This window comes from Denticeps clupeoides, chromosome 11, assembly GCF_900700375.1.
Source record: "Denticeps clupeoides chromosome 11, fDenClu1.1, whole genome shotgun sequence".
Classification (NCBI taxonomy): domain Eukaryota; kingdom Metazoa; phylum Chordata; class Actinopteri; order Clupeiformes; family Denticipitidae; genus Denticeps; species Denticeps clupeoides.
The window spans coordinates 8,971,867-9,464,915 of NC_041717.1; the positions used below are offsets into that span (position 1 = coordinate 8,971,867).

Consider the following 493,049-nt stretch of genomic DNA (forward strand, 5'->3'; position numbering starts at 1 on the left):
GGTGCCTAACTGCTCACGGAGGTACAGAAAACACACAGGACTGCAAATTCATATGTATAGGCAGCATAGGTCCTACCTGCAGGCTGCTGGGCCTATACTGCCTGGCACATCAGCTATACCACCTGACACACCCTTGAAATGTCTGCTTGAGGCTTGTGCATTTAAGTGTTACACTTTGGCCTCTCTTATTAAGCATTTGAAGATGCACATAAGGGGAGGAATGGAAAATAGATGTCCATTTAGAGGTTGTGATTGCAAGTTCACACGTGATGACTTTTGCTTCACATATTTCCAGAAAACATAGGTGTGCAGAGAATTCAGTTTTAGATGACTTTACATAGCCATTGCCAGGACCCAGTCAGTCATATTCAGAGGCTGCCGAGGAACATAATGAACCACAAATGCCTGGTCTCCCTGATTACCTTCTTACCACCATGCTGGATGAGCTTGGGGTCGAGTCTATTGAAGATCTGACCTTGGTGGAGGAGAGGGATCTGGTGAAATACCTCAAACCTATCCAAAGTCGGAAGTTATTGAAGGGCATCAAGGACGGTAAATTCATCTGTTCACCCATTACACTTTTCATTCTTTCATGTCACTGAACTAGGGCCTTAGAACATTGGCACAACTGGTAGACACCAGGACTTGGGACTACAGTATAACTGTAGTCCCAAGCTCACATGTTTATTACCTGTCAGATACTATTGGATGAAGTGATTAATCTCAGGTGTGCGCCACAGCTTATAGACTTTATTCATGTGTGTGGCATTTGTTCAGTGTGTTGTAATGGGTTGGGGAAATGTATAATAGGCATAAAAAAATCATAATTGGAATTACAAACTCCTCAAAACTGGGCTGTTTTTCACTGCTGTTGTTTTCACATCTGGAAATACATAGACGTGAATGCAGCTGATGCTTATTACTTGCATGCATTTCCAAACTTAATAACAATAGCAGTGAAATACAATCAGACCCTGTTATGATGAGTTTGTAATTCCAATAGTGTATTGGCCTGTTATTTTAACTATTGTTTTTTAAGTGGCATTATCAGAGCAATGAGTCAATGGACACTTCTGCGTTCTCCCCACCCATTATGTCACATTCGAACAAATGGCACTTCCGTGAATGAATTCAAATTGCTTCATCCAATAGTGCTGACAGGAAACCAATGTGTGTGCTTCCTCCAGGAAGTACTGGAGCAGGACTACAGTTAAGCACACAGTCTATTGACCCATAGCCCTACATCTTGCCCTATCCTATTTAATAAATAGTTTTTGTGCCTTCTAGGACTCTAGGTCTCTGCTCCTGATCCAAGTGCTTCAAATTCCTCAACTCCAAGTTCTCCAAACACAACATTCCAGTCTCCAAATCAACGGTTGCCCAGCCCTCCATGCACTGCCCCAAGCACGTCAAGCACTTCACCGCCTGGCGTACCATGGCATGTTGACTTTCGTCTCAACTGGGACCAGGTGTCATCAGCCATTCGACTTAGAGTGGAAAAAAGAAGAAAGACCATTGCCAGACGAGAGAAAGGCCTTCCTGATCGTGCTCGTGGACCATAATGCAGCTTGACCGCAACACAACCAGACATGTTTTCTAATTATCCCACCCACATTTTCAGGAGCCATCCAAAATCATTTGGCGACATTGGCAAGCACTGTGATATTGCTGGAGACGGATGTCAAAACTTACGCAAGTAAAAACAAGAGTGTAGTACAAAAACAGGAATAACACTCTTGCTGAACACAGCAGAGAAAGAAGACCGTGCATGGGAATGGCAGGAGAGGCCAGACTGGTAAGAGGCCCTGTTGACCAATACGGGTATGTGGCAATATACATGTAAAGTCCGTCAATGTTTGTTTAAAAGCATTGTATATGACCATGAATAACCCTGAAACAGGACAAAACATACTTTTCTCTTGACTACTTTATTGACACTTTGACATGGACCCTTTTCACAGCAAAGATGTTGCGATGTTAATAGTGTAGTAAACACAGGTGTAATTAACTGTGATTATGGCCTTTTTATATTCCATTTAGGATTTAGCTGAGCCAGGGCGCTGATATTGTGCATATTGGCTCTCTGGCATGCATGGTTGTGGTACACTAAATACCTTGACCTTAATTAGTTTGATAAAATACACCTATGTTTACTACACTTTTACACTGTAACATAAATTCTGTGGGATAGGACTATTTAAACAGCCACAACAGGGATTCAAACTGCTGACCCTTCAGTCATGAGACGACTTGCTCCAACTTCTGAGTTATAACTGTCCCCAATAGTATTGTTACTAGTGGTGCAACGGATAAAAAAATAATAATAATAATGGTTCGGATCGGATCATGGTTTTAAGTCACGGATCGGATCAATGTCCGGATCGGCAAAAAAAGAAAAAAGACAAGACAAATTTAACTCTCCATTTAGTTATTTAAGTATTTTTTGCCCGTTAAAAAGCATTCAACTCAAGACTCATTTTATATAAAAACAAATTAAGGTGCAATATGTGACATGATAATTATTTCTTTTAATGTGAACACAATTAAAATCAACTTAAAATTAGGGATGCACCAAGATGCAGAAATAAATGATCATAAATAAATTTTAAAATATTATTAAATGCTAAATTATTATTGTTATTATTATTATTGTTATTATTATGAGGCAAACCTCACCTGAGGCACCTTGGCTAAAAATGGCTAACAAAAAAGTATGGTGAGAGTAAGATCTAACAAGTTTGGATTATAAATCTATTAAGGTTTGATGTGGGGGAAAAAGCACTAATGCTGTCTGCAATATATACTGTAAGTCTATTTAAAACTGAAATCTTTGCTTATTAACAGGTGCTTCCTGGGCATCACCCTGAAAGAGGCTCAAAGACCAAGAAGCGGACAACAATGAACCCTCATGTGAGCACTCTTTTGATGAAACTTATTGACTTTGAGTGGGCATCATAGTTTTTTTTTTTTTTTTTTTTTTGCAGCGGTAGTTGTCAAGCTCAGTTTTGAGTAGCCTTGTTCTTTTTGTAATTTTTCAAGACAACTTTGCACTACAAGATTTTTACACAATGCTGTTGTGTGTGGACTCATTATGTTTGAGATTGAGAGGAGTGCCTGACCCGTTTACGACATTCCTTCATCGCTCTCTCCCTTGCTCTCTTATCTTGCCATTAATGTGAATAGTTGTGAGATAGGTAGTTGAATTGCAAGTTTGCACAATTTCTCTGCATTTTCTGCATTTTGTGTATGTGTACTGTAATGTACCTGTACATTGAAAAATATTTATTTTTTAATAAATATGCCATTGGGCTAACATTGACTTTACCTCAGAGTTGTTTGTTGGGGGGAGGGGGTTAATTGTACAATGATTGTAAATTCACAGTAAATGGAAGCTTCATCTGCATTACTTTTACAGTAAGTTACTGGACAATTTTAGCATGACTTCCACAGTGTACATTGTAAATTCACAGTAAATTATTGTCAACTTGTACATTACTTTCACAGTACACACTGTAAAAGTACAGGGCCTTGTTGTAATGATGTACAGCAAAAGGTTGTAATTCCCCAGTAATGTACTGTAATATCACAGTAATTGCTTTGTCATTGAAGCTGTGGAGTTACAATATACAGTTGTGCTTTTACAACAATGCATTGTAATATCACAGATATAAAATTACAGTAAATTGCTGTGAGTATATTTCACAGTATATTGCTGTAATCCTTACTGTGAAAGTCATGCAAAATGTATCCAATTATTTACTGTAAATTCACAACGAAAAATTTTACAGTACAGATAAATTTAGCTTGCCTTATTATGAGTTAACATAATTTCATTATGTTTGCTTTTCAAGAACTGTATTCTTCACTGATTCTCATTTTATTCAAAGGTGAGATGCTTATTGTGTTCCAAGGAGTTGGGATACAATAACAACACCTCAACCATGATATGGCATTATAGTGCCTTACATGAGAATAAGGAGGAACCTGAAGCCTCACCCACACAAGATAAGTAATTACAATATTACTAATGCACAATTTGGCCATGTTGACATTTGTTTATTGTGCAAAAAAAAATAATTTATTCTCAGCCAGTAGGAAACAAGAGCTAGATAAAGCCCTTGTCTCCATGATAGTGAAGGATACACAGCCCCTCAGTATTGTGGATGATATTGGATTCAGGACATTTGTTTCCTTTAGGCTCTAAAGGCCGTTATATGGTCCAAACAAAGCAGAGAAAAAGCACTGGAGGTAATATATTATTTTAGACTTTGAGATCAATTATTCCTTTCAGAACACTTACTAACATGATCTGTGGTTTACTATTAGGCAGCAAACTGTGGCATCGTTTAGCCACCAGTGTCATGGAGGCACAGGAGACACAGAATGTAAAAGCAGGTGCCACTGTGGAGGTCCAGTGCTACCTTTCAGAGCCAAATATATGCAGGCTGGAAAACCCTCTGGATCATTGGGTGAGGCAAAAAGGACTGTACCCCAATTTGTATAATGTTGCTCTTGCATTTCTCTTCTGTGCCATGTGAAAGGGTGTTTTCAAAGGCCGGAGTGGTTGTTCCAAATAAATAAATAAAGAAATCGCTTAAAACCAAAAACTATTGTTGTGAAACTTATTTCTGAATAAAAATTTCCCTGTTCTGTAAATCATTGTCCAAGTTACACGACATGCCGTATTATATAATACTACCATTTTGTGAAAATATTCAAACAGAATACACTCAACGGTATTTTATTATACACGTGTGATCATTTATGTAGAACAATTAAAGCATTTCACTGATTATCATGCCATGTATGTAATAAAAATAAATTTTGAATTTATTTGGTCACACATGGTATACACCTGGCCAGTAGGTGGTGTCATGTGCACATGAAGCTTCGAGAAATGAACCCGTTCTAGAACTTTTGGCTAAAGTGGTACGATGCCTCATGAGGCTTTATCTCACCATCACTAGTGAGCTCCACACCAACCGCTGTATCACAATGCTTTCTTTGCTTGCAGTAGATACTCACGATCTTTGCTGTTTTTGTTCACCACCATCTCTACTCCAGGACCCTGACAGTATTTTTTTTTTTTTTTTTAGCTGTTTGTGACTATGCCTGTTTTATACACTGCCAGCCAATTGTTTACAGCTGTAAACTATTCACCCACAACTGTACCTAATTACATACTTAGGGTCCTAGGGTGGTTCCCTGGCTACAAGTTGTTCTAGAGCTGGGTCTGCTGCTAGAACTCTGTGTGGCATTTATCTGGTCTCTGATCTGAGCTCCTGATCTGAGCTCCAGGTTCAAATCCCACTTACTACCATTGTGTCCCTGAGCAAGACACTTAACCAGAGGGGCTGTCCCTGTAAGTACTGATTGTAAGTCACTCTGGATAAGGGTGTCTGGTAAATGCTGTGAATGTAAATGTGTGTTTTGCATTTGAAAATGTTAACTATTCACACATTTTAAAGAGTGTGTTGAGATGATTAGCCTATTTTTCTCTCTTCGGTTAATATATAAGTGTGAAGATGAGAGTGAATGTTTGGTTATTTTTCCGTTCAGTATTACTCATTACCCATCTCTCTAAACTGATTACACTGAAGAACAATAACCGCAACCATGACAAACTTCTACTTTACCATCTCCAAACACTGACTTCCATAGTGCCACAAAATTAATATCTTCTCTACAATTAGTGCCTGAATGAGTCGCTTCAAAGTGGCTGGCCAGGCAAGTAAGCCTTAAAGGCATGGAGAGCTTACATTTCTTTGTTGTTCGAGGATGTAGTCATGCAGAGAAGAGTATAGAGATTGCATTTATTTATTGTTAATTGAAATTGCAAAACTATGCATGGTTGCAAAGTCTTCAGAAGCCCCTCTTACTTGTGGGGTATGTATGGTGACCGTGGGACGGGAAGCGTTGTCTAGGTAGGAAAATGTTGGACTGGTTGCATATGAGAGATCTTAAAAAGTTTTATATGACGTTGATTTATGACCTACACATTGTCCTCTATTTAATTCTAGCAGACTATAAATTATATGAAAATGCTGACTGTCATATCATAATTCTGGTAAAATCATATGACTATTGCACCCTGTTCTGCAACTGCACATTTTGTTCCCCTTTACCTTGATTTGACTTCAACAAGAAAGCAAAAATACACTGATAACAGTATATATTTAATGTTACATTTTTGTGTCATATGAAACACCAGAACAAAAAAAAATTGTATTATATTTAAAATCATCATATTCCATTCTGCTGTCAGCAGAAACAGTATCCAGTAGCACAGGTGAGAAAATGCTCAAGTCATGGCTTTACGAATGCCGTGTTGTTTTCTGGAACAAATGAGGAGGCACAATTGGGTTCTAAAAAATGCTGCTGTAATGCTGTTCAACAGCAGGGAAACTGGGACACTTGGTCACCCTCGGTCCCTCAAGGCTCAGCTTTAGGTCCCATCCTTTTTTTCTTCATTGTGTATACTCCCCTTGGGTTCCTTTTAAGAAAGTGTTAAATTCCCTTTCATAGTTTTGCCAGTTACATACAATGCCTTTTCTTAAACAAAATGACATGATTTCTTTCATAAGACTGATGGCTTTGTTGGTCCGTAAGCTTCATACAGTCAGTGCATATCACCCCACATTGTCCTCCTTTATGAACTTTCTGTTCATGTCAGTTTATTTTAATGTTAATTTAATGTTAGTTTAGTGTATTTGCGCCATAACTAAACCCCAGTTAGAGACAGCCATGTGCATTTTCTGCATGGTAATTTTTTTATATTCACTTTTACATTTGTGTGTACATTTCTATTTGTGTCAACTGTTATTGCATGTCCTTTGTATCAGAGTGTGTGGGAGAGAAACTATAAAACCTGAACTTTTTCTACGATCAAAACGTGGTTTCTTCAATATTTCCATTGTTGAGAAGAAATAAATGCCCCAGTTGAGGACCTCATGCGGTCAGGGGGAAATAAACTCACACCTCAGTGGTCCGGTACTCCGGAATCCAGTCTTAACGCGGACAGCACAACCCTGCCTATTCAGAACGAAGTGGGCGTGGCTCGCGGCACGACGTGTTGCGTGACGTCACGACGCATCAACCACACACATTTTGTGGCCGCCGGTGAATGGGACGACAAAAGGATCAGACGTGGCCGAGAGACGGGTCTCTTTTTACAGTTTTCTGTATGGATTCCGGCTCCGCGTTCCCTTCGCCGCCGCCGCCGCCGCCGCCGCCGCTGAGTTGGTGTCATCTGCTGGTAAGCACGTCGCTAGTAACGCTAGTCGTGCTGGAACTAGGGAACTAGTACAGCGTGCGAGCGTGGCGCCCTGTCACCTTCAGAGGAATAATCACCCGGCGTGATGCTCGAGCGAAGTCGCGTTTAAAAATGGGCTCCTCCAAAGAGGCAAAACGCCTCGAACGCTCCCCGCTCGCCGGCCTGTGTAACTCCGCAGGTTAGCGACTGTGCTAGCTAGCTTTATTTATCGACGCCAACTTTCTGTTTACTGCCATGTCCTCCCCCGGTCTCCAGTGCTGTGATGGACCGGGGACCGGCGGTCTAGTGCCCGGGAAGGTCCCAGCTTCCGCGGCTCCCCTGCCTTTTAAAAACGCCGAGATTCGGAGAGAGCCATTATTATTTATTACCACATTTACTGTTATCGCTGCTGGCGCGTTTACTCGTTGCATTTTCTTAAAAAAAGGAACAAGCCGAGAGCACATATCAAGTTTAAATGCCATGTTATTACACGTATTCAGTCAAGGATATGCCTTTTATAGAAATGATCTTTTCTGCTTATGATTTTCCTTCTTAGTGTCTGGGACATTTGCACAAACCACGCTCTTCGTTGAGTAATGGTTTTCTCTTCTTTTTTTCTTTTTTCTTTTTTTGCTGCTTAGTTTGGGTGTTTCAGTTTCTTCACGCGGTTAAGGATGAAATCAAATTTGATGTATTTTCTTTTTTCATGAAATTGGTTTAACCCTTTGGAATTTGCATGGGCGAAGTTTTCTTGTATTCCGATTTGCCTCATTGTGAATCAGAAAGTCTGCAGTGAGGGTTGTTTTTTCGCGACCCGCCTTGTTAAAGGGTTTGGAAAGGCTGCATCAGCGCCCTGTTGTCCTTTGCGTGCCATTGGATATAAGGTTCTTCGTATTGTGTTGCCTGTGCCAGCAGAGAGTTGGGTTAAGGAACCCGCGTCCTGCTGGCATCGGCTCTGGGCCGGTCAGCAACTTCGGCTCACCTGAGCGAGACCGAGTGTCTGGCCTCAGGCCGGCCTTCCCCGCAGCGCCCTGTGTGTTTTCCCATCGGTGACCTTGCTGAGGGGTCTTGCTGATAGAATAAGGCCGTTCAAGCTCGGGTTTCAGTCTCGCGGAGTTCTGAGACGTCCAGCATCGAAGCAGGGCACATTTAGCACAGTCCGAGCAGTTCGGGTTCTGCCTACCATGTGACGGGATAGATTTTTATCATTTAAAGAAACTGCACTAGCATCACAACAAGGACATGACCCGATTCCTGGATGTGACTTTACTTTAGTGTTCGTGAATGTTCTGTTCAAGAATGAGGCATACATTCCACCCTTATCACAGATCCGAATTGTATTAAAATATCACGAATAGAATTGCTAGAATTTCTTTAGGCATGCAGACAGTATATAATGTCTGTTCCAGCTGTCCTATTCGGTTTATTTTTATATATTAAGTACGTACGTTCTAGCTAATGGTACTGTGAAGACCTTGTACTGGTTTTTAAGTCTGATCACCCAGAACCCGTCCAGGCATGGGGTGCTGTTCAAGAACACGCTGAGGACTGTTTGCATTTCTTGCGCTGTTGTTTTAACCCAGGCCTCCTAGCTGTGTACTGCTATAAACCGGTGATGCCAAGAGCCTTGGGGTCATCGGGGCCATTGCTATAGAGCCGTTGTCGTCTCAGTGTGTGCATGGTTGAATGTGCAACATTGTGATAAGTATGTTTTATTAGGTCAAGTACTGTATTATTTGTGTCACTACAGACTAGGGAATAAAAGAACAAAGATCTTTTTTTAATATGCCTGTTCCACATATAGGTGACCGAGGTTTGAAGGGCTTGAAGTTCCACAGCCTGCCAGCTCCACTTTCTACAGACCTGTCGGATCAGCAGAGGAGCGTGAGAGGAAAACCAGCCCGAGTCTCTTTTATGCCACATTGTAAACAACTACAATATGATCTTATTCACATTATTTATCCAATAATATTAAAATATTTTCCTAAAAACTATTGACAGGCGAACACATGCTTTACAGCACCATTACATTTTATGTTAAATATACTGCTGTATTGCTGTCTGTTAAAATGTGCCATTTTTCAGTTCCCAGCGCAGTAATTTGTATAATCTTAACAAATTTCTGTTTGTGTAGTTGTATAGAGGTCTGCGTTAATCTCTGTTGTGACCGGTTGGATTGGCTCGCTCTGCTCTCTGTAGGCAGTGCTGACTGAAGTCATGAACCAGAGGCCTGGAGATGGCTGCACCAAGCTGACCCTGATCTGGACTCTGGCCCTGCTTCTGTCGTGCGTGGGTCGCGCCAGGGCCGAGGCAGCGCAGTCCACGGAACAAGTGCTACAGGACTTGCTGTCTCGCTATGGGGACCAGGGCTCCATCACTGTTCCTGAGCTCCGGCTCTTCTTGGCCCATCTGAGCGCGGAACAAAATGTGAGCCGGTCGGAGACAAAGCCACCAGCTAATGCAAGCCTTCCAAGGGTGCGTGTTTTTTTTTTTTTTTTTTTTCCCCCTCTCCCCATTGGTGGGAAGTTTTATTTGAACAAATAAGAAATACTATTCACAGACTTACAAATAATGATGTAGTCACACTTGCATCTGCAAGGTTTGTCTGAATTTGACCAGATTTAATGACCAGATTCTTTAACCAGTTCTGCCATTCTGAGCATCATTTTAAGATCATTGCAGAAGGCTTTTCTGATAAACAAGTAATTTTTTTTTTTAAGTGACTTGCATTAGTGAACACAGCGATCCATGGGAATTCAAGACAAATTGTTGCTGATAACGTGTCAACATTTATGCAGATATTCCATTCATTAACAACCATTTATAGCTGGAGCCAATTAACAGTGTGTGAAGTGAAACTATTATCATCTGTCCAAACGATAATGCGTATTTATTATGAATAAGAATTTGTATATACAGTTGTACATAGACATGCATATGTAGACATACCTGGTGTTGTTACCTGCTCATATTTCTATGATATCAGAAATGTTATTTCTTCTGCCAAGAGACACGTACAACACGGGAGATTTGCTTATCAGTGGTTTTATCCTTATCATTTAGTTAAAGAGATACTATGTCAGATATTATTTATAAGCTAGTGTCTTTGCACTTCAGCACACAGCATATGCAGCACTGGTTCTTTGAGATGTTGGAGACTTACATTTACGGGGTGTTTCACATTCTTCCGAGTTGCTGAAATTATTATAATTTTTTTTTCCTCTCGCCCCCCCATCAGTGTTTGCCAGCCGACACGCTGGCGAAGTACAACATGACCGAGCAGTCGCGTCTGGATGGCCGTGGCCTGCAGGAGTTTTGCCCCACCATGCTGCAGCAGCTGGACTCGAACTCCTGCAGGCCCGGCCATAAGCAGGAGTCCGACAGCGACCTGATGCAGCGGCCCTCTGATGCTGAAGGTATGCGTCATTACCTGTTTATATGATTAGCAATTACACCCTAAAGTTATAGCGCAGTTACTTTGATGACAGTGTTGTATGGTTTGATAAGGTCTCTGTGTGCACCCAAGTTACCTGTGTTTGTGTCCCAGGTGTGCCAGCTCACCTCATTCCCATGCTGCATTCGGATCTCCACGTATCACTTTTAAAATGTTAATGTCTTCCCACTTTTTTCTGCTCCTGACAGACTATCTGGGTTTAGGAGTTATTTTTTTCGTTGTCTCATAAGCTGGAATGTCTGTGATCACATGTCTCTCTCTGACAATTTCAATTATTCTTCCTCCAAAGATTTACAAGCACGCACGTGGGGTTTTGTTTTGGAAGATTATGACCGTAGGTCCCTCGTTGGAAAAAGATGACATTGGAAACTGCACGTCTTTCTCCTGAAATGATTATCTTTCGATGTGCTCAAGGTTCAATCTTTGTTAATCTGTATTGTGAAAGGAGTCTCGCATCATGCAGTGTTTGCAGGTCGAGGTTCTACATTCAGTGAAAGCATAGCTTTGGACCTTGTCCAAGGATATTTTGTGGTACTCATAATGACACTTGCTCTCTTTAGGATGACCGTATTATAATTTGTGGTTTGTTCTTACAGCCGCCCTGCAGTGTACGTCTGGAGTCATCTGAGGCCTGAGACTTCTCTGCCTTCCCCAACAATTTGAGGAAAATAGTTTTTCTTTCCACAGGAAATGGCAAAGGTTGTAATTCAGGGGGGTGTGTCTGTGTCTTTTTATCCTCAGCATTCCCACATCACAGATGGAGCTGCATAACTGCCTGCTGGTTGCAGCGTTTTAATTTTTTTTCGGGCATACGGCTTGCTAACAGCAGATCTGTTTGCTCTATTTCTGTGTCAGTGTGGGGCTTTGCTTTTCTGAGTGTGACAGTGGTGAGCGTCTTTGCCCTCACCGGCGTGTTTGTGGTGCCGCTGATGAAGACGCGCTTTATGCGCTTGGTGCTCACGTATTTCATCGGCCTCTCCATTGGGACCCTGTTCTCCACCGCCGTCTTCCAGCTCCTGCCAGAGGTGCAGTATACACCAGCGCTCCCGCACCTGCTCCACTACCTCCAAAAATCACGGGTTTTACCTTCCCTCCACTTCCAACTCTCGGACGTCTTAATGACTGATCATCTCTGTGTCTTTCTTTTTGTGAAAGGGGATTTGTTTGTTTGCTAGCCGCTGCACACACTTCCTCTCGCTCGGGGGAGATTAAGCTGGACAATGGTCAGCCTTCCTCTCTGTTCAGCAGACAGCCGTCATGCTGACCATCACCCACGCCCACCCCTTACTGTTGACCTCAGTCCACGTTTCCTCAGTAATTACAGACCTGAGTGGCAGGTGCTTGTTTGCTTGTGCTCAGAGGCAGCAGGCAAAGGGGTGGAGATTAAAGTGTGTAAATAGGGTATTTAGATCCGGGTGTGCCAAAGGGCTCCCTGTATGTGGTGCGTTTACACACCAACGATCTCTTTTGTGGGATGAATGGATGTTCAGGTGGAGCTGTGGGTGACACTGGGGGGTTTCTGTAGCTTTGGGTGCTGAAGATGTCTATCAGTTTCTTTTTGCCTTTTAAAGGTCTTGCTTGATCAACCTTGATTTAACTGTTAGAAGTTCTGAATGTCCATAGCCTGAGGTCTCACACACACACACACACACACTCACTACACCATTTATCCCTCCAGTGCAGAAGCTGCCTTCCTTATCACCTTATCTTTCAAAAATTAAAACAAAATTAATTTTTAAATTTTTTACAGTTCATTAAATTTCACTCTTCTTGATTACCAGGCTTCTGGGGAGGGGAATTATGAATGTTGTGATAAATGTGATCTCCGATCATTTAAAGCATGTGCAAACCTCACCTCTCCATGGAACCTTTAATGTCTGCAGGAGACCACATTTTTCTGGGTTACGCTATTGTTTGCCTTTTTTAAATTATTTGTCATCAAAGGCTACAAAATCTCTCCCTATCAAAGAACAGAATAGCATGAAACTAATCTCATTTTTTTTTCTTTTCTTCTCCTTTTCTACTCCTGGCCTTTGCCGCCTCTTCTTTTGTCTTTTCCTGTGACAACGGCCAGTCTGGGGTTATGGCTTCCTGTGCGTCACGGTCATCTCCCTGTGTTCGCTGGTGGGTGCCAGCGTGGTGCCCTTCATGAGGAAAACCTTTTACAAGCGGCTGCTCCTGTACTTCATAGCCCTGGCCATTGGCACTCTGTACTCCAACGCCCTGTTCCAACTCATTCCGGAGGTAGCGTGGGTAGCTGTGGGGTGGGGGCTGTACCCGGACCTGGGGCCTCAGCGACTCTCCGAGAGGGGGAAAAAAACGGGCCAGCAGTCCTGCGCCACCCCAGCAAATTTCTCAATCAGTTCAGTCAATCTGCCAAATCATGCGCTGCTGATTTATTTTTAACCAATCTGGGAATTGTGTTGTATGGAGGGTGGCCAGAGCTGGAGATTGGGGAAGCACTGAGGCACAGGGCTTTTTCTAAAGGCATTTCTCAGATCAAATCAGGTGCATATTGTAGTTCTGCCGGCGTAGAGGCGTGTGTGTCGGGGAATACATGGTATGTAGATCCACTGGTTTGGGATGTGTCCACGTTGCAGTAGATGCATTTGGTTTTGTTTTGTTTTTAAATTCTCAATTCAGACAGACACATCTACATAATTAGCTCAGCTGAAATGATATGTTTACTGGACAGTAGGGCTTCATATTTTACATATATATATTGATGTATATTTTATACAACAAAATTCTCTCCATTTACGGTCTTACAATGACTTTATTTTAAATTGTAAATATTTTTTTATTGTGTATTTCTGCATATATTTATTCATATTTAATTACAGTGTTCAGATCTTGATGATAAATTTACTATTAATTCTGCAGCCCTATTGAACAGTAATGTGTACAACATTTAAATGCCTGCTTTTCAGTGTCTTATGAGCAGCTTTCATAAAATGTTGCAACACACATGTTTGTGCGCTGTGGCCTAAAGTGCTTTTCCTCTCCCTTTAGGCCTTCGGATTTGACCCCATGGTGGATTACTATGTTTCCAAATCTGCTGTGGTGTTTGGAGGCTTCTACCTGTTTTTCTTCACTGAGAAGGTTCTGAAGATGATCCTAAAACCCAAGAGAGCGGTAATGTAATGCCTGGATTTGCTGTTTCACCATGGTGCTGGATTTTGGCAACCAGTTCATCATGTCATGTTTATCGAGATGCAGACATACTTTACAGACTACAACACACTTATTTAAATATAATTACTATCACTATCACTATCACAAGTAAGATCATAACAGGTTATCTGTTGAGTGTCTCTGAGGTCTCTCTGTGAAACGTGACATCTTAAGGTTTGTATACGTAGAACATGAGAGGAGGGAATATGTGCCTCAGAGGTGTGGGTAGGTAGGGCCTGTTTTGCTTGTTTTGCAGGGTGTTAGCTTGAGAAATGGCTACACAAAAGTGTAGGCTTTGTTGTAAAGAGCTGTGTGCTAGCTTGTGACGTAAGTGCGTCATGAAAACACCTTTTAAACGTTGGATCATAAAGTTCCTGGCACAAGCTATTGCCCACCTTTCTTCCATGTCATTTTTTTTTTCTATTTGTGCTTGAGGCACCAGCTATGAACAAAATATTTGCAAAAGAGTGATTAGGCGATTAAAAAGTGTGATAAATTCCTGCTGACGTTTTGTTTTTCTTCTCATCTGGGTTTCTCAGGGACACGACCACGGTCATAGTCATTACCCAGTGGAACACTATGCTTCCAATGGGGACATGGAGGATGGGATGACTGAGAAGCTGCAGAATGGAGAGGCAGGAGTCTCGCTGCCCAAGGCGGACGGAGAACTCAGGGGGGTTGGTGAAGATGACAAGATGCTGAACACCAGGCAGACGCTGCAGGTGAAGAAACCTCTTGTTTAGGTTTATTAAAAGTTACATTTTCATCTGTTATCAGACGCCCTTATCTAGAATAACTTAGTCAGTAGTTACAGAGACCGCCTCCCTGGGAAACACTCAATTAAGTGTTTTACTCAGGGACAAAATGGTGGAGTGGGGTTTAAACCTGGGACATTGTGGTCTTCAGGTCTATAGTAATATACAGGGAAATAATACATATAGAACAAAATAGTGGGGAAACTCTTCAGTTTATCATCACTTATCCTGTAATAGTATTTGGGCTGAGAGGGTTATCTTTTGATCATGAAAAAAGTGGGTAACACACTCAGAAGACCCAGGTTCAAATCCCGCTTACTACCATTGTGTCCCTGAGCAAGACTCAGAACCATGAGTGTCTCCAGTGAGTGACTGCCCCTGTAACTAATGATTGTAAGACACTTTGGATAAGGGCGTCTGATAAATGCTGAAAATGTAAATGTAAATATGTATAATATATTGTATGTTTTATTTCTCCCCAGTCCTGTTATAAAATAAGTCGTAGCAGACATCACATGCTTGTTTCTGTTTGGTTGGGGACAAAAGGACCACTTACTTTGCTGTTTCTGGTGCATTTTGTACAAAATGAACTTTTTTTTGTTGTTGTTGTCTGCAGCAGGATGTTCAGAGCTCTGGTGGGGGCAGAGGCCGCGGTGGCTGTTATTGGCTGAAAGGTACCGCGTACTCCGACATCGGCACGCTGGCCTGGATGATCACGCTAAGCGACGGCCTGCACAACTTTATCGACGGCCTGGCCATCGGGGCGTCTTTCACAGCATCAGTGTTCCAGGGTATCAGCACCTCAGTGGCCATCCTGTGTGAGGAGTTTCCTCATGAATTAGGTGAATTTCTTTGCATTTTTCATTTTTCCCATAACAGATGGCAGGTAATATTAAGTAGTTAATGTTTCAGTACATGATGCTAACACGCACAGTGACTGTGATTTATTATTTTTACACACATAAATTAATTCTGCTCTCCTTGCCGTGTCTGGTGCAGGTGACTTTGTGATTCTCCTCAATGCGGGCATGAGCATCCAGCAAGCGCTCTTCTTCAATTTCCTGTCCGCCTGCTGCTGCTACCTCGGTATGGGCTTTGGCATTCTGGCTGGCAGCCGTTTCTCCCCCAACTGGATCTTTGCGCTGGCAGGGGGCATGTTCCTCTACATCGCCTTAGCTGACATGGTAAGACTGGGTGGGTGTCAGCGGGAGGGGAGGGTTTGGTCACCTCTGCAGGAAGACCTTTGTGTAACACAATACCTGTTACAGATTTAACACCACTGTGACCTTTAAAGGCAGAAGTGGATGTGGCATCCATGTCATTAATTATTTTCTGCCTTTCAAAGTTCCCAGAGATGAACGAGGTGAGTCGAGAGGAGGAGGAGGATGGGGGCAGCGGGTCGCTGCTCACCTTCGCCATCCAGAATGCAGGGCTTCTTACAGGCTTCGCCATCATGCTCCTGCTCACCATGTACTCTGGGCAGATCCAGCTGGCATAGCAGTGCTCACTCACACCCTTCTGGGACCCGTCTGAGGGGCCATTAGGAATCGGTTCCTAAATCTTGGACCCTGATTGGACCTCTCTGGCAACACTGAAGGGACCTGACAGGATGAAAAAAGAATATGCACATGTACTTTCTGTTCATAAGTACAGCATTCATGCACACTGCTGAGTTCCCCACATGTTCTCCTGTTGTGGAACCTGCCTTTCACCCATTTAGAGGGAGCTGTTTTCTCTTCTGTGCAATATCTATGAGGAACTTTCAGCTCTGGCCTTCAACTCTCAATCCATTATCTCTCTTCTGTGATTTTATTATTTTTTTTGTTCCTTCTTGTCTTATTTTGTCCTGAGTGTGTCTTTGTTTTGTCTTCATCTCAGAGTAGGGATACAAAGTAACTGGAACCTTAGGCTTCAGAGACCTCCAGGGTTGAGGTCTTCTAAGGTTTGGAGCTGCTACCTTTAGTGAAAACTGTGGTGTATGTTCCTTTTTACTTGTGTGTGTGGGTCTACTGTTTTTCTTTTCCAATGCAGACCAAAACCAGTTCAAAAGAGCAAAAGCCTTCCCAAACACTTAATGTGTGTGTGTAAATAGTGAAGTTTTATTTTTCTAAAGCGTGGAAGTCTTCAGACACAAATCTGAAATGTAAAGACCAAATACAATATGATTTTCTTGAGTTTGCTCCCCCCCCCAGTAATTCCCTGTAATTTGACTAATTTGACCTTTAAAATGCCTGCTGTCTGAACTGACCATCTTTAATTTGGCTCTTAATCTGTAGCCCAGGTTTAGTTGCTGGTGCTGCCGTCTTATGACAGTGAAGGCAGCATCATCTATTTATTCTTGCAATGCGCTTGTAGCGATCAAGTACTTAACTGTTTTACCCCGTATCAGTTTAAGGATTACATTAATAGGAAGTAAAGGCAGCCTAGATTAGCACTGTAATAAACGGTCACTTAACTCTGTGTCCATAGTGTGTGAGGTTAGAGTACAGTGGGTGTGCATTTATATACTGGGTTAACGTTCCTTAAGATGTAGCCATATGCTTAAAAAAAAAAACCACTTGAGTCCAAGGCCATCTGCTGGAAAAGTAGAATTCACCTGAATAATTTTACTGAGCAATGCCTACTTACGTGATGCGTCTGTAGTATCAATATGTAATTTACTGGGAATTAATTTTTCTGAAACACACATACATTAAGTTATTATAATTGATCCACTCCATGCTGGAAATAGACTGGAAGACTGTCTGTGGGTAATGGGCATTGGATTGTCTGTATAATCCTGCGGGGCAACACTCAGGCAGGGCAAAGGTTGCTCCTTATATAAGCTTTACCTCATTTTGTCAAAGTGAATCAATAAAAACGGTGAAATTTTAAGCTGCACGTGTGTGTAGGCATGTTGGCAAGGCATCAAACATTTACAAATTACAGTGCAGCAGTGTTCTTCTGTCCTAAAAATAAATTCCTAAAGCATTGGACATGAATTCGACTCATCCTGGATTGCGCTGTTTGCAATTCTGTCACAGAATGTGTCCATTTCAAAGAATGGACAATAATTTACTTTACTTTGCTTTACTTTACGTTGCAGATGCTTTTATCCAAAGCGACTTACAAGATGAAGGACTGTGTATTTCAGCTGTTTTGGATGTGTTTGAAGCTGCTATGCACTCATTTTTGGTGTCTGGCACAAGATAGGATGTAACTATGGTACCAAAATGAATAATGTTTTAGTGATTTAAGAATTAAAATAACAATCACACAGAAATACCTAGATTGTGGCTAACTTTCCAAATTCAAGTAATAAATTGTCAAATTGTAATGTACACTTCCGAAATAATGTTGGCAAGAATTATCCTTTTAAAAAAATGACAATGAACCTAAAGTGGATTTTTTTTTTTTTTTTTATCTGACCAGAGGAAACACTCTGTTCTATCTTTTTAGATAGCAGGGGTTGTTGACCTGACCTTACTTCTGTAGTGTTGCATGTTGGAACAATGTTCTGACCGTTTTATTTGTAAAATACAAATTTGAATGTTTGTATAAAACAAATAAGTAAATAAATACAATTTTTAAACTTGTGTTGGCTGCTGTCCTTTATTTTAAGTAATGGCACTACACTCGGTGTGCAGAGCTGCTGCAAATTTCGATATGCAGTGAGTTCGAAGCCACACCGATAAATCAAATATTTAATCACAACTTACATTTACGGCATTTATCAGACGCCCTTATCCAGAGCGACTTACAATCAGTAGTTACAGGGACAGTCTCCCCCTGGAGACACTTAAGGTTAAGTGTCTTGCTCAGGGACACAATGGTAGTAAGTGGGATTTGAACCTGGGTATTCTGGTTCATAGGCGAGTGTGTTACCCACTAGGCTACTACCACAACTTAACATGAATAGACCATTCGACTCAAATGACTTTAGTACAAACCGACAAAATGAAATTGTTTGGTAGATTGACGGGCATTTTTCGTCCCCGTCCCCCCAGCGAAAAGTGTTTTCGTTCATGTATAAATTCATGACAAAGCGATGCAGGGCGCGTTTAAATTAAACACGTGACTCACACGCACCACTTCCTGGTTTAATCACATGACTGCGGTCACGTGACTCGGCCGCCGCTGCAGACCGCGGTCTCCCTGTTCAGCCAGTCTGCTGCGTCTTCTCAGGATGAGCTTCGGGGGACTCGTTTTACTTTTATTTCTCTTATTTCTTTGTAAAGCTGACTGTGTTCCTGCCGGGGTTCGGGTGAGATTTCCTGCTTTGTTTTTCCTTCTTGTCATTCTTTACTCACGCCTTCCTCCTCCTCTCAGGAGGAGTTGCTTTGTTGTTTGATGGTTTGTCCATGTATGGGGCACACAGCTGTACAGCAGTTTAAATAAAATCCTAATAAAACTAAATCTGAGTGTACAATTCCATCTTATAACTTTGTTTCGTTTTGTTTAGCTCGTCCGTCCCATTGTGACCAGACTGGGTGTTATTGCCTGTGATGATAAAGCCTGAGAATAATTAAAATATATAAATATAAATGTTTTTTTGTCTGCCTCTCTCCTGTAAGAATAATGGGCAGTCTTCTGGGTCAAACGATGAGCCCAAACCTGATTTCAAGGAGAAATATTTCTCCCAAATTCTGGACCACTTCAATTACAACTCCATGGGAAATGGTACTTACCTTCAAAGGTACCTAATTACAGGTGAGTCATTTCTTTGCATTTGGATATCTAATTATTATTATAAAAAAATGCCAAGGCAGCTGCAAGTGTTTCTTTTTGTCCTTTTAGATCAGTACTGGAAGAAAGGCCATGGCCCCATATTTTTCTACACTGGCAACGAGGGTGACATTTGGGCATTTGCGCTGAATTCAGGGTTCATAACGGAGCTGGCTGCTGAGCAGAGCGCTCTGCTCATATTTGCTGAGCATGTAAGTATCGTTTTCTTCCCACACAGTCATGTAACTGTAACCTGTGACCACGGTTCTGCTAGAGGACAATGGCAGCTCAACGAAGCTGAGAATGGTTTGGAGAGGAAATGAATTCTCTTTTTTTAATGAGTTCAAATGGACCCTGTTTCCCTCTAGCGATATTACGGCAAGTCGCTGCCTTTTGGTAAAGACTCCTTCAATATCCCTGAGGTGGGTCTCCTGACGGTGGAGCAAGCCTTGGCCGACTACGCTGTTATGATCACAGACCTGCGGAAGGAGCTGAATGCTGAGGCGTGTCCAGTCGTTGTCTTTGGTGGAAGGTAAAGTGCTGAACTGGGTGGAATGTGAGACGTTGAAGTAGCAGCTTCACTCATCTTACTTTACAGCCTGTCCCCGTTGCTCAAATTATTACTCACAATCCACTCATAGTTCAAATCCATGCCCACATTCACAATCTTCTGATTTCTTATTCTCTTCAAATATTACCCTGTTGTATTGTATGACTGTACAGTATATCTATATGACACAGATAATCATATAGCAATCGCAGCAAATCAGGGTAAAGGTGTAAAAATGTGTGATCTGTGGGATGATTTTCAGTTATGGCGGGATGCTGAGTGTCTATATGAGGCTGAGGTATCCTAATGTAGTAGCTGGAGCTCTGGCTGCCAGCGCCCCGATCCTTTCCACTGCTGGAATGGGGGATTCGGCTCAATTCTTCCGAGATGTGACTGCGGTAGGTACCGATCTGACCTCTTATAATCCTCGATGTGAACAAAATTCTTTATACGTTGGAGGCTGGACTTCTCATTATTTTCATTTCGTTGTGAATTAAAGTCATCCTGTGAATGGAAAGTGACTGCAGCGTGCGGAGTATCCAGCTCTCGTGTAGCCATGGTCGATAAGATTCATATCTATCCTGCCGTTTCTGTTGTTCCTCAGGATTTTGAGAATTACAGCCCAGCTTGTCGAGATGCAGTGGAAGGAGCCTTCCAGAAATTACAGACTCTGGCACAACTTCAAGGTTGTCTTTTCATTTTCAGTCATGGGTTTGACCATGTTTTCTTGCCAAAATACTGAATTGTCCTGAATAAATGACTTTTTTTTTTTTAAGTACAAATGATTAATATTTTGTATCAAATGTATGAAATGAACTGTGGAAAAATATTCTGCAGTTGCCATGAGAGAAACCTGAGAATATTGATGACTCTGCTATATGTTAAACTTCCATGGCAGACTACGCCCGTATCAAGACTGAGTTTGCACTGTGCAAAACACCATCATCGTCTCAGGACGTCCACCAGCTGAACGGTTTCCTGCGCAATGCCTTCACCTTAATGGCCATGCTGGATTACCCCTACAGCACTGAGTTCATGGGCAACATGCCGGCCCACCCGGTCAAGGTAGGACCGCGTTTTCACTGAGAGCGACGGGCTTTAATGTTGTTGCTGGATGACCTACTGCACCGTATCCTTACTTTGGCAGGTGGCCTGTGACACCATGCTGAACCGCACTGATCTGATGGCAGCTCTCAGGGACACCGTTGGTGAATTTTTGTTAAACTCCACTATTGTTGCAGCATGCTTCCGTTTTGTTTTGCTAGACCTCCAGACAGTAAGACAGTGATCCTCTGAAATCACCTCATTACGGAGGTCATTAATGATCTCATGATCTCATTGACCCACCTAAGTCTATGGGTGTTTATGGAGGCTATTATAAAGCATCACATTAAAGGGGAAATGTGTTTGTGTGTGTGTGTGTATGTATATATATATATATGATTTATAGAATTTATGGAGAACCATCCCTGTTTTCTAACTGAAGAGTGTGAAATGCTGTAATTACTGCAAATGTTCCTAAATGTGTCCATCACAATTTATAGCTACTGGACTTTGCATCAGTAATTGAACAAATAACCTTTTCCGCAATTAACGAGATTCACTGCACGATAATTTTAATATCGTCGCCATCATCTGTATAATAACATGAGTCTGGGTCTGTGTGTTTTTTGCCGTGATTATTTTGTACAGGCCATAGTTTCCTGCATAAGACAGTCCTGTTATTAATTACGCTGCGTTATCCTCCGCAGGCATTGTGTACAACTCGACGGGGGGCATGACCTGCTTCGACCTCTACGCTCTGTATGTGGAGTGTGCCGATCCGACTGGCTGTGGTCTTGGCTTCGACAGCCTTGCCTGGGATTATCAGGTACGCAGCGCTGAAGCCTGATCCTCTCTGCTGACGGGTGGCGTTCGATCCAGCGCGTATTTCCCCTGTTCTGCAGGCCTGTACGGAGATCGAGATGTGCTTTGAGAGCAACAATGTGACCGACATGTTTCCTCCAATGCCGTTCACCGAGCAGCAGAGGCAGCAGTACTGTGCTAGGAGATGGGGTGTTCTTCCTCGATTGGGGTGGCTCAAAACTCAGTTTTGGGGTGACTGTGAGTATCTGAGGCTATATGGCAACTATCTAACAGAACTCTTCCTATCTGAAGGAACATGTGCTTTCCTCATCCAATGACACCTACCATGTTCTGAAAAAATCTTTGTTATGGATTATGGGATTGGCTGGATGAGACTTTATCAGGATTCATTTGTGCCACAGCACCACAGTCACTGCAAAGTAGTACTACTTTTAATGCATCGTCCTATATGCAGCATTGTTGACTGCCAGCAACATCATCTTCTCCAATGGCAACCTTGACCCATGGGCCAATGGAGGGGTAAGATCATCACTGACTGCTTTCTCAGTTGTAAAATTCTCTTAATATGTGAAATAAATGCTAATAATTAAAATTTCTCTTGATTGGAAACCATAGATTAGGAAGTCTCTGAGCTCATCGCTGATAGCCATCAACATTGCTGAAGGGGCACATCATCTGGACTTGAGGTATGGGCGAGGACGCTGTTAAAGTGCTTGCTTTTAGCATTATTACATTCCATCTATTTATGGTGATCATGTTCATATTACCTCAAAATGATGAAAATACAAGTATTTGCTAACTTGAGATTTATTTTCTCAGGGCCTCTAATCCATCTGACCCAGATTCAGTTGTGAAAGCTCGCCAGAAGGAGGCTGAAATCATTGCTCAGTGGGTAAAATTGGAGAGGCTCAAGATGTCTACATAGACCCTAAATGCAAAGATCAGTGTAAAGCGTTTTTGATTTTTCTTTTTTATTCATAATTACACAGATTGGAAAGTTATAGCATTCATGTCATGTGTGCTTGCATTCATTCAAAGTCATACTGTGGAATGTAAATATGAACATCTTTTGTAATTATAATGGTACGAGAATAGCTTTTGATCATGTGTGCCGTAGCTATGGAGCCACGTTTGTCAGATGTATTATACATTTTTAGAATAAAAAAAAATAAAATAAAGTGATCTGAAAAATTGTTAGTTGAAATAATCCTTTAGGTCACAATTGATATTTAGTAGTCACTGAATCCCCAAACATACACATTGAATGCACAACTGGGTTAAACTGAGGAGGTGGCTGTTACACGGTGTAGTTTACTTCAGTTTACCTACCGAAAAAATACTAATAATTATTCATGAACATCAACTGATTAAGTGGTCTCTTTATTTCTGTACATGAAACAGTTGATTATACACATGATTTCATAAAAAGTACATGAACTCAAAATACACAACACCAAGCTCTGCTTTCTGAGCTCAAATGAAATATTCACAATCACAGCTACTTTTATACAAAATCCCGTTCTTCACGTTCAGAGTCAACGGTGAATCTGCCACTGACCATCATCGTTAGCGGAACGTTACCGGGCACATCTTTGGTTGGTCAGTATTGACTAGCCCAGTTTTTTTTTTTTTTTTTTTAAATCTCCATGTGCATGGGGAAAAGCCCTTAAGATTGAGAATGTTGTTGGTATTCGTTTTTATGTAGCAAAAGTATAAAAGCACAGTGTGTACATGTTCACAGACTATAGCAGATGTAGAGAATCTCTTATACTGCCCCCCCCCCCCCCCCCCCCCCCCCCCCCCCCCCCAATGTCTGTATGCAAACCCTTCTGTCTTCTTAATGTCAATAATACCTCAAACAGTTTTAAAATATTTCAATTTCACTTATCTACAATCGTTTCAAATCACAAAATATACATTACATTTTCATTCTGTGGAGAATAATGCTTAAATCTGCTTGAAAGGCACAAGTGAGATTCTCAAATTTTGGAAGGAAAAGAAAAAACTATCCATAGTTTAAAAGTTAATTCATGTAATTTCTCATTCATTTAGAAATACAGCCTATGCCTCTCAAAATCAATGAAGTGAAGAACACAAACCTTGATCGAAGGTGGCCTTCAAATGAGAATTATTGAAATTAGTATTGTACACAATAATTAAACATTTAAATTACTTATCTCTTATACTATAAACCACATCACTTATTTCAACTACACATTTAAAAAGTCAATACAAGTGAAGACAATCTAGAAACTGAAGGGATATTCAAAAATGGACCAACAAACCATCTGCTGATGTGACACGATGTCCAAAAAAAAAAAAAAAAAAAGTGATAAGGAAGTCCGTAAGGAAAAAAAACGAACACGCATCTCAATTACTAACAGGATTGGCAATCGAAGGCAGATTTCACGACTGGATTATCAGTTCATGGTAGAATTCGGCACACCACACGCACCATGACGCAAAACAAATCTAAAAGACTAAAAACACACATTTCTACCAACGTAGCAGCAGATCCTCAAAACCTAAAACACTAATGAGAAATCGATCATTACAGCCTGATGTCTGCAGACCGGGTAGGAAAAAAGTGATTCACAGTATCGGAGTTGGGAGTTGGCATCACATGGTTTGGAATAATAAACTTTTTTTATAGGCTGAAGGTGTTTTACAGGCCAGCAGTTCTGAGAAAAGGGGATCTTTTCAGGAGAAGAGTATGGCAGTAAAAATGAAAAGGCGGAGCTAAACAGACCTTCCCTCTGCATCACTTTCAATATAACAGACCATGCCCGAGTGAACCGGAGGCGATTATCTGGGCTGTCCTGAATGAACCTCCTCACAGATCTTCATCAGTCTGAAAGGTTATCTCGGTTTCATGGTTTTGGGGGCACTTTTGGCCAGAACACAAAAGAGCCCTAGGAATAAATGACAGATCTACTTCTCATCAGCCCAGTGGACCATGTTTCTCTACCAGCAAAGAATAACAATGACGACAAACCCACAGAACAAACTAGAAAAGCCCAAAGCTTGCAGTGAGAAACGTGTGCAAAACACCAGCACTTAAGATTTGAATAAGGTTGATACAATCACTTCCTACAATCTCACAACTCCAACAGTTAGGGTAAAGTGTAAATCCAGGAGAAAAGCAATGAGATGGCAGTTTAGCATTGAAGCTATACAAAAGCCGGAGAAAAAACAACAGCCCGAACCCTGAGAAATGTGCAAGTACAAGTAAGACTTCTTGGGACTTCACTCAGCTTGAGACCATATGGGCAGAGGATGGGCCTCGGTGTTGAAAACGTATTTATCCAGACTGATCGCGTCAGAGTCCTCAGAGAACAGAAGGTAGAAATACTTCAGGGTCTCTCCCAGGAAAAAACTCTCCATCTTGTCACGGGGGGCTGGGGTTAGCCGGGTCTCGAAACGTTGTTTATGGAAGTGTATCCTCCCGTAGGAACCTGGGGAGTAAACGGGTAAGTTATATGTAATTAGCCAGCTCCAGGTTATTAATGCACTGATGATTTTGGTAAAACTGAATGTGGTAAAACATAATAAAATATGAGGCTTGATAATGCTTTAAACCACAGATTTACATTTCTACTACTCACCCGTGTATGTTTATTAAAGCTCTGGAAAATCTCCCACCCCCACTTCTGATACTTCTTGTCCTTGGTGAATTGATACAGGTAGAACAGGCTTTCAACGGTCTCTGGGCGAAGCAGATTGTGTCTGTCGGCAGGCTGAGGGAAAAGAATCAGGAATTTAAGTTTATATTAAAAAAAAAAAAAAAAAAAAACAACAACAGAAGAGGAAAATGCAGCATCTCACCTTCACATCTACATCCTGAGTGCTGCCGCTGTGCATGTTGAAGTGTACTATCTCAGGACTCAGGCCCGTTTCCATCTGAGCGTACATCTGGTAGCAGCTCTCCATCACCTGCTTGGCTAGTTCCATGTGCTCGGCAGGCAGGCCGTGGTGGGCGCCCAGTGCCAGCGTGCCAGGCAGGAAGCAAACCAAATGGTCCTGAGAGAACAGAATTTTTTTTTTTTTTTTACACATTTACTGGTAGGCTGGAGTGTTAAAGGATTCAAACAGAGGATACAGAGCCAAACGCCCACAGCGCCACTGCTAGCGTTAGCCATTTTGTGGTTGTGTTATTGGTTAAAAGCCTGCTTGCACATCTATGTAATGTTGTCTTGCTGCCATGATTTCTAAGAAATCTTTCAACATAGGATCCTTTTGGAAATGTCGCAACATTATTCTACACAACATATACCGCATCATTCTTGTGCAGCCCCTCCATGGAAATTATTTTTGTAGATTTTGCAAATTGTTATACATGCAGTAGCGTAACAAAGCAAAAGATCAACCAACCATTTTAGGGCTGAAGTGGCCATGGGATAGCTCTCCCACAAACTTCAGGCCGAGGGGAGAGGACTGCTTGACTAAATGCTTCTTCACTCCCTCCAACGCCTGCAGGTAGTCCTCCAGCAACCTGAAGAAAACGTGTTCTTAATACCCAGGATCAGAGAGTGACCTGAGCATGCAGACAGGATGTGTGCTTTTTTGTGCCTGTTGACACACAACTCTGTCATATGATACATCTGACATCTAGACATTAACAACAGAAACGGCTTCTGATTGTTTGCTGGTGCGTCATACTGCATAAAATGAAGAAGAGACAAAACGTCTAACCCTCGAGTTGTACAAATGCACCCCATCAACAGCTTCCTTCAAAACAGGATCAGATGTTCAACTCACTCCACTTCTTTCTTGCCTCCCTGAATCCACTGTTTCAGAAGGTACTCATAGTAGCTGTCCGCTCTGGCCCCCAGAGTGAAGACGCCGAGGTGGGTAAACTGGCCGTTGTTGGTGTTGATGAACATAGGCACCAGGCCGTCTTGCTTGCCGTCCAGCTTGTGAATGTGCTTCATAATCTCATTTACTGCAATCTGAAAATACCACAGGAGACAGTGGGACTAAACAGGCAATATTTGATACACTCATTAAAGGGTTTAAAAACGTTATACCAGCATTATAAATATCAAAAGCATAGTGTCAAGTATTTCACACAGAAATGAGGGAAAAAAAAAAAAAAGGTCTATAAATGTAAAGCATGTGTATGTATAACATAATATATCAGTGCAGCCAATGATTGGTATTTTTCAGCCTTTCTTGAACTACAAAAATAATCTGAATGTAAGTAGTATTAAAATTCACAGATCGCATTTATATATCGCCCCCTTGTGGGGAGAGGCCCTCCCCACTAGTTTAGTCATACCTGGTATCGGGGATCTTGTGTGAGACGACTCAGCTCTCTAAACTCAAGCTGGATGCTTGTGACCTCTGCAACCGTGCTGTCTGATGTCCAGCGAGGAGGGTGTGCTGTCCCCTTTCCGATGTTAACATCGGAGTAAGGAATTTTGGATGGGGTGTTAAAGGCTGGCATCAGTCGGATTCCAATATCTTTCTGCAGGGTTATGAAAACAGCTCTGTTAACTGGTCATCTTCTTGCAATAACAAAACACAGTATCAGAGGCAGCAGCAGTTTGGCTTTTCTCTGTCTGACTCACAGCTTTGTCCAGGAACAGACTGTCTCCAGTCAGATGGTATGTGCTCAGCAGGCCACCAAGGATACGGATGGTGCTCTCAAACAGATTGACATCCACATTCTTGTTGAATGACAGCTCAGCAGCAACCAGGGTTTTAAGCTTCCGCCTCAAATTCTTTAACAAAAAGAAACCCAGAGCAAAAAATATATAGAAAAAAGCCAGATCTGAATATTAGCCCTCCTTAGTTAAACATTGACCCCAGGCTGGAATCTGGCGAACTGTGCCAGAGGAACAATCCTCCACCTGAACGTCAGCAAGACAAAGGAGTTAAGTAGTGGACTTCAGTACAAAAGCAGGAGAGACCTACCAGAACCCCTGTCATCACAGAGCCCAGTGGAGAGAGTGGACAGCTTCCGTTACCTCGGTGTTAACATCACGCTGACCTGTCATGTCCTGTCACATCAACACCGTGGTGAAAAAGAGCCCGGCAGCGTCTCTACCACCTCAGACGCCTGAGAGACTTCAGACTGCCCTCCAAGGTGCTCTGGAACTTCTACTCCTGCACCATAGAGAGCATCCTGATGGGAAATATCTCAACCTGGTTCGGGAACAGCACCATGGAAGGACAGCCGAGCCCTACAGAGGTGGTTCGATCAGCCGAACGAATCATCCGTACCAAGCTCCCTGACCTTCAATCTATCTACAGCAAACGGTGCTTGCACCAGGGCCAGGAAGATAGTGAAGGACCTCAGCCACCCCAACAACGGACTCTCTCTCTGCGGTGATCAGGGAAGCGCTTTCGCTCCCTGAAGTCCAACACAGAGAGATGAGGAGGAGCTTCTTCTTCCGCAGGCTGTCAAGCTCTCAACAACAGTACATGAACTCATGCACTTTCACCTCCAATCACTCCGGACTCTTTTGCACAAAATGACTCTGCGCTTTTTAGGTCCTTACTGCTCTTTCTTTATGGCTCTTTCTTCTTTCTTTAAACATTGTAAAAACTGGTAACTCATTTGCAACACTTTCACCCTACCAGTGTACACATAATTTTATGTTAAAGACGTAAAAGTGTAATACTTGTGTATGTTTGCAATATTTGCATATTGGTTCATTGTTTTACTTGCAACATTTGCAATACTGTGGTCTGTAGCAGTTGCAGAAAGCATTTCAACTGCACATCATACCATGTATGACTGTGGTATGTGACAAATAATTTGAATTTGATCTTTGTAGGATTCCTCAGTAACAAACATCAAAAGGTACCAATGATCTGTGCAAGCAGTAAAGTAGTGGCAATGGACAAGGCATAGAAAAAAGGGTTTAAATACATTGATCTCTAAGTGTCCCAAAAAAAAACAAATGACCTAATTACTTTTACATTCAGACAGCAGGTTAGGAATTACCTTCCTTCAAGCCCATGATCCACATGGTGTCCAAAGCATCGATCAAGGTCAAACCAAACCCAGGCCAAACCACTCTCCGTATGACTTAGAGACTGGTTTTAGCTCATCGTGACCCCAGGCAAATTCTTTATACCCCTTCCATGCATGTCTGAAGGCCTCCCTCACCGCCTCAAGTTTGGTCATGCCTACAAAACAGAGATAACTAATAAGGACATATGCTGGAAGCGATTGACTTCCGTCTTCATTCAACCCAATAGTGCATTTGGGAAGTGTGTCAATGTATTAGTTTTGCAATATAATTATATCACAGACAACATACACAATCTCCTGTAACACCTCACAGCCTACCTTGCTCCTGGATGGTTGGGTTCTCAGCTTCTACAAGACCTGCATCCTTATTCTGCTGACCCTTAGCTGAGGGATCGATGGCCTGGTCAGCTTCAATCAAAGATCCACGCCAACTACACACGCAAAAAACAAAACAACCAGGATTACGAAGCTTTAATTGCATAGCCTTATCCTGCATGAATTCAACGCAAAGGTGACTCACCTTATGACAGGAGACTTCTCTCCATTCTCTTCCTCTCCATTCTTCTGCTCAGTCCTGTTCTTATCATTAGCCAGTGGGTCTGAAGCGTTCTTCTTCTGTAAACGGTTCTGCAGCACAGGAGGTCCTCTCTTATGCGGTGCCTTCCGCTAAATGTCAAAATTGTGGAAAACAAAATGGAGACAATTGTTGAAAGCTACATTTCTTACAAATGTCAGAAAAGAACAAAGGTGAAAAGCAGTTTGGTGTTGGACTCCTGCAGTTAGCTAAAAGGCAAGGGGACCAAGAATCAAACATCCTACAACAACAAGAACAGTCCAAAGTTGGCAAATGTTCCACAACTGGCAGACAAAACACAGACCTCCCTATCCAGGGAAAAATGCTGAGTAATGAATGAAACATTTCCGAACTGGGTTCAAACATCATTCATCTGTGTCTGACTGTGCTTTCAGACATATAGCCTAAAACACTCATGACCAAAAACAAATGTCTGACATGTAGACAGTCTCACAGAAGGGAACTGTTGCCTTAAAAAAAAAAAAGAAAAAAAAAAAGTTTTTTTTAAATAAATAAAAGAAGAAGAGTCTACAAATTTACATCACTTATTTAGGTCTGTACACATATGAAGGCAGTGAACACAACAAGTGCCATTTACATTTCTTTGTTCTTTATTAGTTATCAAAACGATCAAAAAGCAATCATGACAAAAAAGGATTTATTATTAAAAGGTGTATAAACTGCAATGTTAAAACACCAATGCAGTCACCTGGCCTAACACATGATGGCCCTTTGTCATGCACGTGTGTATAGAAAAAAAAAAAGCATCATTGTGGTTGGTTAGACCAGCAAAAACATTTTTTATTTAGATAATTATATCTGAAGTGGATGAGATTTTCTCAGTTGAAAGCGCAATGCTTTAACCTATATTCTGAACATGCCCCTCATAAAGTAGGTTTCGGTGACATTTAAAAGTGGGCACACTGACCTCGGAGGGTGGCTCTGGAAGAACAGGGCCAGGTTTCTTAATCTCGAGTGCAAAATGCTTTAGACCATTTTCTTTGTGTTGACCCCCATCATCTTTCCATTCTTTGTCTGAGAGTCCTGAACACAGGGAGGGGAAAAACAAAGACATGAATTCAGAATCAAACTTGCACATGAATGGTCACTCCTAACATACTGGCTCATCTGTCTGGTTACCTGTAATACTGGGATATGCTGCAATCCCACAAATTAAGAGCAGCACGATGAACACAAGGACTGTGCAACGTTGGAGTCGCGATAACTGTTTCCATTTCTACATAACAGAAAAAAAAAAAACATAGAAACTTTATGTTGTGATGCAATAGCTCTTTATAATGTTCATATGTTCATAGATTGGAGATTGTGTGTCTAAGACTGAAGGTGAATGTAACACATATTTGCTTTTAAAATAACAAATGCGGTCACATAGTGGTAATTTGTTGTCAGCAAAAGTACTAAATTAATTTGCCCTTGACTCAGGCATCCTCACTTACCCTCCAGCATGACTGCCTTCTCCACTGTTTTGCATTGGTATAGTTGCCCCCTCCCTGCTCAGTAAGACTTAGGGAAATGAAATCTTTCCTTGATGGCGAGAGCATCTCTCCTCTTCTGCCCAATGAGATCTCATAAAGTCAGTACCAGCGATGACAATCGGAGCTGTAAAGACATTAGGGACATTGTGGTCACACCCATTGGAGAAGGCTGCACAGGCATGGCAGGTTTGAGATTAATAAGACAGTCAGCCATGGGAAAATTTGGCTACCACACTCTGGTTATAGATTTTACACCATCCTTCTGCTGGTAAGGGTCCAAACATGTTATTTAGGCAGCTGCGTGTTGCCAGGTCTTATAAAACGGGTCAGCTAAAGTATAAAAAGTACAAAGACTTTTGTGAGTGTGGAATTTGTGAGCCAACCGAGGGTGGTAGTAGTTTAGCGGGTAATACACTCGCCTATGGACCAAAAGACCACGAAGTCACAAGCTCAAACCCTACTTCCTACCACTGTGGCCATGAACAAGACACTTAACCCTGAGTGTCTCCAGGGGACAGTCCCTGTAACTACTGATTATCAGACGGCCTTTTGCAGAGCGCGTTATAAATGCAGTAAATGTAATGTTGCCGTAAATGTAAATGAACGCCTTCGTGTAAACTACTGTCGTGGAATTTTGACTACACTTGGCAACACAGCACATTTACCGTAAATTAACGTAGCGAACCAGCTACAGATGTCAACAACAGCCCGGTGGTCAACTGGGCGAAGTAATTTGTTCGTGAACAACAGGTTTTTATTTAGCAACAGGTCACGCTATACGTGCAAACGAACATTATCTTACGAGGAACTGCACAGTAAAGCTAGCTGACCAACGTGCGTGCTAATGCTAGCTGCCTGCTGACCGCCGAATGGTTAGCCTGGCCGCTAACACGAGTTCTTCTACAGACTCACCCCAGTCGACAGGTCCTCGGCGCCTGGGTAACTGGTTTAAACACCGTGGCACCAGGGCCTGCTGCCCACCTACAGTCGTCCGCGCGTCGTCATTTCGCCGACAGATGACCACCAGCCGTCACCCAACGCAGTCTGTCGGCCAGAAGCCCAGTCCCCCTCTCATGTCGCCATCCGACTCTGACCCGGGTCCAGCGTGCAGGGAGACATGAAGAACTGGGGTCCCTGTCGTCACACCAGCCGTCGGATGTCTTCCTGGGCGCGTTGACACCCGAAGGGGAAACATGAATAATTCATGAGCTTCTGTCCTGCGACTGGCGTGTACATTTTATGTGGGCGGGGTACATGCATCACAAATTCCTGGGCGATGAACACATGGGCGGAACACAACCATGACCTACCTTCTCCATCCTTTTGGTCATAGACAAAGAAATTCAGCGTGTCGCTGGCAATTAGGGCTAAATTTAATTTTCATTTCATTATTTTTACTGATATTTAACCGAATGCATAATAATAAACATAATATCAAAATCGGACGCTTCCATGGCGGACGTAGAATCTGGCGCAATCAGCTATAAATGAAAAATTGCAATTTTCTCACAGTCATCGTAACCTTTAAAAATGTTCTGGTCAGTGAAGCAATTAGAAACGACAGCGCCACCAAAGCCGCTGCTCTACCAAAAAAGTTACTACGCATGCGTGCGCGTACACGCACGCACACACACCACACACACACACACACACACACACACACACACACACACACCGAGAAATTACGGCATAATAGTGGAAGCTTATCGTGTTTGTATGCTTACAATGTATTAAAATGTAGGCGCTTACTCCCCACCAGACGTCAGTCTACACGTCACAGGTATCGGACGTGTATCGCGACTCGGATGACTTGCATTTACCAACAAAACGTGCAATACTGTTGTTTTATGCGTACAATAACAACGAATAAAAAAAACAGCACAAATCCCCAGAAAATGGACTGATGAAGTACATGTGAAATGCTTTATATATTTACCATAAAGTTAAAACAATCGGCAAGTACATGAACACAACTGAGAAACACATAAATGTTGCAATTACAGTTACTGATTCAAATAATGTTTAATGACAATTCACAATAATAAGATTTAAACTCTGGGTATGGGTTGATCGCTATATTTAAGATGTTTTTTTAAAAAAGGATCATGAATGTGGATCAGGAAATTGTCAGATAAAAATGAAATGTTAAATATTAAGCATATTTCTTAAACATTATGTGTCTCCAATTTGGAGCACACTGCTTCAGAATTTCTTGCAGTAAAATGCACAGACCTCTGGTCCAACTTACCTGAAAAAATTTAATTTACAGAAATATATATCCTGGATGAAAAAAATCTATATAAATAATATTAGTCTTACAATAAAATTCACTGTCAACAAAAATGTGATAATGTATTGCTCTATACAAATTAGGGAGTGACTCCGCTGCACTTGAGAAATCCTGGAATGAAACCTAAGGAATCTCCTTTTCTGGATGCCAGAGTCCATTCTGAAAGTAGCTCCCAGCTGTCCTTCATAGAAAGTGCCCATGGTGGGTCCTAACTGAAGCAGACAGGCCCCACTGTGAATGTAAACCTCTCTGTCAAGTTACTGGTGCCAAACAAACCCAAGTCTCTAATGGGCAGGAGATTCAGGTCTTCTGTCTCAAAGTTGAACACAGACTCCTGAGGACCAGAACCGAGTGGTTCATTTGACTGTTGGATATATGAAAACAATTTTAAGTGCATAACCAAAACAAAAAGCCGCCAAAATGTTAATCATCTGCCAAAAAACATACCAAGCAATCATGAAATGTTGCCAAATAGCTTTGCTGTCTTGTGTTAGAGAGAAACTTGATCTCCCTCTGCCTTGAACCCTGTCTGGTTTCAAATTGGCATGTGTAGGTAATGTTCTGTGCTGCGATCTTGCTGTGAAGTCTCAAGAACTTCATCTGTACAACATTGCTTTCCGGATACTCAAACTATAACATAAGAAATAATCAGTTTACTAGCACCAGAACAGCATATGACAGGTAAGAGCTAGTGTTTAGAGCTAGTTTTGTACTTACTTGAAAGCCTTCCTCCATCGTACTTATCCAGTTAAAAGTATCAGCCTCAGAATACTTAAGCCATGGTCTCATTGGGACCTACAGGAAAAGTATGGTGGTTTTATATTTTTTCTATATCAGAGCAAAACTAACTAGCAAATCAGCTTTGGGCACAATTTAGGAATGCAACATTACAGTTTGAATTATTCTGCTAAACATTATTCATTTTTTATATTTCTATAAAGTGTTTTGTAAACTCATTCTTATGGAATTATGTCATGATTGTGCTGAGAATATTAACCCACTTGAGGCTGTAATGGTGGCAGGCATGTTCTCCCCCCTGATGTGAAGTCACAACTGACCAGGAAGGCATCAACAGGACTTCCCTGATTGGGATCAATGTAATACATTCCTGAAACAGTAGTTTAAAACACAGTTTGGCAAAAATCATTACAAGTATTAGTGATTGCATAGGCTATATGGCATTCAAAACTCATTCTTGTACCAACTGAAAAAAATGATTAATAAATGACAGCAATTAATCAATTCATTCATTCATTCATGGTTGTGCGGCAATAAATGCAAAACCAAGAGCCTATATAAAACAACCCTATATAAATATGAAGGGAATGTTAAAGGGAATGTTCAGTAAACATTCAGCCTTTCTATTTGTCTAACCATTTGGTAGGTTAGGCTGAGAAAGCTGTAGCTCCAGGCAGGTGGTTGCTGGGTGCTCCCTGCTGCCATCTGGTGGGTCAATAATCAACCGCAGGTCCTTTTGCAGAGCGTCCAGTAAGATCCTGAGCAGGGGGTAATCAGGTATGTCTGATACATACATGAGGCCCTGTATGGGGAAAACACATTTTTTAAAAATTACTTCAATATAAGTTTCATTTGTCAGCTATACAGGTCATGGTAAACCGTATTAAACAATAACTAAAGTAAGCATCAGGACTGGACATATGCACATGAATATTTTTATCTAAAAATGATTATTTCTCATGAATGCTCATAAAAGACACCAATCTAATTGTATCCACTCTGAGCATCAAATAAATAAAAATGCTAAGTAAGAACTAAATTCAAGGTTTCCTTGAGAAATAAACTTCATAACCCCTTCACAATAAAAAATAAAATACATTTTCACACTTGTCAATTTTTCAAATTCAATAATCCAGTTTTGTGTGGTCTAGTAGTACATGCCTTCAGATGAGATAAAATGTGGGATGTTCCTGGAGGGCCTGGTAATCCTGGTGGTCCCTGAAGATTAAAAACATAAAATCCAATCTGCCTCATCACTGATTTTATGCAACATACATACAGTACTGTGCAAAAGTCTTAAGAATGCATATAAAATCTGCCAAATCTTATACATGTAAATGCGATACAGACTACAAGCAATTTTGCCAACATAACAGAATATCCTATGGCACACACTGATCACATATTGAATTTCCTAAAGCATTTATTGTAGAATTTCCTTGTTTTCATTAAACACTGAGATTTTATTACAAAAGACACCAAAAGCCATGTTCACTGAGCAGCAATACAATATTGTTCTTCATTTTTATACTACATTTCCTTGTAGATCATTCATTATTGAATTGGAAGACATGAAAATATTGCCACTTCCACTGCCATTTCTAGACAGTCCCATCCTAATCAATTTCAGGTTACTGTTGTGAATATAAATAAACTTTAATTTGTTTGCAAATTGTTTGCATAATTCTGTATATAATACACAGTACCACCTACACATTTATGAAGTGAAAGTGATTGTCACTTGTGATACACAGCAGCACAGCATACGGTGCACACAGTGAAATTTGTCCTCTGCATTTAACCCATCACCCTTGGTGAGCAGTGGGCAGCCATGACAGGTGCCCAGGGAGCAGTGTGTGGGGACGGTGCTTTGCTCAGTGGCACCTCAGTGGCACCTTGGCAGATCGGGATTCGAACCGGCAACCTTCTGATTACGGGGCCTCTTCCTTAACCGCTAGGCCACCACTGCCCCTCATATTATGGGTCACTTTCTTATTATTCAATGAAGTGGCTTTTTTTGATGATGACAACATAAACAAAGCAGTCATGAGGGTATTAAAACCAGACGTTTGACTGGTAGTGTATGCAGCAGTGAAGATGTACTCACAGGTGGTCCTCTTTCTCCTATGGGACCTGGCAGGCCCTCATATCCTTTTTGACCCTATTGAATATGCAATAAAAGAAATATGGACTGCTCCAATACATACAGGATAGTATATGAATGATGTTAACACAAAGTCAAATGTTACCTTTACACCAAACAAACCCTGTAAGGAAAGATATATGCAAATAAAATGAACATATATAGTAGTTTTGATACTAAATCTATGGAAAAGCAATCTTCTTCATATATACTTACAGGCATTCCTGGCAGACCTGGGGTACCTCTTCTGCCAGATGGCCCTATGTCACCCTGTCAACCATGTAGGACATAAATAATTTGACATGCAATCTGACTTGTCGTGGTTGTTTTGGAAATATGTGATTATATACCTGCTCTCCTTTGGGGCCTTCAACTCCTTCAATCCCAACAACCACCCAAACTCCCTAAGAAAAGGCTGAACTCAATCATTCTTTGACCACAGAACTTGACATTTAATATGTAATTTAATACCTACAGTGTAGAATTGTAATTATATTAATTTATTTAAACAGATACATTTTTGTTGTAAACTACTATATTATGTATTTCTGTCTAGGTTTAATAAGCTTTTACACGGTTGGGCACCACTAGTGTACCTTTTGCCCCTCAATTCCTGGTAAGCCAGGTGGACCCATTGTGCCTTTCTCTCCCTGAAATGACAGTGACATAAAAATATAAATAAAACTAAATAATATCTTAAATCAGTACATTCTGCAGAATGTCATTTAATCCCGCTCATACCTCAACACCCTGTTGGCCCTTTCTTCTCCTTTTTCATTCACCAAGTAAACCAGACACACCCTGACAGAGAAGGAAAGAAATATTATCTGTTTTAATACTTCAGTACACTACAAATTCCAATGCCATATTTTAGAAGAGAGAAATTTTCAAATGTTTTACTAAGATTACAAATATGCTCTTACAATTGGTCCTTGTATTCCTGGAAGTCCAATTTTCCCATTCTTTCCTTGATCTCCCTGTAAATTATAAATGAACACAGGGTTACAACACTCAATTATAAGTGACACTTTGAAAGTGTAGTTTCGCACCTTTTGTCCTTTAGGCCCTCTGAGGCCCATGACTCCTGCCATTCCTCTGTGCCCCTACAGTAATAATTAAACATCTTCAGTGAGGAGCTGGCAGTGAGGTTTCAAGACAGCAGGTGTTTTCTCTTACCCTTCGCCCAATGTGTCCCGTCCTGCCTGCCTGTCCGTCTCTTCCATCCTTACCCTAATTCACAAGGTCAAGGTTGCATTCATATATAAAGTAACTTAATAAACTTCGTAACTTAGTCTTAAAATATTTGTAAATATTATATAACTAAACCTTTAGTCCTTTTTGACCATTCCTGCCCTCTGCTCCCACCCAACCTGTGCGTCCCTGATGAATAAATTTAAAGTAAATTTTTTTTATCATGTTTAATCATCAATAAAATGTCAAATAGAAATAAAAATACTTACTGGTGGTCCAGATTGACCAGGTGGGCCCAGAGCTCCAATTTCACCATGGGGGTCCCTTTAAAAATAAATATTTGGGTCATGTTATTGGTTACGGTAATGCATTTTAGTAAAGGATATTTTACCTGCAATCCAGGAAGAGCTACTGATCCTTTTAAACCATGGAATCCCTCAGGACCCTGCATATAAAGGCATTAGGTGATAACCGTGTTCACTGCCAGTGATGGCTTTAATAGAACATGCTCACAATCATACATTTGAAGATGCCTCACCAATTGTCCCTGTTCTCCTTTCTTCCCGTGATCTCCTTTAGGCCCTTCTGGTCCAGGGAAACCCTTTGGGGCCAACTAGCCCATGCTGTCCTGGACGTCCCAACAATCCCTGAAAAAAAATTCCAGAATTACTGTCATTTCAGATACTTCACTATATAATAGCAGCATGTACAGAGTGACCCTTGGTCTGTACACTGACCTGTGACCCAGGATTCCCAGTGTCACCCTTTAATCCTCTTTCCCCTGCTCTACCCTAACAGAAATGAATGCAATGGAATTAGATTGTCAGTAGATTATTATATATTTTAAAGTCAGGCCAAAGACCTGCTTTATTTAACTCTTTATGATACAAAGAAGCCAATACCTGTTCACCTGTAAATCCAGGTAAGCCAGTATCTCCATCTGGACCAGTATCACCCTAAATGAATATATATTATTATTACTAATGTAAAAACATCTGTTATTTGAAAATCCTTAATGCATGAATAAAATCTGTTTAAGAGAATTTGTGGCATATTTAATACCTTTAGCCCAGCTAAGCCATTTGGCCCAGGGGATCCCCAACGACCTGTAATACCCTGTAAAAAGGAGTTTAAGATATTTAAATAGTATTAAAAGGAAATAAGATGGCTTACCTTAAATTGAATATAATTCTGTCCACAAACCTACCTCAATACCATCCAAGCCTGAAAATCCAATATGTCCTGCCATCCCAACCTGACCCTAAAATACATTAACCAAAAACTCTGTGACTCCATTTGGATTAATCTTGTTTTTTAGTATATTTTATTTTAGGTCACTCACAGTAAATCCCACATCCCCTTTGTCTCCTTTCACACCCTTTTGTCCTTGATTTCCAGAAGTTCTGGTGGTCCGTCCCAGCCAGGGGAACCCAAAGGTCCTATGTTTCCCTTTTAATTAAGAGAAATTATAGGTATAACTTAATTTTAAGACTAAAACAATGAAAACATGCATTGTCACAGAATATTCAGTGTTACAGAGTTTTTTCTGGAATGAATTTTTGTGCCAAAAATTGCCTGTATTTTAATTTAATTATGATATTACAAAAAAATAAATTAATTTTACTTAACTTTTTCTCCTTTCAGACCTTTTCCTCCCATTTGACCTGGTATCCCAGCAGGCCCCTGTTAGAATAATAAAATTCACCCATGACATTAGTGTCTGGAAGTAGTATGGCAGGAAAGAAAGTGCTTTTAAGAATGGTGCCGCAGACCTCTTTGCCCCGTGGTCCTGGCACACCATAAACTCCTGGAATTCCCTCCGGCCCTGAGTCTCCTGATTCTCCAGTAGGACCCAGCCTTCCAATAGTGCCAGGAGACCCCTGTCATTTATTTACATGATAGGGAGGGAGTCAAATGAACATTATTATAGAAGAGTATGTTCTTCAAGATTACATTTACATTTACAGCATTAACAGACACCCTTATCCAGAGTGACTTTTAATCAGAAGGTACAGGGACAGTCCCCCTGAAGACACTCAGGGTTAAGTGTCTTGCTCACGGTCACAATGGTAGAAAGTGTGTTTGAACCTGTTACTTGGTGGTCCTCTGGTTCAGAGGCAAGATGTTTTTTCCATTTAGCTACTAGGCTACCATGGAAATACAAAAAGTCACAAACCAACCTGCTCACCCTTCTTTCCTGGTGGCCCCTCCTCACCAGCTTGACCAGGAAGTCCCTGTTAAGTCAATAAATCAACAATCATATTTTGTCAGTGTCCCTCACATTTTGTCAGAGGGAAGTTCTGGCTTGCACTACCTAAAAGCAAATGCAGTGGGTAAGCATTGCACAAAAATGGTGTATATGTACATAGAAAACATTCACCATGAAAAACAGCATCCAAATTCTGTATGCAATTTTTAGTATTTAAAGAAAAAGAGAAATGGACCACAGACAAATACATTTTTGTGTTATATTTTGGGAAAAAAAAGACCCCTCAAAATAATCAAGCAAACACAGCCATTAATGTCTAAACCACTTGCAACAAAAGTGAGTAAATCCCTAAGCAAAAATGTCCAAATTGTTCCCAAAGTGTCAATATTTTATGTGGCCACCATTATTTCCCAGCTGTGCCTTAACTCTCTTGGGCTTGGAGTTCACAAGAGTTTCACAGGTTGCTAATGGAAGCCATGACAACATAATGGAGCTGGATCCTGAAAGGCCAAGGCGCCACTAAGGTGCCGCTGAGCAAAGCACCGTTCCCACACACTGCTCCCCGGGCGTCTTTCTTGGCTGCCTACTGTTCACCAAGGGTGATGGTTAAAAGCAGAGGACACATTTTGTTGTATCACCGTTTGCTGTGCTGCAGTGTTTCACAATGACAATCACTTCACTTTCACTCCTCCACCCTCCCTCTGATGCTCACTAGGATTTAGGTCTAGAGTCATTATTGGACGGTCCAGCATTTTACCCTTAGTTTCTTTAACAAGGCAGTGGTCATCCTAAATGTTTAGAGAATATTGGACTGCTGCCCTGTGGCCCACTTTCTGAAAGGGTGGGATCATGCAAGACATACTTGTCTTTCTACTCCTCACCTGATTGCTACCACACATGCTTGAATCCACCTGAACAGAACAATTTTATCTTGGTATTATTGGACCATAGGTTCCAGTAATCCATGTTCTAAGTCTGCTTGTCCGCAGCAAACTAAACAAACTATCTTGTGCATCATCTTTAGAAGACACTTCCTTCTGGGATGATCATCCTTGCAGACTAATTTGACTAAATTAGTCTGACAGGCTGACCTTTAACCTCTACAGCAATGCTGGCAACACATACATCTATTTTCAAAAGAAAATTGGTGTCAACGTCTTTGGCAGACAATGACGAGGCCTGTCTCTGAGTGCAAACTGTCCTGTTAAACTGCTGTATGCTTTCTTCTTACAGCTTAGGCCATCTTTATTTCTCCCAGGGAACAGCGTGTGGGGACGGTACCTTGCTGAAGGGCACCACAGTGGCACCTTGACAGTTTGGGGTTTGAACTTTTCAATTATGAGTCCACATCCTTATGCCCTAGGCCACCACTGCCCCTTGTTGAACTACAGTGGCCAGTATAAGAGATTGTGAGAGTGATAACACCAGGTTTTAACCCACCTGAGACCTTGTAACATTAATGAGTTACATGGCACTGCGGAGAGAAAATGGCTAATTGAGTAACCTTTTTTGAGTACTCATTTGTGTTGCCAGTGTTTTTTTGTTTTGAGTGTACAGAAAATGTACAAGCTGTATACCGACTACTTCACATTGTATCAAAGTGTAATTTTTAATGTTGTCCCAAGGAAAAACGTAATAAAATATTCTGTATTTCATGGCATTTTGAGTAAAGTGTACTGACCTGTGGGCCAACTAGTCCAGGGAAACCAGGATCACCAAAATGACCAAACATTCCCTGAAATTAAAGAGGTAAGGAACATATACTGAAATTCATGAATTTTTTTGTGCCATAAACCTTTTGTGTGATTTATCACCTGCACTCCTTTCTCCCCTGCTAATCCCACTTGCCCATCTTCACCTTGATTGCCCTGTGAGACAAACAGCAGATGGTTCATTAATATCTTTAGTTTATTAATGTCTATGTGTGTGGTCTCTACTGCCTGGTACAGCAGAAACATATAACATCCACTCACTGGAAATCCAATGGTTCCTGCTGGGCCTTGTGGTCCCTGAGGCCCTAGGCTACCCAAAGAACCACTATTTCCCATCATGCCTTTGGCACCTGGCAGACCAGGGGGACCCTAAAGAAATCATTTTAAATCAGAGAGATTTCAGCCATTCTGTAGTGCATCTGTATGTATGTAAGTATGTAAATTTCCCACTTGTGAGACTAATAAAGAATCATCTTATCTTATCTGGAAAGTATTCACAGCACATCACTTTTACCACTTTTTTTTTATGTCACAGCCTCATTCCAAAATTTATTAAATGCATTTTTTTCCAGAATGTTACACACAACAACCCATAATGACAAAATAAAAAAAGTTTACTTGAGGTTTTGACAAATTTATTAAAAATAAAAAAACTGAGAAAGCACATTCACACCAAAGCTTGGTGTGCCCATTCCTCTTTCCAGCACCTCTCAAGCTCCATCAGCTTGGATGGGAAGCATATGTTCACAGCCATTTTAAGATCTCTAAAGAGATGTTCAATCAATTTCAAGTCTGGGCTCTGGCTGGGCTGCTCAAGGACATCTGGGCTCTGGCTGGACTGCTCAAGGACATTCACAGAGTTGTCCTGAAGCCACTCCTTTGATGTGTGCTTAGGGTCGTTGTCCTGCTGTAAGATGAATTGTCGGCCCAGTTTGAATTTAAGAGCGCTCAGGCTGCCAGGCCAGGCTGTACATTGCTGCAGTCATGTTTCCCTCTATCCTGACTCCCCCTGAGGGAGCATCATGTGGGGAGCAACTTTGCTCGGTGGCACATTGGCAGTTCAGGATTTGAACCGCCAACTTCCAATTACGGGTCCACATCCTTACTGTGCACTTACCTGCTAGTCACCACTGCCCCACCGTCAAATGTGGGACCTTTCCAAATCATGTCCAATCAACGTTTTTTTCCCACAGGTGGACTCCTATTAAGCTGCAGTTAAGGCTGTGGAAACTTACTGTGATTTCTCAGTTTTTTTTTTTTATTACAAATTTTTCAAATCCTCAAATCCCACTTCATGTTGTCATTATGGGGTGTTGCATGAGAAAAAAATCTATTTAATCCATTTTGGAATAATGCTCTAACTTTGAAAAATGTAGAAAAAGTGATGCACTGTGAATACATTCAGGATGCATTATAGCTACAAGAAGAAAATTTAAATTCTTTTGTTCATCAGCAAGCAAGTGCACAAAAATGTCTCAAAATGTCAATTATCATTAATTGAAAAAATTTCCTCTGAAGACATGAGAGGTCCATTTGGTTGAAGGCTTGAGGTAATTTAAGCCCCATTTGTCCTCTTCAAGCAAAGGACATAAAAGTCTCCACTTGTTTACTTGAGTCTACAATCACTTTGCACAGAAAGGTACTCACGGGTTCTCCTGGAACACCACGGGGACCTGTCTCCCCTTGGAGACCCTGGGTAAACATGAAAATAACAAGATGTACAGAAACAATGTCACATCATTTGTACTTGCTAACAATTACATGTGTGAAAAAAACAAAACTGATTAGAAAATGAATCTTGATCATGATGTTGCTCACCTTGGGTCCTGGTGGTCCTCTTTCCCCAGCAGGTCCAGTTAAACCCTCAAGGTCAAAAGTTAAATTCTTTAAAATATCAAATTATATATATATTCATACCAGTTAAACATGTAAGTAATATCCTACTCACTGGGCCACCAGTTTCCCCAGGTTTTCCAACATGGCCTCTCGGGCCCGATTCACCCTTAAGAAAAACGTGAAAGAAAAGTCACACATCACAAACAATCCCCCCAAAATACCGCAGTAGTCTATGTATAATTTAGTGGGCTGACATCCTTACTCTCTCTCCCATATGTCCTGGAAGTCCAGTCAAACCCAAAGACCCAGGATAACCCTGTAACACAAATTCAAAGCAAATCAATTTGAAACAATATTAAGATATCAGCTTCAGAAGATAGTCTGTAGTAACTTAAGTAATCATTAATAGTCTGAATCTTGTTTATCAGTTCTCAAATGCCAAGAAACTTTGTAAGGTATCACTTACATACATCCCTACTAGCCCTTGTGGCCCATTTAGACCATGCTTCCCGGTGAAACCCTGTTCATACAGAGAATATATGTGTATATAAACACACAAACCATTTATGTGTAAAACATATATGCCAAATGATTAACAATATGTGTACCTTTTCACCAGGTGGGCCTGGGCTGCCATCTTGTCCTGGTTGTCCAAATGTGACCTCATAAGAAGTAAGAACTTAAATGTAAAACAATCGAAAAGGACCACTGACCTCAAAAACAAAAGATTAATGCAGTTCTTTTTGCATTTATTTGAAATATTTATTCCAGTTATTTAAACTTCACTTCCTGACATTTAGTAACACTGATTAGCATTAGCATCATTGTATTGATCTTTCAACATATTGATTACATATATCAGATTTGTCTGTTATGATCAGGTTTAGGTATATGATGATGTTCTTTTATGTAGGTATAATATCTTTCACATTTAATCTTATGTATAGTCAAACTGCATGATTAAAAAAAGGTGTCAACCGCATATCTACAAATTCAAAAATAGTATTTTGCTCAGTTTTCTGCAAAAAATGTACATACCGAGCTACCAGGTGGTCCAGGCAAACCAAATTCTCCAATAAGACCCTGGAAACCCTTCATAAAATATGTTACAACTGATGTATTATAACATATAAATGAATAATTATAAATACTAAACAAACATTTCTTAAGCATGATATAGGTAATTCTGTTTTGGTGACTCAATGTGTCCTTGTCAACAAGAATTTTATAGATTTTAAAAGCTGTTTATTTGTGCTGAAGTAGCAGGGACTCACTCTGGGCCCTCGATTTCCAGGACTGCCAGTTGCTCCTGGTGTTCCCTGAAACATACATGCAATCATCTATTACATGTCTATTTATCAATAGATATCAAACATATATTCTATGATTCTATAATTTCTAGCCAAAATTGAGTCATTTTAGATACAATGTCATCATTCATTTTTTACTTGAGTTTTACTTGATATTAAGTTATAAAATGGGAACCTGTGTACCAGGCTTTCCTTCTGGCCCTTCAATTCCAGATGGACCCTTCAAACCCTGCAGACGGAAGCATGAAACAGCTGCATGTTAACACTAAAAGCTTGTGAAATTCTGTAATCAAGGGTGAATAAATGTGTGAGATCAAGGACATTTCTGAGATGATTATCCAGATAATCAACTTTCCAGATGATAAAAATGTATCATACAGTGCAATTCAGTAAATACAGTGCATTCAGAAAGTATTCAAACCTCTTTCAATTTGCAACCATTTGAGAGCACCTTTATTCAGACCTTTGCAGACCCCTTGATCATCTTTGAGATGGTTGTACACCTTGAATGTAGTGCAGCTCGGTTAAATTAAATAGTTTGGACGTGACTCAGAAAGGCACACACATTGCATATCAGAGCACAAACTATGTCATCAGTTCCAAGGAACTGGTAAAGGAGATCTGTGATTGTGGCAAAGCCCAGATCTGGGCAAGGCAGCAAAATAATTTTGCTGCAGTTAACGTTCCTAAGAGCACAATGGCCACCATAACCCTTAAATGGAAGGTGTTTGGGACAACCTGGACTCTTCCTTGAGCTGGGCACTTCCTCCAAACATGACGCCTGACATTCACACCAAAGAGATCAATCTTTGTCTAATCAGAGCAATTTTGTTTCTCATGGTCTCAGAGTGCCTTCAGAGTGCCTTTTGGCAAACTCCAGGCGCCTTTTGGTGAACAGAAGAGCTCTGGAGCAGCTCTGACAAAGTGATCATCAGTTTAGATGGTTGGCTAGCTCTAAGAGAGTACTGGTGGTCTTGAACTTCTTCCACTTACAGATGATAAAGGCCTCATTATGACCTTCAAAGCAGCAGAAGCAATTTTTCTGTACCCTTCTCTTTTCTTGGCTCCTAGGTGGTGGAATGAACTTCCACTAGATGTCCGAACAACTGAGTCATTAAAAGAGCTTCAAGTGCAAACTAAAAACCTAAGAAAACAACTGGGTTCTGAGTTTTTAAGCGAATGGTATCTATAGATCGGGTTCTAGTAAACTGAGGGATTTCAATGATGGAAATTTTAAAACATTTATGTAAGTCGCTCTGGATAAGGAAATGGAAATGCTGTAAACTGTAAAATTCTAGAATTTATGTGTTGTGTCATTATGGGATACTGAGTATAGATTCATGAAGAAGAAAAATGTATTTACATAATTTGACAAGTGGTTGAAAATTGAAAGGGGTCAAAACTCTCTGAATGCATTGTAAATAAATGCAAAGGCTTATTATTATTCAGTTTCATTTAAGGATGCACCACTACTTGAAAGTAAATGTAATGTCAAAAGAGCAACGTTAACTATTGCCTATTGATATTGTAATGTTCCTTGTGGTATAACATCTTTAAATGTGTATATTCATTACAACCATTACAATTACCTGCATTCCAGTAATTCCAGTAGGACCATCCTGCCCATTTCGACCCTAGAGAAAAAAATATCATGGTCATTCTCACTATGTAACACCAAGGAAAATCTAAATCTGTAAGCACATCACATAATGTTATCTTTAGAAAGCAATTGGAAAAAAAAGAACTGCATAACAGATACCCTGGATCCTGTCAGTCCTGATATTCCAACTTGACCAGGAAACCCCCTATTGCCCTAGACATTTAACAAAATACGTATATAATAAGGTAGAGCAATACATGTATATGTTGTTATAGCTCACACAGATCATAATAAACCTTGCACACCTTGGCTCCCTCCTTGCCAACTTGCCCTTGGAGACCAGCTTCCCCATCCTCACCCTGAGTGTGAAAACACACCAACAACACATCTTTGAGGAGAAAAGGGAAGCTCAAGTTTCATGTCAGATCTAAAATGTGTTTGCAGGCTTACCTCATTACCTGGGGGACCAGGCTGACCTGGGAAACCGAAGAGTCCAGATGGGCCAATCTGACCTCTTTGTCCTTGGGAACCCATAACACCTTGGGCACCATTTGGTCCCTAATAACAACAGAAAAAAGGGACTGTCATTAACATTTGGGAATAATAATTTATTCCTCTATAGTCAGTATATGCTGTGGTTTGACTGCTGGTTATGATTACTGACAAAATGAATGTTCTAACTGTACTTTATCTCCTTTTGGTCCAGCATCGCCCTTGTCTCCATTTTGCCCCCGAGATCCCTGGAGGAGAAGGACAGAGTAGATGGAATTCAAATCAAGATTCAAGATTTCTGTTCCCACCGTCACCCACTGTAGTTGATGTGCTTCACATACATTTAAGTATGCAGCATCCAGGCATCACTACATTTTGCCCAATTATTTTAGCCCAAAAAATAGAGCTCAAATATCTTACTGTGAAACCATGGAAGCCACTTGGTCCAGGGTCTCCTGTAACACCCTGAAACACATAATAACATTTTGTATAGTAATGGAACCATAACAAAACACTTCAGGTTAACCCAAAAAGACATTCACTAGGTAACACATAAGAGCCAGAATGGCCTGCAGATGCACAGTAGATGTATATGTAAAACACTCATCTACTGTTAAGTACACCACTATGGAGCTTAATAGCACGCCTCGGAATGTTCAAAGGGCCTGATCTACAAAATGCAATGCAATGCAAAATAGAGAAAAGCTCATAATAACATTAAATCCTGCAAAAATATATTATAGTACAGTAAAATACCATAGGTCCTTCAACACCTAGCTCTCCTCTTCTTCCCACAGGACCATCTTTACCCTAAATAAAAAACATCTATGTCAGTTTTTTTCAACACAAACTACACTTTTGAACCATATACAGTTATCTATAACTTACAATGTCTCCTTTAAGACCCTGTGGACCACTCATGCCCGGCTGTCCCTTTGCAAAAAACAGATCATGAATTTAATTAATATTACAAAATAAATGCAAGTCATTTTAACACAGCAATATGTTTCTTTTTTATATAACAAACCCTGTGTTTCATGAATCATATAGCCAGTGCTGAGATATACATTTTAAACTGAAGGAAAACAACCTAATGTGGACATGTTCACACCCACACTTCTATCAAACCATTAATAAAGCACAGGGCACTTCTTTCTCCTTCCTTTGATAAACTCAACAGGAGTCCACTAAAGCTGACTTTGGCTGCCTAGCAACAACCTTCAGACTTCAGGCCAAAGCCAAATAGATGCTCACTGTGTGAACTTGAGGAAACGAGAGCTAATACTGACAATAAAGTACAACTCAAGAGCAGGAATGTGTTGAGGAGAACACGGTAAATATATTTAAATTTGTCTAATAAATTTGACATAAGAGAAGAAGAATATGGAATACATACTCGAGGTCCTTGAGGCCCAGGACACCCTTGGATTCCTTCCAACCCTGGGGGACCCTGCGAAATATAGAAGTAGTTGTATATCAAGGTGCAAATGGTCAAAATCAAGGACAGTTCAGTACCTGAATGAATATAGGGTGCTCTTTTATACCGTACCAGTGGGCCTCTGCGACCAGCTGGGCCCACTGGGCCTATTTTGCCCTGTGATCAATACATTCAGAAGAGCATTAAAGATGCAGGAGATGTCATGTAACTGGCCAATTATGAGTGTTGTGAGAAAAAGGGAAAAGACCATAATCTTCAAAGTCAAGAACAATTTACCTCTGAGCCATTGACCCCTTGCACCCCGACCACGCCTGTAGCTCCTTGAGCTCCCTGTGAACACACCCATGAGTTGTGAGGACTCGTTTATCACTTTGTTAAGATGGATTTGAACAGTTTTGACAGTAACTACACAAGAAAAGGACCAGAAACACTTACCACCAGCCCTGGTGGCCCTTGCGTCCCATCAAACCCAGGATCCCCCTAAATGCACAATAATAAAAAAATATTCACAAAATAATTGCAATAATAATGCTCACAAACAGCTACAGTAATGTATTCAATTTGGTATTGTGACCAAAAAAAAAAAAAAAAAAACAAATCTAAAAAAGACAAGGAAAGAAAAGAGCTACTGTACCTTTGCTCCTGGTGGTCCTGGTATACCTTCAATGCCTCTTTTACCTTGAGGCCCCTATAATAAAAATATTAATAATATAACAGAAAAACACTCATTTGCATGAATTAACATTGATGTCCACAATTAAATTCAATTCCAGAAGTTAATTGTAAGTAAATATATATATCTGCAAAGTGTGGCTGAAGTAGCTTTACATGAAAATTATACTCACTAGGTCACCAGCAGGACCACTGAACCCTGGTTCTCCTTTTGACCCCTGAAATAGGGCACAGCAGTACATTTAGACAAGAACTATTGTGAGTTCTGTAGATGTAATATAGCCAACTGAAATGTAATCTGGCACAACAGAATGTAATGTTGTGATTATGATTATCATGCATTTGTATATTTGCCATAAGGGGGCAGTGCAGCTCCATTTGTTTCAACATTTTCTCAATATGTTTGCAGGCAACCTTAATGTGGCTGGATGCATCCTATTTATAATTATGTCACCTTCTCTGCAGCTCTTCCTCTGTCCCCACGGGGACCTGGGACACCAGCAAAACCCTGAGGATACAATCAAATTATAACAAACCAATTAATTCATTATAAACTTTACGGTTTTATAATTAGATCATGATCACAAATGATGTGGAAAACGAATATCCTGGTAGATACTTGTTAGAAACTACATTGTGATATACAGGTAAAATATAGAAGGTCATGATCAAATAATCAACCAAACTTAAGAGAGAGAACATAATCTCGGGACAGTGTTTCTTCTTATGTCATGAAGGGCTGACTGGACACAAGAGCAAGTCACTGTTGTGTGTTGAGTGGTACACAGCGGTATTAGGAAATACTGGTAACTATTTCACACAGTACCTGCTCTCCTTTATCTCCAGGGGGAGCTGCTTCTCCTTTGTAACCCTGTGGACCCTTAAGGATCAAATGCCGAAACTGGTTATAGCATCTCCTCATGCACGGCAGTTAAGAGTAGAAATAGATTTAGTTCTGTTTTACATTGCAAAACCAACCATTATGTGTAATTCATTCACTTTGTGACATTGTTAGCAAAATTAGAAAAACAGTCCCTCACTGGCAGTCCAGGTATTCCGGGAGGTCCAAGTTCTCCATCGGATCCACGTTCGCCATCTCTTCCCCAGGTCCCTGCTCGACCACACACTCCTTTTGGCCCAATAATGCCCTGCAGCATTAACAAAAAATTATACTTTTATCACTTAAATACCTTCATTCACATGTAATATCCTTTTCTTGTAATAGCCCTAGTGTAATTAATCTGCATAAAGATAAAGAATATTATTTTTCTTATTACCATCTCTCCTGTACGTCCAGGTATTCCCACCTTTCCAGGTTCCCCAGGTATACCCTTAAAGAAAAAAAATGTATCAGCTCAATGTCTTAGGAAAATACTTTTTAACAATAGCAAGCAATAAAATTCCATGTTGTAATTATAGGATGTCATTTTGTCCTCAAATAAATTAGTGTTTAATAGTTGTACTTACAGGTGGACCAGGTCTCCCCATCTCTCCTGGTGGTCCGGGAGGCCCTTGTTCTCTCTAAATGTATATTAGAATGTATATTAAAATGTCTTTTACAGTTCTGCAGGCTGTTAATTATGACTATTAGCTCAGATGCTGTACTTACAGGCCATCCTGCGAGCAACAAATGAAAATACCATGTTCTCTGCAAATAGGAGTAGAGCAGTTTAATTAATGCAAAATATTTATTCATATCTGAATAAGTGCATTACATGTCAGTAAGATGATCTTGTACGTAAGGATGAACTTTGTAATTGGGGGTTATTTTTGATGGTCTTGTCACATGAAGTCATGACAGCATTCATGAGAAATCTTGTAACATGTGATACCCTGAATTGCCAAACATAACAAGTGTTCCTAGCCCCATGCAAAGGCTCTCTTAATGCTGACATGCTACTGTAAATGAATCACTGTCAGTGTACATATAGATTATCAAAACATGAGCTTGATGCCTGGATTCTTATAATCACCTGGCCTTTCCAGCTTCTATTTGTCTTGGCCAGAATTAGTCTATGGCCAGGGCAGGACAAAAGCAGCTATCCCAGACAGGGTGAGACTTAAACAGAGTGACAGGGTCAGACCTCCTCCAGCTCTGAGCCTTTGTAGACTCAAGGTAACCGCCGGGTCAGTGGGGGTTTTGACATCTGTCCGTCGACCTCATAGCTCCCTGTAACTCTACCACCATTCACAGCGCATACTGGGTATTCAACAGAAACTCACGTAAAGCCACTTACAATACCCAGGAGACAAATCATCCTTAATTACTCCTAGCTGCCCTGAGCTGGGACTTTCTGTAATCTTACCCAGCCATATCAAGCTGAAAATGCTCCAGTCCAGGCGCACGGGAGATACTTCACTACGCCTGAAACTGAGCTTGGACTCTTTCTCACTCTCTCAGTTCCAAACAATCCCAGCCTACAATGTTTGTCTGTGAAATAAACACAGACCTTCTTAATGTTCTTTTAATGCATGGAAAATATTTAACTCCAAATGTGAGATTAGATGAAATATGATTACAGCCAGTGACAAACAATTATCACTGTGCACTTTCCTAACCAAAAGCTTGACATTATTCCATGCATGTTATGTTACATATTGAAGTGCTTACTGTACTTGATTGCTGCAATCAAGTTTTCAACAGCAGAGAGAATTTATGATTTAAAAATGCTCTACAGTGCATGTAAAGTCTCTCGAATGCATCCCATTACTTCATACTAAACAGGGTTCTGTATTGTGGCCAGGCAGACATCTGGCACATTGAATGCTCATGAAGGACCAGACGAGAAAAGTGGGTGTTGGCTCTTGCTTTTCGTAACCAAAACCAGAAATGTCCAAAACGGGGTTCCTTTCCATGTTTCAGCACAACTGAAAGAACTCATCAAATGTTGGAGAGTTGTGTGTAGTTTTAAACACATTGTAATTAAAGCAAAAAACCTGAAATGCAGCCATATCCTCTTGTGTGTTTCTCCACAGGTATAAGGTGGGTAATCCGGGGGGGCCAGGGGGGCCTTGCACCCCCCTCACACCGTCTGCTCCTGGTGGGCCATGGGATCCCTGGAATTTAACAAACGGTGGCATTTCTGAATATGCTAAACATACGGCTCTTTTTACACAGAAGCCATTGACCAATCAGAAGGAAAGCTGCATATTTAGCACAAAAACATTCCACCACCAGTCTGTAACCAAGTCTGTAGCTTGTGATGCAGCATGCATTATTATCTTACCTTGTCACCCTTAAACCCCAAAAATCCTTCTCTTCCAGTACAACCCTGTGTAAACAAACAAGTACATTCAGCAATATATAACTACACTTTCTATTTTAAACAGAAAATAAAGGTGAAAAGCATTACGTGAGGTGACACCAAAATTGTAATGAACTTTGTGCATGTCCTTAATGTTTCAGAAAAGGTAACCTCCTATAAATGCTTAAAAATACGTTTCATACATTAAGTGCTTGTTAATTTGCTTTACACATGTACTATGTGTTTTATTATTAGTTATAAACTAATACTAACTGTTTCTCCTGGAGGCCCCACAGGCCCTTGAGGTCCCCTCAGAAGCCAGTATGTCCTTCCATCAGGTCCAGTGATTACGTCACCATGTTTTGCTTTGGGTAAATGTAGGTCTGTTTGCTCACTGCTAGTTGGTGAGGTTTTTGCCATTTTACTCTGTTCTCCTGAACTTGTCTCGTGACCACCGCGTATAGGTTCCCTGGCTGACAGGACAGGTGTAGATGTAGTAGAAGGCAGAAGATCCTCCTCACTCAGGAGGAAGTCAGGGAATTCGGGATTGGGCAGTTGGACAGATCGGTGAGAACTGTAGGTGGAGACTGAGTCCAGGTCAATGATTTCAGTGACAGCCTCCTCAGACTGTTGGTACTCTGGCCCTCTAGTGGACATTATGTTCCACTTGTCTCGATTAATTAATTTGTCTGGATGCTTAGTCACTTCAGAAGGTTTATGAATGCTGGTTTTTAAATGTTCCAAATGCTCAGGACCCAACCTCGAAGAATCTGCAGAATCATGACCCTTGTTATTACTAATGATGTCCACAGGACTCTGCAAAAAGAGGAAAGAGGGTGGTTTCACATTGACGAATTTTTTTTTAGCAATAAATGTTGAATGCATTGTTCTAAAATAAAATAAGCAATGTGACTACTATTTGTCAGTCATTCTGGATAAGTGTCTCAACTAAATGCTGTAAATGACCACACTGTGGTCCTCTGGTTCATATGCGGGTGTGTTATCCAACATACATGTCTTCTCCCAACATACTCATTGTCTCTCCTCTGCCTGTATCTCTATCTGGCCTTTCTGACTTTGTCTCGGACACAACTGTTCCTCTAATGCTCTCATAATCCTGTCCATCCTTGTCATCCCCAGTGCAAATCTCAGCATATTTAACTCTGCCACGTCCAGCTCTGTCTCCTGTCTTTCTGTCAATGCCACCATCCTCAACCTTTAAACCTCCCCTTTCACTCATCCTGGTACATTTAAGGCATTTGGCAGATGCCCTTATCCAGAGCGACTTCTGCTATATGCCGTCTTGCCCATTCCACCCTGTCTGTACTCTCTTCACATTTCCCATTGCTGTTGAACCCAGTTCTACTCACTGCAACCTGAACCACTGCACTGCTGTCCTCCCTCTCATTTACACACATTCTGTCTTAGCCCGACTAGTTTTCATTACTCTCCTCTCTAGAGCATATCTCCAGCTCTCCAGGATCTCTTCCACCTTCATGGCTTTCCACTTCTCACTAAGGGTGATGGTTAAATGCACAGGACACATTTCGTTGTATCACCATGTGATGTGCTGCAATGTTTTACAATGACAATCACTTCACTTTTATTTATAGACAACCTGTCAAAAGGGGAGCGAGTTGCTTCCAAATAAAGCACATTTCGCTCATTATATTGTCAGTCCAAGCTCATTATGTTACAGTAAATTTTTCCTGGGTTGTTCAAATAATCTGCAATCACAATTTTATGCCGATGTCCATGGGTGTTCACACAGTGACATTTGCTCTGTGGCTGAGTACAAGCTGGCTGACAATACCATGTTCTCATCAGTTTTTGGAAGTTTCAACAGAAGTATCTGTAGAATGAAGCTGCAGATGAAAGGTTCATGGAACCCAAAGAGACCCATCAGAAAAAAAACACAGCCACATTAGAAAAAATGATCTGAAAGGGCTGGTATTTGGAATATGGCCAAATATACACAGACGTGTATACTTAAAAGAACTAGAATAAGTAGTAAAACATGGGGAAAAATATGCTAACATTCAGAGAAGAGGTGACTACCCCGTGTGAACTCCAGGTGATGAGAGAACAAACAAGAGGAAGTAAAATGGGATGACCAGGGTTTGATTTCTGCTGAGATAGTAAATGCCCATGGATCATGTCTGGCCTGCAAGATGTCAAGAAATATAATTTCAGATCTACTGTCACGACCATGGACTGAACGGGGACAGAAGCGCATGTGAAGGACATAGTGATACAAAAAAGGTATTTATTGTACAGGAACACAGGAAACTCAACCAGACCAGGGATAAACTAAAACTGACCTGCAGGCGTGTGACGATGGCCAGGAACTGAAATACTACATGTAAGGTTCAGGGTCCGGGTCAACGTTACCACGTCCTCCTGAGGCTGCCCTTCTGTTTTTAACAGGGCCTAATAGTCCTCACTCAACGAGCTTCATCTGAGAACGATTAGGCCCTGTTAATCACATCTATCATCTATAGGAGATTAACACCCGGAGATGCAGGATTCTCAGGCAAATGCTTCAGGTGTATTACAGCCCAAACTGAAAAGTTTTTCACGAAGGACACGCCACTTCATCTTTCCAAATGTTCACAATAACAAAACCTGAACTTTCAACCAAACTCAGCAAATACCGCTCTGCATTTCATAAATATTTTATTCTATTCTATTTTATTCTATTCATGCATGCTCTATTTACACTGTTTTATGTACATATTACTTTGTTTTAGCCTTCATTTCAGCCATTACTTCTCATGATCAAATTCAGGGAACCTGTTGTACGTGTCTATTTATGTACGTGACAAAAGTATGAATTTTGAATCTTCTTTGAGTACATAATGATTATAACGCAAAAACAACAACAAAGATTTCACTTTAAGATTTCAAATAAAGAACAATAAACTATATGGCCATGCCTTTCAGTATAAGAGTCTTAAGCTACAAAACATAATTGCTTATTGCATAATTATGTTTGCATAAAAACACGATACCACAATGATTTTAAATAAACAGTCGATGCCAGTTAATTGTTAAAAAATATCAGCAATACATACTAGCATTTCACTATACATGTTTTTTTTCAGCTCTGGCTGAACTAAATTGCAGGTCATGGAACACAACTGCGGGTTTCAAGGCTAAAGAAGGAGCTTTGATATGGAATAATGGCACTGGACACATCCAACATGTCTGCCTCAGGACACACATCTACAAATAGGCACACAGGTCTGGGGAACTGCCTGGCACTAAAATGATAAAGTCACTGTAAATGAAATCTTAGCTGCTGCTCTCTGAACGGCGAAGTAGAATGGCCAAAGCACTCTTTACATCTATCACCATTTCTAGCCACTGCAGGACCATAGACAGGCTAGGGGAACTAATGTTATTATTAATGTTAATTTTCATGATAGGGGACGTTTAAAGATGAGATTGTTTAACTAGTAAAGATTTACTTTCTCATCGATCCCAACATGAAACTTATGTAAAGAAGGATGTTGTCACAGATATGAATCAGCAATTTCAGATATGAATCAGACCTTACACGTCCAGGCTGTGCTAATTAACATTGTAATTGTATTGAGATACTGTAATATTCAAAACAATTGTATTTTTTGTCAGTAGTAAACTGAATGCTGAATTTTACTTTCTTTCTTTTTTTTTAGGTTATTGTTGAGAAAAGTTTTGCTAGTAATAATCTTGTTTTGGTGTATGGTATACATTACCATAACATAGAAATTGGATTTATCCGCTCACCACTGCATTTGTCTTGATGTCAGTTGTTGAATACACAAGCAACGGGTCATCATTATCAGTAGAGCTTTCTATCAAATCTGATGACAACGGCAGCAACTAAAAAATAATAAAGAATGTATATGATACAGAAACCCAAAGCCCACAATTTAGGGTCTGCTGACAAGTTTAGGAATAAACCTGTGGGTTGTGTTTAGATGATTGAGGCTTCTTGGTATCTTCACATGCTGGACTGTAGAGGTTACAGTGATCTTTAGCAACATCTGAATCCCCCATAAAGAAGGTCATCTGTCTCAGTTCACCCTGAAGAAACAAGCACACATTTCATGGTTTTTATGATTTGCATGATGAATATATTTACTGTGATATGAAATACATTGTTGCATTGTTTCTTAATTCATTTTGACAACGCTATATCAGATAAAATATCTGTATTAATGCTAACTTCAAACGGTGTCTCAAATGCTTCCATGATTCCGCCCACTGTCAACAGGCCTTCGGTGATGATGCCCAGGTAGAGGTCAATCCAGGTCACTCTCTCAACCAGGGCACAATCTACATAGAGTGCCAACTCTCTGAATGAAACGCCTATAGAGATATTGTGCCACTGGGAGTCAGACAGCCTTGGCACGGGAAACCTAGGCAAAGGGTAGAAATTGCAGAAATGATTGATAAGAAATGTAACTACAAGGAGATGTGCGGAGAGATGTGGGCTTACTCATAACTGTGCTGCTGGGCACTGATGAACGTGAGGGTGTGAGGGCCGAGGCGGATCTGGAGGAGGATGTGGTTGTGAAGATTAAGTAGAGTTAACAAGCTGCAGTCTTCATTCTGGGAGGTCCTCAGCTGTAGGAGGATACTGAACTCATCTTCAAACCTGAAGACATCCAATGAGAAAAACACACACACACACACTCACAAATGCAAACACACAAGTCTTTGTGATGACCTGGGGTAATAAATATATATAATAAATGGAGCTAGTATTAGAAGTTTATGACTTTTTTATGAAATTTGTGTCCATTTCACATACGTGCAAATAAATTACCTTAATCCAAATGCTTGCTGTGCAGGGATGGCCAGGGTTGAGTAGATGCCAATGTGCAGCACGGGACACCCATAGTCCTCATCTGACAGAGTCACGTTCTTGCTGTCCAACACAGACAGATGCTTCAGCAAATTAACACTGTCTGTAAAGAGATAATGACCAACATGAAACACTTTGAATAGAATTATTGAGTGAAATATGCATTTGTACTTCTGAATGTAATGAGGGCGTAAATACAACTACCAATTCAGCCCTGAACAGCACACATCACCATCTGTTCTGCTCATAATGAAGTAATTCTGTAATAAATGAATACATTCTAATGTAAGACTACACTCTTGCATGGTGATGTTACTATACTCTCCAAAATTGAAAACCTCAGTTGATCTAACTGACCACAAAATTTACATCAACACTCCTGAGGAGACAACGCGGAGGATCATTCTTCTAGGACATTTCATTACTTTTAGGCTTCGTCCGAACACTCAGGGAACACATAATCAGACAGCCTTGGTAGCATACAGGCTGGGCTGTTTCAAGGCTTTGCTTGTTATGTCAGGGACATTAACTTGTGTATTGGACAGCTGGTGTGACACCACCTGATCACATCACCACAAAGTAGTTTGTAGACAGTCCCTTACGCAGTAGGTGTGCATTTTTAACACTCAGAAGATTGTAGGAATTTGGTGGCAGTGGTGGCCTAGCGGTTAAGGAAGCGGCCCTGTAATCAGAAGGTTGCCGGTTCGAATCCCGAACCACTGAGGTGCCACTGAGCAAAACACCGTCCCCACAAAATGCTCCACGGGCGCCTGTCATGGCTGCCCACTGCTCACCAAGGGTGATGGGTTAAAGGCAGAGGACACATTTCGTTGTGTCACCATGTGATGTGTATCACAATGACAAACACTTCACCTTTTTAGCACTTAACCCAAAGTTGCTCCAAGGGGGACTGTCCCTGTAACTACTGATTGTAAGTTGCTCTGGATAAGGGCATCTGATAAATGCTGTAAATGTAAATGTAACTTAAAAAAAAAACACACAGAGCACGTACAAATTCAGAAATGTGTGTCTCTGACAGGAGGACAAAGGAGTGACTGCATGCTGCAGTAATAGATGCAATCGGTTATCATTTCATTCTTCAATACAAGGGAATTCCCATTATTCATGTCTTCCACCCCATCACCTGAAGACAGAGAGAGATTTACTGGGGTTCTCCCTGATTAACTGTCTGCAATTTTTCCTGGCAAATTGTCCTGTGAGCCATGCTTGCCCAAACATGTTTTTGGCCACATTCTGAAAAAATGTAACAATAAAAGCTAAATGAAATACTATATTTTAGGTTTTGTTTTAGTTTTACAATGATTAATGTGTGCTTGTAACCATGAACATTCAACCTTTAACTGCCCACTACCTTCAATGATTGATTTCACTTTATACAAGCCCCCCAGTTATCCCCCAGATAAATGCATTGGACATGTCTATGGCTGTTTCTTGAAATTTGTGGATTTCATCTTGTAGAGACTCTCCTCAAATACAACAAGAAAATATAGTAGCCGCAGGATCTGTGGGAGCAGGACAAGTCAACACGGAACCAACAGATACCATTCGCCTAGGGCAGACAGGTTGTGTGGACAGCTGTTGAGTGTTATCAGAAGGGCCCTGTGAGGCTCGTGAGAGACCAGACACTACCATGGTTCCAGTCCTCATAAATCTTACACTGCGATGATGGCAAGGAATTTGTGATGAATCAGTGGGTCACAGAGAAACGTAGAAGATTTTAAAATAAGCTGTTGGCACTAAGTGGATCAAAATCAATACAAAATTGCACATGATCTACCACATAACTGTCAGAACAGTACCACATACCACAAAAGCAAAGCAAAGAAGGAAACCTAGTGCACACGTTTAGATGTCTGCTGAAAAAAAGAAGTTAATTCAAACACTCTCTGTTCAAGAATGCTGTTGTGGAATAAAAACCATGCCACCTAAAGACAAAATGAGAATTACAAAGTTTTGGGAGAATGGGGAGGAACGCTGACAGATCTGAGGGGTGTTAAAGGTATCAAAGCAGAAAGCATAGAGCCTGGAATCCAGGTGGGAGCTAGAGAAAAGAGCATCTTGATCCCAGGTGCTACTACAAGGCATGGAAGCGCAAGCAGAGCTTGCGAAAACAGAGAAGAGAGCTAAATGTGATCATTGTGTTCGTACCCACAGCTGACCTACATACACAGAACCCCAACAAAAAATGAAACAGAGACATAAAGTCTGTTATTGATGCAAAGCCCAGTTTGATTAACCTTTTATAACAAAAAGCAGGCTATCCAACTATCAGTAGAGTTCATTTATTCATACAGTCCACTTTTTCATCATTTTTTGTCCTGTAGGACAAAAGACTATTAAAAAATAGTACCCTATGTGTGAGGGATGCAAGGATGGGAGGACGCAAACGCACAATTCACAAACAGGGGCTTTAAAAATAATAAACAGAGCACAGGGTTAAAATGACAGAACGAGGACGGTACAGCAAGGACACTTTCGTACTAATTATCACAGATTAACACAATCGGGTAATCAGGAGCAGAGGACGCAAAACAGGGAACTGGAGAACCTGGAAATGTCAGGATCATAACACTACGTTGTAGGTGTAAAATCTGTATAAGCAGCATCACCCTGGCCTAACCAATAACCAAATTACATACAGTCCAAAGGTTTAGATCATTTTGTTTTTTTACCTCCAATGGTTCAGATGTTGGTCTTGCTGTTAATGACTGTAGCTGTAAATGTCTGATAATGATGGAATATCTGCACAAATGTGTCACGTCTACGGACTTACGAGGGAAGGAAGCGCAGAGGTCTGACATACTGGGAACGGGGTTTTATTAATAAACAAACAAATACAAATAAACAATGGCGCGGTGGCCAAAAACGGGAAATAAAAGGGAAAAAACACAAACTAACCCGTAGGCGTGTGGCGATTGCCAGAACTCAAAACACATAAAACTAAACAAGGTCAAGTTCGTGCATAGAGTTCACGAAAATGCCAGCGACCCCGAAAGGGTGGAAACTTCCGGCATTTATGGGGCGTCAGGATTAAAGTCAGGTGTGGAGCCCAGCTGCAGGCAATCCTGACAGAGCCCCCCCTCCAAGGGCTACGTCCTCGGAGCCCCAACAGTACCATCAGTGGAGGCGGCGGGGCGGACGGCGGCAACCTCAGGGCTCCTGCCCTGCTGTATCCTCCCCTTGGAGGACCCGGTCCCTCGGGCTGGCTCCCCGGCGTGGTCAGGCGTGGCGGCCCCGGTCCCTCGGGCTGGCTCCCCGGCGTGGTCAGGCGTGGCGGCCCCGGTCCCTCGGGCTGGCTCCCCGGCGTGGTCAGGCGTGGCGGCCCCGGTCCCTCGGGCTGGCTCCCCGGCGTGGTCAGGCGTGGCGGCCCCGGTCCCTCGGGCTGGCTCCCCGGCGTGGTCAGGCGTGGCGGCCCCGGTCCCTCGGGCTGGCTCCCCGGCGTGGTCAGGCGTGGCGGCCCCGGTCCCTCGGGCTGGCTCCCCGGCGTGGTCAGGCGTGGCGGCCCCGGTCCCTCGGCCTGGCTCCCCGGCGTGGTCCCGCTTGGCGGCCCCGGACCCTCGGCCTGGCTCCCCGGCGTGGTCCCGCTTGGCGGCCCCGGACCCTCGGCCTGGCTCCCCGGCGTGGTCCCGCTTGGCGGCCCCGGACCCTCGGCCTGGCTCCCCGGCGTGGTCCCGCATGGCGGCCCCGGACCCTCGGCCTGGCTCCCCGGCGTGGTCCCGCATGGCGGCCCCGGACCCTCGGCCTGGCTCCCCGGCGTGGTCCCGCTTGGCGGCCCCGGACCCTCGGCCTGGCTCCCCGGCGTGGTCCCGCATGGCGGCCCCGGACCCTCGGCCTGGCTCCCCGGCGTGGTCCCGCATGGCGGCCCCGGACCCTCGGCCTGGCTCCCCGGCGTGGTCCCGCATGGCGGCCCCGGACCCTCGGCCTGGCTCCCCGGCGTGGTCCCGCATGGCGGCCCCGGACTCCCGTACCTGCACACAATAATCAGGGCCGATCCATCTGGGTACGTGTGGGCCCTGTCTCCACATGTCCCCTCTGACACGTCTTGTGTCACCCCCTGCACCGCGCAGGGAGATTGTCCCAGAGCCTCCGGCGACTGTTCCAGGCACCCCAGGCTGGTGCCTTCTGGGACTATGCAGCCCCTCTCGCTGCACGGCCCTGGTGCCAAGGGGGGGGCATTGCCAGACCATCCGGCTAGCCCCTTCTGCGTCCGTTGGGACAAGCAGGCCCTCTTCCTGCCTGTCCCAGCTGGGTCCTCATGCCTACCCGGGGGGGCTCTATGGCGCTCCACCCCTCTGGAGGCAGACGCAGGCCCATGCCTGGCCCGCCCTCCTCACTGGCTACCGGAGGACCCAGCTCCATCGCTTCCCCACCTCCCCTCCCCTCAGGAGGAGTCCCCAACCCGAACTGCACCCCCCCCAAAAATTCTTTGGGGGAGCACCCCCCCCGGCTGGACTTCGGGGTACCTTGGGGCTTGTCCACCTCGCCTTGGACCAGCACATTTGGGTCAGGAACCTCCTCCCTGGGGTTCGGCTCCGCGGCTGGGTCGCCATCTGGTGGACACAAAGAGGGGAAGTGGGGGCGACATACGGACACATATGCCACGCACACACACACAGACAGAGACAGACAGAAGAGAGGGTCGTCTGGTTCCCTCTCTGAGCTCTCCGGGACCTCCTCAGGGGGCACAGCCAGAATCTCGGGAGGCGCGACCTTCTCGTCGCCCGCCAGTGCTTGGTCTTCTTGCCCCGGATCCTGACTGGCGCTGGATGTGGTGGAGGGGCAGAGTTCGATCCCTGGCTCAGGCTCTGGCCGATCAAACTCCGCCCTCAGTCTCTGCTGGAAGTCCCGAAAACTCCTGTCGGTCTCTCCCTGCTGCCAGGCAGCGTCGCTGGAGATGGTGGTGGGCGTGTGGCGTGGGGGGTGGTGGACGTCTTCTCCAGCATGCGGGGGCGCTGGTGATGCGCTGCCGTTCAGCTGGGGAACGTCCGAGCAGAGGGAAGGCGGGTCGGCGACTGGAACTGGGAGGGCATCTTCCCTGTGAGGCAGTTCCGACAGTGCAGTTGCTGGTTGGCGACCTCCTGTCGCCCTGTTCCACCAGCTTACGCCCGCATCGCTGTCCTCCTCCTCACTGTTGTCGCACCTCTGGGACTGACGTGGGTTTCCACGGACCTCGCAACGGACGGGCACGATGGGCGGAGCCATCCCGGCACCGACTGCCCAATCGGCGTCATCCTCGTGTTGGTCCGTGTCGACCTCATACCCTCGGAAGTCACGTGGATCTTCACGGATGTCGCGACAATCTCGGACGCGCGCGCTGGGTGGAGCCATCCCGGCCCCGACTGCCCAACGAAAATCCACGTCATTGTCGCTTTCGTCATCCGTGTCCTCCCACCTGTGACTCCGAGGGTCGTCCACCCTGCGGACATCCTGGACCCAGGGTGCGATAAGCTCCCATGGGCAGTACTCTGGCCATTCGGGCTGGAGGCTGCCCACCTCCTCGCTGGAGGAACGCCACCGTTGTTGCCGCTTCTCACCCCTCTGGAAGTGACGTGGGTCTCCACGGACCTTGCGACGATCGCAGACTGGCGCGATGGGCGGAGCCCAACTCTCGTCCCCCGTGCTCTCGTCGTCGTCCGTGTCGTCCCAGTCCACGGGGAGCCTGGCCAGCAGAGCGCAGAGTTCTTGGCTCGACATGCCGAACATCGTGGGGGTCGCATCTTCTGCGCTTGCTGCCCACGTCACTTCCTCGCTGCTGCCGACGCCAACGTCCTCGCTCCGCCCACTCACCCACCGACGTTGTCGCTTCCGGGTTTCGCGGAGTTTCCCGGGGGTGACGTCATCACGCGGCGCCGCGTACCACGGCTTCTCGGGGAGAAAACGCTCCACCAGAACGGGCGGCGCGTCTCTCCCCTGCCGTCCGCGTTCGCCGCGCCGGGCTGCGTCCTTCGCGGCGTTTCTTCTCCTCTGTTTTTTACCTCTGCGCTTTTGGGTGGGTCGCTGGCATTCTGTCACGTCTACGGACTTACGAGGGAAGGAAGCGCAGAGGTCTGACATACTGGGAACGGGGTTTTATTAATAAACAAACAAATACAAATAAACAATGGCGCGGTGGCCAAAAACGGGAAATAAAAGGGAAAAAACACAAACTAACCCGTAGGCGTGTGGCGATTGCCAGAACTCAAAACACATAAAACTAAACAAGGTCAAGTTCGTGCATAGAGTTCACGAAAATGCCAGCGACCCCGAAAGGGTGGAAACTTCCGGCATTTATGGGGCGTCAGGATTAAAGTCAGGTGTGGAGCCCAGCTGCAGGCAATCCTGACAAAATGTAGATATCAGCAAGAGTTAAGTCTCGAGTTCAAATGGAATGCTGTGTTTGTTAGTGCAAGTCTGTCACTTTCATTATTAGAATATTCATTACAATTATTAAAACTATAGAACAGCACTATATTCAGTGGATGTGGGTTTGACTACATACTTACTTTAGATGACTATTTCTTAGTAGCAAATTACTGGGATAATGTTTTCCCAACCTATTTATTGCATCTGTGGTACTGTAGTAGAACCTGTTCCTATGGTAGCGTTTTTTTTTGGTGTAATCTAACAAGATAAGCTGTGCAATGCCTCACATGCCAGCATGGTGGCCTTTTCTTCTCTGCTGTCTTGGGAAATAATTCTTCTGCACTGCAAATCCCCAGAACCCCCTAACTTCAAGCAGGTCTGTGCTTGCCATGTTGCACCTTGAGAAACTACGATACAGTAGTGGTCATTTGAACCAATTGTGACTGTTCCTGCAACGTCTGTATGGTCATGTGATTTTCTATTATACCTGTATTTGTGTGGGTGTGTATATATAAATAAATGTAGGTCATGGTGGAGTAGAGGGTTGTTCTGTTATTAAAAATAGTCAAAATCTTTATAAATATTAATAAAATAAACTATTTCTTAATAGCCCCAGATGGGCTTTTTCATCACATTTAAATAATCACATTTTCCTGATGCCATTCTCAGCCCAGCCCATTTAGCTATATCAAATTGGAGTTTATCTAAGTACCTGTCTATGTGATTGTCCTTGACCACCAACCTTGCAAACTCTAAGCTACTCCTGTGGCGAGAATCCTGAGTCAGGGTGAACCTGGGCCAGCAACGTGTCAAGAGATGTGATCAGCACTCTAATGGCCACCAGCATCTCATGGCATAAAAGGCACACATTCTTGTCTTTAATGAAGACAAGGCGCTGAGCACTCAGGGCCTCTCGAATTTTGCCTTGTTAAAAACCTCTTGGCCACTGGCCCGATCTTGGCTCAGAAATGAACTGGATCCTAATGGACTGTTTCCAAATTTCCTCATATCAACTTATAGCGAAATGAAATTTGAACCTACCGCACTGAGCTGTGAAAATGCTTGGAGGACCAAACACCCATGGACTTACAAAGTGACTCCTATTTAGCGGAATGAAATGTGCTGTTTTTTACACGTCCAGATCACACTATTTACAGTTTTATGATGACACACTGCTGCAGGCCTGACCCTTTACTCCTGCCCTGTGCTCGGTTTACTCTTCTTTAGGGACATAAATAAATCTCCTGTTCTGAAAGCCTGCCTAGTTCCACATTACAGCATGTCTGCACTTGTGTCAGAACCCCTGGTGGGCATTGGCCTACCTTAACAAAACAGCCGAGCCATCAGGAAAGTGTCATTTACAATGCTACACTGGAAACAGGGTATGGCTACATCAACGTATAAGGGTGGGGAAGTGGGTTGGGCATCTGCTTCCTAAATATTGTCTAAAGCTACTAAACTATTTAGGGCCTGGTAGTATAAATCCTTTATAGAACTGTATTGTATAGCTGTAAAGCAAATAATTTTTTTTAATTGATTGTTTTTGTCATTGTGATGCACAGCAAGCACAGCACACGGTGCACACGACAAAATGTGTCCTCTGCTTTTAACCATCACCCTTAGTGAGCAGTGGGTAGCCATGACAGGTGCCCAGGGAGCAGTGTCGGGGGACGATACCTTGATGGTTCAGGATTTCAACCAACAACCCTTCACTTACGAGTCTGCTTCCTTACCTGATAGGCCATCATGAATAATTCATGAACATCCGAATGAAAATCTTATGGTGTTGGGTTGCCATGAGCAACCACAAAACTCGATACCTTCTTAATGATGTCTTTTTTTTATCAGTGGTACAAATGCAATTAATAATTTAAGTAACATTTGGGTAACATTTTTAGGCAATTGTTATGCTGGCTGCTGACTGTGCACATGGTTATTTATTAGGGATCACATGATCACATGCTACCTTGTCACAGCCTGATGTCTGGTTTTGGACCGAAGCCTCAAAGACAGAGACAACACCTTTTGATCTACATTGAAAATAATTACACGGTACTGCAGCCAGGTGACCTTGCCTTGTTAGTCAACTAATCCAGATAAGACACCCAACCTACACGATGACTATTTGGCCATTCTATAGAGTCTGGCTTTCTCAGAATCTCATGTTACAGCACAGAGCTGTATCTTAAGAGAAGGAGATACAACAACCAGTAGTATGCTGGCCAAGTAGAAGTCACCTGTGAGACAACCTTGGTTTGAAAGTGAAAACTGATCTATGCCTTTAACAATTACCCCTGTAAAGTTATATTTGAAGAACATGCTTTGAACATGTCTGAACCAAATTTCAGTTTATCGTCAGCATTGTGTCCCCATGTTCAGTGTTATTTATTCAGAAAATAAATGCCTCAGCAGCAACATGAGAAAGGGTGTCGAGAAATAATGTGTTCCTCATGATGGGTCTCAAAGGGAAGAGCTGTAATGACCCAAAAGGCATCCAGTGCAAATGTTAATCCTGTAGCACAGCTGGCAGCAGGCCTGGCCCTTTGATGGTCTGTCAGTCTGCAGCTGGAGGAGAGATGGACCAAGACGTCCCTCACAACCAGAGCATCAACATCAGACTCATGTTATGGATCGGGTCACTATTCATCAATCAATTTAAGAATTATTTCTTAGGCATAATGATTAGCTATAGGTTTAATTCATTTCTATTAGGGAAGAATAAAATATAATTGTTTGTCTGTCAATCTATATACAATGGTTTCCATTCCTCATGCATTTTTCACACAACACAGACACTCAACCGATCACTCTTCCACGAACTAACCTACCCACAGAAACAATGTTTTCTTTCCGTGAATAACGCTGCAAATGTAAATGTCCATGTTTAAGCAGCTGTATAAATGCTGTTAACCATGTGTTATTTCGAACACGCAAAATATGGTGTCTGTTGACTGAGATTATAATAAACTTCAATCTGATTCATAATCTAAAATGTGCCTTGTGGCTCTCCTACAAGCGGTTATAATTGCCACTGTAGTTCCATTCCTGGGTGAAAAGGTAATCCAAGTTAGGGGTGACATTTTCAGAGTTTCAGAGTGACAGGATTTATAAGTGAAAGGACCTAAATGTCACTGTAGTGATGAATCTGAATCTGTCTCCTACAGCTGTGCAGGTGTTAATGTGAAACAAGTGAAGGAGTTGGAAGAAGCTAAAGCACAAGAAGAGCTCAAATACTCTCATCCTGAACAGAGAAACCTTACAGATCTAAAGGTTTTGTAAAACTGTCCCTCCTGACCCTTTCTGCTAGATTGTGCTGTTTTGACCGTTCCACCAAAGGAACTAAAAAAAACATTTAGAAAAAATCACTTTGAAGAGCAGGATAACCCCTTTTAATATAGTTTCAGTAGTTGTGTGTGTCTGTGTGTGTTGGCGCTCTTTTGACTCAGCTACCTGGCAACGCGGACGGTGATCTGGATCACCAGGCCATCCTACAGCAACCCGCCGATCAGGGCCAACAGCGCCCCCTTGAGGCCGTCGTGGGCACTACTTTCAGAAGCCAGACTCAAAAGTTCCGAGAACACGGCAACTAACGTGCAGGAGGTTTTTGCGAAGCAGGACACATTGCAAAGAATCTGTGCGTGTGTCGTGTCAAGCGCTGTAATTAGTGTCTGTGTCCGTGTCTGTGTCTTCAACTTACCTCTGAGGGGCAAACCCGAGCCCAGCTCCGAGAAGTCACCGACAAAATCAGCAGAACCCAGGCTGGCCACAGCCAGCGACAAAAGGAACCACATCATCGCGTTTCATGCACTAAAACATCTAATATTAAACTTAACGTGCAATTAAATATCGGATTAATTAGTAAAAAAAAGCCTTATTATTGAATAAAACACAGCCATGCGACAGATTTCCCCGAATAAACAAGGAATGAAACTCAATAATACAGAATAACGCTTCAGTCAGTTCCAGAAAGCCTACTTCATTTTAAAGTGAGGAGACGGACCCGGTTCAAGTGTATCATAGTATAGACATATAAGCCCCGCCCACAAGGCTACGAGGGGCCAATCAAATTGTGGTACCTATAGCACCCATTCTAAAACGTGCATTTATTTTACAGCCATGTGGATAAGGTACGAATCACGTAACATTATAATAATAATTTAGCAGCAGCTTATTCACAAAACAAGCAATGCGGGTTTTTAATCAAAGAAATATCCCAAAAGGAGGAAGAGAACAGTCAACATTTTTATTTCATTTATGTTCAAGGACTTCGCTTCATACAAAATATAACAGTAGAAACAACTGCAGAATTCAAAGTCTGGCCATTAAACATAAATCAGGCAACGTACGATTCAGTTGCAGAACCGAAAATAAAGTTGTGTTCCAGTCCTACTCTATGGATGGAACTGCCCACATGTTTCAATACTGTATTATTGTTTTTCCACATATTTTATTTAACTTTTATGCCTATATATTTTCAAACAAACCCCCTATGTTTATATCAAAGGTTGTTAAAAATTAATTAAATAAATAAACATTATATCAAAAAGGTACGAAGATAAACAATTGTGTATTTAAACGTGCACATACATTTTTCAGACCATGCAAACAGTTTTTCAAGAAGTAAGCCACATTTAAATTGGAAGTGGTGCGCAGAAAGGGATTTTGTGTGGTTCCAAATAAAGGGAATTTACATGTGAATACAGATTATTGAACTCGACTTTTGAACAGAGAAATGAGAGTGGTATAGAGAAAAGAATATATTTCAAGTTGGCCAACGTTTGGCAACAAATTGGACAGTCAAACGGATAGAAGGTGACGAATGTAAAATGTAAACAGTTTGTTCCATGTGAGAACAACAAAAACGAAGCCACACTTTGAGGAGTTCATTTATGCATATTCTTTTAGCCAAGTACCTTGATACTGACCAATCAAGGTACATACAAAAATAACCACTAGTGTTCATTTGTTTCCTTTCTTTTAAAACACCTGTTTTCCTTTTAAAGTCATCAAAGTCGGTAAACATGATGCATGCAAATATATAGACTTGCTGATTTATTAAAAACATATTCTACTGATTTCTGCCTTGTACATCATTGTGCCGTTATGCATTTTTAAAATATACCTTTTTTTTTTTTTAGGCATATTTTATAGAAAAGATTTGGTCACAATCATGCTGAAGCCTGAATCTGGTTATCCCAGCAGGTAAAGCTACAGAATGGATGAAGTGTGTTTTCAAAGTGTCATCTTGTTGCATAGCCCTACTTTAACAAGATCCTCAAACCATAATGAAAACATACAGAGCCCAGAGAAACCTGCGGTCACCTGACCCCCAGACCATTTGTAATTGTGTACTGAAATGGACCGGGTCACGGGTAAAAGTGTGTGCAGTCCAGCTCAGACATATGTGACACTGCATAATCACACCACAATATCAGAGCTTTCAGAAGGCAGTTGCTACACAGCTCTGGACATTGATAGCTCAGTAAACCTGTTGGCTGGATATTGTGTCAGGGACGTGAGGAGCCGGTTGCTGGGAAAATTCCTTGAATTTTCAGGGGAAGATCGCAGGGTCTCTGACTGGTCAGGTGCCAAAAGCAGAGACTGTAACTGTACCCCATGCTCGACTGTACTAGTGCCAGGACCTCGACTCCACACACACTTTCATCAAGGCTCTGTATCTCCTCCTCTCAAATGCAGCTATGGCAAAGTACATGCCGGTGCTTCCTCCTCCTCCCCTAAATTCACTTCTCTTTCTTCACATTCTGCAAATATAACATTGAAGTTGAAGGCAATAGCTAGAAATGCTTTCTTGGTAGAAAAAAGAGCTACACCTCTACTACGTGTTCATGACCTCTTCCAACCAAGTTCAAGATTTTAAACATGCAAAATGTGTAACTGGCTATATAGTCCTTTTTGGACTAATATACAACTACTGCAGTTTTAATATTGGAGCAGTATTAGTAATTTATTTTCAACTACATATGTCCCTCATTCAGTAGTAGTAAAAGTTACAAAATTAAAGTCCAGACGAAAAAAAAAAAGAGATATAAATAATTAAATGCAATCATACTGTCATTTCCATTCTTAATCATTTAAAAATGTTACAGTACCATTCCTGCTTCAAATAAGGCCTTCTGATTTAACAACTTGTACTTTCCCCCTCTAAACCTTGATGCACTAAAAAAGTTAGTAGTTGCATCATTACGACATTATATTTAAAAGATTAGGCACTTCGTAATAATATCTGGAGCAGTTTGTAAGAAACATTAGACCTGACAGGATGGTGAACTGTAAGCAACTGTTTTTTTACAATATACAAAAAAGCACATAATGAATAGATCAAACATGTATAGATCATCAGAATACAAATTACATTTCATTTCCCATATTCTCTATGCTTTCACATATTGATATGTGCAAGGAATGATCTACAGCAGCAAAACAACAATCATCTTCATGAGAGTAAAAATAAATTTGGGTGTGTTGTTATAGGCATGGTCAAAGTCACAGAGAAGCAGAATACACAACAGAGCTGATGTGCAAAAATTCAATTCCTGAATAATCTTTATTTAGTAATCTACTCAATAAAATTTCAAAATTTTGAATTTGAATCAGCATGTCCACACCACTGAGCATAATAGAATTGGAATATAATGTTGTTAATCATAAGTTCATTGTTCATATGATTTTTTAAATATTTCTTAATTTTTTTATTTTAGGTGATTTTCTTCAACCTTTTTTCAACCAATTTTCTTCAATCTTCAACACAGTTATTGTCATTTTCTAAAACAAAAAATATATACTCCACCCATTACATAGAGCTTCAGTTCAGAAAGTGATGTCTCTGAACATCACCTAAATGTATCAAACATTAGTCACCGCATATAAGTGGCTAAATTATATATTCATTTTTCTGCTAAGTGTTACTAATTCTGACAGGGTGCTGATTTTTTGAGGCTGTGACCAAATTCCTAAGCATCAGCCATACGCTTTTTGACAGAGTCCAAAGGACATTCTGTGTTACTGGTCATATGAGAGTGGAACTCAATCAAATTTTGGACATCCCAAATTGCCAGTGCGCTCTGCTGTAGGTCTGACAAAGAACACTGGATTCTTTTTGTGTTTGTGTTAATGAATCTCTGCCTTTGGTTGCCTACAGATCTCTAGTAAAAACAAATGCATATACACATACATACAGCAAAAGTGTAAACGACAACCCTTAAGATGATAAAACTCATCATTGATCTAGGAGAATCCCAAAATATTAAAGCCATGCTAGCACCATTCATCCTCCTGGGCCTCTGGGTAGTACCTGTGTACCCTGGTGCTGGAGCCTGCTGTGCCACTATGGACGCCCACCTTTAGATGATATCCATTGGGCATTCCGCGGATCCGTTGGGGCGGTGGAGGGAGGGCCACTATTGGGGGACCCACAGTCCGATAAGGCCATCCGCCGGTGTTCGGTGGCTCGTTGTGAAAGCCGTGGTGCAGACTGCCATGAGAAATGTCAGACTGACCCAGGAAGGGCTCGGAGCAGATCCGGGTGACCGGTGAGGGCGAGTCTAAACCACTGTGCAGGAGGGCATTGTGCTCTGACAGCCCGCGGCTCAGCTTGCCCGGACTCAGGGTGGGCAGGTCAGCCTGGGGGCCGACAAAGTGCACAGGGGAAGAGTTGGCAGTCCTATAGGCCACTCCGGGACGGGGTGTCAAGGGGGTCTGGGGAAGCTGCCTGCGCCCACGGCTGGGGGTGCTAGCCCCTGAGGAGGTCAGTGTCACCAGGCTCCCTCTAACCAAACCACTGCCCTAGATGAAAATTGAACAAAGCAATTCAAAACAATAAAACAATGAAGGGCAAAAACAGCAAATAAAATTGGGAATTTGTGACAGGCGCCACGGAAAGAGGTCCGTGGTCCGTGTGTGCGAGAGAGAAACAGGTCAGTGTGTTAAGATAGACGGCAAACACACACAGAAAGCACAGAGCCAAAGTATGTCAGACAATGACAAAAAGGGACAGAGACAGGAAGGCCAAGGTCATGAAGGCAGCAGGCAGAAAAGAAAGACAGGAAAAATGCGCACAGATAAATGGTGAAGAAGGAAGTAGAAAGAGAAGTGAAAAGCCATGAGTGGTTATACTAAAGTAGAGGAAAGCTGAGATTCAAGAAATATTTGTCAAGAGAGAAAGCTAACATTATTATATAAGCATGTAATTACAGTCAAAGACATTACAGACAAATGATTAATTAAGTAAATATAATTATATTGTATATACAGCACAGGCCAAAACTTTGGACACATCTTCTCATTCAAAGTGTTTCCTTTATTTTCATGACCATGTTTATAGACAAGAAAAAGGTGGAGACCTGGCCTCCACAGTCACCGGACCTGAACCCAATCGAGATGGTTTGGGGCGAGGTGGACCGCAGAGTGAAGGCAAAGGGGCCAACAAGTGCTAAACACCTCTGGGAACTCCTTCAAGACTGTTGGAAAACTATTTCAGGTGACGACCTCTTGAGGTTCATCGAGAGAATGCCAAGAGTGTGCAAAGCAGTAATCAGAGCAAAGAAACTAGAATATAAAACATGTTTTCAGTTATTTCACCTTTTCTTGTTAAGTACATAACTCCACATGTGTTCATTCATAGGTTTAGTGCCTTCAGTGAGAATCTACTAATGTAAATGGTCATGAAAATAAAGAAAACACATTGAATGAGAAGCTGTGTCCAAACTTTTGGCCTGTACTGCATATTATGTTGAATATAGAATAACTTTAAACTCCATACACAATTTAAAAATATTACATATTAATGATATTACTCTATAAAATTCTGATATATTTGTATGCATAACTGTATATAATCCCATAAAACAAATAATAGAGAATACATTAGTATTATTACATTTTAAACATCAATTATTATTAACATTTTAAAAACATGTTTTTCATTAGAACACTGGCAAACTAAGCAATTGTAAACTATGTGACTTAAGCACTGGGAGTCATAAATCACTGCACTGAAGGTCAATGGAATTAACCCTTTCTCTACCCCTGAGGATGACCACCCCAAGTGGTAACTCCCTGGTGTTATTCTGCACCCTCTGCCCCCACCTGCTTGTTGAGGCTGGATTCCTGGACCTCGCAGGGGGAAGTGGCACAGCTGGCAGTGGCGGACTTGGTGGCACAGTGCTCCCTGCTGCCATAACGGTCGCAGGAGTAGTAGCGCTGCTTTTCTGAGGAGGATGAGTGGTGCTTCCTCTCATGTGACCGGCCTCGGTCATGCGCTTTTTCCCGGCATGAAGCATCACCCTCAGTGGCGCCTGTTGTTATACAGATTTAAATCTTATTGTTTGCTGAGATTTAGATGTACAACACTAACTCTTCAGCACCACTAATAATAAAATGTAGTACAGAGGTCAACAACCCTGGTCCTGGAGCTTAGATCTTTCCATGTTCCACCACACCTGATTCAACTCAACTGGCTACAGGAGTTGAATCAGGTGTGAAGTGCCCTCCAGGATCAGGGCCGCTGACCCCTGATGTAGTACATTCTATTAATATTTTTACTTGTGCCTTCAGTGTGTCTACTTGTGTGTTCATGTCCTTGTCATCATGGTGGTCTTCCAGAGGTGTGTACACTCAACCTGTCTTGTCATCTTCTGACCACTCTGACTATGTTCACCTGTTCTTGTGTGTATCTAGTCTTCCCTGTTTTGTGTTGTGCACCATTATTTATTCCCTGTTATGGGCCAATTTCTTAATTAAGGATTAAGCCTAGTCATAAAAGAAAAGCGTTTTTTAACATCATTGCAAGCCTCTTTTAGTTTAGTACTGAGCTTAATCCATGAAAAGGGAACAGATCCTGTGATATTTGTGAGATTAAATCTGAGTTGATCTTTTGTCTTGTCACATGATTCCATCCGTGTGACAGGGAGCAACGTGGAAACGAGGTGATGCGACTCCCATAAAAAGGCAAGATGGCCGTCGGCAAACACGCAGTCATTATTTGCCTTCTACAAGTAAAGACTTGGCCTTTGTTTGTTTCCTGTCCTGTTTCTCTGCCTGCCCTTCCCTTGTCTCGTCTTTTGCACATTTACATTTACATTTACGGCATTTATCAGACGCCCATATCCAGAGCGACTTACAATCAGTAGTTACAGGGACAGTCTCCCTGGAGCAACTTAGGGTTAAGTGTCTTGCTCAGGAACACAATGGTAGTAAGCGGGACTTGAACCCGGGTCTTCTGGTTCATAGGCGAGTGTGTTACCCCTAGGCTACTACCATCCGAACATGAACACCAACATCCGTGAATTTTGTGGCTCACACTGGGTTCACGTTCATAGATCAAAGCGGTGGAAACCTCTGGAACCTACTTACGCTCACTCCCCTGTTCCTCCTTATTGTAATGACATTTTTTGACTCTGTGTGGTATTAAACTGTTACAGATGCAACATCTTCTGCAATAGCACAGCAATGTGAAAGTATGAAAATGTTTCACTGGGGAAAATAAGTAATGAACACAAAAATGAACAAAACCTGAGACCTAATTTGCGATACAAATAATCAACAATTATAGTGTTTAAATGCATGTACATACATGTTTGAGTACAAAATACAACCCTCTGTTTATTCTGCTCATTCCATAGATTCTTTATAATATTTCTATGAGCACCATTAAGGAAATTCCAAATATTTTGGTTCAGAAAAGACCACAGCTTTCGTTCTCAGCCCCGGCTCCCCTGAGGAATGTTTAACCATTAAAACCCACAGACTACATGCGAGAGAGTGGATTTGAAAAACGCTCCGATTTTTCATCGCAACTGCCATCATCACTGCCCTGCTGTGGGCTGCCCGTAAATTAGAGGGTCAGTGGGTCTGCCTGTCTGTCAGCCCCTTTTATCTGAGTAATAACGGCCAGCTGTGGGCCTGTGCTCTCACACCACGGCCTGGTGCTACTGAGGCTGGGCATGCTGATCTTTCTCACAGATGAGGCCCGTCTGTGGTTGCTGATGCGGCTATTCTATCCCCAGAGAAAAAATATCTGAGTTGCATTCATTAATTTTTGTCAGTATTATCTGTACACAATCAGTTTTTGGCTGTAATGTGCACATTGTAATCATCATGAAATAGCTTATATGAAACACAGGTGGTTCTTATCTGGTCTGTGCCACGGTAACATAATGAAGGTTTGATAAATACACTTTTATCAATACTGTATCCATTTTCAAAAAACATAATATTGGATTTTTTTTTAAGTGGGAACCCCCATTCACCATGCAAATCACTCAGATTTCTTATAAATAAACTAACCAGGCACAGTTTGAGGTTGTCTGCTGGGCGACCTGTCCAGGGACCGTTGTTTCTTGTCCCTCTCCCTACGGTGGTGGCAACGGTGGTGGTGATGGTGGTGGTGAGGCTTATCCTGAACTGGTCTGTCCAGAGTGTATTCTCTAAGGTTGACCTCTAGGGGCCGCTGTGGCGCCACAGTGGATGCGGAACGTTTCATGGGTCTGGAATCAGGAATTGGCTAAAGGGAAAAAGAAGTCATTAGCAGACGCCTATGAACTGGATCGATAATGCATTGTTTTGTATTCTGGTTCTACGCTGTAGGCACCACTGTGCTTTTTCAGTCGAACCCGCATTAATAATTTTCTAAATTATTAATTATACTTCTAAATTATTAACGTTCCTGTTCTGGAAGGAGGTAGCAACCTAAGTTTGAACTTTGGTATTCGTATGGCTTAGGTGTTCAAGATTTACAGCTGTCCGGCTGCCAAGGCCTTCTCTGAAACATTCATTTAAATCCTGGACCAGCACTCTGGGCTTGCCCATTAAAAACACACTCATCAACAGCTGCTCAGTAATGACTGCCTTTGCCTACCCCAGGTGACTCTGACTGACTATAAGTGCCTTTATTAAACCACCACACCCAACATGCACCTTAGTTAAGGCCTTCCATTGAGGCTGCTGTAATCCGAGGCCCACTGTAATGCATGTCTATACTATTAGCTGGTTTATTGTGGACACTTACAATTAGGGTTCACATTGCAAAATGCATACATCAATTAAATGACTTGAAAGGTCTGTCACAATACAGAGTTTAAATGACAGGTTATTATAGAGAAACGTTGGCACTGGGGATTTCGTTCTGAGTTCATTGCCTTCAAAAGGTGTGTTCACATTTGTTCTGATATAAGGCTTTGTGTAAAAAATGTTCTCTGAGGTTCTAAAACCACTTTATTAAGAGTTGCATTAGGAACCATCCATCGTAAGGCTCAATGACACATTTATGAGATGAGTGGTTGGGTACATACAGCTAACAGGGTCCCTGGAGAATGTCTGGAGTGGCTCCGCTGCAGTGAAAAAGTCCAAGGTCACGCAAGAGACAAGTTGTAAAAGGGGACAAAGACAGAAATTTACAGTAAATTACAATAAATTCTAATTCTAAGTTAAAATGGCAGATATTGCCCACCCATTATTTAGACATGTAATTAGTAGTTTGACTATTTCAAATCCTTTTCCCTATTCAGTTCAGTTGTTCTTATTTACTTCTGGAGATTATAAATTTAAGCATTTCAGCACTTTACAATCAACCAATCACTGATAATCACTGATAGCACTGGCATGACCATTGACTTTTCTGTCACTGGCTGATATTTTCCCAGACCCCAAAGCTCAGGATTCCCAGACTTTTGTTTCTCTCCAGAAACCATTCAATTGAAAGTCTGGATGTTAGCCAGCGACAGTTAGTCAGTGTGCCAGATTTAAGCCATCAGAATCAAAAGGTTTTTGCACATATTAGCAGGCGATGAAATCATACAGTTGGCATTCGAGGCCTCTGATGCAGGAGAATAAAAGTATTTTTGTAAAGATGGAGCACTCAGAACCCTCTAGCCAAACTTTAATTCATGCCATATAGTTTACACAAGGCAGAAAGTTCAATTTGTGATCTAATTGGAAGGTTTAGACTGTATTCTGGATGTACTTTTAAGATTTCAAACAATAATTTCTAAAAGAAAATACCCATTAAAAGGGCTAATGTCTAACATTCAACAACAAAAAGTACAATAAATGAGTCTAGAAATATGGGTTGCCATATTTTAGGTCACATTCATATTGTACATTTAATTCTCCAACTTTTCTTTTTTTCCCCCTTATGAAAGTGAAAGTGAAGGGATTGCTGTTGTGATACACTGTGGCACAGCACATGGTGACAAAATGAAATGTGTCCTCTGCTTTTAACCATCACCCTCGGTGAGGAGTGGGCAGCCATGACAGGTGCCCAGGGAGCAGTGTGTAGGAACGGTGTTTTTCTCAGCGGCACCACAGTAGCACCCTGGCGGATCGGGACTCGAAGCGGCAACCTTCTGATTACGGGCCGCTTCCTTAACCGCTAGGCCACCACTGCCCAAAATAAGTGTACCGAATACTAGTTTTTTGGGGGGTTTCTGAACGGTCTAAAATTCCTAGGGGACACTCCGCAGTAGATGGAAAAATGGAGATTCAAGGACAAAAGTCAGGTACTTCCCCCTCTCTCCCATCTAGGGGACCTCATTTGTCCCACTCAGTATATATCGTTACTAATACAATTAATTCCTTCCTGCTGGATGCCTCCAGAGAGAGAAAGAGTGATCACCCTTCAGTTTTCCTGCCCACAGCTATTAAGAGACGGCAGCATTTTCTTCCCATTGCATTGAAAGAAAGTGAAAATACTGGATAGTTAAATCAAATCACATATGACTTTGCCTTGACCACTTTCACTCAGCATTAGGGACTACTCTGGGGTTCTGATATAAAAAAATATGCGTGTTGTTATTTTGATCAGTAATACACAGACCCCGACCTTGTATGTGTTGAATTAAAGATTACTGCCAGCTTTTGCACAGTTTGTTTTTGGTAAGGTCATTACCTTCAGTTACTGACCATAGGACATGCTGCTGTTAATTATTTTTTGGGGCTTTACCCAGCTGTTGTACTGTTGTGAGAGCCTGATGCACTTCTAAAAGCAACAGACCTCCACAGTATTTTGTCGATAATGTTCCATAAATGGTTTACTACCTGATTCATTACTCAGAAACTGACAACTGATGAAAAACAGCAGAGTAAAGACTGAAGTACACAAAAGTTTGGTGAACCAGGGGTGAAGGTGGGGGAGAAATATGGCTGCGATGTGGTCTACCTGCATCTCAGCATTGAGTTTAGGCAGGGACACAGCTCTCCCTTGACTCTCAAGTACAGAAGAAGACCCTTTGATTGAACTGTGCTCCATCTTCTGCAACTCTACTGACTCCTGTAAAACAACAGTGTAGTAGGACACACTCACAAACATTTAAAACCTTCTGTCATAGTCAAACGTGGTGCAGAATTTCCGATGTGCTGCTAATCTGTTCTATAAAAGCGCTTATGACTGCAATACCTGAGCAGTGCTGGCATCTGGAAAATCTTCTGATTGGCCCCTCTGTAAGATCCGCTTGCTTGGCCTCTGAGTTCTCTCAGCAACCCAGGTTGTGGATCCTTTCGCAGTGCCGTCGTGGGTTTGTCTGTTAACGTGACAACATCAAGAACTCAGCTGGAAGTACACTGATGTAAACCCAGTGACGTGTAGACACTGAGAAGCTCCTCTTACTGTGTGCAGCCGTTGTTGAGGGTGGTGGAGCTGGGTCTGGTCTGAGACTGTAGTTCGTATGGACAGTCCACACTATTTATCTTCACATCCTGCATGTGAGTGAAGGGAAGGATGGGTTTGATGAGTGCCCCAACTTTGCTCTGTAAAGGAGAGAACCAGTAAATTTGCGTTCCACTCTTTCGGAGACGCTTGTCTGTGTCCCTCTATGAGTTTGTGCAGGACTCGGCAGTGCAGTGCAAGCTTCACCTGGTTCTCGGCTGCTGCTTGTTCTTTCTGCTGCTGCTGTTGCATCTGCAGCCGCTTGGCCCTATTCTGCTTGTAGTAATCAAAGATCATCAAAGCTGCATAGACTTTCCCAACAGTTAGTTCATTGGCTGGGGGAGAGAGAGAAATAGAGAGTGAGGCAAAGGCTACATTCACAACATTTTTTCACTCTTAAACCCATCCATCCAAAATCTGTTCAATCCATTTCTTCCATGAGACTGCTGAACTCTGGACACTTACCAGTATTAACTCTTTGGCCCCTTATTTAAACATTTGTATGTAATATGTCTTTTATACTCTAGCTGTTAGTGACAAGTGAAATGATTTGCTTTGATGCGAGAGATTTTTACTATTTTTACTACAGTTTCTACATAAAACTGGTGGGCTATTCCTGAATAATGAAGAAGTATTTATAATAAAAACATTTCTGTGTGAGATTATGCTCTCATGATTATCTGATGCTACAATCTCTTGAGATCAAGTGCAAATCATCCTGCCACAAGATGTCACTGTACTACTAAGTAAACAATACAACAGCAATACAAGCATGATTATTCAAAATTACACTTCTGCTGCTTTTCCTGTTGTTTAACAACCACAAAGGCTAAATCAGCTACCTGGGAAAAAAGAAAATGATCTGAAAAAGCCTAACAATACCAAGTGGTAGTTTCCGAAATAGACAATAGTCTATGAAGGGCTAATCGAAGAAATCTTTACGTTTGTGTGGGGTCACCAGCAAGTCCATAGTTTTCTGGGACAGGTTTGGCCACACTGTAGAAAGCTCCTTCTTCAGCTCAGCATCACATAACCGCTGTGCCACCATCCCTGGGTGAAAAAGAAAAGTTTACTCTATGAGCATCTGTCAAACTGAACTGTAACACTGTAAACGGTTCTAAAAAGTAAAATAATTCACAGTAAAATTTCGAAGTTCCAGACATTTGCAGTTTAATGTACAGGAAGCGTATCTTTGCGTAACGCCACAGAGAAATAGTAGTCAGTGAAGCCTGAGAAACGCAGAAGGTACCATTAGCCCAGTGTGCAGCAGGGAGACATAAACACAGCACAGTGGAGAACACTTTAATGAGTCCAAATGGGACCAGAGGAAGAAACTCCATTAACAAAAAAAATGCGGGATCCTTAAAATGTGGTATTATGTGTTTTGTCTTGGTTCAGTTCATTCTGAGAAAAAGTTCTGGGCTTCTAATCTACTAAATAAAAATGCATGCATGTATAATTTTGAAGCATGTATTATTCTAAAAAGCTACAAAATTTCAAAACGTTATGTTACAATACAATAATTATACTAGAACTGTTAAAGATGGAAACTGTTTTCCAAATAGCTTGTAAAGATTTACCTGATGCCAGCTTGATCTCCAAGGCTGTGCGGATCAGTGCCATAAGGGTAGAAGTAAAGTGAACAGTGTTGTTGTCTGCTATTGGCATGTTCATTTTAACCAGACGCTGTGACAAAGGGTGTGGGGAGGAAAAAACACAGAAGGTCAAAAAAACTCCTTTCGCACAGCCGGAAAACGAGCCGAGGACATCATTCACTCTGAAAGGAAACAGTCTGTGTGCTGACCAGAAAAACGGAAGCTTTATTCACACCGCCATGAGATTCCATGATAAATGTTAGGCTTTTAATGTAATGTCATTATGTTCTATAATGTCATTACATTTTTGGGGGGTATACAGCACACAAAAAGTTTGATCCAAAGTGGAGTGAGTAAGAGACGCTTCGAACATCCACATTCACTGCTAAAGGCTACTGTCTGCAGCCAGGGGTGCGTTGGTGACAGACTGACACTGAGAGACAAAAAGAGAGACTAAGCATGTACACATGAAGGTGCTTTATAGGCCTTGGGAGCTCAACTCTGAAGCATTGGTCACTTAAAATTGGTGACCAAAAGTTGATCTGATACTCAAATCTTTTAAATGTGTCATGTCAACTGTCTGTGGATGGTTCTTTAACTGTGAGGAATGGATTTCATCGTGATGAATGTTGAATGCATTGAATGAGTTGAGCTCCCCTGAGCAAAAAATGCATACATGTACTAGCAGTAGCAGTGCAAGAGAAAAACAGACCAGTCAGAAATGGGGAAGGAAGGTAAGAAACAGAGATAGAAAGACGCTTTCTGGAGTAGACCGGACAGACAGGAAAAAGTAGACAGCAGGATGGTAAAGACAGGGGCGTGTAGGAGAGAGCAGATTAAGGCAGATATAAAAGAGATCTGGTGCAATCAGAAACTGTTATGGAGTAAATCAAAATAGGCCAAACACACTGCTCCACAGACGCTAACAAGCCATAATACCAGCAAGGCTGAGGTCAATACTGTAGAACAAACCAATAGGTTAAGAAAAAGAAAACTAAGCTTTGAAAAACAGAGGAACCGTGCCTATATACAGTAGTGCATAATTTTAGAAACTGTGATTGACTGTTGTTTTTCACAGCTAACAACAGTATTTATAGCAGATGTGATATTTTGTTTGCTTTACAGTGTAGAACGGGAACTGTATCTGTGTAACAGAGATACACAATATGCATATAATGATAGACGCAAAACCCCTTACGCAATGTGGAATGAGGAAAATATTTAAATGGGAAAGATGATTGCATATAAAGCAAAACACAGTTTTGTTTCTGATATTCAGTTATACTCTTAAATACTGTAGGTTTCCAATACATAGTCTGTTTTGAGCCCTGCCACCAAACAAATTCTATCAAAGGAACATAACACAGGGCATAATGGTCCAGAAAAGGAGGAAAGATAGAATGGGGAGGTAGGGCTACACACAAAAAAAAGAGCATTAGCAAAAAAAAAAACAAAAAACAAAACACAATACAGCGAAGAGATTGGCTGAATAATAAGGAAAAGCCAGTGGGAAGACAAGGAGAGCAAAGGATTTTGCAAAGGAGGGCTACCTTGTAGGCGATTCTTGGTGGACATTTCTTTCCCAAACCTAAGGGCGGGGACATGTGGAGCAACATCTCATACATATCGAGGTACTTCACACGGCCACTTCACAGAGCAGAAAACCAAAAGACAAAAAAAAAACAAAAAAAAAACAAATAAGAGAAGGATGGGGAGTTAGAGAAACAGGAAAAAAACAACAAAAGAAAACAGAAATCTTTGTTATTCAGATTTCCAAAAGTGACATGGATAAGGATTCCATCTTGACCCAAAGGGACAAAGATGGATCCAAAGGTTTCAGGACGAGGATCTGGAGAGTTCGGATCCCTGAAGAGAAACATGGAATGGGAGGAGTGACGTCTGAGTGGAGTTACACAAGGGGTGGATGATGACAGAATGGCGGCACTGTTTTAAGGATGTCTGCCTCTGCATGCTAACAGACATCGTGGGGATTCTCGACACGGTGCACAGAAACAAAGGCTTCAAAGGCTTACATTGCTAAATTACATTACTTACGTACTAAACAAAAGAAAAGAAAAACCTTTGCAGGTCAGCGTGAATTTAATAATTCTGTATAGAATTAAAACACCTCAAAGACTCAGAATGTATATATCTGTAATAGTTTACAAATATATATATATATAGATTTATGAAACCTGGCAGAGTTCTACCACTTGGCAGCTTTGAAATCTTTGTTTCTTGTTCCATATCAGTTACCAAAGCCAGTCTGGAAGGGCAAGTGCTCGTGTATTTGGCGGGTCGTAGATGCACAGCCATTCAATCATTCAGCTCTCTGGGCATTGCTACACAGAGCCCACAACTGGAGGAGATCGCTGGGGGTTGCCAACCTTGTATGCTACCCTATTAGGGCAGTTCTTTCCTAAGCCAAGAGGCGGCGAGATAATGCGCAACAAATTGTACATATCCTTATAGGAAATCCGTCCGCTGCAAAAAGAACAAGCAGATATGACACAAACTTAAGGACAAACTCTAAGAGAACAGTGGCTATTGGACAGTTGAAGGCACCTCCTAGGCTTCTGTTGATATATTGTAGCCTATACTGTGCTATACCCTCAGAAGGGAAAACAGACTCAAGTCACTTTGATTTGAACACATTCTCATGGCCAAACTCTCAACCTGTAACAATTTCCATTCATTAATGTGTCACCAAACTTTAGATTGCAATATAAAGGACTATTGGTCTAAGCAGAACACAGAAGAAACATACCAGGCAGCCGGGTCGTACTCAGCCCAAACCCGAATGAACTCATCCAAATGATGAGGCCCCAGTATTGAAGAATCTCTGGTGAGGTACTCAAAGTTATCCATGATAACGGCCACAAAGAGGTTCAACATCTGGAAAAGACAACCACATGAGGGACCAGACCAAACATTTTTCAAGTGGAAAGTGAGTTTTCCGTGCAATGAGAAAACTGACCAAGAAAGAGCAGAGGAAGATGAAGGAGACAAAGTAGAAGTATGCAAATTCGCTCCCACATTCATCACCACTGATGCCTGATGCTTTATCACAAGGACGTGCACCCAAACACGACAGCATGATTTCGTGCCATGCCTCCCCAGTTGCACTCCTACAATAAAATGGAAGCATACATTAACACAGGAAGAGAAAAAGTATAAATATATACAACTAGAGCAAAAATGATTAATGATTCTATTTAGTTATTATAGTCTATTATAATATAATCTATAGAGATATTTCCCTAGGGAGATTAAAGCACTGACAATCCATCTGTGCATTTGGTTTAGTACAGTCCTAGTCTTGACATGTCTACAGTAGGGATTTGTGATGTCCTCTTGTGAAAGTGAAGTGATTGTTATTGTAATACACTGCAACACAGCACACGGTAACACAATGAAATGTGTCCTCTGCTTTTAACCATCACCCTTAGTGAGCAGTGGTAAGCCATGACAGGTGCCCAGGGAGCAGTGTGTGGGGACAGTGCTTTGCTCAGTGGCACCTCAGTGGCACCTTGGTAAATCTGGATTCGAACTGCAACCTTCTGAATACGGGGCTGCTTCCTTCACCACTGCCCCACCATTTAAGCACAGGACAAGGGGGTACAAAAATCTGAGCAATCTTACTTCTGGAAACAACTGGTTTGAAGAGAACAGATTATGCATTTATTAATTTATTAACTAAAATTGGTATAGGGTAAAGCAAAGCCTTCAGAAGCCTGCAGGCAAATTGCAATAATTTCTGTGAGGGAGATGAAAACCTCATTAAAACTGCAGTGAGATGCTCTTCACAGCATCAGCTCCACTGATCCTCTAGGCGGCACTTCAGAGCTGCAGATTCATTTCGATGGTGGGATGTGAGACAGATTCACGAGCCGTTTGGCTCAGCATGACCATAAAGAGATGCATGGGAAATTCATCTAAAGTGTCGAGGACGAAGAACACAAGGCGCTGCGTGGCTGACTGAGAGAACCCCCACTGAAGGCGCAGATTCGTTACAGCTCTTGTGTTTTGTGCAGATAAACCACAAGATGTGCTCTCACTGGGGGATGCAGAGGCTAGCACTCTGACAGTAGGCAGGCCTTCGTCTGCAGAGCTAATTAATCGTCCCAACCCAGGGTTCCAGCACCCACCCAACACGCGCAAAGACAAATCTGGAGGAGAAGCAGCTTGGCCATGCGAAGAGATACAGATTCCCAACGAGGGAAAGCCCTCAGGGATGAACTGCTACAGAAACCGGGAAAAAAATACATAACAACCGTAGTGGAGGGCATCAACACAACCACTGACACCCACTCCAGAAAGTGAGGTTACAATTGCACTATCCTATCAGGTGGTCTATGGACCCTGTCAACGATTCTCACAAGAGCTGGAGATGGTTTAGCATATATTAGCTAGCTCTAGAAACATTTTCCTGCTCTCAGGCACTGCTCACTTGACAGGGGCCACTGAAATATTTTTAATTTTGTGACTTATCAGAATATGTCAGTGTTTTCATGACATTATAATATGTAAATGTACAGGATATATATTATCTGTCTTTATGAATGACCAAACCTAAAAAGGAGCATCAGAGCTTGCAGGAATGTACGAAAGTTGTTGTGGTGATTAATGGCAGTGTCGTCATTGAGGTCGATGTTCCCAAAAACCTGCAAATTAGTAATTACAACATGAAATCAATTACTTTTTGCACACAGTACATGGCATTTATCGATTTTCACAATTTTCCATTAAATCATGGTTATTCAAGTGTTCCATGAATATACCAATACATGTATAATTACTATTTAAAATTAATTCTCAAATACAATTTCTCTTTTTTTTCATACACTCTTTTTCCAGAACTCAATAACAACCATGTAGGCTGTGCTTCCTTCACTCTGTTTCTCAATTTTATTTTTCTTCCTCCCCATTCTCTCTGAACCACCCACAGCCCTGGGCATAACAGCCCAATTCATTTCACTTGCGGCTCTTTGGGGCCTCCATTAATTTTATGTTCAGCTACACAGTGCCAGGGCAGAGCTAGTGCTGGAAGGGATGGAGCTGCATTTTCAGTCAAACAAACCCAGTCTGTAGGATGTGATCAGAAAAGCAGCCAGCCCCAGCTGCAGGATGATATATGCACTGCGAGATGATGTCGGAGCTGGGAGCCCCACCCAGGAACTTTATTGGGGTTTTGATCACATCTCATATTTCAGACATTAGTTCTGCTAATAATAGCCTAATGAGCTTGGCATACAGCATCAAGGATTATGAAAAGTTATTTGTCATTCAGAAGAGTCATGTATGGATGTAGATGATCAGAATATTATTTCTCCTCCAGCCACAGACTGTACAGTTTACAGAACAATATATGTTCATATGTAGCTGTGATTTTATCTCATATCATCTCACCTGCATTCCGATAATGGCATAAATGAAAAACAGCATAGCAATCAGCAGACAAACATATGGAAGGGCCTGAAAAAGCAAAGTAAAAACAAACACCCATTTATTACATTAGATTACACATTAGATGAATGCTCAATTCTGATCATTGTAGGCACTAAATACAAGTGCATATAAGTGCCAGTCATGTTCATGGTGCTCATGGTCTATCTAACATAGCCAAAAAAAGCTGAAAAATTTGGTCCTTAAAAGCATTAGAATGAACATTTGATAAACACATTTTAGTATTTTGGGCAAAATGATGGTGTAAGAGGGACAGTCCTCTGTGCAAATATCTTGCAAACCTATGAAAGATAGCTGTCATGTTCATGTCACTGACATTGTTCTGCCATTTGTGAGAGAAATAATGTAAGAAAAGTCTTACGTTACCTTAAAGGACTGCACAAAGGTCCAGAGAAGGATGCGGATGGTGTACCCCTGCCGAAGCAGCTTAATGAGCCGAGCAGCCCTGAAGAGTCTCAGGAAGCTGAGGTTTAAGAGCCGGTCCTGCAGGAACACACAACAGAGTGCACATTCATTTATTGGGCCAGGATTAAAAGACTGACCTCACTATGAATGGGACTCAACGTCCAATTTACTTCATTAAAGAGATCAAGAAGAACAAGGAGCCAAAAAAAAAAAAAAAGAAAAGTTACTCACCGTAGTCTATAAGTGCAGCGCATTAGTCATGTGGGCACGAAGAGCGAGTGTAGACATTGAATGAACAAGAAGAGAAATAGAGACAGAGGGGAGAGAGTGGAAAAAAACAAAACACAGAGGAACCACAGGGACAGATAGAAGAACAAGCATCACATGTAAAGAAAGCCACAAACACACATTTAGAATACATCTCTGTCCTTTTTGCATAGCCATATGAATTTACCCAGTAGACAACATTAATGCACATACAGAGAATATTACCAGAATACTCAGCAAAAACTGACAGCTTAACATGAGAACATACATAAACGGCCACAAAGATACACATGTATGCAGAATGTATATTTGCATGTCCCATGAATAAAGAAGAGCTATAATTCACTGTAACCCCAGACCACTTGTCAACACTTGTCTAAAGATATAACTGATCTAAAATTGTTGTGCTGCAGAATTATAGCCATTAGAATGTTGAATCTAAGCTTTAAACAAATTCTTATCCTGTTTTTATTAAGGATTGAGAGGGCCCAGTCTGCTGCTGAATCGCAGGGTTGCCTATCAAGTCACTGGAGCATTGAACACTATCATATAAAGCACATGCCTGAATGTGTGTTTTCAGTTCTGTGTCAGGCCGTTCTCAGCCTTCGCTGCATACTCACGTTGATCTCCGTGACCAGGATGTCAGTTATGCTTCCCAGCACAGTCACAAAGTCAAACACGTTCCAGCGATCCTTCAGGTAATTCTGCAAACCAGACGAATTATGGGGATTATTTAATATCACCTGGCAGTGAAAGGGGGGTGTAGACCACAGCAGGCCTTCCCTTTGATTTCTAATCTCTGTAATACCAGTCACAAACAAGACTACTTCATGTTTCTGAATATTCTGCAGGTGCCAGAAGACTCACCAAGGGCCCGAAGGCAATGATTTTGAGGACACACTCCAATGAGAAGAGGGCGGTGAAGACAATGTTGAGGTACTTTAGCATGGCTTCATAGGCATCTGGTGCCCCATGGAACTGTTAAAATACACAATTATTTTTATTTTAAATCACTCTTTTTGCTAAATGGTGCTCTGCTAAAATGTTTGCATATTTTTTGCTTTAAAAAAAAAAAGCATCATAAGCATTAAAACAAATTGGGTTCTATGTTTTATACTCTGTAGCAACATTATTTAGCATCAAGGGTTCACAATATTGATAGTGAACCAGATATATCAGATATCACTTTAGTACACTGACACTCACTTTGCATGCACAAAAAGATTCTGGGAGAGTTTGGACACTTTTTTTTTTAAATAGCTGCAAAGGATGGAGTGAAGCAGTGCTGTTGTGATAAAGGAAAAGGGTGGTTATACAAGCTTTCACATCCATTACATTACACTGACACTGTACACTGTTTCATTACACTCCAAAAGTTACAATTGTTCCTTGAGAAAACACTGGAAATGACAAGGCATGTACCTTCATCATGAGCACCACTGTGTTCAGTGCGATCATGATCATGATGGAATACTCGAAGGGAGGCGAAACAACAAACTTCCACATCTTGTACTGGAAAGACTGCTGATTCTGAGGCATGTAACGGGTCAGGGGTTTAGCGTTGATGGCAAAGTCAATGCAGGCCCTCTGTAAATGGCACAAAGGAGACTGAGTTTAATATCACAAAGAGCACAAACAAACAAAGCTGTCAACGTAAAGTGTTCATGCTGAGGTGGCAGACTGGGTGTAATTTGATTACAGAGGACAATGGTGCATTTGGAGCACAAAAGCCGTTTCGCTAAATTAAGACAATGAATTTGGCAATATGGCCACCCAACGTTGACTACAGCATCCTAGTTGCGGAGGCTTGCATGTTGCTGATAAATGGCTCTGCAACAGTTGGTGAGTCACGTTGAGTGAGCATATGGACAGGGGAGATTTATTTTTGGATGGCTCAATAGACCCGGCTGTGATTGCCTAATGGGGTCCCAGAAGAACTGAGGCAGGTACGTCTCACTGGCTCAGCTGCCTCCTGGGTGGTGGGAGCGAATCCAATATAGGAACTCGTCAACAATGGCTCACTCGTCTGGGTACCCACATGTGCAGTCAGCTGACAGCATCCTCACAACTGCCCTCAGGTTAGTGCAGTGTGTGCATCTTTCAACTAACTACATGCATTTCTTCTGTTTGGGTAAATTTTGATGAAATTTTGGTTGCCAAATGAATTAATGTGAGTCATACCTCATTCTTCTCCAAACTGCACTCAGACAGGGCTTTGTCCCCCTGCTCTTGGAAGGTTATGATGATCAGGGCAACAAAGATGTTGACAAAGAAGAAAGGGAAGACCACAAAATACACAACATAAAAGATGGACATCTCAATCCGGTATCCTGGATTGGGGCCTTGGTCTTCAAACGTGGCGTCTACTGAGTGCTTCAAAACCCTAAACAATACAGAAGGAACATGTACAGTTGCTAACCATTGTAGCCTCTCATGGGACATGACTACTCAACACTCTCAGCCAATAAAAAAACAACAAGAATAAACACTGAACTGCAGATAAATATCTAACGTTAAATTAAAATAAGATCATTGAGTCCCCCAGGTCATGGACTGTGAATTTTCAAACTTCAAACTAGCCAGTTCATCACTTATACATACTATGCACTGTTGATTTTTTAAAATAACATGCTTAATTAAATGAACTCATTGAGGGTGGAAATGTCTTAAAAGAGCAGAAAGAGTTATGGGCAATGTGGGAAAATGCCATGGCGACACTCTAAGGCGCACTGACCTGTCAAGCTTGCTCACTTTACTTAAATGCAATATAAATCAAGGCCAATTAGAAGCACCAGCACAGCACTTTCTCTGAACATATAGACTGGGCTTCACATCCTGCAACACCAGACTCTGTGTACCCGCACACGACACTTTTACTAGAGCTTCTCCACAGTCACTTTAAAGGAGCAGCACATCAAAGCACAATGTGACTTTGAACTCTGCAGGCTGCTTCGTGTGAGATAAAAAGAGATGTTTATGAAGCTGGGGTGGGGGCTTTCATTGTAGCGGATCTGAACTACTGACAAAGGAAAAAAATTGCAGATGTACAATATCATTCTATTATAATTCTAAATGTTATGTACAACGACTCACATATAGGTGCAATATGAATATAACAAATACAAGATTCAAATTAGTTCATAAATACAATACCATTTGACATATTTGGGCTTCATTTCAATCAAAAAGCTATTTCCAGAATGGTTTATTGTCAGTAGCAAATGTAGTCAATAACATAATGCATATAGAATCTAATGCATAAGTAGTATATTAAAACATTCCAGTGTCACTCACGTTGGCCATCCTTCTCCAGTTGACACAGTGAAGAGCGTGAGAAAAGCCCACAACACGTTGTCATAGTGAAATTCGTACTTCTTCCATTCCCGTGGCTGAGCTGCTACCTCATCCTTGTCATAGTCCAAAAACTGCCCTCTAATAAGCAAAACAAGATGGAATGATACTGTAAATGTAACCCTGACAGTTACAATGTCTAAAAAGACTCATTCAATAATTTCAACAGTTGTCAGTCAGTCAGTGAGGGAACCAGTCACTGTTTCATCAACACTCATACCCGTGTATGTGTTCCCACTCTTATTAAATTTATTTTAAGTTTTTAAGAAGATTATTTCCATGCCCAGGAGATGAGCAGAGGTTGGGGCACTATGTATGCAATGCAATTTAAAGTAGGCTTATAAATTATATTTCTGGTGGAAATATTTTGTGGAAATACATAGACAATATTCAGACATGACATTAAAAAGCCCAGTTTGATCAAGGTACTGGCCCCACATACTGCTCCCCAGGTGCCTTTCATGGCTGCCCACTGCTCACCAATGGAGATGGGTTAAATGCAGAGGAAACAGTTCATGGTGTGTCACTCTGTGCTGTATCATAATGACAATCACAAGTTTATTCAAAACAATTTGCTATTAAATAAATGATAGAATGTAAATGCAAAACAGAAAGCTAAAACTATATAACTTAACTTCTTAGAGATACATTTTTTAACTATGGCAAAATGCTATAGCTGGCATGCTGCCTCAAATGGACAGATATGTGAGGATGCGTGTGCACAATGTGCAGAAGCCTGCTCCTGTTTACCAGAGATTTTGGCACCAGCTTCCAAAGAGCTTTTCGTCACTACCTAGCTCCTCTATCCAACCCCAGCGTCATTTATTCATTATTCCTTTATCGACTTCTTTGATGTCTTTCCGAGGATTCATAAACATGCTATTCATGACTTACAGTTTGTGCTGGCAGTATGATAAACATAAAATACATTCGCAGGTGGAGCGACTGCTGGATCTGTATCAATCTGTTTGGCCCGCCCCTTCAACATCTGTGATTGGCTTATTGGATAGTCAGCCTAATGTTGGTGGTTGAAAGTAAAAGCTGCGCTCTGAGAAGCTTTCAGATCTAGTGTCAGATCACTGGGCAAACTAGAATTTTTTTAATATATTTTCACAACCAGATCTATCATGGAACCTTAATGTTATCAATCCTGTCTTTGTAAGGCTCTAGTCAACAAAAGTTACAGGCTGAGGATTTGAATTCCATAATTCTTCTTTAACAGGTTTGTGCTTTTAGCCCTGCAAATAAAGGTATTGTTAAAGATTCTTCAAAGCGCTTTGCACAGTACCTGCAATCCTTTTGCAGCCCTTTGGACTCATCGGTGCAGTAGAAAAACTTGCCCTTGAAGAGCTGCACGGCGATGACAGCAAAAATGAACATGAAGAGAATGTAGACGATGAGAATGTTGAGCACGTTCTTGAGGGAGTTCACCACACAGTCAAACACGGCCTGAGGACAAACACAAGCACATATAAACTGTATGTATGCACACAAGTGGCTGAGTCGCACACTTGTGGTATGCTAATTTGATGGTTGAGTAAACCAACATTGGTGAACTAAAATGTTCGGAATGCAAATATTCATCTCATAGGAGTGTGAAGACATCCATAACATTATCCTGTAGGACCACATATTGGTTTACCTTCTGACAACAAGTTAAAATTGATGGCAAAACACCTAATCAATACAATTAACTATTTTTTTCATTTCAGATTGTCATACATGGACAAAATTGAGAAAAAAAAACCATTATATCATTGTTACAAGCTAATGAAGCTAATAACGCTAATATACTGGCTGCAAATTATGTGGTAGCATGCTTTGCTATGCCAAATACCAGACCCAATCTACACAGGCTTCATTCAAACCATGTTCATGTCTTGACCTGCACACTGTTATTTATACAAATTATCAAAATGGATCCGACATGAACATTAACCATCATTTCCAGTTTCATTGTGAGTACAATGTTTGTTAATTGGTGGATAACAGTCACATGACAGGCAAACACTTTATTTTCATACTTGCAAATTCAGATTATTCTCCTTAAAGTACCTTAAGCTTGGGCAGCCGTTTGATTGTCTTCAGTGGGCGCAGAACTCGCAACACTCTGAGAGACTTAATGGTGTTGATGTCCTTTCCTTTGGTTCCTCTACAGAAAGCAATAAATTAACTGTAACATAGTGTAAAAACTACATTTGTGTCCAATATCAGCACCCATTTGACTATCCCCACAGGAGTGTTCCATTGCTTACTGAGAACAAAGAGACTATTTTTAAGATATAAGGACTATAAAGCCATTCACAAAGAACAAAGGAAAGGGAATAAAATATGGATTTAATTTTAAAGGTGTTGTTTCTACCAAATGTACAACCAAATGCACAAGACGGCAACGAACTCTTAATTTATACAGTTTTTATACATGTGTCAAAAACAATATAAATCTGGTCAGACTTTGGACTTGGATGGCAAAGAATATATGTTTAATAAGGAATATCAAAAGCCACTATGATACACTAGACACTTTGTTTTTCTGTAGCTACACACTTTGTTTTCATCTGAGATGTACATCATTCTTTTACTGAAAAAAGTGCATAAGAGGGACAAAAGCCAGCCCTGTCACCAATATTTAAGTGTCCTCTTGCGCAAATGGATAAAGCTATTTCGAACTACTCCATTAATCATTTAATTAATCAAGTAGTGGAATACAAATGTAATGAACTGCAAAAAACACAAGAAACCTGAACAACAAACACCTGCAAAATCCATCCCTAGCAACATACTGAAATTTATGGAAACCCCTGGATGGATTAGTAAACTGCACACGAGTACATGCTTTGTAGTGATATAGGCGGTCAAGACAGGTACTATGGGTCACAATGACATGAGTTTTTACAGATGTTATACAGATTATGAAACTCGTGCATGCATGTAATACAGATATTATTTTCTTCATGATGATGAGATGTGAAGTTGGAATTACAAGGACATTTTTCCAGAAGCATAACTGAGACATGCAGGAGAGGAAACAAACAACTTATTCGCACATTGTGCATCAGATTTCAGCAGAATAACACACAACCAGTGATATAAAAGAAACTCAACCCAAAATAGTTTCTTTTTTAATTGCCAGTGTTCATTTAGTGTGTCATTTTGCCAGAGCAAAACTCTTCAAAAGATATTACACCATTTGAACTTTATGTGGTTGGTCAGCAGACATACCAATAGTCTACATTTTATTCCCTGACTATACAGAGCAGAATATTAGTCATAATAGGCAGAATTACATTAGAAGCGGTTTTGTTAGGGCTGGCATCTGAAGATGAAGGTCCATTGCATGACAGCCAGACCACCCAAATTAAGATTTTTTTTAAGATAGTTTGATGCCTATATGAACAATAGTGCCTTTAATCCATCTAAATTCTTGGAGCAGATATACAACGTAATATTTATATAAAATATTGCAGACATGAAAGATGTCAACAACCCCTGACCTTGAGTAGCCTTGGGATAATCATTTGTGCACTGGTCAAACTGGCCAAACTATTCGCTGTTTGTGTTTCCTAGAAATATTTTTCCTTTCATTAAAAAACAACATTCCAGCAAACCCAGTCCATGAGTGTCAACATTAAGAATATTTTCTCTAAACCCTGGAAACTACTGCTTCCAGTAAAGGCTCATATTCACAAATTTCTGTTAACTGCACAACCGTTCTCATGCACAAGAGGGTGCTCTGTTGATTTTATCAAAAAACTTTAAATTCCTCTGAATTGCAGCTGCCCTAGATTGCTACACAGATGATTCATGTTTCATATTCTAATGCAAAAGTTATGCAGCAGTTGAGTGTCAACAATGCATAGTTAAATTGTCTGTATCATCTTCCCCTTAGAAAATTCCACTATTACAGTAACACCGTAACGTAAATAAATAAAACACAATACAATAAATTAAAAGGGAAAACAAAGCACTAACCATCTCTTTAATTTAATAGCAATATTTTGTATGTAAATAATAATTGTGCAATAAATCTGGATGGAATTGAATTAGGACTTCTGCAATGTACATTCTCTTTTCTTAAGATATATTTTGTCATAAGACTAAAATAGTAAACATACAAGCCACTTTTGAAGAATCAAATGTATGTTGACGTCATCAAGGAGAAGTTTTTCTCTACACTGGCACACTGGCATGCAAGTCTGATGCACATTATTTTAGCATGCTTTCACTGTAAGTAGGGCCTAGTGGTTTAGCATCAGAAAAAATAAATGCAAAGGAGAAAGAAAACAAACACACACTCACACTCTGATAGCTTTCAAAGACTCTCAAACCTCTGAAAACTGCTGGTTCAGAACTATATTGTCACAGGCCAGACTATATTGTCACACACATGACAGTGTAGTCAAAATATATTGTTAAGTACATAAATATACAGTACATAAATATTCAAATATTCAGCACAGCAATAAGATGTATGTAATATCCAAAGAAAACCAATGTTACAAAATGCATATAAAACTACATAATACTGAATGTGTGCTGATCATTTGAAAAATTACAATATATTTCAAGAAAGTCACTGTATGTTTGGACCTCGTAAATATAACTAATCTGTAATTAACTAATTTACCTTAACCTAAAATACTGTTAATATGAGAGTGGTTCCATTTTTTATATTGACAGCAAATTAGATCTCTTATAAATACTTATCTTTTTATAAGAATACAAATTGTTGTAACCTTCAGACCATAGTCAAGTTCAAGACATATTTGCATTCTTATAAAATTACTGGGACTTTGAAGGATTCTAATGTCCCATTTAATTTGAAGCATCTAATTACATGGATGTGCAGCAATCATCCTCCTTACTGATGGCTCAAGAAACCTGGCCTGAGCCGGCAGAAAGAAATCTGCCCATCAGGAGAGCTCATCATCGATATGGAAAGTTATAGCATTGATCTACAATAGGGAGCTTGAACCACCTCATCCATTACAGAAAATTACACACATGGGCGTGACAAAGAGGTTTCTGCTGAAAGCCATCAGAGCAGTTTTTCTTAGACCCTGACTTGGTCAAAAAGACCAGGAGAAAGAAGGGATGGGGTACAGTTAGGGGAGTTTGCATTTAAGAAAGAATGGAAGAGAGTAGGGGGGGTCCCCACCTGGTCACGCTTTGGTGCAATCTAATAAAGAAGAACAGTAATAAAAAAAACAAACAAAAACAAGCACACAGCAAAATTACGGCTACTTCTCAGACAGAAAGAAAGAAATGCCTGCATTATCATTTACATACTGTATGAAATCTTTTGAAGAACAGTATCTGAATGAAGGTTAAAACAATTGGAATGGGATAATCTTCAAATGCTGATACCTCACTTTGGACTACCATTTATATTATACTTATGTCTGAAGATTTGTGATAAAAAATGATATGATGATATTCAAGGCTGTATTGTATTGATGTTAAGTATATTGCTAAGACAAATGCAAATGCAAACATCCACTTGTTCACCCCTTAGTGAAGCTAATTATACTCCCATTAGAATAAATAATGCAGAATTATATAGCCCATATAGCATAAAAGTGGAATATGTAATGAATGAGATCATAGTCTTGGCATGGGAGATTGAAATTGAACAAAAATATTACACATTACCACTTAGCAGTAGATGTTCAGAGATGGTCAAATAATGCAACAGTGTTGACCTGGTCAACATTTTCTTGTTTGATTGCATTTCTTTCAGGTAAACTGTATAGTGCATACTCAATGAGACCTTAGTACCACAAATTTGAATACAGTCCTTCAAAGTTTGAGGACGTTTGGGTTGTCTGTGACATGTCTAACAAAAGTTACTGTATGAAATATTTGCAGCTATTTGCAGTAGAAATCAGAGAGAATATATAGCAAAATGGATCATCTGAAACTGAATGTACCACACATATATATTCTAGGAAGACAATTTCTGAGAAAGCACAAAGGCCCCCATCACAGATACTTTCAGAATATGATGTTCAAGGTAGAACGCAGTGATATGTACCATGCTGCTACATCAGAATCAGTCAGCATCTTTGAAGATCTGACCACGTATGAGTCATCACAGAACCTTTATGTGCATTTCAATGCACAAGATGCTCACGGGGTGGATGAACCAAGGTGAACCCTGGTGACATGAGGGGAGAACTGCACAGAAATACTTTAATACATCTGAATCGCTGATGACTCAGGATAAGCCCTTTCTTTCGTCCAGACAATGTTCTGGGCTATTGGTGTAAACCTGACTACCATTCTGTCAGTTCTATACACAGAGTAGGCACACAGAACATTTTTAAGCATGAAGCAATGGAACATTTCATTTTATAGGCATGAAAAGTGTTGATGAATGAGCACTAATATATTGCTGAATTGCAGATTAATCTATATTTTAACTTAAAAGGCTTATATAGCTATTAAAACTCAAATAGAGCCAATGTTACAAATGAACATACACACACATACTCGCACATTCACACACACACATCTTCTAGTGCAATGATTCAGTTGTAAGTGATGAGGCAAACAGGTGAGTTGTGAAATGATAGGACCTATGTCGACTGAATACAGAGAGGAGCGAGTATGGATGAGCACAGAACATCCCATGCTAAAGCTCTAGCCTATGGACAATGGACATAAACCCTGCTGGCTCACACAGGCAAGCAGCAAGGAAAGAGAAACAAATGCACACAGGAAGTGAGACATAAGAGACACAGACAGAGAGAGAGGAGGCATTACCCCATGAAGCTCCTTCATGTGAATCCAGGCACAAAGAAATAAAGGTAGAGCTTCTAGTCAATAACACGGAAAAAAGACACAACTTCATGTTGCACAAACCATCAAATGCGACATTGCAAAGCAAAAAATACTAAAAAATGTTATTTTTTTTAGATTTTGTGTTTATTTATTTATTTTTATTTCAAAGAAACTATTAACAAATCTCCTGAATACTCACAGGAGAAAATTAAAAAGTCCAAAACTGTAATTTAAGACAGCCTTCCAAGATTTTCCCAGACTGAACGTCAGAGAAAAACCTTGGAACAGTAAAAAAAAAATACTAAACAGAATAGATGTGGGAAAATCAAGCTCAAGCCTCATATGGTGTAATAGCTTGATAATATTGGGAAATATCTATAAATAGGAATTACTACACAAAATCCCAACACATGAACAGTTCTGCTCTTCAGCTCAAGCGCTTCAGAAGTCTTTTACTGAAAGTAATTACAAGACTTACGAGAAAGCAAAGGCCACCAGTGCTCCACTGACTACAATGAAGTCCAGAATGTTCCACAAATCACGAAAGTAAGATCCAGGGTGGAGCAAGAGGCCAAGATCCACCATCTGTGGATAAAATGAAGACAAGTTAATGTATACCAAAGTGCTGATGATATACATGAAAACACAAGTAAGCAAACGAGTAAGAGCAGATTACATTCAGGCAAAAAGCAAACCTCCTCAAGGTTTTCCGATCCATCTTTTGTCGAGCCCATCATGTCTAAATTAAAGATGCTAATCCTAATCATTAGCCCTTTACTTACCTTAATCACCATTTCAAATGTGAAAACTCCAGTGAAGACATAATCCAAATACTTCAGAACCTGGATGAGCAAAGAGCTGTTAATACTTATCAACAGGGCCACAGAAACACAGTTGTTTTGTATCTTTACTGCATAGACATGCACAGTCAATCATGCCAAAAATTAGCCTAATTGGAATACTGATATACGTAGTTTTATGTTGTGGGAAAATTAACTGAAATTTTTAACAATTACTAGCACTTATTTTTCTAGGAAACAGATGGAATTAGATCAAGGTGGGCTTTACAGGTGGGCTCGTGTTTAAGAGATATGGAAAATAATTTGTCGCATGTGAGTGACTCACATTGTTCCGTGGTGAATTGGCCTGCACAGGGTCCTCCGCAGCTAGAGCAATGCTGCTCATGACGATGACCACTAGGATGGACATTTCAAAGTAACGCAGGCTCACGATGTAATGGCACAGTCGCCTTACACTGATGGCAAAAAAAATTAAAAATCAAACGGAATGCATTTTTCTCCATTACTTATCTTGCTGCTCTGCTTGGTCCTTCTCTGCCTGTTGTGCTGAATAATATGCACATTCTTTTTCTAAATAAAAAGTACAACTCTCAAGTGCAGGATCCTGGTTCCTATCTGCTCTGTACCAGTCATTTGTTGTTCAGAAATGAATCAGTAGCACTAACAGCTGGGTGTTTTAGAAGAGCTAAAAACCAGAACTGAACTTGCATTTGAGCTTGTCATGCATTTTTTCTTCAAGGAAAAATGCATTTAAATCTGTTTTCATCCCGACCTTTTGTGGTTTCTTAGAGTTTCTGAAAACCTTTGCCAAAGTTACTCTCTGAATTAACCAAGGTAAGGCTCTGAGCAAAAAAAATTAGAGCCAGAGGACATCTGACTGAGACTTCAAGGTGCATTCTGAAGTCAATGTCTGGCATTAATTTGCATACTCAGCAAGAGAGAAAATTTTACATTTTCATGCATATTTAGTGAAACAATAATGCAAGCAACCTCCTCTTCCAAAATGTACACTAGTTTGCACATACAATTATGAATGAAGCATCACTTTCACCATCTTCATTTATGTCCATGTCCTTTGAATAAAAGCATCTACTAAATTACCTTAATGCAGTATAATGTACTGCAATGGAGAATACAGCACTGTAAGAATGTCCAAAACTCACGGATTGGTTTGGCTGAAGACAAACATGGAGCTGTAAGGCAGGATTGGCCTGGGGCTTGTCTGGTTTGAATTTGAATCGTCCAGGTTTCTCTTCTCCTGGTTTATTGGCACGGTCTCACTGTCTATACTGCTCACTGTGAAGAAGGTATATAGAAAGACAGAAACACATAAAAAAAGCTCAGCAAAGGGTGTTGATTGTGCAGACCTGTGGCCCTTCCAGGACTCTGGTGGCACACAAGGTCCCAACATCACCATCACAAGTACTAACTTGGGATAAGGGTGGTTTCTCCAGGCGGTGAGGTCAGAGTGACAGGGATGGGTGAGCCAATTTGAGCCGTCCTATTCACGTTTCGTTGGTTATCAGAGTCCTCTGGTTTTTCATCCCTCCACCTATGAGCTGCTGGAGGCTGCTGGGATGGTACACCCAAAGACTCGTCCTCAGCATCTTGGAGCCTGTCCCACACAAATAAACTAATAAGGAAAAATCCCATTCTTTTATCAGAAAGTCATTATCAGAGCACAGACTAAATAGTATGTTAAAAAATTACATTTGGACTTTGTTATGTAGACATTTTTTATAGTTAACTGTGACGTGTATAATCAGCATTGTAAACTTTTTCAAATTAAAGTGGCCACCCACTGCAGCTCCATCCAGTCTCCACTTCTCTTTTTCATTCTCACTTCTCCCATTGAGTCCAATTCACATCGCAGTTTATCACTGTATGTTCATTCAGCCTTGTAAACTTAAATATTTTAACATATATGAAAAGTCATTAACCATCCACCCATTATTTTTATCTTTCTTTAAATAGCGTTTAAATTGCCAATAATGTTGGCATAATGTGTGCCTCATAATGAAACATCTGCAAACACATGGATGCAAGGCATAAAAGAATTTTCAATAGATATGTCTAAAATAGGATTTTAAGAGCCTTTATGGATACTGTATTAATAAAAAATGACACTTGCAGGTCTTACCTGTGTTCGTGAGTCTTGCTGCTGTCCCTCACGATGTTCTCCCTGTGTTCCTCCCCATCCACAGTGGAGAGGGGTTTGTTGCTTCGCGGTCTGTGGCGGACCCTCTCACCGTTTGCCCCATTCTCGACTTGGGAGCACCTCTCCCCATCACGATTGTGTCGGGACCTCCTCTTGCTCTTCCCTCCACTGCTTACCATGCCATTTCCCTTGCCTGGCTGCCGATGAGAGTGGTGATGTCGGTGCTCTCTTTCCCCAGTGCCCCCTCCTTCATCTACTGAACTCTGGTGATGATGCCTCCTGCCCCCCTCCCTGCTCCTACTTCGGTCATCCTTGCCCTCCCGGCAGCGGGAGCTGTCATGGTCCTTGCTGCGACTGTGGTGTACATGATGCCTGCCCTCCTTGGTGTTACCTGTCTCCCCATTCTCATTGGTCTCATTACAAATGGGTTTGTCCCGACTTCGGTGGTGCCTGTGAGGATGTGGTGTCTGCTCCATCATAATGTCCCCATCTTCTGGTGTGCCTCCCTCCTTGGGCTTGTCCCACAGATTGTGAGGGCTGACTGGGCCGTCGCGTGGCTGCACCACTAAGGGCCGGTCGAGGTGAGTCTTCATATCGGGACGGATGTGCAGGGCGGACGAGATGCGGCGCTGTTGTTCAGGGTCCAGTTCACTGAACAGTACCTCACAGCTATTCTTCAGGTTGTTCTTGCGCATCCGTGTGGTGCGCTGCTCCCATACTGACATCATCTTCAGGGACTTCTGCTGCTCTTTGCTGCAGAGAAAAAATGCAACATGACATTGGAAGAACAGGATCACATCTACCCTGTAACCACATTTCCGGTAAGGAATGACCACCAGTGAAATTCTTTTTCCCATCCATATAAAGACCAACTTTTACAACAGCATTTTCCCCCCTGGAGGACCCACTGTCTCACAGTTTCAGTTTTCTCACTTGGCAGCACAAATTACCCAACTAATCAAGCTCTAGATAATTATCTGCAAACTGAAAACTACAGAAATACAGTGCAGAATAGTAGATAGTGAAACATTGATAAAGAAACACTGATTTCATGTTGTTGTTTTGGTCTCTCTTATAGTCCTATTTTAGTAATCAGGCTCATCTTTCATAAGTCAGTAGCCTAGAGAGTCCCATTTCATGCATAATACTGCATGTTCCATAATTTAAAGATGAGTGGGTGCTCCAGGACACTTTTAAATGAGAAAAGAAGGTCTTAATGGATGTGCCCAAACAAGCTCACCATGGAAAGTCTGTAGTCTGACATGATCTTTCATGCATAAAAAAACTGTGTCCCTGCAAACTACACCCTATACTAGACCAGGTGTGTGACCATAAGGAAACAATTTTGCCTTACCATGTAAAGAATTGTGTATTTATTACATGTTCTATATCATTGAGAATGGTCAGACTCCTTCACTGTTACTTGTCTTTTGTTCACTACACAAAAAATTGCAATCTGTCCCACAAATGGACCCACATTTTTTTCTACAATTGAACACACCTCTGATCTTAGCAACAGCGGCATTTTAGGTTTGGATTAGCATAGAATATGTTGAGAACGGTTGAGAAAACCTCATTCAGTGAATGACCAGGACAAGTTCCATAGTGGTTTTATACATATCAATCAGCCATAAGTTTATGAACATCTGCCTATTATTGAGTAGGCCTCCTTTTGCCACCAAAATAGCTCTGAATCATGGGTTTATATACTCCACTAGACCTCGGCAGTCAGCAGGACAGTCTTTAGATACCTAGATCTGAAAATCTCAATCTCAATTCTCAAAATCAGGAGAACTTGGAATAGTTGTGAATACCTCAAGTGTTCTTCAAGCCATTCTTGAAGCATTTTTATAGTGTGGCAGGGCACATGTTATTCCATTTACATTTTACATTTACATTTACATTTACATCATTTGGCAGACGCCCTTATCCAGAGCGACTTACAACGTGCTTTCAAGTTACCATCGATGAAGAGATCAATTCCGGTTCACTAGGACCCCAACTATGAATACATCTATTTTATTCAAAGTTTCACAACAAGAAAATTACAATTTAATCTAAATATTCTTTAAAGAGGAAGGTCTTGAGCTGTCGTTTGAAGGTGCTCAGTGACTGAGCTGTTCTGACCTCGAGGGGAAGTTCATTCCACCACCGAGGGGCCAAGACAGAGAAGAGTCTAGATGAATGTTTTCCTTTTACCTTCAGAGATGGAGGGACCAGGCGAGCAGTACTGGAGGCTCGGAGTAAACGAGGTGCAGTGCGAGGTGTAATAAGGGCTGTGAGGTAGGATGGTGCTACTCCATGTTTGGCTTTGTAGGCCAGCATCAGTATTTTGAACCTGCAGCTACTGGGAGCCAGTGGAGGGAACGTAGCAGAGGGGTGGTGTGGGAGAATTTGATCAGGGAATCCCATTTCCATGAAAGGTTGTACTTGGTTAGCACTTTGGTGTTCAAAGTAGTGTCCATTGTGGTCTTGTTCTAATAGTACCCATTTTATGCACTTTTGGCAGTGGACACAGATCACTGTGGGCACACAACAAACTGTGATGTACGGTGTGTTCTGACACAGTACATCTGACAAAGAACCAACATGAACTTTTTCAGCAATTTGAACTGCAACAACTATAAAATTGGCGAAAAGCACTTCTTAGCCATCACAATTAAGCTCTGGTCAAAGTTCTTTATATTTTTTTACTTCTAACACATTCACTTCAAGGTGAAAAAATTCACTTACTAATATATCCCACCCACCCATTCACTTCACCTGTCATAATCACCTGTTATAATCTTATGGCTGATTGATGTAAAGTGATGACCTTTGTCAAAATGTTTACCTTCGACTCTACATTTCTGTCACTCTGACCCTGAAATACACTTACCCACTCATTTTTTGAAACACAGTTTCAACACAGTGATTTTGCAACCAACCAGTGATGAGAATGGGAATAAATGAGCCAGAATACAGATGATGAAAATGAAGATGAGACAAAAGTCCATTCTTCACCAAGGACACAACATCTGTCATAAAATGGGTTCGACATTGTTTTTACAAATATTACATTTACCTCAGGAAGTGATGGGCTGGGGAGCAGACATGACTCCTAAAACACAAACGGCAACACAGGGAAAACAAAGAGGGGAACAAGACTATGATTCTTCCTAAAAAGACAAAACCAGAGGCAGAACACATGGAAAGAAGCATTACAAAAGAAGCACACTGAGGAAACACTGGGGAAACACAGAAGATGGAGATCCCAAAGAACTTACTTCACAGAGAGGAAAACTGAAATTAAAGCAGACAAAGGAGACACACCCAGACGTTGGTATTTCACTGCAAAATGACAAGCCTCTAGAGTTCATAAAATCAGTAATCCCAGATGAAATGGGCCCAGCTTTTGTTACCTATTTAAATAGACTTCAGATGTTTTTGAAGACACTATTAAAATGGCTGATAACTGAATTTGGGTGGTTGAATACAAAGAAATCAATGTACCTGTTGCTACCAAAAGTGGCAAATCTCCAAACTAACAAGTACAGGATACTTTCTTGATTACAGGTACAATAATACAGCACTATGTATGTCTAGACACTATTCATAAATACTAGATGCATACTGACTCAAGGGAGATTTATACAGCCATAAAGAAATTACAGGATGTTTTATTGGTCTGTTCACTTGTCTTGTTCTTGTACATTATAGAACAATAAGACATGGTATACTGTACAGTATGCTATGCTGTTAAAAATAAAGGACTTTCCACTATTAAGTACCCTGAACATCACCTCTGAACCAGGGAAAGTGTACTATCCCACTTTCATGGGACTTTGATGTTTATGTATTAACCTGCAGTGCAGGTTTTGTTCCAATATTCATATAAACAGTCACTAGATACACAGCATTAATGTAACATACAGCATTAATGTTAATGTAATGTTATAGAGATATTTATGTATATTTATTAATGAATTGATTTAGGTGGCTATGATAAACATTAGGGGTAGCACTTTTCTGTCTTGCAGTACGTAACTCCCTCGGAATGGTGACTTAAACATGACTGTACTACATGTGCATTAAAAGGGATTAAATACCTGTGCATTACAAGGGATTAAATCGCATGTACCAGTCATTCAGAATAAAGTATTCATCCCAGTCACTAACGAGGGAAATTCTGACCGTGTTTTATCCCAAGCGTCACTGACTGCATTAAGTCTCTCAGTATGTAGCAGACTAAACGTTTCCACTGAGACTCATGACACCTAATCTACGTAAGCAGCAGGACCACGAAATGCTGACTCACTAAGCAATAACACCACCAGCTACTACTGGCCCAGTTACATCTTAGAGAAACAGTGCCATATATAAAAGTACATATAGAAAAGCTTCACAGGTTTGCCCATATTATAAACATCAATTCACTAAAAAGAATGACATGAGTACAAGGAAAAAGAGAATGGTAAAATTATTCAATACTTTTGATGAGCTCATGAGTAAAGCAAAGCCATTGCACACAATCACAATAAACAGAAAAAAATGGAGCATGAACATTCAACACAGGTATTCAATTTATACGTTAATTTGTCTTGCCATTCATCATTTGTTTGCGGCCATAAGGGTGGCCAGAGAAGCACGAGCAATGATTTTGAACTAGAAAAAATGATTCTGAACTGAGATTGAGGTGAAGAAGAGAATAAAACAGGGGAAGAAGCAGGAAATTGTAACTCACACTGAATTTATGCTGGAGAGGGTCGAGCTGCGAGAAAGTGTACCTCGATATTGCTTTACTAAACTGGATATGACAAAAAAAAACATAAAAGGATGGAGAAAACAGAAAGACATTGGGGAACAATCAGGGTTAGGAAGACAGAGCATCTCTCTCTGTCCCTGACTCTCCCAAAACATGTTAACTCATCAACAAACTCCAAATAATAAGGAACAGAAAAAAGCAAGAGCAATAAAAAAAAAGCAAAAAGCTATTAAAAGCATTAAAATCATAACTAGCAATTACTTTGTTTTTACAAAGACATTTAACCTTCACTTTTAAAGAAAGCATTGTAAGTAAAATTGTATTATTTACCTAAATAAAATAAAAAACCTGAACATGGATGAAAAATGCCTTTGTAATAACAGACCATAGAATAACATTTCATTTTGAAAAACAAAACCATGAAAAAGGTAGACAAAGGAAATGTGGGTCCTGTTGTAAATTATAGCAAATAATGCTGTCCTGTCATTGGACAAGACAATTAGCTTAATGACAATACATTTTAATTCACAAAACAGTTCAAATTGGGTTGAAACTAGAAAAATATCCAAATGTTTTAGTTCAGGCACACAGCCCAGACATATGTTATTATCATTAATATATAATGATATATCATTATTATAGTTTGCTAACACAAGTATGCAAATTATTCATAAGTGTGTTGTTAATTATTAGAGCACAGTTAGTAATAGTCTACTGAATAATAATGAACACAATAATAAGAGTAATATTCATACATTCACTGCATGACACATTTGTTTTAGAGATTATGAATAATAGCTATGCATTATATTTTTAATATTTACCAGTATATTCATTTGTAGTGGTAGCAATGGTAGTATATTACCTTCCAAAACAAATTTCAATTAGCTTAATGTACAGTATATTAACATCTAAATTGCTATCTGTAGTGGACAACTCTTCTATAATATCAAAATTATTGGACACATAAAAATATGCTGACAAAAATGTACACATATATACAAAACAAACAAACAAACCAAAAACAGAACAGAATACAAGAAACAGTGCAAACAATTCCTAATTAATACTACTAACAAAAATAAGTTCAGGGAATGACATTGCTGTGCAGGAGAGGCAGAGGCAAGAGGGAAAGAAGGAAAAATGACTTACGCTGTGATGGACATGTTTGCTGCTGATATGGGGCTGACCTCCTTTACCTCCTTGGCCTTTTGCAGGGCAAGTTTTTTACTGATAGCCTCCTCCTGTTCCTCTTCATCCTGCCCAGAGCGGACCCAGACCAGGACATTACCAGTGATATGACTATGACTTTCACTGCCACTAGCAACAAATCACAGCTTCCCAGGCACAAATCAGACTTGTTTTCCAAGGAAAAGAACTGTACAGAATTCATAATTGTAAATCATTCTAGGATGCTTTAACTTGACTTATTGACTTATTGATTAGGACAATCATCAATCACACATTGAATAATCCATAAGGACAGTTGTAGAACAAATAAAGTTAGCTTTACATGGGCAATATGATCATACATCAAAGATAGGCCAAGATCATATGGTGTCCTTTGAAAGAGAGATACATTTATGGAGACATTGGCCACACATTACCTTTGTGAGTTCCTGTGCATTTGCAAGGTTGTCCACAGCAATGGCCAAAAAGACATTTAGGAGAGTATCTAAAAAATGTTCATTAAGGAAATAAACAGACAATAACATAATAGATTGCTATGATGCAATGCAAGGGCTTGACATGCTTTGGGTTCTCAGCACCCTAATAGTCCAGGACAGGAACAACATGTCAGAGAGAAAAGGATACAGTTTCCAAACAGGGTGAGCACAATGAAATATACAGATGAGAACATTCCTCGTCGAACTCCGCCCTGTGATTCTATCCCATGATACATCACTGCATTCCAGTCTTCTCCTGTCAATATCTAGATGAGAATGGCATTAACATTTCTAGAATTAATTTAATGTTTATCTTACACATACTGCAATACTTAAATCTGGAGCCTAAAACAGTTTACCTGAAACACTGTAAGAATGGCAGCTGGAAATGTATCAAAGTTTGTTGTAGGGGTCTCATCTTCAAAGTTAAACCTAAAGGAAAAATGCATGTATGTGGAAGAAATCTCGAAATAAATGTGTATTTAGGGCCTGCTGAACTGGCTCCATGTTAAAATTACATATTATTGTGCTGAAAATGCAGAAAATTAGTTTCATAACATTATGGGTACAGGTAATTATTTATTTATACATCCAAGCCACAAAATATTGCATGCTAACACACCATAAGAGAAGAGTTGCTTTCTATCAGGTAAGGGTCAACGAGAACAATTTGAGATGGTCCTGATCAACACACTGAGATTACTTAATCCCTATACCATATTACAATCATAAACTAGTATTAGACAATAAAAGCTTGGTCAAAACATTAGTCAAGTGATATGTCATTAAAGAGTTCAATCTTATTAGCAAATTGCATTGCAATTATTTACTCTTTTCATTAATTTTTCATGCAATATGTAGCTAATAGGAGGTTTACTAGTTTTTCTGTTATTTACAGTAAATGCTGAGGAATCATCCACATTTCATCCTAATAAACTTGCCACTATCTCCTACTAGGCTATATTGCAGATTTCTATAGGGACCTAATTAGCTTCCCACCAAAACAGAGGTGCACAGTGGGAAAGGTTTAAATGAGCGTAAAAATTGATAAACAAAGAAATATATTTTATGTGAATATCTGTGTGAAATGAGCATTATTGAAAGTAAAAAAATTGTGGCTATTTACGTTTCTTGAGTGTAAAAGCAACCCCCGCCAACTATCAATCAAATAAATAATTCATGTTGAGGCATGATGAAAACCCTCCATTGTCATGATGTTAGAGGCCATTTTCATTACAAAACCTTCCCCCAAATATACACCTACCATTAAGATAGAATTAAATGACATTTATGATGAAAGGCCAGAGAGAGCTGAACACAAACTGTACGGGTAACAGACATCTTTTATTCAGTAAGTTTCTTTAAATAATAGTTTTGTTCATTGTAAATCTTTTATTCTGCCAGTTCTGTGCTTATAAAAACAGCCCTCAACCCTAAAAAGATGATGTTCGTGCCAGCCACATTTCACTCCTGGACCTCACAGGCACCAATCCTTTGACTTCAGGCCTTTCCAAATTGGAAATGTAATACATTTTTTAGCACTATATATTACTGTACAAAGATGTAGGTAGGCAGTTTCTTAAGCACATTATTGCTCACTTACTGTCCTCCAAACAGCTGCATTCCCAAAAGAGCAAACACAACGATGAAGAGGAAGAGCAGGAAAAGCAGGCTGATGATGGACTTCATGGAGTTCAGCAGGGACACCACCAGATTTCGCAGAGAATTCCAGTATCTTTAAAAGCATAATCAAACATCACTGATCATCAATCACAGGTTCATGAGTGAATGCTGCTCAGTTTTGTTAATTCAACACAATTTAAATATTTAAATAATATTCATTGTTCAATTACTTTGTAACTTTGAAAATCCTCAGCAAGCGGAGAGCTCGTAGGACACTGATGCCAAAAGAGGCTCCTGGTTTTATAGCTGCCCATATCACTTCAAAAATACTCCCCACAATAACCTGGATTGCAAAGAGAAATAAATCACAAACATTTAGGTGATTTTACATCATGCTGTTTTCCCCCATATATATGTGGGAACAGCATGAGGAGGGACTATATGGACACACACGCACACACATGAAGACACTAACCCCAAAATCAAAGCAGTTAAATGAGGAATGAAAGTAGCATCTGGGTCCGAGGCCATACATCTTCAGACTCATCTCTGTCAGAAACAGGGCCAGGAAGACAAATTCGGCCAAATCTGATCCAAGCAGAGAAGACAGAAATCAATAAACTCTAAACGGTGACTAAAAACCAGTCATTAGGTTTAACACAGCTCATGCAACATCTACTGACATTTTCAGGTGTCCCTGTGCACTCGTTGCACTTACATAAAGCATAGGTCAGCCATTCAGGCTGGTTGTAGTGCACTATGGCCACGCACAGGGTGTTAAGTCCCACCAAACACAACACCGTCCAGTAGAAGCTCTGCGATTTGACCATGCGCCGGATGAAGAAGCGGATCCTCTTTTCCTTGCGTCGGAAGTAGGAGGAGCTCTCATTCTTGCTGCTCTTCACGCTGGCCCTGGCGAATGGAGATCCTTGGGGTGCAGTGGGGAGAAAGCATGTGCAGACCGACAGGGAGACTGGAATAAAGTCACATGGCTAGCTAGACTGTTAATTTTTATTCAGCACAATAAACAGTAAACAATCATTACATTTTGCAGATCAAGCTGTGGAAAAAATATTCAATCCAAATCTTGCATAGACCCTGGAAAGCAAGAAAAATTCGTCTTCTATCATATACTTTTCTTGTGTGTGAAAGACAACAAAAGACAATGTCCACTACTCTACCTCCTAAGGGAAAGATCATGTTCTATATTTATCCGCCAGTAACTCAAATTAAACTCAAGCGTCAAGACATACTGAATAAAAAACGAAGAGGAGAAAAATTGTTCCATTAGCATCCCATTACTCGCCTCGGTTAAAAGTGGGAATTATAATTTCTCAAGCTATTTTAATCCTGAAATTTGACTCATGAGAAGGCTCATAAAGTGTCCATCATATCACATTCCCACTTCTGTCTCTCTCCACCCCAGACATCTTGCCTTGCCTGTCTCTTTTTGTCTCCTTTTCTTTATTCCCCCTTCTGCCCAAAATGGCCTTTAAATTAGGGACCCCAGTGCAGAACCGCTGTAATTGGCATCTGCTAAATCACTTGTGCAGAAGCCCTTAGAGTTCACAGCATGAGTGTGAACTTGCTGACAAGAAGCAGGGAAATTGTCTATAATAAAAGCGCTGTTATTCACCATAATCATTAATCACCATTGAAAAACACATGCCACAAACCACACTAGGCTGGATGCATGATTCCATGTATATTGTAAAGCCACCACAGAATACGTTTTTTAAGCATTAAGCGGCTAAAGGTTGTGAGGTATGCTGATTTTTCACCGTTAAGGGGCATCATTAGGCACAACATTAAAAAGCATACGAATGTATTGTCCAGTCTCCAGTGTCTCATGGCTGTTTTAAAATAACCGAGGCAGTGGCAGAATTATCTATTTAAATACTGAGAGTGGTCATATTTATACTATATTTATACTATTTTGCACAAAGAACAGTGCAACTAAGCCCTGCATGTGCAGCACCTGCTTGCGTATCATTCATAGTATATGATCTGATCAAGAAAGACACGTCTGATCCAATAACTGCTTAGCATTTTATGTATTAAGAACAACTAATGTAATGTAATGCAGCAATGTTGATCTATACAAAACAGGCTAAAATGTAATATGATGCTGATTTACTTAAGAAGGCAGAATGTAATATAACAGCATGACCTGCTAATCAGTCTTTTTTGCCATTTGTTTTGATGTTACAATAATGGCCACAATTCAATTCACAAGCAATGTGCATATGCATATGAACAACTTAGAAAGTATGACAAGAAAAACCATTGGATATTAATATCAACCACATTAGCCTTACCAGATAAAATATCAGTGAAGTGGTCTTCACCCTCTTCAGCATTGATGATGTTTTTACTCTTCTTGGACCTTTTCAGCACTAACAATGAGATGTGGGTACAGGGTGACAAGATGCTCTAGCCTCCCTCAGCAAAAATACACAGATAATTTCAGCAGTTTTCAGATGAACATCCACAATTTAGTCTGGTTAAAAACACACAAATACTTATAATTGATTATTTAATGCAGGCCAGCCCTATTCAGCTAAAAGGGACACCATTCACCAAAGCAAGGAGTACTGACTGTGGAACAGACATTCCGACGTTCATGAAGACATTCAAAGTCAATGAATACATATTATAAGCAACCAGTTATTTCTACATTAAAGGAGGACATATTTCATGCCTCACCTGAATTGTTGGGTTTCCTCATGTACCAGGCACCATCTAATGGGGACTTCTCCTCTGCATTTTTATCCTCTTCTGCAAGCATGACTTCCTCTAAGACAGAAAGATTCAAGTCAGGTAATGGAACATGAAGCTTCCACTAAACCACCATTCTAACTAGGAATGTAATTATTTGTCTTTTAACAGATATAAAAAGACTGCATACTGCAAACTAGGGACTGTTTTTCAAGACAAATTAAAACACTCATTTCAAAATATAATATTTGCCCCCCCTACGCAAGTAAGATGATAACTTTTGACCACTTCTATTTTGAACCAAACTCAATTTCAGTAAGATTAGCAGTATACAGCAGAACAGGAACATCCAACGAGAGAGATGCAGTTTCTGCAATGCTACGTTTAAGCTGTTTAGCTTGTCAAAAACTTTAAAATCTTCACGTGCTAAGTTAATTCGGTTCACATGTCAGTGTTCAAACTGTGATGGTGAATCAGTGTGTGTCTCTCTACCACATACAGTCATGGCCAAACATTTTGAAAATGACAGTAATACTGGTTTTCACAAAGTTTTCTGCTTCAGTGTTTTTAGATCTTTTTGTCACTTGATTCTCTGGTGTATTAAAGTATAATTAGAAGCATTTTATAAGTTTCAAAGGCTTTTATTGACAATTACATCAAGTTTATTCAAGAGCTCTGCAATTAGCATGCTGACAATCAACCTCTGGGCCAAATCCTGACTTACGGTGACCAATTCCTTCATAATCAATTCTTAGTCAGAATTTGTGTTTTTTTTTTTTTTTAAGTCCACCTGCCTCTTGAGGATTGAACACAAAATCTCAATTGGATTAAGGTTCAGGGCGATTCCTGGCCATGGACCCAAAATTTTAAATGTTTTGTTCCCTGACCCTCTTAGTTCTCACTTTGGCCTTATGGCACGGTGCTCCATCATGCTGGAAAAGGCATTGTTCTTCATCAAACTGTTCTTGGATAGTTGAGAGAAGTTGCTGTTGGGTGATGTGTTGGTACCATTCTTTATTCATTGCTGTGCTCTTATGCAAAAAAAGGTGAGACCACTCCCTTGGAAGAGAAGCAGCCCCACACATGAATGGTTTCATGATGCTTTACCATTGGCACGAGACAGGACTGATGGTAGCGTACACCTTTTGTTCTCCAGACAGATGACACAAACAATCGGAAAGGGGTTTCATCAGAACAAATGTCTGTCTGTCCTTGATGTTTTTCTTGGAGAGAAGTGGCTTCTTTGCTGCCCTTCTGGACACCAGGACATCCTCCACATGTCTTCTCCTGTCACTTGGTTGGAGGATTAGGGCCTTGCATTGATTATTGGGGGCTTAACAAAGTCACCATAAAGAACCGGATGCCATTACCACTCACCTACATGGCCCTCAACTCCCTCTCAGGTGTGGCTTATTACACCAAACTGGATCTTTGATCAGCATACAATTTAATCCGCATCTGGGAGGGCAACGAGTCAGTTGATGTCCCCTCTGCTTGTCCTCTGATCCGGGGCTATAGAAGTGCCTGGAACAAGGCCTGCCATCCTCTCAGCCACTCATGGCTCTGCTGCACATCACAACTGTTGGCACCTGGTCAGACTGTGCTTTTGGGTTGGAGAACGGTTGTGGCTTTCCACCCTAAACCTCCACCTCAGTATAGAAAAACATAAGCTGGCTCTAGTGCTGCACGATTAATCTAATCGCAATCGTAATCGCGATGTCAGTCTGTGCGATTACATGAACGCAAAAAGCTGTGATTTAAATGATTAGTTCATGGGTTGGATCGGATATGTTGCCGATCCATTCTCTCATTTTCTTAAAGTTTGCGAGCTGACTGAAGTCTCACATCTCACGTCTCACATCTCAGTCGGATGTGACGTGTTTGGTCATATGACTTTCAATTCGGAGACATATGGTTAGACGGCGCATGACGCGCTGCATCGCATGTCAACATTGCCGCCATATTGCGATAGGCTCTGCTGTGGCGTGAAGCATATACATGTCTATAGAGAGAAGTGCATAAAAATGCCTCACTCTTGTGCTGCTTGGGGCTGTACAAACCGCTGTACGCTCCAAACCAGATCCTGGGGATTACATTTCATAGGTAAGGCTGGACAATTGTTTTGAATATATTTGGCCATTATAAAATCCCGTTTTATAAGTCTTAACCTTAGCTAAGCTAGGCTAAACTAGCGAAGCTATGTATTCCTGTGTTCAAGTCAGCCTCCAAACAATGTTTTGGTTAAACGTAATAAAATATAATCAAAACAGTTGTTTAGCCTTACCAGGGTTTGTCGTTCGACAGTAATGTAAAAGAGTTTTTGTGATTATTTAATTTTGTAGAATATTGTATTTTGAAAGCACTGGGCATTTCAGGTTGTTATAAGTAGTTTGTATGTTTCACTTTGAAATTAAACATTTCACTATTAGTATGCGACTTTTCATTGATATACAAGCAAGTGTCCTTTATCACATCACAATCGCATATCGCAATATTGATCTTAATAATCGCAATATGTCTTTTTCCCCAAATCGTGCAGCCCTAGCTGGCACTTATGTTCATAGAGCCATACCAGATCCTCAACCATTTAAATCCCATCACCTATCACCTCCAGTTACCCAACATCTCTCAGAGTCCATCCAGTATTCCACGTCAGCCAAATAAAGCCTTTTATCTTCTCTCCTCTTAATTCTCCTACTTTGGCTCCGCCTCCGCCCCATGTCATTGTTGGAGGTCCATCGTAGAAGACTTGGAACTTAATATCTGGTCCACTGGGAAGGCTACGGCCATGAAGAACAGTCCTGAGCCTCATCACTGAGTACAGATGGCGCTCCTTCTCTATCCCAGAGCCATCGGGGGTCGGAACGCAGAACTGGGTGATGGTGTAGTTATTTAAGCCATACACACCAGCTGGGTAGTGCTCAGTCATTGTTGCTCATGTGTCAATGACTTGGCTCAACCCAAGATCACCTGAAAACTATCCTTGTTCCATTCCTCTCTGTCCCCTGATTTGAAAAGCATCAGCTAGGTAGTGCTAGGTACATGCTCGTAGATTAAGTGACAGAAACTCACCCTCCTTTTTGCGCCGCACCGCAATTGGGTTGGTCGTTTCCTCCAATACCGCTCATTCTCTTATTAAGAGAATTAATAAGAGAAGTTCATTTTCATGGCAAAGAGGGACTTTGACCATCTGACCACTCTTAATAACATTCTGGAGTATATGCAAAAGTGATAATAAAAATGGAAGCAGCAAACTTTGTGAAAACCAGTATTTGTGTCCTTTGGTAATGACTGTACTTTGTACAATTTTCACTTGGCCTCATACGAGAAGATTCCAGGTGCTGAACTGGCCTGCCTGGCAAATTACAGGTTGTTATTATCAGAATTAGGAATGCTGTGAAACAAAATTGTCTTTTCTTTCCATTTCTCTGAATAAAATTTGGGTTAATGACCTAGATTTTTTTTTGTTTTCTTTTCACTGTGGGTGTGTATGACTGACTGTAGAACAACACTGGAGAATACTAAAGCAAATCCAAATTTTGAAATAAAGGCCCTGAAAGAGGAGCACTAAAACAAATTGGCAGCAGGCTGATGGGAGAAAGGTTACTATGACGATTTATAACGGCTACCTTCAGGCAGGCAACAATGAACCAGAGTGTGGAGAACGAGATTTACAGTGGTGTAGTGCATGTGGTATTGAAGGATCCCCGCCTGACCTGCTTTACAGATCCACTCCATGTAGCCAGTGAGCTCCCTCTCAATCTGCTGCTGCCGACGAAGCTTCAGGAATTCCTGCCTCTTCTCCACACGCTCACGCTCCTTGGCAAACTCCCTGAAGCACAAAAAGCACTTAAAGCACAGAGCCCTGGCAAGTCCTTCCCACTGCCTGTGCTGTGGAAATGGGATGGATGGGGGGTACTCTGACCAGTCTGAACAGGGAATAATAGTAGTACCACAGAGCACATTACAGTGTAATCACAAAGGTAATAAAGAATGAAGCATAAAGACTAATGTAAAAAGCATAAGGTCAGCCGAGAAGAGAAAGATTGACTTTTTAAAAATCCATTTCACACATTTGTGTCTCATCTTGGCATAGTGTAGGTGTGGCAATGGGAAAAAAAATAGAATTTATAGTGGGTAACACACTCGCCTATGAACCAGAAGACCCAGGTTCAAATACCGCTTACTACCATTGTGTCCCTGAGCAAGACACTTAACCCTAAGTTGCTCCAGGGGGACTGTCCCCTGTAACTACTGATTGTAAGTTGCTCTGGATGAGGACGTCTAATAAATGCCATAAATGTAAATGTAGAAATGTTAGTCTCAGTTCCCCCTCAGTATCAATGGGTCATGGGTGATAATGCTAAATTAGAATCTCTTTTTCTTTATTCAGTTCAGTCGTCAGTTCATTTTGCTCCAACTGCTCTTCAGTACTGAACTGTGGCAAGTAGAAGTCATTAAATGCATCTGCATTAAAGCTTTAACACAGCTGTAACACTTACACATTTAGATTAGAACAGCCTTATTCAAGCAATCTAACTTCAGGACTATGAAATAGACTACCAGAAAAATTACCAAAAAATCTTCTATAATTGGTCAGGAAAAAAAATTGCTTTTCAAAAGGATTAATTTAAATAGTGTCAAAATGTCATTCAAATCTAGACTGAGTAAAATAATTTTTAGAGAGCTGGTAAGTCAAGTTAAACTAGTTGAAATCTCATCCATATTACATGGTTTGGTCCCACTGCTGTCTTCTCATTGCTGGAGTAATTAGCATAAATAATTAGCATTAGTTTTTCAGTGCTGAGTGTCTGTAGCCTAAACTTTTACAGCCTGCAGAATGAAGGCATGTGAAGGTACTGTAAGTAGAATAGCCTACACAATGTATCTGAAAAGTATTCATAGTGCATCAGTTTTTCCATATTTTGCTATGTTACAGCCTTATTACAAAATGGATTAAATGCATTTTTCCTCAGAATTCTACACACAACATGAAAACGTTTACTTTTGGCATATGTATTAATTTACAGACCACTCGCTCTATCCAATGGCATCACTAGAGCCAGTTTAATTGCCAAAAGCTCTCAGCCCCCCGCATCATAATTTTGCTCAGCCGAGCTCAGCAGACATGAAAAAAGGCGCATGGGTGAAGACTCTTTATGGCTCCAACGCCTATGCTGGACCATGAAAGAGAGTTGGGGGTCTGGGCTACTCAGGACAGGTGCAGTGGTAAACAGGCTGGACATGTGGAATTCCTGTGAGGTGGGTGGGTTTGCCCTTTAGAAAAGCCAGGTTAGTGGCTGTTCGACCTGACTATAGTTTTCATCAAAAAATGAGCCAACCTAATTGTTAAAGTTGAATGGTATTGGGGACAGGCCACTCCGTCGCCGCCGTGATCTTGGTGGAATCAATGAAGAGCCCCGAGGGGTGACATGAAAACCCAAAAAAGTCACCTTGGTGCTATGGAAGGTTTTTTTCAAGCTTTATGTACAGCTTGTTGTCGAGGAGGTGCTGCAGGACCGTTTTAATGTGACTGACATGGGTGAGGAGATTGTGTGAGAAAATAAGTATATCATCTAAATACACAAACACGCTGTGTTGAGCAACAGGAGGCATTGACAGGGGACATGGTTTAGATAGGGGCGTGGTTGGCAACAGGAAAATTGGCTTGGGCATGAGTGTGACTGTGGACATGAGCTTGGCTTTGGGCATAGAACATGGCATTGGTAAAGTGGCATGGCTGAGCCTGACAGCAGCGATGACCTGAGGGTGGGTTGGGTTGGTCACAGGCTGGGTTTGCTTGGCATGGTGTGTGACACAATGTTTTCATTGGATGGTGCCCTTGACCCAGTCTGTGCCTGATGACTGGTCAGCCAGGGGTACCCCAGAATGATGGGGTCATTTGGAGTCGCTGCAAGGTAGAACACCATGTCAATGTGGAACAAACCAACAAAGAGTGGGTGGTGTTCAAGATGGCTGTCTTGCTTTTATGTCTCCTGTTGACCCTGTCTCTTTCCACTGCTGGGTCATCTCCCTCATGTTTATGTGGAACCTGATGTAAAGCAGAGTTGTCATTTCATTGCAGTGGCAAAATATTATTTTTCAGCCCAACTTTTTCAGCCCTAAATCATTTTTCCACCCGAAAGGCATTTATTGTTACAACAAATGCTCTATGACAGACATCAAAGGTCCCCTCCATCAAAAATGACAACCAGAGAGAAATGATGTTGTCTGTCAATACATGTAATGAACACCGGAGCTGCATAAGATGCATTAAATGAGCCCAATCATACGCGCTGCAATTAGGAATGTGAAGAAGTGGGAGGAGAAGAAGCGTTTCTGCAGCCACAAGGCCCACCATCTGTTATCCAGCCAATTAGATGTGGTCGCCATGATCGACTGTCATTATTCCAACACAGGTGTGCACAGAAACAGGGAGATAACATGGGCAGGGTAAACAACGCAGCACAAAGACACGGACCAGGCAATCGTGACACATGAAGTTTTAAACGCAGCGAGTGTAATATATCACCACGCTCAGAGGATTGGATTTGATAAGGCTAGTGGGACTGAGAAAACAATTTGTCTTTCTTCTGGGTGGCTTTAGCTTTTAAGGCTGGGATGAGACAGAATCTGTGGGAGGCAAGAGTAAGAGGGGGAGTGTAGAGAGACGTACTGTACAGAGACAGGAGGGGGGGGGCTTCCCCCACCCTAATCAGTCAGCCCCCGCAGTCCGGCGTCTGCCAGCCAGCCCCTGATTGGTGTGTCTCCCTCTCTGGCAGCACAGCTCTAGGGAAGCTCCCGCCTCTTCCTGCATTGCAGTGGCCTCTCGACAAGCAAACAGGGCTGCGGGGGCGGCGTCCGAGCGGAATCCCAGTTCTACTGAAGCCTCAGACAGTCGCTTACACACAGCACACGATCACACACATGCACACACTTTTTAACAACCTATATCTAAACCTATATCCCCACCAACATATATCTGTATTGGAACAGTTGTTGATGTGTGCCTTTGACACACATCGGACTCACATACATATTCCACATGTTCATGAGACGTATTTACACATCAAATGCTTTTATTAATAAAAAATAATGAGACAGCAATTAATTTAAGAAATAAAACCTATACATTGGTGATACCGTCTAATAATGTGTGTGAACAGAAAATAATGAAACTATGAATGTGGCTTTTTACACACACATGCACACACATACGCACACACCCTCGCAACAACACTTCCCTCTTTTCTTTGTGTGATGGTGCTAACCTCCTCCGGATGTCTTTTAAGATGAGAAAACACCCAACACGATCAGCAGCAATGACAAGTCCAATAGAGAGACTATGAATATCTGCTTCATAAAAATGTAAAAATCTAATGGGTGAAGAGGTCAGTCACATTCTACCTCTGTTCATTAGGGGACTAATGCTATAATTTTACAATATTGTTATACAGAAGTGACAGTACCTACATTAACTGTTACTATAACTATAACCTGGTTATTTTGCAAGTATCTAATATCTATATATCTTATTTAAAAAGCAGAAATGAAGAAATGACAAAGACAAAAGGAAAATGAAGCTGAAAGCATCAACAATGACATACTGTACAATGTATGAAGCTATCTAGAGAAGGTTCAATCTTATCCTACTTAGGTAATATTTTAAGTAATATTTTTTCTTAATGTTTTAATATTCTGTTATATATCATTTTGTTATCAAAATATCATTTTGTCTGCATCAATAATAATATTTCAGAACAGCACTAGAACCTGGAGCTATAGCAATCATTGCATTGTTACAGGATTTGCCTATTTGAAATAACACCATTTCTGCCGTCAACAGTCCTCTGAAACATAATCAGCAGTTAATTTGAGTTCTCTCAACATTGCAGAGATTACTTACATCAGTGACAAAGAGACAAGCCACAATGTGCAAACACAAACACCTAAGGAAAATATTACTTCTTTCTCTCTTGTGCGCCCCCACATACCAATTTCTTTTTTTTCTTTATACACACACACACACCAAATACACATGCACACTTATTGGCCAACTTATGACTAGATTATTACTACATATTTATGCAGGAATATCAATTCTAGTTTGGGCCTGATAATCGCTTTAATACTACTTGTGAATGAGTTAAGCACTTAACTCTTAAACAATGTAAATGTACAAATAGGCTGTCGCCACGACAGAAAAATGTTGTCAGTGTGAAGGCGTTGTCCAAACCATCATCCATAGTCTATTTACCATCCACTATATTGCCAAATAATCTGTATTGTCAATTATATACAATATAAAATTGTAACTTAATTGTGATGGCACAACCATTACAGAAGATAAACCGGGATAAACAGAGCTTTAAAGTGGCCTGTAAATTAATGCATACACAGCTTGTGCCTGAGGTGACACTAGCCTCATGAGTTGAAATTTCATGCAAATGCTCCCCAAATGACAGTGACGCAGCACACTTGCCATTCACCTTGAATGCTGAAAAAGTGAGATGAGTGGAGACCGCCAAACTCTCCTGAAGGACAAGGTGACAAGAGAGCAGGAGATGGGGGCTGAGTATGCGCATTATTGCCCAAATTGAACACAACAGTGTCCATATCAGAACTCAGCACAGATGGACCAAGGAGAAAAGGTTTCGAGCCATCAAACACAGTCAGTAGCTGACAGTAAACTTTCTGGGATTCCTTATACTCAGCCTCTGCATGCTTGTTTACTCCAAATAACTCTTTATATAAAAGAATGCACCCTCACTTGAAAAAAGGTTATACTGGAGGGCAATTTACAATTTATAAAAAAAAAAATATATATATTTTGTTGCACAACTTTCACTGCAATCAAGCATTTCCCGTAACTCTCAATGAGACTTATGCAATTGTCAACAGGCATTTTGGCCCACTCTTCATGAGCAAACTGCTCCAGGTTTGAAGGGTGCCAGCACCTTCCACAGATGTTCGATAGGAAAAACTGTATATCCAATATCGAGCTGGTGCGGGATGATGACATTTAGGGGAATTTATGGTAACCACTATTAAACTGTGCTTGAAGCTGTGGTCCTGTGAATTGCAAGCTGTCTTGTGATGCTCTTGTGGCTTTGGGTCTCTCCCAGTTCCGTTTTGATGGTGAAGGAGACTGTACTCACTGACGTTCTTCACAATTCCTCTGTAGGAAACAGCTACACTCTTAAGACTTATAATGTCTCTTCTATTGTTAATCGCCTTTTTTCATCTTTTATAACACACTAAATCCTGCAGTACAGTGCTGTTCTAATTAAGCTCATTATGGTACCACCATGGTACCATAGTGTGTCCCAACACTACTTTTATGCAGACAGAGGAGAAATCAAGAAAGGTTGGGTCACCTGCAGGAATTCATAGCACAAACTTTCAAGGCTTGATCAACCTCTATTGCTGCACAAAGCTTTAAGTTATTAACCAATTTCTAATTAATTGATAAATGTATATGTATGTATGTATAATACTGAATGTACAATATTTTTCTGTTTTGGGTAACCTTAACCATACCATTTCAATATATTATTTTGACTGCTTGAACTTTTAAAACTTTTGAAAAACTTTTTGTATGGTTAACTTTTTCTCTCTCTCAGGACAAAGACTTATGTGACCCTTGTGATGTGACTTTAGCATGTGCAAATTTTGATGATGAACAGGTGTCCTTGCAATGTCACAATGCCACTGCTAAGTAGAGTACCAGTGTTAAAAAAAAGAAAGGCACCTCTATATCAGAGAAAAGACAATAAACTAAGCTTTAGGAACACACAAAAGGTAGGGTAATTTAAGCCCTATGCCACATCAACACCACAGAAAGCAGGGAAGCCATTTGGTGGAATAGCGGTGGAAATTGGATTTGCTTTCCGAGAAGTAATAAATCCAGCTCCCAATAGATGTTACAGTACACCACACAGCACTCATCAAGCAGGCCTCCATTAAGCCCTGAAAGTGTGTGTGTGTGTGTGTGTGTGTGTGTGTGTGTGTGCACATGCAAGCTCCAGGCATTGTGGATTGGTGTATCTCTATGATCGTTAATCTGGGGTGCATAAAGACAGTGTGACAGGGAAACTGAAACAAGGAGTGAGAGATTTGGTCATTCAGAAGGAGGAAAACGCTACTTGGCTAAGTAAGAACTGACAGTAATTAATCTAATTCATCTAATCTGACTAAATGAGCAACACAATGAAAAAATAATGCCGCATAATTCAATCTTGAAAAGCCCATAACTTCTCACACTCTTCTCGCACTGTTACCTTGCTTTAATAAAAAAAAAGCCTCATCCACTGTGTGTGTTCAAACAGCGGTCACTTCTTGTCTTCTCATAGCATCAAGCACGTCTTATCTCGAGGCTCCCCTCAGCAAAAAGAAAGACATGCATCCAGACTCTGTTTAGTTCTGGCTCCTCAGTGGTGGAACCAACTTTCTGTTATCAGAATGACAAAGTCACTTCCCATCTTCAAGCAACAATTAAAGAAATACCTTTTCAAAGAATATCTAGCAGAATAAATACACATGAAAAAAAAAAATGAAAATTTCTTACTTGTGGTTTTTCGCTTAATTACCTTAAAAGTAAGCTTCTTAGCACTTTGATAGGGCTTGTGATGGTATGTAAGTGAAGTGATTGTCATTGTGGAACACTGCAGCACAGTGCATGCTGCCGCAATGAAACTTGTCCTCTTCATTTAATTTAATTGAGTTATTGATTTAACTCTAGTTATACAGGTATGAAAATCAGATATGGGCTACAATGCACTGATGTATGTTGTTCAAAATACAATGTAAGTAGTACTTAATGTAAAAGTATTATATGAAACCATGTAAGGACTGTTTTTTATAGGTGGGGGCCAGCAGAACCCAACCATTTTATTTGAGGGGCACCAGTATTATTTAAAAGGTCACTGTATACTGTACTTTTCTTTGACAAAATCCAATTCAATTCTGTACTCACAAGTTTGACAATTACAAAAGCAAATGACCAAAGAACATGGGCAATCTTTATAAAATGGGCTTTGGCCAGGGGTGGCTGTGGCCCCCATGCCAGCCTGTCACAAAACTATGGATGAGTTGTGGGCAGGTTATTGACCAGCAATATTGTAGGTTTTGAGTTTTCAACAACCAATATATGGCGCATAGATTTTCAGACTGTCTGAGTAGCATAAGGGAATTAACAGTATAGACATAGCACAAGTGTACATGGTCAACCAAGATGTGGGGTTCTTGGGACAGATGGCTGGTGGCAGATATGGAGCTAGGGAGTGAGGAAGGAGACCATAGAATGGACAATAATAACTCTTCAGTGTCAAGAGGCTGCCAAGTCCTCTGACTACGCCAACATACACAAACACAAACACAGCTTTGGGACCTTTTCCTACAAGTCCAAGCGGCTTACGGAGAGGAGAGCATCATCAACTTGTGCTAACCTAATCTGCAGTGTTTTTGTGACCCCAGAAAACAGGAGGGAAATATTAGAGGAAGTGGTACTTACCCAGACAGCACCCCCAGAACTAGATTGAGCATGAAGAAGGAGCCAATAATAATGAGAGGTATGAAGTACAGCCAGTTCCAGGTGTTCCCTGAGGCATCGTTGGCCTGCAGATTCGCAGGCAACACATGAGAAAAAAAACAGAGAGAGAACATTTGGTTTTACATAATGTATCATGCACAATCCTTGCTGTCATTCTCTACAAATATTTTAATAAAACTGTCAGATTAACTGTCTGAAAACTAATTCTGAATCCAAAGCAGCATCTACTGCAATGCAAATAAGATGAATCCATCCATGAACAACTTGCAAAAGAGAGAGAAAAAAAGAAATGTGTGTGTGTATGTGTGTGTGTATAAAAAGACAGAATAGGTTTGGGTCAGTCCAGGATGCTTCAATACTGAATAACATGATAATACACATTATCATGTTCTGTAGACACATAGTGAAGTCATGGCCAAAAATTTTGAGAATGACACAAATACTGGTTTTCATAAAGTTTGCTGCTTCAGTGTTTTAGTGGTGTATTGAAGAATAATTACAGGCATTTTAAATGTTTCAAAGGCTTTTATTGACAAGTTTTTGCAAAGAGTCAATATTTGCAGAGTTGGCCCTCTTTATCAAGAACACAGTTTGCCCTGGCATGCTGTCAATCAACTACTGTGAGCGATATAGCATGCAACAATGTACGCGATAAGAATGAACTCAATTGCAGAATGGAGCAAAGGAGCAGGTGAGTATCGCGGTGTTGAACACAAATCAGTCTAAACTGCAGTGCTCACCGGCACTAGTGTTCACACAGAGAAATAGGGAAGAAATCACACAAAGATTAAGGTTCGGGGAGTTTCCTGGCCATGGACCCCAAATTTCAATGTTTTGTTTCCTAAGCTACTTAGTTCTCACTTTGGCCTTATGGCACGGTGCTCCATCATGATGGAAAAGGCATTGTTCTTCACCAAACGGTTCTTGAATTATTGGGAGAAGTTGCAGTCAGAGGAGGTTTTGGTACCATTCTTTATTCATGGCTGTTTTCTTAGGGAAAATTGTGAGTGAGCCCACTCCCTTGGATGAGAAGCAGCTCCACACATGAATGGTCTCAGGATGCTTTACTGTTGGCATGAGACATCCTTTTGCAGAATATCTGTCTGTTCTTGATGTTTTTTTTGGAGAGAAGTGGCTTCTTCGCTGCCCTTATACCAGACCATCCTCCAAAAGTCTTCACCTCACTGTGCTTTCAGATGTACTTACACATGCCTGCTGCCATTCCTGAACAAGCGCTGCACTGGTGGTACCCCGATCCTTGATGGACTTTCTTGGGCACCCTGAAGCCTTTTTCACAACACTTGAACCTCTCTTCTTGAAGTTTTTGATGATCTGATAAATGGTTGATTTAGGTGCAATCGTAATAGTCTGTAAAGCCAATTGTCCTTGTCTGTAAAGCCAATTTTTATGGTCTGTGGCAGGGCTGAAATGCTGTGGAAATAGTTTTTTGGATTTAAGTTCATTTTCATGGCAAAAGGGACTTTGCAATTAATCTGGTCACTCTTCATAACATTCTGGAGTATATGCAAATTGTCATAATAAAAAAAAAAGTATTTGTGTCATTCTGAAAACTGTACACAGTGTGGATTAGTACCATTGCGTGCCCAGTTCAGTAAGGGTGTTAGGCAGAAGATGGGCTATATTGATGGGCCTTGGGAGGGAATGCTAGTCTAAGTGAGTGTTATCCTTGCTGCTGGTGTCTTGTAAGTACCTGTGAGGTTCTTGCCCCAACCCAGTCCCCTGACAAGTCCGTCTGACTTTTCACTGATGTCAATGTTGGCAAAATTTCCCTGACAGTTTTAATATATTGTCGAATAGCTACATAATATATAACATAGGTTTAATTACAGGCATTTAGTAACATAGAATCATATGATGAAATGTAAAAAATAACACTACAGAGAAATAAAAATGATAAATCAGGTGAGGGTACTTAAGTGAAAGCAGTTAAATGTGATGTTATATCAGAATCCCCAGGTAAAAGCTTCCACTAAGCCAAAGACTGATGGGGTCCTGTCTGTCTTGAGTGAATGCTAAAAAGCACAGCATGTCTTCTTGGCCACAGTTCAGAACAATTAATTTCATATCATAACACTCAACTCCGGGATCTATCATAGTAGCACAGGAAGGACAGCACTGGAATTTGTGTCTTTCCATCAGCTCAGCACCCATGTTACCAATTCTACCCACATTAACCTGCATAACCTTACATAGGGAACAAAGCACATGATACAAACATATGTAAGAGCATATATTGCAATTTTAAAAATCGATTTAGAAATCTATTTAAAATCAATAGCAAAATAAAGCAGGATTCTCAAGTTTATCAGTGTTTATCAGTATCAGTCCCCTTGCGATAGTTAATTTACGTGAACCTTTGTTTCACCTGAAGACAAGGAACTGAAGAACAGGAATTGCCCTAATTTTAAAATTGCCCTAATTTTATTACCAAGCTCTGCACTTAAAACATAATTTTCTCCATGGGACAGTTTCACCTCCTTCAGTATGAATTTTCCATTCTTTTCAATTTTCAATTCCAGCAATCTCCCCAGTCCTCAAGAGAACTGAGCAACAAATGACAAGAATTTTAAAAATGTCACAAAGCACATAGAGACTAAAGGTCAGAAAAAGCAGCAGAGTGAACATGTATTGTTTTTGGTTAGTGATAAGTGTGCAGCCTCTTTAAACGTTGCATCGCATGAATGTTAAGTGGATGTGAACAGCATTCTAAAATGAGGAGGATCCACTCATGATCAACATCATACTGACTGATTAAACCTCCTACAGATTATATGATCAAGAGCCAGGCTTTTCATTTCTCTCTCAGGAGTGTAGAATATGAATGTCAGTGGACTAACAAGCCTGCACTTGAGCATGAGAGCCTCTCGTTCTGCTCCAGTTTTGACTCTCTTCTTGACCATCAACTTGAGCAGAGAAAGATTACAGCAGAGAGTGCTACTCCTCCGAGACCTCTTCAACACTGGTTATACAGACAACGTCAAACACACCACACAGCAGCACCCCTCTGTTCCTTTTACACATTCACATTGCAAGTACAGACTCATAAAAGGATCAGACAAATAAAAAACAAGTGCAAGTGATGTGGAGATTGGGATTAATTCACTTTAGATTTTTTCCTTTTTGAACTTGGCAAGGAAAGTTTTGTGGGTGGAAATAGGCTAGGTGCATTAGAATTGGGAGCTTGCACAGAAAAACATCCTTCTGGTGTAGGAGGTATGGAGACCACGATACATTGGCTCTACAAAGGGTTTCTCCATAATGTCCAAGCAAAAACAACAGGGTTACCTATGACCCCAAAGAGTAGGTGGTTCAGCACAGGTTCAAGGGTTAGGGTTACCTAGGCACCTGCTGGATGTTTGAAACACAAATTTGTCTCAACTGGTTGTCTCTGCTACAATAACAAGAAAATGATTTTTTTCAGTTTATATAATGTCAAATTATCCACATTTTTTTATGGTGTCACTATTATGTAGTGAGTAAATTCCCACATGCAAGGCAAGACAGACAGCGGGGAAGGAGAAAGAGTCTTAATGTAGATGATGGCAACCCCCATCCTGCTAACCACATTCCTGAAAAAATCAATGGCTTATTGGAAAACGGTGTCCACTAAACCTTACACTCAGACGGAGTGATTTCAAATGCTTATCAGCCATTTGTCTTGCTACCTTCATTCCCATTAGATCCATAAACAATGACTGTTATTCATCTGACAAACGGCTGCAGATTTCAGTAAATGTTTGTGATTATTTACTGGCCAGATAATCTTACAAGCCACACATAAATTATTCCCGTTTTATATAAAAGAAGCTCATAGCGGCATGTAAGGTGTCTCATGAATTAGCCAGAATAAGATACTTTGTTTAATTATGACTATATTTTTTATTTTCAAACCTCGATGTTTTAAGATGTTAAGTCTTATATTTGCCCACCTGAAAAAAAAAAAGCCTATGCTGTGCTCTAGAAGGCTTATTATATTACTCGTAGGAGTAAATCTGAGCTGACAGAAAGGAAACGAACACTGGCTCCATATTTTCCATGGAGCAATTCTGAACCAAACTTCTTGCGTCCGAAATAACTGGATTATCTCCCTGAGAGCGAAGGTCTGGCCAGCAGGCTGCAGGAACGTTCATTCCTCAGCCCCCCTCCTACCCTGCAGGGCTTGGCTCATTCTTCTTCATCAAGGTCCCTGGAGGCCCGACCAGCCTAACAACACTTACAGACCAAGTAGTGCCATTTCCAACAGGAAGGAGAAAAATGGATGAAAGCAAAACATCTAATGACATTCTTTGAAGGCCGGGAATGTCATTAAGTTATAATACACAATTATCAAGGAGAAGAGAGGATCTATATATCTCTATATACTTTTTTATGTATTTTAAAATGAGGGCTGCATTTTACCATGGAAACAGAAATATCTCATTTCAATTTAAGTACCACAGACGGGGACCCGTGACTCAGGTCTTGCCCCTGCACACATTCAAATATAATCCATTGCTGTGACTCCCCGGAACTATTTTTAAAACCTCTAACGAGAACCTGATCAATACTGCAATCAGCGCAGGATGCCAGATAGGACCGGTCACAGTACACTGCACTAGATAGCTTCTCATTGTAGTGACTCAACAATAAGGGAACTGTTTCCTGGCAACTCCTATTTAGCAGTGGGGTTGGGCTACTCCCTCATTGTTCACATGCTATAATGTGGAAAAGGGAGACTCCTATTCCTAATATCGCAACAATATATTAACTCTAAATACAAAATAAATTGTCATCTGTGGACACTAATGCATTTTAATGCATTTAAATAAAAAAACTAATAAACACAATGGCAGAGCAGAAATATATTAATGGGAAGAAACTATCAAATCTGTAACTATGAGCACCAATCTGCTTTTAAATCTGTATTTCTGCTCCATCTCCAGCTGTTTTCTGAATATGATTCATGGGTTTAGTGATGGAGAGTCCTGGGGACAGGAAACAAGATCCCTCTCACTTTTCCTACATTTCAATCTGAGACATGACAGTTTAGATCTTCTAAGACCTCAGGATACCAGGCAGTGAGATGTGCCTTGTAGGCAGTGGGGGCAGAGATACCTGTAGCTAATGATGAATTGCAGACAGACATAGCCCTCTTGTACAGACCCTAAATTCGGAATTAATGGATTAATATAACAGCACCATTAATCATGCTATTCTGGGCTCAGGAAAATGTACATACAAAACGTAAGGCACACACTTGCAAAACGGTCTTACAGTTGACTTGTTTTGCACATTTCTGCCGGTCACATCATGAACTCCAACATGCCTTAGGCTCGATTCAGAGACATTCAGCAAAACAAGTTAAACACAAGATGGAATTTATCACCGAAGAAGGCCTGTGGATATTCAAGCAATAGAGTTTAATTTCCAAAATGGTCAGGCCAAGGAAGACTCCAGACAAATCGACCCACAACTGCATTAATCCTAGCCTCCAGACAAGCCTCCACCTACACTGAGGCACAAATGCAAGTTTCCTCTCCCCATATTTGAATCCATGTGATGGTATTAGTAAAATTAGTTATTTTTGAAAGATATAATACAATATGAAAGTAACACTATAAATATAGTATGTATATATCTATTCACATTCGCTGCCCTGTTATAATAGACACAGCATTTGAAAGTGAAAGGGAATTGATTGTCACTTGTGATACACAGCAGCACAGCACACGGTGCACACAGTGAAATTTGTCCTCTGCACCTGCTGATTACGGGGCCACTTCCTTAACCGCTAGGCCCCCACTGCCCCAACAGTGGTGGGGTCACTACATTATTTACAGAACATTTATAAACAGTCATCAGACTATAGGACGAGTTGGTGGACACGGCTGGTGGGCTTCTCATCCTGCCAGCAGCAGAGCAGCAGCATGGCGCAGTGTCAGGGAGCACTAGGTGAAAAGCGGCTTAGCATAACATAGCAGCAGGGATTGGCATACACCTCTCCGTTATGTTTTGCTTGAGTAAGACAGCGTCTCAGAGAAGAAACGTGGGTGCTCATCAGCAGGCAATGCAACAGCATGAAGCATGTCATCAAAGTGCAACAAAGAGCCATTAGTATCCTCTTTGAGAGATATATATTTTAGAGGTGCAACAAGAAAGCAATTTAGTGAAATATATTGTGGTATTTCCTATGATCTTTCCTTTGGTATATAGTATTGATTCATCCAAAAAAACAAAAACTGAACTGAAAACGTTTTTAAATAATTTAAATTAAATTTAGGACACATCATCTGATTGCATTAAAATAAATCAGAATTAATCACAATGAATAATATCCTTGGCATTATAAACAAGCTAATGGTAAATGTAGACATTGTATAGTTGATTCTATCCTGACCCCACAGAGCCTCATACAAGTTGATACTTGGTCTTGATAAAGGTCTTATTGAGGGGAAAATGACCGGACAATACAAGAAGCAAAACAGAACCATGAAAAACATGGAAGGATTAAACTCTGGACAATTTGATTATTCCTTTTCTCAGATTAACAGAACTACATGCAGACCCTTAACGAGACCACTGTTTATCTACTAATAATCCTGATGAATATTTCATGAAATTACATAACCATTTCTTTTTTGCAGTATCCAACTGTAATTGTTGAAGAGGCAATTCCACCTAACAACTGGCTTGATGCAGTATAGCCAACTGTTAACACATTCATATGAGCACTCCTTTTCTAATGGAATAATCTGAAACAAGATGTTTAAGAATCGCCATGTAAGACATTTTTACATTATTTATGAAACTAAATATTAATTCATGCTCTGACTATAGCACTAACAAAACTGGCATGGATTCACGAAATCAGTGACTTACATTATACAAGATATCCACCCAGCCTTCCATTGTGATGCACTGAAAGACAGTCAGAATAGCAAACAGGATGTTGTCAAAGTTTGTGATGCCAAAGTTTGGGCCAATCCAGTACTCCCGGCACACAGTGCCATTAGGACAGGTCCGTGCCGGAAGTTCTGTCCCACAAGGAAAGTCTGCAGCTTGCTCATCTGTAGGTTAAATACAAAATCTGATAAAAAAAACTTTGTTCTCAAACAAATAAATAAATACTTTGCTTCTTTTTGTAACATAGTCTTTAAAATAGTCTTTTAAACAGATTCTTATTAACAGAAGAGTAGAGCACAAACATGTAATAAATGTACATTCATTTTAAGCAGAACAATTTTAAGCAAAAACAACATTGCAAGATAATTAATTTCTGAAAATATATTATTGAATATATTGCATCTCAGGCAGTGGCTATGTGTAGTGACCTGCATACCGGTATCAATCCTGAAGCATGTGCGGTGGAACTTTCCCATGTAGAAGTCCAGACCAATGATAGCAAACATTAGGATGGCAAAGAAGAGTAGCAGCCCAATCTGAAGCAGAGGCACCATGGCTTTCATAATGGACTTCAAGACCACCTGGAGACCTAGTCACAAGAACAAGTACTGCATTATAAATGCATTTCATTATGCGGCATGATTTATTTGTTCTCTTATTTGGACTCCAAACTAATTGCGTTGTGTTACACTGATTATCTAAAATAATTTTTTGTACAGAACTCACTTGGAATTCCGGACACTAGTTTGAGTGGTCGCAATACCCGCACCGCTCTCAGCGTCCTCAAGTCGAAGTCTGCACCAACCGTGGCAAGAATCCTGTTGGAAAAGGGCATCAAGCATGAGACTCTGTAAATGACAGTTTACAATTTTCACACAACAGGACGTTTTCAGTTACGAAATCAGGAATGCATTTTAATATCGAAAAGAAAACTTTCACCATATTGCAATGATTGCTGTGCAAGGATTCATCCATGCTTCTTGGCCTGGAAAAATCCTCATATAATTGCATACATTATTTCCTTTGCTTTTCTTCACCTCGTCTGTGCATGTTTACACTACACCTGCATAAGTGATAATCCTTTTTTATACCATACAGAGTGCTGCTTCTGAAGCAGGGTGATGTAGCTTAGTAGGCACTATTCCATTCAGTACAACACGTATACACGTATGTGTTTTGTTCTAATTGTCCTGAAATTGCCTTGGACTTTATATTCACATCTGATCCGATAAAAGGCTAATTTGCACATGTATTTCGCTAAGCTTTCTAACACATGATTCCTAAGCATTACATCGAATTTCCCATGTGGCTGCTTGCAGGGCAGGCTGCTGAAATGCATCTCTTCATCACACTGAGTAGCTATATCATCACTGCACTGCTGCTTTAAACATCTGACACTCCTTCACATTCAGAGGGCAGATGCTGGGTGTGGATAGAAGGGTCGACATTCAAGAATTCGTCTCCTTTTCTCTCAGCAATCCCTTTTCATACTGTTTTTTTCATGTATCATGTCTCTCATGCAATCACCACCATTCTAGTATTTCTGAACAGCTGACCTTGCCAAGAGGGACAGCAGAGAAAATTGCTGTTGAAGCTTTGCTTTGGCTCCACAAAAATGCTGGCTTTGTTAACATCATCTAACAGAAGGGATCTGGTTAAGTTCTGCACAGATGGAGACGCATTCTGTGAACATGTATGGGAGTGGGAGCATTGAGAGAGGATAAATAAAAAAAGGTTGCTATGAACAAGCGCATATCTGATGCCTGTGATTCTATGAGGACAAAGAGAACATCCTGACACACCAAAAGGACGTCCAGCTCTTCCAGAACTTGATACAAAAACCCTCTATAAACTAAAAAATGAGCAGCAGAACGGGTTGCAAAAAGATTCTGGGTCCAATATCCATGGTACCACATCTTTGTTGGTGTGTCATTATTTCTGCCACCCATAAGAAAAACTTTTTTTAAATAAAGTTTTAAATAGGAGGAGTATGCAGGTATTATTGACAGCTCTGACACACCCATCGCCATCTCCTGCCAGTTTTTTGGCCATTTTACAAATATGACAGCTATTCGATTAGCTTTAACACCACTTGATTTGATATTTTTCTGCAATATCTGCCAAATATTTCACCACAACATAACCTTAATGAGCTATGAGGTTACAACATCCTGGTAGTAGGTACTGTGAAATAAATTTGATTCATTGTGTGATCAATCTACAACTTTCCCAACCCCAGTGGTTGGGAAAAGCCTGGGTACAAGATGTAGATTTTGTGAAATGTATCAGTTTAATTTAAGGCTTTATCCTCTTTAGAACATTAATTAACATTGACCAAGAAAAAAAAACCTCCCAGTTGGTTAGAACAAAGTTGGTACTTGAAACACTTTCATCTCAGTCACTGCAACATGTCCGCTGTGATTTCTCTTGCAAACCAATGAAGTGCAATGGTGCAATGATTTCATTTTTACATTTAGCCCATGTTAATTCTCTATCTCTCCACAGCTCACTGGGACAGCAGGCTTCTCAGCAGTCTACTTAAAAGTGGCACTGAGGAAACTGAAATTCATATGCCATGAATTATGAAAATGTTATTAATTACTTAATTCATGCATTCCTTCATTGAGATACTTCTTTAATATTTTTATTCTATTTGCTATTACTCATAAAGTTGGTATAATTCTATATATTATATGGTTTTGCTGTCTTCCAGAATACATGAATACATGAAACTACTTGTGACTAATTGCTTTAAAAAAAGCGAACACACGTTTAGTTAAAGATGCATTTTATATCCACTGCACTCTGTACTGTCACCCCTATGAACAGGTTCGTCTGACATAAGGTACAAGGGTCAGTGATGTCCTTCGTGGTTGAGTTCACACACATAATGAAATATGTGAATGTGCAAAAAGTACCAGCAAAAATGAAGTAGCCTATGTACTACTTCTTTTTTTCAACATCCTTTCAGGGTGGTTTTTAGAGTTGTTTTTTTTATTATGTCTTCCACCAAGTAAAAAATCACACCAATGTAATTAACTTTGAGTGGATAACTGCCCATGCAGACCTGGTAACCAGACTCATCACCTCCAGGAGAAACGACTGCATCCAAAATGTTTCTGTTGCTAGAAATGTGGATGAATTAAGACAATCACACTGGATACATCCAAGATTTTTGTCCCTTTTTTTTAAGGCCTAAACTCTGTGACACTGATCTTGAGCATTAACAATCCCAATTCCTGGTCAGTAGAGCAAATTAATGTCATTAATTTCTGGAGGTCAGGCTGGCGTAATTTTTTTATTCCAATTCTGTTTTTTCTTGTAGTTGCATAAGAAGCAAGAGAATATTAAAATTACTGCCAATTACTGTCATTTAAATTAGTTTTTTGGACAATTTTTGACAAAATATCTTCATCAATGAACCTTTATAATGTGATGAAAATGATGCAACATAAATGCTGGTCATGTAACAATAACAATAACAAAATATATAATTTAGTATTGTTGATGAACAATAACAAGTCAAAATATGGTTTACAGAACAAAAAATTCCTCTCATCTAATTGCATTATTGTTATGCAGTTTCCTGTGTACAGATGACAAAAAGACAAAGCAACATTTCGACACACTTTCTTTACAATGAAGTGGAAAAGAAAACAGAATATGTGGTCAAAATCATAGGGAAAAATATGACAACTGGAATGGATGTAGAGTATAAGATAACAATAAGATAATAATATAACCTTGTGATTAAAAGTTTTTTTGTCTACTCTATTAGATTCTGGTTTAGAATTAAACATTTGCATTACTAAAACTAAAGACTAAAACGTTCACTGACTAAAACAGTTGTGGATAATTCTGAATAAAATAAGACTCAAATGCTCAGATCTTTAGTCAACTGAAACTTATTAACATGACTTGGGGTGCGAGGTGGAAGGGAGTTTATTTATAACAAAGGAAACAGGCATGATGGCCAAAAAAGGAAACACAAAAGGAACATCTAAACCTGAAGATGTGTGACAGTTGTCAGGAGCAAACAATTAAAACACTAATGTGGCAGCAATGTCCTGTTGCTGCTTACTCCTTTTAAGGAGTCCTGATCGCTCTTGCTTAATTGGTTTCAGCTGGGAGTAAACAGGACTCGGGCACATGAGGACCCGCTGTGTAAGCCCAGTGCCACTGGGTGTCAAACCTGACTAGACTATAATTAGTATGCATGTGACTAAGACTAATAAAACATAAAATTAATAAATAAATATTTATAGTCAATATAACCCAGACACCTCTACATACAATAGGATGAAAATGCGGGAAACAAGACATGCCCCCTCCCCTGAGTATTAGGGTTTCTAATGTCCACATGTCATGTCATGTTGTGCATGGCTGCCAACTTCCTGGCAAGTTCCAATCCCTTAGTGTGCACGTGCCATTCGGAAGAGTCCCCCTATCCTTAGTTTTTTCCCTTGAGTCTGTGTTCTGTGCTGAGGGTAAACTGTTTGTCCCTCTGTGCCATACAAGATCAAGCTTTACCCTGGAATGTCAGGTGTCTGGCTAGACTCCAGTAAACTGTGACATTCTCAAGATGTAGGACTTGGGTGCTAGTCAAGGTGCTAGTCAGTGTTTTGCAGTGACGATTCATTCGGAATCATATGGGACACCTTCAGTGCAAAGCGTGGTGGGTGTGTTTTGTTTGTTTGGATTTGTTGTTCCCAAAAAGAAACTGCATTAATTTTTACTGCACTACTCTGAGTCCTTCCTCCTTCGGATGTGACAGGAACATTTGTAGAAAAGAACAATGTGACCCCTTTGAACTGTATAATGGCTGATAAAACTGTTGCCCTCATGGAGAATACACAGACCCATGAAACGGAAACGTGCTGAGCAACCCCCTGAGGGTGAACAACATCTAGGTAAGAGTAGGCAGCCAAAATCACATGTCCTTCCTACAGCTTCATGTCTATTATAGTGAATGGAACAGAGACTCTTCATTAAACAGCTGATTACCTCACCAAAAAGCACAAAAGAAGGCTTGTAAGGGAACAGTGCTGAACATTGTGTCATCTGTGCTTTTTCTTATGAGTGCTACTCATGTTCTGATTATAAAATTTAACAGGCAATAAATTTGGAAATTAAAATTTTCCCATCAAGAAACAAGATGTTACAAAATTCCTAAGCATTACACCAAATTTCCCATGTGCCAAAACAGGGCATGTCAGTTTTTCTGACAGACAAAAGCTAAAGGCAGCCATAAAGACAGTTCCAGCTTTGTATGCCAAGGTCAGGCGTGGAGTAAAAGTGTTTAAAAGCTGTCATGATCTGGGTGTAGGGCAAACAGTAGGAAACACAGGCACGTCAAGGAGCAGCTACTAAAGCATCTATCTCTCACAGCTAGATGACTGTCTAATCCTAACAATACAACTCAGAGCAACTCAGACAGTGGACAGCAGCTCCTCACCATGAAAAAACTGCTTTCTAGAAGGTTTTTGACCCAAACAATAATGCTCCATGCATCACTTCAAGCAAAGAGTAAGTCATCTTTTTTTTGTTTTAATGTTCTAACAAATTCACAATTTGTTTGACACAGATAACAACTTGACTGCTGTTGCGCATATAATTAGCATCTCATTTTGCTGAGTGTCTGTATCGTAAACTTTTTGCACAGCAAATTGGTTTTGCCACATTTAGTTATGTTACAGCCTCATTCAAAAATTGATTAAATGCACGTTTTCCACACATTTCAACCCCATAATGACAAAGTGAAAAAAACTTTACTTGAGGTTTTGGCAAATTATTACAAATAAAAAAAATTAGATAACACATGTACAGCACATGTATTCAGAGCCTTTGCTCAGTACTTAGCTGATATACCTTTGGCAGCAATAACAGCCTCAGGTTTTTTTGAATATGTTGCCACATGCTTGGCACACCTATTCTTGGCCAGTTTGACCCATTCCTCAGCACCTCTGAAAGATGGGAAGTGTTGGCAGGTTTTCATCCAGGATGTCTCTATATGTTGCTGCAGTCATCTTTCCCTCTATCCTGACTAGTTTGCCTGTTCCCTGTTCCCCACAGCATGATGCTGCCACCACCATGCTTCACTGTTGGGATGGCATTGGCCTGGTGATGAGCGATGCCTGGTTTCCTCCAAATGCAGTCATCTTTCCCTCTATCCTGACTAGTTTGCCTGTTCCCTGTTCCCCACAGCATGATGCTGCCACCACCATGCTTCACTGTTGGGATGGCATTGGCCTGGTGATGAGCGGTGCCTGGTTTCCTCCAAATGAGTTTTGTTTCTCGAAATGTGCCATGTGCCTTTTACTAAGGAGTGGCTTCCATCTGGCCACTCTACCATACAGGCCTGATTGGTGGATTTCTGCAGACATGGTTGTTCTTCTAGAAGTTTCTCCTCTGTCCACTCTGGAGCTCTGACAGAGTGACCATCGAATTCTTGGTCACTTCCCTGACTAAGGCCCCTGTCGCCCAGTTTAGGTGGCAGGGCAGTTCTAGGTAGAGTCTTGGTGGTTTTGAACTTCTTAAACTCATTTCTATAACCTTCTCCAGATTTGTGCCTTTTCAAATCATGTAAAATCAAGTGCACTCCACAGATGGACTCCAACTAAGCTGCAGAAACATCTAAAGGATGATCAGGGGCTGTGAATAGTTATGTACCTGTGCTTTCTTTTTTTATTTTTAAATTTGCCAAAACCACAATCACTTTGTCATTTTGGGGTGTTGTATGTAGAAAAATTAATTTAATCCATTTTGGAATAAGATTGCAACAGAACAAAACGTGGGAAACATGATGTACTGTGAATTATTTCCGGATGCACTGTATATGCTTTTGCTTGTGTATTCCATACACTACATTGCAGTCATTGTGCTCATTTGTCAGTAAAAACAGCCAATATATAGCCAATATAGCCAAATGTTTACTATAGAAAGAACAAAAAGCACAGTTAGTTAACAATGAATTGTTGATGGATACTTTGATTTTGGCTTTATTTTCTCTTTTTATTGTAATTTTTGAGTTGGAATATACTATTCACAATTTGGTACTTTTGTGGCCAACTGTGGTTTGAACATAGTTTGCACATTATACCGCCTAAATGTTCAATAAAATGACTAGTGCTGTTGAAAGTAACTAAGTAGCTTTTACTCAAAATACATTTTAAATTAAGTGATTTTTTACTTTTACTCAAGTATATTTTTAGATGGGTACTTTTATTTTTTACTTTAGTAGAATTTAAGCAAAGTAATTACATTTTTGCAGTACTATTTGCACTGCTGATCCTGTATGTCACAGAGGGACACAAACAGTTTACCCTCAGCACAGAAGACATAACATACATTGTATTAGTAGTGACTTTTTTGCACTAGGGTATAGTACATGATAAATAGATACCACAACAAAGTACAGTATGTTAGCATCACATCACTGGGAGATATATACCATACATATCAATTTGGATGCAGAGTGAGTTGGAGTTTAGTGGTAGTGCAGTTCCGTGGTCAATTGCACCTTGTAGGAAGCAACACAGGAAGCGTGATCGCAGACGGAAAAAGTGGTCGGTAACATCTTAAGCAAACAACAATAAGAAGGGCAAGTCCAAAAGAGTGGTCGGGTCGAAGGCAGAAATGAGTTTGTACTTGATCGACCTCTATTCGCCCCACTATTGTACTGTCCGTGAAGCCCAGTTTGCGGGGTTGAGGTGGCCTTGGCGCCCTCTGATGGTGGCACACTGTTGTCACGGCTTTTTTAATATAGCAAATGTAACAAATGTAATGTAACAACCCTGATGTCAAACAATGATCAAATATTGATTAACGTAAACTGTTTATTTCAGCATTTCCTTGTTTTCATTAAACAACTAAGCAACATGCGGATTGTCATTATCCACAGCTGTTTAATATCCTAGATAATTGGGTCCCTCTGAAGTTAATAAAATACAATGACTAACAACATGTTTGAGAGGAAGTTTAAAATTTCATAAAAAAGAAAATAAAAACATAATTGAACTGTGAACAACAACCTCAAATGTCACATGAGCAATCTTGAGAGAGGCTACATTATTGTTTTTGTGTGGTGCTCATCACAGATTTATCAGAATTTGCCAAACATTTCATTAAACATGCATTAAAGCTCTGCTGTTATACTCTGCTGAACTGAGGTTCATTCACATCGTAATTGCAGGGCTGCGTTCCGAGCACAGCGCAACACAAACACGCGACAACAGGACAACCTACAACATGCAGCGACTCTCAATGTGCCCATGATGCACAACAATATAAATTAGATTTAACCCAAACACTGATATGCCACATGCATAGGGTTCACCCACTGACTGTGAGACAAAGATAATATGGCACAGGAATAGGTATAAAGTCTGCAAAGCGGGTTGAAGGAACCTTGATTATTAGATCTTTAATGTAGAGACATTTCATTCTGCAGCCACAGAACTTTATCAATCTCAGATTGATAAAATGAAGTGGATGCAGAATGAAACGTCTCTACATTAAAGAAAGAAATTCCAGTTGCCATGACTCAACTTTCAGACAAATTCAGCTGGATAACTGAGAATCTTCACAGACTTGATTATAAGATTATTAGATATATGTTACCACTTTTTGTGTTTTTATATTCCTAGCAACTGAGACTGCTCAGTTTTGACTTGATTTGATAATTGTCTCTAACACTTATTACATTCTCACAGCTGATTCAGATGTGCAAATGACCAACAAAAAATTAGCTTATTTCATTTATTAGTTTATTTACCAACAAATCAGGATGGTAGTAGCCTAGTGATTTAGAAGCTCTACTATGAAACAGAAGACCACAAAGTCACAAGTTCAAAACCACTTACTAGCATTGTGTCCCTGAACAAGACTATTAACCCTGAGTTTTTCCATAGGGACTGTCACTGTAACTACTGATTGTAAGCCGCTGAGGTAATGGGCGTCTGATTAATGTTGTAGAGTTGAAATATAATCAAATTTCACTCATATACAGACAATACAGGTGTACCACTGTCACCATGATTCACTATGAGTCACAGTTATGTTCATATGGTGATTACATTAGTTAAGTACATCCATTATAAAATAACAATGAAAAAATGTTACCAAATTTTAGCTTTTGAACTGATTCAGGATGCACAAACCTATAGCAAAATAGTACAGATGGAAACTCATTTAAAGTGAGGGATTTCAAAAACCAGAACAGACATCTCCACTGTAGGAGACCATTGGCCAGGTCAGATTTCTTGTTATAAATGTATAACCTGTGTGTATAGAGATCCTCCATTATGCCACAGTTAGTCACCTGACAAAGAGAGCGTGCTTAATTCCTTCTATGTCATTAATGCAACAACTAGTGTTGAATCTGAGCCAAGTGTCCAAGTGGAAGACGAAAACCTGCTTACCAGCATGAAGTAATATAAGTGAGGCCTGGATCTAGCAAAGCTTATAATAAATAAAAGGTCTTTGTTTTCTTTAACAGGACTCTGACAAAAGGTGAGCGATTGATTTTCTACTTGGCCGGGGCATGCGCTCTATTTCAAAAAAGACTCCAGATGGCTGAGGGTCTGAGCGTCTTCCTCTAATACAGTTTATTGTGAGAACTGGGGAGGGGGAACTCAATGCAGACACATCACCATAGAAACAAAGGTGGCTCCTCCGATCTCATTAGAATACAGCGGTGGAGAGGAATGGGTTGTGGGAGCAGGGGAGCGAGAGTGAACAATGGGAGAGAAAGGAGGCACCTCTGTAAAAGCATGTTAGATCGCCCCCGTTCAATAACAAGAGACGGCCTTCAGCAGCCTAATGTTGCTGCGTTTGTGGGGAAATCTGAGTTGAGGTCGGATTGTATTATGACTGGGACAAAAAAAAAATCTATACACCAATATATTGTTATAGTTCCTTTGGCAAAACATTATGGATATTTCAGTATCTAGTTTCAAAGCATTGATGTAAAAATAATTGAATAATAATGTACGTGAGCAACTTTTTTACATTTTTATAGCACAAACAGGTAGGAGTTTGTAGCACTGTTTAAAAAAAATCCTTCAGTTATACACATTCCATGAGTCGTGAACTGAGAACTGTCCTGCAATACACAGAAGAGTAAAAATCATCACTACTGCAATACTTGTTGTTATGGACAACATATTGATATTTCATTGCATCGATTCTCTCCTATTCTCACCTCTAGGTTGCATTTACACATAGGAAGGAACCAAACCACAGGAAGTAATAATATGCAGACCATGTTTGGCAACAGATATGGAGGAAACATCATCTATAGGCATCTAAAACAAATCAACACATTTATTGGGCCTGGACACCTCCCTCTGCAACTGGATCTTGGACATCCGGACTGAGAGACTTCAGTCTGTCCTGATGGGGAACAGCATCTCCAGCTGCTCAGTCCAATGCTGTTGAAGCTGCTGACCTATGACGATGCAGCAATGCACAGCTCCAACCACATCAAGTTTGCCGACTCAACCATGAACAATGTCTCACCATCAAGAACGATGAGTCAGATTTCTGAATGTGGACAAAGCGAAAGAGACAATTGATACGATTGATTGCTGACTTCAGAAGAGAACGGAGGGACCACTCACCACTGAACATCAACGGATCTGGCAGTTCAACAGCCAGCAGAGTCTCTACTTCCTGCGAAGGTTAAGGAAAGCCCATCCTCACAGCCTTCTATAGAGGGACTATTGAGAGCATTCTGACCAGCTGCATCACTGTCTGGTTTGGAAACTGCACTGCATCGGTGGACCACACCCTGCAGCGGCTAGTGAAGACAGCTGAGAAGATCATTGGAGTCTCTCTTCCCTCCATAACGGACATTTAAATCACACGCTACATTGTGAAGGACAGGTTAAAAAAAAAAAAAAAAGTGTGCTAAGACACCAATAATTGATTATGAACACAGAGTACAAATTGTAAGAGAGTAAGAATCATGCCAAATATCTGATGTCAAACTTCAGTGGTTTACAGTTACATTTATGGCTGTTGGCAGACAGTCTTTTTGAGAACAACTTTGAAAAGTGCTTTTTTAAGTTTCTGTCAGTGAATACATATTTCTACTGGTTCACTTGGACCCAGGCAATGAATAAATATGAACACCATTAGTCTAAAATGGTTTTAGAGGTTGCATATTCAAGAGGTAAATCACAGAATAAACTGAATAATCAACCTATAATGTGATCATGGATTGTGAAACCCTATTCAAATAAAAAATTTCATACTGTGTCCTTCCTTCCTCCTCTGTTCACCTCTCATTTCTCATCATGACAGCCATCTCTGTCACAGAAATCTCAGGACACAACTACACACACAGATGGATTATCAGCACTGTCATTCAATAATTAGAATTTGTGAACTAGTGACTCTGAACATCCCCAATGATCTACACCTCATATAGCAGCAGAAAAAAAATCTCTTGTTAATGTCAGCTAGCGTTCAATGCAGTAGAAGGCAAACTCTGTTTGATGCAGACATTAAAAACTATTTAACAGCCAAATAATGTCCTGGCTGGCCTTCTGAATGACCTGGTTAAAAGGTGAGCAGTCCTGCAGTGTGATATGACCAGGGAGGGATAGGGGAGGCCTGAGTGGATGGTGAGACATTAGCCGCTGCCATCTAGCCTATAAACCACCCCGCTAAATAGTATTGGCTGTTTGTTTTATAGCTGCTTGTCCCCTCCCAACATCCATCAAAATCACTCTTGTGAACACGCCACCCCTTCATGTCGGAGGGAGGGAGGATGATGCTGCACAGGCTGCACAGGATGTTAGTAGCCTAGTGGGTAACACACTCAACCATGAACCAGAAAGACCACAGGTTCAAACCCCACTTACTACCACTGTGTCCCTGAGTGTCTCCAAGGGAACTGTCCCTGTCACTACTGATTTTAAGTCACTCTGGACAATGGAGTCTGCTTTTCTTCATTAATTTATCACCAAAGGACATAAAGTTAAAAACATGTACAAGTGCAAAATACCAAGATTATAATGGCTTGACGTAAAAGTAATACAAATTTGTGCATCCAACTAAGAATACTTCAGTTTGTACTTGAGTGATTTACAGCCATTTGTCCTCAGCATGATTCTCAGCAAGAGGGGCAATGCCCTCTTCATGTCTCACCACAGATTTTCATTGCTTTTAGGTTAGGGGTCTATGAGGACCATGGTTAAACCTTCAGCTTGGACATGTGTTTCTGCTCATTGTCTTGTTATTGAATCCATTCTCTTTTAACTATCGTTAATAAAATCTGCTTCAGAATCATTTTCCCTGTACAAATGTAATGTTCACTGGCTGCAACACAAACCCAAAGCACAATCCATCCATCTGCATGCTTAATAGATGGAGAAGCAGTCTTGTTTAGATGTTCCTTTGCACACTTCAGAGACTGAATTTGGCTTGGTGGGTGTAGCTAGCATGCAGGAAATGTGATTGTCTTTTGGCTCTACCATGAAGCTCATAGCATTTCATAATAACATTACAAGCTCAGGAAGCATCAACCTGAAAAAAGCTTTCCTATGAAAATATTTTTTCAGAATACAAGAGAGTTGCACAGAGATGCCCTAACAATGATTATGAACAAGCATTTACATTTACATTTACAGTATTTATCCAGAGCGACTTACAATCAGTATTTACAGGGACAGTCGTCCCCTGGAGCAACTTAGGGTCAAGTGTCTTGCTCAGGGACACAATGATTGTAAGTGGGGTTGTAACCTGTGTCTTCTGGTTCATAAGCAAGTGTGTTACCCACTAGGTTACTACCACCCCAAATTTAACTATTTGTCCACATACCATCGTCACCATGAATGAGAACCATTCAACAAATACTAACCCTCCAGAAACAGACCCCTCCCCCGGCTTCTTCAAAAGATCACCCCCTAAGCCCGACACCACCGCCCCTGCCCAAATCACAGCGAACACCGGCGTATTTAAGCAGACAGCGAGAGTGGCCAGCCGGCGCGCCACTGTCAGACATGGCACTCAGCTGAAAGGTGACACTCTCCCCACGGGGCTGCCACCCAGTGGGACTCCATTACAGAGCTGTCCAAAATGTCACCCGATTTCAGGACAAAACACTGCTTTACCCTCCCACATCAACCCCAGAGCTGTGCTGCTGCTCAGAGTGTATGAATATTTACCCTTAATCAGCATGTGAGCAGAATGCTGGTTCCAGTTACACACTGGCAGTTCAGTTCATCAGTTCATGGTTGAATTCATTGGTTCACGTTCACCAGTTCATGGTTGAATTATTTATGCATAGAAATCCTTTCACACGCAATTTCATGCACCAGTTTTGTCTTTTTTTTATGTGTAATGATGCTATTACACATATTATATACACACTTGCACATACTTTAAGTGTGAGTACTTAGTAATAGAATATAATAAAATATAAGTAATTAATGGGTATTATTTTTTATATAATTACAGTGTTTATATTGTAATATCACACTATTTCTGTATATACAACCTGCTTGTATTCTGTATCCAGCACATGCAGGGTTAAACCATGAACACAGTGTAAAACCACTGGTTACAACTAAAATGCAGAGTGAATTTTAATTGCATTTATTAAGTCACATCCTGTGACTAATTTCCCAGTGGAGAATGGCTGGATCACTCAGGTCATGTGATTGTAATGATGGTCGTTAAGGAAAAAGAACAGCAAGGGTTTGTTCCTATGTGAGTGTGTGACAAAAGGTGACGATCAAGCTTACAGAGCAATTTAAAAAGGTACAGAGGTGTATTAAAATGCAGTATTCAGCACACAAGTGAAGAATTTGCACAATTACTTGCATGTTAATATGAATGAATAAGTCAGGCCTCCAACTGAAAAATTTATTTAACCTCTCTGAAAATTTCATTGCCTCCATTAGGGCTCAAGATGCTCAAGTGTGGCTAGCAGAAAAACAAGCACCTTCATTCTGGGGTGATCTGCTGCCTCCTCTCTGGATCACTCTACAGTGCGTGGTCTGACCATTATAAAACTGTGCTTTCAAAAAGCCTCGTGCCACGAAAACTACTCAATAGCACCAAATGTAATAATGTTTTTAATACAATGCTGTATAACGGATAATATAATGCTGTTGCAATAATAGAAACATCCTATGTAAAGCATTGTGTTAAGAAGAAAGAATATAATACCCATTACACTTTAAATCTATTCACTATCAGTGGGGCAAGCCCCTGAAATCCCCATTTGCAACTGAACACCCCAGCGGACAGAGTAAACACAGCATAGCAGCTCAGAAGATACTGTGTCCTGCTACTACTGACTCCATTGGAAAAACTGTGAACGATGACAAAGGGACACCTGCTCTTGGTGTTAGCACAGTAACAGGTGCCACTGTACGAGTGAGAGAGCGGAGTTCCTCTGCTAATTGGATGACATTTGCTCTGCAAACACCCACCATCCCCACCCCTACCACATACACATACACCACACCATTTCTACTACATATTTTGGATGACCTTTCATGAAATCATATAGTCCTATGCCAGTGACTGATTAATGGAGACAAATCCAGATAGTGTTGTGTTGGTCAATCTGAACTAATTTCAGGCATTCTTATTATGAATGACAGATAGAAAGAAATGGAAAGAAATTGGTTAATTTGCACCTCAGACTTGCTAGGCAGAATTGAAGGTTAGCATTGACAGCAACTATGGTGCAGAAAAATCCCCGGCTTGGGCCCTATTCATAGTTGCCCACAGGTCTAAGTATTCTTATTCCTGAACAAAGTTGCTATAATTATTTTGAATTACTCTATAAAATTATAATTTCATGTGATATTATTTTTAAAAAGAAGCATGTTTGTCACTAGGTCTTGAATCATTGTAAAAACAATATAATTACAGCAATGCTGTTCATGAAACAGTTCAGTCAGTGTGAATTGAATAAGGAATTTTAATGTGGGTTTTACCAAGCTCCAGGTATGCACATCAGCTGAGCAAGCCTGGAAAAGTGGATAAAGGTTGCACAATGGCACCGAGGCTGATTAAATTCTACACGCACGGCTCAAATGCAAAATCCACCATCACTCAATCCCACATCTTCCAAGTCAATATAATCTGTGAGCCATGAAAGGCAAACCGCCCCTCTCGTCTCCATCAGAGTGACTGCAGGCATATTTTATCAGCCAGCACTTAGCACATGTACAACTTGCAACTGACAATACTGTTTTTAGTTTCAGCTTTTTGGAAAAAAGAGAAGTCACAAATCATAAATATGGTAAAGTGACATAAAAGAAAACTAATTATACTGATTTTCATTTCAAGTAATGGTTAATTGAAGTTACAACCAATTGGAAAATATGTTCCATTTAAAATGCCAAAACCATGTTTCCTTGTGGTAATGATGTTATAAAACAATTCCCAAAAGTGCTGCGTGGTTCACTGGGTGCCTACTGCCACGTGTATTTATTCACCAAAATAACTCCCGCCACCAAAACAGACACAGGTATTGACAAGTTAAGGTCTGACGTGGGAGCAACTGGAACGTTGCACACTCCCAGAGTGCTTTAAATAGAGAAATAGCTCCAAGAAGTGCAAACACAGCAACAACAAAAAATCTTCAGCAGGAATGTGCTAATAGTATCGACTACTGTTGAGGGAGTAGGGGCTACGTTTTATTTAAACAACATGCTTGAGTCACTACAAATGAACAAATGAACTTATCGTGGTTTATTAAACTGATATCCAGGATGAACATTAGAAACACTTTCATTGTGTGCAATTTTATCAGCAGCACTGACTTCAGGAAAGGTAACAGTTCTTAATTGGATGATTGGAGAACATTATGTAGGTTTCAACTATAAAAGAAATGCACAAGCTCATGGACTGTAGAGCAGGAGAGAAGATCCGGAACCTGGAATAGACGGAGTGAAGGCAGCAGAGGAAACGGAGAAAAGAACGATATTGAGGAGAAGAGTAAGTGTCCAGATCAGAATATGATGCAAATAAAACAGCAGTTTGCTACACATTTGCCCCGACTTCTGGACTTGTCTTCAGATATAATGATGCATAGATGCATGCTTAAATGATTTGTTGTAGTTTATTGATCCCTGGCCTCCGTCATTGCATAAAACTAGAAACATGCCATTATAAAATTATGATTACAAAGGTATGTTCTATGTAGAGTGATTTTCCACAAACACGTCTATATATTTGGTGTCTATATGCATCTACATTTACAGCATTTATCAGACGCCCTTATCCAGAGCGACTTACAATCAGTAGTTACAGGGGACAGTCCCCCCTGGAGCAACTTAGGGTTAAGTGTCTTGCTCAGGGATGCAATGGTACTAAGTAGGGTTTGAACCTGTGTCTTCTGGTTCTAAGGCGAGTGTGTTACCCACTAGGCTACTACTAATAGGAAAAATGACTAAAAATCCCTGTCATGTATTTTTAAATAAAAATAGTAGGAATGGCCGTAATATCATGTCCCGACTAAAAAAGTACAATTTGCACCTAAGCAACAATTGACTAAACCAAATACACAGAGAGTGACATAACCTAATAATTCATTCCATCACAAGTCACATAGCAATGTAATAATGTGCAGCGGGTGCTCTTTCTCCTGAGGACAAAGCCTAATTGATCAAAAAAGAACACTGATGGCCACAACATCTAGGGAGCCCAGCCCTGTAATCCACGCTTTTCATAAGGCTGGAGGGTAAAAGGGAATGTGACCAAGAACCATAAAGAAGAGTCGTGTAGCAAATCCATTGCCCGTGTGTTTGGCTCGATAAAGTATTGATCCGGAGGCTAGCAGAGAAAGGCAGATATATTCTCTAATTATCAAGACCAAACATCTTATTAAGGAGTGTTAGAGGCTTGCGCTTGCCCAAAAGAGTGGAGTATTGCCTTATTATTTCACTGCGCAGAAGGAATAACTGGCTTTACTAAATACACACGGATAAGATTTTACTTTTTTTTACATACATATGCTGTGTATATTTGTTATTGAGAATCTACGACCACATATGCATTATCCTATATAGCATATATGCTTAAATGACCAAGTGTTTTATGCATAGTTTTCATTTTCATAATATTTTTTGATTCTGGCACTAAAAAAAAATGTTTTTGGCCCTTCACATTCTATTGTCACGGATTAATAAAGTTTTTTTCCCAGTATTTTGGGGCATTAGTAACGTGTTACTAGAATGCATTTGTCAGTAACCCTGTTACTGTAACATGGGAAAACATGGTGTACACACATACAGACATACACACAACAATACAGGGTTCGAATAAAACAAAAGTAACTTCAAAGAACATACAATCAGATTTAAGTGACTAAGCTGTGCACTGGTGCAGTTTTGAGATGCCTTCATTTTAAAATTGCCTAAATTATCACTGTGCAAGTATGTCTTTAGTTAAGAACGGAACCACTGTAAGTGTACTGAACTGTTTTGTTTTTATTTTATTTCTCAATTTTCTGTTTTTCTCAATAATTGACTGTTTGTTCAGGGCTTTTTCTAGATTGTGACACACTTTGCATTGCCACTTTGCACAATGTACATTAAGCCATATAAGTAGCTTAATGTACATTTGATGCTCGCATACACAAATAGCTCTTTGCTTAATTTAAATATTGATCTCTAAGAGAGTCGTTTTCTGAGTGAGAGTATTGATAATCTGTCAACCAACTACGGTCTGCGAGGACACAAGCTTCCTCCCCATCCTGGAGGAAATGGAATAGGAAGCAAGACAGGCATGATGGCACACATGTGCTGCATGTTGATTGTCCAATACCTGTCAGGACCTGACAACACGATCCAGTCACTCACTCACTGTTGCTCAGCCATGATTCCCTCACTAGACTGCCCCTGTAATGGTCCCGTCTTGGCCACCGAAGGCCTCAATTATGGTTATCACATCAGGCAGCAGTGTCCAATTCAATCAGCCAAACCAGATCTTGCACGAGTCCCATCTGTCGAGTGATGGACATGGTGCTGAGAATATCACAGCGCATCAATTGAAATATACCCTTAGAAAACAAAATACTAACGGCAAAATACCTGCTTACTTTGGGATCACAATGATAGGTTTCTATGTGCGTTGCAATGGCACCGCCCGCTCCACAAAATAGCCCTCTAAATCCTCAAGAGTGAGGAGAAGACACGCCCGCTTCCTGTGAATATGTTTATTGCACTGAGGTGGCAGGCTGACGTAAGCCCCTAGGTAAGAGCAAAATAAATCTAGCGCCATTAGGCAAGCGCAAAAGCAGGCCGCTTCCTCATGGCGATGGCAACCGCGCAGGGAGTTGATCCAACGTAACGACATCCCCGTCACTGTGGCCTCTCCTGGGGCGTGCTTCAGTGGGACCTCCTCAAATCCCACAACGCCATTACCTCAGAAGCCGGACCCATCCATCTGCCGAGCATCAACCGAGCTCAGCACTTAGTGTCACTGCGTTCGTGGCCCTTCCCCCTATTTTCCCAAAGGGAGTCTCCCTCTACGCACTCCCTTCTCCTGATGCCGAGAATCTCCTACTCATTTCCGGGGCAACCGGTGCCCGTTATGGAATTTTCTCAGGATTGTTGTACAATCTGCCAAATTTTTCATTAAAAAAACAACATTTACTAAAGGACACATAAAAATATGTACAAAAATAAGTAAACTTGACAAATAGGTCAGTGTGTTCACGACAAGGCAGAATCCAGCTCACACTGTTTTCCCCTCTCTCCACCTTACGCTTCTGTCAGAAGAAGAACTCATTAAGTTTCACCCCTGCCAGGCCAGACAGCCGGCCTAATGGTAACATTTTGCATCATCTGTCTCATGGCCTTCTTTACAGGGGTCTGAAAACAAGCCTTTAAATTCACAGTCAAAGAGGGATTCCCTTTCCCTTCATAATAAATGCTCTGCACTTGTGTCCAAACTGTGTAAAAAAATTTTGACATCATGCATTTGGTTTTTCTTCCTCAGCTATGCTATAATTCTATATGCTATGCTATATATTCATACAAGAACAGCAAGCATCTCTCTACTTACCCCGTTAACACAACTACAAAATCCATTACATTCCATCCGTTTCGGAGGTAGGAGCCTTTATGAAATGCAAACCCAAGGGCGATGATCTTTATGCCAGCCTCAAAACAAAATATTCCAATAAAGTATGGTTCGGTGTCGTCCTGTCAAGAGAAGAGGCGCTCTGGTGAAAATTATGGAATAAACATAGAAGCACATTGCTTATTAACACATTTGTTCCTTCAGCCTCTATCGGTTAAGATCTGCTCTGTCCCAGTTCAGTCAGGGCAACCCTTAAATATATAATTTTCTGATGCCTTTGAGTCAGGAACGCAAATGTTGGCTAATATTACCGTATATATCCTCAATCATGTTACTATACCTCATAAAATACTTGTCCTAGTGCAGATTATTAGCCTGTGTATTTGTAAATCATTGTAAATGAATAATGTCCTAAATAAATAAAAGCACTGGGTTGTAGACCTCAGAAAATGCTTGAGGAAGAAACAGAACAGATTGCGGAAAATTTCGGTTTCTTCAGACACAAATAGCATGAACATGTCAAGTGTGGAAAGTTGCATTTATTGCTGTGAGGGGGTGACCTGTTTCAAATTGCCATTTGGGCTCGGTGAGTGACACGATGCTCTTAAGAAGGCCTCGTCTCCAGGAGCTAAGTCCCTTTGATTGGGCAAAATGGCATGCTGCCTTCACCCTTTAATGGCCCGACTTAACAAGAGAGTTCAGCCGGTGGTTTTTAATAGCGCCTGAGAGCGGCGGATCAAACGGAGCCCTGTGTGATGCCGTATGGCTTACAGGGGCAGACCGGTGTGAAATCCCCAGGGTAGCTTGGAGAATCTACACCCAACCCTGATGTGAGAGTCCTGACTGGCTGCAACTAAACTCCAGGGTTTTCATTCTTGTTCAGAACACAAATAAAACGGCTGCTCTGTGGGAGAAACAAGCGCTGGAATTACAGTGCTATGCATGTAGAGATTCTCTCAAAAAGCAGGAAATGTTAACAACAATATACCCTGGTAACTGATGTGGTAACTCTGGACATGGAGCAGTAAGAAAGCATGACAGCTTGACAAGAAACACAGTGAAGCAGCAAGAAGTCTGTCACTCTCACCAAACGTTCGGACATGGGAGTCTTGTCGCTTTCTGGTAGGTGCTGTTCCAAGGCCAGGACGATGCAATTTGCAATGATGGTGGCTAGAATCATGTACTCAAAAGGAGTGTCGAAGTCAAGGGAATTAAACATTTTTAAACATAGAATTATATGCTGTACAAGGAGTGAGAAGATCCTGTTTACTCTCAGGAGGTGTCTTGACTGCTGAAATGACCTGCTGAAGATAAATATGGAAACTGTTCTCTGTCACACATCGGTCAAAAACTAGGGTCCCCATTATCTGTAGTGGCAGAACCATGGCCAAGGATACCCTGATTTGAAGATGACAGTCCCGCTGCCCATAAAGACTGAAAGCCTCTAAGCAGAAGAAATCCATTTGACCACACAAATAAAAATGTATGTAAAAATACATTTAACGAATCAATATTGCATTTAAAAGGCCAATTTGGTGCAATTCTGAAACGCAGTGTATTCCACAACTTCTGTCTGTAAATATGGTTCTTTGAATACCTTGAAATCTTCCTTTTCTATTGAGTCATGTAAGACTCAACATTTCTTAATATTTACTCATGTCACATGAAGCAAATTACTGGTCACAGATGAGGCTTGGTTAGCTTTAGTTAGAACTGTGTTGTTGCACAATTCTAACGAGGAAGATACATGTACTAGTTTTCCCGTGACAAACCTACTATTGCTAACTAAAAAACTGAAGGTGCTTTTAGTTAATTAACTAAACAAGCTAGCTAACTAAAACCGGAAGATTATTTTAGTTAACTAAACTAGCTAGTTAACTAAAAGCTGAAGAGGTTTTTAGTTAGTTGACTAAACTAGCTAGCTAAATAACAGCTATATTTAGTTAGTTGACTAAACTAGCTAGCTAAATAACAGCTATAGCTGCTTTTAGTTAGTTGACTAAACTAGCTAGCTGGCCGCGTTTTCCAGCTCCAGATCCAGCTCGTCCCATATTTGTTTGTTAGCACCGGCGAATTCAGAACCATGGAGAGGAGCCCGCGGTCAAAAGGTGGGGAGGGCAGCAGCAGGCGTTATGGACAGCGACATAACCGAGGAATACAACTGGGGGGAAAGGTGCTAATCGAATCTCGTGAGTTATAAACGTTTCCTCACACGAAGGAGCAAAATACAAGCTAATGCTAACGCAGGTCACCGTAAACTCGACAAAAAAAAAAACGATTTTAAGAACCAGACGGGATACTTTTCACAGTAACAGTGTTAAAATGTAAAAAAAAGGCGCCGTAATTAAGGCTGCCGAATGACTTGTTGGCAGAATTCGTGGAAGCTCGTTAACGATACAAGCAAAAAAAAAAGATCGATACCGCAGAGATTGATCTATTTACGAACGTGACGATGTGTCCGATGTTGTGAGTGTTGTTTCGGCGTGTTCGGCACAGGGACGCCACCCGTGTGATTAGGTGAACACAGTTTGAGAAGCGCCTCATGAAGAAGGTCCAACTCTCCATTGTTAAACCCGCCTCCGCTAATCAATAGCCGGCTCGATGGGCCCGCATGGATCTCCGATGGATTTATGTGTAAATATGGGGCCAGATGAGAACCTGCGCCGATACTTGATGCTTTTTAAAGGATATGGCCATTCGGTTATTTTCTTTGCATATTTCCGTATGATGTTGTCTTCGCTGAAGATGAAGAGGGAGCGGTTGACAGTGAGGCAGTTCTGTTTGACGGGAATGGGGTTGTATATGGCCATTGTCCGGGCTCTCTGTGCCATCGTCTGCTTGTACATCCTCTGGCCGCCTGGGGGGCCTCCCTGTCGGCTTCCCCCTCTCCCGACGCTCGCCGGACTGCCCCCTCCGTACCGCACGTCGTCTTCGAATCGAGCCATTCTGGAAACGCGCAGGAACGACCACGGAAAAGCGTGCTGAGACCAGAGAGATCGGGGACCAGACGCATCACAACGCAAGATGTTGTCCCGGCCACGAGTTCCTCATCGGCTGCTCAGCGCAGGCTCCACTGACAGCAACAATTATAGTGATTATAATAATCTACAAGAATATATATATATATATATATATATGATTTACAATCTTGCTGTGCCGACGCTCCGGTCAGAAAACACTCAGCATCTCCATCCAGGCATCCGTACAAACGAAGTTCTTACATCTCCACGTTACACGATCCTGCCAAGATGCTGCTCATGTTGTCCAAATGCAATTTTTCTTCCCGCTCCTCTTCCTCCCCTTGCAGAAAATAGTCCCGTGTTTTTATTTTAAAACTATACAGATACGTTTTTCTTTATAAATATATACGGGAGAAAATGTCACGCAGCAGCAACAGGGGCGTCAGGACCGAAGCTGCGACTGGCCGCGGGACGCACGGACGGAGACGGCGTTGTGTTGCTCCCTCCTCCGCTCTCCGTGTTGCTGCGGACGCTCCCTCCTCCTCCTCCTCCTCCTCCTCCTACCTTCCTCCCGAGACTCGCCGTAACCCGTTCATCTCCAGACGACGGCGGGTTAATAAATAAGTAAAAACGAAGAGCGAGATCTTCGCGGCGGGAGGGGTCTCTTTTAAAACCCCCCCCCCCCTACTCTTCCTCTTCTTCCTCCTCCTCCTCAGAAGCCGCTCATGCGACTGCGAGGAATCGAGTCCGCGGGCCCACCTGTACCCACGCAGCATTTTTATTTTTTTTTTTTTATAATTTCAAGTGCAACGATGAAAGTCCGTGTGCAGGAGACATGGGTGGGGCAGCGGAGCAAAAACAAAAGCGATCGCCACAGCGGCCGTGCGCCGTCGGTTAACATTGGCTGCCATACTTCACCCGTCAGTCGTATCCTCTTTTTATTATACAATTTTGTGCGTTTGCCGTGCGACAGACAGTGTGCTTTTAAAAACACACAAATCAACGCAGACGTCAGACCTTATAAAATGTTTGTTATTTGGAGAAAACGCGACAAAAATTACCTTTGAAACAATAAAACATTTTTAAAAGGTAAACGATAGATTTTTGTTCTTCAAAATAACTTCCATCAGACTCAATAATCGGTATATGTTATGTTGCAATAATCTTTTATATATATATAAAAAAAACTGGCTCAACTTTTCATAAAACCGCAACATGAACAAAACACTGACCATATCTTTTTGAACCAAAAATTTAAAAAGGCACTTCTGTCAGAAAAGCTAAAATATTCCGATCTATATTAAAACAAGTGAAACCGTGTGGCCTAGGTACACTGGAGAACTGAGAACGCTGAACATAAGTGCAGAAGAAAGCATGGGCCAAAATTGTAAAAAATCAAGAACAGTGGCTGGGTTTTAGGATTTGATGGCCACTCTGGATGGGCCGTCTCCTCGTTTCCGGGACGCAGTTGCAGAGGGCAGCGTGCTGGCCTTGGTCACACCGATGTCCATCTGGCTTTGTTGAGCTGTGAGAGCTGGATAACGGCACTTTGGTGAGCGGCACTGGCAGGTGAGGTACTTGCTTTTGATCTTCCAAAAATGATCACCGTAGTCAAAACTGGGGGAAAAAACGACTGTTAGAAATTTGGCGCTGCACAGTTACTGTTATTGTGAAAAGTTACCGTGAACGGACCCAAGCTCCTCGCCAACTTTAATTGGTTTACTGGAGAATAGTGCAATGCGAGGGAAGCGCAGGTCTTGGTGTTTAGTGTAGACTCGAACAGGAAAAAGGTTTGGTTCGCAGAGATGGTTCATAAACCTGGCAAGGTTTCCATAGAACTGAGCATCAATACAATAGACATCACCAACCTACAAGACAAAACCAAAGAAAAAAAAAAAAAAAAAACTTTTTAACATTAAATCGAGTTCCCTTGGCCTGTCTATGGTCCTGCACTGGCTAGAAATATCGATAGGTGTAAAGAGTGAATTGCAAATGTTCAAAGAATTGCAATGTTGTTGCAGTTGTGCCCTTATTTGTATATTGTGTTTTTAAAATGGTATACATTTGCTTATTTTTATACCTTTGTATTTATTGTTACTGTTTGTATTTAATGTTACTTGTAAGCACCATGGGTCTGAGAGTAACGCAATTTCAATTCTCTGTATGTCCTGTACATGTGGCAGAATTGACAATAAAGCAGACTTTGACTTTGATCTGTGATTGGATGCAAAAATTAGTACAAAAAAAAAAAAAAGTTTTTTTAGTTACGTTATGAGAGACTCTGAAGAACCAGTGGGGAAATTTTATTTCTTTTGGAAAAATGCTAACACGACTTCTGGGTTGTGGTTTGTGATTGGTGTTGATGGTGTCATTTCCGTGAATGCCCAACCACTTTCCTCGTCTCCACTCTTTCTCTTCCTTATTGGTGTTTAAAACTACATAAACTGAAATGGATTTGGGAAGATCCTGGGAAAATCTCATTGTGGGACTGGCTAACAGTGGCTGTAATTCAGCACCAAGGCTGATTTTCGGAAAGATACTTTAGATACAGTTTTAGGGGACCACTAAGACCTATAAAAAAAAATTCACAATAAGGGACCTTTAATGATCAGGTAACAATAATGACTTCATATCATACTGTGAATGAAAGTGGACCAAACTTATCAAATGACTACAGTGTAGCCATTACTCACCATGATAATGTGCACACAAGTCACTGGTGTGAAACACAAAGTACGACAAAGAAGTGTGATGGCAGGAGCACCATGTTACATCTTTCATAATTATTCAACAAGTATTTATGTTGTAGCACCTCCTTTTGGCCAAATCATATTGAAATCATTTTTATTAGAATTTTCATAACTGGTTAGTTACTTATTCACTCATACTTTGGCATGAGCAAAGACAGAAATCGGTCACACATTGAGTTCTTTTTCCTCAATGACATTTAATAGTCAATACTAGAAATTTAATTTTTTGGGAAAAAGTACAGGCAATATTGTATGTTAGTCATGTTGTACCTTGTTGTCCAAGTTGAAGAGAAAAGCATCATTTTGTCTGGTGTTTGCTTCTCCATCAGAAATTATTTCACCCACAAACCTGAAGATGACAAATCAACCTTAAGAACCAGATAATAAAAAAAAAAAAAAAAAAAAAAAAAAAAAATCAGGCTTTTAATGGCTGCTTACTCGCATACAAAAGTGCCTTCCGGGATATCCTGCAGTGCCCTCACACCCCAGCCCATTCGTTCGGTCCTGAAAATCTGTAGTCTTGTCCTGAAAAGACACACAGCTCTGTCAGCAGATTACCGTTAAAGGGGATACTGTAATACATTAAACAATCTACATATATGCTGGCAAATTCATTTATTTTCCTTTTTGTTTACATGTAGTGTAGATTAGATTTGGGGTTGATATAAATTCTTCAGGGCATATGTATTAGGCCTCATTACTTCTGCCTCATCAATGCATGGGGAAAAAAAGCATAGATTCAAAGTCTAATTATTAAAGATTAAGTTGGTAGACAACATTACCGTAGTCCATTCTGTACCACACGGTTACGACAGGACCTCCAGCACAAACAAGCGTGGTTGCACTCAAACAGGAATGGTGGATCCTCCCTGGAAAACTCACGCATCAACCGGCCCTCCTTTTTTGATGATTAGAGAATCATTTTTATTTATTTATTGTCACTCTGGTACATTGTGCTGGGACATGGGGCGAACATAACCATACCTTGTCATACCAGCACTGCACACTCAGCTGACCGCAAACGCAGCTGCTGGAGGAACAGTCATCCTTGCACTTGCAGTGCTGAAAACATAAAGAGAGAATCAGCATAGCATCCCACAGTCACTGTACACAAAACCCCATTTATACACGTTTTACCTGCAGATGTGTGATGTTTTCATCAATATTCATTTGGGATGTGAAGCAGTAGTCCGGTACGTACTTAAAGTTACTGGGGCATGGCTCGAGGTCCACCCCATTTATGCAAGGCACAGGCACTGGCTCATAACCTCTAGAAATGTCCCTGTAAAAGATCACAGGCAACAGATCCAGTTAGTCAGCCTCAAAAATACTGTTGCACTAAAGCAAAAGCTGAATAGGCCTGGCCAGCATACCTGCTGAGCACCATTTCTCCCTGGTTTTCTCTGCCTTTGCGGGCATCGGTCAGCTTTTTATTGGTGTTGAGGATTGTCCACAGCTTGGAGCTGTGGATGCAGCAGTCAAGGGGAGTGTCCCCTTCACGATTACGCAGGTTCACATCAGCTCCACGGGACAAGAAAAGCCTAGGGTTATGAGCAAAAAGTTTAAAACAATGGTAGACCTTCCATTGTCTTGCAGTTTGGCAAAGGTGCATTTAGGGAATGGTCAAATGTGAACATATACCAGACTTGTTTTTGATTATTTCAAATGTAAGTGTAATTTAATTTTAAAAAGCCAAACAAAAGTTAAACAAATACACCAGGATGCAGCTCAAAATATTTGTTTTTGTTAAAAAAAAAAAAAAAAAAAAGAATAATAAAAAAAGTAATAATACATGAAACAATAAATGCTAAGAATTATATTTCTGTACTACAAAATCTCGATTCTACAGTTCAAGTGTGGTCCCAGCCATGCATGTTACAAACAGGCTTCATATATTTTCATGAGACACAGCGAGTTAATATTTAATGTCCTCAGCTATCCCTCACATCACACAGTCGAGTTTGTTCTCTCGCACGGCAATATGAAGTGGCGAGTCCCCATAGACGTTGACTGCGTGGAGGTCAGATCTGGTCTCCAGCAGCACCTGCGCAATGTCGTCAGATCCTGAGAAGGCCGCCCAGTGCAAGCAAATGTTCTCTTCCTGAAAGAAAGGGGGGAAAAGCCATAAATCCACATAGGAACTAAAAATGCTACACTAATATTTAATGTTACTTCTTCAATCAATCATCACCACTACTGGCTCACGAAAGACATTATTTGTGGGGCGTTATTTTGTGGTCCCGTAATCAGAAGGTTGCCGGTTCGAATCCCCATCTGCCAAGGTGCCACTGAGCAAGGCACCATCCCCACACACTGCACCTGCCCACTGCTCACCAAGCATGATGGGTTAAAAGCAGGACACATCTTGTTGTGTGCACCGTATGCTGTGCTGCAGTATTTCACAATGACAATCACTTCCCTTTGACATACAACTAACCATCACACTCATTTTCATTAATATATCAATTGCTGGCACACAGTCAGAAGTTCCGTTTTACATAGGAGGGGGAGGGGGGGGGGGGGGGGGTTCCCAAAGCAAATAAAATTTCAGACAGAACAGCAGAGAGAAATGGTTATGAATTATCCACATCACTGAAAAGAATGAGAAGGGAATAAAGTGAATGTCATTTTATATTCCAACCTCCAACCTTCCAAATGGCCAAATTATTAAATTTCTTTAAGCAAACAAAGACTGAAACTAAGTTAAAACATGCCCAACGCATTACTAAAGTCAGAAAAACAAATAAATTCAAGTACGTGCAAGTAAAAAAATCTTCCAATGCACTATGTAAGTAGAACCCAAAGAAGGTAAACACAGTGTGATAGTACAAAGCGCTCTACAAATAAAGACAAAACTTGAATCAACCAAATATTACAGTGCAATATTACTTTTCCTGTAGAACAGTGGACATAAAACTAATTCTAAAATGGAAGCGCTGTAACAAATTGTGCCATATTTAAGTCTTACCTTATCTCTCACATGAACGTTGGCCCCTCTAGAGAGCAGCAGGTTCACCTGGTCCTTGTGATTGAACTCAATTGCCCAAGTGATAGGAGTCCATCCACCATCATCCTGCAACCCATAATATGTAACAATAAAGCTACTTCCACAAGGCATCGGCTTTCCAGCTCCCTTTCAACTGTTACCAGCTTTGGGATGAGACACACAAAGAATAAGCCATTCAGACCATCTTGTTTTTCCTTCAAATCCCGTTCACACTCTCCAGTGTTTCAGCTCTTTCACAGAATGAAGTGATGCAAAGTCCTTATAGATAGGCCTGTGATGTTCATCATGCCCACAAAGGTGTGAGATATCCATCGCAGTGTTGTCAAGAGCTTAAAGTGTCTGAGACACCTTCCCTAGAGGTCTCCACAGCTTTGATCCTAACACACATGAATAGGCTTTCCTAGTCGTGCAACATGCTCCTGGGATTGCTGCAAATAACCCATTTATTCTCTGGATGGCTAAAGAACCAAAAAATTAAGATATTTATTCCAACACAAAGAAATTTAAATCTCGGCTAGAGAAAGAATGTAGGGCTAAGACCAGTTGTCAGAAGAGCATACCAGATTTATTGGATCCATACACCCATAGACAAAAAAAAAACAATCACAAAGCATTCAAAATAATTTATATTAGAAATAAGTTACATCCTTTGCACATTTTTACAACAATATCACTGGCAGTTACCTGGCCATTGACATCTATTGATGCCACGGAAAGAAGGAGCTGCATAACATCAATATGTCCCATTTTGGCCGCCAGATGCAGACAGGTAGAGCCTCTAATGTCCTAATAAGTTAAAAAGGTTGACAAAATGTCAAGCATTCAAAGCACTCAGCGCCCGTTCTTCAGATTTATGGTGTGTGTGTTGTGGTAATGACGCGTCACTGAAACATGATGATGCTTATGGAAAAGGATTGATGGACTGACCTTGTGGTTAGTTGCACCTCCTGCTTTCATCAGATACCTGACAGTTTCCAGATGATTGTTCTCACATGCATACATCAGTGGGGTCCTCTGATCCTCATCGCACATGTCCAGGTTAGCACCTGCCTGTGGATGCAGAATCAGATTTTTTTTTTTTAATTAATCTGCAGGGTGGCTGCACTTTGTTCTCATTAGTCAGAGTCAGCAAGACCTGGACGAGAATATGGCAGATCTCCTTATGGCCATGTTCGGCGGCAGCATGCAGGGAGGTTTGCCTCTTTGCGCCATCCATCTTCAGATTCGGGTCCACCCCTTCCACTGAAAAAGTAATAGCATTAGCCCTCAAGTCTCAATCAGAATAGCATCGACAAATAGAGAGACAGAAAAAAACATGTATGATAAACATTAAAACTAACATGACCATATTTTAAGACACCACAACATTCAATAAATCATGACCAACGCTGTAATGAAGGAGAACCATTACTCTCACAATACATCACATTTGTGACAGTATAAAATTCTCTCAATTTACTGCCCTACTGTGGAGTTACAATCTGCCATTTATCCTGCCTAATTAACCTTCAGTATATTGAGAAAAAAAAAAAAACACATAAGGCTGGCACACTAGAACTTACCCAGCATCTGCATGACTTTCTGTAGTTCTCCTTCCTTGGACAAACAGTAAAGCTGATCTGGAGGGAACTTAGATGTCTTATATCTATTTCAATCACACAAGAAAAAAAACCAAAAACAATCCATTATTCCAAACCTTAAAAACAATATACCTAATAATATGTAATAATACGTAATAGTTAAACATGCAAAGCCTGCAATGTGCAATTGTCCCGCAATTGCACATTTTAACATGGCTATGCTTACTGTTCCATTTAGGGTCTTCCTTTTAATAACTGGGTGCTGGGACCATCATGTTAATGTGGCACAAACTCACTATTCCCTCTTCATGGAATGGTGAGATAGTGCAAGTTGGTTTGCAAAGGAATTCCCACTCCAGTTCCTGGATCAGTAATTATTCTAATCTATACTAGTCAAACTGTGTGTGTGGCAGGTCAAGAGCCCAAAAGGTTGGTACGAAAACATTCATTCAAGTGGGTTACTAGGAATGGGATTTGAAACCCATACCCATTAGGATGCATAGTAAATATCATGACAAATATATGGATGGTTTATTGTTGAACGCATTACACAGAGCACCTTTAATTACAAGAGCAGAAAACCATCTTAAGCTAACCTTTCATCGTCAAGTGCATCCAAAACACTCTCCAGTGACTGTTTAGCAGGCAGCGTCTCTTTTTCCACGCCAGCAGTTACATGCACCATTTTTGATTTGTTGGGAGATGATGCATATTGACCCATCTTCGACCTGCTGGGACATGTTAAATAAATTGTGAAAATGAAGTTAAATCACCACAAATCTGCGTCATGTCCCAATTTGGTGAATCTATCTGCTCATACCAACAGTATGAAATAGTGCTGGGCGATTATACAATCGTGTAGTACTGTGCTGTATAAATGGTGTGCGGTATAGATTTGGCCAAAGGCAGAGATTTTGATTATACCCGGCCTACCATAGAAATATCTGCTCCTTGCAAACAGGACAAGATGCATCACCTACGTGAAACCACGAGGCTACCTGCAGAACAAGGCATTACTTTTGTAAAATGGCCGAGAGCACAGAGCATGGTTTCTGTGGATCCTTAAAATAAGGTGTTAAATTTGACTTTACAAAATTAAGGAACTAAATACCTAGTAAGGTGACTAAATGACTAATAGTCCCTAAATCCAACGTTTAAAGGCCTTAAAAATACTGCTACCTCAATGAATCAAATGAAACAAGCCCTCAATCTGTCAGCAATTTGCCAGTCACTGTGTGAAGTGCAGACACATGGCTGCCAGAGACCCAAGTCACCAGAAGTTCCCGGTGTCTCCTGCATATTGATAGCGGCTCCCTGGTGCGTCTGGACATGACCTGGGGTGGTCCTAGCCTGTTTGGTGTTTTGTGAGGCCAAAAGAAGTCATTTTGATTGGGGAATATATATATCAAAATAAAACCTTGGAATCCTGGAGGGACTGCAGGGTGTGACAGTCCACTGGAGGGACTCTCATGGGTGTGACAGTCCACTTTCTGTAGAATTGCCCAGATAATTATTATCTGATATATGGTTATGCTATATGTTGATGTTTATTATACAACTTCATACTATTGTGTCTCTGCTATTCACCAATTTTCCCTTTTCCAAAAACAGTTACTTTTAAAATTTACAGACCAAATTATATACCACATTATATACCTCGATTTCAGTGATCAGCTTTGGGCATTTTTCACAATTTACATTTATAGGATTTGGCAGACAGTCTCATCCAGAGCGACTTATATTAGTGCTTTCAATCTTCCAATAAATTTCACAGTAAAATTGGACAAAAATTTACATATTTTGTTTGTGTATTTACATTATTTTTAAATGGAGACACATGGCTGCCAGAGACCCAAGTCACCAGAAGTTCCCGGTGTCTCCTGCATATTGATAGCGGCTCCCTGATGCCTGCAAATTGAATTAAAATATCCCAGAAACTAGATCAAGCAAACAAGAGTGTGTTCATCACACACTTGAGAGAAGTGCAAACACGATGGAATGTGTGTATGTTTTGATCACAGCATGTGTGCCTGTTCATGTAGCCCATGCTAGACAAATATCAGATTTGTGCATAGATTATTGAACAATATTGAACAAAAATGCTATGAGGAAAAAAGTGCTATGAAAAGTAAAACTACTAACATGCGGTTCAGTGGAACATCATGGCAGAGGGAAAGTGCTCAAAAAAATTAAAATACAAAACTCAGACTACAGATTTTAAAAACTTCTGCAGGTTGGGATGTCTAGGCCTCTGATGTGCTGGAATAATGAAGCAACACATGCACAATGGGATTCACTGCATGTTAGCAAAGAGTGAAATGACTGAAAACCGAGGGAAGCGATAGTCACGGTTTCTATGTTAATATTTTTCCAGCCAATATCAGAAAAAAAAAAAAAAAATGAATCGATCAATATCATGATACATTTTTTACCATATCTCCCAGCTCTGGTATGAATCAATAGCAGTAGTGGTTTTGCGCTCCAAGCACATTCCCATGCAGCAGTCAGAAACTAAAAAATGAGCCTCAGTGCCCAGGAACATTTCTCACCAGGCTCTGATCAATACAAAATCTCGGTTATATTGATATTCCCAGCCAAGCATACAGTCTTTAGGTATACTTACAAGAAAAAGCTACCATTTCTTTGCATAAATAGAATCTGTGCACAAGCCAAAAATCCAAATCTTCATAGCGACTATATTTTAAATCTTCATCTGTGCATTCCCTTTGCTTACCCCGTTAGACTGATGTCATTCTTCTTTTGACATGCTGGACCAGGTGACCCTACCAGCACCGGGTCAGGCTTGGTGACCGTGACTTCCTGGGCCTGACCTGCATCCTCACCACAGTGAGGGCAAAAGATCTGGCCCCTTATAATGGAAGCACAGCTGCGATGGAAGCGGTGAGAGATGTTGCCGTCAGGCTGGCACTCCATAAAAGTGCCCTGTGAAAAAGGGGGAAATTTATCCACAGTGAAAATGAGAAACTTGACACAAATGTGTGCTGGGAGCGAAGGTAAGGAAATCGTTCAGAAAAGTCAATATCCCACCCCCCAAACCCCAATATATTAAACTGATATACCTGCAATGCATTCACAATCTATCACCAAACTGAGAGAGGCTACGCCTCCATTTGGGTATTAATGGTTCACATGCAAATTGGTTTACATAAATCAGAAAAAAATAATAAAATCAAGATAGACCCGTACTCAATATATCAATGCTAAGGCATCATTATTAAGTACACTGCATGTCTCCATCGATATTTATTTTTTGGCTGTCTTCTCACAGCTCTGAAGCTGAAAGCCATTATTAATGTTTTCACATATTATATTAAAAGCTAGAAACATAGCAAAATGTAAACATAACTAATCATGATTATTCCTCCAAAATTTAATTCAGTGACACTTGAAACCCAGTTTTTAGTCAGGCCGGTTCTAACTCACCGCCTTGCAGAAGAAGCCGCAGCGTGGGCAGCACTGGTGTTTGACCATACCAGCGCGATGTTCCTCACACAGCACCAGCAACGGGATCCTATTAGAAGGCCGCATCATCTCCAGCTTCATAATGTCCTTCCGGCACAGATTGAGCTGCGTTAGAGCGTAAAAAGGGATTGAGTGAGCAGAGAAGTCAAAGCCGTTAAGTACAGTAATAGTAATATAAATATTGAAATAACGTGTTTGTGAGGTCTGCGTGTTACCACCCCAATCATGCTATTTTAAGAAAAAAAAAACCATGGTTACATGACCAACAAAATAGTAGCATTAGCTGGGAAAACCTTCAAAGGGAACCTGCCACTTTTCAGGCAGATTGAAAAAAAATTCATTTAAACTTAAAAAAATTTTGATTCCAAACTCTACACAAGCAAAGCCGGCCTCCTAGACCCCGGACGAACAGATCAACATTGGAGAGTTTTGTTGTACCTTTCCATCTACACTCTCCACGGCCATGCATTTCCCCTCGGAGAGTGTCAGGATCTCCTGGCTCTTTGGGGCCTCCATGCGGCAGCAGCACAGAGGGAGCTCCAGCATCACATCCGCCTCCAGGCCATCTGCACCTTCTGGCAAACCTGCAACACCCAACCAACGTGAGGTACTAGCAGCTTACACCATGAAATCTAGAACTATTCATCCTGTGTCCACCCGCTCACCAGAATGTAAAGAGGAGAGTATGTCTTCCTGGGATCTCAGGTCTAACGAGTGCAAAGGTAGCGTGGTGTACTCTTCCACGTGGCTCTCTGTGTTGCTCGCCTTGCTTTTGGTAGTTTCATTTCCAGGACCATTGTCTTCCTTCCATATCTGGCTGCTGTCTCTCCCAGAATCCTGTCTGTTATAATCACCCTCTCTCTCTGCAGTTCCGTTCATATTCAAGGTCGGCTGTGCAGAAAACCAAGCAGCACTTCATTATGCAGAATTTTGGGGAATTAAAAAAAAAAACAACATAATATACTCAATAGACAATTTGCAGCAGGCAAACCACATGGCTTGTTCAGTGCAAACTCACAGCACTATATGTCCATTACTTTCTTTCAAAATCTACACTGCTGACCTTGCATTTGGTTGCTAAATAGACCTTGTTTTGCATGCAAATATGTTTGAATTCCGAAACAATGCCATCAAAACTGCAATTACAGAGTGTGCAAATCGTTTATTGAAAAGTGAACAGCGCCTGCTAAGAATCTGACTGCTGAACCCCACCAAAATAAATATTAACAGTTAAACAGCTTCTAGCTATTACCTACAAACTCTTTGGTCTTGTGCCACATGCGTACACACAGCAGTGTATTGTGGCACATGGTTTAGTAATACTTTTGGTGTAGCCTAGTAGCCTAGTGGGTAACACACTCGCCTATGAATCAGAAGACCCAGGTTCAAATCCCACTTACTAGCATTGTGTCCCTGAGCAAGACACTTAACCCCAAGTTGCTCCAGGGGGGGACTGTCCCTGTAACTACTGATTGTCTGATAAATGCGATAAATGTAAATGTAGTAATACTATGTTACTATGCTTGTATTAGTTTGATATATATACACTTTCATTCATTGATGTTATTTTTAAGTTAAAATCGGTACTCTCCTGCCTCCTGATGGTTGAGTCTGGCGTTGAGCCAATCGCACGGTTTGCTGCATCTCTCAGTTCTTTGCAAATCGGTGTAACGGGAAAGTGTTTTGTGATGAGCGCCTGGGTCACCTGGGCCTTAGATGACAGCTCATGGTGGGACTGCTTCTTCACCACCTTGGTTTTCTTCTTAGGGACAAAGCTGTAAAGTCCCATTTTCCTTTTTCTCTTTCGTGACCCTGTGAATGAAGATGTAACAGCTTTCATCGCCACACTACTCCTTTTAATTACGTTTACTCCAATTTATGGCGTGCAAATCAACATGGCCGGTCATCAGGGTGGTGCACTGACCCATTATACGACACTCACTCACACAAGAAACAGCTGGTCAGTTCAATTATAATTCGATTACATAAGCAAACATTAGGGGGTAAATGCTGTGCAACTAACCTGCTGGCTGCTTCATCTGATTCTGAGGTAGCTCCACTTGCAAAGGCTTCTCCTCCACTCTCATAGCTGTGTTTGACTGGTCTTCATTCAATATCTGAAGAAACAGACATCTTCACAAATAAATAAAATAAAATGTAACAATCAACATGAACAGCTTGTGAACGTATAGGTTCCACGTGTGAATTTACATGCGTATACGGTATATCATTGTATATAGGCTATATTAAAGTAATAATAAAACTTACGTCTGGTGTAGATGGACTGGGGGATTTGACCATAGACTTCCAGGCATAGCGGCTTTTTGCTGGTGGAGATCCTACAATACAGCCCCCCTCTGGGGTTCCAACAGAACCTTCCGAAGCCACAGAGCCCACGAGGCCATCAGCATCCGTGGGCGTGGCCTGGAAGGTCTTTGTCGCGAAGCCCACCTTTTGCTGAATGCTACCTGGGCCTGGAGCCTTACTGAGGGATGCTTCACCCGGTGTTCTGGGCTGCGTGATCCCATTACTTGCAGCTTCCTGAGATGGGCTTATATCGGGCTTTTGGAGGTTGTGGTCTCCTTGAGCAGTCAGCGGGGGAACCGGTTGCGGCTGCAAAGACTTCCGCTTTGGTTTTCGTCCTCTCTTCGGAGTGTCCCCATGTTTTTGCGCAGCTGCGACAGGGAAACATTCAAATAAATTCTCAACACCGTGATGGGCAAGAATATTAAAATTTCATTTCATGCTTTAAAACCATTCACCATAGCAAGTGATTAGAATGTTCATACATCAACAAACATGCGGTCACTATTCCCATTGAGACATACTGTACGTGATTTTGGCTTTTATAAGAAATAAACCTTATTCTAAAAAGATAGAGGAGTCCATTGGAATAATCTATTGATCTGATCAATTATCTTATGATCCACAGTAAGCTGGGAACATTCAAAAATATCACCATCACACCCATTCAGCCCCTCATACAGGAAAGCAAGATTTAAGACAAATTGAAGTATAATCTTCAACTGTTTGCGGTCATCACGAAAATTTTAAAACCAGAAGAAACTACTTTTCGGGCAGATTTATGGACATAATCAGGAACAGGGCAGGAGGTGGAGGATGTGGAAGGAGACTCTCACCATCTGCCTTGGGCTTGGTCACCGCCTTCATTCCGCCTGCCAGGGATGGTTTTGAAACGCCGCCTTTTTTTTTTGTCTAGGTCCGCCACATCCACGCACCTGCGAGAAACACGCCAGACTTCGCGAATAAACGTGCAACTTCTCCGACTCCCCGGCCACGGCGGCCAACTGCATTCCAGCACGCTGCAGCCATTAGTAAAGTCGGCCACAACTTGCAGCCAGACGTCCGCAAGGCAGCAGCAGCAGCAGCAGGCCGCGCCGCGCCGCGCCGCACACCGCCGTCGGGAAGAGTTGAGAGTTACCCCCCGCCCCGTGCGTGCCTCGGCGCCGCTTGCGGAAGGTTAAACCGAGGAGCCCACCGCCGCGACAGCAAGAACGACGAACTGGCGTGAGCGGTAAACAAAGGGGGCGAGGACGGCCGCGGTCGACTTAAATTACCGCGGCTGAAGCCCGGCGAGAAAGGGACGAGAGGCGCGGATCGCGTTCGTACCTGCAGCTTTCATCGGTCTCCGCCGCCGCCGGGCCGCGAAAAGTTGAAGGGAAGATGGTAGGCAGAAGGGGAAAAAAAAAAAAAAAAAAAGTTTTCGTGCCCGTCTTCCTCTTCTTCCCCTCCCCACATGCACGCAGTCATGTGACCGCGGCGCGCCCCCTGTCGGCGGACAGTGGTGACGCGCCCGAGGCCGAACAAGGGGAGACCCAGGAGGCCCAACAACTGGCAACCTTTTTATCACTTGCCGTAATATCACTTTCTGTAATATTATTATTACATAATTTAATTCTCAGCACCACCCTGGAGGGAAGAAACAAGATAGGATGATTGAAATAAATGATTCCTTGGCTACATTATTCCTCCCCTTTCCTTTAATTCCTTGAACAGACCTCCATTTTTCAAGATACAATTCGTCCCCATAAACCAAGTTGTTCAAGGCCTGCATCTTGATACAAGCAGAATGGACTTTATGTAGTCATGTATTAATTTTATTCACACAAAAAAAATCCAGTGAACATTTGATTCCAATATCAAAAAAGTATTTAAACCCCGCCCAAAATGAAATGCAAACAAAAATCCACTTAAAAGAAAAGTACAGCTGAGATGAGCATTGTCCATAACTATGGAATTTGGATTAGGGACTTTACATTATGTTTCTAAGATGATCAGAAAGTCCACTCACAAGAAAAGGAAAAATCACAATAAACTGTAAAAGATTTATTAATCTGTTAAAACAGATTGGATTTAAAAGACCAGAAGTGGGAAACGGCAGATATGACATCACAGATGCCACATACAGATCAAATATAATAATACAGGTAAAATAAAATAAAATAACAATAATGTTAATAACAACAATGAAAATAATCATGTGACTAGTTCCAGTCTTGCATGATTATGAAAGTGCTAATACTGAGATGAACAATTAAAAAGAAGATATATATATATATGCATATATTTGTTGGACCAGATGTGATTCAGGTATTGCCACAGGCTTCCCTCATCCTTTCCAGGTCTAGTTGTTGCTGCAGCTTTCATCATAACTGGGTGGGAGCTCTGTGAATAGAGAGACAAACAAGGCTTTAGACACAGAGACCTGCAGCATCAAATATCCAACACACAATGATCAACTACAGATTGCTGCAGTGTTACTGTAGTGTGTGTCAGAGGAAAGTAATAACTCCAGGGAAACTGAACCCGGTAATTAAATCAGGAAAACCCAATTATACATTAGCAGAAAAGCACTGCTTCACAAGACAAAATTTATTAACCCATGCGTGTAGGCATTTATTTTAGATTGGTGCACTCACCATGTGGGTATGGTGACCTTAAATCAGGAGACAGGACGTTTTGCTGGAAAGCAAGACCTGCGGTGTAGCTGAACGCGTTGGGCGTCACGGCCGGAGGTTGACCTGAGCTTGGAAGCTGGGAGTATCTCCTGTTGGGCATGTCTGCAGGTCCAGCCCCAATCATCTGATCAGGATCAATTGGAGGTGCACTGGGAGAAATGCAACAGCTCCTGGGCCTGGGTACAGGTTTGGAAGGCTGCTGTGGTGTAACCCTAGGTGCTGGTGTTGGCAGAACAGGTCTGGACGGTGTCTTGCAGGTGGGGTCCACAGGGATTCTTCCAATGGCGATGGGGAGCTTCACTGACACTTCTGGATTTTTCAGAGAAACCTGCACCAAAAAAAAAAAAAAAGCACCACAGAAAGAGAGAAACACAGGATGTGAGTAAAAAGGAAACAGGAAACAAATTTGGTCTAAACTGCTATGAAAACATAATATTTGCATATGTACAGGCTGTACAGTTCAGTTTTGGCTGTCAGTTTTTTTTAATCAGATTATTCCACTCCCCACATAGATTTGGGTAACACACAAGGCTGAAAAGAGTCTTGGCTAACATAGGAAAAAGGCTAATCTGTAATCTTTAATACAAACCTGAATAAAATATTCAATGTCAATGATGTTGCACCCAGCAAGAGAGGATTGTGGGAGTTCAGGCACAATAATCTGTTCCTTCCACTGGCACTGTTTGCCTCCTTTTATTGTGGGTCCTTCCACTTCTGCAACAGTCCTTATGTCATGGAACGGCTTCTTGGCCTTATAGGTCACTTTCTACTCCAAGAGAATACACAGCAAAATTTAGAAGAGCCCCTAAATTTCATTAATGGCCATTTAGCATCTGGCTGAGCTGTAGTCCTCTACCTGCATCAAACTGGCCACCACCATGCCTGTGGACTTCCCTGACTGGTTCAGCACTTCAGTTTCCAGTTGAACAACCTGGCCTGGGGTGTACCCTCGAAGATCACAGGCAGCATTCAGTGTAACAGTGCCACTCTTCATCAGCATGTAAGAGAAGTTCTTGGTGGTGGATGCAGAGTTTGTACCCTGTGGATGGAAGGCACCTTGTTTGATGACAACGGTCAAAGTTGCTATACAACGCTTGGACTGTGATTATGAAAAATGTGACTGGTATAATTATGCTTCTAAAAATTATTGCAATGTAAGCATTTAGCGTTTAAAAATTTCTTAACATTTATTTACATTTTTATGCAGCCTTGTCTCACCTGTAATTCAGGAACATCATTGAGGTTAAAAGGATTGACGACCTCAAACATCTTTTCAACCGCATAATCCTTTGATAACCGAGGAGTGTCGATGAACGCTCTGATTTTGTATATAATCCTGCCATATGGTCCAACATACGAGGGCGGAGCAGAAGCTAAAAGGGTGGAAACAGGTGAAGTGAAGAAATGTTCACAAGGTCTGAAGAAAATGGACCAGATCATCAACACATGCTTCTGCATCCACGTGGTCAGCTTTTCATGTGATGCCTGATAGAAAGGAAAGAAGGCCTCAAACATTCCAGACAGCGGAGGCAAACTGGTCTGATCGGTTTTGTTTGGTTCTTTGTTTCCACGCACCATGGGAAAAGGATACAAGGTAAGTTCCCTGTTATGACTGAGCAGTAGTGTCACATGACCTACAGCCCTACCACAGCAGGCAGCGAACAAAGAAAGAGCCTATTGTATATCTGGAGAGCAGTCATTTGCATGGCTGATCTCCACAAGGAATCGGGTTGCAAAGTGTCAGAATGTAACCTACCTGTCTCCACTCATTCCCAAAGCCCACTTGCCCAAAAATTACACTACAACCTACAATACAGGTAACCATTCACAAACCGGGAAAGAACACAAAACACATTATATTCTTAAAAAAAAAAAAAAAAAAAAAAAAAAAAAAAGACAAGTAAAACAATCACATGTTCAGGTGAGTCACTAATCTAGGTGGAACGCTGAAAGTGAGAGAGTGATGTCATCGTTCAACCAGCTCACCTGGTAGGAGAAATCTGAACGGAAAGGAATGCACCCCCTGTCTGAGAGTGCCTGGGGGAAGGGAGAGAAAAATGACAGGTTCAGTCTTCCTACGAGAGCACTCAGCTTTGTTTTGGATGAGAGTAGAGGAAAAGAGACGGGCGTGGCACCTAGCATAGAACACTATCTTTAATGGTGTATTTATAAACAGGGTTTAAAATGGGAGGAGACCCATTATTGACACACACAACTTCCTCATTCTGGATCATTTTAACTCGTGCCCATCAATAAGGTGTTCCTTTCTATTTATTCATGTATATCCAGAGAATGCAATTGACCTTACACTAGCAAACAAGCCCCAGACTTCATACACAGGGCTGCATTTACTTCAGAAATAGTGGCCAATATGTAACTAAATAAGTGACCTGTGAGATAAAATTCAGGGTAAAAGCTTTAAATTATTATTGTTGTTGTTGTCCATACCTTTGTCAGCCACTGACACAGTACTGTTGCAATACTGTTCTTTTGTCGTCCAGGCTGTGTCATTCACCTTGCTGGTCACCCCACAAAAGCCAGTGCAATTCACTTTGATAGCTGAAAAAAAATGATTTCTGAAAATTGATTATTTATCAACAACAAGCACAGGCAAAAACAAGAGAAAGAACTACAGGTAAATGGAATGTATTTACACAGAGCAGGAATATGTTATAAAAGTTAACTACAGTAAATACAAATACAGAAATATTCTCAGCTGCATCATACTGTATTAAAAAGTATAAATATTGTATTTCCAAACAATTCCATCTGGACCATGAAGCTCAGCCTTTCAACTTGAGGCGTTCCAACATGATGTAATGTTTATCTGTTCACACTCACTCCCCATGAGGCAGTAACTAGCATCCCTTGACACATTTAGATAGTCAAGAAGCCCATTGGTAGCCAGAGAAATGAAAAGATGATGATTTACAGAGGGAATCATTACTATTAAAAATTGGTACAAGAAGACTTCAAGTGTTCTTCAAACATACATTCAACTACCTTCTCAGAGCCAATATGGTATAGTACAGTACATACATGTTATACTATATACAGTATCTAGACATTAAACAGATTCAGAATATAGAATATAAAATGTATTGAATATAACAGCTAAATACTAAAAACGACTGGAGTGGAAGTTGCCTATTGGGCCTAACACATGCCAATGAACCAGAAGACCACAAAGGCCTGTATTATTAAAATTATTTTACAGCATTAATAGGATTAATAGGAACTAGTGCTGCACGATTAATCTTATCACAATCGTAATCGCGATGTCAGTCTGTGCGATTACATGAACGCAAAAAGCTGTGATTTAAATGATTAGTACATGGATTGGATCGGCAACATATCCGATCCATTCTCTCAAAGTTTGCGAGTCTCACTTCAGTCGGATGTGATGTATTTGGTCACATGACTTTCGATTCGGAGACATATGGTTGGACGCCGCATGACACGCTGCATCGTACGTCAACGTCGCCGCCATATTGCGAGAGGCTCTGCTGTGGCGTGAAGCATATACATGTTTATGGAGAGAAGTGCATAAAAATGCCTCACTCTTGTGCTGCTTGGGGCTGTACAAACCGCTGTACGCTCCAAACCAGATCCCGGGGGATTAAATTTCATAGGTTAGGCTGGACAATTGTTTTGAATATATTTGGCCATTATAAAATCCCCGTTTTATAAGTCTTAACCTTAGCTAAGCTAGGCTAAGCTAGCGAAGCTATGCATTCCAGTGTTCAAGTCAGCCTCCAAACAACGTTTTGGCTAAACGTAGGCATTAACTATTTAGACTGTTCTTAGCTGTTTAGTTAACTTTTCTCAAACTTTGAAGGTTTCCTAAAGAAATTCACCTCAGTTTACAAATCTTAACCTTAGCAAAGCTATGCATCCCTGAGTTCAAGTCAGCCTCCAAACAACGTTTTGGTTAAACGTAAGAACTATAATACAGGATTTTATAATGGTCAAATATAATGAAAACAGTTGTTTAGCCTTACCAGGGTTTGTCGTTCGACAGTAATGTAAAAGAGTTTTTGTGATTTTTTTAATTTTGTAGAATATTGTATTTTGAAAGCACTGGGCATTTCAGGTTATAAGTAGTTTGTATGTTTCACTTTGAAATTAAACATTTTACTATTAGTATGCGACTTTTCATTGATGTACAAGCAAGTGTCCTTTATCATATCGCAATATTGATCTCAATAATCGCAATGTCTTTTTCCCCAAATCGTGCAGCCCTAATAAGAACCACAACTAGTACATCTAACTGCACTTACCACAACACCGGGTGGACATAAAATGTAAAGGTCCCCTATTGTGAAAATTTTACTTTGTGGAATTATTTAACATTAATACGAGTTCCCCTAGCCTGTCTATGGTCCTGCTAAAAACGGCGATAGGTGTAAAAAGTGCTTTGGCCATTCTGTTTCTCCATTCAGAGAGCGGCAGCTCACACAATCTGATCCCGAATTTGTCCCCTTATGTCGTCATAAGGGGAAAGGTTATATCCCCTTTCTCATGCTTTCTCTGGGCAGAGAATTTTCCAGGAACGTCACCAACCGTCATGGCCTTGAAATGAGTGATGTGTTGCAGTTCATCTGTGATTGAATGCGAAAAAGAGCTCAAATGTGGTTTTTAGTTCAGACATGCGAGACTCTGAAGAACCAGTGGGATAATTGGCAAAACGGGGACTTGAGTTCCTGGTTGGTGAATGGTGTCAATGACATCATTTCCGTGAATGCCCACTCGCTTCTATAGGCCGCGCTCCTCCTCATCCCGCCTCTCTCATCCTCATTGGCATTTAAAGCTACTGACAGCGAAACGCCGCATCCTGGGAAAATCCCATTGTGGGACTGGCTAAAATTAGTTGTAATTCTGCACCACGGCTGAATTTCGGAAAAAAAGAGACATCTGATACAGTATTAGGGGAACACGAAGACTGATATAAAAGCAATAAAAAAAAATCATAATAGGGGACATTAAATAACACTGCAAACAACTGCCGTTTCAAAATTTCAGGAGACATGTTTGTATATGTACTCTTTTACTTTTGCTGTTAATTATTATAAGAAAAAACACAGAACACAGTTTTTACAGATGTGTAGAAATGTAAACTGTCATACTCCGGCATTTCAGGGCAACAAAAATAATGTAATTATAAATTCTGTATTTCTCAGGTCACTGTAGAGCACTAAATGTTAGAACCACCACAGAGATTAATTCCTTTTTTTATGGCACCTAATAAGGAGTCTAAAGCCTGCTGTGGATGCCCGAATCAATAAAAGCACAAAACACACTAAATGCCGTCCTGTCACCAGAGGCCAGTGGAAGTTAACAGGCCTCTGAATAATCTCACGAAGGTTATAATGAAAATGCAACTATTCTTCTGTCTTGCTCTCATTCTCCAACTACATGAACTCAGTCTGTTCAAATGCCACACTTTCAGTCTGGTGATGTTTGTGAACATCAAAACGGAGCATTCTTTAAGACATCCTGACTATTCACATCCAAATACTATCAGAATCTTAATAATAATTCATAAATTAGTCTAAAAGTACAAGTTTAGACCCCCGAACTTAAATATAAATAAATAAATAAATACATTTACATAATAACATTCTGCCTATTAAATACATAAATAAAAATGGCCTATGTTATATAATTTGCAATTGATTTTTACTACATTCATGTGAGTCATTCTTGGTCTAATCTGAAAATGAAGAATGATTAATATAATAATATAATAATATAAAAAGTAATTCAGTCATAATATGCTGCAGGGCTGATAAGGACTAAATATTCTCTAAAAAGAACCTCAAGAGCCCAATTTCTCCACTCACTATGCTGATAATATTGAAAATGGCAACCCATTCTGCAGGGTGACAGCAAAGACTGGGATGGTGTCTGCAGTTGATGGCGCGTTTAAAAAAAGAAATAAAGGGTGAAGTTTACAGGACGTTGGCAAGCAGGAAACCACAGCATTACACAAGAATTTACTGCATGGCTGAACAGTTCAAGCATGGTCATAATGTCATCCAAATTACGCACATTAATGCTACACTTAACAGTCCAATTGTCCAAAATTTTTTGGACAATTTAACTTTTCTCCAGTGTGTTAAAATGAATAATCTGCCCCTTGCTCCTGTTTAATGGGACAATCGTACTTGGACTGGCCTTTGGTGCAAGCAGTAGTTTGACTATATTACTATAATAAATATGGTAATATAGTATATTAATAGTGGCCCCCGCAGAAACAAATTCCATAACACCAGCAAAATGAAATGTTGTTCCCTGCTCAAACAGTACAATCAAATGGCATTTGTTATATAATTATTATTTACAAAAATAGCTAAGGGTACTACAGTATTCATGACCGTGCATGCGGTTTGATAAGACTTCGTCAGTTGTGCTTTATGATTTATTGCCAAGAATTCACAGGATTCACCTCGATTTGCAACAATTACTGCATTTCAAAGATATTTTGTCCAAACATAATAATAATCATCCTCATCAGAAAATGTACAGATAATAATCCTGAGCACTTAATCTTACTTTTCTGATCGTTTACAGTGTGCAGACAGGAAGAGCAGAAAGAAGAAGGGCGAGTGACATAGTTTAAGTTGCTCAACAGGTTCTACAAAGAAGGGGGGGGTCATCAACCTTCATCCAAGCGAGACGACAGAGTTTCACATAATGGGGATGGAGACAAAACCACCTTCCATTCCCTTTAAGTTCATAAAAATCCACAAAGCAAGATAATGCAGTTAAACCTATAATTACAAAAATGAAACTTCGACTTGATTTAATATCAACTTTGTGAAAATGAGGAAATCTAAATTAATAAAATGGAATTAAATAAGTTGATGTGTGTTTAATAAGCACAAAGTGTGCTTATTGTGTGTATTTATATACAACATTTGGCATGGGACAAGTATATTTAACCACAACACAGAGGTGTTTTCTCCGAACCATCGCCCCCATTTCCTGTGTAAAGGTGTCTTTTCATAACCGTGAAGAACTCAGTTAAAACCGCGGACCAGAGGGGCTTTCATATCTACATAATAGTTCCGCTTTTTTTAAAAAAAATCTGGACACTGGGAACGAGAGGAAGAACGAGACAAAAAAAAATAAGCAGCGCTTCTCGTTTTCTGGCCCGCAGGACGACCTCGCGTCTTCGGCCCAGGTGGGTGGAAAATGTCGGGGCTCCTTACCTTTACACTGTATCGGCTGGGCGGTGGAGATCTTCACGGCGCCCGAAATCGCCTCGCCGGGCCCGTACGTGGCTTTGTTGTCGGCCAGGGAGACTTCGAAGCCCTGCAGTTTGCCCATGTCGAGCTCCGGACGGAACGGCGCGGCGCACCCACCTCTGGGCGGCCAGGGACTTTTTTCCACCTGTGCGCGCGCCTCGCTTTCGTCTCCCGTGACGTCACGCCAGGGGAGGGGTTGATCCTTGACCTCCCCTCGGCCGAACCGGCGGCCACGTCCCTGCACTCGGTCTCACACGCATGCATTCGACTCCGAACACTTTCCGAACACGTATTTTAAGGCATGTTAGCAGCCAGAAGACCACAAAGTCACAGGTTCTAACCCCACTTACTACCATTGTGTCCCTGAGTAACCCTGAGTCTCCAGGGGGACTGTCCCTCCAACTGGAGGGAAAGGAAGGTTGCTGGTTCAAGGTGCCACTGAGCAAAGCACCATCCCCACACACTGCTCCTGTCATGGATGCCCACTGCTCACCTAGGGTAAGGGTCAAAAGCAGTGGACACATTTTGTTTTGTCACCATGTGCTGTGCTGCAGTGTTTCACTCCACTTTCACTTACTGATTGTAAGTGTCTGGATAAGGGCGTCTGATAAATGCCGCCAAACAGTGCACAACTCCAAAAGGGGGCAGTATTTGGCAGAACAACATTACTCCATACGATCAATAAAAATCCCATAATGTACGATCATTTTATGGCAAAGTTATTTAATTTGCACAACAAGATCTCTGTTTTTATCTGGCTGCGCGGACATACTTGGTTTCCTTTACAGTAAATCAATGCACGATGTAACACGCGTAAAGTAAGCGATAGTAATGCGCGACGGAGTTGCAGTAACAGAAGACACAAATAGGTCGCATACGCAACATCGCCATCAGAGTGACAGAAAAGAATGAGGGAAAGAGCCCAGTTTTACTGGGTGGTTAAATCCAGTAGCAGCACTAACAGTAAAGCTTTCTGCGCAAAAATTGACATTCTGTGCTGCTCAGTGCAGCGCCGTTCTGCCCAGAGGTGGGTTTTACAATCATTCTGCAGGTAAATCTCACATTATACACTATAATATTCACAGTCTGTAATAATTTGTGCTATTGAAGCAGATTTTCTGAGCACTGCAGAATGTAATTTGTGTACATAACTCCACATGTGTTCATTTATAGTTTTGATGCCTTCAGTGAGAATCTACCAAAATAAATGGTCATGAAAATAAAGAAAACACATTTAATGAGAAGGTGTGTCCAAACCATTGGCCTGTACTGTGTGTGTGTGTGTGTGTTTGTATATCTATAAATAAAATGATCATTTTAAGATGCAGGTATGGTACTTCAGCATTTAGGATCTGGTTAAAGAGCTATCAGTGGAGGATGCTTGATCGGTGAGTATCAGGTCACATCTTGAGCGCCAATCATGCAGCCGACACTGATCGATAACAGATATCACGTAGCGATTCTCACTGTCCATTGTGCTCTGCGTTTACTCACTACAACGCAAGGAGCGTTGGTTAGCAAGCTAGTTTCAGTAAACATCTCTCCAACTCAGTACGTATAGACATGACATAAAAACCGCCATTTTCTCACATTACACAGATACTGTTGCTTTGTTTTACACAAAACGTCTTAAACTCCTCACTCACAACAGGAACATTCCCCACTGCTTTCAAACAGGCTGTCATTGCTCCCCTGCTCAAAAAACCCACATTAAACCCGTCTCTACTGGATAGCTACCGCCCAGTCTCCAACCAAAAATTCTTGAAAGAGCAGTCCTGGCTCAACTTTCCTCATTTCTCCACGAGCATGATCTTCTCGACCCTTTTCAGTCTGGTTTCAGGAAAGGGCATTCAACTGAAACCTCCCTCCTGGCAATGATGGACGACCTTCGTGCTGCAAGAGCTGCCCGCAGATCATCTGTCCTTGTCCTACTTGATCTATCTGCTGCCTTCGATACAGTTAACCACGAAATTCTTCTCACCACACTCTCTGATTTAGGAGTTACAGGAACCGTACTAGATTGGTTCACCTCTTATCTTTACGACTGGTCCTTCAAGGTATCATGGGGAGGTGAGACATCTGTCCTCTCTAGGGTAACCACAGGGGTTCCACAAGGCTCTGTCCTTGGCCCCCTTCTATTCTCAATATACACTCGCTCACTTGGTCACATCATCCAATCACATGGCTTCTCCTATCACTCTTATGCTGATGACACCCAGCTCTATCTGTCATTCCCACCAGAAGAAGCTACTATAGCAACAAAAATTTCGGCCTGCCTCTCAGACATATCGGCATGGATGTCTGAGCGACACCTCCAACTCAACCTATCCAAAATCGAGATTCTGATCTTTCCGGGCAACAATTCCCCTCAACAAAACCTTTCATTTCAAATTGGATCGCTACTGTTAACACCCACGGCATCTGCAAAAAGCCTTGGAGTTTGGATAGATGACAAACTAAGTTTGAACCATCATGTTGCTGCGATCTCCAAATCCTGCAGGTTCACTCTCTACAACATTCGCAAGATTTGGCCTTTTCTCTCACAACAGGCTACGCAGCTCCTCGTCCAGGCAATGGTCATCTCCAAACTCGACTATTGTAACTCTCTCCTGGCTGGAGTCTCTGCAGTCACCATAAAACCACTCCAGATGATCCAAAATATGGCAGCCCATCTCATCTTCAATCAGCCAAAATACACCCATGTTACACCTCTTCTTACCTCCCTCCACTGGCTCCCGGTAGCTGCTCGCATTGAGTTCAAATCCTTGATGCTTGCCTACAGGGCTGTAAATGAAACTGCGCCCTCCTACGTCAACACACTACTACCTAGATACACTCCTACACGCTCTCTCAGATCTGCAAACGAAAGGAGACTAAAAATTCCTTCTTCACGGGGTCTCCGATTCCAATCATCTCTGTTCTCCGTTGTTGTCCCTGGCTGGTGGAACAACCTGCCCTCCTCCACACGACTAGCCGAGACTATCACCACTTTTAAGAAGTAGGTGAAAACCCTCTTGTTCAAAAAATATTACAGACAAATCTAACACTTACACACGCACATGCGTACACATTGCACAAACAATACAAAAATGTATAAATACATTATAATTTTTCTTCGTCTAGCACCTAACAATCTCTGAGCATGCTCTTCACTGACAAGTCTGAGCCTCTTCAGGGCTCTTAGTTTGTAAACTCAATATTCTATAGAAATCGAACGAGAATTGCTGGTGTCTTCCTCTTGTAAGTCGCTTTGGATTAAAGCGTCTGCTAAATAAAGTAAAGTAAAGTAAAGTAAAGTAAAAAAAAATTTAATGTGAAAACATGACAGAATTAGAATAGTTTACTTTAATCCTTACCATCCAATTTATAGACACAGAGAAATCAGATATCACCATGAAAATATGAGAGTGAATAAAAAATAAAAATGATGGGAAAAATATCTGGACAACTGCTACATTCTACATACACAGTCACAGTTCGACATAATGACTTATCGCAGACATTAATTAGTATTGTGGATCAGAACAGAACTGGCATATTCATTTACACAGAGCATCCATTATCTTCTTCTATAGTCCAATAGTATATTAAAATTAAAACTATTATTATTTTGCAATGGTGTCAATCACAATTCTGTTCATGCTCTGAGTGACCGTCTCTGATTCGCTTCTGTTACCAATTCTTCTTTTGCTCACTACCACTTTAATGGACCTTCTGATGGTTTTTCTGAAACTGTTTGTCCCAAAGAAGTAGATTAGAGGATCCAAGCAGCTGTTTATTCCCCCTAAAATTAAGGAGACGTAATATGCCGTCTCCACCTTTCTGAGGAGGTCACACTTTTCTGGATGGTACCTCACAACCATGACTCCTATGGTCCTTGTAACATGCAGTGGCAGGAAACACAGTCCAAAGATAAGCAGGCAAGTTCCTATCATTCTCAGAGATTTGGCCTTGATTGAAGGACCCTTCAGGGTCTTCACGTTGATTCTGGCCACAGAGTTGACCAGGCCCCCATAACAGGCTGCTGAGGTGCAGAAAGGCAGGATGAACCAGAAAGTGAGTAGAATAAAGTTTATGATCAGGTACTGTTCACTAAGTCCCCTCTGGTTGATGTTCAGGCACTGCATAGTCTCCTGCTCTTTGCCGGCTGGGACCAAGACAGAGTAGATGATGCCTGCGGTCAGCAAAAACAGCCAAATTCCAACACAAAGCTTTTTGACGAAACACTTACGCTTCATAGGGCAGCTCCGGTTAAAGTGCACCACTGCCACATAACGGTGAATGCTGATGAGCATCAGAAACGTGGTGCTGCCATAGAAATGCATGCTGAGTAGTACGATCTTGAAATGGCACAAAAGGACCCCGAATGGCCAGTTGCCGTCATTGGCAAAGTGCACAACCATCATAAGAATGGCCGGGGTTCCGACGGAGTCGCTGAGGGCCAGATTGAACTGCAGGACAGTGCTGGAGTTCCAGTGGGACATGCGGCAACAAAACACATACAAGCTGAAGACGTTTAGGCAAAAACCCAATAGAAAGACCAGGCAGAGGAACACAGCGACGTAAACGCTCTGGGAGTCCGCTGAGCACTCAGATGTGTTGGATGTTGTATTGGTTGGAAGCACAGAGGGCAGAACCATGCTGGCAATCAAGGCAGAGGGCCGCAAACTCCGTCCTGATGCAGCAAAAGAAATGATTGCAACATAATGTAACATGATTCAGTAGATTGCATCACACATGTGAGCTCTCTTACCAAAAGTATTAATTCATAAAGTTGTCCGGTCCCGTTATTCTGTAGCAGCTGTTTCATTGATCAAAAAGATTATTTGCCCTGGTGTCATGTTATCCATATTGCACAATCACTTCACTATAATGACAGATTTTTAGGCTCATGAGATAGTTTAAACTTTCGCAGTTATGCGTTCAAATTATCATGTTAAATTTAAGAATCAACTAGACAGAGTTTTGTCAAGTGGTTGGCAATCCATTGAAAGTACTCACCAAAATGCCTTATACCAAAGCAGCTGTTGTGAGCTGACTTGACATCAGGGCATAGACTTGAAGCAGCCAGAGACACAGACAAGCCTGATGGAGCTGACGGCTAAAACTGAAAAGCAGAAGATGCCGTTTGTTCCCTTTTTAAAAGTAAAATGTCAGGTCACTTCCTGTAATAAAAACAGGTAGAAACCTGGCATGTGTCACTGTCCAAAAGTGAATGTGGCCTTTACTACCCCTAAATTATATGAAATTAAAATGCAAAAAGCGAAAGGAAGCATTTTATTTACTCAGTCCCACTGAAACAAAACTAGTCTTGCCATGTGCGTGATGTCTGAAGGTGAATTCATTTAGGCAATAAAATACAAACTCCTCTGCATCACGTGTGTCAATTCTGAAGTTTCAACTACAACCTGAAGATGTCACTAGAAGCATGACATTACAGGATCCAAATGTACTAAGAAGAATAGAATTCATCTGCAATTCTGCGACCCACTTTTAATGTCTGATGCTCACGAAAGAAAATAGAGTTAAAGTTAAAATCCACTAAACCAGCTTGAGACGTCAAGATCGTGCATTTGATTACTGAGAGTTACCAAACATAAGGTTGTGTGTGCACATGGCACACAGTTCGGATGGATGTGCCTAATGTCTGCAAATTCTTCACAATGCTACACCACCACCAACACCAGTCTGAACCACGAATTCAAACAGGAACCTTCACAAATCATGTACTTGAGATAAACCAAAAAAATTTACCCCGTTATAAGTATTAAAAGTATTTTACTCACTTGAGTAAAAGTATGTTGCTCCAAATGTGCTGAAGTATCAAAAGTAAAAGTGATTTATTATGGCTGCTATGTCCAGTTTTTTATATTTATTTTTACTTTAACTAATCAACGTAATGCTTAACCAGCTAAAACTTGGGAGACATTTTTTCAATGCCACTCTTGTCACAATATTGAATAGTCTCATGACCATTTGAATGATAATAAGCACAAAAAGAATTGCATTATGTGAAACACAGTGACTGAGCAGGCCAAGTTATGAATATATGGATGGATTGACAGGCAACCCAAAAGCTGTTGTTGGCGTGCAGGCATAATGGGGCAGTGGCTGCTTAACGTTTAGGGTTAGTTTGAATCCCGATCCGCCAAGGTGCCACTGAGCAAAGCACCGTACCCACACACTGCTCCCGGGCGCCTGTCATGGCTGCCCACTGCTCACTAAGAGTGATGGTTAAAAGCTGAAGACACATTTTGTTGTCACTTTACTTTCATAATCGGTCATCAGTTCTCCAGTCAGCCAGAGCAGAGATCAAAAAAGCTGCAAGAATCATTTTTAGGAGATGCACATTCCTACTCGGCAGTTCAACCTGAATCCACCTTAATTGGGGCAGTGGTGGCCTAGCGGTTAAGGAAGCGTCCCTGTAATCAGAAGGTTGCCGGTTCGAATCCTGATCTGCCAAGGTGCCCCTGAGCAAAGCACCGTACCCACACACTGCTCCCGGGGCGCCTGTCATGGCTGCCCACTGCTCACTCAGGGTGATGGGTTAAATGCAGAGGACAAATTTCACTGTGTGTGCTGTGCATCATAAGTGACCATCACTTCACTTTATTTTTTAGATTACCTTCAGCTTCATCCTCCCTGCAAACTGAATGGAACATGATGCAGAATCATAATGAATCACACTGTGCACCAGCACATAGTTTCCTTCCTCATGTTACAGAGGAGCCTCTGGAGAAATTCATTAGTAAGATAAATTCCACAGTTGATTCCAATTTAGAGGTACTTATGTGGCATGTTTTAAACATAGTCAACCATGGTTTCATTCTCAACGCTGACTGAAGCCAAGCTGAGTGTACAGGCCATGTACACTACATTTACTATATTTATGACAACATACATTTCCAAATAATACATTTTATTTACATCTTTTGTGAGTAAACAAAGAAAACAAACAGCACACTAGGAAAACTACAATTAGACACTGTACATAAGAAAATATAAATTTGGCAAAAAAAAAACCTTGCTTATTTAAAGTAAGAAAATTAAAAGTTAAAATATTGTTTTAGGATTTGTCGGGGGAAAAAGAAAAGAAAAGAGGGAGAAAGAATGAACAGAAAAAAAGACTCGGTCCATTAAAAAGAGACGCAGCTCCAGGGTGCCGTTAACTCAGCCACTGGCAGACTCTCATACAGGGGTTGTGGGAATAGGGGTGGAGGAGGTGGTGGTGGTGGTGGTGGTGGCAGTGGTGGGGACAGTAACAGGGTGCAGACCCAGATCCAGAGGAGGCGGCTCGTCGGGCTGAGGTGGGCTCCGCTTCTGGGCCTCCAGCTTCTCCACCAGCTGGGTGTAGAGCTCCTTCACAGGTTCGCTGCTCTGTACAATGGGCCAGAAAAATTAGAAGCATCAGCTGAGGAGCTTCTGAGCAACATGCAGCAAAACTGTGTAAACTTTACAGAAATAACAATAAGGAAGAATAACTGAATTTCAAAATAAAATAAAAAAAATTCAAAAACATTGTGCATTATGAAATTATATGATGTCATATTTATCATATAAACCCATCTATGATCTGCTGTTTTTTGCTAAACAAAGAGAAATTCTGGACGTATATACACACACACACACACACACACACACACACTACTCTTATATGCCTCTGAAAAGGTTCTTTCTTTCACAGATCAACTGTTGTTTATGGCATCAGGCTGACTATCAGCTGTAACTGTACAGCTATATGGTGAAGTATTTACATACTCAGAACAGTGGTAATGATGCAGTCATTAAATAAAATGATCAACCACAGGGCTCCTGATGGCTGGATAATTTTGGGTGATTGACCTCCCTTAATCTGACTCAAGAATCACTTTCAACAGCGTTTTCAACAATGATCATCTACAAAATCATCTACAAAAACACAAAACCTGTTTTGGTGGTTCGAGGGTCTTCATTAAGGTCTCCATGTAAGATGGCAGCACTTTCTGGTGAAGGTGGTTCAAGAGACGCAGCGTGTGCCTGTGCACATTTTCTTTACTGGGATGAAAGAATACGTAATGAGTTCAAATGAAACCAGCACTGTCTGGAAGATCTGAATGACACAAACGCAGTTCCTTTCCTAGAATCACAGGCAGAAGATCTAAGTGCTCTCTTCACAGGAAAATAAAGGTTTTCGATTTAAGCTTGTCGAAAAAGGGAATTAAAAGTAGAACAATGCATTATACATTATTAATTAAATATCCATTATATATTATATTCTTAATTAATAATAATTATTACTATAACGGATATTAACACAACCAGCACCACAAAGCCAAACGAACATTACGCTGTTTAGATGTTAGGTGGGTTTTGAGAAATGAATACGATATGGAACCAGACTGGACCCACCTGGAGCAAGACGTGAGTAAGAAACTGTCAAAAACAGTTGCACAAAACTCGTCTGTTCCAAACTCGTCAGACAGCAGAGTGAGGTGTCCTGTTAGCAGGTGCAGAAATATGTCTCCAAACCCCATGTCATTGTGTGTCTCCACTACAGGTCAGAGGTCAAAGAGTTCACCACTTCACACGGCACATAAATCAAGATGAGGCTAAACACTTGGTTTTGTAACTTATACTGTAGCTCACCTAGAGCAGGAAGCATCCTCTGCAAGGCATTTTTATTTCTTTGCTTTGCAATGTGGAGCACATAATAAAGACCCATTTCACACGCCACCCTGTTCTCCTGCAGGAACCTAGAAAAAAAAAAATCAAAGCTTACATGCGCTTATTTAAACCACTTGTGTGCCATTTAGCTTTTTAATTTGCAGACTAAAATTAATTTAGTTCAGGCAAACAATGGATTGAGATCTTTATTCATATATTACTAGAGCTGATTTGAACTGGTGCCCCCCTGGTGCGTTGGGGAGGCAGGCAGAAGAGAGGCTGCTGCAGCGATGCTGCGGTGGGGGGAACGGGACCGGGCTCATCAAGTTGAATTGGCGGAGCACTGATAATGTCAGCTTCCTCCATTCCCGCTTTGTGTGTGTGTTTCGAAGGGGAAGACCAAACGGGTGGTAGTAGCCTAGTGGGTAACACACTCGCCTATGAACCAGAAGACCCAGGTTTAAATCATGCTTACTACCATTGTGTCCCTGAGCAAGACACTTAACCCTTAATTGCTCCGGGGGGACTGTCCCTGTAAATACTGATTGTAACTCGCTCTGGATAAGGGTGTCTGATAAATGCCATAAATGTAAATGTAAACACTCCCTGCTTCAACATGGAGTGCAGCGGTCAAAGTTCCTCCGTTCTCACTTATCTTCATGAGATATGGGTCACGTCCAACATACTGTATTTATGAATTAACAGAGTGTTAGTACTATCTAGACATTGGGTCTAAATCTGTATTCAGACATTTCGCAATGCTTTCCTACGAAGACGTATTCTCCATTTTCACTTTCTGCCCTCTATTAGAAAATCACACGTCAGCATAACCACGTGACTGAAACTTTGACTGTGGTGCACGCACAAGGCCGCAGAGTGCAGCACCGGGGCAAGCGGTTCGGATTCGGCACTGACAACTGCTCTGGTGCCAAGCAAGCAGTGTGTGGGGACGGCACTTTGCTCAGTGGCAACCTTCCGTTTACGGGTCTGTTTCCTTACTCACAAGGCCACCACTGCCCCTGCCATCAATGCTACATGCAAATCAGTGTGCGTGTATGTGTACACTCCACCAAAGCTGGCAACCCTGTAAGAAAGCCTTCAAATATATGTAATATATACCTAATAATACCTGGATGATACTAGACTGATTTTGACACAATTATGTAATAGCTGAAATGTGTAGTTTGACAATTTGGCCACCCAAGCACAAAAATATTGTAAAGTCTGACTCAATCATCAGCTACCAACTGTCATTGAATGACCACCTCAAGATGCCCATCCTGTGCTTACTTGGTAAAAGTGTCGGGAAGTGTAGTGGGATATGTAACAGAGGTCTTCTCCTCACTGGGCAGTTTCTGTTCAACTGTGAAAGTGTAGTCGTCTACCACTATGGACATCATGGCAGGCAGGAAACGAGTCACAACCTCCAGATCCTTAAAAAAAGAAGTTAACATTTCTTCACTGCATCAAACTACAATACCGAAACTGTAAAAAGTTAAACACCATACCAGTCGAGGTTCTTTGAAGACCTGGCTGTCGATCATATCCCAGGCACCCTGGCCAAGAGACAGCATCCGGAGCAGGAGGAGGAGATCTGTACTGTCCTGTTCACAAACACGGACAGACAAAACATGTGATGAACGCGGCCAGGGGCAGAACGATTAGGACACAGTTTCAGAAACATGTTCTAGAGAAATTTCTCACTCTCGGCAACGCGTCCTGGCTGAGAAGCTCCTGCAGGTTTCTGACTGTGCTCAGCACCAGTGTGTTACTTGCAAAAGGGTCACACAGAATCATGGAGAGATCTCTAGAATAAACAAGTTCAAGAATATGTACATTACATACACAGTGCTACAGTCTTATTAGCACTTATTAGCACTTTATTATTATTGTGAAATTTTCTGGTGAATTTTTTTTCACAAACTTTCAGTCAGTGATTTCACCCAACCATCACTCGTACCCAAGGACTTGTTCTTGTCCTTTCTTGACTCCATCCAAGAAACCCTGTAATTCTCGGGCTCGCTTTGCATCAACAAACTTCTCCCTGATACAAGCATCCAAACACCAGGTGAACTGCCAAAAGAACACATTAAAAAAAAAAAAAAAAAAAAAAAAAAAAAAAAAAAAAAACACATACGTTTTTGTTTAAGGTTTTTTTCAGATAGTATACAAATTTAATAAAGTCAACAAATTGTTTAAAGCTCTTGTATATGTAACTAATTATAAACTTTTACATTTTTTGTGTAAGATCTCATTTTTAGGGTTTCTAGTAAAATTTTAAGTTTGTTTTATTATTAATGAATGTTATTGATGTAGTGAGCTTGTTATACTTTTCATCTTTCATATAATTATGTGGAGCTAGTAAAATGTGTTTTATCTCTTTATTTAGTCATGAATATGACAGCGAATTCACCAATCCTACTTAATCTGCATAAAAACGGTGCTAATTGTATTTAATTGGTAAAAAGGTTTGTGACTGATGTTACCTTGTGGCAGGGGTCAACCAAGCAGATTTCACTGATATCAAGGTCATGAAGGGACATGAGGAGCTCCGCACGCAAAGTGCAATAGTGAACGTTGCGTGTGCGCAAAAAGAGAGTTCGCAGGAACTGAAGAACCATGTCGTACAGCTTCACATTCTTCCCAATCATCTGAGTTAGCTGTTGGACGACCTGCAGACGATCGAAAAAGACGAGTTTGACTTGTGTTAGCTGGAGCTTTATGCTGTAGGGATTACACTAAGAAAGAAGTTGCAATGTTAACCAACTGAAGATTTCAAATTTCTTTATACAGGTGTCAGTATTTCACCAGAATAACGTATACCTCTACTACAGTGCGCCCCCCTGGGTAAAACGTTTTATATAATGTATGTGGGTAGGGTTAGGCTTTAGGGTTATCAGTTTGCTCTCCCGTTATGCTAATCTGACAAAGTTAGAAGACCGGTGGAGAGAGAGACAGAGATAATGAGACAAATGTAAGTCTCCCAAAAGCTAAGAGTATGACGAAGAGTATGTAGCACTTGGCCTCACTGTGACTACGGTGGGAGACAAGGAGAGACCGGTATCATTACTGTCTCTGAAAATGTTGGCGGCTGGAAAGTTGTGGGCACAAAAAGTTTCTACCAAGGAGGCGTAATAGAAAATAATTGAGAAGCACTGCTCAGTTGGAAGAAAATCCACAGATTGCACCTAGACTCCTAATAAAAATGCCACTCCAAGCACACAACAGAATTAGAATTGTTATTATTAATGCAAGCTTACTTCTCCCTGTCGCCGAGTCTTAGGTGAGGGAGTGAAAAAATTGTGCAGAATGGAGAGGTCAGTGCTGAAGAGTGCCGCCTCCTTCTCCACAATGTACTGCTTTAACAGAGGAGAAACCTCATCTCCAAAAAGAGCCTGGTTGTCCTGCCAGATCTGTCTCTTCACCTCAACCGCACAGACTTTGTACAGTTCTTTATCAGCCATCACCTGCTTCAGCTTTTTCTCAGGCACCTGTGAAGCACAAATATTGATCACACAGAGAGTCCAACCCCCATCAGATAATAAAAAAGGTAACATGTAATGGAACATTTGCATGCATATGCGTTGTCGAGGTGGGGTGTCTTGCCTTTGGTAAGTGCTTCATCACTTGCATAACTACAGGCTGTATAGAGGGCATCTTCACCAGTGGGAAACTCTTTTCCAAAAGTTCTTCAAGTTTATTGTACCTACAAAAGTAAAGGCTCATATCAGCATTTTAAAATGTAGGGAAATTAGAAGGGATCAGACACCCTAACAGTCAGTGGTGACAGGGACAGTCACCCTGGAGACACTCAGGGTTAAAGAGTCTTGTTCAGGGACACAATGGTGGTAAGTGGGGTTTGAACCTGTGACTTTGTGGTCCTCTGGTTGTAGGCTACAACTGCTCACGTAACAGAACACAGTGTTCAAGGTTAATATATGTAAGGCTCACCGATCTTCTTCCTTCCCTTCTGCTATCGTAGCAACTCGCTCCATCAATTTTTCACGAAGTTCGTCAAAGACGGACTGATGAAACTCCAGTCTCGGAGTGCCGTGAAGATCCAAAAATGGAAGAGCAGACTGCAGTGTGGGCAGAAGGATGCCATTTTCCATCTGAAATCCATCCAGCAGCAACACACATTGGATCATTCAGTTTTAGAACATAATGCAACAGAATTTTAAAAAAAAGTAAAAAAAAAAAAAGCACGCATCATTCTTTTATCAGATTCGCACAGTTACCCAAATGTCGCGATTCATGCAAATGAACTTGGGACAGCGATTGACAACTGAAAGAAAAAATATTGCTTTTAGATCAACTTCCCAACCTGGTTTAGCGCTTGTGGGGGAAAAATTAGCTCAAAGTAGGTAAAGTAGGTAAAGCAGGAAAACGGGCGACGGTGACAGGCAAGCATCAGGTCTAATGGCGCGGAACACTTGCGCGGATAAAACGACGAAACGCGTAAAAAAAGAAGAATTGAGGGCGGAAGAAAACGTCCACCCAGCGTACCTGAAACTGGTCGATGGCTTTCAGCGGCTCCGTGCAGTTCGTCAGAGTTTCTTTCAGGTCCTCGCCGTTGGATATCCCCAGCTCGGTTAACCCGGAAAACGTTTTCATCGCCGTCTGCACGCGACTCTGCCGTCGTTGCATTTCGAGGTTAAAAGGTCCGGACGACGTTTTGCGCGCTGTTGTTGTTGGGATCGTTCGAAGCGTATCACACTTCCGGCGTGTGCGTCATCCTCACGTCCCCGACTGGAAACACGGACCACGTGGAACTCAGTTATCGGTGTCGCCAGGCTATGGGGTTTTACGTTTGTGTTTATTGTTAATAAGTACAATACAGGCCAAAAGTTTTTACACACCTTCTCATTCAATGTGTTTTTTTTTATCTTCATGGCCATTTACATGGTAGATTCTCACTGAAGGCATCAAAACTATGAATGAACACATGTGGAGTTATGTACTCAACAAAAAAAGGTGAATAACTGTTTTATATTCTAGTTTCTTCAAAATATCCACCCTTTGCTCTGATTACTACCTTGGAATTCTCTCGATGACTCCACATGTGTTCATTCATAGTTTTGATACCTTCAGTGAGAATCTACCAACGTAAATGGTCATGAAAATAAAGAAAACACATTGAATGAGAAGGTGTGTCCAAACTTTTGGCCTGTACTGTATGTTTTTTCTGCTGGAATGGCTGCTGACATTTAGTCAAATACAATCTGTATCCTTACATTACATTTCAGAGTTGCATTGAAATTAGATATTAACAGAACACATCTGTAGCCAGAAGTACATTTCCACATGGGTTAAAGAGACCACTTATGCAGCAGTAGAGTAAAATCTTTTTCACTGTGCAAAATAATATCAAAACATTTATAAAAATGTGCTTTATTAGACATATTTCTTCCCACAAGTTTTAGAAAAGGTAATACATGTAACAAATATTGGATTTTGTTATGACAAACAATGTAAAAGTAAAACTACAATTTCATTCACAGCTTATATGAAAGCTAAAATGTGCTGGCACATGCTGAGTGTAATAACATAATAATGCATGTAACATGAAACAAAAAACATGGAGAGACAAAGGGTTAGGACACAAGAACATTAAATCATGTTGCTGTTACTCTTTTTCTTTTTGTACAACACCTGCGTGAAAAGAAATGCTACACCTATGACGAACATGAACGCGAAGAGGAACAGCAGGCCACCCCACACTTGCGGACTTATAGCTTTTTGCAGTGGCAAGCTTTCCCCTGGCAGCAGGCTGCTCAGACTGAGCATGTAGCCCATTGCCCAGCCAACTGAAGTATCCTCTACCTGAAAAAGTCAAAAAATGGAAGTGAGCTTTTACTCACTCCTTACTTACAGCTCACTGACACGTTTTATTGGTTCATAGTTAAGCGCTATGACTGACCAATGGCCATATACCCGACATGATGAACTTGACGTATGTAATATGTGCTCACCTTCTTCTGAAAAGTGATGTGTGAGAAGGAAAGCTCATCAAACTTATAGCCTTGAAGCAAGAGCACCTGGATAAACACAGAGGCGGCGCAGTAATCCTGGATGCGGCCTTGTTGGTCAGGGGCCTTTTGCAGCATCTGAGAATGAAATAGAGGGTGGGACGTCATACATGTACTGCTGAGACAAGGACTTCAATACAACCACCAGAAACATTCATTCAAACACTATAAGGCCCCCAAGCTCTCCTCTTTGATCTTTCCATTCAAACAATGTGCGTGAGTGTTTTTTTTCCGTAGGGAACTGTGAGATTAAAGGGTGAGTCATCCCTGAATGAGGGTGGGAAGTGGTTTGCGTGAATGCTCTCGATTATCTCAAAATGCCTGTTCGACGATGGACATTTCCTCTGAATACTACGGCACCGAAGAAGCAGTTGTTAGACTGGGATCTGCCGAACACTACCTCCTCCATGCTCAGGTTGCACACAGCTCTGGTGGCATTATCCAGAAGTCTGGGGGAGCTCACTGTGATGCCAGTGGTGCGCTGCAGAAATGAGTAAGTATAGAAAAAGGCAGAGAAGGCCTGTTGGAAGGAGGAAGTGTCAGTTAGAAAATGCATAACATGGAAATGTTATTGCTGCATAGTTACTGATTAATCATAATGAGTCATAATTATGTTGCTTACAGTTTTTGAATGCATTTTTTAATAGGATTATATTATTATATAATAATGGTGTAAAAGCTGTTTGGTCTTAAGACTTAAAAAGGCTTAGGAAGTTTATCTTTTTGCAATATATACTAAGAAAAAACACAACATTATATATAGACTTGCAGGTGAAAATTCTTACCATAAAGTTGCCGGTAACATTAGGCTGGAACACACCATTGAAGGAGCATTTGGAAAAAGGACAGTTTTTGAAGGAGAACATTTCTGAAACGTTGCCGAGGCAAGCTTTATAATCCCCTGAGCCTTGCACTTCCATGCTGCTCTCTGGCTTGTACATAGTTGGCCTCATGTCAGCTGTGCAAGGAGAATCAAAGATTTTGTCCAGCGTCATTGTGACTCTGTGACCATCTGGGTAGCAGGGGTTGGATATGACAGAAGAGTAGTGTTGGATCTAAAATAATGTAAAGAAAGAGTGAACAGTGAAGTGGTAGTAGCATAGTGGGTAACACACTATGAACCAGAGGACCCAGGTTCAAATCCCACTTACTGGGCAAATGGGATTTGAGCAAGACATTTAACCCTAAGTTGCTCCAGGGGGACTGTCCCTGTGACTACTGATTGTAAGTCGCTCTGGATAAGGGCGTCTGATAAATGCTGTAAATATAATTCAGTGAAAACAATAAGTAAGGAAACAAATTCGAGCAACCAGTTAATGCTCACTTACTTATGTTTAATTGTCATTTAAGGAGTTGCAAAATGTCATTTTCAGTTTAAAATAATACAACTCCAACATTCAACAGTCAGAGGTATATGTCTCTAGATGTCTGATACGCAACCTAAGGTGGACTTGGACCCTTCAGTAATTAGCATTCTTGCTCCACCAGTTTTGTGCACCCACAACCTTCACCCTTCGCCTTAAAAAAACTCTCCATTCCCTATCCCCCTGAAGGCATGGCGTGAGTGTGAGTGGCTATCAGGAACAGTGGAAACTCAGCAGTAGCCTAATATTAGCCTATGTTCCATCACATTATGTATATGGTCTGTCCACGTGCATGTGAGATAGATAAGCAGGCAGCCTGGAGATATGTGTGCATTGTGAATTGATGTGGTCTATATCAGAACCTTGTAAGAGTTTATCTCACCATTAAGACCAGTTTTATTATCCACTCAATTGAGTGTCCAAATTGACTAAGTGTATATAATTAAACCATGAAAAAGGGAGGGGGGATCTCCCCGCTAGGCAGTGGCAAAGTGAAGTGATTGTCACATGTGATACACAGCAGCACAGCACACGGTGCACACAGTGAAATTTGTCCTCTGCATTTAACCCATCACCCTGAGTGAGCAGTGGGCAGCCATGACAGGCGCCCGGGGAGCAGTGTGGGGGGACGGTGCTTTGCTCAGTGGCACCTTGGCGGATCGGGATTCGAACCAGCAACCTTCTGATTACGGTGCCGCTTCCTTAACCGCTAGGCCACCACTGCCCCCGGCAAGGAAACAGACACGTAATCGGAAGATAGTTGGTTCGAATCCCGAACCGCTGAGGTGACACTGAGCAAAGTACCATCCCCACACCCCACACACTGCTCCTCGGGTGCCTGTTATGGCTGCTCTTAGGGGATGGGTTAAATGCAGAGGACACATTTCACTGTGTGCACTGGGTCAATGTGTGATGTGTCACATGTGACCACTAATCACTATCACTTTCACTGCACTGAAGGTGCTCCATGTCCCTTTTCTCAAGAGTCAGTACGAACTAGCAGCTTTATTGGCCAGTTACACACAGAATTCAATTTGGGACCAGAGGACAATGTCCAATTTCATTTCTCTCAGGCTGCAACAGAATGGTCATTATTTATCTCCTATTTTTGCAAGTTAGCAACAGTAAAACAAATCTGAATACAGTTAGGATATAAATAATTAAGCAAACTAAACAAATATTTATCAATCAAACTCTTCTTCATGTGTCCATCTTTTAAAAAAAATTAATTGAGGACACAAAGCTGTTCTGTGAATTCTGTGAATTCTTCAGATACCCTTACCCAGAGTGCCTTTCAATCAGTAGTTACAGGGACAGCCCCCCCTGTCCCCCTCAATCAGGGATAAGTGTCTTGCTCAGGGACACAATGGTAGTAATTGGGGTTTAAAACCTACTACTCCATGGTAGTATCTTGCAGGAATAGATAGCAATGGGGTTGCTAGCTAGTAAACAGTATAATGTTACAGCACCATTGATGCTTTTATAATGGCCCACAATTGCTTATGAAGCAGAAGACCAGAAAGTCACAGTCAAACCTTACTTACTACCATTGTGTCGATGAGCAAGACGCTTACCCCTGAGTGTTTCGAGGGGGACTGTCCCTGTAACTACTGATTGTAAGGTGCTCTGGATAAGGCCGTCTGATTAATGCAGTTAAGGTTAATGTAAATAATGGTTAACTGTAAAGGGTGGGGACGCTCTTTCCAGTTGTTGCTCCAGTGTGCTACAGTGTGTCATCGAGCCATGATTTAAAGGCCCTTTTTGGTGTGTGTAGCTTTAAATACAAATTAGGAAGAGAGAGGAGAGGAGCAACCTTTAGAAGTGTGCAGGCATTCGCGTAAATCAACACTTATTTGCCACTAAAAGAAAGGTGTTTTTCTAGAAGAAAATTTGATCAACTAACTGGTTCTTCAGATTCTCGTGTGACGGAACTAAAAAAAATACATTTGTGCTCATCACTGAGCAACTACAATGCTTTTGCATGTTTGGAAGCCATGATGGTCTGTGGAGTTACTTTTTTAGGGGAGGGGTGGGAAATTCTCTGGGTGGACAAAGCATGAGAAAGGGGAGGTAACCTTTCCCCTTTTGATGACATAAGAGGACAAATTCAACATATGGGGACAAATTGTTGTGGAGGTAGTAGCCTAGTAACACACTCGCCTATGAACCAGAAGACCCAGGTTCAAATCCCACTTACAACCATTGTGTCCCTGAGCAAGACACTTAACCCTGAGTGGGGAGGGACTGTCCCTGTAACTACTGATTGTAAGTCACTCTGGATAAGGGCGTCTGATAAATGCTGTAAATGTAATGTAATGTAATTGTAATTCCAGCGTCTGAGATGCTCTCTGAACGGTGAAGCAGAATGACCAAAGCTCTCTTCATTATCACAATTTCTAGCCACTACAGGACCACAGGCAGGTCAGGGGAACTTGTATTAATGTTAAATAACATTATTTCCACATTATTTTTCTCAAGTTTGACAAATGAATCAAAAACAAATCACATTCATAAACCTTTTGCCTGAAAAAGGATTTTTATGAGTACGTTGTTGATTACTGCCACACTGCCACTGACATTTGTATAAACTCACCTGCAACAGATGGGCCAACAACTTGCGTAAGACCTGGTCCCTGCCATAGCACAGGAAGCTTTGCGTATAAAGGCTATAGTTTTGGCCGTAGAGCTGTAATGTCATCTTGTTGTCCTTGTCTTCTATGGCACTCTGAGTCTCAAAGGTTATCTGGGTGGAGGCGCCTCCAAAATCTAATGCGCCCACTGTCTTCCTGCTTGGAATTAGCCACTGACCAACAAAGCTGTACTGTGGAAGAAGTGAAACGACATTGGTCAAAATTCATGGAGATTGGAAGGTGTTGATGGCACAATAATTTTCAGGGCGTGCTGTAGGTTAATGCTTCTTGAGTCTCAATGTAATCTAGGTCTGGCACATTAATCACTGCAACCATTTTATTAATAAAAATTCAGGCATTATGATAATAATAATGCCGCCGTGTTTTTTATTTCTTGTATAGGGTGCACAACTCATTCTAGCCAGAGACAAACCATATATCGAGCTGGAGATGGACAGTGAATGAGTTCATGCATATGTACACTATTTTCCAATGTGGGAGCAACGTGTTTGTGGTGTGTTCGTGATGTGCCTGCATCTGGAGGCCTGATAAAATAGGCACAGAGGTGGAAACCAGGCAGGACCATTTAAAACATTAAATTTGATGCACACCATACCATGTGACACACTAATCATAGTGTTTTTTAATCCTTGAATTTCTCTGATCTACTCATATGTGTTTATTTCTAGTAAAGTCAACCAATGCACTTCCTCTGAGAATGTGAATTTCTTAACAGAACACACAATTACAAGTCATCCTTATGAATTTTACATTACAATTTTACAAGACTATTACATCACATTTACAGTATTTGCATTATAATTGAAAGTGTACATTAATGCAATATACCTTGATGAAGTTCTCCAGTAGATAATTAACTGTAACCCAGCCATAGGCACCTTCTTCCTGCCCACTCAATATGGAAGCTCCACGAAAGTCAAAAGGGTACATCTTCAATTTTTTGCCAACCTCCTCAAGAATCTTGTCTGACTCTTTTGGGTTCGACATGCTTTTCAGACACAAAAGGTTACTAAGGTTACTAAAGGCTGAAATCAGTGGAATACACTATTGGACAATATTTGCTCATTCAGCAGTGCACTCACTTTAGAAGCCTCATACCCGCGGTGGCGCCCAGGTACACAGGGGTTTGGTGGTGTCTTGATTGTGGGATGTCCTGCTTAGCCTGGTCCAGACAGGTTTCAAGACTCCGTCCAGCCTCCCCTTGTTTTCCTGCATAGCTGGATATTCCCCCTCCTTGAAGAGACACACACAGTTGACTTGACCATGACTTGGAATGGTGGCTATGTAAAAAAAAATACTCGATGTTGGGTTGCCCATGGAGACCAAATAATGTGAAAAGAAAAAGAAGTAGTTGAGGAGGAACAGAAACTATAAATCCAAAATACAGAATTACTTCTATAACTGCTGAATAAAGCATTTCAACAATATGCAACAATACAACTAAAAAATGAATGTTTCATTGCCTGCAACAGTGGAAAGCTATTATTTTAGATCTGTCATTATCAACATTATTATTATCTTCATTGGCTAATCTGGTTATACTGATGAACAGTATATATATATATATATATATATATGGCATAGACAGCTAATCACTGTCACTGCAGGGTGTTCACTGAGCTCTATCTCGCTCTCAATCACTCTCTGTATCTCTCGCTCACCTTTAACATGGCAGTCAGTGTGCTGGGTCACAATACCGGTCCCTTTCTGCTTATCTGCTGGCCACTTGTAAATGAACATAGCTGTGTGGGATGAGCCAGCATCCAGGACAATGCCATACTGGGAAGGAAGAGATAAGATAATTTAATCACTCTCCATATCAGCTGAGAAAGTAAGAGTGTTGGAAACTCTTGCCATGGTGGCGAATTTTGTGCCGGTCGTATGTGGTACGTGGTTGCAAGGCCTGCCTCGCCCACTCATGCAGGTTTGCATGACAAAGTTTGAAACAGGGACCCGTGAGCATGAAAGCGGACGCTCAACTGCACCCTGTGGTTAGTGAGATGTGTGCCCCTTTTCACCATATGTTTGAGGAACAGTGGTGCAAAATGTCAACAGAAAAACGCTGCAGTCGCTACCAAACGGTCCCTGTAACACTCTACTGGCACAAACATCACGAACCCTGAAGCACAGATCAGACATGCGATGAGCTGTCTATCCCTGTCCTTTCTACTGCTAGTCAATTTGCCGCTGGTAACCATCCTTTGTACCATTGTAATCAGACTCTGTGACACACCTTCGCCTTTTTTTTTTTTCCATGCCAAGAGCTTTTGCGTTTTGAAGCAGCATGAATAGCATCGGAGGAACACAAAACCCAGGCAGGCTGTGTGTCGCTGTTGCTTTGATGGTGGATTAAGCCCTGAGGGTTTACATACTGCAGATACACCCACAGAGCTCAACCTGTGCACATAATAATTATTTTTACACGGAGACTCTGCTCGGGGATCGACAGAAGCTCTAAACGCTTTGATTCTGCTAATGAAGTTCACCCTATAATCCACCCAGTGTCACCCTATTGTCATTTTCTTTTCTGTTGGCACACAAAATTAACCCGGTTGAGAGATGTGCAGGTCCAATTTGCATTTAACGCTCTGTGGCAAAGTTATGCCACTTTTCCGCAACTCCTAAATCAGAGGCTCCATTTAACCGGGGTTCACGCGTGAGAGGCGTGAAATGAATGGCTGCCAAATGTTATAATGGCACACTTCAACATGCACGAAAGGCTGAAATAATTACTGCAGTCTATAACTCAGGTTATTGTTTTCAAGGCGTTATTGGGCAAACTGCAGCAGCATGACAGAAACCATCAAAGGAGAGATTTCATTTAACTGCCTGAGCAAACAAAAGGCTCCACAGCAGCCTGCACAATGGAATAACCAACAAGTAACTACACGTATTAAGGTTCCTCTGGGAAATTATCAATTTGTTATAATTAAAAAAAAAAAAAAGGCAGTGTTTGTCATTATTAATAATTTTCACGAAATAACAGTCGCAAATATCATTATAGACTCATTCCCGTCATGTCTGTGTATGCGTTCTAATTAAGTTGATGGAGTTCGGACTTGGGTTCGGTCCACGGCGCGCGGCTGCTTCTCGAACCCAGGCCCGCCCCTCGGGACACTTCCACGCAGGAGAGGAGAGGGATCGCGGCATTACCATGAAGTCCGGAGGTCGCCTGACGTCCGCCGCGGAGATGGCGAGCAGCACGATGCCCACGAGCGCAGCCGCCACGAAGGCGACCAGCGCGACGGTCCTGCAGCGCCGGGTGGCCATGGTGCGCGCTGCTGTCACGGCTTCGTGGGGGAACTCCTTAAATAAGGAAGCACTCCAGGCATGTATTTTTGTGGGCAGGGCCAGACCTTCTCTCTCTCTCTCTCTCTCTCTCTCTCTCTGTGTGTGTGTGTGTGTGTGTGTGTGTCGCGTTGTATTACATCGTTGTGAGGACCGATTGCTTTGTGGTTCTGGTTCTGATACAGATTGCAAATTACAAATGTAGGGTAAAAATAGTCACCAAATCTATAAAATAAAATAAATAGAACTCTTTCTAATTGAAGAAGGAAACATTTAAATGCAAACTGACATTAAATAAAATAAAATAAAAAAACACAGAAATGCTTGGATGGTTAAAAAGTTTAATTATGTCATTATGAGGTTAAATCAACTATGTAAGCTCTTTTCTTTGTCTGTCTTTGCTGCACACGTGTTTGGTCCACTTCTTTGTCAGGATCTGGGCTACAGCAGGTGGAGAGGCCTGGGGGCTTGGAGACGCCTGCTCTACACCGTGTCTGTACACCTCTCACGTCTGTCGTCACCACTGTGAGGTCTTCCCAGCAGGCTTAGTAGGGCGCCCACTCTGACCCGTGACATCATATGATGTGACATGACTGACACGGCATGCAGCACCAAGCCTTAGAGTTTCATTCATTATTTATTCATTTTGAACGGCCCATCCCACCAGACAATAAAACGTCGCCCTGGGTCCCTACACACATATAAACATTGCGTGGGCGTGCCCTTGTTCTTATATAATGAAATGTCCCGGCTGTGATGAGAACACATGAAATATGACAGTCAGGACATGTTCCAGTCCTTACCAAATATTAGCAAGATCGAAAATGGTTCTTCATTTGTAAGACTAAGAAAATCCTGGTGATGTTAAATTGAGAGACACTATGCTTTTACACAGAAATAGTTACACATTTATAATCCATATGTTACACATTTATTCATGGTAATGCATTTACATATGTTAAATATTTACATATAAGTTATACATTTTATGGATTTAGAAATACTAAGAAATAACACTCAAATTGTTGCTTATCTAAATCTAAACACTACAATATAATTTTGCGTGTTTTGTACATGGATGCACAATCCTATAAAAAACTGGTAATTTCACAATATTCTTAGAAATAAATCGGAACAGATGAAGAAAGACAGATAACGGGAAATTCCATTTTTTTAAAAACTGAACTGAAATTGAACCTGAAAGCAGATGACGAATGTGTGCATCGCCTCCATCCTAATACAACAGAATGAGTGGGTTATCATAAATGTGCCCTTCCAAATAAATAGAGCACTGTTTAAATGAACAGATGATGGCGATGCAGGATGTTGCGTAAGAGAGATACGACCCTGGAGGACGGGAGCAGCCGGTGGCGTCTCTTAGCCTCAGGTCTCTCTGTAGGCAGCAGGTTTCCCCAGCGGGAACTCAAACGCAGGGACGGCAGGGCTGTCTCCTTCACCCTGGCAGACGTGAGTGATGAGCAAGCAGTGGTAGTTCCAGAGGAGGAGGAGAACCATGACAGTCAGGCCCAGAAGGATGGCGCTGGCCAGCAGGAGGCGCTGCTTTTCCAGATGAAGGGCCTCCACATGACCAGGCACACAGAAGGCTTGGAGGTGGAGGAGTTTGCGGAGCCATCTCCTCACTCCAGAGTCTGGGTGGGGGTACGGCAGCTCGTTTTCAGCATGATCCACAGTTTCAGACAAGTGCTTGCCTTCAGTCATCCCAAAATATTGGCAGGTTCAGATGTCTGGGAAACAAAAGTGATCAACTTTATAAAACCTTTACTTACTATACATAAATATGGAATAGAAGAAACATACATGCACCTTGATTACACCAGGTTTGAGTACTATAATAAAATGTTATTATAAATACAATCAAAAATTCAGAGAAGGAAGAAGTTTGCAGCTGTGCACAAATCATCAGATACAGAGTCATATACAGTGTAACTCCCCCCTCCCCATTACAGGATCTTCATGTGAGCTGAAAATAGATTTGTTGCCCGAGTAACAGAAAAAAGCTCTTCAGAGTTACTGTGACAACAAGAAGACCATGCTGGGTTTGGCATATTGAAAGAATCGTGCAGAAAAACAAATTAAGTCAGCAGCAACATATGAAAACAGATAAACACTTACCCCAAGACCTGGTACGTTCAGGTGACACTGAGAGGCCAAAGTCGCTGCTTCACACGGCTGGTTATGTGAGGTTAAAGTTTACATCGAGGGACGGCGTGGCCACAGTGCTGAGCGGCCGGCATTATTTGGATTATATCCGCCCCACAGGTCAAAACAAACAGATTCAGCACCGCCCCTCGGTGTGTGACACAAGCTGCACAGGGACTGCACATTTCCCATTGGGCAAACTGGTTTTTACTCTACAAGTGTCAGTAAGATTATTTAATTTACAATCATTTACTTATACTAATTACAATCTGCATTGCATTTTTCATGGAACAAACAGGGTTGGCATGTAGTTTAATGGGTACTATAGCATGCTTGGCAAAAAAAATTTCATGTATGTATTATAGTAAAGCTGTTGCTGTTCAGTCACATACAATGTTCTTAAAAATTATATAATATTATATTATGTATGTATATATAACAAATATGGATTTTAAAATATATGTATTGAATGGCAGTGAATATAATATGACAACATACAATCAATTCTTACATTATTAAGTGCAAGTTATTTTTGAGAAAAAAAATCATCTGAATCTTAACTGGCCAGTTTTACATTGGTTTATTATACTTTGTCCATTGCCGAAGTCACACGTTTGATTAACAGAACATGATATTCTCTATTTTCATCATTAAAAACTAATAAAATAGTGAGGTGCAAGAGGGCAGTACAAAAAAAAGTAATACATCAGGCAGGCACACGAGCTGCAGTTGTGTGATTTTATTGGCACACATGATGATATGACAGATATGACTCTCTTACATACAGAATGCTTCGTTTTTTATGTAAATAAGTACTTAAAATTTTTGTCAACGCACATTTGATGTTTAAAAAATATGTCAGGATGTCATTTTATCTTAAAGCTCTAAAAATATGTAGAAATGTCCAAATGTGCTCCAAAGTCTTTTATTTTTGTTCTGTTCTGTTCCCCATGAAAACACCAGGCCTTCTGTTTAGCAGCACCCTTGTAATTTTCACAAGTATGCAACCATGTCCTTCACCTCCCTGCTAAGTACATTTCAAAATACATACTGTATTTAACAATTATAAAACAAAATGTAAGCACTATTTAAATCATTACTTATTGTCGAGATCAATAAACACACAGTAAACTATGCATTAAAGCAAATCCACAGAGCCAATTCTTCACAGTAATTTATCTTTAGTACTAGTACTTTATGTCATGTTAGCACACTTTATGATACAATATATTGATATATGTATTCCTAGCATCTTAAATACATCAAAAGTGCTTAAAAAGACTGCCAGTTAATGATTTCCCTAGCAGACACAACTTATAATACTGAAAAAGGTAGTGGATATAAATAGTTATTGGTCAAAATATGTTGCAATATTCAACATTCTTCATTTCTCACAATAATGAGCAAAGCCCTCACACTGACTGCTTAAGACAAAAGTGCTTTACAGTTATTCCATGTTCCTTTTTTTATGCCAGGACTTCTAAACACTAAAAAGGTAAAAAAAAAAAAAACATGTTAACAGCTTTAATTATTACATAAATGACCAAGTATCCAACAGAGCAATGACATAGTTGAACCCCAGCACCTAGTGCTGTAGAAATGCAAACATTTACATGTATGTGATTGTTACAGTATTGTAGGCTGTTATTAATGTTTTCCTATTCAACCGTGACATTTGCATATAGAGGTAATTCATCATGGCACAGAAATCATTACAGTAAATTTCAAGCCGTGTGGCGCAAAGGCCACAGCATCCAAGCAAGCGCTCGAAAGGTCCTGTAATGGTGTCTGCACCCTCCTTCATTTACAGAACGTGTCCTCCTGTTATTGTTCATCCAGCCATAATGCAGAATGCGTAGTTTAGGTGTGTGCCCTGTCATGGTTGATATGCTTCCTAATAAATAACAATCCTTAGGTTATAGCTACATTTTGCTTTGCATCTCCTGAAACAACATTATTCGGATCCATGTGAACGCTGATTCATAGCTGAAACAGATTAAATATAAAATGATTTAAATAAATTAAAAACAAACATCTAAGCCCAAAGTACGGACCAAAGCTGAAGGGCACACACACACAAAAAAAAAAGAACTGCAACATTTTTGAAGTGCAGCTAAGAGTGAACTAAACTTGCACTTTAATATTTACAGTAACTCATGCTAGGCTAGCCTACCTTTGTTTATTACTGTACAAAGTACACTTATATGGATATATGCTTTAACAAAACTCGCTTACAAATGAAACACATCAAAACATCTACCAAAATACCGTGTTAGCGTGTTGGGCTACATTTCGTATTACGTGGAGTAAATGTTCAGTAAATGGAGGTAGTGGGACGCGTACACGTCATTACCACACGATGAACAGCAAGATGTGAAATCGACTGTACATATCAATCAAAACCTGTGGTAATTAGAGCAGTTAAATGCGAACCGCGAAACGTGATTAAGCTTCACACATTTTCTCCGGCGCGGTGCCTTTCATTCGCAGGATGGATTATAAAAATAAAGCTTTCATTTGTGCCGGGCCTGGGCTCAGTCTGGGGACACTGGTGAGGATGTGACACTGTGGTTTCACTCCAGTGGGAATTGGCACAGTGTGCCAGTGTGTGATTCTCAGGTCAGACTTTGTAGGCGGGGGGTTCAGTCTTAATTGGCAGGGTGGGAAGGAGCTTTTTTTTTTTTATAGATTTGAACAATGGCTCATATGACTCAGCAGCAAATGGACCAGCAGTTCCGTTTCTTTGTCCTGATCTCTTTTCAGTCACACACCAGTTCTCAGTCCGTCACCGTACCCAACCCGCTTTCTCCATCACACCACGGTGCTGACAGAGGGGTCCGACAAGTTCAGCTGCCCTGTAATGTCTGTGGGGTACGGCTGAAGACGAGAAGGGGAGCAAACAGACAGGAGCGATTATTCACCACATTAAATGAGATTTTCGTTCAATCTAACGGCAATGAACAAGACTGGTTTGCCCTCCCCCATCAAATGCAGTGTTTGCCTTTGAATCGGAAAGATGCACATATGAGCAATGGCAGATTAATGGCAGAGGAAGGTCACATTGCTATGTCATAGCTAAGCTGTTGTCTTTCATCCAATAACTTTAATTATTCTTTAACTGCTGTCTATTTATTTATAGCTTGTATGCCTGTGTGTATACATATGGCCGAGCGCTATAGCAGCATTCAAATATGGGAACTGGCATTTTTGCACAAGTTTGTTTTAAAAGATAGTAATCAATTTATTGTTTCTTTTTTTGTTGTTATGATTCTGTGTGGTTGTTTTAAAGTAAGTAAGTAAGAGTAAGTAAAGCGTGTAAGTAAAAAGTTGACCATTCCTCAGCTACTGTAGAACCAACTGCTCGAAATAGAATTTGTTCTCATTCCGAATCACAGCCCACAGCACCTCCTGCCAGCAGACAGGTGAACAGCATGGGGGAGGTCTACCCTACAACAACCGACGAGTTCATGCTGGAGGAAGAGGAAAGAAGCAGTGTGGCATGTGGTGTGGACGCCGACATTCAAAATCCATTCAAAATCCATTTATAAAGGAACACTGATAAAAAATAATACGATGGTTCACGTCTGGGATGGGTACACTGCAAAGAGACATTTTGATTGCACTGGTGCACCTACTCTCTGAGATGCTGCATCTGCAAAAGCAAACGCTGTGTTGAACGTCCCCAGTTTATGAATGCAATTGCCCTTTATTATGCAGAAAACACCCAAATACCTTGTGTTTGAAACATATGGCAAAAAGCTACATAATATTTTCTCTGCATACAGAAACTCTTGTACAACTTTCTCCATGAGAGGCAGATTTGATTTTATTCTTTTATATAAATATATATGTGTATACGTATTGCTGCTGGAAGAGAAGTAGAAGCTTGTCAGACATCTGTTCTTCAGCCTTCCCGTGCGTGTCAGGTCTCAATATTTTATGCTGCCATTGATTTTGGTTTCCCCGTCTCAAAGAATTTTGAATTATTAAAAAAAAGAATACCCAACAAGCACAGCCAAGGCTTCAAGGCATTATCTAGCCCTCTCCACCTAACCCAAACAAACAGTATAAACCAGGTTTTGTCCACAAAATGAAGTCAGGAACTGTTACCTAAAAAAAATGGTTAGCATATTAGGGAATTTGGTTTTAATTCCTTTTTTATTGCATAATTAATACTGCATTGGTTAAATTTGAATGATCTGCTTGTTTATGCATGAAGGTCTCAATTGAAAAACAGAGACAGATTTATGTTAAATATCAAATGAAAGGAATGACTACGCATTGGCATCACTGCAAAGGAAACAAAAGGGAGCTTCGGTGAGGACAGGGTATTCTGTGAAAGGAAATCATGAGGGGTTATTTTTGCATCCAAAATTTTTGGAAACAATCTCTTTGGCCATCGCCATGACACGGTGCACTGTGAGAGGTTTACATGAGAAATGGTGGGACGTCACCACACAGAATGAGACGGAACCAAAAAGGAAAGTGCAGGACATGGAAATCATCGTGTTACAAAGACCAAGCAGTGGAGGGATTACACAAATATACATTTACACGAGAAGAGAAAAGAAAAAAATAATCACATCCAGGTTAGCCGCAGGAGAAAGACCAGCACAGGCATTGAGGGAAGCTGCTGCACCTAGCCACTTTCGTGCAGGGTCACACCCGTTACCCCCTATAAAAACCCAATCCTATTCCACACCCCTTATAGTATAAGAGGAGGTTAACTGCCTACACCTACCAGCTGATTTCCCTGATTGGGCTTTCCCAACAAAAGTCTGGATGGCGTATTGATGGCTGACTGACAGACATGTGGCCATGACTGTAACTCCATATGTGTGAGGGTGGAGAGAGTCTGGAATGAGACGTGCTTTTTTTTATTTGCTTTTTTTTTTTTTTTTTTTGAAAGAAGAAATGAGATGACAGGAAAGATAAAGAAAGAGAGCAGGAAAGAAAGGTGCAGTGGGAGGAGGCAGAAAAGGCCGAGAGGTGAGGAGAAAATAGAGAGATTTTACAGGGAGGGCGTCATTTCTTCATCTCCTTACCGTGTCTTTGGACGACCTACGTCTCTTGATGTTGGAGGCCAGGGAGGTACTGATGGACCTAAAAGAGGCTTTCGTTTTGGGGTCGGGTTCTGCTCTACCACTTTTTCTATCCTAAAATAAATATATGTAGAAGAATTATTTTCGTTCTCCAAAGGAGTGTGATTGGCTTAAATCTCCAAGCACTACCACCCACTTAACAACTATTATTTCTCTAATGCCTTGAGTCTTAAAATATGACAAGCTACAAGCTCTTACGGTCCACCTTACACCTCCAAATGTCTCGCTTCAGCACATCAGATTCATGCAGAACCCTCAAATCAGAGGACTCAATACAAAAGAAATGTTAGTAGTATTTACATAAACGCTCTACGTTCACTTACAACCTGAGACTTTAAGTAGGAAAAGAACTGCTTAGGATGGCATGATAAATACACGTCCATCCACCAGTTTCCTTAAAAAATAAGTAAACAAATAAAAAGCAAAAGAGCATTGGCAAAATAACAATAATTTGCAAAACCAAAGCACTAAGGACGGAAAGCAGTTACTTTTTTGAGTAGGGGTGGCAATATTGCATAATGAGCAATGAACAACCAATCAATAAGTAAAACGGAAACTTAACACGGCCCCTTCTTGCATTATACCCACGCAGACGGTATAATGGCATTCATACCAGAGGGAGGGGTGAGGGAGCGAACTGGTGATTTGGGGGAAAGGAGGGGGGTGGATTCAGCCAGGGGACATGCAGTACATGGGACTCAAAAAAAAAAAAAAGCAGAATGATATGATATGACGTTGGAACTAGGCCCACATCGTCTTCTTCAGGCTCGCAGACACCTTCCGGCTCAGTGGGTTTTCATCAGCGTGGCAATTTCAATAGCAATCGCAATTAATGGCAGTTCTTGGATTTTGCTCAAGACAACTCTTGGGTGGCTTTTTTCCTCAGTTCTCAAATACAGATCAGATTCAGCATTTTACTTCTCCTCGTCAGAATATGGCCTTATGTAGCAATACATCAGAGGAGATTTTAAAATACGAGAAAAAAACGAGTAAAATGCAGGTGGAGTGGGACCATAGCATTAAAAACAGGCAGAAAACAATGCAGTCGTTCGAACAAAGAGATGGACACAACAAATATTCTCTTTGAACCATCTGTGCTCTCATGTCCACCATGTGGGCCTTTCAGGGACACTGCATTGCACCATGGAAGCACATGGCCCTGATCTGCACCTGGCTAGCACTGTTTGAAGTGGTAATGTAATGAAGTGGTAAGTGCAAATGTTACCACCGTATGAAAAAATACCATCTGATCTGAATGCAGATCATTATGTTTTTTGGGGTGTTTTTGCATTCCCTGGAAAAGCGAGATGATATGCAGGGGCTAAGACACAGAATTTGGCTATTTTTTGTACACATGAAAGTGTATAAACCTGGTGCACGTGCCCTGAGTTTGCACCATATAGATTGCATGGAATTATTTCTTATTCCTCCATTTTTCAAAGCGGATTTGATTTTCTGTGTGATGATCACATTCTAGTCTGAGTTTTATAATGTTTTTTCTTTCCCATCCTCATTACAAGCCCTCATTACAAGCCCTGCATCTATCTGTGGGTGTTGCGTGGGAGTGCAGAGCATACTGTTATGTCCTTTGACACAAATAGGCATTGGCCTCAACAGACTAGAACAACAATCATTTGCGTGTTGTTAATACGAAAGACTGATCGATAACCCCCTTTGCGCTGAACCATATGCTTTTCAATGTGGCCTTTAAAAAATCTGATTTTTTTATTATTTATTGAATGATTTCCATGCACACCATATGTTGCACTGCTTGGACGATGCTTTAGCTGTGTTGTTTCTGCCTACCCAGGGCTGGAGAGAAAGTAACAGAACCTGGCCAAACATCAACTGCTGTGAATTTCTAAAGCACAGTGAGTGGAAAATACACTCACCTTCTGCTTATTCCTGTTCAAAATACATTCATTTAAAAATACATTTTGTAGCTTTATTGATCATACATGTTTTCTATTCCTTATTACGTAGTTTTGTTATTACCACTTATGCATGGTTAATGGCAGCCCAGCAGTTGTTTGCATGCTTTATTGTGTGCCCCTGGTCACAGCAGGCTGAGCTCTTTTACTTTCATACCAACACCTCCCTCATAGAGTAGCTGTGTAACGGACCACCGGCAGGCAGAACTAGAGGGACATCGTTCTGCTGGCGGGAATAAGAGACTCTGATCCCTGCTGAAGCCTGTGGGAACCCGCTGCGCTATTCACCTGGGGTCTGCCCTTGGAAAAGAGCACGGCCCAGCATGCATCTGTCTGTCTTCACAGTGGCATCAGAGCCTCTCTCTCTCCATGGAAGCGCTAGTGTGTTTGTGTTTGGGTGTGCACAGCAAGCTTTTTTTTTTCATTTACCCCCGTATTGCTTTGAGGAGACAGGGGGTTGCTGCTGGAGATGATGGCAAGGCAGCTGCTTCAAGGGCAGTGGAAGATGCGCTGCACAGTAAATCCTACGCAAGGATTTGCAATTGAAGCCTTTAACCTTTTCCTGTCTCAGATAAACTCTGTAATGGAACAAACGCTAGAATTTCAAGATGCTGCTTGGGCAATTAATCATTTCACTGTTGGAAGCACTCGTAGCATGGCACTGTTACAACCAGCGCATACAAATGAATGCATAAATCAACTGTTGCTGACAGACTGGAAAGCTTCCAACAACAAAAGTATAGTGATTACATTAAAGTTGAAAATTTTGATTTTAAAGTTTGATTTTAATATTTACTAACAACGAACTGTTTTGGCCCTGTGGTCTCCGTAGTGATTTTGCAGACGTCAGCGGTATGATGTTGCTGACCTAGATTTAGACCCTCAGGGTGACAATCTGCAATGCATGTGCAGGCAACAACTGACCTCCCATGACTTCATGTATGGCTGACAGCTAACAAGAGAGCTCCACTGTGGACAAAAGCTGATTGGCCCATTAAGCCTGACCACACTGTGCACAGTGAAGGGCGGCCATACCTGCAGGTTCTTCCTCCAGACGTTAACTGCAGCGAAGGCGAGCTGCATCTGCTTCCTGCGGGCATCCTTGTGCCGCTTGTATGCAATCTCGATGAAGATGAGGAAGATTCCGGCAACAATTCCTCCAGCCACCAACATGAACACGCCTGGGAGAAAGAGATATGGTAGTCTGCACACCCCTGATTTAACTCTTAGTGGCCGGCACCACCCCATTCTCAGCACAACAATGACACTGCTGTGGCAGTAGGATTTTGTTAGCTTTGTTGGTAGGAATGGTCATGGGATTGTTACAAACGTCATTGTCAATGGTGGCTTAGGGTCAAAATCAGACCTTGTATGAAATGCTAGAAGACAAGTTGAGCTGAAGTCTCCGACTCTATACATATAAACAGTCTCTAATAAAGTGCAAAGACCTGTGGATTAGAAGTTGATCATACCTGCCATATTTTCAAAGGTAAGAGTGGCTGGGGCATTACTTCTGGAGTCACACTCCTGATATCTCACCCAGGTTTTATCCAGGTCCTCCATGAAGCCATTCTCGTGGGAGCTGTTTCATTAGACACACAAGAGCACATTTTTTCCCCAAATTCAAGAGGACATTGTAAGGAGGAAGCCAAAATGAGACTAATAGTATATTAAAACCATCCAGACGAGAGGAGCACTCAGCTTATCAGTGTAATGAAGCTTCACCTGAGAATAGCCAAGGACACATTTTGTTTCCAAGGGCTGTCCTTGCGCATGCCTATGCCAAATCCAGAGCGGAAAAACAGCTCTCCTGTAGTAACCAGGTCACACTTTTGCGAGGCCTCAAACTCCAGCACAGCCGAATCCCAAATGAAAGCGTGGAGTTTGCTGAGACAAAAAAGAAAAGTGTCAGGCAAGCAATGCAAGCAGTCATTTTTTCATTGATAAAACCCTTGAGGTGTCAAATCTCACCCACCCAAACATCCTTTCATTCATTCTACACTTTTTTTATTTACTTATGTCACATATGTTATGTATTCATTCATTCAACTCATCCCATATGTTAAATGTAATGATTGCTCCTTGAGTAATTAATGAATTCATCTGTTCTAATCAGTTTTAGTGTTTCTTTCGATTTCTTATATAAAGGTGTACTTCACTGCATAATCAACATTCATTCATTCATTCCTTTGATGTAATAATTTTTCATCTATTTGATTAACTCACATTGTTTCACACATTATTGTCACACATTCGCATACTTGACTTTAAAAGTATGCTCAGTGTAAATGTGGACCTAGTACAATGTGAAAAACTTCCATGACGACCTAGCTTGACCTTGACACTTCCTTTACCAAGGGAGTGGAAAGTGTGTCAGCCTGCCCACCGTCTCGTAATTTTAGGCTGCCCCCCAGCCAACACTCACTTGTCCCGCACGGCCTGGATGGCTTCAGCGGCACTCTCGTAGTTGTGCTTCTCCATGTGGCGGTACATGGTGCTCAGCTCAACCTGGCGCCGGAAATAAATGTCCACAGAGCTCTGCTTGACTGTAGCGTAAATGAATTTGTCTGATGGGTTTCGCAGCTGGAAGCAGGACAGAGGCAGAAAATGGGTTTTATTCACCTGCTTTGTCTGCAGGGCAATGCAAGGATTACTCACAGTTTATATTATAGGGGCTTGAATAAAGGACAATTGTCAAGAAAGCCTCTTTGAGGGGCCCAAAAATAACCCGGCGAAAAAAAGGAGCAACGTTTTCTGCTGTCTACAGACATAATTGTATCCTTTCAAGCGCCTGCAGTGTGACATTTGTAGATAATTAAAGGGTCCCTATTTATCACAGCCCAAGAGTTCCTGCTTAGCAGGAGTCCATTCATGACTGCACGCACCCTAGGGTCGTTGATGCCGGTGATGCGCTCCTCAGGCCGATCCAACACTAGGAAGGCTGCCAAGTTGGCAGTATAGGATGCCACAATAATCATGGCAAACCCAGCCCACACCATACCTAAAATCCTCGCTGAAAAACTCCGTGGGGCTCCTGCACAAAACAAGCAGAGGGGCAGCAATAAATGAATTAAACATAGAGGCACTGGTCAAATCACACACTCTGGGCATTCCAAAGAATTCCGCATTAATAATTCCCTTTCCACACATGTACCTTCTCCAATTCCAGAGTTCAGCAGTACTCCCCAGGAGAACCACATTGCCGAGGATAAGGTGAGAGCATCTTCCTCTTCCTCTTCACTATTCACTTTGAACCTTCCAAACGGGCTGTGAATCACACACACATATCAGCATGAGACACCTGCCGAAACGCTTGGACTGCCTCACGGAACGGGCAGGAGTTTAAATAATGCACAGCACAGGGAATTTCAGCTCCACGGCAAACAGATTAACACCCCAGCCCTCTGCCTACATGCTCTCATTAAAATGACTAAAGAGTGCGCTTATGCTGATAAGTTCACTGTGGCTGGAGGTCTGGCAGGAGGAGGGTCACCCTCATGCATGGCATAGCACATTACCCACATACCCGCAGGTTCTTCAGGTTGTCCATTTTTACCATGCATTTAATGCAAATGCCCACGTTAATGACACAAAACAAAACAAACTCTTCGTGAGCTTCTATAATCAAGAATGCGTTTCAAAATTGCTTTGAATATTTTTATATTTTATGTGCTTACATCACCAAGCACAGACAGATATTTTGTTGGATTCCAATTGCAATTTACATTTCATGGTTTAATTAAATTATATCCACATATGTGACAATGGGGAAATGATGGAGTGAGGAGAAACGGCCAAGGTCCTGTGTAGATCTGCAGGACTGATGTTAGCATAGAGGATAGGCTTTACCTGAACCGGTCTAATAGGTAGAGCATCACCGCCACCACATGGACCGACAGACCCACCAGCAGCCACAGCGTGCTCTGAAACGGCTGCATGAACGAATCCAGCGTACTGCGCGGGATTTCCTGCATTACAAGGCAGTGTTACTCACATCCACTACATCATGCTGGCTGGGCAGACATGTGCACTGGACCAAAAGAGTACAGACAGTTTTGAACGTGCAGTCTGCATGGGGAGAGATGGAGCAAAGGCAATAGAACAGGAGCAATGAGAAGACTACTCTCTTCCTCCCTGGAGGTCTATACGAGAAATCCAAATTTAACTCATTCAGAGGTGGTAACATTTAGACAAAGAGCATCAGAGATACTGTACATTGTACTATACGTTAAGCTTTGTAATGAGTGTGCCGTATTTGCCTATACTACTCCATGCAACTGTGAAAAAATTGCCTTCCATCCCTCCATACACTATCTGCACCAGGTTATTCAAGTCAGGGTAGCAAGAATGTCCATTCCTGTCCCAGCATGCATTGGGAGCAAAACAAGAACAATATCAAGAAAGAGCAACAATCATCGGGAATATGACTTTCAATGCCAGGCCTACAAAAAATGTGAACATCATAAATCGACAGAAGTTGCATAAGCGGTGCTGTACCTTTTTGACAAGTATTGTGAGCCCCTGATATTTGAACGGTTTTGAGAATTCTATGTACTGGGCTCGTTCATTGTTTATTGTGAGGGGAGCCACTATCATGTCTGCCAGGCCGCCCAAAAGCTCCCCCATCATGCCATTCCACTCCTTCTTATTGCTGTTATTAACCTGTTAAAGGAATAGACACATTATTTATATTTCGTTTCTATTTTTACCATCGGCTGCACCAAAATAGAAATCTCTCTTTTGAAATGAAAATCAAATGTCCTTTGACAACTTACTCGCTCTTGAGTACCGAATTTTCCATCTGCCACTAGATGTACTTCATAGGTGAAATTCATTGTCATCGCCAGCTTGATCAAGAGATCAATACAGAACCCGTAGCAGCACTGAGGCACAATTGGACGTCCTGGAATTCAAAGAGAGCTCGATGAAAGGTTTACATAACCACACAGGTAAGATCACAGAATTAAAAATGACACAGTTTCAAAATAGCAAGTCGTCACCTGGAATGGTCTCGTTGGGACCAGTGCAGATCACTTTTTTGATTAGGACTCCATTCACCGTGTACTCTTCTTTGCACGTTCCATCGCGCAGGGTTGGTTTGACATAGACAAAAGGCTCCTGGTGAATGGTAACAATCTGCAGCGGATGTGAGAAGAAAAACTGTCAACTCCCACCCTGCAGCTATGCAGAGTTGACATTTTCTACATGTGCTGCATGGCCATGAAAGTACCTTCAACCTCGTAGACATCTGATAACCCCTTGGTTTCTCTGTCTCTCCCCCTGGCCAAATGATCTTCCTCTGCGTGTTCATCACCACCTAGTGAAAGAGTTTCTGCTCATTTATTCCAGTCCATTAAAGGGGAAAAAAGGACAGATTGCGCAACCAATTTATTTGACAGAGAAGTATGGCACACGGTACGTGGGAACTGTATATAAAGATGTTCATTTAAGATTGGCAGCGTTCTCCGTACTTGTGAGCCATTGTAAACGCCCACTGGAATCAGCCGAGTCTTCTGGTAGTTAAGGATGCTGTAGTGGGCGAACCTCCTGTCGCCGTCGTCATTAAACTCCACGCGTCCAGTCAGGCCATCTGGGTACTTGGATGACATCAACACTCTGGTGTGTACCAGAGCAGATAAGCAAAAGATGTTGCAAGAATAGTTTGGTCATATATGACTGAGAAAAATGCATTTAAAAGACAGAACCAAACAACATGGTGAACTAGAAATAGAGAGGTGGCAGGTCTGTGTAGGTTATGTTCAATTGTAGATAATCAAAAACCATAAACAGTTGAATCCTGATTAATAAAACATACCAATTAATAAATGAGTGCTAATTAATAAATTGTTTGACTGCTGTAGTGATGATGGATGACAGTCAGTGATAAACAACGTTCCTATTAGTAATAAAATTGCCTTCTGTGTAAATTAGTTATTTTAATAGCGGTACCTGGAACGCAAATATCTTTCTGTAATGGAGAACCACGGAAATGAACAGGCATGCTAAACCACATGCATCACTTCACAGACCACATTTAATGAGGAAACATGGCTTTTATATAACCCATGTGAACATGAGGAGGCCATGTGAACTCCACCCACATCATTGCGCAGAACATTGTCAAATCTCTACACACAAGTCCCTGATCTCACCGTTTAAAGAGTGGCCCTGTCTTCCAGATGTTGGTGTTGCCCACACAACCTCGTGGAGGCTCTGTGATGTTCTCTTTCTCAAAGAGCTCCTGGATGGACTGTGCAACCACGGCCACCGCGTCGTAGATGTGCGCCGACTCATTCTTGCCGTTGATCAGCTGGAGGCCGAGCAAGCCTACCCGGTCGACAACATTACACAGTGTTCAGTGCTTGTTCATGAAAGCATTCCCTTACAATTAGATTTAGAAAAGTCAACTGAAAAGATGCGTGCACCTAAGAACTGTAAAGATACGTGCCTAAGGGCAAGCAGAAAAGTTGTTAAGCTACAAGGGGTTAGGGTTTTGGTGAGCACACTGATGTGAAGGTTACATGGAAAAAAAAAAGTGCGATTGCATCTTACCATCATATTTCAGTAACACTTCAATGGGCGGGTAGCAAAGCACCACTTACAAATAAACTCACGAAAGCCAGACCTTAAATGTACGTGCACTCAAACCAATATGGATTACCACAACCTCTATTTCATCTTTAGAAAGAAAGAGAAACACTAAAAGAATGAAACATATACGTTAGACATAGAAAGCACAGTACAATGAAGAGAAGATTACTTGTTTAAAACCTTTAAACATGGAGATGTTTAAACGTTTAAACAGTCAGTACACAACAGACACTGATTTGCCGACGTGAATCGCAACTATAATAATAAAAGCAGTAAGGCCAACACATCCAATCTGCCACACAGTCTGTGGGAGAGTCATGGGGCGGAGGAAGAGTACGTACCATCTGGCGCTTCACTCAGAGCTTTACCCGACATCTCCCTTTCTCCTACCAGCCACACGTAGCCGGAGCCTGTCATATTGAGCTGGCGGGCAGCTTTGTAAATGGCCGCGGCTTCATCTTCACTGTGATCGGACAGAAATAGTTAGGACCGACGTCGCTCGCTGCGCGCCACTCCATTATTAATTTGATGGATGTGATGATAACTTCAGGCCAAAAGCCTCTCAACCAAGAGACAGTACAAAATTATTACATAGAGCATATTTGTGCTGAGAATGGATTTAAATGTAAAACAGTTCCAGTTCAAATTCTAAAGCCATGGTTAACTGACCTGTGACCACATCTCATCAAAATAGTTTTTCTGCACAATAGTTTTTTTCAACCACATTCAAATAACCCAAATCCTTTAATTGCTTTGTAAGAAACAAATGGAATAAAATATTTTTTAAAAGAATCCGAAATGGAAACTGAATTAGAGCTGGGTTAGGGGATTGGAGTTAGGGTACTGTTAGTGTTAATTAGGTTTGGTGTCCTAAAGGGTAGGATTAGAGGTTGGGATTAGGGTTAGGAGTTGAGGTTAGGGTTAGGATAGGGTAAGTGACGGAACAAAAAACTATTTAGACAGAAAATATCCTCATTATTTCTGACAGCATTCAGGGCAGAGTGTTCACCAGGCCATGCCTCCTAGTGTACAAAACAGAGATTGCAGTAAACTAACTAACAATCTCATTTTAAACAATATTGAAATGTTATATAACCACCTATCTGCTACTAGGCTAATGCTGCAAGGCCCAATTCCACAATTTTGAAAGAATCTTCAGTTTTAAAAAGATATACTCTAATATCCACAAACCATGAGCACCTAATTTAATAACTGGGGGAATTTAAGAACTGTGGTGTATTTTGTAGCACAACATGATATCACAACATGATTAAACATTCATAAGCTGTCATAAACGTCCTTGTCAAGTGCCAGTGATTAAAAATATATATATTATGTTTCAAATATGTAAATTAGTCTTCATGTTAGCAGGACAGTAAAACGGCTTACACTGGGTATTTGGATTGGATTAAGTCTTGGTTGTGAGTTAAAGCAGCTTGGCATGTGGGGCTGCAATGGGAGGAGAGGATGGATGCCCACCTGGCTGAGAGGATGATGACGCGAGCTTCCAGTTCCTTGGCCTCCTGCAGCAGCGCCGTCAAGTTTGTATCTTGGCTGAACAGTAGGACTTTCTCTGCCTGGGATTAGGGTAGAAAATTAGTCATGTGGGCCCCATATCTCCAATCCTGAACCATGCTCTGCTCAGCTCTTTGGCCCATTTTTTTCTTTCATTTTAGAGGGGAGTTGAAAAATGGAGAAAAAAGTTCCAAGAAAATCTGCTTAACTGAAAAAAAAAAGCGTTGAGGAGAAAAAAAGTTCTGCAATTCTTTTTCTGCATGCAAACTGAGGGAATCAAGACTCCAAGAGGGACGTGCATGTTAGAGGCAAAGGGAGAAGAAGATTGATGCAACTGGAAAGCAAAAAACAGGTGGAGCAAGGGAGGAGGGTGGTGGTGGCGGCTTCTTTCCCCAAAACAACAACAACAACAAAAAAAGTCAGAAATGCTGCAGAAAGGTAGGAGGTAACATCTGGATTGTGCCTGTCCCACACGACCAGATCTCCACGCACTTTGTCAAAGGAATTGACCGGGCAATCTTGTTGGCTTCAATGCATGCATTCCTTTTAAAAAAACTGGGAAGGGGCGATTCTTTTTTTTTTTTTTTTTTTTGAAATTATACCTTTCAAACATAAAACCATTCTCGATTGAAATAATAATAAATACTACAAAAAAAAAAAAACATAAATTGGCGTGCTACCAGGATAAGAATATCTCTGGATCGGTTGTTGACTTTGTCTGGTTTCTAGTTGCTACGTTTGGATAACTGGGGGGCGGCGTGCATTGACCATGCAAGTATACCTTAGGTCCTCGCTTGTTGTCATAGGACAGTTGGTCGAGGTTTTCATAGTTCCTGTTTTTATTCTGATGAATAATGTGCACAGAGAAAATATGCAGACACAGAAGAATATTATAAACAGTTATAAATGGTGTGCAATAAAGCATTCCAACAAATCTCCACTTTTCTGCTTCAAATTGGGATTCCTAACGCTGGGGCTTGCAAAAGCATCAAAGACGGCAGCTTGTCCTGACAGCAACCTGCAAAGTGTTTAAGACCGGCTTCTATACTAAAGTGTACACAGATTATTTAATTCAGCAGCACTGCAGCAAATCATAATGAATCCAATATTCTCTACATATTGAGAGCTGCTCTTTTCAGCATAAATAAATACTGTTTGCTGGCTGCTATCCTCATCTGTGCTTGTAATGACAAGAATTAATTTTCACATATAAACTGAGGAAACACTGTCAGTCCCAAATCACCGAGCACAGTTGGTGGCACGTCTAAACAGCCACCAGAAGGTGAGAAACCATTTTAATTTTAGCTTTGTGTCAATATGCGGCGGTTCCTCTCATTCATGGAGCCAGTAAGCTATGCCAAGCATGCCCACAAACTTCATTTAATTGCATCCTACAAATGATTAGTGTTTCTCTCTTGTTTATTTTCTACTGTTTAACTATGAAGAACCACAAAAATGTCTATTTATTAGGTTCTTCAAGCAGGTACTTTTGTTTCTGAAAAATAAGCATGTGTGACAGATGGAGGAATATTTATATGGTTTGTGATGTTTCATTTTATTATATCTATGAAATCTAGGTTGCACACACATTGATTTTGCCATTCCTTTCTGCCTTCTGTACAACTACCGAAAACACATGGGTTACAATCATTATATGTAAATGTATATGCAAATAGCTGTTAAAAATGTTAATAGAATTCTGCTGTTAACTTCCCCATGTATAACACTTAAAGCAGCATCTTCAGCAGCATCTTTTAGGATCCCAACTGCAGTTTCCGTGAAGTGGTTTTGCTATATATACTAGACTAACACATTTGCACAATACAAAAGAAAAAAGCAGTTTTCTGTGACAAACTGCATTTTGAATTAAATTGATTTTTGTTGTCTGCTTTATGTGCACTCTTTGGGTGTTAAATTTTAAATACAAACCTAACCCTAATATTTAACATCAATAACGCAAACTGCTCATCAGCATCACTGTAACATGGTGGATAGTAGAATTTTGTGCTGTTGGTAGCCAAATGGCCATTGAACTCAGCCATTAACCAGCTAACCCACATACGTCGTAAGTGTCATCCCCACTCTTCCAAATCCTGCCATGACCATTGTGTCCCTTGGTGACAATTAACCCTGCTGCTCCAGGGCAGCTGAACTGGAATAACTGATAAATGAGATAACATGTAACTCTACAGGGACACAGTAATCTAAAAGAACAGTGACCAGAAGCTAGATTAATCATCGGGTTAGAGATGCCCAAGGGCAAATCCCCACTAATGACAGTCAATGATTTTTTGCGCAGCCCCAGCTTAGATCCTTCATTTTGCTCCTGCTGTGGATAGACACGTAGGAGAATTTGACTATGGCAAAAGCAACGTGAGATGAGGAAAAAGTACAAAATATTGCCAGATACCCACTTAAGACGCTGTTGAAGCCTCTGGCATTAAAAAAATGTTTGCCAGTGTTATAAATGAAAAGAAATGTGCTCACGTAACAAAAAAAGAAAAACTGTTACATACACAGAGGATCTCTGAGATACTGAGCATTTATACCTGCACGCAGACAAACGCACACACACACACACATACACACACATATAAACGCACTGGAGTAGGCTTGACTTCTGCAGGCATGCATCTCACCTTTGTTTCCCTCTCTTCCAGCAGCGTCTCCAGCCTCTTCTGAGCGGCTCGGCCTTCGTGGTCATCACTCACAATCAGGATAATGTGGTTCCAGTTGAATTCTCGCATCATGTCAAACCACACCTGGGCTTGGTGGGAGTAGGGTGGCACAGTGCGCAGAAAGGAGAGGTGGATGCTCTGTAGAAGTTACAAAGGCAGACCTATATCAGTCCAAAATTCATGCAGCATTGCCCCATGTGTGTGTTTGTGTGTGTGTGTGTGTGTGTGTGCGTTTGTCTGCATGCAGGTATCGAGGTGTTCAGGTGTGCAGACCCCCAAATGTAAAACAATCCCCATTTTATCAATACAAATTAAAACACTCATTACTAAATATCATATTTTGCACCATCTGCTGTTATTGTATTTTTGGATGGACCATGAACGTAAGACGGCAGCACTTTTTTGAAGGGAACGTTGTAACTGGTAATAAAAATCAATGGCTATTTAAATTTTTTAGTGCATTGGTCCTGAAACGTATTGATTTACACCTGCCTGAAAAAGTATACTGAGATTTGCAACCCCCAATGGTCAACAGTGATACCCAATCATGAATATTTCATGCACTGGATGACTGCCAAATTCTCACAGAGGGTTGGAATATTCTTGTTGATCATAAACCACAATTGTACCATGAACCATAAAATATAACGTGCAAAAATGTTTAGAATATCATTTGCACTACACCTGTGACCGCAATTTAGAGTTCATAATGAATAACAATAAGAAGAAAGATTAAGACGTGGGCTCTTTTTATTTTATCTGTGTCATGAGTTTTTTTTAACAAAATCCATTATGAACAATAAATTATAGTATTAAAAATGCCATATGATGAATTACTTATTTCATGCATGGACCTTATCTCCCAGTGGTGCAGCTGGGATATGATGCACTTAGGTGAGACCTAATATGCTGTTGCTATGATTCACAACAGATTTTAAAATTCTAGGCACAGCACAAACCTCGTGAGCTTGTGAGTCAGAAAATGGGGCTATTGGTTGATGACCAACAAATTACAAGTTGTGATTTCACAATATTTAACTGTGAAAAAAATTAAAAGAGGTTTCACATTAACCACCTATAAAATCTCATTGTTTAGATAGTAGAACCTTTCCCACCTTGGACAACAATGTCAAGCATCAGGCTGCAATAAGGGTAGAGGAAGTAAACCAGTATGGTCAGTGGTGTGGTCTCCTGACTCACTAGTTGAACATACAGAATTCTAAACAGAATACACAGTCTGCATATTAAATGCTTCATAATATAAGAGCAAGTTCATATATCACCCTATTTTTTGCAGCATGTTTTTGAATGTAAGTCTGATGAAGGACAAGTGTGAACCCCTATAATGCAATTGATTCATTAGGACAACCTCAAGTAGTTGTTTAGGGCATTAATTGGCCACAGCGAAAGGACGGCAGCAAACACTTCTATTTCTGGCTGCACAATATTATGCAGTGAATCACGCAGAGACCTTGACAGATGACAGCGGCAGGTTTCCCAAGCGCCTGAACTCACTTTGTCTGAGTAGATGGACATGCGCGTGGTGAGGCCGATCACAGGGATGCGGTAGAAACCTGCAGTGTATGACACTGGGGTGGGCGTCAGGTGATCATTAGACTGGGGTGGGTGGCTCACCAAGATAGCGTAAACCTGCAAGAAATATTTTTTAAATTTAACAATGTGAGACCGTAGAATACTGGTTCAGATTTTTTTTTTACTTTGTCACCTTGTCACAAAATAAACAACAACAAAAAAATATGAATACCATTTCATGTACAGATTTGACCCCCTCAAGGACAGCCATAAATCTTGGTATTTCAGTCACCAATCAAAGTCCTCTGGTTACAGGATATTAGACCTGAATTTGAAATAACTGTAAACACATCAGCCCCAACTTTCTTTAATTGTTGAAAAACAGCCTTGTTACAAACCAGACCAAACTGAGAAAAAGAACGAATTTCTCAAAAATCTGTCAACTCATAACTGCATTTTGTGTGTGTGTGCGAGTCTGTGCGTGCAGGATTGGTCAAAATACAACGATGACTGAATTCTGAATATATTGCCATAAATACAGTGCATCTGGAAAGTGTTCTCATAAAATTGTGTTATTTTAGTCTTATTCCAAAATGGATTAAATGATTATTTTTTTTCATTCACCAATGTATGGTCAGACCGAAGCCACTAAAAGTCTGTAAAAGGCATATGGCAGATTGCCTGGGGTTTGCCAAAAGGCACCCGAAGGACTGTCAGACAATGAGAAATTAAATTCTCTGGAGTGATGAGACAAAAATTGAACACTTTGGTGTGAATGCTAGGCACCACCAGGCACTGGTCATCACAAAGGCCAGTCAATCCCTACAGTGAAGCATGGTGGTGGCAGCATCATGCTGTGGGGATGTAGTCAGGATAGAGGGAAAGATGACTGCAGCAACATATAGAGCCATCCTGGATAAAAACCTGCACCAAAGTGCTCTTGAATGTTGACTGGGGCAACGGTTCATCTTTAAGCAGGACAACGATCCCAAGCACACAGCCAAGATATCAAAGGAGTGGCTTCTCTGACTGTCCTTGAGTGGCCCAGCCAGAGCCCAGACTGGCGAGATCTTAAAATGGCTGTGCATCGATATGCCTATCTAACCTGATGGAGCTTGAGAGGTGCTGCAAAGAGAAATGGGTTAAACTGGCAAAGGTTAGGTGTGCCCATGCTGTCATTATAGGGTGTTGTGTGAAGAAAAAAATCCATTTTGGAATAAGACTTTAACATAACAAAATGTGGGAAAAGTGATGTACTGTGAATACTTTCCGGATGCACTGAATATCCAATAATGTATACCAGAGAAAGAAATGCATTCAGAATACTTTCAGAATATATCTAAAATACATTTTTAAATTTTAGATCTACTGTATCATTATTCCTGTATTTTCTCATGAATCTGTCAATTATATTTTGCGTACCGGCGTCAACTCCACTAATAAACCTTATCTTTATTCATTTTATTATTGTCATTTATTATTCTCATTTGAGCATGCAAAGCACATTCAGCCCTGTGTTTGGACATGCATTCAGATTCGAACCAAATACGGTTGTAAAAACAGTAGGGACATTTTGTGGAATCCCATTATAAAATCCTAATTTATCCGAGAACGAACGTATGCACGCGCGCCTGTGTGTGTGTGTGTGTGTGTGTGTTTGGGGGTGGGGGACGACGACTGTATTATAATCCCTGCTGGTGATCCGGAGACTATAATCTCTCACATCCCGGCCCAGAGACTCTACCCGCTGTCAGTCGCCGAGAACAAAGCAGCTGTTGCCCGCGCATCTGACGCCATGTTGTCCTCGTTTTACGCGCAACGTTAAAAAAAAGAGCGACGACTTGGCCGTTGTGTGACAGCGCGGCGCGAGTGCACGGAAGGGTGGGGGGTGGGTGTCGCTGGGTGTCCACTCGCCGGGCGAGTTCATTATGGGCGCCTGAGGTTCGGCTCTGGCGGGGCACCACCCGAGCCGTCGTGCGTCCTCGCGTGTATAAAAAAAAAAATATGCAAATCAAATCCAAGGGCGTCATGTTCGGGTCATTGGGCCGCCTTTCATTCCGATGGATCCCTGCGCTCCGATCTGGCCATCATGGCTACAGAGACGCTCCCCGACGCTCATCTGTCTAGTCGCGGGTGAGAAGCGGCGAGGAAGTCGCGGAACTTCTGGAGACAATCTACTGTTTATCTGTGCGCTTTGGTCAAATATCCACGCGAAGTGAAGCGACTGTTTCCAAGGGGTCGCAGATTCATATAAAATATTCTATTCTAGACAGATTTAGACAGCACATAGTTCAGCTCACACCAGTATTTGTACCCCATGCATCACGCAGAATTGGTTGGGGAGAGGTCGGGGACGGTCACCTGGTTGGAGATGAGGTCCTCGCAGACGGACAGTGCCATCTGGATGGCGTTGGGCTTGTGGGTGACGGAGATCGCGTTCATCTTGAACTTCTCTTTGCCGTAGACGTTGTTGGCCTGGGTGACCGCGTCCTTGAACACTTGTTCGTACCTCTTCTGGCTGAGGACGGCGCCGATGTTCACGATCTTAGGCTCGCAGCCGCCGCGCGCGCAGGAGCACGAGATGAAGAAGGCGAAGAGGAAGATGCGCATTTTTGCAAGGCGATATATAGATATATGTAAGATATGCTGTCGCCGGACAACAACTGGAATGCGACTTACAGGACCCTGTCCTCTCCCACGACACGCATCGTGGGCTGTGACAGCGCGTTCTCTATTTTCACCTTTTTAATAAAACGGCGATTAAAAAACGACAAATTTAAACGCAGTCCTGACTCCTGTTGATTGTCGCCACTATTCTCAGTTTCCCGTTTCGTGCTTCAAACGAATGACGCGAAAACGAACGGCTTTCCATCGGAGTCGTGGCTCCGTCCGCGGCTCCTGTCTCCGGGTCTGATGACCTGATGCTCGTATCGAGCGCCTGTCCTTGGTGCTGAAGGCTCGTGGGCGCGCGCGCGCGCGGGTGCGCGCTTGCACGCGCGCGCGCACGCGCCCCTTCATCGGAATCGCGCTGTGCAAAGACGACGTTGGGCGGTGACTGGTGCGACGCGCCGGTGATTATTACTGTTGTATCGTAATTGCCCTTGGTTGTCTGATTCTTTTTACGCCAAATACTTCAACGTGGGCAAAAAGTGGGCGTTTCCCACTCGCGACATCGACGTGTCCTTATTTGCTCATTCGTTTAGATTACATGCATTAGATTAAAAAGAAACATAAACGAACAATACAATTTAAGCATGACAACGGCAATCAGATGGCCAAGGTTAGTTACACAAAATGTTTCACTTTTTCCCCCCAATAGGACTAATCTTCCATTTTTTGAAAGCATGCATTATCAGGATTTTACTCAATTTACCAATGGGGGTTCAACCCACCAGGGTCTAAGCGGTCGGGAGCAAGAGAGAGCAACCGCGCCAGAGAAATTCAACGAGACCCCGGTTACCAAGGAAACAAGCATCCCTGGCTGGAGGTGAAAGGGTTTTTTGACTACCATTATTTTATTGTGATCCCTATACTCGCAACAATATAATTACCACAAACGGGTCTGGAGCAATGAAACATGAGAGTCTGTACAGGCGAGGCGCACACTGTCGTTGCATGCAGATCACATCATTACTGAAGCACCAAGAATGCACATTAGCAAAAACATAAATTCTGCAAGCGATGTGAGACACGGACAGAATACTGACTAGATGATCGGAGCCCAGATTTATCGTGCGGAGTGGGGCTGTGTCGTGGTTCTCAGACTCTCTCATTATAACTCATTAAGACTGCACTAAACCGATCGTTGCCCTGAGAAAAACTGTGTCTTGGAGAAGTGTCTGAATGTAAAATTCCGCTTGGCATATTGCCCCACCAGTGCACAGAATCCATGATGGATCTAATCTATGATGTACTAATCTGTGTCCCCAGTCAGCATTAATGTTATTTTATTGAGGCAGATTAATGGTACAGATGCAGGAAACTTCACATTTAACCAAATTAGTCTCACATTTACACACCATTACATATTTGCCACTGGTGTGCCCATTAGAACACCATACATCAATGCAAAGCATTGAATCCACTGGAGAACATGCATGCAGGGGCATTTCATTGTGCAATATGCATTTGGCAATATGCATTTGGCAATCGATGCATCATTCAACCCTGTAGGTGATTGGAAATGCACTTTAAGGTTACTTTGCACTGCATCATATATTCTCCAGTATAATCTTTTTCCCCATGCAAAGACATCAGGGGGTCACCCAATGCATGCTGATTTACAAAACTATACAGCAAGCGTGTACACTATGCATTCTCTTTCTAGGATGGGTTACACAACTTTTTATTCTTTCCACTTGATTATCTACTGTAGTCTCCAACTAGAAATCAACAGATAAACGACTTGAGAACTCATTGACAGAATTGGAATCATTAGATGGCAAAAATGCAAGCAACAGAAACCTTGGGGATGCATAGAAATGCAACTAAAAGGAAATGGCAGCCGAACCATCCTTGCCCTGAGATTGCTTCAGGCTCTCAATAAATGATACTGGCAGAGTCATTCTCGAACTGGGTCCCAGTTCTAGAAGTGTCAGCTTGCATCACAATGTGAGAATGCACTGAGTTGCTCTAAATTCGCTGTCAGTAAGATTGAAATTCCTGTTTTTCATAGGGTGCTGGATGAAAAATACAGTACCAAAATATTAATACAACAACAGTGGAAATAATAGAGTCTTCTGGTTTTACTCTTGGAAGCCAGCGATAATTATGGATGGTCCAAATTAAGCATGAAAGCCCAAAACATGTTCCATAAATGACACGCTTGATTCTTTTCTTTTGCCGCATGTTTTTTGCATGCATAATTGAAACCACTACACCCCATGCAACCGATCATCCCAAACGTCTGTTTAATTATTCTTAAGTGCCCTTAATGAGGCGGCCTTTGTCTCATGATTGTTTTAAACAGCAGGAAGAGACATGCACTTCTCCTGTGCACCACTTGGTACTTACTTTACTGTTGAGGGGGAATGCCCATTGGAACGTTGTTTTTAGTCACACACACAGAGACACTCATACACACTTTTCAACTGTAAGCAGGTTACAAAAATTCTAAGCTGGGAGCTGCAGGTCTCTCATGCATATGCAATGTCCACAGCTTCACATCAACTGAAGATTCTTGTTAGGCACATTTTTTCTTGTTAAATGTGTTTAATGAGAACACAAATGTGTTTAATTTGCAAGAAATGTAGAAACGTGTACGAAATAACGTAAGAAATGTTCACATTTGTTTAACTTTATGTAAAAGAGGCGTACTCACTGATACAATTTTAGATTAATGGATATTACTGCAAGACTACATTTGGAAAGTGTTTATATGCAATATTTAATATGATGTACATGGCTTGCCTGCTCTAGATATTACTCCAGTTGTTTCAACCCAAGTTGCTCTAGCATACGTGCTTTACAATGTGAACATATTTTCTATAGCTGGAAGTAAACCTCCAAGTGGTTCTTGAAAAGAAATGGCTCCACCTCCTGGGCTTCTCAAATGCATGTAACTATAACAGTCATATTCTGCATTGAGGAGTCTGTTTGGCAGTTTACTATAAACCTTTAAATAATCCCAATGTTATGTTTGTTATTGCATTGACATTTTGATTTGAATTGTGTGAAAAGACATTTTGAGACACAGACATAGTTTAATCTCATAGTTTAATGAAGAAGAACAATAATCCATGGAATTCACGTTTCTCCCACTCAATCACAGTCTATAACACTGGAGTCCATACTAGGGTTCTAGGTCCTGGAGCCTTTCCTGGCTCATTGGATTCAACAGGCCCCTAGTGCAGCACAAGGTGTACACACTAAACGTTCACAGAGTCCCATGTATGACCAGAGCACCCAAAACTAGAGGACCAACTAAAACCAATTCCAACATTGGGAGAGCACACAGAATGCAAGTATCCTAGTGAGTTAAATACTCACCTACGTCCAATAAAATAGTGCAGGTTGAGACAAACTAGTCAAACCAGGCAGACAAGTAGCAGCAATATGGATGTATTTAGTATATAGTGTGTATGGTATATGATAAGTCAATGTCAAAACAGCAATTAGTACCATTGTGCCCCTTAGCAAGATACTTAACACTTAACTCTAAGGGGACTGTCCCTGTAACTGATTGTAAGGTGTGCTGGCTGAAGGCTGTCACAATTGTCATAAATGTAAATATAAATTAAAATCCGGACTTTGTAGGTGCCTGGACTGCTACCCATTGCACCACGGTACTGCCATCTTGAATATTCTTCAGCTTTAAAACCATTATTGAGTCCAGAAGTAAAAGCTAAATATAATGTTAAAAGACAATTTTCTTTATGTCCAAATAACTCCTACCATAGCAGTCTGGGATTGTTTTGTAGAAATATGACATAGTTATATAGGATCCAGAGAAAATGTCTTTAAAGTCTGATATGGCTCCACTGTCCTACAAATACAGTGGTAAATACAAAATAACAGTAGGTGCACATTTTCAATTTAATGCCGCATAATATGGGGATATGGGGATAATGGCATAAAATGGCATATCTGGAAACATATCACATATATATATAATATATAATAATTGTGCTGTCACTGTCACCATAGAGATCACCCAAACATTAAATTTTAAATTTAATTAAAATTTAATAATCATTTTATCATCCTAAGTGATGGTTACATTAGGACAGACTTTGCTGTTGTCTTACATATAGCATTTCCTGTTTCTGCGCCCATACTGTACTTGAAACCCACCATAATGATTTTGCAAATGGACACATATTTCCCAGGCCATGAACCTGACATCACTGAAAGCAAATGGGCAATTCATGCATCCATCTTCGTCTAGGATGTCAAATTCTGTCCCTGCTTTTGAACCCCAATGGTAATTATCAATGCATTTGTCAATGCATTTGTACATAATGTAATCCTTTGGTTAAAAAAAAACATTATTAACTGCAATTAAGCATCATATTGAAAAAATGCTTGCATTTACAGTTAATAAATACAGCTCGATTTTCTGCTATGTGACAATTACAAATCTTCTCTACACCACATTGACAGCTTGCTGAGCAACAGATTCACAGCAATACATTTTAAAATTTAAGCCCCTGAGCATGGATGTCATACTTGCAGCTGCGTGCATTCCCGACAACTGTCTTTCAGCGCATGCGCGACCACTTCATGCGTAACCTGCTGCGCGCACGCTGGTGTCAGATTGTGTTGCCAGATGCGCTTTTTTTACGAACTTTTGGTCTCGTTTTTTCACGACGTCATAGGAGAAATATCAGTCCAGGTTAACCATGTTTTTTTAAAATATGTCTGCTTATTTCAGCTTCCTTATTCACGGAAACCACTGAATTAAGTTCGGGAGTTAAACAGGCTTGTTAAGAAAGAAATAAAAGAGATTAAATTACATAAAAATGTATGTACATAAGTAAGTATGTTAAAAATTAATCTTTAAAAAAAAACATAATTCGTATTTTTACTATCTAAATGAGCGACACTGCTGTACAGATCTGGCAACACTAGTAGCTGCCGCTGGAAGAAATGTTGCATAATGTGACGCTCAGGTTTTATTTAGCTGACTGCTCATTAGACAGGAGACCAACCTAGTGTTAAGTAAATGGAGGAGTTATCAGTTATCAGCAACAATACGGTTCATTATAAGTTTCGAAGTTTTCCCTTATATCCCTCGGGCTCAGCACAGATCCACTGCTTGTGAAATAGTTCAAGATGGCGCCGTCCAGATGAAGCCAGGGCGCAACAACAGGTGACAAATTTCGGTATTTTTACGCGTTTCCATAAACTTTCATCCGTCTTGAAGGGAAGCCGAGTTTGCATATTGCGATACGCGCTCCGGCTTCGTGCCTGTCATGTCTGGTAACTGCAGTAAAAACCTCGGAACATCTCGCGACCTGCTAGCGCCGTGTACGTGTTACACACAGATTTATCAATTTGTCATGTTTTTCTGGCTCAACAAGACGATTGCGTGTCGAATCGCATGCTGTTTTAGTGTTAAGTAGGCTGTTAGAGCCTACAACAAGCCAGGGCTCATACACGGATCTGAAAATTCAATGCGGTTAAAAAGCCAGTTCAGAAAATATATTGGGCTGAGATTTGTACCAGTAGAAACTGAAATCGAATTGAATGTATTTGAATCTGAATGCATTAAATTGCATATGAATTACAACTGAAATTGAAACTGCATTTTACATCCCTAAAATAGTAATGAAAATTCGCTTTTCCATATTCGAATAAAATGCTCTTTGCGACACACAGTGCAGATTCTTTGAGAAAAGCAATCAACAGCGCTGATTTCCACATTTAAAGCAGCTGTACACCAGGCATTTCGATACCTTTTGTCCAATTCAATTCCTGAAACTATCAGGTAGAATTAAACTGCTGTCAGACTCATGACTAACTCATTTAATATTGCTGTAATAAATGTTATTTGTACAAGGAACCAAATTGTGATGATTCAGTCATTAAATCGTTGACATTTTGTTGTAAAATTAAATAGATTTGCATCCATCAGCTGGATTCGATCAACCTTCTTTTAAAAAGTAGCACCGACCAGCAAGCACTGACTTATGCCACTGTGCCACCGACTGGCTCTGGAGGAATGGATCTATATAAATGGAGTACTTCCTGCAGCATGTTTAGCTGCTATATCTACTCCACCACGACACGGCCACATTAACTGATGTTGGTCACATTCTAACCTGGTGTCATACAACACACGATATGCTAAATATGGATATGGAAAATCATTGCTGTTTACATGTGAAGGTTTCTTGGTTGATTTCTACTCTTATTCTTGTATTCATATACTAGAAGGCTGTTTGTGTTTTTATTCCTTCCTCTAATTGTATCAGATGCAGTTTCATAAAATGAACTGGGACAAAAGTTATAAATAAAGCAAGGTACCATCCCCACAGACAGCTCCACGCGCACCTTTCATGGTTAAAAGCAGAGGACTTGCAGTGTTTCACAATGACAATCACTTCAGTTTCATTCATTTCATTTTCAAATCCTGCATTGTTTTATTGTGGTAGGCACTGTGTTACAAATGCATTTAAATGAAAGTTTCCCTGCTCGTCATCCGTCCGTTGGTGACAGATCAACGCAGATGACCTGGTGTCTGGACATACCCTGGATACAGGAATACGGTCTGAAATTCTCTTAACAGCAAAAGCTTTACAACTCAAGCTGTCTGTTCCCCAGACCATATTATGTCTTTACATGCAGGTTGACCAGATTAAAATGTGACCAGACTCAAGTTAACATGGGCGTGTCCCAAAAGACCATAACCAGCAAGTAAAAGTGCAGCAGGAATCGGCAACATTAAGCCGATTTGCTTGATTCCTTTTACATTCCTTAAATGGACGTGTTCCTGTGTCACCAATGTAGTCATCATTTTATGCATAACACCGGCTTTCACATGCTTGTCCCTTACCGCAACCTGCAGATCTGAGCTTGATTGCTTTTTCTCAGGGATATGGATTGTGTGTCATAAAAAATTTAGTTTGAATTTGGAGAAGCCGATTTGCATTACATTTTTAGGGATTTAAAATGCAGTTTCAATCCAATTTAATACATTTGGATTCAGTTTGTACAAATCTCTGCCCATAAGAGGTGTGCTTATTATGAATCACACTCATGCAAACACTTCTCACAATGCTGAACTCATGCCAGGTGCCATGCTACAGTAGGGTATATAAAAATCATGAATCGGAAAGCAAGCACCTTATCAAGGCAGCACTACTGCATCCTCTGCAGCAATTTTTGGAAATAACTGTTATAAAGGTGACCCTTCCAGCACCATTTCAAGCATACAAAGTGAACGTCAGTGTAATAAAGACATACCTGTCTTTCTTTCTACAGAAACTGTGTCTTCAACACTACTGTGACCGTGGTAAACCAAACCTTGGACCATGGCGAAGGAACAGCCCAGTGTGACTGATTGTATTCCATTCTTGGCATCTGTTGATCTCCAAGTGCTGGAAGACACTAAAAATGTAATACAGGAGCATCTCCAATCAGGTCTGTTAAAACATCTATCCTGTAGCTGAATCACTTTCACCAGTTTCAGTATCCGATCAAGTGAGATCAGTCACCTATGTATGTTAGACATTATAATTATATATTAGAACAAAAGAACAGCTGAACAGGGTTTTGGAAGACTATTGCAATCGTTGCTTTTCTTTTGGTGTCAGACAGGGGATCCATACTGGTAAATAGTCTTGTGGATTATTACCTCAACACTAGCTCCTCTGAGGCTGTGCTCATCCTGTCTTCTGTCATTGAACCACACGATAAGGTCAGCAAAGTGCTCTAGGTACAAATATTGTGGAGTTGATAGTATAAAAGTAAATGCTTGTCATGTTTTTTCCTAACAGCACCTTTTGGACAAGATGAATGAATGCATGGGTAAACAGAACCAACGGCTGCTCGCCCTCACCCTTCTAGGTCATGTCATCCGGAAGCAGCCACCGTGGATCCACAAGATTGTACGGTTTCAACTGTTTGCTTCATTGCTCAAGTGCCTTAAGGTACTGTACCAAAGGCCAGTCAACCATGGCCCTTTTGTTGAACTTATCTGTAGATCTTCTGAACACAGAGCTCATTTTTATGTAGTATATTATTACAGCAAATGTCTTCTATAAAGTGGTTAGGATGTTCCACTTTGTCTTTGCTTCTGATAACAGTAGAAAGAACTGTATATTTCACCATACTGTAAATCCATACTGTACATGGAAACATCATGCGTCAAAAATAATAATAAAAAAAAGTAGTAGGTCTGCAGATTTTATGCTTTTGGCATTTGCTCCAATAGCTATATTAATTCCTGTCTCAGGCTTTACTCATATGAATGTTCCTTTATGCTTTTTTATCCCTGAGGGATATGAACTTGATATCTCCAGTGCATGTTTGGTTGTTTAATCTTATTAGTCTTTGCAAAATGTATGATTAGTGTGAGATGGCAGGCACCTGCTTCCTAGATAATATAATATTACAATGTCATATGATATGGTATAAAAATCAATATGTTGCTGCATTGACTTGTGTCTGCATCTGTCACAGACTGATGCTGATGTTGTTGTTCTCACAACTGGAGTTCTCGTCTTGATTGTGCTGCTACCAATGATTCCTCAGCCTGGCAAACAGCTCCTCTACGAGTTCTTTGACATCTTTGGGCGACTGGCTGCTTGGAACCAGAGGAATCCGGGTGATTCTATTTATAATCTTTTCTTAAGCATGTAAACAATTCTCAGGTTCCAGTGAGCATATTTTGGTTGTAATATTTATTTCTGTTTTTTGTTGGAATCCCATGTGAATGTGTCTGAATCCATCCTATGTTTATTGGTTCATGCAGGGCATGTTCAGGGGGTGTATTTGATCCATCTGCATGCTGCTGTGTATTCTCTGTTCCACCGTTTGTATGGCATGTACCCATGCAACTTTGTGTCCTACCTGCGTTCTCACTACAATATGAGAGAGAATTTGGACACTTTTGATCAGGTGGTCAAGGTGAGAGACAACTTTTTGTGCTGAGAATTAAAATCAGTATATTTATCATAAAAGACTTGAATGATATGATGCTGCCATTGACTGATATGTATGCTTAACATGATTTCTGCTAAGAGATTTCACTTGGATGTGTCTAACGTTAACATTAATACTTATAAAGGCATTGACAGGGAAATAGGAAGGGAAGGTTTTCCAGATAATATTAAGTAAATGAGTCAAACCTTAGGTAAAACATCCACTCTTAATGGATTATTTCAATATTTTATCATTTTTACATGAAGTATATACCACATTAAATAAAATGCATTGTGTTCATAAAAATGCATGAAATATGCATGCAATGGGTGTGTCTTGTTTTGTGTGGTTCATGTTTGAAATATTAGCCATGTCATTGGTGAGCTGTGCTTTTAAACATGTGCATATTGGTAATTTCAAGATAGGCATGATTTGTTGTATTTGCCACATAATTTACTTAGACTCTTCTTTTTCCCCAAAAATTCAAGCAAATGTTGGAGAATGTGCGGATACATCCTGAATTAATCATTGGAAATAAAGACTCTGAACTGGACCCATCTAGGTAATTGTATATATATTATGGTTTTTAAGCTTTTCCTGATCAGATAGGAAGGTCTACCTAACCTTACATTCATGAAATTTTAGGTGGAGGAGATTTGAGGCACATGATATAGTAATTGAATGTGCCAAAGTATCCTTGGATCCCAAGGAAGCATCATGGGAGGAGGGTTATTCAACAATGCCTGACCAATTGCCTGTCCAACTGCAGCCCCGCCCCCAGGAGTGTGCGAGTAACTTGTCTCTTGACATAAGTTGTTATGGTGAGGATCTTTCTTAAATATCTATACATCTTTTGTTCTCTAAAGGAGTTGAAACAAAGCCTCACATCTTGTTGCACTATAAAAAAATAACACCGCTACAATATTAAAGCCACCTGCTTATTATTGTATTATTGTATAAGTGGTGCCAATACAGTTCTGGACCAAACCTTCATGATGTCGTGAAGGTTGTATGTGGTCTGCAGTGATCTATTGGTAGTTGATGGTAACTTCCATTGACCAGAGGATCAGTCTGCCTCTCTTGGGGAACAATGTACAGATGCACCCAGCCACCAAGTTTATCTACACCCTGTGTCATTCATCTGACGTCATCTTCCATTGTTCCATGGTCCAGTTCTTATGCTCGTATGCCAAGTTAGGGTACTTTTGCGGCTGGACATGAGTATTTGTTTTGGCACCTTTCACTGATGATCAGCAAGGTTTTCAGTGATTCATGCTAGAGCAAGAGCATTCATGCAATATTCTACAGTTCACCAAAAATGTAAAAACAACGCTGAAATACAAGATGCTGTAATGTGGGTGGATCACATCACATTAATTAATCAGCCAAAAAACAATTCATTAATATGAATTAATATTACCTTTATTGTCCTAAAACAAAATAAAACAAAAAGTAAAGAAAATAAACCAGTCGGTATGATTATAAAGGATTTAGTTTGTGGGATCCAGCGTCCTTTGTTGTTTTATGTTGTTGCTGTACTGTATCTGAAGGGATCCTGCTGAAATTGTAAATTGGTTGTGTTGCCTGAATGTTTCCACTGAGGCAGTGATGGCCTAGCAGTTAAGGAAGCGGCCCTGTAATCAGAAGGTTGCCGGTTCAAATCCCGGTCTGCCAAGGTGCCACTGAGGTGCCACTGAGCAAAGCACCGTCCCCACACACTGCTCCGCGGGGGGCTGTCATGGCTGCCCACTGCTCACCAAGGGTGATGGTTAAAAACAGAGGACCCATTTCGTTGTCTCACCATGTGCTGTGTTTCACAATGACAATCACTTTGCTTTCATGTTTCACAGACGTTTGGCAGCTTGCAAATTGCGTTTCCTTTTCTAACACCCCTAGTTCAAAGTCTTTTGAACAGAATCACTGTTTAGCCCTTGTCACAGTTTACAAGCTGATCACACACCGGCTTCAAAAACTGAATGTTAACTTCCTGTCAAATATATCCTGTCTATGGTGCCCTTCTAATGAGAAAATCACTTTTTATTTATCTTGTCTCTTAGAAAGTTCTTCATTGCCAGTTTCCACAGCTCCCCTGTTCTCTCCCCACGTGTCAGCCTCTCAGCCACCCCGCAGCAGTCCCCAGACCTTCAGCCACCAGGTGAGAGTGACTTTGGGCGAAGTCGATTTCAGTCTTTAAATTGTTACATGTTGTAAAAGTTTGTTATTGGTCTGTAATAAGAGGCCTGTATTTACAAGAGAAGGTAAAACCTTAGTCTTTTTGAAACATCTTGAAATTATGTCCTGTTGTCTCTCCTGAATGTTGCACTGTGTATAATTGCTAACATACCACAAACACAATTGTATAATGATTTTGTAGGATTCGCTCTTACTGTTTATATGAATCTTGTAGTACATGTGGAGCCCCTCTTCTGTTTGTGGAATGACCACACCTCCCAACTCGAGGGGCATTTCTCCAACCAATATCTCAGAAGTGTCTCAGAACGCCTTACACCTCTCAGGAAGAGCTCAGGGCACTCCAGGTATGAAAATTAGCAACATCATTCCCAATTATCTGTTAATCCATTTATTCATTTGATTGGGTTTTTTTTTTGCCTTTTGCAGTGGATGGCAGGTACCTGGCATTGTACAACTCATCAGCTTCCTCTTCACCCAACTTGTCCTTTCGACGGGAGCCTGAGCTCATCCTTCAGGCAAACACACCATCCAGCCTTGTTAAGGTGCTTAACATGCGAGTCAAAGGCACACAATGACTAAATATATTATATTGTAATGTGTATATCCAAATAAATCTCATTTTTAGAATGGAGCATTGGCTGAATTGCATAAGGCTACACAGTTAAAGCTTGAGGAGAAAAGTAGGCAGCCAGAGAAATACACGTCTGAGGATGTTAGCAAAGGTGATGAATTACATTTAATTTCTTATCCCCCCAAGCCATTATCCAGTTTCTCTGTTCTCCCTACACTGTTCCCATTTGACCATGGAATAATCCTCTTAATCTGCTTTTTCAGCCATCACTGCCAACAGTGCAACATCCATGAGTCTCAAAGAAGTGTCAGCCTTTATCAAGGAACAGGAGCTGGAGGTGCATCAGACAAGAGAAGAAAGAGAGGAGGGTGAGTTTAGCAGAGGGGAAAGAAGACTTCTCTGGTGACTAACAGAAAAAGACATGCATGGTTCCAGATTAAACCATAATGTGGATATCTCAGAATGTGACAGCTAGATTTAACAGCCGGGGTGAAATCCTAGATATGATCAGTGCCTTCAGCATGGTTGTATAATTTAATTAAATTGAAAGCTTTATTATTAGATAGATGGCTTGTCTCACTTGGTTCCCCTCTATAGAAATTTTATATTTGCCTGCTTCTTAACTAGATGCCATAAGAGAGGAGCTCCAGAAGCTGACAGAGAGCAAGAAGAGCACACCGGCCATGCTGCGATGTGACACCATGTTTTACAGATCCAATGAAATTCATTCTGGCACTCAGGAAAAACTGTTGAGTTGCACTGATCCAAGTCCTTTTAGAGAGCCACCTAACCTGGTGTCCACTCCCGACAGACCAGTGACCACCGCAGGGGATGCCACTAATCAGAAGTCGCCTTGGTCGCCATGGCCCTGTTTCACCCCCATCAACAGTTCCCTGTCCACTTTAAACTGCCACAGCTCATGTGCACATGACACAACTGTGTCAAGTCAAGCCAAATTCGAGCATCTGTCTGGTTTATTTAAGGAATCCTCTCTGTGCTATGAGCCCTTGTTTGATCTGGCTCTCCCTAAAGTGGCCTCTCTCTTTGTGGAAAAGAAGACATCTGAAGCCCTGCAAAGAGCCAGAGGGGACAAGGAACAAAAAGAAGAAACATTTTCTGCCTCGTCTCCTCTGGAAGTGCTGGATTTTCTTCTCCAGCAAAGCAGTGACAGCCATGACAAATTGCTAAAAAGGTGCAATTTTACTTAGATGGTGTTTCATGGAGAATAAGCTTGACTTTGAATGTCACATTGCTAAACCCGTTCTGATTTTTCAGTGGCTCTGCCTCAATCAAGTTAGCAGATGTGCAGTCAGGAGGCAAACAGCAAAACCTGAGAGGCAAAGGTAAAAGTATGAAATACACCACCACCACTAGCTGTGACCAGTTCATATATTTCTCAAATGTATTTTTCTACAGCAGGAAATGCAAACTCTGCACCGCTGGATGAATTACATGTTCTGCGGAGTCAGGTGGTGCTGTTGCACAACCAGCTGCAGTACGAACGCTACAAAAGAGAGCAGCATGCCATCCGCAACCGCCGCCTGCTGCGCCGTGTCATCAACGCCACCGCGCTGCAGGAGCAGAATCACGCCTTGGTAAGCTGAGCAAGGAAGCAATGGAAAGTGCATGTTTCGTATCACTTCATTATAGCTGTTTTAAAACATTTAAATTGGCAAGTATCTGCTACCATCTCGGCTGCAGATTAAGTTGCAACACTCACAAAATGCAAGATATCACAATATCGTGTTTGTTCAACATTGTACTTAATTTATTTGTGCTACCATTTATTTCATCTGGCTGAATATTGTAATGTCTTAAAATGTGTAGACATTTCACTGTTGTATATTCATTGCCCCTATGATAAAATTTAGTAATTACTGGCAATAGGGGTGTTGGTCTGACCTGCTAACATCACAATGCAAGAATTAAGATCTTGCTCACATGTGTGTAGTCAAATTATTGTTTTGCTCATTTGCAGTTTGTATGACAAGAATGCTACTGCATTACAGGTTGGGGTGTCTACCCTGAGAATTGCTTACTTTTGAGCCATTTTGTAACAGGGAAAGGCCAAACTGTAATTTATGCCCTGCCGTTTTGCCAGCTGGGTTAAATATCAGAGTGAGTTGAGTGTTACGTGTATTTGTGTGTGCATCTTTGGCAGAAGGAGCAGCTGAAACTGCAGGAGGTTGAGCGGCGGGCGCTGCAGCTGAGCCTACAGGAGGAGCAGCAGCGCTACCAGCAACTGCTGGAGGACAGGAAGGTGGTGGTGACCCGGCTGCAGGAGCAGGTGTCCCAGCTGGAGCGTGAATGCAGCGTGTACTCCTCCACTACGCAGGCTCTTCAGGTGGAGCACAGAAAAGCCTTATAGTATTATTGCACAGTGGTAATAATTACAAGCAATGCATGTCTTACATGAAACAAAAAAAAATTACCCTAACTGGTTATTTAGTAATCCAGCTAAACATTGTTGAAATGTCTGGAGAGTGTTCTTCAGATTCAGAGATTGGGGTAATGGAACATTTATAACAGCCATGGCCTTTTATACTACCCAGCAATTGTTGAAAAATTATAATTATGTTTGCATATGTTCTTATGTTCAGAGTGAACTGAAAGAAAGTGAGAAACAGAGAGGAGAGCTTGAGGCTGACTTGCAGAAAGCTAAGAATAAGGTTTGCAACACAGGCCACCTGCTCAGTCAGCTGACTATGAAGGTGAGATTTATTTATATTCTGTATATTAGAGCTGTAAAAATGAAGGTGTCAATCGTTCATACATATTAAATATGTAATATGTTAAAATAAATGAATTCAGCTATGTGTACATGTCTGATTTATATGTCCGTAGCTCATGAACAGTGAGAGTATGGAGCAGCAAATGGCTTTCTTAAACAAACACCTGCTGCTTCTGGGCGAGGCAAACAAGCTATGTGTGGAGGAAATGCAACGCCTGGGACCGGACACAAATAAAGTACTACTACACTTGTGCTGTGCAAATGTTGCAAACATTGGACATAGCAAATATAAAGCAACCTTTAAACCACAGCACCCTCTCGTGGGCAAATGTAACATTGCAATGTCAACTGTTTTGATAAGGATCTCTAAGATTAGCCTCAGATCTTGTAAATGTGTAGCCATTGTCAGTGTTAACTGAAGTGAACCCAACAGGCCCATAAGGCTCGACCCAGACATCACTGCTGTTTGTACTGAACCACTAGGAATTGAAAATGCTGCAAGGGACTCAGCGGAAGGAGTGTGAGCGGCTGCGACAGGCCGTGATGCAGCAGAGTCAGTGGCTGGAGGCGTCACAGAAGCGCATTAGCGACTTGGAGGGCCAGCTTACCAAGAAGGAACATCTTATCCTGGAGCAAAAGAAGTTTCTGGAGGACACCAAGGCTGAGGCCAAGTACGGCTTATTCCTTTTTTTAATTGCTGACTTGTCTAGTCCTTCTAGAGGTTTTGACACCTTAAGCTATAGGGTTTCCCTGGACTTGAGTCCCATAAATGTATTAGTGTCACTGACATGACAAGCCAAGACAAATACCTCTTTAGCCAGAAATTTTTCATTATTTTGTATTCTTTTCTGCTGGCATGCTTTACACTTAATATGAATTGTTTTTCTCAACCAATTTTAATCACATTCAATTTGAAAACAAATCATTATAACTGAATTTGTTGTCACAAAATATAGTATTTACTATTTCTTTTGTAGGTGAATGTGAAGTTACCGTTAACTACCTTTAAGCATAATGGACATTCCTGCAACTTTAAGAAGACTGTTACATATATAGCACTACATGAATTCAAAATTTGTGTGGTATCAATAATTATGGATATGTTTTGGTTTAGGAACCAGCTCCAGGCCTCCGAGAACCGGTACCTGGCCCAGAAGCACATTACTCAAATGCTGCAATCTGAGCTGCTTCGACTGTACAGTGAGGTGGAGCTGTATGCAGCAGCATCTAACAGCCCAGTGGTAGAAGCCCCAGCTCAGCGTTGTAATGTATCTAACTTTAGGTGAGTTAGTCCTTGGTTTTATATACAACTTAAATAGAAACTCTTGACAGGTGGTCCACATTGTTACTACTTTGCTTTATGGGGTCTTTTTTATCATTTGTAGACCAAATGGGAACAGGAGAGAGCCAGAGCTGACAGGCTCCCAGAGCAAGGCTGATGGAGGGTCACCTGGCTGCCTCAATGGTGGAGCTAACCATTCCACTAGCACAGGGATCAATGGCGGTGTGGAGAGCCCAGCTACATCCCCTGTCAAGCCCACCTCGTCCCCTACAATGTACCCCTCTAACAGTCCTCTCATAGTTGGCTCTAGCCCCAGTGCCGGGAGTGTCCTCGGGAGGCGATCTCAAGAGCTGTTCCGGAACAACAGCGAAAGCCAGCATGAAGAGGGCCTGCCACCTCTCACTGGTCTGTCTCAGGAGCTCCTGCCTGACTAATTCCTCCTTGGGTTTTCGCAGCAGGACTCGAGGCTGATGCCAGCACTGAAAGTCCCTTGCAGCACAGGGAGCATCAAGAGGAACTGGTAGTCAGTTTTTATGAAGCTTGCACAAGTTGGGGGTATTACGTTGCTGCTAAGTATTTTGAGCCAAATATGAAAATGAACTAATGAGCAACATTTGAGTTAATACTTTGCTGCATGTTTCTCTTTTTGGCAGTTTACAGCCTTTCTATTTTAGCCCTTCAAAAAGAAGACAGTGAATGGGAGCATTATTAAAATAATAAAAAAAAACACACACAAAGCTGGAAAGAAATTTCTTGTAATCACACCCTTTAGTGTGTGTTTAAAAAGCCATTATTCTGGAGGGTTCCTGTTGCTTTTCATTTTTTAATAAGCACATTAGCTAGTGTTTGTACGGGGTAAAAAAAAGTGCAATACTCATAAAACTAAATGCCAACATTTAAGGAGGAGACTGTTCCTAACACTAACAAAGATGCCAGCTTATTATAGACTCTGTAGACTGTGTATAAAACATAAAGATGTACATTCTGAATACCAATCATTCCAGTTTAGAAAATAATGGAATTTTGTAACAAGGCTGGACAATATATTAAGTAAAATTTGTCAATTTCCAATCTAATAATGCAATGAATCCGTCCTATTTGAGATTGTGACTACAAATAAGGTATACCACCAGTCGTTCTACTCAACTGTAGAGACAGCATGCACAACCTACTGGATAGGCTTACAATATTTAATTATAATATATGGTCATTTAGGTCATTTTGCTTAGCCCTTTTCCCCCCCTAACCATCTAGTTTTAAAGTAGCCTATATGCTTTGCATCTGATTAACAGACCACACTGTGTCATGAAAAATGTCTTACTACTGGCTTTTATATTCCAATTCCATCCTGGAACAGAACATTTATGGGATCACCGGTCTTGTTTTAAGTTGAATTGTAACAGCAATATTATACAAGTGCCTAGATGACCAAGTGTCCATGTTGAGCATGAAACTGAACTAGTGTAAACATGCTAGATAAATCCATGGCACAAAAGAAATGGTCATACAGTATTAAAGTAGATGGGGGGCATAATGGACATTTTAATGTGGACGAACACAAGATGTACCTGTTGGGTGTTACCCAGTTAAGCAGTTTTTGTGTTTTTCAGTGTGGCATTCAGTTTTTCAGGTGCAGGGAGCAAATCTGTTATCCTGGCAACCAAGTGTTAACCATGTATATAAAGCTCACACAAGCTAAAAATCTCATTATCTAAAGCCAGCCCATTGATTATTTGATGTGACCTCTGATTCTGCTTTACAATAGTGATATAATGTTGTTTCAGTGCATCTGAAATCAATTTCAGAATCATGTCCGGCCTTCTAGCTGGCTTTAAACAAGCAAAAAATAGTATCCACTACTAATATATCCAATCAGTAACACTATTCCTTGTTTGTGATGCCCTTTCTATGACTAGCAGCCACTTTGCATAGAGAAATGTTAATAACAAAGCGTGTAATTAAATTTTTACAACATTCCAAATTACATCGATTTTGATGAATTAAAATTTATCATTTTTTATTCTGCCAAGCTCCTCTTCTTGTTTAGAATTGTTTAAAGGTTCCTTGAAAGCTTTGCTAAGATTTTGCAAGAGATTATTATGAAGTTGAAATGCTGCAATTGTTCAGCATATTGTTTGAAATGCGGGGGGCAAATGTGAGGTGCGAGGATTAAAGTATATCTGTGTGTACAAAAATGCCAATAGCGCTGTGACCAAAAGCAACAAAAAAGTTCTCTTTCACTGGACACAGTATTAAATGGGTAATCGTTTTAAACTGTGAAAAAAAAATAAAAAATTGTTTTTACTAAATTTCAGCAACCATTGTTTTTGTGTTTTATTGCAGATTTTCACATTTGTTTGTCTTTACAATGTATTAGACTTCATATCCTTCTGCATCCTATTTCCAGGCTGGTTTTCCTGCATGCCATCCACCTATGCCTTTAGCCACTGGTTTACTGGTCTTACAAGATGCATTTTTAGTCTTATTAGATGATGATGATCCTGTGCGGTAGAATGAAGTGTTCTGTTCCACAATCTCATCCTTTGTGATCTCTATGGTTTGGGTCTCTACGGCAGTCCTCATGGCAGCACTGGCTGTCTTAAGCAAGTCCAGAGCCGATGGAATTAGGCTCACAACACCTCCATAGTAATTTCTGGCTTCATTGCAGCTTAGTCGGTTCAATTCGTTGTGTGGATATCTGTTAAAAAAGGATAATGGGGGAGAAAACAATGAGCCTGTATCTGAAGCAAATTTTCAGATCTTAATGGGTTCACTGATTCTTTTAAATATTTGTAATATAAAATAAAAGTGCAGATTGTCACAAACCTTGCCCGCAGATTGCTGATATCATGGTATGGACCTAGAAGAATTTTGCAGGTCTCCAGTGAATCACATGCAGGTCTTTGTTCAGTCTTAAAAGATTGAAGAAGTGCAGTAACATTCCCCAAATCCTCTACAATCTCCAAAAAAAGGGAAAAAATGCGCCTGTCTGTGGCATTGTGGCAGTGCAGGTTAATATACTTTTGAACCTGCATGTGTGGAAGAAGAAACTCATTCAGTTTGTTCTAATGGATTACTGCAATGAATAAATACAGTCGTGGCCAAACATTTTGAGAATTACAGTAATACTGGTTTTCACAAAGTTTGCTGCTTCAGTGTTTTTATATCTTTTTGTCACTTGTTTCTCTGGTGTATTGAAGTATAATTTCAAGCATTTTATAATTTCAAAGGCTTTTATTGAATTTCAAGAGCTATTTCAAGTTTTTGATGATCTGATAAATGGTTGAATTAAGTGCAATCTTAGTAGCAGCAATATCCTTGCCTGTGAAGCCCTTTTTATAAAACACAATGATGAATGCACGCGTTTCCTTGCAGGTAACCATGGTTAACAGAGGAAGAACAATGATTTCAAGCATCACCATCCTTTTACAGCTTCCGATCTCCTATTCTAACTCAATCAGCACGACAGAATGATCTCCAGTCTTGTGCTGGTCAACACTCTCACTTGTGTTAACGTGCGAATCACTTTGCAATTCATCTGATCACTTTTCCTAACATTGTGGAGTATATGCAAATTCCATATTAAAAAAACGGAAGCAGCAAACTTTGTGAAAACCAGTTTTTGCGTCATTCTCAACACTTCTGGCCACGACTGTAAACTCTCCTCTCACCTGCTGAACAGAAGAGACTGGCTGTGTCCTTTCAAAGGTAAGATCTCGTGAACGCTCTAGAGCTGAGATGAAGATGAACTGTTGTTGCTTGAAACGTTCATGCTTCTCTTCAATGGCCGCTAGCGCCTTACTCACCTCATTCATTGTGGTCCTCACCCCCACAAGGAGTTTATATGTGATTAAATTATGCACTTGCGAATTTGTAATTTCGAGCGGATGAATATTTCTTACCGCACCCTCAGAAACCAGTGTTGTCGTGTTGCCCGGCAACGTGACATCACGAAACGGCAGTTTCGTCTTTCTGTCGCTTTTCGCCCGTCATCCCTGTTAAAACGTCCACATAACGCCACGGCTCTTTGGAGTCACACAAAAGGGACTCTTTGTTCATGACTTGGTTGTGGTTTTAGGCAAGTGTACTTTTAGCCGTGTGCAGGATTCTACGTAAGCTGGTTGAATAACTCTGGTGTTGTAGGCGTCGCCAGGCGAGCGCTAGGCTAACTGCTGGTGTAACGCGTGAGAGAAGGTGAGCGCAAACTCGCTGTGTTCGTGAAAAAACGCTCCAACAAATGAAACGCGGCGTGTTCTGTTGCAGTAACGCAGAAACGACAACGTTTTTTTCCGCAGCCATGGATGAAACTGCGAAGCCGCTGAGAATACCTCCTGAAATGGCGACGTATGCTGACAAACACGAAATATTCGACTTGATGCAGGTCTCTTTTCTTATGGATTCCTTGCATTTGATCATATTTCCATAAAGGCAAAATGTTTGTCTATAAAAACGAAAGTATGTGAAGTAACTATTGTGTCTCTTGAAACCCTCCATTGCAGTTTCTGATGACGAGTCTCACGACTGATAAACCCGATGATCCAATTCAATATTTAATTGGCTTGCTGAAAGAAAGTAGTCCTGACGGTAACTTTTCAATGAACTATGCCTGCTCTTAATACTCTATAGAATAATGATAAAATATAACATAACATCACAGCCTGTGATACATATTTTTATTAGACATTGGGCTTTTTATAGTAATACAGGAATACTCCCGCTAGGTGGAGCTACAACTCTAATTTAAAAAGACACGGGCACATGGTTTTGTTTGAACCGTAGATATCTATTCTTTTCTTTTTTTTTTATTTCAAGCAGAGTTCAGGATTTTATAAAAATACTATTTAATTATATAGTTATTTATTATTAGTTATAGCACAGTTTTTTGTTATCCTTTACTAGTTTGATTATGAGTTATGGGTTATTTTTTAAATAATTTCTGAATATTTGTAAATGTGCATGCATGTTTTAATCTTGAGTGTTCCATTTTGCACTGAAAGATTTATTTTTCCTTTGCAAAGTGCCCAGAGTTGTATTACTTGGTCCTCCAGCATCTGGTAAAAAGACTATGGTACATACAATTATTTTTGTCAGTTTATTCAATTTATGTAATTACTTGACAAATATAAAAAAAGTATTTTTGTTATTTCAAACTTTTTTTTATATATAACAGGCTAAAAGATTAAATGAGCATACTGGTGCGATCCACATAAATGCCAGCAATCTCTTGAAAGAAGACACAGACCTGACCAAGCAGGCACAACAGTATATAGAAACAAATCAGGTAATAATTTCAGCAAATTATTTAAAAAATAATAAATGCCTTAAGTAATGTCACTTGTTCAACATTTATTTATTTATTTATTTTGTCATTTTATTATTTTGTTGTGTGTGTTGTGTGTGTGTGTGTGTGTGTGTGTGTGTGTGTGTGTGTGTGTGTGATTAAAATATTGTTAAGCAAATAATAGATTTTATTTTCTTATTTGAGAATGCAAATGTAATGCTAACCAGTTAGCCATAAAACCATTGGTTTAATTAAAATACATTAAAAGAATCATAAGTGATGTCTGGAAAAAGTAGTGTCCCAGTGGCTTAATTATTTTAACTATCCTTCTTATGCAACTTTCCGATGTCTGAAAAGATGCCCATTTGAATCCAGTAGAAAGTATAATAAAGGCAGCGATTGTCACGGTTAATCAAGTTTTTTATATGGTTCATGAACAGGGTGCATAATAACTGAATTGCATACTTTAATTTATTTTTCCCTTTAGTAACATTTAGTTCTTGGTGTAACCAAAATATAAGGGAGACCAGACTTTACAATGTTCTCCTTACCAGCATCTGTCCATGAATTTCTTATGGTACAGTATCTGTACATGGAATCACAATGTGCATGTTTGAAGCCACCTCTCCCACTGCTCTCCATCAGCTTTCCTCTCAAGACAATACTTCAAAGCCAGCTCAGAGGCCAGAGTGCCTGGCAGGCAGTGCCTCCTTCCTCACTACTATCATTCGCTCTTTCCCTCCCCTTAACCTTGGTCAGCCTCACTATCCCCAGTGATTCTCAAATCAAGATGCTTCTGAGACCGAAAACCAACTGAAACCACTCGACAAAAGCAGCAGAGATCGAAATCTAAATTTTATGTTTTGTTTTTGTATTCTTCAGGATATTCCATGTGAACTATGGGTCAAACTGATCAGACAGCGGCTGTCTAAAACTGACTGTTTCCAGCGGGTAAGCAGTGAAATTTTCCTAGCAAAAGCAGAGGAATACCAACGGTATGGTTGATTGGTTTGGCTTTACACTTGGTCAAATGACAATCACTGTGAAGTCTTCACCTCAAAGCAGTCAATATAACTTTAAATATTATGTTGTGGTAGCACTGCCGCACTTGTGTCACTAAAGAAGTACTATACTGTGTGTAGTCTAGAAATTGAATTTACAAAGTACAGAAAAATGTGTGGTATGTTCATTTGCCGGTTGAACAGATAGCACATGGGTTAATTATGCAATATGGCAAAAAAAACCACATGCAACATGAAAGAACAGTTCGTTAAAAGAGACCTTGGTACCCACAGTTACAGGTATTCTCTACTTCACCGCTTATGCAGCCAACAATTACAGCTGCTTTATCACGTGACAATCACCTCAGAGCTTCATTATGTCTGAAAACAAAGAGTGTGTTGCACCAGCATAGAAACTATTGCATGCTTATATGCCCTTTTTGTCATTTTTCTGTTTACTTATGCAATCTTTAATAAACTAATTACGCACAAGTGTAGCTGCAGCCCCGGTGGGACGTCTCTATCTTCCCCAGGGGTCCTTCAACCTCCTCTCCATCATCAACCCCCCCACACACACACCTGCCTCTGATACGAGATCTAATGTCACAGTGTTACTGCTCAACTTAGTGATCCATCCCACAAAATCCCAGTCTTTCATCTTAAATAGTACTATCAGCATCATCCCCATCAAAATAGACGTCCTCGCTTTTCATAATGCCCCTCTGTGAAGTGGCTGTAATCTTCAGTGAAAGTGGGGGAAATATGCAAATGATTTAAATGATAAAGTGTTTTTTTTTTTTTTTGTCTAATTTCTGCAAATGGCTTTACTTACCATGAATAAATTACTAAACTTTTCGCTTAGCATCCCTTAACTTTCGCCTTTTAATCTCAGCAGTTTATGATTAGTATTTTCGTTTAATCTGGTAATGGATGTTTTTCCCTTCAGGCTAACTGTCTGCTGGTATTTATTCCTTATTTAATTACTTCTCAGTAGCCTGCATAACACTGAGGCAGGAACTGACAAAGCATTTCAGTCTGCTCAGGTTTGAGTGGTACTGTCTGTCAGAGACAAGGGCTCCTTCATCTCATGGTCTCTGACTTCAAGCAGATGAATGGGCTGCTGGAAAGAAAATGATTGACACCTTGAATTATGAGTGAAGTTAGTGCTGCTGGGTTTAATTGATCTGCCATTTATATGTTGCCTCGTTAACTGTTATATATAGATATGTTTTTAAAAGATGCCCATCTAGTTTTTTAAGCAACGCTGAATGATAATTATGTTTAATCTAGGTCACCTGGTTCATCCTTTTTCTTGTCAACTCTTCTCTGACTGCCTTATGTCTTCCTCCCCTCTGTCTCGAGAGGCTCAGGTTTGTAAAAGTTTAGACTTGTAATCTAGGGGGAAATCAGTGAGGAAGGAATGTATTAGGAAGAATGATAATGAGCAGAAAAATGAACTAACAATTCTGTATGAGTCCATTCAACTATTACAGGCCTTGAATACTGGAGGATGCAAGGGTCCTAATTAGGTTTTAAAGTGGTTTAATTTCACTAACTCAGTTAACAGAATGAATAGCGATAAAAAAAGAGATTTTTATAGCAAGATTTTTAGATTTATGCAAAATTGCATGATTAAAACTGATGCATGTACAAAGGGCTGACTTAGTACATTTTTAAATATTGCAGAGGTGGTTTTCTGAGGCAGCCTTTTTATCATCAATGCATGACTCGCCACCCCCCCCACCCCACCCCCCAAAAAAATTCTGCAAAATAATTGCTACTTATAAAAAAATCTACATTGTGCTGTAAAGTCCAGCTACTTGAGAGGAGGGTGCTTGTTTTTATAGCGTGAAATAAGAAAATAATTTAAAACTAATTATTTTAAATGATGAGAAAACTATAAATATTTCATATGTTCTAGACTATATAAATATTTAGTCAGGCACAAGTTTTATGAAAAATTATACATAGAGGAAACCCTTTTAATAATTAGAATTAAAGAAAAAATTAATAGACTGGTGACTAATTGCCTAATTGTACAGTCAAAAGAGGTGTTTTCAGAAGGCCTCCGATCTTTGTGTGCTGGCCACAGAAATGTGGTTGGGGGGCTGGTGCTTTCTCCAGCTTGTCTCGCTCAGCTCCCCACGACCTCCCCCTGCCTGCTGCCGAGCGCTCGGTGACATCTGCTCCTCGCATGTCCCTCCTGTGATACAGCACCCTGCTGCAGATGTTATGTCTCAGGGTTGTGGCTGAGCCGAGCACCACGTCCCTTTTGATGTGTGATGAAACGGAATGGAGCAGGCCGTGGGTAGGGCTCATGGGAGCAGGGCAGTTTGGAAGGAGGGCCGGAGCAGAGGGTCCAAGGTGAGCAGTGGTGTTTGGGCGAGTGCTCACTCATTACAATTTCAATCAGACTCAGCCGCAGGACTGGGACTGAATGAAACACTGTCTGAATACTCACCCTGCTTACCCTGGATTAGCCGCGCTCATGACTGCCAGTTCAGTTTGGCCCTCAAGACCTTCTTTTAAGCAAGAGTTCTCCCTTTTTTCATAATTCAATCATTCATACAGAGTTGTCTGGGTCAAAACAAAACTACATCGACAATCATTATAACAATGCAGAAAAAAACTAAATTGTTATTAGTAAAGTTGAGTGTAATTTCCCTCAATAAATAAAAGAATTTAAGGAAAAGGAAAAGTTATTTTGTCTGTAATAAAAAAAATTATAGTCGGAAGGTGACTGAGTTACACTACTGAGATACATGGAGTTGTTGCCTCCACGTGTTGTTGCTTACCATGTTGGCCAGCCTGTAGAGCGCCTGTGATTTGACATCATAGAGCATGATTGTTTCTCACCAGGCTCGCTCCATCCTCCAGGAAGTTAGACACCCCCACAATCTGGATGTGCGTGTTATCCTGTTCGGCTCATGGGCCTCCCTGGCACAGAGGAAATCAGACATTTAATGGGATAGCTAGTAAGAAGAAACCTGCGAGCTGCGGACAGTTTCACTGTTAAAGATCAAAGACACAAAAGCAAAGACTGGTTTCAAACAGACACTGGCAACTCGGCACCACACCCTTTGGTCCTCCGATAATACTTAGATCTATAAATGTTTTGTTTATTTATTTTAAGATTATTCGTGGCAATAATAAGTTGGCCCTAACAAGCACTTGAGGGAGAAGGCTTCTTTTACTCTTTTATTTTCTCACTCTATTGCGCACCAAGCTTTGGGATTTAGGAGACTATTAAAGAGAGGATTTATATAAATATATTTTTATTTTGTGACTAATGAATGATATGCATGCTATTCCCCTTAATTCTTATGATCTTTTTTATAGTTAAGTAAGAATAGGGAAGAGGAACTGGAGAATTGCACATTTCTTAATGGTTTTATTGGTTTAACCCTCCATTTGCCTCACTGCAGGGAACCTTATAATCTTTTTTTCTTGCTAGTTCTGCGGTCCCAATTTTAGATTAATTACATACACCTAACCATTAGTTCATCCAAAAACAAATGCTTAAAACACCAACTGAAGGGTAAATACTTGCCTCAGTGAAACTGTAATACCGTGGGGAAGGATGCAGAAAACAGTCACTTTATTAGTCACAATCATTACAAAATAATTAAAACGAGAACAGGATGATGCCCGTAAAGGGTGTACCTGTTGCTGGTAGCAGGTTGTCGGACTGGATGCTTCCTTGAACTGAAAGCATTCATGAAACAGTCTTTCAATGTGTCTGTAGAGTTGAAGCTCAGACACTGACTGATGAGTGCTTTGTAGTGTGGTGATTAGCGTAGTGGGTGTGGTAAGTGATTATTTTGTGATCAGTACCCCCAATGTTGCCCTTGGTCTGCGAGGAGGGTGGCCTCTGGACCGAAGAACAGAACGATAAGTCCAGTGGAATTTAAGTTGAGGTAATTTTGTCAGCGACGTGCGTCCAGGAGGCATCAGACCCCATACAGTGGTTCTCCCTCAACCTCCTGTTTGGGCAGCAAACCTTCCAGTGGCATGTCCAATGCCAACGTCCTGTGTATGTGACAGGATTCACCTGGCATATAATCCTATAGGGTCCCATGAATCCGGCTTGCAACAAGATGGGTGGCTGAGCCACACCCTGTCCACAGGCTGTTTGTTTGGGTGGTCCCAATGACAGCGATCTACGAGTAGACTCATTGTTGTGCGCATGGACCCCCACATGCTCTCCAAGGTCCTGAACCAGTCATCTGCTACTGGCATGTCAGTCGGGGCTGCATTCCATTGGAACAGAGGTGCCCTCTAGCCAGTGGCTCCACTCCTCAAGTGTGAGTGCATCATAGTTCCTCAGCTTCTTGGAAAAGAAGTCTTACGGAAACATTTTGAGAGGCACACCTGACCTTTGACCTGACCAGTCTCAGAGGTGTCCACTTCCATGATGGAAGGCACAGAAGAGTCTGGCATCTTTAGCAGTGGGGTGGTGGTGAAGCCTGTCCAAAGCCTCTCAAAAGCTTTCTGTGCTTCCAGTGACCACTGCTGCCTCTGTGGTTTTGTTAAGGGTGTAACAATAAAACTACAGTGGGGCAAGTTGTCCCAAATAAAAAGATGAGAAAGGTCAGTCATTTTCATTATTGGTACACTTCAACTTTGAGAGACAGAATGTAAAAAAAATAATTTTCTGATTTTTAAAAGAATTTCTTTGTAGAAAATAAGTATTTGGTCAAGAGCAAAAGTTCACCATTTGTAATACTTTGCAATGTAACCTTGGTTGGTCTTGACCAGGTTTGCAGATGGCAATTTGGTCCATTCTTCCATGCATTTACATTTACAGCATTTATCAGACACCCTTATCCAGAGTGACTTACAATCAGTAGTTACAGGGACAGTCCCCCTGGAGACACTTAGGGTTAAGTGTAGTAAGTGGGATTTGAACCTGGGTCTTCTGGTTCATAGGTGAGTGTGTTACCCACTAGGCTACTACCACCCATGCAGATAGTCTCAAGAGCTGTCATGTTTTGTTGAGCACTATTGAATTGAGGTTTGGAGACCGGCTCTGCCACTCTAGAACCTTGTAATGCTTTTTATGTAGCCACTTCTCTGTTACCCAGGCAATGTGTTTGGGATAATCGTTGGATGGAAAATCTCATGATGGAAAATCTCATGATACATTCATGCTTACCTTAATACGGATCAGTCGTCCTGTCCCAGCCCCAAAGCATAATGTTTCCACCCCCTGCTTCACAGTGTGTATGATGTTCTTTGGATATAACTCAGCATTCTTCCCTCTCCCAAACATGAGTTCTGTTTTGGTCTCATCTGACTACATGATATTCTCCCAATCCTCCTCTGGATAGTCCAGATGGTCTCTGGCAAACTTTAGATGGGCCTGGATATGTGGTGGTTTAAGCACAGGGACCTTTCAAGTGCTGCAGGATTTTGACCAGTTTCATTTACATTTACATTTACGGCATTTGGCAGACGCCCTTATCCAGAGCGACTTACAACGTGCTTTCAAGTTACCATCGATGAAGAGATCAATTCCGGTTCACTAGGACCCCAACTATGAATACATCTATTTAATTCACTCTGTTGTAGATTCTGTACACAAAGTTTGACAAGAAAATTACAATTTAATCTAAATATTCTTTAAAGAGGAAGGTCTTGAGCTGCCGTTTGAAGGTGCTCAGTGACTGAGCTGTTCTGACCTCGAGGGGAAGTTCATTCCACCACCGAGGGGCCAAGACGGAGAAGAGTCTGGATGAATGTTTTCCTTTTACCTTCAGAGATGGAGGGACCAGGCGAGCAGTACTGGAGGCTCGGAGTAGACGAGGTGCAGTGCGAGGTGTAATGAGGGCTGTGAGGTAGGATGGTGCTGCTCCATGTTTGGCTTTGTAGGCCAGCATCAGTATTTTGAACCTGATGCGTGCAGCTACTGGGAGCCAGTGAAGGGAACGTAGCAGAGGGGTGGTATGGGAGAATTTGGGAAGGTTGAAGATCAGTCGTGCTGCTGCATTTTGTATGAGTTGTAGAGGTCGGATGGTACATAGAGGTAGACCAGCTAGAAGGGAGTTGCAGTAGTCCAGTCGTGAGATTACTAAGGACTGAACCAGTAGTTGGGTGGCCTGGGTTGACAGGTAAGGGCGGATTCGTCTGATATTGTAGAGAAGGAATCTACATGAGCGGGAAAGATTGCTGATGTGAGTTGAGAAGGAGAGTTGGTTGTCTATTGTTACGCCAAGGTTGCGGGCTGTTGCAGAAGGAGAGAGCTGCGAGTTGTCTAGGTAAATAGCAAGATCCTGATGTGGTGAAGAATCTGCTGGAATGAATATTAGTTCAGTTTTGGTGGGATTGAGTTGGAGGTGATGGGCTGCCATCCAAGACGAGATGTCTGTTAGACATGCAGAGATTTTGGAAGCAGCATGTAGATCAGAGGGAGGAAAGGAGAAGAGGAGTTGTGTGTCGTCAGCATAGCAGTGGTAGGATAATCCATGTGAGGAAATGACCTCACCAAGTGATCTCGTGTAGAGGGAGAAAAGGAGAGGACCTAGCACCGAGCCTTGAGGGACACCAGTGGAGAGTCTACGTGAGGTAGAGGTGGATCCTTTCCAAGTCACTTGGTAAGATCGCTCATCAAGGTAGGAAGCAAACCACTGCCATGCTGAGCCCCGAATTCCAAGCCTCTTCAGGATTGACAAGAGAGTCTTGTGGTTAACGGTGTCAAATGCAGCAGATAGGTCAAGGAGAATAAGAACTGATGACAGTTTTGCCAATCTGGCTGCATGTAGCTGCTCGGTAACCGCCAAAAGGGCAGTCTCGGTGGAATGAGCTGTTCTGAAGCCAGACTGGTTAGGATCCAGGAGGTTGTTCTGTGATAAATGGAGTGATAGCTGGTTGTAGACACAGCGCTCAAGGATTTTGGATAGAAACGAGAGGAGGGAAACTGGTCTGTAATTGTTAATGTCTGTAGGATCAGCAGTGGGTTTCTTTAGGATTGGAAGAACCCTGGCTGTTTTGAAGGCGGATGGTACGTGGCCAGATGAGATTGAGCCGTTTATGATATAAGAAATGAAAGGGATGAGGTCAGGGGAGATAGTTTGAAACATTGCAGAAGGTATTGGATCTAGTGGACAGGTGGTTGGGTTGCCTGTGGAAATAATCTGAATGATTTCATCAGATGTGATTTTAGAAAATTGATTTAGAGTAGTTGTCGAATTTTCAGAGGGAAGAGTAGGATTAGTTTCCCCCCGTGTAGTTCTGGGAATTGTTTCCTCACCGTTCTCAAGATCATTTGTACTCAATGAGGTGAGATCTTGGAGCCCCAGTTCAAGGGAGATTGTCAGTGATTAATTTTCTAGTAATTGCTTCAACAGTTGATCTCTTCTCAACAAACGACTTGCCTATTGTAGAATGGCTTGTCCCAGTCTTTTCCAGGTGTACAATCTTAGATGGTTCTCAGGCCTTGGCCATGGTGGAATTTAGAGTGTGACTGTTTAAAGGTGTCTTATAAACAGTTATTGAGTTCAAACACATGCCATTAATACAGGTAATGAATGAAAGATAGACAAGCTTCTTAAAGAAGAAGTAACATAATCTGTGAGGGCCAGAATTCTTGCTTGTTTGTAGATACCAAATACTTATTTTCTGCACCATATACAAAATATTTTTTTTTAAAAATCATACAATGTGATTTTCTGTTTTTCCTTTTTCATTCTGTGTTCCCTCTCTCGTCTTTTTAACTTGGACAACATCCAATGTCATCCAAAGAACTTCCTGAGCTTGTTGATGGTCTAGGACATGGCCAAGCCTGCAGTGGCTCTACCTGAGTCCTCGCCATACTTACCCTCTCAAGCCTGACGACATAACCCAGGAAGAAGATGATGGTCTGATGGATTTTGCAGGCAAGGCCTGACCACCCCAGAGTCAGGGCTTAAACAGACATCACCGTCTCTATGGTCTGGAATGTCATTGCATATTCTGAGGCATATTGACTTCCCTGGCGAATGTGCAGGACCTGTTCTTCGTTGTCTTGACCTGGCCCTGGATTGTTGAAAGTGGCTTGGAACATCTTCTGAAATGTGTCATAGAAGCTGAGCACTAGGTCCTCATGCTGCCACAGGGAGGTCACCCACAACAACGCCTCAAACAGCCAGTTGGTCACCACTGCGATCTTCTTGTCATCTGTCTGGGTGTGGTATAAAAACTGGACTGACAAAAAATGGTTAAAAAGTGTAGGGGGCCAAAGGTCTGACAGGTGAGGGTCCTTCTCGAGCAGGCACTGATTCAGGGAAGGTTGTGTGTGCTGTCAGGACTGAGGGTGGTTGCAACCGTTGAGTCTGTTACCCCAGCAGGTAAATTACGACCATGGTTTCAGCAAGAGTTGCAAGGAAATTAGTGACTATTTTGTGACCCGGTTCTCCATTTGAACATCCATCAGTGCTGTGATGCCATGGGGAAGGGGTGAAGTCGAGAAACCCAGGTGCGGCAAACAGTCACTTTATAATCACAAAATATACAAAAGAAGCATTTTACAGGCATCATCCCAAAGCATTTGTCGAAGGTCATCAGACCAGAAGTGAGGGAAGCAGAGTCCTGTGAAAGCATGCAGGAAACAGTCTCTGAACGGGTGCCTGAAGGTTTGAAGCTCAGACACCCACTGATTAGTGCACTGGAGCCTTGTAGTGTGATGATTAGAGTGGGTGTGGATTATAGGTGATGGTGATGGTGTGGTGGCTATGTGGTTTGCAGCAGCAGGGGTTGTTGCGGGGCAAACCGGAAACATATTTGTAAGGCTTGTGATCCCTCTGCTCAGCATGTGTGTTTGCAGGGCTGGGTACTAGCAGGCATTCCGAGGACTCGTGAAGAGGCACTTTGTCTTCAGGAAGCTGGTGTCATACCTGAACATGTTGGTTAGTATGAAAAGAAAACCCAACATTTGGTTTAAATGGGTGAATGCTGGACCCTTTGTTATCATTTAGGAGCATACAGATACATAGAGATTATTACAAATAATATATTTGTGACATTCATTAGACATATTAGGCTAATAAAATATCTTATCTGTTATTGGACTCTGTCAAAAAGTCTAAAAAAAAAAAATGAGAATCTGTAAACAATGTGTAGGCTGTAACAGCAGCCTGTTGAGTCAATAATTGAAACCATTTTTATTTATTTTATTATAAACACAGCAGTTTGACTTTTTGGATTTCTACGCAGTGATGCTGGAAGCACCAGATGCTGTTCTGATTGAGAGGAGTCTGGGGAAGAGGATAGACCCTGTGACCGGAGGTAATATCAAGGTTTTAAAATGAATTTTATACTTAGTGAATTGACTGACAGCTAAGTCGAACCCTTGTTAGCATGACTTTCATTATACGTAAACCTCTGCAGTACAGTACCTGTCTGCTGAATCCCAGCCATGACTCTTGAAGAAGTCCTTAGGGTATTACAAAGCCAAGCTATAATGAAGAGAAGCTTCACTCCCAGCAGATTTGTTATGGGGGGGTATATATTCTATCCTTATTACTGCTGACTCTTTATCTTATAGGTTTTTGAAGGAATCAGAACGTGTTTTCACACCAAACTCTTTGCTCACCATTTTGAAGTGGATAGCACCTTGTTAATCTTAGAATAACCTCAGGCGTAGGATTAGCGGTTGAGTTAGTTCCATTACAATAAGAACAGTGGGATAACAGTGAATGCTAAAGTCTGAGTTCCCATTTCATTTTGTTCTACCCCTTCCCCTTAGATATCTACCATGTGACCTTCATCCAGCCAGACAGTCAAGAGGTGGAGAGTCGCCTAACAGGTCCAGAGATCCACGTGATGGAGGAGCACACTGTTTCAGAACTGCTGAAATACCACCGCAGTGTCTTCCTTCTGCAGCGCACCTACCAGAACTGCCTCAAGAAGATCAACGCTGACCAACCTGATGTTGATGTTTTCACACAAGGTCAGAACCTTGGTGGCATTATACCATCTACAGAAGTGGACTGTATTACATAAAACCAGACAGACAGTTTAGGATATGCTCTGTTTCTACAGCCCCCACCCCACTTATGCTAATACGGTCTCATTAATTTGCCATGCCTAGTCATTGTCACCCCTGTAGTTCTCTTCCCGCTGGTAGCAGGTCAACACTGTAGCACAGCTCTAAGGAGACTGTGATTCTATCCCCCTCTGTCAGGTTGGCTGATGGTCAGGGGAGTTAGCCTTAGGCAATGCTGTGGGCTAAAGGTGTCCCACGTGGGCTGAGGAACGATGAGCAGTCATCACTGATGCCATTAAAGTTGTCTGAATACAACCTGTCTCAACATTACACAGCTCAACTTGACAAAATAATTCTGTCACTTTCCCCTCCTTTTGTAATAGGATGGTAGAGGCGTTGGAGTTGCCTTCTCTAGTTTCTTATACCTGTAGAATACAGTCTGACTCACAGTACACTGTTTCACCAGAGAACTTTCTATCTTAGAACATTTTGGGAAAATGGGTATGCTGTTCTGACCATTTCGATTTCAAATCATAATCCTTGAGCTATATGTAATAAATAATCAGAACATTTTGGAAATTTTCATATAAACCACAGATTAATATATTGGTAGCTACATTACTAACATATTTGTAATGGGTAGCTTTCTGTTAGGCTCTTAAACCTCTGAAATGCATTTTATTGTAGTTTGGAATGATAATGATTTATTATTGAGATTTTTTTAAACCGGCCCAGTTAGTGGAGAGCTTCCCTCCCTGACAGAAAAGTGTCTGAGCAGATCGAGAGCACATTGCCCAGTCAGGCTGCGCATGAAAATGAGGCTCAGATTGCACTTTAGAGAGTTTGGGAGAGCAGAGCTATTTTTTATCTCTCTAATGGTCCAGTGTTCTGGGCTTGATTTGTAAATGCGTGGTCTGGGGACGAGCAGTTATGGCCCGATTTATATTTAATCACGTCTGATTTGCTTGATTGAGTTAAACGGGGAGTTTAAACATTTTGGGAGATATCGCTTTTATTAAGTATTCATAAGTCAAGAGTGGAACACAAATCTTGGTACAGCTGTCATCGTGCATTTTGATTATACGTAGCTACAAACGCAGTTTGACTACAGCATTTACCAGCTTTCCCCTGACTTGGCCTTTTAGAGCATAATCTTTTTTTTTTTCTTCTGCTTATTTGCCATTTATCACTGCTGTTAGCAATTAGCAGCGAGTGCAGTCAGAGAGAGCTGGTCATTAGTTATAATTAGGTTGTTCCTAATTACCGCACATTAAACGCGAGGCATATTGCGCTAAGGTGCCGCATTGTTGTGCAGCAGCCCAGCTGAAAACAGCTGTTGGCTTTGTTGAGAGTGTCAAGCAACAAATAAACACCCCTGCGGACCTGAAAGGAAGCCTCTCATGATTTATTGATCACCTTTTTATATTCAGATTAGCCAGCATCGCCGTTAATTATGCTGGGAATAGGATTTAAAAGGATGCTGTGCCCTGAGATAAGTGCTGTTTTATCAAGTGCAATTAAACATTTAACAGCAATATCAGCACCCTTGCAATTGTCTTGTAAGATTTGGATTGGTTTTTAAGTGTTTGTAGCATTTTAATTGGACCATACCAACAAAATACCTCAGATTCTTTCATTCCTCAAATTTTCATTTGTTACTTGTCTGTTATATTGAGCAATATTAATCAGTGAAATATCAATCATTCTTGTGTTGCTCTCTCTGCAGTGTTGACACACGTCATGTCCCGTCATCACTCTGCTGCCCTTCACGCTCCCAGGGTCCTTCTTATCGGGCCCCCCGGCTCAGGGAAGGGTCAACAGGCTCGGTTAATTGCTGAGAAGTACGACCTGGTGAACAGTGAGTGAACACTCCCCATACATAGAATGTCAAAGCACTGTTGCAACACACACACTACTCACCCGACGGGTGCTTTAAGAAAAAAGTTGGGGGAAAGGTGTTCAGGTTGTTTTTTAGGTGCTGCGTTTTCTGGTGCAATTTTTTTCTGTAGGAAAAAATATAAAATCCTTCTTTCCCCCTAGAAAACTCAGTATTGATTCATTGTGCTTTGATGAGAAATATGTACTATGAGCGCTGACTGTCTTGCCCTGAGCGCTACAATTTTCCTGCAAGGTTCCTTCTGTAATAGGCTTCACAAGTAATCCATTGCTTGTGCATAAGTCTTTGTTTTTTTTTCTCACTCTATCTGACTGTTCAGTGACACTGATAGCAAGATAAGCTCTCTGACTTTTTTTTTCTGTTATTCTATTTACTTTCACAACCTTAAAGGTCACACTGTGTATTCTATTCATTTAAATTTTAATACCATCGTATCTCCCCTCTCTCCGGCTTTTTCTCTGTCTCTCTGTCTGCCTGGTGCTCTTGTAGTTCACTGTGGAGAGCTTCTGAGAGCAGCTTCTGCGGATGAGACCAGCGTGGGAGAGCTCATTAAACCCTACCTGGAGTCTGGACTGCAAGGTACGGGTACCCGCATTCCCGGTCAAAGGGGTGGAACGCTCTGTGGAAAGAGAAGTCCTGGGAGGTAGACTCTGATGCTGGCTGAAGATGAAGTGTGTGAATTGTTCCAATTGTTGTAATTATGCCTTAGTGCAAAAATCCACGCCCTCACATATAATATAATTTATTTTGCAGAGCATAATGGGATCACAGCGATGTAAAAGGGTCTAGCCAGGATCAGACCGTTACTTTCTTGCCCCCTCCTTTTTTAAACGTGCCAATAATGGTCGTTTGTTGCTCTATTTAATGCATTTGACCTAGTTTAGGCCTTCCCTGCTGAGAGTAAACACTAGAATGGAGTTTTTGGTGTGTGAACTTTATTTAGGTGTTTTATTTATCTTATTCTTTTGCTCTCTTCTCTGTTATAATTCATATCTTCCTCACAGGGGCTCCCCCAACTCGCATTGCCCCTCTAACGAATTGAAAACATGCTGGTGATGAAAAGCAGGGACTGGGATCTTGTGCTGTAGCCTCCTCAGTCACGGCCAGTTAGCTGAAGCAAACAGATCTGCCCCCTGGGAGTCCGGGGAGCCCGCAAGGGTGCCAATCACCGCCGTACCAAGGGCCGGCATCACCGCCACTCGCCTTGAGCAAGTTTTTATTAATTTAATAAACATTCCCCAGAGACGGGGCACCAAGCAGTTGTGCGTGTGCGTTGGTGACGGGGCCGCTGGAGTTGTGAACTCCTGTTGTCCTGTCACCGGCCTCAGACAGGATGGATGACAGCTCGACACCACAGGACTGAAAAAATCACCAAATTGATGTTTCGGGGCCGATAATGAGGACTTGTGGTGCAGCTGGGGGTGACCGATCTTTAGCAGGATTATTCGTTACGTAAAGAAAATCCACTCCAAGTCTGTCCTTGGTTTCCTGCAATGTTTTTTATTAATAAATCATAGATCAGAGTATCATGTCACAGAAAAAAATAAATTATTATGTAAAGTATAGATGTAGTCAAATTGATGGACTGACAATTGACAATTCAGTGTCCATCAAAAGTTTGTTTTCTCTTAATATTATCAATATCAGTATTATGATTCAGAGGCAATAAAAGGACACATTTCAAGTGTCAAATGGTTTCTTCTTATTTAAATTTTAATCATCTTCAATTTTACATATGAGACAACTTAATGAATAAATACCATTACCTGCCCCTGTCAGTTAGAGTGACTGTTTGCACTAGTATTAGTTGATATTGGCACTGTCTTCACAATACTTGTATCAGACTTTAATTATGAAACATCCTAGTATCGATATATTGAGCACAGGGCTAATCTTAGTATCAATAGAGTAATGAGAGTGTGCAAGTAAAAACCTATTATGTGACACCAGTCACTCAGTTTGCAGTTGGACACAAAATGCTGGATAAATATACTGATGTCACACACAATATCCACACAGGACAGTGATGGTGTCAGGCCCGGCAGAATATGTTTATCCGACTCTGCGCCTCACTGTCACTGCTGCATGTATTCATGAGCTTGCGCTTTGTCTGTTTGTGGGGAAACATAAGCATAAGAATGCTTCATGTAAATGTAGTGTTGCTACTCTCTTACCTCGTTGAACTGGGCCGCGGTATCCTAAGGGAAAGCTTTCTGCACCACTCACAGACCTCTGTCTCTCCCTCGCTCTTGCTCTCTCTCTCTCTCTCTCTCTCTCTCTTTCCCCCTGCTCCCTCACCCCTACACTCTGACAGTGTGGGTTGCAGGCAGAGGAGCTCGCCTAAATAATTTACAGGTTGATTAATGGACTCACATGGGTATAATTAGGCAGAGGAGAGACAGTGGCTAGTGTAACCAGTACAGTACTTTGGGGATTTGGAGACCAGGATTATTAAGGAAATAGAAAACAGTCTTAGGAAGAAAAAAAAAAAAAAAAGCGAGTGAGTGAACAGAGGCGAGGGAGAAGCAGCCCTTTCCAGGCTTCCTGACATTTGAAGCCACTTCAGCAGGCGCAAGAAGCTCTGACTGTTTGATGTGGAAATTGGACAGTTTGAATCCGTCGACTTTAATTTTTCACCAGCTTCAGGGACCCCCTGGGTGCATCTTCCTTTACTTTAAGAACGCCATTCTATTTTCCGTCACCCCGGTTATTTATTTCTTTCCATTGTCTGTTGTCTCTTTTACCTAGAGCGTTCCGCCTCCCTCCGCCACCTTCCTGTGAATTTGCTCTGTGCAAGAAACTGCACCTTGGTCTAACCTTCCTGGCTCCATCAGCTTAAACAGTTCACTTATGTTGCCCGTCAGGCAGGAGCCAGTTCCTTTTGTTCTCTAAAAAAAAAAAAAAAAAAAAAAGTGTCTGAAGTGTTCTTTAAAAGGTGGTTCATATGAATTTGAGTGACAATATTAATGCCATTTCATTCTTTTTATATGAATAAATCTCTTTTTTTAAAACATCAATGAGGAATTGTTTATAAAAAGATGTTATTTTGACCCATGTTCTCTATAGATTTTCCTATCTATGCTTCCTCTGAAATGTTCTCTTTCCCTTTACTTAATGCTCTCTTGTTCTTACGCTCAAGATAAGAGCGATATTCCCAACAACATCTCAAATATTTTGATATATATGATGTTGTAGTCTGTGTTCCTTTATGCATTTTTGTCAGTTTTTATTTTTCCCTGTAGGCATAGATGTTTTACAAGTGGAATCACGCCATCTCTTTATTTAAGAGACAAAAAAACATGCATTGAATATGATGTATGATTTCAGTTATAGTCACCTTAAATACTTTTTCTGAATAGTGCCGGACAACCTGGTGCTGCAGGTCCTGACAGATCGGCTGAGCAAGCTGGACTGCACCACTCGAGGCTGGGTTCTGCACAGCTTTCCCCGGGATGTGGAGCAGGCGCAAAAACTCAGAGCATCCAACTTCATCCCAAGCAGGTGGGTTTGCCACGATGATATTAAACCTAACGCTTGGTTGTTTGCTTCTCAGTTACCTGGCCTAAGTGCGGCCGGTACTGTTACCTTGAAGTAAATTATAATAATGGTGCTTCTATTAAACAAAGAAAATAAGTAGGGAAATAAGGTCGTGACTTTACGCCGTGCGTGTAATGTGCCACTATCTGTGATTTTGCTCCTCTGCAATTATCCCAAATACTGCTGTGTGATTGGACTCAGATCACAGATCTCTCAGGTTACCCTTGAGATCATCTGCCTCAGGGATCTGATGGCATTCTCAGATTATTGCAGCATATCCTATATAGCCAGGGTGTGGCGTGCTGTTGAAACTTGGGACAGGGCATCAGTGAGATTGGCTTCAGCTGATGATATAAAGTGGGCAGAGCTCCTGGTTGACTGGAAGCCAGAGGGCTTCTTTGCTTTCTTTTGACTTTTTCCATGTAGCCTGCGCAGTATCCCTGCTTGTGGATAACACATTCAATAAAATTCAGACAAAAGACAAAGACTAGATGTTTTGATTCATTCTATCTATTTAAAAAAAAATTGTCTGCAAAATGACAAAATGCTGCAACACAATTGAGTAAATAGAATGTAATTTTACCTACATTAAAATGTATAGGTTGATTCCTCATTTCTAAAGGCATTGATCTGTGATAATATTTGCAGCTGGTTTGTAACTTAAATCAATAGCTGCAACTGCTTTAGCTTTAATGACAGGACCTGCATTAATACTGAATGTGTGTACTTTGGATTACTGGCTAATCCTAGTATATCCACTGCTTCTGGTATCTAAAGAAAAAGAAAGATGTATGCTGTGAATACCTTCTCATCTCTCTACCAACCATTGTCGGAAGGCACATCCCAAGGCCATGGAAAGCAAATAAAACAACCAAGGGGATTGATGAAATGACTAAAGTTGGGTTACGAACTGTCATCATATGTGATCAGACCTCCAATGAATGATTAATGATTATGATGAAACCTCTGCATGGCCATCAGAAAAACCAATCATATTTGGAATTGTGTTAGGCACATGCTGTTATTTTGTTATAAATGCAGATAACTGTCTTCATCTCTACCAGTAATGGCCATACTAATTATACCTTTATTTGGTCTTAATTCACTGAATTCACATTTTACCCTTTTGGAATCAATCGGTCTAACGATGACTGATTGATAAATATAACAAATGTAAAAATTGTATAATTGACTGATGCCATTGGAATCCTGAAATCTTCTGTAAAAGAGGCCATCTTTTCTGTAGATTGGATAAGTGGACACTTCAACAAGTGCAACATTATGAGATAATAATTGTAGGTCATCCCATTGTGGCCCCCTATTTCCCAATGTTAACTGCGATTACAGATGTCAGCAAAATAGTGTGGGAGTGTCCTTCAGTGCCGCTCTCCAGAAAAGGTTCAATTACTCCATTAGCAGCCCCTGGCGTTGTTGCTAATGGCAGGAGACCTCATTTGCATAGCATTAGCTTAATTGATTTAGAGGCCCATGGTTAGGCTTGCGGTGAAACAATGGAAAGATAATGTTACTGATGGGATGATGATGGCCTGGTTGCTGTGATTTACCTGACAGCTTTATTAATTAACAGCTATCCAGTTACTTGGGCTTTAGTGCAAATAAATAAGTCAGTCAGAGACATATCAGTTTTAAATGGGGAGCCACTGGGGGGGGGTCGCAAAGGATTTCTTTACCCATTTCCTTGAAGAGCTCTTGTGACCTGTTTCATTTTAGCCCACATTCGTATCTGCGGGCCGAGGCAAAGACCACAAGGCGCTGAAACGGAGAAGCCCTACTTTTAACGTGGCCAGGCCACCAGCGGTTAGTTACTCTAAATGCTGAACAGCATGAGCGGTTGATGTCGCTGTCAACTTAATCTAGGGCTCATGCTTTGCGAGAGTTTATGAGCCTTAATTGACTTGCTGTTGAAAGCGCATCGCCCTCCCCTTTTGTCGAAAGGAAAAACAGTTTATGCATGCCTTTTTGTTGGGGGTAAGTTGAGCAAAACATCGCAGATGCTGGCATAAATACTTCAAAGCAGGTCCCACCCCCCTCTTTCATACCTGCTGCAGCTCTGGATGGTTTCAGGTAAGCTACAATGAAAGATGTCAGGTAGAGTTAGCTGGCTGGTCTTTTGTTATGTTAAAGCAGCCACCCGATCCAAGAAAAAAAGGGAGGGGAAGAAAAGGAAAAAGGACCCCCACAGATAAACTTCCCTCATCAGATAATTGAGGATGCCTTTCCTCCAGTTTCCTCTTTTGCATAAGTGTCTGATCGCCTTTCAAATGCTGATCAATCAAGGAAAATGCGGCCTCGCAAACCGCAATCGAACCAGTGTGGGCAAACAGGAAGCGAGTAACACGAAAACCCCCGGACGCGGCGGAGACCCTCAAACTCTGGAAAAAAAAAAAAAAAAAAAAAACGATTCCCAACGATTGCGCGCAGTGGGACAACATTTCTGCCGTCTCTGCGCTCTCCCTTCTGTCAAAATGCGAGCCTGGCCACGTGCCTGGCTAGTTAACTCATACATGGTCCCCCTCGGCCACTCTCCCACCCCTGCTGCCGGTCTTTAACTACACTCCAGTTTGGCCAGCCGTCAGCTTGTTACAGCCCTGACACGAGTGCAAACAATCAAAGTCTTTGGGAACAATAAAATATGCATGCCTATCCGTGACAGGCAGATAAAGCAGGGCAATTAGCCACGTAATCCTAGAGAGCGGCGTACAGTCGGCTTCGGCCCTTCCCTCCCCTCCCCGCGCCCCTCCTCCCGCCGCGCTGTTTGCTACTCTCTTGCTCTCTATTAGTTAAATGTATTTTATGTGTCCGTTCCCCATCAAATCAAGCAACACTTCCTCTAATTGGCTTATAAATAATACAACAGGGCCGGCATTATAATTTAATCAGTGGTAAACATTGCAGGGGCCGCCTGTAAAGAATCTATCCCTCATTAATTTCTTAATTTGCGTAGATGGAATGGGAGGAAATGGAGGGAGAGGACGGTGGGGGAAAACAGCGAAAGAGAGGGATCGGATGAACCGGGTGTCTTAGATCAGCCTCGCTGAGGAAGGAGGCTTAAATACAAAGCGCTTTAGAGGAGGCATCCTTTTACTGGGACTCTACCAAAGTTTTTATATAAATATATATATATATACACACACAAATACAAATGTATATATTTTACATCGTTACCCTCGTGAGCTTTTCCACGCTCTTCATTCACGTGCACACGCTGACACACACAGTTATTTCACGTATCATTTTGATCATGTGCTGTAGCTCAAGTCTGGCAGCTGCTTGTTTTAGTTCATGTAAGCAATATTCAATGTAAATCAGTTCATTTCATTCAATCTCCCTCCTCACAAAAAGATAAAGAAGACAGAAAAAAAAAAAAAACACCGGCTCCCTACATCAGACTCACTCGCCATCATCCTCTTCTAGATTGATGAATATTTCATGAAGTGGCATTAATATTAATTCTAATAGCTTTGCAGAGTAGTTATTATTTCTTCTCTTTCTTTTGTAAAGACAAATATTCATAAAAAATTCAGGACACCCCTTTTTTTCCAAAATAATTAAGTGAGCACAAACACATCAGTCGCATCCATACTGTAGCAAGTTTTTTACGTTTCACTGCCCATGCTTTTTCATATGTTCAGTTAAGCACAATGAACAAAAATATGAATAATTATTGTTCCATCCTGTCACCTGCTGTATTTAATGTAAAATCAGCCACCGTCTGCTCTTTACAAACAGGTTGTTGGAGCAAGACAAAGGAGGTAATATTTGATCAAATTTCCCATCTCAGATCTCAAACAGTGTGAGAATAAAGCCCCTCCAAACCGGGCGTATCTTTTCCACCACAATTGTGTTTACCTTTTATCACTTGAAATCGCCTAAACCAGCGGGTCAGGGGAGCCTCTTCTCAGATTCGCTTGAAAATTGCATGATGCTGAGAGGAGACCGTCGCCCTCAGGAGATTCCGAGATGGCCCCTGTCATAATGGGGTCGAGAGGGACAAGACCGGGGAATTGATGTTTCTCCACCTGGCCAGACCATTAGAAGTTCTGGGTTGTACCCCGAGACGGACCCCTATGTTCAGCGCAACATGCCCCTGCTCCTTAGGGAAACATCTCCATTCATTTTCTTTTCGGTCGTCCTGCTCATGAATTATTTTTGTTTTGTCTGTAATACGAAAGTGTTGTGATTGTTCCCTTCTGCTGAAAGCAACATGCATTCATTTTTGGGGCCTTACACTTTTACCATTGGATCTTGTGATAAATTGAATTTCAAATGTTTTTAGAACATCTGCTGTCCATGATTTCATATTTACCTAAGAAGTGTCCATAAGGAAAAATGTGTGCTTGTTTTTCACAGAGTCTTCTTTCTGGAGATGACAGCTGATGTTGCAATGGAGCGCATCGCTCTAAGATCGGTTGATCCCGTCACAGGGGAAAGGTAAGTCTTTTTACGTAATATACAAGCTGCAGGGTAATCTTTTTGCTCATTTCCTTGTGTATGTCTGGAAGGTACCATTCCGTGTACAAGCCTCCACCCAGTGAGAGAGTGCAGGCCCGTCTAAGGCACAAGCCAAAGGACTCGGAGGGGCAGTTGAGGATCCGGTTGAAGGACTACTGGAAAAGTGCCCCGTTGCTGCATGAATTCTACCCTGATGCTGTGAATGTCAATGCAGAGCTTCCTCCCCACTCAATTTTTGAGTTGCTGGAGAGTCATGTAGTGAGACGCCTACCCAGAAGGCTCTCTGTCTCTGGTATGATACAGAATATGTCCTGATTGGAATGGTCCAATAATAAAACCATAATAAAATGAACAAATGACAACACTGACTTTCATCTTGTTGTATTATTATAAGAAATAAAATGAATCAGATTTCATTGTGGTGCTCACTGTGTTGGGTTCGTCTGACTGGTGGTCGTTGTGGTGAACAGCTTTGGGGTAAACTGAAAAACGCAAAATTAAACCTGTACTGCCACTGCACGCTATGCTGTAGAAATACAACATTTTAACCAGCAGCACCACATTCTTTGCTTTTGAGAAATGTTTACTGGGGTGGAATGAAAGCTACAATCTTTATTTTCCGGTAGCACTGAAAATATACAGATTATACTTAATATGATCCTGAAAATGTTGTCTGTACCAAGAATTCTTAACACCATATACAGTAATATTAAAATGTGTCTTAATTATAATTCTATATTGTGAAACCTCGGAATTTAGAGACATTGCTGTAGTCTTCACAATTCTGTCCCACATGCATGGTTGTTTTGTGTACTGCATTGTTTGTCCCGAGAAAAACAAATAAAAAAAAAAAAATGGTTCTGGAGATCAAAATCCTTTCAAGTTTATCCCCTTAATCACATTGGGTTCTTGTCCATCCCCTGCCCCAGGGGCATTATGCCCCCACATTAATTATAACTTTGTTTAATTAATGTAGCAGTAAAATGCGGCCTGTTCGGGCCCTTTGAGCAGTCCGGAATTAGTTCTGCCTTGGCACCTGCGCGCTCAGGAGCAAGCGTCTCTCTGATTATTAAAGATTCCTTCCTGCAGCCCTCGCTCACTTCCCAACCACATACAGAGGTCACTGGTGCGATGCCGCTCGGGAGGGGGAGTTAAGTGCCATGGTTAGAGAAACATGTTAACAGCCTGGTTGTGGAACTCTACTCAGATGTTGCCCGATGACAAGCGGAGGCTGACTTAATTACTGCAGATGAGGTCTGGGGTGTGCATCTCCTTTGAATATATAAGCGCCGTGCGTGGGCCTATGTATATTCATCGCGCGAGCGAGAGAGGGAGACGTGGGGGCAGAAATTTGATGTTTTTGAATGAGGCAACAATTCCCTGTGCTCTTTTTATTTCCAGGGTCTGTGTCGCCCTAATCAGCCTGGCCTCTGAAGTCCATCTGATTTATTTAAAAAGACAAGTTTATCTTTTGATACGGCGCTGAATTGCACGTCAATTCAGATCTGCGATTCTGTGCACACCTGACAGTTGATTCGATTTAAGCGCTCACTTCAGGCTCTTGGGTCAGATTGTGTTTTTTTTTTTTTTGTGTTAGAGCACTGCAAACTCATCAGCATTTCTTAAGCCAGACACACATTGAGGAGACACTGGGTGACCCCATTCAGATGAGCATTTGAAGGAAAACAGGCTGTGAACGGAGCTTTGAGTTATATGGTAAAACATGACATCTTTAGTTCACATTTCAGTCATTCTGAATTAATGTGAGTTTGCTTTCAAATTTATTCAGGCAACATCATTTGCACATCAACAGAAATTTGGGTCATATTGCATCAGATGGCAAAAAGTTTGAGATAAATAATGTGACCTGATAAGTTTCTGCAACCAATAAATAATGAGTCAAGACATTATCCAAATGTAGACATTATTACATTTATTTGAGATAAAAAATTGTACTTTATCATGTATATTTTAGCATTTGGTTAGGTCTAGCATCATCCTTGTGTGGCAAGGATGCTCAACCTCTTCTCATTCAGTCTGGGCTTTTCTATGATTGTGCGAACACAGATGTAACAGATGAGAAGAACACATGACTGGATGACACATCTTTACTCAGTGTCCCTGTTGCCCGCCTGTATCTTTGATCAAAACACAGCAACCTCAGTTAGCCATAATCTGCCATGGGGATTGGCGCTCTGTGGCCGCGGCCCATGTCCTTTAAAAAAGGGTTAATGATATTTAACAATATGCACTCTGACCCTGGTAATTAAAATTAATCTCACATCTGCCAACAAGACCCGCTTCTCATTACTGTAGAATCTCATTAGAAACTGGACCCCAGGGAAGGGTAGAAGCCACCTCCCTTGCTCTGTTTCTTTTTGTTATAAAAAGGACATGTTCTGCTTCATAGTCACAGAAAAATGTCAATTAAAAAAACAGTATCAAGACAGTATATTTAAATGACATAAAAATACAAAAAACAAACAGCAGTAATAATTCATGAATAAATATAATTTGTTAATGTTATGGGCTGTGCAGTTTATTCTTCATTTTAGCCACGATGCACCATTTTATGTTGAAACATGTTATTTTAAAAACGATCAACGTTGTCCGGCTTGCATTCGGACTTTTATTTTGAAATTTGGTTTCGGAAGAACACCGGAAGTTGGAACATGTACGCATGTTAGCCGCAGCCACGTGTGTTTCCGTACTGTCTGTGATAACTTGGCTGTACGACGTGTAACTGCATGACAGTGTTATTTTCTACAGATATATACATGCAATTGTTATACAATCAATTCTAAGTTATTTACAGTTCGCGCGTTGGTCGCTCGGGTGCGTGTCGTCATGTTTTGCTAGCTAATGGTAATGTCACGTGCTGTGTGAGTTAAGACGATCTTTGAGAAAATTATTGCGTTCCAGTCCAGTTTTACATCGTTGCCTCGTAAAAGTCGCTTCCGATCGCTGTGAGTCTTCTGCGCCGTAATGGCAGACGACCTGCTGTGTATCAACATCTCGTCCAGTGCCGCTTTTTTCGGCTCTCGGCTGTCGTCTCGGGACGGACGGGCGGCGGTACGAGATGCTCGTTTAAAAGTATTTATTGGGACGCGTACTTCTACGTGTGACGTGCATTCGTGACAAGTGTCGTCTGGGCTGCAGAAAGCGGGGAAACGGAGAGCAGACGGCGGGATTCGCGAAGTTCCCGGGGCGAAACGGAGGAGAACCCCCGGCGTCCTCGGCCCCCAGAAGAACACCACGCCGAGTCCTGCAGGAGAAGGACGACAGCAACGCTCAGCCGTCGGGAAGTCCCATGTGAGAACCACAGACAGACACCGCGATGGACAGAGAGGACCGGACAGGCCGTTCATTAAGACGTCGTCCCTTTTCAGGAACAATCCGGATGTCCCAGACATCCATAGGTAGGCCGGTCATGATGATGATGATGATGATGCTGTTCCAGGGGTGTGAACTTGATCTGAAGTGTTCATTTAATTTCTTAAGGGACAGTTTCGACATATTTACATTTACAGCATTTATCAGACACCCTTATCCAGAGCGACTTACAATCAGTAGTTACAGGGACAGTCCCCCACATGGAGCAACTTAGGGTTGAGTGTCTTGCTCAGGGACACAATGGTAGTAAGCGGGATTTGAACCTGGGTCTTCTGGTTCATAGGCGAGTGTGCTTTTCAGGACTTTCTGTCCTGTCTGTCTTGTTTTACAGTGTAGGCGGCACGTTTGCAGTAATAAAGTATGGTTTTTGTCATTTCAGTCCTGCTGTCACTCAGGTTAAGGAGAAAGTTTTCACGAGCGACTCCTTTGAGGCGCTGGACCTACACCCACATCTGGTATGAGGTGCTTGTATTCTTCCATTCATGCTTGTTTTTTTAGTTTATTAATATTTTCCTCTTTCCATGTTTCAGTTGGCAACTCTGGACAAGGTGCTTCATGTGACAAGTATGACCAGGTATAGATCTGGATTTTTGTTTGAGTTCTTTAATGCATTTTCTTCTTAGATGTTATAAAAGTATCTGTCCGATTTATGTATATTTTGTTAGTGTGCAGAGACAGACAATTCCAGTGCTCATGGCTGGAAAAGATGCTGTGGTGCGCTCACAAACTGGATCCGGTTTGTTGTCTTTCTGCCTTTCTTTTTCATTTCTTGCTTTGTGGGCTTTCCTAGTGCAGAGCTCAACACAGTTTTTGCCCTGACCTAAGTCACATGGCGCCTGTAAGATTGTGAATTGTTTAGATGGTAACCATTTATGCATTCTGTCCCCATTCAGGAAAAACATTAGCTTATGGTGTTCCAGTTGTACAGTCTTTGCAAGCAGCGGACCCTAAAATAAAGGTAATTTCAATCTGCACTGTGTGTGCTGTGAGTGTCCTTTACATTCGTGGTTCCATACAATAAAGTCTTGTTTTGTTGCAGCGTTCAGATGGACCTCTGGCTGTTATAATGGTCCCTACCAGAGAGGTAGGTTCTGAAATAATTTCACTGATTCAGTGATGTATAATTTTAAAGATTGTTGTGGAATGTGGATTTTGTAAAAATTCAGATTTCCCTGTTTGAACCAAGCCATTGAGAATGTTCCACCATGCACAAAAATTCTAATTCATGTTTATTTTTTAGCTAGCAAAACAGACTTTTGAAATCTTCCAGAAACTTCTCAAGGTAAGGTGATTTATGGAAATGAACCTTGTGCTCATGAATAAATTACATACACGGAAATGAATAATTTGGGGAAATAATGCATATACAGACAAATAATTAGCCAATGGTTTGCAAATGTTTTTAAACCTGGAATTCGTATTCTGACACTAGCCCTTCACCTGGATAGTCCCTGGGGTGCTGATGGGAGGGGAGAAAAGGAAAGCAGAGAAGGCCAGGTAATACCTGTGTACCTGTCTGATTCATTTCTCGTGCTTGACAGTGACCGTGTTAGCCATGTTTTATGATTATTATAGATATGCTTATCTGCTTTGGTTTTACTTTCAGACTGAGAAAGGGGATAAACATTCTGATCTCGACCCCAGGCCGACTGGTGGACCACATTAAAAACACACTGAGCATAGCATTCAGTGCGGTCCGCTGGTTAATTCTAGATGAGGCCGACAGGTGAGCAGGTCCCCATGCTTTAAAGTGAAGTGATTGTCACATGTGATACACAGCAGCACAGCACACGGTGCACACAGTGAAATTTGTCCTCTGCATTTAACCCATCACCCTGAGTGAGCAGTGGGCAGCCATGACAGGCGCCCGGGGAGCAGTGTGTGACCCGTCACCAAGTGGATGCGGCCATGGATTACAGCTTTAATCGGGCCTTAAAAGTTAGACCCAAGCCCAACAATTACAGCTTTTTAAAAGCCTCAACCCAACATTGTTGCAGCAGTTGTCAGCCAACACGACTGTACCAACATGCTTTGTGCGCATTTCACTGCCCCAGCCTCCATTTCGGTGGTAATCAAAACACATTACATGCAGTGATAAATGTACTGGCCCAGTGTCCTTTCTCCCCACTGCCTTTCAGCACCGGGCAGCAGCAAACAATCATCAGGCCGAGACGATAATCGAGTTCGAACCCTTAAAACGCTTGCTCTTTTAATTTTGATTTTCTTCACATTAAATTCTACCTTGTTGAATTGTGCTTCAAACGTCCCGTGTACTGACCTTGAATCACCATTTTTGTAAAATACACTGTCAGATGTTCTCTGTTGATTGTGTGCAGGATTCTAGATCTTGGCTTTGAGAAGGACCTGACCGTAATACTGAACGCCATCAATGCCAATGGACCATCCAGACAGAATGTCCTCCTGTCTGCCACACTCACTGAGGGTGAGGTGCACACACTGGCTGCATGAGACAATATTAGACAACATTACAAATGTACATTTAGAGATGTTGTCTGGTTGTTGAACATACAATGTAAGTATAATTTAGGTGTCATGTTCAATTGGTTTCGTAAAACGGTAGTACTTAAGGCTGGTTGGATATGGGGTGTCACATTCCACTATAATCAAATAATCAATGTTACAATTTGAGGTTCACTGTTGTAACTTGACATTCTGGATGCCTGTGTGTTTGTCTTTTTACCTGTTCATGTTGTTAGTGTGCAAGACCATATTTGCTATACAAAATTAAGAATTTATGTGTTAGTGGCAGAACATGGTCATGGTAATGAAGTGAAATTAAAGCATGGCACTGTTATCAAAAGCATGAGATCAGCTCACCATGTCTCCAGTGTACTGTAGTCTCACTGTCCCTAGGACACTCACATGATGTCTGTGTGTGCGTTTCTGTGTGTAAATGCCCTCTGGGGCGGCACATGAGGGATTAGAAGTCATTACTGCCTGTGGAGGCCCTGTGCTGTGGGCTTATTTTACCATCAGCTGTGCAGGTGGACCTGACAGGTGTTGTTCTCATTCAGAGCCTCGCCTAGTCTCCACTGGATACTCCCACTGGTGGGCACGAGTCAGGGGAGTGGCAGAGGGACTGCCCAGCTAACCCACCATCAGCTGTGTTTTGAAAATGCCTCCTTTGCAGAGACCTGACAGCCATACGCCATCTTAATCTGTCCTGTCTATATGGGGTGGCTCTGATGGGGACAGTCAACTAATCCAAAGTTGTCTCCGCTTCAGGATTGTCCCGACTAGCTAGCATCAGCATGAAAGATCCAGTCAGCATCCAGGTGTCAGAGATCCCTGAAGAAAGCCGAGCCACATTATCCAAAATCACGGTGGCCAAAGCAGAGGACGGACAACAGGCAGACAGCTTTGCCGTGCCTGAGAACCTGCAGCAGCACGCAGTGGTCGTACCCAGCAAGCTGCGCCTTGTCTGCCTGGCGGCATTTATCTTGTCAAAATGTAAGGTGAGGGTCTGCAATAAATGGCATAAATAAAGACAACATTGCATCATAAGACACAAGCAGTGTTCTAAAAGTGGCGCTAAAGTGCAGGGCTGGTTTCCTGGTGTAAGGTTGAAGCATTTACATAAATTGATAGGAAGAAGAGAAACTAACTAAGTTAGTTATCAAGCCCTTATTTCTTGTTTCATCTATTATTTACATAAATAATAAATCCTGACAAGGTCTTTACCTAAACTAGCAATCAAGCCCCATTCTGATTATATACTGTATTTTAATTACCTGCACCCGGTGATGAGTGTCCCAGAGTTTGTCTCCTGGGACTTGAGTCACTTTAGAGTCACATGGTCCAGTTTTAAATGTCTGATTAAATGCTGTTGCTGTAGGTGTCCCAGCAGGAAGGACCAACCCTGGACACGTGAATATTTTGGCTGATTGTCTTTCTGTCTTGTCTGTCCACAGTTTGATAAAGGCCAGAAGCTGATTGTGTTTGTGTCCAGCTGTGAGGTCGTGGAGTTCCTGTGCACGCTCTTCACCACGGTTCTTTGTGGCCAACGGGACGCTTCCACAACGCTCAAGCATCACTCTGCCCTCAACTTTCTCCGTCTGCACGGGAACATGAAGCAGGAGGTGAGGAGGTGTAATTGGCCAGTTGTTTCTCATAAGCATTGCACGATGGGCCCATAAAGTAACTCTGGGTGACGCCAGTGGTAGAGGACAGGCTCGGCATGCCACGAGGGGCGTGGTTGTCCAGGGCCAGCTGGTGGCGAGCAGGCCATGCCCTGTGGCAGTGCCAGGGGAGTTCCAGGCAGCCACTGGCCGTCCTCAGCATTCACCTCCACCTCAGCGATGCTAATGGAGATGAACTGGCCAGCCCATATGGCACTTCTGGGGGAACGGGGCTCTGGAGGCTGGCGTCCAAAGCTGCCCCATTCTCGTTAGATATTAAAGAGGACAGGCCAGAGCCAGAATGTGCCTGTAGAGCTGTTATGGATGTGTTTGGTAATGGGACAGCGCATTCTGGGCCTTCTGTGTCTCCTCCGATGAAGAGGACTGCAGGAGACACACATCTGTTACCGAAATCGGAACAGATTGTGTTCGGCTGACTGGGAAAGAGCCTTTCAGAGAGTTTAGTGATAAGTGTGCACTTTTCTCAACAGTGTGTTTGCTATTTACACAAGATCCAATCCTGCAGTTTTCTTCTTAACTGATACTGTAGAAGTTCTATTTAATGCAAATAGGAACAGGCAATGTTCCCTAATAAATGTATATTTTGTTAAAGGAAGAGGCGCTCAAAACAGCCTCTAGAACTGAGCTCATCCTCAAAATTGTCTGTAATGCAGTGACAGTTTTTAAAGAAATTGTGGTTTTCTTTGGTCTTGAACTGTTTCAAATTCCCAGCCTCATACTTTTGTTTAAACCAAAAACGTAACACTTTCACTACCCTAATAAATCATGAATTTCTTTTTCCCTAATAGGAAAGAATGGACGTGTTTCAGGAATTTTCCCACTGCCGAAGTGGTGTCCTCATATGCACAGTAAGTAATTAAAGGAATATTGCCGCCAGCCTTGGCCCTATACTGGCAGACAGGTTACAGGTTCGGACTGGGTGGACGGACCGTGTGTGTCCCAGCTGTGTGAGGAAAGGGCAGCGGGGCCTGAGGGAGTGCCAGCCTCTGTTATCTTTGGCATCTGTCTAAAAGCTCCCCAGGCTACTGAGACTGCAGCTGCCAGGCCAGGGTCTTAGTCCACAGCCTTGGCCTTCTTGAGAAGCTCACCTCATGTGAAAGGTTGCACAGCGGTGTCTTGTCACCTTCCCTCATTTTTTTTTTTTTGTCCCACATCAAGTAAAAAATCTCTTGTTGAAATACCTATGCCAAAATGATTAAGGGTTTACAATTTATTAAGTTTTTTTTTTTTTTATATTTTAGAGTTTTGGTTCTCTTGTGAATGTATCTTGTTAGGTCTTGAAGCATCAAACATTTCAGATTCAGAATAAACTCAATTTGATTGGCATGCTACAAGAAATGCTACAGAATGACCGGTGTTCTTGAGATTAAACCGAGATGCAAATCGAGATTGGGCAGTAGTGACCCAGTCACTTTGTTGAATCACCCAGTGAATAAATGAGTTGTTTTAATGTGGCTGACAGGCTGGCAGCGTCCGGTGCCGGCCTCCATCTGCACTGGCGGCCGGTACGGTGGCACACACCAGGACGTCCAGGCGGCTCTGTCCAACTGCAGAGTGACGGACAGAAGGGTTCGGCTTCTCCATCGCAACCCTCTGTCCCTCTATCAGTTATTCATAAAGACATTAACAGGGCCGCGTCCCATCAACTATCAGGTGTCTCACCAGCACCAGAGGAAGGATTGGTTTACTCCGCTCACTTTGTTTTGTGTGCTGCTGCTCTGGCCCTGAGCCTGACCTGTCAGTGCAAGTGGGGCGATGAAATGTTAAAAAGCACGGCGAGGGATCACAGGAAGTGACCCTTCTGTACCTGCATCTTACAATTGTCTGTTTTATTCCAAAGGATGTTGCTGCACGAGGGCTGGACTTGCCACAGGTGACCTGGATTGTTCAGGTAAAAAAAAAAGTCTCTTCTTTCCATTCAATTTTGACTTCTTTTGGACAAATGAACACCTTCCATTTTAAAAGATGTTATTGTAAGACTGCTTGTGCTTCACAATATCATTACAAGACATGTAGATCAATACACATCCAGAGCAACCAATTACAGACCCCCTTGAGCAGCTTAAGGTTAAGTGTCTTGCTCAGGAACACAGTAGTAACAGGAAGCGTTTGTGAGTTTTGAGATATGTGTCCTTGTTCTAATGGTTTTGTTTATTAATGGCTGATTTACATCCACAGTACAACCCCCCCTGCTCCGTAGCCGAGTACGTGCACCGCGTGGGCCGCACCGCTCGCATTGGCACCCGTGGCTGCAGCCTCCTCTTCCTCACCCCATCCGAGGTGGCCTACATGGACGTCCTGGCCAGTCACAGTATCAGGTGTGCTGTCAGCATCCCTCCACACTCAATCTGTGCCAGACCGTCCAGGTTCTGGGTTACGGTCGACCGGACAGTTTCATGTAGTTTTATGCCAAAAATTGGGTTTGGTAGATCAACTCAAGTTCAGGTTAAAGTTGAGCTTTATTGTCATTTCAGCTACATACAGGCTAGATGGTACATAGTGAAACAAAACAATCCAGGTGCTACATATAACATTTAAACATAGTTCCGGACTGACATAAAGTTGTACGTGTGCGACAGAGACAAACTGAGCTACAGAAAGTGCAAACGTGATGCAGGCAGTGCAAAAATAACATTGAAGACATGACATATAGCAGAAGAAGTGAAATGAGTGCAATGCAAGGTGCAAAGTAGAAATAATGTGAACATTGCTGTGCGATGGTACAGTGTAATAATAGATAAAACATCCTAAACATAGAGAAGTGTGTGTGTGTGTGTGTGTGTGTGTGTGTGTGTCCAGTCGCCGAGTGTTCAGGTATCGGTGACGGCCCGCGGACGGAACTGTTCCTCTGTTGCCAAATAATTGCGTACATTACTAGAATTATTGCACTAGCCCACAAATAATATATATATATTTTTTTATTTTGGCACCATTCGGTAAGCCTTATGAGGTGCAGCTGAATAAAAATGTCCCGGAAACGAATTGTCCCCCCTCACCTGTATAATCATCGTCTCCTCTGATGATGCGCGGTTTTGGAAGGTGATCAGGCCCATCTTGCCTGCGCTCCAGATCTCAGTGTGCGATCGAGCAGTGGAGAGCGGCGCTGATGGATTACGGAGAAGATCCGCGCAGGCAGCCGGCGAGCACAGCCAGCGAGTGCCATCGCGCGGCATCGTGTCCCGCCGCCGTGAAAAGAGAGAAATCTGACAGACGGAGCGGAGCGCATCTCACTTACCACCACAGTTAATGCGGCAGCGCCTCACCGGACAATTTCTCACACCCGGCTTTTCACGCGGGACCAGAAGCCGGAGGCAGAGATGTTTGCTGTCAGAGAAAATCACCTGACTTTACCTCGGTGTATCGAGGGAAATCGGAGGCTGCGCACACTCTGGGCATGTAGAGAGTTATTCCGCACACAAAAAAGCAAATGAATCCTTCATTTAGATGGACGTGCGTTCTCAGAATATTATATGTGAGAGAGTCTTTCCTCCTGATGAGCCGGCTTGTAATGCACTGTTCATCTCAATCTTTTAAATCCAAAAGCGTGATCAGAACGGTCCAGCCTGACAGAGGTGTTTTAAATATATAAAACATCATCATTTATAACATCATCTTTTGAATGACTATTAAGCACTATTTTCAAATTAATGTCTTACCTTCCACTAGCAAACCAGCCTCACAATTAAAATATTGTGCTAAATGATAATTGCGCTCCAATTGGTGTAATTAGACTGATAATGGCACATTCACGTCAACACGGCTATTGTCTGAATTGGAGTTGCTGGGTTTATAGCATTCTGACTAATAAACACTCCTAATTAGTCATTAGTCAGACGGTGGTTTGTCACTGTATCCCTAATTTCCGACTTAATTTTTTTTTTTTTCTCTGTCTTACAGCCTGTCGGAGATGAAGATGGAGACCCTGCTCTCCGTCCTGATGAAGGACGAGCGTTTTAAAGGTCGAGGGAAGTGGAACAATAAGGTACCAGCTAATGACCACCCCCTCCGACCCACTCTGTCTCTCGTCCCCTCTCTCCACCCCCCTCCTTCTCTTGTACAGTCTCTCTGTTGTCTGCCCACCCCTGAAAGCCCAGCACAATAGAGGGAGAACGCCTCCTAATTCTCAGCCAGCCCTAATCCTCATTTAATGTGCTGCTCAGAGTGGGCGGCCGGCGGGGTGCCCTCTTTAATGCTCTCTCATGGTTACGTCTCAGCGCAGGGGTCAGGAGGTCAGAAATGGCCTGCAGAGACAATATAATAACAATGCACCACACTGGAGCATATGGCTCTGTGTCACTTTACCTGTGTCTCAAAACAACTGAATATTACTGAATTTTATTTCTTGATTTCATCATTTTTTTTTTTTTTTTCCAAATAAACAAGTTAATGTGCACTTTACATCAGGGTTTGTTTTACTGGATATATGATGGGATTTAATTTTATATTTTTGGTAGAATTTGGCAATTCTCCCAAACTCAAAATCTAGTAGCAAACTCAGCAATATATTCCAGTATGAAGGTGTGCGATTTCCTTTGACACTTTATCACTCTTCCAAAAAAAAAAAAAAACCTTTTGTGAGCATATTTTTTTCTTTCCCCATTACTTTACAAAAGTCTGCACAGGCCCTGGAGCAGGAACTTCGCGAGAGAGCTACAGTTCTACAGAGCGACTTTGAGAACGTTGTTCACGCCAGCGAGGATTCGGTGCAAACAGCCAAGAAAGGTTTGTTCCTTCGGCATCACACGCCAAAGGCGGCTTCAGCAGAGCTCCAGCACAGAAACATCTGTGCAACGGAAAAAGAGGGGGGAAAGGGAAGCGAAAAAAAAAAATGTGTGCACGGTTTCTCGTACAGAACTACATCAAAGTCTAAACTAACAGAGAGACTGGGAACGACTGGATGAATTGACCTGCTGGTTCTCTCTTGTGTTTGCAGCACATTTTACTTCCCTTGAAGCGGAAATCGTTTATTTACTTTTATTTCAACAGCTGAAGCTGAATCCATAAAACATTTTTATTATTATTCTACTGGAAGAAATCTGTAAAAATTCTAAAGCTCACCTGGCTTCAGCAGTTCAAGTTTAAAATGGCGAAACCTGGACTGGTTTTAATGGCTTCCTTATTGATTTAAGATGCACTAGTAGTAATAAAACCACACTGACAAAATGGCAGGACTAACCAGTAATTTCTGTTTTAATGTGGAACCTGAACATTGGAAGCCGAAGCCAATTAAATTTGAGAATTTCAGAACACCTGACATCTTAAAGCACAAGCATAATCCATCATGCAGTGGGTGTGTGTGGACGTGTGTGCCAGGCGATCTAGAATTGTTCCTCTCCGTCTGTGTGTGTGCAGCGCTGCAGTCCTTCCTGCGGGCGTACACCACCTACCCCTCCAGCGCGAAGCACATCTTCCACATCCGCAGCCTCCATCTGGGCCATGCGGCCAAGAGCTTTGGCCTCAGGGACGCCCCCCAGGGCTTGGTGACCAAAGCAACAAAGAGACCCGGAGCAAAGGACAAGACCAAGAACAAGGAGAAACGGTATTCTGAACAATTTGCATACTTTTTTTTTGTACACAGCTCATGTGAGTATTTAAAAGAGCAAGAAAATCACAGAACCCCTGTGACCACCTCCAGATCCAGATAATCCAGAGTATAATTATCACAACATTATCACAAAAATCTTAAAGGGTTTCATAGCTGAAAGAGGATAAAGGATCATGTAAGGTATGCTACCTTAATTTATATTATCAATTATAGTGTCACATGACCTGGGAAATTCAGAAGCAAAAACTTCCTGGTGTATGGAATAGTGTAAATTGTGAATTATTTTTCACTGAAAAGAGATTCTATTGTCTATATGTAATGAGAGATCTCACAGTTTACGGAGCTTTTTTTTTTTTTTCTGATTATTCCCCCCCCGTCAGTGAGTATGGCCGACTTGCCAGGTCATGTCCAGCCGCGACCCTGCCGCAGTCATAGATCAGTCTCCATCCACCCTCTCCCCTGAAGCTTTACTAATGCCCTGCCCTCGCCCCTCCCCTCCCAACGTCTCGCCATCCTCCACTTTGGCACGAATCTCTCCTCCGCCTCCCCTCCCGCGTTTTTTCTCCCCGTTACACAAACCATCACATTCTTCAGTGAAGCCCCGTCAGCGGGGAGATAAACAGGCATTCTGCAGCGCCTGGACCGGGCCGATTGCATTCGGAGGTGAGGAGGGTTTGTTCTCCGGCTGGGACCACAGGTGGGCCGGCGCTAAACAAATGGTGGTGGTGGTGGTGGTGGTGTCTGCAACACGCGGGGCCCGCCACAGGCCTCCCTCACCTGACCAATTATTAGTGGTCATCGCCCCCATCTCCCCGAGGGTCAGGGTTCATGCCTCAGCCTGACGGGGGCTTGCCATGACCGCGTCCAGACCGGCCTGTCAGGGCTGTGTGGTCACTCTGTGCGGTGCTAATTAACCGCATTCGAGCTGCATCTCTTCCCCCAGGTCCTCATGGCTCCTCTGTTTGGACAGGGCAATTTCAGCATCATTCGTTCTTGCCTATTATATCAAATCTGGGGCTAATTACACAATCTTCGTGAATATAGACTTAATTCTTGAGACGCTGTCGTCATTTCATCAGGCTACATGGTGGAATCGCTTTTATCCAACATCTGGCCGCGAGCAGCTCTTTGGTACCTTTGTCTGCTGCAGCATAATCTCCTGTCCTCTTTCATCCTTTTTTCTTTTTATACCTGCTCTTTGTAAAGACGCACTTGAAAGTGTCTGCGCTCGGCCGTCTCTCCAGAAGAAAACGTCACATGCTGTTAGGTAGGATCTCCGACTGAATCTGTTGAAGATGTGGTTTTATGGCACGAGCAATTTAATCGAGAGGGAAGAGTTTAAAAAAGGCTTTGACTCGTTCCATCGCACGTCTCTGTTCTTCGGCGCGTGGCTGTCGGCGCGTCGCAGTTCTTCACTAGGATGCCGTCTCTGTTCAGTCATCGGCAGGTCTCTGTTCTGTAAATCAGCCCTCAGATGTTACGGTGGGTAATTTTTTTTACAACACGGGACAAATGCACCAGTGTGTATTCGGCGCGTGTGCGCAGAACCCTGACAGGAAATGTGTTCTGGCTTCCACATCTTAGAGCTTTCGTGGCGGTGCTCTGTATTATGCCATGAAACTAATTTGCCGAGTGAAAAGGACATGAGATGCTGTTTATTAGACTGATCCACCAGCTTGTTTTAATATTATTTATGAGGCCAGCTGGAAGTGTATCGTAGTCCAGGAACAGGGTGGGGGGGCATTGAGAAATGTCTATGACTGAAGATGGATTTCTTTTCCTTTTTTTTTAAAGGCAAGCTAATGAAAATTAAGGAATTTTGAAGGAGACAGGACCTTCCACTCAGTGTTTTGTCACATTTGGCTTTTATATTTCTTGTCTTCTGTTTGATATTAGTGAATTATCCCTAATAGTGCTTTAAAAACTGAGCTCTAAATGTTTCCTGTCAATTTTTTTTGCCTGATTTTTCCGCTGTTAACCTGACTGCTGAGAAATAAAAACATTGCAGTCAGGGGACACTTTCTGGTGATTCATGGCTCACTTGACCCCTGAAGGGCCCCCACTCGATTTTTATCCTGTTCTCAGGCCCGTGTGTCGGGGCTCCCCAGACCCCTTCCTGCGGTGTCGTATTGACTCCTCTCCGCGGTGCGTGTCTGACTCTAACCAGCGATAATTGGCACTGTGACCCGGCGGAGGACCTGCGAACGAGGCCCGCGGAGCGGGACAATGGGACCGGTCCCAGCGGGTTTGCCCCGGCGCTCCTGCAGCACGCACCTAGCATGTCACCCCACAGCTGCGCGCAGCCGACGGGCCCCTAAAAACATCGCCGGCTGTCAGCTGTGACAGCAACCCAATCTCGGGGCCTGACGTCTCTATCAGCGCGGCCCCGTCGCTAAACACACAGTAACTCGGTATTATACGGCCGAGTGGTCCGGTTGTCTGACCTCCCTCCTTCCCTCCCAGCCTGTCAGACTCAGGCTTCAGTACGGAGTCTCTTCTCCTCTCAGTGGAGTCTTCATTACGGGTGTCTGTGGTGCGCACACACACACACACACACACTGTCCATGTCCAGGCAGGAACCCACTAATGAGCTGATTATACCAAACAAACGTAAACATACACAGAAAACACACACACACACACTTTGCCAATATGAAACCAGCTTGCTCATTTAGAAACCTGACTGCAAAAGGTGTGACACACTTCACCACTCACAGATCCGCACAAACCTGCACAGAGCGCCGTGCTGCAGGGAACCGTGGTTACTACCCTCATAAATGTGTACAGCGTGATGCATCATGAATACAGCACATCTATAATACCTGTCTGGTGTGTATTTGGATGCTGATTTTAGTAGTTAACTAAAAAGTTAACTACAATCTAAAAATGTTTTAACTAATCTAACAGCTGCTGAAATATATTTTTATTGGTGTATATGTTTAGTTTGAGGGTTTACAATTTGGTAATAGTTTATTTATAGCGATTCAGTTGAACAAAGACCCTCATTTAACAGCTTGGCAGGGGGGGGGGCGGTGGCTGCACATGCTCCATTGGAGCTATAGGCGTCCCCGCAGAGCGTATTGGTAAACAGTTTAATAACCGGACAACTCTGGGGACTGACCAGTGCTGTGAGGATTAGCCTGGGAACTGACTGTGTGTGTGTGTGTGGGTGTGTGTGGTGAGAAGTGCATCCAGCCTGGTGTCAGAGTTCCCCCGGGGGCTGAAGAGGGTTTCAGAGATATTGATTAGAAACGTATCGCCTGCTTGTACACTGGCACCTGCTGTGGGGAACACGTCTGCTATTGACGGCAGCACGACGGCATCCCTTATCGCCAGATTAAGAGACTCTGGACCCTTCTCTGCTTTTCCTGTTGTGACAGTCATTATTGCCGCTCATTAATCTGCATCACTAAAGATTTGCAATTATGGCAAAGTGCTTGTTTTCTTATGGCCCCCTTAAAGACCCCTGATCTGAATAGAGGTAGCATTATATCTTTGTGTGTTGGTTTCTCTCTCTCTCTCTCTCATTATTTATTTATCAACTTATTTCTTTGCAGTTTTTATAATAAAATGTTGTCTTAAAATCTGTGCCTCTCAGGTCAGTGAAGAAGCTGAGCAACAGAGAGAGAGTGGCCAACCTCCTGCGCTCTGAATATGGCAACGGTGCCACCTCCAACACCAAGAAGAAGAAGAAGAAGAAAATGGGCAGTGATCGGGAGGAGAGGACTATGGCATGAGGATGACTGGTAGATCTTGATGGTCCAAGGAAAGCAGCGGTTGCACCTGCAGTAAAGACCACCAGTGAAGGTCTGCATGGGTCGACTGGTGGACGACTTCAGCAACCTGGCCGCAGACGCCATGAGCTCGTAAAACAAAAATGGGATTTATGGGGACATTTTGTGTGTCCATCAGATATTTGTTCCAGATGTATTTTACAATGTGTGTAACCACAGATGTGCATATTAAAACTAACTGTTTTTAGATTCTAAATAAAAATTGAGTAAAATAATATTATTGTTATTCTTGTTTCAATTTTAAATGATCTTTTAGGCAGTTATAAACTTACATTTAAACTGAATAAGGTTGAATATAGGCCTCAAGAATGGTACGTTTGTAATTTGCATTTAGATTTCACACAATTCTCGTCAATATTAGGGGGAAAAACTCCTATGAAGTTATTAACAAATTCTAAAGATGTCATTGATATTCGGGGTCACGTTGTTATCGACTGGGATGGACTTATTGGGGTACTTCCACATAGTACTCATGACCTCAGGTCCTCACACAGAAAACTTACATGTGTGTAAAAATGACATTTGTTTGCAAGATGAGGAACTTTTTTTCGAGGGAGACACTTCCTAGTCGGTTAAACGAGGCTCTTAATTGTGGATCGTGTGACCTGAACCGACAGCATCCAGGAGTCTGAAACGTGCCACACACACACACACACACACACACACCACGTGTTCCTGCTGCAGCAGCAGATGACGGCCTGATCTAAAGATCAGACTCGTTTAGCGGCTTGCGGAGGTATGAGGAGCCGTGAGGGTGTTGAGTAAAAGCGGCGCTGCACTCGGCGCCGAGTCCCGTCCCGCCGCCGCACGCCCACCAGCTGTCCCGTCACGCCGCGCCGCGCCACGTCACGCCGCGTCCCGCTCGGTCGCCAGCTGCTCTCGCGGTTTTGGCCGAGACCTCCTGACCAACACTTCCAGAAATTTAGAGCCGCGAACACAAGAGAGTAGAAGAGTAAAAAACGATATATATATATAAAAAAAATAAAATAACAAGCAACTTCTTCCATTTCTGTTGGACTTTCGTTTTACTTCAAATATTTTATGATTTAGTAGCTTGAAAAACGGTTTCCTTTGTGCTTTTTTCCTAAAAAATATATTTAATAAAATGTTCTAGATATTTCTAAAACTAAAAATTGTTCTGTCTGGGAAATATTATTTCTTTGAAGTTTTATTTTATTTTATATTGATAACAGTGCATCCTATATTATCTTCGAAATTATTCTATAAAACATTCTCAGAAAAATAAATAATACAAATCGACGCTGAAAACTAAATTAAAGTAACGATTTCTATTGTAGTTTGTAATTGCGCGTGGAAGTTATTCAATAATAATAATAAATCGATATTTTGGATCAAAACATTTTACTCTGTTTCACGAAGATTTTTTTCTTGTCGAACAGTTTGTTATAAAACGAGTAAAACAGGCAGAAAATCAATGTGCTTTATTTTTAAAGAGTCATCACAATGGCTTTAATAAAATGCACTATAATAATAATAATAATAATTTAAATTCGTTGTAACCGTGTGCATTCTTATTATGAGTACTGTTATCATTTTTACAACATGACGAGTAAACTTGGTGTATGTACGTTTTTTCTTCTCCTGTTTTAATGGCGTGGAGAAAAGCGTCCAGCAGCTCCGCCAGTCCGGCCTTGTGGATGAAGAACCGTGCGGCGCGGCGCGGTCCTGAGGAGCTCCGGTCACCGCTGCGGAATCGGACGCGGCAGCACTGCGGTCAGGGACGAGAGGGCCGGCGGCGGCGGCGGAGGTGGCGGCGGAGCGTCGGCCGCGCCCTGGAGGCCGTGGAGGATTCTGGGAAGCAGCGGGCGCTGGAGGGGCGGCGGGGCGGCGGACGGGCCGCGGTAGAGGTACAGACCGGCTGCGGGGTCCAGGCTGGAGACCAGGCTGGGGGGGTAGAAGTAGGGAGACGGGAACATCCGCTGCAGGGCCGAGAAGTTGCCCGCCTCGGCCAGCAGCTCCAGGCCCACTGCGGTCTGGCGCTTCCACTTCGTCCTGGAAAATAAAAAATCAAAATAAATATAGATTTATATCAATATAAAAACATTTCCTTTAAAATTTCTCTCTTGGTTAATAAATCCCCGTCTGTTGTCACTCAGCAGAAAGCCAATTTACGGGTAAATAATTAATAACAGCAGCAATAGTCTAATTACTGAAGTGTAACTAAATTATTCATACAAAATACAGACCTGTATTATTTATGGGTAAATGTTTTTTCTACTTTTTTTGCAGAAAGAATTTGGTGAAATGCCGCTTTTTAAACCCCACACACAAAAAACTCTCTTTTTATATATATATATACGTACATACACACATTTATTATCGGTAATACTGGGACTGTTACTATTTAGTAAAGCTAAAAAAAAATCAGTGTGTGTATATATAGAATATATTATATACTGTTACATACTGAATATACTGTTATATACTACATACTATATATATTGTTACTATTTAGTCAAGCTAAAAAAATCTGTGTGTGTGTGTATACACATACTATATATACATATATATACTATATAAACACAGTCCCGTTATTCCTGATAATAACAGTGATGAGAAAGAACGGCGGAGCGACCTGCGGTTCTGGTACCACGTCTTGACCTGCGTGTCGGTGAGGTTGAGCGACGCCGCCAGCTCCATGCGGTCCTGCACGCTCAGGTACTTCTGGCGCTCGAAGCTGCGCTCCAGCTGGGCGAGCTGGTGGTCGGTGAAGGCGGTGCGGGCCTTGCGGGGCTTCTTCAGACGCGCGGCGGGACTCTCGCGGCTGCTGGAGATCTGGCGCTCCGCCTCGTCTTTCACTGGCGGCGGGCAGAGTTATCATCAGCACCCAGCCTCATAATGTATTATTATTATTATTAATATAATAATAATAATAATAAAAACGCGCGTTCGCGTGATGTAATATGTACGGATGCTCGCCACGAGGTGATGATGAAGACATCATCATCCTCATCATCGTCATTCAGCCTTCATTTCTCGGGGTACTGATGATGATGTTAATAATTATACTGATAATACTACATTTTTATTTGAATTGTTTTAACTACTTATTTTAGTATTATTATTATTAGTAGTAGTACTATTGTTGTTTTTTTTATTATTATTTAACGCGATCACTGTTGTTTCTGCATCGTCAGTACAATTCCCGTCCCGTCGATTAACAACTTTTTTTTTTAACAACTTTTTCACTAATTAAACTCACTTCTTTACTTGAATTTACTTTACACGAACTTCGGCTATTTCATTCCACAAGTTTAAAGCAGAGAACAGAGACATCGCGCCGCTTCTTACCCTTACATTCACTATCCGAGGAGGAATCGCTGTGGGTTTTGTCCAGATAGTCCACGTCCCCGTCGCGCGCGGCGCCCACGCTGCTGGAGTAGGGCGCGCAGGCCGCCAGCGGCTTACAGTCCGCCAGAATGTCCCGGATCAGGAAGGAGGAGGTGACAGTCCGCGGCTGGGAGACCTGCGCGGGCGGCGGCGACGGCGGGGGCGAGCAGTCGCTGTCCAGCTCGGACCCGGGACTCGCCGCGCCCGCGGGGGAGCAGCACTCGTCGGCGGGGCGGTGGGACAGCAGGGAGTCGATCCCGAAACTCGGTCCGCTGGCGGACACCTCCATCATCATCGTCGCACCGGAAACGGGGTCTCAGCAGCGGCGGCTGGGCGGTCCCCTCGTGGGCATGTCCTGCGTCCCGGACCCACTAGAGAGTGAGCAGCGGCATCCTCTCCGGGTCCCGAGCTACATCCTCCTCAGCAGCTCCCACGCGTCCCGCAGGAAGCCCACTTCCCTTTCAGCACCACGGACAGGTCAGGCCACGCGATCCAGCACCGAGCACCCACGGGCGCGCTGGAGCGGCTTTTAAAGGTGTCGCCGGGCGCCCATTGGCTGGACGCGGCTTTGGGGGGGCGGAGACGCGTAAAAACACGCCCCCACCCACCTACACACCGTCCTCTGCCCCCCCCCAACACAAAACTAAATTCTATGTATCTATATCTCACTTATGATGTACATTTAGGCATAATTCCTCAGTTTATCCGAATTGAAGGATTATAACATTATTACATTTCATTTCATGTAATATAGAGGAGTCGGTGAAGATGAACCACATTTTAACCCGTTCTTTTTTATTTGATGTGGATTGAGTATGCTAGAGGAGTAAAGGTCAGAGGTAAATGTAGTAAAAATATGCCGCTGTACACACACACACACACACACACACACAGGGAATAAAATGCAGCTACTCAGACATGAGGTGTGTATGAGGATATGGATTTATTTGATTGTCTTTGTCAGACAGGCTGTTTGTGTTCCCGGCGCCGCCTCAGTCCACGGCGTAGGTGCCATGGCCCAGACGTCCCCGGCGCGCCACGCCGTCGGAGAAGTGCGCGCTCCTCGCCTTCTCCCGAGCAGCCGGATCACGGAAGGTGTCCAGAGCCGGGCCGACCTGCGGAGGGGAGGTGAGGGGAGGGAGGAGAAGAAGAAGAGGAGTTGGTGGTGGGCTGAGCTAATTATCCCCGTCAGCCCGGAGGCCCACGGGCCAGACGCGGATTCGGGTTCAGTCGAGTGTTATGCTGTTTTCGTTTCCCCTCGTCCCCCTCCGCCTGCTGTCAGCCGCCGCCGACTCCGCGCTCAGCCCTGCCGTGGCAGTAATGACACTGACGGGTTCCGTGGAAACGGACCCCGGGCCTGAGCTTCCGCCCTCGTGCCTGACAGCGTGGGGCTGTTAGAGGTGAGCGGGCTGAGCCAGTCAGAGGAGACGACAGGTGAGGGCTGATAAATAGGGCCGAGCTGAGGAGACAACAGTGTGTGTGGGTGAACACGCTCGGCATTGGACAGGTTTGGGGACGTCTGCATACCCTACTGTCTGACACATACTCACACACACACACACACACACACACACACACAAAACATAACCCAAAAAGCAGCATATTCCTGCGTAAGCCAAAAGTAACCCAATAAAGTGGAGCAAAGGGACGCTACTGATTGCCACTGATGGCTTGGCTCTACACTACAACTTAGTGTGCACTTTGTGTGTGTGTGTGTGTGTGTGTGTGTGTGCACTGCAGGAGTGGGCTGGAAACACTAATACTTTGTACAGATTTCACTCATGTTTCCCACAATCACAACCTCTGCTGAGTAAATCAAAATGCGTTGACGTGATTGTGGTATTTCTATTGTTTTTAGTTTATTTACTTATTTATTTATTGGGGGAGGGGGGGGGTGTTACATAAATTCACAACTTGAAATCCCACTTGAAGAAATGTCAGACGATGGTCTTATTGCTTTTTTTTGGATGTGTTTAAAATGCTGCCGTGGCTGATGTTTAACACGTTAAAACCGCTCGCGAGGAGCATCAAACGGTTTAAGTGGCTCCCTTATCAAATCATCGTGATGGGAAGGAGGCAAGATGCAATTTTCACCGCTGTCATCTCTTTTTTTTATTTATTTTCTCGTTTTGTTCGTTTTTTTTTCCTGTTTTGGGGCGAGGGGGGGGTTGTTTTGTAGGAAATCATGTTGGCACCGGAACAACTCTGGCACCTCCGTCTCTTTTTGAATTAAGGAGGGAAAAACATGCATCCCGACAAAGTGAGAAGAGGGCGAAGTGAGGGCGAATGACAAGACAAACAAACAAACGACAAGCAAGGAAGGGAGGGAGGGGAAAAAGAGAAGAAGAAGAAGGAAAAAAAAAAAAAAAAAAAACTGGGAGCGGTGGCACCCCGGAGAAGTCGAAGGATGCAAATGTCTCGCCCGCCGCCATCAGAAATGATACTTGACAGAAAATAATGAGGGATGGTAAATCTTTTATAAGGTTAACATTCGCCTGGCGCAGTCAGCTGTCATACAAGAAAGAAGTTAGTGCTGCGCGCGCGCGCCAGATAAACCTTCATCGGCTCATTAAAGCTGACAGGCTCGGACGGCAGGCCTCGCCGTCCACGCGCCACCCCGTTTTGTGTCGGTAATTTACAGAGGAGATGCGGCCGAGGAGAGAGGGGGGGACGAAAGAGAGGCGGGAAGGGGGAGAGGGGACGGCAGGATGGAGAATCGTTAGCGCAGCGGGAGTCTGATTCGCCCATAATTGGAAGCGTTGGGCATTGTCAATGGCGGGGGCTTTTTCGGGGGGGGGGGGGGGGGGCTCTGACAGGTAGAGCTGGCAGGATGATCGCCAGCTTGTCAGCGCAAAAAGACCAATAAAAATAAAGCACTTTTGATTTAATTGGAGGCTCGCGCCAGTCATCACATGAATTGAGCGAGGGGCCGCGGGAAAGGTGAGAGGGAGGCTGTGAATGTGTGTGTGTGTGTTTCTGTGTGTGTACGTGTTGTAAGGGAAGTGGGAAATCATCATTTTTTGATGTAGGCATTCCTCGTTTTTTCTTACCCTGTGTCTGCCATCGCCTCACCGCCCACACAACTACACAATAAATAAAGTCTTCCTGAAAACCCCACAACTCCAACACAAAACTCAGTGCTCCGCTCTCACACGTAGGCATTTGTGCGGCTTGATTTCCCCGCTGACTTCTGTGTTGTAGAAATATTTAACATTGCAGTCATATTTTGACAAAATATCACAATCATACTTCACTAAACGCCATGTAACTGTTTCCTGCGTCTGAAACACATTTTTGTAGATTTGAATTTTTTAAACAGGACAGCCTAGATTAAATAGAACAGAATAAGATATACAGATAGATATATAGATATAAACAGAGACAGACAGACAGAGAGATATATAGATATAAACAGAGACAGACAGACAGACAGACATATAGATATATAGATATAAACAGAGACAGACAGACAGAAATATAGATATAAACAGAGACAGACAGACAGACATATAGACATATAGATATAAACAGAGACAGACAGACAGACATATAGAAATATAGATATAAACAGAGACAGACAGACAGACATATAGATATATAGATATAAACAGAGACAGACAGACAGATAGATATATAGATATAAATAGACAGACAGACAGATAGAAATATAGATATAAACAGAGACAGACAGACAGACATATAGACATATAGATACAAACAGAGACAGACAGACAGACATATAGAAATATAGATATAAACAGAGACAGACAGACAGACATATAGATATATAGATATAAACAGAGACAGACAGACAGATAGATATATAGATAGCTGGATCACATGGGAAATATAAGCAACGCTGCTCAGGTTAGATGATAGGATCTGATTTGTCCGTGTGAGCCCCATGTGTTTTATGTCGTGAATAATAACATTTGTCCAGATTTCACCTTGCCGCTGTCAGGATTGTGTAAATGTGAGGTGGTGAGAATGCCAGCGTACCTTCTCAAAGCGCGGGAGCTTCCAGAGCGTGGTGGTCTCAACCACAGGGCGACTCTTACGCAGCAACGTTGTCCGAGTCTCCTGAATGCGTTTCAGGCGATCCTGTGACGAGACCCAACAGAACCGCACGACTCAAATGACCTCACAAACAAGACATAGACAAACCAGCGTGGCCGTTAATAAACATCTCGACACGGCCTCCACGTGGCTTAAAGAATCACCCTTTTCTGCTGGTGCTCCTGCATCACTCGGTCCTTCTCCTGCTGCTCCTCCAGCCACCGCTGTGCATATTTGTATTCCAGGAGCTCCGAGATCGGCGTAGACGGACTGGAGGGAGAGGAGACAGCAGGGGTCAGTTCAATATTTGCCTGCCGCTGAAAGGATGTTTGTGTTTTTTCCTCAGAACTGTGTGACTTTGTCCCAAACGGACCAACTCCCCATCCCACCCGCCCTCCTTCCCATAATATGAGCAATATGTGAGAAGTACGGGGGGAGTGGGACATCTCAATTAACGCCTGGCTTGTCACTGGAAACTTGGGGGCTCCCACCCATCGCCCCCCCTGCTGTGACATATATTGCTTCATTAGCGAACGCCACATGCTTGCGTGCTCCACCAGCGCAGAATCCTAATGAGTTTGGACAGGGGCGCCGGGCACACACCCAGTCCAAAAAGCCTGGGCTCGAGCCGGGGCCACGGTGGCAGATCTCCCGGCTTGTGTGTGTGAGCGCCCGTGCGTCGGTTGCCACTTTCGCTCGGATTTGAACAGATCAGTGATTTTGGAGGACACCGTATCGGCTTTCGTGTGTGCTTCATCATCATCATCATCATCACTGTCAAGTTTTACAAGCATCCCGGCGCGAGCGGCGCTTTATTGTAGAGGAGTGCGCATGTGACTCGGCGTGTGTCTGTGAGGCTCCGGCTTGTGTTGTATTATACATGTGAGCCCGGGTGAGCGTGCCGTGTCTCCTAAGTACGGGGATGTGGGGGCGTCTGAGAGTGGGATCCCCTGCACATCCTCATTAGAGCTGACCCTGGCACTGGGAAGAAATATTTGATGGATAGGGTGCAGGGCCAAACAAGTCCCCGAGGGGCCATAATCTTATCCGTTACTGTTTCCTTCCTCCCTCCTCCTGACCCCGTGTCTGAACACTCAGCGCGAGCGGCCCAGCCCGGGCGCATCAGGAGCGGAATAAAACCGGTGCTGAGGAGAGGCAGAAGGGGGGCGGGGAGGTGGGGGGTATTCTGAAACAAGAGAAAGAAGCGCGGTCTTACCGATCCACGAGTGGCATGAAATCAGGTAAACATGCTTCACACCTCATTCCCTCCTGTCTCGCCTCCTTCATTAGGTGCATACAGTTCAAACAACTATATTTAACTATAATAACCTCTTCCTGCTCTTTGAATAAGAACCCTTTTAATCAGTCAAGTCAGATTTAGGACCAAACACATTTCTTGGCATAGAAAGAAAGAGGAACGAAGCTGACTTGTCCGGTAGATCATTGTCCTTTGACTCTGATGGCTCAAAGATTTATGGCTGTACCTGTGCAATAAAGCTGCTAGACAGGACATCCATTTTTCTATTTCCGTTAACCCTCCAAATGTGCTTATGCGAATAGAAAATACACAACTTTAGCAATATTAGTGTGGACAAAACTATATAAATATCTTTTCTAGGCTCACATGAGCTGGTATGATGATAAAAGAGGTCTAGTTCAAAAACCTCTGCATTTAGAGGTCACATGACGTTCTGAAGGACAGAGGAGTTCCTGCGAGAGACAACGACCACTAACTGGACCTGCAATTTTGATTTTATTGATGTTCTGAAAATACTGCTTTGTCGTACACAATTCTGTAATGTAAATGCAGTTATAGTAAGGTTTAAGGAGAGGGCGTGGTTTTAATGCTTTCAAAAACCACGCCCACCCCCAAAATGCATTGTAGGAACCAACTTTTAGACACTAAGTTTATTAATTATTCAAATAAATAAGAAATTTGCTTTATATAGAGTTTGATCTTAAAGCTATTCTGCTAAATAAATGTCAGCGAATTCTAAAATGGTGCAAACTCACCATCAACCTGTCTGATCGCATATGAACCAGAAGACCCAGGTTCAAATCCCACTTACTACCATTGTGTCCCTGAGCAAGACACTTAACCCTAAGTTGCTTCACGGGGACTGTCCCTGTAACTACTGATTGTAAGTTGCTCTGGATAAGGGCGTCTGATAAATGCTGTAAAATGAATATTCAGCCACAGGTGTGTTGAACTTTTTTAAAAAGACACATGGAATTCCAAGCTGCCTGAAGGTCCTGGCCGACTCCCTCTATTACCATGCAGAGAGTCTGGGACTAATGGAGATGAACGTTCTGCAAAGAAAAATACCTCTGAAACCGGCACTGCCAGTAACTTCCCGTCAGACACGTGCCCGCAAGCAAAAAGCTTATTAAATTAATATGCATGACGTTTTACTGTGCTAAGTGTTGACATTTATTTAGGCTTAGCGCTAAGAGTGCTCCTCCTGCCAACGAGCAGTTTAACAGCCTCGTTCCCTTTCGTGTGCCCCAAAACGGCCCTCGCTGCGAGAAACAGAACGAGTGATGGCATTTGTCCATGTAGCGCCGGTTGTGGTTTCATTATTTCAATAGCTCCACATTTCTTTACACCTATAAATAACGTGTTCACCGTCACGGGTTTCAAGAGCCTCGTTCCCCGCGAGTGAGGGTGTGTGGAGCTTCAGAGGAACCCGCCTGTGGGAAGAGCAAAAGAAATCATGGCGTGCAAACGACGAGCGTGTGTTCAGTCACAGCCGTGACACAGTGCTGAGGCCTCAGCAACTGTATGACAATGTGACGGCCACCACACACCACAGCAGGTGACAGCAAGTGTCCAGCACTGGTTCGCATTCTGGGGTCCCAAATCTTCGCCACTCTCTCAATCTCAATTAAACTGATTTCGTAACAACGGGTTTGAGCTGAATTAAGTGAGTGATGAGCCTGGTGCTGCACTTCATATCAGCAGCTCAGCACAGCACCGAACTCCATTTTTTAAATGCATTTGTTCATTCATTGTTCATTTAGTCCAGTCGAGGGTTGGGATTTTCTTCATGGTTAAGATAAACTCACATGACTGACTGCTTTAGATAGACATGTTTTTGATTTATAGAAAATAATATAGGGATTAATAATAATATATTTTTTTTATTATTAATAAAACAGGGATTTTTACTCACATCGATCATGTGGCAGGTGCCACCTTTGGACCCAGATTCTAACAGGACAACCTGATGGGCCTTCACCTTCTCAGTGTACAAAAAGGTGGCGTATGAGTGTGTGAACAGGATGAAATGCCTGAGTCACATGGTCAGTGTGACTTTTGCCATGAAATCCAATTCCAGGCCCAGGACGAAATTCATGCATGGGAATGAGCATGCGATTTGGAGCTGAATCCAGCCTGATGAATGTGTGTCAAATTTGCATTAGAAACCCCACACTGAGTCAGCCCACCGGCAGCAAAGTAAGCCTATAAAGCTCTTATGAAGGCCCCATGTGGAGGTTAAGACCAACTCAACTGTTGATTATCGCCACTCACCGAGTAGACATGCCAAAGGTCATGTCAGGAGGTCCCCGGACTTGTGAGGGTCTTCTGGAGCCCTGTTTGACGGGGGCACGTCGCCTGACGTCGTGAGTGGCGCGGTACTGGCTGTGTTCTTTAGCCGTCACCAGCCCTGACTTCACTCCCTCACGGTTGAGGGCCACAAAGTCCCTCTCCAGTGTCCGGGGATAAGCTCCGTACCTCCCACCTTGATCTGAGTGAGTGTGCCAGCTGGAGATAGCTTTCCAAAAACATCACAGGAGACAAGACAAGATACCATCTCAATTCAAATATACTGTAAGTTGGTTCTACTTTCATATACATTTCAAATGAAAATGTGAGATTCATCCCAGTTTATGAAGCTCTGCTTGGTGTTGGACCTGACTATAGCAAATCTGGTATCTAACACCTCCAAGAATGAATAAAGCTACTAATTAATAAAACCTTCCCTTTGTGAAAAGCCCTGCCATGTTTCAAAATCCTAGAAATCCGAGCTCCTCTCAAGGAGATTTCTCTTTGCCTGTGACACCATTGGCAATTTCAAGTGCAAAGCTCTAAAAAGTCATTTGTGAAAATGACTTTTTCAATACAAAAAAGCCGAACTAAACGTGTTAGATGTAACGGTATCTACATGGATCTATATGGTGCGATCTGTTACCTGTAATTTGCATGCCTTTGAGAAGAGACAGGCACGGTCTTGTTACCCCGATTGCGACAGAAATCTTTTGTTATTCTTGTGGCAGTAACAGAATTCCATTTTTCTCCCTCCCTCACACATTTTTAGATGACACCGGCTTGTCACTTGCTTTTCTTTTCGCCCATCTTGTAAAGCTGTGACAGATCTGAGGGGGTTTAACTTGAGAGAGAGCGGCCACGCGATTAAAACAAGCGACTCGCGATTGACAGTCCGTCCTCCTCGGCAGATGCTCCCACCGGGCACACCGGTGGCATCGGCGCCGGAGCGCACGCGGGGTTTGTGGGAAGGCTTGACATTTGCCAAGCCTGTCGGCCGGGAGAGTGCATAATTAAACCGGGGAGAAAGAGGAGCCCACGGATGCGGCTCGGAAAAAGCCAAGCACAGTTTAGCTTCTGAAAACGGGCGTGCTGACAGTGAGGGGCAGCTGCCTGGGGGGACTGCGAATCAAGGAAATGCAATGTGACATCATGGCTGATGAAGAGAGGTGTGTGTGTGTGAGAGAGAGAGAGAGAGCGGGAGGGATGGGGCGGTTTGCATAGAGAGAATTGATTTCATAAATAAGCAGCTCGAGCACAACTTCAGATTTCTGAGAAACTTTACCATTGGGACGTCACATCATTGTGTTCCAATCCTCTATAAATGTTTTATAAAATGTTCTTTTCCACTTTTTCACTTTCATAAATATTATCAACAATGCCAAGAATCATCAGATCAGTTTTATTTTGATCATTTCTGGCCATTTTTTGTTTCAGGTACTGAACTGCTGAATAGATGCGTTATTCATATACGAGCAGCAAAACACAAAATACCTATAAGCTATATTGATACATAAATAATGTAAGATTTAAAATGTATTTTTTGAATTGGAGTGAAAGTGGATAGGTCTCATTTATTTTTTGCCCACTTCATTAACTGAGGAATTTAAAATAATCGATAATGATCAATTATGGTCCTGTTGCAGTTCCCTTTCTGTGTGCATTTCAGTTTTTACTACAACCACCAGGCTGTGGCAAAGACCCACGTGTGACGTCCTCTACTCTTACCTTCAGCGACGCCTCCGTCCTGAATATTGGTTACAATTCCATAGACAAAATCCGGCCCTGGACAGGACATTCCTTTTGGCTTGGCCTTCCCTAGAGTGGGCTGTGGAAAGAGAAACGAAGAGAAAAGGGGGCTCTAAACAAACACACGCTTTATATTCCACAGTTGAAGCGGCGCCGCGTATTCTATTTATAGAACTCGTCCCCCCGGGCGGGATAATGGAAATACCTCGCCAGAAGTGTTCATCAGGGTTCATTTACAATGTACACACCGGCGAACCCTCCGTCGCCGTGTTATGGCTGCCTCGTTCTTGACTGGGTCAAGAGGAAGCTCTGGAAGCAACAAATGCCTATTGAAACATCCGATTTGACAAAACAGCCGAGCATCCATCTGCCTTCTGCTTCTGATTGGCAGCTACTTTGCGAGCCCCACGCCCAAGTTTCAAGGCACATAAAAGAAGCCCACTTACTGTGTCTATTAATACTAATTATTCCAAATAATCTTAAAAAGATACGATTACCATAAAATATTCAAAGCGAATGCCCAAATGGCTGTTATGAGCTGATTGTCACCGCATGTTAGAATCATCTCCATTTGAACTTCTCGATAAAGTGAATTGGCACAGCGAGCCTTTCATCCGCCCCACTCTGGCAGGCGTAGCAGGGCGCAGTCCAGCTGCCTGGCGCTCGCTCACATTTCCGTCTCGGGAGTCGCAGCCGCGCCGTGATTGACAGCAGAAGGGCTGAATTAAAGCGAGCGAGGAGGTGGGCACCTCTCCTCCACGTCTTCTCTGGGTTCAGAGACTATCTCCGGGGGAAAAGTGCCGGAAGAAGAGTTACTAAACTCAGGTATGTGTTTTAAAAGAACAAATCACCGGGAAAAAAAAAAAAAAACCCCGAAAAAACAAATACAATCAAACCCCTTCGAAAAGGTGACAAGCGAAAAACAGTGAGCGCAATCAGGAACACGCTTCTACTCCTTTTCTTCCCTTTTTCTCTTCTTCTCCCCCACCTGAACACAGAGCCGCTACCTTTGATCTGGAGGCTCTTTGTGTGCTGATGGAACATGGAGGTGTTGTGCTTGCGTGTCACTCATAGCGTGTGGCACATGCCAGTGGCTCTCTTCATCCTGTCTCGCATGATTTGGGGGAAGATGAGGCGCCGTAAGACAATCACCTGTCAGGCTGAAGACTTTCCTGCCCGCCCTGGAGACGGGTGCCAGCCGACGCCTCAAGGATTTTTTTTTTTTTTTTTTTTAAAGCGTGTGATTTCGAACCTTCGACACTCTTGTCGTTTTTTTGCTTTTTTTTTCAAGATGAAGCTTTTCTGACATCAGAACTTCTGAAGAACTTCCCAACATCAGGCACCTTCCGTCAAACCGTGGAGATGGGCATTGGCCGAGACTTTTCCAGATCTCGGTTAAACACCTCCAAACTGCTGCGAAGGGGACAATCCCCTGGTTTTGTGCCACTGCGCTTCTCGGCCTAATCCCCTGAACTATTTTAATCTGCAGAGGGGTTCGCAGGAGAATCATTTAGAGATGCCTGAAGAAACGTGTTGACCGCAAGCGAAAAACAGCTAAGCCAACTCCGCCAAATGTTTTTGTGTTGTTGGGGGGGGTCGCAATAAGGAGCTGAATGGGCAGGAGGGGGTACAAAAAAAAAAAAGGCCAATCAGAAGGAGATTATGTTAAGCTAAAGGTCCCTTTATATTCTCATTTACTGGTGATCTGTCCCTTTATTGTGTTTTGATTAACCAGGCATGGAGCTCCTTAAAAAGGGGAGACCCATGAGAAGAAAGGAGTCTCCCAAGATGGGTCGGCAGGAGCATATTATTCACACAGCCAGAAAGGGCCAGAGAATGGAGGGACCTAATCATTCTGTGCACCGTGATCTTCTTGCCCGTCCCCTCTTTTCTCTCCCCTCACTTTCATTCCTTGCCGTTTTTTTGTCCCGTCCCCGGTCGTGTGTACTTTTGGGATTTCGCTGAGCAGCCGAGATTAGCTTAGCGCTGACCCTGGAGTTCATCTCTGCACTCCCCTGTCCCGTCTCATCCCCCTGCTCCGCCCCTCTCCCACTCGCATACGTTTAGTTGCACCCCACCACCCTTCCACCCCATTTTCACAGGGATAACGACTTTTGGGTAACATCTAATTATTCAATTCGCTTTATTATTGTGAACGCCAGTGCAAACCATTGCAGTTTAAATGTACATAACTGGGGGGGGTTGCTGAACTTCATATGAACAGTCAGAGCCCTGGGCCGCACTCCATGTTTTACATGCGGGTCTCTGCCGCTGAATGTACATTATCTCTGCTTCACCACTCTTTCCTGTATAGATTTTTCTTCATTTTACTCATGTAATCCCCAATCTCCATAGCCTGAGGTTTCCGTCTGTTCAGCCGCCCGCCCGCCCGCCCACCCTGCGACTAGGGCCCATGAAGATCTCTGGACCATGTTTCCCGGACAAAGTGGACAGGTTTGACACCTAAACACACTCACACACACACACACACACACACACATACACACATATATATAATAAAGCACTGTCTGTAGCAAATCACCAAGAACTGATGATTTTTGACACTGGAAGCCAAAAAGAAGGAGCCAGGCTTCAATTACTCCAAGCACTAAATTCCCCCGTCCCTGAAGAGTTGTGCACTAATCCCTCCTCGCAGTGTAAACTTTGAGCCAAGACTCCTACTCTACACAGTACAGACAGGGAGCCTAACCATGCATCATTTTACACAAATTCAAGGATAACCGCAGTAATTAGAAGATAATGGGAAGTAATGCGGCCCGATCTGTCTCCTTTAATTATGCCCTGGCTCAGCTAACTCAGCGCCATCTGGTGCCTGATAAGAGGACAGCAGGCACACCAGCATTTCAGAAATGTGGGGCTTAAAACTAATCTCTCCCCCAAAACAAAAGCAGAAGTGAGTGTGTGTGCGTGTGTCTTTGCGCGGGTGGGTTCTGCGGGAATAAATGTTGATATCCCTCCAACGACAACAATGATTTATGAAGTCGCAGATGGACTAAAATTAACTGATGAAATTTACCCAGGGTCTCACCGACCAAAAGAACCAATATTCTAGGTTCTAGTGGATAAAAAAAAGTATTTACACCTTTTGTACTATTTTAATTAAAATAAATATTCGCCCAGATTTTTGGAAAAAAGTGGAGTAGGCATTTTCCACTAAACATATTTTGACGAACGTCATGAAATGCGCTAAAAGAGTAAATGTAACTGTAGATTTTACAAGATTACCAAAAAACATCACAATTTCTGTCATCCACATAAATCTGGACTCCTTACTTACCTTAGATTGATATGTAATGAAATGATATAGTCATATAAACACATCAAATTTGCCTTAAATTTCCAGTCTAAGGCCTGAACTTAACACAATGGTCCATTTATACAAATAAACACTGACCGTACAAAACATACCGACCCAAAACCCCTGGACCCCCCCTCCCTGACTCTTTAATATGCTCGCCCTGCACAACCTGGCTGTTTATTGAGATGCTAACTCTCTTTATGAGCGCCTAATCCTGAAGCATTGGGGATAATTTATGAAGCATTTACATAAAGAAGGCCAGCTAATTGGGAGCATGTGTCTGGGTAAGCCTCAGCAACTCTCACGCACTACAGATGAGCGGCTCGAGCCCCTTCCTCTCCTGTCGGCAGGAAACATCGTACGGTGCGAGGGCTTTCCTGTCTGTTTACATAGCCAGTCTTTTTGTGAATGAAGTACAATGAGCGCAGATACTAGACAGTCAGTCTGTTGGGAGATAATATTAATAATAATAATAAAAATAGATCATACAAGCTAAAGGGTGCTGGGATCTTCTATGGAAAATAAAGACATAAATGTTATATATGTTATACGTGTACGTACACATACAAAAAAAGCCACCATAATGTCACTTAATTGTAGAGGTGCATTACCATGCATGACCACGATACCCATGTCATGTCTTGGCTGTCAGTGAAATGGTGAGGGATACATCATCTTTAAAACTCATTCAAATAGTGCTAGTTTGATGCCAGATTATACTGATAATGCATATAAAAGCTTTAATGCATGGTACTACTAAAGTCAGAAGAGTGTATTAGTAGACATCTTTAGTTTATTTACCATTATTTTACTTTTATCAACTGATATGGCTGACCCGGCATTTACATTAACATTTGTGAAATGTATGAAATTAACAATGTAATATTAAGTTCGCTATGATCCTTTCCTTACCTGTTTCATAATAAAAGCTTAAGCATTTTTACAAGAATTAAGTCATACTAAACCAAAACCTGCATTAAAAATAAAATTCTAATTACTTAGTCAATATAATTGATATGCTGGGCCCCTGCTCATTATATTTTACATGCATGTTGACATGCAGCTGATGTCTGCCCCTAAACTGCTGCTGCTTTGATCGACTACATAAGAGCAATGGTCACCTCTCCCCACCTCATTTACATGGGGTTATTTATTATCGGGCCGTTTTATGATTATATATGAGTCTCTGTCGGTCTGGACCTGTACCTGGACTGGCCCCAGCTGGATCTCATTAATAATGAGACTGTGCGTCGCCGCGCTGACTGGGGGGGAAGATAAAGGACCTTGTTACTGTCAGAGTGAGGGGCTGGAGACGATGCCAATTGGTCCGTCCAGATTACCAAATATATGTGCGTTTATTGCACTGCTACCTGGGCAAAACTCGAAATACGATTGGCTGGGGATGGCATAAAATGAATATTCCTATTCCTATATATTTAATATTCGCTGATATGCTGGCAGGCTTGGACCATGTGGACCACGAGTATGGATGCTGGCTAAAATGTAGCGTATACGTGTGCTGATACATGCATCTTTTATGTCTTTTTTTGCGGTTAGCATGTGAAAGGCCTGAGCTGGTCACTGGGCTCGTAGCGGGCGAGGCTGATGCTAATGAGCCAGAATGGAGGGCTGAGGAAGAAGCACTGCCAGCCCAGGCCACAGCAGGGCCCATTGTGGGGATGTACAACAACAGAAGCCCCAAATCTGCTCCCCTGATCTCTCATTTAGAGGCCAGAAGGGAATAAAGGCCTGAAAATGGGATTTATTTGGCATGCTTCATCAAAAGGGAATTAGCAGAGTTTAGGACGAGAGAGGGGAGGGGAGCAGAAGAGTAAAGAAGACAGGGGAGTAGAGGGCGACAGAGGAGCTGGGTGGGATGGAGAAGAAAGCAGATTAGAAGCAAAGAGGATGGAAAGTGCCTACATGCAGATAATGTACAGAAGAGAGTGGATTACGATATTCAAGCTACAGCAGGAAAGTGGTTTAGTCATATGAACATGTGTGATTCAATTATTTCAATTTCAGTTTTTTATACAACAATGGAACTAACAGGATGTCACAGATTTCTCTACAAGGGATCAAAAACAATCGCACGTCTGCTAAAAATGACCATAGCTGGCGATGATGTACATTATGTACAGTTTCAGCCAGACCGCTTCATCTCCGCAATACAGACGCAGCTCTCATCAGGCAAAAATCACAGCATCGGTCGTTTGTTTTCGCAGCACAAATGGAATTTATCCACAGATACCGGGCGAAAAAAGGCCATACATCCCCACCGAAGTTCTGCCCGCGGACTCCAATCCATCTTCTCCCCACGCCGGAGCCCATTATCACTGGAATACATTACCGGGGATGTGCGCCCCCTCCTTCACTGGGCCCCCTCCATACATCAGTCGAGAGAGGGAGGAAAAACAAGGCTCCCAGATGATGAACTGTACCCTGAAGTTTTACCCACCAACAAAGGGAAGTCGCTGTTCTGCTGTCTGGCCTGTTTCTTTTGCAGAAATCCTACAAAAAAAATCAGGTCAAAACAGACTTTCTAATGAAAATATAAAAGTATGTAAAAATCTGACTTTTTCTATTGTATTAAATACTGTATTAGGCAAATACAGCAAAGGAATACATTTTTATACAAATATTATATTTGGAACCAACTACTGGTGTTGTGTTTATGAAAGAACCACTTTTTTGAGACATATATTGAGACACTTATAACCTGTTAATTATTTAGACCAGTACTGTATTTTAGTTTACCCATACAGAACATTCGGCGGGGGACAAGGAAGGCGATGAGAATAAAGCCGACAGATGACGCAGCCATTGTTCCAGAGCAGCACGCACCTAACCGAAACTGCCAGCAATAAAAAAAGAAAGAAAAAAAAAGAGGTGCGAGGACTCCTCTGTCTTACACCACCATGGAGGCTTACACGCTCTTCATTATCATAGTCATTTAAATACAGTAATCCCATTTTCTGCACCAGCCAACGGGGCATACAGAAAACCCTGGAGAGCGGGGATGAGGGAAGACCGTGCGAGAGCAACCTCTCTTTTCTTATTCCGGAGGGGATGGGCCAAATGCTGATGTATGTATGAAAGCAGAAACCACGTAAGGGCATTATTTATTTCCTTTTTTTTGTATGTATGTATATATAAGAACGGGCATAGGTCCCCCGTTTCATCTTCTGGCCGGCTGGAAGAGTTGATGAAGTTGAAATGAGGCGGAATTAGGAGGAGGGCAAGGACGGACTCAACCGTCTTAGGGAGCAGGAGGAGAGATGACTACAGATGGAGAGAGAGAGTGATGGAGACAGAGAATGGGCAGAGCAGAAAGGGGAATAGGGGAGGGATAAATGCGATTATCCTCAATCACAGATCAGCTCGGACAATGCTCCTCTTAATGAGTCCGACAGATCAGCACCGCCGCTCTCATCCTCGCCCCTTTTCTAGGCCTTTTTCTGCCTCGCCCTCAATGTTCCGGCCTAATCCCTTTCACTCCGGATGACTTGAACAGAGGATAAACCCCCGGCCGATATGCTCGCACCTATCTAAATGCTAACGATATGTAGACACGTTGCGGGCTTCTCGCTGACATGACACGGCTCAAAGGTTTCTTCAGATCTAAAACCGAGCCCGCCGTCTAGCTTTCAAATTAAAGTGACACCCAGCAAACAAACAAGAAAGTTTTTGTGTGATACACTACCTGAAATACCTTCATGAATCCTATTGGCACTGTAATTGGCACAGATCATTTTGACAGTGAAACCTTTACCCGTATATCCTATAGCTTAAAAGAAAATTGAACAGAGAAACATAAAAAGATAAACAGAGATTAGTGATATTATTAATACACCAGCACATGCGACAACCTTGTTCCATAATCCCTGAACAGCAGGCAGCACACAGTTCTAACGGGGACGCACGACTGCAGCGCCCTCTGGTGGCAGCTGAAGGCGCCGCATTAGTCACTACAGTCTCACCGCTGGGCTTTTTTTTTTTTTTTTTAACTTACCAATGAGCAAGAATCAGAATCGAATCAGCATTTGATAAACTTATGTCAGTGACATAATAAAAATTGCAACACCTGGCCTGGGAAGTATCAGTCAATTAAGGATGCAGACAATTACGTTATTTTTTTATGATCGATCTACAGTCATAGTCCTAAGACTCCAAAATGTATTATTATACGCAAATCTGTTTAGATTTAGATCTGTTTGGAAGTAGGAAACCCCAGGCTTACCCTGATTATGAGAGGGTTAACCTGCATCGAGTCTCTCATCATCCCGACATGAACAGAGTCCATATGAACCTCTTCCAGAATTAAATGTTCCGAAGGATCCTTTCTGTGCCAAACCAAAAGAAAACAGCAGTATAATAATGTCCAATGTACACAACTTATCTTCCTTTCCATCAGACTAGCTAACATTGAAGTAATAGGCCGAGGTAACTCACGTTTTCCAATGTTTAACGTGCGGTGGTGTCGTCAGAACGCCAAAAATTATTACAATAACTGCAATGTCCAATACTCAAAGAAGAAGACTGTTAAACTATCGATTAGAAGCAAATGCGACCCCTATTTACTGCGCCACGTTGTTGCTATAGGCGACGCACGCAAAACACTCTGTTGTCGGCTGTTCTCAGATCAGCTCTCCCATTTTAACTCCTTTACTTACCACTAAGTACTCAACAGAGGAACTGACCCAGGGACGCCGGTTTAACTCGACCGCTGTCCGCTTAAAATTTAGATAGATAAATACACACACATATATATGTAAATAAGTTAAACGAACCACCCTGTTAAATATGAAACGGAAATAATTGGTATGAAACTGTTTTTCCCCCCACACCACTAGGCGGCGCTACGTCCAACTCTCGTTTTGGCTTCCACGAACCTAAGACGACGAAGAAGGTGGAAAAACGCGTGGTGAAATTTGCAGTCCGGAAGCGGTTGTTGTGTTTATATTGTTGTATTGTCAGGTAAGTTGATCAGATATCTAATTTACAACAACTAAATACAAGTGGGTGGTAGTAGCCCAGCGGATAGCGCACTCGCTTGTGACCCACAAGACTCGGGTCTTTTTTTGTTTTCGCTGGTGGCGTTTTGGTGTCGCATATGGGTCTGGTTGCCCGTGTTGAGTTTCCGAGTTGCGCGCACTTTTCGCCCAGTTCTCGGCGAGATATCTTGCTAAACGTGAAAAAAATTGCGAGTTGGCGCTACTCTCTGCATCCACCCGTCCGCCGTATTGCAACCAAGTGCATGGAGATTTCTTGGATTTATTGATTTTGCTAATCTGGTCGTTTTTTTATATACAACAGGAGTGAGGTTCAAATATGGCAGACGTTTCACACAAAAGGAAAAAGAAGAAGCAGCACCATTTAAATGAGGAAAATCCTATTGTGGAGTTAGAGCCTGGATGGCCCAATGATGCAGAAAATATCAAGATGAAAAGAAAGAAAAAAAAAGAATCGTCTGAAGATAAGTTCGAAATCAGCTCAACTGAAGATCAGGTCAAGGAGAAGAAGAAAAGGGGAAAAAAGAATAATGATTATGAGGACCTCAGTGGAGCCCTGAAAACAAATGCAGACACTGGAGAACAACAGAAGAAGGGAACCGAAAATCGGGACAAGGAGAAAAAGAAGCAGCAGCAAAACGTGGTTGAGGGAAACCCTGCTGGAACATTGGTGCTGGAAACCAACACTAGTTCAGTGATTGAGAGGAGGAAGAAAAGACATTCTGACCAGCATTTTGACAAAAGAGCTGGTGACAACGACCCAGAGAGTGAACCAAGGATGAAGAAAACAAAGAGAACCTCTGAGAGACTGGGCAACCAAACTCTAAGTGAAATGCCCCAGCCCCAAAAAACAAAAGCACAACATGATAAATGTATCTCAGGAAGACCACCAAAACGACCAGAGAAAGAGCGAACATCAGATCCGAATGAAAACGAGGACATGTCGCAAATGGATAGAATCAGTGAAGCGGACAGAAATGAGCTAAAAGAGTTTGTACCTAATTTGGAAACAGTCTACGCAGTCACACTTCAAAAAATGGTACTATATGATCTGCCCAGATATAGGGAGTTCAAACGTGCAGGTACGTTGCTGAACGGCATTTATTTATGTTGTGATTGAGTAAACAATTAAATCTATGATTATTATTATTATTGTAGAATGTTGCCCTAATAAAAATATATTAATATTTGATTCCTAATCCTGTCCATGGCACCTATTTTTACCCTCTCCTTCAGGCATTCGTCTTCGATCTGGAAGGTTTACAGTTGAGGAGAACCAACGTTTAATTCAGAACGTCGACGACTTCTTAGCCCTTACAGGAATTGACAGAGGTGACAAGATCTTCTTTCCAAACCGCTTCAAAGATGAGATGGAGAATATAAAGAAACTGAAAAGGCAGCACAAGTTCCTTTTATATATAGGTGAGTGTATATATATTTTGTTTCACTGTTCTTCTCAGTAGTAATACTGCTACTACTAATAATGATAATATACAAAACAGCCAATGGAATTCCAAGGACCTGGAGTATGGTTTATATTCGTGGGAAGAAGATTTATGATGTGGAAAACTATAGAGGCAGGTAAGTGAATGATGGAAATGTCATTAAAATAGCTGGTGAGCTTGTTGAGTGACGAGTATGATGTATTCCTCCTTATGTTAAAAGGTTCACAACAGATGAAGTAAAAGAAATGACCAAGCTACACACCATGCATGGCAACAATTGGGCAAAAATTGGTGAATTGATTGGCCGAAGCAAGTACTCGGTGCAGAAACGCTTTTTTCAGATTGGTAAGACAAATTCCTCAGTTATATCCATTGTTGCTAATTCTACTAATTTTCTGGTTTTAGTGTCTCTATATTACTTTTAATTTATTTTGCTTAATTACTTTGTGTTGAAGGTAATAAAATTGTATTGTTAAATCTGTGACAATAAAACTTTAGGCAAGTAATAAGTATTTTTAAAAAGGAAAAATATATACTTTTTCTATAACATTTTTTGCCTTAGCAAAAAACAATGGTTCATGGTCCCAGGAGGAAATGAATAGGCTTCTGATCGCTGTACAAGATCACCTGAAGAGACAAACAAACAGCAGCTCGCAGGAAGGCACCATCTCGAGACAGAAGCTTTACACAAAACTGCCTTGGTATCGGATCGCTCAGGACGTGGACACTCGGAGTTGGAGCCAGTGCAGGGAGAAATGGTGAGGTTTTTTTTTTTTTTTTTTTTTAAATAGGGGGTTAAACCCACTCTCATGCATGTATTATGCACCATTGCAATCATCAAACAATTGATGATCATCCAGCAAAAAAAAAAAAACAATTCTTTAACTTGTTGACAATTTGCTTTTTCTGACTCTTGTTTAGGATGAATTATCTTCAAAAAAAGCTGTCAGTTAACGACGGACTGACCACTAGGGATGATGATAAATTTTTACAGGGGAAAATTGATCTGATTAAAGGGTAAGTATGTTATTTGCACACTTGCAGTTTTTTGTGTATACATTATTTATTTTTGTGTTTGCATTTCTTCAGCCTATATTCACTGGAAATTGAAGATGCTGCAGATATCCCATGGCATGAATTTGTACATTTATTTGGGTAAGGTGCTCTTAAAATAGATTTTGATGTCTGTAGTTAATTCTTATGGTCCTAAATGATCATTTCTTTATGAAGGGGAACCCATCCGGATTATGTACAACTCCGTTTCCACACACTCAAAACCTCTCACGTGCCATATTGGCAGACAAGCAGCTTCAGTGGTGAGTCCTTTTCCAGGGTCATCAGACACATTACCCACCCAGGACTGTTCATTTATAATTTTTTACATTGTAATTTCAGAGGTCATTGATTTTCTGTACAACAACACGCTGCCCAAGTTTGAACAAGAGATAAAAGGGATATTGCCAGATTCTGAAGTGGAGAAGTTGCAAGTGAAAACTGTTTACAGTCTCAGTGAGATATTTGATACACTTTGATGCTTCTGTCTAAATGCCTGTTAAAGGAGGAAAAAGTCAAATTAAATTTTGATGGGACAAATAATTATTTTTGTAGATATGTGCCAATATTCAAGACATGTTTTGTATATAAGCTAAAACAGGGGTAGCTAGTCTGTCATAATGACTGTAAAGAAAATCTATTAGCTATTTGTTCTTATTTTAATTAAAAATGAGTCTAATTCTACTTTTTTTTATTTTTTATCTGAGAATTTTGTCTATATATACTGAAAAAATGCACTGCAGTATTCATTTGTAATGCTTTATTCATAAGTACTTGTCATAAGTTCTAGTAGCATGATTTATAATTTCAGGGGAAGCCATATGACATGTTACGTATTGTTTAAAATAAAGCAAAAAATTCAACACAGTAAATTGTCAGTGTTTCATGTGATCAAACATCCCAACCCAGGAACCATCCGGTGAAAGTGGGAGGTTCGAATCCTTGCTTAATGATGATGATTGGTGTCCTAGGATCCCGATTGGCAGGATCCGTCTCAATGTAACAGGAAGCTGGCGAGAGGAAACGGCAAAAAAAAATCAGCACAAGAATACATGGAAAAACGTATCCTAAAAATAATTTATTCACCAGAAGTCAAGGCTTCATTTTTCTCTTCCTCATTTGCTTGGTTTCCAATCCAAACGAATACCTGAACAGAACGCACATATAAACAAATCAATATAAGCATTGCATTGCCAGACAGATATTGCCAGTTCATCTCCTCACCTGATCCCATGCGTCCAGGATCATAACATCATCTGGGGCCAGGTCGTCTTGAGTCATCTCACCAGGCACCTCTTCGATCTGAAGAAAAGATTGCTTTAAATGTGAAGTGCTTGTCTTTCACTCGTTCACTATCCATAACCTCAGAGTCCAGATCTGGGTAGCAGGGACAAACACTGTCTTCATGATATGAGGAGGATTGAAAAGGAAAGGCTGATATTTATTGAAAAATATAAATAAATGGAAATGCTGCACATACATTCATAAATTATGCAAATGGTAATATTTAAAATACACAAAAAATTAGTTCACAGAGATAATTGTTCCATTGTAACTGGGAAAGGTGTGCTGGATGTCAGCCTTTACGTTGAACTGTCCGGTTTTGTTGGAGCAGGCAAAGAGACGAGGCGGGTGCACATCCATTTTGTTCTTCAGTCTGGCAGACGTTTGATAATCCTTCTTGCCGCCAAGGACTTCCCAGAAATCATCTTAAAAGATAAACGTAAATGATGCTCACTTTTGTACTGTATTTATATATAAGGAACATGCTCATGTACTCATGTTATACAGGAATAAGAGAAATGTAAGAAGATGTTACATACCTCCCTCTTCCCCCTCTGCAACCTCTCTAATCTCTATCCCTAAAATGGCTACGAGCTGCTGCGCACCGTGCTTCTCTGTATCACTGGTGCCCTGACCTGCCCACAAAACAGAGCCCGCAGGCAGCACAAGGACAAAAGCATCGTTGGAGTTGAGACTGGATGCCACAGCATCCACCTACAAACATAAAATGAGGTTGAGGATGGGATAGATTGACATCTTCTGTGAGGTAAAGCACATCAGAATAGTCCAAAACTGGCATATCTGAATACCTCAACAGCACGTGTGTACCCAGCAGAGTTGGATCGCACTTGGAAAAGGCGTGTCTCTGCACACTGGGTCTCACCACTTTTCCTGGAGGTGCCACCCTTGTACACAACCATGGGCTGCCCTCCAAAAAGGCTCATCATATGTGCAGGCTCCTTCCCCTGAATCACCCTCACCTTGGTCACATACAGACAAAAATAGTGGTCCGAAACTCACGCACAATAACAACACAATCAACTAAATGGTTGTGTCATTAACATGTAAACGTCACTCAGTACTAAACCACTGTTTAAATATATCACACTTTATATTTAACTTTATATAAATAAACGTTTTACTTGTACTGCCACTCCTCCCAACTGGTCATCTAGCTGGGCAGCCAAGATGGCAGATGTTCCCTTTTCATCCTGACATGAATTCTCCCCCTGCCTTAAAAAAGAAGACACTTTGCACACATTGTTATAAATATTGAATTCTACCATGTAAATTATTAAGGCTACATTTTCAATAATCTATTTTGCCTTTTTATAGAAATTCTGGCAACATCCGCACAAAAGAGGTCAGCAGCCTTGACCTCAAATGTCAAGGTGGCTTCTACCCGCACCATATGTAGATGATTTGTCCCCGACGGCCTCCATGCTGATAGTTGTAGTGGATTATGTAACTGTCCCCACCATAGAACTGGCCGTAGGTTGAAGGGTCTACAGGTACCTTGTTCGATCCCTCAATGCGCCAGATCTTTGCAAAAGGAAGGCATGAACAGAGTCTGAGTCAGGTAGATATTATTTGAGATATGATTAGATATAATCTAAATATAAAGTGTAGTGATTGTCACATGTGATACACAGCAGCACAGCACACGGTGCACACAGTGAAATTTGTCCTCTGCATTTAACCCATCACCCTGAGTGAGCAGTGGGCTGCCATGACAGGCGCCCGGGGAGCAGTGTTTGGGGACGGTGCTTTGCTCAGTGGCACCTCAGTGGCACTTTGGCAGATCGGGATTCAAACCGGCAACCTTCTGATTACAGGGCCGCTTCCTTAACCGCTAGGCCACCACTGCCCCTAGATATTACTTGAGTCCTTCTTCCCATGTTTCAGGAAGACCATGTTTATTAATGTATTCATAATTGTCTTAGAAACCCCACTAATGATTAATTCAATCTCTGGTCTGGATGGTGATACCTGTTTCTCTCCATTTCCATCATCCACCATCCCATGCTGGGCTGCCATGGCCATGGAGTTGTGCAGAGAAGAGGCATCAAATGGGACTTTCTTAATCTTGGCTATTCTGTTGGGCACATAAGCAGTCCCCATGCCCTTTGTCTGGTCAACATCGTGCCACATCTTAAAGAACTGTTTGAAAAGAGGCGTCTCTCCGTTTTCTGGAAGGATCTGGACATGGGTGTGTGTTGGGTAGCCCATCTTTCTTATGAACTCTTCAGCGGCCTTCATACTTGCACTCCGCTCCTCCTTGCTGGCTTCCTTACCTGTTACCATATAAACACAGAGAAGATTTGATTATTCTGTGCCTGTAAATGATTTAATAGCAACTTTAAAATGTAATAACCAAGTTTACAAACCCTTCCAGACAAAAATCCTGCCATTGGCTCCGTGATCTAGAATAAAGCAGTCAGTAGACTCCAGCGTGCTTTGAGGGAAAGGGTTCTCTCCAGCAACAAGGTCAACGGACATGTCCCCACTAGCATCAGAGACCTTAGGTTGACATTTAATGTTTATAAGTTGTTATAATGTTCCAGTAACTTTTAAATAAAAAAATACCCATATATAATTTTCATACCTTGTACAGTTTTGCCATCTTCCTGTTAGATACATCTGTTTTTTCATCTTCAGAAGAAGTGTCTGGTAAGTCAGGCTTTGGTCCAAGGATCTGAAAGCATCAATTTTACAATTTTACATTAACACATATGAACTGTTTTCTGTTGCATTGTATGCATTTTGATTCAAGACTGAATCGATCGATTGTAGTCTTTTGTAGTGGTGCTAACTCACACTTATACTTGAACAGGGAAAAGTATGGTAAGATTCTGATATATTGTACATAATGAAAACAATACCATGCTTGATACATTGGAGGGCAATTGGTTCTCTGTGATGAAAGTGAAAGTGAAGTGATTGTCATTGTGAAACACTGCAGCACACAGTGCACACAACGAAATGTGTCCTCTGGTTTTAACCATCACCCTTGGTGACCAGTGGTCAGCCATGACAGGCGCCCAGGGTGGGGACGATGCTTTGCTCAGTGGTACCCCAGTGGCACCTTGGCGGCTCGGGATTTGAACCGTAACCTTATGATTACTGGACCGCTTCCTAAACCGCTAGGCCACCACTGCCCAGATAAATTGTAAATCTGACCATCTCATCTTATTTATGACAATGAATCGGTGCTTTAGAAACCTGTGCTGGTCACATTCTCTTACCTCCAGCATCTTCACAGGCTCCGACCCATCTTCACAAATGTGCAACTTAGCCCGTCCACACCGCTCATTGTCACGGATGCCTTTGGCCACATTTGTGGCTTTTAGCCTCTCAAAATCATTGCTGTTGGATCCGTACCACTGGTATAACTCCTGTTCACAACAAAGAGCAAAAAATAAATGTAATTTGTCTCTGATGTAATTTGCATGTTTCTGTTTTGAATATCCAGTTACAACTGAAAAGAGAATAAATGATAATCATAGTTTTGAATCTTCAACAGCTTCTATTAAAAAGCGTCACCAGAAATAGAACTTACAGAACCCAGGTCCAAGATGAAACAGTCTCCATGGTTAAAACTCTCCCAACAAACATGGACCTCAGCTGCCCTGATGATGCGCCGACCTCTGACATGCAGTAGTCGCCGCACCTCTGACCCATTCGCAACCACGTGCCTCAGTCCAGAAGCTACACCTCCTTTCTACAGATGTCATAAGAAATGCATGGTAATAGAAGATGACAGGGAGGAAACTAATGGACATGTTGTTTTATACTGTTTACCATGTACTTAAGTCCGGATTTGAAATAACCAACAAACGTTGTCGACTCATGGCCCTGAACCTCACGGTACTGAATGGGTGTCCCACCAAGGTAATCATCAATTTGGACTGCAAAAATAGCCGCGGCACCACTTTCATCCTGTGAGCAGTCTTCACCTGTTCAGAAGAGATAAAACTGCTCAAAATCGGCAAAGAACACTTTTATGTTTTGGGATGTTGTCACATGTGGAGAAAATCTCACCCTGCCAAAAGTGCAGATCATACTGTAGATTGCCTGAACGTTGTTGAATGGTGTTCATGACAATGTATGCATCTCCTGTGTAAAAACTGCCTTGCAGATTCTCTGGCACTGCAGCCAGGCCCATTTTCTCAATTCTCCAAACCTGAAGGCCAGGCTTCTTACCAATATTTTCAAATTTGGGTTTGCAAGCCATGGTGCTGAAACAGAGGAAAGCAAACCATAACAGTAAATCAGTGTTCGCAACACATGATTAAAATACACATCTAATTTATTAGGAAAACTATCTAGTTCTGTCCAGATCAGGGGGCAGTGGTGGCCTAGCGAATCCCGAACCACCAAGGAGCTAATGAGGGGCCACTGAGCAAAGCACCGTCCCCACACACTGCTCCCCGGGCACCTGTCATGGCTGCCCACTGCTCACTCAGGGTGATGATTAAAAGCAGAGGACACATTCCGTTGTGTCACTGTGTGCTGTGCTGCAGTGTTCCACAATGACAGTCACTTCACTTTCACATTATTGTGTTGTGTGTGCAATCATAACAGAAATTATTATATATTATAATATTGTATATTATAAAATTCTGTCTCTTTAGTATGCCAGCTAGATTTTTAAGAAGCATGATCCCGGATTTCCAGCAAAATGCCTCAATTGTGCAAAGTTGTGCGCAGGTTAGTGTTGACTTCATGGCGCTCCATCTTTACCAGTAATGAGCCTGAACCACATCACTTTGGAAACATGTTCTGCTAATTGGGATCATCATTAGCCATTCTGGGTTGGAACAAACCGCATTGGGGTCACAAACAACCTCAGTGTCAACAGTGGAAGATAACCTCTCATTTGCAGTGAGCCACCTGACATCCTATGCCATGATGCAGAAAATCTGGCAACAAGAGACATGGTAACCTTCCACACTAACACGTACAATTCACAGGGGAAAATGGCGACAGCTACTGCAATCCAGGAGGATACTACATGACAAGCAACCAAGCTGTGACACAACCCCTGTAAACCTACACCGTCTTTTATCTCTTTCCCTATTATCTCCTGTAGACTTAAGGTTGCCATATCCAGTGACATAATTTCCAACATGGCCCCAGGCTGCTCTGTCACCTATTGTGTCTAAAGGTTTGCACAGTAAAATCCACAGATACACAACCCTGCATCTCGTGTAAAAAACATTGCTCATGTTATATCACCAATGAGTTACGAGTTATAGTCCTGACTATTTATGCATCACATATATCAGGAACTTTGACTGTGTTGCACAAGTCTGTACAGCCATATTTGATTTTTTTAAAAAAGGAAAGAAAAACAACAGATACTCGACCTGGTGTCTTAAAGAGGAATCTCACTGAAGATCTTCTCGTCTGGATGTTGAAGAGCAGCCTAGTGACACAGATCCGTAGGTGTTGAGGGGGTGACGCCCTACTGTGACAGACAGGCAACACAAAACCCCGGACATTTCTTAGTCTCCTCCCCCACATTGAAGAAAACGGGCCTCTTGAGCATTACTAATGACACTGTGTAAAATGTTTGTTGTAAATTATATCTACAGCTATTATAGCCAAGCCGTTGTCTAGTTTAGATCATGCACCATCACGCCCGTTATTAATGTATTATAACTTCATATTAGAATAAATAAGATATATTTATTGATGTTGTTAAGGAAACAACAAGGGCAGGTAATATGTTGCTTAATTTCACGGTTTTAAAATGCCTACACAATTTAAGGGCACGCAATACTTTTATTTGTCATGTATTTATGCTTGCAGCACCGAGTGTCGATGCCTGACTAAGATTATATATTATATCTGCAGGCTGCAATTCCAGGCTGCGTGAGAGAGCGTTCGGACGGATGCGGCTGCTGTACTCGTCTGTGTCCAGCAGAGGCGCCAGTCTTATGGCTCGGAGACGCGGACGCCAGCCGCCATAGTTACAGGGCACCTACGTCTCACCAGCTGATTCTTTCAGAGAGCCGGGCGAGGGTGTCGCTAATCGTGTGGCAAAGCAAGGTGACGAACGGCTTACCCGCAACCCGTAAAGCAGACGGCCGGCGAATGGTCGTTATTGTCTGACGAAAAATTGACGCAGGCCGAGGTTTCATTCCTGTTAAAAAACACCAGTCCAGGGAGCAAGTATGATGTCGCGTTAGCTTAGCTTAGCATTAGCTTGTCGCTTCACAGGTTATATTGCTGACAGGCTAATCGGTACGCAAGCTTAATACATGGCCCGAAATGTTTTTTTTTTAAATATTACATTTAAAAGGAAAGACCAGCAGGACGAATGTCGGGGCGTTTTGCCTGATTGTGCGCACTGTTAGCTCGGTTGAGTCTTCGGAGCTACGCCCGTATTTCTGTACGGATGTGTAGCGATAATTAGCTTGCTGCGACGGCTGGCTAACAACAACACCGTCACCACCATCAATTTTGGCCTAAACGGATAATCTTTCGCCTTTCGCGGAAAGCAACTTCCGCCGCGACTTCCCAATAAAAACAGATTACGCGCTCGGAGAAAAAAAGATCAGCGGAGCAGATCAGATTATGTTCACGTTTATACGAGGCTAAATAATTTTTTTTTTTTGTATTTCGTGTTTGCCTAAGATGGACAGACCGACGCGCGGACCTACACGCATCCTGATTTAATTTTGTCTTTTGCAGGGTCAAAATGACGACAGCTCCGTACAACTATTCATACATTTTCAAGTATATTATTATTGGTAAGTGACTTGCCAGCGTTATCTGAAACCTTGTGCTTGTGATGCTGTCACGACCACGACTGTTCATTTGCACTGTGTGCGCACAGGGAAAGCCATATCTACTAAAATGTAGCTTAAAAAAGACGTTTGCATGCTCTGAAATTGCATGTTCAGCCGTGCGGTTGAGCGACTGTTTCCTAATTTGCCTGTTTTCTCTCTGCAGGGGATATGGGAGTTGGTAAATCATGTTTGCTTCACCAGTTCACGGAAAAGAAATGTAAGTTTAACGAACAAAGGATGGCATTTAATGAGGTAGCATCTTTTAGATTTGACTAATTAAATCAGTTCCAATATTAGTCTTTAGTCAGCTACGCCGAAGTCATATTAAACCGAAAAAACTGACTTTACATTATTGGACAATATTTTGGAAACAGAATAAAATTAAACATCTTCTAATGCATGTAATCACTCCAATTAATGTTATTATTATTTGTGTTGTTAAGAATGATTTGTGGTATTGCTATTAAAATCTGCTATCGTGATCTGTTTTAATCAGTCATGGCGGACTGCCCTCACACGATCGGTGTAGAGTTTGGCACAAGGATAATTGAAGTTAGTGGGCAGAAAGTAAAGCTGCAGATATGGGACACTGCCGGCCAGGAGCGCTTCAGAGCCGTCACACGCAGCTACTACAGAGGAGCCGCCGGGGCACTTATGGTCTATGACATCACCAGGTAAACGCACAGAGGCAGCTTAATTTTTATGCAAAAGGCCAGGTAGGACGGAGCTGATGTGAGACACAGGTGTGGCTGGAGGTTTTTGTGTTAACTTATGGCAACGTCACAAATATGTACATTTTTTTTAAAAAACTTAAAATGAAAAATTATTTAATTAAACAAGTATTCTCTTTATTCCCTTTTAGGAGAAGCACTTATAACCACCTTAGCAGCTGGTTGACTGATGCAAGGAACCTCACCAACCCTAACACTGTAAGAATCAACAAATATGTGATTGCTTCTTGCTTTCTATCAATCTATCTTTCTATCTGGAAGGGGTTCTTGTTCTGATTCCCTTTCTTCTTGTTTTTTTCCTTGTGTTCAGGAAGGGTGTAAGTTGGGGGGATGGCATATCTAAGGGTCTTAAGAAGCCCATTGCAATGCACTGTCTGTGATTTTTTTTGGGCAATATAAGAACTGAAAATTTTTTTCTTAATTTTTTTTTTGTTCATAGGTTATTATACTCATTGGGAACAAGGCAGATCTGGAGGCCCAGCGGGATGTGACTTACGAGGAAGCGAAGCAGTTTGCTGAGGAGAATGGTAAGACATCAGTTCATGATTTTGTAGACTAGATTATTCATAACTGCCTCTAACCATATGTATTCGTTGAATCAGGTCTGTTGTTTTTAGAGGCAAGTGCAAAAACGTAAGTACTTTTAGATTTACTTGCAAGCTTTGGTGATTATTATATTATTGTTGTTGCTTGAAGCAATTCTTAATCTTTCCTACATCAGGGGTGAGAATGTGGAAGATGCTTTCCTAGAGGCAGCTAAGAAGATCTACCAAAACATTCAGGATGGGAGTCTGGACCTGAATGCCGCCGAATCGGGCGTTCAGCACAAGCCGTCTGCTCCGCACGGCGGCCGCCTGACCAGCGAGCCGCAGCCGCAGAAAGAAGGCTGTAGCTGTTAATGGTCACAGAAGCCCTGTCTTTCACTCACAGCTCTTGTCTTTGACCCTTCTCCATGGCCTCTCATTACCCCCAAAATCTCCATCCTTCCTCGACCTCCTGTGGGCCACGGGAGCCTGGGTGTCTGAAGCCAGGAACAGGATGCGTAAGCAGCTCCTTCTGAACCCTTGCGTCTGTTCATTTTTCTTTCTTCCCTGTTGTATTTCTCACTCATCCACCTATTCAGCCTGCTATCATAACTATCCCAACATGCCCCAGAAGAGAGTGTGGTCCTTCTACTACCCGAAGGTCTGAGTGTGTCCTTATGCAAATCTCTAAATATTGCCCTGATATAAAAATATTGCTTTATCCTTGCAAAACGGCTTATTTGTGGAGGCTGCCACCTTGATGGAGTCCTTCTGGAGCTGTGTAGGCAGGTGCGTGGCCCATGCTGGAAATAACACCATGTTTTATTTTATAACAGGATTTTAACTTGCACACGTGATCACCAAATGTATGTACTTAATTTAGGCAATATGGTAATGATATGAATTTGTTACACACACACACACACACACACACACACACACACACACATATATACATATATATAGAAAAAATTTGGAGGGCCGCTATTGCACTTTGATGTACTGCAGGTCTGCAGTCTGTTTTCTTCCCTGCATCTGCGGATGGGAAGTGCTTCAGAGGTGAATTCCAGCATTAATGGGCTATGTCAGTTTGCTTTCTTTATGCTACTCTTGTTGTGTGACACAGTTTAAGTAAAGGTTAAGGGGGGGTCGTCATAAATGTAAGAAAGGACAACTGTGGACAGAAGCGTCTTTCAGCATCTCAGGCCATTTCACTTTGGGCACTTCACCGAAGCCCTTTAGAGCTGAATCATATCAAAATGTTTGTGTATTTCTGTTATACTGTCAGCATTATTTCTGTTGCCTTATGATTAATGATAAACAGTAGTCACTGAAAATCGCTTATTTATGAGGGTTGATCCCTTTTTGATCTGTCGGTCTGCTATTTAAAATGGATTTATTGCAATGATCAACTAATAAAAACTGTAATTTTAAAGAGACCAAATGAGAAATAAAGGAGTAAAAAAAAGACAGAAGTACTCAATATTCCATCAAATGTTTATTACCTATTAACAATGTATTTTGAGTCATGTTTAAGAATGAAAAATCATTGTGGAATGAGGGGTGTTTTTTTTGGGGGGGGGGGGGGGGGGGGGGGGGGGGGGGGGGGGTGGTGGTGGTGGTGGTGGTGGTTTTGGGGCATTTTGTGTGATTTCTGTGTTTGGCTCAGTCCTTTGAAACATATATTAACGCTCTGAAAGAAATGTCGACCTCATAAATTGATTTTTGTTTATTAATATTGTTAATAAAGATAATGCTGTAGACAGTGGTATTCCATATACCATTTTGTACAGTGTATTATAGATTTCCTGTGATTTGTTCTTTAACATGAAAATCTATATTTTGGCACAAGCTTGTTACAAGCTCTGTTACAGTGCTGCATAGCTTGATCACAACGTATTTGTCCCCCCCCCCGTTCTCAGCCACTGCTCTTGGCATGTTGATTTTTTTCCAAAATATGTTTTTGAATTTTTTTTTTTAGCAGTCAACATTTGATTTAAACATTTGATCTACGTCAGTAAATCATGGGGGGGGGGGGGGGGAGAAATACTGATTGCTTTTAGAAACTACATCACAGTGGGGTTAGAGGTTAAGAGAATTCTACATAAAAATTGATATGTATATACAAAGTAATCATTCTTCGGTTTACTCAGTGCTTGAAATCTGGGATCCCCCACTAGACCCCCCTTTTTTTCCTCTGATGCATTTATGGTCAGTGTAAAATAACATTGCATACAATGCTGGCTGCATCCCCTTAAATTGGCTGAACACCACTGCTTAGTAGTAATTACATAGAAGTAGCTCCACATCACCAGGGGACTTACTCGGTGCTCAGTCTTGACCACATTTACTATTACAGATTTGAGGGTGTTGCATTTTCTGAAATGCTAAAGAGACCTTTTACCCAATCACTATCAAGCAGTGTTAATGTGGAATAGGTTTATTGATTAAACGAGCATACTGTATAGCAAGTGTAAAGATCGATCTTTTCTTTAAATAAAAGCTGTGCATTGTGGGACTACACAGAAGTACCTGTGACTCACTCTTGTATAAAACTCATGCTTATCTGAACTGCTTTATTTTTGGCATTCTCGATGACTGCGTTACACTAACTGCGTGCACATAAGCTTTTGTTACACCCATGTCAACTGTGTACTTCATTTTAAAGAATACAGTGAAAAATTATCTTAATATTTGTAAATAAAGTACTTAAAGAATGCTGATCCTGAATATTCCTTTGTGTGAACTGGATTTATGGGAGGGAGGGGGATACTTTGCTGTCTGGTTTGAAGACAAATGGATTGTGATGGAAGTAAAAAAAAAAAAAGTTTATTGCATACAATATTGTGAGAGAATAAAGACATAACAATGACATCATGAGTGTTACAGCTTACCTGCCAAACTGCAAAAATATTACAAACATTTCTGTATGTAATTATAAAAAAAGGCACGAAAAGTGCCTGTATTTTAATTTATAAATAGGAATGAACTCACCTTCAAAATGAACAAACCTGAGGAGCCTCACTACTTGCCTACGTAACAGTGACTTCGAGGCAATTCACATTTTTTGCTTAACGGAATTCCTTATACAATTTATTAGGCACTTACAAAATTCAACATCATGTGGGGATATACAGTCAGGCATTCACATCCAAAAGTAAAAAGACGCAGTTTTCCGTCAGTTTGACCTCAGCGTTAGTGCAAGTTCAGTTTTGCCCTTCACATTAAAACTCTGCGGTGTGGGGATGCAGGTACAAAACACTCAGTTTTCTGGACTGATTAGAAGTGTGCCGCTTCACCAGCTGCCGTCCTTCTGACCTTCACTGTGAACAGCTCAGTGTTTGTTCCTTCTCGGGGAGGGAAGGATCCAGCCTCACTGGACCACTGGAGTGATCAGAACCCTTCCCTGACCTCCAACTGTCAGACAGGGCTGCCTGAAAGAAAAATGTAAATATTTTTTCCCTTTCAGTAACAGAAACAACACCGTTTGACCCAAATGTGAGGAAGCACCCAAATTCATTAAAGTACACCAGTTCAACCTCACATTGTGTGAAATGGTTTCAGTATACAGTATGTATGCATGGAGATGGAATTCATATTATGAAATATTTGGGTAAAACATTAAAGGTATTTTTAAGATCTCATAGAGAGGACAGATATACTACCTCTGAGCTGATCAGCAACTGGTCCAGATTTTCCACTCTCCTGCGAAGGCCCTGTAGAGTCCCTTCAGTCCGCTGCCTGCGCAGACTCAGCACCTCCTGCTGGGAAAACATGCGCCTGCGCAGCTGGGCCTACAGCAGGAACCAAGGAGCCGGCAAATAAATAAACCTTCCACAACCAAGAAAAAAAACTAAACTTTTACCTTAAGATCATCTTCCTGCTGCCTCAGTCTTTCCCTCAGCACCTCTCCACGCCACTGCTCATCCTGAGTATAGGAATATGGGGAAAAGCCCAGGTCAGACAACCAACCCCTCTTTCCTTTAATAACCATTTAAAAGTGAATCCTAGTCCCTTTAATGAAGATAAGATAAGATGATCCTCTATTAGTCCCACAAGTGGGAAATTTACAGTCATGTCAGGAAGTGGACAGTACAAAATAAGAGCAGCAAAAAAACAATAGCACAGACACACTAGGTCAACTGTATAATATAAAAGTTCAATGAACAAATAAGCAAAGAAATAGTCCTAGAATAAAAAAAATAATGTGAGTTTACTTTACTTTACTTTACTTTACTTGGCAGACGCTTTTATCCAAAGCGACTTACAATGGGAAGACACCAGCAATTCTCGTTCGATTTCTATAGAATATCAAGTATACAAACTAAGAGCCCTGATAAGGCTTAGACTTGTCATTGAAGAACATGCTCGGAGAGTGTTGGGTGCTAGACTAAGAAAAATTATAATGTATTTATACATTTTGTATTTGTTTGTTAAATGTGTATGCATGTGTATGTGTTAAATTTATCTGTAATATTTTTGGAATAAGAGGGTTTTCACCTTCTTCTTAAAAGTGGTGATAGTCTCGGCTAGTCGTGTGGAGGAGGGTAGGTTGCATATACATAAAAATGTCAGTACATACATAAAAGATAAATATGTAAAATCTCACAAATATAAGTAAACAGAGTTCTGGCGAGCACCTTCACACTGAAAGCTGGTCTCTTAGATGGCATAAGGGGATCATTCTCCTTGTGGTTGTCGCTGTCGTAGGTAGAGCTGATGTCGGAGACGTCCAGGTCCACCACACCACTGTTGAGCTCGGCACGGACATCTGACTTCAGAGAGCGCATGATTTCCTTGATCTCCCGCGAGCGTCTCTCTCCCTCTTCTTGACTGTGCAGCTGTATTGAATATTTTGAAGAAATCATTTAAGAAATGGACTCAATCTATAATTCTATAAAAATGTGTTGCTACCTTATCTTTGAAGCTCAGTAGCTCTTTGGAAACTACATTTAGCTCCTTCTGCAGGGCTTTTGCATTCTCCTGGTATTCCTGAGCAGCCTGCTCTGCAGCGGTCAGATGTCTCTGCAGTTCCGCCTGCTCCTTATTAACAGAGAAAAAGTGAAAGCAACGAATTAAAGTCTCACTGCGTCACTATATTTTAACAAATTAAAAGTTGCACTGTATCCTGAATACTACATTTGGTCTGATTACAGAAAACACAGGTAACACACACACAGACACACCTTGGTGTGAGCCTCTAATCGTCCCTCTGTTGTGCTCCTCTCAGTGTTAAGGGCCTCCTGCAGATACTGAATTTCCAGGCGACATCCAGCCAACTCCCCTCGTAGAGCCTGCATTTGGTCTGCCTGCCAACGCAGCTGCTGGTCCCTCTGCTCCACCTCTGGCCCTATGGATGATGATAGCAAACTCCATGATCAATGACCAAATCCGGCTAGTCATAACAACATATTTCAGCATTTCCTTAGTCAGCGGCACACTGTCAATGACTGCCAAGAATCAACCAGTCAGCCAGTTAACACATTGTCCCATGAAAATACACTTAAGTACACTAATAAATTTGCAACATTGGTGAATCACTGCAGGACATGAGACTGATTATGAACTAACTCTGCTTCTCTCGGCTCTGTCTGCAGGCCCTTTCCTCCACGTCTGTAACTGCAGCAGTCACTTGCTCCATCTTCTGCACCCTCTGAGTCAGAGCGCCCTCTAGTGACTGAAGCTGTGTATGCAGCTTCTGCTGCCTCTGTTTTAGGAGCTCCTCTGTCTCCTTGTGCTCATGCTGGTGATCTTTGAGAGCCTATAGATACAGGACACTTGGGGTCAGTTAATATAGGCCACACTCAGACTAAACTAAGTTTATTTTATTATTATATTGAAAATCACACAATTTTGGAATTAATGTATGTTAAAAATAACCATTGTAATGAACAAATAAAACATAAAATCTAATAAAATTTAAATGAATCAGCAATTATTTATACAATTTCTTTTTGTACAGATTACATAAATACAAGTATGAACTGGACGACACCCCACCTGCTCTTGCTGCACCAGCTGGGCACGCTTTATAGACACTTCAGCCTCAAGCTCTTTCAGCTGCTGTTCCAAATTCTCCTTTTGTTGCGCTTTCCTCACGACTTCCTCTGATTTATCCTGAAGGTCGGTCCTTTGGTCCTGCTGCTGCTTCAGCAGCTTGTCGCGTTTCTTTGTTGCAGCTCTGACCTCCTGAAAATCAAGCGTATGTGTGGTGCATCACTTTTGGCGAATGGAGCAACGCAAACACAGATCCAAAAACTGAACACTGAATTAGTATTCTGTAGAAGGTGGTTCTTATTCATGAAGAAATTATTAAGCTCAATAACCACACTATGCAATTTAAAATTATAGATCGCAATTATAGTTTATAAATGTTTACACTGCTTACATGTTTTACTTATATATTGTCCAGTCTCGAACTTGAAAAAAGCATTTTCATCAGACATCTTTCTCCTCTAATTCCAGTGCTTCACGCCTACCTCTCCAATCTCTTCCAGATGTTGCTGTGCCTCCTCCACTTCCTTTTTAAGCCTATTCAGCTCCTCTGATTCATCTGAACACGAAAAAATTCAGGCAAAAAAATGCAAATCTGGTGTAAAACTGTTTGGAATAGACAAGTCACCTTCCAGTTGTTGCCGTGTGGCTGTAGTTTCTTTTCTCATCTCATTTCTCAGGTTCTCCTCCTGTCTGAGTCTCTCCAGCCCAGCCTGAAGTTTGGTTCGTTCAGACTCTGCCACACGGGCAGCCTCTTCCACACGTACCAGGCACCTGAGAGACAAAGCAAGCTGTTTGTTGCCTGGCAGTGGCAGTAAGCTGAAAAAAATTGTCCATCTTTGCCACAGATTTGCCATTGTGATGTTTATCTATCAAGGGTGGTCTATGACATCATCATATGTAGAAAGGCTGCTACACTTTACCGCCTCAAAAATAATTCTTCACCACCCATTGATATGTTATTGCTTAAATTTTTACTCCAGATAATGGTAAAAATATGACCAGCAGCCTGTACCTTTCAGCATGGCCTCTTCTGGCCTCCAGGTGTCTACATTGTTCCACCAGTTTAGCCCTCTCTTTGCTGGCACTCTCCAGCTCCTCCTTAACCTTGCAGCCCGCCGTCCGCATCTCCTCCAGCTCTGCTGTCTCCTGCTCCAACAGCCTTCTGCGCTGCTCCACCTCGCCCTGATGAGTTTGAGCCTCCTGTTGCAGGTCCTGGAGTTCCACTCGTGTCTGCAGAAGGCCCAGCTGGCCCTTCTCCAACTGATCCAGGCACTGTTTGTGCTGCAGTTTGAGTCCCTGCAGCTCGGCCATTTCTAGCTCGATCATCTCCAGAATGTGCTTCAGGTCTGTGTAATTAGACACAGAAAGTAAATTCACTTACATCTTAAAAGTCAAATTACATAGTGCAATATAAGGGAGTCATTGAGAGCTAGCAGTTGAGATTTTGACGAAGTAAAAATACTCTAAAATCATCAGACCTGCTTTATGCTTGCTGACTTGGGACTGCATACCCTGCAGGACCTCATCCTCTTTCTGCTGCTCTTGCTTAATCTGAAATAAGTGGCTCTTCCTCTCTGACAACTGGGAATCCACCTCTCCCCTTTTCACTGAAAGAGCCTGAACTTCCGCCTGCAGCTCCTGATTAAAAAAAAAAAAAAAAAACACAATATACACCCAAACCTCTTCCACTACATTTACATTTTTGGCATTTATCAGACACCCTTATCCAGGGCGACTTACAATCAGCAGTTACAGGGACAGTCCCCCTGGTGCTCAGGGACACAATGGTAGTACGTGGCATTTGAACCTGGGTGATCTGGTGCATAGACGAGGGTTTTACCCACTAGGCCACCACCACCACTACAAATCACCACTTGATTTCACAACGCACTCCATGTGCCTATGACCTGACCAATATGAATCTTGTTTACCTTAATTTGTGCATGAAGTTCATGGGTCTCCTCCTCACCCTGCTGTAGCACCTCTTCCAAGGTCTGTCTGTGCTGCTCCACCCTCTGCTTCAGTTCACGCTCTTCCTCATGCCATTGGCCCAGCTTCCAGTCTCTTGCTGCTAGCTCCTCCTTCTGTAATGTCAGCTACAGAAAACAGAAATTACACTGTCAGGTCTAGCAAGTTCTGAACATTAAATTATTTGTTTGGACCAGTGGCATGTAATGATCTAATTGATGCTAAGATGTAGCATTGTACCTCAGTGTCAAGCCGTTCCAGATCTTTCTTGCGCTGGATAAGTGTATCCTCAGCTTCTTTGCAGCTCTCCAGCAACTCAGCGTGAAGCTTATTGGCCTCTTGTAGTGCCCGCTGTTGAGCCTCTAGCCTGAGAAAAGAAACTCAAAAATTGTAACAATTCCTGGATGACACAATCAGTCCAGTCCAAGATAAAGTAAATCAATTCAATTTACTTTAATTTTACTTTACTTGAATGATTCATTAGTATTTACCAGCCAGTAGTCCACCAGAACAATTTTGTCATTGGTATAATTATATACTATAGACACTAGATATGCTGACAAAAAGCATAATTAACCCAGTCTTGTTCAGGTTACCTGTCTCCACTATGAATATGTAGATTTGTCAAAATTCTGAAAAGAAATGGTATGAAAACACATTTTAACACATTCAAACAGTGCAGCTCACTTTTCTGTGGTAGTTTCCAGCTTCCTGCTGAGTTCATGGAACTGTGTGTCTTGGGAAGCCAGCACCTCCTCCACCCCCCTAAGTGCCTGCCCCTCATGTTCTCTCTTCTTCTGCAGCTCCTCCACTTCTTCGTGAAGATTTCTGGAACAAAACCTCTCCTTATCTTAGGGGCTCAAGAGCTCAAAACTGGCTTTTAGATATAAATCTAGTCCTACATGTGACAGATGTTGCAAAAGTAGGCAGAAAATATAATTTATACTCCCAATATTTTTGAATTGGGAGTATAAATGACTGTATTGCAGGGCTGTGTGAAGAGGATATTGCATCCAGTATTGCTGTACCTGAGCTGCTGTTTGGTGTGCACCAGCTGGGTGGCACAGTCCTGAGCTCTGTGCTCCATCTCCTCCATCTCCCGCTCAGTGTCCTCCACATGTTTCTCAGCTTCTTTGTACCGCTTCAATGCCTCTTTATTCTGAACAAACACACACACACACACACACACATTCATTTGTTTACATTTACATTTGGAGCATGCATTTATCAGACGCTCTTATCCACAGCGACTTACAATCAGTAGTGACAGGGACAGTCCCCCTAGAGCAACTTCGGGTTAAGTGTCTTGCTCAAGGACACAATGTTAGTAAGTGGGATTTGAACCTGGGTCTTCTGGTTCATAGGCTATTACCACCATTTGTTCATTTTAAAGCTCTGGCTGACCTTAGCATGTGTGTCCTTCAGGTCACTCTGGGCCAGAAGCAGACGACGATCAGCCTCTCTGAGCTCAGCACGACGCCGCATAAGGGTCTTTTCCACACACTCCACCTCCTTCAGTACCTCTCCCTCATTCCTCAAACACTGCAGCTCGTCAGCTGTTGCTCCGGCTTTCTCCAGAATCTCCCTGAACAGACATCCACAAATAAAGAAACATGATAAAACAAGTCCACACAAGAGCATCACACACCACAAAAGTTTAAAAAATTAAGATGAAAGACACTAGCTGGTCACCTTTGGTGCTGTAGTCGGTTGAGGGATCTCCTCAGGGCTTTGATCTCCTGCTGAAGTTGGTCTCTCTGCAGTTCAGAATCATTCTGCCCTGTTTCGCTACTCTCCTTTTCCCTCACTCTCCTCTCCAGTTCTCGTAACTTTCGCTCCTGCCACATTTCATCAAAAAAGACAATTAACATGAGTCACACATCACACCAGTGACATCTAAGAGGACAATAAACAATCATAGATAAATCAATTTCAGCTGAATTCATGCTTTGGTTAGGGTACTTATTTCTCACCATGTCTTGGTGGCCAAGCATGTTGCAGTGTAAGACCCCGGCAGGTATAAACGGTACAGTGAGTCTGCTGGTATGAGGACCATAGGAAACATTGTCTCCATTTTGGCTCAACATGGCCACAGCAGAGGTGTATACAAATGTGCCTGGGGGAAGTGGGGTGCAATCATGCAGCAGCGTGTAGTGGTGGTTGTCATGAGGAGGGGTGAGGTTGGATTCTGAAGTACTGTCATTTGTGCCACTCTCACAAACACTGTCCTGACCATCTGCCACACAAACACAGAATAAAGAATACATATTCACTAAACATTCACAAAGAAATTGTATCTAACTGTGTTTTAAAAGAGAATAGCATGATTACAGAAGTGTACATTTCTTATACATTTCCTATTTTAAAATGTAAGCAATTGTATAGAGACATCTGGAATACTGTGGTTGCACGAACCATCTAGTCATAAAACATGTGAATAACAGGTTAATGTTGTGATACCTCTGCTTGTGTGAATGTTAGAAGCCCAGGGAGCATGTGGAGAATAGACCCAGTAACCTCCACTGGCTGGGGGAACCCTCTCTCTCCTTGTTCTGTGGCTGGTGTGATGTACCCTCTCAGGGGAAGGTGGATACTGAGACCCCAGACCAGAGTCTTGTGTTCCCTGTGATCCAAGACTCGGGGCCTGTGCAGTTCAATTCAATCATAACGAGTATCAGAAATTGTCAAATAAACAAGCTTGTATTTCTTAGTTGATACAGCTGTCTTAGATGACTATACAGTATAATATTGCTTCTATTTGGTAAAACTACTCTTACAATTGGAGCTGTTGGCACATAGTACCAATAGCCCCGGCTTTGACGAGGTTCTCCGCTGGACAAATAGCTGTTCTGCTGTTGCAAAATGTTTCTTAGGGATTCAATCTCATCCAGGAGCTCTTCTAGATTCCCATTTTTATCTGCAGACACACAAGTATTCATAAAGAGAAGTCACACAGTGACACAGAGTTACAATATATTGTTAAAGATAATTTTTCTAAAAAATAAGATTTTTTTTTGGCTGAAAAGTACTCTTCACTTTTTTTTTAATGCTTTCATAAAGCAAGAAAGAAAAAAAAGGATCCTTAAATGCACGTAATTCAATTTCTTGGTATACAACACACCTGCTCTAGCCTGGGCAAGCTGATCCTGGAGCCTCTTTGTCTGGGCCTGCTGTTTCCTCAAAGTCCGGTTCAACTTCTCCAACTGCTTCTGCTTAACAGTGGAATTGTGGCTATTTCTATCCATCCCGTGCAGCTAAAGTAGCCAGGAAAGCAAAACAAATGCATGCTCAAAACTTATTTTTGACCGAGTGAAAATGCATGTGGGTTTGTGGGTCTCCTACCCGTTCCCTGAGCAGTCTCTGCACATAGCGGATCTCAGCTTCAGCTGCTTCAAGGTCCTGGGCGGCCTGGGCTGCCTGGATTCTGGTGCTTTCCAGTTGCTTTGCATCCTACAAAAACAAACCAGCAAGGATTTCTGATTAATGTCATCCACAACTTTTTCAAGATATCTACATATTCAAGGAAACATTTTCATAATTAATAACAAATATTGAATAATAAAAAAAACGCAGGGGGCATCTTTTGCCTTTATTGGAGTGATTATAAATGGGTTAACAAAACAATCATGCTTAACAAACTGATAAGAGGATTAAACAAGGAAACATTTTAGGCCAGTAGAGGAATCGCATAAGACAAGACGTCCACAAATACACTTATTTCAAGGAATCATGCTTACCCTGTATATTTGAGAGAACATTTTTGGCCATTGTGGTGTGGCTGATACTAACCTGAGCCCTTTCTTGACTGATCTTCTTTGCTGTGCTGTGAAGGGAGTGAAGCTGGTTTTTGGCTGTATTCAGATGCATGGCAGCCATTTTATCAGCAGTGGCAAATGATCTCCTGAGCTCCTGAAGCTCTAGGTCCAGAGATTGCAGCTGTGCTGTGTGAGACTCACTGGCCTTAATTTAGGAATCAAACAAACAACATCACATCACACATCTGGAAGAATACAGTGAACTACAAACAGGTGCAGAAGTGGTTTAATTTGCCTAAAAGTCTCTAATTAATGAAGTATTCCCTTTTAAAGTACCTGTGCAAAGCAAAAGTACAATTCAGGTACTATGTAAATATAATCTGATATCCTGGTGGCAAAGAATGGCTTTCCTAATACCTTACCAGTCTATTGTGGTCTTCAAGTTCAGCTTGAAGGTGTTCTCTCTCGTCTTCTGCCTCCTCTAGTCTCTGTGCCATCAAGTACTGCTGTTCATGCACCTCCTGCAGCTCCTCCTCCAGCCTCCGGACCTCTGCCTCATGTGCCCCACACATCTCCTCTGAGTGCTGTCCAGACACAATAATGAAATTATTAATAAAAAAAAAAAAAAAAAAAAAAAACACACCATAGTTTACATCTGATGTTTACTACCTCACCTTGGTCAAATTGTACAAGTCCTGCAAGCTCCTCAGCGAATCCCTGAGAGAAGCCATTTCTTTGGAGAGACTGTCTTGGCTGCGCAGGGCTTCGTCCCTATCTGTCTGAGCAGCAGAGACCACACACTGTAGGTCCTGTTGTAGCTGCAGCAGACTCCTGCCCAAAATATCTGCTGAGCTTTTGGACAAATGGATGAAATGGATGTCAAACTCAGTACAGGAGAAAACCTTCCTGACCTGTAAATGTAGACCCAGCTTGTGACACATTTTAGGGGTGTACAAACAATCCAGCAATGGTGTTCATTTGACATAAAAAAAGGGATGGGGCCCACATGCCCCATCCCTTGAGATCACTTTATATGAAGTGAAAGTGAAGTGTTATAGATCTATTATTAATGCCCGGCATTATGAAGCACAGATAACACAAACTACAGATCCCACAATGCAGTGCTTCAGTTGCCTTGCTAAATGCGATCTTTTAACTGTAGCTGAATCTGTACAGGAGCAGTTTCCACACTGTAGGCAAATGGGTTGTGAAATAGCTTGAAACTCTCACCAAAGCACCATTTGCCAGAAAAGTGCGCACTGAATTATAGGATCTGAAGTTTGTGTGTTATCAGTGCTTCATATCACCAGGCCATAAAAATAGATCCATATGAAGTGATCTTGTGGGATCTTTCCCACAGGAGATGAGTTTTACATGTGGTCTATAAGATGAAAACCTAGTCTAGTCTTTGAGTGTATAACTACAAGGTACTCCTAAATGGTAGGTAGTTCTAATGCTGGGTCCACTGGATATAAAAATAAATAAATAAACACACCTTATGACCCCCTTCCCTGTGGTAATGTTCTTCCTCAACTCTTCAAGTCTCTGCTGGACCTCTCTGGGACAGAGAAAGGTGCCCTGGAGCTCCGCCATCCTCCCCTGCAGTCCACTGACCTGCTCCTTTAGCCTGCTTCTCTCTTCCTTTACAGAAACCCAGTAAGATTACAACCAGTTCAAATAGTGGTACTAGGTTTGTATTGTAATTTATAAAGTATGTACACAGTAAAAACAAATGAATGGATTCCTTACCTGTAGTGCACTGAGCTGCTTGAGAAGCTCTTTGTTCTCCTGCTCAAGGTCAGCAGCCTTCTCTTTTGCCTGACGCTCCTTCTCCAGTTCTGCATGCATGGCTGAATGCTCCATCTATAAAGCAGAGGGTGCATTTAAAATGCTCCAGCAAACCTGAACAATTAATGCTCCTGCATTCTCAGGACAGGAAAACTATAGTATTCATACCTGGCTGACTCTGCGCAGTCTGCTCAGTTCTTCTTTCAGCTGTGTGGCTTCAGTCTCTCTCGCCTGTAGCTGTGCCTCAAGCCTGGCCTCATATGCACTAGCCTGACCCTGGACCTCACGAATCCTTTCGTTCTCTCTCCTCAGACTGTCCAGGTCCTGCTGCCGCCAGATCATTTCCTTCACAATGAACGGACATGGCAAGGTTAGGGTGGTTGTAGCTTAAGTGGGTAAAGCACCCACCTGTGAACCAGACGACCACAAGGTTCAAACATCCTCTTACTACCATTGTGTCTCAGAGCAAGACACTTAACTGTTAGTGTCTCCATGGAGATTGTGTCTGTAAATACTGATTGTAAGTGACTCTGGATAAGAGCTTCTTCTAAATGTAAATGGTTGCTCAGACATGTCAACAACCTGCTTACCCTTTGAAATCCACTATGGTACGTCTAGTATCAGTCTGGGATAGTAAGGCCAGGTTTCTTAAATAATGATTAACTTGACTAGTTTAAATGCTTTGAAACTGATACACCTCTATTTTGTTACATGGGTCAATTTTGATGACTGATCAGCACAATGTATTACTGAACAGTCTTCTTTTTGAGGTTTTTATCACACCATAGAAGATCTTTGCAGATTTTGCAGTTAATTGCCAAACCAGTGCAAGGACGTTTTATGCTAAACCAAAAGTCTATTGCCTTGGTGTTTGTTTTGTCACATGGAGACGTCTATGGCCTCTGGAGCACTCTTACCTCATGAGCCTTTTCAGCGCTCAAAGCTGCATCTTGCAGTTGACTACACTGCTCATCCTTCTCCTTCAGGAGATGCTGCAGGGACTCATTCTCCCTCTGCAGACGCTGGCAGTCCCTTTGTGTGGCACGGGCCTGGTCCTTCACGCTGCACAGATATTCCTGAAGTCCAGAGATAATGGCCTCCAGGTCCTGTTTCAGGGCTTCATTTGCTGCTATTTGACCTGTGTGAGATAACATTGATGTATTAATTATTAAATATTATATACCTCATATTTTAGCAAATTGAAAAGTGGTAAAAATGCTTCTAGCAGTTGGGAGCCCAGAATTACCACAAAGGAAAAAAAAAACAGACATCAGCAGCAGTCCACCATACAGTTATAACTGAGCTCCATCACATGAGAAGTCATGTGGTATTTCAGCACAGTATTGGTTTAGTCATAGCTTCAGTGTTGAAATAAACCCAGCCATCTCTCAAATAGATTTCATCCAAATCAAGATGGTTTAGCATTAGTGGCATTTTGAGAAGCCAAAAGTATATTCAAGGAATTTAAATTACGGCCCTTTATGAGACTAAAAGAATATTCAAAACTAATTATAACTCATAGTTCAGCTAGTTCTAACCTGTTGTAAAATAAAAATAATGTGGGATTTCAAATGGTTTATGCTATATCTCATAGTATCTGAGGATTTCAAACCAAATAAGAAAGAAAGCCTTAGATACAAAAGATAAAATAAGATACAAATCTTCCTTGTAAGTAGGACACGCCTTGTCCACTAAATAACAGTTTTATCATGGAATATGAGACAAAGCACATAAAAAGCTGAATTTGTCTGTCCCACTAAAACCATACTGACCATCAGTGAGCTGCTGCTCCAGGTCTTTGATTTCCTCTGTCTCCCTAGCAATGCGGGAGAGCATATCATCCAGCCTGCACTGCAGCTCATGGAACCTCTTGCTCATGATGTCCAGCAGCTGGGTTTTACTGGACACCTGAGCCTTCACATGTGCCTGAGGAACAACAAGCAAACTATTCAAGGCTGACATGCACTGTTTTTGGTAAACATTAAGTAAGAGTGAAAACCTATAGAGTACAACCTTTTTTATTATCACTGAGTTTGCATTCCATATATAATGAAGTAAAGATTTTTTTACCCTTCCTTGTCTTTTTAAAATTAAATGTTTATGAAATGTATTCTCCATCTTAAGCGTGACAAGGTCTTCTTTAAACAATGGTAAAATTAATAAATAAAAAAGAAAAAGAAACATTCCAGTCTGAACAGGAAATATTATGTGAATAAACAGGAAATGAATAAGCAAACCTTTATATGGCACGTTCTATTTTAAGCTGATACTCTGCACTTCATCTTCACCTACATAACGGTTCTTAGGTCGCCCCGCATGAAAAGTGAATCTGAGCTCATGAAAGCCATGACATTCCTGAGAGCAGCATTGCTTTAGTGTGACATCAGCTCTTAAAAAAGCTGACAAACACAACACAACCCATAACAGAGCAGAGTACTCACTAAATCACTGCTGGAGAGTCCTTCAGTGCCGTTATGGCTTGTCTACTCTTCATCGGCTTCTACCCGAAGAGTGTACAGAGATCCTTTGTGCAGAGAAGCAGAATATTTCCTCCTCTACTGACACTCATAGGGCCTCCGGTACTTTTTTTTTTTTAAGCCCAGAGACATGATCTTACTGCTTTAGGGCATTTTTTTTTCTGGCCTCCTACTCTGGACTTCATGCTCCACCACACTCTGTAAACTCTTCACCCTCTCTTTGAATCAACACAGGAAGGACTTTTCCCGACCAATCACAGCAGGTCTTCCAACTACAACAATACCCCTTAACAAGTAGAAGTGGGGCATGTTTTCTGGCTCCACCCAGGACCACAGAGATTCCCAAGAGTCCAAAGCCCTCTTCTTAAAGGCACAGTGACCATTTTTATGCCCTTGCTTTCTGCGGGTTTTCTTTCCCAGGGCTCTCACTAGTAAAACAAAATTAATTCCTTGGAGATGGAATTAATGTTGTTTTGTTCTGGATGCATGTAATTGCATCCATGGCAACTGTCACGCTGCTGTTAACACATTTATCACAGAAGAAATAATCAGTGAAGCTTTAAAAAAAAAAAAAAAGAAAAAAAAAAAGAAAAATTAAAAACATTTTAAACATTATCCTGAAAAAGCAGGATAAATGCCGTCATTGCCTATAGGCAGTGGTTTTGTTTACTACTGTGCCTGTATGGTCAATATGGACTATGTTAACGCAATTACATACTGTTGAAAAAGGCATGAAAAGAGGCAACAGAAACACTTTCATAAAACATGGATGTAGTGAAAACTGAATTGTACTGACATGTCTTGGATCACTGGGATCCAGGCTGTCCAGTTGGCTTTGTAACTTGTCCAGAGCGCTTTGTGCCTGGTTCATGTCCATTCTCTGTCTGTCTAGCTGCTTCTCCACATCTTCAGCTTCAGCCCTCAGGTGGTTCACATGCTGGATCCTGTTCTGCAGCTGCTGCCTGAGCTGTTCCTTCTCTGCTTCTGAGATCTTTAGCAGGTCAAAGAGATGAGGAATACATTGATGCCAGTGCTTATGGGACTGTCTCGAACCTGACAATGTTCAGCAGATTTCTCACCCGTTTTTGAGACGCTGCCTCCTCTAACTGATTTAGTTCTCCACTGACTCTTACAATCTGCTGCTCTGCTTTCTCAATTTCTTGATGCAGATACCTCAACCGCGTCTCTGCTGTTAAAACAATTAAAATGATCATTAATTACATTTTTAATTAACTTGATCAAGCATGATTGTTATTAGTGCTACTTTGGCCAATGTAACCTGCACCTTTAGCTTCAGTCTGTCTGAGCGCATCCCCTGGGCTGTCTGTCTCTGTGAGAAGATGTGCAGCCTGACCCTTGTCGTCTGACTTCACACCACCCTGGTTAAAATGTTCCTTTTGTGTCGGGCCTTACCAATATAGGGGCTCTCGCCTGGTGAGTTCTCCATATTTAAATCCTGTTAACAAGAATATATATGCCCTCAGACCAAGAAAAACCTGATGTATTTCTACCAGTAACTGGCAAACATATTCAAGAAACAATTGAAGTGAACTAACCTGGTCAAAGTACAATGGAATGGACTCAAACTTGACATCTATTTTATGAAAAGCCAACTCCTGTTCCAACTCATACTGCTTCTGACATGCTCGTGTTAGTTCCATCGTCTTCTGTTTCAGCTGGTGGGCAACATATTAAAATATGTTAAAATAAAACATATTAAAAAAACCAACATGACACAGCAAACTTCACTGCAACACTGATAGGTGCATAAATCAGCTTATGACAAACAGGCAGGTACAATATACAATATATACACAATATACCAAGTGCAATGCGCTCGGCAAACCAGCATATAAATCCAGCTTTTCAAAGTCAGAAAACATGCAAAGTAATCACAACTAATGTTGATTGAATGCAAAAGGTTTTTTACATGCAAATACATAAACCTGGCACACAAAAGGCAACTTCAAACCAAACGATAAAACATAAATTAGTTATTTGTTGAACATGCTCATGAACAAAGCATTCTCGTACCATGAGATGCTTACTCTGATCTCCTGAAAGCACAGAAAGGGACGTAAAGACTCCACCAGAACAAAATGAATCTAAAGGTGATCTAAAGTGTCTCTAAAATAGAGCTTTGGAGTACCTGACATATAGATTCCAGCAGTGGAGCAGGTAATGAAAGCTAAGATGGAAGCAGAAACAGTAGGAAAGACAGAAAAATCATGCAAATTATGAGGGTCAAGCAAAATAAGTGATTTAATCTCAGATATTTCAGTCTAGACTCAGAGCTACAAAGTAACTACTTCATCAAGAAGAACTTGTACTGTGCACACATTGGAAATTTCCCACTTGTGGGACTAATAAAGTAACATCTTATCTTAATAATTCTGCTCAGTGCTTTAGCAGTGGTATATGTAATGTTTTATTAAAAAACACGGAAGCTGATGTTTGTTCCGATTTCACTGATTAGACTACCAGTTGGATCCATGGAATTTTGATTTGCAGACTTAATGACTGAAAATAATAGCAAACACTAGGAATGGGGGCAGCCTATCTGACATGATTATCGGAATTAAATAAAAATATGATTTTAAGAGCTTTATACACAGCACCCACACCATCACCCTACACAGCAATATCACAATTACACTTTATGTACACCTGTATTATCTCAGAAATCTTGTCATTGTTTTACACTGTTGTGCTTGAGAGACACCATAGACCAGAATCAAATTCCTTGTATGTTTTTTACTCATATGCTCACATCCAATAAACTGGATTCTGATTCTGCTGCTTAGCTGCTTAGTGTACAAGAGGAAAACAAGATAAGCAGGCACAATATACCAATAAAAAAGACAAAGCGAGACCCTGGTAAGAACAGTTATTGCAGTGAAGGGGCAAAGAATGGCATTAAAATAAAATTGAAACAAAAACATGTAATTGTAAAATGTAATTGTTTTAAAGAAAACATCTGTATGATTGAATAACAATGGTAAAGATTGTTCTGCATGCCCACCAACTCAGACTTGGTCTCCAGTTCCCTCTCCATCTGATCCTGGCTGCGCCTCTGCTCCCGATTCTGGGCCTGAAGGGTGTGGCTAAGCGCCTCCTGCTGCACCAGTGACTCCAGAGCCTTATTCCTGTCATCCTGCAGCCTCTCAATTTCAACCATACGGGCCTCCAGCTCATGCTCCAGGCGCTCAATCTCTTCTACAAAGACACTATAGATATTTCTCCCAGTACAGATCCCTACTGTACATTTAACCCTCGACTAGAAATATGTGTATGTATGCAGGAAACAGGAAACAAATTGAAAAATGTACCAATGTGGAAGCGTTGGTGTGCCTGTTGTCTCTCCTGCTCATTCACAGGTTGACCATCCAGCACCTGCAGCGACCTCACATGGAACAGTAAAAACAGCCGGTAGTGGGGCAAATTGCACACAGGATTTTCTGCTAAAACCAGCTCTGTAAGATTTTTCAGCAGCTTCAGCCTGGCCAGCTCATGTAACTGGAAGTTTAAGACAAACACAAAATGTTAAAAAAAAAAAAAAAATACACGCAGCTAGCTTTCACTTTAAGTCATGATCATTTACCCTAGATGTGCCATGTTTTATGGCTTAAAAAAAAGCATATAGACTAAGAGACAGGTAAACAACAAGTCAGCATTCAAGTAAACAACCATTATAAGAACTTTAAAGATAATACTTTAAGATGCTCACCGAAGAAATATTGTTGTTCCGAAGGTTTAGTGTCTGGAGGGATCGGAGTTTCTTTGGCAGCCAAAGTGGCAGTTGTTCAATGTAGTTATCAGACAGATTGAGAACCTCCAGGCTTGTCATGTGTTCAAGGCCCTCAATTTTGCTACAATGTGAGGGTGAAAGAAAAAAAAAAAAAGGTCTCCAAGTTCCTGAGAGACTATCAATCAGCACGTTAGTAGACTATGTGCAGCTGTACTTACATAATTTGGTTGTCTGAAATGTTGAGCTCTCGCAGTTTATGAAGCTTTTCCAGCTTCTCGACTTTTTCAATGCAGTTATGACTGAGGTTGAGCTCCCGTAGCCGGGCACATTTATCCAGGTTCTCAATGTACTGAGGGAAGGCATAAGACAAGATTAATCATAAGAGAGGGTCACAGGAAAAACTATAAGGACTAACCATGTCTGTGTTCTTACCTTGAATTTCTTGTCACCAGTCTTTGTCACGGAAAGATTCAAAGATTGCACAAAAGCAATATTGTCTTGTTTGCTCACTCTCAGTATCATGTCTTCTGTGATGTACCTTATCCCATGGCATTTTCTTTCATCTAAATTAACAATACAGACAACACAGGACTGTAGTGCCAATAAAAGTATATGGGTTCATTTAACATTACACTGACCCCATCATGGTTTTACCTTCATTAGATTGCCCCTCTTTAAAGGACAAACCATCCCTCTCTCCAGTTATATTCAGTAGCCTCTCCAGCTCCAGCTGGGTGTCCTGTCCACTGCGAGAGCTCAGAAGCATGCTTGTCTCATGTGCATCTCTTGGTACACGCTTCGGCAAGGTCCTCTGAATCAATTTTCGTTTTTTCATTTTACATTAGGTCCTGGGGTTTGACCTAATTCCATGAAAGGCAGGAGGCATAATAAACATGATTCATTTTAATTTACAGTCATAGAAACCAAACGCCTTTGTGCTACCCAAATACTGGATGAGTAAATGCAGTCAACCTGATGGTTGTTAACCTAACTCTAGATTATTTAGTGAATTATTTTTTTGTATATTAAGAACACCTGCATCTTTCTGGTTTTGACAGATATCTACCTCATGGGGTGCAACAAGTGAACATTTCATTAAATGGCAACAGGCTCGTAAACGCTGGCAAGATGTTGTGTCTGAACTAGTTAGCTTTCGCTATTCAGCCAATCCTTGCAACCCCTACAAAGCCCATAATTTAGCCGCTGGCTAGATGATTATTGAGCTAGCTAGCTAGCATGCTACATTCATTTGCAAGTTAGAATACAACACAGAATTGTTCGGCTGGTCAACTTGGCTCGCAAACCTCACAGGTGTCAGGGGCTAAAACATCACCAACTCGCCTGTCGCCGAATAAACACTAAGTCATACTTACAAATGCGTTTTATTAAGATTAATACGTGGTGAACCCAAAGCAGTCTTCCACTTTACCCCGGGAGGTTCCCATAGAAACCCATAGCAACACGAAAAGCAGCGCACTGTCACCGAGAGACAGTGAGTCTAATCCTCTTGTTATGTAGACATAAAGTGTAGGCCAGGCACTCAGCGCTTGAATGTCGACGCACAGTTTAACTAAACTCAGTGAACCAAAGTGCTAACTAGCTAGCCTGCGCTGGTTAGGAAGTAGGCTAAAGGAATCGCACTTCGCGGTCATGGTGAGTTAGGTCACGTGACCACGGTTGCAAGGTCAGCAAGAGTTCATTTGATGTCTGAGCGCCGAACAGGAATATGTCGACTTTTTGCAAAAGCAAGTGGACATGTGTGTGATATGGGTTGTGCAAAATAAATGGGTCCAAATCAGGGCAGAACAATTTAACTGCGCACTTTAATAAGCACAGATCATGGGTTCAAATAAAAGGGTGTACAATGTTTGTAGTTAGTAATCTTACAGATACAAAAATCATTCATATTTATTTGTATTGCAATCCTAGAGAACCTATATAAGCAAAAACATATTTATTGTTTGAGCCTTTTAATTGTTGCATGTGTTTGCATTAAAAATATAAACCAATAAATGGCATGTACTGGCTCTGAACTGTTTCGAAGCATGCATAGTTGCTAACATCCCTCTAAAAGCATAGTCTCTGAAAATTCTTCCAAGATGTCAAGGTAGTTGGAACAGGACCCACTGCAGGCAGTCTTTTCCGGCCACAAATCCACTTGAGCTTGCGAGTCCAATGGGAATTTATAGCTAGAGAAAATAATATTAGAAACAGTATTGGTGAAGCATATGCTGTATAAAGATCACATCATTATTGCAAACTTATTCTATAATCCTGTCAGGTTTTAACCAAATACATTTTTCATTTGATTGGTCAAACTGGTCATTTAGAATCTCATTTAGAGTGCTATCATTATTTGAATAATCATACTGCTCTACAAATGAGAAGATAGTTAACTGCAACTAATGACTCAACCAGCCAGTGCTAATTTTGGTGAAAGATTTTGGCAATCATGTTTTACAGACGATTTGCTAACCTAGAATGATTCACATGAAGAAAGACACTCAAAAAGAAAATCAGTCCACTTATGATCTAAATATTAAAAAGGAAACCCTAGCAACATCCAACCAATACACACCAATTGTATATCACAAGCTGCCTACAAGAACAGGCATGTATTTAACACAACATTTGGAATTTTTAAAAATATATAGTTACAATACAATAAAATACCCAACTAGAACTTTCTTGTTCAGTTAATTTCATATCTCGTAATGCTGAAGACATTCCATGTGTAGTTGATGATGTACTGGTGACCACAAGCTCAAACATAGCTTGTGAATCTGAACTTAATACAAACCTGTAACTGCGATGCTTGCGTTCCTGCATGATTTCTGTGCCCCTCATCAGGTACTGTTTGCCTTCAACTATATTAGTAGAGCTACAGGTTGCCTTTTTGACTAGTTCGATGTCTGTTTCAATCTTTATGTCCTCAGTTCCTGTCAGAAGAAGAAAACACAATATTCAGAAATTGCAGTCTTTTGACTGTAATTTGAGTACTTTTTGAAACAAAGTGTCCCAAATTACAAATACATCTAAATACATGCCAGGCAGAGGATAACGTGTCAAATGCAATTTATTCTGTTGTTTATGTTAATAAATAATATAATAACAATCCCCTTGTTTATGTAATTTTCTTGTCTGTCTTGTGTACTGTCTCGTATTGGCAATGATGCCACAAAGGAGGTCTAAGTTTAGTCGTAGTGAAGTGAAAACTGTCCAAATTCAGCCTTTACCTGTTTTGAAGACATCCTTTACTTTGGCTTTGTATGTAACAAAATCTCCCTCCATTTCAGCAGACACAACTTGAACTTTGAAAGCTAATAAAAAACAACATTATTAGACTTCATTTTCTGCTGCCACAATTCCAAACAAACATTTTATGGGAGACTGGAGATATACATTATGGTTAATGTAATATACTGTACAGGCCAAAATTTTGTACACACATTCTGATTCAATGTGTTCATATGATTCAAAGCAGAGCAAAGAGTGGATATTTTGAAGAAACTAGAATTTAAAACATGTTTCCAGTTATTTCACCTTTTTTTGTACATAACTCCACATGTGTTCATTCATAGTTTTGATGCCTTCAGTGAGAATCTACCAATGTAAATGGTCATGAAAATAAAGAAAACTCATTGAATGAGAAGGTGTGTCCAAACATTTGGCCTGTACTGTATGTGTAATTATCCTTTACCGTATTTAACACTTTCCTGGCAAATATCCTGTCTTCGCATTTCAGCAGTGATTCTAGAGTCCATAGTAGACCTGAAGTTGCAGCATTCAGCTAATGGGAGAGAAGATGCAACAATACAAAAAAATCACTTTCTCAGTCTATAACTGCATCTGTAAATGCAGCTAAAATTCATGAATCATACACAGGCCCTTGTTTCTCTCCATACCTGCCATGCATTGGCATTGGTCACCCGCACACAAGCGGAGCAACTTTCTTTCCTGTGGATAGTATAGCTTCGAGCAACGACTCTCTGACAGATATAGGATACAGAGAGTTGTTGTATCAGAACATGGCAACAACAAAAACACACTGTGGATGAAGGTGTGGAGTCTATACCTGGATTACGGTATTCATAGACCTGGAACCAGGAGGCAACAGCCATTCCAGTCTGGAAGAGCTCTTGAATACGGAAAGCCACACAGTAAGACTCATCTGAGGGAACCTGAAACAGTAGCATGTGAGCATGCACATGTTTGATCTGCTCCCAGTTCTCTCACTTTTTTCCTATATGTTGTAAATTTGCAAAGTGATCTATGATTTTCTATGTCCTGAAAGTGACATTCACTTACATTGCCTAGATCGACATATCCTAGATATCCCATTCTGTACAAAGTCAACCATATTTTAAATTAAAGTGTTAAAATTAAAACAACATACCGAATCCAGCTGTAGCAGAACTCGATCATCCTTTATTTCATAATTGGAAATTAGGGATTCCAATCCATCTTGCATCTAAAAAATTTTTTACAGTGCCAAAGTTTTGATTAATTTTCAGTTCATAATGTTGTTTCTGAACTGATGTAAATGTTTCATTTACCATAGCTAGATCCTCTTGAAATGGTTTTACACCAGTGGGCAAATGGATTTCCAGTACTGTGTGGCTGGCCTCGGTGAACACCTCATTCTCCAAAGGCTTGTATCTGCCCAGATATATTTGAACACAATTTTATCCTTGAGCATTATTTTCTACAAAATATTGCAACATGGGTCCATACTTACTTTACACAGGCAAAAATCCGAGGTGATAGCTCCATGTAATCTGGAATAGGTGCATGATTGTTGTCAAATTCACATTAAACAGAAATAATATATAAATAAAATATAGTTTTGGAAACACAAATTTACCATACCATTTGAATATGGATTGCGAGATAGAATGTCAATGGAAATGTCAAAGTGACAGTTGCCATCATCCTCTGTCATTTTGTAATAAACAGTTTTCAGCTATTTTTAAACAACAAAAAGAGAAATAAAAAAGATATAAATTGTGAAATTAGTTTAATTTATCAATGGAATAAGTGGTAATGGATAGTGTTTAAGTGAGTGAGTGATTAACATTTTTCACACATGTAATTTGGGAATATTTGCTACTCACATTGGCAAATGCCACTCCTGAACTTAAGCCTGTTGAAAGGATAACGTCATAATTTTGAGTCACCTGCAGAAAGATAAAATTCTCTACATCAATTTACCTCCAACACAGTAGATTTAATATTGTAGCTCTTTATGCAGTATTTAATCTATAATGCAACCTGATGATGCATCAATTCATCCAGAAGTAGAAACTTTCAGATATTTTATTGTGAATTATAATGAACATGATAGTGAGATATACACTATGTACACATGTACAATATATACATGGAAGGAAAAAGTCTCTGTATACACAAAAAAGCATGTAATATGTACTCTTACCTCCATTGATTTACCAATGGGTTTGTTTTCTGTGACCTTGAGGTTGCCAAGGATTTTATTGTTCCTGTAGGTGACGTGAACATCCATGTCTAAATTGGCATGCTTGACAAGGATGTTGTACTTTGTGAGAGCCTCCAGGGTGAGGACTGTGTCCTGGTGCAAAAACAGAGAGATATATCCTGCACTAGTTTGATAATGCTGATGGAACGCTAACGTTCTGTTGAGTAGACAGTTATCATTCATGAAATCACCTGTGTTGAAAGAAATCCACCACCGTAGCGCTGGTCCTGAGTCAGCCAGGCAAGGACAGGTTTGGCGTAACGCCCATCTCCTCTTAGGAGGACCGTAAGCAGCACATAGACAGTGGTCTCCACAGTCTGTGCCGATGCCTTGTTGGGTTTTAGCGGGTCCTCATCTGCATTTTTCTCCTCCCAGAAGCGAATCACAGCAGGGTTTCCTGCAGCCGCAGGAAACGTCATGTCAGACGTGCTGTACCCCCATATTGTTGTTTATGGCAAAATGGTTAAAGGCTTATTATCTATACCATTTTTAACATAATGTTGTAGTTGCTAAAAATATAACATATTGTTTTTCTTGTATTATAAGCTTTCACAATTTTAATTTTTGGGTTAGCAGGGTACATATTCAGGTATGACTTTGTAACACAAGCAGCAACTTGTGCGAAATGTAACAAACCGTTCTATCTGTCAAAATATCTAATCAGTGGTCTGCAACTATGCAGCCCCTTCATGACAAACTAGGATGCTCTGTGAACTGGCAATTTGCTCAATACCTTATGTTTGCTCAATATTTCTGCTTCCAATGCATCAACAAAAATTCTCACTTGCTACCTAATATATTCCAACCATTTGCATGTGCCATTAATAAAGGTAATCAATTTTACTGTTCTGGCAGGTCAGTATTAGCTTCCAGTGGTGTATGCTGCAGCAAAAAAGGTTACCTTTCACTTTGGCTTCTTTCTGGAGTTCCTCGTACAGCCTTGTGGCTGGGATGCTGTTTCTGTCCATCAGTGTCAAGGCATAAGCTGCAATTGCTCGCACATACATGCTTTTCAGCTTGTCCACGTTTTGTGCGATGTACGACTCAGCCTTATTCAGGGCATCTGCAAACATCTAATGTGATGAACAGAAACTGTCATCGTAATGCATACCATTGATGCGGTATAAATATGAGTTTAAATGTGATTTAATTAACATTTACTTTGGACCAGATACACAAAAAACTAATTTCTTTGTGATTTTTGAATAAAATGAATGATTCATGAAAATGAATTCAGACTTAATAGAGAAAGTGAAGCTGATGCTTGTCAAATGTTGCGAAACTAATTTGTTTACATGCCATGATGTGAGGATCCCAGATCCTTTCTGTTGGTGAATTGATTCTGAAAAACATCCCTGTTGTTCAGGGTGACAACTGCACAATAGCCTTTTCCATGTGGAAATAGCATGAAAGAAAGCAGTTTGATGTGCTGACAAGTAGATAGTGGATTGTGTGGGTATTTGGTTTACTGAAAAATTGTGCCAAAAAAAGGAGCAACAGTATGACTGTGTGCTCCAGCAGTTTGCTGGCTTGTGACTATCTGAAAAACTGTTCATGATTGTGTAAGTTGCAGCAATCAGTCCTTCTGGGGTTGCCAAGTCATTGATATTATTAATATTTTTTTCTAAATGACAGTGCTTGGTATTGAGATTTATATAGACATTGAGATGTTGAATGACAAGGTCCCGTCTACGAACTTTGTCGACAAGGAAATATTAAGATGAAAAAGTTATTTATAGAACCCCCAGATCAGGCAGAGGATCCACACAAGATGGCGCCACCGTCCCAAAATGCACATTCGGCACATGTCTGACCTGTAGACCACAGCCTGGCACATTCATGGCATTCTTGATTCCAATGACAACAAATGATGTGAGGTACACTGAGCTCTCAGTCACATCTGCCCCTGCACCCTTTATAAAAACCAGAAGGATTAAAGCATTATTGACTTTAAAAAGCCTGTGAGGTTCAGTGTAGACTTATACATGTGCATAGCAGTGTCAAAGTACCATGAGTTTCACAGGCTTGTAGCTGGAAGACTCCTCGAAAGAGCCATCAGACCTCTGACATTTCACTGTCAACCAGTTGATGGTGTTAGTCAAAGCTGTTCTGTCAACAGGGATGTATTTGTCTATCTCAGCTAGAGTCTTCACCACAAGTGCAGTCAACCTGCGAGAGATATTTTCAAAATCAGGCTCACAGTTTCACTGGTGGACAATGCTCTGGTCTATTCATGTACTGTACACAGACTCACCACGTGCTGGCTTCTCTGTTCTTCCACATACTGAAACTGTACTCGCGCTTATTCTTAAACGACATGATACTGACATGTCCTGAACCAAACACAAAGCATTCATGTAAACACACAAATCAAGCCACCAAAGCACCTTTCAAATGTCAGCAGTGCAGACCAACCCTCCTGCATCTTCCTCCTGAGGTCTTCTTTGATTGTAGCTGCCTCAGGACCCATGACACTCCATTTCTCAGAGGTTTCCAGGTATTGAAAAACATAGTAGAAAGGCAAAAGAGCAACGAGCTCAACCTCTGCAGAGCCACGAGGCAGATTGGTGAGCTGCAGCAGGCCCTCTGGGTTGTTTATGATGGACAGGATCTCACCAAACAGTTCACCTTTAAAATCCAATAATCACAATATTACAAGTATATTAGTAAAAGCACAAAAACTAAGTATCTAAATTCACATATTTAGAATACAGTAAAGAAAATAATGGAATATGTTTACAAAACATTTAATATTGAACCCTATATTGAATAAAACCCTATATAATAATACTGTACCATATATATTCAGTCATAACTACTTATATTCTATAAAGTAGTAATGACTGAATGCTAAATCCAGTGCATCCATGCATCCAGTATTATATATATTCTGCCAGTGTTCTATTGATTACCATTGACAGTAAGGAGTCGTTGAACTGTCGATTTGGGCACCACCTTTGGAGGAAGGGAGTTCCGGAGTTCTACTTTTCTTTTTGGGTTGCCTGAGAAAGTAACAACAATGGGGCACAAACTGAATCTGAAAGAAAGAAAAATAAAAGATGCTATGCCCTGAATGGTTGTTTCCATCCTACCATAAATTCCCTTTGGATCAATTGTGGCTCCTGTGAGGACCATGGTTCTGATACCCTCAGGCTGTTTAAAAAGTAATAATAAGTGAAAGTTATTATTTAATTAATCCTTTCTTGTTACAAACATTTGCCAGTTGTGTTTATCAATGTTTTTGTACTTAGTTCATTGTAATAAATGTTGCTTACAATCACACGTAGGGTCTTAACCAGTTTCTCTCTGAAATTGTTGGCCTGCAGGGTAAAGTTGAGTGTGTGTGTGCCCGCTTCTAAGGCCATGATGAAAAATCTGACTGTGCCCACAGAATCTTTGTCTAAGATTCCCATGTTGTTCGGGGAGACCTTAGAACTTCCATCACCTGGAGATGTTCCTTGAAACACACAGAGCCCTTCTGAAGCCTTCAGAGTCACTTTGTACTGGCCAAGGAAGGAAACATAGGGATACACATCAGAAAACCAATGTACAAACACATAGAAAGACAACTTTAAATGTATATATTCTAATCTAACCAGCAAGTGACACACACAGCCATTAATGTCTTAATTACTGGCAACAAAAGTGAGTACACCGCTAATTGAAAATGTCCAAACTGTGCCCAAAATGTCAATAATTTAAGTGGTCAGTATTATTTTCCAGCACTGCCTTCACTATGTTGGGTTTGGATTTCACTAGTGATGACAACATCATGGAGCTTGTGGATGCTGGAGACCTTTTGCTCCACAAATGCTCAACAGCATTTTTTTATGGAGACATGCTTGGCCAATGAAACACCTTCACCCTCAGTTTCTTTAGTAAGGCAGTGGTCGTCTTGGAGGAGGTGTGTTTGGGGTTGTTATCATGTTGGAATACTGCCCTGCAGTCCAGTTTGAAAAGGGATCGTGCTCTGCATTCATTCTCTTAATGACCTGTTGCTCCCCAGTGCCAGCAGCTCTCATGCTGCCCCAAACCATGACATTTCCTCCACCATGCTTGACTGTGTTTGCTCACCTGGTTTATGTAATGGTATGAGCAAATTAGCCAATTTAACTAACTCTCAGCGTTTGAAGAATCCTTGACACCATCTGATCCAAATAAGTATATCTTGGTCTCATCAGATCATTTTGTTTTCTTGTGTATCATCTTTAGAAGAGGCTTTCTTTTTGGACTGCAGTGCCATGCAGGCTAATTTGATGCATTGTGTGGGATATGTTTAGAGTTCTGTCATATGATCTTCAGTGTTGTCCCAAAGAAAAATATAATAAAATGTTTACCAAAAAAGTGAGGGGTTTACTTAGTTTACTTAGAAGACACCAGCAATTCTTGTTCGATTTCTATAGATTTTGAGTTTACAAAACTTTATATTACTTATTAAGCACCGTACAAATTCTGTAAAAATGTATAAAAGACACCTACCCGCAGACCATCTTCCTCTTGGTTATAAACTGAGCCTCGGAGCTCAAGCTGCTCCCCACGCACCAAGGCATATGGTACTGGAACATCCACACTGACCTTCTGAGTGACTCGGACCCTGAGAGGATCTGATACACAGATTCCTGAAGGGAACGTAGAGATGTCTAACTCTGACTCATCACATTAATTTCAAAATGAGCCATTTATAGAGATTCTTGCCCACCCAAATGTGTAGAGGATGGGGATATCGAGCACATTTTACCACAGTGGTGTGCTAGCCAGACAGTTTATCATACTTTAATTTTCTCAAACACATAATTGCTTGCATAGCTACCAGCTACATAGATGGTTCAATGGCACCACATGGATCTATCGCCAAATATGAGACTAACCAGAGGTATATATATATATATTTTCTGATTGGCTTCAGTTTGCTTGAAAAGTAAGACATTAAGACATCATACAATGTCACCCAATATTATTTTAAAAAGTGTCAGGCATGGCTTAGTACTTAATATAGTAACTGCATGTGCAGATTTATTGTCACCTGAACCAAACATTTAGCATTTTAGACATGCAATAGATAGATGGACTCACCATCAGTAAACATCCCTACAGCTTTTATTTCCCATGTGGTGAGGGAGTCTGGGAGTCTTCTGGAGATGGACAAATGTCCTGATCTTAAAAAGAAAGAAGAAAAAGCGCTCCATGCTAGAATGAATTCAAACAACGAACTCAATGCATTCATGAAAATCGTAGTTTTTTTGTTCAGTTTTCAGTTTTTTTAATCACCTACCCATCTAGTACTAAGTGTTCCTCCCACATCCAACTTTCTGGAAAGTAGCTCCGAATCTGCATAGGCTTTAGGGCAAACAGTGCCTCTGCCGCTAGAAATGACTGGGTATCAGGCCGACAACTTTGTGCTCTTCCAAACACTTTAACCCATAAAAGCTGCGCTGCTCACCTGCACGGCTCAGGGAGAACGTGTTCTTGTGCTCTTGGCGGAGCTTATTGCCATGGTGGCAACAGTGCTCAAAGATGTTGACGCACTTATGTGGAACCTTTTTGTCTTTACGGAGACGGTCAGCCCGCACTAAGCACGTTTCCAGTTTAGGAACAGTGTAAAGTCCTTCTAAGCAGCAGGTGTAGAATGCTCCAAATGTTTTTGCTGTTGAACATAGTAGAATCATAAATAAAAGTAAAAAACACATATGTGCAGATAAAAAATGTCATATTTTAAGGGACACTTGCCTTTCTGTTCATATAACTCTTGAGGCACGGACCTTTTTGGTCTCACAGAAGCTGAGCATGTGTCAGCTGAAAACACACACAGGTGATGAACATCATTCAGCAATGTGGTTTGTATTTTTGCATGATGTGCTTGATGTGTTATACTACGTTACATTCTATTCCTCTCCTGTTACCTGTATTGCTTGGCATGGCGTTTGCATTGGTCAAAAATGTCAGGCCCGCCCTCTGCAGGACATCAGCGTTATCTTTGCCTCCACCTCCCCCGCAGCCCTGGTCACTTGCCTCAATGTGTTGTAGCACCTATAAAAAAAGAAACTTCATTTAACTTAACTCAACTCATCCATGGCACACACCATATCAAATGTGATTCTGTTCATATGTTGACTCAGAAATGAGCTCTTACCCGAGACAGGGGATTGTTGTTTTTGACTCTGAGGGAGTACAATGCCGTGTCCACGGAGGACAAGGCCACAAGGGCATTCTGTTTGGTTTTTACCATCAGGGCCAGTTCATCTTGAGGGTTGAACTCCGAGGAGCCAGAAGACAGGTCCAGCTTTTTCAGACAAGAAAGAAACAGCGTTATTATAGATATCCATCCATATTTCAAAAAACTTTCTCAAAAGACTTTCTCAAGTCTTCTCAAAGCCCTGGAATGGAAGGGGCGAAACATTGTCAAGGATCCATAACAAGTCTAGTTGCCAGTGAAATAACTTTTTTTGAGATAACCATGACCTGGATGACTGAGAACCTTCACTGATATCCATCCATATACTGATAAACTATGTAAAACCTGGGAAGCTGCTGGATCAGGGCATCAGTCTGTCACCATGAACACAAACATACTAGGAGCCTAACATCACCAGGGAAAGCTAACCAATGTGTCCTTGGTTCGTCGGACACAATGCACTCCAAGTGTCACGTGACCCTCTGCACGAGCGTGATGGGAAGAATGTGACAGGTGATTCTCATGATATTTAACAGGCGCCAACCTGAGCTGAGTCACTGAGTCTCGACCCTGAATCTTTCAGGCCATCACTTCCTACTGAAAATAAGCCCTATCATTCTTTACATTTACAGCATTTATCAGACGCCCTTATCCAGAGTGACTTGAAATCAGTAGTTACAGGGACAGTCCCCCCCTGGAGCAACATAGGGTTAAGTGTCTTGCTCAGGAACACAATGGTAGTAAGTGGGATTTGAACCTGGGTCTTCTGGTTCATAGGCGAGTGTGGCTACTACCACCCTCCTTCTTGTGTGTGGTGTACGCTTGTGCGGATATAGATTAAAGGAGTGGATACTCACCAGCTCACCAGCTCCTTTGCAATTGAGTTAACCAGAGCATGGGAAAAGAGTTAATGGTAGCTGTGATGTATTATTAACCTTCCTCTCTTTTTACTGTCTCTTCACACTCAGGCTGCAGAATGGGCTGCTGCCCGCCTGGCTGCTTCCACCACCTCTGCCCTCACCTATGCTGAAATCGTGTAGGAACTGAAAAAGCATTCTGCCATCCTGCGAGGTGGATGCATTCAGCGAGGTGGACGCCACATCCAAGCTTTACCAAACTGGAGACATGGCAATTGATTTAGTACTTGGCATGATGCCCCCTAGAGGTCACCTATATCCACTCTCCACATCTGAATACAAGGCCATGGAACAGTTTGGGGCAGTGGTGGCCTAGTGGTTATGAAAGCGGCCCCATAATCAGTTTGAATACACAAAGGTGCCACTGAGGTGCCACTGAGCAAAGTACCATTCCCACACAGTGCCACACTCCACTACCTGATGTACACATTTTAACCAAAGTGGACAAAAGCACAATGTGTTCCGACACCGCACATAAATCAGCTTTAGCTACTTAAAGCCTAATTTAGTTGGGAAACCACCAAATGTATAAACGTGAGAAATTTTCATCCACATTCCTTTGTGTGCTGGCCAAGCAGTTTGCCCTGAAAATCCTAGTAATATTTCAGCATAACAGCACACAGCAGCTTACTATACTTAAAAAAAAAATCCTCCCTTCAAAGCAAAGTGACAAAATACTGTGTTGTGAATAACTTTTTTTCCTATAAACGTTTAGAGCAATCATTTAAAAAATTTCACGAAAGACTATACAAATATTAGTGTCAGCTGTAAATTAAAAACCATTTGCAGCTTTATTGTCACCTTCAGCCCGTTGACGCATTTGTCTTTGACATCAATCCACACAGAGTCCGCGACAAGCTCTGCCCTTTCCTCCCCGGAGAGGATGTAGTAGACAAGTAGCCGGGCGGAAGGCACCATGTCGGGTGTTATGTGAATGTTAATGATCTCCGTGCTCCTGTCACCAACCCGCTGCTGAGTGTCAAACTTAACCACTTTTCCCTTGGAGATAATCTAGAACAGGAGACAAGGTGAGCAGGTTAAAAAGCACAACCATCCAAAACATGCAGCATCAGTGGATCATACCTGGTAGCTAAAAGACTTCAGAGGGAGGAAGTCTTGGAAGCTGAAGTAAACTTTAATGCTGACATGATCGTTGACTTGAAGAGCAGATTGTTGGGAAGGCAAGTCAATGTACAAGTAACGCTTGTTGGGGGAGTTGTACGTTTCAGTGCTGAATTTGAAAGTAGCCTGGCTTTGGGCAGAGAGCCTTCGATCTGCAGTCACAAACTGTAAAAGAAGGGAATATCCTTCTACAAATGTTATGGTTGTCAGGCGACTTTTAGCATGTTAGCTGAATAGAACAAAAGAACTAACAGAAAAATCGGCTTTATAAGTAGATCTTGGAATGTTGTATGTGAAATAAGCAATGCCGTCTCTCTGGGTGGTCTGATCGGGATGACTTAGATGGTCCTGCACGCCATCGACATTGGTCGTAGCTGCTGTGGCCTTCACTGGTACAGATCTAACCGGCTCTCCAAGAGGATCCTTCACAAGTACCTACAGGGATAATGTCACAATTTTTAACAAGCATTTGTAGAAAACTCTTACAGCAGTCTCTCTCTCTATCTCATTCTCATATCATTACACCTTTTAACCATTAAAATGAAAAAGAGTACATACTCTGATCGTGTAAGGTAATGCAGGTTTGATGAAAGGAGGGGTTGCAATCAGACTTAATGTAAATGGAGACAAGACAAATTTTATAGTAGCCAGCTCTGCTTCTTGGGAGATGCCACCTATAAATAATGAATAAAATGGATAGTTTATTAGATTCAAGATTTTTTAAAATCTTTTTTATTATATTTGTAGCAATACAACATGCAGTTAAAAACAAGGCTTGCAAAAAAAGTAGAAAATCAAACATTATCAATACATTACAGTACAACTAATGTTACTGGTGTAGGAAACAACATTCACTGTAATTTAATGTATGTTTAATGGGAGTTTCATCTAAACCACCACCCCTTGCAGCAGAGATTTCACTGGATCCTCTGCAACAATTTTTTGAAAACACCTCATGTCTTATTCAAAATCTAACAATTTGAGCCTTTGTTGCAAAATTTTTACATTTACAGCATTTATCAGACACCCTTATCCAGAGCGCCTTACAATCAGTAGTTACAGGCACTGTCCCCCTGGAGACACTCGGGGTTAAGTGTCTTGCTCAGGGACACTGTGGTAGTAAGTGGGGTTTGAACCTGGTTCATAGGCGAGTGTGTTACTACCACCCTAAATGGTGTATAGAATGTAAAATATTGTAAAACAGTCTGTTTTAATATCATTTTTACTATTATGAATACTACTATGACATTTAGCAAAAATGCACTTTCGAGGCTTGGGCCCAACGTCTGTAGCCTGTACTATACATTTTGTTCACAATGTAAATAATATGCTTTCAGTTTCACTCACCAGTTTTTTCTTGAATCAAAACCACCACATGCAGATTATTCCCCTGCATGTCCCGTAGTTCCTTAGGACCTTCCCCCGCAGATAAAAGTGCTTGCTTGATGTTCAGCACAACTTCCATTGCTCCATCGGTCATCTGAATACAGAAGGTGTTTTACAGCTCTGCAGGCGCTCAGAAGGGCGTTCGGACGTGCAGGGCTGGCAGGCCTACCTCATGCTTCCTCAGTGTGTTCTGTATCAAGACAGAGCTTGTTCCAGAGATGTACCCCAACCTCAGGTACACATCTGCCTGTGTGACAGGTGCTCCGTGAACATACCTACAAAATTGCAAAAGCCCCACATTCATTATTTCAACTTTTGTTAAAATATTGAAATGTTTCAATATTTTAACAAAAAGTAAGCCCCACACCTTGCAGAGATTTTCAGTTTAAAGGCTTCAAAATTTGTGTCGCTGATGTAGTTCTCCTCGGGTTGTATATGGACTGAAATGCTTGGTAGGACTAAAAGAAAAAAAAAGAACTGTTGTTGTGTGTTTAAAAGTAAAACGACTCTGCAACTTTTCGACTTTGTTATCTACATCATTACCGTACTCCTTGACTTCAAATTCTGTGCTTGCGATCGTGCTGAAGTCATCTGTATAAGCTGCCTCAATTCTCCAAACTCCTAGCCTGAACATTGACAGGGTTTAATGTTATACAATTTTTAAGCATTTTTTTCAGCGTTGCACTGAATATTGCTGAAATGTGGAAAATGTGCAAGGCATGCAATATACACAGTCTATTTGTTGAAATTTGTGTTAGATGCAATAAAGACATTTTATTTTAATGCTGAACAGTATATGTAGTAATAGCTGATTAATTGAATATCTTACTTAGGCTTTATAGGTATTTTAAAAGGTTTTTGCATTGATATGATGCCACTAACATCATTCAGGTCAATAATGTCCACTTTCACTGCTTCAGGATCCTAACAAAAAAAAAAGACATATTAGATTAATATCCTATTTTATTTATATGATTTCAAAAATTATAACAAATGGCCTTGTGCTGACTGTTGTAGATGATTTCTGCTGACTTTGTGGCTGGTGCACAGGTACCCACCCTGAATGTGAGAGTGACTTTTCTTCGAGCTGGACTCAACTCTTCATTGAGTGAAAACACTCTGACTTTCACTGTGCAAACACACAAAGGGAACACATCTTTATCAGGCTTTGTATAAAACCGAGAGTGGAGGGCTGTGTATGTTCTAAAGATTGCAGATCTAAAATTAAACTTTCAAAACATGACATTATTTGACAGACATAAATCAATTCATACTGAAGCAATAAAATATTTGCATATTCAATTGAGATGTCTTATTTTCTAAGGAGATGAGTAAATATTCCTCTGTAGGAGTTATGCTGTGCATTGCAAGCAATAGAAAATAAAAAATAGACACAGAAGTGGCCCTGATCTTGCGGCTTTACCTGATTGCTCAGGGGTATAAAGTGGCTTGTCAGTCTGGACAAACAGGAAGCCGTTATCTCTCGAGACTGGTATTGTACTGTGGGTGCTGAAGTCCCCGGACACAGCATGCAGGATGACTTTACTCTCCTCCTTGGGGAAATCTTTGGAAAAGATCTTCAAGGAGATGAATGGTCAGACGAAATTACAATATTTATATATTTAATTACTGTTATTATGTAAACTTGATTTAAGTGTATAATGCATTATATTCGTGGGTGAGAGACAAAGTGGTGGAAGAAGCATTTCAGCGACTTTACTGGACACGTGAAACAAAAACCAACCTGATCTGAATGTGCAATACGTTTATTCTTAATTAGTTAAGAATTTATATGTACAAGCTTGGCTTTTTCTGATATACATCAGTTTCTCATGTTCACACCCTACCACATTTGAACTATTTATATAGTACACATATTTTATATGTTTCTATATAAAGTATTTAAAATAGTATGTTTATTATCACTAATTGCACATCCAAACAAGGGTAATTTAAAATGCTCATTCAATTCACTACAAATTCATTATAATAAATTAAGCATAATCAATGTAAAACACTACCTTTCATTTGAATTATTTTGACAAATGCAGTTTTGAATTTGCTGGATGTCACATATTTTGTGTTTGCATGCAAAATATAAACTGAATATTAATTTGATTTTATTCATGTTTGAATAAAATTTACTTCCATTTGTTTATTTCTTACCCTTAAAGTCACGGATGCTTGGTAGTGGTTTTGTTGTGTGAGTTGTACAGATTCCTGTGCATAGACTGTGTCTCCAGAGACCAAAGACTTCTTCAGGTACAGGTTCACTGTGGAGTCCTGCTGGTAACCGAACAGCTGCACCACCAGCGTCTCTGCTGCATCCAGTCGCAGGAACCTGGGCCCGGTGATCAGGTACCTAGCAAGCAAAAACAAGCAATCTGCAATGTCTCCTACACACATACATTCATGTTTAATTCATGTGTGTGTGTGTGTATATATTAATGTTTGCATTTTTGTTCACTTACGTCTGCTCCTGGGCATTTGCCAGCCAACAGAACTGAAGAGCGCAGAGCAGGAACACAAGCCCCATGGCTGCAGATGGGCTTCAGCTGAAGAAATGCGGAATGAAGCAGGTACAAAGCGCTGAACTCTGATTCCTAACAAAGTGTATTTTCTTCTGCTTGCTCTTGGTTAATAATTACGCTGTGTGTCCAACTGAGCTGCCCTTCCTAAAGGTCCGGCGGCTGTACGGGTGAAGACAACAGACTGTTTGTTTGCACCAGTTAGCCCAACACACACACACACAGACATGCACAAACACGCACACACACACACACTTGTGGATTCCACAGTTACCAAACCATCATTTGGACAGACATGATATCTGCAAGTCTGATGTGCTCAGCAGGCCTGGTGGAAAACAGGATTGGGCTTTTTATTCTTACACAAGAGGGAACATGTTTACCCTGGCCTGCCATTAGTGTCTTATTGATTTGTTGGGAGTCCAGTTCTGTAGAGCCTTTAGATAGAATATATAAAACTGTATGCCTGGTCACTTTACTTTACTCTGTAATTGCTGTACAACAAAATATTAATTTAAACTCATAAACCATAGCATATTTTCCATAGAGCTGCTTTTTTAAAATAAGCTGTAAATTTGCACGTGGTGCAGAATCTGACCAATGACCTATCTGTAAACAGATATATATGACACAATATATGACAATGATGCATAGACTGACTAGGTTCACAAGCTGTTGGCACAAGGTGCTCAAACGTTAATGAATTAATAGCATTAAGAACAAAACCACTACATTAGTGTTTATACATTTGAATTAGATATGAATTAGGAATAATTCTATTTTCTTTCGGCATTAAATTGATTGTAGTGCCAGGAAATGGATCATGTGGACGATTAATAAAGCTCATAAAACATAAGCCACGGAAAAATAAAAATCCAAAGGTAATGCTGTAATTATTTATTTAAGATACAAGTTGAAAATACAAAGTCATTCGTATCAGCAAACAGTATACATAATATATAGAGCCAGGATTTACTTAAAGTATTTTCATACATACATTCAGATAAAGTGACCATCCAGTGTTTGGGAAAGTAAACATATTTTAAAATTATATTTACAATGTTTTTTTTCACATGCCATCGATTTCGACCGCAGCAGTGACGCAAAATTGCCACGCGGCGGCGCTAATTCCTCCTGGGAATTTCAGAGGGATCCCGGGAAAAGCCGGGACGGGTGAGCTGTTCGTATAAAGTTGATCCTTCATAAACGAGTCCCACGGGAAGAATGAACCTACTTACGGACAGTAGATAAAATCCATGCAAACATAAATTAACACTTCATAATCTCCATGATCAATACCATATTGTACAGATTACAGTGTGTGATGACAAAAAAAAAATATATATAGAAATTTCTAACTTTCTGCTTGGATGCAAATCCAGCATCCAGAAAAAAATCATCATCAGATGAATGCAGTGCCTTGTTGGAACCGTTAACCTTTCGTCCAGTCCGAGATTAAAAATGAATAATAATAAAATAAAATAACAGTCATAATTACAAGGAGAAGCGCGCACACGGGGAAAAAAAAAAGGGGGGGGGGGAGAAAGTGCAACAGGTGGAATCCGGACCTCCGCCCGGGCTCACAGCACCATGGTGGGGATGTGGTGCACCAGAGACGCCGGGTGCGGCACCGGCGCCATCTGGGCCCCCGGTGTCGGCGGCGGCGGGGAGTGCGCCTGCAGGCCGACCGCCGCGCCCGCGCCCGCGCCCGCGCCGCCGGGCCGGTGGCGCGCGCTCTTCTGGTGCGCGCGCAGCCCCGCCAGCTGCGAGTACGCGCTCTGGCACACGTGGCACTTGTACGGCCGCTCGCCGGTGTGCAGGCGCACGTGGTTGCGCAGCGTGGACGACTGGCTGAAGCGGCGGTTGCAGAAGCGGCACACGAACGGCTTGTCCAGGGTGTGGATGCGCATGTGCGAGCGCAGGTTGCTGCGGGAGTTGAAGCCGCGGTGGCAGATGACGCAGCGCATTCTGCCGGCGGTCGCCAGGGACGCGGACGCGGAGGAGGCGGCCTCGCCGAGGTGGAACTCGTCTGTGAATTCGAGTTGAGCGAGAGAAGGATTAGTTCCGTCGCCGCACGGACTCGGTGGCCGGTCGCCGGTCTCCGGTCGCCAACTCACCGTTTTTACTTTTCTTCTGCTGCTCGTCCTCCACACCAGGGACCCCGGGGATGCCCAGGAAGGTGTTGTGCGAGTTTCCGTACCACACGAGCAGCTCCTGGTCTGGCGGGATAGTCTGTAAAGTCGGGGGACGGGGGTGGAAAAAGTTAGAATAATAATTCTAAAAAAAAAAAAAAAAAAAAAAAACTTTGTTGGGACGCAACCCGAAAACGGACCTCCATGGCCTTGTAAAATATGCTGCTCCCGATCTGCACCACCTCCAGGTTCTGCTCCTGCTCGTTTCGGGCGCATTTGATGTACGTCATCCAGCTGCGGTGGTCCTCCTGGCTGGCGTCGATGAAGTAGCGCACGGTCCCGTCCTCGTTGAACACCTTCAGCCCCCCGAAAAAAAGAAAGGTGAACGTTTCAGGGTGGTGGCCTAATGAACCAGAAGAGCCGGGTTCAAGTCCCGCTTACTTCCATCGCGTCCCTGAGCAAGACACTTAACCCTGAGTGTCCCCAGGGGGGGGACTGTCCCTGTAACTACTGATCCTAAGTCGCTCTGGATAAGGGCGTCTGATAAACTTTCTAAATGTAAAGGCCCTCCTCGAACCTTACCTCCCACATGAGGTTGTTGTTCTTGAAGAGGTCCACGTGCTCTGGAGACATGACTCTGCCCGTGAAAGGTCCCATCTCGGTGCCGGCCTTGATCCACGTCTTGGAGAAGATGCCGAGCCCCTCCCCTGGGATGGAGCTCTGCGCAATGATAACTTCGCTGGGCAGCACCAGGCTGGAGAGCTTCTGGACTTCTGCAAAAACGAAAAGGGAAGGTAGATTTTCAATAAATAAAAAAAACACAGGCCTGCCACCCAATGTGACCTTTCTGCTGGCGTTGCATTAATATTCATTGCTTATGTCTTTTGAGGCCGGACGCGGGAATGTGGCGGGTTAAACGCCTCGCCATTTCCCAGCATGCAGCAATTCGCCACGCCGCGGAGCTGTACATTCATCAGCTTTAAATTCATGGTCATCTCGCCCAAGCTCTTTTGTGGCGATAAATCGGAGGTGAAAGGGCCAGGAATTTCGAACCAAAAAAAAAAAAAAAAAAGATTTTTTGTTGTTGGAGAGATGAAATGGTCGACATGGTGTGAATAGTGATGGAATTAAGTGTCACGCCGTATTAACGGACTGAAGAGCCTGTCTGCACACCGATGAACAGATGATGGAAAAAAATAAAATAAAAGAGAGAGAGGGGGGGGGGTAATTGCCCAGATACGCACTAGTTTGTTGAGTAATTAATTTGATTTAAAACGGTCTAAAATGTACGGAGAGGTTGAAATAAACGAACGTGGGTTGAGAAAGGAACGGGCTTTTACCCCCGGAGAAGGACTGCGCCAGGACCTCGGCGGTGAAGGCGGTCTTGGGGCTGATGGTGGCGCTCTTCTCCTCGAACAGGTGCTCGCCCAGCACGTTCCTCCAGCGGCCGTACAGGAAGCTGTGCAGGATGTCCGAGGTGATGATGTCGGGCAGGGCGAGGCTCTGCTGCTTATATCCGGACTTCAGCACCAGCGACTCTGCGGGCAGGACGGAGCCCATGACGAAAGGAACGGTCCTTTACGAAGTGCGGAAAATCCTAATAAGAACTTTTTAAAAAAGGAAAAAAAAAAGATATATATCTATATATATCTATATCTATATAAAACCGCTGCGTAAAAGCGGGTCTCTGCGATCGCGCCGAGTTTTGCCGGCGCCCGGTCCCGGTGGTCCTTATATGCTGCCGGTCCGAGCCGCGCTAATTAGTTATTAATGAGCCGCCCCTCGTGTTCCACAGCCTTGTTCTATCAGCAAGAAACCAGGCTCTTTATTGAGTGTGGCCCCTCCTTGGGGAACAGAGGAGGAGTGTGTGTGTGTGTGTGTGTGTGTGTGTGTGTGTGTATGTGTGTGTGTAATGTTGAGTGGGGGGTGTGTGTGTGTGATTGGGTTCGACTCACCGGTCCGCAACGTACAATACACACACCCCCACACCCCCCACACACACATTGTATTGTATACACAGAGATGCATTTTTTAAATATGCGTTTTTATTGCGTGGTTTAACGAATTAATAATTATCTGCAGAATCCACCTTCCCTGCATGCTGAACAGTGCGGCCACAGCAAGTGTGGACACACACTGACACACACACACACACACGTGCAATCAAACGTGGAAAAAGTGCGACTTTGTCAAGTTCATCGGGTAAAATATGACCAAAATAAACTAGATATTCGTAATATATTTATTCTAATAGTCACGTGACCGAGAGACGTCGCGCGTGCGCTCTCCTCGCTCCGATTTGAGACGATGGCTGATAAACTTGGCGACCTTCATAAATTCACTCGAAATAAATCCCTGTGGCGTTACACGCGCTCATATTGTGTTCAAATCAAATATAATAATTTAAACTCGATAAGAATACATCTCCTGTTTATTACAATTCATTTGGGAATTTCACTTGCACTGGCGTCGAGGTAAAGTATTCATCTACATCTTCTCTCTCTCTTTTCTGAGCACTTTTGATATTCATAGAGGTCTGGAGGTTCTTCTGCGACCCACTCTTTTTTATTACAGGGTTGACGGACTGGGAGAAAATGGGCATTTTTTCCTTCTTCTTCTACTTTCTATTTCTTTTTGCTCCCCCCACCCTCCGTTTTCCAGCAGAGAGAACATCTTTATTCCGTCCCGGGCTCACGGGCTCCCCATTCAGGTCCGCGCGGAATAATGCGGGCCGAATGAAAAGTGCTGAAAATCAATCTTCCACGGTGTTTCTGAGGCCAATTTGACACCCGTGCACTGCTCTTTTTTTGGTTGTTCTTTGGAGAACTACACGGGTGGAGAGGTGGGGGGCGAGAGACGGTCCGAAAATCTTGGACGAGGCTGCGAACGTCGTTTTTCTTTTTTTTTTTTTAAGAAAGAGAAAGAGAAGTGTTTGGAGCGGCACCGGCTGCTCGGGGAAGAAGGAGTGACGGAGGGAAATGAAGGTGAGTGACAGGGCACGTAAAGCGATTACTGCTCAACAGCTGCTTTTTTGGGGAGGGGGGGGTCCCCCGCCTTGATTTTCTCTCTCTCTCTCTCTCTGTCTCTCCCTATTTTTCCCATCAGGACCCCCTCCTCCCGACTCAATAGGATTTGCACACACTGAAGCTGATTTATATTTATTGCGCTCTAACATTTCTGGCGCGCCGCGGCGCACGATCCAACGGCGACGAGGGGCGATCGAGGGAGGAGAAGCAGCACAACGTTAAAGCAACATGTGCCGCACGAGGATCAGCTGTAAATTATACTGTAATTTATTATATCAAAATAAAATTACAACATTTTCACGAGAGACGGAAGATTGAAATTCTGTTTTTTTTTTGTTCCATAACGCAACTAACTTAACTTTTATCATTTAAAAAAAAAAGAAATAAGTAACCGAGTACCTAAATGTATGGTCCCTATGTCGGACATTTGAAAAGCGAATGAAGTGGAGTTGTCTGCTTATCCGGAGATCCTCACCTCGCGGCGCAGCCCGGACCCCGATCAGATACGGTGATGAGAGTTAATCACCTCACGGCGCAAATTAAAGTTTGCTCGTCGTCGGCTTTAGTTCACAATAAAATACCGTTTATTTTTTTTTAAATACAATAATAAAATTGTAATAAATAAATTGCACGGCGAATCGTTGAATCGCATCAACTTTCCGAGCGAGACCGACGCGCTGAATCGGTCACCTCAGGACATTTCCAATTCAGAGATGCTGAGATAATGAAGTGAGAATTAAGAGGCGAACAAAGGGCGAAATTCAAATGATAAAGTGACAGTGAAGTAAGGGCGACGGTGAAAAGAGAAATGGATGCGTAATTTATTTGGCATTCATTGCTTTCTCCTCCTACCCAGAGCGCTCCGACACAAAGCAGCAAGCTGTTCCTGGGGGCTTTCATAATGGGAGAAAGGAGACAAAAATCCCAGAATAATGGAGATTTAGCAAATGTTTTTCAATTGATTTCACTCAATGAACAGTGGATTTTTGCATAGGGGATGAAAAACGGGAATAGTTTGTCTGGAAAGCCACGAGCGTGGAGTTTTTTTTTTATATGGTAGGATAAAATTTAATTAGCGTAGTACAGCCCTTGAGAGACAATGGGAGCTCAATATGTACCCAATCCGAATCTCATTGGGGACTCGGGACACAGAAAGTCAAAAGAATCGAGAGGAGAAAGGCTGGCTTTTTTTTTTTTTTTTTTTAAGAGAAGGGCCAAGGGAGACGGCAGGTGACTGGCACGCGTAAAAACAAGGGGGACACTTGGCACAGGGCTGATTATTTGGAGAAGAAAGCGTGCATTAAAAAAATGGAGGTTCCTGCGGGCTTCTGCTCACTTAGACCAGCTGAGGGGGGTGTCTGAATGGGGGACGAGGGCTAGAGGGGGCTTCTGAAAAACAAACAGAAGAGCATTAAACAGTTGTTTGGGGGAAAGGTGCAACGTCCACAGAAGTGGTGATGGGAACGCGCCCAAATGGGGACCAGATCTCGCACCAAAAGCGGCCTTCGAACCCGTTTTTTTATATGCATATTCATAGTCCCAGTGTATTCCGGACCGAGCCGAAGACCAATTTATAAGTGAATTGTGTATTAAGAGCCACTGAAACGCCGCTTGGCATCTGCGCCATGGTTAATGGTCGTTGGTGGGCAAAGTTTTTCTTTTTTTTGGGGGGGGTTTTAATTATTCATATTTTAACACGACAACGCGACTAAACAAGCCACAATAATGCATTCAGAATATAGAGCGCTGGGGTCTCGCCACCAATTTAATCTGCGCGGCCCATATATACCTATAATTATTTAAATCAGAATAAGGCAACCTGGAGAAAGAAGCAATAGGACAATAAAGCGAGATGAATAAAATGACACGAATGATAGTTTAATTAACATTCAGAAGTTAAGGAGCCCTGAAAGAGAATCCCCCCCCCAAAGCGCACAGTAGTATTCAAAAGGAAATGGAAAAGTATTACAAATCCCCCCGAATGCGGTTTCAAATTAGCGATCGTGAACCACGGAGGCTGGAGTAGAAGGTCAAAATTCAAAGCTATTTTTTTTCCACATGAAAGGGACCTTTTTTAATGTTGTAAAGCAACAGTTTAGTGTGTCGAATTGCGGGCGTCGCGGAATGTTCATAAAACACGCTGTCCGCGCAGAAGAAAAAAAAAGAAAAACCTAAACACAACGCTGAATAACGTTCACGCAGCCTTGGCGTATAGTCTGCCCTCATAATTGGTTAGATGATTGACGTCGCCATGCTAATTACTCGAAACAGCTTCCGAGTATTTATGGTGAAATAATTAGGACCGGAGAAAGCAAGGGTTGCAAGTCGAGAGACGTTTACTTACAAACTTGGAGAATAAAAGAAGAAATGAATTCGGCGTCTAGGTGCACTGAGCGGTCACATGGAGTCATTTCTGACAAAGCTCTTATTCCTGAAGCGACGAGCTATGCTTTTCAATGCGAATATAGTTTTTCAAATCGGTTCTTCTAAATTAAACGCCGTTAATTAAGATTGCAGCGCACGTGGTGACCGATAGGGGGCAGATGGTTCGTTTTACCCCCCCTGCTTCCACCAACAGGGCTTCTCGTTTGGTGTTCATTCTTTTTTCGTATTTGCATTTAGTCGTTTTGAAGTCAGAGCGATTGACACGTTGTTGAGTGACGTGTGCTCAGAACCAGAACCAGAGCATTAATCGAACAAAAATACACCTAAAACTTCTAGTAGGTGCTAGTCACCTGCAGTTTTATTATTATGCTTTAATGATTTATTTTTTTACGAATTAAAAATCTGCCTGAGACAGGCGAGGAAAACATTATCCTCGTCCTTTTCCTCCCGTGGGACGTTAGTCCGCGCGGCATAATTAGAAGGGATCGTTGCGATTTAATGGCGTCGCGCTAATTGATTCGGTTTGTAAAGTGCGCGCTCCCGCTCCCGCGCGCGCCCGCGCCTTTATCTCGCTCCGCGCCGAGACCTTGGGCGACAAATGAGGGAATTAAATGGAAATGCTGCGCGCTTTTATAGTACGTTTACAGATTCATTCTTTTTCTTCTTTTTTTTTTATTTTACAATGAACATCCCCGCTGTTCAGGGCTAACGGAATGAGTGGAAACAGTTTATGAGGACAGTTAATTTACTGAGAACGATTATTATGATTATTATTATTTTAAGTGGTGTGTCCAATTACAGGAAGGGTTGCCTAAATCCATCACAGAGCTCGAATGCCTGAATGCACCCACAACTCTTCCGCAGTTCAATTCTTAATTCATTTTGAGCTATATAGAAATTGAAGTCTTTACATTAGGTAAACCCCGCCGTGTAAATGAGGACACACGCTAGCCATTATTCAGCCTTCGTGAGACACTGCAGCTTACCGAAATGCAGCCACCAGTCTTGGTTCCAGCTGTTTTATTCCGACATGGTCATGAGATTGCAAAATGCAAAACGGCAGCACTGGCTTTGACAAATAAACTATAGTAAGTAAATAGGAAAAGTTAATTCGGAAAGCACGTGCATACACAGTTTACACTGAATGTAAGTTGTCACCACAAGCTCTCGCCGAATTCTTTACTGTATACAGCCTCAACAAGTGCTGCTAATGCAAACAGAGGTAAGATGATCTTTCCGGCGTGATGACAGGAGATTGCTTTGAATTTCTTCAGCTACATACGAAGATACGAACATGTATGCAGGAACCCACGCGGATCTTCATTAATGCAGCAGGGGTCTCCTAACAGCCCCATGAAGTGGCTACTGCTACCAGAACCTCTCACCTCCAACCTCCAATTTGCATTCACGCACAACATTTTATATATAAGCACATTTTTCTGTTGCACTGTATTGATATTTTCATTGTTTTCCCAGAATGCTATGCAAGTAAGTTACTTTGGCACTTTATGAACAGTGTGTATGCGGAGTCTTATACTGTGGCATTAAGTAAGCAGTGAAATAAACATGACATTTTACATTACTGCATTACTTCTGCCAAATATCATGTAGGTACCAGTCATGCAGGCAAAAAACAGTGTGTGCTCTGACCAATGTCCGATTGTAGCCGGCACGCCGAGATATAACAGCAGGTGCTCTTCGTGGATTGCACATGTTTTCCAGAACCGCCCAGAAATATTTGATCGTATGCTAGTTGAACCATGAATGATTTCTAAGTTAGTGGTACGTGTTGAATGAACGTCCTCATGAATACGCAAAGTTCTCCAAACATCTTCCACTGCTGCAGTGCTGACGCTCCTGCACAGCAAGCTTTCTTGCACCCATCATGACAAGTTATAAAGAGTTGCTCATCTATATGCTCTTCAGAATCTCTTTTGTGGGAACGAAGCAGGTAGATTAAGGAGATAATCAATATCATTCAATTCAGCTATCAGTGTTTGTAATGGTACAGCTTATTGGTTTACAATACCTCCAAAAAAGGGACACATAAGTCCATAGGAATACAAGTCTTCTCTTGGACAGCAACGGTGCTTTGATGACATAATACCTCTTATTTTACTAGGCCCAAACCAGCACTTAGTTCAGAATTATGCCAGCAGAATAAATCGAATGAAGTAGTTGCACTTGCAGAACATTTGCGAAGTGATCTCAAAAACAAAAAGCATCTCATTTCACAAAGCTGTTCATCTAAATCGCTCAATGGATAAAAGCAGGGAAAAAAAACAGGAGTCCTCAAGGCCTTTAAGAGACATCCGTGTGCACAACTCAAACATTGAAAAATAATAGCTAAAAGCTATCTAAATCTTTAATATGTGGTTGGTCACCTCAAGGTCAGAAAAATAAATGCAGGCTCATCTGTATTTACAATTTCACTTAAGAAGACATTTCCTGCACTCATAGAGCTGCTTTTAGTACTTCTGGCACCACTTGGCCATACTCTGTATTCAATTAAAGGACACCTTCTGGGGTCATTATGGAATAATTACTCATTTGCTATTGATGCCAAATGCGCTTTTGGCACGGGCTGGCTATGTCTATTAGAGCAGAACATGTACAGTACAGTACAGGCGTGCTGGCAATTCCCATGCCGGCTCTGCTTCCTGCCACTAACTTTTTAAAATGCCCACTTAGCACTCCCGCAACAGACATCAATTTTAAGCTGCTGTCATGTGATGTGTAATTACTGGTAAGCTCGGAGAGAGAGAGAGAGAGAAAGAGGCTGACATCATCCCTTAGACCATCATCCCTTAGATCTGCCAGGTTTTGGTATGGTACTATCAGAGCTGATGTGGGCAGAGAGTGCGGGCGGCTAAACCCTAATGGAGATGATGAATGTCTGCTACTTTGGTGTGTTGAATTAAGAGAATGTTAAACTAATGCCGTATATGTAATATTATAATCCTTATAATGTTATGTTTTCCTGGCTTGTACTGTGGTAATTATCTGCGCTTGTAGTCTCTGCGTTATTTCATTTTTTTTTGTTGAACCATGGTCTCAAGGAATGATGTCTCGCTGGTTGAAATGGCAACAATGACAACAGTGACTTGACTAAATTGTAGATGTGCAGATTTTTGCATGTAAGCATACGTAGATACTTTAAAAATGATGCACAGAATAATTAAAATAAATATTATAAAATGCCGTACACAACACAAACTGGAATACGGAATAGCAAGATATAGAAAGTGCTAAAAACCTTGATCAAATGAAGTCCCAAGTAACAAAAAGTGATATAAAAACAAAAATTGTTAGCCCAAAGTAAGCATTGCAGCATTGGGCAGAGGTGGCATCATTTATCTATTTTGAAGATGTAAGTCGATTGAAATACAGGACAACATTGGATGATTTGTTCATTTTTAAAAAGTTGCAGAACTTTTTCTGCAACTGCAGTTCGTTATGATGTCATGTTTACTATAATTTGGTTAAAAAAAAATCTGTTCTTTTTCTTAATGGTTTCGCTTTCAGTTTTTGAAAGTGCTGAAAAAATTAATCCCACCATCTATTAATTTGTTCTATGATATTTCAGTAGTATGGATAATTTTATTAGCAATAGCATTTGTCAGCAGGGTTCATGGGCTGTGCAAGCATTGCTGTCCCAACATGGTGTGATAGAAAGGGCCTACAAATCTGCACATTTTCTGCTAATATCCATGAAAATCATGAACAAAAGCAGACACCACTCCTCAGCGTCCAGGAGAAAGGGTATCTGTGGAACACCAGCGGACTACACAATGTCCACCTCATGACCTGTATGTGGGGAGCAATTAGATGTCAGGCAAAATAGTGCCATTAAAACTTGGGGGGAAAAAGAAGGGGAAAATGCCAGCGTATCCCTTTTTTTTCTGGCCATCAGAATGTGCCTCTTTTCATTCACGTATTCACAAATCAACCCCCCCCACCCCTTCTGCCGGCTTTCCTCAAAGCCCAGACAGCCACTGCTTCCCCTGCAAGGCCTCAAAAGGCTGAACTTAGAGATGTCCGAAAATCAATTACATGTTTGTTCACTTTCGGGTGACACACAGCTGACCTGGGCTGAACTCTGCTTGAAAGGAGCGCTAATAAAGTCTCCACCTCCTTCTGCCCCTTCCCTGCAGCCAATAGACTACCCTCAGGCCATTAACCCATTGTCAACCAAATGCAACTTCTGCATTAATGAAGCCATTATGAGGTTCTCGAGTTAGAGAAAGAGCAAAATAAAGCCACTGACTTTTAGAATCCATGCTTGAAGGAGATAATAAGAGACTGTCAATGAAGACGGCCACGGAGTAGTGGAAGAAGAGGGGTGGGCTGGGTTGTCTACATTAAAAAATGTTGTAAAGGAATTTTTGACACCTATAGAACCAGGCAAATTGCCATTAAAAGTCGCTATAAATAATATTGTGTATTATATTCCAGACACAAAGTTTTGACCTCGTCTCTTTTTTTTCCTTTTTATAAATATTCACATAAATAAGAAAATGACGAATCAGGTTGGGATTTTTGACTCTGCGTGGATTTATTATTTCAAGGGAACTTTAGATGTGAAAAGAAAGGTTCTTATAAAATATACACAGCTCATGGGAGCTCGGCCTGCCTCTTCCTAATTGTCTGTCAAATAACCAATTTGTTGGACCAATTCACGAAGTAGAGTACACCTCCATCCCATCCTGATGGGGTTAGGGTAGCAGAGGGAGGTGAGGCTCTGGCACCGGCTGTGTGTGGCATCGTAAAGACATTAATCAAACGGGCCAAAAGGCATCGGTGACAAGACCCAGACCGGCTGACTTCCATCCATATTGGCCCATTTCTTATGTTAATGCAGGGATGGGGCCCTCTGCAACCAGGTTTTATTTGTTCCATTCACTTGTGCACAGAAGGCACTTGACATTTCTATAGCACAATCTTTTTTTTTTTCTCTCTCTCTCGCTCTCTCTCTTATTATTATTATAGGTGGAGCCCACCCTCACATCCAGCCTCCACCCTCCACATAAATTCCCCCGGCCGGCTAACTGCGACCAGCAGCCAATCTCGAAATGGTCAATGACTTTTAAATGGCAGGCAATAGAGTGAGCATGAATAGTAAATAAGCTAATTCCACTCTGTCTTTCCCTCATTCGAGTCCATTGCCTTGAAAACGGCTTCCATTGATGGCAAAAGGAAATCTCCCTGATGATAGAGGGTTGTTATTATGAACCTCAAACAATTAATGTCACATTACTTTACACGCATTATCCCCCTCATTAAGCACTTTACGTACCGAGACAGAATGGCACTTTTAAAAGCAATATATATATATACATGAGTGTAGGGGGGAGCGAGAGAGAGCAGAGAGCGAGAAAAAGAAGGCGAGAGGGAGCGAGACTGCGGCCACCCATGCGCTCTCAGCTCTTTATCAAACTCAAAATCACTTCCTTTACTAGAAATAAAAGCACACAAAAAAAATAAATGCACACTGCGGAAGATTTACATAATAAAGACCTTTCACATTTTCCTAGGCGGACTTTGGAGAAGCCAAGGTATAGTTATGAAGGTCATGCCTTCCGATGCCTTCAGAACAAGATCACAATTAACATGCTTTTAAGGTGATTTGCTGGTGAGCAGGGTTTGAATTTCTATCGGATCATTTTGCTTAATGACACGTTGCCTGCCGGTACTGAACTGGGCGAATGGGTGTTTGTGGCAATTTTGATGACCTTTTTCACTTTTCCAGTTTCAAAGCCATGATTGTTATCATCACAATCACTATCGAAGGTCCTTCATCTATAAGACATGGAGAAAGTGATGTCTTCAGTACGGGCTAACAAATACTGCTACAAACTTAATCTGACTCTGAATTTCATATTTGATGGTCTACTTCATATCATAAAATACATCAGTACACCAATATGTGCATTGTGTTGGCAACCTAAACTGCTATCTGGAGGTATTGCTTGTTGCTCTGATTAATATTATTACTGAGTAAAAATATTATTTGAATTCCTGTGCACATTATTGATTAGCTCTTGAAAGCATAAAAAATAACGGTTTAGGGAGTTTGCATGTTTGTTGTCACACTGTAATTATTGTTGTATTACTGAAATTCATGGTATTTTAATGCTCTTTCTGTTGTTTACTGATTTCCTACTTGTTTATTATTATTCATGTATTATCATACACAAACACACAAAACACACACACACACACACACACACACACACACACACACACACACATACATATATATAGTATATGTGTAATATGAGTAATACATGTGTATTAACTACTATTAACTTATTAAAGTACCTTACTTTAACACCAATGGTTAATTTCCCACAATTTCAGCATCTCTGTCTCCTATTAGTGGGTCTAGAAATGCATTATATGTAGTTTATGTGCTAATAGAGCTATATTACAATTTTTTTCCCACAGATTTTATTTGCTTTGTGATGTTGAGACACTTTAAGAAGTGACCAAAAGGTTTATATAATGTTTTATAATGTTATCTGCTGGAACAATGTTTAGTGTTGTGCCATTGCAACACACCAGACCCTCTGTGTTTCTGTCAAAAGTTTTGTTAATACATATTAAATGTTGACTCATATGTTGCTTTATATTCCAACCACTAGAAAAAGGACCATACTGAGTAGCCTAGACTCTATTTGGCCTGAACAATGCAGAATACTTAGGTTCCATTGCATTAATCATTAAATAGAAAAAAAACTCCGTTAATGCCTGTAGTCCAACAACAGAGCACAAAATTAAGCTTTGAATGACACCAGCCAAAAATCAATGTGAATCACTCCTCTCAAACACTTCACTTGGCTTTGCCGCAGTGTTCTGTGTTCACACGAGTGACCCATTATTTGTTCCAAATTGATTTCAATTCCCAAAGAATGGAGCAGCACAGGGGATTACAAAACAGAACCATTATGATGAATCCATATCCATTTTACAACTATTTGAAGTAAATGAGAGGTGTTGAAATATCGGGCACACTTTTTTATTCTGCTCTACTCAGGCGCTCTGGTCCACCCACTGATAGTGCAAGGACACATTGGAATGAATCTTTGTGAGAATCTAAAGTGATGACTATGCAACATGCACTGTGTTCTATAGTTATTTAAAACTACCACTATAATCTGACCTTTAAAGCTACCCTCAGTACTTAACAATTAAAAAAATGGTGTTGTAGTTTTAGCTTTTGCAACTGAGTGTTTTATGTACTAATAAACTACCTTGATACACACACATACACACACACACACACACACACACACACACACACACAAAACACATATAACACACAGATTCACACTTGGCAAATATACTTAAATATACACTTATACATACACACACACACACAAAACAACAACACACATTCACACTTGTCAAATACACTTAAACACACATTCAGATACATATTGCTGAATATCCATTTAAACCTTCTTATGTTATATGAGAACAGACAGTAAGTGTTTTTTGCATTTTGCATTAAATGGATTTCCTGTTTAAAAAACACTTTAAAAAATAAAGCCAAACATCTCTGCAAAATGATACCAGTCATCATTAATTATTGACAACAGTAATGGAACATTTACAACCATCTGCAGGTAACACAGCGTATGTTTCCAGGCAATAGCAGTTGAGGCAGCAGCTTCAGTCATGCACTGCTGAGTGCCAGCCTGAGTTTAGGATGGAAGGTGAGATGCGTGGTGTACTGTAAAGGGGCACAGGTGAATCAATATCTCTTTACTGCTCTATCAGTCGTCTGGGCCAACTGAGCAGGTGAATTTTTTTTTTACCTTGGTATGTCATTGCCTTAGGCTGGTTTCCAACTGTGCACTGAGAATGAAGAGAATGAAAAGAAGAGTAGAAGAGTAATGGATGAGATCAAGTGAAAGAAAGAACAAGATAATCAAAGATTTTAAACCCTTTTTGGGAAAAAAAAAAACAGTATTACAAATTCATCAGCCCTGGTGCCAAAATGGCCTAAAGGAACGAGTAATGGGTCAGAAAAAAAAATGGAATGAGATGTCGATATTTTCTATAACAGAGCCACAGCTGGAGTTCACAGCACATCACAACAATGACTGGAATTGGGGTGACTTTGATTAAAGGTAGGTGTGTACGCCTCCTACAGCTCCACGATTCAGATTCACGATTCATACTGGGTCAGAGCACTCAATTCGATGGTGATGGGTAACGAACGGGACAGAGACATTATTGAAAAGCCTTCTGTTACCACTAGAGATATTGCAATACAATGAAAACAAGTTGAGGACTGAACAAAAGTTGTTTGTGAGAGGTGTCAAATACAGGGCATGAATGAGCTAAGGCATGGAAGAGATGCAGATTTAATTTCACCGTCTAACCTATAAATGTCAACCTCACCAGATGCCTATTGTTGCATCACAATGACTAATCAAGAAATGAATGGAAGTAAATTAGGGTGTGTGCATCACATATACATATATTAGTCCCTGTCTATGCATTTTATTGGACAAGAAGCTGACTGGGACAACTTACCAGAAGTTCAAGTTCAAGTTCAAGTACAAGTTGAGCTTCATTGTAATTTCAGCTACATACATGTTAGACAGTACATAGTGAAATGAAACACTGTTTCTCTGGAACCTGGTGCTACATGTAACATTTAAACAAAGTTACATATTGATATAAAGTGCGCATGTGTGACAGACAAACTGGCTACATAAACATGGGACACCGGCAGTGCAAGACAAGCTGTGCAACAATAACAGAATAACAATACAGATGGAGAAACAAATCATGAAGGTGCAGCGTAACAATGTGGAAATGCTGCTGTGGTATTGTGCAAATAGTGCTGTTATAGGAATATAATAGACATATGTTCTGAACATATGACGTTGTGTGTGTTTGTCAGTCCAAAGAGGAAAGTCCCTGAGTGTTTAGGTGTCTGACGAAGCTGTGGCCGTGTTTGGCAGTGCGGGCCTGTTATCTGGTATAATCTGGTGGTACCAATAATCATGTCACCTGGGGCTGAGTGTGCACATATATTTTCCCTTTGTTGATTACCCTGTGTATGTATATTTAGTCCTCCCACATGTCCCTATGTAGTTACTCTGCTTTTTGGTTTTCCTGTGTGTCCTGTTTTTTTTTTTGTTTATTAAAAACCCACGTTTTCACTGATGTTGTGCTCTGTTGTGCTCCTTCCTCCATGGTGTGACAATGCAGGGTCTATATGTCTTTAAATGCAACATGCATTGCATTGCAATTTTTGAAATGACATGCAGCAACAATCCCCCCAATTACTGGACAAACAATATAACTTTCTTCTGGTTACCTTTCCAACAAGTGCAACAACACTTGAAATTTCGAAGTCGGAAGAATATTTCTGTCATGCTATGCAGGGTTGAGGTGAGTGAGGCGCAAACGCTCTACATGCGTGAGGTTTTTAACTAAACCAAAAAGAACAATGTCACGGTGACCAGAAAAAAAAAACGCGACATACAGAGAATAACCGAGGTCATCAACAAACAATGCACAACAAAGGCATGCGGCACAGTCATACATTTATAGGGTTCTAATGGGGGGCACCTGTGGGTGATTTGGAGCCATACACTTTGGACCCATGCATCACAATTTCATATCCCTGTGTTACAGTTAATTCTATATTATTTTGTTGTATGATTGTGGTAAGTGTTACTTTGTGCAACATTGGTGCATCACTGTTCCAGACTAAAGAAACCATTGTGGATGGAAGATGAGCCAGTTTGGAATGACTACTGTTTGTATGATATTTCATGCAGACGTTACAAGCAGTCTGTTAGTGTTATTGCAAGATGTTGATCATGCAATGTGATCCGTGGATTAATAACAAGAATCAATAATTATCTCCTTTTGCACTATTGTAATGCATATTACCATTGCCAATAACACCAGTAAAAAACAGTTTTAATTAATTGGATAAATGATTCAACTGAAGAAATGAAAATGTCATACATATTTTTTGGTCAATTTGGTGCACTTGCTTTGGCCTTAAATGTCCTTAGTGCTGAATACAGTAGAGATGGACCTTGTTCCACAAAAGAGAACCAAAGGGTGCATCACTCTTACTGTTCAGGAATCTCTGCTGAAGACCCCTCGCATAGACACGGAGGGGAAGCTGTGAATGCCAGACTTTACTGCTCTCCATGAGCTTCACTTTGATGTTGCAGATTTCCCTCATCTTGAGTCGGCCTTTGAAAAAGAGTCTGAAACTAATCTCGAGGGCCACTGTTGGCTGCACTTGACTTTCATGGGGCCACATTTAAACAGTATCCATTCTTTCCACCTCTTCCCACGATCGTAGAGCCAAGGAGCTCCAAACTTAATTCACACAATAAAAAAAAAAACAAGTGATTTTGCAAAAGCAGCAGGACAGTGCCATCATAACAGACAATGGTATTTGTCACTCAGCGGCAACTTAAATCCACTTTATTTTTGTTCCAAGGCAGGCTGTTTAAAACCCCGCTGCTACTCTCTCTCGCTGCAGGACAGCCGATAGCACAGGAGAGCCACCTGGGAGAGCTGGCAAACTCCCAGCTTCTCCACAGCCCTTAACACCACCGGCCCTCCGTGCTGCGAGCCGACATTCTCCAAATGTTCATCATCAAGGTCCCTTTTGCATGGAGTCTAAACGGATCTCGGTGCTACTGTCAATTGAAGCAGGTCCAGGAATAGAAAAAAAAAAAGATAACCCCCAGTGTGCTGCTGTTGTGCCAGCATTTTCTTTTTTAATGGCTGCCATCTGATTGCTGGGCACAAGTTAGACATAAAGGGATTTGTGAAATGTGAGAAATAGAACTATTTTATAATATTGGTGCCATCTGGTGACTTTGTTTAACACAAATACACAGCATAGTCTCGTTGATACGCCAACGGAGGCCGAGATGAGAATGTGCTGGTGACGTGAATATGTCACTACAGAGGAAATGCAATGCATGAGGTTCAAAAGGCCAAAAAATAAAAGTGCAAAGATGATAAATTATTTCTTTTTGGCTGGCATACCCCAAAATTACAATTTGTAGCTTTCAAAGCCATTCTTCACTTGCAGAGCCACACATATAAAATAAACTGCAGACTTAAGGTCCCCAATAGTCTAAGAAGATAAAGTTCATTCACGTCAGAGATATTTCATCTCCAGAGTGAAGTTCAGGGGCATTTCAGAACAGTGACATTCACATCTTCCACCGGAGCCATTTATACCCATGCACTCATAACACGATGCGCTTTAAAAGCAGTTGTTAGTAAAAGATAACACAATTAAAAAAGAGAGGTGGCCTTTAAAAAAATGCAGCTAAAAGCCTGAGATGCTATTATAATTCAAAATGTTTGCTGTGGTGATTACTTGAGGAGAAACATCCAGACCTCTTATGACTGAACAATGGTAGAGGGTCAGTCATTTTTGGGGTTTGAGGTCAACATAACTGAGTTGTAAGCACACCAGAGCGAGTGGCTTTAAATAATCTTTGGTCATAATCAGTCAAACCAAACTGTCCTATTTACCATTTTCCTATTTTTCCTATTTACCCTTCATTGTCTGACATGCAGACACTTTCAAGAACAGAAGAAATATAGATGCTAATGTATCATTTTTAAGATATTTCACCCTTTTAGAATGCAGTGTGCAGACATAATGAGCGCATACATCCAGGCAACAAATGATATTACTGTAATACCGTAAAAAAACAACATGGCCTCAGAACATTGATTTTTTTAAAGAAGGCAACACTAGATGAAAGCCAATACACCAGTCTAGCAGCCATCTGACATTTGTATAAGACAAAGCTGTTCACCCCTATCTGCTTGGGAGTCTGAAGCTACTCTATAAGGCCTCTAACACGTGACAATGACTGGATCATAATGACTTTTCAAATGTTTGTCTGCCTGCACATATGAAACAGGCAAAGATATCATGACTCAGATGCAAGACCTGCATGGATCAGGTAGGCTACCATAGCAGTAATTGTAAAATATATTTGCATATGTTACACTAAAAATCTTTGTCCTTGTTCACTATATGACATTTTACGATTGTGTACGGTTTTATTGCTGCCATAAAATAACAATTCTGATAAGACAGAACTCTGATGTATCCACAAAAACCAGAGTATAATATGAACCAGGTTACAGAAATTTGGTAAAACTTTACATTTTACACTCAGTAAGTCAACTTTTTTCATATGGTGTGTACATCTAAACCCTTATTTTCTCTAAAACCTATCTATGGAATTCATGTAACATTGAGTGATGATTCATCATAATGAATTTAACGAATTGTAAAAATCTTAATCACTTTATTACTAGACACAGATTGGCTAAAAACAACAAAGTATATGAGCTTTTTTTTCATTTTTAAAGTTTTGTTAATAGAGAAAATGAAAAAGTGAGCAATTTGTATTTGTATGTTATGTACCCTGAACATTTGGATGTCCAGCATGCACATATGTATTCATAATGACACAGATTTCATATACTGTCAACAAGCTGAACTCAAAAGCACAAACGGCAGAAGCAGCTCACTCCATTAACTGTGCAGGAGCAAGAAGGGGGGACTGCAGGAGACAAATAGCCATAATTTTGACAAGAGAAAAGCATAATAAAAGGAGCTAAATGAAAACAAAATGACTTAAGATAGGTATCTTCTTGAAAATTGATAACACAAAAAAAGCTCTTGGGATTGAAAACGATTTCCACGGTTGTAAGGGATCATCAATTTGATCTCCATAGACTACTCTCTTGCACTATTACCTTTTTCTGGTGCTTTTATTCATCCATGTATCCGTGTTTTAAATGACTCAATTACGCCAGAGCCTGTGGTGAAAATTACAGATGTTTCCCCCATACAGCCTGTCTCTGCTGGGACATGGGGACATCAGCGTGCCCCCCGCCCCTCCCCCGCCCACATCTCTTCTCGCTCTTCTATAGAGCACTTGCTTTCTTTTGCACCTCACTTTTCTTTTCTATTCTCTTCTTCCATCTGTTGCAAAATGTACACAGATTACCATGCATTCAGCTAGACAGGAGGGGAAAAATGAAAAAGGTAAATTGGGACACTTTTCTCCCCTATTTCGTCAGGTAGTAAAAAATATTTATGCATAAATATAAATATACCAAACAATCATTATTCTCCTGGAAACATGTTTATTCTTAGTATTTTTCATAAGACTTAATGCATTAGAATAAATAGGGTTAATACAAACTACTTCAATACAAAGTGTTATATGTACACTTTTCTAAAAAAAAAAAAAAAAAAGAACACAAACAAAAGGAAAATACATAATTAAATTGCAAAAATAAAGGTGTAAATGTGTGCATTTTTGGTTATGCTGTGGTCATGTGTCCCTGACTTGGTAGTTAAATTACTCCCAGATTTTTAAAACATTTTTTCACAAGCACATATCAAGATTCAATTAAAAAAAAGTTTTGCTTCTATGTATTTCTTTTACTCTAACAGGGACCATTTTGTCCTTGGATGAAGGTTTTTTTCTTAGCCATTTTGTACTGCAGATGAATCCATTTTTAGTGGAGTCATTATTCCAATCAAATTAAAAAGCGAGATGGAGTCACCACAGCAGATTGTATTTTCCCCGTGTAAGCTGAATTGGCCACTCTCACCGTACTTGTTTATATCTGGTTTCTGACACAAAAGTTACGGTGAATGCAATCACACAGTTGGTCTTCGGAGTCCCATCTGGATGAAACTCACCGCGCTTAGTGGAAGTGCTTTCAGCAGTTAATGGGCATTCTTCCCCACTTGTTATGTTTGTTTCGGCTCAGCCAGATTGGCGAAGTGAGAGAGAGCAGCTAGGCATGAGTGTTGTGAATTGCTGGATGTCAGATGTGCCACATTACATCCTAATGCACTCCATTGGCTGTATTTTTGTGTTTTTGTTTGGAGGGGCACTTCAGGACATCATTTTCCACTTGACAGGCCTCTTTACACAAACCTGCATGCAGTGAAGGGCCTTGTGCACACACACACACACACACACACACACACACACACACACACACACACACACACACACACACAAACGCACACACACATGCACATACTTGTTCTACTCAAGCTCTTCTGAATGCGCACACACACATTGGAATATTCACTCAAAATGTTTTATAAATGAATCATACATACAACATATTTTTAATAAAAAAATGTATTGCATGTTGACATGTTAAGCATTAAATACTGATTAAGTATAGCCATTTTAAATAAATGTAAGATTCTGTTGGTCATTAATCAACAAGAACAAACTGAAGGGACTTCAGTTTCTTATGCTTATCCATCTAGTCGACGTGCCTATTACAGAGACAACCTCAGGTCAGGAGAAGAATTCTTAATTGTGTGACAAAGCTGGATGACAAGCTGAGTTGGTTTTCCACTTGTGAACTACCAACCAGGCTACATGATATTGTGTTTTCTGACCGAGTGGTGGGTAAGCAGGAACCTAGCTGACAACAATCTCGCAAATGCAATCATGAAGAGAACACACATAATTACAAACTGAGTATAACTATAATGGAGCAAGTTTTATATATACCGTGCATCTTATGAGCCATTCCAAAGTTACACTGTACATTTACAACAGGGAATCTTTCATGAAATCTGCTTCTCAGTGACACAGATATCAGACACAGACATAACCCAGATACTGCAAACCTATCCACATACACACACACACACACACACATACACACTCAATAACAGAAACAAACTGTCGGACCTCATGAGTGTGCTTGCAAACAAACCATAAGACTCCAGGGAGTCAGTGAATATGTCACTGCCAGTAAAATGAGACTATTGATTGGCATAAGCTGACGCTAAATTATTGTAACCCTTGGGTGTCTCGGAGGCTTTGGTAAGGTGGCCGGACTGATTGAACGGTTTGGCAGCTGGTAAGGGGTTAGGGACCTCTTTACCCCCTCCTCTGATTGGCCTATTTAAAGAGCGGTCAATAGTTGACACCAGACTCATGCTCTACTTTTTATTAGAGTGTGTGAAAGAGAGAGCCCACACAGCAGGAGGCCAAGTGAGGCACAGAGCTCACATCTCTTGTATGATTGATAAGAATATTATTACTTTTCAAGCTCATAGACAAGGGCTTTTAACCGTGCCAGGTGAGGACTGTTAGAATTTCACATTTCAACACGTTTGAATTGATTTCTGCCAACAAAAAAAAAAAGTCATGTATGTTAAAACTTTTTTTGTATGTAATTTATGCAAACAATTCTGCAACGATGCGAAACAAATAACCACATGGCTTTCTTGTGTCGATTCTCATCTATGTCTGAGTTAGCAAACTGATGCTGCAACGCTAATCCCCAAAGCCAAAGCTAAACTAAATATCTAAATGATTAATTAAAAAAAATTAGTGAGACTACATTCAGACTGAGATTTAACCATTCTGTGGGACACTACATAGAGAAGCTAGAGTGTGATATCCAGCAACTGCACTACTACAATGAGTGCAGTCATATTTTCTCCTAAGTGTGGGACATGCAATAATGATCTTGATGGAATTGTGAGACAAAAATGGAAATTTAAATTGACACCATTAGAATCCAGTGACCCATTGATACATGTGGACCAATGACTAAAGATTGAGATGCCCTAAGGTTAAGTGCTGTCTTTCATGGCACTTTAATACTACTGCCTTTCATCTGGTTCTGTGTTTGTTTGACCATAAAATGCAGTTTGATTTTTTTTTTTTTGTTTTAAAGGACAATTGGGTTTGGTTGAAAATGGTGGTGCCATTGGTTTAAAGTTAAAACAGTAAGTGGTACCAAATGAGGTGCTGTGTTGGCATTACAGTGGCAAACCAGTGGTCTAACACACATAGCTGTATTAAAGTGGCAGCTGCCTTAAGTCTGAACAAGTTTTGTCAGCCAAATCTGCAAGCTAACTTTATCCAGACCTGGTTTAAGGCGTACCAAGGCTGATTCAAAATATACATGAACATGAACTCTACGAAGCATGGAGTCACATTTTCTCTGGATTGTGTGGAGTCTGTGTGGTGAAATTTCTTTTGAAGGCATTTGAGAGAGACAAAATTCTTTGTCTTATTTAATTTCTTCATTATCCTTTCATCCTCCTACACTATGTTAACACATCTTTTCATCTCATAGTCTGAAGCAGCTAAATCAATTTGTAATCTCAATTGGCATGCACATGGGCCTTGACCATGTTACAATTATTACATTTCAATCATTTATATTTCATTTGTAATTACTTTCTATTTTCTATGACATTCCCTTGATTTGCTGATATTTGCCATTTGTATGACGGAGACAAAATGACTCGTGTATAGCCGGTTAACTTGTTAAATTTACTACTTTACTTTACTTCTGAGTGTTGTTTATATGCATGCACAAGCCCTACATGACAACCTTTGCAAAGTTTTGTAAACCCTGCTTTCAATATTTATCATTGCGATATACTGTATATTCTATTTGATCTGACACAAAGCTCCAATAACACATAATGAATGCATAAGGTAGCAAAGAGGTTCAATAATGGTATCAGAATTCATAATTCTGTGCAAAAGTTTTAGGCAGGTGTGAACTAAAATTATAAATTATAGTTTCTTTATACAATTAACAAAAATGTAAAGTGACCAAACACAATAAAAGTAAAATCATTATGTGATCATACTTTGATACAAATCATACTTTATTTCTTATAGGTGCAGGGATTTTGTATGATTATATTCAGGTATAATCAGTCAGTCATACCAAACAGGTACCAATGATCAGCAGCTTTACAAATAAGTTGAAACACCTCATTTCTTAAAACAGAAACAGTTGTGTAGAAAGCTTAAAACTGAGTGGAACAGCCAAACTCATTAATACCAAGGTGAGATTGTGGAAGACAGTTCCATGACAGTCATACTATACACCATGGCAAGAATAAACACAGCAACAAGAGACAAGGTAGTCTTTCCCAGACATATTTTCCAAAGCAGACTGGGGTTTCAAGATGTGATGTTCAAGCTTTTTTGAAGAAGCACAAAGAAACATGCAATGTTGAGGACTGTAGATGCAGTAGTTGACAAATTAAAAACACATTAAGCTTATTTCCCTTTGAAATCAGAAGATAACCAGCAGTGCCATCGACTCAAAACTGACAGAATCGAGGTACACCCATCTACTGTCTGGAGAAATCTGGCTTTAAAAAAGAAAGCGGTTTGCTTGTGGTAAAAGTTGTACAATAATTGGTGCCTGCAGGCAACAGTGAAGTATTGTGGACGTTCCTTGCAAATTTGGGTCTGTGTCTATGTAATGATGGTGTCCTCAACACTGAGATGTAACCAGGTGGGCATATTGGTTCCAAATGGATTTGCAAATTGCAAAGGAGTCTTAAAAGTGATGGTATTCTCCTGCCAAACCCCATCCCTACTCCACCCCTCCTCTCAACATCGAGTCTGTCTGGGATTACATGAAGAGACAGAAGGATCTGCATTGTTTTCTCCAAGATGTTTGGAACAACCTACCTTCCTTAAAAGAGTACCTAGAACATTTGATGTTGTTTTGCAATCAAAGGGCGGTCACACCAAATACTGACTTGATTTAGATGTCTCTTCTGTTCATTCACTGCATTTTGTTAATTGATGAAAATAAACTAGGTACACTTTCGTTTTTGAAAGCATTCTTAGTTTATAGCATCAGCTGATTTTCTGAATTGGTCAAGACTAGTCTGATTTTCTTTTCACCATGGAAAATAAAAATGTCCAGAAGTCATGAGGTCCAGATGGTATCTTAAACAGCATGGAGTTGACAAAGTGGCCCTCACAAAACTGCTGGGCTCTGGTAATGAATTAAGAAAAAACAACACTCTCTCTCTCACTCTCAGACATCACCTGGGGTGATCTTTGATGCCCCTGATAGACGTACATTGAGAAGGAGAGAGACCAAGAGGTGGTGTCACAGAAGTAAGGGGCATTTGGAGAGAAGGAAATTAGAAACTTGAACTCTGACCCACCTGGTGACCAGGTGAGTGGTCTCATGGCTGTAAGTAAAGAGGGCTGGAGGACCTGATAACATCTGTTGAGATGCTCCATCAGCCTTAGGAACATCTCTCACAGGACCTTCAAAGGTCCACATAGAGGAGATCATTCAAACTGATAGAATCTTAACCCAACTTTGCATTGTCTCTCACAAATGCAAAAATATAATTTCTCAATCTGCTTTCCAACTTCAAATTTTTCAGTATTTCCAAGTTTCATCATCATGTTGTTCATACTAGTCTTCAACATTTCGAATCTGTAGTAAATGCTTTGCCAGTAAGCATCATCTTGTTTATTTTATTTTTTCATTCAGTGCACCCATTACAAATGTGTTGCAGGTTTCTTCAAAAATGTCCTCATGACTCAACTCTTTCAAGAGCACATTCACTTCCTAAGCCACAGACATCCAAATGTGTGATGTCCACAACTCTTCAAATCTCTATGGACTCTGTGCTACTGAAGAGATTCAAAACTTTTGTAAAGTTGTTGCTCTACCTTTGTAAGTCAGTTAAAACATCATCTGCCAAAACCATTTGAAATGGTCAGACAAATACATTTCCAAAATAGTCCAACAATTAAAAAGTACTATTGCCTCAGAATACACAGTGGAGTTTGGGAAAAACACAGCATTCCCCCATCTTTCAGATGTAAAGTGTCTTGGAAATAAGACCATTGTACAATGAAGTACATGCTTGCACCAGCAAGTAGTGTAGAAATGCAGTACCCAGTACTTAAATCTAACTACACAGCACTTTGGCCACCCATTGGCCTTAGACAGCTACCTATTTAATAACTTACTTGTTCATAATGACAAATGTCTATTTCTGAACTGGAACTGCAAAACTGTATACCACATGAGTGGACAAGCCATCAGGTTATTGGGTTACAGGGTCTCAATAGGTCCCAAACAACAGTGAGGTTCTGTAATTGGTAATTGACCGTCAGTGGTCATTGTTTGGGGAGCTTTTGTGGAATCTCATGTTCATGGGGCAGGTCAACAAACCAGGACCCTGGTACATGAGGGTCAGCAAGGATTGAATGACTGCACAAGAGTGACATTCTGCTGAAACCCTCCTGAGCTGCAACATGCAATAAGAATTTGTCACATGGTGAGTCTAAAAATATTGAAATGCAGAACTGATCTCATGGTGCATATATCACATAGTTCATGTTTTTTTTAACTCATACATTTTGAGTAATTACTTCTGGCACTATACATGAGTAATCTGGTTATCTGAATAATTTGAAACAACCAAAAGCACAGTCCACTTTAATATGTATATTAAACTAAGAAACAATTAATCAAACAGTACACAAACATTAAAATATACCAGCAAAGAAAGTGTTCCACTTTTGTAACAACACTAGAAATCGCTCACCATTGTCCCAGAGGTTCCCATGGGACAGCATTTGAGGCCATTTCTGTTTGTTGATGAGCCATAATGGATGTAGTTCAAGCTTCATTAATTCCTGTTGTCCTTCTTTTTTCTGACAAGTTTTTCTTCTGGCTGTTTGCATTCTGGGTAAATCTATCTATCTATCTATCTATCTATCTATCTATCTATCTATCTATCTATCTATCTATCTATCTATCTATCTATCTATCTATCTATCTATCTATCTATCTATCTATCTATCTATCTATCTATCTATCTATCTATCTATCTATCTATCTCAAACTGTCACATTCTTTAACTGGTATTGAATGCTGGTCATCAGAAGGTGTTTTGTGGATCAACACACACACAACCATGTCACACATGGAACAATTGTGTCTGTCTGTGACAGACAAAATATAACTTTCCTCCACTGACAGACCAAAGAAATTCACAAATAACACACAGATTATCGTATCACACACCAAATCCATATATGACATTCATCTGAATGATTTGTGTCTCTTTGACTGGCTAAATGACACTTTGTGCCAGAAAAATGGTCACCACTCAATACAAAGGCAGGCAAGGTGCTCTAAATGAGGTGAAGGAGGTGACTGACCCCATGTCAATAGACACATTACACATGAAGAATCTATTTCCTTCTGTCCTCAAATATCCAGAAAGGTGCTCTCAGAATGCAGGAGCACCTATCAATGCCATACCTGTCACCCGGGCCCACACGGGCAACCCTGAAAAACGGTGGCTGCCCCACCTCTCTCTTAGCCTGTCCGAGCAGGTCGCATGACCGGAGTTCGCCTGCTGGGTCCACTCCCATCTGCACCAGATTAGCCTTTCCTTCCACTAGAGAAGAGCCATTTCATCTGAAATAGTCCCATCACTTCCGCTACGACTGACAGATTGCCTATCGACCAGCCATGACCCCGCATCTTTATACATACATACACATATACATCTATATATGAGATGCAGCTACTCTGTTCCAGATCACACCTGGGCTGGAGAAAAGGAGGCTGTTTTTTATTCTGTGAAAAAAAGGGATTGTTATATATGATTTCAAACCCAGATTTCTGGGTTTCCCTTTACATTTGGTTTATTAATTCGATTCAAATAAACCTTGCATTAAATAAAAATCAGCTTAATACTTAATGCGACATAATTAGAAGAGTGTACGAATGTCCAATATTTAAAAATTAACATTTGTTGGGTGAAATGAACTGTTGATCTTAAAGAGGAACCATCAAGAAGCACCAGAAAACATGCCAATAATTCTGCAGCAAATAAATAAAACTGCATTCATTTAGGTCCTTTTTTGAGAACCGTAGCAAAACAGAAGAGTGTATTTGGGTTTGTTTGGATGGGATTGTAAATGGTGCTGTTCAAGGCCACTGCTGGATTCTGCGACCTTCAGATTCACTTAAACCTTCTTCACCCAACACACACAAAGCCAGAGAGGCCTTTAAGGTAGATGTTTGGTTTTAAAGGCAAAATTGTAATTAAATACTTACTTGGTGCATTGACTGATTTACCAGGTAAAACACATTTGAATAAATCTTTTACTTTTTTTTTTTTTTAGCATATTGCCATTATTGTTGTTCAGGCCAAACGTCACAACTCACTGTTTACTTTTTAGTTTAACAGGTTTCATTTAGCATAAAAAAATTCCCCCTTTACTTTAAAATAAAATATTGCCGTCTTATGTCTGGACAACCGATGGTATTAGTAACCATGAAGTGATTCCAGTGGTTGCAGGTTCTCTTTTTGTGCCATTGTGGTATGGACCTGGTTTCACTAATTATGCAAATTACTGGGATGGATAATAGTAATAAAAATAGGAAGAAGCTGTAAATATTAAAAAAAACACAGCTATCAGAGTCTTTTTGTTGCTTAATTAAAAAACCCAGACATGTATTGAGGAATCTTCCTGTATGTACAAGTCTTATGAATAAGCACACAAGTTCAAATGAGAGCTATCACATATTGAGGAAGGGCAGAATTCAATCTGCAATTGAATTTTGTGTCTGTTGTGCATCATTTTGTCCCTGTTCATCAAATGTTCTTGAAATTGAAATGTCAATGCCATTTCACCTTCATTATTTCTTTTCCTCTGTAATTTATTTTAAATCTATGAACAGTCGTATATTATATTTTTGTATATTGTTGTTTCTCACTGCATCACACCCTCCGGCCTCCTGAGAGCTGAGCTGCTGGACATTGGTCATCCACAAAGACCTGCACACTCCAGACACTTTAACAGGTACAGGCAGGCCATTTCAGGCCAGTTAAAGCTCCTTTCATCCCTTACAAATCTGAAAGCCTTCGTCTAATTCCCCATCTCCTTTTCTTTTTCACCATTGCTTTTATTTTTGTGCCTCTTTTTCTCCCCCCACCTTTTTTTAATATGAGCTGCTTGTTCTTTCTCCTCTCGCCACAGTGTGTCTGCGCTCTATAATTATGGTCGTTTCTACCTACTGTGCAAAAGAGCTCCCACCTCTTGCTGGAGTCGCTGTGGCTAATGTGACACCGTCACTCAAAGCCTTTAGAAAGCAGTGGGGCAGAAATCAAAAGACCAAAAATTAAGAGTGAGAGACAAGAGAGACAGCGAATGCGATAAATAGAGAAAAAGGCAACATGAGTGGCCAAAGGAACGTTATCTGCTGCCGCTACCTTGTAAAAATATGTACTTTTATCCTCAGCGAGAGCTATATAATATTTTGCAAACAACAATTTAATGAAGTGTTGGTGTATTTGAGTTGTTTAGTCCCATACCCAATACCCAGTGCTGCTTCCAGGTTAGCATATAAAACCAAGCGTGAGCATTGAAAAACATTCCAAATCAGGGAGGTGTCTGAACACATGGGGATTTACTACCTTCATCTTAAGACTGAGCTAGTGATAATCTTCTGAAGGCTTGATCCCTGAGGATGAAGATCTTATTTAATATCATATTAACATGCCAGTCACACATGTTCTAAGCTGAGGTCAGAAGTCGTCGTCAAGGTCAACTATGAGGAACATTCTGACCATTAAAAATGTTTTGCAGAAACATAGATTAAAAAAAAATGATTCCCACATTCCTTTCAATTTTAACCCGTTAGCTGGGTTAGCTGTACTTGATGTAGTGAGAAGCACCTTGTCATGCCCAACCCATCTTCCCACCACAGTGACGTGCCTCCTGGGAGAGGTTGCGAGGCTGGACGGGCTGCTTTTATCCGCTCAGGCAGCTGGACACATATGTCAACTGTCCTCCTTCCCCCTCCGGCCGCAGGTAAAGCTCACCTTCTCCACCCCCTTTGTGGACCCTGACAGCTGGGACAAGGTCCGGAGACACTTTCTTCTCAATGAGGGCTTTCACTGCCTCCATCTGTCCCAGGCTGCTCTTCAGTACCTAAAAGTGCCTCGGTCCCACACGCCGCCCGAGGACAGAAACAGAGAATGCACTTATACACCCGGCAGTGGCCTCTTTTATATTGAACAGACAAAAAAGGCAATCTTTTATCCACTCTTATTCATATAGTCAAACACATGTAGTTGCATGCACACACACATACACACACATACAACTCCCATGTTCACCCACTCATGAAGTCATAAATCAGTCCAGAGGGAATAAAGACATAAAGGATGGGGGGGGGGGTGGAGAAAAAAAAAGTCAAATGTCTGTGACAAAAATGATCCCCCTTCAACTTGACAAGCTCCCCTGTCGTTCACCCCCTCTCCGCTCTCAGCGAGCCGTTAAAAGGCATCTGTCATTACGGCCCCGCTGAGGAGCAGTCAAGTCCACTCCGGCGCGGGACCCGCCGTGAAAATCCCCAGCTTCCCCGCGGCTGAGGGGCTCTCTGCCTCGGCTAAATGACAGGGTAGCGGCCGCTCGGCCGCCCAACGACTTGGGGCCCGCACTCTCCTAACCCTGCAATTAAGACACTGCTGCGTGCAGAGGGGTGGGGTGGAGGGAGGACGTGCAAGCGAGGAAAATAAATCAAATGAAAATTTAACAGTGGAAATGAGGTGTCTTAAATAGACGAGAACATGAAGTGGAATTGAAGTCATTTGGCTTGTCTATGTTTCACAGATCGTAGTGGGGACCAAATGTGAAACAAAAAATTTTGATTAAAAACATAATTTTCAGTGGTATCACATTTACAAAAAAAGGATATTTCACACTGTTAATACCTTATGTCTTCCAAAAGCTATAAGAGCAAATACATACATGTGCGTAAATATGTAGTGTGCCTACACACACAAGCACATAACAAGTATGAGTTTAAGGATGTGCACACTTATGCAAAAGGCATATTGTTAATTTTTTTGTAACATATTTGTTTGTTTTTCAGTTTAATAGTATGGGTTATTGGCTGGGAAACGTTTTGAAATATATTGTGGTCAAACAATTTAAAAGCTGTGTGGGACACTTTTTATAGCCTCTGTCTATGTATTTACTGTATGTATATATACAACACAGTGTGTACTTACATATACCAAATATATTCTAATGACAACATTGCATCAACCCTTTCAATGGTAATTACATGTTTACGCATAATAAGAGATACAGGACTGTTTTCATTGATTTAATGTTAGTTTGCAGCAGAGAGCAAACACATGCCTGTACTACTGTGACCAGGTGCAGCTATCCCATAATGCCTGTGGATGTGTGCTCATAGCAACAGTGGCACACATTTAATCTGCCTTACTTATTTCTAGTCTGTTCGTATTGATATTACTGTTTGTAATATTATTAATACAACAACAGGCATTCTGATGGACCTGCCTTTTATTGAACCTATTTATTAAACCTGTCAAATCTACAAGTTGAATCTATAATGTTTAACATTAATGCATTATAGTGCAATGTGTTACATGCATAAATGATGCACTATTGCACAGATGTTTATAACATCCATGAAAGTAGCCATATGGAACATAATAAGAGCCCATGATTGCATGGTGCACAAATTCATCATTCATTAGAGCCTAGATATTGGCTTTAAGTGAAAAGGTTTGTCTGTTTTTCCAGTTGCGTTGGATGTACAGACAATAAAACAAATGAAATGACCCAAGCCTTAGTGTAACCTAGTAAGTCTAAAAATAAAGGCTTAAGAGCAGTGGAGTTTGCATGAATATGCACTTTATTTAATTGCTCACTTGGTGGCTTTTGCCGTTCTTGTCTCGGCACGCGGCAGGGGTCGGATAATGGAACAGGTAAGGAAAAGCATTTATCAAATTTTGCTTTTATTAAGAGGTGAATTGGTGTGTGGGAAAAGCACACCTGCTGTGGAAAAAAGGCTTACACCTCTTGTCCCCAACCAAGTCCATATAATGTATCCACGGAGAAAAAAAAGGGGGACACTCGTCTATACAGCATCTATGGTAAGGAATCTGCGTGTTTTCTTTTTACTTGCCATACCGTAAAGTTTGGGGGGACGAAATAACAACTGATAAAAAGGTGCTGCATGCGCACACACTCATAAACACACACACACACACACACACATTCCACAATTAACGAGTGGAGGTCGCTACCTGCCTGGCAATAGATGGAGGTGATAAGTGGTTGTAAGCTGCCAGGCCTGAACCCTTTCAAGCCGTCACCCAAAATGAAAACACCATGACAGACGTGACAGATCCCGACCCTGTGCGCCACTTTTCAGTCCCACGCTCCCGTGCTGCTCCTGTCACCCTCCACCCCCCCGTCTACCCCCTGTTTAGCAGCGCTGCTAGTTATGTATTTACTGCGTGCACGTAAAGTGGGGAAAAGAGTAGAAAATAACCTGATGTGAAAAGAAGGAGCGACGATAATCTCCCCCGGGCAATCAAAAGGGGAAAGTGCGCTTCACATTTTTCAATTTATACCTGCCACTCTGAGCCCCAGCTGAGGCGGAAACGGGCACCAATTTGCCAATCAGGCTGTTGCGTGGCGCGGGGGGAGTTCGCCAGTGTGTGTGGGTGCTTCCACACCTTCAATGCACACAAGGTACCTGGCTATCATGTCAACGTCAGGACAGGGGAAAAAAGAACCTGGCGAGAAGTCTATTCTCAGAACAACTAGACGAACTACACAGTGTATGTGTGAGTGTGTGTAAGGAGGCCACCATTACTAATTTTGCGCACCATAAAATCCAAATAATAACAAAATACATATATAAACAGCTATGTTGTAGAATCAGACGGCCCACCAGCAGAAAAGTAACTTTAGTAAAACTGCTCACCAGCAAATCCAGCAATCCACATACACACACACACACGTCTTTAGGAAAAAACTGCAATAACATGTGTGTTGTACATGTGTAACTACCTCTTTATAAAAAATACTTGTCTAAACCTGTAAGATTAACCTCCGAAAACAAAAGCACATTGATTTCTTATTAATATGACATTTTACCAGTGGGCAGCAGCAAACCACTTTTACTGAACTCTGGTATTTCTGTTATTGTGAGGACATTTGATACTCAACACACACACACACACACACACAAATGTAGGCCACAGAGGAAACCCGCCTGCATTGCTATTACTCCAAATTTCTGGCACTTAATTGTCCCTCCTCCTGTGTGAGAAAGGATAATTTGATAACAAGGGGGTGGGCACCACTGTCAGGCGGAGGTGTGATGATGCACTGTGGTGAATGTGCGTTTTCCGTGCACAGACGCATCTTTGTCATGACCTGCATGGGTTTGTGTGTCTTAGGATTCTGTTCTGGATGAGTGTGAGAAATGTGTCATTGGGATTACATTTATTAATTTATCTGATGGCTCTTCGGAGATACCAAAGATACAAAGTGAATAAGAGTATGGCAGATTGTAGGGGATGCAGCAACATGTTACATTCACATGCTTATATGATTTAAAAAGCACAAGCACTTGCGACAAGGTTGAACAATGTCCCCCAAAGCCTCCTGACCATAATTAATCGCTCTCATTAAAATGACAATCCCCTAGAAAAAAACACTGTTTTTGAGGCTCTCGTATGTATCTGAAAAGAGAAACAGCTCAAAAGGCAATTCATGAATGTGCTACATATACACACAAACACACACACACACACACACACGCGCAAACCCAGAGAAAGAAACTGATTTGAAAAAAAAAGTAATTAATGTTTTTGTTAGACAAAATAATGATTTTTTTTCACTCGCTGTTACCTTGATGCGTTAATGTTTTCATGATTATTTTAATTCTGTTTTTACTGATGCCTGATTGTCTGCTTGGTTTCTTTTGATTTCACCCAATGCAGTATGCAAACTCGCCACGGAAGCTATTGTCTTCACATTACAACAACTGGGCCAATTTAATAGTAAAAAAGGGAGAAAAAAAAACATTCTTTTGCATTTCATTTCAAGGCAACACAAACAATTTCAGTGTCTCTATGTCTGGTCTGGTTCATTGCCAAGACAACGATGTTAATCAGCGGCCCGATGAAAGACGGCCTCTCATTACAGTGATTGTCATGCAGCTAACAATATGTGAACAATGAGCGAAGGACCTTAATTTGTTTGTTTGCCGACAGGACAAGCAGACACAAATCAGGCAAAGCTGCACAAAATAGTGAATATTGGTGATGCAGAGATTGATGTATAATGCACCTTATAAAAAAAGAAAGTGATAATCCACAATACGTCCACCACCAAAAAAAAAAGAAAATAAGGAAGGAGCAAGCAAGTGCTGTGCTTTAGCCGTTACTATACTGTGTACTCTGTTTAAGTGGCTAAGTGCACTAATCTGCTTCCCATTAATGACTTCTAGTGAAGAAGGAACACAACAACAACAAATGCCACTCCATTAAAGGTCAAATAAATGACCGCTGTGCCCCTGTGTACTTGAGTTCCATTACCTACTTTATGGTGCTCTGCTGGTCACAGGCATGGAAGGGGCAAAGCTGTGCCTTGGCACAGAATGTCTCATCTGAACCTCCAGGCTGGAGTGGGTTCAGCAACCTCTGACCCCTGCAGGGCCGCTGTTGCATTGTTTTGAATCTCCATTCATGCCGCTGACTGCACAGTGTAAGTAAGGCGGGGGTAGGAAAGGCACTGGTTTGCAACACAGGAGCTTTGTGGCTGGTGGCTGGTGGGGTGGGGCTGACAGGAGGTCCAGGTTCCTCCACAGGTGTGTGACTGAAAGGGAACATCCTAATCAGGCCTGATAATCTCCCACTCACATCTCACCCAATGGCAGCTTATCTGTCACATGGCCGTTCATGTGGGGCTGCTTTGTCAGCAAGATCCTGCAGGAAAAGAGGGTGGGATAACCTGAGAGGGACACTTAAACCAATAATTAGCCCTGGATTATCAGTGAAGGGGAGGTGCTCCGGTTCCTGAGTGTGTTAACTGGAGAACCTCTATGAGGCGCCCCCTAGGCCATATATCAAGAAAAGCTTGCACATACACTACCTTTCCTCATGCATCTACATTCAAACCTGTAGATATGTAGAAGCGTAAGAAATATATGGTGTATGCGCGAGGTTTGTGTGTAGATGCGTGTGGAATATATGGTGCATGTGTGAGGTTTGTATGTAGATGTGTGAGGAATATATGGTGTATGCGCGAGGTTTGTATGTAGCTGCGTGAGGAATATATGGTGTATGCGTGAGGTTTGTATGTAGATGTGTGAGGAATATATGGTGTATGTGCGAGGTTTGTATGTAGATGCGTGAGGAATACATGGTGTATGTGTGAGGTCTGTATGTAGATGTGTGAGGAATATATGGTGTATGCGCGAGGTTTGTATGTAGATGCATGTGGAATATATGGTGTATGCGTGAGGTTTGTATGTAGCTGCGTGAGGAATATATGGTGTATGCGTGAGGTTTGTATGTAGATGTGTGAGGAATATATGGTGTATGCGCGAGGTTTGTATGTAGATGCATGTGGAATATATGGTGTATGCGCGAGGTTTGTATGTAGCTGCGTGAGGAATATATGGTGTATGCGTGAGGTTTGTATGTAGCTGCGTGAGGAATATATGGTGTAAGCGTGAGGTTTGTATGTAGATGTGTGAGGAATATATGGTGTATGTGTGAGGTTTGTATGTATATGCATATGCAAGCTTTTCTTGATATATGGTCTTGGGGCGTCTCATAAACCTCTGCTGTGGAGGTCTCAGTATTAATGGAATATTTTGTGTTAATATTTCAAATTCTAACAAAGACCTCTATCTCAATGAAAAAAAAAAACATTATTATTATAATAATCACAGCCGATTCATTTTCATGTTCAACATTTATATTTGTTACCAAATACAAACTGTGACAAGGACCATTGTATATCCCTTCAGATTCAGACTCGGCTGGCATCAGAAATAGTGGGGGGCCACAGGGAAATCAGGCCTGCCCTTGGTTAAATGTAGCATTTATTTCCCATTTAATGAGCAAATGAAACCGATATTGAAACAATATCATCTAATTGGGATTAATTGCTGTTAACGGGCAAAGGCCTAATTGGCAGGTTTTGCCTACCCCTCTGTTACAATGAGCCCCCCGCCCCACCCGACACATACACAGACAGTTAGTCCCCACACCTCCCCCCTCAGCGGCCCCCAAGTGGCTGCCATCTAGATGCACACTCGCACACAAACACGCTCACGTGCAGACAACAAAAGGATGAAAAGAATCCATTTATCAACCAATAAAAAGGAATCACTTCAATTCTGCTTGGTCAGGCCCACGTGAGCTTTTACATTTGTTTGTGATTTCCCTTTCATTGCTTATTCATCAGCACCATCATCATTAATATCCTTCGTTTCGTATTTTATTATGGCCTATGTAGAAAAAAAAGTTGAAAGTGCATTATAGCAACTTTGTTTAAATGTTTTACAATTTTGTTATAGCAATGCTAATTATTTATGAAACATTTTGGACAAGAATCATGCTCTGTATTCAAGAGTTCTAGACCCAGACTAAGTACATTAATGCAATTACATAATATGATGCTGAACATTTAACATTGAACAGCCATTCAACATTTATCAGAATTGTTATTTTGACCGGTCTGCTTCTTCACATTGTTTCTCTCATGACAAGCATTACAGTTATTTGTGGTACAGTAGAACTTTTGTGATGGTCCAGCTTTCAATCCCCATGAGAAGCAGTGAGGCCATGACCATGTCAGTGTCATGTGTTTTAATATTGAGAGCGATGAGTGAATGGAGGTATGAAATATTGTTCCACATTTTATAAAACAGTGATTGTGACTGGGTCCCTGTGACAGTCAGAGTGTTATCTTCCTATTAGACTCTCACGGCCTTTCAAGCAAGAGAGGGCAGCTTTTCAGTAACATGCACTCAGACAATCGTTTGACTCTTTACAGTTGATTTCTAAACTGGAGCCCCGGCATTTAACCCCTGAGCGCCCTGTCATGAAACAGAATGGGAGGCTGATAGGGCCAGACCTTTTTTCCTTTCTTTTTTTTTCAGCAGGAATTGCAGAGGCATCTTCAGTGGCCAACTCCAAAGTAGCTGCACTTACTAGGATCTAGAATATCAAATAGTATTGTGCAATACTAGTCGTAGCTATGAATTAACATGGGGTAGCCATTGGTAATAACAAATTAAACAAAAAAGATATGGTAACTAAAAGAAATCACCAATTTATTACAAAAAAAAAATTTCTTAGTCTGAGTTATATGGAGAGATGAAATACCTGCACTATTGATGATACATACAATATATTTTGGTCATGTATAAATTTGAGATTTAATGTGCATTAATGAAAAAAATCTAATATTCTAATATAATTGAATATTAACACCAGAATCAACATTTTGCAGTCATGGCAGAAAACACAAGAAGAAGACAGTTAAAAAAACTCTTATTTAAAGAAAACACGTAATGCATAGATTACATGCGAGACAAACAGTATAACTAAAGTGTGAAACAAAAATCTGCATTAATCATAGAATGTATGAGTTTACTCCAACACAACAAAGTAAATGCAAATGTGGAGCAGGGTGTAAAAAACACCCCATGTTATTGTGGTAATGGTTCATTAATGTTAATTTCGACTGGAAATGGAAAATAAGCCAGACTGCTGCATGAGGACCAGTTGAACCTGATGCTGCACAGGTCAAGCCTCATTTGTTCTCACAGGCACACAAACACAGAACTCAAGAACACGGTGGATCATAGTGCCACGTCTCGGAAGCCTCGGGATGCGTGTGTGTGTGTGTGTGGGGGGGTGTTTGGGGTTCAGGCAAACAGATGGGTGCAGTCTGACCCCCACTGCCCTCTCCCCCCATCCACACACACACACACACACACACTACACTGAGACCTACACAAAGGGCAGCTGCCTGTACCTGCCAGCCTTCAAGCCGGGCCTAATTACTTCCCAGTCATCAGTTACCCAATGGACCCTGGACGACAAAGGGGTGAAGAGGGAGGGTGTTGCTGTAGGCCAGTTCATTGAAGGTGGCTGATAACTTCATGGGTGCTTCGTAAAGTATACTCATCTGTCATTCTTCACTGCCCCCTGGGTTTCAGGACCACTGTGCCTGTCTAGCGTGGCCAGCATGTCCACGCTTTGATCTACTTCGGGTTTTACAAACTACTTAGAAACTGAAGGGCTCATTAGCAGTGCTAATTCAGAAGTTTGGAAATCGTAATTACTACTTGTCAAACATATAAGTGCTGAAGTATGACATTGCTGGAAGCATGTTAACATTTGTTGACATCTGGTGATGCCCCATGTGCATGAACTTTGTTTGACCATTCATGTGCTCCATTCATGTTCTCACATTTTTAACTGCTCAGTGGCCCAATTGCTTTTCCAACAGCGTTCCATGAAACCTCCAGTGCAAATAAGTCTGGTTGGACCATAGTGAGTTTAAATGGAGAGTTAATCGAATCAACGACTTACATTAAATGCTACGGCTTAGCGTTAATCACTCCTTTATCATTAAGACTAACTATGTTGAATGTATGCAAAAAACTAATCAAACAACTGAAAGGAAAACAGAAAAACAGCCTCATTCCTCAAAAGAAAAGGTATTCATCCTTGCTTAATCTGAATTCAATTAAAAGTAAATGCCAAACTATGTCACACGGCGTTAATCATGGCTGGCTGGCATGCGCTAAGTGCGACACCACAGGAGAGTCTGTCCGTCACAAAGGCCGTCTGCGTGCAGGAGACGACGTCCCCCCACCGGAATCTCCGTCCCGCCCTGCGTCTTTCACCGCTAACCGAGACAGTGGTGCGCCGGAGCCACAAAGCGACGTACATTCAAAGCTCATTGCCATGCTAATCCTGCTTTCATCTGCAGGCCTCGTCCGCACCTCGCGCTGCGCGCCGGGCCCCGGGGGAATCAGGGGCTGTGAGGAGAGGAAGTCATCTGTTATGGCCGAGGGTGCCGGGGACGCTGGAGAGACGCTTGCGTCTTTGCGAGGCAGCAGCTGCTGCGAATGGGAGAGCGCGAGCTTCCACAAGGAGAAGGGGGTACGGATCTTATCCAAGGCAGCTGGGACAGGATGCTCGATAGATGCAACGTGTGTGTGTATTTTGGGGGTTTGTAGAGAGGGAAGCAGGGGGTTGTACAGGCACGAGTGAGTACCTTTTTTTCGTTGCAGGGGGTAAATGGTTTGGTAAATAATACTGAAATTTCTTGGCCAAAATAAGAGTACATATAAGTAAGTACATATAAGTCAGCACTGTAAAGTGCTGAGAACCAGTTTAGAAAATAAAACTCTTAATAATGAAACAGTTCTGACATCTATCTGGGCAAAGGTGAGTCGTAAGGATTGGTATAATCCACAAGTGGAAACCGCAAGAAAGAATCCAAGTCACTCAAGGAAGAGTACAGTAGGTATAAAAGGATGTGATTCCTCAATACTCTGACCTCCGTCGCGAGAACCAGAATGAGATGGAGAGACCCTGTGTCTGGAAAACCATTGTCCTCGTATTCCTTCAATAGATTTCAATCCTTCTACTGGTACAACTCTTTAAAAAAATTGCCATTGACATTGATAAAGAAAGTCTCACACAATGGCACAGCGGTGCACAATGGACCTTGGAATGCTCTGCGCATCTCTTCAAATGTACGTGTGTTGAATTCATATGGTTATAGGCTGAACCCCAAACACACTCACATCTAAAGCACGACTGAGAAAGCAACTCCGGCAAAAATAGGATTATACAGCGCCATCTGATTTCATCCACATCCCTCAGCAACAGACACAAGCCTGCCAGAGGAGGCCGTGAAAAGAACGGTGTATGGGGAGGTGGAGAGGAACAGGGATGGAGCCTGGGAGGTGGGGGGAAGGCGTCTGCTAATGAGGGCAATGCCTATATGGGCCTGTAAATAGGAGCACCAATATATCAAAAGCTTTTCTCTCATTTGAAGGCTGTGAAATCGAGAGCAGGGCCTTTCCTAATTGAATTTCATGCCCAGCCTTTGTCATGTAGCACGGCACCTTCTGTCCCACCAGTCCTGCATGACAGCAGGGTCCGAGTGGGTGGGAGAGGGAGTGTGGCTGTGTATTCAGAGCAACAAAAACAAAGTATGCATATGTCTGAAACATATACACACTGACTATTCAGCACAAGCGTAAAGGTAAGAGCATAATAATACTTTTGAAAGGGGGTAAACAAAGTCTTACGCAAAACTCGCTGCTCGAATGCACCTCTCCCCCCACCACTGACCAGATCAAGGGGCCGGATCCCATGAATTAATTACTGTCCCTTTTCAGCCCATAGAAAGTGGGGTGCCATTAGCCGACGTATTAATAGTATGAAATGAGCAATAAAAGAGCTTAGCATAGGAGGAGAGGTGACGGAGCCCGAGGACAAGGTGGGGAGGATTTAGTAAATTGAGGGGGAAAAAACTTTTTTGTGCTTGAAGAAAAAGAAAGAAAGAGCAAGGAAAGGAAGAAAAAAAAATGTGGTGATAATCTTCTACCCATCTGGGTCTCATTAGCATTTAGCGCGCTTGCAGTTGCCAATCAAACCTAAAAGGAGTCTTTCTAGCCCCCTTTCAACAGCAAAATGTAAGCCCTGTTAGAATGACACGTAAAAGACTTGACAAAATATTTTTGGACAAGTCCTTTGTTCGAGCCTTCACACCCCCGCCACTGGCCTCCAATCCAAACCCGTCCGTGTCACAAGGGGGCATAGATATCACCACCCTATTACACCCACAAAGCTTTTTATCCCCACAAATAGTTAATAATTAGATTAAAACTTCAAATAAACGAGGTGGCGGGCTGAATGTGCTGGCCGGTTGCAATCTTTCTACTCGCAATCTGTTTCAGCGCCTCTCTGCACGGATCACAGAGATCCACTCTTTTTCTTGGTCGAAGCCAGCATGGTGCACAATGGAATAGCAGAGACGGTTGTAAAGAGAAAGAGGGGGAAAAATAGCCTTGCTCGCTTTCTTTCCCTTTTAAATGAGAATTTATGGTTTTTAGAAGAAAGAAGAGGAAAAGCAAGACTGCACATTTGTTGAGGCTAAATGATCATCTCAATAGATAGAATGTGAAATTTCAGATAATAGACCTCCTGACTAGCAAATCCAAGACACAGGCACAAAAAAATTAACTAGCAATAGGGTTCTATTGTGCTCAGACAAGCCATAAACAAGACTTAATAAGCACATGGGGCAGGTTTCTTAACCTCATCAAGAACACCGTCTGGGCTTTTTCGTCCAAAAAACCTGGGAGATTAGCAAACATTTACACAGTGAGCATGTTCTTGTTCTTGTACATGTATGATAATATCATTTTGACATTAAATTATGATAAATATGATATGATATATATGTGTGAGTAAAAATATATGGAAGAGTTCAGAGCAAACGATGCTTTTCAATATTAGACCCCAGAGAAGGGTTTGGCCCTGGGCGGAAAAAACTATATGCAATATGCAACAGTTTATAGTAAGAAAGACAGAGAGATGGCGGGCAAAATGCAATAGTGTGAAACCATAAAAGCCTGAAAAGAAGAGTGCAAACAATATTGTCTTCTCAAGATGGTTTCAATGGTTCTGCTTGCATCTTCACAGCTGGGGGTTAGGAACCATGTGTGTGTGTGTGTGTGTATGAGAGAGAGAGATGGATAGAGAGATATTAAATATGGGTAAAGAGCTGGAAGAAAGCAAGACAGAAAGACTCTATTGGGGTCAACCGTGCTTTTGTCACAGTCTGCTTGTGAGGTCACATACACCTGAGCTGATGAGAGTCAAAGGAAGAGTCAAAGGAAGAATAAAAGGATTCTGGGATGCTGATAAAAGCCCCGACTGGAGTGGAGCGTGAATGAGCGCAGATTGTTGTGACATTCAGAGCCTTGCGCTCTGAAGCGCTCGTCTCGCTGTGACGTCGCATTGCGTGTACTCTGCCGCTCCTTTCAGTGACTCCACTTTTGAATATTTGCAGGAAATAAAGCCTTCGCTTGAGGGCTGTTGGGGAAAGTGGTAGAGCGATGACCCTGCCCAATTCACAAACAATGCTCTTCGTAAATAAGGACCATTCCATTAGGCAAGCTGCCCTTTGTCCTCTATGTACGCCTGCAGTAGAAAAACAAGGCTCTTGGATACCAATTTTATACGACTCAGTATAAGTAGCCTTAATACAAATTGATATTATGTCCTAAAACATTTTAAGCAGTCTCTCAATCACATTTGTTCCTGTTATTAAAATTATGTGAAGTTACCAGATTGGTTGCATAAAGACTGAGATGAGCTACAAATTACAACATTGCATCTCCTCTTGCTGGATTCACCATAATCCTAATCTACAGATACAGCTCTAGCCTCTTCCCAAACCCTAACTTTACTGTAGGATGTTATAGCAAGGATGAACAGCAACACATTGATGTTCTCAAAATTGTAGAAGAAAACCCTGCTCTTATAGCTGAAGCACGTTTTGATGACCTTAAAAAATATACCCAGTGGCAGGAGTGGACACTCTTACTAAAACGTTGTAAATATGGGCAAAAGGCTTAAAATATCAGGCTAGCAGACTAAAAAAGAAATAAAAAGAGCATCAATTTGTACCGACTGAAAGCTGACCTTCATCTGAAGAAGGTGAGAAGACAGCCTTCTGGCTGTGCTGCACTTCCTCCCCCCTTTTTTAAAGACTTGGAACAGCTTGGGAGACAAATTGTTCCTTGTGCCTGTATCAATGCATTTTATTTAGACCTCCCTGCAGGAGGGCCTGGCCTGAAGATGTCACCCTGAAAGGGAGGAAAAGATGAAAATATGCGGGAGAAAAAGAGGAGAGTATTGGAGGCAAATGGGCCGTGAACTGAACCATCATGTAGCTGCAAAGGACCTGCTTGCTGGCTTTATTCAATTGGCTCATATTGTGGCGGCTCCCGGCAGCTGAAAGCTCTCTTTGAGAAAGGGCTGCAGCATGAACTTAAAGCAAGTAAATTTCTACCTTTCGGCACATTAGCTGCCTCATTGCCTTTCAATTGAGTCCCCGAGAGAAAGAAAGCAAAGGCAGCGAGGGACGGAGAAATGAAGAGAGTGAGTGGGAGATGTGGTTAGAAAGAGAAAAGAGAATGTGGGTGGGACAGAGAGAGTGAGAGAGCGAGAGAAAGAGGGTGGGGAGAGAAAGAGAAATGCAAATTCACTCGGATAAACTTAAAATAGTTTTTTTTGTTGGTTTGTGGATAATCAACAAATGCAACACACACCCACGTGCACACACTTACAAAGTTCCTTACACAACAGGGACTCAATATTATTTCCATATATGCAAATTAAGCATACGTAGGTGTGGTCAGAAAAATACGGTAATAGTCGCTTGGGTAGTTGCGAAAGGCAAGATTATTGATGTACAAAATATGTTGATAATGATTGCAACCAACTACTTTCACCACCCCTCACCTTTTTCAAATAGGCTTAGAACCATATTTCAGGTTCGAGTCAGTATCTGATTCTATTCCACAGTAGAAACGTGGTGGTCTAAGTGAAATCTACATAGGGATTGATCTAAACTTAAGGAAACTCAATTGTTTGTGTTTTAAGGCACTACAAATATACAGAAAACATACATACTTCACATATACAACCATAGATAGTGAAAAAAATATATCATTTTGAGAAAAAAGCAGACCTGCAGTTGTCAAGGTGTGTTCTACAATGCCCACCTGAATGGGTCTAACATGTTGTATCTGACATGGAGACATGAAGAGGTCGCCACATGCATTCAAAAATGCTGAAACAAAGTGAAGTAGTTGTGAAACACTGCAGAACAGCAAATGAGTCCTCTGCATTTAACCATCACCCTTGGTGAGCAGTGGGCAGCCATGACAGGCACCCGGGGAGCAGTGTGTGGGGACGGTACTTTGCTCAGTGGCACCTTGCCTTTTTGGGACTCGTACCGGGAACATTCTGATAACGGGTCCGTTTCTTAACCTGCTAGGCCACCACTGCCCAGACAAAATGGACACAGATGAGATGTTCATGACATATCTTCTAGTTGGGTAGATGGTTCCTTCCCTCCCAGCAATGGCTAATAAGAAAGCCAGAAAGATCCAGAACATTCAGCACTCCAAAAGTCTTATAGCCTCTCAAACGTTTTTCTCCCACTTAATGAGAATGCTGTTGCTGTAGTTGAAATATCATCTCCTGCTATGTGGCATCTTTCATCTAGTTTTGAGTATCTGTTTCCCAAAGGTCGAGACCTTACACGCTCAGTCACTCAACCCGCGGGAAACAATAGAAATCGCGAACAGGTTGGCTGCATTTCCCCTCCAAAACGCGAGCGATGCTTCCTCTCCGTGCCCCTCCTGCTCTTTTCCTGCCTCAGCAGCATCAACTGGTTACACTTGCAATGATCAAAAGGGTCCTTGTGTTTAGCCAACATCGGTAAAGAAACCAAACTTTTCATTTTAGCGGGTGGGCCACAGGAAGCCAGGCGGGGGAGAGGTGTGCTCCGGTTTTTGGCTGTTGAAAGAAGCAGCCCTCAACACTTCAGCAAGCAGACAAAAGCGAACGAAGGTGCGCGTTTGAATTTAAAAGGCTGCAGAATTAAAATGCTCTGTTAGCCGTAATAATAATAATAATAATAATAACTATTATTTACAGTTAAAATACATCAGAATGTTATGCAGGGAGGTGCCAATTTATTTGGGGTGCCTGTCAAACTGGAAACGGATTATTTATTCACAGAATTACAAATAAAAAAATGTATTTACTTTATAAATAAAGAATCCGGCATGCTCTCACACAGACAGAGTTACGAACCTGACGATCCTCCCACTTTACATCAAGAGGCTAACAAAGGATGTGTGTGTATTTGGTCTTTATTTGACATAGGTAATGGTCAGATTAAACGGAACTGCATGTCATTACACTGATGTCTTAGTTATTTGGTCAGATATTCACAAATGTGCATTTTTGTAAACGTACATGAAACTGACCCAAACACACATTTCAAATCCAATCTTCCAGTGCTGAGATGCCGAGAGATGCACAGGCACGGCGTAAAAAACGCATCATGTGATTTTGCTGAATTAATATGCGAAGGTGACATAAAGAAATAAGATGTAACAGCGGGTTGGCATAAGCACGTCTTTGAAGAGTTCATCTGACATTTGTAACGATAAATATCTCTGTCAATCCTGATTTCTGAAGGGCCGTCTCGCTCAGCGGCAGCTGTTTAAGTGAGGACTTCAGCTAATGAGTGACACAAGAGGACTCTGTGAGAAAAGAGACAACATTTCCTTTAAATTACATCAAAGAGCCTGACACCCATGACACGGCTGGATCTAAGCACAATTCAGCCTGCTGAACTTGAGCAGCCCTCATTGACAACTTCTCCACTGCCTTTGAAGAGCCACCCGGAGAGGACCTCGCGAATGCATGTGGCTTTTGTATGACGTGGCCACTGGTGACATTTGAGTGTCAAAATGCCATGAGTAAAAGTGTCCCTCACACATCGTAGCCCGAAGCACAACATAACTGCCACACATAAAACTGAGAAGATCTGACCACGCTGGGCCCGGACTCTGACTCCCATGAAATTAAAAATTAGTCGGGTCATTTCTGATGACAAATAGCTGTCTGTGTGTCCTGGCTCTTCCCACAGTCAGGCAATGCCCAGCAGAGCAAGATAAAAAAATCTGTAGAGTCCTGCAAGAGATTTGTTGAGGCTCTTAGAGACTAACACATGTGTGTCAAAAAGTTGCTTGGTTTGCATTTTTTAACACACAACATCCCAGTATTTCTGCAATTGAGTACTTTGAGAAAAAAATGACATTCTGAAATGGGAGTAGTTTTGCATTATTAATTATTTTAAGGTAAAACACTGTGGTGGGCTGCTTGACAAACCGATAAAAAAATTAATAATTGGCCTCGGCAGCATTAATTGATATGCGAGTTGTAATTTTTTCTTCAAAAACCCTGTAAAGTAGCAACATGGGTTGAGCTAGAGTAGAAGCATCTACAGCACCCTGTGATTAAACTCATTTAACTAGGCACTGTATTGCCCTGCAGCACTGTGAGGGTGGAGGGGCTGTTTACTGACAATATTTCCTTTAAGTGACCATGTTGCACTCGACCGAGTCCATAGGAAGTGGATTTATTTATTTATCTTGAGCAGAAACAGGAAGGAAGGGAGTTTTTTTTTTTGCAATGCAGGTTCATTGGTTGTTTCTGTGGAGGAAACAAAAAATCAGTTTAGATTTAAATTTGTGGCATTTATCCAGAGCAACTTACATCCAGTAGTTACAGGGACAGTCCCCCCTGGAGACGCTCAGGGTTAAGTGTCTTGCTCGGGGACACAATGGTAGTAAGTGGGATTTAAATCTGGGACTTTGTGGTTTTCTGGTTCGTAGGTGAGTGTGTCACCCACTAGACTGCTGCCACTTTAATTGCAAGGGTTACAGAGTGAGGTCTTTCAAAAAATATTGTTCAGTGAAGCAAACTTTTTTTTATTTGGAGACTTTCTAAAAATCTTTCTAAAAGGTTTAAAGGTGAACATTTAAAATGAAAGATACTATTTACAAATGGCTTCTTTTGTGTAATTATATGCCACGAGAACTGGATGCAAGCAATAAGATTAATTAATGTCAAAATCACATACAGCATTTTACTTACTACATCATGCAGTGCAGCGCTATGAAAGAAGCAGACAGAAGATCGTCTGAAGGTCTGTTATCAGCTCCGACTTTCCTGATGAATTGTTTTGTGTGTCACAAGTTAACAGGTGCCACCGTGCTTAGCCTCCGGGTGTGATACTGCACCAGTGCCCTCTTGTGGGTGTTATGTTCTCCTGACTAACGTTCCAAGCTTGTATGTAGGCGAAAGGTAAGAAGATGTATGTGTATACATCAGCCAGGCACAGCAAATAAAAATTGACACCCGAGGCTCATCAATGTACGTGGCGAGTGAAGTCTAGCAGCCTGATCACACAAAAGAGGTTCAAATTGAGGAAAGCCTTCATATGTTTCATGACAGAAAGGTGTCGGAGCATACAGTGCATGGCTGCTTACTGTGCACAGGGCTGAACAGCAAATAATTCAGTCCATGGTGAAGTCTTTCCATGACTGGGAGAACCTACAATGGGCATTCGACCAAAAGGTGGTTGGGTCTACAGAGGACCATATTCACACTTTCTGCTGACTTGAGTTAATATTTATTCATTATTAGGAGTAACTATTCATCAGTGTTCAGAGTTCACTATGTTTGAGAACATTTTACTCTAGTGGCAACTTTCTGGAGAATTTTTACTTAATAGTCTATGTTTTTATAGGTTAAATGTCATAAATTTATCATTATTTGTATACAGACATGTAGACAGTCAACCTCTATTGGAGTGAATTCTGGACGTTCCCCAAAAAGAACAGCCATGAGCTGGTTCTCAAGGTCCTTACAGACAAAATGTCACAGACATGCCTCGCTGTGCCAGGGAGAGAGCCCTTTCTTGTCCCCTTAATAGGTTGATTCTTTTTTCCTCTTTCCTTGGTGGGAGCGCAAGTAATAACATTGATTTCTACCGACCTGACAAAATACAGCAACAACAGAGAAAGGATGAAGAGTGCCTGACCCAGACAGGTTAATAGCCTACTTGTAATTTCATTCCCAAAGAAAAGCGTTCAAGCAGTCCTAAAAAAAATGCCTCCTTTTTTCTGTCTTTAAAACTAGTTTAAATTATTTGCATGAATTTACATAAAATTTTGGATTTCTATCTATAGATAGCATGTATATAAACACCAGCAGCAGAGCCATTATTTTTTATATTTAAAATGAGCTCAGACTCACATCATAAAAATATGGCACCATACCCAGATGCTTAATGGGGACCTGATGTAATAACTTCCTTTCTGACCTGTGGGCAGCCATGGAAGGCACCCAGGGAGCAGTGTGTGGGGACAGTGCTTGGCTCAGTGGCACCTTGGCGGTTCAAGAACCGAACTTGCAACCTTGCGCTTACTGGTCCTCTTCCTTACCAGCTAGGCCACCACCACAAAAAACAACGAAACCTCTATTAACTTAATTTAAAAGTAAAACCATTGTTCACAAGAAGTCTTCGACCCACAGTTTGAATACCAGGTGAGAAGGCCATCTAGTGGCAGCAACAAGAAATTCTAGCCTGCTGTGATGAATCAGGGCCCTGGCACTTCATCCTTCTGGAGGATGAAATGGCATAAACATATTTATTGGTTCTTATTGCCATTTCAGATCAATGTCTCAGGGTATTCCTAATTCCTAAACACTAAGCCACAAAATAAATAATTGTACCTTTGAAATCAGATCTTAACTCTAAGCTAGTGACCAAGGAATGTCATGTGAAATTAAGAAAAACGTTCTGAGAGTCAAATGCACCAGTGATGAATGTCAAAATTTATCCTATATAATGCAGTAATAACAAATGAATTCTGTGAACTTCAAACTGACCTGACAAAAAGTGGTTTGAAACCATCCCCAGCACAAATTTCTGAACACCACTGAATTCCATATTAAAATGAATGAAAATATGTTCAACCTTCTGAAAATGTTGTACCTTTCTCTCAGTTAGGTTCCAGTAGAAAAGTGAAGTACACAGGACAAGTAACGGTTGTACGGTTTTACTAAAACAAAGATTTAAAAAGGAACAGACAAAGGTAGGTGACATTTCCAGTAAATAAATAAATTGTAGAAAGTGGCCATAAAAATTAACGTTGATAAGGCAACGTGAAACAGCACTGCAAGGTGGGAGGTGAAGGAGGTTCTAAGAAGGTGGGTCCCTCGGCCCTCACCACTCCTTCTTTTTCTCGTCCATGGAGACGCCTCCTGGACCCCGTGCCACCACCAGCAGCAGGCCGCCGATCACTGACGTGGTCTGGAAGAAGTCGTATTTCAGGAAGTCGTGCATGGGTCTGTTGGCAGGAATTTGCCAGAATGCGTTGGCGTAGACATTGATGGCAAAGAGCCAGATGACGAGGGTGAGCGCTGCCAGTTTGGTCTTGAAACCGACGGCCACCAGAACGATGAGTGCTGTGCCCACCAAGTTCTGCAAGATCTACAGCGGGACAGTGTGTATAAGTGTGAGACTATATAAACATTCAAATATTTTATGTAAATAATGATTTAGTTGGATTTCAAAAAGGACAAAAAAAAAAAACTCATTTGAAATATCTTATCTAGCAGTATAAACCATTAAACCAAAAACCTCAAATGTCTTAATCCTTTCATATGCATTCCTCCATCCAGCCATTCACTTTATAGTAAACATCTTATTCCTACAGCCTTTAAATTGCATATAATTTTATATTCTACAAAGCAATCAGCCTTTACACCATTTAACCATGTTGTATGAATCAATTCATCCTTTAAATTACTTATTTTTATTCTGTTTATTCATTCCTTCCATTCATATTCTAGGAAAGAATCTCTCATCCAGGCAGCCTTCAAAAAGAAGCAGTGAGAAGTGAACGCGTAAGCGTATACTCTCTTGTTACACTGACTGGCTGATTTGCACGGAACCTTAACAGATCTACCGTACTGTTCTTTAGAGCATGAAAGGAAAATTGCACATTCAAGATAAAGAACATTTGAAAAAGGCATGAAAGGAAAAAGTGACAGATTAAGTGCAAATGGTTACATTTCCAGGGGCAAAGTTTGATTCACTCACAGAGAAGAAGTCGGAATCAAAGTGCAGAAGGGTCATGAACATCAGCACCAGTAACACTCTGCCGCCCAGCTGCATGTACTGCTTGGGAGAGCTCTGCCTCACAGTGGGGACCCCGGCGAAGATGGTCCTGATCTCAACGCGCGACTCAGCCAAAAGCAGCAGCAGGCCACCGCCGAGGGCAAGGTTCCTGTATGGGTTTAGTAAACGGTACAGTAAATTAAATATAGTAGCAAAAGGTGCAAGTCTTGAGCCACCCCTCATTCCTCATTAAAATTGTCAAAAATCAGTTCTAAAGGAATGGAAATACAGGGTGGTGGGGTGTGAGCGAGCAGTGGGCAGCCATGAAAGGCACCGGGGAGCAATGTGTGGGGATGGTGCTTTGCTCAGTGGCACCTTGGGATTCAACCTTCCGATTACGGGTCCGTTTCCATACCCCCTATGCCACCACTGCTCCAATAAATGTATGGAGGAGATCAGAAGAGAGCTACAACAGTGAGTGTGTACAGCCATCTATAAAGCACAGTAGAGGCGCTGAGATGATTCGGTCAATAGTTGACAAAATTACTCTCACTTTCCACAGCCGCTTACTCCCAAGCAGGGTCACAGAGCCCCAGGGCTACACCTACAGACATTTTTGAGAGGCTAATCCAATGAGAAAACTGAGAGGAAGCCCACACCAATACAGAGAGTTGGAGATGGGATTCAAACAACTTACAGGTTCTGATCCACCATTCAATACCAAACACTGCCCTGCAATCACTGCTTAAAACACTAAATATGACCCATTACAGATGCTTTAAAGTGAATCACCACCTGCTACTAGGGGTGTTAGAAAATATCAATACAGCAATATATCATGGTATTTTGTGGTGATATAGTATCGATACAGGGATATCAATTATTGTTATTTTTGTATTCAAATTTAGTCCATCGGGTGGTGCTGTTGAGCGTATTCTTTAGAGAGGTCAGCAGAGATGAGAATCAGTGTGCCACTACAGCTGCAAACAAAACATGACAAACCGATCACAGATTATTGTATTTCAGCTCTGTTTTTAAAATTTCAGAGAACTGTAGAATAATGCAATATGTACACCATCACATCATGAGCCATGTATCGTGATACGTATCGTATCATGAGAGTCTTACCTGCTACTTCATTCAGTAGACAATTTTGATAAATTGCGTGAGGCAACACCACAATTGTGCTGGTCACATTTGTCACAGCAGTGTTTAATGACCAAAGGGGGAGGATGTGTTTTTTTTTTATATACCATTGTCACAGAAGTAAGTAGTCCCTAACTGGGCTACACACTCACTTTCTAATAGAGCAAAAAAGGGAATGTACAGTACAGGCCAAAAGTTGACACTTTATTTTCATGACCATTTACGTTGGTAGATTCTCACTGAAAGCATCTATGAATGAACACATGTGGAGTTATGTACTTAACAAAAAAGGTCAAATGACTGAAAACATTCTATATTCTAGTTCCTTCAAAATAGCCGCCCTTTGCTCTGATTACTGCTTTGAACACTCTTGTTATTCTCTCGATGAGCTTCGAGACATCGTCACCTGAAATGGTTTTCCAACAGTCTTGAAGGAGTTCCCAGAGGTGTTTAGCACTTGTTGGCCCCTTTGCCTTCACTCTGCGGTCCAGCTCACCCCAAACCATCTCGATTGGGTTCAGGTCCGGTGACTGTGGAGGCCAGGTCTCCACTTTGTGTTAAGTACATAACTCCACATGTGTTCATTCATTGGTAGATTCTCACTGAAGGCATCAAAACAATGGTCATGAAAATAAAGAAAATACAGAAGAAAAGGTGCGTCCAAACTTTTGGCCTTTACTGTATATGCTAGACAATACTCACCTCATCAAAAACTTCAGATCCCATAATATGCTGTAGGCAACAGTCTGCAAAAAGATCAGACCACATTTTGTTCAACCAGTGGAAGTTATTACACTTTATTTGAGCAGATTCTTCTATTGTGCAAATTTCCTGGTTTCAAAAGGCATGCATGTGGCTTACCTGTAAAGCAATGATTCCATATAATCCAAAGCAGGCATATTCTACTAAATTTCTACTAAGGACCAGCACACATCCACCTGTAACACATACATAATAAAACTCCTCATGCACCATTTCAACCAGGTCAGCATTACAGCACACTTAACCACCCTATTTTTTATTTCACTTTTTATAGAAAAGGGGAAAAAAAAATCATTTTGCTGCTTTAAAGTAAACTTTGATCTAGAACAATTACTTTGAATATAATTTTACACCTGACCTCTTCCACCCATAGAATAAGTCATACCAAAACATCATGTTGTTTTGCCGGTGTAACTGAATGTGGGTTGAACCCGCCTCTTTTTGAACAATCATCATTGTCTTTGTATACAAAGTTTAGTAACCCTAAGCTTACCTATCTGTCCAAGTAAATTGATAAGGACAAAGCATGAAGCCAGGAAGAATCCGCAGCCCCATGTGCTTTCGATGTACTCTGTCTGGTCGCTCCACTGGAACCACATGCGGATGCCGTCCTCCAGGAACGTGCTGATCAGGCACAGGCGGGCTACATGAGGCAGGTACTGCTTGGTCACTCGTAAGAACTGTTGGACAGGGAATAAAAAAAAAAATTAAGAAAACGGCTGACACAAATAGTTATGCAAACATTAGTCTTGTCTGTTGTAAAGACAATCTTGATGTGACATACCGCAGACTGTGAAGTCAGAGATCAATATTGCTTGTATTGGTGGCTATTGACAAGCAAATACCTATAAAGCTTTGACGATAAATCTTTTTTTTTTTTTTTATTTTGGAAATATGATCATGAGCATGATATGCAAATATGACTGACATCTAGAAATAGTAATTTAAAAAATGGAACTGGTAATGACCCACGCGTACAGAACAAATCAGTCAGCAGTGAGTCAGGCACCTAATTGCTCAGGGTGAGCACAGTCGTAAATATCCACCACACGGTCACGTAGCAACTGATGGGGCAGCAGAGTTGAATCACCTCATGTTTAACGTTTCACGCCAAAGCAGCCACTCCTTCCCACACTACAGAGGACCCAATTAGCACACCACAAATGCAAAAGGACCAGTGTTAGTCATATAGTGACGGCAAACAAAAAAGGTGGTTAGCGACGTGGCCTGACACTCACACCGAGGTTGGGAGATTGAATCGCAGCTTGGACATCATTTATGGAGTTTGCTTGCTCCCCCAGTGTTTTCATGGATTTTTTTTATATATAGCTTGCTGGTGTGTGCGCATTAATTGCCAAAAAAGGGACTATAATAATAAAAATAAATATTTTTGTTCCCATTGACAGTTTTCTTCAACATTGTGCATGATCCATAAGGCAAGACTGCTGGAAAACTATTTCAGGTGACGACCTCTTGAAGCGCATCGAGAGAATGTGCAAAGGGCGGCTATATAGAAGAAACTAGAATATAAAATATGTTTTCGGTTATTTCACCTTTTTTTGTTAAGTACATAACTCCACATGTGTTCATTCATAGTTTTGATGCCTTCAGTGAGAATCTATCGATGTAAATGGTCATGAAAATAAAGAAAACACATTGAACGAGAAGGTGTGTCCAAACTTTTGGCCTGTACTGTATATTGAACTGTTTGGCCACCAAGTCCAAAATTTGAATCTGTTTATTTTCCCACTTTTTGAACATTGAACCCGATGTGTAGGCGACCCGTAGGACCCGCTGAACCAATATGTTGTGTGGAGAGACCAGGCAGCCCTCTCTGTTGTTTCTGCGCATTTCAAGGGTTTTTAGTGTGGCGGCTTTGAATGTACACATAGCTTTTTTTGCCTTTTTCCTGGTTTTTCCCAACCCCGTTGGTGGCACAGACACATCTGATAAGTCAGATTGTGCGTCTTTGGCTGCAGCTCAACCTCTGGGTCGCTACCATCAATAGCCATCCACAGGAAGTTGAAAACTTGTTCTTCTACACAATAGTAAACCCTGTAGGACCCACGGAAGCAACCAACTTCATGTTGTGCTGAGATTTCCGTTTTTTCTGTGCATTGCAAGGGCATTGGGGCAGTGGTGGCCTAGCGGGTAAGGAAGCGGCCTGTTAATCGGAAGGTTGCCGGTTCGAATCCCAATCTGCCAAGGTGCCACTGAGCAAAGCACCGTCCCCACACACTGCTCCCGGGCGCCTGTCATGGCTGCCCACTGCTCACTCAGGGTGATGGGTTAAATGCAGAGGACAAATTGCTGCTGTGTGTCACATGTGACAATCACTTCACTTCACTTAGCATGTCAGTCTGGAAAAATAAATAAAAGTGTTGTTAATGCTAATCAAAATCTACTGCTACTTCTAAACTCATAAAATGTATACATCATTTGAGATTTAAGAAAATTACCGCTAGTCATAGCAGGGAACGCAATTACAAGTCAATCGGGATGACGTCAGAGCTCTGACGGTCGACATGAAACCCCGCCCACGAAAAGGCTACGTCAGCAAGTCCAAACCTCATCAGCCAATCACCATTCAACAAGTACCACGCAGCGCGACCTGAATGAGAAGCACCGACAGGCCTGAGCGCGGCGCGAATAAACACCGAGCGGCCGACAACGTGCCCGCAGGCTGCTTCTCTTCACGCACACCGGGGGTCTTGCGAGAGTTTGATGGTGACGGGATTACACAACACAGCATCGTTACACGTCTGAAGGTTACGCAAAACTAAACGCCCCTCCGGCTCCCGGCAAGCACGCAAGCTTAACCGCGCAACGAAGTGAAGACTTCTGGGCGACGCGACGTGTCGGAGCGCGTTGTTATTTTAGCGGAGTCAGATAATGATCACCTTCCTGCTGAGGCTCACAGAAGAAACGTGACGCGATCTCTCGGGCCATCAAGACTCGCGCTGGCTGAAGTTCAAAAGACAGAACCGTATTAAAACAAAACCTATATGAGCAACAAAAAAAACAAACTGTTCTGCAAACTTTATCTGAACGTGGATTTTAACTTGACCAAACCGCCCCTGTGCTTTTGACACAACTTTTTGCAATAATGCAGCATGAGAAATCTGCAGAGCCCTGCAGCCCAATCCTAAATGCAATTTAGACAAGAATTTCTCACGCTAGACTCCATTCCTACCTGGTCCGCCACGTCCTCCCCTTTGCTCATTAAATCACTGTATCCCATGTCATGAAGCGCAGCGGCTATAACCTGTAGTTGACAGTATGACCCTCCAAAAAAAAAAAAAGTGAAGAACTTCGGTTCTAGTCAGGTATCTTCTGGACCTGCCGCGCTAGCGACTACGTTCACGCAAGTGCATTTAAAAAGAACACCTCCGCCCCATAATGCATAGCGCTTGGCCAGACGTCGCCCTCTGCTGGCCGCCTGTGGTACGGCATGCCACGTGTACTGTAGAGCACAGGAGGCTTCACTTGTGTTAAGTTTTATTATTTGCCACAAACACAAATATTTTTTTGCCAAGCTGTTTTATTTAATTGGTTTCAAAATACGCAAACGGATCCAAAATAAAATTACAATATAGTGAAAAAAAAACAATACAGAACTAGCAGCAATTCAACTATTCAACGATTTAAAAAGGGGGAAAACTGCAGGGTTAACAACCAACCACAGAGAATCTAGGCGGGCCGGTTGCTAAGTGCTTAAACTTCTGATACTTTAAGCTTTTGAGTACAAGTCATAGTTGGCTCACCTATTATAAATCGCAGTATAATGGGCGAGTATAATGCCATGCTCCACCTTCAAAAGTGACAGATGGGACAAAAACTAGCCCATTAACACTTGCGTGCTATGATTAGTAACACCACAAAACTTTGTTTTCCTAATCCTGGTCCTGCAGCCCTAATATCCTGTGCCAACACACTTATTTTGGTCCAGGAAGTGCCTGCTGAGCAGCATTTGAATTAGGATCAGGCATGCAGGTATCAATATAATTTTAATTAATGGTTTTAACACACAATTGTCCTCCATTCAGCAACTACACTTAAAACAGAGGTTTACTACATTCATGACATGATATATTCCCATTGCTCTGCTTTATTACGTCCATCCACAGGTCCAGCATGTACCAGGGACAAGGCAGGTCCATGACATGGCACACTGACTTATCAAGTGTGTTAATTTCACCCAATAATTGAGTCATTTGCCTCAAAAAATAGCTGATATTCAAAATGAATGTTTCCTACAGAATATTCTGATTTCAAGATTTCTTCAAAGTCCGTGCAGATTTCCGCCTGGTCGGTGTTTGCTTATGCACAGTTTCAGAAGGGTATATTGTTTGGTCCTCATTAACCAATGTCACCTTTTCTTCAGGGGTTGGCTTTTGCATGTCTGCCTCCTCTGTGACCATTACAGCATCCGGTCTTGCTGCAGAGAGAGACTGACATGGATTTTCTTCCTCCGAGTTGCTTTGTCCATCTGCATTGCTGGCTTCCTGATCTTGCTTCTTTGTCCCAGGGCTGCCATCTACGTGTGCTTGGATATTGGTGAGGCTTTTCATAACCACAGCAAGGTTTGGTGGTGCAGAACACATGGGCTGAAGAGTCTCAAACCCTGAGTGTGTCTCCTTGTTGACTGTATGTGCCTCCTCTGCCTTGACCTGTGGTAAGCGGTCCTGAGTCTCTGGTTGGTAAGCTGGTAACTTCCTCTCCTCCTGCAATGGCTGGGACTGTTTCTTCAAGGCTTGGTATTTCTGAAAAATAGAATATTTAGTTTAATAAATGAACTATGTTATATTCCATAACCATAAATGCCATTTTACTGTATTACGTGGATAAATATAGAGACTGAGCACTAAAAGATTTACAAATATGTGCACAGATTGTTTTGTGACCTGCATATTCTGGAAGTGCATGAGAGACTTGCAGTGGGACTGGAGAGCCGTAGACTCAAAATGAAAAAACTTGTGGCACAGTCTGCAGAGAAAGCCAGCCACTGGAACAACAAAGCTCGAACCTGTGATGATGACCACATTCAGTTGAATGGAAATGAGAACAATGGACGTCCTAAAATCCAAACAGCTCCTATAACAAGACACTGATTTTGTTACGAAAGAACAGTTGCATATTAAACTTCAGGAACTATTGTTATAAGTTTTCTTAGTAAAATCATATATTATGTCTGTATTTATAATGAAGTGGATGCTACTTACCGTACTGTGTGTCTTCATTATACTCTTCATGTTCCCCCATCTCCTCCAGGGCAACCTCTTTATCAGCAGGCTGCCAAAGTAAGGACACACAATCATGAGGACCAGGCACCAAATATCAACTGGTTCAGAGGTAGGAGTTCTGGAGGATGACTCGGACCTGGTCTGATGCAATGTCCTCCTCCTCTTCCTCATAGTCATCCTCACCCTCAAAGCAGCCAACTGCATCAACTGTAATGAGCTCTTCTAGGATCTCAGGCTCACCCTCTTCTCTCAGCTGTTCAGATGATCATGAGACAGAAGAGTAAAAAGCTAGTAGAAAAACTGAACAGAGAGGGAGGGGGAAGGGGAAAAAAAAAAAAAAAAAAAAAAACTAATTCTGCACCTCCTCAACCCGCTGCTTGTGTTCTGGAGACTTCATGTGCTCCACAAACTTGCGTGGCGTCCTGAAATGTCGTTTACACACGGTGCACAAAGGGCGCAAGGAATTCTTTGATTGCTTGGGAAAAAAAGATTTTGGGAAAGATGCCAGATATAAATTATCTCTGAAACTCTTTCTAAAATCAATCTTAAATCCATCTACAAGCTTCTTTCAAATGACAAGAAATGCCTATTAAGTGTTTAGTGTATATTTAAGTTAAATAAATCCTTTTCATTTACATTCAACAGCGCACACCTTATGCTCTTTAGTTCTTCTGTGTTCTATGATGTCACCAGTGAAGTGCTCCTGGCAGGTGGTGCACCAGCGCTGTATTCCTGGCCTTTTCTCCCTGCATAACAGATGCCACAGGTTCACAGGTTCAATACCAGTCAAAAATATGGACACACCTAGCCTCTGGCAGTTATGGAGGAATCCCATGCAAGAAACATGAAGATTTTTTTCCCCCCAGATTAGCCTATTTTTACCTTCATGGCTGCTTTATTAACTACTGTCAAGAAGAAGAAGACAAAAGACCCAATAATGAGTAGTGAGTCCAAACTTTGGTAGTGTATAAAACTTGTCTTGGTAGTTAAAAAAAATTCTCAGCAAAGCATACCAAAATGCAAAACAGAAAAACAAATAGTAGGCAAAGTCATAACCATGCCTCTGCGTGTTCTGCAGAGACTCCTGCACATGGGGCAGCAGGCTGGCCAAGCAGGCGTTGCTCATTTGCTGGATCTCCATCATACGCTGCTGATGCTCAAGGCTGTTCATGTGGCTCTGGAAGTTCTGGCAAACAATGATCACAATGATGAGCATGACGGCCTTTACAAACTCTACACGGCGCTTGTTCCAGATTCAGTGCACTATTCAAATATTTAGTGACATTAACAAATGGGGTCACACCTGACAGAACAACATGTGCAGGTATTTGGCAAGATTAACAATTAAAGCATGATGTATAGGGTGAAGCTAGTAGTTTGACTCAGGAAATTTGTTTGTTTTACTTGTACAGTAACTGTGGCGAATTTTCTTCTTTGTTGGATGTTTTGGTTCTACCTGCTGACTGGGGCAGGTGGTGTTGCAGATGTAGCAGAAGAACCTGCGGGAGACCCTGTCTGGGTCGAGGTCCTGGCTGTGGGTTGCTGGCTCCTGCACTCCCATGCTGCATGCCCTGGACTCGTTACTCTGCCGTATGGTGACCTTTAGAGATGAGCCGGCACCAAGGAACTGCAGGACAAGCAAAACACTCACACTGTGCAGCCCAGTTTCAGGAGAATCAAACAAAAGACTAGAAAAACAAAGCCACAATTGGGAGATGTTTTTTTATGTAGTAGCACATCCTAAATGGTCAAAAACACAATGACTGTAATTTGTTCATACCTCAGCAATTCTGCCCTCCTCTACACATTCTGCTCTTGCAGGACTAGGAGGATTCATGACGTCAGTTTTTGAAAAGTCTGTAACAAACACAGAATTACACAAACAGCATACACATAAAGGAAAGTATTTATGAATGGACCAAGGACACTTACAGCAGATTTATGTATTGTGGCACATTTTTGGAATATGGGCAAAAACAAAGATCTGGCAACACTAGTTTACACTACTCTGAGCATGTGCCATACTGATGGGAGGGGGATTTGTGAGATATGTCTAATTAGAGCTCCTTCCATTTAATCTTATAAATAAATTCTCACTACTGGCTTCTCTCAACCGCCTTCAACTGTAGGGATGTTTTCCAAATCCTGAAGGTTTATGCTGAACACTATCATTTGTGAATAATGAGAAAAAGCAGTGGGCAGCCATGACAGGTGCCCGGGGAGCAGAGTGTGGGGACGGTGCTTTGCTCAGTGGCACCTTGGCGGCTCAGGATTTGAACCGGCAACCTTCCAATTATAGGTCGGCTTCCTTACCCACTAGGCCACCCTTGGCCCATTCACTCATGTTAATGAGCATTTCATGAAGGGGATTTTGATGTTTACAATAGTGAAAAAGCTGCCATGAAGGTAAAAAAAGAGGAAACACTGATTCATAAAACATATTTCAGTTTCTTCTGCTACAAAAAAAAGCCATAATATGCTTCTTGCATTGGCTTCTTCAAAATGGCGCCATCTTAGCCTTCATAAACAAAACAGAGTAGGCGCATCCAGTCATTTGACTGGTAGTGAGCATTTATGTGTATGTATTTATAATCCAACACTAAAAGTGAATGGAGATCTTCATCATTCTCTTTCAGTCTAGGACACTAGATTAGTGAACTCTCTCCACACAATACATATATTAAAAAATAGGGCTCAATATGTTTAAATATGGATATACCTCTAGATTCTGAGTACTGCTGTAAGGGTCTGTCACACGAGGTCTGCACTCCATCTCTTACAGATGTCTTTTCCACAGGCCCATCTAAACTGAGGACAAAACATGGGTGTTAATTTAAAGGTACAATTAACCTTTTTAGAAAAAGAATAATACATCTGAATCAAGAAACAATTATACATTATAAAATGCTGAATAATCAGTTAATAATAATCTACCTAACATTGGGTTTCTGCTTCTTCACTGGAGGCTCATCATGCTGTTGTGATGATGCGTGATTGGACTCATCTAACACAGCAGTGGTTTCAACTGCAGAAGGAATAATGCAACTCATGGTTTTAAAAAGGCCATTAAGACACCAGAGAAAAATTCTCTCAGTCTTGCCTGCTTTTCCAGGTTCTCCCAGTGTGATGCTGGAGCTGTGGCCTTCACTGTTTTGCGCTCCTGCAATGTCCTTTCTCTTTTCACTGCACTGAGCAGATGTGTTCTGTAAGAATAGGCACCATTTACACCCATGAAAAATAAATGACTATTCATGATGAAAAATATACGTGCCTCCTCTGGCAAGTACCTTGTTTGGGTAGTTGCCGTGCGGATGAGAATATGGCCCCGGTGTAAACATTGCACGAGGACCTCTCATTGGAATCCCCCTTGGAGCTGGCCCAAGCAAGGACTGCCTGGCACTTGCCATGAAAAACTGTGTGAATTGAGGCCCACCCCTCATGGAGAAACCTAAAACATGTCATATGCAAAGCAATCAGTTTCAATATTAAACAAACAAACAAACAAACAAACAAAAAAAAAACAATTACTTAGTTCCATGCTTACTCTGCATTCCCTGCATAAACATGGCACGTTGCATCATGGGCCCTCCAGGCAACAGGGGCCCCGGACCAGCTGAAGGCATACGAGAAACTGTGGGGGCCATAGTTCTACAGAGCAAATTTAGAGATAGAGTTGATTAAATCCATTTTAAAATGGCCTGACATAAAAAAAAAAAAATATGTCATAAGTAAGATCATTAGTCATTAAGCATACTTTATACATAATACATCAATAATTTCCATAAAAATCATTATAAAATGTTCAGCTAATTAGCTTGCAAAATCTTTAGCATTCAAAGATCACTAACTTTGTTCAAATTTTGACAGTAGTAAATAAGCCTGGCCAGGATGTATTGCTGTTCAAGTCAGAGTCAATGTTATAGTCATCTAACCATATACAAGAACACAGAGAGATGAGATTGGGATTCACAGTGCGCAAAAAGACATAGTGCAAATGGAATAACACACAACACGACAAAGGACATTGTGCACCGACCCATAATGCAGGCTGAGACAAACTAGATAAACCAGGTGGACAAGTAGCAGCAATATGACAATATATTGTATATAGTGTATATGGTATATGATATACTATGATAATAATGATAGTAAGAGTAGTGATGTGACATGATAATAATAATAACAGCAGCACAGTGTGAGGTAGTGAGAGATGAAAGTGAAGTGATTGTCATTGTGAAACACTGCAGCACAACACATGGTGACACAACGAAATGTCTGCTGCTTTTAACAATCACCCTTGGTGAGCAGTGGGCAGCCATGACAGGCACCAGGGGAGCAGCGTGCAGATCTCAGTTTTAGTGTTCAGATTGTAATGTGCCATTTGCAAAAAAAAAATAAAAAATGCTGCAGTGAACGTATCAGAAACACCTGGTGAAGGATCTCACCTCTGCACCTGATAGGCAGGGTGGCGGCGCATTTGCTGTGCTGAAGCTGCCGCCGCCGCCGCCGCCGCGGCAGCTGTTTGGGGCTGAGGAGGCTGAGGACGCTGATGCGGGAGCAGTGGATGAATCGATCTTAGTGGGTGCTGGAACTGCTGAGACTGGTGGTTAAACATGCTTGTTTGCGCGTGCAATACAACCTGCCAAAAAACCTGTACGAAATAAAATACAACACACAGAAATTAGCATATGCAAAAAAAAAAAAAAAAAAAAAAAAGGTCACAAGACACGTTTCCAAAAAACATTTTTGGGGAATGATAGCCTAGCACGACTAGCTTAGTTAGCTAGAGATCATACAAACGTCAGGAGTTCCATGTCAAGACGAGCCCGTCCTAACAAATGTTAATAGCGCAAAAACACCATATACAATCAATCAGTCAGGAAACCCCACTAGAACGTTCATTTCCACGAACATTTTTTAGCGCAAACAAATAAATCAAGTTTTGTATTTTGACACACAAGCGCTGCATGGATTCGGAGTAAATGACGAATCGTGAGGGCATAATAAAGCTCTGTTTCACAAGCAATGCCGATCCATTGAACACGCAAAAGCAGGGTAAAAAACAACCACGCATTACAAGCTACATTAGCTAGCTAGCCGCTAACAGCTACACTTCTTCTCAAATAGTGCCAGTCGTCAGCAATGGCTGCATGAAAATATGATGTCACTGCAACATAAGGAGCGAGCAAAACCACTTCATGGCCGCCGTCAGGGGAAAAAAAACACGCTCACCCGAATAGACAAGTATTACTCCATTTGTGCGATCTGAAAACTTTTGGTGCAGCTTTGCGCTTCCCTTCTTCCGCTTGCGGTCATTGATTTGACATTTATACCACGCGTCTTGTGAACAGCGCCTTCCCGTGGAGCGGAAAAATTTACACACACTTAACGTTGTGCCATTTTTCAGCCCGCATCTACTATTATTAAAAATGTGTGTGTGTGTGTGTGTGTGTGTGTGTGTGTGTGAGTGTGTGTAGTACATTCATTAACCTGTCCGGGTTTAACGGGAACGGTCTTTGCGAACTACATTTCCCAGCATTCCAAAAAAAAACAATGGAGTCCCGCCCTCTAGTGGAGCACCGAGCGCATCCCTCCTCCAGGCTGCATAGCTTCAGAGGAGAACCTAAACCAGTGGACGTGGGCTCGGTCAATCGATCTGCATTTAAAATGAAGCGCCATTATTAATTCGAATATTTCTCACGTGTAAAGACAAATATACTAAAAGGAGTTGGCAGTTTTGTAAGGGCCACGTTATTCGAATTTGTTGAAGAAGAGAAGCCGGTTAATCTGAGAAGATGGGGAATCGGGGGATGGACGATTTGATTCCGCTGGTGAACCGTATGCAAGATGCTTTCTCTGCAATCGGACAAAATGCCAATCTGGACCTTCCCCAGATTGCTGTTGTTGGCGGCCAGAGCGCTGGAAAAAGCTCCGTGCTGGAGAACTTTGTGGGCAAGTAAGTGCAAACGAGGAGTCGGTATATATATATATATATAAAGAAAACAACATCCGCGAAATTGGATAATCGGAAATAAATAAATTCCACGCTCGCCTGCAATCCACACGCGCATGTACGTATATAAAAAATGCCATTATATTACTGTTGTACGTACACCAATTTACCAGTAGCGCACTGGTAACGCATACCATTGTGGTTTATTATTGCGATTTGTTCTGCTCTGCAGAATCCGTGATTCTGCTGGTGAGGGCTGACGTGTATCCTGTCGCCCGAGGACCAAATGCATCCGTTTCGAGTTGCAATTCTACACGCAATAATCTACAGTGACGACCATCTCTAGCTCCTTTTTTTTAGCAGATTATAATAATAATAATGAAAGTGTAGTTTCGTGACTCGCGATGTCCTTCATGGATGCTGCCGGCATTATGTTCCCTGTTCGTCCGCTGGCCCTTTAATGAAACCTTCCCGTCGATAATATGTGGTGTTTTTTTCACGCACGTTCCATCCCATCGTATGTGAAAAAAAATCCCACTATTGCCAGAAAGCAGCCGCCAATCTGTCTTCGATTTTCTGCGTGGTGGGGAGCGTGGAGGGGGTTCAGGACCAAGGAGAGCGACACTCCTGCTTCTTCCCTGTCATCCGTTTATTAAATTTGTTTGTTTTACTTGTACAGTAACTGTGGCGAATTTTCTTCTTTGTTGGATGTTTTGGTTCTACCTGCTGACTGGGGCAGGTGGTGTTGCAGATGTAGCAGAAGAACCTGCGGGAGACCCTGTCTGGGTCGAGGTCCTGGCTGTGGGTTGCTGGCTCCTGCACTCCCATGCTGCATGCCCTGGACTCGTTACTCTGCCGTATGGTGACCTTTAGAGATGAGCCGGCACCAAGGAACTGCAGGACAAGCAAAACACTCACACTGTGCAGCCCAGTTTCAGGAGAATCAAACAAAAGACTAGAAAAACAAAGCCACAATTGGGAGATGTTTTTTTATGTAGTAGCACATCCTAAATGGTCAAAAACACAATGACTGTAATTTGTTCATACCTCAGCAATTCTGCCCTCCTCTACACATTCTGCTCTTGCAGGACTAGGAGGATTCATGACGTCAGTTTTTGAAAAGTCTGTAACAAACACAGAATTACACAAACAGCATACACATAAAGGAAAGTATTTATGAATGGACCAAGGACACTTACAGCAGATTTATGTATTGTGGCACATTTTTGGAATATGGGCAAAAACAAAGATCTGGCAACACTAGTTTACACTACTCTGAGCATGTGCCATACTGATGGGAGGGGGATTTGTGAGATATGTCTAATTAGAGCTCCTTCCATTTAATCTTATAAATAAATTCTCACTACTGGCTTCTCTCAACCGCCTTCAACTGTAGGGATGTTTTCCAAATCCTGAAGGTTTATGCTGAACACTATCATTTGTGAATAATGAGAAAAAGCAGTGGGCAGCCATGACAGGTGCCCGGGGAGCAGAGTGTGGGGACGGTGCTTTGCTCAGTGGCACCTTGGCGGCTCAGGATTTGAACCGGCAACCTTCCAATTATAGGTCGGCTTCCTTACCCACTAGGCCACCCTTGGCCCATTCACTCATGTTAATGAGCATTTCATGAAGGGGATTTTGATGTTTACAATAGTGAAAAAGCTGCCATGAAGGTAAAAAAAGAGGAAACACTGATTCATAAAACATATTTCAGTTTCTTCTGCTACAAAAAAAAGCCATAATATGCTTCTTGCATTGGCTTCTTCAAAATGGCGCCATCTTAGCCTTCATAAACAAAACAGAGTAGGCGCATCCAGTCATTTGACTGGTAGTGAGCATTTATGTGTATGTATTTATAATCCAACACTAAAAGTGAATGGAGATCTTCATCATTCTCTTTCAGTCTAGGACACTAGATTAGTGAACTCTCTCCACACAATACATATATTAAAAAATAGGGCTCAATATGTTTAAATATGGATATACCTCTAGATTCTGAGTACTGCTGTAAGGGTCTGTCACACGAGGTCTGCACTCCATCTCTTACAGATGTCTTTTCCACAGGCCCATCTAAACTGAGGACAAAACATGGGTGTTAATTTAAAGGTACAATTAACCTTTTTAGAAAAAGAATAATACATCTGAATCAAGAAACAATTATACATTATAAAATGCTGAATAATCAGTTAATAATAATCTACCTAACATTGGGTTTCTGCTTCTTCACTGGAGGCTCATCATGCTGTTGTGATGATGCGTGATTGGACTCATCTAACACAGCAGTGGTTTCAACTGCAGAAGGAATAATGCAACTCATGGTTTTAAAAAGGCCATTAAGACACCAGAGAAAAATTCTCTCAGTCTTGCCTGCTTTTCCAGGTTCTCCCAGTGTGATGCTGGAGCTGTGGCCTTCACTGTTTTGCGCTCCTGCAATGTCCTTTCTCTTTTCACTGCACTGAGCAGATGTGTTCTGTAAGAATAGGCACCATTTACACCCATGAAAAATAAATGACTATTCATGATGAAAAATATACGTGCCTCCTCTGGCAAGTACCTTGTTTGGGTAGTTGCCGTGCGGATGAGAATATGGCCCCGGTGTAAACATTGCACGAGGACCTCTCATTGGAATCCCCCTTGGAGCTGGCCCAAGCAAGGACTGCCTGGCACTTGCCATGAAAAACTGTGTGAATTGAGGCCCACCCCTCATGGAGAAACCTAAAACATGTCATATGCAAAGCAATCAGTTTCAATATTAAACAAACAAACAAACAAACAAACAAAAAAAAAACAATTACTTAGTTCCATGCTTACTCTGCATTCCCTGCATAAACATGGCACGTTGCATCATGGGCCCTCCAGGCAACAGGGGCCCCGGACCAGCTGAAGGCATACGAGAAACTGTGGGGGCCATAGTTCTACAGAGCAAATTTAGAGATAGAGTTGATTAAATCCATTTTAAAATGGCCTGACATAAAAAAAAAAAAATATGTCATAAGTAAGATCATTAGTCATTAAGCATACTTTATACATAATACATCAATAATTTCCATAAAAATCATTATAAAATGTTCAGCTAATTAGCTTGCAAAATCTTTAGCATTCAAAGATCACTAACTTTGTTCAAATTTTGACAGTAGTAAATAAGCCTGGCCAGGATGTATTGCTGTTCAAGTCAGAGTCAATGTTATAGTCATCTAACCATATACAAGAACACAGAGAGATGAGATTGGGATTCACAGTGCGCAAAAAGACATAGTGCAAATGGAATAACACACAACACGACAAAGGACATTGTGCACCGACCCATAATGCAGGCTGAGACAAACTAGATAAACCAGGTGGACAAGTAGCAGCAATATGACAATATATTGTATATAGTGTATATGGTATATGATATACTATGATAATAATGATAGTAAGAGTAGTGATGTGACATGATAATAATAATAACAGCAGCACAGTGTGAGGTAGTGAGAGATGAAAGTGAAGTGATTGTCATTGTGAAACACTGCAGCACAACACATGGTGACACAACGAAATGTCTGCTGCTTTTAACAATCACCCTTGGTGAGCAGTGGGCAGCCATGACAGGCACCAGGGGAGCAGCGTGCAGATCTCAGTTTTAGTGTTCAGATTGTAATGTGCCATTTGCAAAAAAAAAATAAAAAATGCTGCAGTGAACGTATCAGAAACACCTGGTGAAGGATCTCACCTCTGCACCTGATAGGCAGGGTGGCGGCGCATTTGCTGTGCTGAAGCTGCCGCCGCCGCCGCCGCCGCGGCAGCTGTTTGGGGCTGAGGAGGCTGAGGACGCTGATGCGGGAGCAGTGGATGAATCGATCTTAGTGGGTGCTGGAACTGCTGAGACTGGTGGTTAAACATGCTTGTTTGCGCGTGCAATACAACCTGCCAAAAAACCTGTACGAAATAAAATACAACACACAGAAATTAGCATATGCAAAAAAAAAAAAAAAAAAAAAAAAGGTCACAAGACACGTTTCCAAAAAACATTTTTGGGGAATGATAGCCTAGCACGACTAGCTTAGTTAGCTAGAGATCATACAAACGTCAGGAGTTCCATGTCAAGACGAGCCCGTCCTAACAAATGTTAATAGCGCAAAAACACCATATACAATCAATCAGTCAGGAAACCCCACTAGAACGTTCATTTCCACGAACATTTTTTAGCGCAAACAAATAAATCAAGTTTTGTATTTTGACACACAAGCGCTGCATGGATTCGGAGTAAATGACGAATCGTGAGGGCATAATAAAGCTCTGTTTCACAAGCAATGCCGATCCATTGAACACGCAAAAGCAGGGTAAAAAACAACCACGCATTACAAGCTACATTAGCTAGCTAGCCGCTAACAGCTACACTTCTTCTCAAATAGTGCCAGTCGTCAGCAATGGCTGCATGAAAATATGATGTCACTGCAACATAAGGAGCGAGCAAAACCACTTCATGGCCGCCGTCAGGGGAAAAAAAACACGCTCACCCGAATAGACAAGTATTACTCCATTTGTGCGATCTGAAAACTTTTGGTGCAGCTTTGCGCTTCCCTTCTTCCGCTTGCGGTCATTGATTTGACATTTATACCACGCGTCTTGTGAACAGCGCCTTCCCGTGGAGCGGAAAAATTTACACACACTTAACGTTGTGCCATTTTTCAGCCCGCATCTACTATTATTAAAAATGTGTGTGTGTGTGTGTGTGTGTGTGTGTGTGTGTGAGTGTGTGTAGTACATTCATTAACCTGTCCGGGTTTAACGGGAACGGTCTTTGCGAACTACATTTCCCAGCATTCCAAAAAAAAACAATGGAGTCCCGCCCTCTAGTGGAGCACCGAGCGCATCCCTCCTCCAGGCTGCATAGCTTCAGAGGAGAACCTAAACCAGTGGACGTGGGCTCGGTCAATCGATCTGCATTTAAAATGAAGCGCCATTATTAATTCGAATATTTCTCACGTGTAAAGACAAATATACTAAAAGGAGTTGGCAGTTTTGTAAGGGCCACGTTATTCGAATTTGTTGAAGAAGAGAAGCCGGTTAATCTGAGAAGATGGGGAATCGGGGGATGGACGATTTGATTCCGCTGGTGAACCGTATGCAAGATGCTTTCTCTGCAATCGGACAAAATGCCAATCTGGACCTTCCCCAGATTGCTGTTGTTGGCGGCCAGAGCGCTGGAAAAAGCTCCGTGCTGGAGAACTTTGTGGGCAAGTAAGTGCAAACGAGGAGTCGGTATATATATATATATATAAAGAAAACAACATCCGCGAAATTGGATAATCGGAAATAAATAAATTCCACGCTCGCCTGCAATCCACACGCGCATGTACGTATATAAAAAATGCCATTATATTACTGTTGTACGTACACCAATTTACCAGTAGCGCACTGGTAACGCATACCATTGTGGTTTATTATTGCGATTTGTTCTGCTCTGCAGAATCCGTGATTCTGCTGGTGAGGGCTGACGTGTATCCTGTCGCCCGAGGACCAAATGCATCCGTTTCGAGTTGCAATTCTACACGCAATAATCTACAGTGACGACCATCTCTAGCTCCTTTTTTTTAGCAGATTATAATAATAATAATGAAAGTGTAGTTTCGTGACTCGCGATGTCCTTCATGGATGCTGCCGGCATTATGTTCCCTGTTCGTCCGCTGGCCCTTTAATGAAACCTTCCCGTCGATAATATGTGGTGTTTTTTTCACGCACGTTCCATCCCATCGTATGTGAAAAAAAATCCCACTATTGCCAGAAAGCAGCCGCCAATCTGTCTTCGATTTTCTGCGTGGTGGGGAGCGTGGAGGGGGTTCAGGACCAAGGAGAGCGACACTCCTGCTTCTTCCCTGTCATCCGTTTATTACATAACCATAATAACAGTGTCCTTCTGTCATTTGTCTAATTAGCGACTTAAATCTTAATGTGACAATATGACTGATGGCCGACAGTGGAAAATATTGAACACTATCCCCCTGGCTTCAGTATTGTGGAATTGATTTTTTTTTTATTTATTTCTGATTTATTCCGTGGTTCAAATTAGACTTAGCTAATTCCAGGCCTGGTGCTGCTGCTGGAGGACTGGGCGTCCTCCTGGACGGGCTGGCACCTCCTCCACACAGAAGGAGCATTATGAGATCGGCCCACCTCTCAGCAGCATCCTTCTCATATGGGCGACAGGCCTGCAGGCCTCCCGCCACCCAGCCCCCGAACACAGGCCGCTTTGTGCGGGGCCGGCCTGGCACGTGCGCTGCCCAGTCCCCAACAAGCACCGGCACACTTCGGGGGATCACATCAGCCACGTGACGCTGCGGGGGCTTTTTTCTGCATTGTTCCTTAAGGTGGTCTCAGCTGCTTGTTTGCTCATGGTTCACCCCCATGTGTCCACAGGAGAAACTGAGCCGCCTTGTCCTGCTGCTTGTCGGCTGTTATGTTGGAGGAGAGCTGCTGTTTTTACTGGTGCTTGTAAAGGTCATTTCTTATGACAGCTGTCATGACAACAGTATCACAAAACCGCATGGCTACATGCTCTATATTTAGCTTCTAAATAGCAGATACTACAGCATCATTCTTTTTTTTTTTTTTAAATCCACACACATAAGGTACACATCACCTATTGGAAAACCATTTTGTGTTGTAATGACAGGAATATGATTAAATGTTCATGATCACCGCTTATTGCCAATTAGTACATTTGCAAGAATAAATGTACCTGCCTTATATTTTGGTAAAACATCATAAAATGCGATAAATGCATTTGCAAGAATAAATGATCGGCCTGATCATTTGGTAAAGCATCATAAGTGCTGGTGCACAGTTGAAGGGTCCCGAGCCTAATGAGTGGCACCCATGAGTGATCAGGACCTGGGTGAGCCCAGCGGCACCATGGCGTCACATACAGTTATACAGTTATTAACAGGATTAATAAATTATAGAATTATTGCTTTATGTCTAACAAACAGCCAAGATACTGTTAATCAAAATGAGTTCTGCAATTTGGTTTGTTCTGATTTATACAGTTGCGCACACACACGCCTCACTCTCATTGGAGATAAACATTGTATATTTAAGCTCCGCCTGTCAAAATGCATATATCAACACTGTGTTCCAGACAGCAGCCTGGTGGCAATAAACCATATACAATAATATACAAGCAATAACATTTTCTGCCAAATTATAACAGACATTGAACACAGTTTCAAATAAAGAGTTGTGTCATGCTTCCCAGGTGAAGGAGAGATGAGGTGAAGCAGCTTGAGATTTCAAAGGAAAGTATATTTATTCTACATGGCACGATGGCCAAAAGAGACAAAGAAACAAACTTGAGGCGGAAGGCATGTGACTAAATGTCAGGAGCTGCAAACAGAAAAGTAACATGAGGTACACATTAACACAGGCCCAGCTTCAAATTTATAAAGGTTCCTGATCACTCCTGATCAGGACCCAATCGTCAGGCTAACAGGCGTGGATTACCTGCATTTCTCTTTTCCATATCATATCAAATAGGTTCAGCAGTTCATTTAAATATGTGTGTGTGTGTGTTTTTTTGTGTGTGTGTGTGTGTGTATATATATATATAGAGAGATATATAGATATAGATACAGATACATATAGATATATAGATTTAGATGTGCATGCACAGGTTAAATGAAATATTTGCAGAGAATAAAACGGAGACTAAATATTGAGTATAAATTATGAATGACAACTGAAGAGTTCGGGCTATGGATCATTTTGTGACAAGCACAGAAAGCTGCACGACACATATAATGCCCCAGATTCTGAGGCCACATGGCAGAAGGCGTCACGACTCCAATGACAGATAAGGACTGCAGGATCTGGCGGCGATAGCAGCCCCCTCTGTTTGGCTGTGTGTGTGTGTGTGTGTGTGTGTGTGTAAGTGAGTGAAATTGTGTGTACAAGTGGGCAGCACTTGTCATCGCCCGTGAATACGTCTGCTTACGCTGCAAGGACGGGGAAGCTCTGCTCACAACAGAGCGTTCGGCAGGCAATGGGTGTTTCGCAGAGAGATGCGGCACTAGCAGTCATTACGATCATCCGCAGCACCGCCCACGCACCAGCACACACGGCACTGTGGGAAATTGCCTTTCCAAACATCACACGCATGGCACAAAGCAGGGGACGGAGGATTCAAATCCTCTGCAATGCCGTTCCCTTTATCATTGCTTTCATAGTGCCATTTATTCCATTATTCCATAAACACAAAATACTAAAGAATCATGATATAAATGAGTCTTGCCTCATAAATTGGGGACGAGGGTTCGGGCGCCAGCCGGGGTGCTCTCTTTATAAGTGTTTTGATTCTAATATGAATTGTACTTATTTACTGGAGAACACTTCTTTTCCTTTGCCTTCTTAAGGGACTTCTTGCCCCGGGGGTCTGGTATTGTCACCCGCCGTCCCCTAGTCCTTCAGCTCATCAATTGCCCCACAGGTAAGATGAGAGATGAAAAAAAAAAAAAATTTGCCATACAAATAATAAAGTGTGCTATGCGTTCAGCCAACACAGAGCTTCAGACCCTCAATTCTGATTGTAATAAGTATGTTTTTTTTTTTTACATTTCCAGAGTATGCAGAGTTCCTCCACTGCAAAGGCAAGAAGTTCATTGATTTTGACGAGGTGCGTCAAGAGATTGAGGGAGAGACGGACCGCGTGACTGGACAAAACAAAGGGATCTCACCAGTGCCCATTAATCTTCGCGTTTACTCCCCTCATGGTAAATTACTCACTTGTGGGACTAATAAAGGATCATCATCTTATCTTATGGTACAGTGTGGCCTGCTGTTTGTCCCGTTATAAACACACACTCCAGTGTAAACTGAATCATCCATTAATTTAGTTCTCTACAGGTTTTCTATAAAGTAGTGCACTTTGATTTGGAATTGTGCAGATTAATAAAAAAAATCAAATATAGTGGTTCTTTACATGCTGTGTCTTTGCAATTCTCCTGCTAGTCCTAAACCTGACCCTGGTGGATTTGCCTGGAATGACCAAGGTGCCGGTGGGAGACCAGCCTGCAGATATTGAGTTCCAGATCCGAGACATGCTGATGCAGTTTGTGACGAAAGAAAACTGCCTGCTTTTGGCCGTGTCCCCGGCCAACTCCGATTTGGCAAATTCAGATGCCCTGAAGATTGCCAAGGAAGTGGACCCTCAAGGTCTGCACCAATTGGATGAATTTATCTGTGGAATAAATAACCCTAAGAGCTACTTTCAATTCATAATCTCAGTCATTTCAGGAACAGAAATTAAATAATAGTATTAATAGACATTTCAATGCGCAATGCCTATGTGCTCTGACAAGGATTAAGCACACAGATTAGAGTTTTGGTATTTTTTTGCTCAACTCTACCATCCACGGCTAATCTTCTGTTCTGTTATGAAAAGTCATATGACATATGAATATGACATATGCACGGCATGCCATGTGTGTGTGTGTGTGTGTGTGTGTATATATATGAATACACATTTTTTTTTTCTTACAGGTCTGAGGACAATTGGCGTCATTACTAAACTGGATCTGATGGACGAAGGCACTGATGCTCGAGATATTTTGGAAAATAAATTGCTTCCGCTGCGCAGAGGTAACCTCAGAGTTACATTTGTTGGTCAGGAGGTTGTGGCTTTAGAACAGGGGTGTCATCTTTAATTTGAGTAGAGATGTGCGAATCTAAGAGCAAAAATACTCAATCTTTTAAGATGCATATATTATGAACTAGGAATGTTTGATATTCAACTACAATAAAAGAACAGTAAATGCCACTAGAGATATTCACTACCTGAAAGGTTACTATAGTGACACTGTAGGATTGGTAGGAACAGGTGGAGGCACTCAGGGTTAAGCATCTTGCTCAGTGAAAGTGATTATTTGTCACAGCACAGCATATGGTGCACAAAGTGAAATGTGTCCTCTGCTTTTAAAAAATATTATTGAAGATTAGGTGGCAATTAATTTACTATAAATTAAATGAATTGCTTGTGTGTGTGTATTGTGTGTGTGTGTGTAAATATATATATATATATATATATATATATACACACACACACACACACACACACACACACACACAATACACACACACAAGCAATTCATTTAATCACAGCATTTTCATTTTATGTTAATAATCTACAACGCAATTGTACCATATACAACAGAATTCTCCATATATACTATGTAGTCAACAAGTCAGATTCATGTCCATACTTGTAAACATGGGCATTTGGACATGAGTGCACACTTAAGCATGAGTGCACTGTTTCTGGTGTTAACAGCTGAACTGGTCCTTGGGCATGAGCATCCTCACCATCTGTCTTTTGCCCTCTATAGGCTATATTGGGGTAGTGAACCGCAGTCAGAAGGATATTGATGGGAAAAAGGATATAACAGCAGCCATGGCAGCAGAGAGGAAGTTTTTCCTTTCACATCCGGCCTACCGGCACCTGGCGGATCGCATGGGAACACCCTACCTTCAGAAAGTGCTGAATCAGGTGTGTCTATAACCAATTCATTGATATTGCCTTGCATAAACATGAATAAACATCTACCAATAATTACCCTTTTACTTTCTGCACAATGTCTTTGGTCCCAAAATTATCAGTTTTTCTCATCTTTTTGTTGTTGTTACAAGCCAGTGCTAACAAATAATAGGATAGCGTGAGGCTATTAGTTTTAATAAAAATCCAAATTTTCTGGACTGATCATGGCTGAAACACCCTCTTCTGTTTAAAAAGAAAAATTATGTGAAAACCCTCTAATCGACTATACAAACCTCTTTAGCTCCTCTGAGACTCAGAGGTGTGGATCTTTATTTGCTCACTTCAAAGCACACCCAGTTTTTACGTTTCATATGGATTCAACAATGTGGATTCAGTAGCACTACATAGCATGAAAGCTTGATGTTTTGCCTAAATCAAGGCCCTGCAGATGTGATGCATGGTAACATGTGTGCGTTTCCCTGAAGCAACTGACTAATCACATCCGAGACACTCTTCCGGGCCTGAGGAACAGGCTGCAAAGCCAGCTGCTGTCCATAGAGAAAGAGGTGGACCAGTACAAGAACTTCAGGCCTGATGATCCCTCCCGCAAGACCAAGGCCCTGCTGCAGTGAGTGACTCAGTTCAGCACTGATGCTAATGACCTGAGACACTAATGCAAAAACATGAGCTGGGGCATGCAGATTGCAAGCACAGAGAGCTCGTACACAAATATACATTATCATTATGTTTTTATTACACACTCACACATACACACACACACACACACACACACACACACACACACACACACACACACACACATATATATATATATACACACACACACACACACATATATATCTACACACACACACACACACACACACACACACACACATATATATATATATATATATATATACACACACACACACACACACACACACACACACACACACACACACACACACATATATGCTCATATAAATGTTGGTTACATGTTGCTCTTCTTGTGTTTTATCCTGGCAGAATGGTGCAGCAGTTTGCAGTGGACTTTGAGAAGTGCATTGAAGGCTCTGGTGACCAGATTGACACATATGAACTGTCAGGAGGAGCCCGGATTAACCGCATCTTCCATGAGCGCTTTCCCTTTGAACTAGTCAAGGTGACACTTCTGACCACCCTGATGTCTTCCAACCTCATCATTGTTCTGCTTACAGAAAATTTTCTAAGGAAATGAGCATAAGAAAACTATGCTTAGCCAATATCATTATACTGTGAATATATTGTATTATATAAATGGAATGAACTGAATTGTATTGCATTTATTGTATAGTATTATTAAAGAACTAATCTAAACTCAGTTCCCTATGCATGAACAATGTATTTCACAAACATTCAACTTAATTTAAACATTTCCAGTAAGGAATTTTTCAACATGATAATGCCGTTTTTTGTTCATTTTGGTTTCCCGTCATGCCTAGATGGAGTTTGATGAGAAGGAGCTTCGTAAGGAGATCAGCTATGCGATTAAGAACATCCACGGTATCAGGTACTTTTCTGTCATCTCCTTATAGTTCAATGCTGGGCTTGTTTGTTCTGCCAAAATAGGCTGGTTGAAAGGGAAACCAATCACCATTAATTGGTGTGTAATAAAAAAAATGCATTTAAATGTGAACAAAATTTTCACTTCTCATTTAAACATCATGAATTAAATTTCTATAAATGTATAATTTTCTATAATTTAAAACCCCTTTGTTCACAACATGTCTCCAAAGAAAGGCTTCAGGATATGATGAACTGTAATTAGTTGTAAATGAGTCAGTAAATAATGAAAAGTTCAGAGGATACCCTGTTTTCCTTTTTCTTTCTCGTTCAGGACTGGGCTCTTCACTCCTGATATGGCCTTTGAGACCATAGTGAAAAGGCTCATCGGCAAAATTAAGGAGCCCTGCCAGAAATGCGTGGACCTGGTCATCTCTGAGCTGGTCAACACAGTGAGGCAGTGCACTAAGAAGGTGACCTCTGTTGTTTATTTTCAAGATATATGGAGTTTGATGTTGTCCACTCAAGCTGCTTAGCACGTCTTACACCAATTGAACTCCTAGACACTACATGTATGTATTCCAAGTGGTTAATTTGTTAATTAAATGTAGCAACTGAATAATTACCAATGGTGCTACTTTCTTGAGTATTATTGGATTAAGACACTTTTAATCTACATTTTACAAATCCTGTAAAAAAAGTTCACTGGAAATATAGAATTTTAAAATGTTACATTTTATAATATTTTCTTAAAGGTAATATTAACACAAGTTTACATTTACCAGACGCCCTTATCCAGAGCGACTTACAATCAGTAGTTACAGAGAGAGATATTGGTTTATGTAGCCTAAATAATAATAATTTGTCAAAATTAGTTTACAGAACTCGCAATTTGCTAAAAAATGTGAGGGGGTCAATGTACTTTATGTAATTTCCTATTACTGTATAGATGTTAAGCCAATCATATTCAATCTCATCATATTCAAAAATGCATGCATTGCTGTTACACAAGTGATGAATTTCATATTAAATAGTTGGTAATATATTGCTATGGGGAACTTGTAATGCTGTTTCTTCTGAGTCATATTCTTAAGCCACAAATAGTTTATAGTAAACCTAACCATAACTCTACCTTGAACATCTATAAACTGGCATCTCTCTTATACAGTTGGCCCAGTACCCTATGCTGAGGGAGGAGATGGAGAGAATCGTCACTCAGCATATCCGGGACCGTGAGAGCCGCACCAAGGACCAGGTTGGCATAATGATAGAAGGGATCTTCTGCTTGATATCCTACTGGCTAGATTATACAGTAGCACAAACAGTCTGTCCAAACAAACAGCAGGGAAAATGACAGGGAAAATCACATCACCAATTAAATGCAAAAAATTTGATTGGTAAGCATAAATATTTCTAATTAAATGTGGACCTTTTTTTATTTACATCTTAACTGACAATGGTCCACTTGGAAAATGTTTCACTATCCACTTAGTTCTGTTACTCTGCTAGAGCAGATCTCGGGACACTGGGTGCAGGGTGGAAACTCACCCAGTGCAGGGCCCCAGCCCACCATAGGGCAAATACAACCCAAAGAAGCAAAATTCATTTAACATAAATTAACTTTATCATCACAGGTATTGCTGTTGATTGATGTTGAACTGGCCTACATAAACACCAACCATGAAGACTTCATTGGATTTGCCAAGTAAGTGGCATTCAATACAAAAAGTTGTTTGTGTTATTTAACATCTGCATTCTAATGACACTTCTGTGTCTGGTTAACAGTGCCCAGCAGAGGAGCAGTCAGATGAACAAAAAGAAAGCTGCAGGCAATCAGGTACATTTACTTGCAGATGTCCTGTTACACATATGTGCTTACATCATATACACTGTTCATAATTTCCCACTTCTCTATATATAATCTCTATACATAATTCTTGTTGGCTAAACGGCTGGTCTGTGAACAGTGCAGTCTTTATTGTTTATATTCTAAAACAATTTATTATGATTGTAACCCCAAACTACTCAGAGCCCTTTAAATGAATGCAGAACCACTTTTTGAGTGCCTTTTGAGTAAAGATGTGCCATGCTCTTTCGTGTGCCATGCTCTTTACGACTCAAAGCACTGGCATTCGACTGACCTTCCATTGACATATCCACATTTTAAATGCATTTGGAGGAGTGAGTTTGCTTGAACTTCTAATAGACTCTTCTGACCTTCTCTTTTGCTTCTTGGCTTTGCTATGGCTATAGGATGAGATTATGGTAAGTGATGGCTTTGGGTGTGTGTGTTTGTGCCAGTAAGATTCTTTGTTCACTGTGTAGAATAACAATTTGGTTTTGGACTGAAGATGATGCCAAATTTAAGAAGATCCCCCCAAAAGACTTATTCAAAATTTTTTTACATAATATAAAATATAATGCCATATACCAGTATTGCATTAAGACACCAACACTTAAATAATAAATCTTATATTTTGGTCAGTATGATAATTGTGAAATTTCCTCACTGGTGTGGTTTTGTTTTGCAGTGTATAATAAATTAATAAGTAAAATGTTTTTAAGTATCACAGACTAAAGACTAATATTTTAATGACACTCTCACTCAATTACTGTATTGGGGGCTTAATGCACACAGGTGATTAGAAAAGGCTGGCTGACCATCAACAACATCGGCATTATGAAGGGCGGCTCCAAGGAGTACTGGTTTGTCCTGACTGCAGAGACTCTGTCCTGGTACAAAGATGATGAGGTATTTTTTTCCTTATATTTAAAATACATGTTTAAACCCCCACCATGCTTGGTGCTTCATGCAGCAGAAAAAATGTGTAGTGGATAATGTATGTATTTATTGAAAGCAGTATTGAATTTTCCATTGCAGTGGTATTTAGAGGTGGCAGCCCCAAAACTATCCAAATTCTTGCAACTTTTATGTGATTTCTCATCTGCCAGTTAAAATACATTTTACATGCTGTATGATTCTGGAACATAAAGTAAATTAAAGTAAGAGTCCTTTAAAAGAGAGAGTCTAGTTCAAGGTAAATTTGCTGATGTGCTACCAATGTGTGGAAATCTAACTGGTGACCATAGAAACCCATTTTTACTGTATATATACAACTTGATAAACAACTTTCTGCTCACAAAAGCTGTTACTTAGTTTTTGGTTCTGTTTGGTTTAAATTTTCATCAATGAAGATTTTGAGGAAATTAGTGGTTTCAGCCCACAGGAACATTCATTTACATGTTTTATTGAAAGGATGAGCTCAGGCCAGAACTATGCGGAAGGTTGACATAAACAGGCCTAAACAGGGCGAGAGACATACTATGTTCCCTTAATACAGTGTGATCATAGGCCAAACCGATACAGATTTAGTACATATGTGTGTAACTTAGCCACTAACTTTTCCCAACCCCCCAGCCCCAGACACCCGTAATAACCCTCTGTTGGCCAGGCTTTGGTGAGAGAGGCTGGTTAGGGTTTTAGGGGGCTGGGTTTGGGTTGGAGTCTTGTGGGCATCTGGTTTCCATTACCATACATACCAGACTCTGGGGCTTGTAGGCCAACGCTTCCCAAGTTGAGTGAGAGAGCTCTCCTTCCTTTGGTGGGAGGGAGTCTGCAGCGGCTGCTCATTCACAAGGTTGAGCCTGTTTTTTTCTGAATGTATTTCTAATATGGTTGTTGTGCATTATGGCAGCTTTCCTTTGACAGTTAAAATCCTTCGTTTTATCTCCACTGACCACAGGCATGAGTGTGTGAAAGTGTAAAATAATCCATTTAGAATAACAAAGTATCTGGTTTTCTCTTTATTACATCTTTACACTATTCTTGCACATTCACACACAAACGCACACACAAACACTAACACGCACAAAAGACATAAATTCATATACATGACCATGCATGGGCTTCTTGTGTTCCCCACACAGCCTAACCAATGTGCAGACTACTGTACAACCAGTACTTCCTGAACAGGTAGTCTGAACACTGGGCAGGCGATGCAGGCGCTGGGTGGGGGGAGGTTGTGGGCGGCAGTGGTTTGGGACCGGCGTTCGGGAACATCCAGCCCACGTTCCATCAAAACAGAAACAGAGCTATATTCACAAATGAGCACATAAACATTCAATTCATAAATATATGCATCTTGTTCAACAAATGTATTCCTATTTGACCTAGAGAGAGATAAAACTGGTTAATCTGCACATCTAAGAGTCAAATCTACAGAATCACCAGTCGTACAGCAAAAATGTGACATTGGTATTCATAGCTTATACTTTAAAACATTAAACACAAGCAAACCTCAGTGTTCAGATATGCAGATTTCTGAACCCGGCTCTGCTGGACCGTATCTGACACCAAATATCTTACCCCCTTTTTCATACCGGAGCTTCGCTTTCAACACTGGGAACAGATGTCTTCTTAACGTACCAGACTTGATAGATACATTTTTGCATAAGATCAAACCTGCTTCCGATGCTTTGGAAAGGTCAGTTTTTTCCCGCGTTCCGAGTCTGCTGTCTCCGTTCTCCCGTCGCCTCTTTGGCCGTCCGGCGCAGCGAGCTGCCAGAGACGGGTGGGTTGGGAGGGGGTTGGAGGGGGAGGGTCCTCAGCGGGTTCAGTTTCATTGTAGTTCCAGGAGGTGAGACGTGGGTGGCTTCATCACTGAGTCTTTTCACCTCTTCACGACTTCTCTTTTAACTTCTCCAGATTTTTTCAGAGATACTGACTAAAGCAGCAAAAACATAGCTAACGTTAACTTAAAAAAAAAATAATTTTTTACATAGTTGCTAACATTGCATGAGAATCCAGTTTGCTTTCCCCAAAGTCTCCAAATCATCCGCGACACAGTTAAACTTGTGAGAGTGGTCTGTGTTTGGATGCAGATCCGGCGATTGACGTGGCAGGATTTTCTTTGCAAGCAAGAGCGGCAATGGCAGGGAATGGCAGTTCGAAGGTGGAGCTTTCCTTTGGCCTGTTCTCTGGGTTTATGTTCTCTTTTTTCCATCTCTTTTTTTGAGTAAAGCAGGAAGTATCAGGTCACAGGTCAACAGGAAGTGAGAAAGAGAGTGTGTATTTCACGCGAGTGTTGACGGAATGATTGAGGGCCAGAGCAGGGTTAGTGTGTAACTCTGTGGACCATGTGTCTGTGTTTCGGCGTTCATGTGGGCGGGTGGGAGTCTCTGTGAAACGGGAGGGTCGGGGGGTGACTCTATAGCCGGGAAAAGAATGTAAGAATGTTGGGGTTTCTTGGCATCAAGGAGCAGTTGTAATAACTCCAGATGTACACCCTGAGCTTTGCTACCTATCCACGGTGCCTTTCTCTTTCCAAAGCAAATTTCCTCTCTGCAAGCTAGCAGTCGGTCGCATAAAAGGACCTTTATGCTGACACTTGAACCCCGTCTGCAGCATAGCTGCCCTCACCCGCGCTGCACACTCCCCAAACACCAGAGGGGCTGATGCTGGACTAACGGAGGCCGAGAGCAAAGCTATACAAATCAGGACCAGAGTTCTCTTCCTGACCAGACATACTTCCACACTGCAGCCGGGGTGGCTGTGAGGTTAAGCAGATACCCAGAGAGGCTGGAGGCAGTGGGGCTACCCAAACTGTGCTGCTCTGGGGGGCTGTTAGTAGCTGTTGGCCCGATGAATGGTTTTTACCTTTGTGTGTACCTTTTTGTAACCATGCAGCACCATGTTTCAGAAGGTGAGGTCGCGGTGTTTTGGACTAAATCATAATGTACAATAAGCCATAAGTCATTCTGTGTTATCTTCCATTCATGTTCAAAAAGTCTCAGTGTATTGATTTCCTCCTTCTTGGACTGCTTTGACTAGCACGTGCCTGGAGTCCTGCCTGGAGTCATGCCTAGGAGGGAGGGTACTGTCATGAAGTGTACCGGTCCGGAAGGGGTTACTCACATTCGTCCTGTGTAATGTTTCCTGATCGTGTTCAGCTCTGTCTGATTGTATAAAGCTGCCCTGTTTGTGTCTGTTCACCGTCGGGTCATTGTTAAGTGTTACTTGTCACTGGATGTCTTCCCTGTCCTGTTCATCACATATTAAACCTGTGATGTTGTTTCGTGATGTTGTGCGAATGTGTCCTTCTTCCTTGTCATGTCCAGTCACCAACCACACAGCAGCATAATCACAGTGTACTCATGTGCACATATGTGTGCTAAAGTCAGAGTTTCCCTCACAGGAGCAAGATGCCAACTATCTAATATATTGGATTAGGTGTGGTTTGTATTTTGACATCTGCACAGAATTGACATGCAGAATGGCTTATGGCTCATTGTACATTGTGATTTAGTTCAAAATACCTCAACCTCATCCCTCTCTCTATATATATACAGGGAGTGCAGAATTATTAGGCAAGTTGTATTTTTGAGGAATAATTTTATTATTGAACAACATCCATGTTCTCAATGAACCCAAAAAACTCATTAATATCAAAGCTGAATGTTTTTGGAAGTAGTTTTTAGTTTGTTTTTATTTTTAGCTATTTTAGGGGGATATCTGTGTGTGTAGGTGACTATTACTGTGCATAATTATTAGGCAACTTAACAAAAAATAAATATATACCCATTTCAATTATTTATTTTTACCAGAGAAACCAATATAACATCTCCACATTCACAAATATACATTTCTGACATTCAAAACAAATCAGTGACCAATATAGCCACCTTTCTTTGCAAGGACACTCAAAAGCCTGCCATCCATGGATTCTGTCAGTGCTTTGATCTGTTCACCATCAACATTGCGTGCAGCAGCAACCACAGCCTCCCAGACACTGTTCAGAGAGGTGTACTGTTTTCCCTCTCACATTTGTAAATGGACCACAGGTTCTCAATGGGGTTCAGATCAGGTGAACAAGGAGGCCATGTCATTAGTTTTTCTTCTTTTATACCCTTTCTTGCCAGCCACGCTGTGGAGTACTTGGACGCGTGTGATGGAGCATTGTCCTGCATGAAAATCATGTTTTTCTTGAAGGATGCAGACTTCTTCCTGTACCACTGCTTGAAGAAGGTGTCTTCCAGAAACTGGCAGTAGGACTGGGAGTTGAGCTTGACTCCATCCTCAACCCGAAAAGGCCCCACAAGCTCATCTTTGATGATACCAGCCCAAACCAGTACTCCACCTCCACCTTGCTGGCGTCTGAGTTGGACTGGAGCTCTCTGCCCTTTACCAATCCAGCCACGGGCCCATCAAGACTCACTCTCATTTCATCCGTCCATAAAACCTTAGAAAAATCAGTCTTGAGATATTTCTTGGCCCAGTCTTGACGTTTCAGCTTGTGTGTCTTGTTCAGTGGTGGTCGTCTTTCAGCCTTTCTTACCTTGGTCATGTCTCTGAGTATTGCACACCTTGTGCTTTTGGGCACTCCAGTGATGTTGCAGCTCTGAAATATGGCCAAACTGGTGGCAAGTGGCATCTTGGCAGCTGCACGCTTGACTTCTCTCACTTCATGGGCAGTTATTTTGCTCCTTGGTTTTTCCACACGCTTCTTGCGACCCTGTTGACTATTTTGAATGAAACGCTTCATTGTTCAATGATCACGCTTCAGAAGCTTTGCAATTTTAAGAGTGCTGCATCCCTCTGCAAGATATCTCACTATTTTTTACTTTTCTGAGCCTGTCAAGTCTTTCTTTTGACCCATTTTGCCAAAGGAAAGGAAGTTGCCTAATAATTATGCACACCTGATATAGGGTGGTAGTAGCCTAGTGGTTAACGCACTCGCCTATGACCCAGAAGACCCGGGTTCAAATCCTACTTACTACCATTGTGTCCCTGAGCAAGACACTTAACCCTAAGTTGCTCCAGGGAGACTGTCCCTGTAACTACTGATTATAAGTCGCTCTGGATAAGGGCGTCTGATAAATGCTGTAAATGTAAATGTAAAATATAGGGTGTTGATGTCATTAGACCACACCCCTTCTCATTACAGAGATGCACATCACCTAATATGCTTAATTGGTAGTAGGCTTTCAAGCCTATACAGCTTGGAGTAAGACAACATGCATGAAAAGGATGATGTGGATAAAATACTAATTTGCCTAATAATTCTGCACTCCCTGTATACACACACACACACACACACACACACACACACACACACACACACGCAGACAAACGCGCATGCACACACAAACCTTCTCATTCAATGTGTTTTCTTTATTTTCATGACCCTTTACATTGGTAGATTCTCACTTGAAGGCATCATAACTATGAATGAACACATGGAGTTATGTACCTAACAAAATAGGTGAAATAACTGAAAACATGTTTTCTATTCTAGTTTCTTCAAAATAGCTGCCCTTTGCTCAACAATCTTGAAGGAGCACTTGTTGGCCCCTTTGCCTTCACTCTGCGGTCCAGCTCACCCCAAACCATCTCGATTGGGTTCAGGTCCGGTGACTGTGGAGGCCAGGCCTCCACTTTTTGTTAAGTACATAATCCCACATGTGTTCATTCATAGTTTTGATGCATTCAGTGAGAATCTACCAATGTAAATGGTCATGAAAATAAAGAAAACACATTGAATTTGGCTTGTACTGTACATATACATATACACACACACACACACACACACACACACACACACACACACACACACACACACACACACTTCCCAAAAAGCCATCAAAATCCTTGAAGGACGGATTTTTACCAGGTCTATAAAAAGGAACAATCAGAAAGGAGGTAAAAATGGCCTCATTCATTGTTGGCAGAATGTGGAACTGAAAAGTGAAATTGATGACCTATACCATGTGGGAAAGGATACAAGAGCAAGGAATTAGGGATAAAAAAAGCCACTGAACCGATATATTTACTCATTGCATTTTCCTCATTTTACTCATTACAGCAGGAATTCCTCTACATTGGGTGGAAGGAATGAGTTGCAGGAGCAAAATGGAGATTGGAGGCTTGTTTCTTTCCCTGGCTCTGGTTCTAATCATTTTACTGAGGCATGTTGCCTGCTGTGTTCTTGTGGGACCTGCTTCATTGCTTCCAGAGTTATGTAGGCAGGTGTGAGAGCTTGGTCAGAGCTCAGTCTGTTGGTGAGAAACACTTGGATATTTTTTTTTACTGTTGTAATACTCAACGCCAAAGATGGATTAAACAGACTAAAAACTGCCCTACATGTAAAACTTTTTACAAAGTTGCATTTACTGTCAAGTCTTGACAGTCTAATAGTTTCTTGAGTTTATTAGAAGAAACATGAGTTAATAAGAAGGCAAAATGCAAATCAAGGTGGTTTTTATATATATATTCCACTTTGGCCCCCACCCAAAGCATAGTCATGATAATGAAGGGTTTGGACTGGCATTATGGCTGCCAGATGCTATTGGACTTTTTAGGAGCCTTTGATGCAGTCCCAAGTCATCACCACCTCGCCGTGCTGTTTATATATAAACACACAAACAGTACTTCCTTATGGAAACATTTCACATTCCTCCGCCCTTAGTAAAAATATCACGGTGACTCAACATTTCAGTTTTCTCCATGAAAATGAGCTTATCCCATTCAAGTGCTGTTATCATTGGCTGCCTCACGGCCCTGGGTAAACTGAATAAACGACATGGATGCATTTGCCCGGGCCCAGGATTTTTCTTTCTGGTGTTGGTTTGTAACTTTGTGAATGCTTGGTGATTTTCCGATTAGATCGAGAATATTTGCTTCAGTAACACTACAGTAATGCCAGCATAGTTTAAGCATAGCATGCGGTAGATTAAATGTTTTTTTTTAATCACTGTACTGGACTGCTGATAGCAGTTTGTGTCTCATTCCGGTGTTTCATTCTTGCTTCCATCCTGTCAGGACTGTTGCCATTGCCTCTCTGGGTTTTTTTTATCTGTTGTTAACGAGCAACATATTAAACTCATTGTCTACATTTAAATGAATCTTAATCTGGAATTAGCGGCTAATTGTTGGTTGACGATCACAATACATTTAGATTCTTATACTGGTTACAGGAACAGTCCCTCAGCCTCAAGTGTCTTATGGGAGTTATGCAACCTGCAACTTAACAATAAAAGAAGTTGTTGCACATTAAGCTGCTACCACCCAAGATCAATTACAGACGTCTCCGAGATGCTTGCTGCAAGTTTAGACTTCTGTTCTGCAGAGCAAAACATCTTCCACACTGCAGCCGGGGTGGCTGTGAGGTTAAGCAGATACCCAGAGAGGCTGGAGGCAGTGGGGCTACCCAAATTGTGCTGCTCTGGGGGGCTGTTAGTAGCTGTTGGCCCGATGAATGGTTTTTACCTTTGTGTGTACCTTTTTGTAACCATGCAGCACCATGTTTCAGAAGGTGAGGTCGAGGTGTTTTGGACTAAATCATAATGTACAATAACAATACTATTCACAATACTATTTAGATGTTTACATGCAACGTGGCTAATACAAAAATATGGAAACTTTTTGTCCTAAAACGTTGCATTATGCTAGAAATGTCCATAGGTGCTGATGCTCTGGTCCTGTTCTTTGGTAAGCTCCTGTAGACTTTCCAATGTGGCTGGCATGCAGTCAGGCTGTAATCATTAAAAATGCAAATCTTCAATGATTTCCATCTGCAATGATATTCCATAAGAATTTCTATTTATGGCTAAATGTTTTTCAAGATCATTTTCTCCCCAGACATTGAGATTTCGTCATTCAAAGTTGCTGGCCATCGAATTTCAGGCTTTGGCCGCTTATCGATCTTTTGCTTCTGTTTTGGCCCCTGCAGGAGAAAGAGAAGAAATACATGTTGCCAGTGGACAATCTGAAGCTGAGGGACATTGAGAAGAGCTTCATGTCCAGCAAGCACATCTTTGCTCTTTTCAATACAGAACAGAGGTAAGACATTAATAAAAAGGCACAAATTGAAAATCCATAAATAGCCTGAACATTGTAATACATGTATAATTTTCCAATAAACACCTTTTTAGAAAATATATAAGGTTTATTTGCACAGTGAGAGACAAAACAATAACAAATTCCAATATAATACATTTCGAAAAAGTTATAAATTAATTAGCATTTTCTGAATGAAACAAGCATAACTTTGATGAGGACCTCCTTCCCTCAGCCAAGGGACTGAAAGTGGGTTGTGGGTGGGTATTCCACCATGACAATGATCCAAAACACACAGCCAACAAAGGATTGGCTCAAGAAGAAGCATATTAAGTTCTTGGAGTGGTCAAGTTAGTCTCCAGACTGTAGTCTCATAGAAAATCTGTGTAGGGAGCTGAAGGTTCGAGTTGCCAAACACCAACCACAAAACATTAATGACTTGGAGAGGATCTCCAAAGAGTGGGACAAAATCCTCCCTGAGATATGTACAAACCTTGTGGCCTCTGTGATTACTAGTGAAGGTTTTACTAAAGCACATTTTGCAAAGGGATCAAATTCTTTTTTCATTCATGAAAATGCAAATTAATTTATAACTATTTTGAATGGTGTTTGTTATTGCTCTTTCTACCATTGTAACTGTAGACTGGTCACTTCTTTCTTTATGAACAAACTTAAAAAATCAGGAGTTCAAAGAATTTTTTCCCTGACTGTATAGTGTCATGATTTTTAATGGCCGTCCATCTGTACATCTCATGGTCACCTCAGGAACGTTTATAAGGACTACCGGCAGCTGGAACTGGCGTGTGAAACACAAGAGGAGGTAGATAGCTGGAAGGCGTCATTCCTGCGTGCTGGAGTCTATCCTGAGAGAATCACGGTAAGGCATCATCATGCCGCCTGACAATTATTTTCAAACTTTTCTATGGTCCTGCTTGAATCGTTTAAATCGTTTAAAAGAATCGTTATTTAGCATAATTGATGAGACCAGTGTTCAGCCACATGATACTTAATACTAATGGGTTTTTCTTCCTTTTTGTCATCCTACAAAGGAGAAGGAAAAGGTGAGGACTGATTTCTGCATAATTCTGCATTTGCTGAACATTACATTGGAGAATATGATATTGTTTGCATGATTTATGTGAAAATATCCTTACACTGCATGATGTAAACTCAGTGAGGCTGACTCTCCTCTGTCTGTACAGCAGAGTGATGCCAGTGAGGAAAACAGCTCAGATGGCTTCATGCACTCCATGGACCCTCAGCTAGAGCGACAGGTGGAGACCATCCGCAACCTGGTGGACTCCTACATGGCCATAGTCAACAGGACCGTGCGGGACCTCATGCCCAAGACCATCATGCATCTCATGATCAATAACGTGAGATGTTCATTTATATATATATAATGAAAGTGAAGTGAAGTGAAAGTCCTTGTGATACACAGCACAATACATGGTGCACACAACGAAATGTGTCCTCTGTTTTTAACCCATCACCCTTAGTGAGCAGTAGGCAGTTATGACAGGCAGATCATAACTAATAATTCACTTACCTCTACTGGTATCAAGACCATCTTGAAATGACCATATTGAAATGTCCATCTTTTTGATGCTGTCCTGCCCCCTACTGACTCAGAGTAGACATTTCTTGTCTGTAATATACTGTAATATACTATAATATAACAGATTCTTGGAGGAAATATTTTAAATCAAAACCATTCAGATTCACTGTTATTTAAAAAAAAATCCTACCCCTTTCACAAATATTTCACACAGTTAACATCCAGTCATAATACCACTAGACTGGTACAATAGGCTACATATTTTGGCCTCCTGTTGTACTACGATTCTTCTCTTTGTGTGCATGTGACACCCCATCCTGTCTCCAATCTGTCACTTTTCTGCGCCCCCAGACGAAGGAGTTCATCCATGCCGAGCTGCTGGCAAACCTGTACTCATGCGGCGACCAGAATACTCTGATGGAGGAGTCGGCTGAGCAGGCGCAGCACCGGGACGAGATGCTGCGCATGTACCATGCCCTGAAAGAGGCACTAAGCATCATCGGGGACATCAGCACCACCACTGTCTCTACTACCATGCCCCCACCTGTGGATGATTCTTGGCTACAAGTGACAGGAGGACCCTCAGGCCGAAGGTAGGGTGGGATATGTGGAAGTGTGGATGATGGGAAATGTGTTAATCACATAAAAAAAAACCTGTCCAGTTATTACATTTGCCCAGAGCCATATGAGAAGAAATGACTAGAGTAATGACCTAGATTTAATTGAAATAGTATATAAATTACATTTTAGTGAGGTATAAAAAACCAACTAGTTTAATTACTTCTTGTCGATTTTTGTGTGGAACTAAAAGTATAGCAAGAGGAAGAGAAAGATTAACACTGTTTCAATGAAAGGCAGTCATGATCTTTTTGTATATACTATTTGATTATAATTTTCAATCACATGCATTTTTTAATTATACTTAATTTTTTAACTGTATCTTTTGTTAGATAAAATAGACTTCTAAAGTGAAGTGAAAGTGATACACAGCACAGCACATGGTGACACAATAAAATGTGTCCTCTGCTTTTAACCATCACCCTTGGTGAGCAGTGGGCAGCCATGACAGGTGCCCGGGGAACAGTGTGTGTGGGGGGACGATACTTTGCTCAGTGGCACCTCAGTGGTACCTTGGTGGATCGGGATTTGAACCGGCAACCTTCTGATTATGGGGCTGCTTCCTTAACTGCTAGGTCACCACTGCCCCGCACCTCCTACAACATTTTCCAGATTGATGTACTAGGTAGCTTTCACAGCAGTTAATATATTTTTCTTATGGTACAAAAATCTGTTTCCTAACTCTAAAAGGTCACCAATGTCCAGTCCAACACCACAGCGACGTGCCCCTCCCGGGCCACCTCGCCCAGGTGGCCGAAGCGTTCCCGGTCCCCCTGCCGCTGGGGCCCCTCCCGTCCCTTCTCGCCCAGGGGCCTCACCTGATCCCTTCAGTGGACCCCCTCCTCAGGTCCCATCTCGTCCCAATCGTGCACCCCCTGGTGTGCCCAGGTGAGACTGGATAACAAAAAAACCCTTTCTACCAGGTATGTGCTGGAATGCTCCTTAGGGATGCCTTCCAGTAAAAAAAATTAAAATTTAATTCATTCTATTTTTATTTACATATTAGAGAGCTACTATTTTTTTAATATATTAGAAAAAGGTCTTGGGAACGGTTCTTTATCGTCTCTGCATTCTTATGGAACATTTTTTTGCCCAGAATGAATGACTGAAGAATATGATTGTAGATATCCTAATGGAATAGGACAGAGATTAGAGTAATTACATTTCTTTAGGTTCTACATACAGTAATGGTGTTTGGTTCTTAAAAGAAATAGAAGGATGAAGTAATGATCCACAAACTCAACACCCAGCACACACCCTTCTGCCTCTAACATGTCCCTGGCTCACTTGCCCAGTTTATTTAATTTGTAAGACACTTTCTCTCTTATTTTCCAGTTATCTTTTTTATTTTCTTTGTGTTGTCTGATGCTTCAGACACAGATGAAACAGGCTTAAAATGGGCATTTCATCTTCAGATATTGATTTCTGTTTTATTTTTTTAACAGCACTGACTAGATTTTACCAACGGGATCAACTCTGGATTGATTCATGAACAGGATCATATCATAATTCAACGTGCAATACGCCTCTTCGATGCACCATTACCTCCGATTTTCCATCTCCCATCTCTGCTTTGTTCCTCAGTTTTGGCTTACACATCCCTCCACACCTTCCCTGTTCACTCCCAGATTTGTGAGATCATTCTCTCCTGTTCTTTCTATGGGAGATGTAAAGTTGCCTGTATGGAGAAGATGTGCTGTTCTTTACCTGTGGGTTCTGACCTCCTCTCTGCTTTTCCCATTCCCCAGTCCCTCTCGCCTCCTCCCACATTGATTCTGGTTACTTTTTCAGAATTTCTATCAGTGACCAATGAGGACTTGCCAAATGGTATGTCTGACCAATCACATGTTGCTGTTGTCTGTTGCCATGTTACTGCATGGTTGTCATTCCTCTTCATTAACCTACTAGATGCTGTGTCCATCACCCACTCATAGGACAACAGCCTGGTCCTGACCTAAAATATTCCAAAATATGCTAACACACTAAACTGTATAACAAAACAAAAAAACATTACAATTATTTGCAAACCATTGAAATTATTAGAAACTGTATGAAGGTAATTTAAAATCTGTGCGCTGCTTCCATTTTTAATGTTTATTTGACTGTGCTTTGCACTTAACAGAGAGGCAATAATGAACTTCTTGGTATTCTTGGTATCATCCTGGACACCGTAGGAGCGTAAATTATTATTATTTTTTCTCAGCCAGAGATGAAAAGCTTGTCAAATGTTTTCTGTACTTACTACTTGAAGTAGTAAACAAACTTGACTGTAATTTGTTCAAAATTATATTTTTATTTCGCACATGGGCGATGAATATGAATAACATAACCATGTTCAGTTTTAAGATTGTAGGCAAAGGTTTATTGCTGACATTCTCGTTATGATCTAATTAACTGTTCCAATATTATAGTTGATTTAAATTGTGAAAATTTTAAGTATAAATATTATGTAATTAATATGTTGACCCTTTGTGGCTCTTATTATGAAAAGAGGAACACTTTCACTTTCACTTTACTCCAAACTACACATAAGGAAATGAGCACCCCATCACTTTTTGTCTTTGTTCTTGTGAATGCTAATGTGTCTATACTACACGATAGTTTAAAGTACTAATGTTTAAGGTATGTGAGGCAAACTCTTGATAAATACATATGTTCATAAGTTCAGAGTCTACTTATCTTCCAATTTAAAGGTGTGACTAAATAATACCTTTATAAACCGTCATTAATATAATTAACCCGGGCAGTATGTATTATAAGGGGTTTAAGCACTTGTCTTTCATATCAGATGTCCACTGTATTGAAAATGTTCTAAATTGTTTGGAATGGGAATGATATATCAGAAATACAGAAAACTGAACAAATCAATAATCCCATCAATAATCTCATAAAATACCCCTCAATAATCTCATAAATGGTGTATATGTTTTCCAAACAAGGGTGCTTATAAAACAAAGGGTCTATGACTCATAATGTGTCCACAAACATGAATGTGAACTATATATGTCCATATGTTATGTAAATGGACATAGGTGTGTGTGTGTGTGTGTGTGTGTGTGTGTGTAACCATAGTGTATGTGTTTGTTGGTTAGTTCCCATGTTGCTGAATGTTGGTCTTGATGGTGTCCTGTCTTCTCTTGTTTCCTCTCTGTTTCTGGGTATGTTCATGTCCATTATCACTTCTGCAGTCGGAGAGTTCCGGCCTCACCATCTCGGCCCACCAGACCCTCTGACTCATCCCTGCCTGACTTCTGACCCTCACTGGAGACAGTTCTGCCTCTGTCCTCACTTGTTCTGTCATCCCCTCCATCACCCCATCAACAAGACAATGCCTTTCAGATGCTGCAGCACACTCACACGCACGCACACACACACACACACGCACACACAGAGTTATGACACAGTTATAGAACACACACTATCACATCTCACACGCCCATATCATATAAGCACAAACCCACATGCACACACAGGAAGTGCTCATGTGTTTCTCCTCATTTGCGTAAATGTGTTTACTTGACCATGGTACAATCAGAAACTAAAATTAACACATATGAGGTATAATAATTATAATAATAGGCATTAATGAACTAGTCCTGTCATGTGCATTGCCTTGGGTACAGCTGTTGATGATGTATCATCCCAACCTACCAGCATATAGTGAAAACATATACTGTACATGTTGATGCTCTCTGGATGTTGTGAAATTGAAATCCCAATATCTTCATGGCAAATTCACGTTATTTATAATACTTCTGATATGACTAATTGTGCACTTTTATGCAAGGCCGCATTCATTTAGCCATGCAAATGCTTGTGCTATTAAGAATATTTTTAATGAAAGGTTCAGGGGTGTCAGCTATTTCCAGCCTTCTTCCTGTTTCCATGGAGACAGAGCAGCATTGCTAAATGACCAACAAGTTTAAGTCACTTAATGCATTTATACCACAATTCTTATTTACTGGTTTGTGTCCCAGTTTAGACCAACAGAAATATTTCTGTTACTAATCTTTCACTTATTCTCTGTTCTTGTTCAGGACACTTCCTATGTTTACAGCCTTGTCTGGGCAAAGCCTCTTTGGTTACACCAAAACTTTTTCAAAAATCTGAAAAAAGAAAAAACAGATGTCTGTGACTGCATATAAAAACATATTATTTATGTGTTTTATTGTTTGTAAATGCAACCTGTTAGGGCCAAAGATTGGCAGTGTAATGTGCTGTTAAATTAAATAAAGCCAGTGTAATGCCATAGGACTGGCCTAATTTTTTTAAACGTTTCTTTGGTGACCATTATGTCAAGTTTACAACGTTCAAGTTTACTTCATGCGTTCTGTTTCCTTTGTCTTTTTCCACCTTCTCAGCCGCCCAAGCAAAGGAAGTCCCTCTCACGGTGACAGCGCTGACTCTTAAAATCCACCCCCCCAATCACCTTCGAACCCACCTCTTCCCACCTTCTCCCTGTTGCCTCATTAATGGTGAAGTGAAATGTTCACACCACAAACAGAGAGTTAGAGAGAGATACACACAAGGTGAAAAACACATTTGAGAAAATGGGAGGAGTGTCCCCCCCCTCCTTTTCTCTGTGCAATACACTTCTTACCTGGCCATAGGCCTCGGAACGATCACCCAGTGTGGACTTGTGTCACTGTGTATGTGCGTGTGTGTGTGTTGTATTTCAGCACAGTGTAAATTGTACTAGAGATGCTGTGTTGTGTTAATGTGCAGTTACACAGAGTAATCTTGTATCAAAGTATCCTCAGAGTTTGCATAATTACAAAAAGAGTTATCTACGTATTATATTATATTGTATTATATTATATAATCACAAACATGGCCTCATGGACACTGGGGAACAAAACAGATCCCACTTTGTTAAGGTAGCCACCTATGCAGATTCTGTCTAGGCCATCACAGGCAATAGCTGTAACCCTCAAGTTAGTGCCCTTCAGAGGAAAGATGTGTTTCATGGTGTGTATATGGTGTCAGTGAATCGTTTGAATGAAAATTGTGGGTAACTCAGAGTACCCCGAGAGAAACAGGCCTACATGTGCAATGTATTCCTTCTACTTGCCAATAAGAATTTTTACTGTTGGAAGTTGAAGTTAGAAGGATCTAAATGATCCTATTTTGTTTCTTGTTTATTTATTTATTTATTATTTTTTATTACTATTATTATTATGAAGGCAATTAAGAATGGCCAAAAAAATCAAATAACATTGATTTTAGTGTGCATTTTCCATTATTTAGTTCCATTTAATAAAATATACACTGTAAAGTCTATAACTAGCTTAATTTTTCCACAATGAAGAGTCACGAGTGAATAAAGTTAGGATGACATTTTAAATGTTAAATATATTTGTGGTGCAACGATGTACAATGATTTTAAATACTGATTAAGTGACTGTCCATACAATGAGTCTATGGTGCTGTATGTGTACTGAAATATATGGATGAATGTATATTTGTCTTCCTGCTGCCGCTCTCTTACTGGTGTTGATTGAGAACGTTTTGATGCAGGATAATGCTTTGTTGTTCAATTAAAAGTGTCTATGTGAAATATAAAAATGTGTTAATGTGTCTTTTGTTTTTAATTATTTTTTTGTGATGCAGTGTTTCACAATGACAGTCATTCCACTTTGGTAATATATAAAAAACAATTTCAGGGTTACTGATTCTGATTGACAGGGCAGTGGTAGCCTGGCAGGTAAGGAAAGTTGCGGGTTCAAATCCTGAACCGCCAAGGTACCTAGAGCAAGGTACTGTCCCAGAACACTGCTGCCAGGGTGCCTTTCATGGCTGTTCACTGCTCCCTAAGGGTGATGGGCTAAAGTACACTAAATTAATATCATTTCTAAATTGTTTGGCAATTTTAATAGTTTTTTTTGGGTCTCAAGTCTGCTCAAGGGCTCATCAAGTCCTGTGTTTGCATGACAAGGACCACCAGCTGAGCCAGAACACTGGAGGAAGCTCAGGTGAGATGACTGTGGGCGTAGCTGCCACATGACCATTTACATAGCTGTACAGCGATTGGCAGTGACGACCTTCTACGTGCTGCCCCATACTGGGCCGCATTGTTTTTAGCACACTAGGAATCAAGAGAGGAGAGTCAGAAAGTTAGCATATGAAAAAAGGCTGTACACTTCCTTTTACCATGGTCAAAATTCTATTACATAAAATTTCCAAAGAATAGCAACACTAAAAACAAAAAAACGATTTTTAAATAACAGGACTACTTTTACATTTCATTTACGGCATTTATCAGACGCCCCTATCCAGAGCGACTTACAATCAGTAGTTACAGGGACAGTCCCCCCTGGAGCAACTTAAGGTTAAGTGTCTTGCTCAGGGACACAATAGTAGTAAGTGGGATTTGAACTTGGGTCTTCTGGTTCATAGGCGAGTTTGTTACCCACTAGGCTGCTACCACCCTAAGGACTAAGAAATATGCATGGTCCGAGAATGGACATGCTCTCATGTAAGCACACTGTTTGCCTCTGTACAGAGGAGAACAGCCAAGATGGCAATAGTTTCATTCATACAAGTGGCCATACTTTCACTGGACCATAATGAGTAAATACAAATCTAACTGGACAAAATCTGGACCCCCTCTCTGGGTGGGAGCAATGTCTGGCTTTTTAAATTGTGTTTGGACAGCACTATGGAAACAGGCCATTGGATCTGGGATAAAAAGGGAAACCCACACCAGGGGGGTGATGGGCAAAAGTCCAAGTTCCAGTAAAAATTTATGATGGGACAACATTTAGTCATAGGCATATGAAATTGAGCATTATTTATATATGCATGTATTTCTCGAATAAAACTTAGAATAAAGTTTGCATGTTTAGAATAAAGATACTCAATCTCAAAATGCATACAGTACAGGCCAAAAGTTTGGACACACCTTCTCATTCAATGTGTTTTCTTTATTTTCATGACCATTTACATTGGTAGATTCTCACTGAAGGCATCGAAACAATGAATGTGGAGTTATGTACTTAACAAAAAAAGGTGAAATAACTGAAAACTAATTTTATATTCTAGTTTCTTCAAAATATCCAACCTTTGCTCTGATTACTGCTTTGCACACTCTTGGCATTCTCTCGATGAGCTTCAAGAGGTCGTCTCCTGAAATGCTTTTCCAAGTCTTGAAGGAGTTCCCAGAGGTGTTTAGCACTTGGCTCACCCCAAACCATCTGGATTGGGTTCAGGTCCGGTAACTGTGGTGGCCAGATCTACACTTTTTGTTAAGTACATAACTCCACATGTGTTTATTCCTTAGTTTTGATGCCTTCAGTGAGAATCTACCAACGTAAATGGTCATGAAAATAAAGAAAACATATTGAATGAGAAGGTGTGTCCAAACTTTTGTCCTGTACTGTATATTTTTATTATGCATCATACGTGTGTGGTAATGTATAATGACAATTCTGCTTGTGGATACCACACATAAACTGTACTCAGAGGGAGAAAGTGGGCCGCTCCCAAATCTGCGTTTCCATCCGCGGTTTTAAAATCGCGCTCTGTGATTGGTCGGCGGTTCCCGTGACGACGCCGCGGGGTGCGGCGCAGTTTGAACGGTTTCAGGCGGCGGAGTTCTGGCTTCGCCGTGGTTACGTCGTGTGGAGTAGGTAGTCGGGGTACTGGGAGTAGGTACTCGGGGTACTGGGAGTAGGTACTCGGGGTACTGGGAGTAGGTACTCGGGGTACTGGGAGTAGGTAGTCGGGGTACTGGGAGTAGGTACTCGGGGTACTGGGAGTAGGTAGTCGGGGTACTGGGAGTAGGTAGTCGGGGTACTGGGAGTAGGTACTCGGGGTACTGGGAGTAGGTACTCGGGGTACTGGGAGTAGGTACTCGGGGTACTGGGAGTAGGTAGTCGGGGTACTGGGAGTAGGTAGTCGGGGTACTGGGAGTAGGTAGTCGGGGTACTGGGAGTAGGTACTCGGGGTACTGGGAGTAGGTAGTCGGGGTACTGGGAGTAGGTACTCGGTGTTAAATATAAAGACATGGAGCGCGCGCTCCCTGAGAACAGCAGGAAAAGGTAAAAAGTTGTGCTGGAATCTTTACTTCCTTTGCGGTAAAATGATTAGAAAATGTGGGGGTATCGGGAAGTATGCCATTTTACGACTGCTAACAATACTGTTTCGAATAACTCTGGCTACTAATATTTCCTGTATTTAAAAACTAGGCAGATTTGCCAATGCATTTGCTAACTTTAAAGGAAGATTCATGCAGAGTAGTACGTGCATGTACCGAGATCTTTTTGCGTCATGATAAACTCGGGTTTAAGATTAAAGCAGATGTAGAACATCTGGCACAGGAAAGGGCTGTGATTTAATCCTGAGAAATGTGACCCTGCCCCCCTCACGCTGTTGGGGTCCAGAGCTTCTGTCAGGAGATGTTTCTTTCAGTTCATATCATCTTGACTGGCCAAATTAACCAAATTTTCTTAATGAGACTCGATGGACGTGAGACAGTGAAGACAAAAAAAGTTCAGTATGTTCCTCAAATGTCTTGTTTTACTCCAATGCAGTTTACAGACAGGATTCAAAAAGCAGTGATGTAAAAATAGTGGAAAATAGAATTCAGCGATACATACTTTATTGAAAGTAAAAATCTCTTGTTGCCATAATTGACATTTACTAATTTTTAGTAACTTTTCCTTATCTTGCTGATGGGGTAGGAAAATCGGTTCTCGGCAGAACATGAATGAACTCGTCCTGCCTAAAAATCGCTGGAAATAAGCTTGGAGGAAGTGGAGCACGATCATTTTTGATCAGTTCAGATTACCGTGGTATTAGTTGCCGTAGTTCACGCTTACCGTCTTGGTTACTTTGTTTTAAATGTGAATGCCTGGCATCGATAGAATACACACGCCCTCACACAGACTATATATACGTATATAAGATGTAATGTTTGAGGTTCTCTTACGTCACAGTTTATCCACATGCTTTTTATATTTAAAAATCCTTATACAAAGCTTTCTCTGTTTCTCATAACAGAATTTTTCTCATAAGAGATTCTATTCTTCTGATTGAGATGAATGAACAGCGGTTAATACTTTTGTCCCCAGAAAGTCCCTGCGAGAGCCATGCTGGACACGGGACCAGCAGTTCCTGCCGGGCCCAGATACCAAACGGAGATGCGGTGACTGGGGACAGCGGTCTTTGAGAGCACACGCTGAGAAGCATTGTGGATGCCCAAAAGACACGACCAACATTTTATGGTATTTATAAACATGTAAAGGCGCGCCCATAAATTGCTCCGGGGGTGGTAGTGGCCTAGTGGGTTAGACACTCGCCTATGAACCATCCCTTTTACTACCATTGTGTCCCTGAGCATGACACTTAACCCTATATTGCTCCAGGGTGACTGTCCCTGTAACTAATGTAAGTCTAATAAATGCTGTAAATGAAAATGAAATGAATGAACACAACTATTTGGAGCACATTTGTATTAGATTATTAATTCCTGCAACACATCACTGTAGTCTGACATTCACAAGCAGCAATTGGATTGGAGACGCTGTGAAAGGACCTCAGTCTGACCTTAATCCTGTGCCTGTTCCATTATGCATCGCATTACACATGCATTCATAATTAGCTTTGTGAACTGTGGGGCTTTATTCTTATATATGTTTTTATTCTTATACTCTACACAACAAATCAGCCTGGCAGAACATTAGCACCACTGACCAATGGAGATTTCTGGGTGGGACATATTATGCAGCAAGTGAACATTTGGTGGTTGAAGTTGATGTGCCAGAAGTAGGATTTTAATGGAAAGGTCCAAATTGGATTATCTGCTTAGTTATTGTTGTGGTGAGAAGTTAAATGTCACGAGACGGTGAACCCAATTGCCGATGTACATAGACAAGGAGGTCATTCTTGCTTATATTATTTTTTATTCTACGAACGTGCAGCAGAAACACAGTGGTGAAAAAGAAACTGCTCCAAAAAAGAAGGGAATGGTATGAAGCAGTCATCTCATTACTGGGATGAAGAAGGCCAAAACTGGAGTTGACTCAAAGGCAGAGTGCTGTGCTGTGGGCGGGGCTTCTGTTTATGTTCCAGGAATCACTTGCTTCTACCTTCCCACACTGCAACCTTCCCTGGTGATGGGACAGTAATAGCAAACATGAGCTCTAGGATATTCCTGGACTCCAATGTTCAGGACCTACCGAAGGTTGTCCAGTGGGAGAACAGACTGACCAGTGTTGTGTGGTCAATACAAGAGACAATGAAGCTCAAATTGCTTGGCTCCAGAATTTATGTGGATGTACCATCTACCTCAATATTTCTGCGACCAAGCATCCCCCTGGAAACAGTGTTCTCTGATGGCAGTGGCCTCTTTCACTAAGATTTAGATTTACAGCGTTTACCAGACACCCTTATCCAGAGCCCCTCACAATCAGTACTTACAGGGACAGTCCCCCTGGAGACAAGTGTCTTACTCAGGGACACTGTGGCAGTAATTGGGGTTTGAACCTGTGTCTTTGTATCACAAAAGCCTGCCATTTTTACAGAGATGTGTACAGTGGTGAAGACTGATCACTACATTGAACAGATGTTTTGCCCTCGTTCTAGAGGGACAGTTTGTAGACACATGGAACCGTTTATGAACATTGTCACACTATAATATTTGTAAATGGCTAGATGTTCCATCTCGCATATTTTTCCTTTTTTGTCAGTGAAATCGATAGACTCGGAGAAAGGGATTGGAGAAAACCCACAGCAGTAACCCACAGCAGTCTGGAAGGCAACGTAAAGGTTGCTGTGGTCAAGACCTCTTTGAGGAAGAAAGAAGAAGAAACTGCTCAAAAAAAGAAGAAGAGAAAAATCCACCCCTCTGGGTTCAGAGGAAAAGGTCATACATTTTCTCAAATCACTTTTTAAAATTTTAATCCATGTCCTTATTTTTCCAAGGAAGTAATTGTGGAAAAGTACCACTAGATGGCAGCATTCATAAACTTTTTGAGCTGCCTTCCTTGATCTATGCATCTTAACTATGCAGTGCATTCACATTCGGTTGCTGTGTCATTAATAATCCTGGCGTAACTTGAGTTAAATTGTATATACTAGGTAAAGTTCAAGCTACAGAACAGTATAGTCTGTATGTATGGTACTACGAGTTGCTACAATTTGCAAAATATGTGTCTGATCTATGTTAAAAGGCTGATACCATAGAATACTCACCAACTGTTTCAGGGCAATTTCAGCCTTTACTCAAGTTGTCCCCAATATAAGTATATGTACAGCTTTGGCAAAAAATAACTTTAATCATATTTAAAAGAGTTGTGCTATAGTAATGCTCAACAACAAACCTTTATTGTCAGCATAAAATAATAATGTTTTAAATTAAGATGTGTTCAGCAGCCAAACAGGAGGGCTTAGTGCACAGTTGTGGTTCTCAAACCTTTCCTGGTTTGGTGTCATTTGGATATGTTGATATCAGCAGCACATCATGTTTTTTAAGTGGTCTGTTGCTTGTTTTAGAGCCAGATTTTCACATAATGTGTTTTAATTAGAGAGTAAGAGCACCACTTTCTCTGTCCATTGTTCAGATGCATAGCTGTGCCCGTGACTTCCTGGCACTTTTGAACAGCAGCCATGGGTGAACTCTGTGGTATTACAGGGTGCTTGGGCCCTTCACTTCCTGTGTGGAATAATGAGTGACCCATAAATGGAGTCCATTAACAGAAGAAAAACAGTGTCCCGCTGTCTGGCCTGGGCTGTGAACATGTTGGAGGCGTGGAGAAACGTGCCAGTGAGCAAAGCTCACAAGGTGCATTCTGGTTCGCTTTGGGAATATGTGATTTTTTCTTTTTAGTCTGTGTGATTTCTGTTGTCTTAAATCAGAAGAAAGAAACACTTTCCATTATTAGAGAGCGGGGCTTAATCCAGCCCATGTTTTGTCTCAGTCTGACAGCAAGCCTGCTATTTCGTGAAGTGATGTGGCAGCGATGTGGCTGCGCTGAGGAGAATCGGCCAATTGTGAGGCCCAGCAGCAGGTGGATTGGCTCCGCCTCCTTTCGCTCTTTGCCCCCATTCAGCCGTGACCCTGTCCAATCAGAAAATGTTGTGAGTGTCAACCCATTCAAAATGAAAGGGCGGTTAAGAGTTACGCCGGCTTTAGCGCTGCTGTCTTTATTACTTCAAAGAGGCACTTGGCTACGCTTTTTTTGGCCTTTCTGTTGCCAAGAATTCATTTGAATCTGAAGCAGATTCTTCTCGGCCCTTGAGGACAATGGAAGTGGGTTAATGTTCTCGCTTCCGTTAGCTGTTCACCTTTTGTACCAACATGGACTGCCAGGGTGCACGCAGGGTCCCGCTCGGCTGTCCTGTCAACTCTCAGCACTCCTCTTTTATTTTGCGAACGTTCGGTGAGTTCTGTTGTTGAGGATTTGCTGGATTTCAGCTTCTGAAGAGTCATTCTTCCTGATGACTCCCGGGGGCTGCAGATATATATGTGCTTATGTTTATGCATGAACCTGATGGTTAGATTTTTAAAAGCTTGAAAGAGCATTGGTCTGAGTTGGTTTTAATTTTTTATCCTTGTTGGTTTTGACGCACATTTGAATTTTTTCATTTAAAAGAGTGTTTGTGTATGTGTCTGTGTGTCCGGGTGCTGTGACGTGTATATACATATTAAATGTGTTATTTTCCATGCTTTCCATAGGCCAACTGAAACTGTCAGTCACACCTCGGAATGGACTTCTTTATGTACATAGTAAGTGTTAATTATTATATATTTGAAGGTTGAATAATCTTTAAACATGGGTATAAATGACTAACAGACGTAAAGATTAGAATATTAATCCATTAGGCATCCTGAGGTTAATTTATTACATACAAAAAAAATTTAAGTTGCTCTGGATAAGAGCATCTGCCAAATACTGTAAATGTGGAACAAAGTACACAGCATCATGATGAGAGTCTAGGCTAGTAGACCTGTGTACTGTGTATGTATAAACTAAGATATAAAAATAACACATGCATACATAAAATACAGATATTATATAGATACGTTTAGGTGCAATTATTGAATTTATACAGGAAATCTGATATTTCCAGTATGAGATGATTCTCAATGTGTGTCACATTCTCCTGTGTGTCACAATCCCTCTCTCACAGTCTCTGAGGCCAGAGGGCTCCCGGGTGGAGACTTCAGACCTTGTGACTCCTATGTCAAAGTAAACATTTTATATTCATATAACAGATTATTTAAGTAACAGATTACAGTTTATCTAGTTATTTGATCAATAACTTTTTTTTTTTTTACTTTACTATACTGTTTCTTACTTTACTTTACTGTACTGTTTTAGCGCTGAAGAGCAGAAAGCTGTATCAAGTGCATGACTTTAGAATTGATGTATTTCAAGCTGGTATTTGGGAGCGGCAGGGCTGTGTTTTGGTTCAAGTTATACAGGACAGCTGTTCTTTTTAATGCATGGTGTAGTTGTACATTAAAATCAGGAACAGATGGCTTTGTTAGTTCAAGTACATATCCGATGCCTAGTCATGCATATTCATATTCATTCTCTGAGTGTAAAATAAGTGAAACCTCTTCTGCAGATCGCTATTGTACCAGATGTTGACCATAGTAAGCGATGGAAGACCAAGACAATATTTGACTGCAAGAATCCTGCTTTTAATGAAACATTTCTATTGTAAGTGACTGAATCTGATCAAAACCAATTCAGTAACAGAAATGATTTATGCTTGCATTTGATGTAGTATATATCTAACTGCCTGAGGCTCATTTTAGGGATATTGGGGTGGAAGACAACCATAAAAGGCTGCTGCTCACTGTCTGGAATCGGAGCAGAACGTCCAGGTAGAGCTCCTGCTATCCTCTGCACTGTTTTGGTAGTTTTTCTGACATTTAATTCAATATACATTATGGATATGTTTAAATAATGCATGGTTGAGTAATTGAAACGCTTCTCAGATCATCTGTGAACCAGGGGGATAAGACCTTTGAATAATATAAAATCATCCTGTCTTATAATGCACGAAACATGACTCTGCAATCAATAACAAAGCAGATACATCTTAACGTGGTTAACCTTTGGTTCTTTAGTCAGACAGACCAAAATCTTCAGATGAGTCAGTTCGAATGTGTAGAATGATTTTAGTCAGTGTGAATTTACCTTGCCCATTTCCTTTACAGACGCAGTGATTTCCTGGGCTGCATGAGCTTTGGGATACACTCCCTAATTATGGCAGTAAAGGTGAATGTGCACTGTGGTATGATTGTAATCATAATTTGCAATGATAATTGCATATTATAGTATTTAATTCGAAATAATTGGTAAATAAATTGGTGATAATATGAATGAATACACAAAATGGATATAAATCTAAAACCAATTCCAAATGGAGAAATTCTCACACACCGCAAACAGGCCGCTGCTTATTTTGACCCAGTGAAATAATCTTGAATGATGTGTGAATAATTGTCTGTGTATTATGGTGTTAAATGAGCATGTAGTTCATGGTGGATGGTGTTTAATTAAGTGTGTTAAGCACCTGAAACCACTTCACCCCAGTTACAAATTCTCATGGCAAAGCAGCGTGTTGGCTGCCTCCACACACGGTTGGATCTGAAATATGATGAAAATTGATAAAGCAATTCCTTTCACAAGTCTCTGTCATGGTGCATGATTGAATTAAAACAGATTCTCTGAAGGTGGTGCTGCCACAGCAACAGCGTGGAACCGGCCCTGACTCACAGCCTCTGTTTGGCTTTATATAGCAGACAGCCATCTGGCTCCCTGGCCCAGAATGCTGGACGGGCATCAGCTGTGGACACGCACTGAACCTATAACTTAATGCCCATGAGCTGTGGGACATGGGGTGGGGGACAGTGGCTGCAGAGACCTCCTCGGTCAAATGCATTCGAAAGTCAGCAATATTATGATTTCACTGCTCACATGTTATGTCTTCCCAGTTCTTACATTTGAATTCTACTTAAGTCGTAATTATTTCTGATGTACATTTAGCGCTAAGCTTGGAGCTTGTTTGCTAGTGTTAGGTCAAAGGCATCCTTAGGATGTTCATAAATAGATCAAATATGAACAATGTGCTAGTTATGTGCATCTTGAAGAACTTCCCTTTTTGTTGGTGCAACATTATTTCTGTCACCAAGAACAAGATCTTTAATGATGTTTTTAGAAAGAGAGTTTTACAATGGGAGGAGCATAGTTAAATAGGTCAACCATAATCTAAAACTGAAAATAAAATATCAATGAAAAGTTTGTAAAATTGGTTTCAACACGTTAATTTGAAACAGAAGTGACGTCTGGCAATGCAAAATTAAGACCAAAGAATGGTAAATCTTTAAAACAATATCTGAGCCATGCCATGATGTCTTTTCATAACAAATAATAATACCTTAAATTTAACAGCCAGCCAATGCAAAGATGTGAGTAAAGGTTTGTACCTGTAATGGTGGGCCAGCTACATGCGAGAAACTTGACTGACAGATTCTCAAGCAGAGAGAATTAAAGTCTGGTGGAGATAAAATGCGTGAATGTCTCCCCACTACTCTGGCCACTGATTATTATTATTTTTTTTTCCGTCAGGAGATCAGCGGCTGGTATTATCTCCTGGGCGAGGAGCTGGGCAGAGGCAAACATCTGAGGGTGGCCTGCAGACGCGTCAGGCGGCCCGCTGGTGAGTGGAACCTTTCGGCTTAGATCACGGTGTCCATCGGCTGGCAGCCCGGGGGTCTTTGGATAATGGTGTTGGAGTGGTGAGGTAGCTGGATTGAAGCTCCCTCGCTCTTTACGTGTGAAGTGGGAGGATGCTTTCATTACAACCCTCGCTCCTTAATGTGTTCAGGCGAAGTGGAACACACCGTTGATTTACGATTTTTGGGGTGAGTGAGTGAAAAAGTTTTTCATCAGTGAAAAGAAAACATTCGAACTCAGTATATTTGGCAAAAGGGATTTCTGGCAACCAAACTGGTACATAATCACCTTTCACAGGCCAACAGAGGAGCCTTTTTGGGATCAACTAAAGCTTCCTTCCCGCCGGGAGAAATCAGTCTATTTTACTCTGCAACAAAGACCTCAGGGGGGGCAGAGTCGAGGTACTACATTTAAAAAGCTCCAGGATGAGTCAGTGCCAGTTCAAATCCCTCACTCCAAAAAAAAAAAAAAAAAAGATCTCATCTCCTCTCTTTCCAAATAGAAAAGGTTCAAATAAGAGTTGCCCCCGGCGTGGCCCTGCAGCTGGCACTGGCTCATGGCCCTCGCGCTCTGACATTCAACCCCTGCTCAAAGCCCGTCTTAATTCCAGCGGGCAAAATCCGAATAGCCCCCCGCCCGCACATTATCCCCCCATCCCTCGCGCACAGGGTCCGGATTAAGTGGAGTGGAGGACGCGTGCGCCGTCTTGGGAGTCGGGAGAGATTACATTTATCGAAGTGACTGGAGAGAGAGATGAGAAGGGAGGAAAGGGGGATTCTGTCAGGCCACTCGGGAGAAACTCGAGGGAAAAGCCAGCTGTATTGTGTCCCGGCTGAATGGTGCTTTTATGAGGAATGCTTTAAAAGACATTGTTTCCTGGGAGAGTAGTAATCACTATGGTTACCTAGGGGCAGCCTGTAGTTGGTTGATTGGGTAGGGGGTAATTTTTTTTTTTGTTCCTCCCTCTCGCTCTGTGGAGCAGGGTTTGCTGAGCTCCTTCTAACCTCATTAGACAGCGATCTCACCACACTGCTGCAGTGTGGTGTCCGGGACGCAATTTTGTGTTGGTTTTAATTCCGAACTTGGCTAAAGAATGGACTCTGGGAACTGAAATGTTTTCAAAGGGCACTCTTTCATCCTGGAACTCCTGGGACTCTTTCATCTACCTTCCAGATTCTGCAGTACCGGATCATGGTCGCAGAGCAGAGACGACCAGTGCAGAGAACATGCGGTCCCTGATGGTGAGTACGCAGCCGGACACTGTCCCTTTCCTTCCTGCAGCCACAGCTTGTGATCAATGATGAACAGCTGCACGATGAACAGCTGGGTTGATGCTCCTGAACGGATGCTGCTCATGTGATCGCTTAATGAAATCCCTGCTTATTCGCAGCGGTGAAAAAAATGTGGTTCTAAATCAAAATTAAATATTGATTCAGATATACTTTTTTTAAACAAAAGAAGGGATTCTTAATAATAGACCAAATGCCCTTTATCTCAGCACTAAAATACTTTCTGTTTGTTTTTCATGCATAATTCATCTGCATCTTTGTGTACAATTTTAATGCTGTTTTGCATATTAACATTTTTATGAGGCATGTTTTTCCAAAGCCAGTGAAAAATTGACTAATTCAGATTTAAGCAACCATGCATATGCCAAAACCTGTGACCTTTCAGCCAGTTCAAATCAGCAGCATGTGAATGTGGCTGTAGTCATTGCAGATCTGTGGATCAGTCTGGTATCAGGGGAACAGAAATCTCCTGTGACGCTCAGTCCCAATGATGGGAAATTCACTGGGAGGTTGAGGTGTGTGCAGATGCTTTTCTGGATATTGTGTTATTGTCAGCCCACACCCCCACTGGTCCACATCCCTCCCCCATACACATTTTCCCAGGACTGCCCTTTCTCCATAGACAAAGATGGGAAGTAGGAAAAGCCAACAAAGTGGCTGTAATAGGAAGCGGGGCTGCTGCGTGTTTATGATTTATCCGTGTATGATTCAGTTTTTGGCACACGGCCTATTCCCTGAACTGAGATGTTTGCCCAAAAAGCTAGAGCAAATTTCCAACTATTCCTATCCCTTCTTTATTATAAAGTAATCCCTTCCTTAAAAATGTCTAACCATAGAAAAAAAATCAGTATCAGCCTGTCATTGTACTGCCATTGTTTTTTTTTCATTATGGGAATGTTCATCAGGACTATAAAAAGACCTTATCTGACCTCCTTTGTCAGATGAAAATGTCTTATGGTACTTCACAGCACAAACATTATTCCAGTGTTGACAGCGGGCCTACATTATAAACATGGTGTTGACTCAGCAAGCGTGCGCCTGTGTTTTTCAGCGTGTGAGATGAGTATCAGGGACGTAAATCTGGTTTGGAGAGCAAAGCCGCCGTGATGCTGAAAGTTCAGGAAGCATGTTGGCTTATCGAGCGCAGACATACAGCCGGCCTACTGGCTGAGGGGGGGACTGGACGGTGGCTTCCTGTAATTCTTCCATGCCGCGAAGTTCCCATGAGTGGGTATGTTCACTCCAAACAAGCGCTGGGGTCCTGAGAGACAGTTACATGGATGCCTCGGGTTACGCGTTGATACCCACCGCGGACTGTTCTGAGCATGTAAAAGTCCATTTCACGGGGGTGAGCAGCTAATTGTTGGACATGCACACCATCCATGGATTATGCAGGTTCTGCATTGAGAGGAATCTGCCTCAGGTTGGTTGTTTCTTATTAATCCAGCATGTGTGACTTTTAGACACTTGGATGATGATGATGCTGTTAATTCTATTTACAGCATTGGAACAACTGGATAAAACAGCATATAATGTCTTTTTAAAACGTATGGATGGTCAGAATCCCTGATTCCCTAGACATGATGCAAGTTACATCACTGTTTTGCATATATCACATATCAACAGGCTTTGCACAGTGTAATGAAAGCAAATGAGGCTAGGCTAGAGAACACAGTCAACACCAAACCTCTGGAGCAGAAGCACCCCGCAAATTCATTTTTCATGCGGTTTCACTTGTGGTCCAACTTCAAAAATAGTAACTAGTTCTGTTTTTAAATAAATAGAAAATGATTTCAGTCTACCAGAGAAAGCAGCTTCCTCTTCAGTCCAAGAAAGTATATGTTTTAGTTCTTTGATATTTTTCATTCTGTTGGAAGTTATTCTTCATATATTGTACAAGATTTTCCATCAAGCAATTTTGCTTTGACATTTTGTTTTTTGATTGCTCAGAAACATTAGTAGTGTAGGTAGTGTAGGTATTCATAAATATGTAATATAGTTTAAAAAGTTTGCCTGGAGGGTTAGGGGTGTATAATACATCACACCAAAATGAATGCATTTGGAAAAATGTGGATTATCTCCACTAGTTCCGTGTTGTTGTTTTTTTTTTTTTTTATTGAAGTGGGCAACAAAAGCTGGATGACCCAGAGGAAACCAATGTAATGCCAGTGGAAATTCTGTAAAGCTGTCAGCTCTGTTGGCTTCATTGTTGGCCAGTTGTGTAAGGTAGTGGCTTTTTTTTTTGCCCCCTCCTGTGTGTACATTGGCAATGGAGCCGAATCGACATTTTGACTTCTGCTGTCTAAATATTGTCCCTCCCCGCCGCCTGTCCGCGTAGTTTTAGCTCCAGACGTTTCCTTTCTTGCCTCCTCGCTGATCTCCCAGCAACCTTGACTAATTCTCTGCTTGTAGATTTTAATATCCCAGACTGCTTGGTGCTGTGACATTTCAACCATCTCAATGGAGCATTTCCCAGGGCGCCCTGGATTAATTCACATTCCCTGTCATGGTAACACTGTATCCTCAGCGCAGGTTTAATTGTCAAGATGTGACATCATGGGTCATTGTTTCTATAAATGGGCAGCAGTAAATCCTCTTCTCATCAAGTAAACCCACAAAACACCACAAAATTCCACCGTGTATTATAATGACATTGAAGAAAATCACATTAAACCAGTGATGTTAGTGATGTGTCAGGGTTAGTTATTTGCAGTCTGTTGTAACATTATGCATCTTACTCAGGTAACCATCCTCAGAGGGAAAGATGGGTTTGGCTTCACCATCTGCTCTGATTCTCCTGTTCGTGTTCAGGCCGTGGAACCAGGTGGGTTTACATCTGTATAGCCTGTATAGAGTGGGTTCCCCTAGTCTGTCTTTAGTCCTGCAGTGGCTAGAAGTGGCGATAGGTGTAAAGAGTGCTTTGGACATTCTACTTTGCCATTCAGAGAGCTGCAGCACAGACAGCCGGATCTGGAATTTTTCCCCTGTATGTCCTCATAAGGGAAAAGGTCCTGTCTGTGCCAAGCATCATGGTTGGTGAATGGTGTGGATGACATAATTTCCTCGAATGCACACTAACTTCTATAGGCTTCTCTCCTTCTCATTAGCATTTAAAGCTACAGATACCAAAATGACACATCCTTCGGAAATCTCATTGTGGGACTGGCTAAAAGTGGCTGCAATTCTGCACCAAGGCTGAATTTCAGACTTATATAAAAGCAAAAAATAGTTTCATGTCATGGGACCTTTAATGAGCACTGTATTCAACTTCAGAGAGCTGTTCTGAAAATGTACAGTTCATATATGTTTTCATATATTTGTTACCTGCCTAGCGGGTACCTCTGAACCAGAAGACTTCAAAGTCACAGGTTCATACCCCACTTACTACCATTAGTAAGTCGCTCAGGTTCAGTGGTGGCCTAGCTGTTAAGGAAGCGGACCCATAGTCAGAAGGTTGCCGGTTCAGATCTTGAGCCGCCAAGGTGCCACTGAGGTGCCACTGAGCAAAGCACCACCCCCACACACTGCTCCCCGCGCGCCTGTCATGGCTGCCCAGTGCTCACCAAGGGGGATGGTTAAAAGCAGCGGACACAATTACTTCACTTTCACTTCACTTCTGGTTGGATGGGAGGCATCAGCATTTTTCAGATTTTCAGAGATGTTAAATCTGGTTCAGAAGTAACAGTGTTGTCCTGGATAAAAATAAATAATGTAAAATAAAAACAAATAAAATGTTTTATGCACCAATGTATGTATTTTGGCCTTTTAATTTTAGGAGGACCTGCTCATCAGGCTGGGCTGCAGCAGCTGGACACCTTGCTTCAGCTGAATGGTCAACCTGTAGAGCACTGGAAATGTGTGGACCTTGCCCATGCCATCAGGTATGTTATGAGAATTTACTCCTAGTCCATTAATACAGTTTGGTTCATTTCAACCACAAGTGATTGATATAAGATATTAATCCAAGTGTCAAACATATTGATAAAATAATGTGATAATTATGGTCATATTCAGATGCCGAAGTCCTTTGGCTCATGCACCAAATATATAGACTAATTATAATCAAGTTAAATTGTATTCATGCATCAAGTCTGTTACTTATTCATATGTAATTAAATTACACTAATGAGATAATCTGATTAAGAGGTTTTCATGATGTTTACAGTAATAATATGAAGATTATCCATGATTAGGATTGAGTGTGCATTTGCAGTGTTTAAATTGCAATAGAATTTAGATTCAGGCTGTTGTCTCTGTTTTTCCAGAAATTGCCGCAGCGAGATCACACTAGTGGTGTGGCGCACTGTTCCTGTCACAAAGCCGTATTTTGAAGGTCTGATCCACCAGCCTACTTACAAGACATCTGGCTACGACACACTATCACCTATGGCCAAGAAACAGGACAAAACCCCGCCCCTTCTATCAAACCCAACTAACCACAGACAGAGTCGCCACAAGAAGGTGAACACCTCCAAGAGCCCTGTGAGTGGACTGATGGACTCTGGGTGGCCATGGAGGGACAAAAGTGAGGAAAATGACTACAAAACCCGAACCCAGACCCTTAAAGGAACCCGTGTTACATCATCAAACGGTGACAACTACATTATCCTGTCACCTGTTAACCCTGGAAGCCAGGTGATTTATGGTCCCCTTTTCTTATTGCCACAATTTAATACAGAACATATTGGGTTCTGACACTTGGCTAAAGCACCATGGTTGTCTTTTAAAGCCTGAAGAGAGCTTAGCAGGGGCCAGAAGCTCCTGGCAGCCAGGCTTTGCCAAGTGATTTTGTCTGAGTGTGTCTGTGTGTGTGTTTTTTTTTTCTGTCTTTTGGCTTGGAAATAATTATGACTCAGGATCAGAGACCTTCGTCCATATTAAAAGGAGCCATGGAGCCTTTCCATTTGAGCTGATGATGTGTGTGCTGACTGCGAGAGTCTAGTTTTCCTGCTGTATGTGTTTTTATTACTTGTTTACGGAAGAGTACTGCACATAACCTTGAGACTAAGAAACTAAGGATGATTACTTACTGCTCTTTCTTCCTTACTGCTCTTTCTTCCTTTCTTTATGGCTCTTTCTCTCTTTCTTTAAACATTGTAAAAACTAACTCATTTGCACACCTTCACCCTACCAGTTACACATATTTTATGTTAAAGACGTAAAAGTGTAATACTTGGTTATGTTTGCAATATTTGCATATTGGTTCATTGTTTACTTGCAACATTTGCAATACTGTGGTCTGTAGCAGTTGCAGAAAGCATTTCACTGCACATCATACGGTGTATGACTGTGTATGTGACAAATTAAATTTGAATTTGAATTTGATTTAAACAGAAATGCTTAACTGGTTTGCCGGTGAATTTATAAACGATCATCTTAAAGAAACCCAAATATGTTAATTTCTTAAGCAATCTGTATCTTTCAGATGCTGCAGCCGGTTTATTCAGACTCAAACGGGACGATTGGTACACTTGGTAAGCAAAACGTGTCACTGTGCCACACTCCTTTAGCATTAAATTATGTTTTCAGTTAGCTAAATATCACCATCGAATTCTTCATTCATCTTATTTCAGGGAGGATCTATCAAACACATCCAGCCAGGGGGCTGCAGCAGAGCAGTGGCTTCCTGCAGGACTGTGACCTGCAGGCCAGAGCCACTTTGCAGCGGCCCCTTCACAGCAGAACATCCACAATCCGTTCCTCAACATACAGGCAGAGTTTCGCCAACTACCAGAACTGCACCATTGTCCAGTCACACCTTCCACACTCGAATTATGGAACCTATGTCGCACTGACCCCCAAGATTCTTATATTTCCAGTTTTTGTGCAGGTCAGGAGCCAATATAATGTTCTCATAATATCATTTTGTTATTATTTGCTTTAATTAATTAATAATAGCACATCTGTATCTGTAGAAGAATGAATTGATAAAGCATACAGACTCATAACCATAGCCTTGTCCAACTTTCCTTTGTGTGAAAATACAAATAGAAGGCATTGTTAGAAGGCATCACACTCATATCTGCCAGATGTTTCATCCTGCGTACAATCATCATGATTTCATCACTGGTTAGCTGATGGGCAGAAGATTAAATGGAGATGATCTGATGGTGAATGTCTCCTACAGCCGCTGGACCTCTGCAGCCCTGAGAGGATGCTGCTTCTCTCCGAGGAGCTGATCTTACATGACAGCCAACGCATGGCCATCAAGGTACGGGTGGACCTATACGTATTGTCATGAACATGCATGTATGTGATGCTAGATTTTTAAAGTAGATTCCCAAGTAAAAAGGTCTTAGTGTAATCAGAGGCTAAACGAAAAATCAGGGGCTAAAACGATTCGTTGTGAGTATGAAGAATCTTAATTTATCAGTGTTCAGTTATTTACTGTTGTACAGTGAAAATGGATTCATCATAGCTAACCAGGCACTTTTGATTCCTTCATATGGTGTCAGAAATATCGTAATTCTACGTTCTGAGGACATGAATGTTAAATAGTAGGAAACTTTTAAGAACAATAATTGAGTCACCAGGTTGTGACAGATTAAAGGTGCAGGACAACAGTAGATATACACATGCCTCAGCCTATTGTGTATTATTTTAGTGTAATGTTAAGTTCAGTCAACCAGAAATGACTTTCCTAAAAACAGAGCTCACAGTGTATTTTTATTATTATCCACCCAAGGATTTGTATCTGTAATGTACATCTTATCCTGAAGGTGACCTCTCCTGCCTAGATACCCGAAACAGTAGCTTTTACAAACAGATCCATTTCATTGGGCATTTATTTCAGACTGTTTTTTGTATTGATGGTGTAAACCAAATGTTTCCCTGAGAGGGAAAGTGGATCTATGTTTTTTTTCCCCCTTTTCTTCAAGTGCTTCTTACTTGCACTTGTTCCAGCTTGGCTCTTAGAGGATTAATTAAGTCTGGAAACAGTGGCATTTATCTGCCTTTTTACCGGCCCGCTGCAATGCTTGAACCCTCTGAGTTTATTATCAGAGCCTAGATTTAGTAAGACCTAAATGATGAGGTGAGACTCACTCCTGAGAAGATGAGCCGTTTTTAATAAACCAAAGCTGTTCGTCATGACCCACATTCCAGCAGTGTCCCGGAGACTCCGCACTCCTTTGATTTAGGGGACATAGGCCTTATTGTGTTGGCATAGGTTCAGCCTTGCTCCAAGTGCGGGCAAACACCCTCAGCTGAAGGATCCGTGGGAATCTTGAGAGCACCGACATGGCTGGCGACGGGTTGGGGCGGCAGTATCATTTTGGTGAAACAGTGTTGTCGACTATAATTTTTTTCCCGGCGACCTTTAATTATGCATAAGCTCTAAGTGAGAGCATTCTTGAGGCACAATGAAAGAGGCACATGAATAATTAAGTGCCAGCAATATAATCACGCTACCAGAATTATGGCAGGATTTTCTACTTGCCTCGGGGCGGCATCATGCGGGGACCAGCTTGTGTGAGAGTGACACAAGCAGGCCACTGGGCTATGGCTGATTGCACTGCTCCCCCTGCAGGCCACCGTCTTCATCTACACTGACCTGATGCTGTTGACCCGTGAAGATGAGCCCGGACGCTGCAACGTCCTGCAGAGCCCGCTGTTCCTGCACCAGCTCACACTGCAGGATGGTCAGTTCTGATGTGATGTTTCATTATCATACGTGCAAATCACAAATGCTGTAATAAGATGTTTGCTGCAAGAGATTTGCTTGTTTTTATGCATACATAACAGATGTTTAAACATATTGTGGGTGTGATGTTTTTGAATTATCAAATGCCATCTTCTGTCTCTAGTTTCTGCTGATAAAATGCGGCTGTACTTCACACAGAGAACGGAGGTGAGATCAGATGTTTCAAGGATTTCTGTATATATCATGATGAATACTACAGCACTAGATATTTATAAGCATGTTCATTAGACAGTGCTCATTAAAGTCTCAAAATGCTGAACATTGGATCTCATGAAATGAACCAAGTACTGCACTGCGATCACCTTTGGCATTTTATGTATGCAATTTCTTTTAAATCCAATGGAAATGTATGGTTCTATATATGATTCTATAAGGACCTTGCGTCAGGTCAAACATTCAGAATGGGCAAACCACTGAAAGAATAATCAGAGCGAGCCATCTGCTGATCCCCACCTCCCCCAACCCTTCACACACTAAACGCTACAAAAGGGACAATGTCCTTCCTTTGACGTGCTGCATGCAGTAGCCAGGCATTTATTTATTTATTTATTTCTTTATTTTTGGCTGGCCTCATTATCAAGACACATGCCTGAGAATAATGCAGGTGGAAAAACTGAGCGTCATGAACATCTGTATGAGTAATCCACCTATCTCCTCTTGCGGCAGCAGAAGAGCGAGTGCCTATTCAGCCTGGAAGCCTTTTCAGCCGAGCAGAAAAGAAGAGTCCTTCAGTGCCTGAGGGAAAATATTGAAAAGCAGCTACAGCAGAGAGAGAGGCTGGGGCTTCATCAGGTACTGGTGTGTATATATATATATATATGTGTGTGTGTGTGTGTGTGTTTGGGAGGGAAGTTGGGTGCTGAATGTCTGGAGTTGGAATGTTGGTATCTACTCACATGTGCACCAGTCCCCCTGGAGATACTCAGGGTTAAGTGTCTTGCTTAGGGACACAATGGTAGCAAGTGGGGTTTGAACCTGTGACATTGTGGTCTTCTGGTTCATAGGCGAGAGTGTTACCCAGTGGGGCGGTAGAAGGTAATGAATGTAGGGTCCATCATTATCTCTTTTTTATAATTTCTAAGTTGTGCTTCCCTTTGAAAATATATGATGTGGTATATTAGAAGTTACAGGGACAGTCCCCCCCCTGGAGCAACTTAGGGTTAAGCGTCTTTCTCAGGGACACAATGGCAGTAAGCGGGATTTGAACCTGGGTCTTCTGGTTCATAGGTGAGTGTGTTAGCCACTAGGGTACGAGCACCCTACAGCTGAGAATGTGGTTGGCAGACACATGCCCTTAGAAAAACAGTATCCTTGATTTCATACATCATTTTCTCGAGAGCATCACACTCCCTCTCAGTCAGAGAATCCTTCTTTCTTTTTATTTCACACCTTCTCCATCCTTCCCTGCCTCCTCTCTCTCAGAATTTCAGTCTGTCAGTCATTCAGTTCCTCAGTAATTTAAATTTGTTTTTGCCAAATGATCTAGCTTGAGCAAATCTGTCTACCCTTTCCCCCTCAGATTCTGTTAATTCCCCCTGGTTCTATGTATTTCTTGAGTAGATCTTTCAAAAACTTCTACCTTTTTTTTTTTAAATAAGATGATCACTCATTATCTCCGTTTCTGTAAATCTCCATCACCCTCGTTCTCCCCCACCCTCTGTCTCTCTCTCTCTCCCTCTCTTTCTCTCCACACTGCATTTGCATCTTTCTGGGCTCCAGCTTTGCTTGACATTTGCAACAGTTGCAGCGAGCAGCTCCACCTCTCAGCAGACTTGCACAGACCGACACGCACATGTGACCGAGCAGCGGGGAGCCGCTCGACAGCAGCGATGACAGAAGAGTACTGTGGTTGTTTTTTGGCGGTCGAGAACTGGATCTCTGTGAAGGTGATCTGAATAGGGCTCTTCTCTCCTTTGTTGTGGGTTTGGTGTTAATTGTGACAGGATGAGCTGATATCGTGACTAGACGGACCTGTTGCACTGAGATGAGAACAATGTGGCTCCCGGCGGTCTGTTGGTGTTTATTTACACAAGCTTGTGTCTGTTGGCTGGCTGCCGGCTAGAGTGTGCTTATGTTTTGAATTCAGATGAAATTCTTGGGTCTTCACTTTAATGCTATTATTATCGTTGTCGTTGTTATTATTGTTATGTCATTTTTATCATTTCTTTTTCCTGGTCTCTTTCAAATGTCAGTATTATCACTTCCAAATGTAAAAAATGATCTGATCATTGTGTCTGGAGAGCCGAGTGTGTTATGACTCACTTGGTCACGTTCACAATAGGCAGGCGAAGGGCTGAGTCAGTGTTTGTGTGGGAGACAGGTGAATGAATGCATTACCCTTTCAGATTCTGATTCCATACTATGGTGAAGTCGGCTTACACGACCTTCTGTGTGTGTGTTATCATGAAAACACAGCCTCACATATTAATTGGATAGACCAGTATGAGTTATTTTTCCATTATAATTGAATGACAGCTTACTGATTCACCAACATACCTGTTTTCTGAAGTGCGATATGTAGCATTTGGATGCTTTTTCTTTTTCTTGGCTGGCATTGATCAGTCTAATTGGTGCTTGACATGACTAATGATGTAGATTCAAGTTTTGTAAATTAATTTAATCACTCTTCTCACTGTTTCTTCAGATTTTTATTAACAAGACATACATCCATAAATAGCTATATAAAATAGTTTTATTTTATAGTTATATAAAATAGTTTTTAAACCCAGTCTCACTTGTAGGTAAATGTGAAGATAGATAGTGGCTATAATTATGACTACATCATAATGTCATGGTTTTAAACCAAATACTATTCATAACAATGATAAATATCTGTCGTTTTGGAATATTTTTGATAAAAGTAATCAAGACACCAGACTCATTCTCTTGTTGTGCTTAGTCTTAATTGTGATCAACAAAAAGATATTAGACATTGATATGTGTTTCAGAGCTAATTCATCATTTGTATTCTCTCTTGTTTGGGTGACAGATGGTAGAGCCAAAGTCAGTTGATTCGAGCGAAGCAGCTTTGCTTGACTTTGGAACCCAGAGTTCGAGGGATCTGTCCCCATCCTGTCCACCAGAGTCTCCTAGGATGGGCAGTACCTCCGGGGCCAGACTGCACTACCCAGAACTGGGCCAGAACACCCTGGCAGAGCCAAAGCTGTCCACAGCTGGAGAGGAGTGTAAGGGCAGGTACCTGAAAAAGGAGGTGTGGAAAGAGAGACTAGAGAAGAAGTCAGTGAGTGTAGAGAGAGAAGATGGACAGGAGAAGGAGCAGAGGGAACAAGGGGAAGGTGAGAGCGCTTCAGAGATCATGAGCGTCTGTGCCCGGCCTCAGTCTTCATCCTTGTCTTCCTCACCGCTGGTAATTCCTAAGCTGTGCCTGGACCGTGCATTCATGGCCGATGTCCTGACCTCTCCGTCGACTGACGAGGATGAGGAGGATGAAGACGATGAGGAAGAGGATCATAGAGAATGCAATGGGAACAACTTTCTGGAGTGTGAGGGCATGAAGCGGCGCAGCATGGTGGAGACGTCACCATCTGGAAAAGAAATGGATGGTTTGGGCGTGCAGAAGTCCCTCCACCGCCGCACCCACAGCGAGGGCAGCTTGCTTCAGGAGCCACGCTCACCACGCTTTATCTCTGAACATTCCATCAACTTCCTCAGCAGCAATGCCCATGACCAGCAGGATGGCTGGACCATGCCCTCTCCCAAGACCCTGAGGAAAGAACTAACCAAGAATGGGGGGTCCGCGTACCACATCTGCATGCTTTTCTCTGGCAAAAGTGTACGTCCCCATTGTTCACGGCTAGAATAATCAAATTGGTGTTCTGAAGACATGACACATCTTTTTTTTTTTGCTTGCAGAATGACTGCAGATGTGATGTGGCAGGAGGAGGTCTCAAAAAGAAGAAATCCAAGAATCTGTAAGCGTTAAGTTGACAGATGCTCTGTATTAGAGTTTTGCAGCACAACCGAAATTTGCCTGACTATAAGATTCGACCGAATACATGACAACTCCCCTACGCCAACCCTACCCTTTCATTAGAAAGACTTATAAAAACACTGGAGCACAAATGTCAGAAGACACTTTTTCAGACACATTTTGAGGGGAAAACACCTTATTTTCAGGACATCTTGTTTTCAGAATATTGCCCTTCTGGTATTTAAATAGTTATTGCGATTAATATGGCTAACATGAATGATTTTCCTTCATTTTCGGGGCTGTGCTCTCTATGTTTAGTGAAACGCAATAGTTCCCATCTAGTCGTTCTGGTGGGGTATCAAGGTTTCTGTTCTTTTGTAAGTAATTCTGGAGTTTTTAACTTTTTAAGAAATTATTATTCTGCACAGGGCCGAGGACATGAAAAATCGCTGGACCTTCCTGAGGAAGAAAAACGAGCTTCGTGCGAGCAAGCTGGAGAAACTCCTGAAATCAGAGCAGTCAGTGTCTATGTTCTTTTCCAATGTTCTTTGCCTGGCTCTGACCATCCTTCTTTTCAACACAGATCTTTCACTGTGTAAAAAGCAATATAACTAGTTGTGGAATTTTCTAGCATCATTAATCATGTTTCTGAAAGAAACTGACCAAACACTGACCGATTATGTGTATTCAGTGTCATATCATGAATCAGCACTAGATGGTACTAGATGGTCCAACTCTATATGTTCAATATATTGATGATTGAATGCAGATAATTATTTCAGCAGTAAAACAAGCATTTGGTCAATTTTGGTGTGTGTCTGGCACAGAGATTAGAGTACTGACATTTTGAGCACAGCTTAGTCATATTTGTCATGAATTCTTGCTCTTGTTTGTCTTGACAGCTTTCATTGATTATTCAATTTTGAACAATAGCTTTCGTGCCTCAGGGAGCTGGAACAAGAATCTAATTTCAATGTGAAAATACAGAAAGCCATGCCAAGTGGCATCTTTGTCACAGAAATAACACCCTGCATTTTGCACAATATGTACACATTGATTGCAATTTTGAGGGAACCTATTAAAGTTGTAGAGTCTGTTATTTTCATTTATTTACCTCTCTTGATTGCAAGTTCTGTTTTGTTTCCATTTAAGGCCCAGTCCTGATGATGCTATGAAGTGGTCAGAATCCTTTGATATGTTGCTTGGTCATAAATGTAAGATTGCTTTTTGTCTGCCAGGAAATCAATGTTTTGAGAGAATGTGTATGTGCAATATTCTAAATTCTACACATATATTCTAAATCAAACATTTAAACAGTAAATATATTAACATTAAGTATAGTAATTTACTATATATTCACTCAAACTAATTATGGGACTAACACTTTCTGTTATATAGGCTAAAAAAGTGTAGGTCGAATTTTAAATAAATTTTAAAGATTTTTTTCTTCCTTTCTCTGACCCACCATTAGAGGGCAGAATGGGTTAATTTATGCCATTTCTGAATTTGTTACTTGGAACATTCCTTCTTGCATCATTAGATGGAGTTGCTGCCTTCCATGCCTTCCTAAAGACTGAGTTCAGCGAGGAGAATTTGGACTTTTGGATGTCCTGTGAGGAGTTCAGGAAGATTAAGTCTCAGTCAAAACTGGCATCAAGAGCAAAGAAAATTTTCTCTGAACACATCTCTGTACAGTCATGCAAAGAGGTATGATATCATTCTCACTCTGTTATTTTACCCTGACTGTGAAACTTTCCAAGCTAACCAATGCCCTTTAAATAATCTGATAGATAAATGAGCCTTTCTTTCAATTTGGAACTATTTAATTAATTACATAAGTGAATCACTCCAGTTGAAATATTTGATTGGTTGAGCCACTTTCACAGATCCTTAATAACCACACCCTCGCACATTGCATGAATTATAATATCAAGCGCCCATTATGCTACAGTTGCTAGGCAACTGTAACTTCTTGATTTTGTTGAAAGTATTCATTTGCTTGATTGCCAAGCTTTTTTTGATTTTTTATTTTTTTGCTTTGCCTCCCAGGTAAATCTAGACTCGTACACCAGAGAGCAGACAAAACTAAATTTGGATAATATCAGCCCGGCCTGCTTTGACCTGGCACAGAGCAGAATCTACGGCCTTATGGAGAGAGACTCCTACCCACGATTCCTTCGCTCAGACCTATACATGGACCTAACCCACCAGACGAGGCCCAGGTCCATGCCAGATCTATCATAAGCTTGCATGTCTCTGTTCCAAGGACCTTTGCCTAACCAGTAGCTGGTCTCCACATGATCTGACGGTATAAACATGCCGGTGTACTGTCAGCTTACCCAGTTGGTGTGTGAGCACTCATGTAGCTCTGATTTACTGGGGCTGTGTTGCTGATTATTGAGGAAAGGGAAAGATAGGAGGGGACATGGTGCCATAGTGACAGGCTTCATTTATTCAGCCGGTGCTGCCCCCTGCAGGACAGAAGAATCTATCTGCTGTCTCCAGATGAGAAACAATAGAAGGAGTGAAGGAAGCGTGTGGTCAGATGGAACAAGTTTCACCACTTGTTACTGGGATTATAGTGAGAGTCATGTGACAAGTTGACAAGCAGCTCACCTTCTGGTACTATTTTGTGACACAGACCGAATTGTTGGTACATTCACCACTTCCTCTCTAATCACAAATCCCGATCACTTCTTAGCACAACCTCATAAAAGAAGCGGTTTCATTCATTACCTGTACCTATCTGTAGACCCTTGATTTCTAAAATTGGGTTTTATTCTGATATGATGAATGTGGCTACAGGCAAAATGTGGAATTCATTCCACATTCGTTTTAATGTTTTACTTTAAAATATTTGCGACCTCGCTCTTAACATTATGTACTTGCTCTCTATTTACTGTGCATATTTGTTGTTGTTGTTGTTGTTTTTTTTATGCTGGACAATTTGTAGTGGACGTCTTTGAACACAAAAAAAAGTTTAAGGCAGGCAAAAGCCTGACAAAAGCAGACAGCTAAGTATGTAAATATCTTGGATGGTGTAACCAAAAGCAAGTTACTCTATGATAATAATAAAAAAAAATTCATGAAATGTTTTGCCAAAGTTTGCTAGAGATGTATGGTGTCTGAAGACACATGCCTTATAAATCAATGATGCATGTAATGGTTTGTAAAGCCACAGATCAGATCAGACTAATCAAGTACGCCGTAAAACTTTTACCGTGTACCTCATTTACCTCCTGGAAATTGCTAAAATAAATAATATTTAGACCTAAGGTCATAAAATAACGTTCAAGTTCATCAAGTATGTTTGGGACTCTGGGTCTGTTTTTTTTATTAAAAGAGGAATTTGTTTTGGGTTTCTGCCAACCCACCACATTCCAGCACCACAGCCTGGGGACTTTACCTGTCTTTTTTCTTTTACTTAACAGGGGGTGTTCACAGCATTTCGATAGGTGCCACAGTCCTGTAGAGTCCTGAAACCGACCCCACAGCTCCTGAGAACATTAAGACCCCCCCTGCATGTGCAACTAGTTTAAAAGAAAGAATGAAACCGATCTGTTTACCACACTATTATGCATCTGCATGTAAATATGGTCAAGATTGAAATATGAATGCTAACATCCATTGTTTCAGTTTGTTTCAGCTTCACTTACGTTTGTAGGTGTCATGGTTAATCTTATCAACATCTACTGTTTACACACTGCCATGGCGTCCAAGAGCATAGTGTTATTTTATACTGTCTGTGGTATGCCAGTATGCATGGAGTGACATATTTAACATTTCAGTGACATAAAAGGGGGGTACAAATAGAGAGGATTAGATTGTCCTTTCTGACTTTATAAGGCATTATCTTCTTTGTCATGTCAGTGGATTTGTGTGTTTTTTTCCTTTCTAAAAAATACATAAAATGGAGCTTGTTCTAATCAATTAAATATGTACTTGTTGGCATTAAACATGTCTAGGACATGAGAGCAATGTTGTTTGTGTATAAAGTATTCAGTTAATATATATCTACTGGAGAGCATTAATCTTTACCTTTTAATAAACTATCCTTGAATTTCCTGACAGATCTGTGTGGTGCCGGATGTATTTGGATGCTTGCTGCACTAGGGGGCAGAATGGACTGAATCTTTAGATCACAGTCTTTCAAAATGAAGTCGAAATGCATTTAAAAAAAGGTGCGTGCAGGTTCTTTGTGGGGCCTGTCTCTCGTTTTTCAGCACAAACATTTACAAGTCTGACTGCCAGACAACTCCTGTTTCCACAACCGGCAAAAACAAGCCTCATATGTTCATAACTTGGGCCAGCAGAATGAAACATTTGTTTATATTGAGGCAATAATTGTGCCTGGAGGACCGGTTTTCATCGCTCCATAGCAGCTTTCCTCTCCTCCGCGCCGACCTGCACTTTCCCGTGGCGAGGAGAGCGCGCACTGAGAGGAAATATTTCATACAGAAAGAGGAAAACCACACAGTTAGTGATTTCATCCTGATATAGCTGTTCCAGCAGGTGCTAAAGTCATTTGGGTGGGAGGGCTGCTGAAAGACACTTTGAAGTGGATTGGTGATGTTTCTGGGGGGACTGTAACTTAATGTGCTGTGAAAATAAATGGAGGCAGACTGGATCCACGGACGAAAACAGCAGCATGACCGCGGGTGAAACTTTCAGAGGAGAGTCCGGATGAAACCAGACTAATAACAAAACATAAACATAGGTCATTTGGTGGTACCATGATATGCTTAGTACACTATGTAGTCCCACTGAATTGATTATTGGTTTTTGTTGGTTTTTGAATCTTTTAGATTTTGAATACTAGTAAATCTTAATAAATGAGAGTTTGTTTTCTAATTTAATAAACTATACAAATGATATATTATTGATTGAACATATTAAGTCATTTTCATTTGCAGTCAGATATTATCAACAAAATATTTCACTTTATGTGCAATTAATATTGCATTTATATGGTTAATATATGTACATAATTAAAAAAAGTTCTTAAATATGTAAACAGAAGGTTATGTAACGGTGCTTTTTCCAAGGAGCAATGTTTTTGACATGAATCACCCATACCCTCCGGCGGCCCAATATACATGCCAGTGGATTTTCCCCACCGATGCACATCCACCCAGACAACATCACAGCAGATGAGAATGGTTGCGGACGTGCCAAGCGTACTTTCCCTGCTCACGGTCAACATCACTACACTGGAAAACCAGTTGATGTGTCGGGTGCTGAGAGATCTTTTACTTTTAAACCTATGCAAATATTTGATTTTAGTTTTATTGTGGTGAGCTTTATATAAAACTCAACAGCCAAGTCTAAACATAATGCAATAAAACATGGAAATTTCAGACAGACAGATTGTCTGCAAAACGGTGTCTGCAATAACCACAAAGTAAGTGAAACCAGAAGAAGGAACCACTCTTGAAACGCGAGCAAATAGGTGAAACTAACAATGAAGCCATGACCTGTCAAGCATATCAGTTTGATCTTCTAAAAACCAAGCACATTGTTATATACCACAGATACATTGAGGTGTTTTTGTAGGAACTTTCCCATGTTTTTGTATATAGTCAAAAACATGGGAATAAACTCAAAGTGTAGTAAAATCGTATTTTACTCCTACAGTGAAAATCTGTTTGCACAAGCAGTATCGGACTCCGTATCAGTCCTCACTCCATGCCGCTGTTATGCAGTGTTTTTCCCACCACATTTACCACAGTGGACCAGACTAATTTGCTTGTTTGTTCTTGATCTGTGGTTATGCCTTCACAAACCAAACATCAGTGACTTTTGACTCTTCAAAAGTGAATCAGTTCATCCCCAAACCTTAGTTGACGGATGTGTCACTTTTGAAGAAATTACCCAGAGGTGCCCTTGGAATGTTTCTTTAGCTTTGATCTTTGACCATCAAAACTGAAATCTTTCACATGAGGCAATATTTTATTCACAACAGAGCAAAGACATTCAGTGGTCAGTTCAAGCACCAGCATCTCTGATGGTATGGGGTTGTGTAAGTACATAGGGTATGGGTAGCTTACATGTTTTGGAAGGAACTCTGAATGCTGAAAGGTGTATATAAAGGTTTTAGAGCAAAACATGCTCCCCTCCAAAAAGAAGAGGAGATGCAACATCGCGGTAAACATGCCACTTTTCCCTCTATTTTGAAACCCGTAGCAAACATTAAACTTGAAATGAGTGTGTAAATAATTTGTTATCTGTGAATAAAATATAATCTTATTTTCTAAAAATATAATCTAAATTTTCATTCTAATTTAGAGAACATCCCACCTTTTCCGGAATTCAGTAATCATAGAAAAAATTCAGCAAAATATTAAAAAAATGAACAAAATTAACATGTTCGTTAAATGTAACTTATGTATCTAATCACCAAAACAGGGCCTGCACAATGCAAAGCTTATTACAATAATTAGGTACACAAAATGATATATTTTTAAAAATATATATTTGTTATTAATTTATGAAATATCACCCCGATTTGGACAGATTTTGTTCATATATTACCACAAACATCAACATTATGTTCTGCTTAAACATGGTTTGTTGCTCTCAGTTAAAAAGTGTCTGAGTGTCTTTGTCTTTGCTTAACATGTGCACATTGGTGGCCTCTAACTGCATGGCTTTGTATGTTTTCATCACTGCAAAGAACATTAAACTTTTTCTCACAGCGCAGCATTTTTCTGTGGTTTGATGTCAGTTTCATGTCAGGACATGGTGTCTGGTCGGGAGGCCACAGCAGCCATGTAACCTATAGCCACATGGAGGATGGAGGACCCGGGGCTTCCTGTAATTTGCTTTCTGTCTTCTTTCTGGAGGTTTTTTTTGGCAAACCAGTCAGAGAATGTGGAATTAAAGAAACATGTTAGATCTCAAAATACAATGTTATTATTCATCGGCGTATTGGCCTGAGGTTGCATTTCCCTTTGGTTTTCCCCTAATATTGCGCAATGTCTCAGCTCTTTTTTTTTCTTTTTAGGTAGGCTGGAGGGGCTTGAATCTATGCTGACATACACTGCATGAGATTAAAATCTGGAGATGCTTTGAAGCATGTGGGAAGGTATCATTGCAACTCCATTTATTTCGATCATTGATAGTTTTCTAAGACCATGAATAATATAATTCTTGTATCTAAAAGCTACGTAGGTCTTTAGATTTTAGAACTGTATTTGTCAAATTGTTTATTTTAAAGTGAAGTGATTGTCACTTGTGATACACAGCACACGGTGCACACAGTGAAATTTGTCCTCTGCATTTAATCCATCACCCTGAATGAGCAGTGGGCAGTCATTACAGGGGAGCAGGGTCTGGGGACGGTGCTTTGCTCAGTGGCAGCTCAGTGGCACCTTGGCGGATCGTTATTCGAACCGGCAACCTTCTGATTACGGGGCCACTTCCTTAACCGCTAGGCCACCTCTGCCCTTATTTGTGTGCTATGACTTATTTAATCATAGCTCATGAAGGTACATTTGCTAATATTTGCCATGCTGCAGTTCTTCTCTTCTGCCTTACATTAAGAATCAGAAGATACACAAGCTACAACGTTAGCAAATATGCCCTCCATGCATGCGATGGTGCTCCCTTAGCCCTATTAGAGTGATCAAGTAAGATTAAGGAAATGCTCTCCAATGATGTCTGGTACCCACTAACACCTTCAGTTATATAAAGATCATCCCGACTTTTATTAATACTCTTACACACCACAGTTCATTATCATTAAAACTGTGCTGCTCAAGAACTGATCAAATATAGATTTAAAAACATTGTTACGATACATTGTTGGGTTCCCTGCTGTGTGTGTGTGTGTGTGTGTATGTGTCTGTTTCTCTTTTAGGTACTTGATGGGACAGTCCACAGGATGCATTTAAGGACGCCTCCTTTGCAAAGATCGCATCGTAGTGCTCATGGAGGAGAGGAGATTGTTGCCTTGTTGCGGAGAGATTTGAAGTGGTTTGGAGTTTGTGCTTTAGTGATTTGTTGCCTATCCCTTGTGTGTTCTTTCCCTTTGTAAATAATCTCCCTTTTGTGTGTGTAGTGTTCATTCTGTCAGTTGCTGTTTAGCACTGGTCTTTGGTTTGGTTTGTTGGTTTGCTTCACTTGCACTGTAAATAAATGCACTAATATTGCACTTTGGTTGTGTTTGTGTGTTTCCAGTCACCTATTCCCCCTCCCTTTGTTCAAATTCTCTACCCCTTGATGTGAACGTGACAACATATAAAGCCATTCTCCATTGTAATTGTTTGTTTAGTAAATTACTTGAATTTCTGTTTGCGCAGCCCCGAAAAAAGAAACTGAGGTCCCCTTTATATTGGCTGGCCACAGCAGGGCTCAACTGGCAATCACCGGGCATCCTGCAAAACAACACAAACAAAGAACAAAACACAGGACGTAACACCCCCACCACCAAAAATCAACACTGACTGTTCATTGGTAGACTCGTGATACGGCATCCACCAGAATTATCAGCGCTTGCATCTACCTCCAATATGAATGGCACATGAAATTTTGGAGGCCTTCTGGCAATCTGCAGAAGGCCTCCAAAATCTGACTTTTAACGGAGCAGATTAGTCAGGGGCAACACAACATCGGAGAAGTTCTTACAGAAGCTACGGTAGTACCCAATCATCCCAAGGAAATCTATGTAGCTCTCACTGAGTGGTTGGTACAGGGAAGGTGGCTACTTCTTTAGCTGCAAGGGGCGAACTTGTCCTTGGACAAGTTGTTTATGTAAGTAACTCACGGTTGCTTTAGCAAACTCACACTTCGCCAAGTTCAAGGTGAGCGAAGCCCTACACAACTGGCCAAACACAGAGTGGAGTAAATGCACATGTTCAGACCGAGTAGACGAATGAAGGACTACATCGTTGAGGTATGTCTCTCAATTTGGCACTCCTGCCAACACCGTAGTCATAATACGCTGGAAGGTTGCTTCCGCAACCTGAAAGTTGTATAAAACTATCCAGCATCATGAATGGCGAGAGCTCAGCAACTCTACGTGTTGGTGCCACCTGCCGGTAGCCTTTCAATAAATCTTACTGACAAAGCTATCTGAGCCCACATGGTCGACGCAATCCTCCATACAAGGCAGATTGTGTGATGGCATTCACGTTACGATGGTCAGTGCAGAACCAATGAGTGCCATCTGGTTTAGGAACCACAATGCACAGAGAGCTCTGGGCACTAGAACTGGGTATAGAACTGATTGGCAAGATCACCACCTTGAGCTTGATAGAAGCATGGTCACCCACGTCAATGTCATGGCATAGGACATTAGAACAAGATGGCACATCTGAAAACAGAGGGAAACAGGCCAATCAAATTTGATCTCACAAGCACGCTGATCTTGTAGATGTGCCAGAAACGAGACCAGATCAGATATGATTTCAGAATTCTGGAGACGGGCACAAGTCACAGAAACATCCCGCAAAGTAAGGCCATCCTGCAGCAACCACTGAGGATACGGATGTAACTGGAACTGGGTCAGCAGGTACTGGTAACATAAGCAGGTTAATGTGACACACTCTAGTCTTATGCCATCTATCAGGCATACGAACCACATAATCTGTCTCACTCAGTTTAGAGACAACTTGAAGAGGGCCAGAAAATCATACTTGTAAAGCAGATCCCAAAACAGGCAAGAAAATGAGCACTTTTTCACCAGGTTGGACCTCATAATGCCCCTTCCGTGCGAAACGCACTCACAAGGATGTTACGTGGATGATCTTTACCCTGAGACTTCCACTTTTCAGACAAAGCTTCAATTGGTTCCGGTGACCAAAGAGTAAATCAACAGGACCGAAGCCAAGTGACTCTTTGGGCGTGTCACGTACAGCAGACAACAATAGTGGTGACCCATCGTCCCACTCTCTAGAGTCATCGCAGTATTGTGGAACATGGCATTAGAGCCCTGATCTGTCTGTACTACCTTTGGCTAGAGGTGTGAACCTCCACTGGTCTCACTATTCGATTCGATTACGATTATCAACGCCTCGATATCGATGCATCCCGATGCATACCATACATTTTCTACATGGTCACATGATGTTTTCAAATACAAGAGTCAAGGTCTTGTATACCTGTGAGGATGCTTTGAAAGTAAAAATAAAGTGATTGTCATTGTGAAGCACAGCACACGGTGACACAATGAAATGTAACCTTTGGTGAGCAGTGGGCAGCCATGACAGGCACCCGAGGAGCAGTGTGTGGGGACGGTGCTTTGCTCAGTGGAATCTTGGTGGTTCGGGAACCTTCTGATTACGGGTCTCTTTCCTTACCCACTAGGCCACCACTGCCCATTTTATGCCACAATGTGCAGTAAAACTGCATTCAGTCTGCACTCCTCTAAGGACAGAAAAGCCAGAAAAACAGTTGGTTCAGACATCCGTGGCGTCAGGTCAGTGTGGACTGAACACAGACTGATTTTCTGCTCATTAGAGAAATGCTGAAGCCGCTTTCAGACCAAACGTGTTGTGCATGCCGCGGGGCTCAGCGCGGAAAGTAAGTGTGTTTTTCTAAACTCCTGCTAAGACGATGTTGTAGATCTCTGGACACTCAAGATAGATCAGCTTTTCCTCCATTCCCGCCTTCTTGTGTGTGTTTCGAAGTGGCAGAAAGAAAACTCGCCCACTTAGATTTTTTGTGGTCGCACGAAAGTATATTACGTTGACCACTTAGCGAGAACAAAGCCACCGGGTGCTAGAAACTTCTACCCAAAGTGCCACTGTACTCAGATCAGGCCGCCACAGTCACTTCCGGCACTTCTTTTCAATGAGAATTTTTATACCGCCGCCAGAAAATCACCAAGCAACATTATTATTGCTAAAATCGATTATATTCTGCACTGCATCAATGCAATATCGTCCACGTCTGCATCGTAATGCATCGATTATACGATTCATTTTAACACCCCTAATTTTGGCAGTCTAAAAGTTGAAAAGAAACAGTCGTACCACAGGCTTAGCCATGAGCGAACGTAGTAAGACAGCTTCAGGATTGCGTGCTGCAGCCCAGGTCTTACGCAATCCAAAATAATTCTATCAAATGGTTCACAAATCACCGGGATGGGACGGAGTGGAGCAGGGAGAATCACCTGATTTGGTTTCCCTGCTACTTGGCAGCCATGGCATGACCGACAGTATTTAAATCTCCGAGCCCCACTACTGTTGTGTCATCTGCGAACTTGATGATGTGGTTTGAACTGTACTGCGCAGCACAGTCGTGTGTCAGCAGAGTGAACAGCAGTGGGCTGAGCACACATCCCTGAGGGGATCCTGTGCTCAGTCTGAGAATTTTGGAGGTGTTATTCCCTATAGACACAGACTGAGGCCTGTCTGTTAGGAAGTCCAAGATGCAGCTGCGGAGTGGAGAGTTTATTCCCAGCAGGTCCATCATCCTCACCAGCTTCTGAGGGAGGACATTATTGAATGCTGAGCTGAAGTTGATAAACAGCATTCTGATGTAAGTGTCTTTTTGGTCGAGGTGGGAGAGGGTTGCATGAAGGAAGACGATATTGTCTGTGGAGCGGAACTGAATGTGCCTCAGAACCAGCCTCTCAAAGCACTTTGTGATGATGGGTGTGAGTGCTATGGGCGGATAATCATTGAGGCAGGACACAGGTGACTTCTTTGGTACTGGGATGATCTTGAGAAGAAGCAGGTGCAGACAACGCATCTTGATACTTACAGGTTTGAGCTCGAGCAACGATGCATGCAGGAAAGACTGAAACAAGACTCAAGTCCACATTCGTACCCACATTTCTGAAATAATACAAACTTTTACCCCAGCAACATCCTTCCCCAAAAGATCGGAAACACCTTTTGAGAACAAGCTGAGAACAAGCAGCAACCCTGAAAAACCAAAGACCAACTTGATTTTTAAATGCACAACATGCAATGGGACTTCGGCGAACCCAATCTCTAATTCCCTGCACCAGCAAGTCAGAATCATAGTAATTCTCTATAGACACAGTGGGAGAACAGAGTCCAGAATGAAAGATTCGCACCAGTATCGCACAGAGTTTCAATAGCCATCTTCCACATGGCCACTAAGCAACACCACTCCATTTAGAATAAATGGCTCATAACCAGAATTGACTCATAGTGAATGTTCTCTTAAGTCAAAATGCACCATGAGTGAGATGACGGAAACAAAAAAATACACGCTTTTGTGTGTCAGAACATACTGATCAGCACAAACAGCGGCTTGAGCCAGTGCTGTAACCTGTCAGTCATTAATATGGGTAGCGACAGCATCAGGAACGCAGCTTTTAAACCCCTCCAACAGGATTTATTCGCACAACTTTGTGGCTTGTAGCATGTTCCGATGAACACCAGCAGTGAAAAACATTCTCTTCTAATTCAACATATGACATTTTCTCATTTTTCCCTGGTCAACGGACTTTTTGTCTGTATGTTTCTGGCACCAGTTTGAAAGCATTTAAAACCACGGTTTTACATTACTGTAATCCAAACTCTGCAAGATTCTAAGGGCAGAATAAACTTCTTGAGCTTTCCCTGACAGCACATACTGTAACAAGTGATTCCAGACACCAGTTGGCCATTTTAATATAATTGCAACCCTCTGAAAATTACTAAAATACTTATTGACCTCCCGTTCATTGAACAGAAGGATGAGATGAATTTTACGTGACACATCAAAACCATGATCCCCTCACTCAGAAGAAGGTGGATCAACAGGAGGGATGTCAGGAGGAGACACGGAGCCAGATGGTAATGGTGAAATCACCATTGGCGTATACATCTACAACTGCCGGAACCACGGCGTCTTTTCTAACTTCTTTAAAACAAAGTCACGCGCTTCCCTTTCGCGCTGGCACTCATATTCCCGATTCCGCTCCCTCTTGCGCTCCTCAGACTCCAGCGGTTTTACTTCCAATTCAATCTCCAATTTATGGATTTGTAACTTCGATTTCATTCCCAGGTCTGTGCCACAAAGGCATTACTGCCCAATAAGCCCCGTTCTACTGCCTTAAACAGAGATTCCTTCACATCTTTGTCCTCACTGGTTAACTCAATTGAGTAATCAACTGCAATTTGCAACAAGTTCTCTTTGGTGCAATGCAACAAAAGTTTGCACAACGGGCTCTGGTCCCCTGGTCTTGCTCTTTAAAACACCACCCAATAAAAAACAGGGAAAAAAACCCTACATCCCGGACGACGCAACCTATACTGTTATGTCCCAGTCTAGGGATATGGCCCATAACAAAAGACGTGAAAAGAAACATTTGGGCTCAAATGACAATCTACAGGCATCCTGCAACACAACACAAACACAGAAGAAAAACACACCAGAACACCAGGACGTAACAACGGGCCACCTTAAAACCTAAATACGAATGTTCTGTCTTACCAATGGCCCTTTTGATCCCACTGTTGAGTAATCATGCTGCTCCACAAAACAGAAACTGATGATAGTAAAATAATGGTGAATTCATGCTGTCTATCATCATATAACATTAACTGTGTCTTTGTCGTTATTTATTCATTTTTACATGATAGCTCATATGACCACTATATAAGTTTTATTGTTGTTATTATTGTGAAAGATTTTGTATTCTTCGGGAGAATTTGGAGATCTGTAGTAGTCTGCCTCCCCCACCCCCGTTCTGAAAGCAATGCAATTAAGAGTGGCGAGAAGAACGGATTTCCTGACTGCTGTATATCACTGGAAGTCTCACTGCACCACTCTGCACCGCAGTGTGTTGCAAAATTAGGTGAGCCACCATGGTGGGGGATGGGCTGGAAGAAGATGACATCATCGTCTCACGCCCTGCTGTATTCATGGTGAGAGGACCATGTACATCTCTACCAAGTGCAGTTTCCAGAAAAAAATGTTATAAGTGAATTATATTAAGCATTTTTCAACTGGGTTGTTATTACATATTTTATGGAGTAAGGCGTATTGTAATTATGAATTAGGGTAACCCAATTCAGACAATAAAAAAAAGAATAAACAGCCACTAGGGGGCGTCCGTGGATCTGGTTTTCTGTAACAGTGTTGTGAAATATCTTACAGGGTCCCTTTCAGAACCACTCCATTGACATTTACATTTCTGTCATTTATCAGACGTCCTTATCCACAGCAACTCACAATCAGTAGTTAGGGGACAAGGGTGGTCTGAACCTGTGACTTTGTGGTCATCTAGTTCACAGGCGAGTGCGATATTCACTAGGCTACTATCACTCCACGCATTTTGGCTACGGTACACCATTTTATATATATATATATCATTATGCCTCAAATGAATATTGCAGTAGATCCCATGGGAACCTTCAAAATTCGGCAGATCAGCATATGTACAGATTCTTCAAACAAAAACATTGATTTGGAAATGAGTGCAGATTGCCTGGAACGTGAACAAAAGAGACCGATTCAGCTTCAAGAATATATGCGGTATGATTTAATTTCTTTCTATTTCAGTAGTAATGAGCAGCATGTGAAACTCGATGTGGAACTGCCATGGCACTCTGCTTCAGGCTCTGCCCAGTAAAGCTGCGTACTCCCGGGCGACAGCTGAGTTTATGCACAGTGACACGGCCACAGGAAGCTGCCAGCACTCATTAAATCATCTGGAGTCAGGTGTCTCCTTTACATCACTTCTCAAAGACCCGCAGCTTGCCGGCCATGCAATTCACTTAAAGAACAATCGATGCTGGACGGAACATGCTGCTCCTGTTCTTTGCATCGTTCCACTTGATGCTTTGTCATAATTTATTTGGTTCCTTATGTTGTTGTGGGTGGGTGCCACTGCAAGTGGATGAAACTTTCTTTCACAGTCACCACAATCTTGTGCTATGGGGCAGCAGAAGGTGACATTAAGCTCATTTTTCACAACATTGTAAAGAAATGAACCGATTGGACTAAGGTCTGCTCCGCCGATTATGCCAGTTGCTTGTGAACTGCGACACGTGGGCAGTGGCCCTCACTATATTCATTTTAACCAGCCAAATCCAGACCAGATGTAGACGCCTGAGTGGTTCAGCTCTGGCAATGACATTGACATGTACCACACAGGCAGCAGGATGTGATGATCCCAGGGTCATATTGTTTTGAGGGTCATGAATAGGTAAAGCATCAACAGATTGGGCACACTGGAAGACTGAAGACAAGGTCATGGCTGCTCCACTGAGATTATTGAAAGATTAAGAAAGTCTGTAATCTAAATATAAATGCTTAATTTGAGCCGAGGATGAAAGTGAAAGTGAAGTGATTGTCACACGTGATACACAGCAGCACAGCACACAGTGCACACAGTGAAATTTGTCCTCTGCATTTAACCCATCACCCTGAGTGAGCAGTGGGCAGCCATGACAGGCGCCCGGGGAGCATTGTGTGGGGACAGTGCTTTGCTCAGTGGCACCTCAGTGGTACCTTGGCAGATCGGGATTCAAACCAGCAACCTTCTGATTACGGGGCCGCTTCCTTAACCACTAGGCCACCCACATGCTTGTCTGAGAGGAATGCTCTGAAGCTCATTTGAAAATTAGACACTTGTCTTAAGCCGAGGACATGTGCATTTACCTATTTATTTTGAACAAGACAACAGCACTTTTTTTAGGGTATATCCGAGGTGGGGTGATTGGCATATAGAAGCGCTTGTCAGACAGATTGCAGAATAAATCATTTGCAAGTGCAAATCATTTTGTGTTCAATTACTATTCAAATTAAACAATGAAAATTAAGCAGATAATCTGGAATTGGAAAAGCTTGTGCTTAGTGGTTGTTAGTTGTTTGTACCAGGGAAGGCTTAATTGGGAAATGTGTTTGTTGTGAAGCGCTGCTGTCGGTTGTGCCAGAGATCATCGATCTGAAAACTAGAGTCAGGAGATGAAGGTCAAGGGGGAGTCTCAATCAGCACTGGGAATGCAGCAGAGTAGGGGGCATGGGGGTCAATCATCTTTGGAAACAGCGTTGGGGGTTGGTCTCAGGAGGGACTGTGAATTAACATGCAGGGGTAGAGGAGTAACTATGGAGACCTGAGTCACCCGAACACCCGCGGAGCAAATATGCATAAATGAACGCCAAATGATCGGCTAGTTTTCTGTAACAACACGAAACGCACGAGCAAGAAGACTCAAAGCACACAGACACAGACCGTCCTGGACACAACAGGAAATCTGAAACCAGCGTGAAGTCTCCAAAATGTCTGGCATTGAAACATCTGATGGCTGCATGCATTGTACAAACAACTTACAGCATTGCACAAAATTGATTTCAGTATATGTTCATGTGTGTGTCTAGATACATAGATTCTAATTTAGGTTACGTTACTGAGAAGTATAGATGGGGGGTCCTCCCGATATAGGAGGTTAGAGGACTTATTTAATGTGCTAACTACATCAATACAATGTAGTCTTTTTTTAACAAAGCGGAATGGACTATGGTGGATTTAAATAAATTGAACACTAATATTTAATCAGGGATTCATTGATTTGTCTAGGGGCGTTGCTAGAGCATCTAATTGAGCATGAAAAGCTGTTTATCCATACCGATCTATTTCTGTTGTCTTTCTTGCACATGGTTCCTTAGAAAACGAAAGAACACTGACCCCTGTGACCAGAATGGATTAGCACGAACCTCTGGTCTATATCTGTTCATCCACGTCTGCTGAAGGTTTGTTGGTGTGGTAGGGGGGGGATTTGTTATTCCTTGAAATAATCTTGCAAATTTAAAATGGATTTTGTTTCCTGACCTCTCTGTGAGACAAAAAAATATATATATATATTATTTGTACGTAACTATTTTATTTAAGGTGAATGTTAAAATAACATTATTTAGTTTAATTTACTTTCCAGGCTGCTGTCATTCTTTTCCTGAACCTGGTCACCTGTCAACACCTGTACACAGTTTATCCCCATTACTGTTCATGTGACCTTATCCCTAGAAAGTCTCTTTTTGAATTTAAGCTCTAATCACCAACTCAGAGGCAAAGGGCACGTATGCGCAGACCCCGCTGAACAGTCAAACTCTGAGTTCAGACGGTACCTGGTTTACCCTGGTACCTCCCACACAGGGGCCATTCAGAAGGAATGTCAGAATCCTTGACAAACATTAAATGCCCTATTCTCAAACTGGCGCTAAGCGCAGCACCGTGCGCTGAGCATGGGGCTTGTTTGCTAGTGCAAGGTCAAAGGTGTCCCCAGGATTTTTAACAAAAATGTTTGCTGACGTGATGTATTGATGTGTGAGAAATTATTCAAAATGAGGAAGTGGTGTGCTGTCAATCACCGGGCTCCTCCCATTTTACATTCTGCTTGTGAAAACATCAGGAAAAGGTCATGTTCTGAGACACACAAATAATTACATACCTACAAAAAGGGTATATACCAATATCTACTAACTAGTTTCTTATTTATTCATGTAAATCTCCCCACACTTAGCTCTAGTAAAATAACAGACATCACATTTATGCCTTCAATCATTAAAATATTACTCTGACTCTGCATGATTGGTAGATATGGTAAAGTGTTTCCCTGTTTCCTTGCCTAGAATGTAGATTTCCTGTATAATACCACTGGGTGATAAGCCAGCTGAAGACAGGGGCAGGAGGAAAGCACGGGATAGTCTTGGAAAGTTTGAAATGAGGGACAGGAAGGGAACTGAATCTCTTTCTATGCCGTGCACAAACCTTCCTTTACATCGCCCTGTTTTCAGTCCCACACCAGAGATTACACTGTCTGCGAGGGGAAGATTGTTTATTTGAATTAAAAGCCATTTCTGGGGTCCGGGATGGAGCTGGAATACCGTTCATTTTATGTGGTCTGTTTGAGTTTGAAAAAAATATAAAATTGCGGGGAGCTGCCTGCGCTCCTGCTACCGGTTGCGTTTGAGGTCTTTACAGTTTCCTATAGGCACACTTTCCAGGCCAGGGGGAACTAATTTTGTGTAATTTGGCAGCGCGCCACCATCCCATCTTTGTGGAGCAGAAGAAACAGCCAAACTTCTGTCCTGCGCCTAAAAGGGCCACTTGTTTGTTGCCTTTGAGCATGACTCCCATTAATACAAACCACTTAGGTTCTCGCAGATTCTTCGAGAGCCCCTCTCGCCTGACTCTGAAAAACACATCTACGGCTTGGCCTTAAAAGTCCAGGTGTCCAATTTCCATTCAAAACAAGGAACCCTGAGAGAGCGAGAAAGGAAAACACACAGAGTCTTTTCCCTGTCCTCTGAATGCCGGTATTTGCACTGGTAACACAAGCTTCGGCACAAAACAAGAGAATGCTGAATCTGAGATGATGTTACATTTTGGCCTTTGCGCCCCAAATCTCGTTTTAACTTGATAGCTGGGTTCAAATACATCCTCGGACGTTTACATAGTCTACAGCTTTAATGCAGGATGATAGGCAATTCAAGGTCTTTACGGCTTCTGATCACTGTCTACCCCTTCAGCTCATTAATTTCTTCAACCCTCAGGGTTACCCACCATGTAATACCATTACCATGCAGATACCGCAGGATAAAGTATTAATCAAGATAATGCTGTGCAATTAACCTCAGCAGCCAAGGTCCTTTTTGTCATTAAGGCAACACCACGTAAGATTTTATCAGCTGCAGTTTTATCATTTTAGTGGTGTGTTGACTTAATAATATTTAATATCGCCCTAAAATTTCACAGTAGGCAGCTTAAAATGAAATGCTTTTCATACATGACTTGTAATTTGTCTTTAGAAAGATCAAATGAAAATTTAATCAATCAGTTTAGTCAATCTAGAGTTATAGTTCAACCTGGCCATTTAATTGGACTGCTCTCCAAGTCCCAGTAGACAAGCATGGGAGAGGAGGTCGATTTATTTATTGATGTATGTCTAACTCCAATATGTTAGGTGTTGATTGTTAGTGTTACATCACAGACCAGAAATCTAGACACAGAGTTTGCCCCACAGTTTCTTGACTTATTTCTTGATTATTTGGGTGTGTTTGATGTAATCTGTCATTTTAAGTAAGACGTTGTGACCAATGACATCTCTTCCGGTGAACCAGAGCCGAAATAATTTGTAATTGTATAATGTAAGAATGTAGATTGCACCATTTTGCTATGAATAGTAGCCAAATGAGGTATCAGCCAGCTGACCCACAAAGTCAAACTAGTGTGCAACCACATTCAACCCCCTGTAGCTCCAGGGAGGCTGAACTCCCTGAGACAATAAAGTGAATAAATGTCAATGCAATAAGATGATGTCATAAAATTATGGGGTGCAGCAATATATCCTGTTTATTCAGAATAGAGTAGGGGGACTGAATAACAAAAATGTTACAGTGTTTTTCATAGTAATTTGAAGAAAGGTTAGGGTTAGCCTTAGGGAACGTGGTATAGGGTAACTATATATTATTCTGTATTGTTAGAGGTACCTGTAACAAGGGCACTGCAAAATAACATTCCTATGGACCCCTTTAGCCTATATTCCAATGATTTGCCATTTGCTCCCCTGTCCAGCTGTGGGCCCCTTATAATTATTACAGCATTTATTACCCATTAGTGACGGCCCTTCTGGTGCCACCTCTGCTTCCAGGAAAACTCCCTTTATTATACACTTCGAGGGTGGTGATGCTACTTTCCTCATATGTCACAAGTGATGGTGCACGCCCCTCTCCACAGCCAAGGGCCACTTGGTTCCCTAATTGCAGGATGAGTGTGAATAACTAATGTACAATAACATTATAACCTGCCTTTAAGGGATCTGCCTCCTAATGGCATGTAATAAATAACAATCTGACAGTGTGAAGCAGAAGTAGAAATACAAGCTTGATGCCCTCTCTATCTGATTATTTGGTATATACCAACCATGTTTGAATGTTAATATGGATGACAGCTGTGGTTCAGACTTTACACCCAGGCACTAATGTGAATGTGTTGTCTGAACGTGGGCTTAACATTTCTATCCTTTTTGTCTTCCAGATTGACTTTGGTCCTGCTGAATAGGTCACCGGACCTCAATCTGGCCCCTTTTTGCTGGTGCCATTTGGTGTGTACCAGGGAAACGATGCCCAGATGCTTTGGGCTATAGAATGGCATAATTAGAGGAGGACAGCAGACAGGGAAAAATCATCTGACAATCACTTCAGTAGAGAGCTGGTTGTGTAAATCCTCACTGAGACATGTTAGTCAGCTTGGATTGAACAACAACCTTTTTCTATTTTTAAATGTTGTACAGTGTGTAAAAATTGCATGAATTACATGACTCCAGGTCATGAAAGAAAAAGTAGGTTAGGGCAATGGCTTGGAATGTTTTTGATCTTTTTTTCACTTCCTGACAATCAATGGAGCATCTAATTGATCAACATGAGGTATTACCTGGAGCTGTTGATTACTGCGGGATCAGGAAACCAGTCAGCATCTGGTGTGGCTTTATGAAGTTCAACACATGTCTGTCGTGTAGAGCTCATCAGGCTGATCAGGATTGTGTAATGTTGGTCCGCTCCTCTTCAATAGCTGTGCTGAATATCTAAATCATCCCAAACAAGCTCAATGGGTGACATGTCTGGTGAGTACGCTGGCCAGGCAAGAATAGGGATGTTTTCAGCTTTCAGGAATTGTGTACAGATTCTTGCACTATGCGCTTTGTGCATTATCATGCTGCAACATGAGCTGATGGTTGTGGATGAATGGCACAACAATGGGCTTCAGGATCTCATCATGGTATCTCTGTGCATTCAAAATGCTATCAATAAAATCAATAAAATGCTTTGTCCATAACACACGCCTGCCCATACAATAACCCCACCGCCACCATGGGCCACTCAACCCACAACGCTGACTGTAGTCAGGTTCAGACTCCAATATAGATGACGGGCATGCAGATGAGCTTCCCTGACAGTTTTTGCAGAAATTTGTTGGTTATGCAAACCGACTTCAGCTGTGTCTGGTCTCAGGCGATCATGGAGATGAACATGCTGGATGTGGAGGTCCTGGGATGGTGTGGTTACACGTGGTCTGCGGTTGTGAGACCGGTTAGATGTACTGCCAAACACGGGCAACAGCTCTGGTAGACATTCCTGCAGTCAGCATGCCTCAAACGCTCACTCAAAAGTGGCGACATCTGTGTCATGGTGCCGTGTGATCAAACTGCACATTTCAGAGTGCAATATTCATTCTGTTTAATCCGCACCTTCATATGCCGCACACATGAGGTGGGATGGATTATCTTGGAAAAGGAGAAGTGCTCATTAACACAGATTTAGACAGATTTGCGAACAATATTTGAGAGTAATATTTTGTGTATGTAGAAAATGTTTCAGATCTTTGATTTCAGCACAAAAAGATAGATAGATAGATAGATAGATAGATAGATAGATAGATAGATAGATAGATAGATAGATAGATAGATAGATAGATAGAGGACACAAGTCCCTGAAGTGGGGAAAGCCCTCTGAAAAGGGTGCAATGTTATATAAAGAACTGAAATATTAATTAGATTAAAAGAGGACCCTCTTGTTCAAATCACCCGAGAAAGAGGAGTGGACGGAGGTGTGACCTAGGTCAAACTACAGAGGAGAAGTCACAAAAAGAGCAAGGTGATAAATTAGCATATATACCACAACCCACATACTTCCAAGAAACTTCACTGTGGATAGGGGAAGTTTGCCCCAGCAATGGAAATAACACCTTAAAGAAACTTCCAGGAATTGGTCGTGACCCTGGTCACCTCGTTTATCAGCTGTATCCTCCCCACTGCTGTGATTGACTGGCCTTGTGGAAAAAGAAGGCACAATACAGTTGTGTTTCCAAGAAGTTAAATGACTATGCCTTGCCCATTCATATCATGCTGCGCTTACCTCCCTTTTTTCCTAGAATGTTATATGTGCATGAACACCTTTCCATTATGGGCTTGAAAATATCATTCTGTAAAAATAATCTAATGCCTGGGAAATCTGGGTCTGGATTTTGAACGTTTTTTTTTTTTTGACATCCATATGGGGTTGTTTAAAATGGATTCTGTGACATTCGTAGGGGGAAATAACAGCAGCTTCATAACCAATAAAATAAAAAATACTATTGGCTTCCATGTGCCTTAATAGCAATTAGGCAATGTGAATGAAACTAAACTATCACAGAGAAATAGGATTAGAGTCTGAATGGCTACTTTAGGCTGTATGGTGAACCCATGACACTTCATGTTGAATTCAAGTGTTCGAATGCATTGCATTGAAAAGGCTTTGCTGCTTGAGGCATAATGTGGCCCATCTGTTTTTTGACAGAGACTGAGTCGCTTAAAATTAAATTAAATATAATGTTATTTTAGCAAATTAAAGCACATAGGTATGCAGTCATGTATCTGCTTTTCTGCTGCAGTTAGGTATTGACAAACTAAAGACAGAACATCCAGCCATAGCTTAAGTACAGCAAATCCTGAAGAAGCTTGAAATAAGGCTTTTTCTGCATGGCAATTTCAAATGGAACAACAGCACCTTCAGATATATCTATTAATTTCAAAAAGGTGTCTGACTCATTTGTCTCTCGGTGAGAGCAAAATACTTTTTTGTACAGTTTAAATGCAAAAATTAAAACATACACCAAACAACTGGACGGTGAGCAGAATCAAGCCAATAAAAAAATCCCCAACGAGCTGATTTACGAGTTACACAGTCTGTAAACTATGTGGACCTTGACAAGGCGATTATGTGATGTCTGTGCTTTTTTTTACTATGTGTTAACATGGTCAGCATGTTGGACCGAACACAAAACATTTAACTCTATTAGGAAATGTCTCCTGTTCACATAATATGTGAATTTAGAGATAAAAGTGATTATCTACTGGTGTGGAGGGCTATTGCAGATCGTTTATTGCATTGTGTTTAGCAAGTTCTGAGGAACCTCAGCTAATATCTTGGCTGAGGTGATTTTCATTGTGAAGCCAAGCAAGCACAGCACACGCTGCACACAACAAAACGTGTCCTCTGCTTTTAACCATAACATGGTGAGCAGTGGGCAGCCATGACAGGAACCCGGGGAGCAGCGTGTGGGGAAGGTGCTTCACTCAGCTTGGTACCTTCCAATTACAGGTCCATTTCCTTACAAGTCCGTTTTTTTACGGTCCGTTTCCATGATAAAGCACACGCACACATTCACTCACACCTTAATTTGAATCGAGAATCACCAATTCACCTGCTGTGCATGCCTTTGGCTGGCAGAAGGCAACTGGGGAACCCCGAGGAAACACGCACCAACATGGGGAGAGAATGCAAAGCCAGAAACACACAAGCCGACACACAAAGCACACACGAGTTTTATGAGGCCACATTGCTAACCGCCACACCACTTAATTTATTTTCTCAATGGTCATAGATCATGCTCAAAATATTTAGCAAAGAGTTTATCATGATTATTTTAGACAATAGCAGTATGGTGATCATTGGTTTGTATGTGAAAGTTTCACCTTCTAGATGTTTTTATTCAATTCTCTGAGATTCGGGGGTTTCCTTATGTATCACTGCAAAGTAGGAACACCTTGGGATTTGGAATGAACACCATCATTCCTTCTGATTGGAACAGGCACAGTAGTTGCCAGAACGTGCAACATCCTAGTCTGTTAGATGGTTATCATGTTTGATCTGGTTACACTAAACACTGTGAGGAATTTCCCTTTCAATATTAATATATGACCACACCCACTGGTACACACAAATACACACACATGCACACACACCTCAGTCTTGTTTTTTTTTTCTTTTGATAATTACAAATTAGTCACAAAGGGAAAAGCTTAAGAAAAATATCAGGATGTTTCTAGCTGTATTTATCCACATTTGTCACTGATAATGCTAACTACTTACAAACTATCACAACACCTTAAATTTCAGAGTCAACCGTACCGGAACAAAATTCTTCTAATCAGGTAATAATCAGTTCATTTAAACCAAATAATTGTAGCTTTAACCAAAATTGTCATCGTAAGATAATTTGCAATGGTTAAAATTTCCTCATTGCAAATTAATTTTTTTTTGCAAGCTGCCTCACTGGTGGATGTCCATCTTTTTGATTTGTTGAATAGCACATTGTGCTATGTCAGAAACATTCTAATCTTTCACTGGAATGTAGACAACAATATCCAAAATGTGCTTAATCTGCTGCTAAACCTTCTACTTGGTAAAATCCCCCTCTTGTTTGCGCAAGAGTTGTGTGTCACTCAAAACTTGCATATTAATTTCCCACGAGGGTTGACAGGACGTCATTGTTGCATCACAGTTTAAAGGATGCTGACCTTGTCTGTGAGTACTTGTTGATCTAAATGAAGAATGTTTGGAGACTGAGGAAATTGGACACCCTCCAGTCGCACCTGCATTTTTATGCAACAGCTCCACATAGGTCTGCGCTGTGTCCATCACACACATTGAGCACCCGTGTGGGACAATTTCTACCTTGGGATGCTATGTCAATGAATCTGTCAGAGCATGGCACAGACATGAAAAAGCACATTCTGCTTGAGCTCCATTTGTATACTCTGCAACCTTGCTACGTAATCCTGCTGAGCATGGAATGTATGATATATGAAGTACAAAATGCAAAATGTTGAAGTGCCTTCTTTGAAATCGACAGGATTGGATAAGAAATGCTATAATTTAAATTTTTTCAGTCCAGTCACTCATCTAAAAACCTAGAGTTGAATAATACTTGTTATCTGATGGATCTTGTTTTCTTCTTTAAGATATAGAAGCTGTATGGGAATGAGGTAGATGGAGAAGTCTCCTGTCCTAGTCTATCGCTATAAAGGATCCTATAGCTGGAGACACTCAGATGACCAGTATGTGTGATATGAGCACATTCTTCTCTCCACAGTTAACTCCAGAGCAGCCTCCAGACAACATTTATTTTGAGTAGCTTGCTCGTCCGGTGCTGCACCAGAAGAATCCTGCAAAAAAGTGCTTAATCCTTGAAATTCCTTTTCTGTCTCTTGCTGTGGACATTCACAGTTTAATCTGTGAATGTCCAGCCCTCCATCATCTTCACCTACTCTCAAAGAACACTGTAGAAATTGTGCTTAGCTTAATCCAAGTCTTCCTCAAATAGTTTAGATAAAGATTTTATAGACAATTTTATTCCTAGAGGTATAGAAAAGATCTGATTAGTGAATTGGCTTCATTGAAGCTGTCATTTCAGTTTACCCCTCCTGGCCCTACAGGTCAAAGTAATGCTCATAGGTACGAGCAGAGTAATTTACAGTTTTATTAATTGCTCCTAGACTTGGAGGTGAAGGCAGGAAACAAGTAGGAAGGAGGATGCCAGGATCAATTCAAATTAACTATGTTGCACTTCCTGATTGAGAAGGGTGGGGGAAGGGAAGGCGGCGAGGGGTCCATGTACGTCACAATGACGTCACTTGTTGTCTGAAGCAGTAGCTATTAATCAGGGGAGCAGACAGTCACTGCAGGGGCTAATTTGTCTGCGTCAGTGTTGAAAATGCAGCAGGTAGAGGCAGGCACCACTACAGTATGTTTGTGACTGTAAAGCCACAACATGAGGGCATGTCTGTACTCAGGAGTGCGTAGCCCAGTTTAACGTATGATGTTCTGTGAGACATGAACCTTCATGTGGAGGACGTTGTTTAATGTGGGGTGAATGGTGATTCTAAGTTATAGCTTGTTGGCCTGTGTGAGAACATGAGAAATCACGTGTGTTCCCGCTCAAGGGCCCCGCTCCATTATTTATGGGCCTATCTGTAAACTCCAAGAGATGTGGAACTCTTTTAATCTTATCTCCACATGATTTGCAAAGTCTTAATTTCTTTAATGCTGTCCCAGACCAAGTACTTTCCGAAGGTTGCACTGTTTAGAAATGCTGACTTGCTTCCGTGACGCATCACAGAGGAGATCTGAGGAACAAAGCTGAGCTTGCTCGGTTGCATCTGAAGGCATGAGATCAGGAATGCCTTGAAAATGTCACGGTCAATGTCATGTGATCAATATTTACAGGCAATTACGTTAATGAAACCAGGGTTAGTGTCAAACATTTTACGGGTTTTAGAACACGCTGCATGGTGTTATAGACATGGTGCCTACATGAGTCTCCCTGGGACAGTACCCCATTCGTACGTCTGGATCTGTTCTGCTACCTTGCGCTCTCTATCACTGTGCCCAAAATGTCACCTCTTTCACAATGAATTGCATTGTAAACAATGGGCCAAAGTCACACTAAAAGTAGTGAATAGAAGCTGTATACATTATCTGCCCGTGCATCAGGCATTGCAATCTGTTTAATGCTGAAAAGAGAAGAATCGGCCAACGTAAAATTGAATAACGCTTTTCAAACATCTTGTCCTGTAGTGGCCCATCTTCTTCCCTGCCTGAGCAGCAGCAATTTATGAGTTATTAATAAAGCAACTGCTGGAAACATGTTTCAAACTTTTGATACTTATGCGGATATATGTTCTGTGCAGAAGCTCACTCTTCAAATGTTTGTAGAAGATTTATAATGGCAATTGCATACAACAATTCTTCAATTCAAATGTTGGGCCACATGGTAGCAAGGTGGTTAGCATTGTGGAAAGCGTTGTGAGATTGAATACGGGATCTGGCATATTGTTTGTTGAGTTTGCACATTTCTCCAGATTCCTCCTGATGCGCAGATTGTCCCAGAGTGGGCTCAGGCATCTGCAACAGTGAATAAGAATAAGCCATCATGGATCGGGAGGGAGATATTGAATATTGCTTTAAAAAAAGGCAGTTACAGTTGCAGTCTTGTGTGGACACAACACGACCTGTGACTTTATGGTCTTCTGGTTCATAGGCAAGTGTTTTAAAGGTTTCAAAGATTTATTGGCATATGTACAGAGTAAAGTGTACAAGGTACAATGAAATTCTCACTCGCGTTTTCCTTCACAGCGTAGACATTTAACATAAAGGGTATGAGGCAAGACATATAAGGTTAGTGTGTTACCCACCCTGGCTTGATGCCTGTGGCCTCACAAATGCTTATCGTCCCAATATATGTGAGTAATGTAATAAATACAAAAATGACTGACTCATGTCAGTACCCGATGCATTCTGTCAAAATATGGTGTTCTTTGTTCCACCTAGGGTCAGCGTTCCCTTTACTGTGATGAAACACTTCACGGTTAGCATATGTAAGCTCGCCATCAAGCCTCCAGTAAGCATGTAAAAGTGAAGTGAGTAAAGTGAAGTGATTGTCACATGTGATACACTGCAGCACAGCACATGGTGCACACAGTGAGCAGTGGGCAGCCATGACAGGCACCCGGGGAGCAGTGTGTGGGGACGGTGCTTTGCTCAGCGGCACCTCAGTGGCACCTTGGCGGATCGGGATTCGAACCGGCAACCTTCTGATTATGGGGCCACTTCCTTAACGCTAGGCCACAGAGCATGTTGCATACAGGCAGGGTCCAGGAGACCTTCATCATCCAGTCCATAACACAGACGTATCTGATACAGATTTGCTATATAATGAATGAGTGATTGAGTGGTCTGAAACAGATCAGCCATCAAGACAGAATGAAGATGGTTCTGTGCACGCGCCAATCTGTGCACGTTCCAATGGTACAGATGCATCTGCTGAAGTCATGAAAACTTCATTTTACTTACTAAACTTACCCGGGACAGAAGGAGAGTGGAGACAAAATGGAAACCATTGGCCAGTGGTATGAGGGCTCTGTTTGAAATCAGAGTGGGTTTTCACTCTGTGCACCAGCAGCCATTGATATTCGGTGGCATTGACGTCACATGTTTGCAAGGAGTTGCTCTGCAGCTGTGAGGACGAGAAACTGAGAACAAGAGTGCAACCTGTAGGAAGTGTGCTCAGTACTTTTCCGAGCTCATTCTGCTGACATTTAATGTGAAAAGGAATAACACAGGCAAATGTTTACTCTATGCTTGGCTGGGAAATGTTCTGCTTTCAGTCTATTTACAAAAGTGCCATGTGCAAAAAAAAAAAAAAAAAAAAAAGGTCTCCCTTTACTTAATGTTTTCTCTCTGCAGTTGAAGCACAAGAGATTATTTGGTTTGTACTTCAAGAATATCAAGAGTAATCCCCTGCAAATCTCCAACCTCAGGGAAAAAAAAAGGTTCTTTAATTTGCCCCGGGAGGGGATCCCTCTGCCTTCCTGCCAAGTAGAACCACAGAAAATGTTCTGCCCACTGTTTATGCAGGAAGGAATGAACTGTATGTTCACAAGGCAATCAAATCATAAAATAATGATAAGATCTTTGCAAATTGTAAGATCGTGGGTTTTGCATGCCCCCTCCTAGAATCCCCCAAATCCTACAAATGACTACAGGGTCATGGTAATTAATAATAATTGAAGAAGAGAGAATAAGTCCTTATTGGCCATGTCTATAATACATGTTTGCTTATAATTAAGGACACAAGGTTGTCTTGAATTACTCAACTGCAGTTATAAGTTTATTTTGGCCGCTTTTTATCTGTGCTTTCTGGAATGATCTTTATTTTCTAGCATCTGCCTGTGATGTAG

At 41.5% G+C, this 493,049-nt stretch overlaps 30 protein-coding genes and 2 long non-coding RNA genes across 83 annotated transcripts; 9 read left to right on the forward strand and 23 right to left on the reverse strand.

Annotated features, from left to right (window-relative positions):
- The first annotated feature begins 7,053 nt into the window (after positions 1-7,053).
- On the forward strand, positions 7,054-17,203 carry slc39a14 (solute carrier family 39 member 14). Of its 4 annotated transcripts, none has more exons than XM_028996736.1 (10): positions 7,054-7,255; positions 9,057-9,176; positions 9,452-9,727; positions 10,491-10,668; positions 11,562-11,731; positions 13,719-13,841; positions 14,420-14,602; positions 15,252-15,477; positions 15,635-15,819; positions 15,981-17,203. In XM_028996736.1, exons 3-10 carry the CDS (start codon positions 9,470-9,472, stop codon positions 16,131-16,133), a joined length of 1,476 nt encoding a protein of 491 aa, XP_028852569.1. In that variant the 5' UTR covers positions 7,054-7,255; positions 9,057-9,176; positions 9,452-9,469; the 3' UTR covers positions 16,134-17,203. The 4 variants fall into 4 exon arrangements, with proteins under 4 accessions (XP_028852569.1, XP_028852568.1, XP_028852571.1 ...); XM_028996735.1 differs by lacking the exon at positions 11,562-11,731 and adding an exon at positions 12,781-12,950; XM_028996738.1 differs by lacking the exon at positions 11,562-11,731 and adding an exon at positions 12,781-12,950 and having other exon boundaries at positions 15,255-15,477.
- Positions 17,204-18,739: 1,536 nt separating this feature from the next.
- Positions 18,740-22,948, forward strand: dpp7 (dipeptidyl-peptidase 7). The gene is made up of 13 exons (XM_028996281.1): positions 18,740-18,878; positions 19,189-19,324; positions 19,412-19,551; positions 19,708-19,871; positions 20,152-20,287; positions 20,494-20,575; positions 20,788-20,954; positions 21,037-21,097; positions 21,641-21,759; positions 21,836-21,992; positions 22,210-22,274; positions 22,371-22,441; positions 22,575-22,948. Exons 1-13 carry the CDS (start codon positions 18,801-18,803, stop codon positions 22,678-22,680), a joined length of 1,482 nt encoding a protein of 493 aa, XP_028852114.1. The 5' UTR covers positions 18,740-18,800; the 3' UTR covers positions 22,681-22,948.
- Positions 22,949-23,566: 618 nt separating this feature from the next.
- Positions 23,567-32,007, reverse strand: man1b1b (mannosidase, alpha, class 1B, member 1b). Its single transcript, XM_028996441.1, is given in 16 exon segments — positions 23,567-25,160; positions 25,163-25,210; positions 25,361-25,492; positions 25,581-25,775; positions 26,127-26,247; positions 26,514-26,704; positions 27,034-27,222; positions 27,326-27,528; positions 28,708-28,762; positions 28,765-28,892; positions 29,056-29,168; positions 29,258-29,403; positions 30,240-30,355; positions 30,452-30,548; positions 30,769-30,931; positions 31,720-32,007. Coding segments are annotated over 15 exon segments (1,998 nt in total). The 5' UTR covers positions 30,874-30,931; positions 31,720-32,007; the 3' UTR covers positions 23,567-25,001.
- Positions 32,008-33,092: 1,085 nt separating this feature from the next.
- On the reverse strand, positions 33,093-36,613 carry LOC114799648 (collagen alpha-2(I) chain-like). Its single transcript, XM_028996442.1, has 11 exons — positions 36,575-36,613; positions 36,329-36,382; positions 36,195-36,248; positions 36,085-36,102; positions 35,943-35,996; positions 34,997-35,053; positions 34,472-34,637; positions 34,099-34,205; positions 33,815-33,892; positions 33,545-33,727; positions 33,093-33,461 (listed from the first exon to the last, which is right to left on the reverse strand). The coding sequence occupies exons 1-11, from the start codon at positions 36,611-36,613 to the stop codon at positions 33,306-33,308; spliced, it is 966 nt and encodes a 321-aa protein (XP_028852275.1). The 3' UTR covers positions 33,093-33,305.
- Positions 36,614-36,900: 287 nt separating this feature from the next.
- On the reverse strand, positions 36,901-38,424 carry LOC114799644 (uncharacterized). Its single transcript, XR_003751254.1, has 11 exons — positions 38,377-38,424; positions 38,232-38,285; positions 38,072-38,125; positions 37,907-37,960; positions 37,708-37,816; positions 37,561-37,614; positions 37,439-37,493; positions 37,305-37,358; positions 37,155-37,208; positions 37,028-37,081; positions 36,901-36,955 (listed from the first exon to the last, which is right to left on the reverse strand). It is a non-coding gene; the product is annotated as an uncharacterized LOC114799644 (long non-coding RNA).
- A 110-nt stretch (positions 38,425-38,534) lies between these two features.
- LOC114799643 (collagen alpha-1(I) chain-like) lies at positions 38,535-43,585 on the reverse strand. The gene is made up of 13 exons (XM_028996437.1): positions 43,535-43,585; positions 43,393-43,446; positions 43,189-43,242; positions 43,039-43,092; positions 42,909-42,953; positions 42,738-42,782; positions 41,352-41,459; positions 41,193-41,246; positions 41,060-41,113; positions 39,350-39,403; positions 38,942-39,049; positions 38,799-38,852; positions 38,535-38,618 (listed from the first exon to the last, which is right to left on the reverse strand). The coding sequence occupies exons 2-13, from the start codon at positions 43,396-43,398 to the stop codon at positions 38,541-38,543; spliced, it is 714 nt and encodes a 237-aa protein (XP_028852270.1). The 5' UTR covers positions 43,399-43,446; positions 43,535-43,585; the 3' UTR covers positions 38,535-38,540.
- A 383-nt stretch (positions 43,586-43,968) lies between these two features.
- LOC114799649 (macrophage receptor MARCO-like) lies at positions 43,969-47,901 on the reverse strand. Its single transcript, XM_028996443.1, has 13 exons — positions 47,844-47,901; positions 47,725-47,778; positions 47,217-47,261; positions 47,085-47,138; positions 46,749-46,793; positions 46,523-46,576; positions 46,287-46,394; positions 46,142-46,195; positions 45,996-46,049; positions 45,826-45,870; positions 44,420-44,465; positions 44,201-44,245; positions 43,969-44,018 (listed from the first exon to the last, which is right to left on the reverse strand). Exons 3-13 carry the CDS (start codon positions 47,247-47,249, stop codon positions 43,969-43,971), a joined length of 588 nt encoding a protein of 195 aa, XP_028852276.1. The 5' UTR covers positions 47,250-47,261; positions 47,725-47,778; positions 47,844-47,901.
- Positions 47,902-48,442: 541 nt separating this feature from the next.
- Positions 48,443-49,569, reverse strand: LOC114799645 (uncharacterized). The gene is made up of 5 exons (XR_003751255.1): positions 49,479-49,569; positions 49,265-49,318; positions 48,893-48,946; positions 48,612-48,656; positions 48,443-48,454 (listed from the first exon to the last, which is right to left on the reverse strand). It is a non-coding gene; the product is annotated as an uncharacterized LOC114799645 (long non-coding RNA).
- Positions 49,570-51,938: 2,369 nt separating this feature from the next.
- Positions 51,939-59,241, reverse strand: LOC114799650 (collagen alpha-1(XI) chain-like; the record flags this gene model as incomplete). The annotated part of the gene is made up of 7 exons (XM_028996444.1): positions 51,939-52,499; positions 55,455-55,550; positions 55,632-55,754; positions 55,897-56,089; positions 56,170-56,328; positions 56,500-56,641; positions 59,232-59,241. Coding segments are annotated over 7 exons (1,284 nt in total), but the record flags the coding sequence as incomplete, so codon positions are not given.
- Positions 59,242-67,130: 7,889 nt separating this feature from the next.
- Positions 67,131-150,132, reverse strand: cacna1ba (calcium channel, voltage-dependent, N type, alpha 1B subunit, a). Of its 22 annotated transcripts, none has more exons than XM_028995622.1 (52): positions 149,336-150,132; positions 147,732-147,837; positions 146,627-146,766; positions 128,318-128,409; positions 128,028-128,180; positions 127,568-127,755; positions 120,650-120,753; positions 112,854-112,969; positions 109,126-109,215; positions 108,738-108,815; positions 107,138-107,356; positions 106,895-107,007; positions 106,650-106,762; positions 106,400-106,531; positions 105,156-105,228; positions 104,945-105,062; positions 104,737-104,804; positions 104,282-104,388; positions 103,109-103,171; positions 101,450-101,485; positions 98,368-99,138; positions 97,658-97,860; positions 97,391-97,523; positions 96,553-96,682; positions 96,210-96,269; positions 95,906-96,012; positions 95,410-95,421; positions 93,803-93,823; positions 90,700-90,796; positions 89,933-90,093; positions 88,588-88,725; positions 87,475-87,676; positions 86,716-86,880; positions 86,161-86,271; positions 85,914-85,997; positions 85,258-85,263; positions 84,988-85,104; positions 84,565-84,630; positions 83,728-83,819; positions 82,133-82,283; positions 81,923-82,050; positions 80,706-80,802; positions 79,141-79,246; positions 78,503-78,610; positions 77,768-77,895; positions 77,522-77,661; positions 77,312-77,435; positions 77,075-77,185; positions 75,210-75,248; positions 74,206-74,422; positions 72,007-72,215; positions 67,131-70,704 (listed from the first exon to the last, which is right to left on the reverse strand). In XM_028995622.1, exons 1-52 carry the CDS (start codon positions 149,587-149,589, stop codon positions 70,177-70,179), a joined length of 7,125 nt encoding a protein of 2,374 aa, XP_028851455.1. In that variant the 5' UTR covers positions 149,590-150,132; the 3' UTR covers positions 67,131-70,176. The 22 variants fall into 22 exon arrangements, with proteins under 22 accessions (XP_028851455.1, XP_028851458.1, XP_028851459.1 ...); XM_028995625.1 differs by having other exon boundaries at positions 107,138-107,347; positions 149,336-149,589; XM_028995626.1 differs by having other exon boundaries at positions 97,658-97,842; positions 149,336-149,589.
- A 483-nt stretch (positions 150,133-150,615) lies between these two features.
- Positions 150,616-164,173, reverse strand: ehmt1a (euchromatic histone-lysine N-methyltransferase 1a). Of its 5 annotated transcripts, none has more exons than XM_028995647.1 (24): positions 164,055-164,173; positions 163,565-163,663; positions 162,693-163,099; positions 162,448-162,541; positions 162,130-162,236; positions 161,090-161,315; positions 160,863-161,008; positions 160,386-160,529; positions 159,676-159,884; positions 157,538-157,669; positions 156,924-157,006; positions 156,497-156,603; positions 156,289-156,411; positions 156,046-156,147; positions 155,323-155,427; positions 154,301-154,455; positions 153,728-153,895; positions 153,492-153,636; positions 153,339-153,416; positions 153,137-153,252; positions 152,793-152,879; positions 152,625-152,703; positions 151,297-151,472; positions 150,616-151,221 (listed from the first exon to the last, which is right to left on the reverse strand). In XM_028995647.1, exons 2-24 carry the CDS (start codon positions 163,593-163,595, stop codon positions 151,020-151,022), a joined length of 3,222 nt encoding a protein of 1,073 aa, XP_028851480.1. In that variant the 5' UTR covers positions 163,596-163,663; positions 164,055-164,173; the 3' UTR covers positions 150,616-151,019. The 5 variants fall into 5 exon arrangements, with proteins under 5 accessions (XP_028851480.1, XP_028851478.1, XP_028851479.1 ...); XM_028995645.1 differs by having other exon boundaries at positions 157,538-157,672; XM_028995646.1 differs by having other exon boundaries at positions 157,538-157,672; positions 163,565-163,682; positions 164,055-164,117.
- A 585-nt stretch (positions 164,174-164,758) lies between these two features.
- arrdc1a (arrestin domain containing 1a) lies at positions 164,759-172,814 on the reverse strand. Its single transcript, XM_028995986.1, has 8 exons — positions 172,618-172,814; positions 167,852-167,962; positions 167,390-167,440; positions 166,622-166,776; positions 166,260-166,442; positions 165,993-166,169; positions 165,365-165,731; positions 164,759-165,110 (listed from the first exon to the last, which is right to left on the reverse strand). The coding sequence occupies exons 1-8, from the start codon at positions 172,733-172,735 to the stop codon at positions 165,070-165,072; spliced, it is 1,203 nt and encodes a 400-aa protein (XP_028851819.1). The 5' UTR covers positions 172,736-172,814; the 3' UTR covers positions 164,759-165,069.
- A 3,169-nt stretch (positions 172,815-175,983) lies between these two features.
- On the reverse strand, positions 175,984-177,750 carry LOC114799913 (P2Y purinoceptor 2-like). Its single transcript, XM_028996868.1, has 2 exons — positions 177,655-177,750; positions 175,984-177,328 (listed from the first exon to the last, which is right to left on the reverse strand). The coding sequence occupies exon 2, from the start codon at positions 177,291-177,293 to the stop codon at positions 176,259-176,261; it is 1,035 nt and encodes a 344-aa protein (XP_028852701.1). The 5' UTR covers positions 177,294-177,328; positions 177,655-177,750; the 3' UTR covers positions 175,984-176,258.
- A 1,937-nt stretch (positions 177,751-179,687) lies between these two features.
- nelfb (negative elongation factor complex member B) lies at positions 179,688-186,031 on the reverse strand. The gene is made up of 13 exons (XM_028996449.1): positions 185,803-186,031; positions 185,248-185,408; positions 184,903-185,002; positions 184,557-184,787; positions 183,783-183,968; positions 183,257-183,369; positions 183,001-183,103; positions 182,805-182,900; positions 182,587-182,729; positions 181,279-181,385; positions 181,042-181,183; positions 180,579-180,687; positions 179,688-180,030 (listed from the first exon to the last, which is right to left on the reverse strand). Exons 1-13 carry the CDS (start codon positions 185,941-185,943, stop codon positions 179,842-179,844), a joined length of 1,821 nt encoding a protein of 606 aa, XP_028852282.1. The 5' UTR covers positions 185,944-186,031; the 3' UTR covers positions 179,688-179,841.
- A 646-nt stretch (positions 186,032-186,677) lies between these two features.
- On the reverse strand, positions 186,678-194,653 carry LOC114799502 (ectonucleoside triphosphate diphosphohydrolase 2-like). Its single transcript, XM_028996207.1, has 9 exons — positions 194,494-194,653; positions 193,002-193,119; positions 192,423-192,573; positions 192,169-192,328; positions 191,283-191,510; positions 188,111-188,380; positions 187,726-187,845; positions 187,269-187,403; positions 186,678-187,119 (listed from the first exon to the last, which is right to left on the reverse strand). Exons 1-9 carry the CDS (start codon positions 194,608-194,610, stop codon positions 186,907-186,909), a joined length of 1,512 nt encoding a protein of 503 aa, XP_028852040.1. The 5' UTR covers positions 194,611-194,653; the 3' UTR covers positions 186,678-186,906.
- A 3,046-nt stretch (positions 194,654-197,699) lies between these two features.
- On the reverse strand, positions 197,700-219,117 carry grin1b (glutamate receptor, ionotropic, N-methyl D-aspartate 1b). Of its 4 annotated transcripts, XM_028995393.1 has the most exons (21): positions 218,500-219,117; positions 216,121-216,255; positions 214,567-214,743; positions 212,709-212,771; positions 211,892-211,989; positions 210,754-210,875; positions 209,974-210,148; positions 209,293-209,437; positions 209,052-209,138; positions 208,822-208,957; positions 208,597-208,724; positions 208,319-208,483; positions 207,671-207,789; positions 206,976-207,088; positions 206,707-206,855; positions 206,247-206,404; positions 205,547-205,708; positions 205,294-205,403; positions 204,857-205,002; positions 201,834-201,944; positions 197,700-199,665 (listed from the first exon to the last, which is right to left on the reverse strand). In XM_028995393.1, the coding sequence occupies exons 1-21, from the start codon at positions 218,746-218,748 to the stop codon at positions 199,600-199,602; spliced, it is 2,814 nt and encodes a 937-aa protein (XP_028851226.1). In that variant the 5' UTR covers positions 218,749-219,117; the 3' UTR covers positions 197,700-199,599. The 4 variants fall into 4 exon arrangements, with proteins under 4 accessions (XP_028851226.1, XP_028851227.1, XP_028851228.1 ...); XM_028995394.1 differs by lacking the exon at positions 212,709-212,771; XM_028995395.1 differs by lacking the exon at positions 201,834-201,944 and having other exon boundaries at positions 218,500-219,114.
- A 4,597-nt stretch (positions 219,118-223,714) lies between these two features.
- On the forward strand, positions 223,715-236,810 carry tsc1a (TSC complex subunit 1a). 3 transcript variants are annotated; one of them, XM_028995450.1, is made up of 22 exons: positions 223,715-223,948; positions 226,063-226,221; positions 226,395-226,498; positions 226,578-226,730; positions 227,263-227,407; positions 227,555-227,709; positions 228,213-228,286; positions 228,370-228,545; positions 229,782-229,879; positions 230,132-230,261; positions 230,344-230,459; positions 230,543-230,639; positions 230,752-230,856; positions 231,116-231,680; positions 231,764-231,831; positions 231,905-232,083; positions 232,650-232,832; positions 233,089-233,199; positions 233,333-233,455; positions 233,703-233,890; positions 234,334-234,501; positions 234,605-236,810. In XM_028995450.1, exons 2-22 carry the CDS (start codon positions 226,113-226,115, stop codon positions 234,933-234,935), a joined length of 3,378 nt encoding a protein of 1,125 aa, XP_028851283.1. In that variant the 5' UTR covers positions 223,715-223,948; positions 226,063-226,112; the 3' UTR covers positions 234,936-236,810. The 3 variants fall into 3 exon arrangements, with proteins under 3 accessions (XP_028851283.1, XP_028851284.1, XP_028851285.1); XM_028995451.1 differs by having other exon boundaries at positions 231,908-232,083; XM_028995452.1 differs by lacking the exons at positions 223,715-223,948; positions 226,063-226,221; positions 226,395-226,498; positions 226,578-226,730; positions 227,555-227,709 and having other exon boundaries at positions 227,269-227,407.
- A 12-nt stretch (positions 236,811-236,822) lies between these two features.
- Positions 236,823-238,829, reverse strand: spaca9 (sperm acrosome associated 9). Its single transcript, XM_028995456.1, has 3 exons — positions 238,173-238,829; positions 237,328-237,530; positions 236,823-237,199 (listed from the first exon to the last, which is right to left on the reverse strand). Exons 1-3 carry the CDS (start codon positions 238,314-238,316, stop codon positions 236,899-236,901), a joined length of 648 nt encoding a protein of 215 aa, XP_028851289.1. The 5' UTR covers positions 238,317-238,829; the 3' UTR covers positions 236,823-236,898.
- Positions 238,009-261,010, forward strand: ak8 (adenylate kinase 8). 3 transcript variants are annotated; one of them, XM_028995454.1, is made up of 15 exons: positions 238,193-238,209; positions 238,645-238,695; positions 238,797-238,882; positions 239,001-239,085; positions 239,520-239,569; positions 239,672-239,782; positions 240,665-240,733; positions 249,584-249,665; positions 249,973-250,044; positions 250,505-250,708; positions 252,471-252,602; positions 253,131-253,220; positions 256,001-256,142; positions 260,550-260,630; positions 260,702-261,010. In XM_028995454.1, exons 3-15 carry the CDS (start codon positions 238,799-238,801, stop codon positions 260,964-260,966), a joined length of 1,467 nt encoding a protein of 488 aa, XP_028851287.1. In that variant the 5' UTR covers positions 238,193-238,209; positions 238,645-238,695; positions 238,797-238,798; the 3' UTR covers positions 260,967-261,010. The 3 variants fall into 3 exon arrangements, with proteins under 3 accessions (XP_028851288.1, XP_028851287.1, XP_028851286.1); XM_028995455.1 differs by lacking the exon at positions 238,645-238,695 and having other exon boundaries at positions 238,009-238,209; XM_028995453.1 differs by lacking the exon at positions 238,193-238,209 and having other exon boundaries at positions 238,444-238,695.
- A 2,297-nt stretch (positions 261,011-263,307) lies between these two features.
- ddx31 (DEAD (Asp-Glu-Ala-Asp) box polypeptide 31) lies at positions 263,308-277,758 on the forward strand. Its single transcript, XM_028997033.1, has 20 exons — positions 263,308-263,723; positions 263,811-264,070; positions 264,424-264,499; positions 264,575-264,618; positions 264,710-264,780; positions 264,938-265,002; positions 265,084-265,128; positions 265,285-265,326; positions 265,477-265,541; positions 265,651-265,770; positions 266,381-266,487; positions 267,291-267,520; positions 267,977-268,144; positions 268,993-269,052; positions 270,045-270,095; positions 270,383-270,522; positions 272,102-272,186; positions 272,818-272,926; positions 273,557-273,743; positions 277,348-277,758. The coding sequence occupies exons 1-20, from the start codon at positions 263,637-263,639 to the stop codon at positions 277,484-277,486; spliced, it is 2,151 nt and encodes a 716-aa protein (XP_028852866.1). The 5' UTR covers positions 263,308-263,636; the 3' UTR covers positions 277,487-277,758.
- Positions 277,759-278,970: 1,212 nt separating this feature from the next.
- Positions 278,971-281,385, reverse strand: barhl1a (BarH-like homeobox 1a). Of its 2 annotated transcripts, none has more exons than XM_028996565.1 (3): positions 280,862-281,385; positions 280,140-280,362; positions 278,971-279,556 (listed from the first exon to the last, which is right to left on the reverse strand). In XM_028996565.1, exons 1-3 carry the CDS (start codon positions 281,187-281,189, stop codon positions 279,244-279,246), a joined length of 864 nt encoding a protein of 287 aa, XP_028852398.1. In that variant the 5' UTR covers positions 281,190-281,385; the 3' UTR covers positions 278,971-279,243. The 2 variants fall into 2 exon arrangements, with proteins under 2 accessions (XP_028852398.1, XP_028852397.1); XM_028996564.1 differs by having other exon boundaries at positions 280,856-281,385.
- Positions 281,386-281,813: 428 nt separating this feature from the next.
- cfap77 (cilia and flagella associated protein 77) lies at positions 281,814-298,176 on the reverse strand. Of its 4 annotated transcripts, XM_028996996.1 has the most exons (8): positions 297,806-297,841; positions 297,269-297,352; positions 296,024-296,076; positions 290,226-290,325; positions 288,483-288,726; positions 285,115-285,220; positions 284,894-284,995; positions 281,814-282,009 (listed from the first exon to the last, which is right to left on the reverse strand). In XM_028996996.1, the coding sequence occupies exons 2-8, from the start codon at positions 297,315-297,317 to the stop codon at positions 281,887-281,889; spliced, it is 777 nt and encodes a 258-aa protein (XP_028852829.1). In that variant the 5' UTR covers positions 297,318-297,352; positions 297,806-297,841; the 3' UTR covers positions 281,814-281,886. The 4 variants fall into 4 exon arrangements, with proteins under 4 accessions (XP_028852829.1, XP_028852831.1, XP_028852830.1 ...); XM_028996998.1 differs by lacking the exons at positions 296,024-296,076; positions 297,269-297,352 and adding an exon at positions 298,018-298,176 and having other exon boundaries at positions 297,806-297,908; XM_028996997.1 differs by lacking the exon at positions 297,806-297,841 and having other exon boundaries at positions 297,269-297,550.
- Positions 298,177-298,427: 251 nt separating this feature from the next.
- Positions 298,428-301,942, forward strand: LOC114799972 (transcription termination factor 1-like). The gene is made up of 10 exons (XM_028996994.1): positions 298,428-298,542; positions 298,882-299,659; positions 299,814-299,999; positions 300,080-300,158; positions 300,243-300,367; positions 300,585-300,780; positions 300,944-301,039; positions 301,112-301,177; positions 301,253-301,338; positions 301,418-301,942. Exons 2-10 carry the CDS (start codon positions 298,897-298,899, stop codon positions 301,552-301,554), a joined length of 1,734 nt encoding a protein of 577 aa, XP_028852827.1. The 5' UTR covers positions 298,428-298,542; positions 298,882-298,896; the 3' UTR covers positions 301,555-301,942.
- On the reverse strand, positions 301,821-308,511 carry gsnb (gelsolin b). Its single transcript, XM_028996993.1, has 17 exons — positions 308,430-308,511; positions 307,729-307,826; positions 306,401-306,597; positions 306,161-306,315; positions 305,919-306,080; positions 305,605-305,754; positions 304,965-305,054; positions 304,747-304,879; positions 304,349-304,653; positions 303,768-303,901; positions 303,502-303,592; positions 303,169-303,339; positions 302,899-303,073; positions 302,663-302,784; positions 302,300-302,377; positions 302,162-302,222; positions 301,821-302,085 (listed from the first exon to the last, which is right to left on the reverse strand). Exons 3-17 carry the CDS (start codon positions 306,591-306,593, stop codon positions 301,967-301,969), a joined length of 2,139 nt encoding a protein of 712 aa, XP_028852826.1. The 5' UTR covers positions 306,594-306,597; positions 307,729-307,826; positions 308,430-308,511; the 3' UTR covers positions 301,821-301,966.
- On the forward strand, positions 308,284-311,985 carry rab14 (RAB14, member RAS oncogene family). The gene is made up of 8 exons (XM_028997000.1): positions 308,284-308,413; positions 309,059-309,117; positions 309,320-309,373; positions 309,653-309,830; positions 310,019-310,085; positions 310,327-310,414; positions 310,490-310,520; positions 310,609-311,985. The coding sequence occupies exons 2-8, from the start codon at positions 309,066-309,068 to the stop codon at positions 310,784-310,786; spliced, it is 648 nt and encodes a 215-aa protein (XP_028852833.1). The 5' UTR covers positions 308,284-308,413; positions 309,059-309,065; the 3' UTR covers positions 310,787-311,985.
- Positions 311,986-313,220: 1,235 nt separating this feature from the next.
- On the reverse strand, positions 313,221-331,786 carry cntrl (centriolin). The gene is given in 43 exon segments (XM_028996992.1): positions 313,221-313,845; positions 314,077-314,205; positions 314,277-314,339; positions 315,052-315,252; positions 315,326-315,454; positions 315,598-315,761; positions 315,983-316,172; positions 316,412-316,600; positions 316,891-316,964; positions 317,034-317,179; positions 317,421-317,754; positions 317,887-318,046; positions 318,340-318,504; positions 318,617-318,743; positions 319,064-319,204; positions 319,405-319,535; positions 319,781-319,961; positions 320,069-320,214; positions 320,350-320,612; positions 320,837-321,020; positions 321,154-321,293; positions 321,498-321,630; positions 321,719-321,826; positions 322,166-322,336; positions 322,554-322,715; positions 322,806-322,983; positions 323,627-323,772; positions 323,881-323,994; positions 324,088-324,264; positions 324,837-325,057; positions 325,692-325,845; positions 327,193-327,387; positions 327,476-327,585; positions 327,682-327,783; positions 327,786-327,852; positions 327,953-328,072; positions 328,546-328,584; positions 329,419-329,612; positions 329,726-329,912; positions 330,124-330,265; positions 330,363-330,493; positions 330,577-330,707; positions 330,799-331,786. Coding segments are annotated over 43 exon segments (6,534 nt in total). The 5' UTR covers positions 330,980-331,786; the 3' UTR covers positions 313,221-313,731.
- Positions 331,787-332,200: 414 nt separating this feature from the next.
- c5 (complement component 5) lies at positions 332,201-347,839 on the reverse strand. The gene is made up of 41 exons (XM_028996445.1): positions 347,707-347,839; positions 347,402-347,597; positions 346,659-346,812; positions 346,294-346,364; positions 346,065-346,159; positions 345,779-345,861; positions 345,603-345,693; positions 345,405-345,510; positions 345,197-345,329; positions 344,408-344,523; positions 344,102-344,284; positions 343,811-344,014; positions 343,529-343,738; positions 341,769-341,918; positions 341,539-341,665; positions 341,366-341,431; positions 341,079-341,282; positions 340,911-341,001; positions 340,712-340,794; positions 340,118-340,257; positions 338,914-339,141; positions 338,731-338,791; positions 338,551-338,640; positions 338,054-338,266; positions 337,893-337,971; positions 337,648-337,807; positions 337,453-337,551; positions 336,540-336,711; positions 335,830-336,035; positions 335,579-335,731; positions 335,259-335,321; positions 335,014-335,107; positions 334,883-334,922; positions 334,701-334,803; positions 334,541-334,615; positions 334,220-334,325; positions 334,050-334,133; positions 333,845-333,934; positions 333,381-333,464; positions 332,945-333,083; positions 332,201-332,333 (listed from the first exon to the last, which is right to left on the reverse strand). Exons 1-41 carry the CDS (start codon positions 347,769-347,771, stop codon positions 332,201-332,203), a joined length of 5,040 nt encoding a protein of 1,679 aa, XP_028852278.1. The 5' UTR covers positions 347,772-347,839.
- Positions 347,840-349,302: 1,463 nt separating this feature from the next.
- On the reverse strand, positions 349,303-351,582 carry prdm12b (PR domain containing 12b). Its single transcript, XM_028996773.1, has 5 exons — positions 351,236-351,582; positions 350,478-350,668; positions 350,096-350,251; positions 349,881-349,995; positions 349,303-349,792 (listed from the first exon to the last, which is right to left on the reverse strand). The coding sequence occupies exons 1-5, from the start codon at positions 351,453-351,455 to the stop codon at positions 349,344-349,346; spliced, it is 1,131 nt and encodes a 376-aa protein (XP_028852606.1). The 5' UTR covers positions 351,456-351,582; the 3' UTR covers positions 349,303-349,343.
- Positions 351,583-396,726: 45,144 nt separating this feature from the next.
- surf4l (surfeit 4, like) lies at positions 396,727-403,077 on the reverse strand. Of its 2 annotated transcripts, none has more exons than XM_028996317.1 (6): positions 402,908-403,077; positions 400,208-400,394; positions 399,814-399,890; positions 399,655-399,698; positions 397,789-397,975; positions 396,727-397,176 (listed from the first exon to the last, which is right to left on the reverse strand). In XM_028996317.1, exons 1-6 carry the CDS (start codon positions 402,953-402,955, stop codon positions 396,910-396,912), a joined length of 810 nt encoding a protein of 269 aa, XP_028852150.1. In that variant the 5' UTR covers positions 402,956-403,077; the 3' UTR covers positions 396,727-396,909. The 2 variants fall into 2 exon arrangements, with proteins under 2 accessions (XP_028852150.1, XP_028852151.1); XM_028996318.1 differs by lacking the exon at positions 402,908-403,077 and adding an exon at positions 400,499-400,545.
- Positions 403,078-403,274: 197 nt separating this feature from the next.
- On the reverse strand, positions 403,275-415,712 carry ciz1b (cdkn1a interacting zinc finger protein 1b). 3 transcript variants are annotated; one of them, XM_028995101.1, is made up of 24 exons: positions 415,410-415,712; positions 414,623-414,828; positions 413,722-413,825; positions 413,465-413,625; positions 413,278-413,380; positions 413,112-413,202; positions 412,897-412,985; positions 411,958-412,034; positions 411,634-411,804; positions 409,403-409,608; positions 408,502-408,605; positions 408,245-408,405; positions 408,058-408,160; positions 407,892-407,982; positions 407,677-407,765; positions 406,738-406,814; positions 406,414-406,584; positions 406,019-406,143; positions 405,610-405,703; positions 405,319-405,432; positions 405,094-405,210; positions 404,937-405,006; positions 404,619-404,740; positions 403,275-404,477 (listed from the first exon to the last, which is right to left on the reverse strand). In XM_028995101.1, the coding sequence occupies exons 2-24, from the start codon at positions 414,790-414,792 to the stop codon at positions 403,986-403,988; spliced, it is 3,102 nt and encodes a 1,033-aa protein (XP_028850934.1). In that variant the 5' UTR covers positions 414,793-414,828; positions 415,410-415,712; the 3' UTR covers positions 403,275-403,985. The 3 variants fall into 3 exon arrangements, with proteins under 3 accessions (XP_028850934.1, XP_028850935.1, XP_028850936.1); XM_028995102.1 differs by lacking the exons at positions 414,623-414,828; positions 415,410-415,712 and having other exon boundaries at positions 413,706-413,825; XM_028995103.1 differs by lacking the exons at positions 413,465-413,625; positions 413,722-413,825; positions 414,623-414,828; positions 415,410-415,712 and having other exon boundaries at positions 412,897-412,980; positions 413,278-413,307.
- Positions 415,713-415,760: 48 nt separating this feature from the next.
- On the forward strand, positions 415,761-441,537 carry dnm1b (dynamin 1b). 8 transcript variants are annotated; one of them, XR_003751169.1, is made up of 23 exons: positions 415,761-416,133; positions 419,301-419,374; positions 419,508-419,657; positions 419,896-420,099; positions 420,427-420,525; positions 421,269-421,429; positions 421,903-422,045; positions 422,447-422,582; positions 422,902-422,969; positions 423,297-423,435; positions 424,131-424,217; positions 424,597-424,667; positions 424,748-424,799; positions 425,216-425,227; positions 425,601-425,714; positions 433,690-433,799; positions 434,562-434,673; positions 434,846-434,857; positions 434,999-435,172; positions 435,706-435,947; positions 436,663-436,860; positions 437,721-437,799; positions 439,161-441,537. XR_003751169.1 is itself a non-coding variant. In XM_028995107.1 (23 exons), the coding sequence occupies exons 1-22, from the start codon at positions 415,973-415,975 to the stop codon at positions 437,783-437,785; spliced, it is 2,541 nt and encodes an 846-aa protein (XP_028850940.1). In that variant the 5' UTR covers positions 415,761-415,972; the 3' UTR covers positions 437,786-437,799; positions 439,161-441,537. The 8 variants fall into 8 exon arrangements, 6 of the variants coding, with proteins under 6 accessions (XP_028850940.1, XP_028850939.1, XP_028850941.1 ...); XR_003751170.1 differs by having other exon boundaries at positions 440,334-441,537; XM_028995107.1 differs by having other exon boundaries at positions 437,764-437,799.
- Positions 441,538-443,945: 2,408 nt separating this feature from the next.
- Positions 443,946-468,605, forward strand: rgs3b (regulator of G protein signaling 3b). 3 transcript variants are annotated; one of them, XM_028996742.1, is made up of 25 exons: positions 443,946-444,011; positions 445,044-445,196; positions 446,661-446,836; positions 448,649-448,699; positions 449,104-449,162; positions 449,545-449,639; positions 449,738-449,806; positions 450,143-450,203; positions 451,557-451,647; positions 452,838-452,905; positions 455,696-455,777; positions 456,729-456,834; positions 457,219-457,588; positions 458,379-458,427; positions 458,527-458,783; positions 459,081-459,164; positions 460,482-460,593; positions 460,759-460,802; positions 461,322-461,447; positions 463,645-464,448; positions 464,529-464,587; positions 465,015-465,104; positions 465,739-465,800; positions 466,127-466,293; positions 466,636-468,605. In XM_028996742.1, exons 1-25 carry the CDS (start codon positions 443,977-443,979, stop codon positions 466,828-466,830), a joined length of 3,465 nt encoding a protein of 1,154 aa, XP_028852575.1. In that variant the 5' UTR covers positions 443,946-443,976; the 3' UTR covers positions 466,831-468,605. The 3 variants fall into 3 exon arrangements, with proteins under 3 accessions (XP_028852575.1, XP_028852576.1, XP_028852578.1); XM_028996743.1 differs by having other exon boundaries at positions 461,325-461,447; XM_028996745.1 differs by lacking the exons at positions 443,946-444,011; positions 445,044-445,196; positions 446,661-446,836 and adding an exon at positions 448,258-448,352.
- Positions 468,606-493,049: the final 24,444 nt, after the last annotated feature.

What these genes read in the sequence shown, in the direction of transcription:
- LOC114799972 (XM_028996994.1), top strand. Translation starts at nt 298,897, where the DNA reads ATGGCAGACGTTTCACACAAAAGGAAAAAGAAGAAGCAGCACCATTTA. An exon ending in GTGGAAAACTATAGAGGCAG is followed by an intron (nt 300,159 to 300,242) that starts GTAAGTGAATGA and finishes TTATGTTAAAAG; the next exon opens with GTTCACAACAGATGAAGTAA. An exon ending in AAAATTGATCTGATTAAAGG is followed by an intron (nt 301,040 to 301,111) that starts GTAAGTATGTTA and finishes GCATTTCTTCAG; the next exon opens with CCTATATTCACTGGAAATTG.
- c5 (XM_028996445.1), bottom strand. Translation starts at nt 347,771, where the DNA reads ATGGGGCTTGTGTTCCTGCTCTGCGCTCTTCAGTTCTGTTGGCTGGCA. An exon ending in AAGCATCCGTGACTTTAAGG is followed by an intron (nt 346,813 to 347,401) that starts GTAAGAAATAAA and finishes ATCTCCTTGAAG; the next exon opens with ATCTTTTCCAAAGATTTCCC. An exon ending in CATTACCTTACACGATCAGA is followed by an intron (nt 344,285 to 344,407) that starts GTATGTACTCTT and finishes TTATCCCTGTAG; the next exon opens with GTACTTGTGAAGGATCCTCT.
- cacna1ba (XM_028995622.1), bottom strand. Translation starts at nt 149,589, where the DNA reads ATGGCTCGATTCGAAGACGACGTGCGGTACGGAGGGGGCAGTCCGGCG. An exon ending in TCTTCCTCTGCTCTTTCTTG is followed by an intron (nt 82,051 to 82,132) that starts GTCAGTTTTCTC and finishes TGTCTTTTCCAG; the next exon opens with ATGTTGAACCTCTTTGTGGC. An exon ending in AATCCAGCCTCAACAAGCAG is followed by an intron (nt 70,705 to 72,006) that starts GTGGGGGCAGAG and finishes ATTTTCATCTAG; the next exon opens with GGCAGTGGTTTGGTTAGAGG.
- nelfb (XM_028996449.1), bottom strand. Translation starts at nt 185,943, where the DNA reads ATGCAACGACGGCAGAGTCGCGTGCAGACGGCGATGAAAACGTTTTCC. An exon ending in TGATGAAGCACTTACCAAAG is followed by an intron (nt 184,788 to 184,902) that starts GCAAGACACCCC and finishes TGTGCTTCACAG; the next exon opens with GTGCCTGAGAAAAAGCTGAA. An exon ending in GGACAAGAACAAGTCCTTGG is followed by an intron (nt 183,104 to 183,256) that starts GTACGAGTGATG and finishes TGTTTATTCTAG; the next exon opens with AGATCTCTCCATGATTCTGT.
- LOC114799648 (XM_028996442.1), bottom strand. Translation starts at nt 36,613, where the DNA reads ATGGGTCCACCTGGCTTACCAGGAATTGAGGGGCAAAAG. An exon ending in TAGGAGAAAGAGGACCACCT is followed by an intron (nt 35,054 to 35,942) that starts GTGAGTACATCT and finishes TTTAATCTTCAG; the next exon opens with GGACCACCAGGATTACCAGG. An exon ending in TGCCACCATTACAGCCTCAA is followed by an intron (nt 33,893 to 34,098) that starts GTGGGTTAATAT and finishes CTTTTCCTGTAG; the next exon opens with GTCCCAATGAGACCATGGCT.
- spaca9 (XM_028995456.1), bottom strand. Translation starts at nt 238,316, where the DNA reads ATGAATGAGGTGAGTAAGGCGCTAGCGGCCATTGAAGAGAAGCATGAA. An exon ending in CAGTCTCTTCTGTTCAGCAG is followed by an intron (nt 237,531 to 238,172) that starts GTGAGAGGAGAG and finishes CCACACATGCAG; the next exon opens with GTTCAAAAGTATATTAACCT. An exon ending in ATCAGCAATCTGCGGGCAAG is followed by an intron (nt 237,200 to 237,327) that starts GTTTGTGACAAT and finishes CTTTTTTAACAG; the next exon opens with ATATCCACACAACGAATTGA.
- cfap77 (XM_028996996.1), bottom strand. Translation starts at nt 297,317, where the DNA reads ATGATCTGTGCCAATTACAGTGCCAATAGGATTCATGAAGGTATTTCA. An exon ending in GGACGGAGGCGTCGCTGAAG is followed by an intron (nt 288,727 to 290,225) that starts GTAAGAGTAGAG and finishes GTTTTTGGAAAG; the next exon opens with CTATCTCCAGCTGGCACACT. An exon ending in AGCTCCCGCGCTTTGAGAAG is followed by an intron (nt 282,010 to 284,893) that starts GTACGCTGGCAT and finishes TCCCCTCCGCAG; the next exon opens with GTCGGCCCGGCTCTGGACAC.
- ddx31 (XM_028997033.1), top strand. Translation starts at nt 263,637, where the DNA reads ATGGCAGACGACCTGCTGTGTATCAACATCTCGTCCAGTGCCGCTTTT. An exon ending in ATTCTAGATGAGGCCGACAG is followed by an intron (nt 265,771 to 266,380) that starts GTGAGCAGGTCC and finishes GATTGTGTGCAG; the next exon opens with GATTCTAGATCTTGGCTTTG. An exon ending in GGTGCAAACAGCCAAGAAAG is followed by an intron (nt 272,927 to 273,556) that starts GTTTGTTCCTTC and finishes GTGTGTGTGCAG; the next exon opens with CGCTGCAGTCCTTCCTGCGG.
- arrdc1a (XM_028995986.1), bottom strand. Translation starts at nt 172,735, where the DNA reads ATGGGCAAACTGCAGGGCTTCGAAGTCTCCCTGGCCGACAACAAAGCC. An exon ending in TGTGTCAGTGGCTGACAAAG is followed by an intron (nt 167,441 to 167,851) that starts GTATGGACAACA and finishes CCCTTCCCCCAG; the next exon opens with GCACTCTCAGACAGGGGGTG. An exon ending in ATGATGTTCCTGAATTACAG is followed by an intron (nt 166,443 to 166,621) that starts GTGAGACAAGGC and finishes TTCCATCCACAG; the next exon opens with GGTACAAACTCTGCATCCAC.
- prdm12b (XM_028996773.1), bottom strand. Translation starts at nt 351,455, where the DNA reads ATGGGCTCCGTCCTGCCCGCAGAGTCGCTGGTGCTGAAGTCCGGATAT. An exon ending in ACAACAACCTCATGTGGGAG is followed by an intron (nt 350,252 to 350,477) that starts GTAAGGTTCGAG and finishes GGGGGGCTGAAG; the next exon opens with GTGTTCAACGAGGACGGGAC. An exon ending in GCAGAAGAAAAGTAAAAACG is followed by an intron (nt 349,793 to 349,880) that starts GTGAGTTGGCGA and finishes TCGAATTCACAG; the next exon opens with ACGAGTTCCACCTCGGCGAG.
- rgs3b (XM_028996742.1), top strand. Translation starts at nt 443,977, where the DNA reads ATGGAGCGCGCGCTCCCTGAGAACAGCAGGAAAAG. An exon ending in CCCTAATTATGGCAGTAAAG is followed by an intron (nt 450,204 to 451,556) that starts GTGAATGTGCAC and finishes TTTTTCCGTCAG; the next exon opens with GAGATCAGCGGCTGGTATTA. An exon ending in ACTTCACACAGAGAACGGAG is followed by an intron (nt 460,803 to 461,321) that starts GTGAGATCAGAT and finishes CTCTTGCGGCAG; the next exon opens with CAGAAGAGCGAGTGCCTATT.
- grin1b (XM_028995393.1), bottom strand. Translation starts at nt 218,748, where the DNA reads ATGCGCATCTTCCTCTTCGCCTTCTTCATCTCGTGCTCCTGCGCGCGC. An exon ending in TCTGAGTGAAGCGCCAGATG is followed by an intron (nt 210,149 to 210,753) that starts GTACGTACTCTT and finishes TCGACCGGGTAG; the next exon opens with GCTTGCTCGGCCTCCAGCTG. An exon ending in GTAGGTCGTCCAAAGACACG is followed by an intron (nt 199,666 to 201,833) that starts GTAAGGAGATGA and finishes TCTCGTCTTCAG; the next exon opens with CCGTACCCCACAGACATTAC.
- LOC114799913 (XM_028996868.1), bottom strand. Translation starts at nt 177,293, where the DNA reads ATGGTTCTGCCCTCTGTGCTTCCAACCAATACAACATCCAACACATCT.
- slc39a14 (XM_028996736.1), top strand. Translation starts at nt 9,470, where the DNA reads ATGAACCAGAGGCCTGGAGATGGCTGCACCAAGCTGACCCTGATCTGG. An exon ending in GGAGTTTCCTCATGAATTAG is followed by an intron (nt 15,478 to 15,634) that starts GTGAATTTCTTT and finishes TGTCTGGTGCAG; the next exon opens with GTGACTTTGTGATTCTCCTC. An exon ending in ACATCGCCTTAGCTGACATG is followed by an intron (nt 15,820 to 15,980) that starts GTAAGACTGGGT and finishes TGCCTTTCAAAG; the next exon opens with TTCCCAGAGATGAACGAGGT.
- rab14 (XM_028997000.1), top strand. Translation starts at nt 309,066, where the DNA reads ATGACGACAGCTCCGTACAACTATTCATACATTTTCAAGTATATTATT. An exon ending in TTTCAAGTATATTATTATTG is followed by an intron (nt 309,118 to 309,319) that starts GTAAGTGACTTG and finishes TTCTCTCTGCAG; the next exon opens with GGGATATGGGAGTTGGTAAA. An exon ending in TTAGAGGCAAGTGCAAAAAC is followed by an intron (nt 310,521 to 310,608) that starts GTAAGTACTTTT and finishes TTCCTACATCAG; the next exon opens with GGGTGAGAATGTGGAAGATG.
- dpp7 (XM_028996281.1), top strand. Translation starts at nt 18,801, where the DNA reads ATGAGCTTCGGGGGACTCGTTTTACTTTTATTTCTCTTATTTCTTTGT. An exon ending in GTGTTCCTGCCGGGGTTCGG is followed by an intron (nt 18,879 to 19,188) that starts GTGAGATTTCCT and finishes CTCTCCTGTAAG; the next exon opens with AATAATGGGCAGTCTTCTGG. An exon ending in TCAAAGGTACCTAATTACAG is followed by an intron (nt 19,325 to 19,411) that starts GTGAGTCATTTC and finishes TTGTCCTTTTAG; the next exon opens with ATCAGTACTGGAAGAAAGGC.
- barhl1a (XM_028996564.1), bottom strand. Translation starts at nt 281,189, where the DNA reads ATGATGATGGAGGTGTCCGCCAGCGGACCGAGTTTCGGGATCGACTCC. An exon ending in CTCGGATAGTGAATGTAAGG is followed by an intron (nt 280,363 to 280,855) that starts GTAAGAAGCGGC and finishes GCCCGCCGCCAG; the next exon opens with TGAAAGACGAGGCGGAGCGC. An exon ending in ACGTGGTACCAGAACCGCAG is followed by an intron (nt 279,557 to 280,139) that starts GTCGCTCCGCCG and finishes TTTATTTTCCAG; the next exon opens with GACGAAGTGGAAGCGCCAGA.
- ak8 (XM_028995455.1), top strand. Translation starts at nt 238,799, where the DNA reads ATGGATGAAACTGCGAAGCCGCTGAGAATACCTCCTGAAATGGCGACG. An exon ending in AGTATATAGAAACAAATCAG is followed by an intron (nt 239,783 to 240,664) that starts GTAATAATTTCA and finishes TGTATTCTTCAG; the next exon opens with GATATTCCATGTGAACTATG. An exon ending in GATCCCGTCACAGGGGAAAG is followed by an intron (nt 260,631 to 260,701) that starts GTAAGTCTTTTT and finishes TATGTCTGGAAG; the next exon opens with GTACCATTCCGTGTACAAGC.
- tsc1a (XM_028995450.1), top strand. Translation starts at nt 226,113, where the DNA reads ATGGCGAAGGAACAGCCCAGTGTGACTGATTGTATTCCATTCTTGGCA. An exon ending in TCATTGAACCACACGATAAG is followed by an intron (nt 226,499 to 226,577) that starts GTCAGCAAAGTG and finishes TTTTCCTAACAG; the next exon opens with CACCTTTTGGACAAGATGAA. An exon ending in AGGAGCAGAATCACGCCTTG is followed by an intron (nt 232,084 to 232,649) that starts GTAAGCTGAGCA and finishes CATCTTTGGCAG; the next exon opens with AAGGAGCAGCTGAAACTGCA.
- LOC114799502 (XM_028996207.1), bottom strand. Translation starts at nt 194,610, where the DNA reads ATGGCCACCCGGCGCTGCAGGACCGTCGCGCTGGTCGCCTTCGTGGCG. An exon ending in TACTGGAGAACTTCATCAAG is followed by an intron (nt 191,511 to 192,168) that starts GTATATTGCATT and finishes CTTCTTCCACAG; the next exon opens with TACAGCTTTGTTGGTCAGTG. An exon ending in GCAACCTGAGCATGGAGGAG is followed by an intron (nt 187,404 to 187,725) that starts GTAGTGTTCGGC and finishes TTTCATTCTCAG; the next exon opens with ATGCTGCAAAAGGCCCCTGA.
- LOC114799643 (XM_028996437.1), bottom strand. An exon ending in CTGGGGAAACTGGTGGCCCA is followed by an intron (nt 42,954 to 43,038) that starts GTGAGTAGGATA and finishes TTTGACCTTGAG; the next exon opens with GGTTTAACTGGACCTGCTGG. An exon ending in AAGGTCTGAAAGGAGAAAAA is followed by an intron (nt 38,619 to 38,798) that starts GTTAAGTAAAAT and finishes CTTAATTAAAAG; the next exon opens with GGAAACATAGGACCTTTGGG.
- dnm1b (XM_028995104.1), top strand. Translation starts at nt 415,973, where the DNA reads ATGGGGAATCGGGGGATGGACGATTTGATTCCGCTGGTGAACCGTATG. An exon ending in TTCCCTTTGAACTAGTCAAG is followed by an intron (nt 422,583 to 422,901) that starts GTGACACTTCTG and finishes CGTCATGCCTAG; the next exon opens with ATGGAGTTTGATGAGAAGGA. An exon ending in GGAGGACCCTCAGGCCGAAG is followed by an intron (nt 435,948 to 436,662) that starts GTAGGGTGGGAT and finishes TAACTCTAAAAG; the next exon opens with GTCACCAATGTCCAGTCCAA.
- ehmt1a (XM_028995645.1), bottom strand. Translation starts at nt 163,595, where the DNA reads ATGAAGGCGGTGACCAAGCCCAAGGCAGATG. An exon ending in AGCTGTCATCTAAGGCCCAG is followed by an intron (nt 161,316 to 162,129) that starts GTGACCCAGGCG and finishes TTTTCTGCACAG; the next exon opens with CCGACCTTGAATATGAACGG. An exon ending in GGAGAAATGGTGCTCAGCAG is followed by an intron (nt 153,637 to 153,727) that starts GTATGCTGGCCA and finishes GATCTTTTACAG; the next exon opens with GGACATTTCTAGAGGTTATG.
- ciz1b (XM_028995101.1), bottom strand. Translation starts at nt 414,792, where the DNA reads ATGTTTAACCACCAGTCTCAGCAGTTCCAGCACCCACTAAGATCGATT. An exon ending in CCACCTGCCCCAGTCAGCAG is followed by an intron (nt 409,609 to 411,633) that starts GTAGAACCAAAA and finishes TATTTCGTACAG; the next exon opens with GTTTTTTGGCAGGTTGTATT. An exon ending in AGGAGGGCAGAATTGCTGAG is followed by an intron (nt 406,585 to 406,737) that starts GTATGAACAAAT and finishes CTTGTCCTGCAG; the next exon opens with TTCCTTGGTGCCGGCTCATC.
- LOC114799649 (XM_028996443.1), bottom strand. Translation starts at nt 47,249, where the DNA reads ATGAGTGGTCCACAGGGTCTTAAAGGAGACATT. An exon ending in CTGGTCCCCCAGGTAATGAG is followed by an intron (nt 46,196 to 46,286) that starts GTAAGCCTGCAA and finishes TTTCACACTCAG; the next exon opens with GGTGAGGATGGGGAAGCTGG. An exon ending in CAGGACTGACAGGATCCAGG is followed by an intron (nt 45,871 to 45,995) that starts GTATCTGTTATG and finishes TTTTTTCTCTAG; the next exon opens with GGTCGAAATGGGCAGGATGG.
- surf4l (XM_028996317.1), bottom strand. Translation starts at nt 402,955, where the DNA reads ATGGGATACAGTGATTTAATGAGCAAAGGGGAGGACGTGGCGGACCAG. An exon ending in CAATTTACTTGGACAGATAG is followed by an intron (nt 399,891 to 400,207) that starts GTAAGCTTAGGG and finishes TATGTGTTACAG; the next exon opens with GTGGATGTGTGCTGGTCCTT. An exon ending in ATGGAATCATTGCTTTACAG is followed by an intron (nt 399,699 to 399,813) that starts GTAAGCCACATG and finishes ATCTTTTTGCAG; the next exon opens with ACTGTTGCCTACAGCATATT.
- gsnb (XM_028996993.1), bottom strand. Translation starts at nt 306,593, where the DNA reads ATGGCTTGCAAACCCAAATTTGAAAATATTGGTAAGAAGCCTGGCCTT. An exon ending in TGATCTGCACTTTTGGCAGG is followed by an intron (nt 306,316 to 306,400) that starts GTGAGATTTTCT and finishes TCTTCTGAACAG; the next exon opens with GTGAAGACTGCTCACAGGAT. An exon ending in TGGGAGGAGTGGCAGTACAA is followed by an intron (nt 303,340 to 303,501) that starts GTAAAACGTTTA and finishes TATGTGACCAAG; the next exon opens with GTGAGGGTGATTCAGGGGAA.